The 527,743-nt window shown below is 55.7% G+C and overlaps 3 protein-coding genes across 8 annotated transcripts; 2 read left to right on the top strand and 1 right to left on the bottom strand.

The window, feature by feature from the left end:
* Positions 1–8,240: 8,240 nt before the first annotated feature.
* Positions 8,241–22,775, bottom strand: HDAC11 (histone deacetylase 11). Its single transcript, XM_060161049.1, has 10 exons — positions 22,529–22,775; positions 21,411–21,559; positions 19,016–19,116; positions 13,805–13,921; positions 12,774–12,816; positions 12,440–12,516; positions 11,358–11,420; positions 11,002–11,098; positions 9,964–10,142; positions 8,241–9,791 (listed from the first exon to the last, which is right to left on the bottom strand). Coding segments are annotated over exons 1-10 (1,044 nt in total). The 5' UTR covers positions 22,531–22,775; the 3' UTR covers positions 8,241–9,575.
* A 44,715-nt stretch (positions 22,776–67,490) lies between these two features.
* Positions 67,491–167,095, top strand: NUP210 (nucleoporin 210). Its single transcript, XM_060161048.1, has 40 exons — positions 67,491–67,669; positions 77,749–77,885; positions 79,648–79,779; positions 84,943–85,039; positions 87,839–87,989; positions 91,668–91,800; positions 96,666–96,824; positions 97,376–97,444; positions 99,006–99,112; positions 100,032–100,172; positions 101,065–101,202; positions 102,166–102,321; positions 103,836–104,034; positions 114,677–114,822; positions 122,314–122,535; positions 124,465–124,638; positions 129,822–130,014; positions 130,515–130,621; positions 131,269–131,373; positions 131,458–131,559; positions 139,022–139,150; positions 140,416–140,543; positions 140,642–140,777; positions 142,074–142,136; positions 142,308–142,487; positions 145,034–145,114; positions 146,142–146,273; positions 147,453–147,611; positions 150,399–150,490; positions 152,091–152,265; positions 153,628–153,803; positions 155,745–155,965; positions 157,166–157,302; positions 159,707–159,830; positions 160,761–160,907; positions 162,520–162,770; positions 163,862–164,078; positions 164,288–164,383; positions 164,465–164,548; positions 165,730–167,095. Exons 1-40 carry the CDS (start codon positions 67,497–67,499, stop codon positions 165,828–165,830), a joined length of 5,670 nt encoding a protein of 1,889 aa, XP_060017031.1. The 5' UTR covers positions 67,491–67,496; the 3' UTR covers positions 165,831–167,095.
* A 15,832-nt stretch (positions 167,096–182,927) lies between these two features.
* Positions 182,928–515,544, top strand: IQSEC1 (IQ motif and Sec7 domain ArfGEF 1). 6 transcript variants are annotated; one of them, XM_060161042.1, is made up of 16 exons: positions 182,928–183,226; positions 278,166–278,195; positions 380,126–380,170; positions 473,033–473,324; positions 477,852–479,098; positions 491,131–491,292; positions 493,094–493,216; positions 494,654–494,820; positions 498,807–498,946; positions 499,373–499,402; positions 500,392–500,517; positions 501,319–501,418; positions 503,652–503,813; positions 504,653–504,829; positions 510,183–510,232; positions 511,358–515,544. In XM_060161042.1, the coding sequence occupies exons 1-16, from the start codon at positions 182,961–182,963 to the stop codon at positions 511,895–511,897; spliced, it is 3,657 nt and encodes a 1,218-aa protein (XP_060017025.1). In that variant the 5' UTR covers positions 182,928–182,960; the 3' UTR covers positions 511,898–515,544. The 6 variants fall into 6 exon arrangements, with proteins under 6 accessions (XP_060017025.1, XP_060017026.1, XP_060017028.1 ...); XM_060161043.1 differs by lacking the exons at positions 182,928–183,226; positions 278,166–278,195; positions 380,126–380,170 and adding an exon at positions 402,790–403,010; XM_060161045.1 differs by lacking the exons at positions 182,928–183,226; positions 278,166–278,195; positions 380,126–380,170 and adding an exon at positions 402,792–403,010 and having other exon boundaries at positions 513,460–515,544.
* The last annotated feature ends 12,199 nt before the right edge of the window (positions 515,545–527,743 follow it).

Raw genomic sequence — 527,743 nt, 5'->3', positions numbered from 1 at the left:
GCCTGGCGCTGCCCGGGGTGGGGAGGGGAGATGGGGGTCAGGTGGGACGGGGCTTCCGCAGCGCCCCAGGGCGTGGGGTGAAGACGCACCTGCAGGAGGGAGCCAGCCTCAGCCTGAGCCTGTGGGTAGCTGTGGGGGCAGCTGGGCACCCCTTTGGTCACACACGGTGACCACCGTGGTCTCACTCTGGGGCCTCACTTCCCTCTGGTGGTGCTTAAGTCTTCACAGGGTTTTCTAAACGGTCCAGCCCTGGTGCAGGACCCCAGGCAGGACCCCAGCACACTGGGGTCAGGGCGTCAGAGAAAGGTCACCCCCAGCCCACCCCAAGGCCTGGAGTCATGGGTGAGGGGGGAAAGACACTCAAGGTCAAGTTCAGTGGGGGCACTGTGATCCAGCTTCCCCACCAAGGAGGCTGCCCTTCCAAGACCAGCCTTGGGGAAGGGAAGCACCAGCTCTGAGGACGACCAGGGCGGCTGTGTCTAGTGATGCTAGGACACCCGGGCATGGGAAGCCGTGCCCCCCACCAAGCCTGAGCACGCCTGCTGTGTCTGCTGAAGGGCCACCTTCTTGCAACACACTCAAAGGCATTCTGAGGTCTACAGCTGCTCTGCGGGGCCACACCGGCTGGGTCCGCTGGGCCCTGCCAGCCCACCCAGGGATGGAGATCTGACCCCAGGAGTCCTGGCCCAGGCCTGGAAGCCTGGCCCCGGCTCCCTGGCTCCGCACGCCATCTGCCAAACCCTGCTAGACGCCCGCCCCTCACTCTCAGCAGCTCCCCTTCCTCGCCTCCCCAGGCCACGTGTCCAGCTGCCACAGGGAGCTCCCCGAGTCAGCCCTGTTCCAAGCATCCTTCGGGGAGATATTTGCTCACAGCCTGCAGGCTTCCCCGGCTCCCCTTTCCAGCCCTCAGTGGGGAGCACCGCTGTTTGCTCTAGACCCTGGCCAGAAGCCCCTGGCGCTGAACCTGGCGGGCAGTGCCCACTCTCCGTCCCAGGCCCAAGAGAGCTTGGCAGACCCCTACCCTCCCGTTCCTGGGATGGACCCAAGTTCCCACGGGCAGAGAATCTGTCTCTGGGTGGGCGTCGTCCGGGAGAGGCAGCCGAGGGCTGGCCTGGAGGTTCCCAGGGCCATGGCAACCAGAGCCGGTGCCCACACTACCCACACCTGCATCCTCAGCTCCCCGGCCAGAGAAGGGGGAATGGAGGTGGCCAGAGGCACAGAGCACCAAGTGCTTGCGGGCTGTTGGTACACACGAGGGCCAAGTTGCACACGTTGGGGGCATTATTTCCCCGCTTTGTGGAAGAGGAGTGGGGACTCAGAGAGGAGAAGGGCACTGGCCAAGGTCACACGGCCGGGAAGCAGCCCAGGCAGGATTAGCACCATGGCCCTGTCTCCTCAATGCTCCTCAGGCCGGCCTCTCCCTGCCTGGGGCCCGGGCCTTCCTGACCAGGGAGGGAGGGGACAGCAGCCTCTCTCCCATCAGCAGGTAGGGCTGTGGGCCCTGTCCTGACCACGACCCTGGGGCCTGAGTGCCCACTTAGTAGCTGTCTCCCTGCTGGGTCATGTTCATCAGGTCCTATAACTGGGCTCCTGCCTCCATTTTCCTGCTGCCCCAAAGGCTGGGCCCTGCTGCCCCTGCTGGTTCCAGCAGGCAGTAACAAGAACCCACCTGGGCCCAGCCCGTCCCCAGGATCCACCTGGCCTGGGACAAGCTCCCCAGGCCAATGTTATAAATCTCCCCCCAGCTTCCCGAGGGCCCCTGTCCCATTCTGGGCAACGTGGTCCTTCCACAGCCCAGGAGCTGCCGCTCAGCCCAGACCCAGATGGGTCAGGGTGGGAGGAGGGGGTGGCGAAGGAGTGCAGGCAGGGACTCTGGGGGAGGTGCCCCACCCCTGGAGGCGCACCTGGGCATCTTCTCCCTAAAAGGGCAACGGCCATTTCTGCCTCTCACATGCCATCAGGGGGTGGCTCCCGGGGCCCCGCCCCGCCCGCTGCGCCCCCGTCCGCCATCCCCCAGGCCTGGAATGGGAAGGGCACGCGGAGACCCACAGCTCCATCCCCTAGTTTTCGGGTGGAAGCAGGGAATGGAGGGCCAGAGAGCACCAGGCCTACCGCTGGCTACCCAGGGCACGACGCGGTCAGCCAGGGGCTGTCCCAGGCCAAGGAGCCGGGGAAGCCAAGGGGCAGGGGGGCCGCCAGGGGCTGATGACTGCCGTCTCCTCCAAACAACAGCGCGGGACGGCGGCCAGGCGGGTGGGGACAGCTTGTTCTCACAGCCGGGCCCAAGGGATGTGACTGACCACATCTCAGCTACGCTGGACCTCACATCTGCTCGGCAGCGGCCCTGTCCCCACCGCAGCCTCGGTTTTTAATTCTGCGCAAAGGGGGCCGGGACATGGCAATATCCGGGGCCATAAGTCCACCGTTTCTACGGCCAAAGGAGCTGTCCCCTGCCTCTCGGGGCAGCTCCCAGGCTAAAAGAAGGAAGAAGGAAGACAGAAGGGGAAGGAGAGCAGGAGGGGGGAAGGGGCTTCCACCTACCCTGTGTCTATTGGCTCACAGCTTCCCTACGCACCGGGTCCACTGAGGCTCGAGGCCAGACAGACCTACTTCACTGTAAGAGTAGAACCCACAAGAACGATGACTTACAATCATAATAATCATGGCAACGCAATTCTGGAGTATTCATTCTGTGCCAGGCATTATTCTAAGTGCTTTGCGTGGGCCGACAGCAAGGCTGAGAGGTAGGCACTGATGTTATCCCCATTTTACGGATGAAATTGAGACCAAGGACGTTAAGTCACTCACCCAAGGTCAGAGGAAAGTGCCAACCAGCACCATCCACTTCACCCCTGTGGATGGAGAGGGTGAAGCTGCGCTCCTCCCATGCCCGCCAGCGTCTCACCCCGAGCCCCCCAGCTTGGCTGCCAGCAGCTCCTTGGAAGCTCCAGGTGGAAAAACAACTGTGGTGTTGGCCCGGGGCTGCCGGAAGGGCCCAGGGCTCCCTCCTCCATGCCCCACAGATGCCAAGTTGCCCTGACGGAGAGACCTGGGAAGGGCCTGGGCAGGGGCTGGGGATGGGCAAGTGATGGGGCACTTGCTCAGGATTCAGAGCGGGGGTTGGGCTCCCCCCGCAGACGTGGGATGGGGAGGTGGTCTCTAGGCTTGCCTGGCAAAGACTGCTCCTGGCCTGTCCCCACGCCCAGCCTGCAGGGCGCAGACCACCCTGACGGGCACCAGCCAGTCCCCCTCGCCGCCGGAACACAGATGGAGTGCTTACGGACCACCTACTGCATGCCAGCTGGCCCTGTTCCGGGGATGGTGCTGGGGGGCAGACCCCACCCCTGAGCGCTTACTGTCCGGCAGGGAGCACAGAGAGCGGAAGCAGAAAGGGCCCGACTGCTTCCCACACCCTGCGAAGTTCCATCTGACGGATAAGGAAACTGAGGCTCCACACAGTGAAGCGACTTGCCACCACGCCCTGTGTCAGCCCGTGCGCTGAGCGCCCTCTAGGTGCCAGGGTGCTCCCATGCCCACCTGACCCCCCCGACGACCCGGCAGGTGGGTGTCAGTTTTCCGTCTCTTGAGAAGTGGCAACTGCGGCTCCGAAGCAGGAAGCGCTTGCCTGGAGTCATCTAGCTGGAAAAGGCCACGCCAAGACACCACCCCAGGTGGTCCGACACCAGAGCCCCCAGCCTTCCCCAAACCTTTCCTGGAAGCTCCCAGCATTTCGAGTCGTAAGCTCTCCTGAGCCGGGCAGAGTGGGGTCAGGGCGCTGGCCTCTGGGCAGACCCTCCTGTGCAGGGGACAGCTGGGGGCTGGACCTCGGCCAACACCATCCTTTCACAATGATACATTATTTATCTAGCTTAAGCCACACACACATGTGCCCTCTCCAGATAATTTTGGTCTATCCTTTTAAGCAACAACACAGTTATACTTAACCATTTAAGAGGAAGTGAAGCCCACACAATGTCTCCTCTGTGCTCCTAAAGAAAAACAACCGCGCCGACCACGTTCAGGCCACAGCACAGCAGAGCAAGAAACTAGGTGCTTGTGGAGAGAGGGGTGGTTACTCACGCCTACACAAAAGGCCCCAAACTGATACTTTGTTGATGCTGTTCTTGTGTCTGCTTTTAATGGTTGTTCTGTTTCCTCTCTTACTGTTGGACTGTTACTTCCAGAAGCACCTAGGGTTTGCTTGGAAAGCGGCTAACAAGCTTGATGCATCTTGCTGGTCAACGACTGGACAGTCAAAGACTCTTAACGACAAAGGGATTCATCACGAGAACAAATGCCACCAAGTCCTGCTCGAGCTCCGGATGCTCTGGGGACTCCAGGACTGAACTCGGGGACGTGACACTGCAAGGCTGCCATCCTGGACAACAGTTCTGTGCCAAGTAGAGCAAGGTTCCACTTCCTTGAGACACTTTACTGCCACCTGCTGGAAAACCATCCTGATAAATACACACATCTACCCCGATTACTGTGCGAACAGGACACTTCAGAGTTGTGCAGTGCGCAACTTGCACAGCTGTCCATGGCAGCCCTATCTTGACGCCACCAGGATTCCCTCTTTCTCCATCATGTTTTATCTTTTTCTCCCTCCATTTCACTCTCTTGTACCTTAGACAGGCTTTATCTTTGTGATTGAAGTAGGGCTGCTCTGTAACTCGTTAGACAAGGTCCCTTCCCTTCCTGCCCCCAAATTTAAAAATCTAGGTCAAGACTCTGGTCCAGCTTGAGTCACACTGCATCACTGAACCATCCCCATGGTCAGGGGAAGGGGACGGGTATCAGTCAGGACCGTCAAGGTTGTGCTGTGCAACACGCCGTGGAAACCCTCAGTTCATTTCTCGCTCACACTGAATGTCTGCCCCCATCTGCCTGGGGGCTCTGCTCACCGGGGGCTTTCAGAAACCCAGACTAACAGGTGCCACGGCTCAGAATGTGCTCCCGCCATTGCTGCAGCCAAGGGGAGGCACTTGGAGAATCGCCCCCTGGCTGGGGAAGCTTCCCCCCGGGAGACACACAAGCACTGAGCTCACACTTCTTGAAGCAAGTCCGTGGACACATCCGAGTTCCGAGGGCGGGGAGGTGCAGCCCTCTAGGGTGATTGACCTTGAATCACATTCTACTCTTGGGGCAGCGGGGGCTGGGCTGAGGGGGGCAGGGGACCGTGCCTGTTACAGGCTGGGACTGAGGGGTGGGAATTCCTCCAGGAAGGGAGGAGGGCCAGCGGCTCTAAACAATTGTTCGGAGCAGCAGCTAAGCGTGAGCCAGGCCAGGCGGGAGGGCCGTGTGTGAGCGAGGCCGCCGAGCGGCCTCACCAGCCTCCGGACGCGGCCGCAGCAGGAGCCCCGGCGGACCCACAGGGACCAGCACCCCGGGAAGAGCACGAGGGGCCCGGCCTGGACTCCACATGGATGTTTTAGATGAGGAGCCTCTGTATTCGTTTCTCCTCTGGTTCTAGGGATGGCTGTGGGTGGGCGGAGGTGCCAGGTGAGTCAGGAATGATTATCGACATCCCTCAGAGCTGCAGACCCCGTTCGACAGAGGCTACTGGCGCTTGGATTGGTTAAGGAACTTTCTTGGGTTCATGGAGCTGATTGGGAAACTGGTGCTGACTAGGTACCCACCACATGCCAGGCTAGTGTGCCCCCCTCCAGGAGCTCCTGTCTCTGCTGCACGGGCGAGGAAGCACAGAGGCCAGGGGCACATAACACAGCCAGGCACCCCCCTCCAAGGCCTTAGCCCCCCACGGCATCTCAGGACTCCCGGGGAAGGAGCCGCAGCCTTTAAAAGGATGATGGGTCCTCACGTGATCGAGGATCTCGGGGAACCAGATGGGCGTTTGCCGGCCTGTGTTCTCGGCACATTCCTGAGCTCCGAAAGGAGAAATAAAAGTGTTGCCTTGTCTGCAAGCTGAAGAGACAGCAATATTGTGGTGTAACTAGGACCAGATGGGCTCCAGGAATTTCCAAAGGCCTTTTAACATATTAGACAAAATAGCCTCCCAGCCACACACCATAACTCCGTCTGGCCGCCTGGGTATGTGACCCACCAGGAGGGCTGAGGAAGGAGGCTCTGAGAGGCTGTCACTTGCCCAAGGCCCCACACCCAGGCCCAGGCCCTGCAGGGCTCCCCACGTGGCGGGCTTGGGGTCCCAGGTCTGCCCACTCCCCAGCATGCTCCCCAGCACATGGTGGGGGGAAGGGGCCTCATTTGAGCTCAGACATTCAGGAGGCTCTGGAGCCGTCTGTTGCAGAAATCCCACGCCCGCCAGGACCTGGCTGGCCCACATGGGCTCCTTTTTGGAGGTTCTCCCCGCAGCACGTGTCTGACCCCAGAGCTCCCGGCCTGGCCCCAGTCTCACCCTGGGCTGCCCCACCCGCCCGGACAGCCAGGGCTTGGAGTGTGCCCCCTGGGTTTTGATAACTTGGAGAATAATTTGCAAAGAGGACAAAGTGCACAGACCTTAAGAACAGATCCTGAACACCTCACCGGAACTGGCCTTGGCTCTTCTCTCTGCCCTTCAGGAGAATCACCCTCATTGCTAACACCCCCTGGGCACTCGTGGCGTCCTAGGTGTTTACTCCTGGGCCCACCCTCCAGGTGACTACGGTGTCCTGAAAGGCCCAGAATACAGAGGAGGAAAGAGCTGCGGGTTCTGGAACCAAGGCCTCGGCTGGAACCCTGCTCCTCCGCCTGCTAGCTGTGTGCTCTGAGCAAGGAACCAAGCCCCCGTGCCTCGCTGTCTGCCTCTGGAAAACAGAGAGGACGGGGCCGTGCCAACCTTCATCCCCCTCACACCTAGCACAGGGCCCACCACCCCGATGTCTTCATCTCCTGCCCTTGCCCCGGCACTGACCCTTGTGGAAGCGCCCATTCCCCACCCAGGCTGTGCCACTAACCCTGGGGGTGCCCTGGTCACCCTGCCAGGCTGAGGACAAGGTCCTGCTCCCCAGCGGCCCCCACCCAGCCCATCCGCACCTGTGCTCCCAGCCCAGGCCTGGAAGACCCCCCACACACACACACCACCCCACCAGGGCCCCCAGCTGCCTCCTACACTGGGCAGAGCCCAGCCCAGCCTGCCCTCCCATCCCCACCCTTCCCCGCCCCTGCACCCCTCTCTGTCTAGAGAGCACCCTTCACCCTTGCCTAACCTGACACAGCTGAGAACACATACTTTGGAAACGGGCAGAGCTGAGGTCAAACTTGGCTCTACCATTCACGAGACATGTGGCCTGAAGCAAACTCCTCGCCGACTCTCAGCGACCTCATCTGTAGAATGGGAATAATGACCTTCTCCATGGGACTCTGTGCATGGGCTAAAACACTAGCGTTTATCAGGCAGCTACCCCACGCCAGGCCTCTTGCCGTGTGAACTTTCAATCTTTATTTCCTTTAATCCTTAGGAGGTATGGATTCTTCACCTCAAGAACACATGGCAAGGCTTCCCTGGTGGCGCAGTGGTTAAGAATCCGTCTGCCAATGCAGGGGACACGGGTTCGAGCCCTGGTCTGGGAAGATCCCACATGCCACGGAGCAACTAACCCGGTGCGCCACAACTACTGAGCCTGCGCTCTAGAGTTCACGAGCCACAACTACTGAAGCCCGCGCGCCTAGAGCCCGTGCTCCGCAACAAGAGAAGCCACCGCAATGAGAAGCCCGTGTACCGCAACGAAGAGTAGCCCCCGCTCACCGCAAGTAGAGAAAGCCCACGCGCAGCAACGAAGACCCAAGGCAGCCAAAAATAAAATTAATTAATTTTAAAAAAACACACGGCAACCAGGTCGGATCAAAAGAGCCTTTATGGTTCTCTGGAGCAGAGGCTCCGTGGTGACAAGCCTGTCGCCGCCTGCCCCCCAAGGCTGCAGGCCGTGTCGGAGGTGAAGTGGTGTTAGGTGCCTCGAGTCCGATGCAGGGACCAAGGGCAGGGGCGGGGCAGGGACGGGGTGGGGTGGGGCGGGGCAGGGACGGGGTGGGGTGGGGCGGGGCAGGGACGGGGTGGGGTGGGGCGGGGCAGGGACGGGGTGGGGTGGGGCGGGGCAGGGACGGGGTGGGGCGGGGCAGGGACGGGGTGGGGTGGGGTGGGGTGGGGTGGGGCGGGGCAGGGACAGGGTGGGGTGGGGCGGGGCGGGACGGGGCGGGGCAGGGACGGGGCGGGGCAGGGACGGGGCGGGGTGGGGCGGGGCAGGGACGGGGCGGGGTGGGGCGGGGCAGGGGCGGGGTGGGGCGGGGCAGGGACGGGGTGGGGTGGGGCGGGGCGGGGCGGGTGCGGCGTCCAAGCCTAAGGAGTTCAGCGTGTTTGACACTTGGTGATCTTGGAACCCTTCCTGCCCCGCCCCCTCCAGCAGAGGGAGCGGCGAGAGGGGTGTGAGGGAGAAGGTAGGAGAATTCAGGAGACCCCCAGATGGCAATGAGCACAAGTCCCGTGGGGGGGTTGATCAGGGACGGCCCTCTTTCCCTCCCCACCTGCTTTGACCACGAAGAACACACCCAGGCAATGGAGCAGTGGACGCTCCCCCCGACCCCCCGCTTCCTGTGGGGTCCTGAGCATCCCCTTCAGAGTAGAGCTGACGACAACGTCAGGGCCCCCCCGGGCAGTGCACACCAGGGCCTGGCATTTTGGATGAGCCCAGTGGAGGCTGCAGCCCCCGCTGGGGCCCCACCCCAGCCCCCTACGCGTACAACCTGCAGGCCAGGATGGAGACCCTCTGCTCCCCTCCAGCAACGCCAGCCTGGCCTCACCAGCGCCTCAGTCCCCACCTGGGCCTCGGGGCCTGTGGGACCCAGCTTGGCCACCTGTCCCTCCCCGATTACCTGGTCCAGGCCTCACCTTCCTCTGTCCCTCAAGCCTCCAGAGCTAAGGCCTGTCCCTGAGTCAACAGTTCTTTCCCCCAAACCCGGCGCCCTCCCTGGACAGGCAAGATGCTGCTGAAGCAGGGGTTTGGGGCTACTCAGGCCTCCCCTCCCCTCCCCACCAGGGAGGGGCTCTCGGACAGCAGGTCCAGACCTCGCTTTATTAAAGGAGAAGCCAGATGGGAAAACCCACCTGCATCCCCTTCCCTGCCGCCCCCTCACATCCAGGACCAGGGCCCCTGCCTGCTGGCTGGGAATCCAGGGACCCCAGACGCCTAGCTCCAGCCCCCCCTCAGGTCTCCCACCCCTGAAGGGAGGAGGAGAGGGTGCAGAAGAGGAGGGAGGGGGCCCAACTGTGGAAGAGATGGAAGCTTCCTTGGTCTGAAACGGTCGCACTGTTTTGAAAACCAGAACACCCCACCCCTGGGGGCCCTCCCTGCGCCTGGGAGCTTCAACTGCCCTCCTCCCTCCTGGGAGAACTGCCGCCTGGTCAGGCCGTGACCGTGACCGTGTGGGTCTTTCTGGGACTCAGGCCCTGCCCTCTGCCCCCACCCGCAGAATGGCCCGGAGACCGCGACACCCAGTGCGGAGAGTGCAGCTGCGCGCGAGGTCCCCCCCCTCATTTGGAAAAGGAGAAGCACTGAGGGGCAGGTGGGCGGGCGGGCGGGCGGGTGGGCGGCAGGCAGGGAGCCACTCAGAGGGCAGTGTCTTCAGGGCACCTCCAGGGGCAGCAGGGGTGTGTCTGAGTTCTGTGCTGAGACGTTGGCTGGCTGGGGCCCGATGAGCCCCTGGCCATACAAATTAAGGATGGAGTCGGCAATGATGCGGGCTGTACGCTTCTGGTACCCGCCCGAGGTCACCATGAGGATGGGCACCTGGTGGCCTCGGACCAGCCGGAACACCAGCTCATCCCGCTTCACGACACCCTGGTGTGGGGGATGGGGAAGGCTGGAAAGTCCTGCTGCAGGTCTAACCCTGCTCCAGACTGCTGCTGCTTCTGCCCTTCCCCTCTGGCTTCAAGAGAAGCACCACTGCTGCCCACCTGCCCTGCCGCTGCTGTGTCCCTGGACCCTCCCCTGCCCCAGGGTCAGGAGGTACCTGCGGACTGATGGACAGCCCCCCGAGGCGGTCCCCCTCAAGGACGTCAGTGCCTGCGTTGTACACCACCACGTCGGGCTGATGCTCCTGGAGGGCTTTCTCCAGGTTCCTCTCCACCTTCCTCAGGTACTCATCATCCTCCGTGCCCCACTCCAGCTCCACCTTCCGCCTGATGGCCTCTGCGAGGGAGACAGCAGTAGCCCCAATGTGCAGGGGTGGGAAACTGAGGCTGGGGAGGGCGAGGACGGCCCATTTCCCCATCTGACTCCCCAGTGCTCGACCTCTTATTCACCCAAAACTAGGCTAAAAAAGAGCACACAAGCGGCAAGGGGGACCCAAAGGAAAGCAGGGGGATCACAGATGAAACACTGCCCTGGGGACTCAGGGACCCATGTCAGGTGTCTGAGCCCACTGTCTCCGTAAGTCCTTGCCTGGACACCCCATGTGCCCTTAGGTCCAAATCCAGAACATCTGACATTCAGTTCAGAAACGGGTCCCTGGGGCGGCAAAGCGGCTGATGTACGCACAGTGGCCCCGCCGGCTCTTACTGCGCAAATGTCCCTTCCCCACAGGGTGGGCAGGTCCCTGTGTTTCCAAAGCTCATCTGAGAGTCTCTACCTTTTAATTAATCCACCTGCATTTACTTAGTAACTATTATATTTGAACTAATTTCTGCCGTCTTATTTTATATTTATGTATTTTTCCCTCTTTTTTCTTTTTTGTCCGTCCCTTTTTTTTTTTTTTTTGTCCGTCCCTGTTTTTGACCAGACAGCTGCATACCTAGTAGAGAAGGCTACTTTAGTCTTTTGGTGGTTACCCCAAAAGAAGGACTCACAGTGTTTATTGGGCAGGTTTATGTGGTCTTGGGTGGGTCAAGTGACCTTTTTAGGTCTCCGTTTCCTCGTCAGTCTCCCCCTTGCAGGGATGCCGAGGATAAATAAATGAAGGGACCTCTGCAGGTCCCAGCATGTAGGAAAGGCCCCAGAGAGAGCCCCATCCAAGCAAGAGGCCCTGCGGCTGAGGGACAGGGCAGCTTACGCTTGGCAAAGCGGTCCCCGGGGTAGATGTGGCGGTTGTAGACGTCCATGATGTACACGCGCTTGTCGCCCATGAAGTCCCGCTCGTGCCCGTTGCCCTGTGGGGAACACACGGAAGCCACTCACAGGCAGGTGCCCCGGGAAAGGCACCCCCAACCACACCCCAGGAAACACCCCACGTGCCTGGGTGCGGGCGTGCCTGGGTGTGGGCGGCAGAGGCCCAGCCTGGGGCTTGGGGGATGCTCCTGGGGGAGCGGAGCCCACAGCACGGTGGTGCGCGTCAGAGGCAGCTGGGGAGTGCGGGGAGGTGGCCTGGGGGGCGGGCCTGTGGGACCCCGGGCCCCACCAGGCACTCACCTGATGGGCATCGAGATCAACGATGGTGGCTCTGCAGACACCCTCCACTCGCTCAAACAGAAACTGCCCAGGGCGGGAGAGGGGAGAGGTAAGGACCACACAGGCCAGAGGACACAGCCCTGTAGAGGCTCCCACTTAGCGAGGGGGTGGGCCGAAGCCTGTACATGCTTATGGGAGATCAGGCCACCAGGCAGAGCCCTGGGGAGCTGTGTGGCTCTGGAGAAGCCTGTGTGTGTATTCAGGGAAGGCTCCCTGGAGGGGCACGTGCTGTACCCTGAAGGGCCAGAGGTGAGGAGGTTAAGAGAGTTGGCCCTCCGCGACAGCTCAGGATTCCCGGGGAAATGCTGGGGTGCAGAGCGGGGAACCCCCCTCGAGGCTGTGCCTGGAACTTCATTCTGCCATCTCCACCTTCCTACAGGGCCCAGCCCTAAAGCCTCCTCCTCTGAGAAGCCCTCCTTCCCCTCCCCCACCCTCCAAGAAGGTCTCCTTGCGTCCCCCTCTCCGAATGAGCAGGGTTGCTGACTTGTCCCTCCTCCCCGTGGGGACAGGAGCCACGGGGCCCATGCCAACCCCGAGCACGAGGCCACGCGCGGGTGCTGAGGCAGCACTGCGGTCTGACCGACGTGGAGACCGCTGCCAGCTCTGCCCCTTCCGGCTGTGCCCTCGCCCCTCTGGGCCCGTTTCCTCATCTCCTCCTCTGTAAAACATGAGGATGCAGGGGCGAGCCCTGGAGGATGGAGGCGGCCACAGGGCTGGGCCCGCGGTAAATGCTAGCCATTGTCACCACCATCAGGTTCATTATTTCTATCTCACCCTTCTCATAATTTAATATTGACATGGAAACTGTTCCCCTCCGGTCCCCTGCCACTGTTGAAGGCTGTCACCTCTGGACCGTCTCAGGCAACACGAAAAAGCAAGTGTCGCATCTGGGTTTGGGTCCCAGCCCGGCTGAGGGACCCGGGCGAGCTCCCGCCCCTTCTGGGCCTCAGCTGTCTTCTCTACAATGCGGGGTGAGCACACCAGATTGGGGGATTCCAGGGAGGCTCTCGGAGGTGACCCCCCCCACATGCTCTCGGGCACACCTTGATGGCAAGCGTGATGTCTGCGTAGGCGCAGAAGCCCCCGCCCCGGTCGCTGGAGCAGTGGTGGAAGCCGCCGCCTGCGAGGACAGCCGAGGTGTTGCCAGGGCCAGGCTCAAGGCCCAGACGCCCCCCTCCCACCTTCCTCCCAGGGCCCCCCTCCCCGCTCAGCTCCCAGGGACGGCTCCGGGCTCCAGGCTGCCTAAGTCAGCTGACCCCACGTGGGCATGTCACCATCCCTGGGTCAGGAGGCAGCTTTGCCATCGCGGCCACCCCTGTCCACAGTGGCACCAGAGCTGCTGCCCCCAGGACCCAGGCCAGGCCACGGGGCACTCACCTATGTTGATAGCCCAGCCTCGCTCCACGGCCAGCTTCCCCGCCTTTGGAAACAAGCACAGGATGAGGGGTGCGGGCGGCCAATTCCTGCACTTACTTATTCATTGAATCACTCATCCCATAAACACCATTTCCAGCCAGCTCCAAGGTGGGGATGAGCTGGGAGGTGGGGTACAGGAAGCACCCACCCATCCCCAGCAAACCCCGAACTGGCTGGCTTATGAGACATGCGGTGCGTAAGCCCCTGTGCAATTTGGTGAGGAGACTGGAGGAAATCAAAGTTCAGTTCTTAGGATGGAACGTGAGCTGACAAGGGTTCTCAAGCAGCTTTTAAAGGGAAAATGGACAAATTTTTGTTCCTGGAAATACTGTCGCCTTATTACTGAAATCCTATAGGAAATCATAATTTTGGGGTGGGCAGTAATATTCTAATAAACTTTCAAAATGCACAAATTTGCAAAGCTGAAAAGAAAACTATAGGGGTCAACAGGTATTAATCCCTGTCTGGGTTGGATCATTGTACATTCAAATCATTTCAGCTCCTCTACCTCCAATCAACTCAGCAGTCTGTGGTGAATTTTAGAGAAAACTACACACAGAATGTGAAACCCAGTTTTGCTGCAACTGTTTGTGACTGTCACACCCACGATGGGGGGGAGGGGCACCATCCATCGCTGACGTCATAGGGGTTTGTTTCCATCTGAAATTTGAGTAGCTCGGAGTCACAGTTTTAGGACATACTCTCCAGGGGGTGGGATACATCTTATACACCAGCAAATACGGTAACTCTAACAGGTGGTCTTGGGGGCAGAACAGTGAATTCTAATGTCCCAGCCAGGCAGGAGAGGCTTTGGAAGAAAGAGTTCTTGTTGCTGCCTTGAGGAATATTTAGGATTTTGCTCAACTACTCAGCAGCACGAGGCATTCTAGATGGAGAGCCCAGGGTGGGCAAAGACCCAGGGTGGGAAGGAGCCTGGGGTGGAGGGCCCAGCCCAGCCGCTGCTCCCCGCCCCAAACCAGCTCCCCACCTACCATTATGGTTCCTCCCGTCTGGGTCCGGAGGGGCTTCAGCACCTTCCTCTGTACCAGGAAGTTGGGCAGGAAGATGACAGGGGGGATTTCTGTGATGGTTGCGACAGCAAAGGACCACTGTGGAAAGAGATGTGGGCCATTGGCCTCCCTCTGCCCGGTGAGCCCAGAGGCAGCAGCGGGGAAGCAGATTCCCCCTGGGCCAGCTTCGGGGTGGCGCGGGGGGGGGACTTTGGGCGAGCGCAGCTCCTTGGGTGAGAAATGGGAGCTCCCACCGTGGCTGAGCTCTGGGCTCAGTACAGAGATGCTCACAACCGCACTCTCCTTAAAGCTAAGTCAGCCCTCGGTCCTCGTGCTCCAAGGCCCTCGGCTGCCCTCTTGTGCCCAGAAGGAGAGCTGCAGGGGACTCCAGGTCACCACGGAGCCCACCCAGAACTGGCCCAGCCCACCCACTGCACAGAGGGGCACTGAGGCCCCGGAGAGGCGGGGGGCTGGGGGGAGGATCTTTCCTTCCGAGGTCACAGGGAGTCACTGACGGAGCCAGGACTCCCCATCCACCGGGAATCAGTCATCCCTTCAAATGGGGCTGGATGTCCTCATCCTCCACTGCTGAGGCAGGAGGGTCTGGAGCACCGAGAAGGCGTCTGCACCAAGATAAGGACACAGGCCTTCCCTATAACCTCCCGAGCCCTGGGCAAGCATCCATGCACCCCGCTCCTAGACCATCTCCTGCCTGCCTGGGAACGCCCGAGGTCCAGACCCTGCTCTCCACTGACCCCAAGCAGAGCCCTGGAGGGGCCCCAGCACTTGGTAGGTATTTACTAAGCGCCTGCTAGGCTGCAGGTCCCAAGATGGCACTGCTCCTGGCCTCACGGACACATAGCAGCCCAGCAGGGAGGCGCTGATATGCAACGCGACAGCCTTGCTGGGGAGAGGGAGAACATGGTCTGGCTGGACAGCTGCGAGACCCATGTGTGTGTGTGTGTGTGTGTGTGTGTGTGTGTGTTTTCGTGCATGTGTGCAGAGGTGTGCATATGCACATGCATTCATGTGTATGCGTGTGTGGTAAGGGGCAGATCCAGAGAAGGGAAGACAGCCAGCTCCACCCATCTGTCCCGCCAAGCCCATCACCCAGCACCGGTCCGGCACACGTGAGGCAGAGAACCACTGTTCGCTACAAGTAAGTGAGCAACGAGCCCCTGAAGGAAAACACTGAGTCGATGCCCCCCTCCCACCCTCGGCAAGCCAGCAGGGGACAGAGAATGAAAGAAGAGGAAGCCATAGCCCCAGACAGAAATTAAGAAAGCAATTTCATTTACAACACCTTCAAAAAGAATAAATTTACCAAGCAGGTATAAGACTCATACACGGAAAACTACAAAACGCCGCTGACAGAACTTAAAGAAGATCTAAATAAGTGGAAAGACATCTTGTGTTCATGGGCTGGAAGACCTAACATTGTAAAGATGTCAGTTCTCTCCTAATTCATCTCCAGATGCACAATTCCTGCCAAAATCCCAATGGCCTTTTTTTTTTCTCTGCAGAAATGGAGAAGCTGATCCTGTAACCCTGGGCGTCCTGTTTCCCTGGGACTCTCTGAGACTCGCCCCCCCAGCTGCTCCGTGGCACACACGGGGGCCTGTGTCTCTTCTCCCACAGGCGCCGGGCGCTGTGAGGGTAGCAACGAGGCCCAAGTTGTGCCCAGACTCCCTGGGGCTCCAGCCACAATTTCTGGGACATCCTTGGCATCCTTGGCTTCCTTGGCTTGCAGACCCCACACCCAATCTGAACAAAAGAAAATCCTATTGTTCCAACTTCATAACAAACCCCAAGTTCTGCCACGTACCCCCCCAGGTCACAGCTACTTCCAGCCTCATCTGAGAGGCCAGGCTCTCTCACCAGGATCATTGCAACCACCTGCTCCCTCCCAGGCTCCCTGCTTTTGTTCTGACAGACTGGTCTCAACCATTCCCATCACAGCTGCCAAGCAATCCTGTTAAAATCTAGGTCAGATCACGTCCCCCTGCTTGAAACACTCCTGGGCTCCCACCTCCTTCAGAGCAAAGCCACAGCGACCACAGGCCCTCTGTGGCCTGGCCCCAATCATTTTCCGACCCCACCCCTTACTGTCTCCCTCCCATTCCTCCCATCCAGTCACTTAGTCCTCGCTGCTGCTGGAACACACTGGAGATACTCCTGCCTCAGGGCCTTTGCACTTGCTGACCCTTCTGCTCGGAATGCCTACCCCCAGACGCCCACCGAGCCCACTCCCTCAGGGCCCTCAGTCCACGGTCACATGGCAGTGAGACCCCCGGCCTCCTATTTTGAAGGGCGGTCCTCCCCACCCCCTTTCCTGCTGTCCTTTACCCAAGGCACTGAGCGCCTTTTAACACACCAACTCCGTCCCATCAAGAGAGGGATTCAGTCTCTTCTGTTCCGCCATCATCCTACACCCAGAGCCTGGTCCTCTAAACACTCACTACATAAATGTGTCCCGAGCACTGCCCAGCACAGGCTACACAGGGACTACATGTCAGGTCTGCATCCCACCACCCGGCGCCCCACGGCAAACTGTCACAGGGTCAGCACAAGGCAGGAGCCTGGCCCTGGCCCGACCCAAACCCCACCCTCAGTGGGGCCGACTCTGGGCCTTGCACACAGCAGGCGCTCAATAAACACTTGTTTCCCTGAATGGACGTCATCTGGCAAACATCAGCCCACTGCACCTCGTTCAATGCCCAGTGTATTAAGCATTGAAGGCCACACCAGTGCAGGGCCAGGCATGAGCCCGGAACACGGGTATGGGGCAGTACGGGCAGGGCACACACAGGACCGCTGAGGAGAAGCAGCCCTGGGGGTCCTGCAGCAGAGAAAAGAGGAAAGACACGTCGTGGACAGCAGGGGCCAGGGGGCTGTTCCCGAGAGCAGCCCCTAGACACCACACAATGCCTGGAACGTGCATGGGTCTCACCTGAGCGTCTGGGGCACCTGACCCCACATCACTCTCCTGTGGCACCTGGAACAAAATCCAAACTCCTCCTGAGGCCTGCAGGGCTTGTGGACCAGGGCTGCTGGCCTCCCTGACCACATCACGTGCCACGTCAGCGTTTCATTCCCTTCAACCTGGCCACTCAAGCAACCCTCTCCCCTTCGGGAGGCCAAGCCCCCTCCCTCTCCAGGCCTGAGACTCTGGACATTCTTCTTTTAAAACTCCACATGAGGATCACCTACTCCTCATTCTTTGATCTCTGCTCACACCTCACCTCCTCTGTGAGGCCCTCCCTGACTGCTCAAGCTAAATGAACATACCTCTGCCTAATTACCCTTTTTTTTCCCTTCATAGCCCTTGGTGCTCTCCGAAATGCTCTTGTACGGTTACTTCTTTATTTTCAGTCTTCTTTAATGAAATACAAATCCATGGGAGCAGGGAAACTTGCTTATTCTTTTTTTTCTTTGCACCCAGTCAGTATTCGATATAGACGTGCTGCGTGACTGAATACTTCTTCACCTTAGTAGGTCATGTGGAAATCATCATGTTTCTCCTTTTGCTCTGGCTGCCAGGGAGCTCCAAATACATGGCACAACCATAGCACCTTGGTTATGTTGGCATATCTGAAGTCTCCTCCTGTCCTTGACCTCAATTTTCTATTTGGGGCTCTACTTATTTGCATTATTGCTTATCACATAGTAAGCTGCCTTCAGGCTTCTGGAGTCCCAAGGCCAGGCATGCAGTCAGTCCCACACCGTTCCCTGAAAAGCCCCTCAAACGGATGGAGCCCTGGAGCCCTGGAGCCCATCCCCCATCCCCAGCGTTATCCTGGCACTGGCTCCAGCCTGGCGCCACTCTGTTCTGGTCTCTCCCTGCCCCCACCCTCACCCTCTGGACTCTGGCAAGCATGTCCTCCTGACCGAGCTGCTGGGCTGTGACCACGCATGTCCGGGCCCTGGGAAACCAGAGCAGCCAAGTGCTGGGCTTCGTGCCAAGGCCTCGCACACCTCGCTCTCCCGGGAGCCAGGTTTCAACCTCTTCCTGGTAATCTTCATGAGCTCACACTGTCACGGATCCATCTAGAATTCTCACAGCTCAGGCCGGCGTGGAGGAGGACAGAGGGCAGCTGCCGTGGCCTGGAACCCGGAAGACCTGACCGGATGCCCTGCCTGGGGTCTCCCCCGGGCCTGCTGGACTTCCCAGGTGACCTTGAGCAGGTGGGGCCTCTTTCTGGGCCTAGGTGTTTCCACCTATGGGGAAGAAGCCTGGTGACCTCTGGCGCCCACTCTAGCTCTGAGTCTAAGATGAGTCCTGCTGGGAAGCCTAGCGGTCAGGGGCCAGGACTCCACGCCCTTGGGGACAGAGAACCTGTGGCATCCCTGACGCACCAGGTTCTGATGCCACCCCGAGCCCAGCCTGCCCTCTTCTCCCACACAGGGGACTGACTGAACGCCTCTACCCTCAGAACCACACTGAGGAGAGCCATGCAGCTCCTCTAGAAGGAGGTCACCACGGGCAGACCCCATGTGCTCTGCAGGTGGGCTTCAAAAATCTTCCAATGAGTTGCTACATTAAGAAATCAGGAACTGTCACTTAACATCTGGATTTCTGGCTTCTCTTTGAAAGCTGGGCCCACGGTGGAGGCTGGGCGGCAGCCACCAGCTTGGGAAGGGCAGGAGCTCCAGTTGTCCCAGACACCACCCACCACTTGTTTATGTTCCCTGCTGGGCCCTGGGGCGTAAAAACTCGTTTGCAGCCCAACAGTTTCCAACACGTCTTTAGCTGCAGAAGCCCTTGAAACAGCATCTTATACTTTAGCCCGAGGTAAAAATAGGCCAAAGTGGAATAGCTTTGGTTGAATGGGGACAAGGGACTGGGGCCCCCCCACCCATCATCCCAGCAGGGGTCTTTGAGGACTGTCCACATAGCACAGATTGAAAGTCACTGATGCAGAAGCCCAAAACCCCAGTGAAGGTTCAACCCCCACCAAGTGGCCATCCCTGCTTTCATACTCCAAGGATGGGGAGCTCACTATCCCCTGGACTAGCCTAGCCCACCCCTGGCATCTGCCTTTCTAGGACACCTCTCTCCTGTCGGGGATCACAGCCTCACATGCTCCCCCTGCACAGGGACAGGAATGGAGCCCCTCGAGGCTGTGCATCCCCAGGCTAAGCGGCCCCCTCCTCCAGCCCCTCCTTCTGGCTGGCAGCCCCCGGGCCCTGTACCTTCAGCTCGTTGAGATAGCGTCTCGTGTGCACCACCAGCAGGTCTTCGTCCGAGGCCTCCCGTGCCTCCACCAGCATGCTGTCTGATAGAAGTTTCTCTTCTGAAACCACAAAGCAGGCCCCATGCATCCCTGCCGCCTCCAGGCCAGGCCCAGCCCCAGCCCCTCCCACAGGCTGGCAGCCCTGCCCCAGGACAAGGTGGGCCCTGGTGGCTTGTGGGCAGTCTGAGAACGGGCCACCTCTCAGGCCAGTGGGGACAGCGGCCAGGCCCTCGGGCCAGGGGACATACGACATTGTGCACAGTGATCCTCGTGTTTCCCAGGCCACTGACAGCCGGGAGGCGAGCTCAAGCGTGACTGGACACCTTCTAGAGGCAGGTAGCACACGGCTCATTAACGCTGACTCTCAAGGTGAGAAAAAGCTCTTCTGATCGATTCTCCCTCCACCTTGGGATGACATCATGGGGGGGTTGGTATACGGGGGGCCTCTCTTTAACACCTGCCTGACCCTTGCTCATCTCCCTTTTTTTAACCCCCCAAAAGGAGCAATCAGTTTCACAGTACGCAGCAACAGTAAGCTGCCTGAGCTGAAACAACACTGTTGTTTTCATTGCATTTATTTTTTACCGTGACCTTCTATTTATGGCAAATGAAACTGGCTTTTTCCATTTAGATGACATAATGTTTCCTTTTAAAACAGGTTTATTTAAGTTTCTTAAAACGAAGGCTAAGTCAATAAAAACTATGAAGTAAATAATGGAACAGGTGGTATGAGGCGATGGCAAGGGACCAAGAGTGGTTTGCAAATGACTGATGTTTGGGAAAAACCATGTTATTTCATTACCACATACGCATACACCAGACAAGACTTGCTCCCTTTTGCAACAGAAGAAATAAGGCAGAGAGGACGAAGTGCTCTAGGGCACAGTGACAACAGGACCATGATGCTCTGGTTCTAGGGAAGTCGAAGGACAAGGTCAGAATCTAGGGGACCTATGCTAATGTGTCACTCTTAGAAACCAACCCTGGTAGAAACCAACTAGTTCCATACACTTCTCACAAAGAGCTCCACATATAGCAGGTATCCCCCCTACCCCAAACACTCCATGGCTCCCCACTGCCTTCCGGCAAGGAACCAGCTGTTTTCTTGGCGGTACCCAAGGCCCTTCACCATGTGGCCCTGGCTCCTTTCCACCCACATGCTCAGAGGAAACTCAGGAAAATGGTCAGCTCAGAGTGAGGGGGACAAGGAACCCTTATGTTGCGCTACTGGGTGACACAGGAGCCCAAGAAGGGGCAATGAACACAGAGACTCAGGACCACTGGAAGCAGAGCATAAAGGACCCCATTCAGGAAGGCATGAGAACAGCCAGGGGAGAGGCAGGATGGCTCCGCTCACCTCACCAGAGCTCTTGCCATGGCTGCACACCACTTGTACTCTTTTCTACTTAATATTTTTCTTTGAATATGCACTCTGGTCACTATTGCAAGTGGAAAATCAGTATCCCTTGCCATAAACAGAAGTTAACCAAAAATAAAAACAAAAAATATAAAAACAAATAACAGTGTTATTAATCTCTAACTTGACTCTATTTTCTGCCAGGTGCAGAGACTGAGGCTCGCTCTAGATTTGCTAAAAAGGGAGATGGGCTTAGGTGTTAAAGACGGGCTAGCCCCACAGTGAAACTTCCCCCAGGTGTCATCAGAGGGATTGTGCGATTTAAAGATATGCAATGTTTCATCCTATGCCAGGCAACATTTCGGGTAGTATTTCCTACTTCCCTCAGTTAAAGAACCCACAATACAAGGAACTAGAATATTTTTTTTCACCAGCCTACTGTGATGCCTGAATTTTCCACATGAACCAGACCCCTAGATTACAAACCACAATTGAAACAACGTGCTCCCCAGAGCACCACCCCACTCAGGGGATGAGCCATGAAGCGGACGAGCCTGGGGCTCTGAGGTCCAGGCCCCATTCCCCCACTCAATAGCTGTGTGCCTTTGGGCACATTTCCTAACTCTCTGGGCCCCAAGTTCCTTCATTTGTAATCCGTGAGGTTGGAGCAGAGGTTGTCCACTTCCCAGACTCTAGGAGCTTGTGGGCTATGGACAATGCATTCCTCCAAGCATCAGCTCCCCTTCTACTGGGTCTCCAGGGGCAGAGACAGGACTTAGGTCCACAGCGATGGAGAGCCAGTGAAGGTGTGATACGGGAGCATATCATGCTTAGAAGTCTGTGTTGGAAAGATCCTTTTGACAGCACGGGTGGGAGGCTGTCTCAGGGCTGACACTGGAGGTGGGAGGGCCTGACGCTTGTGCCAGGGAAAGAGCAGCAGGTGGTGGCAGGTGGGCTGGAGAAAGCAGATGCAGGGTCCGAGTGGGGCCTTCCATACCTTTTAGGAAGCTGATCACTTTGCCCCATTTTCCTGCATCAAAGGGGTGCAGCTTCTCCAGGCCCAGGAAGGTTATGTTGTAGCGCGGTGAGTACACGATGGGCCAGCGTGACTCCGGCACATGCTGGTACAGCTGAGTTGGGTGTGGCCTTCCATGGGCACAGAGACAGACATGCACAGACAGGAACAGTCTCACCGTGGGAAGCAGCTTCCCCTTCTGCGCCAGCAGGCTGGGATTGAGCAGACAGCCCTGACCCAGTACCACCAGCTCCCTCGGTGGCAGAAAAAGGGCCACTCACCAACAGCAACAACAGTAATAATAGCGGTTCCTTACTGAGCTCCCTGAACCGTTCAACCCAATCCTCACAGCAGCCCTGGGGGGTAGGCACCACCATCCCACCGGAGGCTCCGGGAGGGAACCAGGTGCGCCCAAGGTCACACGGGTCTGTGGAACAGCAGATGTGAACCCAGGTGTGTCTGGCTGTAAGGCCTCAGCACCTCACCTCCACATGATAACAATTACATCAACAGCTCTGTGGCCGTAGGCCTCGCTTTCCTCAACTGTAAAATGTGTGGCTGTTGAGAAGAATGAGATAACGCATTTAACAACTGAGCACAGAAAGCGCCCTTTCCCTGAGAGCTGAGGTGACAGTTCCCAGAAACAGCAGGTCGGGGCTCACGCAGGCTGCGGCCCAACCCGGAGCCAGGAATGGGGTCACCTGGGGCCCCGCCGCGCAACTGACCCCCATAACACCTCCGCAGCTGCCGCACAGGGAACAGAAACCCGGCTGCCACTGCGGGGGCCTCCGCTTAGCTGGTGGGGCCCGAGGGCAGACGTCAGAGCTGCGCTTGTAGCGAGCCCCCGCCGGGACGGCGCCTCGCGCCGGCGCCCGTCCCGTGGGCCGCAGATTGGCGGCGCTGGGCTGGTCCGGCACGCGGGGCCGGCCTGGCCACAAGAGGCCCGAGCGCCCCTCACCCGCCATACCTGGGCCCGCACCTGGCGGGCTCGCCCGGCCGCCCGCGCACTGGTGCTCCCGCCCACCGGGACCCCCGGGAACCCCCCGGGCTTGGCCCGGCGCCCCATCCCGCGCCCCCATCCCCGCCCCCGCCGCACTCACATGCCGGGGCCGGGCCCTCCCAGCGCTGCCACCACTCCGCGACCGGGCGGGCCGGGGAGCGGCCCCGCCCAGGACACGCCCCCAGCCTCTGTCGTCTCCACTGGGGGCGGAGCTCCGAAGATTCGGCTCCGCCCCGCCTCCACTCGCGCCTGCGTCACAGCACAGAGGTCTGGAGTCCCGCACAGAGCGCCTCTGCGGGAGGGAGGCCACGCCACCCAACGCCCTTCAAGCGCGAAGTCCCCCCTTCCTCAGACTAACACCCAGTGAGATCTCGCCCGGCTCGGAAGCCGCGCCCCTTATGGGGAGGACCGCTCGTCCCAGAGTTGGAACGGGAGGCATCGCCCCGCCCCATGGGAGGGGCCAGCCTATGCCCCGCCCCCGGCCGTCAGGCCTTCCTGCGCGGTCTCAAGGCTTGGGCGCCCTGGGTGTTAGGGACGCCGGGCTTCCCGGCGGACTCCGAGGCGGAGCCGCTGTGTGGCCTTGGGCAAGCGTCCGGGCTCTGTGGTCTCTGTTTCCACGAGTAAAATGGAAGAGTGGGGGGCGTGTGTTCTGGCCCTGACATCTCCGACCTAATGGGATGCATGACCACACTGACTTGAGGCCACCCACTCCCCCCCACTGCCCAGCCCCATCTGGCGGCTCTGACATGAGACAAGCGCTCTCCACACAGTTCTTTAGGCTCTCTGAGCCTCAGTGACCTTACCAGTAGAATCAGACTGGTGATCCAGTCTTCAGGGTACAGTTGTTTATCTGCACACTCACCCCGGCCCCGCCCCGGGAAGCCAAGAGGAGCCCGGCGACAGCTGAGAGTGTCTTGGGGCTGGATCCTGGGAGGAGGCCCCAACAACAGAGCCCCAGAGGACAGAGACAATGGGCTTCTCTGTAGGCCCAGCTGCCCCGCCCACCAAACAGAAGCAGCTGACCCCAGGGCTGCCAGGAGCAGGGCAGCTGAGATCGCTGTGTCGGTGTGACGGGGGTGGAGGTGAGGGGGCACCCTGAAGGGGAAGGGCACAGACGTTTGAACAGTGCCCTGCACGTGCCCATCACCTGATTGCACGATGACCCTGGATTCTCACAACCTAATCCTATGAGGGTTACCATCATCACCCTAATTTTATCATGAGGTAACTGAGGTTCAGGTCTGGATTAAACCCAGACCGCTGCCTGCCTGCAGCGCTGTGGCCTTGGGTAACTGGCTTCGGCTCTCTGGTCCTTCATTTCTGTGTCTGAAAATGAAGTGATGCCTGCCCCTCCACCCATGGGGAGGCTGAGAGAATCCAAAGAGATAATCATGCTAATTATTATTTAAATAGCACATAGCTTGTGTTACGGCAATTCTAAAAGCTTTATGCTCATTTGATCCTTACGGCACCACTAGGAGTGGAACTATGGTTATCCCCATTTTACAGATGAGGAAACTGGGGCACAGAATGAAGTAATTTGCCAAGAGGTCAGGGATGTGGACAGAAAAAATATAGCCACAGAAAGAAAAAATTAATATTTAATAACAACAAGGGAGAAAGTGCACACAGTGGTCCTGTGTCATTAAGAGAGGCTGACTTCATCTCAGGAGCTTGCTCTGTGGTTTGGGAAGTCACATGGATGAACCTCTTGTTGAGAGAACAAAGATCTGGGGCAGACTGGATAGGAGAGCTGAGGCCAAAAAGAGTGGGATTGCTCTGGGGAAGAGGGTTTTTTAAGTTGTGTCCTGTGTGGCTGAGGAGAGAGGCGCTCTGAGGAGCCCTGGGGCTTGAGAACACCTTCAAACCTCCATGCCAGCCTGGACCACCTACACACGCTATTACTTCTGGGAGAAATAAACTATGTTATTCGTGCTGAGTGTTTGGGGGCCTCTTTGTTACAGAATCCTAGTCTATCTGCTCACCAACACACCACACTGGGACAAAGCAGCGAACGCAGCAGGCAAGATCTAAAAGGCTTTGTCAAGCTCACAGGTTAGGGGGAGAGACAAATCTTAACCTACCCAGGAAACAAATAATCATCATTACGAAGTGTTGAGAAGTGTTGTGAAAGGGACAAGGTGTGATGGTGAGAAAGAATGAGGGGGCCCCTGATTTAGACAGTGATTAGGAACGCCCCTTGGAAGAGATTATTATTTTTCACTTTTTAACCATGTATATCTTATTTTAAATGTCAGTGCGACGAAACGAGACCCTGAATTATCGAACATTTACATTATTTCCCCCCTTTCATGAAGTCTTGGAATATATTTCAACTGAAAGTGAATAAGGAGCCCCCAAAACATAACACTTCTTTTGAACAATACAGTTATACAAAGGACAACTTGAACTGTAGAAATGTACCAAAGGTGAGTAATAATTGGCACAGACCCAATATTTCAGTATTAGTTAATACTAGTTAAATTGACATGGTTTTAAAACCATGTCCTTTAAGTTCACGTAAGCACCCCTCTTTCCATTCCACTGCTGTACCTTGGCAATTTTGTCCATATTTAACACCACAGCAACAATAACAACAATTATATTAGCTAGTATTCGTTAAACCCTGAATCAGGGCCAAAGCACTGCCAAGTATGTAAAATGTGTTTTGCTATTTGTTTATTGATGAAGAGAAGATTTTTTAAACAAGTAAAGAAAACTGCAAGTGCAGAGGCATGGATGCCAGAAGGAGCTTGTATTCAAGAAACAGAAAAAGGGGAGTGTATATTTTATTCCTGCCACAATGTGAAACTGTAAGTAATAGGCAGGGTCTCAGGAGAAGAGAGGACCCACTCAGTGATTTATTGAAAACAGTTTAATGAAGGGGTAATTTATCTGAAGTGTGTGTTTGGAGAAGGTGTTCAGGGTGTGTAGGAGAATCAACAGGGGACGGTACAGTACTTGCGCTGGCAACAGTGGGAAGCCTTCATCCCCTAAACCTGAAGAGAGTGGGGGAGGAGTGGTTTTCTGGAAGAAGTGAGAGCTGCAGGTATGAGTCAAGGATCCTCTGAGAAGAGCAGCGTTTAGAGAGATTCAGCCACTGCCAAAACTGGGGGCTGGTAGAAAAAATACCTCAACTTTTCTCTCCTCCCACCCTCGGATGCCCACTGATGCTTCCCATTGGCTGTCTCCCACTGGTGCCTCCCATTGGCTAGGTCCCATTGGCTATCTTCCTTTGGTGCCTCCCATTGGTTGAAGCCAACTTGGAGCCTACCCAAGGAAGCCCAGGTGATGATGTCCACAGAGGTGAGCTTCATGAGGGGACACAAAGCAGAGTGGAAAGCTGTAGCAAGTGCATCTGGGGGATGGGGGTAAGCGGAGAATAACCACTGGTGTTCTAGGTGACCTTGGAGATTTCTGCAGACCCTTCTGAGCCAACTCTATAACAGGAGTGAGTTAGACTTGAAAATCGACGCTGTCCCCAGTACCGTTGACCCAGAGCACTCACAGGGCCTCTCACCATGGAAACCTGAAACTTGGCTTGGCCACCTCTGTCTACCATCCAAACCGTACCCCAAATCAAAGAGCTGGTCCAAGAGCTGACCGGGTGGCGCATCTGTAGAGCCTCGGGCCTTAGCCTCAGACAGACAGGTTGGCAGGGCCTTTTGAGACCAGCAAGGATGTTTGGGCGTCCTGGGTGGGATGAAATCATCGCTCCCATCTCTGGGCTCCTAGCGGCAGTTTGCTCCGTCAGGGAGGACTGGCCCTGAGGGAGCTCACTCCACAGCCACGGCATCTCAGCCCACAGCTGCCTGGTCTCTGTCACTTGCGGGCCCGGGAGGCCAGCAACAAACAGCGCACAGGCACTCGGAGTGTCCCTCAGCTGCACACCTGCAGGGACATACACCCCACAGCCACAGGCAAACACCCACCGCATCACACCCAGATACCACAACAACGCATACGCGCCCACAGCGCGGTCCACCACGCCCAGCCCGCGACCCTCCACCCCGGCCAATTCTTCCGTTCTTCCAGTACCAGTTTTCCGGATTGCCCCGGGATGAAGGTGGGATGCCCCTCAGTGTGCCCCTGTGGATCCCTGATGTCTGCTTCATCGAGGTGCCTCTGCCCCAGAGGGGGATGTTCCTGGAACACAGATCTTGAAGGAGGAAAGGAAGGATGGAGGGCAGGAGGGAGGGAGGGAGACAGAGACATAGATGTGTGAGAGCACGATATAAATATGTCAGGGGCAGATTCAGGTTTTGTTGGGCCCGATGTTTATTCATTGGGGGAGGGAGAAGTTTTTCCAAAAAAGGAGACTCAAACTATGAATACAGATTAGAGACAGACCTTGGAAGGGGCCTGTGTCAGTGAGGGCCCTGGAGTTTGACAGCAAAGCGACTTCTAACACATGCGTCAAACACAGACGTGTAAGCCCATCAACACATGTGGGAGCACAGACACAGGTGCCCGGACTCCAGACCCGCTCCAGGTGGCTAGCAGGGGCGGGGCCCCTGTGGGCACCAGCTTCAGAGACCCCTGCAGCCCTCGCTTGGAAAGCGGGCTTCGGCCCAGCTGCTTCACACTAAGAGAGCATCCTCTCGGAGCCATCCCCATCTGTGTTCTTGCTGTTTCCGAGGCGTGGACCCTGCTCCTGCCTCCTCACCAGGACCCCAACTCCAAGCTCACCTCCCCCATATGAGCTGGCTTCACACCAGATGGGCAGGATGAGGAGGGGGTGGCAGCTGCCTCTGGAGAGAGGTTCCCGCGCTCAGTGAAGTGGACCCCTCCCCCAACCCCCCTGTCCCAGCCCTTCCCCTGAGGATGGTAAACAGGCCGGGAGAGGGAGGGCATGAGTTCTGTGCGGATCCTTGTGGGGAACAGCTGTACATCTCTTACACACACACACACACACACACACACACACACACACACACACACACACACACAGAACCATCACACATTTGTCTGGAATGCAAGAGATTTTACAAGGTTTTCTTTTTCAATATAGAAAAAATAATGAAAATGGCTTGTAATGCCACTGCACAGATAATCCCAGTGGCATTTAAGAAATAAAGTTAATGTACACGCACATGTAGAAAATGTAAACAGTTCCAAAAAGATAATAAAATAAAAACTAAAAGCTTTTCTATCACGGTCCCTCTCCCTGGAGATGATCGCTCTTTGCATTTCCTTCCTGAATACTTTGGTATAGCAGCGTTTTTACTGATTAACAAAGGATCACACTCTGCCCACTATTTTGTACCTTGCAAGTTTTGCACCTAAACTATATCTCTGCCGAGCTCTCCAGATCAACACGGCCTGATCTCTACCTTCTTTTTTTTTTTTTTTTTGCGGTACGCAGGCCTCTCATAGCTGTGGCCTCTCCCGCTGCGGAGCACAGGCTCCGGACGCGCAGGCTCAGCGGCCATGGCTCACGGGCCCAGCCGCTTGGCGGCACGTGGGAACTTCCCGGACCGGGGCACGAACCCGTGTCCCCCTCATCGGCAGGCGGACTCTCAACCACTGCGCCACCAGGGAAGCCCCTCTACCTTCTTTTTAATGCTTGTACTCTATTCCCATTGTAAGATTGCATTCTCTGTCTCTGCGTGTTTATTTACAGTTTCTTTGCTGTTACAAAGCCCCGACAGCAGCTCCTTGGTATACCTGGATGTACGGAATTTCCACAGGGTCAGTTAGAAGTAGAAACCCTGGGAAGAAAGGTCTGTGCGTTTTTAATTCTGACGGAGATTGCCAAAATGCTCTTCAAAAAGGTGTCACCGATTTCCACCTTTATCAACAATGTAAGAGAGAGTCTGTCTCCCTACACTCATTAATTTTGCCAATCTGGAGAGTGAAAAGTCATCTCTCAGGGTTTCTTTTAACAGCTTTATTGAGATATAATTCACATGCTAAACAATTCACCCATTTCAGGTGCACAATTTAATCATTTTAGTATATTTAGTGTTGTGCAACCATCAGCATATTCAATTTTAGAACATTTTTGTCCCCCCCCAAAAAACCCCTCTGTAACCACTAAGAGACACTGCCCCATTTCCCCATTTCCCCCAGCCCCAGGCAACCATTAATCCACTTTCTGCATCTATAGATGGGCCTATTCTGGACGTTTCATAAAAATGAAATCATATAATATATGGATTTTTGTGTCTGACTCATTTCACTCGGCATAATGTGGTCAAGGTTCATCCATGTCGTAGCAGGTCTCAGTATTTCATTCCTTTTTATGACAGGATAATATTCCACTATATAGATAGACCACATTTTGTTTATCCATTTAGCAGATGATAGACATTTGGGTTGTTTCCACCTCTTGGCTATTGGAATAATGTTTCTAGGCACATTAGGGTTCATTTACTGTTGGGTTGTTTGTATGTTTCCTATTTGTGATATTGTGATTTATAATATAGTTGGTCTTCATTCTGTTGTTACTGGCACAGAGCTCCAAAAACCCTTGGAATTTCTTGACTTGAGCCTTAAAGGTGTCTTTTGTTATGTTAATGACGTGCCTCTGGGACAGCTCCTAAGGGGGCGGGGGCTGGTTGCCAGGGGAGCCAACCCCTTGATTAGAGGGTTGGAACTTCCAGTCCCAGCCCCCACCACCTCCAGGGAGGGAAGAGGGGCTGGAGGTTGAGTTCAATCACCAATGGCCAATGATTTAATTATTCATGACTGTGTAATGAAGCCTCCATAAAAACACAAAAGACGGGGTTCAGGGAACTTCCTGGTTGGTGAACTTGGGGAGATTCGGGAAGAGTGGACGCCTGGAGAGGGAAGCTCCGCCCCTTCCCACATACCTTGCCCCGTGCATCTCCTCCACCTTGCTGTTCCTGAATTATATCCTTTTATAATAAACTGGTGATCTAGTAAGAAAACTTTTCCTGAGTTCCATGAGCCGAATTAATCAAACCCAAAGAGGCGGGTGCGGAACCTCAGATTTACAGCCTTGTTGGTCAGAAGCACGGAGGTGGGGGGCACCTGAACATGTGACTGGCCTCTGAAGTGGGGTGAGGGGACAGCCTTGTAGGACTGAGCCCTTAACCTGTGGGATCTGACACTACCTCTGGGTAGACAGTGTCAGAACTGAATTGTAGGACACCCAGCTGGTGTCACAGAATTGCTTGGTGTGCGGAAAAGAACCCACACAGCATAATTGGCAGGCAGAATTTTAGCTGGTGTCAGAATCATTTTAGTTGGTGTCTAATCAGCTCTACTGATTAGAGCCCTTTGTTAATCAAGAAAATGTAGTTCATTGTCTGGCATGCATGTTCTAAATAGATTTTTCTACTTCTTCATCCGTCTTTTGACGTCATTTACCATATTTTGTGACATTCAGAAATCAAATGTTTTTATGTTCTTAAACTTACTAACTTTTTCTCTTTAGGCTTATAACCAGCTTTGGAAGGTCTTTCCCACCATGATTATAAACTTATCCATAACTTCTTCAAGAACCTTCATGGTTTTTCCTTCCCCTCCCTCTTATTTTGTAGCATTTAAGACTTTGATCCATATGGGATTTATTTTGGTGCCAGGAGTAAAGATCCAATGGTCTTCCCAAACGATCAAGTAATTATCTCAGCATCTCTAACTGAAGAAGCTTTCTTCTTGCCACCAATTTGAAATGCCACTTTACCAAAAATTACATGTTCTGTGGGCCAAACCCGCTTCGGGACTTGCCAACCCAGTTGTTCTCAATCCTGGCTACATAACAGAATCCTCTGGAGGCATTTAAGAAAATACAAAATTAAAAATTTGTAGATCTAAAAATTATTTTTTTTTATTTTGCGGTACGCGGGCCTCTCACTGTTGTGGCCTCTCCCGCTGCGGAGCACGGGCTCCGGATGCGCAGGCTCAGCGGCCATGGTTCACGGGCGCAGCCGCTCCGCGGCATGTGAGATCTTCCCGGACCAGGGCACGAACCCGTGTCCCCTGCATCGGCAGGTGGACTCTCAACCGCTGCGCCACCAGGGAAGCCCTAAAAATTTGTTAAAGGAAGAAAAGACCAATATCCACTTGCCACCCTGTAGGATCAGAATCTCTGGGAATAGGGCCCAAGTTTTTTTTTTTTTTTTTCATTTGTTTTTTAGAAGCACTTTAGGCAATTCTAACAGGAAGCCAGGGCTGAGAACCACCACTCAGTAGCGCTCCACTGAGCTATCTAGCTACTTCTTTTCTACCAGAGTGTGTCTTTTTAGGGTTGGCCCCTGTCACTACTCTTCTTTTTCAGAATTATTTTGGCCATTCTTCACAGATGTAGTTTTCCAGATGAACTTTATTATCATTTTGTCAATTCGGGGTGGGAAAAAAGCCTGTTACCCTCATTTGAGCCACACTGATCTAATCTTCAGCCAACAGATATTTACTGAGCACCTACTATGTGCCAGGCACTGTTGTAGGCAGTGAGGATACAGCAGTGAATGAGAAAGATAAGAATCCCCACCTTCAAAGACCTTACCTCCTAGGGGAAGGGACAGACAATAAACACGTTAGTGGAGTCCAGAAAAGCTTCTTGGAGGAGGTGGCATTTGAGCTGAGGCTGCAGGAGGAAGAGGGAGTGAGGTGGGAAAGCTGGAACGCAGGTGGAGAGGGGCAGTGGTGGCACAGAGGCCTGGAGAAGAGAATTCCTCCTGAAGCTGGGACGGGTGTCACTGAGGATGAGGCCCAGGCAGTAGCCACTGGTGTTGAGAGCCTTCTGGTTATGGAGACAATAAGAGCACAATTGGAGAGGGCTGAGAGGAGAATGGTAGGTGAGGCAGTGGGAACCGTCAGTGCAGATCACTGTTTGAAGGAATTTGCTGTGAGATGGAGAAGTAGGTGGAGGAGTTACGGGGCCAAGAGGAAGGCTTTGCGAGATGAAACTATTAAAGCAAAGGGATGCTCAGGAGAGAGGGGGAAGCTGTTGATGCATCAGGTGCCAGAGGGCAGGGGTGGAAGCCTGCGTGGAGGAGGCGGTACGGCTGGGGAGCCCAGTATGCGGGCAGGGGGAGGACACGGGCAGTGCTGGCCTCTGTGTCCTCTGAGCAGTGTGGACACGGCATCCGCCAGGGGGCATGTGGAGCAGGAGGAAGGGGCCATCTGCAGACAGGTGAGAAGATGTAAAACGATTTCCTGGGCCCGTGGAAAGGTGAGTCTCCTGGGGGAGGGTGGGGGGCTTGGGGAGAGCACTGTGCACCCATCTTTGTCTGTGCTGGAGGTGAGAATGGACAGCGTCTCCATGGCGTGTCTCCCTGTGGCTCCTGTCACGCCCCCACGGAGTCTTACTGCAAAGGTCTGTCCTGTACACTCTTCACGCCATCGACTCCTAAGCGTTTTGTGAGCAGAACCTTTTCTTCTATTATCCTTTCTGCTGACAACCTACTTATAAGGAAAGTAATGACTTTTTTTTTTAAGCCTTTATTATTTATTTATTTATTTATGGCTGTGTTGGGTCTTCGTTTCTGTGCGAGGGCTTTCTCTACTTGCGGCGAGCGGGGGCCACTCTTCATCGCGGTGCGCGGGCCTCTCACTATCGCGGCCTCTCTTGTTGCGGAGCACAGGCTCCAGACGTGCAGGCTCAGTAGTTGTGACGCGCGGGCTTAGGTGCTCCGCGGCATGTGGGATCTTCCCAGACTGGGGCACGAACCCGTGTCCCCTGCATTGGAAGGCAGATTCTCAACCACTGCGCCACCAGGGAAGCCCTGAGGTCCCTTGTTTGAGCAGGAGGCAAGAGCGGCCCACGGGTCTCTCTGCTGCACTGGCTGGGGTGGGGGTTTGCTGCAAACACTCAAATTGCTTCTTAATTGGAGTCTCCTGCTTAAGTAGCCGCTTCCTGAGCACACTGTGCTCCCTGTCTGGAAATCTCAGTCAACACCATCATCTCTAAACTGGTGCGACCTCGCTCTTCTCTTCTCATCTCATCTCTCTGCGCTGGGATTTGCTTCCTGGTTTTGCCTGGTGGGTAGGACAGCTGGGTAGCTGATGGGTCGTGCAGGCATCCTTCAGAGAGGGAGCAGCTCTTCTCACCATCACCCCTGTTCCCGGGACTTGAGAGCACTTGGCAACCTCACCACAAGGGGCAGGACCTGAGAACAGGCAGACTGGCCTCAATCCTGGATTTGCCACTAACCCCCGTGTGCTCTTGAGCAAATCTCTGTCCTTCCGTGGCCCTCAGGGGCCACTTAAGGTTTCTCCCAAATTAGGGTTACCAGGTTTAGCAAATAAAAATGCAAGATGCTCATTTACAGTTGAATTTCAGTAAACAGCAAAGAGTTTTTTTAAGTACATCCATGCAATATGGGACATACTTATACAAAAATTTTTTTGTTGTTTATCTAAAATTCAAATTTAACTAGGCATCTTGTATTTTATCTGAGAAGTCTACTCCAGACGAAAAATTCTATTCCATTCCGCTCTCTGGAGGCAGCCTGATGCAGCACTCAGAGCAGAGACTGGGGGTAATACAGGCCTGCGTGTAAAGCCCATATCTGCCACCCATTCCTGTGTGATCTTGGGCAAGTCACTTCACTTCTCTGAGTCTCGGTTTTCTGAATTATAAAATGGACAGGTTAATCCCTGGTTGGTTCTCTCTCAGGACTGATGTCAGCACATAAATTAAAGAACATTAATTAAACCCCCTTTACAGACTATAAAATGTGCTGCAATCTTGAACATTTATTAAGAAGTTACTATTTCAATTAAAAGAAAAAAGAAGCTACTCTATGTAACACACTCTACCAAATATGAGAAACAGAGATATTTGGGAAGATATTTGTGTAAAAAAAGGAAAGCCTGACACTATCTATTTTTCACAGAATCCTTCCATAAAGGGAAATTCCATCATGAATCTGAATTATGACTGCTATGAACTGATAAGGAATTAGACACTTTAGGAAAAAAATAATCTGTGCAGTCTCGGGAAAGAGTCACACCTGGGCTTGATTCCAGAAAGAGTGGGAATAATTCCTTGGACACACTGGGCTTTCAAATTCCCATTTGGGACGGGATCTGACTAATCCAAAGTGATCGAATTAATCAATTTGGGTGGAATCTTTCCCATCTTTCCCTTGGGCCTTGGATGTGCCTCTGCTGTGACAGAAGAGCAGACTAATTCCCACCTTCCAGAAACCTAGACCAATAGGGTGGATGTCAGTGGAATTGCCTGCCCAGCACCCCCTCTTGTTAAAAGGACCCATCTCAGCCACCCAGAGTATGGGAGAAAATATTTGCAAGTTACATATTGGTAATGGATTCCTGTCCAGAATATATAAAGAACTCCTATAACCCAATAACAAAAAACCAAACAATGCTATTCAAAAATGGCAAAGGACTTGAATAGATATTTCTCCAAAGAAGATATGCAGATGGCCAATAAGCACATGAAAAGATGTTCAACATCACTAATCATTAGAAAAATGGAAATCAAAACTACAATGAGATACAATTTCACACTCATTAGGATGGCTATGAAACACACACACACAGAGAAAATGACGAGTGTTGGTGAGGATATGGAGACGTTGGAAGCCTTATGTACTGTTTGTTGGTGGGAATGTAAGGTGGTGCAGCCACTGTGGAAAACATTTGGGCAATTCCTCAAAATACTAAACCAGTTCCACTTCTGGGTGTACACCCTAAAGAATTAGAAGCAGGGTCTCAAAGAGATATTTGGACACCCATGTTTCTAGCAGCATTGCTCACCATAGCCAAAAGGTGGAAGCAATCCAAATGTCCAAAGATGGGCTAGTGGATACACAAAATGTGGTCCATCCGTACAACGGAATATTGATCAGTCTTGAAAGGGAAGGAGGGCTTCCCTGGTGACACAGTGGTTAAGAATCTGCCTGCCGGGCTTCCCTGGTGGCGCAGCGGTTGAGAGTCCACCTGCCGATGCAGGGGACATGGGTTCGTGCCCCGGTCTGGGAGGATCCCACATGCTGCGGAGCAGCTGGGCCCGTGAGCCATGGCCGCTGAGCCTGCGCGTCCAGAGTCTGTGCTCTGCGGCGGGAGAGGCCACAACAGTGAGAGGCCCGCGTACCGCAAAAAAAAAAAAAAAAAAAAAGAATCTGCCTGCTAACGCAGGGGACACGGGTTCGATCCCTGGTCTGGGAAGATCCCACATGCCGCAGAGCAACTAAGCCCATGCGCCACAACTACTGAGCCTGTGCTCTAGAGCCCATGAGCCACAACTACTGAAGCCCGCATGCCTAGAGCCCGTGCTCTGCAACAAGAGAAGCCACCACAATGAGAAGCCCGTGCACCGCGGTGAAGAGTAGCCCCCGCTCGCTGCAACTAGAGAAAGCTCGCGTGCAGCAATGAAGACACAATGCAGCCAAAAATAAATATATAAATTTATTTTAAAAAAGGGAAGGAGATTCTGACTCATGCTACAACGTGGATGACCCTTGAAGTCATTGTATGAAGTGAAATAAACCGGACACGAGAGGACAAATACCGTAAGATCCCACCTATATGAGGTCCTGAGAGCACTAAAATTCATAGAGACAGAAGATAGAATGGTGGTTACCAGGGGCTGGGGGGAGGGAGAATGAAGAATTATTATTTAATGGGCACAGGGTTTTAGGTTGGCGTGATGAGAAACTTCTGGAGCTAGTAGTATGGTTGCACAACAATGTAAATATTCATAATCACTGAATTGTATACTTCAAAATGGTTAAAATGGTAAGTTGTGTTATGTGTATTTTACCAAAATAAAAAAATGAGGGGTAAGGAAGTGGCCTTTATAAAAAAAGGGCTCATCTCTTCTATTTGGGGAACCAGTCCTCCCCACTCCTCCCCCGTCCAGTGGGTTCTCCAGGGGTGGGCATTTAATTCATGTGGTCAAGGACATGTGACTTGAGCTGGACCAATGAAAACCCTTCCTGAGATTGTTCCTGGAACTCTGGGAAAAGGCAGCTTCTCCCCTGAGGCTGCTAAGTTAATGGAAGAAGAATCTACATCAGGAGCGCTGGGGACCATCTTTGGGGCAACTCGAGAGAGGCTGGCTGAGAGGGAGGCCGATTCATCCTCACCGGGCAGCAAAGCGGGGCAGCTGCAGGGACGAGGCCCAGAGGGTTTGAGCCGGGCCCAGAGCCAGGTCAGTGCGACCAGCTCCCCTAAGCTCCCTTTGTGCCAGTGTCAGCTGCATTTTCTGTCCCTGCCATGCACAGACACACGGCCCCAGACTGCTAAGATGCACGGAGAGAGGCTTCACATGAAGACGAAATCCACCCAGTGGCTCAGCGAGGTGTTTCTGGTAGGCTCGTGTGGGGTCCCTATACGTCAAGCGCCCACTGCACTGATGTCTCGCGTGGTGGCGCCTTCTCCCTGTGTTCGGGATCCAGCAGCCACGATCTCTGGGCATCCTGAGCAGGGCTTCTGGGGGTGGGCCATCTCCCCGGCCGCCCCACCCCCCAAGCTCACCCCTCACGGCGGCACTCAAGGCTCCCCGTGACTTGGCGCCCCCAGCTCTCTAGCCCAGAACACCCCACCCACTTGACACGGCGGCCACACTCTCTAATCCCCAGGAAGCAGGCTCTGCTTCCCAGCCTCAGCCTCTTCCTCTGCCGGACATGCCTTTCTGCTCTGTTCACCCCCATCTTTCACAGCTGGAATATCTACAGGAGCAAAGCAAAGCGCTGCCCCTCAGAGACATGTCCCCGCTTTCCATCCACTTAACTGGCACGTACCTCACTCTGACAGCCTGCCACAGCCCTCAGTTTGAACCAGGAGCAAAGAGTATTCTGTGATGTTTTGGGCAACAGGGCTCCAGCCTGAGCCTGTGCTGAGCTTGCTCTGGGGTTATAGCCATCCAGGCATATCTGATGAGCCAACGGGACTGAGGAGGGGTCACTAAGTGGCCATTTTCAAGCCCTGAGGCTACACACGGGCCATCTCTGACTTTCAGTTTCCACATCTATAAAGGGTGGATGGAAAGTAATACTATCCACCTCATAGAGCTATTGTGAGGTTAAATGACACACTACATCCAGGACCACGATACCCCATGTTACCATTTACACTCAGGAGCTATATCATAGGCACACTGAACTTACAACAAATCCAACCTGAGAGAGACAGCTCTTTTAACCCCTAAGCCTTCTGTGGTTCCCACCCCATTCAAATGAGACCTTGGTCTCCACTGTCCCAAGGCAAGCCAGGCCAAATTGAAAAGAGAAAAAAGTTAATTATGAGCTTTGGAACTTCCCAAGGCCTTAACTTCTGTTAATTTCAGGTGTTTTAGGGAATTTTCAAGCGTAAGTTGACTATGATGCATTTGAGTCTTGTATGCGGGCTCTAGAACCTGGTGTCCACAGAAGGCCCTTTATCTTCCTTGTCTCCTCCTCCAAACCAGTGGATCTAGGGCCCTGGGGGCTGACTTAATCCAAGGGGCCCCGTCCTGCAGGCTAACACCGGGCAGAGAGAGGATGAACTGGCAAGTCCCGTCTGCAGCCTCGTTGCTGTAGTCGCTGCCTCAGGATTCGCTCTGGAACGTCAGCACAGTGGAATCTCGCTTTCTGCCTTGCTGGTTCTCTCCTGGCCCAGATACCTGAGCAGCTCTGTAAGGATGAGTCCGCATGTGGTGTCAAGGACAGGGAGAGAGCACAGGCATCACTTTTGCCGGTTGTGATGGGTGCCGTGATGATGGGTGGTCATTTACTTGGTGCTGCAGGTGTCCAACTACAGGAATTTAGGGTGCGGGTTCTGTTTCGAAGTTGCTTTTTAGAAGTTATATTTCATTTCTTTGTCTAGGTGAACTCAAAAAGTCACTTTAGAGTAAATTGTTATTATTTAGAGAAGAATTATAAGTGGCTCCTCTTAGCTTACCTCAGTCTACTTAACTAAGTTATTGACTTAGTTTATCCAAAAAAGCAAGTGTGGAGGGGCACCCAAGACCTTGGGAGGAGGAGATTATAATGGGCTCCACTAGCTATCAAAGCTGGTGGCTGGGGAAAAGTTAAGAAATTTTGCATTGGGACCAAATTACCTCTTGGGCATGAAGTAAGCGAGATCCCAGCCCATTCTCTTTTGAGATTCCACTATAGTAAACCTGTCTGACAGACTGGCGTGTTCCTGAATGAAGACACCTTGCAAGAACGGACACGTAGAGCCACCCACGGAGAAATCACCACTGGGGCATTCTGACTGGGGCTCCACACCAGGCCTAGTTGTGTAGGGGGAGGGGAGCGTATATTGTACCCAAACTAGGAACTCTGGCATGCTGGGCGTGATTTGGGGACGATGGCTGAATATGAGATTGTGAATCCAAGCCTCAAACAGTGTGGGACAGCACCATGCCAGAACAGTGAGAACACTGGCCCACAGCCAGGCTGCACAGGACAGGTGCTCCACAGAAACAGCGTGTGGCAGCGCGGAAGTAATCCCAACCAAATCGCGCCCTGCTAGGGGCTGGATCCAGCTCTCTTTCAAGAGTTCCTTTGAATTGCTGGACTAATTCCTCAAAGTTTTCCAAAAATTCAGGAAGATAAACAACTTACCTAGTATGTGCACACTCAAATCCGTTTTAATTTGAAAAATTAGACGTGGACTTTATTTGTACCCCCAAGCTGCTAAATAAAGCACAAGTTACCCTTAATTTTGTTGTTAAATTGTCTTTTCCACGAGCTTTCCTCACTTTAGGCGCAGTCGTTCCTGAGGTTTCTTTTCTGCTTTTCTTGTTTGCTCCTAGGTCTGCAGTTATGACTGCAAAATCCTGGGCTTGATTATTGGATAAGGCTTAATGACCTCCCACTTAAAATGCAAAGGGGAAACTAGGCCAGGTGCATCTAAGACAACTAATTCCAATTTGTTTCCCAGCCTCGGCATTCATCCAGGACCGCCAAGCTGATCAATACGCCTGGATTCCGTCTAATCAGGGGTCAGTTTCCCAGGAAGCCTTGGTTGTGCTGGAACTTTGTGCAGGGGGAGGGAAACTCGAGACTTGGGGCTGGCAAAGAGATGACGCCCTCTAAGGACCCCATCTGTATTGTCAGTGTATTAGAACCCTCCCTTTTATTTACTGTCCTTTCAATACCCATTCTTCCTTTTATAGAATCCTTTGAATTGATTGCGTTAAAAGCTTGGCTGCTAAAACTAGAAATAACAGCAAGCTTAAATCAGCTAGAATTTTATTTCTCTCTCTCATAAAAGTCAGTGTGAGTGACCCAGGACAGGTAATCCAACTCTGGAATAATCCAGGATGTCGCTCTGCCGTCTCCTGTGCATGGCTTCTTGGGTCTAAAACGACTGCCCCAGCTTCCACCGGCCTGCCCTCTGTCCCTTTTCCATAAGCATCTAAATAGGAAGGGAAGGGCCAGCGCCTTCCTCCTGAGTCCTCGCCCCAGGAGCTGCTCCTGTGACTCTGCTTTTATACTACTGGACAAGAGCGGCTCATAGGACTGCTTACATCCTATTGGCCAGGAGTGACTCACATGACTCTGCCTACATCCTATTGGCCACAACTTAGTCACATGACTGCGGCTGCAAGAGAGTGGGAAATGTGTTTAGCTGGCTGTTCGGGGCACTGCTAAAGTGCATGGCTTCTGTTAGGAGGGCGGGGAGAGCTGAGTGGCCCAGGAGCCCCTGTGGAGTGGACCTTTGGTGGCAGTATATAGAGCAGCCAAGGGCAGAGGACGGAGAGCCACCCTCTCCGTTGCAGGTTGGGTTCCCAGGGAGCCAATCTCAACAGGGGGGAGGGGGTCTTGGACTAAGGGAAGCACGACTGGGCAAAGCAAGCAACTTAACTGCCACACAGTTGCAGAAAGGCCTCAGGGGATGCGGGGGTGGAGGAGCTCGTGATGGAAGGAGCTCTGGAGCGGAGCTGGCCCTTCACAGAGATGAGCGAAGTTGAAGCGGCTGGTGGGAAAGGACACACAGCGGGCCTTTGTAAACACCCTGCCGTCCCTGTCACTGGGTGTGGTCATTGGATGTGCTGCATTCGCTTTGGGTGAAGCAAACCCCCACTTCCACCCAGGACAGGCTATGAGGGAGGAGCGCAGATGAGCTGCCAGTGGGCAAGCGTTCTGACAGCCAGAGAAACAGCGCCTCAGCCCAGAGGGAGCCTCAACCTACAGCGTCCATTACATCCTCCTTCACCAGCCCAGCCAGGGGAGCGTGGAGAGGCTTGTGAGGTAGGTTTGGCCGACCCGCTGCTGTTACCCAGGGCTGGATCCTTCAGCGGGGAGCCACGGTCATGAATGATCGTGGTACTGAAGCAAATGTGGGTCCGCTGGCCTGAGCGCAGTAAAGCCGATCTGCTGACACCGGGTTGTGGTGAAGGAAATCACAGCGTTTATTGCAGGCGCCAAGCAAGTAGGCAAGGTAGCCAATGCTTAAAGGGCCCAAACTTCTCGAAGGCTTTCAGGAAAAGGTTGTTTTTTGTTTGTTTGTTTTTGTTTTTTGCGGTCTGCGGACCTCTCACTGTTGTGGTCTCTCCCGTCGCGGAGCACAGGCTCCGGACGCGCAGGCTCAGCGGCAATGGCTCACGGGCCCAGCCGCTCCGCGGCATGTGGGATCTTCCTGGACCGGGACACGAACCCGCGTCCCCTGCATCGGCAGGCGGACTCTCAACCACTGCGCCACCAGGGAAGCCCAGGAAAAGGTTTTTAAAGATGAAGTGAGGGAGGTATGTTGTGGGGTGTGTGATCAGCTCATGGACATTCTTCTGATTGGTTGGTGGTGAGGTAACCAAGAGTCAACATCATCAATCTTCTGATTCCAGCCCGTCTGGGGTCTGTGGGCTTGTAGGCAGCATACAGTTAATTTCTTCCACCTGGTGGGGGTCTCAGTGTCCGCAAAACTGCTCAAAGGACATGATTCAGAATATTATCTATAGCCCTTGAGGAGGAACTAAAGGTCCTTGACTTTGTTTAATGGCTAAACTTATTATTTTGTCTTGCTTGACTGTTTTCCTTTCTTTGTGCATGTTGTCACTTCTCTGATTAAATGTACTCTTTGGAACTTGGGGAACGCCTAGGAGACTGAAGTTTTCCTACAGAAAAGAGGCAGGCAGAGGACACGGTTGGGGGCCTGTTTCGGGAAGGTCCGTTAGGGTCCTTCTCGGTTACAGTGGAGGCCATACTGACTGTCCTGAAGTGGGGACATGCAGAGTGGCCCAGTCCTGCTCCTGTAGCAGGACCTCTGGTAAAGATCCTGCTGCCCGACCCCCTACCACTAGCACCCTGGGTTCTGGCCCATATTGCCAGCCTTTTTCTCCAGGCTCCCAGGCATCCTGGAGCCCCTGGTACCCTTCAGTAAGCCCCACTTTTGGAGTAAGTGAGCCAGAGTAGGTATTGCCAGACTCAAGAAGGGCAGGCCCTCCCGACCAGACTGGTGTCTTGGCACTGCCCTCACCCCCAGCCCCTGGTCAGAGTGATCAATCCTTCACCCCTCTGCTTTAGACCTTACAAGGGTGAATAGGAAGGGACCAGTTCCCTTCAGGGTAGGGTTTGCCCCAAATCCTCAGGACACATCCTGCTTCTACTCTCTGAGGCCCAGGGAGCCACGGGGTGCAGCCTTGCCTTGGGATCAAGGAGGCGAGCTTCCAGACAGGAAGTGACTTGTACCCTAGGTATTGCTCACTCACAGGTAAGCAGGTCACCAGGAAAGGCAAAAGAACATGGGGCATCTGAAATGGACCTAGCACAGCATTTCCAGACACTGTCCCCTCCTTCCCTTGGCTCCTCATTGTACAGGTAGAGGAACTGAGGCCCAGAGAAGGGCAGTGACTTACCGGGTGTAACGCAGCACAGGAGTGGGGAACAAGAGGAAGCCCTACGGGTCTCTGAGGGTCAGGGCACGCTCCTGTGCAGTGTTCCACCAGCTGTTGCATGACTGCAAGTGAATCACACCCTTCCCACTCATCTGAATTTGTGGGACTGGTTTATTGGTAATGTGTCCCCTCCCCACGAAGAGCCAGACTGAAATTCCTGCACCATGGTGGTCACAAGATAGGGGATCGTGTGGTCTGTCTTTCAGCCCCAGATTCTTCAGCTACCTGTTGTGTGATTCTTGGAAGTTACTTGGACTCAGTTTTCTCGTCTATTAAATGAAGATGATTATCCCTATCCCATAGGACTTTAAGGATCAAATTCCCTCACTCCAGAAATACTCTGTGAGCAAATCCTAGCTACTGGGATACAGAAATGAGCAATACCAACAACAAACCAGACTGCTTCCTGCCCTCAAGGAACGTATATTCTAGGTGGAGAGGCACACAAAAGACACTAAGGAAATATGTAAATAAGCCATTTCTGCTGTGGGAAAGATGAGACGGGGTGACGGGTGAAGACCGAGTTGGGGGGCCGCTTTGTCTGGAGTGGGCAGGGAGGAGATGATGTCTGAGCTGGGACCACCAGAGTGATGAGCAGGACACAGGCAAGGTGAGGGCTGGCGAAGAGAATTCTCAGAATGCCGGGGAGAAAGTCCCCTGCCGACTGTGAGAGGTGGCCCCGGATGCCCATAGCTGCCGTTCCGAGGCAGCTGAAGGACCACGTGACCAAGAGAAAGGCCAAGGCCAGCTTTCTATCTCGGAGCAAGGCCTTCAGCTGTCTCACGTGCACCTCTGTGAAATGGAAATAAAGATCACAGAAGGAAGTTTGTCGGGGAGTGGGAATTTCTCCTCTATCCTTCTTGAGTTCTTGTGGCTGGACTAATAATAAAATTGACACATGGCAGATGAACAGGAGGAAAAGAAAGAAGTTTCATTTGTACGTCCGGAGGTCTCATAGAAATGACCTCCATAAAAGCAGGCAGCTTTTATACTTTTTAGACAAAGAAACAGTACATTTGAGAGGAATTGACAGGACAAAGAAACACGTTTGGGTGCTTAACTAGTCAGGAATGTAAGCTAAGTTTGGGCTTGGGGAGTAAATTAGTAAAGAAGTAATGAGGTTTGTTTATACAGGCTTCTCGGCCCTGAATTCCCTGCGTCTGGCAATAAGGATGTTTCTCCTGGTATAGGGAGGGCACCTTCCACATGGAAGATTTACTTCCTGCTTTCGGGGAGACAGAGAGGAGGGTCAAAGTGTCCCTCTTGCATCGGCCATTTCTTAAGTAACTTTAATTTAAAATAATCAATATGCTATTGAGGTATATTTGGGGGCAGCCTGCCCTGAGCCCCAGCAAGTTCAGCCTCACAGGTAACCACAGAGAGGTAACCTGGCAAGGTCCAACAGTTTTACAAAATTAGTCCCAATCGTCTGCTAGTCTCAATATCTGTACCTCTTTTGTTTTCATTTTGGTAAAATACACATAACATAAAGGTGACCATCTTAACTATTTTTTTTTTTTTTTGCGGTATGTGGGCCTCTCACTGTTGTGGCCTCTCCCGTTGCGGAGCACAGGCTCCGGACGCGCAGGCTCAGCGGCCATGGCTCACGGGCCCAGCCGCTCCGCAGCATGTGGGATCCTCCTGGACCGGGGCACGAACCCACGTCCCCTGCATCGGCAGGCGGACTCTCGACCACTGCACCACCAGGGAAGCCCTTAACTATTTTTAATTGTACAGTTTAGTGGTGTTAAGTACCTTCGTATCGTTGAGTAACCAACCTCCAGAACTCTTCACCTTGCAAAACTGAAACTGTCCTCAGTAAACGACACCTCCCCCTCCCCCTCCCCCAGCCCCTGGCCCCCACCCTCCTACTGCCTGTCCCTAGGGATCTGACTACTCCAGAGACCTCATATGAGGGGAATCATACAATGTTTGCCCTTTGGCGACTGGCTTCTTGCTTAGCATAGGGTCCTCGAGGTTCATCTGTGGTGTTACGTGTGTCAGGAAGAAATTCCTCCCTTTTTAAGGTTGAATGATATTCCACTGCATGTACAGGCCACGTTTTGCTTATCCATTAATCCGTCAATGGACACATTTTGGCTTTTGGGAAGAGTGCTGCTGTGAACATGACTCTACAGATAGCTCTCTAAGACACTGCTTTCAGTTGTTTTCTGTATATCCCCAGAAGTGGAATTGCTGGATCGTGTTAATTCTATTTTTAACCTTTTGAGGAACCACCGTCCTGTTGTCCTCAGCAGCTGCACCGTTTCACATTCCCACCAGCAGTGCACAAGGGTTCAGATGTCTCCACGTCCTGGCCAACACTTGTTGTTTTCTGTTGCTTTGACTGCAGCCGTCCTGGTGGGTGTGAGGTGGTATCTCGTGGTGGTTTTGATGTGCGTTTCTTTAATATCCCTGCCCGTTGTGAGGTGATGTGGCAGATCTTCCCATCGAGAGGTGGCATCTGTGGTTTACCCCTTGCCTTCATGGTTTACCGCCACTGGAGCAAGGCTGCACCAGTAACGAACCTTGGCCCGAGAGGCCCCTCATGCTTCCCCTCTGTCCCTGAAAGAAGCCCAGCTGCCGTGTGAAGGACCCCAGGCGGTTCTGCTGGAGGGTGACAGACCCGTGGCCCAGTGACTCCTGTCGTCGTCCCAGCCAACAGCTGGCCAGCTGCCAGGCATATGTGAGGCCATCCTAGACCTGCCAGCCCAGCTGAGCTGCCCGTGGACTACGGCTAGGATCCGCCAGGCCTGGCTCAGCTCAGAACCACCACACTGACCCACAGAGCCATGAGCAGTAAGTGATGGTTTTCTGAGCCACGAAGTTTGGCGGTGGCTAGGTGTGAAACGACTGCTCACAGGTACATCAGGCCCCAGCGCCTGCCCTAGGGTTTCATTCCCAACGTTCCATGGACTCTCCCGATCTGGGACAGAGCAGGTGAAACTCTCACCTAATTCCTGGAAGAAAGCAGACCTACTCTTACCTGGCATCTAGGACATAGATGTGGAATGACTCTCTTGGAATCCCAATCTCTCCCCCCCCCCCCGCCGCCGCCCCCAGTTTTATTGGGTTATAATTGACGTGTGTCACTGATGAGTTTCAGGTGTGCAGCATAAAGCTTTGACCTACATGGATTGTGACATGATTAGCACAAGAAGTGTAGCCAACATCCATCATCTCATATACGTACAGTAAAAAGAAATGGGAAAAATGTTTTCTTCTTATAAAGAGGACTCGTGTTTTGTTCTCCTGATAACTTTCCTATACACCATAGAGCTGTGGTCGCTGTAGCCATCGTGCTGTACGTTACGTCCCTAGTAGTTATTTATCTTATAACCAGAAGTTTGTATCTTTTGACCACCTTCCTCCAATTTCACCTCCCCCACGCCACAACCTGTGATAACCACAAATCTGATCTCTTTTTCTGTAAGTTTTTGTTTTGCTGTAGATTCCACATATAAGTGAGATCATGTGGTATTTATCTTTCTGACTTACTTCACTTAGCATAATGCCCTCAAGGTCCATCCATGTTGTCACAGATGGCAGGATTTCCTCTTCTATATGGGTGAACAATATTCCATCATTTATATACATGCATATACCACATTCTCTTTATCCATTCATCCATCTATGGACACTTAGGTTGCTTTCATATCTTGGCTACTGGAAATAATGCTGCTATGAATGTGCGGGTACAGGTGTATTTTCAAGTCAGTGTTCTCATTTCCTTTGGATATATTCCCAGAAGACGAATTACTGGATCATATGGCAGTTCTATTTTTAATTATTTTAGGAACCTCCATACTGTTTTTCATAGTGGCTGCACCACTTTACACTCTCACCAGCAGTACACAGGGTTCCGTTTCCTCCACATCCTGGTCACTGCTTCTCATTCCTTGTCTTTTTGATGATGGCCATCCTAACGTGTGAGGTGGTATCTTGTGGTTTTGCTTTGCCTTTCCCTAATGACCAGTAAAGTTGAGCATTTTTCATATACTTATTGGCCATTCATATATCTTCTCTGGAAAAATGTCTTAGGTATTTTGCTCCTTTTTAAGTTGGATTAGTTGGGGGGGGTTTGCTATTGAGTTGTATGAGTTCTTTCTACATTTTGGATATTGTTTTTGTCTCTGGCTTCATTCATTCAACACTATGCCTATAGCATTTGTTTCCATCTTCATGTGAAGTGCGAGTTTGTTCTATTTTACTGCTGACTGGTACCCACTTTATGAAGACACTACAATTTAGTTATGAGTCCTACTGCTGTTGGGCGTTTAGGTTACTTCCAGTCTGAAGCAATGATAAGTATGGCTCCTATGAACATTTGCATACAAAATTTGTGTGTGTGTGGGGACATATAACTTTAATTGGGTAAATATCTAGCTGGAATTGCTGGATCATAGAGTTAGTTTCATTTTATAAGAAACAGCCAAACAACTCTTGGAAGCCATTGTACCGTTTAAAACTCCCACCAGCAACAGGTGAGACTTCCGTAGATCCATAGCCCTGGGAACACTGGGATTGTCACTTTCCTTCGGTACAGCTGTTCTAGTGGGTGGGAAGTGCTGTCTCATTGTGGTATTACCTTGTATTTCCTGATGACTAATGACAGTAGACTCTTTTTCATATACTTATTGGCCATTTGTGTATCTTTTATAAAATGTCAGTTTTTTGGGTTTTTTTTTGCGGTACGCGGGCCTCTCACTGTTGTGGCCTCTCCCATTGCGGAGCACAGGCTCCGGACGCGCAGGCTCAGTGGCCATGGCTCACGGGCCCAGCCACTCCGCGGCATGTGGGATCTTCCCGGACCGGGGCACGAACCCACCCGTGTCCCCTGCATCGGCAGGTGGACTCTCAACCACTGCGCCACCGGAGAAGCCCCTCTTTTCACTTTTAAAAACGGCTTTGGGGTGTAAGTGACTTAAAATAACTGCACATATTTCAAGTGTATAATTTAATAAAATTTTAATTATGTACATCAGGAAAACCAAGACTACAATCAAGGTACTGAGGTATCCGTCACCGCCAAATCTTTCCTGCTGCCCCTTTGTAATTCTTCCCTATTCCACCCTTGGCCCTTCTCCTGAAACCCACACCCAGACACCCATTGATGAGTTTTCTATTACGATAGATGAGTTTTCATTGTCTACATGTTTCTATATATTTGCAATCATGCAGTGTACCTCCCTTTGTGTCTGGCTTCTTTTATTCAGCTTTTTTTTTTAATTTTTTCATTTCTTTCATTGTTTTGCATTGTTTTTTCCTTTTACTCCTCCCTCAATCAGGTTCCCTCAAACCTATCTCACTCAGCCTCCCTCTCTCCCTCCCTCACACAGGCTCCCTCTCTCCATCCCTCACGCAGCCTCCCTCTGTCCCTCCCTCACTCAGGCTCCCTCTCTCCCTCCCTCACGCAGTCTCCCTCTGTCGCTCCCTCACGGAGGCTCCCTCTCACCCTCCCTCACGCAGCCTCCTTCTCTCCCTCCCTCACGCAGGCTCCCTCTCTCCCTCCCTCACTCAGGCTCCCTCTCTCCCTCCCTCACGCAGGCTCCCTCTGTCCCTCCCTCACGCAGGCTCCCTCTGTGCCCCCCTCACGCAGGCTCCCTCTGTCCCTCCCTCACGCAGGCTCCCTCTCTCCCTCCGTCACTCAGGCTCCCTCTGTGCCTCCCTCACGCAGGCTCCCTCTGTCCCTCCCTCACTCAGGCTCCCTCTCTCCCTCCCTCACGCAGGCTCCCTCTGTCCCTCCCTCAGGCAGCCTCCCTCTCTCCTTCCCTCACGCAGGCTCCCTCTGTCCCACCCTCACGCAGGCTCCCTCTGTGCCTCCCTCACGCAGGCTCCCTCTGTCCCTCCCTCACTCAGGCTCCCTCTCTCCCTCCCTCACGCAGTCTCCCTCTGTCGCTCCCTCACTGAGGCTCCCTCTCACCCTCCCTCACGCAGCCTCCTTCTCTCCCTCCCTCACGCAGGCTCCCTCTCTCCCTCCCTCACTCAGGCTCCCTCTCTCCCTCCCTCACGCAGGCTCCCTCTGTCCCTCCCTCACGCAGGCTCCCTCTGTCCCTCCCTCACGCAGGCTCCCTCTGTGCCCCCCTCACGCAGGCTCCCTCTGTCCCTCCCTCACGCAGGCTCCCTCTGTCCCTCCCTCACGCAGGCTCCCTCTGTGCCCCCCTCACGCAGGCTCCCTCTGTCCCTCCCTCACGCAGGCTCCCTCTCTCCCTCCGTCACTCAGGCTCCCTCTCATCCTCCCTCACGCAGGCTCCCTCTGTTCCTCCCTCACTCAGGCTCCCTCTCTCCCTCCCTCACGCAGGCTCCCTCTGTCCCTCCCTCAGGCAGCCTCCCTCTCTCCCTCCCTCACGCAGTCTCCCTCTGTCGCTCCCTCACGGAGGCTCCCTCTCACCCTCCCTCACGCAGCCTCCTTCTCTCCCTCCCTCACGCAGGCTCCCTCTCTCCCTCCCTCACTCAGGCTCCCTCTCTCCCTCCCTCACGCAGGCTCCCTCTGTCCCACCCTCACGCAGGCTCCCTCTGTGCCTCCCTCACGCAGGCTCCCTCTCTCCCTCCCTCACGGAGGCTCCCTCTCACCCTCCCTCACGAAGGCTCTCTCTGTCCCTCCCTCACTGAGCCTCCCTCTCATCCTCCCTCACGCAGCCTCCCTCCCTCACGCAGGCTCCCTCTCTCCCTCCCTCACTCAGGCTCCCTCTCTCCCTCCCTCACGCAGGCTCCCTCTGTCCCTCCCTCACGCAGGCTCCCTCTGTCCCTCCCTCACGCAGGCTCCCTCTGTGCCCCCCTCACGCAGGCTCCCTCTGTCCCTCCCTCACGCAGGCTCCCTCTGTCCCTCCCTCACGCAGGCTCCCTCTGTGCCCCCCTCACGCAGGCTCCCTCTGTCCCTCCCTCACGCAGGCTCCCTCTCTCCCTCCGTCACTCAGGCTCCCTCTGTGCCCCCCTCACGCAGGCTCCCTCTGTCCCTCCCTCACGCAGGCTCCCTCTCTCCCTCCCTCACTCAGGCTCCCTCTCTCCCTCCCTCACGCAGGCTCCCTCTGTCCCTCCCTCAGGCAGCCTCCCTCTCTCCCTCCCTCACGCAGTCTCCCTCTCACCCTCCCTCACGCAGCCTCCTTCTCTCCCTCCCTCACGCAGGCTCCCTCTCTCCCTCCCTCACTCAGGCTCCCTCTCTCCCTCCCTCACGCAGGCTCCCTCTGTGCCCCCCTCACGCAGGCTCCCTCTGTCCCTCCCTCACGCAGGCTCCCTCTGTCCCTCCCTCACGCAGGCTCCCTCTGTGCCCCCCTCACGCAGGCTCCCTCTGTCCCTCCCTCACGCAGGCTCCCTCTCTCCCTCCGTCACTCAGGCTCCCTCTCATCCTCCCTCACGCAGCCTCCCTCTCTCCCTCCCTCACGCAGGCTCCCTCTGTCCCTCCCTCACGCAGGCTCCCTCTGTCCCTCCCTCACGCAGGCTCCCTCTGTCCCTCCCTCAGGCAGCCTCCCTCTCTCCTTCCCTCACGCAGGCTCCCTCTGTGCCACCCTCACGCAGGCTCCCTCTCTCCCTCCCTCACGGAGGCTCCCTCTCACCCTCCCTCACGAAGGCTCTCTCTGTCCCTCCCTCACTGAGCCTCCCTCTCATCCTCCCTCACGCAGCCTCCCTCCCTCACGCAGGCTCCCTCTCTCCCTCCCTCACTCAGGTTCCCTCTGTGCCTCCCTCACGCAGGCTCCCTCTGTGCCTCCCTCACGCAGGCTCCCTCTCCCCCTCCCTCACTGAGGCTCCCTCTCATCCTCCCTCACGCAGCCTCCCTCCCTCACGCAGGCTCCCTCTCTCCCTCCCGCACTCAGGTTCCCTCTCTCCATCCCTCACGCAGGCTCCTTCTCTCCCTCCGTCACGCAGGCTCCCTCTCTCCCTCTCTCACGGAGGCTCCCTCTCTCACGGAGGCTCCCTCTTTCCCTCCCTCACGCAGTCTCCTTCTGTCGCTCCCTCACGCACGCTCCCTCTGTCCCTCTCTCAGGAAGCCTCCCTCTGTCCCTCCCTCATGCAGCCTCCCTCTCTCCCTCCCTCACTCAGGCTCCCTCTCACCCTCCCTCACGCAGGCTCTCTCTCTCCCTCCCTCACTCAGGCTCCCTCTCACCCTCCCTCATGCAGGCTCCCTCTGTCCCTCCCTCACTCAGGCTCCCTCTCTCCCTCCCTCACTCAGGCTCCCTCTCTCCCTCCCTCACTCAGGCTCCCTCTCTCCCTCCCTCACTCGCCCTCCCTTTTACCTTCCTTACTCAGCCTCCTTCTCAGGCTCCCTCACTTGGAGTTCCTTCACACCCTCCCTGCCACCCTCCTCACTCAGCATAGTTATTTTTAAATTCATCCATGTTTCTATAAGTATTAATACCTTGTTCTATTATTATTGTGACGTATTCCATTCTATGAGAAACCACAGGTTTTTTCCCCCCCTCTGCTGATGGTAATTTGGGAGTTTTCAGTTTTTGGCTAAAGCAACTGAAGCCTATATGTATATCTGTATTCAAATCTTTTTGAGACATATGCTGTCATTTCATTGGGTAAATACCTAGGAGTGAGATTCGTGTGTCATATAGTATGTATATGTTTAACTTATTAAAAACTTCCAAGCTGATTTCCAAAGTGTCTGTAGAATTTCACATTCCCACTAGCTTTCCATAAGGATTCCAATTCCAACACAATCTCATCAGCATTTGGTTTGATACATCTTTTTCATTCTAGCCATTTTAATAGCTATGTAAGTGTATCTCACTGTGCTTTTAATTTGCATTTCTTTTATGAGTAAGGATGTTGTGTATATCTTCCTTTACTTATTTGCCACCCATATGTCTTTGGTGGAGTGTTTGCTCTAATCTGTTATGTATATTTTTTTATGGGATTTTTTGTCTTCTTATTTAGTTTTGAGCGTTCTTGTTCTGAGTACAATTCCTTTATCAGATACATGATTTGCAAATATTTTCTCCAAGTCTGTGGCTGTCTTTTCATTCTCTTCTTGGTGTCTTCAAAGAGGAGAAATTTAAAATTTTGATGAAATCCATTTTACCACTTTTTTTCTTGTATGGTTTTGTTACTTAGAAATCTCTGTCTGCCCCTAGGTCACAAACGTACTTTTCCATGTTTTCTTCTCGAAGATTTATGGTTCTGCCTATATCTCAAATTATTTTTTTATGTTTTTGTGCACTCTTCCGAAAAGCTTGCATTTCCCAGCTGAAATTCTTTAGGATCTTTGTCAATATTCAGTTGCCTATGTATGTGAGGGTCTATTTCTGACTCCATTTTGTTCCACAAATATATTTGTCTATTCTTATGTCAATACCATAAAAGCTTGATTACTTTACAGTGAGTGTTCAGATAAAAAAGTAGAAGTCCTCCAAATTTGTTCTTTTCCAGAATCATTTTGGCTCTTCTAGACCATTTTCATTTTCCTGTAAATTTTAGGATCAGCTTGTCAGTTCCTACTAAGCAGCCTACTGAGTTGTTTTCTTGGATTTGCGTTAAATTGTAGGTGAGTTTGGGGATGATGGACAGCTTACGAATTTTTAATCCTCCAATCTATGAACATGGTGTATCCACCCTCTCAGCGTTGTTTCATAGTTTTCAATGTAGAAATCATGCATTTATTTTATCAAATTAATTTCTAAATATGTGATATTTTTATGGTATTACAAATGATGTCTTTTTACGTTTTTGTTCCCAATTTCTTGCTGCTACTGTATGTAAACTCAAATTTTGTATGTTGATCTTGTATCCTGTGTGGAGGAGCAAAATTTGCCATGCCATATGTATCTCTTTGGCATGGGATTATTTCAAGTTGAAAATAATCAAGGCCCAAAAGATTCTGGAAGAATCTTTGACATCCCCCTAACTGCCTAAAAAGAATGTAGATAGAGGACCTGTTCCAGGAAGGGAGCTATCTCCACAGATTACTATAGATAACATGAACTAGGTGTGTACACAAGGAGGAACCCAGCAAAGTCTGTTGGTTAAAATTCCTCTCTGTGTCCCATTGTCTCTGCCTGGCCCAGCAACAGCTTGTTTACCAAACATGTGCTTTTCCATCTCTGTGTGAATTGCCTTCCTCCCCTTTGAAGTCACAAACTACTTCCCCCAGCATCCTCTTTGTCTTTAGCTGAAGATGGTATTTAAGGTGATGGATTCAGCCACTTTATTGAATTCCTGCATTTTCCTTGGTCTCTCCCATATATACATGTTATTAAATTTTGTTTGATTTTCTCCTGTTCATCTGTCTCATGTCAATTTAATTCTTAGACCAGCCAGAAGAACCTAGAAGGGCAGAGGAAAAACTCCGCCTCCGTATCACCTGCCACATTGTTAAATTCACTTACTAGCTTTTGTAGTTTTTTGGTTTTGCTTTTATGATTCTTTGGGTTTTCTGTATACAGGATCATGTTGCCTGCAAATAGAAACAGCTGTATTTCTTCCTCCAATATATTTTTTTTCTTTTTAAAAAATTTATTTACTGATTTTACTTATTTGGTTTTACTGGATCGTAGTTGTGGCATGCATGTGGGATCTACTTCCCTGACCAGGGATTGAACCCGGGCCCCCTGTGTTGGGAGGGTAGAGTCTTATCCACTGCACCACCAGGGAAGTCCCCAGTATGTTCTTTTTTTTCCCCTTACCTTGCTGCACTGGCTAGAACTTCCAATACAGTGTTGAATCGACGTGGTGAGATTAGACATCCTTGCCTGGTTGCTGATATGAAGGAACGCTTTCCACGTTTCACTATTAAGCAGGTTGGTAACTATGTGTATTTCATAGATGCATTTTATTAGTTTTCTTCCTACTTCATTGAAAGCTGTTAGCATGAGTGGGTGTTGAATGTTCTCAAATGCTTTTTCTGCCTTCATGAGTTGGTCATATGATTTTTCCATTTTAATTCCTTAATGTGATGATATATACTGATTGAGTTTTACTGTTGTGGCCTCTCCCACTGCGGAGCACAGGCTCCGGACGCGCAGGCTCAGCGGCCATGGCTCACGGGCCCAGCCGCTCCGCGGCACGTGGGATCTTCCCGGACCGGGGCACGAACCTGTGTCTCCTGCATCGGCAGGCAGACTCTCAACCACTGCGCCACCAGGGAAGCCCCCTGATTGCGTTTTGAATGCTAAACCAAACTCACATTCCTGGGATAAGTACTTCTTGGTCATGATGTGTTATATTTTTATATATTTCTGGATTCTATATTCCAATATATTTTTTAAACATCTTTATTGGAGTATAATTGCTTTACAATGGTGTGTTGGTTTCTGCTTTATAACTATCATCCAATATTTTGTTAATAATTTTTGTGTTTAAAAGGGATATTGATGTGTACTTTTCTCTGCTTGTAATATCTTTGTCAGAGTTTGGTATCAGGGTTATGTTGGCCCACTAAAAGGAGTAGGGAACATCTTCGCCTCCTCTATGTTCTGGAAGAGATGGTGTAGATTAGAATTATTTCTTCTACAAATGTTTGATCTGCTGTCCCTAGAGAAGCCATTTGACCTGGATTTTTCTTTGTGGGAAAGTTCTTTATTACAATTTAATTTTTTTAACAGTTAAGGGATTATTCAGATTTTTTATTTCTTTTTGTATCCATTTCACTGAGTTGTGGTTTTCAAGGAATTTGTTACTTTCATCTAGGTTGTCAAACTTATTAGCATATAATATTGAATATTTTAACACTTCCTTTCAGTAGACAAAAAAGTACATGAAACGTGAGTAAGGATACAGAATATTTAAGCAACACTGTCAACACACTGTCCTAGTTGATATTTATAGACTGAACGCTTGCAGAATACACATTCTATTCAAGTAGTCATGAAATATACATTGCATATAGTCCACATGCTGGACCATAAAATAACTCTCAAAAATCATGTTAAATCAGGTATTAATAAAGATAAGCTATTTTTCACACCCATTAGGGTGGATACTATTTTTAAAACCCCAGAAAATAACAAGTGTTGGCAAGGATGTAGAGAAATTGGACCCTCACACATCGCTGGTGGGAATGTTAAATGATGCAGCCCTGGGGAAAACAGTATGACAGTTCCTCAAAAAATTTAACGTAGAATTACTATATCCAGCAATTCCACTTCTGAGTATACGTCCAAAACAATTGAAAGCAGGGTTTCAAGAGATATTTTTACACCTGTGTGCGAGTAGTACTATTTGCAATAGCTAAAAGGTAGAAGTAACCCAGGTGTCCAGCAACAGATGATAGATAAACAAAATGTGGTCTCTGCAGACAACGGAATATTGTTCAGCCTGAAAAAGGAAGGAAATTCTGATGCATGCGACAACATGGATGAACCTTGAGGACGTTACGCTCAGTGAGATAGCCAGGCACAAAAAGACAAATACTGTATAATTCCACCTATATGTGGTCCCTAGAGCAGTCAAATTCACAGAGACAGAAAGTAGAAGGGTGGTTGCCAGGTGCTCAGGGAGAGAGGAATGGGGAGTCAGTGTTTATTGGGGACAGAGTTTCAGTTTTGCAAGATGAAAAGAGTTCTGGAGATGGATGGGGGTGATCGTTGCCCAACAACGTGAATGTACTTATGCCACTGAACTGTACACTTCAAGATGGTTAAGAAGATAATATCTGTTATGTGTATTTACTACGATGAAAAAGGAAATTAAAAAGCTATCCAGAAAATCTCAAAAATATTTGAAGATCAAACCACCTACTTTTAAATAAGCAATGAATAAAAAACAAAGTAACAAGGGAAGTTTCAAACTATTTTTAACTGGATGAGAGTGAAAACACAGCAGTTCATAATTTGTGGGAAGCCCAGAAACCAGTGCTTCTGGAAAATTAGTAGCTCTTATGTTGGTTAGGTCCCGGGGGCGCTGAGACATTTGGTCAAACAACATCCTGGGTCTCTGCGTGAGGGTGTTTGTGGATGAGATTAACGCCTGAATCGCTAGACTGAGTAAGGTGAATTGCCCTCCCTAATGCGGTCCAGTCAGCTGAAGACCCAAATAGAACAAAAAGGCTGAGTAAGAGGGAATTTCCTCGGCCTGAGTGCTGAGCTGAGACTCGGGTCCTCTCCTGCCCCTGGGCTGGAACTTACCCCATTGGTTCTGCCGGTTCTCAGACCTTCGGACTGGGCTGAACCACAGCATTGGCTCTCCTGGGTCTCCGGCTTGCAGACCACAGATGTTGGGATCTGTAAGCCTCATTAACCATGTGAATCATTCCTTGTAATAAATCTCTTGAGGGACTTGCCGGGCGGTCCAGTGGTTAAGACTTTGCCTTCCAATGCAGGGGGTGCGGGTTCGATCCCTGATCCCATATGCCTCGCGGCCAGAAAACCAAAACATAAGACAGAAGCAATATTGTAACAATTCAATAAAGACTTAAAAAAAAAATGGTCCACATCAAAAAAATCTTTAAAAATAAATAAATAAATACGTAAATAAATAAATAAATGTCTTGAAACGTACACACGCATGAACGTCCTATTCCGGTTCTCTGGAGAACCCTGATTAATACAACTCTAAGCAGTTGTTTCAGGAAACAATAAAGGTGCGCAATCAGCTCTCTCAGGACAGAAAGGAAGTCGAGGTGACCTGGCCAAGGTCCCGCCATCAGTAGTGGAAGATCCAGGACTGGGGTGCAGACCTCCAGGCTCGGAGTGGCGTCGGGGCCTCACCCTCAAGCTGAGCTGTGTCTCGGAGTCCCCTTCTCCCGCAGGCCTGTGTCAGGAGTGTGGAGGACAAGCAGTGGGGCGAGGGCCGTGTCAGGCTCATCCTCAGCGGTGCTCCCGAGGGGAGAGTTTAGGCCGATGGATGGAGGGAAGCTGTGGGAAGGCAGATCCTGGATTGAGTGGGGCAGAAGAGCAAGCAGCCAGCTTAGGTGGTGATGAATCCTTCATCCCTGGCGGTGCTATAGCTTGTCTGCGCTCACAGTCACAGCCTATCATTCATGTTCGAACAAGGATTCCATGGACACTCTTCAAGAAGCTAGCATGTTCTGCCTAATCTATCATGTTTCTTTAAAAAATTATTATTCACAGTTTTCCAGTCATTGGTCTAAAGACCATGAAGCTATTTTAAGCAGGAACATGGTCCATTTCCCTGACTGAAAAGAAATAATTACTATGTATAAAATAGATAACCAACAAGGTCCTACTGTATAGCACAGGGAACTATATTCAATATCTTACAAAATCTATAACGGAAAAGAATCTGAAGATAGATATATATGTATCTAGCTGAGCCACTTTGCTATACACCTGAAACACTGTAAATCAACTATACTTCAATAAAAAATATAAATACATGAATAAACAAGATCAGATTTTTTTAAAAGAGAAATAATTAAACCAACTAACAAAATGCTCTTGTCCTGGGGTGTGTGGAGTGTTCTAACCTCACCTCGATCGCAGCCCCCAAATACAGGAACATGCCCTGGGGCCAAGGTCTCAGTCAGACACAGTGGTGTCATGGGCACCTCACTCCACGTCTCTGGGTCTCAGTGTCCTCGCCTGTAAGATGACAGTGGGCATAAAAGCGTGCATTTGCTGGGTCTTTTGAAAACACTTTCCCAATTCCTGTGTCTTGTGCTTTGATATTTAGTGAGGATGGAAAGATCACAGTTGACAATGGCATCTGGAAAGTTAACAGCTGAGGTGCAGGCAGGGTGTCATTTTCTTCTGCCCAGGAGGAAAAGAACATGATATTTGAAGCCCACGTTTCTCAGGACGTCAACTCTTTAGCATCCAAATGCAGCCCATTTTTGCTGAAAGACACACAGAGTTCTGTGACAGGCAAACGTCTCATCCCACCTCAGGGATGAAAACTGGTATTGGAAAACAACAGAGCTCTTCACAGCAGCTCCTTTTAAATCTCTTTTAATGACTAATATCCTCATTCCGGTGTGTGCCTGAACTGACCTGAGCAAAATCAAACTGAGACTAATTAGTGTGGAAGAGATGACACACATGGGTCCAGTTCCTGTTCTCATGGACACCTCACACTCAAAGTAAGAACGGAACAGGAAAAGAATTCTCATTTTTAAAAAAACATGTCGGGACTTTCCTGGTGGTCCAGTGGTTAAGACTCCGTGCTCCCAGTGCAGAGGGCCTGGGTTCGATCCCTGGTCAGGGAACTAGATCCCACACACCACAACTAAGAGCCCACATGCTGCAACTAAAAAAAAAAAAAAGATCCCACATGCCACAGCTAAAGATCCCGCATGCCTCAATGAATATCGCGCATGCCACAACTAAGACCCAGTGCAGCCAAAATAAATAAATATTTTTCAAAAAACAACAAAAAACCCCCACATGTCATTGGAAATATCCTTAGCACTGGCCTGGATGTCAGGAGAACTGGGTTTTAAGTGTTATTCTACCAAGTGATCATGTGACCTTTTAGAAGCCACTGGCCTTGCTCAGTTTCCAGATCTGTGAAATGGGGGTTGGTTTTACTTGCCTACTATGAAATAATAGGAAATGTGTAATTGGTCTCCGCCCCCAGTTCGTGGCACAGAGTTCCTAAAGCCCTTCTAATTTCTAGGAGCATCATTTGTCCTAATATTTGGTCCTTAATCCTGGATCCTTACACAGAGCTCTTAAATCCCTTGGGATTCCCTGGCTGATAGGAGGGTCTTTTTTTTTTTTTTTTTTTTTGGTGGTACGCGGGCCTCTCACTGCTGTGGCCTCTCCCGTTACGGAGCACAGCATCCGGACGCGCAGGCTCAGCGGCCATGGCTCACGGGCCCAGCCGCTCCGCGGCACGTGGGATCTTCCCGGACCGGGGCACGAACCAGTGTCCTCTGCATCGGCAGGCGGACTCGCAACCACTGCGCCACCAGGGAAGCCCTAGGAGGGTCTTTTGTTCTCATGAAGTGAAGAGAAGTTGGATTTAGTCTCACAAACTTCTCTTTTTTCCATGAGATAATAATGGTAGGAGAGAGAGTAAGAAATCTCAAATAAAGATGACTTCTGCTGTTGGGACCCAGGGCAGGCCACCCCCAAATATGCCTTAATGGCATAGTAACTATCTTGAATTAAAGTTACTTAAGACATAGCTGATACAAGAGGGGCACTGTGACCCTCCTCTCTGTCTTCCTGAAAGCAGGAAATAAATTTCTCATGTGAAAGGTCCACGCTCTGCACTTGGAGGTAGAAGGACACCCTTATTGCCAGAAATAGGGAACTCAGGGCCGCGAGTCTATACAAACCTGTTACTTCTTTAATTTACCACTCCAAACCCAAACCCTGCTTAGAGTCTTCCCTAACTAAGTACCCAAAGCCTAAGTTTCTTTTTCTTGTCAATTCCTCTCAAATTTGTTTCTTTGTCTAAAAAATATAAAAGCTGCTTGCTTTGGCCACTTCTTAGGTCCCATTTCTATGAAACCTCTATGAGCACAAATTAAAATTTATTTCTTTTTCTCCTGTTCATGTGTCTTGTGTCAATTTTATTATTAGTTTCCCTCCGGACACTGCCTTTCTCAATCATACAAGAAGCATTCAGGGCCCACGTGGTAAAAATGGCAGGAAAGACACCTTCCCCCCAGTTAATTAAACCTTGAGCTCATTTAAGTTTCTTATGGGTGCAAAACCACAAAACCTAAATTATCCAGTCAAGTCAGGTTATGACTTAAGGACATTATAGTTGTCACAGTCTAATGTGTACCTTTGTAATGTAAATGTTGTGATATTGTCAACGGTTTAGCTAAACTTACCTGGCTGATCTGTTCAATGATTAAGTAAGCCTGCTCCGTGGGCAGGGAGACTGGAGCATCACACGGAAAGTCGCCCTCCCTCTGATAGGTGTCTCAGGTGGAGGGCAGACAATCTGAGGGCTGCTGCAAGGTTGACAGAGTAACTGTGGCTCCCCCTTCAGTGAACATATGGGAAGTTAGGGGAAAAACAAAATTCCTCTTGATCACTGCGTTGGCGAAGCTGTACGTGAAATGAATTTCCTACCGTGTATTGGTTTCTTGGGTGTGAATTTTTTTTATGTATAATGTAAAGCTGGCTGGGGTGTACAAAAGGGAGTGGTGGGGACTGTGGCCAAAAGGGAGTGGTGGGAACTGTGGCAAACTGGGGAGGTCACAAATCCTTCTTTTATAAGTGGCTGCCACTCATCTCCAGCATGTCATTGCTGTGTGGAAATATAAGCCCAGTGTTGCCAGCACTTCTGATGTTTTGGAAGAAATTATAAATCTAGATTTTATATAAAATAGCCTGATTTTTAAATATTGGGAAACAATTCAAATTAAAGAAATCTGGGTAGTGTTTTTTGTCTGACGGTTAATAGGGCCTCCTTGTGGAGTGAATACTTGACCACTTACCGTGCTAAGCACTGTCCTAATGCTACGTGTTATTAATGGAATCTTTGTGCCTTAGATACCATGAGGAGCTACATGTTATCAATGAAGGTGTAACTAACTAACTTCTCAGGGCCACGCAGCCAGTAGGGAGCAGAGCCAGCATCTGACCAGCATTTGCAAAGGCCTTAAAGCCAGCTGTGCCCAAGGTGGGCAGGAGGGCCGCCTGCAACATGAGGGTGTATTGTCCACAGAGATTTTGAAAACAGTAACAAGATGGACTGAAGCTTGTCTGGTTTTTATGACCATCACGCACAGGCAATATTAAATAATGACAGTGATAAAATACACACTGTGTATTTATTATTTAGCACACAGGGATAAAATACACAAATCCCCGCAAACTTCTGTAGGTTTAAGTTCTAAAGAATTGCTGTGGCTACTGTTAAGGGGTTTAAAAAAAATTTTTTTTTTAACTGTGGTAAAATTCACATAACATAAAGTTTACCATCTTAATCATTTTTTTTTGCGGTACGCGGGCCCCTCACTGTTGTGGCCTCTCCCGCTGCTCAGCACAGGCTCCGGATACGCAGGCTCAGCGGCCATGGCTCACGGGCCCAGCCGCTCCGCGGCACGTGGGATCCCCCTGGACCGGGGCATGAACCCGCGTCCCCTGCATCGGCAGGCAGACTCCCAACCACTGTGCCACCAGGGAAGCCCCATCTTAATCATTTTTAAGTGTGCAGTTCATTAGCATTAAGTATGTGTGTGTGTGTATATATATATATATATATATATTTAAATTGGAGTATAGCTGCTTTACAATGTTGTGTTAGTTTCTGCTGTACAGCAAAGTGAATCAGCCACACACATACATATATCCCCTCTTTCTTGGATTTCCTTCCCATTTAGGTCACCACAGAGCATTGAGTAGACTTCCCTGTCATTAGCGTTACACATATTAACATTATTTTGCAATCAATCTCCAGGCATTTCATCTTGCAAAACAGAAACCCCATACCCATTAAATACCACCTCTCATTCCCCCTCCCCTAGCCCTTGGCAACTGTAGGGGAGGAATATTTTTCCTCTACCCTTCTAGGTTCTTTTGGCTGGTCTGTACATTAAATTGACATATGACAGGTTAACAGGAGAAAACCAAATTTATTGTCATACTTATGGGAGCCTCACATAGACATGAGAGGTTCCAAGACAGGCAATGGAGGCTTGTGTGCCGGCTGAACTAAGGTGAAGGGCTAGGGCTCTGGGGCTCCAGGGGGAGGAAGACAAGTCACAGGAAGCTGGGAAGAGCAAGTGCTCGGTGAACACAGGTTTGTCAGGCCCTGCCAAACGCCCAGCTCATCACGCCAGCCCACACTCTGTGGTTATCTCTGGTGGCAGCTCCGTTCCCTGACCATGCCTTCTAATTCTTTTACGCAGTTAAGGGAGGTACACAGCTCTTCCTGAGTCTTTTGGGCCACGACTGTCTTCAGTTCAGAATGATCCACATGCGAGAGTGGCACGTTTTGGGGTGGCATATTCTGCTCCCCTTCCCAGCTACCGTCCGACTGTCTCTATGAATCTGACTGCTCTAGGGACCTCATATAAGTGGAATTTTTTTTTATTTTTCTTTTTGTGACTGGCTTATTTCACTGAGCATAATATCCTCAAGTTTCATCCATATCGTATCATGTGTCAGTACTCCCTTCTTCAAGGCTGAATAATATTCCATTGTGTGTATGCATCACATTTGGTTTATCCATTCATCTGTTGATGGATGCTTGGGTTGCTTCTGTCTTTTGGCTATTGTGAACAGTGCTGCTGTGAACATATCTCTTTGAGACCCTGCTTTCAATTGTTTGGGTTCCATAAGTGGAATTACTGGATCGTATGGTAATTATACATCTTTTTGAGGAGCCTCCACACTGTTCTCCGTAGTGGCTGCACCATTTTGCATTCCCACCAACAGTGCACAAGGGATCCCTATTTCTCCACATCTTCATCAACATGTTTTCTGGTTTTGCCTTTTTTTTAAAAAAATAGTAGCCATCATGATGGGTGTGAGATGAGATCGCATGCAAAAGTCATTTGCATTTCCCTAATGACTATGATGTTGAGCATCTTTTCATGTACCTATTGGCCATTTGTATATCTTCTTTAGAGAAATCTATTCAAGTCCTTTGCCCATTTTTTTTTTAATCGGGTTATTTATATTGGTGTCGTGGAGTTGTAGGAGTTCTTTCTATATTTGGATATTAGCCCCTTACCAGATATGTGACTTGCAAATGTTTTCTCCCGTTCTGCAGGTGGCCTTCTAACTCTATTTATTGCATCTTTTGATGCACAGAAGTTTTGAAGTTTGATGTGGTACTATTTCTCTCTTTTTACTTTGGTTGCCTGTGCACTGTTGAATTTTAATAACATATAAACATTAAAATTGCACACTTTAAAAATGTATGCTTTACACACAATATACTCTACATGGATGTTAATTCTGAAAACTCTTAGTTACACAGTAGGCCCCATACATATGGATTTGTGCTTGTTTCCAGAGTAACTTTTGGAATCCTGTGAATTTGCCTCAGACACAGTTCTTGTCTCCAGCCCCCACCACGGTACACATTTCTGTGCCTAAACAGTAGATCCGAAATGATCAGTGACGGCACCGTGATTGTCAAGACAGAGAAAACAACTCGTGTTATTGTTATTCAGCCATCCTATGAGCCCACTTATGATTCTTACCTGGTTTAAATTTTAAGACAGTGAAACAGAGTGCAAACTGTAAGGGGTAGTATTTTTGTTGCTTAAGTGCAAATCTTACCTTCTACTTGAACTATTTTACTGAATTTTCATATTAGATTAAGAATAAAGATTTCTTCTTTGTTGCTATTCTCATTTATTAAATGGACCAGTACACTCTGGTATTATTTATTATTGCAACAGGCCAATATGTCAGTATACGTTTTTAAAAAATACATTAATGTCATTAAAAATTATTAATCTAGTACCTTTCCCTTTTTGGCTGTTAAGTAATATTTTATTTTTTTAATTAAAAACTTGCTTTTGCTGGCTTGCTTGTATATACAAAGCTCAATCAAACAAGTTTTAAAAAGTTATTTTTTCCCAGCCATTATTATGTTGCATTTAATGTTTTTTTTGTTTTTGTTTTTGTTTTGCCACACCACATGGCTTGTGGGATCGTAGTTCCCCCACCAGGGACTGAACATTGAACCCAGGCCCATGACAGTGAAAGCACCCCAGTCCTGACCACTGGACCGCCAGCGAACTCCCTCATTTAATGTTTATTACAGAAAATAATTTTTTCTTATAAAAGAGTATTAAAAGAAATCTTCCTTCCTAAGAGGTTTGATGAGCTAGGTGCGACACTGGAGGTATGAAATAGCTATTTGGGGAGCCAGGGGTAGGACGTACCCTCCTCCAGTTCTGGTGGCCTAGTGATGTCTAAGGACTCCTGCGTGTCCCTCCAGGGCTGCTGGTGTCAGACTTAGCCGGCTGGGATAACACCCGTGCCAGGACTTCTAAGGGGGCCTGACGGCGCGAAGCTGCAATCAGCTTATCCTGCAGCCACTGTCCCATAGCGATGCCTTTGGGGACGAAGGGAGTAGGTGGGCGAGGATGAGGTGTTCAGTGGTCCGGGGGCAGCTAACTGGCCGAAGCAGTCCCCGACTCCGGCAGAGAATGGATGTGGCAAGTGGAAGAAAGCCGTCCTGAGTGAGAGTAAAAGCACAGATAGAAACTGGATCCTGTGAGCAGGCAGCATGTCTGCGCATTGATGAAAAGCAGCGATTTCTGTAATTAAATGGCGCCATTATCTTACACAAGATGAAGTTTGGGAAAGCATTCTGCCGAGGCTGAAACTGTTCCCGTGCTCCCAGACGTTTTCTTATTTTTTATTTCCCCAAACGTATAGGTTTCCAGCCCAGAGACAGTGCTGAAGGCCTACAGTGGGACCCCCTTTCCTCAGTCCCCAGGGACCGTGACCAGAAGGTAGCTGTGGCCTTGTGCGGCAGGGAAACCACTGCTGCTGGGCTGGGTCCTGCATATGGGGTGTGCTGGGTGTGAGTGAGGGTGCTCTAAAGAAAAACTTTAGAAAGGGGCAACACAGACAATGTTTACTCCAGCAGAAAGGGGCAACACAGACAATGCCGGGAGGGAAAGAGCGCTGAAGGGGGAACCTGGACATTAAAAGCTCATTTCAAGCCATTGCCGTGTGAACCTTACGTGGATCCTGATTCTGAAAATACAAACTGTGAAAAAAAAGCTACGATGTTTATGAGACACTTGGAAGTTTGAACTCTGCATATTTTATGACTGAGGAATTATTGTTCATATTTTAGATGTGATAATAGTATTGTGGTTAGAGTGTACATCTAAAACAGTCCTTATCTTTTAGAGGTAGGATGCCTCAGATTTGTTGCAAAATGATACGGGTGAGGGCTGGGGTTGGCTGCAGGCGCATGGTCACGGGACTGGACGGTCATGCTTGGGGCTTCAGTATACTATTCTCTCAACTCTTGTGAATGCTTGAGCTTCTCCACTGCACAATTTAAAAAATCTATTTGTTGCAAAAAGATGGTAGGGCTTCCCTGGTGGCGCAGTGGTTGAGAGTCCGCCTGCCGATGCAGGGGACACGGGTTTGTGCCCCGGTCCGGGAGGATCCCACATGCCGCGGAGCGGCTGGGCCCGTGAGCCGTGGCTGCTGGGCCTGCGCGTCCGGAGCCTGTGCTCCACAACGGGAGAGGCCGCAGCGGTGAGAGGCCCGTGTACCGCAAAAAAAAAAAAAAAAAAAAAAAGATGGTAGATAGGTTCTAATATGACAACATACCACTAGGAATAGTTCCTTGCCTTTGAAATTCCTTCTCAACCCTTATTCGCTCAAGAAGAAAGGCCCCTATCGTCCAGTGCTTGGTCCTCTCCCTCTGAATGGTGAGAACAGGCCTTGGGCTCTGAGCCTTTGACAGGAAACAGTGTCTCCTTGTAACTTAACGGCATCCCTTTGTTTCATTGTATTTATTTTATGGCTACTTCTAGTTTGGCAACAGATACTGTTTTTCTACTTACTGGAGTGACAAAGTTTCCTTTTTAAATATATGTAAACACTTTGATTTAAAGACAAATAGGAAATAACAGCACAGATGGTACTCAGATACTGTAAGGTTTCTCCGAGCGAGCGTGGAAGTCACCGATACAAGTCATTTTCCTATCTCATTTTATTTATCAGGTAGACAAATCTGGGGTCTCTTCATCCCTGAGGGTCTCTGTGCCTGGGGCAGCGTGGCCTGCTCAGGCCATGCCCACTGTCTCCCTGACTCTCAGGTATAGCACTCGATACCCAGAGAAGGCGCCCAAAGGCAGAGAAGGAGGGTGCTGCATGGACCCCGGGGCCCCGACATGGTCCCTTACCAGGCTCACTGGCAAGTGAAAATGGGGGGGTGACAGAGTTAAGGACAATATAAAGAAAGGGAAACATCTCAAATGGGAAAATGTTCTATCCATCATTTTGTTGCTTCCCGTTCGTAGTGTTTTGCTGGGGAAATTTCCTGACCGCCTTAAATTAAAGCATACAGGTGGCCAGCAAGCTGTGTCCACCCGGATTATTTTGTTAGGCCTGTTTGTATGTTTGCTTTTTTGTTTGTGTAAGTAAACTTTTTTCTTTTTAGATAACTGTAGATTCACATGCGGTTTTAAGACATAGAGAGAGGACTTCCCTGGTGGGGCAGTGGTTAAGAATCGCCTGCCAATGCAGGGGACATGGGTTCGAGCCCTGGTCCGGGAAGACCCCACGCAACTAAGCCCGTGCACCACAACTACTGAGCCTGAGAAGCCCGCGCACTGCAACGAAGAGTAGCCCCCGCTCTCCGCAACTAGAGAAAGCCAGTGCGCTGCAACGAAGACCCGACGCAGCCAAATACAAATAAATAAATAAAATTGATTCTTTAAAAAAAAAAAAAGACATAGAGAGAGACATATTTAAGACGTAAAGAGAGACTCATGCACCCTTTTCCCAGTTTCCCCCAATGGTGACTGCTTGCAAAACTATTGGACACACAGGGAACTATATTCAATATCTTGTAATAACCTACAATGGAATAGAACCTGAAAATATATATATAAAAATGAACCACTTTGCCGTACACCTGAAATTAACACAACATTGTAAATCAACTATACTTCAATTAAACAACGATAAAAAAAACCCATAGGACATTGCAACCAGGATTTACCATAGACACAGTCAAGACAGAACATTTCCAGCCGCACAGAGATTTCACATGTTGTCCTTTTATGGCCACATCACCCCCCACCCCTACCCCGTCTGGCCCTCACCCACTGTCAGTCACTCACCTGTTCTCCAGTTCTATAACGTTGCTTTTCAAGAACGTTGTATGAATGGAATTATGCCGTATGTAACCTTTTGCGATTGGCTTTTTTTCCACTCAGCATAATTTCCTGCAGATTTGAGTTGTCCAGTGTGTCAACAGTTTGTTCCTTTATTGCCGAGTAGCATTCCATGGTGTGGATGCACCCAGTCTGTTTAACCATCACCTGTGGAAGGACCTCTATGCTGTTTTGAGTTTTGGGTTATTAAGTTTGTTTGTTTGTTTTGCGGTATGCGGGCCTCTCAACACTGCGGCCTCTCCCGTCGTGGAGCACAGGCTCCGGACGCGCAGGCTCAGCGGCCATGGCCCATGGGCCCAGCCGCTCCGCGGCATGTGGGATCTTCCCGGACCGGGGCACGAACCTGTGTCCCCTGCCTCGGCAGGCGGACTCTCAACCACTGCGCCACCAGGGAAGCCCCAGTTTTGGGCTATTATGAATAAAGCTGCTTTGAACATTTTATGTATGGGCTTTTGTGTAAACATACGTTTTCATTTTCCTGGGATAAATGGCCAAGAGTGTGCATGTTTGTTTTTAATAAATCAATTGCATTCATTTACAGTTGAGCTGTTTCATCTACAAATCCACATTACTGATTTCTTCTCAATAATCATAAGATCTGGAAAGATGGGGCCATAGGGACTCATGATCCTAACAGGCCAGATGGGCTTAAGATCCCTGATACTCCGCCTAGTCCTTTGTATTTATTTACCTGCTGGGCAAGGCTCCTGGTTTGCCAGTTTAAGTGGGCATAATTGGAACATGATAAGTTATATCATGAATTTTTTTTTATATATATCATGAATTTTAACTGTATACACACAGGTATTTGCTTGTATATGCATAAAATCTGTCTGGAAGTATACACAAGCAGAAAATACTGGTTGCCTCTGGGAAGGGTACTGGGTGAGGGGTAGTAAGGGGGAGTCACTTTTACTATGAGCCCTTTTGAGTCTTTTTTAGCTTAAACTCATCTGTTATTTACTAAAAAATGAATCAATAAAACATGCAAACAAGAACACTAAAAATTCCTCACAGATACCTGCTCTGAGGCTGCTTTGTCCATACAACTCGTTTCTTTAGACAAGAGAACCCATTGGAATTTCCCCACCCAGGGAAGAGCCCAGCTCCAAGAGATCTCTGGTCTGGGGCCTTTAGGCTTTGAGGGTGATCCCCAAACAGCCCTCCTCACCATCCAAAATGTGGATGACCCCTGAGGGGCACGCTCAGACCATCTGGGCCTCTCTGAAGCCTAGTGAGGTGTCTATGCCCAGCCCAGGGGCCACCTCCTCCAAGAAGCCTTTCCCAGCCTGATTGAAATTCAGCTTCTCCCTCCCTCATCAGGCAGGGGCATCCACGTGCGTATCCGGTTACAATCCAGGGCACACTTCCTGGACCCTTCACACAGGCTGGGCCCCAGTGCACTTACCCCGCCTCTTCCTGACCTCCCACTAGGCTGGGCCCTCCCCGCAGCAGATTAACATCTTAAAGGCACTGGTGCACAGGATACCTGCAGAGCTCACCCCCTCCTGTAATTCGTGACAAAGACTACTACAAACCTAGGGCACAACCTGTAAAGTGAATTTAAGATTTAGGGTTTCTGCACGCACAATTCAGTGATGCTGAACGTTCTCTCTCTCTCTCTCTCTCTCTCTCTCTCTCTCTCTCTCTGGTGCGTGCGGGGGAGGGGTAGGATGTGCTCTGGCAGCGTTGGCGCCTTAAATCTGCCTTTTGGGTAACCTCACGGCTTCCGGAAGATAGTGGGTGCAGCGCAAAGAAGGGCTTTGGGATCTGAGAGCCTCAGTGTCGCCCTTCGTAGCTGCGTGGTCTTCAGGCCAACTCACCCTGTTTCCTCCTGGAGAACTGGGGATCATGATGCCTCCCTGGCAAGGCCTGGAGGAGGTTGAAGGGGGAAGGAGCACCCACAGGGCCCCCAGGGCTTCAGCAGTTCGTTTGCCGTTGCGGAACTGGGCCCCTCTACTGGATGCCTGGGCCAGGATGCGCTCCGCATTCCAGATTTCCTGGGGGCCTGTTCCTTTGTGTGTTGATGGTCTGAGCGCAAGGTCTCAGGGGCCTGGCGGACTTGTTTGTTGGGCCCTGGCCAGGCTCATTGGCCAGAGGCGCTGAACAGGGCCGAATGAATGGCTGCGGGACGGCTGAGAGGCTCCACATCCGCGTGCAGTGTCGCCCGAGAGTTTGAAACCAAGAGTTTGAAACCAGGGATACGAGTGTGGAGGCCAGAAAACCGTGCAGTGCTTCCCGCGTGGTTGAGGGGCGCCACCGCCGCAGGGCGCCTCATCCCTTCTCCCCCGCCCACGGTGACTCGGGCGCGCGCCCCATCCCACTCACCCAGGCCCGCGTGGCCTCGGGTGCGCTCCCCAGCCCCTCCCTCCGCCCCGTAGGGTCGGGGGCCGGGGGTGGGAGCCCGGGCCCCTCAGTTCCAGCGCTCAGGGCCCGCCGGGGCCCAGGAAGGGGCCCGAGGCCTCGGCCCTCGCCCCGCCCCCTCCCTCCTCCCTCCCGCGCTTATCACCTGCCGGCCGGGCGCGCGCGGCCGGGGACGGAGGGCACGAGGGGAGCGCGCGCGCGTGCGCGCGCGACCGGGCTCCGGGTCCCGGGAGGTGAAGAGCGGCGAGGATGGTGACGCGGGGCCGGCGGCTGTGGCCGCTTCTGCTCGCGCTCTCGGGGCTGCTGGCGCTGGGCCCCAGCGCGCCGGCGGCCAAGCTCAACATCCCCAAGGTGCTGCTGCCCTTCACGCGGGCCACGCGCGTGAATTTCACGCTGGAGGCCTCGGAGGGCTGCTACCGCTGGTGAGGCGCGGTCAGGCGTGGGGCCGGGTCGGGAGGCAGACCTCGGGCGCGGGCGGCCGGGCGGGCGCGCTGCAGGTGCGCGGGCGCGGGGAGGAGGCCGCGGCCTCGGGCGGGTCTGGCGGGGCCTGCGGCGCGCGGCCTTCGGGCCCGGCCGGCGCCAGGAGGTCGGGAGCCGCGCGCCCCCGCAGGCCCGCGCAGCAGGTGCGCCGCCGCGCGCTCCCGGGCGCCGGCTTGGCGGCCGGGCGGCCACTGGCCTGGCGGCTGGTCGCGCGTGATCCGGCGGCGTGCGCGTGGGTCGCCCCTACTGCGCATGGCGGCGCCGAGGCCTCCGCGCTCTCTGGCGGGAGGGGGCCCGCGCGGCAGGTGGTGCGGGCGGGAGCCCTGCTGTCGGCGGGACTCGCGGAGGGCGTGCGGCGGGCGCGGCGAAGGGCCAGCGAAGCCCTGCCCGCCCCGGGGCTTCCGGAGGGACCTCCTGCCGGAGGGAGAGGGTCGCACTGGCGCAGCTGGTCCCGGGATGCGCGTCCACGTGGTCGCACGCCTTTCTCGTCCAGGCTCCGGGAGAGGTGGTCAGGGCACTGCAGAGAGACCTAGGCTGGGGACGCCGCTTTCCGGAGTTTGGTGACCGGGACTCATCCCTGGCGCCGGACTGGTGTGGGAATTGGGCTTGTGGAGAAGTGGGGAAGGTGTGTGTGGGAGTCGAATCAGTCGTTCAGCGTCTTTGGGAGGAACGGAAACCTTTGATGAAAGATCTTTCGGAGGAAACCCTAGGTGTTTAACAGATGATGCACCTGTTTTACAGATGAGAGATGCAAGGGAATGGTTGGTGGTTCACCCCAGGTTGCCCACAGAGCAGGGTTGCCTTGATCCCTAGCTTCCTGGGGGGACGCAGGAGTTCTGCACCTTTTGTGGGGGATGTGATCTGGGAACCCCAGGAACTAATGAAACTAGAGGTCCGCCCCACCTCACGGTAGCTGGGTGATGTGGTCCAGCCCTTCCATCCTTCAGATGGAGGAGCAGCAGCCTGAAGCGGCCTCTGGGTTCCACTCCGAGCAGGTTCATTCCTAGCAGGGTGCAGGCGGTGCTGGGTGTGACCAAGGCCCTACCACACCTCCCCGCCACCTTGCTGGAGATGAAAAGGAGGGGGTGATCCCCACGCGCTACGCCCTTGCTCCTCCCTTTGGTTCCCTGTTTCAAGGCTAGACAGTGTAACAGGGTGTGATCACAGTACAGAGAGTCCAACGTGTGTTAAGTCTGTTGGGATAGTCATCCGTGCACATCCGCGAGCCTGGTGCCGGAGCTCAGACTACTTTCTAGCTTATGTGCATTACTAGTACCTATTTGTGTTCTGAAGGTCACCTCCTGAAATAAGGACACGCCACATCAGACAAATGCATTTTGGGTTTAGTGCCTGCCTCCTCTGGAGGGTCGTATTTCTGGCTTGATATCACATCTTCTCTTTAACTTTTCTTCATCCCTGTCCAGGGCCCTGTCTGGTGTGGGGAGGTCACCTGTTAGTCCACACTTTGCAGGTGACCGTGCTCATTCTCTGGTTGAAGTTGTTCTCTTGATATGGGGGGCAAGAAAGAGGAATCTGGCTATTAAAAGCAGCTGGCTTCAAATGAATCCGTTTCGGTGTATTCGTATGCTGCTTCCTCTGAGATTCTAGAGCTGTGTTTTTCGTTTCTGAAGTAACAACTTTTTTTTTTTTTCTGACTGCATTTTCTTTTCTGAGAAGAGCTGGTGGATTTTAATTTACTTGTATAGTTTCTGAGGAGGAAGGAAAAAAACATTCCTAATCACTGATGCATCAGAGGATTGCTAAGTATCTTATAACTTGTTTTGAATCTGACCCATAGCTTTTATTGCAGATGTGTAACTGCTTACCTTAAGTGTCTTGGAGGTGTTTGGTGGTTGTGATTTTCCCCTTAACTTCACAGGAAAAGCTTCTGTCAGTCAAGCGTTGGAAATGTTTCCCTTATTTTTAGTGTGTGCTTCCTAGTTCAGTCAGGTATTGCTTGAGGTTTTGAAGAGTCCCCTCTGGAGTTTTAAGAGTGGGCCTAAAGGCAAGCTTTCTATCTGCATTCATCTATACATGGGAGGAAAATAGCCTCTTCACCTAAGGAGTTCATTGTGAAGTCTGTGAGGTGAAGAACAGAGAAAATGAAAACCTTCCTGGACCTTGGGGGAATTTTTGCTCATCCTTGGACTTTTCGGCCAAGCTCCCACTTTACTGGAACCACTGCGTGCCTGAGCCCCAGGGGCTTTAAGTCTGCTTTTCCTGTTTCTTGATTTTATAGCATCAAATCATCAGGCAATTTTAAGGTCAGGGGAACTGTAGAGAGCATCAGGTTAAAACTGTTCACGTTTCAGTCGGAACCTCAGAGAGGGCAGTGCTCTGGGGGACGCGTATAAGTAGTGACGGTCTTGAGTTTGGGACCGTGCCCCTGTACCACCTCTTTCAGGGGTTTGCAGCCTCTGGCGAATTGGCCAGACCTGATTGAACCCCTCCAGTCACAACGAGGGATTGCTGGTTATGTGGCAAACTCCTGATTCTTTTTTGCTATTTCATTTTATTGAAAGGGCTCCAAAGCATCTTTCATTAGCTTCTTTTTAAGGCATCCTTTATATAAATGACACGAGAGAGAAAGTTGGGAAAAGGGGGAAAAAGAGAAGTATCCCATAATCCTTTTTTTTTTTTTTTTGGCCGAGTGGCATGTGGGATCTTAGTTCCCCGACCAGGGATCACACCCACGCCCCCTGCATTGGAAGCACAGAATCTTGACCACTGGACCACCACGGAAGTCTCCCATAATCCTTTGACTGTAACACAGTCAGTCACCATTTTGTTTTCCTTTTGATCACTTATTCCACCCCCCCCACCACCACGAAGCTCAAACCTGGTATTCAGGTCACTTGGGAACTTCCTTCTCTACCAACCACCAGCAAGTGTTAAAGCCCAGCTGTTTTTCTGTGTTGCTTCATGATCTTAAGTTTTCAGTGCCTGAGCACCATGCTGCTGGGTAGATGTTCCATCCTGCTTCCGTGGGTGGTTTTCTTCCTGCTTCCCTTGTGGGTCCCCCCCCCAACCAAGCCTGCTCTGCCCCTTGACGTGGCTTCCGCCCTGCAGGCCCTGCCTCTGTCATGGGGGGCAGGGAAGGGTGGACCTGCAGGTGGGTGGAGGGAGGGCTGTGTCTTCCTCTGCCCCCACTCACTGCTTCTTTGTACAACCGTCACTTCTCCTTTTTCCACTGTAGCTTTCTGGCCTGACCCTCCCTGTCCCCGGGTTCCCCTGTCCCATTAGACACCCTCAAGATAAAAAATTCATTTCTGGTGCCAACATGTTGTTTCCATTTTTTCTTTTTAAAAAAAATTTGGTAAAATATACATATCATAAAATTAACCATTTTTAAGTGTCCAGTTCAGTGGCATCAAGACATTCACACTGTTATATAACCATTACCCATCATCTCCAGAACTTTTTCAGCTTCCCAAACTGAAACTCTGTCCCCATTAAATGCTAACCCCTCCCCGTCCCCTGGCCCCTACAACCACCTTCTGCTTTTCCTAATACCCTGTAATATCTGCCTGTTTCTTTTGTGGGGGTGACAGTGTCCCCCCCGCCCCCCCTGCCCCCCCCCCTGCCAAATGCAGTAACATTGTTTCGATTCTTGTTTGTTTTTATCGTTACCTCGGATGGCAAATGGTATAGGCTTTCTGTTTACACTAGTGATATAAAGTTTCCTTTTAAAGTATTGTTTCAGGACTTCCCTGGCCGGTCAGTGGTTAAGGCGGGGCACTTCCACTGCACGGAGCGCAGGTTCAATCCCGGGGAACCAAGATGCCACATGCCGTGGGGCACGGCCAATAAATAAATAAAGTACGTTTTCATTAAGGAAGAATCAATTTAAAAGAAAAATGTAAGGGACTTCCCTGGTGGTCCAGTGGTTAAGGCTTCACCTTCCAATGCAGGGGGTGCGGGTTTGATCCCTGGTCAGGGAGCTGGGATCCCACATGCCTCGCAGCCAAAAAACCCAAACGGAAAACAGAAAACAGCAGTATGGTAACAAATTCAGTAAAGACTTTAAAAAGGTCCACATAAAAAAAGTCTTAACAAAATTAAAAAAACAAATAAAAGAAAAAAGTAAGAAAAAGATACGAAGGTTACTTGGATGTAACCGGATGGGGGGCCGGGAAGGGCGGAAGGTGCAGGTGTCCAGGCAGCTGCCCCGGTGGGTGGCCAGAGACCCAAGTCCAGAGGCAGGGACTTTGAATGTTGCAGGTGGGGATGGCAGAGGGAACCAAATAGCAGAACCAGTTTTTCCGCTAATTCCTTTGCATACTTTGCATGTTATTCCCCACTCACCGGCAGAACCACATTCAAAACCAGGTCACAGACTCAGCTCAGTCCTGGGATGCACGGGAAGCATGCCAGACCTTCTCGTCAATGGCCGTTTTACCCAGGTTCAGGAGCATTTGAGGGAAGTTGATGACACATTAAGAAGCAGTATTAAGGCTGCATGTGGCGTAGGGCGTGATGGAGGAGATGGAGCCATTTTTCACTGAGGTCTGGCGGCCTGGGCCCTCGCATGGGCAGCCCCAGGTAGGTGGAGGCCATTAGCTCTGTTTTGAACAATCTGGGTGCATTCACCATAAGGCGGGAGGTGGTGTCTGGACCAGGAGTCTAGAGCCCGGCCGACTGAGGTGTTTTCCAGGAATGTAGCCCTGGGCAGGTTACTTCACATCCGTGCAGGGGTTTCCTTGTGTATCAAATGGGGGGTTTCAATAGGACTGTTGGGAGGCAAATAAAACACTTGTGATATGTTTTATTTCGAGCCTGACACATAGTAAGCACATAATAAATGACAATTTTTTTTTCTTTTTAAAAAAATATAGTACCAGTAGTTTGAATGAAATAAGGCCACAAGTCTTGAAGAATTCAGTCAGGGGATTTCATTTGTCTCAACTCTCCTGACTTTCCTGCATGTGACAGGAAACTCAAACCAAAATAGTTTAAATAAAGCAGCGATGTTGTTTTGGCAGAGTTTGTTTCAGGCCGCACACAGGGCTCAGTGATGTCAGCAGGGCCTGGTCTCGGGCCTCAGCCGGGTGCCCCCTGGGGTAGCAAGAGCACGGGTCCAGCCCTGCAGCCCTTGTCAAGCCTTGCACGCTGGGTCTGAACACCTCCATCCAGGGGGATGCACAGCCGATCGGCCAGGCCCCAGCCACCTGCCTCCCAGGGTCCAAGGAGCATGGGTGCCCTGGAGCCTCATGGTCTGAGGGTGGAGGGGAGCAGCACCCCCAGAAAATCTGGGTGCTGTTACTGAGGAGGGGGAGTGGAGTCTGGGCAGCCAAAACCCAACACGAGTCCCCTGCAGGAATGACACTCATGTGTGCACGTTTGCCTTGCTTCCTGTTTGCCCAGCTCTGTGTGTGTGTGTGTGTGTGTGTGTGTGTGTGTGTGTGTGTGTGTGTGTGTGTGTGTGTGTGTGTGTGTGTGCGTGCGTGCGTGCGTGCGTGCGTGCGTGCGTGCGTGCGTGCGCGCGCGCGCGCGCGGGGGGGGCAGTATATATACCCTGGGTTTTCTCACCTGGGGCCCTTGTCGGGAGCTGCTGTGATCTGGGAGGGGGTCTCGCTGGGATGTGGGTGAGCAATTCGAGAGGAGAGGAAGCAACATGCCCACCAGAACTGAACCGCAGGCTCCCCGCCTCCTGTGCAGGACTTGGGGAAGGGTTCTCAGGCGTAGAGAGCCCTTGGTGCCTCTCGGTCCACTTAGGACATTTGGTAAAATTAAGTTTATAATTACAGACCTTCTCATAAAGAAAACTCCAGGGCTTCCCTGGTGGCGCAGTGGTTGAGAGTCCGCCTGCCGATGCAGGGGACACGGGTTCGTGCCCCAGTCCGGGAGGATCCCACATGCTGCGGAGCGGCTGGGCCGGTGAGCCATGGCCGCTGAGCCTGTGCGTCCAGAGCCTGTGCTCCGCGACGGGAGAGGCCACAACACTGAGAGGCCCGCGTACCGCAAAAAAAAAAAAGAAAACTCCAAGCCCAGGTGGCCTCACTTGTAATTTCCATGAAACGTTTAAGGAGGAAATATTACACATCTTTCATAAACTCTTTCAGGAAAGGCAGGAAGAACAATCATTTCCTAGCTCCTTTTTATGAGGCCAACATTACACTGATTGCAAACCAGCCTCAAACATTATAAGCAAAAGAAATTCACAGACGCAGAGTACAAAATTCTTTAACAAAATAGCAGCACATCAAATCCAGAAACATAAAAAGAGTGTTGTGTTATGACCAACTGGAGTGGATCTCAGGAATGCAGGGTTGGTTTAACACAAACCAATCAATGTAATTGCTTGAGCAACAATAAACAATTCTTGTATCAACAAAATGAAGAAGAAAAGCCATATAATGGTCTCAATAGGTGCAGAACATTCAACAGTCATTCATGATAGAAATTTGCAGCAAGTTCGGATTAGAAGAGAATCCATAACCTGATAAGGGGCATCTACAAAATCTTGCACCGGGCTTCCCTGGTGGCACAGTGGTTGAGAGTCCGCCTGCTGATGCAGGGGACGCGGGTTCGTGCCCCGGCCCGGGAGGATCCCACGTGCCATGGAGCAGCTGGGCCCGTGAGCCATGGCCGCCGAGCCTGCGCGTCCGGAGCCTGTGCTCCGCAACGGGAGAGGCCACAACAGTGAGAGGTCCGCGTACCGCAAAAAAAAAAGCAAACAAACTTGCACCAGAGTCTTATGCTGGGTGCAGTGAGGGCAAGAAATGAGCACGCACGGGCGCTGTCCTCAGGCTCAGTCTCCGAGGGGGTCAGACAAGGAGAAGGATCACACCAGCCTCAGGGCCTTTGGCCTCACCCATGCTTTTGCCAGAACACCCTTCTCCCAGATATCCAGGGATCCTGTGTCTGCCCCTCCTCCTCACATGTCACGTCTGAGGGAGGCTCCCTTCACCATCCAGTTGGAAACTACAGCCTTTCCCTCCCCTGCCTTCTATTTGTCCATAGCACTGTTGTCTGAGATCCCACCTCCACTCACTCATTTTGTCTATCCTTGTTCTCCTCCCACTAAAACGTAAACTCTGTGAAGGTGGGGATTAATGTGTATTTTGTACTTCGTTGTGTCCCCGGCATCTAGAACGGTACCTGGAATCCTGCACATCACCCAATGAATATGGATTCAATGAATGAAAGAACGAATGGGTGCATTAGGGACCCCAAGAAGGACCAGCTGTGAGAGCTGAGTGGAGGTTGAGGAGGGTCAGGGATGGGTCCGTGGAAGAGTTACCATTTCCCATGAGCCCTCAAGGCCAGGCCGCACAGGAGCTGGTGGGAGGGACGCGAGAAGTGGAGGGGTCAGCATCAGTGGAGGGATGGGGGGAAGCTGGGGGAGGAAGAACTTCAGAGCAGAGGTTAGACTTGAAGTCAGAAGCTTCAGGCTCTTGCCAGTGGTGAACCGTACTTCGGGCCTGAATCTTTGCCTGTGGCTCTGAGGATGTCTGCGGTTGGGGGTAGGGCCCCACCAGGTCACACATGAAGGATCACAATCTAGAAGGGCCCATGTTTTCTTACTTTCTTTAAAAAGCAAAGGTCTGTGGTCAGAGTCTCGCCAAACACCTCAGGGCCAGAAGCCCTTCATTTAGGCACCTCCTGCTGGTGCCTGAGTTGGAGAGCTTACTATGTGCGACGCCCTGCAATAAGAGCTTTACATCTGTCATCCTATCTAATCCGCCCCAACCCTTTGCAGCAGGTCAGTTTTATTGCCATTGTACAGCTGAGGAAACAGGCACAGAGAATTGAGGTGGAATTGTTTGCTCAATGTCACACAGCTGGCGAGCGGCAGCACCCTGCTGCCCTAGGCGTTCACCTTCTCAACAGAGAGTGAGGCCATGTCACCATCACTGCCTGCGCCAGGGACCCGGGGAGGCCCCTGAAGCTCCTCCCGTGGGCCTTAGGGCGAGTCCATGAGTGGGGAGGGTGGGCAGGCGTGCTGACCACCAGCTGAGATGCACAGAACGACCAGGTGGGCAAGCTGGAGCAGCTCTCATCCGTTCTGAGCAGCGGCCGTTCGTTTAAACTGGAGACAGAGGAAGGCTCTTCCGGCAGAAAAGCCATTGAGCCCGGACCTGCTTCCTTGGCAGAACGTGATGCTGTGTCCAAGTGACCTGGCCTTCGGAGCTGGTTTCTGGGTGGGCCTCTCAGCTGTCAGCTCTGTGCAGACCCCGCCTTCTCTGAGCCCTGCTTCCTGGACCCGTCCTGCCGCCTGGGCCATGAGCCCAGAGCCCGCGAGGGTTAGGCTGAGGGAGCTGGCGCGGCCCACGTGCCTTCTCCCCCCTTCCCTCCGTGCCTCATGTGGGTCCTCCCCAACCAGTGTGGGGACAGACCGGTTCTGAGAGCTCCAGCTATCAGTGTGAGAGGCCGCTCTGTCCTTGTTTTATAGAAACACTGGAAAATGGCGGCTGATGGGCAGCCCCGCCCCTCACAGCTGTCCTGGGAACGCCACTGTCAGAGTGCTGCCTTTTTCGTGTACCACCTATACGAAAACTTACTGTTTGCTTCAAAATGACTCCTTTTTTGAACATCAGACATCCTCTTCAGTATTAACATGTAGGAGCTCCTAAGTTTGATACATTTGTTTTTCCTGAAACAATTAACAATGAATGTGTAGTAATTAAATGACATAAAGAGTCAATTTAAAGACAGTTCATCGGTGCCTCACTGCTCTCTGGTGTTGTGTGCTCCGTACCCTGGGGGAAGCACTCGTGTGGTGGGAGGATTGTCTGATCTGGAGTCACACAGACCTGGCTCTGATCACTGGCCCCGCCACGTACAGCTGTGTGGCTTTGCGGAATTACTCAACCTCTCTGAGCCTCGGTTTGGTTTTCCCATATAGGCCTCTTGGAGGGTTAAGTAATCTGATGGACAGAAGGTTCTGGGCTTAACACATGGTAGATAGTTTCTTTCGTTATCTTCTTTGCTCTCCCTGTATTGGTCAGGTTTCTCCAGAGAAGCAATATGTGTGTATGTGTGTGTGTGTATACACGCCTCTGAAGGCTTTCAGGCAGGAGGAACTCCCTCTCATTTGCAGATGGGTCAGCCTTTTTGTTCTATTCAGGCCTCAACTGATTGGGTGAGGCCCACCGACACTGGGGAAGGCAATCTCCTTTACCCAGTCTGCTGGTTTAAATGTTAATCGCATCCCAAAACACCCTCAGACACACCCAGAATAATGTCTGACCAAGTAGCTGGGCACCTCATGGCCTGGCCAGGTTGACACGTAAAATTAACCACCACGCTCCCCCAGCACACTTCTGTATTTTAATAACAATCTCTGGGTGTCTCTGCGTTTGCCAGACATCTGCTTCTGCCTCTCATCCCCTCTCATGTCCGGCGCTCTCTGCCTGCCTCGGGGTGCAGGGTGATTAACCATCGCTTCTGTGAAGAATGACCCATCCTCCCTCCGTGGCGAAGGTGTTTACCTGCCCTTCCGCCCACCTTCCCTGTAACCTCGGCCCTGTGCGCTGGGCCTTGTGCCTGTTGCCAAGGTTCCCGTCGGTGAGCTCTGGGTTTGTAGGGCCTGTTGGGGACGGAGGTGACCGTCTGGGAGGCTGCCGTGTGCCAGGTCCTGCCTAGAGGTCAGCAGGTACCTGGCCTCTCCTCCTCCCCAGGGACCGTAGGCGCTTTTCCCACCAATAGTTATTTCCAGTTCCTTGGAATAGTCCTGTCAGGTGACTGTTGAACATGGAGGTGTTTTCCAGTGTCCCGAGCAGTGACTCTCTGCCTGTGTGATATGTTCAGGGCTGGGGTGGGGGTGAGGTGGGAGGGGAGGTCCTCGCCCTCAGGATGTCCTGCTCCTACTAGAGGGGCCTCGGCTGCCTGTCTCCACTGGGTTTGAAGCTGGTGGAGCCTGGCCTCTGTGTCCTGGGTTTGAAGCTGGTGGAGCCTGGCCTCTGTGTCCTGCGAGTCTGGGACAGATCGGGGGGGGGGGGGCTGCGGCTCTGGCTTCCGGTCCCAGCCCTGCCTCTCCGCTGGCTCCAGAGGGTGACTTCTCTTCTTGTCGCCGCAGGTCATCAACCCGGCCGGAGGTGGCCAGCATCGAGCCGCTGGGCCTGGACGAGCAGCAGTGCTCCCGGAAGGCAGTGGTGCAGGCCCGCCTGTCCCAGCCCGCCCGCCTCACAAGCATCATCTTCGCGGAGGACATCAGTAAGGCCTCCCAGTGCGCCGCGTGGCCCCTGGTGGGGATGGGGGCTGAGGGGCTGGAAACACCCCGCTGAGGCCTCGGGCCACAGGGACGGAAGAGCCCATGGCCACGCTTCCCCTTCTCTTGTTGGGTCTGAGGACGCCCATGGAGCTGGGGCGACACTGAGCAGGCAACATGAACCCTGGTCCCTCCTGCCACAACCTTGTCCTGCTTGCCCTCCCGTGGAGGCTGGCTTTCATTTCTAAGTTATTATTTGTTACCAAAATAACTCTTAATGGGCGTTGATTCAAAATGAAGAAAGTTGTGCAATGTTTCACTTCCCCATATTTAATTTGCCATATTATGGTCATAAGATGCTTAGAAAACAATGAATTTTCTGTCATGCTTTTCCCCCACCTAACATGGTATGAAAAGTTTCCCATTTTATTATAGAATTTTTTTTAACATCTTTATTGGAGTATAATTGCTTTACAATGGTGTGCTAGTTTCTGCTTTATAACAAAGTGAATCAGTTATACATATACATATGTTCCCATATCTCTTGCGTCTCCCTCCCTCCCACCCTCCCTATCCCACCCCTCTAGGTGGTCACAAAGCACCGAGCTGATCTCCCTGTGCTATGCGGCTGCTTCCCACTAGCTATCTACCTTACGTTTGGTAGTGTATATATGTCCATGCCACTCTCTCACTTTGTCACAGCTTTCCCTTCCCCCTCCCCATATCCTCAAGTCCGTTCTCTAGTAGGTCTGTGTCTTTATTCCCGTCTTACCCCTAGGTTCTTCATGACATTTTTTCCCTTAAATTCCATATATATGTGTTAGCATACGGTATTTGTCTTTCTCTTTCTGACTTACTTCACTCTGTATTTTTAATGGCCGAAGACTATTCTTAACCAGAGGTTGTGCTGTAAGCATTCCCGTATGTGAGGCATTCAGATCGTTTTCAGATGTTTGTTTCAGTGTCAAATAGGAAAATAAATAGTTTCATTCGGGGAACAGTTTTGGGTTCTTTCAGGTTATTTCCTGCCAAGGATAGATTCGCAGCTTTACTGGGTCACAGCCTATGAAAGTTTTAAGGTTTTTGATAAATGGGGCTGAATGGCTTTCTCACAAAGTTAAGGGTGTACAAGTAGTTATATGGTGCCTGGAGAATGGTCGGAATGATTTCGTGTCACAAGCTGTTACTTTTTACATTAGAGGATTCTCCAGGTAATGCCATTTATGTGTCTTATTGATGGAGCAAGTAAGAAATCCGTGTAGACGTGCACACTCTTTTTTTACACTATAGTGTAGTTGATAGTCTTATGCAAAAACTGCAGTGTAAACACAGACACACACAAACGCACAAATTCCGGGTGTAATTGCTAATCTCAGGGTAGGGACAGGCGTTCAGAACAGCATCGTCCTTTTGGAGGCTAACTTATCATACCAGAACCCTTGTCGTTTAGCTCAGTGTTTACACTCTGAACAAAACTAGGAATTCTAGGAAGAGTGTTCTGCACACAGCTTTAAACGCTGGCGCTCGCGGTGGAAAAGTACAAGATGGGCAGTGAAAGTGTCTGGAAGGCCCTCACTTCCTGGACGTCCGTGCTGACTCTCGGGCCTCGTGGAGGTCCTGAGGGTCGACTCGGTTCTTCCAGCCCTGTTTCTTGGGGGGGATTGTTGGTTTCCCTTGTCTTTGCCAAAGAATAAGACCACCCAACCTATGAGGCGCTGGAGGTGGGGTGGCCGCCCTCCGGCTGACCCTGTGTTCCCTCCCCTGCAGCCACCGGCCAGGTCCTGCGCTGCGACGCCATCGTGGACCTCATCCACGGCATTCAGATCGTCTCCACCACCCGCGAGCTCTACCTGGAGGACTCCCCGCTGGAGCTTAAGATCCAGGCCCTGGACTCCGAAGGTGAGGCCACTGGCCCGGCGGGCTCTGTTTCTTCCTCTCCTCGTGTGCGGCCTGCTCTCCCCCAAGGCGGGCTGCTCTGGCCAGGGGGGCAACGTGGAAGAGGTCAGGACCACCTCTAAGTGGATGCCAGGCCCACGGTGGCAGCGAGGCCACGGCCACTTCTCCACAGGGCCTGGAGGCCAGCTCTGTGCCTGTGCACAGCTGGGAGGGGCTCACGGGGTCACTGCTGTGAACAACAGAGGCTCTGGGGTCTGGGGCTGGCTTCCTGATCCAGACTGCAGCCTACGCATGCGCGCGCACGCGTGTGTATGTGTGTGCGTAAGAGAGCACGTCTATGCTGCCGGCCCCACGTACCATCCTTCACTTCATAGCAGAACATTGGCTTGTTCTGGGCTGGGATTCTTTGTGGAAGGTCTGTTCTGCTGGTTGGCAGACTGTCTTGGCTGTAACCTGACCTCTTGGTCAAGGAGCAAAGGGAAAATTTGTAGGTTAAGGTTCTTGTTGAAGAAAGTAGGTCAGGCAAAAGGCATCTTCCAGATGAAGGATCTCCTAAAACTTCACATCCAAGCCAGGACTCACCTTGTCTTTGAAATCTCCCCTGACCACTCTAGCCCCCGCTGCCCCGGCTTTTTCAAAACATTGTTATAGATCACGGTTTCTCAGTCTAGGCAGGATTGGCACTTGGGGTAGATAATTCTTTGTGGTGGGGACTACCCAGTCCATTTTAGGGTGTTTGGCAGCATACCTGGCCTCTATGCACTGGATGCCAGTAGCACCCACTGAGTTGTGACAACCAGAAATCTCTCCAGCCATCGCCAAATGTCCCTTGGGGGCAGAATCAGTGTTTCGAAGCATCTGTCCGAGCCTTCCTTCTGCTCTGTATTCATTCATCGGATAAGCTGCCCAGCTTCTCTGAACTCCCCTCTGATCTGTGAAGCTGACATAATGATGCTTACCTGGTCACGAGGACCTGGTGAGTGAGTGTGAAGGGTCAGCCCCGCCTGGTGTGTGGTGGGTGCTCAGTGCGCTGGGTGGCCATGGAGTGTGTTCTGCCTTCTGGGTCTGCCAGGTCCTGGGGTACTGCTGTGGTGGGGCGGGCGCACTGGGCCTCTGCCCCTAGCGTCTCAGGCCAGGGGGTCCGCGGGTAGATCAGGCCCCACATGCATCCCGGCAGGTGCGGTTTGTAATCACGTTGGGTGCAAAGTGTGAAGGGACCACTGGGTGGGAGAGCAACTCCAGGGGGCTTGGAGGCGGGGCGTGGAGGTCAGGGGTCAGAACAATTTCTTAGAAGGCAGGATGTTTGACTGAGCCTCGAGGGATGTGGGGTCTGCCAGGCGGGGACCCCGTTTCATCCTTGAGACTGAAATTGGAGAGGCCAAGGGACACAGGATATAAAGGGGCCTTGTGTCAGGTGTGGGATTTGCGCCTGGTCTTGAGGCAGAGGGCGCCGAGGAGGAGTTTGTGCAGCGAGCTGATGGGAGCTCACCTGCCCGACACGGTGGTGGGGGTCATATGCCGCTCACTGGAGCCAGGCGTCTCTGGGCGCCTCACCTGTCCTGACTCGTTTCACTTCCAGGAGCGGAGACTGAGAGAGAACACACAGTGCACACACAGACACACACAGACCAGGCACACACACATCCTAGTCCTTCGTTCGCAGCAGAGCCAGAATCTGAGCTCTGGCCTGGTTGGGTCCTGAGTTCACTCTCAGTCAGGAGTCAGCACGTGTTTTCCGTGATGGGCTGGGTAGGAATTGTTTTAGGCTTTGCCGGCCCGATCGTCTCTGCAGCAACCACTCAGTTGTGTCAGCGTGGCTCTAAAACACTCACAGACAGTGTGGAATGAAGGGGCGTAGCTGTTCTAATAAAATTTTATTCACAAGAACTGGTGGGCGCTAGGTCTGGCCCAAGGGCCATAGTGTGCCAACCCCTGCTCTTAACCTCTCTGGTCTATCTCCTGTCTTGTCACTTAAAAAATAACGTTTCGTTTATTTAAAATTTTTTTATTTTGTATTGGAGTATAGTTGACTTACAATGCTGTGTTGGTTTCAGGTGTACAGCAAAGTGGTTCAGTTATACATGTATGTATTCTTTCTGAAATTCTTGCCCCGTGTAGGTTATTAGAGAGTATTGAGCAGAATTCCCTGTGCTCTACAGTAGGTCCTTGTTGATTATCTATTTTATGTATAGTAGTGTGTACATGTCATTCCCAAACTCCCAATCTATCCCTCCCCACGACCCGAGTTTTGTTTATTTTTATCGAGATTTATATACCATGAAATTTACCCATCTAAAGTGTACAGTTCAGTGGTTTGTTTTAAAAGTATATTCACAAAGTTGTACAGCCGTCACCACTGTCTAATTTTAGAACCTTTTCATCACTGCAAAATGCAACCCCACACCCATTAGCAGTCGGTTCTTGTGCTTTTCTCTTTCCGGCCCCTGGCAGCCACTCATTTACTCTCTGTGTAGAGATTTGCCTCTTCTGGGGCTTTCATATGGATGAATCATACAGTGTGTGGTCTTTGGTGTCTGCCATCTTTCACTGAGCATGTTGTCAAGGTTCACCCACGTTGTGTCCTGTGGCGGTGCTTTGTTCCTTTTCATGGCTGAGCGATGTTCCATTGTATGGATGGACCACATTTGTTTATCCCTCCGTCAGTTGGTGGACAGTTGGGTTGCTGCCCCCTTTGGGCTGTTGTGAGTAGTGCTGCTGTGAACATGGGTTCGAGTCTTTGTGTGGACATAGGCCTTCATTTCCCCTGGGTCTACACCCAGGAGTGGAATTGCTGAGTCAAAGGGCAACTCTATATGTACCTTTCTGAGGAACAGCCGGAGAGCGTTTCCACCGTGGCTGTGCTGTTTCACATCCCCACCAGTGATGCATGAGTGTTCCGGTTTCTCCAAATCCTCACCATCACTTGTTATTCTCCATCTTTTTTTTTTTTTTTATAGTTTATTCATTTTTAAGTCACTTTGGTTTTTCCCCTTGGGCAGCTGGTGGATGTGTCAGGAATGGAAGGTGGCTGCCTGGCCTTCCTGTGTGGGACAGGTGCCCCGTGGCCCTAGGGGATCACGTTTCACAGTCCTCCCACTCCTAAGGTTTTGGTGGCGCATGTGGCCAGTTCCGGGGGGAACCCTGGCTCACCCAGGCCTGCATACACTGGCCTTTCAGGAAGAGCCCAGGTCAAGGCCCACCTTTGTGGCACCAGGTGGTTCACTCCCTGCCTCCCTGTTCACTGTGAGGGTGTCCCCACCCAGAAGCGCTTGGACTAGTTCCTTAGAAATCCCCTCTTCCTTTGTCCTGAGCCTGTATCCTCCCTACTGGTCAGTCTCCTTTGTAAAGACAAACTTGACCTTCATAACCTTGGAGGGCCCCCCAGTCTCAGAAGGGATGTACCTTATCTAGGTTGGTGCCTGTTTGTTTTTTAACCTGCTTGTGGCTCAGCAAACATTGTTAGGTGCCCAGCCCTAAGTGTCGTCTTTTACCCCACAAGGGTGGATGGTAATTATACATTAGCCCATTGTACAGACAAGGAAGCTGAGGCCTAGAGAGCTTCAGTGACTCACCCAGGGTCATGCAGCTCGTGGGCGGCAGAGCAGGGGCTGGAACTCTTGTCCACTAGGCCACACTGCCTGTCTCCAACTGCTGCATTTTTCCTGGGCACCGTGGTCTGCACCAGGGGCTGGGGTCTACTTTATTGGCCTGAGGCCATCTGCAGGGTTCCTGCCTCGAGTTAATGTTTTCAGAGTTCTCTCCCAGCCCGCATGTACCTGGTGCCGGGGCAGTGCTGGGGGCTCCGGTCCCCCAAATGCCACGCCTCACCTCCCACTCAGAGCACCGTCCACTCCCACTTCCGGATCTCTGCTGTCTGAAGCCCAGGCCCTCTGGGCATCCCCTCTAATATTTTCTCCTCCAGGGCTCTCCCAAGGTGGAGTTTGTCCCTCCTTGAAATCCCTCAGTGGTTCGCAAGCCCAGCCTTGGGGCACGGGGCACTTTTTACTTGTTGTCAGGCTCCGCACTTGGGCAGAATTGGGATCACTTCATTCTTTGTTTGACACTGGACTTTGGGCCCAGCGGGCATCCAGCAAATGTTTGTTAAGTTGAATTGCTTAGTGGTTTCCGGCTGCCCTCCTGGGACCAGGACAGGGGGGTGCAGCCTCCGGAGACTGGGCCCTGGGATTTCCTTGTTAATGTGAGCACTTGGCACATAGTAGGTCTAATAGCTGCTTTTTTAAAAAAAATTTATTTTATATTGGAGTATAGTTGATTAACAATGTTGTGTTAGTTTCAGGAGTACATAATAGCTGCTTTTCAAAGAGACACGGCAAAACTCTAGGCAGCCTCTCATCACCAGAGGGAGCAGGGCCCAGGCAGCGGGGTCTTCAGACTTTTGAACTTGCAAGCTGGATATACAGTATACTGCATTTCTTAATTTGAAATGATGGAAGCCAATTAAAAAATGTAAAATCAACATCACCTGGGGAAAAAGCAAACCATAGTTCCCAGCAGATCAGGCCTTTGAGCCCCCAGTTTTCATCCCCCGCCCTGTTCCCGGGTGTCTGCGTAGAACCACGTGTTGCAGTTCCCTGACAAGGTGTTTACGGAGGGATTCAGACCCTCCCTGAGTCCTCCTCCGGCAGCGGTCGCCCAGCGGTGCCGGGCTCCGCATGTTCTGGCGTCTGGTCCAAGGCACGCGGACGGCAGCCAGGGCTTCAGAGCCGAGGCCGGCTGTGCGAGCGTCCACCTCCTCCACCCGGGACTTGGGGTCTCAGCATCTCGGCCGAGGGGCAAGGATGGGCACATGAAAGCACATGGCCTGGGTTCCTTTCCCAGCACAGGGAGGTGGTGAGGGGGGAGTGAGTGACAGTCTCAGGAACCACCGTCTAAACCGTAAAGCACTTCCCCACGTGAGGGGTGACGGGTGCGCACAGGCAGGAGGTACAGCAGGAAGGACACGGCTCCCCCGAGAGGCCAGGGCTCACTCCTCACGGTCACGTGACCCGGATTCTTTCAGCCTCGTTTCCCCTCCCTCCCTCCCTCTCTCCCTGCTGAATGGAGGCTGAAGGCTGCAGGCAGTGCTGCCTGCTCTGCAGGGGCTGGTGCATGTCCCCTGCCCCTGGCCCCAGGGGGTAACTCGGGTGCGCCCCTCTGCTCCTACAGGAAACACGTTCAGCACCCTGGCCGGGCTGGTCTTTGACTGGATGATCGTGAAGGACACAGAGGCCGACGGGTACTCGGACACCCACAACGCGCTCCGGTAAGAGGCGCCTGCCTTGGAAGGGAGGCGGGAAGGGGGTTGTCGCCGGCTCCATGTGGGCTGGGGGCTTCCATCATCATCATCCCCCTCGGCTCACACGGTTGTGCAGGAACCTTGCTGCTTGTGCAGCCCACGGGGGTGTGTTCTGTGGGACATCGTCGAGGAGGCTGGGCTGTCCAGCTGCCGAAGAGAAAGCTTGTCCCAGACAATGGGAGCTGTCCCGGGGTACAGGCGAGGGGCGGGGTGCGGCCCCGCTGGGGGTGAGCTAACGGGGAGACAGTTCCGGCTGGGGTGACCTTCCTGCAGTGACCTCTTCCAGGCGCAGGAGGCTGCCTTCCCCAGCACGGGGGTGGGAAGTGGGCCTGCAGGCGGACTCCTTGTGAGACAGACTCATTACCCATCTTGACTCAGCCAGTCCCCCCAACGGCCGTGTGGCTTCCGTACCACTGTCCACGTGCCTTAGGTTGGTAAGGGGCGGAGCTACAACTTGAACTCAGATGTGTATAGATTCTCACAGTGCAGTGTGGTAGCCATGAACCCTATCCTGGCTGTTTAAATTTAAACTAGGTACAGTGGAAAATTCAGATCCTTGATTGCACTGGCCACATGTCAAGGGCTCGTTAGCTGTGTGGCTGGTGTTACCACACACTGGACAGGGCAGACGTGGAGCATTTCCATCCCAGAAGGTTCTGCTGGCCGGTGCTGGTGCAGACCCAAGGTCTGGGCTAATGTCCTCTGCTATGCTGCATTGCCTCGTGCTGTATTATAAAAATGTTAGAGTATAGTCCCTTTTGGGGGAGGAAGACTTATTTTTTTTAAAGACTTTGCAGCAATTTTTAGCCTACAGAAAAGTTGCAAGTGTAGTACAGAAAGTGGATTCCCCGAACCATCTGAGAGCAAGCTGCCACCCTGGTGCCCGTAACCCCCAGTTATTTTAATGTGTATTTACTACCTCTGAGGACGTTTTCCTGCACGTTGAGAAGACGGTCATCACAATTAGGGAATTAACACTGACGCCCGCAGTCACAAGACCTTGTTCAAGTTTTGCCAGTTTATCCCAATTGTATCCTTTGTAGCAGAACATGACCCCCGGGGTCATCTGCCGCATGTCGTCCTGTCTCTCCTAGTCTCCGTCAGCGTGGAAGAGTTTCTCGGTCCTTCTTCGACGTTTGGGACGTTGCACTCATGAATACTGTAGTCCAGTTATCTTACAGACCCTCCCCCATTTCGGGTTTATCTGACGTTCCTCCTGATTAGACCCAGAGTTCTGCATCTTTGCAGGAACATCACAGAGGCGAGATTCCGTATTCTCGTTGCGTCGTATCGTGATTTTGTTGGTCCGTCAATGATTTTGTTCGCTGTCATCACTTGGGTAGGGTGGGGTCTGCCAGGTGCCCTGCTCTGAAGTCACTTTCTTACTCCCTTGCAATTGATAAGTATTTTGTGGGGAGTTACAAGTCTGGCCTTTTGTTTACACCTTTAAAAGTCCTGCTCAGGGTTCCAGGACACATCCAGGCTCAGCTCACGGCCATTTCCACGGCGGGCACCCTTATGCCCTGACACTGGTGCAAGCCAGGTTGCCCTCTTGGGTCAGAGCTCTTTGGGGGCTGGGCTGTCAGCCTCTGTCTCTGGTTGAGCCCTGGAATTTCTGGGGTCTCAGTAAGCCAGGAATGTGGACTTCAGGTCCAAGAGACCTGCACTCCTGTCCCAGCCTTGTGATGTCCTGCCTGTGGCCGTCATCAAGGACTGTGACCACCTGAGCACCAGCTTCCTCCTGCAGCAGATGGAGGTGTCACTGTGCCCACCTCTGAGGGTGGCAGGGTGGGCGAGCATGCTGATGGGGGTGAGAGCCCCTCTCTGGGCCCGGCACATACTAGATGTTCAGGGGATGCTGGTTACCTGCCCCGCTCGCACCACCAAGCTTGTTTCCTGCCCTGACGGCCCCCAGAGCTTCCAAGCACCCAGCATGTAAGTCGAATGCTGACCGAAGTCCAAGGTGCTAAGGGGTGCTGGAACCAGAGTGTCCTGGATTTTCATTAAATTCAGTGTGTGACACCTCGTAAAGCTGGGCAAGGAAATAAATCACTGCGTAGTATAGCGCCCAGCAGATCTTGGGGAGAATGAAAGCGTGTCCGACTGACTGCTCTCATTCGGGTGGAACTGGAGGCCTTATCTGTAAATCGCGGGCTGCTAGGGAGAGACTCAGGCTGGCCCCGCTTACCAGCCTGTGCTCTGGGGGTTCCACGCCATCCTGAATTCTCCCTCCCTTCTCCCCACAGCCTAACCCCAGGGAAGGTAGGATTCGATGTGATTCCCTATTTCTAACACTGGAGGGCGTGGTCGTTGAACCATTTCCCAGATGCAGGAGCTGGCCAAGAAAGGGGGCTGGGACTCCTGGGGAGCCCTGAAGGGCCCTGGCTGGGCCTGTGGTCCTGGGCCTGCTATCAGCTTCCGTGAGCCTCACCTTTCACGTCTGTGAGACCAAAACATTTCGACTAAGGGGGCGGTCTTCAAATTTCAGTGCCTGCCTTTTATCATAATCACATTGGGAGTTTTATAAAATGCAGATCCCCAGGCTTCGTGCAGACCAAGGGCCGGGCCGGGGCCGAGAATCTGCATGTTTCACAGGGACGCTGACAATTCTGAGGTAGGACATTCCAGGGACAGGTTTCCAGGCAGCACCGACTAGGTCAGCACCACTTGCATGGGGTCTGGCACCACGCACAGGAGCTTCGGACAGTGAGTGCGTGAGGTTCCCGGGTTCCAGGCGTCAGGTCTGACCGCACGTTCCTTTTCCAGCATCCTGACCTTTTTGGAGTCCACGTACATCCCTCCCTCCTACATCTCAGAGATGGAGAAGGCGGCCAAGCAGGGGGACACCATCCTGGTGTCCGGGATGAAGACGGGGAGCTCCAAGCTGAAGGCGCGCATCCAGGAGGCCGTGTACAAGGTGGGCGCAGGCGGGCACGTGCGCTCCGGGGCGGGATCTGGACGACTGGTTCCCTCACATGTTTAGTAGCAGAGAGGAGATGCCCTACCGGGAACGGTGTCTGGTGTGAGCCACGGCTTAGGAACAGGTGGCCGGGGCACCAGAGCCGCCACCTCTACAGTCACAAGGCATCTTCTCTCCTCAATTTCCAGGGAGGTCCGGGAGCAGTGGGGTTGGCATCAACTAGCTTATCTTCAGTGAGCTCCCCTGTCCCGCTGTAGAGACACATCCAAGCCTTTGGAACACCCAGGGTCCACCAGCCATTTCACCCTGTGCCCCACCTTCACCCCTGACACTGGTTGCCTAGTCCCACGTGTGGAGGGCTCGGACTCCGGACCCCCCCTCCCCCCATCATCTAGCCTCACCAGCACCTTCTTCTCCATCAAAGCCCCATTTTGGGAATGGAGGTGGGGCAGGGGCAGAAAGGACAGCGAGAAGTGGGTTTAGCCAAGGCCTGGTTCCTTCCTGGTTCTTGTGGGCTCAGGCCTGCCCTGCCTGGGCCTCCTTTTGAGCTGCAGACCTGGGGTCTTCCTCTTGTTTGCCTGGTTCCTGCAGCCCAAGCGGGAAGTTTGCGGTACACCTGCTGATTAATTTCTAAAGTGACAGATGAGAATTCACTCTCTTCAGCCGTTTGGCTGTAGTTTGGGAATCCTGGAGGGTTTTGGAAACGTGAGGCAGCCACATTCGGCACAGTCCTGCAGTGTGCCTGGGATTGCAGTTAGTGTTTGGGGAGTTTGTCTTCTTGTGTCCTGGGCCCCATGGAGGCACAGGACTGGGCTGGGACCGGGCTCCCGCTGAGCTGCAAAGGCGGCCTTGTCCTGCCTGTGGAAAGCACCCACCTCAGAGCCCGGCCCAAGGTGGGTGCTCTGTGTGGTGGTTTTTTCTTTTTAATGTATCAAAGGTATTATTTAACTTACTGTTTTTTTCTATTGAGGTATAGCTGACATACAACATTATAGTAGTTTCAGGTGTACAACATAATGATTCGATATTTGTATGTACTGCAAAACAATCATAATAAGTCTAGTTAACATTTGTCACTATATGTAGTTGCGGAGTATTTTTTCTTGTGATAGCAACTTTTAAGATCTATGCTGTGAGCAACTTTCAGATGTGCAGTACAGTATTGTTAATTATAGTCGGCATGCTATACAGGACATCCCAGGGCTTATTTATTTTATAACTGGAAGTTGGTACTTTTTGACCCTCTTCACCCATTTTGCCCACCCCCTTTTTGCCATCCACTACTCTGTTCTCTGTGTCTGTGAGCTTGGGTGTTTTGTTGTGTTTTAGATTCCACATGTAAGTGAGACCATATGTTATTTGTCTTTCTCTGTCCCAAAGGGGAGGATCTCAGTCAGCACCTAGATCCAGACCCAGACTGGTTAGAAGCCAGGCCCTCAGACAGCAGCTTTTTTTTTTCTAATTAATTATTTTTTTTAGATTTTAACTTATTATTTATTTATTTATTTTGGGGCCGCTGTTGGGTCTTAGTTGCAGCGCGCAGGCTTCTCTGTCGTTGTGGCGTGCGGGTTTTCTCCTCTCTAGTTGCGGCGCGCGGGCTTCTCTGTCGTTGTGGCGTGCGGGTTTTCTCCTCTCTAGTTGCGGCGCGCGGGCTTCTCTGTCGTTGTGGCGTGCGGGTTTTCTCCTCTCTAGTTGCGGCGCGCGGGCTTCTCTGTCGTTGTGGCGTGCGGGTTTTCTCCTCTCTAGTTGCGGCGCGCGGGCTTCTCTGTCGTTGTGGCGTGCGGGTTTTCTCCTCTCTAGTTGCGGCGCGCGGGCTTCTCTGTCGTTGTGGCGTGCGGGTTTTCTCCTCTCTAGTTGCGGCGCGCGGGCTTCTCTGTCGTTGTGGCGTGCGGGTTTTCTCCTCTCTAGTTGCGGCGCGCGGGCTTCTCTGTCGTTGTGGCGTGCGGGTTTTCTCCTCTCTAGTTGCGGCGCGCGGGCTTCTCTGTCGTTGTGTCTCCTCTCTAGTTGCGGCGCGCGGGCTTCTCTGTCGTTGTGGCGTGCGGGTTTTCTCTTCTCTAGTTGTGGCGTGCAGGCTTCTTGTCGTTGTGGCGTGCGGGTTTTCTCCTCTCTAGTTGTGGCGCGCGGGCTCCAGAGCACGTGGGCTCTGTACTTTGGGCACACAGGCTCTCTAGTTGAGGCTCACGGGCTTCGTTGCCCTGCGGCACGTGGGATGTTAGTTCCCTGACCGGGGATCGAACCCGCGTCCCCTGCATTGGAAGGCGGATTCTTTACCACTGGACCACCAGGGAAGTCCCCAGACAACAGCTTTTAAAGGACGCACATATGTACAGTCCTCTGGGGTTGTGAGCAGAGCCTCCCTGGCCCCCAGAGCCAGGGGATCTGGAGGTGTCTCCTGGGCAGCAGTCACAAGAATCGGGGCTCCAGACAAGGGTGCAGGCTCCCGTCTGGGAGATGCCACGAGCTGTAGTGAGGCAATGGGGGTACAAAGATAATGTCCCCAGCCTACGTTCCCCGAGAGCCCCTCTGTAGACCCTACATGAGACAGCCCTGAAGCCTGCCCTCCAGGCCAAAGCCTCTTTCCAGCAGGTAGGCCTCTTCCACCTAAGGGCTGGGGGGTGTCAGTCAGCTGTGTGTGCAGTGTCGGGGTTCGTAGCCCAAGCACTGTCTCTGATGGATGGTCCTGTGGGGCCCAGGGGCCCCCAGGGCCAGGTGATCCAGGGGCATCCCCTGGGCGGCAGCCGCAAAACCCAGGGCACCAGGTGTAAGAGCTGGGGTCCTAGACGTGTATAAGAGCCCCCCTTCTAGAGATGCCGGTGCTCTGGAGTGGGGCAGAGGGAGGGCATGAAGGTATGTCCCTCCAACCCCCAAGGCCTCAGGAAGGGTTTACTGTCAGCCCTTAGATGTGTGTTTAATTAGAAGCCGCCCCTCAGGTGCAGCTGTGATGATTAGCTAATGGGCCTCTTTCCAGAAAGATCGAGTTTCTCTGCTGTGCCCTGGGGCTGGCAGCTGATTAAGAACTCTTTCTCCGTTAGTTCCAGTCCTGCGGGACCCAAGAGCCCACGCACGGCTGGGCACCAGAGACGGGCATGGAGACACGTTCTCTGGCAGCAGCTTCCAAAGTCAGGGCACCAGAGGCGGGTATATACTCCTTTCTGTAAGAAACAGGCGCGCTCAAGTGAGGAGAGGGGCTGTGACGGTGCCCTCCCCGCCCTCGCTTCCTGAGAGCCCTCTGTGGGCCCCTCTGCGCAGGCAGATAAGCCTCTTTCTCAGAAAGCCCGGCGTGTGTCGGTCTGCTATCTGTGCAGTGCCCTAGGGGTGGTGTCCCGCCAAGAATAGTCTCTCCAATCGTCAGGCTCCTGTGGGCCGCAGGAGTACGGCCCCCAGCACGGGCCTTTGGGGCTTTTGTGGGTGGAGCCCCTGGGCCCCTAGTGGCCTCTGTATCCATAGCCATCACTCCTGACTCGGTATACTTTGGCAATGACCTCTAAATGGCTGCCTGCTGTACCACAGGGCTCCCCTGGGCTTCTGGGGTGTCCAAAGGTGCTGCCTTGTGTTCTCACCCTAACCTCCCTGTGCCCACATGAGCAGACTGAAAAGTTCTAAACACCCTTTCTCTTGCTCACACTGAGCCCTACTCCGGGCTCACCTCACCTTTCCTCTCTTCCTCGTGCTAAGAACGTCCGCCCCGCGGAGGTCAGGCTCCTGATTTTGGAGAACATCCTTCTGAACCCAGCTTACGACGTCTACCTCATGGTGGGGACATCCATCCGCTACAAGGTGCAGAAGATCAGGCAAGGAAAGATTACAGGTGGGTCACCAGCGAAGCTCGGGACTCATGGCGACGCCTCCCCTTCTTTATCGTGGTGAAATAGGCCTAACCTAAAATTTACCATTTTAACTACTTTTAAGTGTTAATTTTAGTGACGTTGATTACATTCACATTTTGTGCAACCATTACCACCATCCATTGCCAGAATTTTCTCATGTTCCCAGACTGAAACCCTGTGCCCATCAAACACTGACTCCCCATCCCCCTTCCCCAGACCCTGACAACCACCCTTGTACTTTCTGTTCTATGAATCTGACTGTCCTCGGGACCTCGTATAAGTGGAATCATGTAGTATTGGTCCTTCTGTGTCTGGCTTATTTCACTGAGCTGAATGTCCTCAAGATTCCTCCATGTTGTAGCAGGTGTCAGAATCTCCTTCCTTTTCATGGCCAAATAACATTCCATTGTCTGTATAGACCAGGTTTTAGACACTCAGCCATTGATGGATGCTCGGTTTGCTTCCGCCTCTTGGCTGTTGTAAATAGTGCTACTGTGAACATAGGTGTACAAATATCTCTTCGAGACCCTGCTTTCCATCTTTTTGGGTTTATATCCCTTTGTTTTAAGAATGTCCGAAGCCATGAGCTTCACGTTGGACTGGGTTTTGCCAGTGGGTCTGCCACTGACTGCTGGGCAGCCTTGGCAAGACACTCCTCCCTTTTGGGCCTCAGTTTCTCTCTTGGAGCCCTCAAAGCCTTTCTGCCTGTGCTGAGGGCAGAATGAATTAATGGACGTGGATTTTTTCTGGAAATTCTAAAGTGCCGTGTACATGTGATACATTTTCAGTGGTGAGTGTTCTTAATGCAGCACCAAGCCTCCTAAGAATTACTGTCGTTATCATCTTTTTGTTTAGTTTACACGCATTTCTTGGTCAGAGCACAGGTCATCTAGTGTCTCGGGTATAAGAGTGTCCCATTCTAGGCCCAAGCGCTTGGACGCATGTCTGGGCGGGTGCTTCCCCTGTTGCTGGCTGCTCTGTCTGTACTACAGGGCATCAGTTAGGAAGCGTGTCGATGCCTCAGCATCCGAGCAGCCTGGGCTTCGTCCATAGTTGGGTCTGAAAGTCTGAGGGCAGTGGGTCTGGTCAGTCATTACTGTGTGGCAGGGCGCTGCAGCCCTGGGGAGGCCTCAGAACCGAGGACAGGCCCCGAGGCCTGGTTCTCTCCCACACGGGGTGCCCTGCTGAAGGGCATAGACTGGGGGTTCCAAGTGTCTCCGTGTGCTGGGCGTGCAGCGTCCCGCTCTTTAGCCCCTGTCACCATGCAGGCGGGCTGTGTACGTAGCTGGGCTGGGGGTCCTGGCCAGAGCCTGGCGTGCACCGGAGACTTTAGGGATGCAGAGTCTAAAAGCAAAGGGACGAACCTGGGTGTGGCTTTCTGAGACCCTTAAAGGGGAGATGGCTCAGCGGTGGAGTTCTCAGGACCCTGCCCCTGCGTCCTCAGGAGGAACGCAGTGGAGATAAGTTGAAAGACCAGAGGGCACCCACAGGGGCTTCTCAGAAATACCGTCTCCACCAGAGAGTGGAGATACTGTCTTGAACACATTGTGGCTTGATGGAGACAGTCTGGAACATCTGACCGTCATGAGAGTTTCCTAGGTGTTGTGCTTTTCACATTATGACTCAGCGACTCTGTGAGGTGGGTTGCATTAATACCCTGTTTTACGGACGAAGAAACCAAGGCACAGAATGCCTGATAGTCACAAAGCTGTCAGGTCCTTGGCCTTAATCAGTCCTGCAGGGTCATGTGGTGCTGGGCCCCAGAGGAGCACAGGAAAGGCTTTCTGTTCTCCCAGGGCAGGGCCGGTGGCCCGTTTGTGAGGGCCGATGACGGTGGGGAGCTGTGCCCCCACCAGGGAGGTTAGAGGGGATTTAATAAAGAGGGATTCTGAGCTTACCCTTTGGTGCATGGCCCAGATGGACAGCACATCCCAAGACACCCAGAGAACTTTGGGGTTTGCTCACTGACCTACGGTAGAAGTCAAAGAATGGGGCACATGAAAGATACCCCCGGACAGGAAGTAGTTAAGCTGCCTCTCTTGCATCTGTGTGGTAATGAGATGGAAAGCGCCTCCAGAAATAAGCACACCTACGTGACTCATGGTAACGGGTGCCACAGGGCTGGAGTGGGTTCCAGACAGATGCTCTAGGGGAACAGATGGGGGAGGAGCCTGCAAAGGTCCACCGGGAACAAGACATTGGGTGGAAGCTCACTGTCCATTTGTTTTGATGGGTTGTGTTGTTTTGTTTTGTTTTTTAATTGAGATACAGTTGCCATCACTGTCATTTTTAACTGGCTGCTAGACAGGAAAGTCAGGGCATGACACCATTACAGGGAACATGAATTTTGGCAAGCCCCTGTCTTGCACGGCATCCCGCATAAGGTTCAGAGAATTACAGGTGAGAGGGCAGTTACCCCAAATTAGTTCTTCACATTTTCTTTCAGTCTTTCTTCCTTAAACATGTAATGTTCCTTCTTGCCTTCCATATTTTTACTTCCCGACGTCTGCCTTCTGTTAAGTAGGGGCTTCCTTTCTCTCGGGCCCGTTTACGGAGCCCCTACTCTGTACTGCGGGCACTGCTGGGGGGCTGCAGTGGTCAGGGGGCTGCCCGGGTTCCTCCCGCCTGGAGCTCCAGTGATGACCTGCAGACACCCCCGCCAGTGGGGCAGGCGAGGGAAGAGAGGGGCCTGGAGGAGGGGTGTCTGTGAGGCCATGGGCAGCGTTCCCAGCACAGAGAGGGGGCACAGCCTTCTCCCCTTGCTGCTCGCTGCCTGGTGCCGGTGCTGTAGATGTGCCCGGCCCAGTAACCAACCTATTAGACCAAACAAGATGTGGGGAGGACGAGCTGGCTGAGGGAGTCGATGTCTGAAAAGAACTCGGGTGACGGGAATGCTGGAAATTACTGGGATAAATTGTGCTGAGGTTGGAAAAAGGACGGGTGTGGGACAGGGGTTCCTGCGTCCAAGCCTCAGCTGGTAAAGGGCCCATCGCACCCTGAGCCGTGGCCTCCCAGGGCGAGTGCATGCTGGGCTGCCTGATGGGCTGGGCTTGGAGACAGGGCAGTGGGCTCCTTGTCATTCTGGGCTCGGACCCTCCGCCCCCGGAGCTCCATGGTCCTCCCCGGACCCTGCATGGGGTGGGAGTGGGGGTTCTGACAATCAGAAGCACATCTGGGGGGTCAGCCAGGGTCGGGAGGGGTCAGAGACCGGGTCTCCTAGGAGAACGTGGGCCTCCTGGCCATGGAAGGGCAGCCTACAGGATGACCCGTTACCCTCAGCGGGTGATAGCAGGGCTGGATTGGGGCCCCAGGAGCAGCCTTCCTCTGCCTGTGGACAGACGGGGACCTTTCACATCCACAAAGGCTTCCTTGTTCAGTGCCTCTGAGAAGTAGTGAGGTCCTGCAATTCAAGAGGTGTTGAAGGGCTTCCCTGGTGGCGCAGGGGTTGAGAGTCCGCCTGCCGATGCAGGGGACACGGGTTCGTGCCCCGGTCCGGGTAGATCCCACATGCCGCGGAGCGGCTGGGCCCGTGAGCCATGGCCGCTGAGCCTGCGCGTCCGGAGCCTGTGCTCCGCAACAGGAAAGGCCACAATGGTGAGAGGCCCACGTACCGCAAAAAACAAAAAAGAGGTGTTGAAGGGGTCCGCCAGACAGGCCCTTCTCTTATCGTCTTCGGGCTTTGTAAATAGGGCTACATCACGTGGTGCAAGGTGCGTCCAGAGTCGGTCTGTTTATTTCCTGAAAGGGCCTTTTTCATTTGCAGAATGTTACACAAGGGAGGACACTAGTGCTTCCTGCAGCAGCACCGAGTAATGCTGCTCTCTGAGCAGTGGCGTTACCTTATTATTTTATTATGACGTGTGTCCTTGATGCACTGCTGCTGTGTTCTGATCACTGGGTACGTCGTCTACAAGAGTCTCAACCCAGCATGGCTGGGCTTCCCCATTAGAGACCAGGAAGTGGGTTGTGTGGACTGGAAGGGCTTCTCAGTTCCAGCAAGTGCCTGTGGAAATGCAGAGTGCTGGCTGCCCCCCAACACCCCTCGTCCCCCATCCCCCGAGTTTGGTTCAGCAGGTCTGGCATGGGGCCAGTTATTTGCAGTTTCCCAGGTGATGCTGGTGGCCCAGGGAACACACTTTGAGAACCCTCTGTTCCAGGGCACATTCTTGGGGACTTACTGGAACACACAACAGATACCCTGGGACAAGAGGTGGGCAAGTTGCCCCCCTTTCAGAATGCCTGGGAGTTTTGAAGGATGTTCTAGCTGAAACTCCTCCAGGATCCTTGTCCTGGGCGCCTCCCATGGCAGTCCCTGCCTGGGACCCCAGTGGTGAGCAGGGAAGCTGCCTGTGGTCCCTGCATCCTGTCCCTGTCTCATGCAAGAGGGCTGGAACGGGGCCACCTATGCAGGCACAGCGAGTGGGTTATTTGGAAACCCCCAAAGGACGCCTAGGTCCAGTGAGCCCCACCCTGGGCCCCTCGATGCAGAAGCCGACCTCACTTGCTTCCGTGATGAACAGGAAACGGTCTGATGTCGGTATCCGGCCAGCAGCTGGCAGTTTGAGTCACAGGCTGCGCTTAATTTTAAAAAAGAAAGGTGCTCATGGCATCCACAAAAAATTGATTGCCTCTGAAAATTCATGGAGAGTGTCAGCTTTGTCCACAGCCATGGAGAATAATATTAAAATTTAAAGCACTGAAAAAAAATGAAGCGAAAAAATCAAGCAGCTGTACTGACAGCAGGGTCCAGGGATTGGGATGGGGGAAGGAGGCGACACTGACTTTTAACATTTCCTGTTTTTGCTCTCTCTCCCCTCTCTGTTCTGCTTTGTTTCTGGGTGACCAGAACTCTCAATGCCCTCCGATCAGTACGAGCTACAGCTTCAGAACAACGTCTGGGGCCCCGAGGGAGACCCGGGCCGGCCCGTGGCGGTCTTGGCCCAGGACACATCGTTGGTCACCGCAGTGCAGCTGGGACAGAGCAACCTGGTCCTCGGCCACAGGAGTATCCTTTTCCCGGGCAGTGCGCACGCATCTGCGTGTCTTGCACAGGAGATGTGCTGTTTGGAAGTCAAGTCACTTTTCTCCCTGAAAGCTTGGCGAGGCTAAAAATAGCCCCGTTTTCCCTCAAGGTCTGAAAATCAGAAAGGACCAAAATCTCACCCCAGCTGAGCGGAATCGCTCACTTCTGGGGAGACTTGCTTTAGAGGTTTTGAGGTGAGGGGTGGTGGCCGGAGAGGAGCCCCAACCCCGCCTCCGGAACCTTCTCTGGTCTTATCTGAGGGGCCTGGCCGAGGCTGTTTCCGTGTGGGTTGTCATGTGTCCCCAACTTGTTTGCATGCCCCGGGTGGTCTCCAGGGTCCTTGCAGAGGTCCCCCTTTTGGAGTGGAGGAAGTGCCCTGTGGCCGCTGAGTCTGGAAACGGCCTGTGCTGTGCGTGGCCTCAGGCCGGGACCTTCCCATCCCCTCTTCTCACGTGATGTTGATGATAACGAAGCTGTGGGAGCCAAACCGACGCCTGCCAGCTGGTTTATTTGTTCCTTAATTCAGAATCCAGGTATCCGCATGCAGGGCGCTTCCCGGTTACCCAATAGCACCATCTACGTGGTGGAACCCGGGTACCTGGGTGAGTGGGCATCCTGGGTCGTTTGTGATCACAGGAGCTAAAAAGTCACATAAAAGTAACAGCCCCCCAGGAAATGCTTCACTCTGGCCAGCTCTGCCAGCGGGGAGGCCGGGGACATCAGTGCCACCCTGCCCTTTCTGGGGCTGCCCCCCCCAGCCCTTCCCCTGTCTGTGCACAGAAGAAGCAGAGGGTAGACCAAGGTCGGCTGGTGGCCAGCTCTGCAGGGAGAGAAACAGGATAGGGTAGAGTGGGGGAGGGCTGTGTCTTCTGGTTTTATACCAGGGCTCTGCCCAGACCTCACCATGGCTATGGACGTTTGGAAGATGCCTTGGTGGAAGAGAGGGCGAGGCTTGAGGCCGAGACAGGAGGGGAGGAGTCCACAGCCCAGGAGGACCCGGACGGGCACAGCCAGGGCCCAGGAGCTGCTGTAGAGACGACCCCTGGAAAGATGTCTGGACACACGTGTTACCTGGGCCTGAGCCGCCTCTCCTGTTGGGCGCCCTGAGGTGGTTCGGGTGAGAGAGCTGTTGGCTGATGCCCAGCAGCCCCCTGGTCCTCTTGTTGGCTGCTGAGTGAGGCTGCTGTTGGGTGAGACCCACGCTGACATGTAGTGACCTCGGGCAGGGTGGCCCTGTGTGTCTTGGGAGCGCTGTCTGCTCAGAACCCTTGGTACCTTCCGTCTGTCTGGCACGTGCGGGGCACTGGAGTCTGGAGGAGGGAAGTGGGGGCCTTGTGCTTGGTTTTGCAGGGAGAGACCACTGCAAACAGATGGTGACAGGACAGTGGTAAAGAGTTAGTAAACGTGAGTGCAGCGGAAGGGCTTCTGGGAGATGGTGCTCGAGGCAGGCGTTTTCTCAGAAGCTGCTCTTGTCTGGGTTTGCTATCCTGGCAGAGGCACAGCTCAGGCGATGGTGTGGAGGTGGGCAGCACGTGGCGTTGCAGGGGTCAGCCAGCAGCTGGCGGCATCGTGTGTGGGAACAGAGCTGGAGGCCTGGGAGGGCAGGGCCGGCTCACAGGGAGAGCGCTCAGAGTGTAGACCTACAGTGGATTCAGGGTGTAGACTCTGGATTCAGCGTGTGTGCCTACTGTGGATTCAGAGTGTAGACTCAGAGTGGATTCAGGGTGTAGACCTACTGTGCACTCAGAGCGTAGACCTACTGTGAGTTCAGAGTGCAGACTCACTGTGGATTCAGAGCATAGATCTACTATAGATTCAGAGCACAGACTCACAGTGGACTCAGAGTGTAGACCTACTGTGGATTCAGAGTGTTGTCTCACTGTGGGTCAGAGCCACCGTGGATAGGGTCAAGTGTGAATGGGCCCTGGGGCAGCCGGTGGGGAATGTTTGGTCCTGGTGCATCTGAGGTCAGCTCAGGTTCTGAGGGCTCAGGCCTGATATGGGCATTAGATCTCACCGTCACGCACAGCTGGTTCCTCCCCGGAGGAGTGCAGAGGAGCGGCCTTGGGGCCTCGGTGCTGACCAGGCCGAGTGCCATCCTCTCCCTCAGCCACAGGCCCCCGTGGCTTCAGCGCTGAGGCTCTGTGCCTGCCTGTTTTGTAGGGTTCACAGTCTACCCTGGTGGCAGGTGGGTGCTCGAGACCGGCCGCCTGTACGAAATCACCGTCGAAGTGCTTGACAAGTCCGGCAACAAGGTCTACCTGTCGGATGTGAGTCCCCCTTCGGGCCTGATGGGGTTGGGGGGTGGGGTGCCTCTCCTGGAGCAGCTGCCCAATGAGCAGCCCCCAAACACAGGGGGCCCTGAGCAGGCAGGCTGGGTTGCGGTGCTTCCTAGCGGTGCGGCTGGGTCCATGGAAGACAGTGTCGTGGGACCCCTCGGGCGTCTCAAGAGCCTGTCAGCCTGTGCGTCTGCACCAGGGGCCCCGCTTCCTACAGGGCTGGAGCTGGGAGAGGAGGCCCCTGGCAGCAGGGTCACAAAGGCAGTGCCGTGGAGGTAGCGTCTGCCCGCTGCCCTCCTGCCCCTCCTCATTAGCCCGGGGACCTCACAGCACTGCAGAGCCTCAGGGCCAGGAATACCTGCAACCTGTCCGGAAGGCCCCTTGACTGAGGCCAAGCTCAGTAGCTTCCTGCCTCTGGAAAGAGCATCACAAATGGGCAGGTGGGAAGAAGTCTCGGCCGTGTTTGGTCCTTTGTGAGAAATTCCCAGGATCATGAGAATCTCTGGATCTTCCTCGTGGGGTCTGAGGTTTCGAGGAGGGGGCGAGATTCCCCTTCAGCCTCTCTGCCGAAGCCACTGCCTTCCTTGTGTTACTAGACAAAGACTCGGTCGATCACCATTTTGTGTGAAATTAGCTCTAAGGGCTTTTGACGTCCTTTTCTGTATTTGGTGGTTTCCTTGTTGGGACCGCAGGGTCTGAGAGCCAACAGTAGCCTTCGGGCTTGGAGCGCCAGGTCCTCGGGTCACGAGGGGAGGGCAGCCTGGGAGGGGTCAGAGGTCAGAGGCCAGAACACTCAGAGCTCAGATCCAGGGCCTGGCTGCTGTTTTGAGGCCACACGGCTTCTTTCCTGCGTCCCACCGTCCCTGAGTTGTCCTGGAAGCTCCTCTCACCTTCGTGCCTTACCTTCCAGAACATCCACATCGAAACCACGCTCCCTGCGGAGTTCTTTGAGGTTCTGGCTTCTTCCCAGAACGGGTCGTACCATCACGTCAGGGCGACAAAGAGGGGCCAGACGGCCATCGAGGCCGCCCTCACCTCCGTGGTGGACCAGGCAAGTTGGCGCCTCCCTCGGCCCCCCCAGCCCCCCCGGGACCTTCGCAGACGGAAATGTCAAACCAGGCTGGACATGAGCCCGGGGGAGTCGGGACCCCAAGTGTGCACTGCTGTCGTGGGCACCACGGGGGTCCCTCCTGCTCTGGGCTCACAGTGGTGTCTGGGGGTGGGGGGTTTGGCCTTTGCCTGTCCCCTGTCCCTGTGCTGGGCCAGAGCCCCTCTCCCTCTGCCCTTTGCTGGCCCCTGTAAAAGTGAGCCTGCACCTCTGGGCCTGGGGGTGGAATCCCTCGCCGGGAGCAGTGTCGGGCCCGTGTGTCCAGCCATGCACTGACCAGGACCCACGAGCATCTCTTTGGCTGTTTTGGGTGCTCGGATTCTTCAAAGTTTTAAAATTTCCCCCTGTATTTAAAAGGCCAGTCGGTTTCGGTGGGAGCAGATTTTACTGACTGGAAGCTTGGCGTGGGTGTTCTTATCTTCCTACCCCACACAAACCTCTCCCGGACCTGGCAGCGGCAGAAACGGCCTGTGAACCAGGCAGAGATTCCTACCAAAGGGAGACTCCTACCGCTTCTGTTCTGGAGGATTTGGGCGAGTTGCTGTCACGCCCCATGACTAGATTTCCCCATCCGTAAACTGGGGATAACCACGTCCATCCCGTCAGGGGTGCTGTGAAGAGGCAGTCAGGCAACATTTATTTGAATGGCTGTTGCAGAGCCACCAAAAGCCGTCTCCATGGAGATGGAGAAGGCCGCAGGGTACCTGGCATCTTCCTTGCCACTCCCCCACAACTGAAAAATCTACCTGGGGACCAGTCCCCAGGGAGGGGCGGGGGCCTGCTTGAGTGCTGACCTGGTTGTCATGGTGGCATACGGCACCCTCCCCCCCTGCAGGATGGAGGTGTCCACACGTTGCGGGTGCCTGTGTGGAACCAGCAGGAGGTGGAAATCCATGTCCCCATCACCCTCTATCCAAGCATCTTGACGTTTCCCTGGCAACCAAAGACGGGCGCCTATCAGTACACGATAAAGGTAACCGTGAGACCCCATCTGGGTGCATTCCTTTGGGTGTCTCCATGGGGTTGGGGTTTTACGTCCATTCTGTTTCTACTATAATTACCTTCTGGTGGTCAGGAGAGAATTCAAAATCAGAGTCTTTATGCTTTCTGTATTGTCTGAGGTTTCTATCACAGCAGTGTATTTTGGTAATTAGGAAAAAACCTTGAATAATAGTAAAGAAAGCATGATAAAGAAAGTCCTGAGCGTGGATTTAACTTCCACACATTTCTTTTTGTAAAAAATTTTTGTTTTCCGGAAACAGTGTAAAGATCTTTAGAGAAAAATTTGGAATTCGAGGGGAAGGCGTCTCCAACTCTGTCACATCTAAGGTGTTCTTGGTCTTTGTTGTTCACGTGCCCACCTGGCGTTAGCGCCAGGGCCCAACGCCCGTCGGGGCTACAGCCCATGTGGCCTACCCCGTCCCATCAGTTTTTGCTGTCTCACGGCAGTGAGGACAGGTGTCCTGTGTGGGTACTGGGACCCACTGCCTCTTCACTCAGGTGTGTCACCTTCTTGGCCCCTCTAGGGTCCTGGGATGGTGGCCCCTGGTCTGGAAGCCTCTGGACTGTCCTTGACTTCACAGCAGATGACTCGAAGCGGGCAGGGGTCTATGTCAGGAGTGGGCTGGGAAGCCGAGTCCCGCACGCGGCTCTGGGGCGCGGGTCTTCCCATTCCAGCCTGAGCTCGGGAGGTGCCCCTGGGTCCTGGGGCCACCGTCATGGGCATTTGCATACGCGCGTGTAAGCCACAAGGTCCCCAGAATATGAGGACCAGAAAGAGACAGGGTGGGGAGAGCGAGGGGCAGAGGCAGTGCCAGCCAGACGTTGGCTGATGCCACATGTCACCACGTGGTGGCGCGATGCCGACTGTGTGAGAGAGAGAGAGGGACCAAGGGACGGGCAGGTGGGCTGACCTGATGATGGTTTCCCTCCCCAGGCCCACGGTGGGAGTGGGAACTTCAGCTGGTCTTCCTCAAGCTCTGTGGTTGCCACGGTCACCGTCAAGGGCGTGATGACCACAGGCAGTGACACTGGACTCAGTGTGATCCAGGCACATGATGTGCAGAACCCGCTACATTTCGGTGAGATGAAGGTAAGACCTTGGGCCAGGTCGGCCGCGGGGAGGCTCGGGCGGTGGTGGTCTGCAGCCACCGTCTTAACCAGCCTCGGGCTTAATTCAGAAACACCCTTTCGCCCTCGGTCTTGCACTTGGCTTTGGTGGTGATGGTGAGGGCATCCGGTGTCAGGTCCAGCCCTGCCCCTGAGCTCATGGCCAATTTAGGGACATGGTCGTCCCATCCCACACCAGGCAGGGATGGAACCAGCCGGGTTTCTGGAAGGGAGACCAGAGGACACAGAGACACGAGGTATTCAAAGGAGTCATTCTAGAAGATACCCCCAACCTGAAAGCTATGAATCTCCAAGTTGGAAGGGCCACTGGGCGTTGGGTTGTAAATTCACAGTGAAGGGAAAGCTCCCAGACTCCAAGAGACTGGCCCCATTCCTTTCCTCTGACTCCTGTTCAGGTCCAAGTCGGGAGTCCCTGCACGGGGCCCCTACACCTGGTGTTCGTCCCAAGTGACGTGGGACCAACTCAGCAAAGGCCGAAGGTGGGAGTGGCCACCTGCAGCCGAGCCTCTGCCAGCCCCACCTGGTGGCCTCCGGACCCCAACTCTTTCCTGACCGACTGACCCTGATCTCAGCCTGTTTTATTACCTCATTTAGGGCTGACATGAAAGCTCCACATGCAGCGCGTCCTTCCCCAACCTTCTCCTACACTGTTTGGGACATTGACGTACAGGCTTTTCTCCTCTTTTTATTTCGATCCACACGCACCTACCTGAAGATCCATGTAACTCGTGTAAGGAGGATTGTAACTGAGACCCCTTAACTGCAGCACGATTGTCAAGTATTTGGATAATCTGTGACCAGGTTGCCCCCTCCCTGGCCCCCAAGCTTCTTTATCGCAGTAAATGTGCCCCTCTCACCTGGCTGCTCAGCCCAGAGCCTGAGGACAGTTCCTGAGCATGTGTAGTGGTCAGAACCTGGCTTCCAGGGCCGCCACCTGGTTCGGACACCACCGTGCTCCAGCCGGGCAGGCTCTTAACCTCCCGTGCCAGGTTCCTCATCAGGCAGACAGGTTGATAATAGAACCTTCTTAACAAGGAAGCTGAGAGGATGGGATGAGTTCATTCTGTTCTTGGAACAGAGCCTGGCGTGTGAAAAGTTTGTGTGGTGTAAGTCTTAGTGTTGTTGTTGGTGATGCCCCTCTCACCCTGCACACTCACCTTCTTCATGTTCATCCAATGTGCTGAGCCGTATGTGCCTCAGGACCTTTGCACGGACCGTCTCGTCTTCCCAGACCTTTGTCTGGCTGCCTCTGACATGGCTCCCAGGTCTGAGCTTCTACAGCACCCTCCCAGGGAGGCCTTCCCTGACGGCTCTGTCCTGAAGGTCTCCCTGCCCCCAGTACACACCATCGTGTCCCCCAAGCTCAGGCTTCTCCCCGATGGGTCCTCAGTGCTCATACACAGGGTCTCAGGAAAGCTGAGCAGCGGCTCTTCCTCCTCCGAGGAGCCTGCCAACCATGCACGCCCTGTCCTCCAGGTGTACGTGATTGAGCCCAGCGGCATGGAGTTCGCCCCGTGCCCCGTGGAGGCCAGCATGGGCCAGAGCCTGGAGCTGCCCCTGAGGATCCACGGCCTCATGCCCGGTGGGGCTGACGAGGTGGTCACGCTGAGCGACTGCTCCCACTTCGACTTGGCGGTGGAGATGGAGAACCAGGGCGTGTTCCAGCCGCTCCCAGGTAAAGCAGCGCTGTGAGCGGCTGCCGGACGGCAGGGTCGGGGCTGACAGCCTGGGTTCTCAGCGTGGGCTGCCCCAGATTCCTAATTCAGGGGCTGAACCAGCAGCAAGGTCATAGCCTGAGGAATGGCATTTGTCCCCTTGTCCACCATCAGCAGTGGTCTGGTCTGGATCTTACTGCCATGTGGTTGCATGTCACTCGGCTTTCTGAGCCTCAGTTTCCACATCTCTAAAACGGGTGTCATCCGAAGTAGAGGCGCATGTCACCATGCCCGTCGCGGTGCCTGGAATGTGACAGGTGCTCAGGATACACTCTCAATAGGGGTTCTGACGGGTTACAGAACTATAACACCTTAGTGACTGCACGGTCCATCCCTCCAGGGCCATCGAAGCCAAGCACCCCCTGCAGGGCTGGGCAGTGATATCGGTGGTGATGGTGGCAGCTCTGCTCAGCCACCGTCTTATAGGGTGTCAACCCTTCCGGGCGTGGTGTGTGCACTTGGCGTGCGTGACCTCACCAGGCGTCACAGCCACCGTGGGAGGAGGGGCTGTGGTTGGGTCACGTGTCAGACGAAGAGACTGAGGCTGCGTCGCGCTGCCCAAGGTCCCGTGAGGTTCCCGGGACACAAGGGATATGGAGCTGGGTGTGTCTGACACTGACCCTGGATCCTTAGTCCCCCGGGAAGCAGGGCCTCCCAGGGGAGTCAACCCAGGGAGTGCCCTCCGATTGCAGATGACGAAAACCAAGGACTGATGGGGAGTACGCTCTGGGCAGGGTTAGAGTGGGCGGGGAGCAGCGTTCGCAGGCACACCCGTGGGGTGTGTGTGCAGACAGTGGCCTGGCGTGGCGGAACCTGTCGAATCCGGAATCACGGGGGGCTTGGGGGGGCGTGGACCTCAGGGGCCAGAAGTGGGGGCCACCGCTGGTTTTGGAGCAGAGGAGTGACCACGTGATGCTGGCAGAGTTCAGGAAGCTTGACAGCAGAGGTGTTTGTAGGCTCGCCTGTGGGACCGAGCGGCTTTCCACGCCGCCACCGTGGTCGTCGGCACTCACAGAGCCGTTTGAGCGTGAAGCTGCTTGGACGTCACAGAACGTCCCTGGACATCATCGCATTCACATCCTTCCCTGGAGGTGCTGCTGCATCCTCTCTGACTGTCCAGGAGAAACTGGGCCTTATGGACTGTGTCCCCAGTGAGGCCACTGTTTAGGGTGGAAGCAAACATCAGTGTGGGAGAGAGAGGCCCACCAATGGCAGGAGAGGAGCCTGCTGCTTGCACCGGCCCCCACGCGCGTCCTGGAGGGGCGTCCACAGGCTGCAGCCAGGAGGTCCCCGGAATAAAGGATAGTGGACAGGGTTTGGGTTCCACAGTCCTAGGTCCCAGCTCTGCATTTGTCAGAATTCCTGGCGTGCTCTGCTCCAGCTCTGTGCGTTTCACCTGTGTAAATTTGACCTTAAGAGAAAAAGAACCCTAAAGAAATACTGACCTGCAGGTAATTATGTGTGTGCGAAAGCGTTTAGGATGAAGTGTACCGATGCCTGCGGCTCATTTTTTCTTTAAGATATTTTTGATGTGGACCATTTTTTAAAGTCTTTATTCAATTTGTTACAATATTGCTTCTGTTTTATGTTTTGTTTTTTTGCCCATGAGGCACGTGGGATCTTAGCTCCCTGACCAAGGATCGAACCCGCACCCCCTGAATTGGAAGGCGAAGTCTCAACCACTGGACTGCCAGGGAAGCCCCACGGCTCACTTTTCGAGGCATAAGAAAGTGGAATGGACTGATGGATGGGGAGGTGGTGGATAGATATGCAGCAGAGACACAGAAACAAGTGTTAGCTGCAGAATCTAGGGGACAGGTTTGCGGAGCTTCACGGCATGATTTCTTTCTAAATGTTTGGAAAGAAAACTAAAATTCCACCAGAATGGCATTTTTTAAACGGGTGGAAAATACCAAGTATTGGCAGGGATGCAGCGCAGCTGTGAGTAGCAGTGTGACTCGACACAGCCATTTGGGGAAGGATAGTTGGCAGAAGTGACGAAAGCTGAACATAGGTGCTGAGGACCGGAGGTGAGATCCTGCACTCCTTGGGACACACCCGACAGAAATGCGGAAATACGCCCCCCAGAGAAACGCCACACGTGCTCAGAGCGGCACGATGCATCCCTCATGGCCCCATGTGGCCCCACATGGCCCCGGGAGCGTCGCCAGGCTCCTGGCTCCGCGTCCTCTTGCTCTGCATTTAAATGCGGTCCGTCCTTCCTCCGCCGTCCAAAAGGGGTCACACTGGGCTCACTTTGCTGTGACGCTTCTTCCCCGGCAGCCTGAAACGTAGATGCTTTCTGATAAAGTTCGAGGATCTCCCAGCCACCCGCTGCCGGTTCTGGCTGCCAGAGGGCAAGGCAGGGGTCCCAGCGTCAGGGTGCCCAGGAGGGTCCCGCCCTGGGGGCGTGCGGCTTTCTCTGAGGCTCCAGTGTGGCAGCTGGTGCTGTGGGGGCAGGGGAGGCCCTGGGCCCCGCCGCAGGGCTGGGCTGGAGGTGGTGGTCCTCGCCTCTAGGCTGGCTGGGGGACCCGCGGGCTCTCTGGCCTCTGCCCTGACTCCTGGCGCTCCTCAGGCCGCCCACTTTGTCCCCGTCCAGCCGCGTGGGGACGCAAGGCTCCTCTGCCCGTGAACTCACGCTGGGGCCCAAGTCTGCAGCTGTCGTGTCCATCTCATCCTCAGAGAGGAGATATCCTGGCTCAGGTCCCAGGCTCGATCCCCTCCTGGCGTGCTGCTGGGCAGAGACCAGCTGCCCATGTGCCCCGGGCCTCCGTGTGTCCTGCGGCCTGTAGATGGTCCAACAGGTCTTCTCTGGTCAGTCACCTCAGATGACTTTATGATGTTGGGTGATTTAAAACCTTCATGCTGTGCACTTCATGGAAAAGTGCCTGGAGGCTGGAGGAGCTCTGCTGAGTTTCCTTAACGACCCTGATGGCCATCTGGGCCAATGTCACCTTGGCGAAGCTACCTCGGCCAGTGGTCCTGAGGAGCCTGGAACAGTCCACACGAGCCTCCTTGTCAGCAGGGAGGCCTCAGTGAGGCCCTGCACCATGGTGACCTGCTAACTACACTAAGTGACAATATTAACTAACAACGCTAACTATACTTACTGTGCTAATAAATACTACCTACACTAACTATACCAACAATTCTAACGATACTAACTGTACTAAAAATACAAAAAAAAATTCAGATAAAATGAGAAAAAGAACAAAGAAAATGAAAAACAAAAGAGTAGAGAAAAAAGAACAAACAAACAAAACAGCGGTAAAAAGCAAAAAACAAGCCAACTGTGGGTCCAATGCCATCAGGTCACCAAAGGCAGCTTCCTGGGCTATAAAGACCCAAAACCTGGGCCCAGCAGGGACTTCTATAGGTTTTCTGTGAATACATCACAGTGGCACCTATGAGGTCAGAGCAAGAAACGGACCAATCACAGCTGGGGATAAACCACAGTGGTTTTCTCACTAATCAGTCTCAAGACCCCTTTACTCTTTAACAAACAAACAAACAAACAACCAAAAAAAAAAAAAACAAAAACAAACAAACAAAGGACCCAAAGAGCTTTCTGTTTATGTGGGTTATTCAAGATTGATATTTACTTTATTCGAAATGAAAACTGTCGGATAATCCAGTGGCCTTTTCATTTCTAGCTTGAAAATCTGTAATAATTTTTGGCTTCTAAAGACCTCATAACATAGACACTTGAAATATTAAATTCTGTTTCCTTAAACTCTGGTCTCAAAATAATACTACAACTCAACTGACATCACGACACTACAGGAAAATATTCTGTTGCATAAGACATGGTAAGGTAAGTATCTTTATTAAATTTTTGTTATTATGTCGAATGCATAGTATTTGAAAACCTGGGATGTTGAGGGGTGATTCCAGAACTTCCCCTTGTGGAGCTCACAATCCAACTAACCCACACAGAGGAAACAATGAGAATAGAATTTAAATGGGAATTCATTGGCCCCAGATTTTCCTCTGTGCTCTGTATTTTTTTGAAAAAGCCTTACTGGCACAAGGATAGAGGCAAGAAAATAACAGGAGGAATATTTAGTCTCTTTGGGAGTTAAAGGAAACTACTATTAAAGGGCTTTTAAAACAACCCAAAGACACCTACTTACCTACAAAGAATTGATGTTCTAATTACAAATGATTAGTATCTGTTCCAGCGGCTCACTGAGCAGTCCAATAAGACAAAGTGAACAATTTTGCTGGTCTGGAAAATACTGGAGTCTGGAAACAATTGATCTAGTGATTAAAAGAGGAAAACACAAATGCCTTCTGTTTGCCTAGCTCTCTGCGATGATTCCTATAACAAGTAACTCAGCAAGAACCCCTTGGCTTGAGCAAAGCTAGACCTGGAATCCAGGTGTTCTCTGTGTGGTCCTTCCTGCTACACCTGTGGGCCGTCCCTGCGCAATTAAAGAGCGCTTCTTCACACACACACACAAAAAAAGGGAATTCATTTACTATCAATTCTAAGAACTGTCGGCTCCAGGAAGTAATGCATATGAAGAAACTGCATGGAAGAGGAGTAGAGACCTGGCCTGGGTGTGAAGGTACATTGTTAGCATCTGTAGAGCTGAGAGAAAGTTTTGTTTTGTTTTGTTTTGTTTTTTTGTGGTATGCAGGCCTCTCACTGTTGTGGCCTCTCCCGTTGCAAAGCACAGGCTCTGGACGCGCAGGCTCAGCGGCCGTGGCTCACGGGCCCAGCCGCTCTGCGGCATGTGGGATCTTCCCGGACCGGGGCACGAAACCGTGTCTCCTGCATCGGCAGGCGGACTCTCAACCACTGCGCCACCAGGGAAGCCCGAGAAAGTTAGTTTTCATCTGATTTTCTCCAGTAAGATCAGGAGATTTCTCATCAGAAACCTTGGAGGCCGGATGGTGTGGGCTTGATGTATTCAAAGTGTTGAAGGAAAAAAGCTGTCAACCAAGAATCCTATATCTGGCAAAACTGTCCTTTAAAACTGAGGGAGAAATTTAGACCTTCCCAGATCAACCAAAGCTGAGCGACCTTTACCACCAGACCTGGCTGCAACGAGGGGCATCCTTCAGGTTTAAATGAAGGACAAAGCCCTGTGAAGAAATTAAGTAAATACACAGATGATTAGAAAAGCTGGTGCTATTGTAACTTCAGTTGGTAGCTCCACTTTTTGTTTTTTGATTTAAGAGACTAATGTATTTTTAAAAAACACAGTCTGTTTTTGGACACACGGTGCATAAAGGTGTAATTCTGTGACATCAGTAACTGAAAGGGGGTGGGGTCAGAGCTGTACAGGAGCAGAGTTTTTATATGTTATTGAAGTTAAGCTGGTGTAAATTGGCATTAGACCATTATAACTTTAGGATGTTAAATGTAATCCTGCGGTAACCAGAAAGAAAATAGCCATAGAATATACACAATAGGAAATGAGAAGGGCAGTAAAATGATTCACTACAAAAAATCAGCTAAGAGCAAAAGAAGATGGCCAAGCAGGAAATGAGGGACAAAAGAGCCAGAAGGCGTATAGAAAACAAACAGCAGAGTAAAAGAAATGTCTTTAGTAATTATTTTAACTGTAAATGGATTAAATTCTCCAAACAAAAGGCAGATTAGTAGAATGGATAAAAATGTATGATCCCGCCATGCCATCTATAAGAGACTCATTTTAGTTCCAAAGACACAAAAAAGTTGGGACTTCCCTGGTGGCGCAGTGGTTAAGAATCCGCCTGCCAATGCAGGGGACACAGGTTCCAGCCCTGGTCCGGGAAGATCCCATATGCTGCAGAGCAACTAAGCCTGTGTGCCACAACTAGTGAGCCTGTGCTCTACAGCTCGCGAGCCACAACTACTGAAGCCTGTGCGCCTAGAGCCTGTGCTCCTCAACAAGAGAAGCCACCGCAATGAGAAGCCCATGCACCACAACGAAGAGTAGCCCCGCTCGCCACAGCTAGAGAAAGCCCGCACACAGCAACGAACACCCAATGCAGCCAAAAATAAAAAATAAATTTAAAAAAAGACACAAAATTTGAACATGAAAGGATTGAAAAAGACAGTCCATGCCATGCAAACAGTAACCATAAGAGAGCATGGTGGTTATACTAACATCAGACAAATAGACTTTAAATCAGAAATTGTTACAAGAGACAAAGAAAACACTGTATATTCAGTACAGCTGGAAAATAAAACTGTAAACATTTTCACCCCTCATGACAGATCGTCAAGATATATGAAGCAAAAATGGGCATAACTGAGGGAGAAATAGTCGGTTCTAAATAATAGTTGGAGCTTTCAATACCCCCCTCTCAGGATTGGATAGAACAACCAGACAGAAGATGAGCGAGGAAGTAGAGGACTTGAACAACACAGTGTAGCAACCAGATCTAAGACACATGCGACCCTACCCACCAACACAACACACAAGTGCACGTGGGGCCTTTTCCAGGACAGACCACGTGTTAGAGTACAACTTATGTCTTAGTAGATTTTAAAAGGTAGATATCATACAAGGTATCTTCTCCAACCACAATGGGAGGACGTTAGAAATCAGTAACAGAAGAAAAGTGGAAAATTCACAAATTTGTGGAAATTACATAACATACTCATAAAGAACAATTTTGTCAAAGAAATCACAAGGGGAATTAGAAATTACTTAGAGATGAAGGAAAACGAAACAGGACGTACCAAACTTAGGGACACAGCAAAACAGTGCTAAGAGGGTAATTTATAGCTATAAGTGCTTACACTGCAAAACAAGATCTCAAATCAATAACCTCACTTTGTGCAGCTTAGAAAACTAGAAAAAGAAGATGAATTAAACCCAAAGCTAGCAGAAGGAGGCTGACAATAAAGATTAGAACAGAGATAAAACAGGGAATAGGAAAGCAATAGAGAAAATCAACAAAACCCCAAGTTGGTGCTTTGGAAAGATTAGCAAAGTTGGCAGACTGTTAGCTAGACTGACTAAGAAAAAAAGAGGAGACAAACTATTAAAATAGAAGTGAACGTGGAGACATTATCAGTGACTGTGGAGAAATAAAAAGGATTATGAACAATTGTACCCTAACGAATTGGATAACCTGGATAATACGACAAATTCCTAGAAAAACAAAACCTGCCTAGACCGAGTCACAAAGAAATAGAAAATCTGGATAGACTCATTACTAGCAAGGTGACTGGATCAGTAATCAAAAGCTTCCTGACAAAGAAAGTCCTTGGACCTGATGGCTTCACAGGTGAATTAAAGAACTAACACTTATCCTTCTCCTAAAAAATTAGAGGGAACACTTCCTAACTCATTCTGTGAAGCTAGCATGATCCTGATACCAAAGCCAGACAAAGATACTACAAGAAAAGTACAGACCAATATCCCTTATGCATGTGGATGGACAAATCCTCAACAAAATACTAGCAAACTGCATTCAGCAGCATATTAAAAGGATTAAGCACCATGAACAGGTGGGATTTATGCCTGGAATGCATTGTTTCAGTAGTCTACAACTGATGTGATACATCACATTAACAGAATGTAGGAAGAAAACCGCATGAGTATCTCAATTGATGCAGAAGAATCAGCTGACAAGTCTCAAAACATTTTTATGGTAAAATCAGCGTACAAACTGGGAATAGAAGGAAACTACATGAGCATAATAAAAGCCATATAAGAAAAACCCACAGCTAACATCATGCTCCATGGTGGATGGCTGAAAGCTTTTATTTACCCTAAGATCAGGAACAAGACAAGGTTGCCTGCTAGCACCACTTCAATATAATACTGGAAGTCTAGCCAGAGCTATTAAGCAAGAAAAGGAAATGAAAGACCCAAAACTGGAAAGGAAGATGTAAACTTATCTGTTTGCAAATAACATGATCTTATATGTGAAAACCCTCAAGATTCCACCAAAAGAACTCTTAGGTGTAAAATGAATTTAGAAAAATAGCATTCATGTGGAATCTCAAAGGATCCGGAATAGCAAAAACAATGCTGAGAAAAGAACAGACTTGGAGATCTCATTCTTCCCATTTTCAGGACTTATTACAAGTTACAGTAATCAAAACAGAGTGGCATTTGCACAGACTTACAGTCCGATGGAATAGAATAGAGAGCCCAGAAAATACTTTGTGTGATACTATAATGACGGATACATGTCGTTACACATTTGTGAAAACCCATAGTGTGCACAACACCAAGAGGGAGCCCTAATGTGAACTGTGGACTTCCGGTGATTGTGATGTGTCAGTGTAGGAGCATCAGTTGTAACAAGTGTACCACTTTGGGAGAGGATGTTGATAATGGGGGAGGCTGTGTATATATGAGGGTAGGGAGTACGTAGGACATCTCTGTGCCTTTCTCTTAATTTTTCTGTGAACCTAAAACTGCTCTCAAAACGTCTTAAAAATAAAAGGCAACCTATGGAATGGAGAAAATATTTGCAAATCATATGTCTGATATGGGGTTCATACCTAGAATATATGGGACTTCCCTGGTGGCTCAGTGGTTCACAATCCGCCTGCCAATGCCGGGAACATGGGTTCGATCCCTGGTCCAGGAAGGTCCCACATGCCGCGGAGCAGCTAAGCCCGTGCGTCACAACTACTGAGCCTGCCCTCTAGAGCCCACGAGCCACAACTACTGAGCCCGTGCGCCACAACTACTGAAGCCCAGGCGTCTAGAGCCGGTGCTTCGCAATAAGAGAAGCCACTGCAAGGAGAAGCCCACACACCACAACGAAGAGTAGCCCCCACTCGCCGCAACTAGAGAAAGCCCGTGCGCAGCAACGGAGACCCAACGGAGACCCAATATTATTTATAAATAAATAAATAAATAAATAAATTTGTAGAATATATAAAGAACTCCTACAAGTTGACAATAATAAATAACCTAATGAAAAAAATGGATGAAGGATTTGACTAGACATTGCTCTAAAGATGATATACAAATGGCCAACCAGTATATGAAAAGATCATCTCTAATCATGATATAAATTCAAATTAAGACCACAGTGAGATACCACCTAAACCCCTTTAGGATGGCTCCTAGCAAAAAGACAGAAAAAAAACAAGTGTTGCTGAGGATGTGTAGATATTAAAACCCTTGTGCTCTGTTGGTGGGAATGTAAAATGGTGCAGCCACTGTGGAAAACAGTATGGAGGGTCTTGAAAAAAATTAAACGTGGGGGACTTCCCTGGTGGTCCAGTGGTAAAGAATCCACCTTCCAACGCAGGCGACACGAGTTCGATCCCTGGTCGGGGAACTAAGATCCCACATGCCCTGGGGCAACTAAGCCTGCGTGCCATGACTACTGAGCTCGCGGGCCTCAGTGAGAGAGCCCGCATGCCACAAACTACAGAGCCCATGTGCCCTGGAGCCCGGTGCCACAGCTAGAGAGAGAAAACCCACGTGCCACAACTAGAGAGAGAAGCCTGCACGCCACAACTAGAGAGAAGCCTGCATGCCGCAATGAAAGATCCCGTGTGCCAAAACTAAGACCCGATGCGGCCAAAAAAATAAAGAAAAAGACAGTAAACATGGAACTGCTCTATGATCCAGCAATCCCATTTCTGGGTATATACCCTAAATAATTGCAAGCAGAATCTTGATGAAATACTTGTATGTCCATATTTATAGCAGCATTAATTCATATAGACAGAGAGTAGAATGGTGGTTGCCAGGGGCTGGAGGGGGTGAGAGTTGGGAAGTTATATTTAACGGGTTCAGAGTTTCAGTTTTGCGAGATGAGAAGTGGTCTGGAGATGAGTGGTGGTTCACAACAGTGTGAATGTACCTAATGCCACTGAACTGGAAACGTTATTACCGTGGTAAAAGTTTATGTTAATGTGTATTTTACGAGAATTTTTTTTAATTAATAAAAGACGGAAAATATTTACCAAGGATTGGCAGGGATGTTTCACAGCCACTAGAGGCAGTGTAAGTCCATCAGCCATTTGGGAAAGGTAATTGGCGATAATGAGGGAAGCTGAGCACACACTCCCACTATCTGCACTCCCACTCCTCGGGGTGCACCCCTCCAAAGAGGCGAATACGTCCCCAAAGAAACACGCACACACGCGCACAGCAGCGCGACTCGTCGCAGCCCCGCGTGGGCCCTGTGGCGTGGAGAAACCGCTGTCTGTTCCCACGGCAGCGTAACGCACAAATGTGAGTGGAAGATCTACAGCGTGCGAAACATAAGGTGGAATCTCACCGCCACTGTTGAGTTGAAGGGGGCAGGTACCAAGGCGGTTCCCCTCGTATGGAGTCCAGAGCCAGCAGAATTCAGCTGTGCTCTTAGAAGTCAGGGAACAGTGGTTTTCCTCTGGGGCGGGGCTCCTGACCAGAAGGGTCCACAGGAGATCCCAGGGGTAGTGTGCAGGTCGTACTGCTTCTTGATCCTGGTCCTGGAAACAGAGCGTGTTCAGCTTGTGGGGGAAAAATTGTGAGTTGTGTGCTTACAATGTGTCATGTGCTCTTTGGTATGGGAATTATACTTTAAAATGGTAAGTTAAAAAGATTCGTTTCAAGCCCAGGATGGAAGAGGGCGGTCAGCCTGTCCTGTCTTTCCCGGCAGAGGCAAGGTCTCAGTGACCTTGTGGTTCTCTTCTTGCAGGGAGGCTGCGGCCAGGGCCTGAGCACTGCAGCGGTGTCACGGTGAGGGCAGAGGCCCAGGGCTACACCGCGCTCCTCGTGAGCTACAAGCACGGCCACATCCACCTGAGCGCCCGCATCACCATTGCCGCCTACCTGCCCCTCAAGGTGAGCCCCAGGCCCTGCCCTCCCCCCGTTCCCTGGTGCAAATTATCCATCTGCTCTGGTGAATGTGTGTTAAAACACTGATTGTTCAGAATAGCTTTTGGGACAGCTACAGAGGTGATTGTCAAGCTGAAATTAGGAGTATGGAGCAGGGGCAGGGCCTCCCTGGTGGCAGACGGTGAGTGCCGACATCCTTGTGGATGAAACGATTCCCACACGGATCGGGACAGAGGGGCTCCTGGTCCAGTAGAGACTCACCCTGCAGGGTCTCCACAGAACCCTGGCGTGGGGACAATGGCCCTGGCGCGTGGCGCAGATTCTGGGGCCTCGGGGCCTGGGTCAGGTCTGGATGTGCCCCTCACCTGATGCCAGGTAACCGTCAGCGTCTGGGTCCCCCGTGCGTCTTCGTGCAGAAGGCATTCAGAGTGTTCCTGCTCAGAGCATGCTGCCTTTGTTTGACACCAACTCCCGAGTTTCAATCCAGGTCCAGCACCAACTCTGTGACTTTGGCTGATGTAATTTCCCTGGGCCTCAGTTTCCCTGCCTGTAAATGGGGCTGATACAGCACCTGCCTCCCAGGGTTGTGGTGACGATGAGCTGAGCTCACGAACCAGGTGGGCTGAGAACCGTCCCTAGGAGGTACTGAGCGCTCAGTAAGGGTTAGCTGTTACTGTGTGAACAAGGAAGACCTGGCCCTTCCTCCAGGGTGCGGCCAGGCAGCCTCGCTCGGGAGGCCCGGGGATCGTGGGCCTGCCCCTCCTGTGGGGCGGGCCTCCCAGGCTGGGCCAGTCAGCACTTGCATTTCCCGGGCACCAGTCCCAGCCGCTAGGATAGCTCTGGTCCCCTTGATTTGGGATGCATTTTCTTCTCCCCCTCAGCCATTAGAAGCTAGCTCAGTGACATAAGAATTCTTCATCGCTGCACCCCTAGCCCTGGGCACACTGCCTGATACAGAGCAGACGACAACCAAGGGTTGTTGTGGATTTCCTATTGAGATATAATTGACGTATAACCTTGTGTTAGTTTCCTTAGGACAACAGAGTGATTCAATATTTGTATCTATTGTGAAATGGTCACCACAATAAGTCTAGTTAACATCCATCACCACGCATTGTTACAAGTTTTGTGTGTGTGTGATGAGAACTTTTAAGATCTACCCTCTTAGCAGCTTTCACATATGCAGCACAGTGTTATTAGCTAGAGTCACCATGCTGTACCTCACATCCCCAGGACTCACTTATTTTGTACTTGGAAGTTTGTACTTTTTGACCACTTTCACCCATTTTGCCCCCAATTCCTGCCTCTGGCAGCCACCAGTCTGTTCTCTGTTTCTATGAGTTTGTGGTTTTTGTTTTTTTGTTTCTAGATTCCATTTATAAGTGAGATCATAAGGTATTTGTCTTTGTCTTGGTTTATTTCACTTAGTGTGATACCCTCAAGGTCCATCCATGTTGTTGCAAATGGCAATGTTGCAAATTCCTTCTTTTTATGGGTGAATAATATTCTTTTATATCTATATCTATATACCTGTATCTATATCTATATCTATATATATGTCACATCTTCTTTATTCATTCATCCATTAATGGGCATTTAAGTTGTTTCCATATCTTGGCTATTGTAAATCACGCTGCTATGAACATGGGGTACAGATTTCCTTTAAAGTAAGTGTTTTTCTTTCCTTTGGATAAATGCCCATAAGGATTTATGGGAATTGCTGGGTCATGTGGTAGTTCTGTTTTTAATTTTTTGAGAAGAGTTGTTTAATTTAGAAGGAGTGAGTGGGGAAATGTGTCCAGGGTTACCTAGCTAGGGCTGAATCCAAGGTCTCCTGATCCCCCAAACCAAAATATATATGAATACCTACTCATAGGTGCCGGTCCCTGCTCTAAACGTTAGGGGTACAACAGTGCAAAAAACCACACAGAAATCCTTTTCCTCATGAGCTGACATTGTAGCAGAGACAGAGGTAGAGACAGACAGTAAATAAACTAGTAAGTAATGTATTTTGTATATGCATGCCATGGAAAAAGTAAAGCGTTGAAAGGGTGATAGGGAGGGCAGAGGAAGGAAAGATGGCAGCGTAAAATTGAAAGGTCAAGATCCTCTCACTGATCAGGACCCTGGAGGTGAGAGGGCTCAGGGAGCAGGGCTGAGAGAAAACTAAAATCCCTAAGATGGCAGCGGTCATCCTGGGGAGGCCCTGCCACAGCCAGCCATGTGATGGAGCCTGGGGAGGAGGTTCTTCAGGACCCCTCCTGGGTGCTTGTCCAGGTGACCACATGGTCTGATTATCTGGGTGTTTGGTGGAGCATCAGGGGCCAACCCCTGAGCTCACTATCCCAAGCTGGGATGTAAGGATGAAGATAAGGTGGACATGTCCCCAATAAAGGTGGCTTCCTGACTGGAGAAATTATAGGGAAAAGAACAGGATATGTGTCTCTTCTCTTATCTTCCTTGTGCCTTGATATCTGTTAAGATTAGGTGTATTTGCAAGTAACAAAACGCAAAATAACAGTGGCTCAGTGAATAGAGAGTTTGTTCCTCTTTCACATGAGAGGTTTCACACAGGTCTAGTGTGGCAGCTCTGTAGTCATCAGGGACCCAGGTTTCTGTCTTTCTACTTCATCGTCCTAATATGTGGATTTCATCCTCAAAGTTGCCTCATGCTCTAAGGTGGCTGCTGGAGCTGCAGCTATCACATCTGCATTCCATATAGCCAGAAGGGGAAAGAGCTCATCTCTGAGCCGAGTTAGTTTCCTGTAGTAGCCTTGTCAGAAGTTTAAAAGAGCAGCTTCCACCTGCACCTCATTGGCCGGAACTTAATCTGCTGGCCACAGCTAGCTGTAAGAGACTAGGGAGTCATTTCAGCTGGGCAATTTACCACCCTAATGAAATGGAAGTTCTTTCTCTGAGGAAGAGAGGGGTGTGGAAACTGGAAGGGCAGCTACCAGTTCTTGTCCAGCCTGTGCTTGCCAGCTCACTCTGCAGACAGTCCCTGGTGCTTTGTTAGTACAAGGCTTGGGGTGGGGAGACAGATCTAGGGAAACATCTCACCCTCTGTGCCCTGGGAGGCTGCCCATCTGTGAGGAATGCAGACGTGCAGACAGACGCAGTAAGTGTAGTAGAGGTAACGAAGAGTCCCGGGGGCACAGGTCACCTGTGAACGCAGAAGCAGAACGAGAGTGTGAAGGCAGGAAGCTCGGCTGGTGGGGCACCAGAAGGAGTGTGTGTATCTCGGGGTGAGGCATGAGACTGGAGGCTCCCTGGGTCAGGTCGAGCGAGGGTTAGAGCTGGATGTTCTCATGCAGCAGTGGGCAGCAGGTGAGGTCAGGGAAGGACAGTCACACCCACGAGACCCCTGCTGCTGGCGGGGAGGGTGAGTGGCCGTGTCTTGGAAGCACATTGTAAGGATGCCCCCCACGGCAGAAGAAAGACCCTCCCCAGATCTAACAGGTGCCACTCGCCAGCCCCCCACTCCACCCCCCGGCCCGACTTACCTGTAACCTCTTCTGTCTAATTGGCCCACAGACAGAGGGGGGCTGTCTTGCCAGTTCCCAAACTCCCTTCACAGCCAACACACTACTTCCTCTTCAGCCTGGTTGGCTGCAGCAGTTTGGGGTACATTGTCACCCCACCTGCGGGTTACCCTTTGGGGGCCTGGAGTGCCAGGGTCTGGGGTCCCCGCCTGCCTCCTTCATCCCGGTGATGATCAGCGTGGGCTGTGCACCCTGGAGCCTCTGGGTCAGCCAGGTGCCGGGGCGGCGGGGGGCGGGGGGACTGTCACCTATGACTGCCTCTCCCCTCCCCTCCCCTCTCCTTTTCTCTGGATCCTGGACTGAGGCGGGTAGTCCATCTCCTGGAAACGCAGACTGCTGGTGCTAAGGGCCTCTTGATGACCAGACGCCCTCCTGTTTTGCAAACCAGGAAATTGAGTCCCTGAGAGAGAAGGTCTCGACTGCGATACGGGGCCCCTCCTCTCCTGCTTGGCCTGTCCTGGTATCTGCGTGTTGACGCCCCCAGTACTATTTACCAGTGTCCTTCATTAGCCATGCTGATTATTAACCTATCTCCCTGGCACACGGTTCGGTGACGCTTTTATGCCTGGATGGGAAGAGAATTGCACAGCAAGGTGATAATTGATCATTCTCCGGCTTTAATTATAGGACATGTGGTACTTTTGCACAGTCTTTCTATTGGGCTGGTCAGGAAGAAATCCTCCTGCAAGGTTTACAGTGACCTACTTTGTCCATAGCAGAGCTGTTCTGGTTGTGGTGATGAGACGGGTGAGAGCAGGGCATCTGGAGTCGGAACAGACCCAGGCCCGCCAGCTGGGTGAACTTGGACGAGTTGCTTCTGCTTGCTGGGCTTCACTCTTTCCATCTGCAAAATGGGGTGACAGTTGACAGTAGTGGGGGCCATTTACTGAGCATATGCTACATGTGTGTTCAGGGCTCCCATCCATGCCCCCTTGAATCTGCGATAACCCATGAGGCAGGGTTCTCATTGTACCCATTTTATAGGACGGGAGACTGAGCCTTATAGACATTAACCTGCTTAAGGTCACACAGCTGAGTGATAGCTTCATTCTAGCTTTGGGGACAGAGAAGCAAATGCACTTAAGAACACACAGGAAGTGATGACAGGTGGTGAGAAGGGCGGTCCAGCTGGGAAGGGAGGTAACAGGTGACAGGAGGTCCTGCCTTGGACGGGGGATCCAAGAAGGCCTCCCTGAGGAGGAGGTTTGCGCAGAGGCCTGAGTGAAGCACGGGAGCAGGCCGTGCAGCTGTCTCAAGGAGGGAGGGGTGTCCAGGGAGGAAGGGCCAAAGGCCCTCATCACGTGCAGGAAAAGGGCCCTGTTGATGGTTTCTTTGGTGGGCATGTAGCAAGATAGAGTCTGTGGGGGGCTCCTTGGAATTGTGTGTGTGTACACACCTGTGCACACGTGTTCAGGGAGGGATGGATGCCTGGAGAGCTAACTGACAGCAAATTCAGAAAATTATTCATATTGCAAAAAAAAAAAAAGTCGAAAGGACAGAACTCTCACTGACAAGTGATGCCCTTTCTTTACTAAGGGTTTAGCACCCAACCAAGGGGACCTGAGCCCCACAGGCCTTGGCAGATCATCACCTTGCCCCGACCTGCCTCCATCCTCAAGGGTATGTGACATCTTAAGGCTGTCACACAGTGACATTGCCTCTCCATACGGAGGTGCATCTGGCTGGGTCACTGCTTCAGGTCCAGGACTGTGGCGACAGCTGAGTGGTTATCAGTCTGTACCTGCGAGGGCTTCAGGCTGTTGGCAGTTGGGGGAAGCAGCCCGCATGGGGGTGAGAGCATGGAAAGAGCTGAGCGGAACATCAGGGGTCCGATGAGCAGGTCAGCAGAGATGACCGCAGCAGCGGGCTGGCGAACACCGTGGGCCAAAATGGAGGGGAGGCTGGCGCTGGCTGGGTAGGGGAGGCTTTGGCTCAGCCCAGGCTCATGACATCCCCACAGGGTCTCCGCTGCAGAAGGTCTGAGATGGGTCGTTGTACCCTGATCTGCACGAACACTCACAGGGCTTTAAGGGGTCCAGGTGAGTAGGGCTTGGGGGAGCCGGGCCCGGAGGTAACTGTCAAGTATTCTGTGTGTTCTGGGCATTAAGCTGTCAAGGACTCACTTGATGTGGGCTCCTGGCAACCTCCACGTGCCTAGGACACTGGCGATTCTGAACGAGAAGTCACTCTGCCTTTGTGGACTCTGGTCCAATGCAGGCACAGCTTCTGTGTGTGCCTGTCTGTGCCCACTGCAGACATTGCTAATCAATCCTGGCTGCCTTTATTGCCAAGCACTGATTCGGCCTCAGGAGCACAGATCCTCACCCCCATAGCCATTACCAGCCAATCAGAGTTGGACCTTGGGGCTAACAGGTGTCTGCAACTCTTGGCCTAAAAGATATTGGGAAGCACCAGAGGTTAAGGTCAATTAGTCCAAGAAGAGGGGATTGATGCAGGTTTGGTCTTCTCAGCATTGAGATGATCAACCTGTCGTAGGTAGAATCATTTGTTTCCATTTCTTCTCAGTTTTAGGGTTTCCTTTTTTTTTTTTCTTTGTGCTACGCGGGCCTCTCACTGCTGTGGCCTCTCCCGTTGCGGAGCACAGGCTCCGGAAGCGCAGGCTCAGCGGCCATGGCTCACGGGCCCAGCCGCTTCGCGGCATGTGGGATCTTCCCGGACCGGGGCACGAACCCGTGTCCCCTGCATCGGCAGGCAGACTCTCAACCACTGCGCCACCAGGGAAGACCCAGGGTTTGCTTTTTTTAACCTTATTTTTTGTCTAAGTTGTTTATGTGGTTCCCAAGTTAAAGTACACCCAGAAGCCTCAAAGTACACCCAGAAGCCTCACTTCCATCCCTTCCCTGCCTCTTGTCAAAAACTATTTTGATTAGTTTCCATTTTACAGTTTTAGTGTCTCTTTTTGCAAAAGTCAGCAAGAACGATTGTATGTTCTTATGCCCTGCCCGTTCCTCTCTTACTCAAGGGTAATATGCTAGATATCCTGTTCTGCACTTTGCTTCTTTGCTTGGTAAATAACCTGCAAATCTCTCCACATCCACACGGGAAGATCTTTGTTTGACATTCCATTGTATGGATAGACCACAGTTTACCTAACTAGGCCCCTGCTGGTGGATGTTTGTGCTGTTTCCACGCTTTTACTCTTAAATGTAATACTGTAATGCGTAGCTCTGTGTGTATGTTTTATATATTCATGGAGGCATATCTTCGGAGTCCATTCCTAGAAGGAATGTTGCTTGGACAAAGGATAAATGTGACTGTCATTTTAGTAGATATTGCCAAATTTCCCTCTGTTGGGGTTGTGCCATTTTCCTGTCTCCCCAGCGGGATAGAACACGTTTCTCGATAATACTGTTTTTGAAAATTGCTGAGAGAATAGATCTTAAAAGTCCTCATCACAAGAAGAAAAAATTGTAACTTTGTGTGGTGATAGATGTTAACTAGACTTATTGTGGTGACCATTTTGCAACATATACCAATATCAAAACACTATGTTGTACTAATGAAATGAATATAATGTTACATGTCAATTATATCTCAAAAAACAAGTTAATTAATTTTATAAAAGAGTACGTGTTTCCCTACGGACTCACCAGCAGTGTGTGTGCTCAGACTTTTGGATTTTTGCTAATCAGATGGCAGAGAAATAGTGTCACAGTGTAGTTGTAATTTACTCTTTTAAAAATATTTCAGTTTGTCTGTAAGATCTTTCATTTCTCATGTGGTTGAGATCGCGCTGCAGATACAAGAGGAAACAGACATGCCTTTCCTTTAATGAGCCTATAGGCCAGCTGGGGAGACAGACGCCCAAACAGATCATTTCCTGGCAGGACAACCAGCACCAAGTAAAGCAAGGACCAGAGAGTGAGCCACCCCAGCCCTGGCAGGCTCGCCTCTCCGAGGGAGACGTTGACGCTTCCCCTCTTTTCTCCCACAGGCTGTGGACCCCTCCTCTGTCGCCTTGGTGACCCTCGGCTCCTCAAAAGAGATGCTTTTCGAGGGGGGTCCCAGACCCTGGGTCCTGGAGCCTTCCAAGTTCTTCCGCAACGTCACCTCTGAGGACATGGACAGCGTCAGTCTGGCTCTCTTTGGGCCCCCTGCCGCCCGGAATCACCAGCAACACTGGATCCTCGTGACCTGCCAGGTCTTGGGCGAGCAGGTGAGCGGGGGGCCACCCCCAGACCCGCCTTGCCCAGAGCGAGGGATGGAAAGTCACGTCCCCCAAGCACCCCGCTGTGCCTCGCAGCATTATTTTATCTAACTGCTCGAGGCAACCCTGAGAGACAGCCGTGGCTGTTGTACCCATTTCACAGACAGGCAGACTGAGGATCAGGGTGGTTGAGTAAGCACCATCTGGGCCTAGCGGGGTGCGGCAGTTGGGACCGCGCTACACACTGGCCAGTCCTGCTTCTCTTTCCACACCCGGGGCAATCTCTTGGTCCAGGGCGTCAGCACTCCCCACTGTCAAGTCCGGGTGGGTTGAGATCGGGCTCGCAAAGTCAGAGGCCTCCAGGGTCAGGCAAGTATCAGTATTATAAATGAGTGAGACTGCAGACCCAGGGTGGGCAGATCTTTTCGGTGTTTCAGGATGAGCCGAGAATCCCAGTATTTTTTTCTCCGAAATCTTTTTTTTCGATTGAAATATAGTTGATTTACAATATTATATTAGCTTCAGGTGTATGGAGTGTCTTGATTTTTTTTTTAATGCTGAAAATCAAAAAAATTAGCCTGGGTGGACTGAGCACAGTGCACCTGTGATCCCTGCAGGGCCGGCATCGGCTGGATGGAGCAGCAGCTCGCCCCTCCGTTCCCCTGTGCCTGGCAGTCCCAGGCTCAGGGCTGCACACTTGTCTGGTTATAGTAGGGGTGTAACCCTCCATTCCCAGGGTGCCCGGAAACAGAACGCAAGGGGTGAGGAGGCCAGCGTGAATCAAGAGACATAGGAGAGAGCCCCTCTCTTCGGGGAAGTGAAGAACACCTTTCTGTGTTTATTTACTAGTACAAAGCATGTCAGTTGATGTTAAAGCGCACACACACACACACACACACACACACACACACACACACACACACGCACAGTGAGAGGCCCGCTTCCACTGGCTTCATTGTTTTTTTTTTACAAAATCAATTGAAGAATAAGAAAAATAATAAATGCCACAACAAGAATAAACTTAGTCAAAAGTGAACGTAGAGAACTTCCTTAGCCCTGGCTTGGCTCAGTCATCTGTGTCCCCCTCGGACGGTAGGGGTCGGACCCTCAGCAGGGCCGCCCTGAGGGCCCCCTACCCTGGTGCTCTGGGGTCGCTTCCTGGGGTGTTGGGGGTCACCCAGGACACTGCCCTCTGTCCTGCCTCGTGGTCAGGAAGGTTGAGGGGCTTCTGGACCGGACTGTTCTGGCGTGTGAAAGTGAGTGTCACTGAGGGGCCGGGGGCCGCTCCCTCAGGACCGGCCGTGAGCCGTGTTGCTCGTAAAATGGGGGCCGGGCTTGATTTCTGAGGTCCCAGCTCTGAAGGCAAGCATAAATGTCCGTGTCTTTTCTTGCGCCTCTAATTTCCGTCTTTGCAGCCTGCAGCTGAGCTGTCTAAGGGGCGAAAGGAGGGCAGGGCTGTGGCTCTAGCACCTGCTCACGGCCCCGCCCTCCGTAGCCCTCAGCCGGCCCCCCAGGGCTCAGGCCCGCAGACGCGCTCTGCGCCCTGCGACGCCTGCACCTCGTTGTGATGGTGTCTCCAAGTCACTCTGGATTCCTCATTCTAAACGCACAAGCTTGTCGATTTGCTCATCAGCCTCGGGGTCTTCATGGGGTCCCGGGAAGCTGCATGGTGTTCCCCCGACCCACCTCTTCCTCGGGCCCAGGAGCCGGCAGTGGTTCTGTTCTGTTAGTAGAGGGCGCCAGGGCCCCTGTCGGAAGGTCTCTTGCACGTTGGGGGAGCTCTCTCCTGGGCGTGTGGCGCTGGACCACCGTAACCCGCTTGGGATGCGGGCATCACCACCATCCCAGTTCTGCAGAAGAGCACGCTGAGTCCCGGGGGCTCCCAGCGGAGCAGGGACTCGGGCGTGGGGTGTCTGACGGCTGCTTCTGCTCTGCCAGGTCATCGCCCTCACGGTGGGGAACAGGCCCAGCATCACGAACCCCTTCCCGGCACTGGAGCCTGCTGTGGTGAAGTTCGTGTGTGCGCCGCCCTCCAGGCTCACCCTGGCGCCCGTCTACGCCAGCCCCCAGCTGGACCTGTCCTGCCCGCTGCTGCAGCAGAACAAGCAGGTGGTGAGTGGCCTTCTGGGGAGGCGGCGTGGGTAGGCCAGGCGACACCCGGTGCTGCCCCCTCAGCCCTACACTCGCCTTGTCCGGTGGGCACTTGTCTGCGTGTGACACGTGAGGCCCGGGATCTGGAGGGGTGGGGCATCCCCCGCGTCACAGCTGCTGGTGGCAGCGCCCGGACTCTGCCGCCTCTCTGCGTGGGCACTTGGCGGTCTGTACAGATCTCGTCGCTTTCCTGTGTGGCTCGAGGCTGTTAAGGTGGGGTTCTTGTCTCAAGGCAGGAGTTGCAGAGGGAGTGGCTGGCGGTAGCCTTCTCCACGGTGCAGGGGATGGTGCTGTGTTTCCAAGGTCACTGCGAGCAGAGGGAAGAAAGTCACTGGGGTCCCTGACAGCAGGGATGTGAGGTGACAGCAGTCCAGCCTCCACCCCTGAGACCCTCGAGACAGGACGGCTGGACATGGAGGATTTGGAAGCCCCTGGTCAGGGTCAGGCATGCACACGCCCTGCTGGCCGGCTGCGGCCCTTCTCGGAAGGGAACCAGGCTTCTTTCTTCTCATCCCTCAGCATACGTTTGTTGGATCTCACCCCCTGTGCTGGGCACACGTCAGGTTCTGGAACACAGAGTACCCAGGGCAGGCGAGGCTCGGGCCTCGGAGCCGACAGGAGGCCCACAGCAGACGTGGTGGATGGGCGGGTGCGAAGCCCTGTGGAGACAGGGGACCTCAGACTATAGGGAAAGGCCCCTGTGAGGAGGGCACACAGGCTCACGCCTGTGCTCGGGGCGCCAGCCAAGAGGGGCCAAGCTCAGGGTGCCCCAGGCAGGTGGAACAGCAAGTGCAAAGGCCCCGGGGCCAGCCCAGGGGCTCTGCAACCCTGCTGCCCACACAGTGATCAGAACCGCTGTGTGTGTCTTGCTCCTCGTCCCTGAGGGCTGGACCCGCAGGCAGAACCTACGTCTGTCCAGCTCCAAGTCCGGTGCCTCCTTGGCAGCCCTGCAGATGCCCCAGCCTGCAGTCAGCCCCGGGGCGTGTCCAGCTGCCTGCCTGGGGCAGCGAGATTGGGAGTCGGCTCCTGCTGCTGCTTGGTCAAGTTGCATCCCTTTGAAGCTCTAGGGGAGGCGCCAGACTCCAGGGCCTGGGACTTGGGAACAAGCCCACCCTCTGGCCGGTGCCTCTGGGCCTCCTGTCCTTGTGAACTTGGTTCAGCTTTTTCTCCCGCTGCTCTGGCGATCGTGGGGGGCTTCACTGACCCCTCAGCTCTGAGGCATGTGAGCCCCTCCGCTGGTCCCGTGAGGACTGGGGCCTCTCCGGCACTGGTTAAAGTGAGGAGTCTGTGTGTGCGGCTCAGGGCCCTCTCCCCTGCCCCGCGGGCCTGCAGGGAGGGAGCATCCTCCTGCGGGAGGAGACCCGGGCTCAGAGCCCAGGGCCCCTCCGCCGGCTCGTTGCCATGGTGCCGCATCCTCCCTGTCCCAGGCCTGGGTGTGCATGTCATGGAGCGGCTGACCATCTTCCCTAAGGTGAAAATCTGTGTGTGTTCAGGAAAAGACTTTGGGGGCTATTGAGATGAATGTCCTGAAAGTTTTACATTTTAAATCACTTTTATGTACTCAGCAAATTATCCCTTGTGGAAAGAAAGACAACATATAAGTCTGGATGCTTGGAAGACCCGGCTTGCTGGGTCCACCGTGTGTGTGCCGGGGAGCCGGATTCAGGCCCGGCCTGAATCCCACCCGCTGTGCAGCTGCCTGCTTTGAGTGATGACAGTGACATCCAGAGTTCCTGCGGGGGATAAGCGGGACCGGACATAGGGAGTCAGAGTGGGACCTGCAGGCCCTGAGACCACCCGTCACCTTCCCCCCGCGATCAGTGCTCGGATGCTGGGACAGTCCCATGTTCTGGCTTGCTGTCCCCTGGCTGGAGTTGTTTCCCTCCTGAACCCGCAGCTCTTTATTCACACGTTACTTTCTCGGGGTGTGGGGGGGGCCTTCCTCAGCCTTAGACCTTATCTGAAGGTCCCCACTCAGCATTTCCTACGCGGTTCCCTTCTCCCCCTCCCCGCCCCCAAGCACCTAACATCAACTAATGCCGTAGAATTTATGCACAGGCCGGCCTCAGAGACGGCGTGGGTTCGGTTCCAGACCCTGCAGTATACAGTGCGAATATCGCGATAAAACAAGTCTCAGGAACTTTTTGGTTTCCCGGGACATATAAAAGCTACATTTATATTATCCTATAGTCTATTAAGTGTGCAATAGTGTTATGGCTGAAGAAACAATGTACAGACCTTAATTAAAGAGGACTTTATAGCTAAAATACGCTAACCGACCTCTGAGCCTTCAGTGAGTCATGGCAGTAACTTCAAAGGTCCCTGATCACAGACACCCTAACAAGTACATATAATAATGACAAAAAAGTCTGAACTATTGCGAGAATTACCAGAACGTGACCCAGAGACATGAAGTGAACAAACGCTGTTAGGAAAATGGCAGTGACAGAATCTCTCGACACACGGTTGCCACGAACCTTCAGGTTGTAAAAACGAGGGATCTGCAAAGCGCAACATCTCCGAGCTGCGCCTGTACTCATTTTCATCTTTGTGAGTCTCTCTCTCAGGGCCCAGCTCGTGGTGGGAGCTCAGTGAATGGTGGGTGGATGAGTGATCCAGGGACCCCTCCCCAACCCCCCCGCCCGCTGCCCTTATTCTGTAGGCTCACATGCCTGGTGCCGAGGACAGGGCCGGGGGGATGGTCAGGCCTGAACAGCGGGTGCTCCTCCAAAGCCCCCTCAGCTCCAGCCTGTTCAACCCCAGGCTGGCCAAACCTTCTCAATTTCAAAGGAAAAAACAGATCCAAGTGCCTCTTTCCTGTATTTAAACATTGGCTACTCGCTGAAGGAGCCGAGTCTGGCCGTCTGTCGGCTGTGACCTCGGGGTCAGCCCAGGGTTGTCTCTTGGCTGGAAGATGCCGGTCAGGCAGCGAGTGCGGCTCTGAATTGGCTCTCGTGTGTTGTAGATCTTTGCTCAGACACAGAATTCCTTGTGATCCATCCGTGCTGGGATTCCAGAGCCGCAAGCCAGTCAGGTGTGGCCCCTGAGATTTGTGGTGTCACCAGGGGACCCTGAGGAAGATATATCCTTGCCACACATCCTGGTGCAAATCAGTTTCACTTTATACGTCTCCAAAGCCAGAGGCTGCCCAGGACGTGTTTGCAGAGTCGGTCACTGGCGAGGCCAGGCACTAAAATGGGGCTGACCTGTCGGAGTGACAGTGGGACTGCACTCTGGCCTGACCCCAGTCCTCTGAGCTGGGCATCAGCCGTGTAGCTCACTGCCAGAAGGTGACAGGCTGGGGCTTGAATGGAGCTGCCTCCTGACTCGTGTGCTGGGGAGAGGCTGCACAGCGTCTGGCGAGGCCGGTGGGCTTTAAAATCAGACCAGAGAGTCCCACCCCTAACCCTGTGTGACCTTGGGCAAGCAACATAACATCTCTGAGCCTCAGCCTCCCCGTTTGGGGATGATGCTCTTGCCATTGGCAGGACCAGTGAACCTGCGAGCATGATTGATGCTTTGTTCATTCCCTGCCCCGCCCCGCCCCGGGGAGGAAGAGGAAGGGAAGCACGTTAGTTTTCCGCCCTGGGTCGCATCTGGGGGACAGAGTGGGGCCTCTAGAATACGCACTTTGTTCTCCCCGCCCACAGTCACAGCTCCCGACTCGTGTCCACAATGGCTGTAAACTCCTTTGCATCCCCAGGTGATTATGCTGACCTGCATTTAGAATTTGGGACCTGCTTTGGTCCAGAGTTCTCCGGGGGCGAGGGAGGTGGGAGTTTGCTGACTGCATCAGGCGGGCCAGGTGGGCTCGGCGGCAGTACCGACACCCCTGCACAGTAAGGGCTCACTTCTCGCTCACGCAGTGTGTGCATCGCAGTGGGCTGGGGGCCCCACTTCGTCGTCGTTATCTTCCTTCCAAGACTTGGGCGGTGGAGCAGCCCCCAAGTTGAACGTGGGCAGAGAAGCAGAGCTGGCAGATCACGTTCTAACCATTCAAGTTTCTGCCCCCGGAACTGTCACGAGTCACTTGTCACATTTCACTGGCCAAAGCAAGTGATGCCCTCACTCCTGACTGCAAGGGCCAGAGGAGCTCAGTCCTTCCTCCTGGACCCATGCCTGGGGAAGTACGGATACTGCTGAGCTCAGGTTCCTGCCTGAGTGACGCGAGCCAGGCCCCTTAAAATGCTCTCACGCGACCCTTATTTAGAACAGAGCCCTGGAAGGAGGATCTCGTGCAATTCCCACTTCACGTGGAGAAACTCCAGAAAGTGGGTGACTTGCCTGGGCGGAGATGGGTTGGAGTCCGGGCTGTGGGAGCCGGGCGCCATTCGGGCCGGGAGGGCGGGGTGAACCTCGGTCTGGGGGAATGAGGCCGCTCCCCCGCGGGCCCTGGGGAGCAGAGCTGCTCAGGTGCACGCAGCAGGAGGTGGGCTTTTGGAGTGGAATCCTGGGGGCCTGCCGCTGAGCCGCCAAGGACCTCTGTCCCTTCCCTCCCCCGGGACCTGTCCTCACCCTCAGTGGGTGGATAGCAGCCCCCATCACCGGGGTGGTCAAGGCCAGCTGAGAGCTTTGCCATCCCAGTGGCTCTGGGACACTTTGGGGTGTAATTGGCGTTCCTGTTGAACCACGAGGCGGGGCATCCTGGAGGGGCTGAGGTGGGCATGGGGCGGGGGGATGTGGCAGGATTTGGAGAGGGGAGGGCTGAGTGGAGGAGAGCAGCCTGGCTCGGGTGGGGAGGCCGAGGGTAGGGCCCCCCAGCCTTGGCACTGCTGACATTTGGGGCCAGATCGCCCCTTCTTGGGGGGCTGCCCAGTGCACCCTGGGGTGTTCGGCAGCACCCCAAGCTCTACACACTAGACGCCAGTTGTGCCCCCTGCAGTGTGACAACCAAAAATGCTTCCAGACCCCGCCAAGGCCCCCGTTGAGGACCACGGACTGGAGCAGGAGGCCAGGTTGCATAGGGCTGGGGGCACCTTGCTGGCTGGCACTAGTGACCATCCGTTCGCGACTTGCCCCCCACTGGCTCACCGGGATCCCTACGAGCTTACAAGGCAGCCGGCAGGTCCGCTGCACCGTGTGGTCAGGGGCAACCCCGCCCAGTCCGGGGTGCAGCCGTAGCGGGTAACCTCGGCTTCTTGCAGGTTCCGGTCTCCAGCCATCGCAACCCCCTGCTGGACCTGGCCGCCTATGACCAGCAGGGCCGCAGGTTCGACAATTTCAGCTCGCTGAGCGTCCAGTGGGAGTCCACCAGGCCGTCGCTGGCCAGCATCGAGCTGGACCCGCCCTTACAGCTGGTGTCCCGGGACGATGGGAGCGGCCAAAAGAAGTTGCACGGTGAGCCGGGTGGTGAGCGGTGGCCCCAGACAGACGAGCCGCGTGCCGAGAGGCAGCTGTGGGTGGAGGGCTGGGACCCCCTCTGTCCAGGACTAAAGCTCAGGGAGCTTCAGGACTCTCCTTTAATCCTCACACGTCTGTGACGTAGGAATGGCCTCTCTGTGTGGGAGATGGGGAAACAGCTCGGGGCACACGGCGGCTGAATCTCAAACCCCAGGTTGTACACAGACCGGCCTGGCGCCGACGCCCTGTGACGCTGCCATCACAGACCCCTCGACAGCCGGGAGCTGAGCTGTCTCCTCCTGCTCCTCTAAGCTGCCCCGGGAACCTTGCTCAGGGCCCGTTAACTCTTATGGTGCACACGGTGTAAGCGAAGCCCATCACCTATTTTTAGGGCTGTGGGAGATTTAACGCTACAAATTAGACAGAGGGAAGGAGGGCCGCCTCACAGATACAGCAGCGGGGCCCAAACCCGACGCCGCTTTCTCTCCCGCACTCAGGTTTGCAGGCCATTTCAGTTCACCAGGCCTCGGGCACCACGGCCATCTCTGCCACTGCCACTGGCTACCAGCAGTCCCACCTGGACATGGCCAGAGTGAAGCAGCCGGTACTGACCAGAGCCCTGGGGGGCCGGGGAGCCCTGCTGCTTCTGCTTCTCCTGTGCTGTGCCCGGCGTCCCAGGGTCCTGAGCCCCTCGCTGGGCTGCACCCCGGTCACCCCCCGCTCCATGATCAGGGGTGCCTCCTCACCAGGCTCCCTGCCTCAGTCTCCCCCGCTGCACACCCTGCGCGCAGGCAACGGGGGGATCCAGCTGAAAGGCAGAGGGACCTCGCCACACGCCGTCTCTGGCGCACGCCTCGGGGGCCCTCAGGCCTTTGGGCCGCAGCCTCTTCCCCGCCGCGGCCCCAGCTGAGTGTGCCGAGCTGGTTCAGCCCCATCCCCTAAGCCCGCAGCTCCCACTGCCTGCAACGCCGTCCCACTTTCCTGGGGTGCGTGTGAGTCGTCCATCCCGGGAGCCTGGCAGGTGGGATGGGGCGCCCACCTGGGCAGGACTTCAGGAGGCCTCGCAGGGCTGTGGTCTCAAAGCACGATGGGTGTTACTGGGCTCGTGTCCCCGACATAATGAGGTCCCGCGGGGCGGGGGGGCGCCGGCCCCTGGGGCCACTCGTCCTGCTCTTCTGGGGGAGGCCGTGGGCTGGCCTGAGGTGGCCCCCAGCCCCCCTGGGTCTGACAGTGCTGGCTTTGCCCCTTCAGCACCATCCCCTCATGCCCGTGTCGGCCTCCATCGAACTCTTGCTGGTGGAAGACGTGAGGGTCAGTCCAGAAGAGGTGGCCATCTACAACCACCCGGGCGTGCAGGTACAACCTCCCCCCTGCTCCAGTGCCTGGGTGTGACCCCTGGGGGACCCCAGGCCTCTGACACCAGCTGGCCCCTCCTAACAGGCAGAGCTGCACGTCCGAGAAGGCTCTGGCTACTTCTTCCTCAACACCAGCAGCGCAGATGTGGTCAGGGTGGCCTATCAGGAAGCCCGGGGCATCGCCACGGTGAGTGGGGCCCTGCCCCCGCCTTCCTCTTCGTATTAGTGAGCAGATTGTTGCCGAAGCTGGCCCTTAGTCTCGGCTGGTGTGTTGAACAGTCTTCGGATTCTCTGATTCGCTGTTTGTGAAACTCACGAGCTACCTCTGTGGTTTGTATTCCATCTCCACAAACTACCCGCACTGTAGTTACCTAGTAATAATAATTAGTATTTAATTTAATAATTAATTGAATTTAATAATTATATAATAATTATGATTACCTAGTAATAATATTTTCATCTGAATTGGTTTCCTTTCAATTAAGATGAAAATATTATTACATGAGTGCCAGTAGAAGAGCCATAAGGAAATTGCCTTTAAAGACGTATCGGCTTTCTCTGTTTCTCCATGTTCCTTCCCCGACCCTCTCCCTAGCTGTGCCCATGCTGTGGAAGAATTGAGCATTCTGCTCTTTTCAGTGCTTTTATTCTAAGGGTTTTTTTCTCCGTGTTGCTATGTAGGCTGGCTGATTATTTTCTCACAGTCATGTGTACTCAGCCATTCTCTCCTTGTAGAGCATTTAGGTGGTTTAATTTTTTTTATTTTTAAAGAATCGCCCTATGATTATGACAAAGAGTAAAGGCAAACAGACACCAACGTCCTAAATGTCTGCATATTGGCACAGTGAGTTATTATGCTGTCGTGAAAACTGAACTTTCTTTAAAAGGAAACTCTGACCGCTGAGTGTGTCAAACCACTGCTGTGAGTCGCAATTGCAGGCAGCCAAGAACCAAGAGACCGTGACACCCATGCGGTGTCCTGAAATTGCAGCTCTGCTGCGGCCTTTGGGTTGCTCAGAGCCTAAGACCTGCTTTCCCCTGGTGAAGGCTGGTTGCCAGGTGTTGGGGGAGTTTTCCAGTCATCCCAGCACCGAGCGAGACTTGTCCTGGACTCGAGAGAGGCGGGGGCGCTCCGTGCTTGACACATGGTGCGGGTTCCTGTGGTGCAGCCAGGGAAGCCAGGAGAAAGCCATCCTGCCGTCCTGCTGCCCGCGCTTGCTTTCAGCATTGCCTGTCCTTGCGGGGGAGCCCTCACCACTGGCGAGAGCACAAAACACGCATTCCAGGGACTTAGCCTTCACAGAGACCTGGTCCCACAATCTCCTTTCAGAAATACAGCCCGGCTGCCTTGCCCATGGTTGTGCAGTAAATGTGTGTCCTAGCCGGGAATTAGGAGTATGTCACCTCACTCTCTGCAGGGTTTCCAGCCATAACTCCCCACTGGTCCCTTTCTCTGACTTTCTTTTTGCATCTGTTGACTGTCTTGATACAGTGGCCACAACATGAGTTGTCTCTGAAGTGGGACAGGTGTAGAGTAAGTGAGGCAAATGAGCAGGGTGTGAGGAACATACTGGGAGGAGCTGGGCTAACCGTCACCAGATGCCTAGCTGCAGCGTTGGAGGTAATAGGGCGTGGTGGGGACTGCGGTAAACTAGACGGCAGAGACTGTAGCTAAGGGACAGCTGGCCCGCACCCTCGCCAACTTTTATTATTTTTAATATCAGTTTTATTGAGGTATCTTTCACATACCATACAATTCACCCACTTAATGTCACAATTCAGTGGTTTTTAGTGTACTCATAGATGCAGGCAACCATCGCCACAGTTAGTTTTAGGTTTTTTATCGCCTCAAAAAACCCCAAATACCTTAGTAATCACCTCCCTATTCTTACACACACACACATAGGAAAGGGTGTTGGATTTTGTCAAATGCTTTTTCTGTGTCTCTTAAAATAATCTTTTTTTGTTTGCTTTTTATTCTATTGATATCATGTGTTACGTTAATTGGCTTTCAGATATTAAACCAACCTTGCACTCTGGGATAAACCCTACTTGCTCATGGTATATAATTCTTTTTTCGTGTAACTGGTTAAAGTTCGCTGGTATTTTGTTGAGTTTATGTTCATATTCCCAAGAGATTTTGGTTTGTGATTTTTTTTGTGATGTCTTTGCCTGGTTTGGGTATCAGGGTGCTATCACCCTCATAGAATGACTTAGAAATGTTCCCTCTTCTAATTTTTGGAAGAGTCTGGGTAGAATTGGTAACAGTAACTCTTGAATGTTTGGTAGAGTTAACCAGTGGAGCCTTCTGGTCACAGGCTTTCCTCATGGGTAGTTTTTGATATGAATTCAAACTCTTCACTTCTTACATGTCTATCCAGATTGTTTGTTTCTTTTTGAGTCAGTTTTGGTAGCATGTGTCTTTCTAGGATGATCTAGTTTTTTTGTTGTTTTGTTTTCCTAACATTTTCTTACCTTCCTCCAGTGGGCGACTTTGGTCTTTAGCTGTCTTGTTGGAAGGATGCTTTCTCACAGGGCAGCCCCTCGGTGAAGGGCGAGGAAGCACGTCATAACATTCCTGTTTTTCTCAGAGGCAGAATTACAGATGTTGGGACCTCTTGGGTTTATCACCATAGATCAGAGCAAGAAAAAGCCATCTCTCGGCACCTGTGGACAAATGTGTGTCGTTAGAGGGAGCTTGGGGGCAGCTGGATGCCTGAGATGGTAGGAAGCTCTCCCCCATGCACTTATATTCCCTCTATAAAAGAAAGAATAATTCCCTGGCCATTCCTCTTCCATGTAAGTAAGTGTTCACTGTCAAATCCTTAACATTAAAGGGAAAACCTCAAATTGTAAATGATTCCAACTGCTTGAAATATGCCTTTTTTCGCTTTATCTCTGGAGATTAAAAATAACTCCCCTGTTATATAAAAGAGGGAAATTTCAAGTTCAGAAAAATGTGTGCAGTGCTAACAAAACTTGGGCACCTTTTTACTCACATTTACCTTGCACCACACGTTTTGAGTGAGCCCTGAGGGCAGCCCTGTGGCTGGAAAGAGACCCTTCTTCGAAGAACAAGAGGTTCTGACAGTCTGTGATGGACTAGGCTGCTGCTTCAGGTAGTGAGCTCCCCGTCTCTGGAGGCATTCAAACAGAGGCTAGCATGCTTGTCCGACTCAAGATGGGATTCCAGCGTCAGAGTCAGGTTTCCCAAAACCTACGAACCCCTGCTTAGCCTAGCAATGTCCTACAATGTGCAGTCCCTGTCAGCAACAGACTCTAGGCTTCTCCCGGCCAAGACAAGCCTGACATCCCCAGTTTACAGATGGTCCCAAAGAGTTATAGCAGTTCCCTCTCCAGGTTGTAGGACGGGCCTTCGCCCACATGTGTCATCCTCCGTGGCCCTTGTTGAGTGGGGCTAAGTGCCCCCTGCAGACACGACCCCAGGACATGTCTGGCACCGAGTTCAGGATGTACCAGCTGTGCCTGACGTTCAGTGCCCGATGCACCAGGATCGTGTTTGCCCAGAAGGTATCCTGGAGGCGCCTTGGCCGCCAGGCTCTCTGCTTCCCCCCACCTCAGGCCTGTGCAGAGAGCACTGCGGCTCCAGGTGGAATCGGGTTCTGGTTCCCTTTCCCTCTTCTGTAAAGTGTGGGAGGGATTTTTCATGGAGTGTTGACAGCCGATGACAGCTCCTTGCAGCTTCTCGGAGGGCTGTTTCTGAAGGACGTTTACACGTTTCTATGGCATTTTCCATCTGCTAATTAGCAGCATTCTCATTTCCTTTAATCACAGAGGTGAGGAAGCCCACAACATTTCTTCAATTAGCTCAGAGAGAATTGTTTCTTTCTTTCCTATTGATACCCATTTGGAGGCAAGAATGGCTGGTGGTGTGTGTTGGCTTCCAAGCGTCTCTGGAAGGGAGTCTGGCGCTCATGCACCGCACGGGGACTGTGGTGGGGTGGTTATGCCCCCACCATGCACCCAGGGCTGTGCAGGCTCACACAGACCCAAACCCTCTGCAATGCACCTCTCTTTCCTTCTTGGCTAGTTTACACATAGGAGCGTTTACCTGATTCAAACTGAGGGTTTCTGTCTTCTCACCAGTTCTTTACATTTCAAAATAAGCCCTCCACGCAGAAGCTGTGTGATTATAAGATCGGCAGCTGGGAAGCAACCTAGCGTGTGCTGAGCCCTCACGGCTTTCATTAACGCATTCACCCTGCAAAGGTGGGTGCCCGTCACTTGCCAGGCCTGGTCCGGGCTCCAGGGATTCAGTGGGGAGCAGACAGGGCCTCTCTGGGTCCTGGGATACGCGGCTGGTCACGGTGACGTTGTACCTCTGAGGAGGTGCATCAGAAGGGGGTCCTTCCTTGGGTTGGGGCAGGTGGTAAGTGGTAGCCACCTTGGGGCGTGAACTCGGGTGTGTCCCGCCTGCGGTGTGTTCGCCTGCGGGAAGCCTCTGGTCTGGCTGGGGCCCTTGGATGAAGTTTCTTATCTCAGTGTGACCCTGGTCATCCCCCACCAGCCCCAAGGGCGTCCATGTCTGCCGGGGGCATGGATCCCCACCCTCTCGCATGGCACGGCCTGGCCAGCACGAGACATCGACGGGCACGCATGGGAAATGGAAGCGGATGGTGCCAGCGATGTTCGGAAGTATCTTCAGGGTCCTTGCTCCTCTGTAGTGAACAAGTGTGAAGTGTGATGGGCCCTGGGAAGTGAGGGGCCGTGATGACGCAGCGGCCCCTCGGGGCCTGGCGGGTGCAGGTGGAAGGCGCGAGCAGAGCGGCCCCTGGCTCCACACATGGCATCTTAATGCACAATAACGCGTTCCCGTCTCCAAAGAGATGACAGGACTTCTCCTGGGCTCTCAGTGGGCACCTTTACCCCTTGGGAACGAGAATTCATGCTGGGCGTGGGTTTACCCACCTCCCCTCCTGCACGTGCGTCCCTCACACGTCCGTCAGGAAGCAGGTGGGTCTGGAGCCTGGAGAAGAGGGTGGTGACACATACACGGTCGGGGGGGGGGGGACAGGATCCCTCCCCCGCCGCCCCCACCCCCGTGCCATCTGCTGGCCGGCACGTCCCCTCGTTTCCTCCAGTGGTTTGTCTCTGGAGTGACGGGTGGGCACGCCCGTAAAGCACTGTTCATTGTCCAGTGGGCTGGCAGGAGCTGATGTGCAGACGGGCCACGCGGCCCTTTGGTGGGTGGCAGCCTGACGCCGTCTCCCGCTCCATCATGCGGAAGGCGCCTGGACGTCCAGCTGCTGGGAAATCAAGCGGAAAAGGAATCGATTTCCCCACCGCCATTTATGTCTTTGTTTAGAATGCGCAAAGTGGCTCTTTCGAAGGAGAGAAAAAGAAGAGGGAACGCCTCCATGCGCCCCCCGCGCGGGTCTGGCCCGTAGGTACAGCGAGCGTGTCATTTCTCTGCGTTATGAAGGACGTGTCGCTCCTGACAGCGGCACCTTTTGCAGGAGGATCAGATTAGAGCTCTCGCTTCTCCCTGTGATTTTTAAACGGGTTCTCTCTGGGGGATGCGTAATAAGCCAAGTGAATCGTCCTCCGCAAAACTGGAGCCCTGTGGCCTCCCGTCCTCGGCGTATTTGATAGCAGGCTGGCGTGGCCCTGGGTCAAACTACACAGCCGTTGTTCGGAGCGCCAGCGTGATTTCCACTCTGGAATCTTTATTCAGCGACTTGAGTCCTTGTGTGAAATACCCTGGGCCCCCTTCATCTGTGGATGTACCTGTGAGCCCAGTGCTGCTGGCAGAGTTCTCAAGCCCCTGCCGCCTCCCCTGCCCGACGGTTCCTTTCTGGCTGCTGGTGGCATCCAGCTCTGGGAAGTGGCTGAGTGTGGGAGAAGAAGCCCTAAACTGGGGGCTCGGGCACCGTGTTCCCTCCCCAGTGCCGCCCCTTCAAGGCTGGGTTCCCACCCTGGGTGGGCCTGTCTCCCCATGTGTTCACTGAAGGATGTGGGCCAGAATCAGCACTTCCCAAATAGATGACGGTACCTGGGGTTTGCAGACCCCTTTTTTCAAAAATTCCCAAGTGTTGACAAAGCCAGGGCTGAAGCTGAGCTGGTGCAGGTGCAGGTCTCCTTACATTAACCAGCGGCTTGGAGCTGTGACCCTGGATCTCAGTGTACTCAACACGCTGGGCGGGGGCCGAGTCTCGGCCAGGTGTGAGGCTCGGTCCTGAGGCTGCATTAGGGGAGAAGACAGCCTGGGGGGAGGTTGCACAGGGAGGTCTACATCGAGTTGGAGTGAAGAGTGGTACAGCTGCAGCAGGAGAAGAGAGCAGAGGGGCGAAGGTCCCGACCTTCCAGATCAGGGGAGATTTTACCGAGGAGGGACACTTGAATGGGACCGAGGGTGAGTGGGAGCCAGCAGGTGGGCACAGGGGGAGGACAAGCCCCCAGATCTCAAAGGTGGACTATGCAGCCCTGAGGCGGGTAGATAGGCGCCAGATGGCTGGAGTGCAATGGCCATGGGGGATGGTGTTTTGCGGTGAAACCAGAGTCCTGGGCAAGGGCCAGATCGTGCCAGGTTCTTATAGGATGTGTTAAGGATGTGGGCTCACTCTGGGCAGCCTTTGAAGGCTTCTAACCTGGGTGCAATAGGATAGTATTTGGTTGTCTCCTGACGTTTTTCCCGCACAGGTTCTTGACATTGAAATTGTAGCTTTGCCAACACTGAGCAGTTCACTGTACCCACCGCCCATCTCCCACCCCCAGTGAATATAAGACCACAATCTCAGGCAGCAAAGCCAGGGCCAGGTAGAGATGGGAGGCAGCCTCAGGGCCCACCCACTAGCTCCGTGACGTGCCTCCACCTGCCCAGCCCCCAAGACCACTCAGTTGAGATGCACGCCTAAGCAATATGACAAGTTACTGCGAGTCCATCCCCAACATGAGAGAGTGGTGATGATGCAGTTTGTCTGGGGAGAGACTTTTCTGAAGGTGGGATCCCTGGAAGAAGGTAGAGAGAGAAGAAGACTTAAAGGGGGCCTTTGGCAGTGAAAGCGTGGAAGACAGGAGCTTAGATGAATTCCTGCACTCCAAACATTTTATGAGGGCTCTACTGCAAACACAGCAGAGGTTGAGGTGAATGTGGGGATGGGCAAGATTCAGAGAGCTCGCACGGAAGACTTGGTGGCCTCCTCGGCCCGTTCCCAGGTTCTGAGAGTCTGTGGGTTCAGATTAGGATTTCTCAGTGAGAGCTTCATTTGGAAAGCAGCGGTCTCACCCTCTACCAGCCCCTGACTTGCAGTTTCACAGGAGACCCCATGGGATGCTCTTCTCTTGTGGGAGCTGCAGGGGCAGGTGGCCTGGACAGGAGATATGGAACCCTGGGTGTGAGTCCTCACTCTGCCAAGCTCTGACCACCCCCACCTTGAAGCAGCTTCCGTTTTCTTCTCTGTAAATTGTGCAGAGTTGAAATAAATGCTCTCTGAAATCTATCCTGGCTCTAACATTTTACATCCCACGCCCCTCCCCTGGCTGGCAGTGGGTGCTCGTGATGAGGGGTGGGCAGGCCAACATTAGGGTTTTCCAAGCCCTGGTCTGCAGTCTCTGGGAGACAGTGTCCCACGGGCGATAGGCTGCTGCCGTGAGCAGCTGTGTAACCACGCCCACCTCTGACCTTGCAGGTGCACCCTCTGCTCCCGGGCACCTCAACCATCATGATCCACGACTTGTGCTTAGCCTTCCCGGCCCCGGCAAAGGCTGACGTTTATGTCTCGGACATTCAGGAGCTGTACATCCGCGTGGTGGACAAGGTCAGTGTCAACTTCCCGATACGGCTCCCTCCCTGCGGAGGCCTGGAGAACGATGGGGGTTCAGGGGGTGTTTTCCTCGTGTCCACCTGCAGCTCGCAGTGCTGTTTCACCCAGCATTCTGGGCTCAGTGCAGAGCGGCCTCCGAGGGTATCCGTCTTCATCTCAGTTGACACCTGTAAAACCTGGCTGTAAATCCCGCTGGAAGTTGTCCCCACGTTAGCTGCAGCTTGGGAATTCCTGTCCTCTGACTGGTGCAAGTTACTAACCAGCCCGGTACATGCATTGCTGAATGTGACTTTTCTCCCCAGTATGTACATTTTGGATTCTCAGAAATTTCAGTGGCAGATGAGTAAGATGTACTAATGCCGAGTGCTTTTGCAAAATGAATACATAATAGATCTGGGCTTTTCTTTAATGTAAAGAGGGATTTTATATTACTCCAAATACCTGAAGTAACTGCAGTGAGGCTTAAAGAGGGATGCTGTCAGAGTCCTGTCTTCCTGGGGGGAGAGAATAGTTGGTAATGAGAGGGGGACATTCAAGCAACTTGGACTCCTTAAAAGTCAATATTCTCTTAGCCTCAGGTAGTCCTCCTCTGATCTCGTTTCCTCTGGTGATTTGCCTCCAGACTTGAGTTCTTTCACTAAGCATTTCTGACTCATGTTTCCTAGAGTTCTCGCTGTATATATTATGTGCCAGGATGAACTCTTGGGTCACTGAGCCCTTTTTAACCCCCACTGTACGCCTGTTGCTATTCTAAGCTATGGATTGTCTCTCTAAGGAGATGTTAGTTCTCTCTTTTTATTGGAGTATAGTTGATGTACAATGTTGTGTTAGTTTCTGGTGTACAGCAAAGTGATTCAGTTATACGTATATATATGCTTTTTCAGATTCTTTTCCATTATGGGTTATTATAAGATATTGAATATAGCCCCTGTACTATACAGTAAAGCCAGTTGTTTATCTACTTTATACATATTAATGTGTATCTGTTAATCCCATACTTCTAATTTATTCCCCCCCCCAAGATTGTTAGTTCTCTCAGAGTGGGATGTGTCATTTATGCATCGACGTATCCCTGAGGCCTCTTGAATACAGAAAGCACGTAACCGATTTTCATTTGTTGATGGGCTGATAGTCTGAAGGTCAACTTGGGTCTGTGGGTTTGAGGTTGTTGATGCTTTTGCAGAGAGCCGTAGGGTACCACAGGTGGTGGCATTGGTCATTCGAAGGCCGCCCCTGAGTCTCTGTCCCCCTTGATGTAGGTGGAGATTGGGAAGATGGTCAAGGCATATGTTCGCGTGCTGGACTTCCACAAGAAGCCCTTCCTGGCCAAGTACTTGGCCTTCATGGACCTGAAGCTCCGGGCAGCCTCCCAGATCGTCACGTTGGTGTGAGTCCTTGCAGGATCAGGGGTCAGAGGAGGGCATCTCAGGGCATTGTCGACAGGTCTGTCGGGGGAAGAAGTCCCAGCCCCTCCCTCTGTTCCAGGGCCCTCGACGAGGCCCCAGATGACTACACTGCCGTGTTCCGCGTCCGCGGCGTGGCCATTGGCCAGACCAGTCTCACCGCGACCGTGACCGATAAGGCTGGACAGAGAATCAACTCGGCCCCACAGCAGATTGAGGTAAAGCTGTCCCTCTTCGTGCTTCATGGCCTCGGCCCAGCCCCTGTTGCATGTTGGGGCTTTTCTGTGATAGGCTGGGCGTTTTAGGGGCAGCCCAGGAAGCCACGTGGACGGGCCGTATTAAACTGCCCTACGGTGTCCTCTGATGAAAAGGGGGCCTTCACTGGTCCCGGGGACCTGGGGCTGCAGGAGGGAGGGGCCTGGGTTACTTCAGTCTCTGCGGGACGGAGTGGGTGTGGCGTGGCTCAGGGGAGGGGAGCTACTGCCGCACAGCAAGGGGGTGGCTGGGGAGGAGTGCGGACCGGTCTGGGCTTGTGTGCAGAGGTGCCCATTGACAGTCAGGGCCTTAGAGGTGGTGCGCTCCTCGAGGGAACTCCGGGAGCAGCCGTTCTGGGTGAGGGAGCTCCAGGGCCCCGACGCCGTCTCAACGGTGACGGGAGCCGCACAGCCGCCAGGGCCAGGAAGTCGTGTCCAGGTTTATTCTTCGGCAGCACTAAACTGGTCCCGCCCCCTCCTCCACCATCTCGGCCACATGGGCCGGGGGCTTGGTGTTGGCGGGTGTGGTTGGTGCTTCTAGATGGCAGTGCACCTTTCTTCTGCTGCTGAGAAGAAAGTCCTGTCTGCCTACAAATGACGCAGCCAGACGGAGACGACTCCTCACGCACAAGGCAGCCCCGGGCCGACTGGTACACCTTGCGGCAAGGCAGGGGTTGTCGGGGTGCAGGGGGAGGACCTGGGGGCTTTGCGCTGCTGCAGAGACGGGGACATCGTCGCCCCTGCCCCTCGAGTCCTGCTTTCCTCCTCTGGAAAATGCTGAGGCCGTCGAAGTAGAGGGCTCTTCTAAGGCAATTAGTCAGTAGGAATCTGGAGACATTTAGGGGAGAGACAACCCCTTCCAAAGAGGAGTTGGGGAAATCTCGAAAGCAGTGGGTTGGAAGCTTGGACGTGTGTCAGATCTCGTGGTGACTTGTTGAAACACATTGCAGGACCCCACGTCCGACTGGCGGGGCCGGGGCAGGCCGGGGAGCGGGCATTTCTACAGTTTCCAGGTGGCTTCCGCAGGAGCAGAACACGGCCCTGAGAACCGCAGAGCCTCGGGCCCAGGGGTGGGATGAGGTCTCGTGGGGGCTGCTCGGGCTCCCCCAGGCTTGGCCGGGACCCCAGGCGCTCGCCGGCGCCCCCTTCAGAGGAGTGATGTCTGCGCACCGTGCTTCTCTGGAATTGAATGTGACTGTGTCCGGCTGCAGGAGCTTGGAACGCAACGGGCCCCTTTCTCCCTTGTGTCTCCACACCCAGGTCTTTCCCCCGTTTAGGTTGATACCCAGGAAGGTGACGCTGATTATCGGGGCCACGATGCAGGTAGGAACCAAAGGCCACGCCCCCGCCCCACCCCCACCCGCGGCCGTGTCCCCTGCCTGGGGCTTCAGAACGGGCTGTGGAGAGTGCTGGGGTGTTGGCACCCTTGCCCCCGAGGGTGAGGCGTGGGCCGGCCGGGGGACGGGCTGACGGGCGCTGCTCTTCTCGCTCCAGATCACCTCTGAGGGCGGCCCCCAGCCTCAGTCCAACATCCTCTTCTCCATCAGCAATGAGAGCGTGGCGCTGGTGGGCAGCACCGGGCTTGTGCGAGGCCTCTCGGTGGGCCACGGTGCCGTGTCGGGGGTCGTGCAGGCCGTGGATGCCGAGAGCGGCAGGCTCGTCGTCGTGTCACAGGTAAGGGCGTGGGCTGCTCCGCAGCGGGCATCTTCCGAATCCGCCCTGGACACAGCCTCGTGGGTGAGGCTCGTTGCTCCCCAGGCAGCTGGTGGGGTTGGTGACCCGGGCTGGGAGGAAGCCCTGCCTGCTGGGCGGGGGCTCTTGCCAAGGGCCGCCCTCTCCCAGGGTCTTGCTTCTGCCCTCTGAGCCCAAGCCCCTGCCTGTCACCTACCCCCACCAGGGCCAGCCCGGCACTCGTACCCCGGAGGTTGCCCTCCTCCAGACTGAGGCTCCCCGGCTGCTCCTTAAGGGGAAGGGTCCCCAAGCCCCACGCCCGGGGCCATTCCAGTGCAGGCTGACAGTAGCCGTTGTGACAGCAGACTCTGCTTTACGTGCCTCCCCGAGTCCTCTCCGGACCCTCTGCTCTGCTCGTGTGCAGGTGATGGGCCCGAGGGACGGGCTAGTGACCCACGGCCACCACACGGCTGCTCTAGGACCCGACCTAGTATTGCCAGCATCAGAGCCCTCCCGCCTTCAGGTCTTCTTTTCCAGCTGGGCTTGGAGATGTTCTCCTAGCAGAGTTGCGCTGCTCTAGGCTCTGACACACTTGCTGGGTTATGGTGTATGTTTTTGGAGGCATGTGCTGACTTGGCTGCTGTACATGAGGGTAACTGGACACCAGTAGTGTTTCAGACCTGGATTTATATTTCCAGGAGAAAAAGAAAGCCTGAGTCATCCGCCAGAATCTTTGCTCAGCTAGAAGTAAAGTCATCTCCCCCGCCTCCTCGCTGGAGTGGGGGACATTTCCTGACCAATTTCCTGGGTCAGCAGAGATGCTGGAGGCCGACTCAGGGGACGCCTCACCCAGGAGGGTCCCCCTGTCCCATATCGGTGGCACTGACTCCAAGCAGGTGAAAGCAGGTGTCTCTAAGTCTGATCGTTTCTGCCTTTCCCAGGGGCAGGCACTTCCGTGGGCCTCTGGGAAGGACAGGGCAGAGCATGTCCGCCTCTCGAGAAGAGCTCAGGGTGCTTGGATTCTTCCCCGTGTCCTTGGCCTGCTGCGACCTGCAGGAGCGTCGGCTTGGTGGTCAGGCCACGGTGGAACCCCAGCTCGAAGAGGGCGTTTTGTCCTGGGTGGTGTGGCTGTGGACAGAAACTGGGCTCCTGACAGCGGTCCGGGAGCACCGCCGAGTTAGGAGCACCTGAACACACAGCTCTGGGGCGCTGGGACCCTCTGGAGGGGGTGGGGCTGACTTTGACCCGACACTGAGTGCATCGATTTACTCTTTTCCCAGCAGTTGCACTCTCTCTCCAAGTATCCCGCTTACGCCACAAAGTCCTTTTGAATTACTGGGTGGATACTCCAAGTTTACCTATTTTATAAAGACGAGAAACCACTGGGCATGTGAGAGTAAAATTAAGGATCAAGGAGGCCCTGCTTTGTTTCCCTCTAAAGAAAGGGTTGCAGCCTCAGGAACGGGCTTGTTTTTCTCCTCCTGGGGGCCCGTGTGGCTGACACAGCTGACACAGCAACTGGCTGGGGATTGGTCTAGAGGACACAAGGCCATGCAGTCCCTCCTGGCCACCCTCCTCTCTAGGCTGACCTCACTGGGCCACCTCTCTGCGTCTCCCATCTGGCAGGCTGGGGGAGGGGCCGGGGGAAGGCCCCGGTGCCCCTTGGTAGATGGAAAGGCTGCACCGCCAGCTCCATCTGAAAGGCGTCTCCTTGAGCCCAGGCAGGTGGGGGCTCAGCCTGAGGCCCTGAGGTCCGCGTGTCCCAGAAGGGTATGCGACTCTGGTCAGAAGCTCACGGTTCCATCTGTGCGATTCGGGTCACCCTAAGAATCAGCTCCCAAAGCCGAGGAGTAGTCCAGGACTAGCAAGGGAAGACAGCAGTGAGAAGGATGAAGGGAAGGAAGGGAAGGGATGCTAGCTGGGCACCTACTGTGTGCCAGGAGTTAGCCCACACCACAAGGCACAGGAGATGGGCTCACATGAGTGTATGTACAAAGGGCTTAAGGGTTTTAGCAGCCTGGGTTCAGCATGTGTCAGCAGCACTACAAAGAAGCCAGTAAAGTTAGTCTTTGGCCAAATTAACAGGAGTATAGAATTCAGAAGGAAGGAGGATATAGTCTATTCTAATCACACTCTTCCTGGCTCCTGCATTTGTCCCGGTACTCTGCTCAGAGACAGACAGGCTGGATTTGGGGTTGGGAGGTCTGGCTGCCTGGCCTAGAGAGGAACAGTCCCTGGTCAGTATCCCCAAGTCTCCGCAGTGCTGACCTGGAGCATCTGGAGCGGACAGGTCTGTAGGCTCAGAGGACCAGGCTGGCACCCCCAGGGGCAGGGAAGAGGCAGCAGCCAGGTCCACGTGGGGCGAGCCACCCGCCAAGCCAGGCCTCCTAGGGAGGAGGAGCATCATGGGTGCCTTCTGACCACGTGACCCTGAGCTGGCCTTGGCAGGAGCCTCCTTCCTGGGGGAGGGGTGTCCCTTCCCCAAACTCCTGCCACTAGCGCATAGCGCCTGCCCACAGTCAGCCTGAGCCCCAAAGCCCTCTTCCTAGGACCTCGTGGAGGTGGAGGTGTTGCTGCTTCAGGCCGTGAGGATCCGTGCCCCCATCACCCGGATGAGGACGGAGACCCAGGTGAGGCGGGAACCTCTCCAGCCCTCCTGTCTGAGCTCCCGGAGCAGCCTCTCGGCAGGGCTCAGGCCCTGAGTTCTGCTTCAGAACGAGCTGTTCCCTCTGCTGGGACAGTTCTCCATGCCCTTCACCTGCTGAACCCTGTTTACCTGGGGGTCCAGCTTCACTCCCCTGCCTTTCCTGCGGCAGCCCAAAGGCTCCCTGCCATTCTCCCCAACGGCGCCATCTCCTCTTACGCACGGCGCTTACGCCTGTCGCCCCGTGTGGGTGCCGTCAGCAGGTGATGCCTGTGTCTCCACCAGTCTGTCGCCCTCCCGCACCTAGACTGACACCTGGCACCTCTCGGGAGCCGGTGTTTGGACGGTGCGTAGCTTTCTCGGTGCTTTCTGTGTGTTAGTCCACATGGGGCACATAACAGCCCCGAGAGGTAGCTCTGGGGTCACGTCCACGTCACAGAAGAGGAGGTGCGCACGTGGCAGGCTTAGGGCGTCCGCACAGCTGGCAAGCGGCGGGACGGGGCGCCGACCCACAGCCTGGCTCAGGTCCGTCCCCGCCTTTCGCCGCGTCACCTCCACGCGCTCCCTCTCTCTGGTCGGCACTCGGTCAGTTCAGATTGTCGGAGACCGAGTCCACCCCTCGTGAGCAGGGACCCCCGCTAGACTGAGAAAGAGGGGAGCAGGGTAAGCTGTGTGGCGGGGGCTGGGGGCGCTGCAGGTGTCCCAGAGCTAGAGGCAGTCGTTTAGGAATGGGGTCTCCCGGCCGAGCTGCGACAGCCCGCAGCCCAAGAAGGACGGGAGGTGCGGGGCTGGTGCTGTGTTCCGCTCGGTCCTTTGCTGTTTTGTCAGGCCTCCTGGGACCTATGCTGCACCTGCCGCTGCTTAGGGAGGAATTGGGTGCGGCTCCCATTGCCCCGCGGAGACGGGGAAGCACCCAGCAGCGGGCGGCAGCTCAGGCAGTGCCCCGGAGCATCCGGGGGGTGGGGCTCCGGCCGCTGGACCCCGGCGGTCACGGGCCTGGCTTCTCCCCGCAGATGCCTGTCTACGTCACCGGGATCACCAACAACCAGAACCCTTTCTCCTTCGGCAATGCCGTGCCGGGCCTGACCTTCCACTGGTCTGTCACCAAGCGAGACATCTTGGACGTCCGGGGGCGGCACCACGAGGTACCCACCCTCCCAGAGTCCCCCGACTCCATCCCAGACAGTGTTGGGGTGGGAGGGTTCTCACCACGTGTCTTGCGCTTCACGCCCTCCTGTGGCTCCCTGACTCCTTCTCCCAAGGCTGCGGCCACACTGTCCCTCCCCGGTATCCCTCCCGGCCTCTCAGTCCTGCTCGTGTCCAGGAACCAGGTCGCCCAGCTCCCCCCTCGCGGTTCCCAGGACAGTCCGCAGCCTTTTCATTTTAAGCACATTCCTGCCGACCAGCCGCGCTGCACAGGGGCTTAGTGACCTGCTGGCGGAAGGCAGCAAAAGCGACAGCCTGGTGGGGATGTCACAGAAGTTCCAGAACGTCTCGGGGTCCTGGTCGGGGTCCCCAGTCTGTAGCTTCCGACCCCCTTGCCGAGATGACGCCTGGCAGCCCTGGGGTTTTCTCCAGGTTTATCCCAGGACCCCACCCCTGTCCCCTTAGGCCTCCCTAGGGGGTCCCCGGCCCCTCCCTAAGCCTCAGCTGGAGAGAACGTGCTGCCCCCGTTTGTACGAGCTGGAGCCCATGCGTGAGGAGGGGGGACGCGCCCGGGGTCGCCCAGCCAGTGGGCTATGGGCCGGGTGCCGGCCCTGGTGACTACAGGCTGCCACCCTGTGTGGGCCTTGGTCACCCAGGACCCGAGTGGGGTTGGTACTGGGGCTTTCTTCTTGTCCTCTCCATGGATGGGGGGGAGGGGGCCGGGCATGGGATGGGGGTCTCCTGGAGGCTTCCTGAAGCTCATCTAGTGCTGGACGAGAGCCTCCCCCCAACCCTATGGGACCAGAGTCCTGTCCCCAGACTGTCCCCGTGGTACCCGGACGTGTGACTTTTTCACAGCCCACGACGGGGGCTCTGGGGGGGACACCCCAAGTCTAACATCTTCTTGGTGATTCGCCTGACCCCCCGCACAGCCGAGGCTCTGAGAAGTCCTGTGTGAGAACGCTGGTTGGCCTAGCCTCTTTCACAGGCTACTGTGAACATGAATCGCAGCGTGGGGCGCCCTGCGCTCGTGCTGAGGTGGCCACGGGCTGCAGCCCCCAGGTAGCAGGCCCTGACGGGGCGGGAAGGCAGCAGGATGAGAGCATGCAGGCAGTGCAGGGGGTCTGGGGCTCCTGTCCGGCTCTGCCCTTTGGGGACACTTTCGACATCTGTCGCAGGCATCGCTCCGGCTGCCGTCGCAGTACAACTTTGCCATGAACGTGCACGGTCGGGTGAAGGGCCGCACCGGGCTGAGGGTGGTGGTCAAGGCCCAGGACCCCACAGCCGGGCAGCTGCTGGGCCTCGCCAAAGAGCTCTCTGACGAGATCCAAATCCAGGTAAAGGGCGGGTGGGCAGAAGCCGCCGTTAGCGGGAGAGCAAAGGCCAAGCCCTCAGCCCTGCTCCTCCCAGGGGCCTTGTGGGCACATGTCAGGGGGCTGGGGGTTGGGGCTGGGGTATGAGGTGCTGTGGGAGCCCAGAGATAGGGTGACCCAGGGCTTCACGGAGGGGGTATGTTTCAGGATTGGGGGGCCTGGCATGTGCACAGGGCTGAAAGTCTGAAGTAGCTTAATGTGCTCCCAGAATAGCAGATAATTCTGAGCTCAGAGTCTGGGGTGCCTTCTTGGGGGAAAAGCCTGGAAAATTGTCTGAGCCGGGCATTCATTTAGTTGTCTGTATATTTCGCAAACATGTGACGCACTTAGCAGAAGCAGACACACTCTCCCCACTCCCCAGGCCGGCTCCCACAAAGCCTGCGGGGCAGGAGCTGCAGGTGCGGCTGCCCTAGATGAGCCCGTGGCCCTGGGGGTGAAGTGCCCCTGCGGGTCCCGGGGAGTGGGCAGCAGAGGGTCCTGAAAGGCCTCGAGGGATGTGCCTGGAAGACAGAGGGTGCGACCCATCGTTCACTGATGGAAACCGAGCCTGAGGACGGGAGGTGGCCTGCTCAGAGCCCCTTGGGGGGGCACCCAGCAGGACTCGGACCAGGCAGGACCAGAGCCCAGCCACCCCTGTCCAGCCCAGGGCTCGACCCACGTCTCTCTCTACCACCCCTGCCCCCTCTGGGCCCCTCTGTAAAAACAACGAAGAGCATGTTTAGCTTCAGGAACCCCATTCTGCTAATCTGGGGCTCAGTAATGTCTGGCTTCCCCTAAATTGCAAAGAAAAACTGATAGCAGCCCCTAAGTATCATGAGAAAAGAAATGGGTTCAAGCCCCCTCTTCAGGAAGGAGCAAACCATTTCTAAACCAGGCACATACCTCATTAGGGGCAAAGAAGCAGATTTCAAAGAGAAACGCCTGTCTGCCAACCCCCCTCACCCCTGCCTGCACAGGCACACAGGCGCGCACACACACACACACACACACACACACACACACATACAGACACGCACACACACACAGACACGCGCACAGACACACACACCACACGCACACAGACACACACACCACACGCACACAGACACGCACACAGACACACACACCACACGCACACAGACACACACTCCACACACACATACAAACACACACACACACAGACAAATACACACATAGAAACACACAGATACATGCTCTTCCTAGCTGAAAACAAAAGGAAGCAAGTGCTGACACCTATCCTGAAATTAAAGACAGGGCTTTGCAGCTGCCAGGTTCTGTGACCTCAGTCAGGTCGTCTAACCTCTCTGCGCCGTGGTGTCCCTGGCTGACAGCAGATGGGTTTTGAGCACATCGGAAACTTAGAGGCGCTGGATCCAGCCCACAGAGGTGTTTTATTTGGCTCACTCAGGGCTTTGAAACAACTTTTATTTGTTGCCAACATTTAAAAATAGGAAGATTTTGTCTAAAAGCCCAGTATGAATGCATGGCATGATGCCACACGGCAAAACCAGCAAGAGATAAGGGCACAGCCTCCCGTCGATAGAGAGGTGCCCCCCAGTATCACAGGCCCCCCAGCCCCCGTCGTCTCCCTGGCACCGAGGCCGTTCACCATGGTGCTGGCAGTGGTGCTTTTCTGCCGGTCACATAACAGGAGAGGAAGGTCCCCCTTGTACCTTCATGTCCATCTCAAGAGGGACCACAGAGGTCCATGTCTAAGGAAAGTGGGAGGGGACCTGCCTGTGCATGTATTTCCCGCGAGATGCGTAATCAGTGAGGCAGCTTCACTCTGGATGCCGCTTGCCTGGCGGAAGTGCTCACGCGACTCCAGAGCCTGGTCTGGCTCCCAAGGCCGTGCTCCGTGCCCTGTGAGGAAGCACTGCCACCCCGTCGTGTCGCACGAATCCCCCAGCTCTGTGAGACAAGCGTGGCGAGGATGATTACTTCTAGACCCTTTTTACAGATGAGGAAATCGAGGTTGAGTGTACGGTCAGAACATGGCGGTGCGCTGAGGGAGGGGAGTCGGGCCAGTTTCCTCTTGGAAGATCATCCATCAGCTCAGATGATTTTAGACACAGGCCCTTAGGAGCATCCAGCTGGTCTGATCGGAGCAGAAGCCAGCGGGGCGCCAAAGCTGTGCTTGGCATCTAGGCTCGGATGGGTCCCTGGAGATAGGTACCTGAAGGGTGCTGGGCGCCTCAGGCTGCGTGCAGAGAGGGGTGTGGAGCCCCAGGGGAGGGCTGCCTCCGTGGCAGGATTAGCGTCCATCCGACGTCATCGGGTTTATCGGCTGCTGGCCTGAGGTCACCAGGCACCCCGTACCAGTTCTGTGTGGATCCTGCCGGGGCCTGGCAGGCTAGAGGGTGAGAGGCAGGGCTGAGGGGGTGGATCTGCGAGGGGCATGTAAGGAGCAGCATGTCTCTCTGAGAGGCGAATTGAGAGCTTTCTCCAGGCTCCGTCCTGGCAGCATCACCGAGCAGGACCCTGGGCCCCGTCACTCTGCCGCGTTCCACACGCATATGTCCCGAGGGCTCAGGGGAGGCCCGTGCTTCTGTGAAGCAGCCCCCGGGGCTTCACCAGCGCACCTGCTGTCCCTCCTCATCGTGCCTTCGGCCTCTTAAAGCTCAGCCCTCGCCACCACATCACCAGCTGCATAACAGGTGCTGGCACCGGCCCCTCTCACCCCTGGGAGACAAGCAGAGCCTGGACGTGGTTCCAGGGATCACAGGAAACAAAACGCACCCCCTCTTCCAGGTGTTTGAAAAGCTGCGGCTGCTGAACCCTGAGATAGAAGCAGAACACGTGTTAATGTCGCCCAACTCATTTGTCAAGCTCCAGACAAACAGGTAGGTGACTCGACGCGGCTTCATCCAGGTTGCGAAGCTGTGCTCACATCCGACGGCTCATTTGTCCAAGTCGTCAGGAGCCGCGGGTGCCTCGGGCGAGCTGCACCTCCCTCCTGGCGTCTCGCTGGAAGCGGGTGCGACCTCTGCCCTCCTCCCGTCACTGTGGACGTCCCTGCTCGTCTGTGGCATCTCCCCGTGGGTCCCTCTTCTCCCTGTGGCCCAGAACCTCTCATGCTTTCTGCGGACATCCACTGCTTTAGAGGGGGAAAAGTGCCAGCCTGGAGGTGCTCAGTTTCTCGAATGCCCCTGTGTCTTCAAGACTTGCTGTTCTGTGTAGTCTAGGAGCCGGGGCGTCACCTGGGGGTTCGTGAAAATGTGGATCTCGGCCCCTGCTGGGTGGTGGGGACATGCATGAACGCAGAGAAGCGGGGTTTTGAAGCCTGCCTGCAAACCTGCCTCCTGCCCGGCATTCTAAGATGATGCTTTGGGTAGTGGCGCCTTGTGTGTGAACTGCGGGTGCAAAGTTGGGCATTGTAAGGACCACTGGGGAGACATACACACATGGGGGACGCACAGCCAAAAGTGTCCCTTCCCGGCTCCGTGCAGGGCTCTAGGTCAGAGGTGGGTGACAGCCGTGCCCTTGAGGAGTCCGGTGGGGAAGAGGGCAGTGGAGAGAGAGAAGGGCTGTAATGAAACGAGGTACAGTGTTGAAGCCACAGCCCAAAGGAAGGCCTTCCACGTGAGGATCCGGGGAGGCACACCCCCAGTGGAGATGCTGGAGCTGGGACTTAAAGGATGCATAGGCGGTTAAGAGGCTGCGGTTGATGAGGGAGGAGAAACTTGAGGCAGAAGCAATGACATTTGCTTAAAGTCATCTGCAGAGCGTTTGTGGGGCTGCGGCACAGAGAGAGGGTGAGCGGGGCCAGGCCTGGGAGGCTTTTCCTTCCTTTCTTTCCTTATAACATCAATGAATATGTAAAAGAGCATAAAATACTGCATAATTTGTCTTCTCCCCAGTGCATATTATCAGTAGTTTTCCAAACCACATTCTTAGCAAGTGGCCCGTTTTTATCCAGTTACTGGCCCTTGGAAATAGGACAGGGCAGGGCCGTGACTCCCATTTCACAGTTGAGGAAGCCGAGGCCGAGAGAGGGGACACATGTGCCTAAGGATGCAGTTGTCAGCGGGCTGTTGGGTCTGCCTTTGGGCTCCATCCAGCTCAGAGCCCCATCCTCTTCCCGCTGCACCAGGCTGCCTTATTTCAGCAAACTGAAGGCAGCTTACCGCGGAGGGGTCTTTGACAGCAAGTGCCTGTGCTGCTGAGGGGACCCGCAGCTCCCGCAGCCTTCCCTCCCTTCCCTCCCTTCCCTCCCACTGACCGGCTCGTGGAAGGTGCAGCTCTCCTTGGAACCCTTGGTTTTACAAGTTAGGTTTCCTGTTGGCAACTGAGGAGCTGCAGTGGGCTGTGCACAGCGTCCCGGTGCGCGGCGCGGCTGAGATCGGGCCTCTTCTCCCAGGAGCAGCGGAACTCCCAAACCCCGGGCCCCTTGCCGTGACACTCCTGCTGTCTGTGAACACGGGTCTGGTTTGTTTTCCGAAGGGATGGCGCCGCCTCTCTGAGCTATCACGTCCTGGACGGGCCTGAGAAGGTTCCCATCGTGCACGTTGATGAGAAAGGCTTCCTGGTGTCGGGGTCCATGATCGGGACATCCACGGTCGAAGTGACTGCCCAAGAGGCTTTTGGGGCCAACCAGACCATCATCGTGGCTGTCAAGGTAGGATCACGTCGCCTCCTTTTTGGAGTAATAAAATCAGCAGGACTGCTTTCCCCTCGCAGGTGTGTAAGTGAATATACTCACCTTCCAGCCAAGAGATTGTCTGCAAGAGTTTATTAAAGGTCCTAGGTGAGAAGCTGCAGCATCTTCTGGATGTCGGAGCCAAAGATCCTTGGAGATGATTGATGGCAATGACCTCGTCTCATAGATGGGGAAACTGAGGCCCAGAGAGGTCCATGGTTTTCTGGGACTGGCACTCCAGTGTCCTGACCAGTCAGCATTGAATGTGTGTGCTGGCTCTTGACCCAGAAACCATTACATGACAGACGGCACCTCGTAGGATGAGGTGACCCGTCTTACAGGCAAGGAGACCAAGACTCAGCGTGTCACACAGTAATTGAGAGTCAGGCTCTGGGTTCTAGCCCACGTCGGCCTGGCCCGGGTTGGCATCCTCCAGTCCCAGCCGGCACTCCCGTGTCCCCTTGCCATTCTGTGCTCCTCAGAGACAGGACTTTCTCCTTGGGCGTCCCTGGGTCAGATCCTGGAGTTTATCCTGAACAGAGTTTTCTTTGCACAACTGATTCTCAATGACAGAGAAAACACACGACCACTGTAATATTTAGATTTTGCTTGGGTCGTGGGCCTATTTCCTTCCTAACATCTTTTTGTTTCAAGATGGGTGTCTAGCAGGGAACCGTCCACCCTAGTTTTCGAGTAAGTGAAAGTGACTGACCCCCCCCATCCTGTGTCAACAAATAGTATTGAGCACCAGCTGTGTGCCGGTCACTGCACCACTGATCTTCGTCAAAGAAACTGGGCTTTCTGGGGGCTGGCTTTTCGGCCAGGATGGATTTTACCTGGAGTCAGAGAACCGAGTCTGCTCTCTAAAGAGCTTGCTGTCTAGGGCTCCCGAAACCCATCATCCCCTCCTCTTCCCGTCTCCCCTTTAACTGGGGCGTCTGTTCCTGGCAGCTCTGTAGCGTACGGAGGCCCCCAGGCAACGCTGCCCCTGCAGTCCGAGCGGGCCTTGTTTCTAGTTTAAATGCCTGGAGCCAGGTCCTCCGAAGAAGCTGAGCAGTCAAAGCCCAGAGGATATTTTTGCAACATGAATAATGATGTAATTTGTCACAGTCATGGCTTTTGACTCTTGTGGGTTGGGTTTCCTGAGAGCGAGGCCGGCCGTCATGCAAGGAGGGGGCCCCCGTCGCGGGCTGAGCCGCTCTTTCCATGACCCCAAGTCGGTCCAGCCCCCACGCCTCCTGAGATGGGGACTGGCTAGGGGCAGGCGTCCGTTCTCGGGAGGGGGATCTTCAGAGAGGTGTTCCTGGCGCAGTTGTCACTGCGTTTGCTCACTGTCCCCAGGTGTCCCCTGTTTCCTACCTGAGGATCTCCATGAGCCCCGCCCTGCACACCCAGAACAAGGAGGCTCTGGCGGCCCTGCCCCTGGGAGTGACCGTGACTTTCACCGTCCACTTCCACGACAACTCCGGAGACATCTTCCACGCTCACAACTCTGTCCTCAACTTTGCAACTAACAGGTAGGGGTGGGCCCCCCTCGTTCCCCACATGAAGTCACGTCTCGATCAGACCCAGATCTGATTCACGCAGGTGACTGATGGCCACGCAGAGAGGCCAGCGCCCCTGAGAGGAGAGTTTGTTACTCACGGTTCCCAAGAGCAGGGGGTGCGCCTTGCTCGCAGGGGCCACCGGGGAAGCACCGGGCTTGGCCAGGCATCAGGAGCGAGGGGAGGCGTGGCCGAGAGTCTGTATTACCGGAAGGCACGCAGTCATTCAGCAGAGGTGCCCCAGTGGGCAGGAAGCAAAACCCAGATGTTGGGGTTTGTGGTTGGAAGGTCTGTAGTAAGATTTTGTGCAGCCGTGAAGGCTGGGCTGCAGGGGAGATGCATACAGCCCTGGTCGCTGGCCTGGCCCTGTGGTCAGTGGATGCAGAGCGCCAGTTATACCTGCTACGAAAGCTGGTCAGAGGAGACACACACCTTCCAACGCTCAGGCCCTTCTGCGTGCCGTCTCGCCGACTCCTCGCTGTCACCCATTTGTAGAGGCCCAGAGAGGTCAAGCCACTTGTCCAGGGCCACACAGCCAGGAAGTGGGGTTTGGATACCAGGTCCCATTGGGCTCCAAGGGCAGTTCTTTTTGGCTGGTGCTCCTGAAATACAAATGCAGCCTCAGGCCTAGTGTGAGGAGAGAGGGGGTGGTCTCCAGGAAAGAGAGCTGTGGCCTCAGGCTAGACCTGCCCCCATGTCTGAGTCTACTGGAGCAGCGATTCTCAAAGTGTGGTCCCCAGACCAGCATCATTACCACCGCCTGGGACACTCAGAAATGCACATTCTCAGGGCCCAGCAATCTGGGCTGTAACGAGGCCTTCAGGTGATTCTAAAGGTTAGGAACCGTTGTCCTGGGGGACGCAGACCAAGCTAAGAGCAGGAGGGAGAAGCCCCAGACCTAGGAGGAAGGAGTAGCGCTCCAGAGAGTCCTCTCTGGGCGCAGAAGCTCATGTCCTGGTGTTGGTGACCATTGCAGCGTGGGCTTCCCATGGGCCCTGGAGCAGATGTGTCCCCTGTGGCTGAACACACCCAGGGCTAGACCCTGGGAGAGCAGGGTTTGGAGTTGGGCCCTGTTCAAGCCGGGCTCGGCCCTTTATGGGGCCCATGAGCTTGGGCGGGTCACCCTTCCAGGCTGCTGTGTTCACACCTGTCACGTGGAGAACGTGGCCTAGTCCCTGGGGCCACCAACTGAGGCTGTGGTCGCCAGGGCCTGTGGCATGCCGTGCCGCTCTGCACAGAGCAGGGCATCTGCTGGTCTGGCGTGAAGGCTGCCCTGGAGGGAACGGAGCCCCCTGTCCAGCTCCCCTGCAGAAGTCACACGGGCCTTCTGTGGCGGGGAGCGTCCATCTCCGAGAGAGCGGTCAGGGCCTGGGGGTGTGGGCAGGGAGGCAACGGAGCAGAGACCCTGACCCTCTCCCTGCCCAGCCCAGCCGTCCCTGCGGCCCCACGGGGGCTGCCGTCACTGAGTGCCCCCCGTGTGCCCATGTGCCGGCTGCTGGCCTAAGCCCTCTTCAGCTGCTGACCGGGTCTGCGGCTCACGTCAAGCCTGTGATGTGGGTACATTGTCAGCCCCACTTGGCAGATGAGGAAGCGGGCAGGGGCGATATCACTGGTCCCAGTAACACGGCAGAAGGCAGCCTGTGCCTCCCCGAGTGTCCTGGTTCCCTACTGGGAAGGGATGGGAGCACAGGGTACATCACTTTCCTCTGGGGGGATGGTGACGCTGGCCATCCTGTCTGGGCCTTGGGTCCCCCCGCCCCACCCGGGTGGTGGGTGAATCAGGTCGGTGTGGCCTGCAGGTCCCTCACCCGGGTGACATCAGGGCGCAGTGGGCGGGTGCGGGGGCCCTTCGCTGGCTCCTCCCTCAGAGCTGGGGCCTCTCCCGAGACTGAGAGCCACGTCTCCTGTGCCCAGGGACGAGTTTGTGCAGATCGGGAAGGGCGCCACCAACAACACCTGCGTGGTCCGCGCGGTCAGCGTGGGCCTGACACTGCTCAGAGCGTGGGACGCGGCGCACGGCGGCCTCTCTGACTTCGTCCCGCTGCCTGTCCTGCAGGCCATCTCCCCCGAGCTGTCCGGAGCAGTGGTGGTGGGGGACGTCCTCTGTCTGGCCACGGTTCTGGTCAGCCTGGAAGGTACGAGAGATTCTGGCCGAGGGAACCATCTCTGTGGTTGGGAGGTGGGACGGGACTCTCAGCCTGCTGTGACAGGTGTGCACGTGGAGCTTGGTGATGGTCTAGAGCGGGCGTCGGAAAACTGCCGCGCCGGCCAGAGCCAGCCTGCCGTCTCTTTCTGCAGCAGGCTGTTATTGGTGCTCGGCCACACCCCTGCATCTCCGTGTCATCAGTGGCCGTTTTCACGCTGCATCTGCTGGGCCGAGTGGTGGCATCAGAGACCCTCGGGCCCACACAGCCCCAAAGACTTACAATCTGGCCCTCTACAGAGGAGCTTGCCCCTCCCCCCCGCTCTAGGGGTTTTCCACCCTTGTGGAAACCGTCTACCCCCATAGCCACGAGCCACAGGACCCTGGAAACGTGGCTGGTGCAGCTGAGGAGCTGACTGTTCGGTGTTTGGTTTGGTTGTGGTTTTGCCTGCGCCGCACAGCACGTGGGATCATCGTTGCCCTGGTCCCTCGCCCCCTGCACTGGAAGTGCGGTGTCTTAACTGCTAGACCACCAGGGAAGTCCCTGACTGTTCGGTGTTGATGAGCTTCTTGGCGGGGCTGCTGCACGGGCAGGTGCCTCTCGGAGGGAACCTCAGCCGAGGAAGCCGCTAAGCGGTGGGGCAAATGTCCGTACCACCCGTGCATCCACGAGCCACACGGGCAATCATTTACTTAATTTTTTTCCTAATTGGCTCCCTTGTTTTAAAGCTAATTAAACTCATTGTAAAAGGAAGTTACACGCTGCCTTTAAAGAAAAGCACGTATTATTTGCCACAAATAGAATGTGGTTGTTGAATCCTTTCATTGCGTTTATCATGTGACGAGATTGGCTCTTCACTGAGGACCGCCGTCTAGTGACAGCTCAGAGTCTGCCACCGCCTTGTTTGTTCAAAGGGGATTGCTGAGCAGGGTGGGCGGGCTGGGGCGGTGCAGTGGGGAGGCATGCAGTGGGCCGTCCCTGGGGGGCCAGCGCCCGGGTCACCCCAGGGTGGGAAATGACCAAGAGATTCCCAGCAGGGAGGCACTGTGGTCGCAGACAGGAGCCGAGCGGTGGGACAGTGGAGCGTGGGGCTGGGGGCGGCGAGCACACTGCCCAGGTGACCCAGGTGAGACGCAGTGGCTGGAGTGTCAGTCATGGGAAAGAGGGGTCACATGCAGCTTCCCCTCCCAGGCATCCCCGGGACCTGGAGCTCATCAGCCCGCAGCATCCTCCACGTCGACCCCAAGACGGGCGTGGCCGTGGCCCGGGAAGCGGGATCTGTGACCGTTTACTACGAGCTCGCCGGGCACCTGAAGACCTACAAGGAGGTGGGGCTTTGGGGCCCACGTGGCCGAGCCTTTCGGGGTGGAACTCTCAGATTCCGTACTGACTGATTCCCGTTTGTCAGGAAGAAGGAAGGTCCAGCGCCTCAGGAGGCAGGCGGACGGGGATTCGTGAGCCTGGCGGGGGCAGGTTCGAGGACGGAGGCGGCCTCCTGGGGGGTGATCCCCGCGCCCACGTGCTTCGGCTGAGCCCTGGGGGCAGGATTGCCTGCGTGGGCGTCCCCCGGGAGTCGTGGCCGTAGGTGGTCCCGCTTAGCGATTTGGCATCACTGGGAAAGTTAAACTCCCCCAGCAAGTCACCTTTTGAGTCTTTCTGGAGGTGAACAGAACCGCTCTCTCTTCTGTTTATCTCCAGCCAAGAATGAATCGATGAGCAGTCTGGCTGCGTTCCACGCGTCTCATTTTTAGAGCAGCGTGTGCCCTGTGGAATCTAGCAGTTTAACTTAATAGCGGGTGTGTTTAGTGCTGCGACCCTGCAGTGCGAGCGAGCCCAGTGCAGATAGAGGCACCTTGAGACGAATAAAGCAGTCCCCCCCACCCCCAAGAAGCCCCGGAGGGTGGTCGGGCAGGGCTGGGGGAGCTGGCAGAGGAGGGCACCGCATGGGAAAGGTGGGCAGGGTTCGAGAGCCAGCCCTGGGGCTGGAACCCGGGGTGTGTGGGAGCGGAGGCTAGCTTTGCGATCAGATCACAACAGTGGTTAAGCTCTGGGGCCAGGCTGCCTGGGTGCAAATCCCAGCTGGACCACTGAGAGGCTGTGTGACTTTGGGTAAGTTACTTGACCTCTCTGTGCCTCAGTTTTCTTACTGGTAAAATGGGGCTAACATTGTTGTGTGGATTAAATGAATCATTAATGTGTGCGAAGGCCTTAGAATGGTACTCAGCACAGAGCACATGCTCCGTGGGTATGAGCTGCTGCTGCTGCTGTTGGGGGTAAAGATGTTGAAACCGATGCCAGACACAGTAGGGATTCATCAGAGATTTTTTAAAGGCAAGAGTGATAGAGATCAGAAGTATGTTTGGAAAGATTGCCTGGTGCCTGGCTGAGTCTAAGAGCCTGAGGGAGGGGGCATAGCTGCAGGGTGGCAGCTGAGAGACAGAGGATGGGCCCTCACTGGCACCCCTGCGGAGGCCGAGACTAAGGGTGGGTTTGGAGAGACTCCGGAGGGAGGGTCATCAGAGCTTGGTGACCGTTTGGAAGCGGGGCTTGGGAGAGGGAGGCCTTGGGGATGAGTCTCCAGGTCTGGCTGGGGCGACGAGGGGGAGGATGGCCCTTTGCAGAGAGGGGAGCACAGAAGGAGGCGCCAGTGTTGGGGGAGGATGATGGGGAGTTTGAGGTGTTGTAGCTCCTCCAGGTGGGCCTGGTGGTGACGCAGCTGGGCCGGCGCGTCTGGAGCTCCGGGGCCCAAAGCTGGAGACAGCGGAGGGTGGGATGCCTGCAGCACAGACGTGGGGCTGAAGCTCTGGGGGTGGCGGGAACACGCAGGGCCTACCGGAGCAGGCGGGAGCGGGACCAGGCCTGGGGCCCTCTGCCAGGTGTGGAGGAGGACGGGGCAGGAGACTGCAGAGCGGAAGTCAGGAGCAGAGAAGGCGGGGGCAGCGGGAAGGACCCGGGCGGGGGCGCAGGTGACTGCGGTCAGTCTGGAGGGGGAGGGGCCGGCCCTCCAGCTCAGCCTCGGCCACGGCTGCGCTGCGGGGTCTGCAGGAGCTTGGGGAGGAGTGAGACCCCGTCCCTGCTCTCGAGGGACTCACGTGCTGGTGGAAGCAGGCCCGTGGGGGGCAGGAAGTGCTCGGCGCCTGCCCAGAGCCGGAGACGGCCTTCCACCGGGAGGCGGTGGCCCACAGCTGGGCCTGCAGGGCGGAGTGTTGGCCCTGCAGGAGGGTGGAAGGGGTACCCGGCCTAGGGAGGCTCGTCCTGCCTCAGGAAGGTGCTCAGTGGTTAGATGGGAGGGGTGAGCCGGGAGATAACTTGGGGAGATGAGCCTCGGCCGCCACCACTGGGCCGTGTGGGTCTGCGTTTCGGTCAGGCTGATTTATTCTGAATAAATGGCAGTGAAGTAAAATGGATCCTTCTCTCTTTGCTGAAAGATTAAGTAACCCATCTGATGTGCAGAGACGCGATCATAACTGACAGGGGAGCCAAAGTCTGCAGCCCGCCCCGACTGCTGCTTGCATTCAGGCCTGGTGTCGCCGTGCCCTGCTGCTGGGGCAGCCGGCTCCAGGGAGAGTCAGGCCAGCCTGGGGTCTAGTCCAGCTCTGCCCCGTCTGAGCAGGTCACGTAGCCCCGGAGCCTCAGTCCTGTCCCCTGTACCGCGGGAAGGGCAGTACCTGCGTCCCAGGCGCTCGGCCTGCACGGACAGCTCTCGAGGGCCTGCCTTGGCTTCCCCCCCAGATAGTGGTCAGCGTCCCTCAGAGGATCGTGGCCCGGTACACCCGCCCCGTCCAGACCAGCTTCCAGGAGGTTGCGGCCTCCAAAGTGATGGTCACCGTGGGAGACCGGAGCTCTAACCTGAGAGGTAAGGAGTGAGGGGTCGTGTGTCCCGCGTGGGCCCTGCCAGGCCAGGGGCCTCGGGCCCTTCTGATGGGGTTTTGCTGCTTTTCCTACTCAAACTTGCTGACTCCGAGGCGGGCATTTAACCCCCGCTGGCCCACCCCTTCCAGCTCTTTAGAAATTCGAGTCCTCCACAGGCAGAAGCAGTGAAGGGATCTTCCTGAAAGCCCAGTGCCGCGAAACTGCCTGTTTCTGGGCTGGAGGTGCAACGTCAGCCCGAGGGCACCCAAGTGGAGAAAGCCACTATTCATCCCAGAAAATGTGGCTTAGCAGGCCTCGCCGCCGATTCTGATTTTCATAATTACCTCTCCCAAGTCATGCATAGAACGTTCGACCTCATCCCCTGCCTGTGACAGCCCTGGACAGCAGCTGCCGGAAATAAATGCGTCAATACACGCTGTTTTTAAAAAACCACTTAACTGGTAGAATTCAATACCACTGTCGTGGTTCCGATGCACCTCTGCTGCCTCGTGGTCACCTCTCTCCCTGCTCCAGTGCAAGTGGACAGCACTGTGCCATTGCCCAAACGATGCTCAGGGTGTTAGTGGGGAACTAGTGCCCTCCTGATGTCCAGGGATAAATCGCCCGTTTTCCCTGCTGACAGGAGCAGACAACATGCACTAGCCACTCGACCTGCTGCCGTGCCCCTGGGTGTGGGCTCTGAAAAAATGCTGCAATTGCCCATGCTACAGGATGCCCCCCATTCCCACATCATGAGTCATTTGTCCTCCGCTTTTATAAGCTGCGGCATCCTCAGGAGGAATGTGGGCACAGGTCCGGTTCTTGGGCCGGCCAGCCTCCACGTGGCCTGCTCTCATGTCCTCGTGCTGGGGCTCTGCAGGTGGGGGCCTCGGGGGCCTGGGTGCGCAGCCTTCTCACCCCCTCCCGTCTCCAGGTGAGTGCTCCCCCAGCCAGGTGGAAAGCATCGCAGCCCTGCACCCAGAATCCCTCCTCGGCTGCCAGCTACAGTTCAAGCAAGACATCTTCGACTTCCCAGCCCGTGAGGTTTTCACCGTAGAACCGGAGTTTGACGCTGCCCTGGGTGAGTCTGCGGGGTTTGGAAGTGAACACTGACCTGCATGGCAGGTTCGCCTGCGGTTCATTTGGGCCGCGATGGCCGTCTGTCCAGGGGGCGGTATCCGTCAGGAGCCCAGCCTGGGGACTGATGCCGTCACCCCGGCCTCTGGTTCCCTGCAGCCGCCGGGAGGGGTTGGCATTCCCAGCTGCTCTCAGGAGCCACCTACACCTGGCGGAAAGGACTCGGTTCAGAGCTGGGAACCTGGTTCCAGGCCTTTCCTGCTCTTCTTGCCTCAGAGCCTGCAGGCGAGGAGGCTGCTTCCCTCGTGAAATGGGAAGGGTGGTGCCCTGCTCTGCTGGCATGACGGGGCTCTGAGAGGGATGGAAGGGACTTTATTCAACCGGTAGTTGAGGGCATGGGCGTCTGTGGAGTGTAACTGCTCCACGGAACTGGTAACCAGAGCCGTGGAACTGGCAGCCGGCACCACGGGCTGGAGCGGCGTGCTGGCCGAGTGGAGTGACCTGAGTGTCACCAGGTCACTCTAAGAGGAGGGCCACCCCTCACCGGATGCCGTGAGTGCTCAGGACAGGCCCTGGGATGAGCTTGCACAGTGCCCAGCTCGTGCACATGCCGAGACGCTGCGTCCCGTGCTCGTGCAACGAGACTGTCAGTGTTGTCGTGAGAGGGGCTGGGGATGACCATTTGACATGTTGCTCAGTTCTTTCTAAGAATCCGCTGCCACCGGCCTGCAGCTCCCAGGGGCCAGGCGAGGCCCTCCTCTCCCGGGTTCGCTCTGCGTCTCTGTCCCTCTGGCAGCAGCGCAAAAGCATCCTCAGCAGCCCGGCTGCCGCGTGGGTTACAGGCGGTGTATCCTGAGGGCACACTGTGTGCAAGACCTGAGCTTGGGGCTTAGCACGGAGTAGGCACTTGGTGGTCCCAGGCCCCGTGGATTCACCAGCACAGCCCCGCAAGAGGTGTGATGTTACCCCCACTTGACAAGGGAAACAGAGTCAGCAAGGAAGCCGACTCACCTGGGGGCTGCTGGCTGGTGGTGGGGAGAGAGGAGGAATGGAAGGGACTCACCTAGAGGCGCCTGGCTGGTGGGAGCACAGGAGGGACCCCAGCCCAGGTGTTCTGATTCCTGGATCTGGAGCTTTCCAAGGCACCACTCAACAGTGCTCTTTCAGCTCTTTTACCCACTGTGGGTCAGGCATGGACCCTGAATAGTCCCAACCGGGCCTCCACAGAACTTCCTGCCGCACCTGGGGCGTCAGCAGTACTGGGGCTCAGCCCCACGCACGTACGGCCAGGGTTGGGTCGTGGTATCTGTTCACCGTTCCCTCACCCCTGTTCTGAGCCAGACTGGCTGGGCCCTTAAATGCAGAGCTGGAGCAGGCATTCCTGCCCCGGGGGAATCCATGAACAGAGGATTCTGAGACAGAGACGGGGAGAGCTGGTCACAGAATGGGTGTCCAAAGGGAGGGAGGCACTGAAGAGGGACTTCCCAGGAGGCCCCTGGAGGAGGGCATGCCTCACCGGGCTTTGCAGGGTGGGTAGGAGTCCTCCAGGGAGCAGGGTTAGCATCAGGGCCTAGGTGGAGAGGAGATGAGGTGGAATAACGCCCTCGTCTCCACAGGCCGGTACCTCTGCTCGGTGACTATGCTCAGGCTCACGGACAAGCAGCTGAAGCACCTGAGCCTGAAGAGGACAGCACTGCTGGTCACTCCCTCTCTCCCAGGCAGCCACTTCTCCGGAGAGCAGGTCGGGGCCGAGGTGCCCTTCAGCCCAGGGCTTTACACTGACCAGGCTGAAATCCTTTTGAGCAACCACTACACCAGCTCCGAGGTCAAGGTCTTTGGTGCCATGGAAGTTCTGGAGAGCCTGGAGGTGAGTGGTGACCAGGCAGGAGCCAAGGCCTCAGAGGGACCAAGAGGCACGGAGGACCAGCTGGGGTGTGGCAATCCTGGACCACCTCTCTTTAAAATTAAAAGTTGTAAGGGAATTCCCCGGTGGTCCAGTGGTCAGGACTCCGCACTTTCACTGCTGAGGGCACTCGTTCAGTCCCTGGTCAGGGAACTGAGGTCCTGCAAGCTGCGTGGCGCAAAATTAAAAAACTAAAAGGTTTTAAAAATTAAGTCCCTTGACCCTTTTCCCCATAGCACTGCTGCTGTCTGTCGGCCCGTAGAATCGTGTGAATGGTCGTGATTGCCCCCGGTCTTCCCCGGCTGGAAGTGACTTATGGGGGGAAGCACTGAGTGCAGGGCCCGCCTGACACATGGCACCTGCTCAGCGAACGTGTCACGTGTCCATGAATGACTTCAGGGCAGGAGGGCCCGCTGACGAGGGGCAGGAAGAAAAGCTCTAACCTCTGACCTATCACTGATCCACTGATGCCGCACGCCTGGGGACGATGGTGTCCCCATCTCTGGGCCTGGGTTTCCCCCTCCGTTGAGTGGCGGTACAGGACACTGGTCCTGCGGCCCGGCAGGCCGGGAGGAGGTCGGGGTGATGTGCGAAGGGCTCGCTGGTGTCTCCGCCGGCTCCTTCTCTGGTCTCGCTGCGGCAAACGTAGCTGAATGTCCTCACAGTGACACCGGCATGAAGTCGCTATTGGTGGTGGAGCTCCTGCTGGGCCCCAGGCTGGGCTGCTGGCCACGGGCCATGGACAGAGCTCCTGGCTGCTCCCTTGGGAAGCTGGAGTTTGGTGATCGCTCACGCAGTGCAGCATTTTTTTTAAGGAGCTCTTGATTAGAACTCCGTGATATTGATTTGTCCTTTCCCTAAAAATGCCCCATCATAGACAGCGTGCTCCCCTGAGTTTGCAGATTGCACGCCTGTCAGAAGTGCCCAGGCCTCCTCACCTGCCCGGGAAGCGGGAACTGGTAGGGTCCCCGCCATCGGCCCACGGGCCCAGGAGGGCAGCTCGCGTGTGTCCGGCAGACGTGGGGTGTGCCCCTCAGCCCTGACGTCTCTCCCAGGTGAAGTCGGGGTCCCCGGCCGTGCTGGCCTTCGTGAAGGAGAAGTCTCTGGGGCTGCCCAGCTTCGTCACCTACACAGTCGGCATCTCGGACCCCACGGCCGGCAGCCAGGGGCCTCTGTCCACCACCCTGACCTTCTCCAGCCCCACCACTAACCAGGCCATCACCATCCCCGTCACCGTGGCCTTCGTGATGGATCGCCGGGGACCGGGTGCTCGTGAGTTACGGGACGGGACACCCGCTGGGAGGGACCTGGCAGAAGGGACGGGCAGAGTGGTCCAGGTGGGAGTGGAACCGGGAGTCTGAAGGCTGCAGGAGCAGAAATGCAGAATATGTCTCTCACCCGGGGCCCCTCACCCTCTGAGCACGCACACGACGTGAGGGCCTCCGCACACGGTTCGGTAACTCTCTTTCCTTGGACCACAGACGGCGCCGGCCTCTTCCAGCACATCCTGGACTCCTACCAGGTCATGTTCTTCACGCTGTTTGCCCTGCTGGCCGCAACCGCGGTCACGATCATAGGTGAGGCGGGCGTGCCGTGTCCCCACCCCCCGATTGCTCCCCCATCCTCACCCCCACTCTAACCACCCGTGCGTCTCGTAGCCTACCACGCGGTCTGCACACCCCGGGAGCCCAGCACACCACCGGCCCTCTCCCCGCGAGCCAGCCCTCGGCACAGCCCGCACTGTGAGTAGCCACCCCGAGGAGCGGGCGGCGGGGGAGGATCCCCAGGTCTCAGAAGGCCTGGCCCTGGGCATGAGCTGCAGCTGGGCTGTGAGGCCCAGAGGGCAGGCCTGCGAGCTGGTGGGGGAACGGGAGCTGGCGGATGCTGGTCCCGGAGGGGCTGGGGCCAGGGAGCCCTGTCTCTGCGGGTGGGCGTGTGGGGCCGGAGTCCCACCCGCTGGGGCTACCGCGAAGGGCTCTCAGCTGGGGCTGGCCGGGCTGACTCAGAGGTGAGGGTTCTGGAGGGTCCCGACGAGGTGTTTCTCGGATGGAGAAGAATCACTGGACTCATTCCTGTTAGTGGTGCCCCTGCCTCTGGTGGTCCTGAAGCCCTGGTGACCCTGCACAACCCCAGGGTCTCCTCTCTCTGTGAGTGGTGTCCCCTGAGGCTGTGCAGTACCCCACCTGCACAGCTGTCCGTGGCATCCCTGTGTCTCCGGATTCCCATTCAAGGGTTCTCTCCCCTCCACAAGGAGTCCTTGAGGGGCTGTCTACTGACCTATGGGGCCATGGCCTGGCTTCAAGGGCTCCGTGAGTTTTTTGAAAGAGGACACCACTGTGTATATAGGTTGGTGTTCCTGGGGTAACAAGATCCTACATGCATCCTGGACCCCTAGAATCACAGCCTTCTCTCAGGCCTGCCACCCCAGGGAAAACCATGGACTGCTCAGCAGCTCGCTTCCCCACGTCAACTCCGATTCATCTTCCAGCTGTGCTTGCAGTGGGCGCTCGCCTGGCTAACTGCGTCCCCCAGCACACCCCTCCCCGGTTTGTTGGAGCCACGCCGGGGGCTTCGCGTTGCCTCCTGGGCACTCCAGACCCTTCGCACACGTGGGAGTCTGTTCGTGCAGCTTTCTCTGCCCAGATGGACGGGCCCGCTCCCCGTGTGTCCTGTGGATGGGACGTGGCCGTGGGATCCCGGGACCTGGCAGGCCGTGCGTGCCAGGAGGTCAGGGTCACAGTCCAGGCCGCTGCGTGCGCACCTCAGCAGGCCCCTGTGGGCCTCGTGCGCTGGCCCGGCAGCCGGGGGCGTAGCTAGGCAGCAGCCCATCGGAGCCGTTGTCTGGCGTAGGCCCTGCGGGGTGTGAGGAACGTAGAGGTCTCCCTTTGGCTCCTCGCTCACCGGGACTCTCTTCCCACCCTAGATGTTCCTGCCTCATCGCCAACGCCTTTCAACGCGCTGCTTCCTGCTCGCAGAGCCAGCCCTCCCTCGGGGCTGTGGAGCCGGGTGTACCCCTCCCACTAGTCAGGAGGGCCAGGACCCCCGTGCCTCCACCAGCCCAGGGCCGGGCCTGCTGGGTCCAGCCTGGAGCAAGCCCGGCCGCCGCCGCCGCCCCTCTTCCTGTAACTGTAGTTTAGGCCATGCGCACGAGCTTGTTCTTATAAGTAGGAGTTTAAGTTTGTTGTCTGGGGGGTTTTGTGTTGTTGTCTTGTTCTACTGAGGGTCTTGCAAAGGCAAAGACCTTGGCTCATTCCTCAGCCTGGTTGTCTGGGGTTTCGGGACGATGGACACTTCGGCTTTTAGTTTCTTGGTCTCTAAAATCGCTCCCTTCTCAGGACCTGGAGCCGGTGGGAGTCTGTGGAGAAGGGGTCTGTAGATGCTGCGATAGCAGTGGTCTCAGGGAAAGGACTTCTTTTTTTTTTTTTTTTTTTTTTCCTGAAAGGACTTTTTATTGGATTTTTTACTTGTGTGGGTTCTTCTCTCTCTGGAAACTGGACTTTTCCCCTCGTCGGGCTGCTGCTGGGAAATGATTGCAGCGAACAGACACGAGTGACAGGGGCCGCCCCGTCCCTGCACAAGGAGCCTCAGGACCGGGGCCAGGGCGCCCGGCTCAGCCTCGGGGGCGCCCGAGACTCCGGGGAGCTGGGAGCTGGGCCTCCTGCCTGCCTCGGGCCACTGTGAGTGGATGGCCATCCTTTGTGGTGCTTTGTTTCCCGAGCGGTGTACTTGGACTCGGCCCCGGGGGCCCGGCTCATCCTCCCTGTCCTGGCTTCGCTATCAGCACAGGGACTTCGGAATCGGAACTGGGAAATGTCCTTGGCCTGGAGACAGGGACTCTCCTTGTGTTCCACTGTTCCGCCCACGCACAGACCCATGTTCTCTGTCCCTCCCTCTGTACAAAGCACCTCGCGGATCTGAGCCTCTGCCGCCCCTCGGGACGGCCTCCCTCCGGGCAGCTCCCAGGACGGGCCGGGGAGGGGGCGACTCGGAAAACGCCCTCCTTCCCAGCCCTCGTCCACACAGCAGCTGAGACCTCCAGGACGCGGCCCCTTCTGAGGCCGGGGTGCCGTGCCGCCCCCAGGAAGGCCCGGAGCCTGGCAGGCGTGGACCCCGAGCTGCACACGTGAATCCGCCTCAGCCCTTTGGAACTGGGCCACGCGATTTATTTTTTTAAAGCTGGAGACAGGAAGAATTGTGCCTTGCATATTACTTGAGCTCAAACTGGCAACTTGGATGTAAATAGGCGCGTTTCTACTTGGTTTATTTAATAAAGCTCTATAATTTCTTAAGATGAGCGTGATTATTGCCGGAATCACATGCGTCCTGCCCAGAAGTGACCCAGGCCTGGTGACATTGCTTGCCGTTGTGTGCATTTGGGGAGCAGGTCTGTGTCCTGCCAGCCTCTCTTCTCTAGCTGGGCAGCCCAGCCTCCCTCCCACCCCTGAGGGACCGGCAGGCACCAGGGCGGGGTGCCGTAGTGTCTGCCCACAGCTGCCTGCTCAAGGCCCCCAGACAGGCCTTCCCTGTCAGAGGACGTGGCAGCCCTGCCCACACATCACTGGGGTCACCTAGACGGCCTCTCGGCTCCCCTCCCTCTCCAGCCGTCCCCTTTCTCTGCAGCTCTGGCTCCACCACCCCACCCCTGAGACCATCTCCCCTGGTCACAGCCGGACACCGGCCCCGTTAGTTAACTGGCCCTGCCTTGCTGGCAGCCCCTCCTCTGTGTTCCCCGGCCCCTCACCCTGTGCCCCTCAGGGTTGGCCCTCCCAGCCCCAGGCCCTGCCTGCGGCCTTCACGGGGCACTCGTGCGGGGTCATCCTGAGTGCCCCGTGGGGCAGGGCCTGGCATCACGTGTCACAGGGGTGGGAATGGAGGCTTAGAGACAGGTAGCCACCCAAGGTCGCAGGCCACCCAGAGGTGCTGCTGGTGGAGACCAGCTGTCCCGGACATCACTTGCCGGCCTCCTCGGAGTCTGAGCCCCTGACGCGGAGCTGGGCAAAGAGCAGCTGGAATTTCGATGCAAATTTTGCATTTCGCAGCCCCTCGTGCTGCTAGAAGCCAACATATGACTACGTTTGGGGCCAGAACAGAGCGGCTGTGTCCCAGGCAGCTGGTGAAATGGTGCCCTGAAGGGACGGGTGCCCTGTTCACCTCCCGTCCCATCAATGCCGGCTCAGCAGACCCGGTGGGGCTCTGCCTGGCAAGGACGGTCGGGCCACCAGAGTCGCTGGGCTGTCATCGTGTCCAGCCTGCACCCCAACCCGGGACGGCGTCCCCTGACGCCCAGGCATGCGAGCAAGAGTTTTGGGCTCTCTTCTCCACAGACGTCACCGTCATCTTAAAGCATGTGCTGCTAGAAACAACCAGACCCGGCCAGAGGCGAGGGCGTTCACAAAACCCAGTGACGTGCTTCAGCTTTCTGTTCCCAAACTAACCAACTTTCACTCTCTAAAGGGTGCCAAAAAATGCTTTTAGCACCATTTAGCGCTAAAATTATAGTATTGTATATAGGTTTTTTTTTCTCCAGAATTCCTAAGTTTGGCCAGAAAATAACTCTGTGTGTCTCTGTCTCCCCTTGTTTTTCTGTGTGTGTGTTGGTGTGGGGGGCATACTGGAAATGTTACATCTCGAGGTCTGAAATACCACCTATGAGACAGCCCGGAACCTGGGCATCCAGGTGGGTGGGAAAGGCATGGAGTTTAGAGATGAGGTGGCCAGGGGTGCAGGCCCCCGGGGTCTGGGGCTAGAGCGGAACTGTGTGCCCTCCCTGCGCTGCAGTGTTCCCCTGTCTGCATCTGGCCTGCCTGCCACCCCAAGTGGCTCTGGGGGAAGAGGTGGTAGGTGGGCTGCATGCTCATCCTAGCCCTCAGCCTCCCAGTGCCTCCCCCAGAGGCTGATTGCATTCCCCCCATGGAGGGGGCGCCATGGTCGCGTGACTTGCTTTGGCCAATGGAAAGTGGGTGGAAGTGACCGCATGTCAGTTCAGAGCCTGTGCTTAAAGAGGCCTCACCAGTTTCTGCTCACCCTCCTTGTCCTTCTGCAGTTGACAGAATAACAAGGAAACCCAGGTAGCTGCTGGCCCTAGGAGGAGGAGAGACATCTAAGAGGGACCTGAGACAAATCTGCCCATCCCAGACCAACTGACCTGCAGACTTGTGACCTTGAGAGTAAATGATGAGAGTTACAAACCACTGACTTTGGGGACAGTTTGTTAGGCAGTGTTGTTGCAGCAGTAGGTGACTGATACAAAGCGTGGCATGGATTCCCTTCTGGCTGAGCCCTTCAGGGTAGGTTTCTGCCACTTGTCACAGAGTCTGATTGACATGGTTGCAGCCTCGTGGCCCCTTACCTTCAGTCTGTTTTCTCCTGGGCCCTGCCCAGGGCTGCCCCTTTGGCCCATCCCGCTGGACAGGGCTTTCCAGTGGCCCTGGCAGAGGCTGGAAGGGCGCCTGGTGCTCAGAGCCTGGGCCAGGCACTCGGGCAGGCACCTCAGAGGCCCCGTTTTCCTCCCTCTTGGGAGGGGTCCAGTCAACCTCACCCTCGGGCTGCTGCTCTCATCCTGTTGTCACCCCAGTGGGCTGGGTGAGGCACGTCCTGCTCATGGTGACAACCCGGAGCAAGAGGGCAGGAGGGAACACACAGCCCCCCAGGGGCTGGGCCGGGACGGGCCTGCTAGCCTGCGCTCTCCAGTCCCTTGAACAAAACCAGTCACGAGTCTGAATCTAGAATCAAGGCTCAGGAATAGTCTACCTTGGCTGGGAGGAGCTGCAAAGCCACAGATGTGAACGGAGGGGTCAAGAGTCAAGGTCATTAAATAAATAAATAAATAAATTTAACAAAAGAGTCAAGGTCATTAAATAAATAAATAAATTTATTTAACAAAAGAGTCAAGGTCATTAACACAAAGCAATCATGGGTTGTCTTTTTTCTTATTGTTCAACTCCCTCATCATACATCATACAGACGGGAAAATTGAGGCCCAGAGACAGGAAGGGACTAGCAGGGGCCACCCCTGAGTAGCACATCAGGCCCCGGCCCTGAAGGTCAAGGTCGTCCCCCACCACCACCCCCGCCTCCCCAGAGCAGTGACACAGGTCATGAGGACGCATTAGTCAACGGCGTGGGCCTTTCACCCTATGATTAATTCTCAAGGATCCTGTCTAGATCCACAATTTCAACATCACATAAAGTGAGCAATCTCAGAGAGAGAGAGAAAGGAAGAAAACAAAGCCGGGAACCGTGCGTTTGGTGATTGTCTATTATTTTGTTTTATGTTGTATGTAATTAGCACATTAACTTCCGTGGAAGATTTCATTAGCAGACTCATCAGGTGACCACTTTTTCACGTGGGGAGTATTTACTGACGGCAAATAAAGACAATTTATAAGAACCAGGAAAGTGGAATCCCTTTTTCCCATTGCTCCACAGCTGCAAGGTGTAATGGCTCCAGGGCAGTGGCGGCTCCCTCTCTGGGTCCTTCTCCACAGAGGGGTACATCAGGAGGCCAAGGGCAGCAGCCCAGAGCCTGGTGGACAAGACCCAGGCACCGGGTAGATCTCCTGCCTGTGCCACTAACCAGCCAGGGGGACCTTGACCTTGAGTACTTCCTGTCACCTCTCTGAGCCTCAGTTTCCCCATCTGCAGAGTGGTAGTTATCACACTACCTCCTCCGTAGGTGCGCCGTGTGGACTGAGTGAGCTTCTGTACTAAAACTCCCAGCATGGTGGTGAGCAAACATTTGGTGCTCAGTAAATATGAACTTTTCTGCCTTCTTCTCCCTGGTGATTAGGCACAGTTGTCCTCACTCTCTTGGGGGCCATGACACATTCCCCAGGAGTCCCTGTCACTGCTCACCCGGCCAACTGAAGCAAATCAACCATCAGGTCCAGGCTCACAAACGTGGATGATGGGCCAGGCAGGCGGCCCCCGAATGCAAGGGGCTGGGGGTGGACGCTGGCGACCTGAGCGCATGGCCTCACCCACTGACCTCCAGCTGCCAGGTGGGGACAAAGCCCAGTGGGGCCCATTCTTCTAGTTTTCTAGAGACTCCAAAAATCCTTTGGGGGGCAGTAAAACCTTCCACCTTATAAATAATGATAATAAAATTAAAGTTTAAAAAATATTAAAAAAAAAAAAGCTTGTGTGGGCCGAAGAAACCTACCCTCAGGCCACCAGTTTTCAATCTCTGAATTTCTTCATAACTGGTAAAATTCTGGTTCGTGTGTTTCCCCAATCCCTTCCTGTGGCCCTGGCAGACATTACTAATCGCTCCCAGCACTCTTTCCTGCTCAAGCAGGACTCTGCCTCAGATTCCCTACAATCCAGCATCCCGGCAGCCACAGCCAGTCAGCTGGTGTTGACAGAGGAGAGGAGTCCCATCGTCCTCCTTAATCTACTCCAAGCCCCTCATTTTAGAGGCAGGAAAGGACTAGTTTTAGCTCACCTATAACCAAAGATGTGAAGGCATCATCTTTTCTCTGGCAACCGGACACAGAGGGAGTGGCTAAAAGATGCTGTGTATGTTAGAATATATCTTTTTTTTTTTCCCTTCAGAAGTATTGATTTGGGACTGAAGCATCTTAAAGTGCAGAAGAAGTAGGCAAATGTTGCAGCCCCAGCTACCTGCCCCTACTGCCCACAGGGTCCAGGGGTCCAGGGTGAGGAGATTGATGGGCAGAGGTAGGAAGTTTAAGTGTATAACTGTAATCAGTTTGTTAAGTTTTCAGGAACCATTGAAATGACATTCTCCATCCATGTGGGGAGGGGAATGGGCGCTCATGGTCTAAATCAAAGGAAAATGATCAAGGGCTGTTTCTTGGGCACCCCAGTTGGAGACAGATTCGTGTCGGCTGTCAAGTCGGTAATTTTGTTCCCTGCGCCAGGAAGGTTGAGATGCTGTTACCACCTCCAGGGGCTGTTGGCAGCCTTGCTTCCCAAGGAAGCTGGCAGGGCAGAAGGCAGTGATGAGTCAGATGGGCCTTCTCTGTGGAGGGGCAGAGAGACAGACAAGGCTCAGAGCACCTTCTACAGGTGGGGAAAGGGACCTTGGTGGTTTGGAGGGTTGGAAGAGGCTCCAGGGAGGAGGCGAGTCAGAACCAGGGTGGGAACAATGGGTGTCTAGGCGGAGGGGCCAGTTTGAGCCTAAGGTCAGACACTTCTAGCCTCCTGTGGGGAGGAACAGATAGTGGCCTGGGTTCCAATCCTCACCCATCTGGGATAGAGTTATGGCACGTTGTTTTGGGTATAAAAAGCTCTTGGCTCCCAAGCTAGGGGATGTGGGGAAATACTGATTTGGGGTGACTGGGGTCAGTATATTCAAACCAGGCTTCCTGTCCACCCCCACCCCCACCCCCACCCCTGGTCCTGTAACATTCCCCAGGGGCACATGTGACTGACTGGGTTGAGATGTTCTGAGTTCAGGACATCCAGAGAGGAGAAGTCAGCAAAGTTAATTCTTCCCAGTCTAACTGGACTTTCTTTTAGGTTTCTCACTTTTCGACCTACATTAAAACCCATTTTCAGTAAAATTTCACATAATTTCAGATTCGGAGTAGGTTATTTAATTTGATAATTAAAACCTATTTTATCAAGTCCTGTCATAAAATATTCTGATTATGGTTAATCCTCATTGTATTTCATCCTGTAAATTGTTTCATATGTTCTACTTGCTACTGATAAAAGTATACAACAGGTGTCAACTTAGAAAGGGTGGTGGGGGATAGAGTTTTTCCCAAATTCTATGAGGGAGCACACGAAAAGCTGTGAAACTTCCCCTGCAGGCAATGGGGAGCCATGGAGGGTGCCAGGGCAGGAGTGTGCCGTGGCCAGAGACTGGCTCAGAGGGTCACTCTAGCAGTAGGTGTCTGTGTGAGTGGAATCCCTTCAGGGCAGCCAGTGGGATGACTGCTCATCCAAGGCGAGCTGACGGGCTCTATTTGGGGAAAACACGTGCACTCACCTCACCTCTGCCCCTTGGTCCTTTCACCAGGCTCCCCCAGGCTTCTGCTTCCGGCCCTGACTGTCCAGCCCGTCCCCTCCCCTCTCTGGGTCTCAGCTTCCCCTCGGTTCTGATCAGGTGCCCCAGCTCCAAAAGGCTGCGGGTCCAGGAAGGGAGCAGACCCAACACCCGGCCCCGCCTACCCGCCTACCCGCCCGCTGGATCCACAGCCTCAGGGAGCACAGCTGCCGCCCCGGGGGCTGCCCTGCTCTTGGCAGGAGAGAGGCTAAACCTCAGAGGCCACAGCTGAGTGGGGCAGGGCGGCCTGATTTAACCAGCACGCCGCTGTGAGGCTCTGAAGGGCAGGACACTCAGGCCCCACTTTCCTGACTGATTCGGAACATCTGAGCCTCATTGGCTCCTCCCACCCCAGGTCCGCTGGGGCCTTGGGGATGCTCCCGTCAGCCCCTGGGCCGGTCTGCCCTTCTGTTTGTCTCTTCTCCCTTCTCCCCCTGCCTGGCTCCCCCCTCAGGGCAGAAGTCTCACCTCTTCTGCAATTTCTCTTCTTCCTCTTCGCGTCCTGCACCCCTTCCCCTCCCCCTCCTCCTTTCACTCCCCCCTCCCCCTCCCCCTCCGACTCCCTCTTCTAACACCCTACAGCCACGCTACTCAAACTCTGGTCCTCCTCGGATCAATAGTGTGGGCGCCACCCGGGAGCCTGCTAGAAATGCAGACTCTCAGGCCCCGCCCCAGACCTGCTGGATCAGGACCTGCATTTCAGCAAGACCCCCAGGTGACTTGTGTGCACTTTCCTAATTACAGAGTAATCTGAGTTAATTGAAGTAGAAAATATAGACAAGAAAAGAAACATCACCTGTAGCCCCTCTGCTGATTGCCAGCTCCGTTTTCAACTTGCTGTTCTTTCTTCCCAAGATTTTTTTCTTAATTTTTATTTTATATTGGAATATAGTTGATTTACAATGTCGTATAAGTTTCGGGTGTACAGCAAAGTGATTCAGTTATACATATCTATTCTTTTTCAGATTCTTTTCCCATATAGGTTATTGCAGAATGTTGAGAAGAGTTCCCTGTGCTATACAGCAGGTCCTTGTTGGTATTCTATCTTATATATAGTAGTGTGTGTATGTTGATCCCAACCTCCTAATTTATCCCTCCCTCCCCATACTCCCCGTTTGGTAACCACAAGTTTGCTTTCTAACCCTGTGAGTCTGTTTCTGTTTTGTAAGTAAGTTCATTTGTCTCATTTTTTTTAGATTCCACAGAAGTGATATCATATGATATCTGTCTTTCTCTATCTGACTTACTTCACTTCGTATGATGATTTCTAGATCCACCCATGTTGCTGCAAATGGCATTATGTGCTTTTCTCTGGGTGGGTTGTAAGAGTTGTTGAGCCAAAATCCCAACTGGGATTTAATTTCTGGAAGCCCCTCCCTGAACCAGCCGCCCTGACTGTGGCCGTCTCTGTCCCAGTGGAGTCCACTTCAGTCGGCCTGGCATAGCCAGGGATGGGGACCAAAGTCCTGCTGAGGACAGAAATGACAAAAGCAGTTGAGGTTCCCTGCTGATGGGAGGGATGGTCCTCGCAATCATGAACTTCACTCACCCTCTAAGCCCAGCCCGCACTGGCTACAGGGCCCCAGGAGGCTTCCGACCCCTCCCTGCACTCCCGGACCTCATGTCCCATGCGGAGACAGCCCAGGCTTAGACCAGGGCCAGAGCGGGAGCAGTCCTGAGGGAGCTCGGAGGAGGCCTAGCCAAGTGTAGGGGAGGGGATGGTCAGGGAGGGCTGCCTGGAAGAGGGGACACTTGCTCAGGCACCTTGGTGGAATAGTAACAGCTTTTTCTGGTGGACAAGAGAAAGAGGGAAGGGTTCCCAAGAAAGGGGAACAGCACTTGCAAAGATGACCAGGGAGAGGACAAGGAGGTGTGTGTGTGTGTGTGTGTGTGTGTGCTGGGCGGGCAGTGACAGTAGCAGGGAAGTGTGTAGCAGAGGTCAGGAGAATGTTGAGGTTATGTGTCTGGGGCAGGGTTTCTGCAGGTCTGTTGTAAACACTTAAGCAAGTGAAGTTAAGGGCTGGACCAGGCCACTGTTTTCTATGTGCAGGCTCTGGAGCCAGGAGGCCTGGGTTCAAATTCTGACTCTGCTTCTCATGTGCTGTGTGACAGTGAGTTAGTTGATGAACCTCTCTGTGCCTCAGTTTCCTTACCTGGGAAATGGAGGCAATGATGGTGCTTCCATCATTTGGGCTGATGTGAGATTAAATGAGTTAATTAATGGAAAGTACTGGGAAGAGCTCTCGGCATATAAAGGGCCAGCCAGAGACCAAGGATGGGTAGTCCACTGCTCCGCTCCTCAACTTCCTCAGATGCACTGTGGGCAGTGTGAAACCTCTCCTGCAGGGGCGTTCGTAAATATTCAGCCACATCCAATAGACATGCATGTGCCTGGCCTTCTGCCTGGCAGGCTTGGCTTCTCTCATGGAGTTGGCACTGTAGTGGGGGACATGGAAAAAGTATAAATAGATAACCCGGTTGCGGAGATAGTGCTAAGTGCCATGAGAAGCAAGATGGTAGGAGAGAGGATGATGGCATGGTGGAGGGGACCCTGAATCAGTTTGGTGGTCGGGGAAGACTTTTCTGCGGTGATATTTAAGTTGAGATCTCAGAGCCAAGGAATCAAGAAAGATGGGGCAGGAGGAGCATGCCAGGCCAAAGGAACAGCGTATGCAAAGGCCCTGAGGTGGGAGTGCTTTGGGTCTGACTGTGGAACAGCACGGGGGCAATGTGGCTGGAGAAGGGTGGCCAGGTTTTAGCAAATAAAAATAATAGGGCACCCAGTTAAATGTCTGCAATTAGAATTTCAGGTAAACAGCAGAGGATTTTTTTAGTTTATGTATGTCCCAAATGATGCATAGGACATACTTATACTAAAAAAAATCATTTGTTGTTCATCTGAAATTCCAGTTTAACTGGGAACCTCTATTGTATCTGGCAATCCTAGGCTGGAGGGGGGAAGTTGGGGGAGATGAGTCAGCAAGCAGGCGGGGCTTGGCCGACCTGGGGAGGTGGCTGGATGTCATTCTCAGGGTCATGGTTAACAGGGCCGTGGCCTCCAGCTTCCATCCTGCTCCAGGTGCTAAATGGGTCGGCGTTTTAGCTTAATGGGGGAGGTGTCTGTCAGGGACCCCGGAACAAGTGGTTCAAGCCACCCACGTCATGGAGAATTCTCCAAAAGATGACTCATCCCAAGTAACAGACAAGGGAGCTGGGGCTGCATCGTGCTCCAGGGAGGTGAAAACCTCCCTCACAGGAATGACAGGGAGGGGAGGCAGTCGAGGTAGTAGGGAGTGATGTTAAAATTAGAACAATCCTGTTCTCCTAATCAGAGATGCAGCCAGTGCCCCATGAATCTGTAATGGGCTTCCTTGCAGACTTCTGGAAGGGGGAGGCCAGGGTCAGCTGTGTAAATATTCATGGGGAGCCGGGAGAGGGTCCAGGGGGATGCGGGCCTGCCCCCTCCCCGCAGAGGCCCAGCGGGAGGTCTGGGTGCTTATCCTGCCCTGTGACTAACTGGGTGAATTGTGACGTCAGGCCTGCCCTGCTCCCTCTGAGCCTGGGGGGACGGATGGAGAATCAAGTTCAGGACAGGATCCCAGAGGGAGAATCAGGGCCCCTCACTTGGCCTTTGCTGGCCCTGCAGACTCAGTGCTTGCTGAAAGAAAGAAAGAATGAATGAATGAACGAATGAGGGCTCTTTGGCAACCCCCTCCTTTTCCTGGCAGGGCTATTTTAAGCCTTCTGCTAGGACCTTTGTGGGCACATCCACACCGTGTCACGGCAGACAGATTAAAAAGCACCCACATGCCTCATTAAATAGAATTTATATATAACTATATGGCGCTGAGTCAAGATGCAATTGACTAGTTGACTGATGTTCTGTTCTGTGGACATTTAATTAAACATTTATTCATTTTGACGTGTCAGTGTGTCTTTTTCCTCCCTCCTCTACCCCATCTCAAACATATTCCTGGGCCCCTGACAGGCTCCTGGCTGCCGAAGCTCTGCCCCAGCGGCTAAAGGGGCGGCCTTGTCTCAGGGCCACAGGCGCCCCGTCTGTAAAAGGGCAAGGTTGGATGAGGTGACCCCCACTAGGCATGCTCCTCCCATGAGGAGGACTGTTAGAGCCCCCCATCCCCGTTCCCACAGAGACGGCAGAGTGATAATAACTGCAGCCGCCTCTCAGAGGGACGTTGAATTCCACAGCCTCCAACATCAGCAGATGTTCTTATCCCCATTTTACAGATGAAAAGGCAGAGGCTGGGACGTTAGGACAACACATCTGGGGCCCTGGTACACCTGAGACAAAGTCCCCAAGGCTGTTTGAGGAGATGTGGGCCAAAGAGCATTAAACATCATGGGATGACAGGGCAGAGAGGGCCATTTCCCTTCAATCCTGATTATAGGAAGGAGAAGCACTTGGCCACCTGCTGATGGGTCTTCAACACCCCTCCAGCACTTGCTAATTGAGAAAGAACAGGCCTCACACTCACAGTGTAAAATGACAACAATTTCCAGCTAGAAATTAAGAGGAGCACTGAGGTGAGAGGCAGGCAAGGCTTCCCCGGCAGTTATGTGGAGGCCCCAGCTGGTCAGGAGCTCCTGGGTGGGCTGCATGCTTAGCCTGAAGAAGCTGGTTACCCAACTCCTCGCCTCCTACCCGCTTCAGATGAGCCCCAATGGAGACATGGGAAGAATGGTCAGACTCCTTAATTGAAGCCATTCTAGCAGATATGGTGTGTGTATTTTCTTTCTTTGAATAGCTTCAGTGAGATATAATTAACATACTACACAATTCTCCCTTTAAAAGTGTACGATTCAATGATTTTCAGTACATTCACAGTGTTTTACAGTCCATTTCAGAACATTTTCATTACCCCATAAAGAAATCTTCACCTACCTACTACTCACCCACCCCCGGCCCTAGGCTACCACTAATCTACTTTCTGTCTCTATAGATTTGCCTATTCTGTACATTTCATGTAAATGGAATCCTACAATATGTGGTCTTTTGTGACTGATTTATTCCGCTTAGCACGTTTTCAAGTTTCATCCATGTTGTGGCAGGTGTCAGCATTTTATTCTTTTTTATTACCAAAGAATATTCATTGCGTGCATAGATCACATTGTATCTATCTATTGATCAAGTGATGGACATTGGGTTGTTTCCTCTTGTTAGCTCTCACAAATAATGCTCTTACGACATTTGTGTACAAGTTTTTGTGAGGCTGTATGTTTTCAATTCTCTTGGCTATATACCTAGGGCTGGAATTTCTGGGTCATATGGTATAAATGCTTAAATGTTTGAGGTACTGCCAGACTATTTTCCAAAGCAGCTGCACCACTTTAGATTCCCACCAGCAATGTATGAGTGTCCCATTTCTCTACATCCTTGCCAACACTTATTATTTTCTGTATTTTTAGCTAACCTAGTGGGTGTAAAGTGGTATCTCATTTTGGTTTTGATTTGTATTTCTCTGATCACTAATGGTGTCAAGCATCTTTTCATGTACTTATTATATTTTTTTGAGAAATGTCTATACAGATCCTTTGCCCATTTTACATTGGGTTGTCATTTTTAATTACTGAGTTGTAAAAGTTCTTTATGTATTCTAGAAACAAGGATCTCATCAAATGTATGATTCAGAAAATTTTTCTCCTGTTCTGAGGGTTGTCATTTCAGTTTCTTGACTGATGTCCTTTGAAGCACAAAAATTTTTCGTTTCAACAGTGTCCAGTTTATCTCGTTTTTCTTTTGTTCCTTACGATTTTGGTTTCATGTGTAAATCATTGTGATTTTGACTTGCATTTCCCTAATGACTAATGATGTTTAGCATCTTTTTGTGTGCTTATTTGCCATTTATATATCTTCTTTGGTAAAATGTCTGTTCAAATCTTTTGCCCATTTTTAATTGGGTTGTTTGTCTTGTTATTATTAAGTCATAGGAGTTCTTTATATAGTCTATACACAAGTTCTTTGTTGAATGTACATATTGGAAATATTTGCTCCCATACTGTGGCTTGTCTTTTCTTTTTCTTTCCTTTTTTTTTATTTTGCGGTACGCCGGCCTCTCACTGCTGTGGCCTCTCCCGTTGCGGAGCACAGGCTCCGGACGCGCAGGCTCAGCGGCCATGGCTCACGGGCCCAGCCGCTCCGCGGCATGTGGGATCTTCCCGGACCGGGGCACGAAACTGTGTCCCCCGCATCGGCAGGCGACTCTCAACCACTGCGCCACCAGGGAAGCCCATCTTTTTCTTAACAGTGACATTTGAAAAGCAAGGTTTTTTGTTGTTGTTGTGATGAAGTCCAGTTTTTTCTTTCAGAGTTCGTGCTTTTGGTGTCATACTTAAGAAATCTTTGCCAAACTCAAGGCCATTAAGATTTTCTCCTGTGGTTTTTTTTCCCTAGAAGTTTTATATATCTGGCTCTCACATTTAGGTATACACTGTATTCCAAGTTAATGTTTGTACATGCCGACAGGTATGAGTTTTCATTCTTTCACACGGTGCCAGCGACATTTGTTGAAAGACTATCCTTTCCCCCATTAGGCTGCCTTGGCATCTTTGTTAAAATCAATGGACCACGTACGTGTGGGTCTATTTCTGCACTCTATTCTGTTGACCTTTTTGTGTAGCTTTACACCAGGACCACTTGCTTTGATTACTCCTGCTCTATAATAAGTCTTGAAATCACGTAGTGTGAGCCCTCCAACTTTGTTCTTCTTTTGGCAATTTGAGCGGGGCAGCTTTTGTTAGATGGGACTTCCCTGCATTAAATACCAAGCCCCTGCCCATTGAATACCACACTGTCCCCAGTCATTGTGATGATCAAATATGCCCCCCACCATGTTTCCAAAAGTCCTGACTGGATGCAGTACCCCCCCTCACACACAAGAGAATCTCTTCCTCAAAGGAATGAGAATCAGATTAGTATCAGCAGCACTAGATGATAGAGGAAAATGGTGCAAACCCTTCCAGGTTCTGAGGAAATTGATTTTTAACCTAGAATTCTATACCCAGCAAAACTGTCAGTTGAGTGTAAGGGCAAAATAAATCATTTCAGACACACAAGGACTCAAAGACCTTCCCCCGGGCCGTCTCTGGGAGAATTGCTAGAGGATGTACACAGCAAAATAGAAAATGAATCCAAGAAAGAGAATACATAAGATCCAAGAGAGCATGGACCCATTCCAGAAGAGTAATGCCAGGAAATCGCCGATGACAGCTGCATAGCAGGCCAAGGAAGCGCCAAACCAAATTACAACAGTGAGTCAGAGAGCTCTCAGAGGAAGGTTTTTAAGGAGAAAAATGAATATTCTTCAACAAATGGTGATATTAAAAAGATAGATGGTCTTACGGAGCAGCTGAATATGGATAATAATAGTAAAAATTAATAGATGATCATAATATGCCTCCCCTTCCCCTCTCTCCTCCTCCAAATTTTTGTTACCTTTATTTTCTTTAGAGTACATAGTTACATCTTTTTTCCTGCAGTGCAATGTAAACTCCTTGGCCTTGTATTCACGTAATGATAATATTGGAAAAGCCTATTACTGGTTTTTCAGGTTTAAAATCTCTCTCCATACAAAGCACGGAGATTTTCACTAGAGTTGCTGGACAGCATAGAAATCCCATAAATCATCACAAGGTCCAAGTAGTGGGTGACACAGTCGGGAGAGGAGGGGAAAGGAGGTTCGGTGCAGGAGGCTTGCTGGCGGAGCTCTCAGGACCAGCACAGCGTGGGCGTGAAGGAGCACTGCTGGGCAGGGGGAGGGCTGGCCTGGGTCTGATCCCAGCAGAGGCCTCAGAGGGTCCTATCAGGGGCTCTGGAGCTGGGATGACCCTGAATGGTCGCCCAAGTTTGGACAGGGCACCAAGCTCTTGTACCCGTGCATGGACCAGTCACTGTCTGGCCTCAGGGAAGTGGGGACATAACCTTGGGTGAGGCAGATTCCATGGGCACAGGGCAATTTCCCAAGAGGGACGTGGCTGTGAGCCGTTAGATGCCAACATGTCTGGCTGGTGGGGGATGAGAGCCTCGTCCTGAAATGGGGGTCCGGTTGGCCACCACAATGTCCACTGCACAGTTCTCCTTTGTTGTACCCTGTGGGAATTAAGATGAGAGGCAGTGTCTAAACTGGACAGCCTGCATGTGTTTTCACTGCTTCGTGTTGCAGGTGTGTTAAAGCACCCTGGATTACCCCTCCTTGTCCACTTCTGCCACCTTGCCCATCAATGCTCTTATGTCATGGGCTTACGTGGGGAGACTGTAAGGGACATCTGGGTGGCTGAAAGTCCGGAGTCTAGTCTTTCATTCGGGGGGTGGTGTCAATCAGCTCACTGCATCTGGGGGCTTGGGGGAGAGGCAGCGTGGAGATGGAAATGTGAGGTCAGCTTCAACCCGGAACTGCTGGAAGCGGGTTGCAGGGTGAGGGTGGGGGACAGGCAAATGGGGTTGGGGTGGGGGGAGGGGGAAGCTACTCCTCCCCCCAATCATCTTCTCCCCCCACAATCTTCACTCACATGCCCCAGGATTTAGATCTGAATTTCCTTCATTCCCAAACTGGCAGAGACCCCATGTGTGACCCCAGGGTCAGGTCTCCCAAATAAGTCAAGAGAAGCCGAGGCCATATCCCTTTTGGGAAGTCTCCTGTTGTCTTTATAAAATGAGGAAATATTAAAACAGGATTGCAAAGATTTTGGTATATTTTCAATGTATAAACTGAAATGATAAACACAGTTGACACACACAAGCAGGATGTAATATAATTGTGCCCTTCACAAAATAATAACAGGATTTATAAAAATAATATTAATTTCTAGAACATCACAAGTAGCCTAGTGAAAGTGCTTGGTGAATTTGAGGACCTCTAAATAGCCCCACTGCCATTCTCTCCCTCTCCATAGGCCATGCCCAGGGGCCACCCAAGGAGGCCTTAGGGCCCTGGAGGGTCCAGGGTCTCTCCATGCAGGGCTTATCCTCTCCTGGAGATAAAGGGGTATCAACAAACATAGGTATAGGATACTAAGTTTCATCAAAGCCAGTGTGATGCCAGCCTTAACAAAGAGACACTGTATCATCAAAATGTACATTATTATAAAGTTTTAGAAACTTATGAGATGTAGCTAAGGCTTTACCCAGAGGTAAATTTATAGCCTTAAATGCATTTGCTATAAAACAAGAGACTATGGAAATAACTGAACTCTTCAAGAAGATAGAAAAATAATGTTTAGCCCTAAGGAAATTTAGACTATGAAAATGATAAAGGTTTTAAAAAGTCAAGAAATGGAAAATACTATTGCTGGGGAACCTGAGGCTCAGGGGCTAAATAAACTGCTTAAAGTCTCCGTGCCATTTTTGAAGTGGGTCTTTGGCCTGCAGGCCCATCACACCAGACCCTGGGTGTGAGTGGAAGGTGCCTGCCTGGGCCTTGGTGGCTGGTCCACATCCACATCGTGGAGGCCTCAGTGCCGCCAACCGCCTAGAACAGTCTAGGAAAGGAACAGTCTGGGAAACTTGTCTTGCTTGTACAACAAAATGAACCGCGCGTTTTATCAGACTTAGAAAAAATGTCAAAGTGCTTATGAGTTCCTTATTTTCCTATTCACAGCTCAGTCGTCGGCCGACAATACGTAGTAGGAAGGTCTGTTTTGCCGAATTCCTACTTTGTGAAATTTGTACATCAGAGCGGCCCAGGTGGCTATGCAGAGGCGCGAGTCGCACCCCGGCGGCAGGAGCGGGCGCGGGGCGTGGGGCGCGGGGCCGGCAGGCGGCGCCCTCCCTCCGCCGCCGCCCGCCCCTCCCGCCCGCTCCTCCCGCGCCGGCCGCCAGGTTCCGGCTCCCGCTCCCTTAGCGCCGCAGCCGGCACTTTGCAAACTCCTCGCCCGCCCGCGGCGGCCGCAGCTCCACGCACTGTCCGGCCCGGCGCGTCCGCGGGGCCGCGGGCGGCGTGGAGGCGCCGGGGGCGGGCGCGGGCGGAGGCGGGAGCAGGGCGCCAAGGCGGGGCCGCGTCGGCCCCGCGCGCCGCGCCCCCCGGGCCGAGCCCCGCGCCGCGCCGCGCGGAGCCGCCGTCACCGCCGCGCAGCCATGGCTGCGCCGCCGCCGCCCCGCCGCCCGCGCGCCTGAGGCGGGTACCATGGCTAGCGCCGCCGAGCCCCCCGGCCAGGCGGCCGAGTACCTGCAGGAGCTGACCCGGATCGTCGCGGCGCAGCAGGAGCTGCTGGCGCGGCGGCGGCGGCGCATCGAGGAGCTGGAGCGCCAAGTGGCGCGGCTGAGCCGCGAGAACGCCGGCCTGCTGGAGCGGCACCGGCGGCACCTGGCCGCGTGCGCCCGCCGCCCCGACCCCGGCCCCGGCCCGCAGCCGCTCGGCGCCATCCCGGAGCTCGGAGGCCGCCGCGACAAGTAAGTGGGGACCGGGGGCGGCGAGCGTGTCGGGGGCGCGCGAACTTCTTGGGGGGCCCCGCTCCCCTCGGGGCCGGGCGTGGAGGGTGTCGACTGGGGGGGGCCGGGGTACCCCCGGCGGGGTCGCGGCCCGACCTGGGGCTCGGGCTCGGCGGGACCGAGCTCCCAGGGAAAGGGGCTCCGGGGCGCTGCCCGGCGCTCCCGCCCGCCCGGCTCTCCGCGGCCGGCCGGCTTGGGACTCGGGCTCCAGCGACCTAGGAGCTCGGGAGCTTGGATGTGGGGTCGGCCTCGCCACAGGGGGCCGTCCCGGCGCAGCCCTGGGTCTTTGGGTGGCCGGACCAGAACTCCTGACTCGGAGACTCTAGACCCGGAGTGCAGGGGCCGCGTCAGGCGCAGATCCCGCCCTCGAGCGGGCCTGGGTCACTTGCGGGTCGCACCCCTCCTGAAAGGACTCTGTGCTGCCTCCAGCCCGGGACGCGCGCTGAGCCCTCCTCCCTCTGGACTCCTCGGTCTCTTCCTTCGCGGCTCTGGGTTAATACCCCGCCCGCCTCGCCCCGGGATTACCGGGGTTATGTCGGAGCGAGGATTAAGCAGGGGACGGGATGGGGCGGGACTGCCCGGCCGCGCTGGACAGAGCGTCCTGGCCGCGCGTTTGCCTCCCGTGGGGTCCGAAGTCGCGTGCGCGGCCCGGCTCCGCAGAAGTCCTGGCGCCCATCTCGGCGAGGCAGAAGAGAAGAGAGAGAGAGAGAGAGAGTGTGTGTGTGAGTGTGTGAGAGTGTGTGTGTGTGTGTGTGTGTGTGTGTGTGTGTGTGTGTGTGTGTGTGTGTGTGTGTGTGTGTGTGTGTGTGTGTGTGTGTGTGTGTGTGTGTGTGTGTGTGTGTGTGTTGCGAGGGTGGAGGTCCGCAGCTTCAGGTCACGTTTCCGGGGAGGCTGGGGGTGGGCAGAAGTGATGGGGGAGGAGTTAACCCTGACTCTAAAATCCTGCGGGGGAGGGGCTCCTGATTCCCAGGACTCCAGGTATGGTTATCTGGTCCTCTGGTCACCGGAGACCCCGTGTCCCCCCTGCCCCAGGCCGGGCTGTGCAGGCTGTGTGTGCAGGGCTACCGCCCTGCTTCTTGCATGGTTTGCATGGTTCTGGGCGGTGCTTCTGGGCTCTGGGGGGCCCTGAAAGAGGAGCGTTGTAGGGTGGGGTCAGGGCGTGGGTGAGCCTGGTGGCTCTGTGGTGGCAGGCCATTGGCACACTTCAGCACTCTGTTTATGCTGGAAGGGAGGAGGGAGGCATGGAATCGCTCCTAGCTGGGGGCACTGAGAGAAAGAACAGCCCCCCCCCCGCCTCCATAGCTCTGCCCCCGGCTCTCTGGTGTCTCCAAGACCCCTTTGTCACTTGGTCTCTTCAGCGGTCATCTGGTGCTAGTTGCAGAGCCTGAGCCCTCACCCCCCAGGCAAGGACTTAAGGAAGAGCCAGGGGCCCAGTGAAGTCGCCAGTCGCTTGGGGAGGCAACGCACCAGGGCTGGGACACGCGCCCCGCTTTCCTAGGGGACAGGGACACGCACTGTCGGCAGGTGCCTCACAGCACCGTCCTGGGGATGGATTCCTTCTTTCCCTTCACAGTCGCCTCTGGTGACCAGGTGTCGGTGGGAAGATGCTGAGAGGTCTGTGTGGGGACTCCCCCAGTGCTGGTCTGGGTGGCAGCCTTGGAGGGAGCTTGGGGTGCTGAGACAGGACTTGTTTCCTGAGTCCCCAGCTCTGTCAGCCTGGCTTCAGAGCCTATGATAGTATCCCTTTCCAGAGAAACGGTGGCAACACAGGCCTTGGCCCACGTTCTAGGTGGACGGGAGCTTCTCAAACTTGAACGTGCACACAGGTGCCTGGGGATCGTGCTGAAACGCAGGTTCTGATCAGTGGGTCTGGGGCGGGCTGTGTTTCTAACAAGCTCCTGGAAGTGGAGGTGCTGCGGCTTTGGGGCCACACGAGAGGAGTGAGGAGTGGGGCTGGGAGACTCCAGTGTATTGAACAGAACTGGGGGTCCCCCTCAAGACAGCGCTCCAGGCCCAATGGCCCTGCTCCGCGTCTCTGCCCCGTCTTTGGGCAGGGAGGTTGCTGGAACCATCCTCCTTCCACAGGGCCCCTGCATGGGGCCGGTGGGTCACATCCGTGGGTTTCCGGCCCCTGCAGTGTGAGGGGAGTGAGCTGGATTTGGGGGGCCCCTGCCCATCCATGGAGAAAATGATTTATGCCTAAGGAGCATGGGGTAACTAACCCCCTGAGAGCAACCAGCTTTTATTAAGCACCTACTGTATGTGGAACCATTAGTGATGTGCTGGAGACCCAAAAGGGAGAGTGGGGAAGCCAGGCAGGGAATACACAGCCCCGCATGGGGAAGGGGACGTGGGCAGGTGGATGGGCCCCAGGGCTGGCTCTGCTCTGGCCCCGGAGGCTGTGGGACAAGTCACCTCTCTTAGCCTCGGGGCGTCTAATGCACGGAAATGGGGATGAGCATAGCTGTCTCCCATGCTCTTTCTGAGGATTAAGTGAAGATACGGGAGTGGAGGAAACAGTACACAGTAGGTGCTTAATGCACATTCTTCCCTTGTTGGGCAGGTTCTCATTTGGGGGCGGGGGCCAACTGAGCACAGGTAGGAGGTGAGTGCACTTCCTGAGAAGCTGGGTGAGACCTCTGGGGGCCCAGCGTCCACGCAGAGGATGTGGAGTTGGGGGCGTGACAGCCTGGAGGAGATGGCCCAGAAGCTGGGCTGGGGCAGGGGTTGGCCTCCTGCAGTCGAGACTAGAACCTCTGTGTGTGGGCGTCCCAAGGCGACAGGCAGTTCGAGCTGGAGCCGGCACCATTGGGATTACTTCCTGCTGGGGCGCTCCGCTCCACTTTCCCCAGTGCTGGTGCGCCCACCATCTCCCAGGCACCCCCGCCTGCAGACAGGGGCCCCTGTGGGTGAGGGTCTGGCGAGCATGCAGGCTAGGCCAGGCCTGGCTTCCCCTTTCCTAAACAGCCTCCTGCTGCTCCAGCCTGAGTCAGGAGCCCCTGGCCCCCTGGCCACTGGACAGGGCGCCCCTGCATGCCCGGCAGGCACAGTGTCCTGCTGGGGGATATTATACAGATAGATGCCATGGGACAGGCTCACATTGGGACTGCAGCAGTCTCTGTACCACCTCCTCCAGGCAGTCCTCAGGAGGGTTCCTGGGCGTGGGGGAAACCCTTAAGTCCGGAGACCTTTAAACCCTTTCTCAGGAAGTCCTCTTTTGACCACAGCTGAAGGATGTCATCATGAGTTTCTCAGCTCTGGGGAAAACAGGGTTATAACAAGGAAAGAAATAGGATGCCTTTGGTTACACTGGGTATTGAACTGTTTCTTTTCTGGCATCAGAATTCACATCCAGTGTTCAGTTAGCTCCGTTCTAATGATGTTTCTCGAACTGCCCCCCCATCCCTCTAGGGATTCGGGCACATGCTAGGTGCTCAGCAGGTGTTGCTGAGTGGCTGAGGGCACGGGGATTGATTAGGACCCCTGTGTTTTCCATTAGAAAGGCAGCTTGGGCTTTAGCAGATACAGCTGGTACCAGGGAGCACCCAGAGCCGGATGCACAGGAGGCAGGTGCGTGCGTCCCGGCTCCATCCGTGAGGGCGCCCTGTGTGCCCGGCACTGCTCCAGGTCTTTGCATTTACCAGCTCATTTCATGGTCCCAGCCCTCCCACGCGGCAGGAACGGTTGCCTCTCCCATTTTACGGATGTGGAGACTGAATCTCAGAGAGGTCCTACGACCAGCTCCAGCCCTCTCATCTGGCCAGTGGTGGAGCCGGGACTGGGGCTCAGGTGTCTGGTTCCAGGCCCTCTGCTCTCACCCGTCTCCCACCTGCCCTATGTGCTGCCCAGTGATCAGACCTCCCGGGATCCTGCGGGACTCCCAGCCTCCAGTGCTGGAGGAAGCCCAGCACGTGTGGTCCTTGTCCTGCCTCGTGGGCCCTTGTCACCGAGGCCGGGTCCTCGGCATCACCTGAGGTCGCCGTGCGGAGGGGACCAGGATGGAAAGAGGCGCTCCCTCCCAGCCTCTGCTCCTCCAGGGTTTCCCGGCAGAAGTAAACATTGGCCCGAAGAGGTTAGAGAGGCCTGTGGAGCTGCCTCTCTCGTGCTCTCGTCCCCTCCAGCCCTTGAATGCTGTCACATCCCTGGAGAGGACGTTTTTCTGAAGCTCCAAGCTGGTGACTCACTCTGGGGGAGGTTTCTAGTGGCATTCAGTCTCTGTTGACTTTCCAAACAAGCGCTCCTCTGGTCTGTGCTGACATTAACCATGACGGGGGTGCATCAGCTGGGGGGGAAGCTCGAGGGTGGCCAGTGATGAGGGTGTGGCCGGACCAGGGACACGAGCTGCTGTCCTGTGGCGGGTCCTGGCCAGGAGCCTCTGAAAGCGCGTTCATCTTCAGAACAGCCGCGGAGCCCCAGGCCCGGGCCACAGGGTCTGAGGTCCTGGCCGCTTCTGTTCCATTTCCTCTTCCCCTCGGAGCAGAGAGCGGGGGCCAAGAGAGGCTGAGCGGGCTTTTGTGATCTGCGAGTGGCAGAGGGAGATACCGTGTTCACGTTCTCGTTCAGTGATTCTCTTGTTCTCCCAGTTGAGATAGAGCTGAGTAGCCAGCGCTGGGGAGGACGTCCCCCAGCTGGCAACAGGCTGCAGCGTGTTGGCGGGGCCTGGTCCCTGCTGGATGAAATGTGTTCAAGTCCGAGGGAGCGGGGCAAGCCATTCTTTCTCCAGCAGATGGTAGAGTCCGCAGAAGGCCAAGGAGCTGCTTCCCTGAAGCTCTCTCCCAGCCATCTGACAACTAGGCAGATGATTCTTTTACAACCTGGAGGCTAAATCGTGGGATGCATCTTTATTTAGCTCAGGTTGAGACAGATGGGGCAGCGCGGTGTGTGAAGTGGAGACCTGCTCTGCTTTCGCCTCCGCTGTCCGGGTTCGGGCCTCTGTGCCTGCAGAGACCTCGGGGCTGTGCCCTGGGAGCGTTTGGGCTCCGGGATGAAGAGGCCCGGCTTTGGGAGTTTGGGGCCATCAGCAGTTTTGGTCCGCTGGGTGGCTGTTCGTCAGCTCCTCTGTCGATGACATTATTTTGACAGCTGATCTCCTTTTTGTTCTTGGCTTTCTGTTTCTGTAAGAAAGAGCCATGCTTTGCCCAACTTGGGGAGGGCACCGTTCTGAGCTTGTCAAGGTGTCATCCGTGTAATTGCCACAGAGCAGCAGAAAAAACAAGCCGACCGGCCGGGTGCTGGCCAGGAACTGGAAGGAGGGGCATAAATGGACCTCACTGAAATGGAGCAGCAGCTACAGACGAGGCCACGAGGCAGCCCGGGGCCGTGCCCGGGGCCTGGAAATTCAGGGGGCCTCCAATTTACCACCCCCTACCCCATGTAGACGCAGGCCAGGCTGCAGTGGAAATTGCCCCGACTGCGAACCAAGCTTCACAGGGTGACGGCCTGGCTGGGAATCCCGAGACAGCGAGGCCTTTGGCATCTGAATCCTGCCCCTCCAGGGGCCTGACCTGTTGGCGGGAGATGCCAGACCAGTTATGACAAATGCTAAGCGCTTATCTTTTATTGAGTAGGGAGCTGCAGCCTGGAGTTTTTCAAATGCCTCCCCCAGCCTCGTGGGGACCCTCCGTGATGACACCTGAGCAGCTAAGTCCTGCTTGGGTCTGCAGGACCCCGTCAGCCTCAGCCCCCTCCCAGCAGGAGGACCGTCCAAGTAAGGCAGGCTTTGCCCCGGGTGCCCAGAGGCCAGTGCCCATGTAAGATGGGGAGGTGGCCCTGTTCCAGGAGGTCCAGGTGGAGGGATTGCGGGGTGCCTGGCACTGCAGGACGCGGTGAACACTGGCTCGGGGGAGGAATAGGGTATTGACAGCACCCTTAAGGATTGTTTTTCCCTAGCATTTTCTTATGAACATTTTCAAACCTATGGAAGAGTTGAAAGAACTGTACCAGGCAGAACACCCCCCAGATGCCATAGTGAAGGTTGTGCAGCATTTGTTTATTACGTGCCTGGCCATCGGGGAGGGCGTCTGGAACCGCACACGTGGGAGCACCAAGGCGGGGAGGGGGGCGCATGGCGTGTTTCAGGTAGGGAGGTGCTGTCGGTGGTTTTGCCAGGCCTGGGAGCGGGGACGGTGGGCCACATGAGGCCCAGACGGGCATGGACAGCCCAGGGCGCTTGCTCAGAACCCAGCCTTCAGCCTTGTGGGGTTGGGGGGGTGAGGTGGTGAACAAGCCTGGCTCACCCCCAAACCAAGCTGTGCTCTGTTTGAGCCTCGATGTGAAATGCTTAGCTTTCCCTGGAGGAGACAAGATTCACAAAGGAACAGGACAGAAATCCTGTGTTCTGGGCACCTAGACTTAGAGCGCTTCAATTATAGTTAAACCACGGAAATAACCAAGCCGTTCCTGGTGCCGCGTGCCGACCACCTTCTCCTTGGGATCTCTGCGGATGCCCCAACCCTGTGACATGTGTGCACTGCCGCCATCCCATTTTGCAGATGTGAACACTGAGGCTCAGAGAGGGTAAGCAGTTGCCCACGGTTACCCAGCGACAGAGCCGGATTTGCACCCAGGTCTGTCTGCTTCCAGAGCCCGTGCAATTTGCCACTGCACTGTGGCTCCACAGCTGTTCGCTGCGTGATGTCCGTGTTTGGAGAGACGTTTGGGGCCGTTTCAGGATGTGCGTGGTCAGCTCACCCAGGCTTTTGGTTCCAGGAACCAAAACTGCCCCCAGCACCACTGCCTACCCAGGGGCAGCCCTGGCTTTTCCCTTTGTGTGTTGGGTTTGGCCTCTCCCTCACTGTGGTTACCTTGGGGAAGTTATTTTACCACCAGGAGCCTGAGTCCCCCTTTGGCAAAAATGATGGCGGTGGGCAGGAGGTGACACGTGCAGCTGTCAGGCACCAGCCAGTCGGGCAGTTCTCTTTGAATTGGCCCATTTCCCCACCCCAGGCACGTGTGCGTCTGCTGGCCTGCTGGTGAGGCAACCCCAGGCCTTGCTGTGCGTGTGAGTCCCTCAGGGCACACTGGGCGCTTGGTGGAATGGGAGGACTGGTGTTTGTGCCCCTCTCCCGGCTCTGCCCCCCCATCTTGTTGGCTTCAATGGCCTGTTTTCTCAGCACGTAGAGTGTCAGACATTGTGGAGCCTCAAGGCTCCTGGGCCTGGCCCTTGCCTCTGAACCGCAGGGACTAGGGCTCACTGTAGCCAGAAGGCGGGGCTTCCACGGAGGATGTCCTGGGTGGCGGCTCTGGCGGGGCTGTCCGGGTAGGTCGTGCCTGTGAAGTGTCCAGAGGGGCAAGGCTGGCATGAGGTGCCCATGAAACCCCACTGTCCTCCCGGATGGCCTCAGTGCTTGAGTGACAAGTCCTCAGCCCTTGTCCAGTGGTACTAGGGCAGCCTCCAGGGACCCTTACAGGGCTGAGCACCTGTGTGGATGAGATGTGGGGACAGACTGAGGGGGTCCCTGACAGCCTGAAGTTGAACATCGACGGGCAGGTGGCCCGTGTGGTCAGCCAGGGGTAAGACCCCGCCCGGGGCCCTGGTCTGGAGACCCAGCTCTTCCTGCTTCCCTTGGCACATGGAAGGAACCTCTTGGGGCTCTGGCGTCAGTGTCTCTGGTGGGGACAGTAGCGAATGGGGCTCCCTTTGGGGTTGCCTGAGAGGGGAGTGTGCCTGGCGTGGTCCATTCACAGCGAGGAGGCTGGCGTGTCTGCAGCAGAGTGACCGAGGGGACAGCAAAGGAGAGGAGGGAGAGGGGACCCACAGGTGGGGCTGGGCAGGGCCAGCAGGCTGGGGAGGCCCTGAGGGACATTGGGAGGAGAGACAGGAGTCCCTGAAGGGTGCTGCTCAGGGGAGGCACTTAGGTGTGGGCGGGACACCTGGCTCTGGGGGGAGGCGGGGACCAGCGGGCAGGGGCTGCAGGAGACGCTGCAGGACTCGGGGGTGCTGGGGGCAAGCAGGAGCACGTGGGTTTTGGATGGAAGGAATGAGCCCCGTCCTGTCTTACCCCCAACAACTGCCTGTCCAGATGGGAGGGAGAGATTGTTGCTTTAGCAGAAGGAAAGGATCCAGGTGTTGGCCTTTGTCTCTGCAGTGTTTCTTGGACTGGTGAGTGAGTGGGGGGTGGCTTGGGGTTATAGACAGCTCCTGGTCGGGGTACCCATGTAGTATGTGGACAGAGCAATAGTCAGGACACGCACTTGGGGTCAGGCCACTCCTTCTGCCATGTCCTGGCTGTGCCTCCCCTATAAAATGGGGTTATAAAGCATCACCTTCCTCCGAGCGGGGTTGTGAGCATTAAATCCTTAATATGTGTCCATGCAGAGTACTCCTCATTCTTGCTGACTTTAATCACTGTTGTTCCCTCTTTCTAAGACGAGAAGAAATTTGATGTTAGAGAAAAGTCACGGGATTTAGAATCAGATGACTTGGGTTTTGGCATTTGTTTCTCTACTATCCACCCACCTCTGCACATCTAATGTAGCCGAGTTTGAATCCAGCCCTTTGTAAGGTGTGCCGTCACAATCCCTGTGGCCTCAGTCACAGCCTCTTCACGTGTATTAAAGTCGTGGGGACTTAATGCTATTAAACTAGAACGAGGGCTCCCTACAGCGAAGCAAGGCTTCTGGAGCGTCCCCCACCCTACCCTGGCAACCCACTGCCTACGCACAGCTCTGTCGAGACTTCTTAGAGACTTTACTGTCCCCCGGCTCAGCAGTCCTCAGACTTCCAGGCGTGTAAAAATCCTCCACCTGAAACGGATGTTGGGGGTCCCCATGACCACCCCATTCAGTTCCCACCCAGAGGCTGACCTGCATCCTCCGCGGCACCTGTTGTGAGCCAGGGAAGGAGGGAAGGAGGGGGGAACGTCATGGTTTGGGCAATGATGAGCCAAGCACATCCCCATGAGAGCTGTCATCTGGACATTTTAGGGGACCCTTTAAATTCCAGTCCACTGTTTTCAGAGAACATGCTTTCTGTGATATGTTCCTTTTTAATGTATTGAGCCTCGCTGTAAGGTCTAAGATGTGGTCCGTCCTGGAGAGTGTTGCATGCACTTGCGAAGAATGCGTGTTCTGCTGCTGTTGGGTGGAGTGTTCTGCAGGTGTCTGTTAGATCTAGTTGGTTACAGTGTTGTTCGTATCTTCTGTTGCCTCGTTGATCTTCTGCCTAGTTGTTCTACCATTCTTGAAAGTGGGGTATTGACGTCCCCAACTGTTATTGTTGAATTGTCTGTTTCTCCATTTCTGTCAGTTTTTGCTTTGTGTACTTTGGGGTTCTGTTGTTTGGTACATATATGTTTACAATTATTATGTCTTCTTGATGGGTTGACCCTTTTATTGTAATAAGGTATCCTTCCTTGTCTTTAGTAGCTTTTTGTCATAAAGTCTACTTTGTCTGGTAGGAGTATAGCCACTCTAGTTCTCTTTTGGTTACTGTTTGCATGGAATATCTTTTTCCATCCTTTTAGTTTCAACCTATTTGTGTCTTAAATCAAAAGTGAGTCTCTTGTAGACACCATATGGTTGGATTACATGTTTTTTTAAAATCCATTTTGCTAGTCTCTGCCTTTTGATTAGTGTTTAACCTACATACATTTAATATAATTGTTGATAAGGTAGGATTTACACCTGCAACTTTATTATTTTCTTTTTCCTATTTTTTAAAATAAATTTATTCTTATTTATTTTTGACTGCGTTGGGTCTTCGTTGCTGTGCGTGGGCTTTCTCTAGTTGTGGTGAGTGGGGGCTACTCTTTGTTGCGGTATGCAGGCTTCCCATTGCGGTGGCTTCTCTTGTTGCGGAGCACGGGCTCTAGGTGTATGGGCTTCAGTAGTTGTGGCACGTGGGCTTCAGTAGTTGTGGCGCACGGGCTTAGTTGCTCCGTGGCATGTGGGATATTCCTGGACCAGGGCTTGAACCTGTGTCCCCTGCACTGGCAGGCGGATTCTTAACCACTGCACCACTAGGAAAGTCCCAACTTTATTGTTTTCTGTCTTTTTTTCCTCCTCTACTTCTCCCTTACTACCTTCCTTTGTGATAGGTATTTAGTGCACCATTTTCATTCTCTTGTTTCTTTTAGTATCTAGGGGACCTTTTAGAGTAAAATAAAACCTGTTGGAGAGGCAGACCATCCCGTGTATCTCTCCTCACCCAGAGAGAATGAAGGCAGGGCCCGGCACTGGACAGGGGAGTGTTGGCAGTGAGCCCAGAAGTGACGGGCCTGGGAGAGAAAGCTGCCAAACTGGGAGATGGGTACGTGGGTGTGGACCCAGACAAACTGGGTGGGCTCTGAGGAACCAGCCCAGAAGCTCCCCTGGGGACAGGGAGAATGAATTATTTGTCTCTGCTGTTTTTGTAGGGGGCCCTGTCTCAGGGTAGGTTTTAATGAATATGTGTTGCATGAATGAATGAGTGAGTGAGTGAATGAATGAATGTTCTAGTTATCTGTGGCCAAGTAACAAATTATTCTAAAATCTAGAGGCTTAAAACAAGCCCCCTGTTATCATAGCTCAGATTCCGTAGGGCAGGGGTTGGCAGGGCTTGGCTGGTTGGGTCTTCTGTTCCCTGGGTTATTAGTGGAAGTTACTCAGTGGTATTCACATAGTGGATGGACTAGTCTGGAGGGTCCAAAACACCTTAACTCACGTATCAGGGAACTTGTGGAGACACCTGGAAGGCTGGCCCTGTGGACCAGAGTATCTGCACGTGGCATCTCAGGGATCCCAGAACCAGTGTTCCAAGGCCTGGTGGGAGATGTGAGGCTTCTCGTGGCTTGACCTTGGGAGTACCACAAGGTCACTTCTGCCACATGCTGTTGGTCAAGCAGATCCGAAGGCCAGGTTCCAGGGGAGGGGCTTGGGCTGCACCCTCAGTGGGAGGAGAAGCAAGGATCTGTAGCCGTCTTCACGCCCCACCTTCGGGGTGCCCAGGCCTTGTGCTGTCACTTCCACCTCTTAAGGCTGCTGAAGGGTTGCTCCCCTCTCTGCGTGGCGGGTGACAGCCTGTCCTGCCCCTGGTGGGTCTCCCTCTGCGGTGCTGTGTGTCTGAAGGGCGCTGTCCTGCCACAGGCCACCAGGAGCTGGACACCTCGGCTCAGCGTGCTTCCCAGGCCCCGCTGGACCCGATCCGCACCCCACTGCTCAGGTAGCCGGCCCACTCCGCCTGCAGCCCCCTCACTCTGAGCTGTATTTTTAACTCCTGCCATATGGCGAAGCAGTCAAAACATCCAGGGAAGGGAACGGGGTCTGGAGGAAATCATCGCCGCTAATGCATTTTTGATAACTGCAGTAATTAAGAACGCGGCGCCCTCCTTCCCGCCCCCTCCCCCGGCATCTTGGGTGCTCGGAGCGGCGTCACTCCTGCGTGGGGGGAAGCTGTTCCGAGGGGCTGGGGGATCCCACAGACTAGCTCCTGCCTGCGGGGGCAGAGCCATCACATGGCTAGTGGCTTGTGCACGGTGGGGGGGATGGCGTTGGAGCGCGCGGAGCCCCTGCTTGCCAGAGATGCGTGTCCCTCCTCCCTTCTCTCTGTTTCTCCCCTTCCCGGGGCATCTTGGCACAGACGCGGCGTTTCCCTGAAGGCTCCTTCTTGCTCAGAAACCTGCCCCGGGTGGGGCGGCCGGTGGCACTGTGCAGTTTTCACACTCCGTGCCTTTGGTCATGCTGGTCGCTCTGCCTTAGACACCCTTCCCACGCCTCCATTCCTGCCTCTAGAAACCCCACGTGTCCGGTAGGGGCCGGCTCCCATCTTGGAACTTTCTGTGGTTTTGAGCCTTTTCTTTTATCTGTGCTGTAGCCCTGGGCCCCCTGGGGCCTCCCATCCGACTTACTTTGACTGTGCCCTGCTGGGGTGCTTGCCTCTAGGCTCCATCCGGCAGGCAGCGCCAGATCACGCTTCCGTTAGGATGCAAACTGCTTACAATAAAGACGAGATGTTTAAGATCAGCCCCCTGTTGTCACGTGCGAAAGGCCAGGGTCTGCGAAATGGAGTGTGTGCACCCCTGGGGGCAAATGATACCATCCTTTGAGGTGCAGGGAAAAATGTGGGGACTTTTGTTTCCATTGATCCTTAAATTCACTCTTCACTGTCTTTTCTTGGATTCTTTTGCGACACGAATGACATTAGTGCAGTCGTGCCTGCACGTGATTAATAAATATATACAGATACGGTTATTGCGCGGGTGTGCGCCCACACTCTCTTCGGGCAGGGAAGGCTCATCAGAAGCCTAGTGGCCGGTGTCTTTACCTGCAGCCGGCTTTTCACTGCTTTTCTTCTTGAGGCAGTTACTTTCCTGGTACGGGGGTCTCCACTGTGAGATGGGCTGAAGTAGGCGTTTACTGAGCACCTGCTCTGTGCTCGCTGTGTGGCCCCACTTTACAGATGAGGAAAGTGAGGCTCAGAGTGGTGATGTGCCTTGCTGGGGGTTGCACAGCTGGTAAGTGGCAGGGCCGGACATGACCGGGCCTGGGTGACTCCCAAACCTGTGTTCTTTACGTTCTGCTCTGTGTCTGTGGTCCTGAGACATGGCTGGCGGAGCTCTGCGGCTCTGCCCATGGCTGGGCCGTGGTGGTGTTGGGAGCTGGCCTCCCCCATGTTTCCGTGGCCTCTGGCGGGGGTGGTCCTGCTAGCAGTGGTCTGGACAAGGCATGCAAAGGCCCCTTCCCCATGGGTAGGACTCAGTCAGCCCCTTCTCTCTCGTCCCCCAGAAACCTGAAAGCCCCAGGCCAGGAGGAGAGGACAGTGGCCGAGTAGGACCGGCACCCATGGGGCATGGGCTTCTTATTAAGAAACCTGCTAACTCTGGTCCCTGAGCGTGAGGGTGGCTTGTGGAGTGGGGGGGAGCTGATTCATCACCATTTTCCCAGATTTTCATTCACCAGATGCCAAAAGTCCTGTCCCCCTCAGCGGGAGGAGACCAGGGGGTGGGAAAGGCGGCTTCTGTTTTGTCCACACATCAGCTCCGCCTCTGCGTGGGCCGTTTACGCTGCAGAGGTGGGTCTTCTATCTCTCCACTGAGCTTCACTCCAGGTCCCGTTCAGCAGACATTTACGCGCCTCCTTACGTGCGGACGTGTGTGGGGTTGGGAGGGTAGGGGTGCAGGGAAGCAGATGCCCCTCGGCCTCCCCCCGCCCCGTGCAGGGGGCGAGGGCGGTTGTCGGGGGGGTGTACAGCGAGTCCCGGGTGAGTGCGCACCCCCCTCGCGCTGCCCTCAGGGGCTCCACATCCTGGCTCTGCCATGTCCCTCTAGGGAGGGGTTGGCTTTTGATGCCTCTCAAGGTGACAGCTTCAGCCAGAGCTCACAGTTTTTCTCCCTGAACGGCTCTCCTTTGCTTTCATTTGATTGAAGCAGACCGCGCCCTCCCCCGCCTGCAAGCTGGTGGGGGCCTCTCTGTGCACCCAGTTGGGGCGCCCTGAGCCCCTGGTTTAATGAGAAGGACCCCGGCCAGGGTCTGGGCCTCCAGGGCCTGCGGGCTCAGCCCAGTCTGGCCATACCACAGGCAGAGCTTGGCTTTCTGTCTGTGAAAGGCCAGCTTTGGTGTAGTCAGTCCTGCACGACGTACTGGGGCACTTTCCACAGTTGAGACACCTCCAGGGCAGGTGTTTCTCAGGCAGCCAGGTCCATCCCACGGGGAGGTCAAGGGCTGTGGACCTCTCGTGCCCCAACTTGCCAAGGGCAGTTTGATTAATAAAAATTGCTGAGCCGGGAGCACCCGGGTCTGGGTTTGGGTTCTGGCCCCATCCTAGCAGGCTGGGCGGGTTTCCTCACCTGCAAGTGGGCATAAGAATGGAGACACAGCCCTCCTCATGGGACAGAGCGGGTCAGCACAGCACGGGTGAGGGGGAGGAGAGCTCACTCTGCAGGAGTTCTCAGTCATAATTACTTAGCAGGTTATGGGGAAGATAGTAAAAGGGGTCTTGGAGGTGGAAAGGGGGTGATCCCTGACCTAGGTGGGGAGGATGTATGGTCCAAATAGCTGCCTCCCAATATCTACTTTCCCTGTTTCTTTAGCATTAAAGCGTTTTAGCATTTAGTGTTTTTGGTGTGTTTTTGTGTTTTAATCTGGCCACGATGCCAACCAGAATAAAGACTGCCTTCCCCAGCCTCCCTGCTTGTTAGATATGGCCATGTGACTGCTCTGGCCAATAAGAGGTAAGCAGAAGTGTGGTGTGCAGCTTCCAGGAAGTGTCTTTAAAAGGAAGAGGTGGGTCCTTTGCCTGTTGCTCCTCCTTCCTGTTGGCTGGAATGAGAGTGTGATGGCTGGGGCTCAGGCAGCCATTTTGGATTGTGAGGACAATGGCTGCACTGTAGGGATGGCAGGGCAGTGAGCTGGAAGAAGGCTGGGCCCCAGACAACCTGGCCAATACAGCCTGGACTACCCACCTCTAGACTCTTACATGAGAGAATAAAACCACGTGCTTAAGTCCATGTTAATGTACAGCTGACCCTTGCACAATGTGGGGGTTAGGGATGCCGACCCTCTGTGCAGTTGAAAATCTGTCTAAGTTAAGTCAGCCCTCCATATGTGCAGCTGTACACCCATGGATTCAACCAGCCGTGGATTGTGTAGTGCTGTAGTATTTACTATAGGAAAAAATCCCCCTAGAAGTGGACTTGCGCAGTTCTAACTTGTGTTGTTCCAAGGCCAACTGTATTTACTTTTGATCCCTCTTAGTCAGTCCTAAGGTTACAAAGAGCGTGGTTTTACGGCTGTGATTTGAAGATGTTTGACCACGTCTCTGGGAGCCCGAGGCCTCAGCGTTGGAGCCAGTGGGGGTGGAGGTGGGTCCCCCGAGGACCCTAGTGTTGGGGTAGTTGCTGACTTTATAATCACTCAGCAGATGAGGGCCAGTTACTTCACACAGTGTGAGATACAGAGGTGGAGAGATGGCCAAATCCCCTGGACACTGACCCTCAGGGGATGGTGGGTGTCTGATGACAGGGCACTGCCTGGGGTGGTGGGAGAAGAGGCAGAGACAGAGGGGGAGACAAAGAGACAGACTGAGAGACTGCAGGCAGCTGCTTGTATCTGACCCGCTCCTCTCCCCCGTGTGTTGAATTAGCCATAGATTCGTCATTTATCCGTTGGTAACTAGCACTTGCTAAGCCTCGTAAGTGCCAGCCTGCCGCTGGGGGATCCTGGAGCAGAGCGGCCACGGTGGGTCGGCGCCCTCCAGGGGGATGCAGATCTGTTGGGAGATGGGGAAGAGAAGGGTGTGCTGTGTACCCGTCGGAAAATGCCTCTGCCACGTGTTTTGAAGGTGCTGTATCTGCAGGTTGATTTTGAGACTGATGAGATTTCATCATGGGGATCGTGTGAAAGCAAGACTGGGCCCCAGACTGGGGTCACAGACCAGGGGGCGTGTTCTCACAGTTTGCTTCCAGCTCTGCCCCTCCCCCCACACCCCAGGTGTCCACATCCAGGTGTGCCCCACCCAGGTGTGCCCCCCTGTCCCTTGGTTGCTTGTGTCCTTACCCAGCAAACCAGGGGAGGGGCCTGCTGATGATTCTGCTTTGGTTTAAAAACCAGTCTGAGTTTGGAAAGAGAAACTGTGACAGGCAACAAGATGGGGGTGGAGCACAGGGCCTGAACTTGAGGCCTGGAGAGCCGGCGAGGATGTGGCTCTGCTGCAGGGCCTGCGGGGCGGCCGCTCCCTGAAGGTGAGTTTGGAGCCAGGCTTGCTGGGTCCCCTTGGCCGTCAGGCCCGCGATGCTGGCTCAGCAGCCGAGACTGGGAGCTTTGGGCTATTTATATCCACCCCAGCAGATCTTCTGATCTCAGGGATCCTGTTCAGAGGCTGCGTTGCGCTGGCCTCTTGCACGCGGCCTCCCTGGCTGGCAGCTCAGGGGCGAGGACCGAGTGCAGGGAAGGGCTGGGCTGCAGGCCTCCTCGTCCAGCCCTGGCTCTCAGGCTGAGAACTCGGCCCCAGGCCCTGTGCCCCTGCTCTGGGCAGTTGTTTCTCTGTCCTTAGGGTGAGGAGGAGGCTGGCAGGAAACAGGTACTACTTGAGCACCTACTGTGTATGGAAGTACTTTTTTTTTCCCGAGGAGGTTTGTTTATCTTATTTTCAAAAATTGTGGTAAATGTACATAACATAAAATATACCATTTTAACCATGTTTAAGTGTATAATTCAGTGGCAGTAAGTACATCCACACTCTTGTGAAACCATCACCCTCATCTCCAGAACCTTTTCTTCTTCCCAAACTGAAACTCTGTGCCCGTTAAGCACTAACTCCCCTCCCCTTCCCCCAGCCCCTGGCACCTACCATTCTACTTTCTGTCGCTACGAATCTGACTCTAGGGCCCTCATATAAGTGGGATCATACAGTAGACGTCGTTTGTGACGGGCTTATTTCACTGAGCCTAACGTCCTCAAGGTTCATTCATGTTGCAGCAGGTGTCATAATTGCCTTTGATTTTAAGGCTGAATGATATTCCATTGTATGGATGGACCACGCTTTGCCTACCCATCCATCCGTCGGGGACACTGGGGTTGCTTCCTCCTCTCGGCTACTGTGAATAATGCTGTCGTGAACGTGGGCGTGCAAATGTCTCTGAGACCCTGCTTCCCATCCTTTTGGGTGTCTCCCCGGAAGCGGCAGTGCTTCAGGGGATCGTATACTGATGTGCCAGAGACTTAGACACAGGAGCGCTGCCTCCACGTAACCGGCCAAGGTAGGTGTTGGTGTCTGTGTTGTGCAGAGGACGCGGGGGAAGAGAGGGCTGATTGCAGGGCGGCCGCACGACCCCCTCCTCCCCGTGTGCCGGCTCTGAGCCCGAGAGGCATGTGGCCGGCCTCCTCTCATCCTCTCGGGGGCCCCTGAGATGCCAGCGCCCCCCACCAAGCCCTTTCCTCCGCCCTGCTCTCCTTCTCAGCGCACCCCTGTGCAGCACGTCCTGGGCGTTTGCTCGTCACCTGCTGCCCCCAGCGCGTGGGCTGCACGACGGCCGGTTCCTTCTGTCAGCTCTGTCTTGAAACCCCCATGGCCAGCACACAGTGGGCCCTCGGGAAGTACTCATGAGTGACCGGTGGCGTGTGGCTGGGTGTTCTCTCCCTTCCCTGCTGGTTCTGGGCAGCCCGACCTCACCTGCACCACCCCGGGCCCGGCCTGCCCCCCGCAGAGGGTGTCCCATCTCTTCATGTGGAGTGGGTGCCCTCGGCCGCCTGGCCCTGCGCCCAGGCTGACAGTGATGAACGGCCCTCCGCCGCTCCGGTTATTAACTCCGCTTCTGAGAGCTCTCGCAGCTCCAGACTCAGGGCTGCTGTTTGGTTTGGGAGCTTCTCGGGGTCCGTGACCCCGCTGCCGGGGGCAGGTGGCCCCCCCTGCTGCACGGTGCACAGCGCACAGCCTCCCTCTCCTTTTCTGGCCTCCGTGCAGGGCTGGGGAGGTGAGTTCATGACACCCGGGCTGGCCTGGTGCATTTATCACCGCTACCAGCCAAGGCCTCTCTCCGGCTCTGCCCGTCCATTTCCCCGGCCCCGAGTCCCTCCTGGTCCCCCCCAAGAATCATGGCCACCCTCCTCTGCCTTTCGGGGCCCCTGTCTCTCTGTGTCCTTCCTCTGTGTGCACAGCACACAGGGTTCCTGTGGATACATCCCTTTGCCACCAGCCACTGCCATGGGGGTGCGGCTGGCCTTCTCCGGAGAGATGCCTTGGGTGATGGGGTCCTCACCCGGGGAGCCCCCCAGACCTCACAGCCCCCTCTGGGCTCCAGTGACCCACGATGGGGCCACAAAAGCCGTTGGTCCCGCCCCAAGGCAGGACACCTCTGGTGCATCCACTATCTAGACCCCGTGGATCAGGCCGCGCAGACCCCCGTGAGCCCCTGCTCTCCCCCCGCTTCGCAGGTTCCCCTGAGAGCAGCCCTCTGCTGCCGGCAACCGGCCCTGAGGCACTTCAGTGTCCTTGCTTGTGCACCCAGCTGGTCGCTTCTCCCTGATCAGAATCCTCTGGGGCTGGGGAGTGGGCGTCCGCTGCACCCCACCACCCACTCCTGCGGGACGGACACCCAGGCTGCCTCTGCTGCAGGGGATGCTTGGTGAGCGGCATCCTCCTGCGTGGCACCCAGGGGCCCATGTGAGCATTTCCCTCGGGTGGATGCACACCCGGGAGTGGAGCCACTGCTCACAGGGCGCATCTACCCCAGCAGCGAGGGATTGTTCTCTGAAAGGCAGCACCAGCTGCGTGCTTGCAGTGGGGCCGAGTCTGCACGCCCACGCCCGTGGAGGGCATTCTCACCTCCTCATGGCGCTCCTCTTGCCCCTCCTGGCTTTATAGCTCTTTGGAGGTTCCTGGTCTGCCCCGCTGCCTGCTGGTCAGTGACTGAGCTCAGATGTCACCTCCTCTGGGAAGCCTTCCTGGTGCTTCCTCCGGCCCCTCTGCAGGCCCAGCTGGTTTCACTGCTGTGGCACTGTGGCGATGCTGCGGGGACTTGGGCTCTGCCTCCTCTCTTAGGTGGGCATTCGGGGGCTGGGGACCCTGTGGGGTCATCTGTGTGCTCCAGATGTGTCTGTACACTGGATGGAGGAGGGGTCCAACCCACAGCCTCCCCTCTGTGGGGGAGACGCCCTGCCTCCTTCTCCTTGGCTTCCCTGTTCCTTGGGGCCACCTGTGCCTAGAGGGAAGGGTCTCTTTTGTCCCCACTGAGCTGGGGGTGGGGTCTCTCCTTCCATTTCTCTGCCGGGACGTCCAGAGGAGACCCTGGGAGATGCCAGGGACCAGGAGGCCTGTTCCCGACTCCTCTCAGCGCCTCGGTTTCCTCATCTGTGATGGGGGGGGTGAATGAGCCCACCCTGCCGGCGTGGAGGGAGGACGTAGTGGTTGCCAAGTGTCAGGAGGGCCTGGTGCCCACCCCCGTGAGCTCTGGAAGGCCTGCTCCCACGTGCTCTTGTGGCCCATGGGCGGGTGGGCTGGAGTGGGCTTTCTGGACTGGCTTCGTGACTCAGAGCATGGGCTGTTCCCCGCAGCCAGACCCGCCGGCTTCCGGGACCAACTGTGGCCTTGAGTGCTTTTGTTAACCACTGTTTGCCTCAGTTTCCTCATCAGTGAAATACGTTTACTATTTGGACCTCAGAAGATTGTTGAGGGTGAGGCGCTGGCCTGTAGGTTGTGGTCCATATAATCTGGCCACTGTGATGATTATTGCTGTTATCGTTGTCTGCTTATGCGATTGAGGGCCCAGGGTACTTGGGGTTCAGGTCTGGGTGCTCATCGCCCTTGACACCCAGCACACGGAGGGGCTGGCCTGCTCCAGACCCGATTTTACAGCCACAGGAAGAGACCCTCGTTCCCGTCACCTGAGTTTACAGCAGGGAGTGCAAAGCGGCTTCGTGCTGTCATAGGAGCTGCCGATTTCCCCAGATAGGAAATGCGATGATTTACGAAAGTTGCCTAGGAAAAAATGGGACAGATACTTTACAAATGCACAAAGCCCCAGAGTAGGGCTCTTTTGTGCTGGCTCCCAGCTGACCTGCCCAGACGCAGCAGCCAGGGCCACACCTGACAAGGCTTGGAGCCTGGAGCACCATGGATTATGAAGGGAACAGAGCTGGCTGCCCCAGGAGCCCGGGGACAGACACACATCCACCAGCTACTGCAGTGCAGGTGGTCACGGAGGGAGGGGAGCAGAGGGCAGCGGGGGACATAATCCCATCAGTGACTTCCCACAGCGATGCGCCAGGAGCTCTGGAGCTGGGATGACCCTGCAGAGATGTCCCTAATAGAGGCCGGGAGGTGGCCTTTGTCCCTCTGCATGGACCAGACGTTGGATGTGGTTGCCCCTGGGGGAGGGAGCCATGTCCTTGGCCAAAGGTGGCTCCCCGAAAGGGACTCAGCTGAGAGCCATTGGCAGCCGGCAGCCCTGGCAGGAGTGGCACGAGGGCCTCGTCCCAAGGGGGGACCTTGGCAGCCACCACAGTGTCCACTATATCTGGTTGGGCTGATCTTTCCATATGCAAATCAGACTGCATCCCTTCTGCTGTGAAAACCCCTCTTCCCTCCTTTGCTCTCCTTACCGTCTGAGTTGGCAAATTGGGCTCCCAAGACCACACCCAACCTACAGAGATATAAATTTAAAATCTGAATTAGTTGGAAACATTTACAGATCAGGAGATTTCACATCAAGCCTGATTTTCGGCTTCTCTTGATACTAAGCAGTGCCCCCTCGCCTGCACGGGGCAGCCCTGCCTCCGCACAGGGTGGAGGCGTCGTCCCCATGGGCTTCCCCTCCCCAGGGTCCTGGCGGAGCCCTGCGGCTCGGCCCCGTGGGCTGCAGATGGATTTGAAGCTCTTTATCCCTCACTTGTTCATCCAGGCTGTGTTTGGGGTTCCCACTGGGTATCAGGTTCTGTGCTGTCCCCCAGGCTCCCCTGTCCTAGTGAGGGGACAGGCACTCAGGAGAGAAGCAGGTCCGTGGGAATTGGAATGTCCAGCAGGGTTGGGAGGTGGGGAGTGATGGGCTGCATTTTAAGGCAGGTGGGTCAGGGCGGCCTCTGGTGGGTGACCTTGAGCAGAGAGCAGTGGAAGTGAGGGGTGAGAGGCCAGCCCCCAGGGACCAGGATGGGCCAGTCCCGAGGCTCCTTGTATCCACCACACACTTCTTGCCTCCATGGGCTTGCTCGGCCCAGAGGACCCACCTCCCCTCAGCCTTGAGCCACCTCCTCCAGGAGGCCTCCCCGGCTGGGCCTTGTTCCCCGGGTCTCTGGGCAGTGTGGCTGTCTGTTTCCATGTCCATGTCACCCACCTGGAGGACCTTGGGGTCAAGGTCAGGGTTAGCCTCTGGGCCATCTTGGTCTCCGTGTCCTCGGCTCTGGCTCAGTGCCCGGCACAGAATAGGAACATGAGTTGTGGGTCAGGTAGGTGAAGGCGGATTCAGGCGCCTGCGAGGGACACTAGTTCTCAGACCCCCTGGGATGCTGGGGCTTGCGCCAGGCTTGGTAACGATGCCCCCAGGAACTAGGGCTTTCCGCCACCTTTACTACGAGCACCTATTCTGACCAAAATTGGTCACTCGGTGAAAAATATGCGAGAGAAAGCCTTGCCTCTTACTGGGTGGAAATCAGTGACGCTGCTGTGAGGACAGATGCCCATCGGTGATTAATAACAGTTTTACTCACCAACCTATACTGATCTGGGTTTCTGCACCACCGTACAGGCTCCCTCCGTGGGCTCTCCCCAAAATGTCAGCCTGGGATAAGGCAGCCCCATACCTTTCTGTTGGCTTCCAGGTAGCAGAAAATGTCAGGCCAGAGAACACAGTTAACGAGCATCGTACAAATGAAGGCTCCTGGCTGGAGTACTGCGCCTTTCCTGCCCTTCTCCCTCCATCCCCCCACCTCTCCCCCACTCACTCCCCACTGCCAGGGTCCTCCGGGGCTGGGAGCCATGGCCGCTCCCTGAGATCCAGCGCCTGGGCTCGTCTCTGGCAGGGCCAACTTCTGCTGGAACGCTGTGCGTTCTCCCTGCCAGCGTGAGTGTTCTAATTAGTCATTTTGAAAGCAGATCTGCTTAATTGCAAGCGGTACTAAATATTGGTACATAAATAAAGTCATTAATAACTGCATATGCAGAAAGTCCTCCCACTGAGCTCCACAACAGCTGGGCCCCTTTGGCTGTCCCTTGGGCAGCCCCAGCTCGACGGTGGTGTCCCGCCAGCCCCCTCCCGGCATCGATCAATAATGAGAGTGGCCGCAGGTGGAGGAGAGGGATGGAGGCTTCCCACAGGAGAGGACGAGCAGCGGTGGGCCGGGGACCCTGAGGACCAGAGGACGTGGTTCCAAAGCTCTGAGTTTTGAACAGCAACAGTGTAACGGGTCTCCTGCGATCAAGTTAGCATACGCTTCCTGAACAGTTACGGCTTAAACACAGCGTTCGTCATCATCCAGGCCCCGGGGCGTGGCAGTGCTTCCCTGATTCCCATCCACAGAACGCAGATGATAACATCTGTCCAGCACGTTGGGGGCTTTTCATTTCTTAGGATGTTCAGCAGTGTTTACTGAGTGCCGGCTATGCGCCGAGTCGTGTTCTGGTGGAAACGTCACGTGCCAGTGCCTGCGTGTCTGAGGGGCGTGGAGGTGAAGCAGAGCGGTTGGTGGGGACTCGGGAGGGGGGTGGGATTTTGCTGTGCTTGCAGTGGAATAAGGTCCAAGCCGTCATTTTAGAGGACCCCTCTGGCCGTGGTAGGAAACTGTCAGGAGGGAAGGCGCGGGCTGCAGCAGTGGCCCAGCAGAGGGATGGTAGGCTTGGGCGAGGGAGGTGGGTGGAGGTGGTCAGAAGCCCAGATTTGGGGGCTGCTGTGAGCAAAGCCCAAGACTCACAGATGGGCAGGGGGTGATGTTTAGAACCGCAGAAGAACCCGTAGGTTTCTGGCAGTGGCTCCTGGTGAGCGGGGTGCGGGAGAGGGTGCGATTCCAGGGCGGGGGGTGAGATGCTTCAGTTCCCCTATTGGCTCTGTTTCTCACCGGCTGCCGTCCCCTGACTCTGTCAGTTTCTCCAGGTTCTACATTTGTTAATCTTTTTAAATAAATACTATTGTGGATTTGCAGGAAAACTCAGCATTCAGTACAGAGAACTCCCGTGTACCCCTTCCAGTTTCCCCTCTTATTAACATCTTGAATTAGTGGGGCACGGTCATCACAACTGATGAGCCAACGCTGCTGCATTATTAGGGGCAAAAGTCCAGTTTAGTGAGGGTTCACTCTCGGTGATACGCATTCTGTGGGTCTGGGCAAATGTGTGATGACACGGACCCACCGTAACGGTATCGTACAGAGTAGTTTCACTGCCCTGAATATCCCTTGGGCTCCACCTGCTTATGTCTTCCCCTCCTCCAACCCTTGTCTGCCACTGATCTTTTTACTGTCTTCCTAGTTTCGCCTCTTCCAGAACGTCACAGAGTCGGAGTCACACAGTACGTAGCCGTTTCAGATTGGCTTCTTTTACTTCGTTTCCTCCATGGCCCATGGCTTTTCATGGCTTGATAGCTCCTTTCTTTGCAGTGTTGGGTAATATTCCATTGTACGGACGGACCACAGTTTATGTGTCCATCCATTTACTGAAGGACATCTTGGTTAGCATCCCCATTTTACAGAACAGAAAACTGGGCACAGAGAGGTTATGCAACTTGCCTATGAACACACAGCAGGTTGGCCGAGTGCCAGGGCAGGAGCAGGTCCTCGGTTGAGGAGTAGAGAAGGAGTAGGGGCCCCTTCCTCGGGGTGGGGTGGGGATCCTGGGCCCCTGAAGCTCTTTACTCCGGTGATGGCTTCGCAGTGGGTGCCTGTCCCCCCGGGTTCCTGTCACTGCTCTGCTCTTGGCTTCTCTCCACTGCATTTGCCACCAGACGTGCCTTACTGCGTGTCCCCTTGGGTTTTGTTCCTGGTCCACGCTCTGGCTCCCCAGTGTGGCCCAGCCCCCCGAGGGGCAGGGTTTCTGCCTCCCCAGGGCCTGGCACAGAGGCAGTGCTGTTTGCCGAGTGAACTGTCCCGAAGGCTGCTTTGGGGTTGATGAGAACAGAACCTTTCCCCAAGAAGCAGTGGGATGGTGCCAGGTTCAGAGCCTGCCAGGCTCCCCACCTGGGCCATGGACGCGTCACTCTACCCCCTAGGCTTCAGTTCGTGCCCCTCCAGTGGGGGTAAGGACGGGACCAGTGTCCCGGTTATGATGGGACTGGTGTATGGTGCACTCAACATTATGAAGTAATTAATCAGGTAATATATACGATGTAATTAAATAACATAGTTTGTAGATTTTTTTTTACCATGGTAAAGTCTGCATAACATAAAGTATACCATTTTTACCATTTCTCAGTGTCCAGTTCAGTGACATTACGTACATTAACTTCTTGTGAAACGATCACACCCATCTGCAGAACTTGTACATCTTCTCTAACAGAAGCACATTATAGTACTTTGTGTTATAAGATAATAGTAACTCTTATTATTTCTTTTCCCGAGACAACTTCAGCTAAGGGTCCACCTGTTTACTGACAGAGTTTCTCGACCTTGGGCCCCTTGATGTCTTGCCCCAGGTAAACAACTCCTTGTCCGGGATCCACCGGGTGTGTCTTAGGACGTTTAGCAGCCTGCCTGACCTCAACCCGCTAGATGCCAGTAGCACGCCCTCCTCAGTCTTGACAATGAAAACTGTCTCCAGACAGGCGCCAAGTTGCAGCTACGTAGGATGGCAAGTCTAGAGATCTGAGGTACAGGGATGACGGTCCTACTTGGTAGGACTGGATTGAACACAGGACATATGCTGAGGGGGTAGATTTCGGGCTCTCATCACACATGAAATGTAACTGTGAGGGGATGGTGAGTTAGCTTGACTGTAGGAATCATTTCATTCTGTATGTACATCAAATCCTCGTGTCATGCACCTTAAATATATGCAAGTTTTGTTTAAAACTATATAAATCAATGAAAAAATGTCTCCGGGCATTACCCATGCCCCTGGGGTTGGGTTGGAAATTGCCTCTGATTGGACACCGCTGGCCTAAGAGTTTGAAGCTAGTTGGAAAACCAGGCTCCTCATTTTGGGAAGCAACTCAGTCATTACAACCCTGCGAAGCTTCTCCAGCCACCAAGAAGAGCCCCTTCTTACTGTTTGGGTCCCCGAGCCACCTGTCCTTCGTACAGACTTTCTCCCGTGTGAGTTGAGGCTCTCGGCCTGGAGGAAACCCCGGGCAGAGGCGGGAGCTGGGGTGACGGAGCCGTCGGAATCCAGGTGCCAGTTCTGCATTTCACATACAGGCCTGTCCACGGTGCGCCCTGTTGCCCCAGGATCAGGGACCGGCCCCGTCCTTGGGGCCCAGGCTGCGGTGGCCTCTCCCTCCCTTGGACCCCGACACCTGTGTCTCCCTCCCACCCGCCTGCTCTCTGATGAAACCCAGCAGGCTTGGAAAGGTTATAACCCACTCCTGGTTCCTTCCTCCGTGCCGGAAAATGTCTTTAATTAAAACGGATGCAGCTCCTGGAGCTGCTGGACGTGGAGGTTGAGCCCAGCCCTTCTGGATGTGTCTCCAGGTGTGCAGGGTCATCGAGGGCAGAGCCAGGCGAGGGCTGCGTGGATGTGGCTTGTTCCATGTGGACCTCTGTCGGGATGTTGAAATCGTGTCGAGACTCGGGTTCAGACCCACGAGGCCTGCGTCCGGGCCCAGCTGCAGGCGGTTAATGTGCTCAGAACCACTCCGGGCTCGCGGAGCAGGGAGGAGGGGTGGCAGGCGGTGGGCAGGAATCCAGAGCGGCCCAGGGCACTGCTGGGAGTGCCCCATCTGCTCGGCCCTCCAAGTTCAGCCTCCAGCACCCTTTGCTGGGCGTCTACCAGCCCCCACCCCGGGGAGCAGGCGCGGGGCCGTGCAGGCCGAGTGCACAGATACACGATGGCCACCCCGCAGGCCGTGATCTCCCCAGAAATGAGGCTCCTGATGCTTCAGAAATAGAGTTGCTTAAGAGCACCATTACGTTTATCGCCCGGTGCGCACATGCAGCTTGCGTTTTAGAAATCAAACACTGACTGTTCCTCATCGAATATTTTGATGGATGTAATTTTCATGGAAACGGAGTTGCACTTCATGTTCTCTAAGGCAGTACCGAAGTGCATTTTATAATAAAGCATCACCGAGGCTCCATTTGACTTTGGTGCGAGCTGTTCCGACCCCCTCCTTGGTGTCACTGCACCACCCAGTAACCGACGTGCAAGCTGAGTTGGCCGGAGTTGCATCTTAAACGCCGTCCGGGGGTGAGGGGTTATTTCCAGAGAGGGATCATTTGCCCAGGGGGTGTCATGCCCTTTCTCTGGGCGCCTTGCACTTTCTCTGGAGTCTGACCTTCTGGATGCGAATCTGGGCTCTGCCACTCACGATGTCAACTTCCGTACCCTTTGGCAAGTTACTAGACCTCTCTGGGCCTCAGTGTCCACATCTGTGTGATGGGGATAATAGTGGTACCGACCCCATAGGGCTGTTTGGGGCTTACATGGGTTAATGTTTGCAAAGCACTTAAAATAGCATCTGATCTCTAGTGAGCTGGGGTTTGTGTTTGCTGCTGCTGCCGTGCTTGTTAAGCTGCGAGCTACCTGAGGTCAGAAATCCCCCATTTTGGGGGCTTTGTGATCTCAGCACTCAGCCCCGAGGGATGCTTTTGTTGAACCTGCTGCCCGGTCTCTAATTCTGGCACGAGGTCCAGGAGTTGTTGCTCAGCCCTCTGAGCAGGTGAGGATGCCTGGCTTGGGCCCTTAATTCAGGAATCTCTTGCAGTCCTTATCAGGACCTTTGTTTTCCTCGCCCAGGCTCCAGATATTTCACTCTTTCAGATGCTGGTGTGTAAACACTGTGGCTTCCGTCCTCTGGTTCCTGCCTGTGACAGTCAGCTTCTCGAGGTTTTCCCCTGCATTTTTTAGGCTGGGAATCACAGCAACATTTAAAGTATTCCTGTGTGCTTGGGTTCTTTCAGCTGACACCATTCACTCATTCAAGAAATATTTATCGAGCACCTACTGCTTATGCCAGGCATCATTCCAGGTGCTGAGCGGTTATGACAGTGCACAAAACAAGAAAATCCCTGTCCTAACGGGTGCTGAGCGGTTATGACAGTGCACAAAACAAGAAAATCCCTGTCCTAACGGGCTTACACTGCAGTGGGGAGAAACAGATAGTAATTGAGATAAATTTGGACAATATTTAGTGTGTTAGACAGGAAATGTGGAGAGGAGAAAAAGAAAGCAGGGGCAGGGAGAACTGGGGTGGGTGAGACGTTGTTGGAATTTTAGACCTAAAGGAAGTGAGGGAGTGAGCTAAGTGCTTATCTGGGAAGAGCGAGCCAGGCAGAGGGCACAGCCGGTGCAAAGGCCCTGAGGCAGGCATGCACCTGGCATGTTGGAGGAATGGCAAGGAGGCCCGAGTGGCTGAGGGTGAGCAAGGGGGACTCTGGCTTTTACCCCAGGGAGGGGCGGGCCATGGACGTTTCTGAGCAGAGGAGGGACGTGATCTGGATCTGGACCACCCTGGACGCTGCATGGGGAAGAGCCTGAGGGGCTGAGGGTGGAGGCCATTGCAACAGTCCAGACAGGCAGTGATGGTGGCTGGTGTGGGCGGCATCCCCTCTGTGGTTGGTCCAAACCAGAGGACCTGGCTTGTCTTCTTGGAGTCCGCAGACCTTTTGTTGCTGTTTGCGGTGTCCCCGAAGGCTTGTGACCAGCCCTAGAAAGGCCAAGAAGGAAATGTCCTCCTGTAGCTTGTTTGTGGCAATGTGGAGCCAGGCTGTACAACGTTAACCACAGCAGCAGCAGACAGGATACTTAGTCCACAGCAGAATAAAGTCTCAGAACTCAGATGTGCGGGAGGTGACAGTGCAGGAGGGGACCTCCCCGGACAGGTGGAGAAGCTCAGTAAATGTAAGCCATCCTTGTTACAGGGTGGAAAAGAGCTCTGAGGAAGCAGGACACCATGTATGGTTTGTAGCCGTCAGGCAAGGTCCCCTGGAAGAGGAGACGGTGAGGACGGGTCTTGAAGGGTGGGGGGCTCCCAGCAGAGAGAGAGGTGGCCATTCCATGGGGGGGTCTAGGAGCTGGTATATATATAGATAGATAGATAGATAGATAGATAGATATACACACACATACATACACACATATACATTCTTTTTAAAAAATTCTTTTCCATTATGGTTTATCACAGGATATTGACTATAGTTCCCTGTGCTATACAGTAGGGCCTTGTTGTTTATCCATTCTATATATAATAGCTTAGATCCGCTAATCCCAACCTCCCGCTCCATCCCTCCACCAGCCCCTCCCCCTTGGCAACCACCAGTCTGTTCTCTATGTGTGTGAGTCTGTTTCTGTTTCATAGATAGGTTCAATTGTGTCATATTTTAGATTCCACGTACAAGTGATATCATATGTTATTTGTCTTTCTCTGTCTGACTTCACTTAGTATGATAGTCTCTAGTGGCACAGGAGCAGGTTTTGAGGGGTGGACATGCGAGCCTGATTAGAAGCCAGAGGGGCTCAGACTGGGGTCTGGGCGCAGGTGGAGTGGGGGTGGGAGGTGGGGAGAGGAGGCTGGAAGGCCAGAATACACGCAGCCTTGAAGGCCCGTGCGGATGCACCTTTGTTCAGCAGGCGGTGATCTGGTGAGAACCACCGTTAGGAAGCTCGGGGGAGAAGCCCAGGTCCTTCTGCATCAGCGCAGAGTCTGAACTTCCAATGGCTGCAAAGATGCAGTAGGAAACTTGGAAAGAGCCCCAGTTTCTAAGACCAAAGCATCCCCTGCCTGTGCTTTTGAAAGGCAGCTGGAGGTGGGGATACCCCAGTCCTGGTGACTCCGCTGGGGGTGGGGTGGTTCCCCATCCAGGGCGTTAGGAGCCTGCACTGTCACAAGCTGGGCCTTGACCGCAGGCAGGATGCTGGGGAGGGTGGTCAAGCAGACGGCCCAGGCTCGTGGACGGAAGACCACAGGGTCAGTGGGAGCCCTGGGCCCAGGGAGGAGCCCCTGTGGCCGCGTTTCCTGGGGCCTGGGAGGCAGTCCCGCCTCTGTGGGAGGTCAGGAACGAGGCTGGGGTGGCTGGGAGCCCAGAAGAAGGCCCCGGAGCCCCGCCTCCCATCCTGGAAGTCTGCCCTGAGATCTGCATGGGGCCCACTTATCAAATTTCTACTTGGCACAGAACCGAGAAGGCTGCTCATGTGATGGAATCAGGGCTGTCAGTGGTTGTGACACCCCTAACTGTGGGTGAAGGCTCGTGGAGTGAAACTTATGAGAGAGAAGTATCTGGCCCAGCTTTGGGTGAAAGGAGAGGACTGAGCGGAGCACTTGTTGACAGGGTGAGGCCAGAGGGGAGGGGAGCGCCATGTCGGGCCAGGTGGCCTGAGAGCCCGCAGGGCTTCGGGGCCACGGGAACCCAGGCGTCCATCCCAGGCCCCGCCTGTGCCTCGGGCTGTCCCTGGACAGAAGCTGGGGGCTTGACCTGTGGGGTCCAGAGGCAGGGCTTGGACAGTGGAGGAAGTGAGGGGGACAGGCTGTCAGGGGTCGTGTTACCTGGGGGAGCGGAATGGGGCCCCCGAACATCCTGGGGTGTCTGGGAGGTATGGGGCAAAGCCAGCCAGGCAGGTGCACATCAGTTGAGGTGCACTTGAGTAGCCTTTGGAGGTCAAGGCGGCTGTGCATGAGGTTGCAGCTTCCTCTGCAACCCTCAGGGGGATCCAGGGAAAGAAGGAGTTAGGCCGGATTCTGCCCACAGGCAGCCACCTGCAGTCGAGCCGCCGGCTCTGAAGCGTTCCTGGAGAGAGCAGTCAGGGTCGGGGGGGCAGGACTCAAGGAGCAGCCCCGGTCCGGTCCGGAGGTCAGCGAGACTCCACCCCCTGCAGACGGCACCGGCCCTGCAGCCCCACGAGGACCGGGCCTCCTAGCCGTTCATACCTGTCCGTATAGGGGAGGGCGGTCTGCAGGATCCTGGCGGGAGCGCCACCTCTGGCCCGGTGAGAACCCCTCCCACGTCAGTCATGCTAGTTAGCAAGCTGCTCATCCGACCCGGGAGAGCCTGTCCCGACCTTGCCTTCTGCTCGCTCGCCAAGACTTTGCACCTGGCTGCAGACTGGGGAGTGGGGGGCACACAGCAGCCGGGCTGCCCCGCTGGCAGCGGGTGGTCCTGTTGGGGGCACTGCCTGCCCCCAGGCCTGAGCCTCGCAGGGCGTGGTGTCAGGCTGCGAGGATTTTCAACTGGACTTGGGTCTGTAACAGGAGGCTTCTGAAAAGCTCCAGCACGGCCTTTGCCACGCCCGTATTTCCTTTGCCCTACTCTTTTTCTTTCTTTTTTCTTTTTTCTAAAGTTTTTTTTTTTTTTTTTGATGTGGACCATTTAGCTCCCTGACCAGGGAATGAACCTGCACCCCTGCACTGGAAGGCGAAGTCTTAACCACTGGACTGCCAGAGAAGTCCCTATTTTTCTTATTTTTTGTCTTGTAGGGAAGTCCCTATTTTTCTTATTATTTTTCATTGTAATAAGATACACATAATGGAAAATGGACCACCTTAACCATTTTTAAGTGTCCAGTGGCATTAAGAACATTCACACTGTTGAGCAGCCATCCCCCCCGTCCATCTCCAGAACTGTTCCATCTTCTCAAACTGAAACTTTGTCCCCGTTAACCACTAACACCCCCCATACCCCTCCCGCAGCCCCCGGCACCCAGCATCCTGCTTTCTGTCTCTATTACCAGTCATTGCTCCTGGGCCAACCCAGGCCGGCCAGCCCCCCGCCCAGCTGCCCACTGACCGCAGACACAAGATCTGCGGAGCCCAGGCCAGGACCCAGGTACCCTGTAGACTTGGGACAGATGATAAACGGTGGCTGCTTTAAGCCACTAAATTGGGGCCATTTGTTTTGTGGCGTCATAGCAATAGGTGCTCCCCAAGACTGTGGACTCGGTCTGTGTGACCTCACTGGCGCTAAGGATTTCTCAGTGGGTGTGGAGCTGGGGTTCCCAGTTGGCAGTGTCACAGGAGCCCCCCCGACACACACTGCCACCCCCAGAGCCCCGCGGTACCTTTCCCAGTGCTGTGTTGTCTGAGAGATGTTTGCGTGGTGGTCTTGATAGCTGGGAGGTCTGGAGCGGAAGGAAGCCCTCTGTTCTCTCTTGACAGCCCTTGGCCACGGGTTTATCACAAGCCTGGGACCAGAAGCGGGCATCAGTATGACGTGTGCCTGGGTCACACGCTCGAGGGCATAAAGGCTTGCTGTCCACTCTCTGGGGTTACATTATTCTGATACAGAGGACCTCCCCATTCACTGAGTCAGCACACATTTATTTCGCACCACTGTATGCCAAGCCCAGGGCCCGATGTGGGAATGATGGGTGAATTACACTAACTGGTAATCACTGGGCTGTTGGTGTGTAACTGTTGCAGTTCAGCTGTTTCTGCACTTGCGTAGAGGACCTATCTCTCGGTGTTAAAAAAATAGATGGCGTTGTATTTAATTATCAGTTCCTTTTTTCTATCAGCTGCTTATTTAGAAAGCAGCAGCGAGGCGTGGAGTGAGACCGGCTGGGGATTGGTCTTCAGCTCTGGTCACAAGCGGGGCCGCCCCCTCCCTGGCTCACTGCTGTGTCCCCAGCACCTGGAGTAACGCCTGGCACAGAGCAGGTGCTGCACAGGTACGTGTGGAGAAATGAAAGGATGTAGCTGCCGTTTGATTTTCCTAATCACTGTGCAGCCTCATCCACAGATGAGGGAGCCTGGCCCAGAAGGATGCAGGGGCTCCCGGGGCCGCCCAGTGGGGAAGTGGAAGAGGCAGAGTGGAAACCCGCTGTTCTGAGCTGCTTCCCTCTCTGCTAAGCTACCTCCCCAGGAATGGAGAGCTGCAAATCCACATGCTTCTACGAGGGAGGCCGTCGGGGGACAAGGGACACCTGTATCAGCTTATCCTGGACCGTGAGAGGAGGCCCTGCAGGAGGAGAATCAGCCTGATGGTCAGGCTGTTCTCGGAACTTCTGGTCTCAGGGCCCTCGGCGCTGGGGGAGTGTGGCTGCCTGGCCCTCGGCCCCTGCCGTCTCCGGTGAAGCACATCTGCCTCACCTCGGCTTCTCCCATTGCTGATGCTTCTGGGAGACAAGAGGCCAGCAGCCCCTCCTTCCTGCCATCTGTAGCTGGGAACCACCCACAGGAGGAAGACCTCTCTCCAGAAGGGTGGTCCCACGCACTCTCTCCAAGAGGCTCTGAGCTGGCCGTGGCTGGGGCGACCTGCGGGCCCCGGATGTGCAGACAGCCCTCCACCCTGTCGTCGGCTGGCGTGGCAGCCTTCGGGGGTCAGCCAATCCTCCCTCCTCCTCCAAGCTGGATGCCACAGGGGTTGAGTCCCCTGCCTGAGCGACTGCTCTGGGCCACCCTGACTCAGGGCGGTCCATGCATAGGAATGGACCTTGGATGGCAGAGTTTCCAGACTTTTCATATTTGAAATTTTTTATCAGCAGAACCTTCTCTCCAAATGAAACCTTCTATGGAGCCATGATGTATACATCAGAGAAAAGCAGAGCTGCTCTGGGTGGGGGGACAGGGTGAGGTCTCCCAGAGATGGCCCCTGCCTCGGGACAGGGTATCTAGGGGAGCATGGTAGAGCATCCCTCCAGCATCAGGAAGCTGCTCCACGGCGGGAGCATCAGGGGCTGGTAGTAAGTTCGGAGCAGCCTCTGGCTACCCTGGGGTCTCCAGACCAGGTCCTCGGCCGCGGACAAGCAGAACCGCCCTCCCCAAAGCCCCCGGGACCCTCGAGGTCCGGCCAGCAGGGGTAGGAGGGCAGCACGGGCTGTGTCCAGCAGAGGCCAGAAGCCCCAGGTGCAGAGAGCCAGCCTGGGAGGTGAAGGCGGCAGCCCTGCCCCTTCCACTGTGTCGCGGCCCCAGCCCAGGCCCTGCGTGGAGTCGGCACCTTCACAGGTCTGCATCTGTGTGTGTGTGTGTGTGTGTGTGTGTGTGTGTGTGTGTGTGTGTGTGTTGGGGGGTGTCACGGGCAGAGGGAGCAGATGTGCTTCCCTTGAGAAGGCAGAGGGGGTCTCAGCTCGATGGCAGAGGGAAGTGCTTGAAGATGGGGTGAAGGCCTTTGGAAGGTGGCAAGCCTCCGGCTGCTGGAGGATGTGCAGGCGGATGCAGAGCGAGTGAGAACTGGAGGCTTGCAGGGGGCCCACCTGGGTCTCCAGAGACCTCACTCGACTGCAGCTCTCTTCCACTTTCTCCACCAGGCTCCTCTCAGGAGGCCACGGGCTGTGGTCCTTCAGAGCCTGGGTCTGGAGCCAGACAGCCTGGGTGCTGTTTCCTCATCTGACAAATGGGGGTGAACGGGGGACCCACCTCTTGGGGCCGATGTATGGCTGGAGTGAATTAATACACACGAGGCACCACCTTTCTTCTTTTTGAAAAACTCTCCAGACTTTCCGGGTGATGTGAGTGGGGAGGACAGGTTTGGGGCGCCTTTAGGACCACCTGGAACCATAGTTTCCCCACGAGTGAAAGCAGGGCAGAGACTTGGGCCCCACTCCTGGCAGGAGGCCCAGCCCCTGGAAATGTCAGCTAAGGAGACGGGGTAGCCGGTTTCATTTGGAAAACTCTGGCAGATGGGGGTCGTCAGGGTCTCCAGTCCCGCATGGCCAGGCTGTGAGGGACGCCGCGCTGGGGCTGGGGTGCCTGAGACATCCAGACCGGGATCTGGGCTCTCATTTGCTGAGCTGCCCGTCTGAGGGCCGTGTCTCCCGCCCACTGTCCGCCTGGGAGCTGGCAGAGCGGTCTCGCCTTGAACTTGTCTGTATCAGGCTGAGGGGAGTGGCGGTGAGCAGACGTCAGCTGTGTCAGCAAAGCCACTGTCACGGCCACCCTCAGCGGGACCCTCAGCGGTCCTTGGGGGAGGAGACAAAGGCATCAGCAGCCGCGTCTCTTGCGGAGGGTCCCCAAGCGGCGGGGCCCTTCTCTCCTGCCTCTGCCTGCTTCTCAGATGAGCCCGAGGGGCAGTGTGGGAGCAGGCTTTAAAGACCTGCCTCCCCAGGGGGTCCCCGCTGTGCACTCGCCAGCCCCCCAAGTCTGTTACTGCCTCCTGCCTTCAGATGACAGGCGGTCTGTAAAGCCATAGTGGCAGTGACTTTACATGTTTCTCAGATGCAAGAATAATGGGCTCTGCCCTTTGTCACCGGCACCAGGGGCTCGTTCCTCAGCTGCCCAGGCCGCCAGGGGGCCTGGATCCCTGTCCGTGGGCAGAGAGGGCAGCAGGCTTGGAGCTGTAAGACGGGGGTGGCCTCAGCAACAGCAGACAGCATTTCCCTCCCCTCTCAGAAGGGAATGCCCTCCTCTTGCTGTCACGTTTTCACGGCCCCATCTGGTTCAGTGGCCAGCCCCCCAGTCCCCCCCCAGCCCTCATCACCCTACCACCAGCACCCCGTGACCAACTCGGATTATTGGGGGACACTGGAGAGAGAGGCCCAGCCATGGGGGGCATCTACCCAGAGAGGGTCCTCCTGGGCCGTCTCATCGGGGATTTTATTGTGGTATGGGGTGCACAGATCCCACCTGTGAGCAGGGATGTTTCCCGATGGATCTGGGCTCTCCCCTCCTCTGAGCCGACGGAGGAAGGTGCCTGCAGGTCCTTACATGGCCGGCACCCGCAGACCACCAGCTGGGAGGGTACGGTCACCCCCTCTGACCCCAGCATTGCGGGAGATCCGGGCCCCAGTGCCTCCCTGGAGAGCCAGGTGCAGGGGACGTGTCAGTGGAGCCCCCAACCGGGTGAGGGAGGGGCCGCGCAGCCCAGTCCTACTTCTGACGGGGGCCCCCTCTGAGCCCTTCTCCGGGTCTCCGATGCCACAAAGGAGCCTGATGGATCTTCTCCCTCAAAGGCAGTCGGACGCACAGACACACACGGCTGGCACGTTTCATCGGACCCCTGGAGCCTCGCCCCAGGCCTGTGGGATCGGGGCCCCTGCTCCCCACATGGACGCCCCCTACTTTCGTCTGGCCCCGTGCCGGCTGCCAGCAAACTCACACCACGTTTCAAAATAAATCCCGTGAGCAACGGCCGCAGGAAAGCGAGGGAGATGTATTGGCTTTCATGGTGAGAAGCCACGAGGACCGCAGTGATAGGATGCGTTTCTCATTAGTTGTAAATGCTGGAAAAGAATTAAGGAACGCTCGTATTTTCTGTCTTTCGTCAAGCACAATGAGAGCTGCGAGGCGCAGGGCACTGGACAGCTGTGATTTGGGCGTCAGGCTCCCGCGGGGCAGTGTCACTCCAGCCCGCCATCGCTGCGCACATAACCTGCCTGGGAGTTTTTTCTTTTTTTTTTTTTATCCCAGCCAGACCAGCCCCCAGAAGGGAAGATTTGGGGATACCCCAGTAACCCCTCTTGTCCAGATGCAAGGATGTGTTCATGTTGGCAGCAACAGGGCAAGATAACAAGGAGGGGAAATAAACTCAGAGAAAGTTCCTGTGCCTCCAGCGCGGGGGATCGAGGTGGGCTCCTGGGGCAGGGAAGGCCCGTGGGAGTCCTCCTGGAGCGACGCCACAGCCCGCCTAGGGGTGGGCAGGGCGGGTCTGCAGTGCATGAGACCTGGGGTTGTGACCACCCGGTCGAGGCAGAGGACAGGGACTGCTCTGCTGGCAGAGGGCCGGGGCGCCCACACCCCACCCGGGAGCCCCGCAGCACCAGGACGGTCCAGAGGGCGGAGGGGATGCCTGCCCGGCGGGAGGGACGTGTCGGAAGTGCCCCGGAGCTGGGAAGGTGTGGGCAGAGCAGGCCTGGGGAGGCCCACGGGGGCTTGGAGGTGGTTCTGGGAGAGCGAGTCGGGGTCTTCGGGGGGCCTGGGAAAGGGGTCCAGCAGGGGGACGGCACGAGTAGGGGTACAGAGTCTGGTGGTACCTGGCATGTGGAGGGACAGTGCTGCACGTGTGTGTGTGTTTGGTGGGGTTGCACAGGATGGAGGGGGCACAGAGGGCAGGAAGGGACCTGCGGGGGAAAGTGGGCTCCATCCCAAAGGGGAGTCATGGGCCGTGGTGCCTTGTTCTGTCCTCCTGGTAGTGGGCGTGTCCCGGAGATGCCTCCCCTGGGGAGAGGCACGCCAGCCCGCATGTAGGAAGACCACACGTGAACATGCACACACACACAGGCACACAGACGCACAGGCACAGAGATGCAATCTATGCCAAAGGTTTAAAGCATAAAATTAGACACACCCAGTTTTCAAGAGCTAGAGGAAGCTTGTATTTTTAAAAAATTCCATTCAGATCCCAGAAGTCACATTGAGAGCATCTGTTTCACGTCGTCGGCGATAATCACAGCAGACACTTAAATAGCACCCCTCGAGGTGCCCGCCCCCGTGCGGAACACTGCATGCTTACCTCATTTCACCCTCCCAGCCACCTGACATGGGTTGCTGGTACTATCATTACCCAGGTCTAATGACATGAGGATTATCTTTGCATAACAATTTACGGTTTATAAAAACATTCATAATCATTATTGCATTTGATAGTGAAAGCCAAGAAGGCATTATAATCCCCACTTCACAGGGAACAATGATGTGTGTATACATATATATAGAGAGAGAGAGAGAGAGAGAGGGAGGGAGAAGAGGGAGCGCTTACTATATGTCGGGTACTGTTCTGTGTATTTTACACATATTAACTCAAACTTCAAACCAACGCCATAAGTACTATTCCTGTTCTCATTTGACATGTGAAGAAAGTGAGGCAGAGAGAGGTTGGGTCACTTGCCTGAGGTCACCCAGCTAGGAAGTGGTAGATCCAGGCAGAGTCATCCAGACTGAGGTGAGCTGGGCTGAGTGAGGCTCTCAGAGAAACTAACTTTCTAGTTGAGAGCTGAGCCGTGCAGAAGAGAAGTCAGGGATGGATCTGGGAGAAGCGTTCCAGCAAAGGCGGAATGGCTTGTGCGAAGGCCCTGGGGCAGGATCAGACTTGGTGAGTTTGAGGGGAGAATGAACGAATGAATAAATGAGTGTGAGTCCCACTTGGTGAGGTTCTCCTTGGCGAAGCCCCTGCTGACCTCTCAGCCGTCTCCCCTGTGTCTCGTGCACTGGCCTGTGGTCTGGGCATGTGACGGTCACCCTGGGCAGTCGGGACAGCTCAGGCTTGCTTCCTCCATCGCTCTTTCATCTCTTGCTCTGCTGTTTAAATTGTCACCCAGGAGGCTGTGAACAGCTTGAGGGCTGGGGTGGGGGCTGCCACCTCAGTGTCCCATGACGGCTGTGGCTGGCCCATTGTGCACTCAGGACACATTGGAGGGCTGAACGGTCTGTGTGTATGATATTGGCAATGCTAGTGATAGTTAACATTTAAGTAGCAATCAGTTTGTGCCAACTGCTGTTATCATAATGTATTGTATATACATCAAAGGGCATACAGTCCTGATACAATGTTGTGATGCTCAGATCTTGGCAAGCTGAAACAATAGCCTTAAAAATTGGCACATGGGCTTCCCTGGTGGCGCAGTGGTTGAGAGTCCGCCTGCCGATGCAGGGGACACAGGTTCGTGCCCCGGTCCGGGAAGATCCCACATGCCGCGGAGCGGCTGGGCCCGTGAGCCATGGCCGCTGAGCCTGCGCGTCCGGAGCCTGTGCTCCGCAACGGGAGAGGCCACAACAGTGAGAGGCCCACGTACCGCAAAAAAAAAATGGCACGTAACTAAGGGCTGTTTAGGGCAAGGGGGGTTTTGAACGTAGGCAACCTAGAATTTGACACCACTGTATGCAATTCTCTGTGTGTGTGCACCAGTGGTGCCAACTAACGTCACATCATTATTTATTCTATAATCTGTACCCGTGCCTACCAGGTGCCAGGCGCCAGGCTGGGCTTTAGTGGTTAACAGAAAAACACAGACAGACATTCTTGGGGAGTTCTCAGACTGAAAAGAAGTTGTCCTCAGCACCCCAGGGAGAAAATGTGTGAGGGGCTGCATTTAGCCGGAGCGGCCTGGGAGAGCTTGCTGAGGAACTCATGTTTACGCTGAAGTCTGAGGAAAGACAGGGACGGAGACCGGCAGGGGCTGCGTGGAGGGGGCGGCTCTGGGCAGGGAGAACAGCATGCACAGAGGCCCTGAGGTGAGCGTACGTTTTCTTGTTTGGAAAACTAAGAGGCCAGTGAGTCTGGAGCCTGGAGGGCAGGGGTGACAGGGACGACCTGGAAAGGGAGGGACCAGCAGGGACAGATCATGTGGCACGTTGCAGGCCATGCAAAGGGGGTTGGTAATGTTTTAAAACCAGATCAGTTTTTTTTTTAAAAGATGTTAAGGCCTTTGCAAGTCACAGTAAGATTTTGGCTTGGCAAAGTTCCGAGGTCTACTTCCATATAAAGTCAGTGAAAGTCATTGCTGTAATTCTTCCTGTCTCCCTCTCACCAGGCCTTTCACGCACACTGCCCTACATTCTGACCACCTGCACCTAGGTCGTCATTGCCACCTGCGTCCGGTTGACCAAGGGAGGCTTTGCAGGGACTTGACTCGGCCAGGGTCATGCAGCTGGTGTCAGGGTTTGGGCAGGTGCGGTCTCGCAGAGCCTGGTGCCTGCGGAGGGGGAGGCTGGCTGGTGGGCCCGGCCTTGGAGGAGCCTAGCTCGGTCCCAGCCCAGCAAGGTCGTCTGCAGAGCCATCCTTCTCTCTGCTCCGTCGTTCCCTGTCTGCTAAATGGGGGTCTTGAGTGAAGTTGAAGCTTCTGGGAAGTTCTTACAACAGGGTGTTCCCGTGAGCCGTGTGAAGAAACAGCAACTCTGCACTTCTTAGCAAGTGTCATCAAAGCATCACCTTGTTCCCACGTGACGGGCTCTGGGACTCTCGGTAGTGCTGGGAGCAGAAAAGACTGACTTTTCAGTTCATTTATTAGCGGGAGCCAGGCTGCCTGGGGCTCGTGGCAGAAAAGACAGACTTTTCAGTTCATTTATTAGCGGGAGCCAGGCTGCCTGGGGCTCGTGGCAGAAAAGACTGACTTTTCAGTTCATTTATTAGCGGGAGCCAGGCTGCCTGGGGCTCGTGGGTGAATAATTCACAGCTCCTGCCGCAGCGTCCCCGAGACTGAGGGGAATGGGAGGATGTGTGGGCTCCTGCTGCGGGGCGGGTGAGGGGTGGGCAGCGCAGGAGGCCGGGAGGGTCAGGGTGGAAGGCATCTCCTGGCCTCACCCCACTTGGGAGGCTGCTGGGCCTGGGGGTGGGCTCCAGATTTGGGGGGTGGGGAATAGCCCAGAATCCGACCCCTCCCCACCCCCGCCTGGGCCACGCCCCCACCAGCCTCCTAAGTGGTCTCCCGGCTCAGCCCTCGGCCACAGCGTCCGACGAGACCCAAGTCGGCCCTCGACCCTCTCTGCTCAGGGCCCCACGGCTCCCGCTTCACCCAGGGTGCGTGGGTGCAGGCCCTGCACCATCTGTCCTCGTCACCCCTCGCCCTCCTGTCTAACTGCACGTCCTCTGCTCCCTCTCCCGTCCCCCACTAGAGCGTGAGGTACGAGGGGGCAGGAATCTTCGTTTTGCTCCCTGACGTCTCCCCATGCCTAGAATGATTCCTGGTACACAGTAGGTGCTCAGCAATTATTTGCTGAACGAATGAACAGTGATCTGAGTATGATTGTTCTCATTTTGCACATGAGTAAATTGAGGCACAGAGAGATTCAGTAACTAATCCGGGGTCACACAGGTACTAGATGGCAGATTTGGGATTCAAACCCAGACAGACTGGCTTCAGGGTCTACATTCTTAATTTCTAAGTTATTTTGCCTGTCTAATTAAGAAGTGATGAATTAATGAATCACATAGCCTTTCTAGATTCTTCTTGCATCCTATGCACTAGATCATCAAAGCTTTTCTTGCTGTTGAGTCTCTGTCCTGCCTCCGTTCCTTTGCGCATGCTGTTCCCTCTGATTAGAATGCCCATTCATGTAGGGAACTCCTATTCATTCTTCAGAACCCAAGCTAAGTTGTTCCTTCACCAGGCAGAGGCAATTTCTCTCTCATCCTTGCTTTCATTGCCCTGTGGACACACCTTCATCAGAGCCCTGACAAGCCACTCATTTATGTGTCCTTCTGAATCCCCATTTTGAGACTCGTGATGGCAGGGGCCTTGTTTTGTTTTCTTTAGTCTCTCCCAGCCTGTGTCTCACACGTGTTTTCTAACATGTGAATGAATGAATGAATGAATATTTGCTGAACGTGTGACTGGAAGTGTTTCTGGCGCTTACAGCCTGCCTAGTAAATATATGCATATTGAATCCTATTTGATGAACTTTCGTTTTTACACTGCCCCTATGTTCCAAAGAGAGAAAAGTAGGCCCAAATCATAACAAAATCTAATAAAATCCTATCTAGTGGTAACTCTTCATGCCATGCATTTAGAGGGAGGGAAATGCTTCTGGTAAAATACCGTTCTGTCTTTGATGTAGTAAACACAGACATTGAATGTCATTCAGTGTAAAGTTACATTAAATCCCCAGGATCCAAAGGTACTGTGGGGACCATAAAATGAACTGGTCAGAAGGGAATTCTACTTGGTTAGGGGATAAAAGGCACATTCGTGTCCCATGGGGTAATGCCAATCCTAGTGGCCATAAACGCGTTAACGTCTATGTAATGGTGTTACCCAAGAGTCATAGGTGTGGATTATGGGAACCCTTTCTTTTGCATGAGAATTTGACCTTTGCTTAACTTTCTAGCTGTTTTCCTGGGAACCAGGTAACTGTCACCTCTCTTGCCAGGCAGCGTTGCTTAAGGTAAAGCATGTCTCGGTTGGTAATTGCATCTGGACGGGTTGGGGCCCTACGTACCTGGTGGGCCGCCAGGCTTGGGCTTCGGGAGCCTGGTGGCTCTTGGGCTGGCCATGTCCCTTGGGATCCTGGACGTTTTGCCGGTGGGGCTGTGAGCGGGCCCTATGTACCTGGTGGGCCGCCAGGCTTGGGCTTCGGGAGCCTGGTGGCTCTTGGGCTGGCCATGTCCCTTGGGATCCTGGACGCTTTGCCGGTGGGGCTGTGAGCGGAGGTGCTGGTCACCATGGGGCATGAAGGTTTCAGACTAGGGTAGCTCCCACACCTGCCAGGTGTGTATCTCACCTCCTCGCACCTGACTGGTCCCCTAGAGGTGGAGGTGCCAGGTGGCTGCACAGAGGAGGAGCCCTGCCGGGAAGCTGTGCCTCCGTCCCGGGTCCTTTTCCGTGGACGGTGGCCTAAGACAACTGTGTGACTCTGAGTGCTGGTTGAACCCTAAACCACACTCTGGCGGGCATTGCAGAAGTGGATATAATATTTGCCTAACACAATAGCGAAGAGTATGTAAATGGTGCCGGTTCCAGCACCTGGGAACAACGGAAAAGCGGCTGGGTGAAGTCAGGAGGCGGAAGCCCCCATGCGTGTGCAGCGCCCCGTCCCGCATCTCTCCTGGGAGCGCAGGCATCCCGGCTGCGCTGGGCCTGGGCCCTGGACCTGCCGAAGACCCGTGATTTCTCAGGCCCTTTCACTGCTCCTCCCGGGCCTGGTACCTAGGGGTGGCGAGCATCTTTCTTCCTTCTGACCTGGAGGGCCGGGGCAGGGCCGGTCTCCTCCCTCCCTCTGGTTGGACCAGCTGTAGCGGGGACTTCCAGCCTGGGTGGAGAGTTAGGGTTGCTAGTTCTGAGGGCCCCTGTCACCGCCTCTTGCTCTGTGCCGCCCCGGATGGACCCCTTCCTGCCTTCCCCCAGTCACGCCTCCCGGCAGTCTCAGGAGGCTTCTTATTGTCTTCATTGCTGAGATAAAGAACTAGAGGTTCAGAGAGGTTAAGTAACTTGCTCAAGGTCGCCCAGTGGCTCTGTGGCCCGGTGAGGACTCAGCCCCACCATCCAGCCCCAGAGCCCAGCTCTGAACCCCACGTGGCGCTGGCCTCCCTCTTCCTCCCAAAGCTAATTAATGTCCTGTGATTCTAAATCAGCGTCACCTCGGTAGGTGGCTCGGGGCAGTGAATTTCTAGGGCACAAGATGTCCTTCTCCCTTCCCTCCTTCTGCCTGAGTCTGTCAATTCCGAAAATGCTGAAATGGGCCAGGTGTGGAGTCTGGAATAGGGCCCAAAAATTAATAAGCTTTTCCTTTTCCCTCTAATGCCTTTGTTTTGACTTCTGCAGAGGGCCACGCTCTCCCTGGTGTCCCAAGCGTATCTCTCGTATGTAGAAGCTTGGATTCCGGATCTGGTGTGACAGGCAAGGAAGGGCCGGACCCGCCCGCCTCTCCCGTCCATTCCCAGCTTCCTTCTCACATGGCAGGTCTGCCAGCCCCGAGGAATTCGGCCACCGGGAGTCCCTCTGCACAGGAGGGTTCTGCTCAGTGTGTGGTAAAGCCTTGTCACTCACCAGGGAAGGAGGAGGCTGGCCCAAGGGCTGGGGACCCCCCTTTCCAGCAGAGGGGAATGGGCAGAGGCTGGGCAGCCACTTGCCTACAATCTAGAGGATTTGCATCTCAGAGGGAGAACTTGAGCCTTTTAGGGGTTCTTCTAAACCTGAGCTTCTGTCGTTCCGTGATTTCCTCCTGCATCTGCAGCTCCAGCTCGGAAGAGGCCAATTATGCAGCGAGGCATTTATTTTTTCCTTAAGAGATTACATTCTGGGTGATTATTTGCAAAGCATGGCCGGGCAGGCGGGCCAGCTCCTGATGTGCACGTTTACGGGGACGCCCTCCCCCACCCCCTCCCCAGTTCCTTTTTTTATTTTGAAGCCATCGAGTTGGGTGCTTTGGTGAAATACAAAATCCTGCTTTGGCTGTCGGGGCAGCGTCAGATGGCCGCAAAAGTTTCTGAACGTTGACTCCGTTTCTGTGCTTACGGTGCTGTGGGCCTGTGACGTGGGGACCGGCCAGTCCCTGGGCTACCCTCTCGGAGCACAGCTTCCTCAGCAAGTCTGATGAAAGCCTGCAGAGTTTGGAGCAGCTGCACTGACGTTGTCTGGTCCCTGAGCTCACGGGGGTATTAACAGTTCTCAGGAGTCCTGTGGGAAAGAAACAATGCCCACTGATTCCCAAACCTATTTGACCTTGGAATGTTTTTCATTGCCTGCCACAGAGCTCATACCCCAGAGTTTGCTTCTAGAAACTCTTTTCCAGTGGGCGAGGATGTGGAGAAATTGGCGCCTTGCAATTTCTGCACTGCTGGTGGGAATGCACAATGGGGCAGCCATTATGGAAGACAGTATGGCGGTTCCTCAAAAACTTAAACATAGAATTACCGTATGAGCCAGCTAGTCCACTTCTGGGCATGTACCCAGAATAATTGAAAGCAGGGACTCAAGCAGGTATTTGTACATCCATGTTCATAGCAGCAGTATTCACAATAGTCGAAAGGTGGAAGCAAGCCAAGTGTCCAGTAACAGATGAATCGATAAAGAAAGTGTGGTCTATCGATGGAATATTACTCAGCCTTAAAAAGGAAGGGCATGCTGACACCTGCCGCAACATGGGTGGACCCTGAGGACATTATGCTCAGCGAAATAAGCCAGACACAAAATGACAAATAGTGTATGATTCCACTTCTATGAGGCCCCTAGAGCAGTCAAATCCATAGAGACAGAAAGTAGATGGTGGGTACCAGGGGCGGGGGCATGGGAAGCTAGTGGTTAACGGGCACAGGGTTTCAGTTTGGGAACGTGAAGGGTTCTGGAGATGAGGGTGTGATGGTTGCACGGCAACGTGGATGTACTTAATGCCACCGAGCTGTGCGCTGCAAAATGGTGAATTTCATGTTAGGCATCTTCTATCACAATAAAAAGACAGTCCTCTTGGGGATGCCGGGCCGTGGGCTGGGCCGGCTGCTGCTTCTCCCCCCTGCTTCTCTGCTCTGGGGGCTCCTGCCCCGGGCGGGTCTCGGCTCATCTCCGGAACACACTGAGCTGCCGGATCTGCCAGCTGCCTGGCCCTGGGGTCCCTTGTGAACCTCGTCACCGTGGGCGCCGAGCCTCGTCTCCCACGTCACGGATTGCAGGCGGAACGTCCTTTCTGTGGCAGATGCTGGTGCAGGAGCCCCTTGGAGTCAGTCCCTGAGCCGCGTGCGGCCCCGACTGCAGCTGCCTCTGTGCTCGGGAGGGCCACCGTGCGTCTGGTCCCCGAGCATCTGTCCCCGGAGGTCCCGGGAGCTTGCGCCATGTGAGCTCACGAGGTCCCGGACCCAGTGTCGCGTGGGGAATGGGGCACAAGGTGGCCGGTGGGCTGCAAGGGTGGGACCCCCGGCTCTGCTGCTCACATGGAGGGGGCCCCCCACCCTCCATGAGATGCTGTAGAGCTGAGCGTGAGGGTGCTCTGTCCCTCCTCTGCCTTTTCTCTGGCTCTTCCTGCAGGGTCTTGGGCCTGTCATTGTTCTCACTGAGCCAGAGGGGCCTGCACAGGCCGATGGCCCAGGGAGCAGGCAAGCCTAGGCCCCGTGCCCACCCCGGGGTCATGGCCAGGCAGGCATGACCCTCTGGGCACCGCCCCCAGGTGATCCCACCTTGGCCAGGTTGGGAAGGCCTGGCCTCTGCCCCCGGGACCTGGCACAGCACTCAGGGGTAGAAACGCCCCCTCTATCCCCACCCTGTCTTCGCTGGTCTCTGCTGGAGGCCTTCCCATGGCCTCAGAGCCAGACACTGTGGGCCCCTACTGGCCCCCTGCTCCCTGGCCTCCCTCGGACTCCTCGCCGCCCTCCACATCTTCTCTTCCCCACGGGGTAAGTGGCCTGTGACGCCAGTTTAAGAAACAAGCCTTCCCAAGTTGGCAGCTAACTATAGTAACGGGAGCTGGCAGCCGAAGCCCATCCACAGGGATCTGGATGAAGGGACCTGTGAGGGGTGGGTGGCTGGACGTCCCCAAGGCTCATTTAGCCACACGTCCCAGGACGTGGGCGTCCAGGTGGGCCATGCCCTTCACACTTGGGGAGAAGGTTCTGTAAGGTTGAAATGCACCTTCAGACAAATCTGGTGCTGCTTTTCGGGGAACTGCTCCGAGACAATAAAAGAAACCGGAGAAGTAAGTCAGCCCTTGCTTTCAGGCTGGCCCTCACTTTGCAGCAAATAGGCTTGATTATTAATTAGTCGCTCGATTCAATGAGTAATTATTAGGATGTTTTCTTCCCTGGGCACCCAGTGTTGGTGAGAGGCCACCTCTGTCCTAGGCGATGTTTTCCAGGTTTGAAATCTGGGGCTCTCAAAAGATGTGGCCCCGAAGCGGAGCAATGCTGTCCCTGTGGACAGGCCACACTGGCCCGAGCCCCACCCGGCTGGGTTCTCTCTCCACAGACACGTTCCTGTCCCGAAGTCACGTTCCCCGACTGCCTTGGGCGACATCAGCATTATTGAAATAAGCTGTGAGCACCTCGGGGGGCCTTGCTGAAATGAGCGATGAGCTGCAGACGAAGGCTCGCCATCTCCCTCCTTGTTGGAGGTGCCGTGCTGCTCCGTGGCTCCGTGGCCGGCGAGGCCCATCCCCTGGGCTGGGCGGGCCCGCGGAGGTGGCCAGGCCTTGGGCGAGCGTTGATGCCGCTACAGAGCAGAAAGCGCGCGCGGGTTTGGCAGGGCTGCTCGTTGTTGAATTATTTAACATCTTAATGAGTCCGTTTTTCACGGCTGTCCTCCGCTGGTTCCCCCAGGACCCGCCGGGGGTGGGCAGTTGGTGAGACCGTAACGAATGTTAATGAGGCGGCGTTCCGCCTGGTGTTCTGCTCCCTGTTCCCTCCCGCCGGCGTGAGGCCATGTGGGGCCACCTCCCCGATGGCCACGGGCCATCCCAGCTTGGGGCCACCGGGGCCCTGGAGATGTTTCCAGCTTGGGGGAGTCCCTGGGGGTGACATCACAGAGAGCGGCTTCAGGGAGGCGCTCCTGCACCTGCACGAAATAGGCGCCACGACCGCTTGCTCGGTGGTCCCGGTCTGCTGCCCTCGGCTTCCTCTTGCTGGTGAACTTGGGAGCAGGCGCTGGGGGGCTGGCGTGGAAGGGGAGCCTTGGGGCGCTCGTGTCGGCGTTTGGGGGTGACGTGGTGTGTCGTGGATTACGAGGCCCCTCCTGCGGCTGAAGGAATTGTGGACGGCCCGAGGGGCTGCCAGACCGGTTGGGTGGCTGGTGCAGTGGTCCAGGGGGAGGTTCTCCTGGCACGTGGTAGCGTGGTGGCCTTGGGGCAGAGCGGGTGATCTTAGGTGCACGTCGGAGGGGCAGTCGGGGGGCCTCTGATAATGGCACGTCGTGGGTTGGGAGAAGGAGGTGTTGTCGGTGATTTGGGAGGGTTTCAGCAAGTGTAGAAGTCACCGGGCGTGGGATGGGAGTGGAGGTGGTGGGGGGAGTCCTCCCGTCTCCAGTCTCCCTCCCTTACACACCTGCTGCCGGACGAGTCATGCTAGAGCCCAGTCTGATCAGGCCACCCTCGCTCAAGAACATTCAGTGGCTCCCACTGTCTGCAGGACCCAAGCACAGCCTTAAGGATAGCATTCCGGGGCCTCCCCAAACAGCCCTCCCTGCTGCCCCCGTCCCTCAGGAGTGGATGGAACGCTGGAGCCTCTTTTCCCAGCTTCTGTTCCTGTGTCTTTTTTTTTTTTAATTTATTTATTTAATTTTTGGCTGCGTTGGGTCTTCGTTTCTGTGTGAGGGCTTTCTCTGGTTGCGGCCAGCGGGGGCCACTCTTCATCGCGGTGCGCGGGGGCCTCTTACTGTCGCGGCCTCTCTTGTTGCGGAGCACAGGCTCCAGACGCGCAGGCTCAGCAGCTGTGGCTCACGGGCTTAGTTGCTCGGCGGCATGTGGGATCCTCCCAGACCAGGGCTCGAACCCGTGTGCCCTGCATTAGCAGGCAGACTCTCAACCACTGGGCCACCAGGGAAGCCCCTGTTCCTGTGTCTTTTTAAAACTTTTCCCCTTCCACCATCACTAGAGGTTAAACGTCTTGTTTGTAAATCAGCCCAGAAGCTGCCTTGTCCACCGAGATTTCCTTCACCTCCTGACAAGAGGCCCTGTGCTCGGAACTCAGCCCCTTTCTCACTGTGTGAGTAGTCTTCAGGTGGGTCATTTTAGCCTGTCTTTTCTCTCTTACCAGCTAGCTCATTCATCCACGCATCTGTGTGTCATTCGTTCTACATTGAATGAACACCTGCTGTACACTCAGCGCTGAGCCCAACCCTGGGGTGACTCATGGGAATAAGAAATGGCCCAAACGTTCAAGGACCTAGAAGTCAGAACAGATCCAGACTGCCCTTCCGCCACCGCCCCCCGGCCCCAAATGTCTGCTCGGGGCCTGGCACGCCTCCGAGTGTCATGGGTGCACGTGGAAGGAATTGACCAGCGGATGCCAGGGATTCTGCGGGAGCTTCCCACCACGGCTTCTGGGAGGTTCCAAGCCTCCGCACTTGGGGATCCTGGAAGCCGGAGTTTCAGAGTTGGCAGCACAGGGCCTCAGAAGCGGCAGGTGCACCTTCCGTTTGGGTGGTGGGCGAGCAGCTGTACCGCTGCTTCTAGAGGCCTCGACCCCCACCCCCCCCGCCCCGCTTGAGAAGGTACTGTGTTCTAGCTCTTCCCTGCACCTGCTTCCCTGAGGGAGAACCGCTCAGCATAGCCTGGAGCCAGGTTGTCATGTTTGCATGGTGTTGATTTTGGGGGGGCTCTTACTCTTTTCGGGCAAGTGATAGTATTTTTACATTTCAAGTGTGAATATGAGTAAATATGAATTTTCTTTTCAAAATAAATGTATTTAAGTTTAAAAAGTGAGCCGCCATAAAGGAAGATGCTAAGGAAATGCTAGTGCTCAGGCGCAAGCTTGGGGAAGGGGTTGCAGTGAGGCAAGCTGGGGCAGTTTGGAGCTGCTTGGGTCCGAGGTTGCTCGCACAGCTGTGGAGTGCCGCCCCTAGTCGGCCGTCTTTCTGGAGAGTGGGGCTCCTCTCGCTGGTTTCTGGGTGGAAATGCTCTGGTAAGCGGGGTGAATGCACAGACCGTATGGTGCACGGTGCACGGTGACTCAGCCCTTAAGAAGGAATGAACTACAGATACATCCTGTGTTACAGGTGAACCTTGAACACATGGTGTGCAGTGAAAGAAGCCAAACAGAAAAGACCACTTATTGTACGATTCCATCGTGTGAGAGTCCGGAACGGGCAAATCCGTAGAGACAGAAGTAGATTCGTGGTTGCCGGGGGGCTGGTGATGAGAAAGGGGGTGTGGTGTGTGTAGCGAGGCGTGAGGGGTCTTACTGGCGGAAGAAAATGTTTTAAAGCTGATTAATGCACCACTCAGGAAAGTTACTAAAAATCATTGAATTGGGGGCAAAAAAAGAAGCACTAAGGACAAAATGAAAACCCTCTTTAGTTGTCCACAATGCAGGTTTCCCTCTCTCCCCACGCTGAGGTCATATAGTCCGTGCACTAGGTTCATTTCACCTACTGAAGGATACGCTTTGTCCTACGTCATTAACTGTTCTAGGTCAGGGAAACCCAACGTTGCAGGAGGAAAGGTCAGTAACTTCGGGAAGGGGCAGGAGTGAACGGAGTTAAACGTGTCTGTGGAGTGTGCTGCTGGGCCCGTGTCCTGATTCTCCGAGATTCACCTGTGCACCTGGACCCCTCTGCTCACTGCCCTCCCCCGAGCTCTGTGCCGGGGAGGATGCCCTCCATCGCCGGCTCCTGTTGACTCACCCGTGGGAGGCCCGGACCCGGGATCAGTGGGCAGAGTGGAGTAAGGCTGGGGTGTCCATTGCTCCGGTCCCCTCCCTGCTGGGCCGGGGGGGCCGTGCCCCTGTCCCTCCATCCACAGCTCCTGCTGAGGAGCTCTCTCTGGCGAACCTTTCAGGGTCTGTACACGCTCCCTCCCCTGTTCCTGAGGACGAGGGGTGAGCAGCTCCCCGCCTTTGCCAGCCCTGGGAGCTTCAGCGTCTCCGGCTGGCTCCCCTCACTCTGCCCACACCTCTGCAGCAGCCCCTTCCTGTACCCCACCGCCCCTTGGGAGTCTTCGGTTCCCTGCCAGGTAGGGAGCCCTAAACGTACCTGACTTCGTGCTTCTCACGGAGGTCACATAGGCGAGTGGTGTGTGGGACTCACGTTTGATGAAGATGGTTCTTTCTTTCTTTCTCTCTCTCTCTCTCATTCCTTTCTTTCTTCCTTCCTTCCTTCCTCCCTCCCTCCCTCCCTCCCTCTCTTCCTTCCTTCCTTCCTTCTTTCTTTCTTTCTTTCTTTCCTTCCTTCCTCCTTTCCTTTCCTTTCCTTTCCTTTCCTTTCCTTTCCTTTCCTTTCCTTTCCTTTCCTTTCCTTTCCTTTCCTTTCCTCGTTGGGTCTTCGTTGCTATGCACGGGCTTTCTCTAGTTGCGGCGAGCGGGGGCTCTCTTCATTGCACTGCGTGGGCTTCTCATTGCAGTGGCTTCTCTTGTTGCAGAGCACGGGCTCTAGAGCGCAGGCTCAGTAGTTGTGGTGCACGGGCTTAGTTGCTCCGCGGCATGTGGGATCTTCCCGGACCAGGGCTCAAACCCGTGTCCCCTGCATTGGCAGGCGAATTCTTGACCTCTGTGCCACCAGGGAAGTCCCTATAGAGGCTTTTTAGTGGCTTCGGAATTTCTTGTAATCGTATCACATGTATGATATTGTTATATGTTTAGTCTGCCGTGGAGCAGCTGGTCGCCACCAGTGTGTTTTGCATCTTAGAGTGATGGTTCTGTGCTTTGGGTAGGTTCCTAGAATGTATAGGGAAGACCCACTTCAGCCTGGTTCCAGGGGAAGCTGGACAGGACTCTTGAAGGCCGTCCAGCTCCAAGGGCGTGGCTCCACGTGTTCCAGGCACAGCCCCCGGCCCCAGTTCCGGGGACCTTCATGGGTCGTGAATGCTGCGGGAGCTGAAAGGTCGTGAAGGCTGCCGCAGCTGAAAGCAGCACGTTGCTTTGGGGGACCCGTTATTCTGGAGCCTGGAGGACGTTTGTTCCGTGAGCTCTGCCAGCAGGCCCTGCCCCACCCAGTGCCCGGGCTGGAAGTCACAAGATGTTTTTCAGAAACCCAGCGAGCCCCTGGCAGAAGTGGGTTCCACCCCCGCCCGGCCGCTCCCCAGCAGTGAAGCAGTGATATTGGCCGTCAAGGGCCCCCTGAGCCCCACGGAGTCGTGGAGTCAGTTGAAACGATGTGATGAGCAGGGTGAACGCGTTGCCCGCGGTCCTGGGGACGGGACGCAGAGGCTGCACCTCGCCTTCTCCGAGCTCCGTCCACACCTCCGCGTGTCTGTGCCGAGGATATTGCGTGATATCTCGGCTTTTTATCATCCGTGTAGCTTTGCCGCCCTGTCCTGGCCGCAGAGGGGCATTTATGAATGTCCTCACACGTACAGACTGCCCTGCCTGCTACTGAGGACGCGTAAGCCGTTCAGGCTTAGAATATCTTTAGCATAAAAATCACACCATCGTCGTCCTTTGCTTTTCCGAGGGAGCCAGAGTGTGATCATCACGGTTAACGTGATGCTGAGCCGGGGGGTCATTGTCCCTGGCTTGGGTGGTGGGGCGGGTGGTGGCCGTTCCCGAGATGGCCCAGGAGTCCAGCGCCTGCCATGTCTTCTCCGTCCTCTTTTCTTCAGTCCCAGTCTGGGGACTTGGTCACACCAGGCAGGTTCACAGGGCAGCGGTCACTTGAGTTACAGCCTGGTAATGACTAAATGTGCTGATTGGATTTGATCGGGTTTAATCTGATCCTTTATGGCTGAAAAACTTGCCTCAGAGTGAAGGACATGGAAGTTTACAGGAGCCCTGGGTGCAGTCTTTCCTGCGGGTTCATACTGATCAAGAATTGGGGTAACACACAGACCCTGCAATTCACTGGAATCGTAAGGAACCCAGGAGAGACAAAACAATACTGGAAAAGAGGCAGCCTAGGATTCCCACTTCCCAACTTCAAAACTCACTACAAAGCAACAGTCATCTCCACTCTACGGTATTGGCACGAGGGTGGACACGGAGAGCAATGGAACAGAGTTGAGATTCTAGAAATAAACTCATACGTCTGTGGTCAGCTATTTCCACAGGGTGCCAAGATCATTCCGAGGGGAAAGGACAGTCTTTTCAGCAAACGATGCTGGACCAGCTGGACATCCACATACAAAAGACTGGGTTTGGACTCTTCCTTCACACCAGAAGCAAAAACTACCTCAAAATGGATCAGAGGGCTAAATGTAAGTGTTAAAAATAATGAAACTCTTACAGGAAACCTGTAGACAACCTGTAAACCTATAGACGTAGGTCTTTGTGACCTTGGATTTGGCAAAGGATTCTTAGATATGATACCAAAAGCCTGGGCAACTAAAGAAAAAAATAGATAAGTTAAATTGAACTCCATCAAAATCAAAAACTTCCGTGCGTCAAGAAACACTGTCAAGAAAGTGAAAAGTCAACACACGAAATGGAAGAAAGCATTTGCTGATCTCATGAGGGACTTGCATGTAGAATATGTAAAGAACTCTTACAATCCAATAATCAAAAGAGAAGCAACCCAACTGAAACGTGAGCAGAGCAACAACCAAAAACCAGGCAGCCCCTTAAAGAAACGGGCAAAGGACTTGAATAGACATGTTCTCCACACAGGGTATACAGACGACCAGTGAGCACACGAGAAGATGTTTGACATCATTCAACATCAGGAAATGCAAGTAAAAACCACAATGAAATGCCACTTCACACCCACTAGGATGGCTGTAATCCAAAAGACAGACGATGACAAGGGTTGGCCAGGGTGTGGGGAGATGGGAGCCCTCTTATAGTGCTGGTGGGAAGGTAGAATGGTGCAGCTCCTGTAGAAAACAGCCTGGCGGTTCCCCGAACGGTTACACATAGAGTCCATATGTGTGGCCTGGCAGTGACACTCCTAGGTATACACCCAAGATAAATGAAAACATAGATCCCTGTGAAAACTTGTATGCGGAAGTTCACAAGAGTAGTATTCATAAGAGTCAAAACGTGGAACCAAATGTCCGTGATGAGTGACAGATGAATGGTTAGATAACATGTGGTCCATCTACACAATGGAGTATTATTCAGCCGTAAAAAGGATGAAGTACTGACATGTGCTACTGCATGGATGGACCCTGAAAGCATGATGCTCAGTGAAAGTAGCCAGACACAGAAGTCCACATGGAGTCCATTTATGTGAACTGTTCAGAACAGGCGAATCTATAGAGACAGAATGATTGCTAGTTTACTGGGGGCTGGGGTGGAGAAAGTGTGGGGGAATAGAGGGTTTCTTTTGGAGGTGATGAAAATGTTCTAAAATTGTGGTGATATTTGCACAACTCTGTGAATAAATTAAATAGCATTGGCTTTAAATGGGTGAATTGTATGGTATGTGAATTATACTTCAATAGAGCATTAAAAAGGACAAGAGTGAGCTGCTCATTCCTGAGGTAATCAAGAAACAGCTCACAATAAAGAAGATGTGGCACATATATACAATGGGATATTACACAGGCATAAAAAGAAACGAAACTGAGTTATTTGTAGTGAGGTGGATGGACCTAGAGTCTGTCATACAGAGTGAAGTAAGTCAGAAAGAGAAAAAACAAATACCATATGCTAACACATATATATGGAATCTAAAATAAAAATGGTTCTGAAGAACATAGGGGCAGGACAGGAATAAAGATGCAGACGTAGAGAACGGACTTGAGGACACGGGGAGTGGGAAGGGTAAGCTGGGACGAAGTGAGAGAGTGGCATGGACATATATATACACTACCAAATGTAAAATAGACAGCTAGTGGGAAGCAGCCGCATAGCACAGGGAGATCAGCTCGGTGCTTTGTGACCACCTAGAGGGGTGGGATGGGGAGGGTGGGAGGGAGATGCAAGAGGGAGGAGATATGGGGATATATGTATACCTACAGCTGGTTCATTTTGTTATACGGCAGAAGCTAACACACCATTGTAGCGCAATTACACTCCAATAAAGATGTTAAAAAAAAAAAAAAAGAAGAAAAGAAGCAGCTCACAGCCATCCTTCAGGAATGCAGCAGAGGAGATTCCTACCTTGTTCGGGGTAGGACGGTTGACTTTTTGGAGCACTTTATTGAGACAGAACTTTTCAATCCTTTCCAGCCCTGTGGGACTTGACATTCTGTGGTTTTCTTGGAACGCCTTCTACTTCGTGGTGGAGGAAGCCAGGGTGGGGCATCAGGGGAGCAAATAAAATAGGAGGGCTGCTGTGACCTTGACCTTGATTGACTTGCTTCCCGTCGATCAATGTGATTAGTGATGTATTCAGGGCAGGAAACACTTGCTGGGTTTGGCTGAAGTGGGCTCTGTGGCCCTGGGGACACAGATGTGGATGGGCCTCTGACCTCACGTGCCCTGCAGCCCACAGTCTGGTTCTCTGATGTCCTGGAGCGTTGTTTCCCTGTATGTAAAGTGAGATTGCTGAGAGCCTGGCGGAGGGAGCTGGGCGGAGGGTACCGCCTCGGCGGGCCAGGCCCCTCCTGGTTCCCCGTGCAGCGGAGCCATCAGTGAGCACACAAGGAGCTGCCCCGAGGCCTGGCTGCTGTGCTGGGAGCTGCTGCCCCCTTGGGTGGGCCAGGCGAGGCCCCTTCCTGCCTGGGAGGAAACTGGGTGGATGCATGGTGAGCCATCCTTGTGGGGGACAGAGGCCTGGATGCTGGGACACCCTGGATGGCGCCAGTGATGTGTATGGTCCAGCAGGGGCCGTCTCAGGTGAGCACACCCAGCCCTGCACCGCTGGGGGTGGCAAGGTGTGGGGAGCACGCAGTGGCTGGGCATGGTGACCGGCAGGCCACCGAGTGCCTGTGGGCGGGGGCCAGTCAGTGTCCCCTGAGAAACCCACCCTCGCCTCGGAGTTGCATTTGCCAGGCTTAGGGGAAGGCGTTGGATTGGCAGCCCAGCCCCTCGGGGTGTGTGTGTGTGTGTCTGTGTGTGTGTGACCTGGCAGACACCTTCTTCCTCTGATTTCTAGTTAGGACTCGGAGCTGTTAAATCTGGCCTCTTTGGCATTTGTCTTACCTTTTGGGTTATCAGTTATGGGAGGGGGTTTCCTCCTCCTTTGCCCCCTGCCTGCCTGCCTTCCTGCTATAATCATTTCCTGAGCCCTGCTCAACTCGGGGCCTGTGCACAGAAGGGTCAGGTGTGGATGAGGGACAGGCCTGCCCCCGAGGTGCAGGGGCAGTGGGAGCCGGGGTTTCGCTTGCATTCATGGAAATTCACCAGGTGCTTATGGAATGATAGTATCATTATGACCATTATTGTTAGTCTTATTAATGTCCTCTTTATTAGAACCTCCTGTGCGTGAGGCTGTGTTCCAGGATTTTGACTTATTTAATCTTTACAATAATCTTGGTAAGAAGTACAATTGTCCCCATTTTACAGATGAGAAAACTGTTGCTCAAAGAGGTTAAGGAATCTGTCTCTGAGGCCACACAGCATGAATGTGGCAGAGGTGGCATTCAGGTTCTAGATGGCGTGACTCCAAAGCCAGTGCTCTCAACCACACCCCCTCCCCGGGGCTCTCGGTGAGTTTGAGCAGCTGTGCTCCCAAGAAACCCACAGGTGCTCAGATGAGACCAGGGCCCTGTGGGGCATAAGCGAAGGGATGTGGGAACAGGCAGCTGGAGCAGAGAGATTGTGGCTGCAAGGATGTGGCGTTTGAGGCGGGCTTTCAATATTTGCATCCATTTGGATGGGGGGCAGTGAGGGAGGGCATTCCAGGGAGAGGTGAGTTCAAGGGCAAAGGCTTGGAGGCTGGGCAGCTAGATTTGAGTTGAGTTCAGCTATTGAGCAGAACTGGGGTGGGGCAGAGCTCCGGGACCTGGTGTGGCCCTCAGGGATTTGCTCAGGGGATGGACCTTCTCCTGGGGCCTGTGGAGAGCCAAGGACAGAGAATCCTCCCCAGGCCTGCTGGGCTCTTACCTTGGGGGAGGGACTTGTCAGGGGAGATGCTCCTAAATGGGTTGGAGGATGGATACCTGAGGGGCCCCGGAATCTGAGGTCTTTGTAAGATGAACGGGGGCAGGGAGAAGGTGGGGTTTGCAGAGGAAAGACACCTGGCAGGGGTGTTTCCTCCTCCCTTTCCCAGTTCAGGAGACTTTATGGAACACATAATCATTGGAAATACCTGGTTCTGGAACAAAAGGGTGAGGTGCTCACTGTGGGGAAGCCTTTCCTTGGTCCGTGCTGTCCAGCAGGCAGTGAGGCCTCTGTCGCCACAGGCATGAAAACAGGGACTTAGTACTCACCTCCCCAGGCTGGGCCTTCCCAGCATGCAGCCATCGAAGGCAGGAGCGCTGCTCTCCTGTTCTTCTGTCTTGTGCACCTACTGTGAGCTCCTGAGGGGGGAGATGGCTTAGTCACTCAACAAACCTGTACTGCATCCTTACTATGTGCTAGACACTTAGACTGTAGCGGGGGGCAGAGCACACAAGGTCGCTACTTTCTGGGGGACTTTCGTTGCCTCTCTGTCCCCAGTGTCCAGCACCAACCCTGTGGGTACCAAGGACGGAGTGGCAATGTTTGTTGAGTGAATCTTACCAGGAAGGATGTATCTGGTGTCAGTCCCACTGTGTTTATGGATTCAGGGGCTGACCCCCTCCCCCAAGACCTCCCAGAGTCATTAAGCAGGCAGTCATCCTTTTAATCCGAAACAGCCCATGCCCTCCACATGGATGGCATTTGTCTAAAGGGCCCGGAGCCCTGCCTCCTTCCCCTCGTCCTCCCAGGAATGTCCCCGTGGGATGGAAACCTTCCTGAAACTCCCGAAATGCTGTTTCATGCCCTCAGAGATTTGCTGGGCGCCCTCTCCTTGTTAAGGAAAGTCAGGGCAGAGGCGCCCAGGCCCTTAGTGGGCTCTGACGGCTGGGACAGGTGGGCCTGCAGCTTCCAGGGACCTGGCTCTGTCTGTGTAAGTTGGAATCATCTAGAGTGGTTGCCAGAGCTCCCAGGGTAATCTCCCCTGGCACGAGTGAGTCCCCTGCTCCCTGGGGCTGAGCACAGTTCTCCAGGGAAGGAGCCGGTCTGGCAGCTCTGAGCCTCTGCGTGGTTGGAGAGGATGCTTGGAGACGGGGGTCCCCAGGGCAGCGCAGGGAGATGGGAACCCCGATAGCTTCGTGCGACACCTCTCCCACTGGCATGCGGGGGACCAGGTGGGAGGCAGAGCGGAGATCGTCCTGGGAGAAGGGCAGCTTCCCCTCGTTGAGGGCCTCCTGTGTGCTGGGGGCGGGGCCTGTGAGACCTCATTGGATCCCCCAGCTGGGGGTGTTATTAAAACCCCCACTTACTCATGGGGCCACTGAGGACTGGGGTTGAGGGGCTGGGTATAACCACTCCCCCGGGCCACATCCCTGCATTTGACGGAGCTAGGATTCAACACCCCGCCAAGGCTGACACACCTTCCCACAGGGCCCAAGGACTGGGAACCCGAGGCTCAGAGGAGTGAAACAACCTGCTCAAGGTCACACAGCAAACGTCTGACACTGCTGGGCGGTGACTTGGTGACCTTCCACTGCAGGACGTGAAGTGAAGCCCAGTGATGGCCTTGCTCCACTCCGGTGCCCCGAGATGGGAGGAGCAGGGAGCCTTGGCCCAGGGCGTGTGAGGGGGATGTGGCCACAGTGCTGGGTATTGGGCTGCTGCCCAGCCCTGCCCCCCACAGGTGACAACTGTCCTTGTGTCTGACCCTCTCCTGGCTTTGTTTTATTACATAATGCGTACAAAAGAATTTTTTTAGTTTTGCCTATGATTTTAAAACTTTTCTTAAGCCATACCTACACAGAGTGAAGGGCACATCTCCGCTGCACTCTCATTGAGTTTTTCCATTCATATACACCCATGTGCCTACCGCCGAGATGAAGATGGAAAACATCCCCAACGCCCCAGAATTCTCCCTCATGCCCCCTCCCAGCCATTACCCCACCCCCATCACTGTCCTGACCTCCACCAGCATAGATGAGTCGTGGGTGGTTTTGTATTTGTATTAAGTGGAGTCACACAGTGTATATTTCCTGGGTCTGGCTTCTCGCACTCAGCATTGTGTGAGAGGCGCATGTTTTTGTGTGTAATTGGGGGCTGGTTCATTTTCACTGCCATTAGATATTCTGTGACTTTGGCGGGTACATATGTACGTGTCTGCTGGGTATGTACCTAGGAGTGGAATTGCAAAGGGCAGGCTTTCGTAGAAACAAATTTCCAAACAGCTTTTTGCTTTCCCACCGAAGAAGAATTAAAGTTCCTGTCTCAACGTTTGATTTTAGCCCCTCTGATGGGTGTACACCGGGACCTCCTTGTGCTTTTTCATTTGCATTTTCCCAGTGACTGAGGATATTGGACATCTATTAGAGGTTCCCCAGCCTTTAGAATTTCCTCCGTGTGAAATGTCTATCCAGGCCTTTTGCTTATTTTATTTATTATTATTATTTTTTTTTTGCGGTACGCAGGCCTCTCACTGTTGTGGCCTCTCCCGTTGCGGAGCACAAACTCCAGATGTGCAGGCTCAGCGGCCATGGCTCACGGGCCCAGCCGCTCCGCGGCATGTGGGATCTTCCCGGACCGGGGCACGAACCCGCGTCCCTTGCATCGGCAGGCGGACTCTCAACCACTGTGCCACCAGGGAAGCCCTGCTTATGTTTTTAAAAAACAAATTGTTTTATTTGTTACTGAGTTGTGGGAGGTTCTAAAAAATATACATTGTGGATGCGAGTTCTTTGTGAGATTTATGTATGTGACTATCTTGTCCCACTCTGAGTTTTGTCTTTGCAGTCTATTTATGGTGTTGTGGTGACAGAATTTCTTAATTTCACTGTAATTTAATGTATGTCTTTATGTAATCTTGATACACATTCTTTATTGGTGATACAAGTTTTGTTTTTTTTTTTAAAAAATTTCATTTATTTATTTATTTTTGGTTGCATTGGGTCTTCGTTGCTGCACGTGGGCTTTCTCTAGTTGCAGAGAGCCGGGGCTACTGTTCGTTGCGGTGCACGGGCTTCTCATTGCGGTGGCTTCTCTTGTTGCAGAGCACGGGCTCTAGGTGCATGGGCTTCAGTAGTTGGAGCATGCAGGCTCAGTAGCTGTGGCTCACGGGCTTCGTTGCTCCGTGGCATGTGGGATCTTCCCAGACCAGGGAATCGAACCCATGTCCCCTGCATTGGCAGGCGGATTCTTAACCACTGCACCACCAGGGAAGTCCCAGATACAAGTTTTTTGACACCATCTGTGTTTTGCATGTTTTGAAGTATGTGTCAGGCCCTGTGCTTGCACGGCAGGGCTGTGGTGCAGACCCATTCCCCGCATAGCCTAACAGGAGGAGATAGATGCATAGTTCATCTATGACATCCCTTAGGGATGGGGAAAACCCTTAGGGCACTGGGCGTCTAGAGGAGGATCCCCTAACTCAGTTTGGGGGGAATATGGATGGCTTTCTGGAGGAGGTGACATGTCAGCTGAGCCCTGAATGATAGAGGGTAGGCAGGGAAAGAGGAGGGCGAGAGGGGCAGAAGGGATTCCTCAGGTAGAGGGCAGAAAGGGCTGGAATGCCTTCCTCCACCTCCCTGGCTATCCCAGCCCTCTGCAGGCAACTCCAGATGACTCAGGGTTGCTGCCCTGGGCCAGAGTATGACCTGGGATTTTGGTTCCCAAGCTTGGGTGTCTTAACAAGGGCTGCATACCGTCCCCCTGAGCTCTGTGCCTCCTGCTTGCAGCCTTTCGTGTTTGGAAGGGGTTGGGACCCCAGATACTCAGCCTTGCTCTACAGACCCCCAAGAGAGCGGAGGATCCAGGCCCACCACATCAGAGCCAGCGGGGTGTCGGTGAGAGGAAATGGGCTGTGTAGACGCATTCCAGGATAAAATAAAGCAAGGAAGGTGCGAAGAGGGCAAGACAGAGGGAAGGAAGGGACAGATAAGTAACCAACACAGAATCGTGGTTTTTATCGGACAATGTCCTCCTTACGCGATGCGGGCTAAAATCTTTAGGCGTGAAGTATGGTGATCCTGGTAACTTATTTTTTTAGCAAGAAAAGTGTGTAAGTAAGTATTTAACTGAGTTTTCACGGTATTAGTTTGAAACACGAAATTGCTGGTTTTAGAGATCAAAATGGTCACATATCCACAATTTCATAGGGTTCAACCTAAAGCCGTTTTTTTTTTGTTTTTTTTTTTGATGTGGACCATTTTAAAAGTCTTTATTGAATTTGTTACAATATTGCTTCTGTTTTATGTTTTTTGGTTTTTTGGCCGCGAGGCATGTGGGATCTTGGCTCCCCAACCAGGGATCGAACACGCACCCCCTGCACTGGAAGGTGAAGTCTTAACCACTGGATTGCCAGGGAAGTCCCCTAAAGCCGTTTTCTACTCAGTTTTTTTTTTTTTTTTTAAGTATCTCTTCACCATTGCTAGAATAATTGCTTTCTATTCTTTCTTTCTTTTTTTTTTCTGGCCACACCCTGCGTCATGCAGAACTTCCCCGACCAGGGATCAAACCTGCGCCTCCTGCAGTGGAAGCTGTGGAGTCTTAACCACTGGACCACCAGGGAAGTCCCCTAAAGCTATTTTTAATTGCTCTCCCTGTTTGAAAATTTTTGTAATATGATGATAGAAAAAGAGAGAATCTGACCTCAAAATTAAAAAAAAAATCAAAGAACATAAAAATTTCTCATAATTGTTTCATGCTATAAAGCAACTTAAGAACTCCAGTTAGAGAGCTCAAAAATTAGAAGATGTAAAAAACATCAGAATGAGATGAAAAGGGAGATTGAAGACCTAAGGAGAAGAATTGAAGATCAAAGTGGTATTTTTAAGGAGCAGGTAAATAAATTAGGAGCAGCAAGGAACAGAAGCACTGCTGAAATGGAGGAAGTGTCAGAAAGGGAAGAAAAGATAACCAGAGTGCATGCAGCTGGAAAAAAAGAGAGAAAGAGGTAGAAGCAATTAGAAGAGAAGCAGCGGGTACAGAAGAAAACTCCTGTGGTGCTCATAGCGTAGCTGACGGTCCTAACAATCAGACAGAAGAGGCACCCCGTGATGTTCTTACTACCGGAGAATGGAAGAGCTGCACCAGCTGGTCGGACAAGCCCTGCTTGAGTCGATGTTCTGGAATCATTTGATCAAATCCTCAACGCCAAGATGTGTCCACGTTCAGACCAAAGGTAGAATCCCCCAGGCATCCAGGCAGAAAGAGTGCGTCACCTACAAGGATAGAAATATCAGGCTCGCCTCACCTCTGCCGACTCAGTGCCGGAGAGGAATGGAGAAAGGTCCACATGGTTCTGAGCTGGGGGGAAAGGGTGTGTTCCCAGAGAATAATGTATGTACACAGCCTTGCTGTTGTTTGTATATAAATGCAATAGGCAGACTTCCTCAAAGATGGACAAACAGGGCTTCCCTGGCGGCGCAGTGGTTGGGAGTCCGCCTGCCGATGCAGGGGACACGGGTTCGTGCCCCGGTCCGGGAGGATCCCACATGCCGCGGAGCGGCTGGGCCCGTGAGCCATGGCCGCTGAGCCTGCGCGTCCGGAGCCTGTGCTCCGCAACGGGAGAGGCCACAACAGTGAGAGGCCCGCGTACCGCAAAAAAAAAAAAAAAAAAAAAAAAAAAAGATGGACAAACAAGAGAAATGTGTTTGGTTTGCAGATGAATCAGAATGAAGAATCCAGGAAAGGAGATGCTGATAAAAATTAAAAGACTGGCACTGAACATTTAATCCACATACATACAGAACGAATGGGAAATCCAGTTGTGAGCAGAATGTGAGTTGGATAAACTGGATGATGTAAAAATAATAGTGGAGCTCAAAAAAATCAGAAGGTAGCGGAGGAGGAATGAGCTGGATTGTGGACGTACAAATGTCCTCATCTTTCACCTGCCATGTATAGTGCCCCCAGCTTACCCCGTCACATCACCCTCCTGCCCTTCTCTGGGTGCTCCACTGCTGTGCTGATGTCTTGACTTGTTTATTATTCTCCTCCATGAGTCCAACAGCTCCACAAGGTGGGGATTCTTCTCTGTCTGTTCGCTGCTGGGTCCCCAGTGCCTCATAACTGTTCTTGGCATATAGGTTGCTGGATAGATGAATGGGTGGATGGATGGATGGATGACTGGATAGATGGATGGATGGTTGGATCGGTGAATGGATGGATGGGTGAATGGGTGGATGGTTGGATGGATAGATGGATGGATGGATGGGTGAATGGATGGTTGGATGGATGGATGGATGGATGGATGGGTGAATGGATGGATGGGTGAATGGGTGGATGGATGACTGGATAGATGCATGGATGGATGGATGGATGGGTGAATGGATGGTTGGATGGATGGATGGATGGATGGGTGAATGGATGGTTGGATGGATGGATGGATGAATGGATGGATGGGTGAATGGATGGATGGGTGAATGGGTGGATGGATGACTGGATAGATGGATGGATGGATGGATGGATGGATGGATGGATGGGTGGGTGGGTGGATGGGTGGGTGGGTGGATGGATGGTTGGCTGGATCGGTGAATGGATGGTTGGGTGAATGGATGGATGGATGGATGGATGGATGGACGAGTGACTGGATGGATGGATGGATGGATGGATGGATGGATGGATGGATGGATGGATGGGTGGATGGTTGGCTGGATCGGTGAATGGATGGTTGGGTGAATGGGTGGATGGATGGATGGATGACTGGATAGATGGATGGATGGTTGGATCGGTGAATGGATGGTTGGGTGAATGGATGGATGGATGGATGGATGGATGGATGGATGGACGAGTGACTGGGTGGATGGATGGATGGACGAGTGACTGGATGGATGGATGGATGAACGGGTGAGTGGATGGATGGATGGATGGATGGATAGCTGCATGGATGAGTGACTGGATGGATGGATGAATGGATGGGTGAATGGATGGATGGATGGATGGATGGATGGATGGACGGGTGAATGGATGGCTGGGTGAATGGATGGCTGGGTGAATGGATGGATGGGTGAGTGGATGGATGGACAGGTGAATGGATGGATGGGTGGATGGATGGATGGATAGATGAGTGACTGGTTGGATGGATAGATGAGTGACTGGATGGATGGATGGATGGACGGGTGAGTGGATGGATGCATGATGGGTAGAGGGATGGATGCATGATGGGTAGAGGGATGGGGTGGCCAGGAAGCATCTCCTGTGCGAATAGGAGGCATGTTTAAGCTGTGTGGCAGCAGCTTTGTAGTCCTGGGTCTTGGTGCAGGTGAGTGTTTATAGTCCTGTCTGGTGGTTCTGATGGGCTGAGTGGCTGAATGAGTCTGCTGTATCCCACACGGAGGAGAATTTGTGGCACAGAATAGTCCCTAGTGTTTCAGGGTGGCTGCATTTTGAGACAGATGCTGTCTCACCTTAATGCTATGTCCTTACTGTTTAGGACAGGAGTGGCCCGATTCCCCTTGGGGGCAGTGGGCAGTATGAGCAGGAGGACATTTTCTGTGCAAAATTAGTGACTTGGGTGGAAGTGGGAGAGTGTGCAGCACAGGAGAGCATGAAAAGAGTCCCGCAAAGTGGCCCAGCGCTAAGGGGCTTTCACGCCCACGCATCCCGTGCAGTCCTCACAAGCTTCCTAAAAGCCGAGCATCACTGTCCCTGTTCTGGAGATCAGAAAACTGAGGCTCAGCTCAGCCGCTTCTCACTGGCGTCCGGCTGCCTGGGCGAGTTTCCTCAGCTCTCGGAGCCCCAGCTTCTTTAACTGGAAGCCAGGGATAAGAACGGCGCCTGCCTAGTAAGATCGGGATTGTTGGGGGCGGCCGAAATGTGAGGATAGTTTGCAAGGGCTTTGCAAGTTGTCCAGCCTGACGTGATGCTGCGTCCTCGCAGGCGTGGCTCAGTCACTGTTCCTTAGTCTTTCCCGGCTTGGAATTCCCATGGACGTGGTGGGAACAGCTGCTCACCGTGATGCCTGCAGCATTGGCTCTGATGCCCGAGCTGCTTGCCGAGGGTCTCCTTCATCATAGTCACAGCGGAGGCCGTGAGGGATGCAGGAGGTGGCACCCACTCCCTGCGGCCCTGCCTGGGCTTTGTTCGGGTTGTAATCTTCCCTGCCCAGCAGGGACTTATCACTGTGACCCATCATGGTGGAAAATGCCTACCCCCTCACTTCTGAGGTCTGGACAATACCCACCCAGGAAGGGGTTTCACACATGGGGGGGGCGAGTGGACTGGCACTGCCCTGAGGGGCAGCCCAGTTCCACCATCAGTGTGGCCTGGCCACAGACCAGGGGTCCAGGGCGGGAAGGCTGAGCGTGGGGCGGGCGGATGCCCCTGGTGAGACCCTGCAGATGCCCACCTGACGCCCTGTGTGTTCATGGGCATATTCCTGACACCTGGCACGTAGTGGGTGCTGAGTAAATACGAGAGGAGGGAAGGAGGGAAGAAGGAAGGGTTAATTTTTGGACTTCGGGCCATGTGACCAAGGTCAGTCTTCTGCTAACGGGCAGCTCCTTCCTGTCAGTTTACTGCAATCCTTTGTTATTCAGCAAATGTGTTCCTGGACTTGCATCTAAGCTGCCACATCAGGCCCATGCATCTTAGTGATTTGCGTGGCAAGTGCTGCTGCAGTGAGGTCTGTTTGTTCTCAGGATGACTGACCCTTACACTCCTGCACGCTCTCTGTGTCCCGGGCGCTCTGTTCACACCCCTGTCTGCTGGAGGCCTGGAGGGCAGGCATCTCCAGATAGGATCAGGGGTCTCTGCAGTCTGTGGAGGCCCCAACTAGGAATTTGTCCTGGGCATGTGGGCAAACAGATGGGTGAGGGGGTGCCGGGGAAACCGAGGCCCACTCGCAGGGAGGATTAACGAGAGATGATCAGCAGAGGCGTGAGTAAGGGCAAGGAAACCAGCGGGGCTGGTGCAGCACCCGGGGACAAGCGGCAGCAGGGAGCCATTACTACTGTCAGCCTGAAAGGTGTGTGTGCATGTGTGGGCACCCACGTTCCTGTGTCTGTGTGTGCGTGTCTGGTATTAGAGGAACCCTGGGAGCCCTGCAGCTCCAAGAGAGGCCTGCCTGATGGGGCTCCGTGCTCAGGGCAGGAGGCAAAGCTGCAGGCCGGCAGGCCGGGGGCAGAGCGATGACGGCCAGCCTCTGTCTCCTGCCGGGACCTCCCATTGGCTAGAAGAGCTCAGACAAGAGCGCAGGGAGCCCAGCTGATGAATCTGTGTGAGTCACCCTCGCAGGACACGGAGATGGGCAGAGAAGGCACCTGTAAGATGGGTGTAATTAAGGCACACACCTAACAGGGCACCGTGGGGAACAAATGAGGAGTTGCCCGGTACAGCGCTCAGAACGGTGGCTGGCACCCTGAGCGCTCCCAGAAATGGTCATTACTATCATTACAAGGTTCTTTCTCCCCTCACAGTAAGTATCCAGCACAGACTTTTTTGTGTAATAAAACACACATAACATAAGATGGGCCACTTTAACCACTTATCAGTGTCCAGTTCAGTGGCATTTGTGCAGCCATCACCACCAGCATCTCCAGAACTTTCTCATTTTCCCAAACTGAAGCTCTGTCCCCATTAACCACTAACTCCCCTCCCCCTCCCCCAGCCCCTGGCAGCCACCATCCACTTTCTGCGTCTATGGATTTGACTCCTCTAGGGGCCTCGTATAAGTGGAGACGTACAGTGTTTGCACTTCTGTGACTCGCTTATTTCACATAATGTCCTTACATTTCGTGCATATTGTAGCATGTGTCAGAATTTCTTTTTTTTTTAAGGTGACTAATACTCCATTGTATGTATAGACCACGTTCTGTTTATCTGTCATCACTTAGGAAAAAAATGTTGAGAGACACTTGAGTTGTTTCTACCTGTTGGCTACTGTGAATGATGCTGCTATGAACATGGGTGCACAAATATCTCTTTGAGACCCTGCTTTCAATTCTTTTGGTCATATCCCCAGACGTGGACCTGCTGGACCAATCGGTAATTCTATATTCAATTCTTTTTGAGGAGCCGCCATGCTGTTTTCGACAGTGGCTGCACCATTTTGCATTGTCATCAGCAGAGCACCAGGGTCCCAGTGTCTCCACATCCTTGTTATTTTCTGTGCTTTTGATAGTTGCCATCCTAATGGGTGTGAGGTTCTAGCATAGACTTTTGTACATAGGATGGATGGGTGGCTGCATGGATGCATGAGTGGGTGGGTAGATGGATGGATGGATGGATGGATGGGCAGATGGATGGTGACAGTGTCTGGTTGTTACAACAAGACTCCTATTGGGACCACTTGGCTACCAGTTGGCTGAAGTGTCACTGTGGATTGGAAAATAGTGTAATATTTCTTCTAAAGCGCTCTATAATAGTTCCCCCCTTCTTTCTCCATTTGTCCTACCAGTAGGAGTTTGATGTAGCAAAACTATCTAGAACGCCAGTGTTTGTGGTCACAAATGAACTGACTTGGCAACACAGAGGCATGGAGCTGAGGCTGAATTAGCGGGGGTGTTTTGCTGTGGTGTTTAGAGCACATCCCATGTTATTGTAATCCTGGAAATGAAAACGCTGTTTCCCCTACAGAGAAAGCTTTGTCTTAAACCATCACGAGAAAAGCTTCTGTCCAGGGCGCTGCCTGTGACCATGGGGGTCTGCCCTTTGCGCATGAAATCCTCATAAATCAGCCCTTCCCATTGTCCCCTCTCCCGACCTCCTGCCCAGCTTTAAAAGAGCAAAGTAGCCTGCAGGAGTACAGGGGCAGTCGGCAGGTGCGGAGGGAAGGTCGGAGGCCCTAAGGGTGAGTTCCAGTCACCTCCCTTCCTGGCTGTGTGCCTTGGGCCAGCTGAGTTCTATTTCTTTGTGGACCACCAGTCCCCTCTGCTACAGAGTGGGAAGGATTTGACTCACCTTGCGGGCTTGTTGTGAAGATGAAATGAGATGATCATAGGCGGTCCCTCCTCAGGCAAGTTCAATGTGGCTTCTTGTTCCTGAAGGGGCGCAGTAGGTGGGACTCAGGAAACGTGGGATGCGGTCTTGCCTCAGTTTCCCCATCCTGCACGCACTTCTGTTTCCTGGCCCATGTTGCAGCTTTCATACTCATGATCTCCCTTGATCGTCCCAAGTAATCATTACCTCTAACTTAGAAACAGGGACATGGAAGCACAGAGAGGTCTAGTGACTCACCCAGAATCACACAGCAAGGCAATAACTGAAAAGAGCAGATGACATAAAGGCAGTGTGACACAGTGTGGGAAGGTGTGAGATGTCAGGTGAAGGTGTCGGGCTGGCTTTGGAAGTGGGGACCCCCACGCTGATCCCTCTTCTCGCTCCACCATCTCTCCTCAAGCATCCCCGTCCTTGCAAGAGGGAGCGAGAGCTTCCTCTGACGCCTCTCCCTGCCTCCCCACCACCTGCCTGACAGGAGCCAGACACACCTGGGTTTCAGTCCTTCCCCTGCCGGGCACTAGCCCTGTGACCTTGGAGGCTTAGCTTACCACCTCAACTGCCTCGTTTGAGGAAGATCCCAACCCTGAATTTTGATGCAGTTCTGTTTAAAAAAGCTGTTGTTGGCAGTTACAAAGGTGACGCATGATCATTGTTTCCGATTTGGAGAGTCCAGGGAGGCAGATGGAACAGGATAATCATGGGAGGGCCCCATTGAAATGAAGCAAACGCTGTTAACATTGGGGGAAATTTCCTGCCAGTCTGTTTTCTGTGTGTAGACCTTTCACAGTTGAAGCAACTTGGGAGATTGCTCGCCAATGGTAAGGGGTGTGGGTCCCGAGAATTCCATTCGGCTGAGTAACACCCCACTGTGTCCGTGTGCCGCGTCTCCTTGGTGGAAGGATACTCAGCTTGTTTCCTTAGCTTGGCTGTTGGGAATACCGTTCAGCCATAAAAAGAAGGAAATCCTGCCATTCCTGACACCACGGAAGAGGCTGGAGAGCGTTAGGCTGAGTGAGATAAGCCGGGTGGAGAAAGATGGTGTCGCTTACATGAAGAATCTTGTCGAGTAGAATGGTCGTTGCCAGCGGCTAGGTCGTTGCCAGTGGGGGAGAGGGGGAGATGTTGGCCAAAGGGCACACACTTCCAGTGATGATCCAGTGTACAGCGCCAGCCTGGTGACTGTAGTTAACGATACTATGTTGTGTACGTGAAAGTTACTAAGGGAGTAGAGTCTAAGTGCTGTAGTTAACGATACTATATTGTGTACGTGAAAGTTAGCAAGGGAGTAGAGTCTAAGTGCTGTAGTTAACGATACTATATTGTGTACGTGAAAGTTACTAAGGGAGTAGATTCTAAGTGTTCTCACCACAACCCCCCGAAAAGAAAGTTAGCTGTGAGGTCATGGATGTGTTAGTTAATTTGATTGTGGTAAATATTTCATAACGTACGTTTATCAAATCATCACGTGCACTTTAAGTAGATATGATTTTATTTGTCAGTTATACCCAGTAAAGCCGGGGTGAAAGAGTTCTGCAGGGTTGCTTCTGCCATCAGTCCCAGTTACCTGTAGGGAAGGGGCTCTTGGGGGGGGCTTTGAGCAGCGGGAAGGATGCCCTCGGAGGCCGTGTCAGCCCCGCTGCCTAGGCTGTGAGGGCAGCCAGCTGGGGGCAGAGGGGCCTGGGGAGGGGGTGTCACTCTGGGCCAGCAGGCAGCTCTCCCGGTAGCCACTGCAGACTTTGACAAAGGAAGCCTGGGTGACCCCTGAGCGGACAGCGTGGGACCACCCCAAGTGCGGGCTGACCGCGGGGCTGGCCTCTGCAGCCCGGGGTTGGGGAGGGAACTGAGAGGCCAGCCTGCAAGCAGGTGGAGAAGGGCAGCGAGCAGCGCTGGCGGCCACACATCTGGGTCCACGCCGTGCCCTGAGCCACCCGGACAGGGCCCTGAGCTCCGCGCCTCGGTGGCCTCCGCTGTGAGGTCGGCTTCGGAGTCCCACCTCCGGGCTGTTGGATGCAGGCCCATCCTGTCTGAGGGGCGTGGCTCAGAGGGGCCGTCACTCTGTAGAGAGGGTGTGTGTGGCCCCCACCCCTGGTGTCCTCTGTAAGGAAGTCGGGGTACTTGGCCCACACCTTGGGATGAAGATCTGTCACGTCGCGTTTTCTGAGTCATAACAGCTGGGGGCAGGGGACCGAGCCCCAAGCCCCCATGTCCACCCTTGAACCTCTCCACAAGGGCCTGTCAAATGTCTTCCCCCTCTCTGAGAAGGGGACAGGTGTCACCTTCAGGAAGTCCTCTTGCTCCCCAACCCCTCTCCACCCCGCTCTGGGCCAGGGGCCTCCTCCCACCCCATAGCTTCTGTGACATGAGGCTCATCTCAGTCTGTTCTGTGTCACCTGCTCCACTGGACTTCTCTCCAGGGCCGCCTGCAGGCAGCACGTGCCTGTTGATTGCGTGAACGATCGGATGCACTATTTTGATGTCAATATGTTTTTATTATCAGTGCAGGATAGAATCACGACAGGAAGTTTAGAAAGTCTAGGCTAAAAAAAAAACCCCAGGGCTTCCCTGGTGGCGCAGTGGTTGAGAGTCCGCCTGCCGATGCAGGGGACACGGGTTCGTGCCCCGGTTCGGGAAGATCCCACGTGCCGCGGAGCGGCTGGGCCCGTGAGCCATGGCCGCTGAGCCTGCGCGTCCGGAGCCTGTGCTCCGCAACGGGAGAGGCCACAGCAGTGAGAGGCCCGCGTACCGCAAAAAAACAAACAAACAAAAAAACCCCAGCCCATCAGCCTTCCCCAGCCGTGCGGTTATCACTTTGGTGTATTTCCTCCTAGTGAGTTTTTTCATCAGTGTGCTTTTTCTTACCCAGCAGCAGAAAATACAGGGTTCAGCGTTTCTTCAGAATAATAACCCCACTCTGGGAGCACGGGGCCTAAGCTTCCACATTCCTCGCGTCACAGTGCTCTGGGGACGGTTAGTCTTCACCCCACTTGGTGGCCAAGGAGCACAGGCTTGGACAGTTGGAGGACTTGCTCAGGACCATGCAGGAACACACGGGCACAGCCAGGTGGCATTGGAGTCGGAATTCAGGACCAGGGCCTGTGTCAGGGTCCGGCTCTGAGCGTCCACCGCGCCGCTGCCCCGTCAGCACACGGACCTTTCTCAGTGCTGCCCAGAGCATCAGGACAGGCGTCTCCGTGGCTGCAGAGTATTCCAGCCGCCCCGCCAGATGCCAGGTGCTGGATTTGCCTCTGACCCCGGGCGAGCGCCTCCCCGCCCCCCACCTGCCCCAGTGGGCGAGTTCTCAGACTGGGTCTCCGAGGAGCCCACGTGTTGTTGGGCCGTGGCCGTGGGCCGCACAGAGCCCCCGGGAGAGGGTGGTCGGCCAGCTCAGGCCTTGGAATTGCCAATTAAATATTTTATGTTTACAAGGATGCAGGCCTTAGGCTTTTGGGGAAAGAAAGCCCACAAACGGGTTATAACAGGCAGGAGAAGCAGAGAGTAAATTAACTTTTAATGTTCGGATAAGCTTGCTGACCACGGGGTAAATTACGGAGGTCCTCTGTGGGGGAATAAGTGGAAATTGTTAGAATTAGAGAAACAGACAGGCCACTTGGCCCGCTCTGTTCTGGATGGGCTCGGCGCTTCTCTGCTCCATTTTCCCCGGGAACGGGTCATCTTCTCTGTCATTTCAGACCATGCTGCTGAGAATAGAAACCCTTTCTGGGGGCACAGGGCAGAGCCTTCCCAGCAGAGAGGCTGGGGGAGGCTGGGCTGCAGGCACTGGGCGCTGCTCTCAGCCCTGTGACCTTGGGTAGGTCCCTCAGGCCCTCCGAGCCCAGAGTTCCCCCTGTACTGACTGGGGGGCTCACTCCCACCCACCTCACAGCCAGCCTTGTGCTGAAGCTCAGGGACTGGCCTGCAGTGATGCTGGACATGGGGTGGACCCAGCAGCTGGCCGACAGGCAGCCCTCACTTCCCGGGGCCCTTCTTTGGCAGGTGGGCTGGGAGAGAGGGGTGGGCTGGAGCAGGGCTGGGGTGAAAGAGCAGGGTGGTGGGCCACTAGGTTTGCCTGAGCTTAGAAGCTGGACCTTCACAGCCTTGACGTGACACCAGGGCACCAAAAAGTTTCATCAAACAGCTGTTCAGAACATCAGCTCTTACTGCCGCAACACAAGGCCATGTGACCTTGACTTTCTTCTGTGCCATCTCTGGACCTCAGTGTGCCCGCCTGTAAAAGGGGCACATGGATCCCTAGCTGGTTCAGATGTCAGACACCAGCCCATGCCTGGCAAGTCACCTCTCTGAACCTCAGTCTTCTCATCTGTAAGATGGGGCTCCACCTAGTGACTGCCTCATAGGTGAGGACCTCAGGGCCTGGGTCTGGATGATCCTCAGGGTGCCGCTGACGGGGACGGCTCCATCGGGCCCTGGTCACTCTCCAGCCAGGAACACTTGAGGCCCCAGGGACCCTGTGGCCTTGTTGGAAGTGGGTTCCCAAGTCACGTACGCAGCTTCGCCCTGAAGTTGGTTTGAGCCGTAAATGCTGGCCTGGGGGTGTGCTGTGTGGAAGCCCCCTCCCTGCAGGAGACAGGCCAGGCAGTGTTTCCTATCTCCAGAGTGGAGATAAGAGAGGATTCATGGAGAGAGGGCCTTCTCCCTGCTCCAGGCCGGGCAGGCATCCTCCAGCCGGCCAGGGCCTCCTGCCTTCCCTGGCAGGAGGCCGTCTTTAGGAAGGTGCCCCTCATGCCTCTGTGGACGCACCCGTGGGTTGGCAGAGTTGATGTTTTAAATCCCACTGTGCGCACGGAGCAGGCACGTCCCATTCTACCGAAGGAAGACGAGGGCTCGTTTGCATGTCTGGTAAGATTTCTCTGTGGGTCCCAAGAAACCTAGCAATTTCTACAGCACCAGGGGAGGTTGCCTTTGAAGTGCTTGCCATCCCGGCCTGTGATCCGCAGACACCCAGGCCCAGGCCGCCCTCCAGGTCCAGGTGGAGGCTGACCTCGGGGGCAGGGGTCCCATTTGCAGCGGCCCTAGGACCCCCCCCCCCCCCCGATGACCCCTGCGTGTCTCTGCCTGAGACAAGCCCTTGGTTCTGGGCTGGGTCTGCTGCCCTCTGTCACGCCCACCTGGACCCCTACCATGGACGCGCACGATCTTTGGAAGGAAGCGAGGAGAGCTGGGAGACTGCTTACAACCTTCCTTGGCGTCTAGCTGACGCTGTTGGCTGTAACACCCACTCCTTGTGACGTGGGCGTCCTCAGAGCATGGTGGCCGGGCTCCAAGGGTGAGTATTCTGAGACAGAGACAGAGAGAGAGACAGAGAGAGATGGGCCACTGTAGCACATCCAGTCCCACGGTCAGGATACAGAAGAGTTGCACCACCACAGGGGTCCCTCATGTTGCCCTTTCATAACCACGCTCACCTCCTTCTGCCTCCATCACCCCTGGCCACCACTCATCTGTCTCCGTCTCTGTAATCCTGTCATTTCACGAATGTTATATAAATGTAATCATACAGTGTGGAACCGCTTGGGATTGGCTTTCTTCGCTCTGGATAATGGCCTTGGGATCCCTCCAAGTGGCTGTAGATCATTCCCTTTTTGGTAGTGTTCTGCGCTGTGGATGCCATGGAAGGGCATCTGAGTTGTTTCTAGTTTGGGGCTGTTACACTAAAACTGCTATACATGTTTCTGAACAGGTTTTTGTGTGAACATAGGTTTTCGTTTCTCTGGGATAAACGCCCAAAGAGCGTGATTGCTGGTTTGTGTATTAGCTGCATGTTTATTTTTATAAGAAACCGCCGACGTCTTTTTCTGGAGTGGCCGCACTGTCCTGCATTCCCATCAGGTTCCCTCCAGCATTTGGCATTATGCGATTTTTGATTTGCGTCTTTACCATAGGTGTGTGGTGACATCTCCCCGTGTTTTCCCTTGTGTTTCCTTAACAGCTAGTGATGTTGAACGTTTTTGTGTACTTATTTGCCACCTGTCTGTCTGGTTAGGTGAAGTGTCCATTCATGTCTTTTGCCCGTTTTCTGGTTAAGCTGGTTGGTTTTGTCCTGTTGAGCTGTGCACGCTCTTTCTATATTCTGGATAAATATATCCACCACTCCTTTGTCGGGTGTGTGCCTTGCAAATACTCGTCCCCGTAAAAAGCCTGTCTTTGCATCCTCTTTGTAGCGTCTTTCACGAAGCCAACATGATAAACTCACTGAGGTCCAACTTACTGACTTTTCCCTTTGTAGGTTGTGCTTTTAGTGTCAAGCGTAAGACTTGCCAGTTCCACCTTGGTTTTCTCCTAAGTGGTTTTGGGTTTCCATTTTTCAGGTGAGCCCATGATCCATGCAGGGTTCATTCCTGCATGAGGTGTGAGGTTCAGGTCAGGGTTCACCTTGATTGCCTGTGGATGTCTGACCTTAGAAATCACTCGCTGTCATGATTTCAAGTGTGTTTCCACTGGTCAGGACGCCTGGGGATGTGGGGAACATAGACTCCCACCTCTCAGTCTCTGGAACAGACCGTCCACCCCGAGGTTATACCCTGGAGTTTCCGGAGGGCACTGCTCCTCTGGGATCACAGGCTTCAGATGACTGTAAATTCGTGCAGAAATGAGCCTAGAGCAGCAGATGGCCAGTGGGATGGCGATTATCACTCAGCATCCTGGCGGGAGACGGCAGGTCCATTCAAGGGGAGTGAGGGGAGGCTCACAAAGGGGCGAATCACAGCGGTGTGGGCGGCACTGCAGAGCTGGCCCGGGATAGTGCAGCACCCGGGGCCTGGCAACCCACTGGCTGAGGGGGCCTGGGAGGGGCCGCATCACCAGGACCCAGTGAGAGCAGAGGCTCTGGGGGGCTTCTCACGCTAGGGCTGTAAGTGGAGAAGTGGAGTTATTGACGCATCTGCAGCCCAGCAGTAGGGGAGCTGGGAATCGATACCCTGACCTCCCTCCCGTCCCCTGCTGGTGCCTCCCAGTGACTGATCCAACTGTGTATGGGCTGGACGGTGTCCCTCAAATCCATATGTCGAAGTCCTAACCCCCAGGACCTCAGTATTTGGAGATGAAGCCTTTAAAGAGGTGACTAAGTTACAATGGAGTCATGTGGCTGGGCCCTGCTCCAGTCGGACTGGTGTCCTCATAAAAAGAGGAGATGAAGACCCTGAGAGCCCTGAGGGACAGCCACGTGAGGACACAGGGAGGAGGCGGCCGCCTGCATGCAGAGGAGGGAGGCCTGAGGAGGAGCCAGCCCTGCCCACACCTCACACGTGGCTCTGAAATCATCACAAGCCAAGACACAACCCAGGGTGCCTCCGTTTCTAGGGATTTCTTCCTAATCAAAGAATTGAGATGAAAAGCTAGTTGCAGTACTTGGACGCCAGGCTCCAGGGGGCAGCAGATGAGCGATGGAGGCTGTAATGTCTGAATATTTTTGAGGCTGAACAGCAGCACACGTCCTCCTCAGCTGGAAACACACACACACACACACACACACACACACACACACACACACACACACACAGTACGGAGCACAATAAGTAAAATCCGTCTGTGCGTCCTGTTGCCTCATGGTAAAATCCTAGCTCTTCTGCACAGACTGTGGTGCCTGCTCTGTGCCCACCTTGCCAGTGTGTTCCTTCCCATCCCCCTGGATCCCTGGACTCCAGCCGTGCTGAGTACCTGGAGTTCCCCCGACACAGCACTCTGCTCCCGCCTTTCCTCATTGTTCCCTTCTCCTGGGAACCCTTCCTGCCCCCCTACCTAGAAACGGTCTGCTTATCCTGTCCAGGCTCCAAAGAGAGGCTGCCTCCTCCAGGCAGACCTCTCTGACCTCCCGGGCTGGGCTGGGCTTTAACTTTTCTGCTTCATATTTGGGTCCCTTACCCAGTTTTCACGCTGTGGCTTCCCTTGTCCCCCGAAGATGGGTGAGCTTCCTCCGATGACCTGTCTGTCCGCCTGTGTGCAGCCGGTTCTCTCTAAATGTCTGCAGTGACTTTTGTTTATAGTGCAAAGGACTATTAAAATACAAGTTACTATTAGAATAATGGTGACAGTAATTATCATTGTTATGGAGTTGGGCTTTGGGGCTTTGTTTGGGACTTTGTCTATGGGGCTCGTGTTTGCCTGAAGGGCCTCTTTCATGCCAGTTGGAAATGGATGGTTATTGCAGACAGTTGGTCTCCTGCCTGAGCACTGTTTTGTTTTGCTTTGTTTTGTTTTAATCCTTCGAAGGGCAGTTAGAGCCTGTCTGGCCCCACTACGGGGATGTGGTTCAGCCATCCATAGTCATTGAAGTTGCTTGTTACGAAGCAGCAAACAGACCCGTTCCCGGCCATCACTAGCACCGCACAGCTGCTGCTGGACGCTGCCCCTCTCTTACGGCAAATGCAGTTCCTAGGGCTGAGTCCCGTGAGAGGGTGACAGAGGGTGGGGAAGACGGGGACGAGTGTGCATTTGCAATCGAGAGAGGACCCTGGCAGCCACGTCAGGGCACCAGCTGCCTGCAGGCTGTCGCAGGAGGCTGAGGAAAGGACTCCTGGCATCCGTCATGGGCGTGGAGATTTCTGCAGCTCCCCCCACTTCCAGAGGGGCATTTGGGGCTGGAGGGTGGGGAGTTTGTCCCTGCTGCCTGGCCCAGCGGGCTGCACTTTGCTCTCCTCTCTTCACCCCTGGGGCCCTGGGGCCGGATCTGCAGGCTGGGGTGGCCCCGGGTCACGCGGCTGCAGAGCCCGTGCTCCAGGGTCGATGGCCCGTCGGCGGGGTCCCCACCCCTGTGAGGAGCAGGTATGAAAGTGACCGGCAGCTGAAAAGTTATTGCCCCGAAGCACACTGTTAGTTTTTTTTTTTTTTTCCTCAGAAATATTTATTGCTTTTGTGAAGTTGGTGAGTCCACAAGGATGTTGAAGCATCCAGGGCAGGACTGGGCCAGCTGACCTCAGGAACCCTCCAAGCTCAGTGTCCAAGCTCAGATGCTGAGATTTAATATAAAGCAGGAGAAATGTAATAAAAGAGCTGAAGAACGCTTGCGCCGTCTTGGAGGGAAGAAGGGCAGCGCTGCGCTCTTCCTGTTTCTCTGTCCCTGGGATGCAGCTGCTGCGGAGCCCGTATGCCCTGGGTGGTGTGGCCGAGGCCGGGCTGGATGGATGCAGCCCTGCCCGGAGCCCCTTGGCCACACAGAGGGGCCTAGCTGGGCTCCTGGGTGGGGCGGGCGTGCTGCGTTCTGACCAACCACCGATGGGGGAGGATCACACCGCCGTGGCAGCGTCTTCGGGCCGCACCTCCCCGCTGGGCTCAGCCGTGGCGCTTCCTCTAGCAGCTCTGCCTTGTCCTCGGGTCTCAGAGAACTGGCAGCTCATCCTCCAGACGCTCGCTCTGCGTGTGAGAATGCCTGAGACGTCTCAGCCAGGCTGATCAGCGGGTCCTCCCAGAGCTCCAGGAGCCTCCAACCCAAGATATTGATTTTTTTTTTTTTTTTTTGCGGTACGCGGGCCTCTCACAGTTGTGGCCTCTCCCGCTGCGGAGCACAGGCTCCGGACGCGCAGGCTCAGCGGCCATGGCTCACGGGCCCAGCCGCTCCGCGGCATGTGGGATCCTCCCGGACCGGGGCACGAACCCGTGTCCCCTGCATCGGCAGGCGGACTCTCAACCACTGCGCCACCAGGGAAGCCCGATTCTTTTTTTTGAACTGTGAAGTAGGCAAGTCTTTTAAACGCAGAAGAACCCAATTCCCAGATTTTCCAGCCCCCCCCATGACTTCTTCTTCCCAGGTGTGGGGTATTTTAAGCAGTTGTAAACACCCTTTTGGTCAGACTTTTCATTTCTGGTAATGACCGTATTTATACACATTTCTGTCACAATTCATGGTCTAAGAGAAGATCTCTTTCAAACTCAGGCTTCGGCATTTTTATAGCGTTTCCATCCGGAGCAGGCACAGGGCCGGGCTCAGTGGGCACACCCTCACGGTGCTGATGTTCCAGGGGTGGCAGGTGATCCACAGATGAGTACGATGTGATTTCAGGCCGAGCTAATAAGTGCAGCGAAAGAGAATGAGCAGGGGAAGCCGTCAGAGTTGCGGGCACTGAGAGGCCCTCTAGGGCGGTGTGGCCGGGGCGGATTTCTCGAGGAGGTGATGTTTGATCAAATCTGGAGTCAAGGAGGGAGCAGGACTCGTGGAAGACTGGCAAAGGGAGCGGCAGGTGCAAAGGCCCTGAGTAAGTACTGTGCCCAGTGTATCCAAGGCCCTGCTCTGGGAACAGCTGACCACAGCGTTAGAAACAAGGAGAGGAATCCTGGGGGCTGGGGGGATGGGGCAGTGAGAAGCCAGAAGGTTCAGGGAGACGGAACACGCTGTAGAAGGATGAAGGGAAAGTGGATCGTCCATGCTCGGCCGTAGCCAGAGTCCAGAAGGGGACACACAGGCACGCCTATGCATTTGAACTACATGTGAACTCTTGCAAGGGACAGGAAGGTCAATTTAAACAGATGTTAAAAAAAGAAGTGGGGGGAGGGGAGGGGATTCATGTATTAGTTCATGGGACTGAGAATTCCAGGGAAAGGTCTGGCTTCAGGTAAGCCTAATCCAGGCGTCAGACACATTCATCAGCACCTGGTGTCTGTGTGCATGTGTCTGTGTGTGTGTGTGTGTGCATGTGTCTGTGTGTGTGTGTGTGTGTGTGTGTCTGTGTGTGTGTGTGTGTGTGTGTGTGTGTGTGTGTGTCTCTCTCTCCATGTCTTGGCTCACTTCTGCCACCCAGTGGCTTCTCTCTCACATGCCCACTCTACTTATGAGCACCTACTGTGTGCCACGTGCTGTGGTCGGTTCTAAGAGTGCAAAGATGTGACAAAGCGGAGCTGCGGGACTGGCTTCTACAGCTTGATTTCCATGAACACTTGGTGTGGAAGCTGGGCCAGGTCATGGCCTGCCCTGGGGCCTGAGGCCTCTCTGAGCCCCAGGTCTTCACTGCCATACCTGTCAGGGTCACTGCGTGTCTGAAAGCTCCTGGCCAGGGCTCTGGTGCAGAGTCAGTCCCCGTGAAAGGGAGTTTCCTTTCCTCCAGAATGAAGGGAGGGAGGGGCAAGAGAGGGCGTGTGAACTTGACCCGGCTGATGTAATGACTCCCATTTAAGAAAGCAACATTTAAGGACAAAATTGTAAAATTTAAGGACATTTAAGGACAAAATTGTAAAATTCTTATGAAAGGGCACTCATATTCTCAGAACTTCCTCATGAGCGGAAATTGCACAGTGGGGCGAACTTCCTCCCAGAAATAGTTTGCCTGGGGCCTCACTCTCCAGGCCTGAGATGGGCCCTGGGTGGCTGCCTGGTGCTTGGGGTCTGGCTGCCCGCAGCCCCCTTGAGGCTGCCCGCCTGTTGATGCAGCTGTGGAACATCGGAGAGGCTGTGATGATTCCCCCTGTGCCGTTCGGGGCGAGGAGGAGAGGAATAAACCTTCTCCCACAGCGCTGAAAGGACTTGAGATCACCTGTTTTAAATCCTGGTGACTGTGTCAGACTCAGGTAGAGCAGTTTCCAAGCCAGAGTGAATTATGATGGCAAAGCCCACTGCCCAATATTTCCTCTGAAGGGCACTTCTAGTGGGGCCGGGTCCATCTGGGGGCACGTGCCCTGCAGCGGTTCTGCCCTGGGAAGGAATAAAGAGGAGTATGCCTGGAAAAGTGGGCCAGACAGTTAGCATCCAGGCCAGGGTCCCACTAGGCCCCTGAAGACACCTGCTTCTGGGAGAATGGACCTCCTGGGGCATCAGCGGTGCTGTCCAGCAGTTAGGACGTGGCTCTAATGCCATCCCTGCTGTCCTGGGATCTTAAGGGACTCCCTCTCTTCTCTGAGCCTCAGTTTACTCCTTTTACCTACAGTAACATTCTGGCCTTTATATGTGGGCATCTCCACCCATGGAATGGACAGTCTCCCTTTGGTAATGATCTCCCTGTCTGTGGAGGTAATCAAGCCATAACTTCAGCCGTGATTGTACGTCGTACATTCATAACCAGATATTTGCTGAGGTGCTACCGTGTGCCAGGCACAGCACAGGGGACTCTTGTCCTCCGGAGCTGAGATTCAAGGCAGAAGTTAGAAAATAAACAAGTACACAAACAAGAGCTTCGGAGAGGGGGTGTGACAGGGTGTGACAAGGGAAGGCAAGGGTCAGGAAGACTTTTCCGAGTCAAGACCTGAAGGATGAGAGGGTGCCAGCCCTCAGACAGCGAGGGAGGAACCTTCTCGAAGATAGAGTCTCGTGCAAGGTCCAGGGTGGAGGGAGTGCTGGCTCGGCGTGGGTGTGGGTGTGGGGGGACTTGGGCATCCTAGATGTGGGCCGAGAGGAGTCTGCGAAGGGTGGGTGTTGGGGGAGAGGAAAGGAGAGGACCCAGGGGATGCCTCTGGCTTGCTCAGCAGGGGGTGGTGACACGGGTTACTGAGAAGCGGAGGGGGAAGCAGAGGGGCAAGCAGAGGGGCCCGGGGACTTGACAGGAAGGGAGGAGCCAGGAGTCTGCTCTGGCAGCAGGAGTTTGAGCCGCCTGAGAATGTCCTGGTGGCACGGCGGGGTAGCAGCTGGGGTCAGAGCGTGGAGATCAGGGAGGGCCCATCCCATGGAGGGTGGTTGAAGCCCTGGCAGTGGGCGACCCAGGGGCCCAGCCCACTTCTTGGCTAATCCCCACATTGTGCAGCTAAAGGAAATGGCATTTAGAGAAAGGGACTTGCCTGAGGTTACAAGGAGAGTCGGGGCAGAGGTGGACTAGAGCCCAGGTCTCCTGACCACTGGCCCATAGCATGTGATGATGATTTTAATGAAAGCTGATTGGACATCTGCTATATCCCAGACTGTTGTGTGTAGTAACTCATTCAGTTTCCACAGCAACCGGGAGTGAAGGCACATTTTACAGATGAGGAAACAGAGACACAGAGAGGTTAAGTACCTCGTCCAAGGTCACACAGCTGGTCAGTGGCAGAGCCAGGAATGACTGTGGCCAGCTCCTGGGAGCGCACAGGTGGTTGGGAGCGACATGTCACATGCAGACAAACCGAGACCAGCCCGGAATCAGTATGGTGAGAGGGGGAGGCCAGGGAAGGCCTCACGGGGAAGGTGACACTTGAGCACAGACCTGTAGGAGGTAAGGGAGCCACGTGGACATGGGGAAGTACGTCGCAGGAGGTCAGCCCGTCACTAAGGCCTGGTACACACAGGCTGTCCCTCAGGGGCGGCCGCGGAGGGTGTGGAGAGGAGGGATGCGTCCTGACGTGGGCTGAGTGGGATCGTCCGGCTGCGTGTGGAGAGGAGGCTCTGGGGTGAGGGCAGAGGGGACCACGACCGTTAGAGGAAGGGGGAGGCGGTGGTCGGCTCCGGTGAGCACAGTGGGGGTGGGAAAGGAGCGGATCCTGGGCGATTCTGAAGGCGGAGCCACCAGTTATCGGCGGACGGATGCAATGAGGGCGTGAGAGCAGGGGGACGGGCTGACCCTGGTGTCCGGCCTGAGCTCCTGGGGAGGTGGTCGGGCCCAGCTGAGACGGGGACGTTGTAGGAAGGGGATCCCTTCCAGGGCCTGAGAGCGGAGTCTTGTCTAACACGCGGAAATGAATTGTCCCAGGAGACACGCGTGCTGACAAAGCAAGAGACTTTATGGGGAAGGGGCGCCCGGGCGGAGAGCAGCAGGGTGAGGGAACCCCGGGGGACTGCCCCGCCACGTGGCTCACAGTCTCGGGCTCATGGTGATGGGCTTAGCTTCCGGCTTGTCTCCAGCCAGTCATTCTGACTCAGGGTCCTTCCTGGTGGCGTGCGCATGGCTAAGCCAAGATGGATTCCAGCGCGAAGGACTCTGGGAGGTTGGCAGGACATATTATGGGCTGGCGTCTCCTCCCTCCTTCTGGCCCCTCCCGAATTCTCCCTGTTAGTTTTCGGTGATAGCACCGTGGTGCTTGTCGGACCTGCTGTTGTGAGACAGCTCAGGCAAGTGGGCCTGGCCAAGGTGGGCGGTTTCAGTCAGTGGTTCCCTAAGAGGAAGGCCGTGGTGGGTTCGCTTCATCCAGCTGAGGTTGAGGCGTCCGTCAGGCCTCTGAGCAGATGTACCGAGAGGGCTGGTGGATACTCGGGTCTCAGCCCTGGGAGGAGCTTGAGGCTGACCGTGTCGGCGTGGTTTTCAGCCCATGTGCATTCTCGTGGCAGGCTGAGACCCTCTTGTTGAAACAGGACACAGAACTTTCTGGGAGTTGGGCAGGGCCGAGGCCGCCAGGGTGAGAGCCCCGGGCCACGCTGACCGCACAGGGCTCTGGGACGGTCCTCGGAAGCCCCAGGAGGCAGAGGACTTGCAAGCCCACCCTTCCAGGCTCTGTCCTCCCACAGGAGCAGCTGGGCCCTCCATCCAGCTGGGTGAGGCTGCTCTGGGTCTGGTCCCCAGGGCACTGAGGCCACACCTGCCCCGTGTGGGGTCCGGGCCGGGAGGAAGGGCTGCCTCTGTCCGGCTGGGTCCCCGCGGGCAGGCAAGGGTCAGCGGCTCAGCTGTGCCAGTGGGAGGGGGCGCAGGGGCCCAAAGGCCAGGGGTCTGCCCATCTCCTCACACACCTAACGTGGCCAGAGTACATGAAAAATTCCCAGCAAGGTGCCCGTCGAGGAGACTATTGGATTTTGTTTCAATAGTGACTGATCTGGAGCTAAAATGTCCGGGGAATCCTCTAGTCATTGGAAGTTCTCCAGATTTTGTCAACACTATGTAATTCCTTCCAGACTTCTTGGGGAAAGGAAAAAACTCAAAATGCCAGGGAGCTGGGTTACTACTGGCCTTTCAAGGAAATCATTTGGGTTTTTTATTTTTTCTTCCTCTTGAAACTAACGAGGCACGTGAGGGTTTCTCCCAGGCGGTCTTTGCCTGCAGAGCGGGGGGGAAAATCATACAGTCTTTGGGGTCAGAGGGAACCACCTGAGCGATGGGCATTTATCACTCCCGGTTCACAGATGAGGAAACTGAGGCCTGGGACGCTGAGGGACCTCCCCAGGGACACACCGTCCTGCCTGATGCAGGGCCCTGAGCTACCACATGCCTGCGGTGTGACCTCGGGGAGGTCACTTTGCTCGTCTGTACAAAGGGGACACTGGCAGTCCCCCCCTCCCCGCAGAGTTACCGTGTGAGGAAAGAACAAGGTAATTGGTACAGAGACCTCAGAACAAGGACCTCAGTGCACGCGGCACTTCGCCCGCTGGTCGTTGTGATCTCTGCTGTCCTCAGCCCCTCCCAGTCTACTTGGCACCCACTGCTAGGGGCTAAAGTCCTCCTGCTGGAGCGCCAGTTCATCCTATCACCCCTCTGCTCCAGGATGTTCTCTCTCAGCGCTAAGCCCCACACCTGGCACTGCTGTCCTCACCTTGTCCCTCCATTCAGCAACTGTTTATGGAAGACAGACCCACTGTGTGTGTCCCTGCTCCAGCGCCTCCTGGCTGTGGTTGCATCTGCCCCCGGCCCCCACCCACCTGGGCAGGCTGGAGGCTGAGACCTCACCGTCCTTGGAGGTCTCGGCGGGGGAAGGAGGGAAGAAGAAAGTGTCAAACATTTTTTGTTTTTCAAAATGTGATTTGGACACATGAGCAAATGGGGACGAGTGGCAGCTCTCCTGCTGCAGGCATCTGGGGGGCCTGCGCACCCTCCCCCGGTTCTGGAGGAGTGAGGACAGATTTGGGGCTGTCGTCCAGGAGGTGGCTGCCCTCAGAAGCCTCTCTCATTGCCCCCTCTGACCCTTCGGCCTGGACACTTGCTCCCCGCTATGACCCGTTGGGGACCCTCGTGCACACTCAGCCCCGAGCAGGCGGCTCCCTGCTGAGCTTTGCTGACACCCGTCCCAGGACCAGCAGCGAGCTGGGCTTTGCAGATGCTTCCTGTGAAATGACAGAGGCATCGACAGAAGCACATGTGACGACGTGGAGCTATTTTACCTACAAAACACACAGTCCACTCGCAATTGGCTGGCACTGACCGGCCAGGAGGAGTTTTCTGGACTTGCTTTAACAGGGAGGAATAGTCACATCTTAGCATCCTGGCTTCTCCTGGTGGTCTAAGGGACCTTGGAGACGGCCCAGTCCCCCATTTAATTCTGCATGCCCTTTCCACCAACCCAGATTCTTGCATGCCTCCAGGGCCAGGGAGCTCTGTTTTAGGTACAACCATCCGTCCTGAGACACCTGTAGTTATTGAACAGTTTTTGTGATGGAGAACCACAATCTCTACCCACCTTGTGGGCTGTGGGGCGTGGCTTCCCTGACTCTACCTGCTCCCTTGCCCTGGGGCAGCCGTGTCAAGTCCGCGGGCAGGCCCGCCGGCCACTCCTCCCTGGCTAGGGGTCCTCAGCAGGCAAACTGGTCTCCTTCACAAACGGAGCCCCCAGAATTCCAGATCTCACTCTCAAGGACCCATCCCCATGCCATCCCTGGAGCTTGATGGCGTGACTGCTGGGAAGAGTTTCCAGGAGGTAAGCGAGGCCTGGTGTGTGAGGCTGCAATCAGCGCCACTGAAGATACAACGCTTGCTCAGGATCTGATGGAGCCTGTTGGGATACGTAATTGTCATTCTGAGTGCCTCCCCCCCTGTGAAAATCATCTGTCCGAAAGAGTTCAGAATTCTCACCAAGGGGACAGTAGATGCGTTTAAAGCGGGCAGTGGCTTTGGTTGGACCATTTCTAAGGTTCCAGTTCGCTGCCTTCAACGTGATCCAGGACTACCGATTGTTTTGCCCCAAATATCTTTTACGACTGAACATTTACAGAAGGAAATCTCTTGGGCTTCTCCCCACCGGAGCGGACAGCCAGCTGACCGTGTAATTCCGCGCGCTGGTCCTGGGGTGCCCAGCTTCCAGCCTCATCGGTCAGCACAGCCTGGCCATGGTATTGGAAGTGTCCTTTTCTGCTGGTGGCATCCTAACTCAGAGCGTTCACGCACTCTTGTTGGGAGTTGGAAGCTCTTTGGTGAAGATTTTAACAAGGGCAGTAGAGAGAACTGTCTGGACTCGTTAAACCTCAGTGTCCGTCATGATGTGAGAGGAGGAAAGAGCATTCTCTCGTTCATCTGCTTCTTTGTTCTTCTTCCTGCTGGGCCCTGCCTGCTGCCCTGCCGTACTCCCCGCGCATGCCCAGGGCCTCTCTGGGTCCTTCACACACGGTGTCCCCTTAGCCCAGCTCAGCCTTCCCACAAGCAACACGTTATTCACCGAACACTGTTCCCTGAACATGTGTTAATCCCACGTCAGCTGTGCACAGATGCCTTGCTCGGCTTCAGGAATTAGGCGGGGAGCGGGGGGGGGGGGGGTTTACCCAGGGGCTCATCCAGGGCCTGAGTAAGCCCTGGGCATTATCTAGGCCTAGGGGAGGGGAGGACCCCCCAGTGTGCAAAGGCCCTGAGATGGCCAGTGGGAGGCACTGTAAAAAGCCCATGTGAGTTCAGGATGGGGACAGTGGCCATTCTGTCCATTGACTTAGGACCAAGCCCTGCCCCTTCCCACCCAACTGCCTTCCTGGGCTGATATAGTCAGAGGGCTTGAGTCTGAATCCTGGTCTGTCACTGCTGATAGCTGTGTGACCTGGGCCAGTGTCTTCCCCTCATGAAGGCTTGGTTCTCTCATCTGTGAAATCGGGGGGAGGCTGTGCAAATCATAGGGCCAGCTCGCAGGACTTGGGGGAAGTCTAGGTGGATGTGTGTAATGCGCCTGAAACGCTGCCATGGTTAGTACTAAGTGAATGTGTGCCGCTGTTTTCTTTTGTTATGATTATTATTACTCCTTTGGTTCAAAGCTGATGACTTGTGGAGGCTAGTGGGTAAGGTCACAGGCTTTGCCATTAAACTCGGGAGTCAAGTAGTGCCAGTTCCTCCGTCTGCCTGGGAGTTGGGAGTGACCTTGGGCAAGTCACTTCACCTCTCTGAGCTGCATTTTGTTATCCACAAAATGGGGAAGCTAATTCTAAGAGAGCCTTCTGATATGTGCTTGCATGTATTGGCATAAGGACAGGCTGCGTGCATGAATTTACTCGCCCTGGTTGTGCTGAGAGAGGGGAAATGGAGCCGGGGGATGGACAGGGAGAGAGCAGGCACGGGGATACTGTGAACTTGCTCTGTGCACGTGCCTTTTCTGTTAGATGTGCTCCAAGGAGCACACATTCCTTTTGCAATTAAAACAAAGCAGCCCCCAAAGTGGAAGAGTTAAATGAAATAGAGGTCCTACCTTCTTCCCAGGGTGCCGTGAGGATTAAATGAGTTAATACCTGTAAACTGATTAGAATAGGGTCTGGTATGTGGTAAGTGCTGAGTAAATGTTAGTTGTTAATAGTAATAGTAAATTATTATTATTACCATCACCGTTACTTTTCAAGCGGCTCTGCAAAATCGTTAGCCTCTGTCATGTCACCCTGAGAGAGGTGAGGTCCTCTAATCCTGGGGGCGTGGGGTACCCAGGGATGCTGAGAGTCACCTGTTCCAGGCAGGAAGGTAAGAAGCCCCACGTGGTTCTGGGCAGGGCCGCAGCCCCTGTGAAGGGCCCCCACGCTCTTATCTAGTGCTGCCTGCTTTGGGGGGGTGTACTAGGGTGGGAAGGGCAGGCGTGTTCCTTTAGTCTGGTGACTGAGACGCCCTTGAGAGTCTGATAAAGCCTGAAGGTAGAGAGGAGATGTCTGGGTGGAAACTCAGTCAGGTCCAAGCACTGGATCTGCAACTGTGACTTCCAGACCTCCTCCAGCCCTGGCAGGTTGGAAGGCAGGGGACGGGGCCCCCAAGGCCAAGAGCGGGGGGCGGCTCTTGTGGGTCACCAGGTGGATGGCTAGGGAGCTCCTCGTGGGCTTCTCCCCTTTCTGCAGCCTGGAACCCCGAGCACTGGCCCAGGAAGAAGCAGGAGGATTTGGTTTTATTTTAAGATGCAGGAGACCTTGAAAAGAGGCGTGTAAGCATTTCGCAGAATTGGTCTCTGTAGATGTCGTTTGCATGACAAGTGTCTAAATCATCAGAAATAGGGAAGAAACTGCAGATGAGGATGAGCAGAGATACCCTGGAAACGGAGGCCTTTCAGTACTTATTTCAAGTTGATGACAGCACCCTTGGGTTTGGGATTGGGGGAGAGGAAGTGGGAAACAGGTCCGTTGGGAGTTGGGGCTGATTCATGCCTTGTGAGGCCTGAATCATAGAACTTATATAGTTTGGCGTGGCGCTTTTTAAGAAAAAGACCCGGGCTTCCCTTGTGGCGCAGTGGTGGCGCCGATGCAGGGGACGCGGGTTCGTGCCCCGGTCCGGGAAGATCCCACATGCCGCGGAGCGGCTGGGCCCGTGAGCCGTGGCCGCTGAGCCTGTTCGTCCGGAGCCTGTGCTCCGCAACGGGAGAGGCCACAGCGGTGAGAGGCCCGCGTACCGCCAAAAAAAAAAAAAAAAAAAAAGAAAAAGACCCCAGAATTACGTGTCAGATATGAGAAGGGGCCAAACAAGTGAGGACCCTGCAGTTTCAGCCTCCATAGCTTCCCGGGAAACCTGCCTCTGGTGGTGAGTCAAACCCAGGGTTTTAGTAAGACAACCTTTGTCTGCGTGTCCACTCTGCCCCTATAGGCTGTGTGACCTTGACCTGGCCACCTCTCCTGTGTGGACCCCCAGAGGGTGCATACTAAGGCCCTGTACTCACATATGAGAAAGACAGTGACGACAGTGTGGACTTCCTCCCCGAGGAGAGATGAGAGGCACGAGGCTGTTTAAAGGCTGTTTAAAGACTCCAAATCGGCCGCTGTACCATATTTAAATGCTGTTTTGACTCACGCTCCCATTAAGCTACTTAACAGTCACCTAATGCATCTCGTATTTTTATTGTTTTGCATCTCATGCGAAGATACCAGCAATGTCCCGTGGGACTGGAGCGGCCCTCCTCTCTGTCGGCTGCAGTCCCCCCACCATGACCCCCGCTGCCCTGGCCCGGACTGTGTGCGTGCCGTGCCCATGTGCGTGTGGGTGACGTGTGTGTGTGGGGACGTGGCTGTGGACACTCGTGGGCTTTCTCTTTTGGAGCCTCTTGCCTCCTTAGTTTGTGCTGAACGCACCCGCGCGCGCGCGCGCGCGCACGCACGCACGCACGCACGCACGCACACACACACACACACACACACACATGCCTCAGTGCCCAAGCTGGTGCCTTTCTGTGATGGCTTTGGTCCTAGCTCTGGGGTGGCCCACCCCCATCCAGCTCAAGTCAGCTTCAGGTCCAGCTTGACCTAGGGGCTCAAATTATGACCTCAGGAGTTACCTTAGCCCTGCTTTCCATGTTGGCCTCGCTCTCCGGGCAGTGAGCTGCATGTAGTGGCCCTGGCAGCCCCCGCAGAGGGCAGAGAGCTTCTCATCCACAATAGTTCTGTTGTAAGTCCTGGCATGGGTTTGCTGGGCCCAGGTCACATGTTCACCCTCAAACAGGTGACTGAAACGAAGGCGATGAAATCTGTTGACTGGCCAGAACTAGGTTATATACTCACCTTTTGATTCTGGTATTATAGAGGGTTAACTTCCCCTAAGCCACGTGGACTAGGAAAGGCTGGGTAGGTAGCTGAGGGTCTTCAAAATAAAAAAGAGGTACTATTGGCATAAGATGAGGAGAGACAGGGCAGGCAGGAAAGGTAGTCACAGATGTCCCCTACCCCACCCAGGGTGGTGCAGCATCCTGGGTCTGAGGGGATACGTTCACCCCACACCGAGTGGAGAACCCAACTCAGAACCCCTAAGAACCATCAGGGGTCATGGAGTCTGGAGTTGAGAGCCAAACGGAGACACGGCCTGAGGCAAGCAGAGTGGGAACAAGCAGAGGCTTTGCTGTTGGGGCTGCTGCCTTGGAGGCTGAGGCACAGGTGCCCAGGGGCTGTGTCAATATGGAGCCCAGGTACTGACAGGAGAGAGCAGGCAGGCGGAGGGCCTCTGGGGGGACTCTCCGGGGAACTTGTTAGAAATGCAGCATCTCAGGCCCTACTCCCGACCTCCTGTATCACAGTCTGAATTTTAATCAGATCTTCAGGTGATCCATGTGCACCGCTGCTCTAAAGACTCATCTCTTGTCTCTTAGCCCTCACATTCAAGGGTGGTGGCGCTTAGGTCTTCCGGGGTGCAGTGAGGCCCTGTGTATGAAGGATCCTTAACCATATTCATGCTCTATGATGGAGCCAGTATTTCTACTTCTGGGACGTTACTGAACAACATCACCAGAGTCAGGGACAAAGCATGCTATGCACAAAGGCTGTAAGAAACTATTGTGAACAATTCTATGTCAATAAGTGAGACCACCTAGAAGAGATGGATAAATTCCTAGAAACATGCAACCTACCAAAATGGAATGAAGAAGAAATAGAAAGCTTGAACAGACCAATAATAAATATGGAGATTGAAAGAGCTGAATTACCAGGACCAGAAAAAAAGAAAAACCAACAAAGAAAAACCCAGGACCAGATGTCTTCACAGGGGAAATCTACCAAACATTTAAATAAGAATTAATACCGATCCTTAAACTCTTCCAAAAACTAGAAGAAGGAACACTTCTGAACAAATTTCATGAGCCAGCATTATTCTGACACCAAAGCTGGACAAAAAATTAGAAATAGAGCTACCATATGATCCAGCAATCCCATTTCTGAGTATGTACACAAAGGAATTGAAATCAGATCTCAAGGAGATATCTGCCCCCCTCTTCATTGCATCATTGTTCACAATAGCCAAGACACGGAAGCAACCTAAATGTGCATTGACTGATGAATGGATAAAGAAAGTATGATACATACATGCAACGGACGATTATTCCGCCTTAAAAAAAGGGAATCCTGTCATGTCACAACATGGATAAACCTGGAGGATGTGATGCTCAGTGAAATGTCAGAAGGACAAATTCTACATAATGCCACTTATATGAGGAATCTAAAATAGTCAAACTCGTAGAAGAGAGTAGAGCGGTGGCTGCCAGCGGCTGGGGAGAGGGAAATGGACAGGTGATGGTCAAAGGGTACAAAGTTTCAGTCATGCAACATGAGTAAGTTCTAGAGATTTGCATGGCAGAGTCTGCAGAGATAATAATGCCTTATTAAATGCTTGGAACTTGGCTAAGAGGATAGATCTTCTGTTAAGTGTTCTTATCACAAAAAAACAGTAAATAAAGGGGGTGGAGGAAACTTCTGGAGGTGATGGATGTGTTTATGGCATTGATTGTGGTGATGGTTTCACAGACATATACTTATCTCCAAAGTCATCTAAATACATACAGCTTTTGCTGTGTCAATTATACCTCAATACAGTAATTTAAAAATAAATAAATAAAAAAGGGTGGATGGAGAGGAACCTGATTTGCTCTAGGGAGCTGAAGGCCTCGTGGACAAGGCCCCTGGGATGTGATAATCCACATTAAGTGAGCAGAGCTGGCATAAATAGAATGATATAAACTGCATCATGTTGACTATATAAAAATAATAACAAAAAGACAAAGCCTGGAGATAAACATGCAAAAATATTACAGTATCTCCAGGTGCTGGATTACAGATTATTATTTTTTTTTGATGTTTGGATTGTATTTGTTTCTTTTTTCTGGAATTTTTGAATTTTATTTTATTTATTTTTTATACCACAGGTTCTTATTATTTATCTATTTTATACATATTAGTGTGTACATGTCAATCCCAATCTCCTAATTCATCCCACCACCGCCCCTGCACCACTTTCCCCCCTTACGTTTGCCCATACGTTTGTTCTCTACACCTGTGTCTCTATTTCTGCCCTGCAAAGCAGTTCATCTGTACCATTTTTCTAGGTTCCACATATACGCGTTAATATACGATATTTGTTTTTCTCTTTCTGACTTACTTCACTCTGTATGACAGTCTCTAGATCCATCCACGTCTCTACAAATGACCCAATTTCGTTCCTTTTTATGGCTGAGTAATATTCCATTGTATATATGTACCGCATCTTCTTTATCCATTCGTCTGTCGATGGGCATTTAGGTTGCTCCTGGCTATTGTAAACAGTGCTGCAGTGAACATTGGGGTGCATGTGTCTTTTTGAATTATGGTTTTCTCTGGGTATATGCCCAGCAGTGGGATTTCTGGGTCATATGGTAATTCTATTTTTAGATTTTTTTTTTTTTTTTTTTTTTTTTGTGGTATGTGGGCCTCTTACTGTTGTGGCCTCTCCCGTTGCAGAGCACAGGCTCCGGACGTGCAGGCTTAGCGGCCATGGCTCACGGGCCCAGCCGCTCCGCGGCATGTGGGATCTTCTCAGACCGGGACACAAACCCGTCTCCCCTGCATTGGCAGGCGGACTCTCAACCAATGCGCCACCAGGGAAGCCCTAACATTTTTTTTCTCTCTTTTTCTTGATGAGTCTGGCTAAAGGTTTATCAATTTTGTTTATCTTCTCAAAGAACCAGCTTTTAGTTTTATTGATCTTTGCTATTGTTTTCTTTGTTTCTATTTCATTTCTTTCTGCTCTGATCTTTATGATTTCTTTCCTTCTGCTAACTCTGGGGTTTTTCTTTGTTCTTCCTTCTCTAGTTCCTTTAGGTGTAAGGGTAGATTGTTTATTTGAGATTTTTCTTGTTTCTTGAGGTAGGCTTGTATTGCTATAAACTCCCCTCTTAGAAGTGCTTTTGCTGCATCCCATAGGTTTTGGATTGTCGTGGTTTCATTGTAATTTGTTTCTAGGTAGATTTTGATCTCCTCTTTGATTTCTTCAGTGATCTCTTGGTTATTTAGTAACGTATTGTTTAATCTCCGTGTGTTTGTGTGTTTTACGTTTCTCTCCCCCCTGTAATTGATTTCTAATCTTATAGCGTTGTGGTCGGAAAAGATGCTTGATATGATTTCAATTTTCTTAAATTTACCGAGGCTTGATTTGTGACCCAAGATGTGATCTATCCTGGAGAATGTTCTCTGTGCACTTGAGAAGAAAGTGTAATCTGCTGTTTTTGGATGGAATGTCCTATAAATATCAATTAAATCTATCTGGTCTATTGTGTCATTTAAAGCTTGTGTTTCCTTATTAATTTTCTGTTTGGATGATCTGTCCATTGGTGTAAGTAAGGTGTTAAAGTCCCCCACTATTATTGCGTTACTGTCGATTTCCTCTTTTATAGCTGTTAGCAGTTGCCCTATGTATTGAGGTGCTCCTATATTGGGTGCATATATATTTATAATTGTTATGTCTTCTTCTTGGATTGATCCCTTGATCATTATGTAGTGTCCTTCCTTGTCTCTTGTAACTTTCTTTATTTTAAAGTCTATTTTATCTGATATAAGTATTGCTACTCCAGCTTTGTTTTGATTTCTATTTGCACGGAATATCTTTTTCCATCCCCTCACTTTCAGTCTGTATGTGTCCCTTGGTCTGAAGTGGGTCTCTTGTAGACAGCATATATATGGGTCTTGTTTTTGTATCCATTCAGTGAGCCTGTATCTTTTGGTTGGAGCATTTAATCCATTCACATTTAAGGTGATTATCGATATGTATGTTCCTGTTACCATTTTCTTAATTGTTATGTGTTTGTTTTTGTAGGTCCTTTTCTTCTCTTGTGTTTCCCACTTAGAGAAGTTCCTTTAGCATTTGTTGTAGAGCTGGTTTGGTGGTGCTGAATTCTCTTAGCTTTTGCTTGTCTGTAAAGCTTTTAATTTCTCCATCGAATCTGAATGATATCCTTGCCGGGTAGAGTAATCTTGGTTGTAGGTTCTTCCCTTTCATCACTTTAAATATATTGTGCCACTCCCTTCTGGTTTGTAGAGTTTCTGCTGAGAAATCAGCTGTTAACCTTATGGGAGTTCCCTTGTATGTTATTTTCCCGCGTTGCCTTCAATAATTTTTCTTTGTCTTTAATTTTTGCCAATTTGATTACTATGTGTCTCAGTGTGTTTCAGTACCTCCAGGTGGTGGATTACAGATGATTTTTACTTGTTTATCTTAAACGTTTCTGTATTTCTTCCACACAAGAAAAACAATAGAGGTGATTTCAGAATCTGAATTTGTATCAGTCACAGTGATTAGTTGTAGACGACAGAATCCACTCTTTCTGATTTGAGCAGGAGAGGACTTATTCCTGGGTGTTAGGACTGAGATTCCAGGACTACCAGGGGACCAAGATTGGATGCCCCATAGCCAGGGACAACACAGCCTGGACAATCGCCTACCCCCACCTGACCCTGTTGCCATGGAAACCCCACTCTCTGTAATGCTCAGGCCCAGACCCCTCTGTTCCTTGCCAGCCAGGAGCCCCATCCCTCCACCACCCTGTGGTGTTTGCTTCCACCTTTTAAATCTTACATAGACATCTGTCCAGAGGAACTCAGGTCACCTGCCGAACTCTAGATGCAGGGGTGTCTGAGAAATGTAGATTTCAGTTTTCCAGAGGCTAACTTATGCAAGCCATGGAAGGAGGGGTTGGCACACATGTTGAATGAGTCAGTCTGCAGGGTCCACCACAGAAGTGAACCAAGAGGATGAAATGATCACTTGTACCCTTGACATTGTGAAGTCCACATGGCGGCTCAGTTATCCATGGTGTTATCATAAGGACGGCAGGGCTCTCTCTTAGGCCACGGAGCACTGGCTGCAGAGCCCCTCACCCCAGCCTCTCACTTCCAACCGCCAGCACCTCTGTGCCTGGGGTCTTCTCTTGAGGCTGGAGACCCCTTGGCCTCCTGTGTGGCAGGCTGGAGTGTGGAGACTTACTGTCCCCTAGGAGCAGACTCAGCTAGGACTGCAGCAACTTACCCCTTGGGTGGGAACTCTGCACTGGCCCCCAGGGCTCCCTGGTGGATCAATTCTTGTTGCCTGCAGTGGAGGCTCCCACAGTGGGGGGCAGCTTGATAACAGCCGTAATTAGGCAACTTCTCTTTGTCTTCTCACTTCCCTTGCCTTCACCTCCCAAGTAAACTCCTTGTGCCAGAATCCTTATCTCCAGGTGTGTCTAGAGCATCCCAAGCTAAGGCATCTCTGACCTGAGCATCACACATGTAAAGCCTCATCCTGGCCCTGGATGACCCACTGGGGACAGTCCCCTGAGGTTGGGTTAAGAGGTATGAGACTGCTTCTGTGACCTCACCTCCATTCCTGCCAGTTTAGGAAGTCATCCCGTTCCTGGTTCCCATTCATGGGCAGGAAACCAGAGGGCTCTGGGGTGCTCGCTGCCTGCTGCCCCGTCCACGCTAGTGCCACGTCTACGCGCACACAGGCCTCGTGTGCCCACCCCCACTGCGTTCTTCGTTGCTCCTTCTGTCCTAGGACTGACAGCGATATGCCCTGGAGTTCTAAGGGTCCTCTGAATGTGCTGTCCTTGGTGTAAATGTGACTCTGCTGTGTGTGGCTTTTAGTGTGTGAGGTTTGGGCCAACGCCATCATGGGTTCACACAGCAGCCTTTGCCATGGAGCCTGCTGGGTGCCAGGCCCTTGCTGGGCTCCGGGCGTGGGATGCATCGTCTCCTGTGGAAGCCACCCTTCCCTCTGCATGAGACACGGGGCTTCAGGCAGCTTTACTGACCTGCTCCTCCGGGCATCAGCCTACCTCACCCGTCCGTGCCGGCTTTTGCCAGGGCTTCCTGAGAACGGCTTTGGAGACTCTCCAGCTGACAGAGGGCTGCTTTGACCTTGTCTCGGCCCCTGGGGGAGAGGGCACAAGGTCTGTTCCTGTCTTCATCACCTGCCAGTGTGGAGGCAGTGTGGCCGTGATGGTGGGCGCTGATGCCCACCTGGAGGGAGTCCAGGGTCCTTCTGGACAGGGGTTTACACTCAGGCAGCTGGGAACTACCTGCTGTCTCATTGCCGCTGGTGAGAGCAAGGGGCGGGCTGGGTGCTGCCAGGGGAGCCCAGGCTCATCCGCCTGTGACAGTGGGCCTGGGTGCTTGAGTGGCAAACTGGGGGCTCTGTCCCCCTCTGTGCGGCTCCCACTGCTCTTATCTCTCAGGAAATTCCAAGGGTTTTGGAAGCTTTGAGCAGGAAACTGTGGATGAAGACCAGTTGCATGTGAGAAATATATTTTTGTAATAGGGGTTTGGGCAGGCGCGTGACCCATAGCACTCGGTCGTTACTGAGCAACCAAAACCATTACCGCGAGACCCTGAGAGCGGGAAGGTTACCGCGAGACCCTGAGAGCGGGAAGGTTACCGCGAGACCCTGAGAGCGGGAAGGTTACCGCGAGACCCTGAGAGCGGGAAGGTTACCGCGAGACCCTTAGCTCCGCGGTTAGAGGCCACCCTCCGCCACCGGCGGTCCTCGCGGCGGAGAGCGCAGTAAGAGGCGGATCACGGCCTTCTCCCTGGGGCTCTCCAGGCCCTCCCGCCTCGGGCCGGCGGGTGAGCTGGGCGTCCCGGGGGACAGGTTGCGTCCCGCAGGGCCCTCGCCACGGCTGCCCACGGGCCGGGCCCAGGCCTTGAGGTGGCGATGAACCTCTCCCCATCCCCGCCCGCGGAACCTAGTGGCGGCAGCAGTCTGCATGGGTTGCGGTCCGTGGGACCTGGCACACGCTCCCCCCGCCTCCCGTTTGCGTGGCCTGAGGAGCCTGCGGGCCGGCTGGGTCCTGGGCTCCCGGCTCCCTCGGCGATGACAGCTGGGCAGGGTCTGGGGACCTGGCCCTGAGGGCGCTGCCAGCTGAGATCTGCCTCTTCAGCCGGGCCTGGGCACTGGCGGGAGGACCCAGACGGATGCTCCCAGGCACGGTACCCAGCCCCCGCAGGGACCCCCTCCTCTTAGCCAGGCCTGGACCTCGGAGGGCGAAAGTCGAGCCTGGGGACCTTGCCCTTTCTTGTCAGAACAGAGAATAACATTTGTTTTGGTGGAGGGTTACAGGAACGTCGTTCCCTGCCCAGGTCCCGACCTCAAGAACAAAGGATCTGACACCGAGAAGTTCTCAACAATTAGCCACGCCCCTCGCTCACCTTTGGGGTTTTTAAGGCATGAGCCACCTGTCTCCTTGCACAGCCCTGCAATAAACCTTTCTCTGCTCCACACGCCGACATTTTCCTATTGTTTGGATTCACTGTGCGTCGGGCACATGGACTTGCATTTGGTAACACTTTGGTCATCTGAAAGACCAAATATGTAAATACACATTTCTTATAAATGACAGTATTCCTGGGTAACCAGTCCCTGATCAGGAGTCACACACCTGCAAACCCGTGTCCCCTTCCGTCACCAGCCCTGTCACCTCTGCCCAGACTTTGAACACGGCAGAATGTGGTTTGCTGACCACTGAGGTTGCGTCGGGAGGTCAGCCTGGCAGGAAGAGGGTGGAGTTTGCATAGCTGGGTTCAAAATGCACCTGGGCACTGGCCGGTCATGTGACTGTGGCACTTAGCCTCCAGGACCCTCAGTCCCTCATGTGCTCAGCGGGGACCGTGCTGGACCTGCCAGGTTGCTGTGGAAATCACAGATTATATGCATCAGGGCCCAGCCCAGCGCTCGGCACACAGTGAGGCCCGAATAAGGAGCGTGTCTCATCGTCGTCATCATTGGCGGCACCCGAGGCTTGACGGGATGTGGCCTGTGGCTGTGACACAGACACCTGAGCATGACGATGAGACACGCTCCATGGCCTGTGGCGTTGTGTGGCTACAGCGAGAGCCGTGTACATGGCGTTTGGGGCAGCCAGCAGCCGCCGGCATCCCGGAGACACGGTCCTGCACCGGCCTGTCAGTCAGCGTGAAAGGCAACCGGGATGACATCTTCTCCGACGCAGCAGACAGGGGGAAGGGGCACAGGGTGGTCTTCTGAGGTCAGCCAGCCTGGCTCAGTGGGAGAAGCCACCCCCTGGCTTCCGTGCTGAGGGGGCCGTGCAGCCAGTCTTCAGGATGACTGGAAAGGCAACTTGCTGAAAGAAAAGTCATCTGACTTTGGGTTACGTGTGTTTTTATTTCTCAGGCTCTCTGGCAGTGAAATCCAGTTTGGGATGTTCAGGGATTAGAGTCCCAAATGTGCTTACTCGCAGCCCTTAGCTTGTTCAGGCCCAGGAAGCCCGCCAGCCTCTTTTGCCCTGAGCTGTTTAATCCCAAAGTCCCTTTCCCTCGGCTTATAGAGCAGAAGTCATCGCTGTTGATGGATTCCGCGTGTTTCTCGGTCTATGTGAAAGTTCAGGTGCGCGTGATACGATCTTATTGTCTGGTTTCTTGACATTGAGCCTTGTCTCCTTTGTAAAGCAGTGGAATTGATTTCTGGGCACTTGAAAATAGAGCTGGGAGCGGGGAGACACGCTGCAAATACCAAGCAGGGGCAGCAGCAAGGCCAGCGCAGCGCCCACGCGCATTCGTTCATTCACTGGTCTGGGTGCTGCCTTGCAGAGCCTGGACACAGAGTTCTGGAACCGTAGCTTCCCCTGCAACTCTGGGGTTGCTTCCCAACTCCTGTAAAAACAATTTCGTTCGAAGTGATGGGCATGAGGGGGGTGGGAGAGGAGCCCTGAAGCTCCTAGAGGTGGCCCTGGGGCTGGGTGGGGGCAGCTTGCTGAGGCTGGAGAAGGGATCCTGGGCAGCGGGGCTCAGGGGCCCCACGTCTAACATCCTCGCCTGGGTCCCCGGCAGCGGAGGGTCTGCATTCTAAGCGTGTGTTCTCTCTCGTTGCAGGTCGGAAGGAGAAAGCTCCCGCAGCGTCAGGTACGTGTGTCGTCAGCCTCCGTCTGTGCCTCTGTCCTGGGAGTGGGCGGCGTCGGTGAAACCATGTGCTTCGCTTTCTCTCTGACGGGGTCTGGCCAGGTCAGAGCCCTGCCCGCCGCCTGGGCACCTTGGCCGTGCTGTGCTGGCTTGGGGTCCTGGAGCTAGAGCGCCCGTTTACTGCGTCGGCTTTCCTGGTCCTTGAGTGACCTTCACGGAGTCACCCCGCCTGGTGGTGGTTCCTTCCCATCGGGGCTGATGGTGACCGGGTTTGCCTGGGCTGTGACCCACGTAGGGCCAGAATCGTCTCAGCTCAGACAGCCCCTGAGGCCAGGCTGGGCAGGTGGGGCAAGTCTTTGGGGAGTTTGGTGGAGGCGCGGGCTCTCAGCCTGGACTGCAGTGTCTCTCCAGGGTGCGTGGAGCAGACTGATGGTACTTTCTCGGGGCCTGCGGTGGAGACCCCTCTGCCTCCCCACCCCTACCAGCTGGGGGCTCTCAGTGGACCACGCGGAGGGTGTTAATGCCTCAGCCCAGGGGCTGGTGCAGCAGGTCTCAAGGCTTGAGCTGGGGCCGAGAAAGCCAGGGGGGATGGGAGACAATGGGTGGTAGAGAGAGTGGGGGCAGGAAGGAGAGACAAGGAGGCAATTAGAGAGCCACAGGGGCCCCGGGGCCCACTGGCTGCAGACGGGATGGTAGGTACCTTCCCGTGACCCCCTGGGGAGAGGAGATGCTCATCCGGGGCTGGCGCTGGGAGTGTCAGGCAGGGTGGGGTCTTCTGGGCAGCCTGCGGAGCCAGAGGCAGAGGTGAAGGTGGCTGCATCGCGGGGAGGCTCCCTGGAGTCAGTACCCGATGCACTCGGCTGTGGCTTAGCCCAGGAGACACGGGCGGGGCCGGTAGAGGGCCTGGGGCTGGTGACCCCAAGCCATGCAGGGTCCCAGCCGGAAGCAGAGGCACACACACTCAAGGGGACCGAACGGAGTGTCACAAGGATGAGGGCCTGAAGGGGCTGGGGGAGACGCTCTGAGGGACAGAGGGTGTCCAGGAGATGCAGGAGGAGGCCCGGCCGGGCATTCAGGGACATCCCAGTGATGCAGCTGGGAGAGAGGAGTGTGCTGTCGGCTGCCGGCGGGGAAGAGGCCCAGGGCTGCTGTCCGTGAACAGAGCCAGGTGCAGGAGAGCGTGGGCCTCACGTTACGTCCTGGGGCAAGGGCAGGAGACACAGGCAGCCACAGAATGTTCTCTCAGGAGGTGGGGGGCAGGGCAGGCAGGGACAGGGTGGCCGCGAGCCTCCCCTGGGTCCCTGTGCTGTTGTTGGGCTGTGAACCGTACCCGTGTATGACCTCTTATTAAAAATCAAGAGCCGTCCGAGCTGAGGGCGGGTTGCTGAGCAGTGAGCGTCCCGGCACTGGGGGTGTGCAATGACACTGGAAGGGGATTGGCTCGCGGATGGGGGGGGTCCCGTCCCCCGCCCCGTTGGGATCTGAGAACCCCCCTCTCTGGCTGACACACTCACCCAGAAGGTGCTGCGGCTGAGATGGGGCCCTGCACTGAGGTCTCCTGAGACCTGTGGGTCCAGCCGGGCTCCCCACGAGCAGCGGTGGGAGGTGTGTGTAGGATGAGCGAACCTCGAGGTGGCCAGCGAATGGCCCTGAAGAGCTTGGGCGCCCAGCCAGTCCCCCACCTCCAGCCTCAGCATCTCGTGGTGGTGGTGGAGGGGTGTCGGGAAGGTGGTTCTCTGAAGGCACTGACGCTGGAGCTGGGCCCAGGGAGGAGGGTTCTCCCCTCGGGGGAGGGGGGAGGACGTGTGCAGGGACCCGGAGCTGCATCTCTTGGCTGCCTGGCGGAAACAGGAACGGCCTCGGGATGCGGGTGGCGGAGTGCAGCGTGAACATACGCTCCCAGCTCCAGCCAGACGGTTCTCGGCAGGACGCCGGGCACTCAGGCGCCAGGCAAGGAAGAAAACCGATGGGGGCGCGGGCAGAGAAGGCTGTGTTTCAGCTCTTCTAGGGCTGAGGACCCCATCCCGATGGCTCCAGCCCGCTTGGCTGTGTGCACTCCTGGGTTGTGGGTGGAAACTGTCAGGACTTGAAGGTGCCGTGTTCAGGTCTGGACTGCGTCTCCATCCTGCGTTTCAGCTCCGGGGCCGTGGACGCCGGCATCAGGCCTTGGCCACATGTCACACCCTTTGCTCGCCGGTGTGGGCACAGCACACACGCGAGCACGCACGCACGCACACACAGCCCTCCCTTTGCTCAGGACCAGGAGCTGCCAGGCTGCTCAGATATGACCCCTGATGGGTCCCAGTCCTCTCCCCATGCTCAGGTCGCTGCCTCCCAGCACAGCTGCAAAATTGGGTTTCCAGGGAAGAGTGTCGTGGGGTCTCTTCTGTCAGTGAGCCCAGACCCCGCCGGGTGGCCTCTCCGTAGCCCCTCGGCCCTCAGGGCCGCCAGAGGGAGTGCTCTGAAGCAGGGACCCTCTGCTTCTCCTCCACGATCCCCGTTGCCCCTCGGCCAGCACCTCCCACCTGTGCAGTCTGGTTTTCCACTAAGTCCCCCTCGACCTCCTGCTTGCTCCCACGCGGCGGTGCTCCTCGCCTTCTGAATGCGTCCAGTGACTCCCTGCCTGCCTTCCGGCTTGTGCGTGTGACTCAGGCCGTTTCCTCTGCCCCCTCCACGGGGCAAACCTGTGCCTTTCTCGGAATTCCCCCAAGCTGCTGCCTCCCTGAAACTTTGAAGGAGGCAGCAGCTTGGGGGGATTGAGGGGGGCATGGATGAAGTGCTGTCCTCCCCTCCAGCCCTTGATGCTGAAAACCTGGCCTCTGTGCACCGGTGCCGAATCGAATCTCAGAGACAGTTTGGGGTGAAGTAGAAAAGAAGAGCTTTATTGCTTTGCCAGGCAAAGGGGGACACAGCAGACTCCTGCCCTTGAAAACTGTGTTGTCTCCTCCCAGGAGGATTTGGTGAGGAGGTTTCTAGCCATGGTTCAAGGGTGGGGTTGCTGGTAAGGATTACAGTGTGTGCGGGACCTGTAGTCCTTTAATCTGGTCTCCGTGGTCTCTTGATGAGCTTCTCTCGTTCCTTTAATCTGACCTCAGGTGGTCTTCTCTGGAATGAAGAATGCTGACGTCTTCCATCTGTAGGGGTTTTAGTTCTGTAAAGAGCTCAAAGATGTTGTTGTGTGTATCTCTTGGGGGGGAACCAGGACCCCGCCCCAAGGCTGCACTGTTGTTTCTTGGCGTCTCTGCATCCCCTCCGTGCCCTGATTGGCAGCTGTTTGAACTGCCCTTTGGAACTCAGGGAAGGTCGTAGAGGCTGAACAGAGAGGCTCCTTGCCCAGGAGGAGCCCCGCAGGGTCCTGCTCGGTTTCATCCTTGCCTTCTGTAGCTGCTGTGCTTGCTTTTGATATCCAAGTTCATGCTGCTTTTGCGTCCTAGTGATGTGAGCCCCTGTCTTACTTCCCCAGGCAGAGTAATGGACCCCGGATGTGGCCCTGGGTCATTTCCAGGTAGGCCAGCACCTTCCAGGCACACGGCAGGCCGCAAGGGCCTTAGTGGAATGAATTTACCTGGTATCACTAGGTATCCCTGGAGCCCCAGCGTGATATCTTGCATATAGAACATGGACAAGCTAATGTTTGTTTTATTGGATTCAGAACCCATAAATGTTTTCAGGCCATGAACTTGGAGGAAAAGAGAAAAGTGGACCATTCACCTTGGTCAGTGGAGAATCCTTCACATCCCTATGTCCACAACAAACCCTCACTAAAAATAGTGGGCAGAAGGGGCCACCTTTTGGGGTTTTTTTTGTTGTTTTTGCGGTACGCGGGCCTCTCGCCGCTGTGGCCTCTCCCGCTGCGGAGCACAGGCTCCGGACGCGCAGGCTCAGCGGCCATGGCTCACGAGCCCAGCCGCTCCGCGGCACGCGGGATCCTCCTGGACCAGGGCACGAACCCGTGTCCCCTGCATCGGCAGGCGCACTCTCAACCACTGCGCCACCAGGGAAGCCCAAGGAGCCACCTTTGACGTCTGGGTTTCGTTAGGCTGGCAAAGTGAGGTATTGATGGACAGACGCCCTGAGCGGATTCTTGGCTGAATGTTAAGGAACTGAACCCTGGGAGACCCCCTGTTGCTCACAGCCTCCCCAGGGCCCCTTCATGGGGAGGTTATTTCTCTTTAGACTCCAGTGATCTGAGGCATTATCTTTCTGCTTGGCTGTCTCAGCCTCCCCGAGCAGTAGGAAACTGCTTGTCCAGGAGAAGGCTGTTTGAGAATTCGCGTGCACTTCTTTGCCCCGAGGCGAAACATTTGCAAGATCAGATGGATTCATTTTCCACAAATGAAATGACTCATTTTTGACCATTTTGCAAACGTAGGACTTTGCTCCTTGTGCCCGGGGAGCACGTGTCTGCTTTTCACTCCATTCCAGGGGAAGCTTATGAGGCCCAGACTTTGAATCTTTTAATGATTTATTTAGTGGGAAAGAGGAGAGGTTTGCAGAGTTTGGAGTTTGAAAAGAATGATGAGCTGCGTGGAGGCCCCAGAAGGAGTGCTGATACTGTATTTAAGATGCAAGGGCTTTCTGCACGGTAAAGAGTTATTTTTTCTCTCCCTGGCTCTCATCAACCCCTTGAAATGAACTCATATTCACCGGTAGGAATTAAGTATCATTTAACGAGTGTGCACCGTGGGTTGGGGCCTCGCCTCATCTGTGCCAGCCCCACCCCTGCATGTAAATTATGAGCCTCATTTTTTCAGCTCTGGGAAACTGAGGCTGAGAAATACTAACCAGCTTCCCTGGGAGCCAGGACATGGAACACCAAACCTTTCCAAGTCAGAATTCCTGGTGTCCTTGTCGAAAATGCAGATTTCCAGGCCCGTCCTTACCGTGATTGAACGCAGCTGGCAATGTTTGCCGTGCTGGGTGAACAGAGCTGACCGCTCGCCTCCAGGATGGACTGGGAGCTGGTTCCAAATCAGAGAGAAGGGCTGGGGGCCTTGTCCGGCAGGATGTCTGGTGTCCAGAGAGCCTGGACGAGAGGCTGAGCAGGTGGCCTAGGACGTGAGCAAAATCTTGCTTAGCACCATGGAATGGAAGGAGCAGAGGCACTGGATTTAGACAACTCTGAATCCAAATCCTTTCTCCTCATCTTTCCCTCATGTCACCAGGGATCAGACGCTGAACTCTCCAGGCCTCAAATTTCAGTCATTCAGCAGTCTTTATTAAACATATACTGGGGGCTTCCCTGGTGGCGCAGTGGTTGGGAGTCCTCCTGCCAACGCAGGGGACACGGGTTCGAGCCCTGGTCTGGGAAGATCCCACATGCCGTGGAGCAACTAGGCCCATGTGCCACAACTACTGAGCCTGCGCTCTAGAGCCCGCGAGCCACAAATACTGAGCCCACGTGCCACAACTACTGAAGCCCATGCGCCTAGAGCCTGTGCTCCGCAGCAAGGAGAACTACCACGATGAGAAGGCCACACACCGCAACGAAGAGTAGCCCCCGCTCGCCACAACTAGAGAAAGCCCGCGCTCAGCAACGAAGACCCAACACAGCCAAAAATAAAATAAATAAGTCAATAAAATAAATAAGTATATTAAAAAAAAATAAACACCTTCTGTATGCTAACCCCTAAGGGCATGAAGACCAGTGAGATACAGTGAATGAAATGGGAGCAGAGATCTCAGCCCACAGCCAGTGAGCCTGTCAGAAGAGGCTGTTGGTGGAACAGTGTGTGACAGGAAGTACCATTCAGTTCACTTCTACCTTCTTCTCTCCTTTCTCCTCCCTCCACCAGTCTCTGGAGACTCACCTCCTTGGAATCCAGAGGGAGGATTGGAGGCAAGCTGTCCCCAGCTTGGGGAACATCCACGTGGCTGTCTTCCATCCTCACTTCCCTCCCCCCACCCCGAGATTTCTTGTCTCTCAGGGCCAGTTTCTTACTTTGCATCTCCTTGGCTCTGTGCTGCATCCTGAGCCGTTTCCTCAGGATGGCCTTTCAGTTCACTGATACTCCCTTCAGCTGTGTCTATCTGCTGTGGGGCCCATCCCTGGGGGGCTGAGGCTCTTGGGTGGGGTGCATATGTGTTCAGCCTGATTCTGGAGGCACCATTGCGCCTCTCTTTACAACAGGAAATAGAAAGATCTTACAGGAACCAGATTCAGGTCACTGGGCGAAGAACCCATCTGGCTGGATATTTTATTTTGTTTTCATTTTAATTTTTATTTATTTTTGGGCCGCCCCACACAGCTTGTGGGATATTAGTTCCCCGATCAGAGATTGAACCCGAGCCTCGTGAGTGTGGAGTCCTAACCACTGGACCGCCCGGGAATTCCCTCTGGCTGGATGTTTTAGAAAAATCCTCCGGTGACCGTCTAGGAGATGGGCCAGAGATGTTTGGGGGGTATCACGGCAATGCCAGCCTCATAGAGTGAGTTGGAAATGTTCTCTCTCCTGAATTTTTTTAGATGAGTTTGAGAAGGCTTGGAGTAAGTTCTTCTTAAAATATTTGGTAGAATTCACCAGTGAAGCCATCAATCAGGTCCACAGCTGTTTTTTGTCCAGAGTTTTTGATTACTGATCTAGTCACCTTACTACTTGTGAGTCTATTCAGATTTTCTATTTCTTTGTGACTCGGTCTAGGCAGGTTTTGTATTTCTAGGAATTTGTCGTTTTATCCAGGTTATCCAATTCGTTAGGGTACAATTGTTCATAATCCTTTTTATTTCTCCGCAGTCAGTGGTAATGCCTCCGCGTTCACTTCTATTTTAATAATTTGTCTCCCTTTTTTTCTTAGTCAGTCTAGTTAACAGTCTGCCAACTTTGCTAGTCTTTCCAAAGCACCTACTTTGGGTTTTGTTGATTTTCTCTATTGCTTTCCTATTCTCTATTTTATCTCTGCTCTAATCTTTATTGTCAGCTTCCTTCTGCTAGCTTTGGGTTTAATCTGTTCTTTTTTTTTTAGTTCCCCAAGTTGTATAAAGTTAGGTTATTGATTTGTGATCTTGTTTTTTAGTGTAAACATTTATAACTATAAATTACCCTCTTAGCACTGCTAAGTTTGGTATGTCCTGTTTCATTTGCCCTCATCTCTAAGTATTTTCTCATTTCCCTTGTGATTTATTTTTTGGTACAAGGTTCTTTTGAGTGTGTTGTGTAATTTCCACAAATTTGTGAATTTCCCACTTTTCCTCTGTTACTGATTTCTAACTTCATCCCACTGTGGTTGGAGAAGATACCTTGTATGATATCTATCTTTGAAAATCTACTAAGACATAAATTGTACTCTAACACGTGGTCTGTCCTGGAGAAGGCCCCATGTGTACTTGTGTGCTGTGTTGGTGGGTAGGGTCACGTGTGTCTTAGATCTGGTTGGTTCATTATGTTGTTCAAGTCCTCTGCTTCCTCACTTATCCTCTGTGTGGTGGTTCCATCCATCCCTGAGAGTGGGGTATTGAAGGCTCCAACTCTTATGTAGAACCGACTATTGCTCCCTCAGCTATGCCCATTTTCGCTTCATATATCTTGATGATCCGTCATTAGGGGTGAAAAATATATACACTACATTTGGTAGTGTATATATGTCCATGCCACTCTCTCACTTCGTCCCAGCTTACCCTTCCCCGTCCCCGTGTCCTCAAGTCCATTCTCTACGTCTGCGTCTTTATTCCTGTGCTGCCCCTAGGTTCTTCAGAACCTTTTTCTTTTTTTTTTTAGATTCCATATATATATGTTAGCATACGGTATTTGTTTTTCTCTTTCTGACTTACTTCACTCTGTATGACAGACTGTATGTCCATCCACCTCACTACAAATAACTGAATTTCATTTCTTTTTATGGCTGAGTAATATTCCATTGTATATATGTGCCACATCTTCTTTATCTGTTCATCTGTCGATGGACACTTAGGTTGCTTCCATGTCCTGGCTATTGTAAATAGTGCTGCAATGAACATTGTGGTACATGACTGTTTTTTGAATTACGGTTTTTTCAGGGTATATGCCCAGTAGTGGGATTTCTGGGTCATGTGGTAGCTCTATTTTTAGTTTTTTAAGGAATCTCTATACTGTTCTCCATAGTAGCTGTATCAATTTACATTCCCACCAACAGTGCAAGAGGGTTCCCTTTTCTCCACACCCTCTCCAGCATTTATTGTTTGTAGATTTTTGGATGATGGCCATTCTGACTGGTGTGAGATGATACCTCATTGTAGGTTTTGTTTTTTTTTTTTTTTTTTTTTTGCGGTACGCGGGCCTCTTACCGTTGTGGCCTCTCCCATTGCGGAGCACAGGCTCCGGATGCGCAGGGTCAGTGGCCATGGCTCACGGGCCCAGCCGCTCCGCGGCATGTGGGATCTTCCCGGACCAGGGCACGAACCCGTGTCCCGTGCATCGGCAGGTAGACTCCCAACCACTGCGCCACCAGGGAAGCCCTCATTGTAGTTTTGATTTGCATTTCTCTAATGATTAGTGGTGTTGAGCCTCCTCTCATGTGGTTGTTGGCAATCTGTATATCTTCTTTGGAGAAATATCTATTTAGGTCTTCCACCCATTTTTGGATTCGGTTGTTTATTTTTCTTATATTGAGCTGCATGAGCTGCTTGTATATTTTTGAGATTAATCCTTTGTCAATTGCTTCATTTGCAAATATTTTCTCCCATTCTGAGGGTTGTCTTTTCATCTTGTTTATGGTTTCCTTTGCTGTGCAGAAGCTTTTAAGTTTCATTAGGTCCCATTTGTTTATTTTTGTTTTTACTTCTGTTTCTCTAGGAGGTGGGTCAAAAAGGATCTTGCTGTGATTTATGTCCTAGAGTGTTCTGCCTTTGCTTTCCTCTAAGAGTTTTATAGTGTCTGGCCTTACATTTAGGTCTTTAATCCATTTTGAGTTCATTTTTGTATATGGTGTTAGGGAGTGTTCTAATTTCACTCTTTTACATGTAGCTGTCCAGTTTTCCCAGCACCACTTATTGAAGAGGCTGTCTTTCCTCCATTGTATATCCTTGCCCCCTTTGTCATAGATTAGTTGACCATAGGTGCGTGGGTTTATCTCTGGGCTTTCTATCCTGTTCCATTGATCTATATATCTGTTTTTGAGCCAGTACCACACTGTCTTGATTACTGTAGCTTTGCAGTATAATCTGAAGTCAGGGCGTCTGATTCCTCCAGCTCCGTTTTTTTCCCTCAAGACTGCTTTGGCTCTTCAGGGTCTTTTGTGTTTCCATACAAATTGTGAAATTTTTTGTTCTAGTTCTGTGAAAAATGACATTGGTAGTTTGATAGGGATTGCATTGAATCTGTAGATTGCTTTGGGTAGTATAGTCATTTTCACAATGTTGATTCTTCCAATCCAAAAACATGGTATATCTCTCCATCTCTTGGTATCATCTTTAATTTCTTTCATCAATGTCTTATAGTTTTCTGCATACAGGTCTTTTGTCTCATTAGGTAGGTTTATTACTAGGTATTTTATTCGTTTTGTTGCAGTGGTAAATGGGAGTGTTTCCTTAATTTCTCTTTCAGATTTTTCATCATTAGTGTATAGGAATGCAAGAGATTTCTATGCATTAATTTTGTATCCTGCTGCTTTACCAAATTCATTGATTAGCTCTAGTAGTTTTCTGGGAGCATCTTTAGGATTCTCTATGTATAATATCATGTCATCTGCAAACAGTGACAGTTTTACTTCTTCTTTTCCAAATTGGGTTCCTTTTATTTCTTTTTCGTCTCTGATTGCTGTGGCTAAAACTTCCAAAACTATGTTGAATAAAAGTGGTGAGAGTGGGCAACCTTGTCTTGTTCCTGATCTTAGTGGAACTGGTTTCAGTTTTTCACCATTGAGAACGATGTTGGCTGTGGGTTTGCCACATATGGCCTTTATTATGTTGAGGTAAGTTCCCTCTATGCCTACTTTCTGGAGAGTTTTTATCATAAATGGCTATTGAATTTTGTCAGAAGCTTTTTTTGCATCTGTTGAGATTATCATATGGTTTTTATACTTCAGTTTGTTAATATGGTGTATCACATTAATTGATTTGTATATATTGAAGAATCCTTGCTTTTCTGGGATAAACCCCACTTGATCATGGTGTAGGATCCTACGTTTTTATCCTGTCTGCCAATCAGTCTTTTGTTTGGAGAATATAATCCATTTACATTTAAAGTAATTACTAATAAGGAAAGACTTATTTCTTTTATTTTGCTGTTTGTTTTCTATATACTTTATGGCTTTTTTGACCCTCATGTCCTACATGGCCATCTGCTTTTGCTCTTAACGGATTTTTTGTAGTGAATGATTTTAATGTCCTTCTCGTTTCCTTTTGTGTATATTCTATGGCTCTTTTCTTTCTGGTTACCATGAGATTACATTTAACATCCAAAAGTTATAACACTCTAATGCCAAGTTATACCAGCTTAACTTCAATAACATACAAAAATTCCGCTCCTGTGCAGCTCTGACCCCACCCCCTTTCAGTTACTGATGTCACAGAATTACATCTTCACGCATTTTGTGTCCAAAAACAGACTTATAATTGGGTTTTTAATTACATTAATCTCTTAAATCAGGTAGAAAATAAAAAGTGGAGCTACAAACTGATGTTACAATAGTACCAGCTTTTCTACTCATCTGTGTATTTATTTTTTCACAAGGCTTTGAGTTACTGTCCAGCATCCTTCATTTCAACCTGAAGGACGCGCCTCGTTGCAGGCAGGTCTGGTGCTAAAGAACTCTCTCATCCTTGGTTTATCTGGGAAGGTCTTAATTCCTCCCTCATTTTTGAAGGACAGTTTTGCCAGTTATAGGATTCTTGGTTGACAGCTTTTTTTCCTTCAGCACTTTGAATACATCAAGCCCATGCCGTCTGGCCTCCAAGGTTTCTGATGCGAAATCTCCTGATCTTACTGGAGAAAATCAGATGAAAGCTATTTTCCTCTCAGCTCTATAGATGCTAACAATGTACCTTCACATCCAGGCCAGATCTCTACTCCTCTTCCATGCAGTTTCTTCATATGCATTACTTCCTGGAGCCGATAGTTCTTAGAATTGATAGTAAATGAATTCCCATTTAAATTCTATTCTCATTGTTTCCTCTGTGTGGGTTAGTTGGATTGTGAGCTCCACAAGGGGAAGTTCTGGAATCGCCCCTCAACATCCCAGGTTTTCAAATGCTATGTATTCGACATGATAACAAAAATAATAAAGATACTTACCTTACCATGTCTTACGCGACAGAATATTTTCCTGTAGTGTCGTGATGTCAGTTGAGTTGTAGTATTATTCTGAGACCAGAGTTTAAGGAAACAGAATTTAATATTTCAAGTGTCTATGTTATGAGGTCTTTAGAAGCCAAAAATTATTACAGATTTTCAAGCTAGAAATGAAAAGGCCACTGGATTATCCGACAGTTTTCATTTCGAATAAAGTAAATATCAATCTTGAATAACCCACATAAACAGAAAGCTCTTTGGGTCCTTTGTTTGTTTGTTTTTGTTTTGTTTTTTTGGTTGTTTATTGGTTTGTTAAAGAATAAAGGGGTCTTGAGACTAATTAGTGAGAAAACCACTGTGGTTTATCCCCAGCTGTGACTGGTCCGTTTCTTGCTCTGACCTCATAGGTGCCACTGTGATGTATTCACAGGAAACCTATAGAAGTCCCCGCTGGGCCCAGGTTTTGGGTCTTTATAGCCCAGGAAGCTGCCTTTGGTGACCTGATGGCATTGGACCCACAGTTGGCTTGTTTTTTGCTTTTTACCGCTGTTTTGTTTGTTTGTTCTTTTTTCTCTACTCTTTTGTTTTTCTTTATTTTCTTCGTTCTTTTTCTCATTTTATCTGAATTTTTTTTTTGGATTTTTACTACAGTTAGTATCGTTAGAATTGTTGGTATAGTTAGTGTAGGTAGTATTTATTAGCACAGTAAGTATAGTTAGCGTTGTTAGTTAATATTGTCACTTAGTGTAGTTAGCAGGTCACCGTGGTGCAGGGCCTCACTGAGGCCTCCCTGCTGACAAGGAGGCTCGTGTGGACTGTTCCAGGCTCCTCAGGACCACTGGCCGAGGTAGCTTCGCCAAGGTGACATTGGCCCAGATGGCCATCAGGGTTGTTAAGGAAACTCAGCAGAGCTCCTCCAGCCTCCAGGCACTTTTCCATGAAGTGCACAGCATGAAGGTTTTAAATCACCCAACATCATAAAGTCATCTGAGGTGACTGACCAGAGGAGACCTGTTGGACCATCTACAGGCCGCAGGACACACGGAGGCCCGGGGCACATGGGCAGCTGGTCTCTGCCCAGCAGCACGCCAGGAGGGGATCGAGCCTGGGACCTGAGCCAGGATATCTCCTCTCTGAGGATGAGATGGACACGACAGCTGCAGACTTGGGCCCCAGCGTGAGTTCACGGGCAGAGGAGCCTCGCATCCCCACGCGGCTGTACGGGGACAAAGTGGGCGGCCTGAGGAGCGCCAGGAGTCGGGGCAGAGGCCAGAGAGCCCGCGGGTCCCCCAGCCAGCCTAGAGGCGAGGACCACCACCTCCAGCCCAGCCCTGCGGCAGGGCCCGGGGCCTCCCCTCCCCCCACAGCACCAGCTGCCACACTGGAGCCTCAGAGAAAGCCGCACGCCCCCAGGGCGGGACCCTCCTGGGCACCCTGACGCTGGGACCCCCGCCTCGCCCTCTGGCAGCCAGAACCGGCAGCGAGTGGCTGGGAGATCCTCGAACTTTATCAGAAAGCATCTACGTTTCAGGCTGCCGGGCAAGAGCGTCACAGCAAAGTGAGCCCAGTGTGACCCCTTTTGGACGGCGGAGGAAGGGCGGACCGCACTCCCTGCATTTAAATGCAGAGCAAGAGGACGCGGAGCCAGGAGTCTGGCGACAGGTGCGGGAGGTGGGCCGGGGCTGGACACACTCTCCCTCCTGCGAGCGGGAGCAGGGCCGGACGTGCGCGCTGTGTGCACGGATGCCAGTGAACGAGGGGTTGTTCTCTGCCCGAGATTCAAGTCAGGAGGTTATCCAGCATCTCCATGGTGAGCTTCGAGGACGAACTGTAGCTGCCTGAGGCAGGTCTGCCCCTCGGCCCCCGCCTGGGTGTCACTGCAGAGGCTGGACAGTCTTTCCTGGGGCGCTCCCCTCCCCCGCTCCTCTCTGTCTTTTCTTCCGTGCTGGTGGGGAGGGGACAGTTCTTGTCAAGTACTGGGTTCTTCCTCATCTTGAACTCGATGCTCCAGAAAGCTGCAACACAGACGCTCTGTTCTGCACCCTCCTGCCCAGAATGGGGGCTGCGTATGCTGCAGTCTGAGGAGCAGGGAGTGACGTGGTGCTTGGAGTTCATCAGAACAACTAAATGCAATAATGACTTTAAAGAATTATCCCGGCAACTCCCAGCAGCCATACATGCGGTGCTGAGGGGAAAAGGCTGGGAGCCGCACTCAGGGCAGAAATGCAGACACTGTGCATTGCCTTCCTGCACGAACAGCACCGAACGTTTCCAGAAGGACTGCGGGGAACTTTTGGTCCTGTGCCCTGTGTTCATTATGACCAAGAGGTTCGTTATAGGATAACAAAGCCCCGTGAAGCAGCCTGTGTGGGGAGTCGGAGAAGGGGGGGTGGGCGTGGCCCCCCGGAGAGGCTTGGGGTCACTTTCCTGTGCAGCTGGCTTTTCTGACTGTCATGCAGGAGTCGGGCCTTTTCCCCTTTCCCCATCTGGGAGGGGCCCCGAGGCCTGGGTTTGAGCACAGGAAACGGAGAGCAGGCATCCGGGCGGCAGGAAGCCGGGGTGTCAGGCACACGCAGGACAGAAATGGGGAGCGAGGCTGGGAGGCAGGGGCTGGGCCGGCCCCCCTTGCTTCCAGGCCCACCCCCACTGGTGCACCGTGTTCGGTGGCCCCAAACTCAGGCTCCCCAGCTCAGGGCCTGGAAGCCGGCGGCTCCGATGTCAGAGCTCTCAGCCCCCGAGACCGTCTCCTCCTCTTCTGTGAGCCTCGGGCCTGGGCTGGGCCATGGCTGTGCTTATTTTCCTCATCAGTCCAAGCTCAGTCCCACAGGGAGGGCTTTGGGTTTTTTTCTAAAGAGCAGGGGACCCACGAGCAGGGAGTGACACAGCTGCCTTCCATTGGACAAGACGCGTCTGGCTGCAGGTGTCCAGGGGGCTCGGGATGGGGGCAGGGGCGAGAGCCTCCGTCAGTAAGGGAGCCCCGCCAGCGATTTGCCGGCAAAACTCATGAAAAGCACCCAGAATCTCATGATTTTTAGCTGGTTCCTGAATTATGAATTGCTTAGTGCAATTTGATGGACAGTCTTTCATACAGCATGACTTTAGGGTTGAGAGTGGTGAGGAGGTGGGAGGGCGCACTAGAAGGGGCGGGGCCGAGGGGTCCGGGTGGCTCCCAGTAGCCTTGTCCGCTTCCCAGAGCACCGAACACTGACTTTCCGCTGGTCATGCGGCCGCCCGGGACTACAGAGGTCCCACCTCCTCTGCGGCGAGGCTGCTTATGTGACCAAGCTCTCCCTCGAGGACGGGTAGGGAAGCAACGTGCACAAGCTCTAGAGTATGTCCCAGGAGAGAGAAGCAGGCGCTTTCTGCTCTCCCTCTGTCCTGCCCCTGGAAACATAAGCTCTGAGGTTGGAGCTCCGTCCTGCCCGTGGGGACGAGGCAACTCCTCTGGGACGACAGGGCAACAGGGACAGGGGCTTCCTGGACCAGTACTGGACTGTCAGCCTCCAGACCCAGCGCGACGGATGCCAGCTTCCATTTGCCACTCTGCTGTGAGGCCCTGTGTTACAGCCGCTGGGCCTTTTCCTAAGTAGGACAGCAGTCCCGGAGGGGACATTTCTTGTGGTCCCCTTGGGTCCGGTTGCTCCCAGGACCGCAGCTGTCTGACATTCCCAGCCCTCCCTTCCGTAGGTGGCAGCCAAGCTCAGCTGCAGCCACCCTCTTCTCTGGGCGCTTCTCTGGAAATCTAACGCAGGAAGACGGATGCTCCCGACCGAACGAGCCAGGAGCTGATGTCTTCCTGGGGCACCAGCCCCACTCAGTCCCAGAGACGTAGGTTGTTTTGAAATATTCTGCACTGACTCTCTCCCTGCTAATATCTGCAGATTCTAATTAGATAACTCAGGGAACAGGCCGTCTCATGCGTGGTGTAACTTGATTATCGCTAGAAAGATGAGTTTGGAACTGACAGGTTCCCTGCTAGGCTGACAAGTATAAAAACGTAATTTGAAAAACCAACCAAATTTCATACACAGTGTGAAAGCAGAGACCAGGACTTGGTCAAGCCTTGGCCTGAGCTGTCCATCTGGGGAGATGGATATTTAGGGCCTCCTGGGTGGCTGGCTCTGTTTAATTTCTTATATGCCTTCTACTTCTGAAGGCTGCGATTTTGTGGGGGAAAGGAACTCTAACATGAAAGTATTCAGCTGATCAAGGACATGTTAAAAAGGTATACAGTTCATTTGTTAACTTGTTTACTCTGAGTGTCTGCAAAGTATCTTCTCAGGCTGGTTTAAAACAGGATGTATTTATAGAAAATTTGCCGTCAGCACCTGCTGTGTGCTTGGTCCCAGGTTGGGGGCTCAGGGTGCTGTGAGGAGGAGGGAGCCTGGGTGTCTGTCCACAAGAGACCAACTAACGCCAGATGTGGAGGGCTTCGAGGAGAAGGGGCGATACCTCTGATGGGGGAGGGGAGCTGGGGTCTGGGGTGGCTTCGGAGCACCTCCACAGTGTGATCTGGTGGGGACGGGGAAGGGTGTGCGTGTGCTGGGTGGAACAGCATGCACAGTGGCTAAGAGGTGTGGGGGGTTGGGGGATGTGACCCTGTAGCAGGCCTCCATCCCCCTTTCCTCTGTGATGATGGGGAAGATGATGAGAGCAGCTTAGTGAACCCTCCTGGGGCCCTGTTTCTAGTTCTTTATCACAGATGAGGCCACTGAGGCACAGAGAGGGCAGTGGCCGCCGAAGGTCACACAGCAGGGAACCAGCTTAATCCAGGCCACACGGTCAGTGTCTTTTACGACCGACTCTCTGCAGGGGTGCAGGCCTGGAATGGATGATGAAAGCAGCCTGAGAGTGCCCCATCGGATGCTGCCCTCAGGAAGCTCCCCTCAACACCCACTTGCACACCCCCAGGGACGGAGCTCGTTGCTGTTCCTGGAAGCTGGACAGGCCTCCCTGTGATTTGGCCTGGAGCAGCCACAGGCCCCTGGAGGCTCCCCGTCTCCAGCTGTGCAGCTCTGGTTCCCTGACTGTCCCTAGCAGAGAGCCTGATGGAGGTGACAGCCGTGCAGCCAGGAGTGCTGTGGAGATGAGGACACAGTGGGCACAGTGCAGGGACTTCACTCAACACACACTGATTCAGGCCTTGCAGTGTGGCCGGCCTGGACCTGGGCCTGGGCGTCCAGCGGTGAATACAGCACAGCTCCTTGAGCTGCCTGCCTCCTGGGAAAGCAGTGCTCAGAGAAACGGGCCCCCAGTGCGCCCCCACCCTGCTCCCCACGAATAATCACTCTGAGCTGAGCCTGCAGCCGTGGGTCCCAGTGGAGGGTAAAGGAGACAAGGGACACCCACCACGGGCACACTGACCACGAGCCCGGGTGCTGGAGCTGGACGGCCTGGACTCTGTGACCTGGGCTGTCACCTCATCTCTCTGTGCCTCAGTTTCCCACCTGCAGAAAGGGGTGATGACATTGGCACCTCCCCTAGATTTCCATGAGGATTAAGTGGGTTCCTGCTTCTAAGGCACGTAGGATGGTGTCTGGCAGTGGATCAGGCTGCCGCTCACCTCACAACAGTCTGTCCCCATTTTAAAGATGAGAAAACCAAGGCTGAGAGGAGCTATGAGACCAGTTTGGGCTCACCCCCTCCTCATGCTGTGCTGATGTCCCATCTCTGTCCAGCTCTCCTGCGTTCACCTTGTCTCTCTGTCCCCTGTAACCACCCAGCAAAGCAGATGCTAAGAATCTCTGAGCAAATTAATGGATGAATGAAGACAAGCCCTGCTCCCCACCTTGGGCTCCCGGGGCCGTGGGCTGGACTGGGGCATCGGGCTCCCCCAGACCATCAAGGAGACACGGCATGTCCATCACCTCACTCACACCCAGCACGGAGAAGGTGTGGGGACCAAGGGCCAGAGGGCGCTGGAAGAACCCCCGGGTTGGGGGGGTGCCAGTGAGGCGGTGGGGAGACACAGAGAGGCCTCTGGAAGACGGTCTCCAGGCAACCGAGGTGCGGGAACAGTGATGCCCAGGGGAGCAGAGGACAGAGTCGAGCCTGGCACCGCTCCCTGCTGGACACTGAGTGGGGGTGAGAATTAGGACAGGCCTGGCCCCCACTAGGCCTCCTTCTCATCCAGCAGAGGAGAGAGGAAAAGGTAAGAAGACCAGTACAGATGACCCCAGGGTGCCCCCTGCGTGCTGGGCGCTGCTTCAAGGATTCTGTACGTTCCTCAGAACCTTGTAAAGTGGCTGCTGATTCCAGCACCACATAGACAGGAGAACTGAGGCACAGAGGACACAGTGATGCCCCTAGGACAGAGCCAGGACCCAGCCCAGAGTGTGTGCGCTGGGCCCCTCACTGAGAGCAGCCTCTGGGCATCACGGACTCGGGAAGCGCCCCGGCCTCCCTGCCACAGCGGTGTCCTGGCCTGTTAGGCAGGGAGGCTCCCCGCGCCGATCCCCAGGCCTCTCTGAGGGACACTGATGTGTGGGATCATGGTGGCTCCGGGGAAAGGAGAGAGAGTGTGGCCTGGACGGCAGGTCTGCGTCAGACCCCAGCTCTGTCCCTGCCAGCTGTGGGACCTGGAAATGTTCCCCGACCTCTCCGTGCCCGGCTTTCCAACCCTGAGTCGGAGGACTGCTGTGCTTGGCACACAGTAGGCCCTCAACCAGAGAAAATAGCCAGTCCTCCCCAAAGAACCTCTCCTATTACATGCCCAAAGCAAAGCACATGTGCCCCGCATCACAGAGCTGATCCTTGACGAGCAGGGCAAGTGCAGTCCAGCAGGTCCTCCCGCCCCTGCCTGAGGCCCTTCCCTCCTCAGTGACAGTGGCTCGGAGCCCGTCACAGCATCCCAGGAAGTCTCAACTGAGCTTCTGTGACTTGAGGGAATTCCCTGTTCCCCACAACTTGGTTTCCAGGTCGTTCCAACAAGGAACGAGAGTACCTGCTCAGTGTTTTAGCGGCAAGGTCCTCCCTTTACCAATCGCCCATCACCTCTGGGCCAGGAGATGCGAATTCCTGAGCACGTGACCGTCTGCCCAGTGACTTCAGGGGAATCATGCCCGCCCACCACGCTCCTTGTAGCTGGCCTCCTAGAAAAGGGGTTAGTGATCCACGGCCATGTACGGTTTTATCAGAACACAGCCCCGCCCACTATTGGAAACACAAGGGTGAAAAACGGAACCTCCCCAGTGCCTGGACCCCGTCATCCAGAGAGCAGGGGTCAAGGTGCCTCCAGAACAGAAGAAAGTATTTAGAAATCACATATCAGATGGGGGGTTAGTACCCAAAATATATAAGGAACGCGTACAGCTCAACAGCAGAAGACCAAGCAACCCAGTTTAAAGATGGGCAGAGGATCTGAATAGACGTCTTTCCAAAGAAGACATTCACGGGGCCAGCAGGTACGTGACAAGACGCTCAGCATTGCTAATCATCAGGGAAATGCAAACCAAAACCACAGTAAGATATTGTATCACCTCACACCTGTCCGAATGGCTGTCATCAAAAGACAAAAAACGGCAAGTGTTGGCAAGGATGTGGAGAAAAGGGAACCTTCGTGCACTGTTGATAGGAATGGAAATTGCTGCAGCCGCTATGGAAAACAGTGTGGAAAGTCCACAAAACAATTAAAAAGAACTACCATGTGGTCCAGCAATTCCACTTGCAGGTATTTATCTGAAGGAAAGGAAATCACCATGCTGAGAAGTATCTGCACCCTCATGTTCATTACAGCGTTATTTATAAAAGCCAAGACATGGAAACAACCTCAGTGTCCATAGAGAAATGCATGGATGAAGAAAATGTGATGTGTGTGTGTGTGTGTGTGTGTGTGTGTGTGTGTGTGATGAAATCTAATTCAGCCGTAAAAAGAGAAGGAAATCTTGCCATTTGCGACAACGTGGACCTTGAGGGCGTTATGCTAAGTGAAAAAAGCCAGACAGAGAAAAACGAATACCATACAATCTCATATGTGGAATCTGAAATAAAACAAACCGGAACTCATCGACACAGAGAACAGATGGGTGGTTGCCAGACGTGGGGGGCAGGGAAGGAGAAATGGATGAAAGGGTCAAAAGGTACAAACTCCCAGTTATACCGTAAGTAAGTCCTGGGATGTCCTGTACAGCAGGGCGACGAACATTAACAACGGCGTGTTGTGTATTTGGAGGTTGCAAAGAGAGTAGATCTTAACAGTTCTTGTCACAAGGAAAAACACATTGTGACGCTGTGTGGTGCTGGATGTTACCTAGACCTACTGTGGTGAGCATTCCACAATATGGACAGGTATCAAATCATGCTGTACACCTGAAACTAACACCATGATACATGACAATTATATCTCAATTTTTAAAAATGAGGGAGCAGGGGTGAGAGCGTGGCCAAAAGCTGCGTTTGCCCTGCAGCAACAGAGGGCCGTAATTGGGACAGAGTCCGTAGGTCCTACAAAGCCTGAAATATTTACTGTTTGAGACTTCATGGGAGAAGTGTGTCGATCCTGGAAGACAGTGGTTGTACGGCAACGGCGTGCCTGTGTGCTCGCCCAGCCAAGCCAGCTCCTGTGCTCTACTGGTCGCCCCATGTAATCCCCCTTCCCACCCTAAGAGGGAGAGACTTCAATATTCTCATTTTACAGATGAAGAAACTGAGGCTCCTTTTGCTTTTAATAACTAAGCAAGAGGTGGAGCCCCCAAGAACTCCGGTGTTCTGGTTTCAAAGGCACATAACCCGATTTCTAGAAGGCGGGGGTCCAGGCACTGGCGACCCTCCCTCTTCCACGCTTAGCCTCGTGTTCCAGGGCCGGCCGTCCCAGAGGCTGCTGGATGAACACTCAGTCCACTTACTCTGCACCTGCTCAGCCCGTGGCTACTGCTGGCACTTCTGCCAGCTGAGGTTTTCCAGGGGAATCATCACCGCCGCCCACCCTGCCCTCCTGTGGGGCAGCCCCTCCTCTCTCGTTATTCGAAATCCTTAGCTCACACTTGTGCAGAACTGCATTAAAAGAGCCCTGCCAGCCTCTGTGGAGGTGTTGACAAGGGGAAGGGAGGGAGAGTTTGGGGTGGCCTCTTATACTGAAGGTGACACATGAAAGGGACAGTATTTATGTCCATAATTGGACTCAATTTGATGCTAAGAACTCAGTCCCAGAGAGAAATAAAAGCTGAGAGGCTGAAGCTTACGCAGTTGCTGACGAAGGGGCTTGACTGCTGGGTCGTAAGTGTGTAATTTAATTTAAAAAATCAGCCCCCTGGATGATGACAGTTTGCCCTTTAAGGCTGGAGATGGCCACCTGACCCCTGCACCCCCCTCAATTCCAGGATGCGATTGTCTGGGCATTGGGGGACCTTAACTGGGCACACCTGCCCACCTGTGCACCCACGGACTGTGGTCTCCATGGGTCAGGGCACTCCTCATGCCAGGCCCAGGAGGCCCACCCAGGTCATAAGGGAGGACTGACATGTCTGTGGGGTCCCACGTGTGCCCTCTGCAGGGCTGAGCGCTGTGTAGAGAAAAGACCTCCCCATCCAGCAAGCATCCTGGCGGGGGTGGGGAGGCTGTCCCGCTCTGAAGTCATAAAGGGGGTGGTGGATTGGAATCCCACCCCCCCAGCTCACCAGTGAGCCCCTCACCCGCGTCCCGTCTCTGTTTCCTCCTCTGTAAACTGGAACCCAGTCACCCTTGCCCTCGGACATGGGGGCGCCCTGTGTAAATTATAACACAAAGTGCTGGCTTGTTTGGGCGCCCTGGGGTGTGCGGGCCCGAGGCTGGGCTGGGGGCAGGTGGGAGAGAAGAGGTGTGGGTGAAGCAGGTGTGATGGCAGCGCTGTCTAAGAATTGGGCTGAGTCTGTGCGTTCTGATATCCAGAAACAGGTAGCTGCCAGCAGCTCATTCATTACCCAAGGTCATGTTTACAGTCTCTTGTCAGTTACAATCATCTGTTTGAACAGAGGCCTCTGGAGTCTATTAGCGACATTACTGCCCGTCACTGAATGGCTCTGCCCAGCTCCTAAGCACAGGGGCCTCCGTGCGCCGTGATTTCCCATCTGCTCCTGCACTCGCTCTCTTACTCTCAGTAGCTCTCCGTTGCCCAGGGCCTGCCTCTCTGCAGGCAGAAAACCTCCTGTGAGGCCCTGCCCACCTTCCCCACCTGTGCTGTGAACCACCGGTGATCCCGAGCCCCCAGTTCGTCCCTGGCACCTCTGAACCTCTGCCTGTGCAGCTTCTCCTGCTCTCCTGTTCCCTTGTCTTTGAACCCTCAGCTCCCTTGTGCATTTCTCCTTTATGGCAAGATGGTGTTGGTTGCTTACCCAGCAGCCTTTGCCCAGGCCACCCCGCCTTCTTCCCGTGGATGCTCAATTTGGAGGAATCACAGTTGGTCCAAGCCAGTCATGGCAGCTGCTTCCCCCCTACTCACTAGTGATTGGTCAGGACAAGGGCTCATGACCCAGTTCTGGCCGGTGACATATTAGAGGAAGTCTGTGGGGGCTTCTGTGAGAGATTTTCTTTCCTGAAAAGAAAGAGCTGCACAGGGAAGAGGGTACCCCCTTGCTTCTGGTTTGAGGGTTAACTATGCAGAGGTGATGGCTGGAGCAGAGGCAGCCACCCTGCATCCATGAGGGAGTGACGCCAACATTCTGTTAATGGTGCAGTAGAGAGGTGGGTGGCATCTGATGACATTGTTGGGCCACCAGACTACCTCTGGACCTCCCATCTCTCACGTTGTCTTTATTTTTTTTTAATTTACCATTTTAACCATTTTTTAAAATTTGTTTTTTTTTTTGGCTGCATTGGGTCTTCGTTGCTGCACGCGGGCTTTCTCTAGTTGCGGCGAGCGGGGGCTACTCTTCGTTGCTGTGTGGGGGCTTCTCATTGCGGTGGCTTCTCTTGTTGTGGAGCACAGGCTTTAGGCATGTGGGCTTCTAGTTGTGGCTTGTGGGCTCAGTAGTTGTGGCTTGCGGGCTCAGTAGTTGTGGCTCATGGGCTCTAGAGCACAGGCGCAGTAGTTGTGGCGCATGGGCTTAGTTCTGTGGCACGTGGGATCTTCCTGGACCAGGGCTTGAACCCATGTCCCCTGCACTGGCAGGCGGATTCTTAACCACTGCACCACCAGGGAAGTCCCCTCTTACGTTGTCTTTAAACATTAAATGTTAGATGCCTACATAGTTTAAGCCACTCTCAGTAGGGATTTCTGTCACTTTAGCCAAACATGTAACTAACTGATACAGCCTTCAGGTCTCAGTTGAAAATTTTCTGTCCTTAACCAGTTCCCCAGAGGACTTGGGTCTCTGCCCTGGTCCCCTTCACCCGTGAAAGCAGCTCAGGTGCTATGGTGCCCTGTCTGCCTGTCTGGCTCGACCACATTTGGTCTGTGAACACCTTCGGAGCAGGCCTCTGCCTTCTCTTCTCTGTGCACCCTGAGCCTGCACACAGTGGACGTTTAGAACCTCAGGGACCTCGCCCCACCCCACCATGGCCAGAAGCCCCCAGCCATCACAATGCCTGCGTCTTCATTTTGGCCCAAGCACCGCTTCCAGACCCTGGAAGGGGGCTTCTGAAGCCTCTGCATCATGAAGAGCAAGGTCCCGTGTAAACAGTTTCCCAGCTATCAGATCTCACCTCACATGTGCCTTCCAGGGCTGAGCTGTCAATTCTGTGTCAGCTTGGTCTCTTCCTGTGGCAGCCACGAGGGCTGCGATGCAGAGAAAGGAGCACATGAGCTGAGTTTCAAGGGAGATGTGGAAAGGGCAGGACTGGACACATTTCATTCCAAACTGAGTGAGGTTCTCTGCATGTTCTGGAAAAGACCTCTGGTGAGCCAGTGGGGAATAGGGTCTCCCAAGGCCCAAAGGAAGGAGAGGTCCCCAGGTATGGTAGTAGGAGGTGGGGGTCGGTAGGAGCTGCTTGGCCTCCCCTGTGGCAGCTGAAGCCCCTGGACGGGGGACTGCCCCTGCGGTCACATGAGCATGACTCTAATTGTCACACAAAGCAAGAGAAAGGTGTGCTGGGTGTGGGGGGAGCTGGGAGGGTGTGTGAGGGGCTGGTGAAGGAAGGTCCCCCTCCTGTCTTTAGTGTGAATTGCTTTTGTGAGTCTCGGAGCAGCCGCGTGGCGGTCACCAAGTCTCAGGCCCCCACAGTAGCTGCCGTGGCGCTGGGTGCCTTAGCCCCATCCCATGGCCAAGCCATACCATGTGGTTTCCCCGAGTTCAAGCAGCAGGATCTGGGGGTTCTGTCTGCGGCCACACTTCGTCACTACAGCCCAGTTACCTCCCTTCTCTGAGCTTCAGTCTTGTCCTCCAAAATGGGGGCATCGGTTGCTACCTTAACTGGGTTAATTCCATGAGGATTAATTGGGGTAATGTATCTCAACAGATACTGCTTAGATCCACTTGGATCTCCAGTTAGAATGGAGTCTCGTAGTGTTATCTGGAAGTTCTTTCTTGAAGCTAGCCTAAATCCATACTGTGGCAGTGCCGGGTGCTCCATTTAGCCAGCTGGAAGGAACGGTCAGAATTTTTTTTGATAGCCAGTGACGGAAAGCGCAAAGTGGTTTAAACTAGCAAGCAAAGTGGGAGAGAACAATGTATGTAACTAAGAAGTCCAAAGGCAGACAGCTTCAGGCAAGGCTGTATCTGGGTGCTCAGTGAAGTCAGCAGGAATCATCTCTCCCGACCTCTCAGCTCTGCTTACTGGTGTCACCCTCACATGGGCTGCCCTTTTATGAAAGCAAGAGGGTCACCAACAGTCACAGGCTGGTGAACTGTCCCCTCGGCTCCCAACAGAAATAGAGCTTCTCTTCCCCAGATTCCAGTGCCTGGCCTGACCCGTAGGACCTGATTAGTCACATGCCTAGCCCTGAGCCAATCACAGTAGCCAAGGAGGATGGAATATGCTGATTGGCCATGGTCATGTGACCACCCTCTCCTAGGAAACTTGTGAGCTGCTCACCCTGTTTCGGCATAGGAGACGGTGTGAGGCCCCGGAGGGCAAGGGTGAGGGTCCAGCCGCTGTGTCCTCCGTGCTCAGTTTCCTGAGATGTGCCGGCTCACATCCTCTTCCCGCCCCCTGCTGTCCTTTGTTTACAAAAGAATTCATGGCAGCCCCTCTTCCCTTCCTACCCACACCAGAAAGGAGCAAGACCTCCTGTTTGAAGACAGGATTGGGGATGCCCTCCCAGCCTCAAGCCTTGCTTTTTGTGTCTCATTACTGTCATTTTTTCACCCAACAAATGTCCACTTGTTACAGAATGCAAGTCCATGTGCCCGACGCACAGTGAATCCAAACAATAGGAAAATGTCGGCGTGTGGAGCAGAGAAAGGTTTATTGCAGGGCTGTGCAAGGAGACAGGTGGCTCATGCCTTAAACCCAAAGGTGAGCGAGGGGCGTGGCTAATTGTTGAGAACTTCTCGGTGTCAGATCCTTTGTTCTTGAGGTCGGGACCTGGGCAGGGAACAACGTTCCTGTAACCCTCCACCAAAACAAATGTTATTCTCTGTTCTGACAAGAAAGGGCAAGGTCCCCAGGCTCGACTTTCGCCCTCCGAGGTCCAGGCCTGGCTAAGAGGAGGGGGGGTCCCTGTGGGGGCTGGGTACCGTGCCTGGGAGCATCCGTCTGGGTCCTCCCGCCAGTGCCCAGGCCCGGCTGAAGAGGCAGATCTCAGCTGGCAGCGCCCTCAGGGCCAGGTCCCCAGACCCTGCCCAGCTGTCATCGCCGAGGGAGCCGGGAGCCCAGGACCCAGCCGGCCCTCAGGCTCCTCAGGCCACGCAAACGGGAGGCGGGGGGAGCGTGTGCCAGGTCCCACGGACCGCAACCCATGCAGACTGCTGCCGCCACTATGTCCCGCGGGCGGGGATGGGGAGAGGTTCACCGCCACCTCAAGGCCTGGGCCCGGCCAGTGGGCAGCTGTGGCGAGGGCCCTGCGGGACGCAACCTGTCCCCCGGGACGCCCAGCTCACCCGCCGGCCCGAGGCGGGAGGGCCTGGAGAGCCCCGGGGAGAAGGCCGTGATCCGCCTCTTACTGCGCTCTCCGCCGCGAGGACCGCCGTCCGGCCCACCTCTAATCGTCGCGGCAGCCGTCTTGTACTAAGGTTAACGGTGTGCGCTCACGGTCTCGCAGTAACGGTTGCCTGGTAACGGTAGCTCGGGCGTGCGTGCTAAGAGCGCCACCCTGCTTCTGTTACACACTGCGCACCTACTATGGGCTGTTAGTTTTCAAGACTGTCCGTTGTTCTGAGTAGTGGGCAGGAGCCTTCCAAGGGCAACGAGTTTTGTCTGAGGAAGCATCTGGAGGTGAGCTTCCAGTCCCACCTCCGCTAGGGGTGTGGTGGGGGAATCATAGAGCAAGAAGCAGTGTGCTCAGAGCGTCCAAGGCTTGAAAGAGGATGCGCCCGGGAGCAGCCGGGAACAGAAATGAACACCTGGCATCTGTGTTCCTGTGAACCCAAGCGGTATTGTTTCGGCGCCTTCGCAGGTGAAAAGCAGAGTGGTGTTTGGAGTCTGGACGGTGATGATTGTAGCAGGTTCCAGGCCCTTCCACACGTTGGGTGTCATGGCGCACTCTGGCCTGGGGGTCAGGTGGACCCTGTGTGGGCACGTGGCTGGCTTTGTTGGGGATGAAGCAGCAGGCGACTGCTTTGTCTGTTCATTGAAGGTGTCTGGATGCTTTAAGTTCCTGTCCTCGTTCCCTAAGAACCTGCCACAGTTCTTTCTAGTAAATCAAGACTTCCTATGCCCACAGTCCCAGCAGCCATTTAATATTTGTATAAAATGAATAAAGTGGCAGCGAGATGAATCACCTAAAACACCATGTCGCTGGATGTAATGTCTCGGCTATGATTGCGTTATTACAATAGTCTTCAGGGCAGGGTGAGACCAGACGAGCCCGCTGCTCGGTGCCTAGTGACCCCGGTCACTCAGCGTCCCCTGTGCTGGGGAGGGACGCGTGTCCACACAGGCCTGGGGCTTCAGGGCCCTGATGGGATGTGGCAGGAAAGCTCCCAGCCCCCCAAAAGGTGGGAAAGTGGGCGTGATGCTGGAAAGTCACCCCCCTTCATGGCCCTTGATTTTCTGGTTGTTACGAAGGGAGGTGAAGCGTGTCCCCCACTGTCCACTTCCCTGGTGTGAGGCTCATGCAGTCAGTGGACCGGGCTTGGAAAAGCCCACTTATTCCGAGGGAGCTTTGTTGTCCTGGTGGTATTATTAATTTCATGCCAGTTGTGAGGTGGACCCTGAGGGGGTCCCTGAACTGAGGGGATAGACACCCACAGAAACTGGACCCTGACCCGGCACACAAGTTCTCCATGAGAAAGCTGACCTGTGCGTCCTGGACTTCGAGAGGAAGGAAGTTAACTCCTACTGGGGAGGGAGCAGATGGGGGGCTGGGGGAGATGGGGGCTCCCCAGGCAGGGGGAGGACAGGAACAGAGGGACAAAGGCCTGGGGCCTGAGGAGGCAAAGGTGGAGAGAGGAATGCAGTCCCTTTGTCTGGGGGGATGGATAAGGCTCAGCAGGGATGTGCCCTGGAGACTAGGTGTGAGGATGATCCTGCCTCGCCCTCTGTGCTAGTGGAGCTGGTTTCAAGTCCGGCGAAACTCACCAGCCTTGTGTAGACATGAGCCTGCCCACTGGGCAGGTGGCAACCTGGGGACCCAGGAGGATGGCAAGGGGGCAGCGAGGGGCTCCAGAGAACGGAGGCTACAGGGTTAGGCACTGTAGCAGCTGAGATTCCACTGGCCAGCTCCAAAGCCAGTGGGCTGCTCCTCGAGAGGCACTGGCTTTCAGAGCAGCTACTGCCTACCAGCTGGGCTTCAAATCTTCCAGGCCAGAGCTGGCTGGACTCTCCAAGTCAGGCATCATTTAGTGTTCCGTCTTTGATCGACCGCCACTGGCACCCTGCAGTGTGAAGCTGAGGAGGAGTCCAAAGCTGTATATGTGCTCAACGTGAAAGAGTGCTGCAATCCATTAGTAATGTCTGCAGTGGGTGAGGAAAGGGAGACCTGTGTTAATGCGTGCCAGCCATTTGTCATTCCTGGTGCAGCCTGTTATTTGGCTTATGGAGAAACAGGCCCAGGTTCTTCTACCTCCTGGTCTGGCCTCTGGGTACCCACTGGGATGCAAAGAGAAAACAGTGAACTGTGTGACAGGGAATCAGTCATACTGGATCTGTCTGGATCCACACTGTGTTCCTCCTCTATTTTCCCCTTGCCTGTGTCTTTGTAATATTTAATGCATTTTGTCCATTATAAAGGATAGTAAAATAATGAACATCTGTGAATACACCACTCAACTCCAGAACTAGGACCTTCTTAATAATTTGAATCTTGACCCACCCTGGAGTCTCCACTAGCCTGAATTTTGTGTTTGTCATTCTCTTGCTCATAGGTTTACTACATCTATCTAAACAATATATTGTTTTGTTTGTTCTTGGGCTTTATAAAAATGGTACACTATGTGTGGACTTCTAAGATTTGCAGTTTTCAGTCAACATCTTGCCTTTCTGAAGCTTTCTTCATGCTGCTGTGTGTAGCTGTAGCTAGTTTCCACTGGTGTGAAAATAAACTCTGTGACTATTGGACAATTTATTTCTGCATTCTCCTGTCAATGAGTCTTTGGGTTTTTTCTGGGTTCTTTTTTCCTGTTATTAACAATGCTGCTAGGAGATCTTCTTGCTCGTGCCTTGCGTCATGCCCAGGAGGGGACTTGCAGGGTTATAAGGTGTGTGAATGGTCCACGTACAAGAAAATGCCAAAGTGATTTCCACAGTGGTTATACCAGTTTTCTCTCTCACCAGCAGTACCTAGATATTCCAGCAGGTCTTTACCCGCTTGGGCCCTTGGTATTGTCAGATGCCTCACTTTTTGCCAGTCTAGTGGGCATACAGTGAAATATTGGGATGTTAATTGCATTTCCCCGTGCACTAGTAAAGCCAAGCGTATTTTCACGTTTTCATTTGTGTGCCTGTTTCCTTCTCTAAGAAATGCCTGCTCCAGGCTTTTGGCTCCTTGCTTTCTTTTTCCTGTGGATCTGTAGGAGTTCTGTATATATTCTGGATGCTAATCCTTTGCTGGGTGTGCATATTCCAAATGTCTTCTTGCCGTCTGTGCTTTGTCTTTTTCCTGTCTTCTGGTAAAAAGAAATTCTTCATTTTATTGTAGTCAAATCTACCCATTTTTTTTTATGCCTAGTGAGCTTTTTGTTCCTTGTTTAAGAAATTATTCCCAGCCCCAATTGTAGAAAGATAATCCCTCATAGAAAACTGTTCTGAAAGTTGTAAAGTTTTCACTCTCAATTGCAGGGTTTTAACATGTCTGGACTTGGCTTGGGGGTGTGGTGTGAGGTGTGAGGTAGGGATCCAAGTTCACTTTCCCACATGGATATTCAGTTTTCCTGCACCGTTGACTAAATGGGCCTCCTTTCTCCAGTCTCATATCAAGAAGCCTTTCTAAAATTCCTCAGTATTGAGGCCCTCAGACCTTTGGCGATTTGTGAGCACCCAAAGCTTCTGCTTCTGTCTGTGTCTTCTCCCCGTCGCCCTCTTTTTACCGTTGCAATTTCTGGTGTGTGTGAGGACCCCAGAACGCCTAGTGTCGTGATCCCTGGATGTTTTTGTGGAAACACGAGCGTGGAGGAGGGGCTGAGTCCATCATGACTGTATGACCACGTGGGGTGACGCAACGTGGAGGGTGGCCGGGACTTCCCGAGGGCAGGGTCTGCGTTCCTCTGGAAGTCCGGATGCGCACAGTAGGGCTGGTGGGCTGGGACCCGGGGCTGGCAGTGGAGGGGTCAGACCCCCAGCCTGCCTTGCCATTTCCCTCCTGTGGGCTCCCCTGAACCGCCGCGGAGACATTTCTGGTACATTTCCCCTAAGGCGCCTCTCAGAGAGGTGCTCGCTGCTTCTGCTTCTCATCCCCTGCAGCGTCCCTCCTCGTGTCCTTTTGACAGTAAAGCACCTGTGCTTTAGTGAACTCCAGCTCCTGACCTGGTAGCGAGATGGAGAACTCTGGGAGCAGCACCCCGCTCACCCTGGAACCTGGATCAGAGAGGCTGTCCTTGCCAGGAGGGCTCCAGCCCTGCTGTGCAGGGTTCGGAGTCATGGCCTCTGCCTCCTCTACTCCTCCCTGCCTCCTGGCCCTTTGACACAGGCCCCACTCAGAGGTCTTGAGCCAAGAACGGAGGTGGCCTCCCTTCCCTGACCCATGACCAGGAGCGAGCACTCAGTCCAACCCACTGCTGTCTCCGCCCGGATCCTTGTCCGGCCCCGTCCGCAGGGTCAGGAGGGTCCAGGTTCCAGGACAGTCTCGCACACAGAGAGGCTCTTGGAGGCCCCCAGACCCTAAACCTAAGAGGATAGCGATGATGACAGCCGTGATGTGCCAGGCCCTGGTCTAAATAAGCATTTCATGGGGTCCTCACAGCCCTGTAGGGGGACACTGTTTGTGCCCATCTGACAGATGAGGAAGCTGAGGCTCAGCGCCCAGGGTCACTCAGCAGCTTGGAGAGTGGGCTGGGGTTTGAAGCCAGGCTGCCTGGCTCCAGATGCGTGCTACTCACCACAGTGCCACATGGTCCCTCCAGACCTGGACATGGCCCCCAGCTCTGCCTCCCAGTGACTGATCTGAGGCCTCAGACCCCATGGGGACTGTCCCCCCTTGCAGAGTGTAGAAGAGCTTTGTCCCTGAGCCCTGGATCCGTGGTGGACCTGGACCTGCCCTGGGCCTCCCTGGCCCCAGAGAACTCCCTCCCCAACTTCTGCGGCCTGGCCAGGCCAGCGGTGGAGCCTCCCGCCTGCTGTAGGGGAGTCCTAGCTCCCTACAGTGAGAGAATTAGCTCTACCGATTCTGAGAAAGGCCCTGAATGCTGGGTCTTTAATTTTAGAGTATTTTTCACAGCAGGGGCTCCTATGCTCCATGGAACAGACCTCTAGTACCACCTTAAGTGAAGGTATTTTCGACAAACGTGTCACCCACGGGAGGCTTGTAAGCAGTCGTGCCACGGCCATAAATCTGCGCTTGGGCTTGTGCTGCTGAGTGAGACCCCAGCTCCGAGAAGTGGCTGAAGCACGTCAGGTGTCGGGCAGAGAGGAAGGCGGCTGCTGCAGGACACCCAGGCTCTGCCCTGGAGGACCCCAGGCTGACCTTCCTCACCACCCGCCCCCTTCCTGGCTCTCGCTGGCTTGGGCATTGTTGGGCCAGGTGCTAGGTGCTCTGAAGACAAAGAGAGCAGCAGGAGGGCCTGGAGGGTGGCAGGGGCCGTCTGACAAGGAGCAGTCTGCTGGCTATGTGCTAAAGCAGGTTGGAGCAGAGGCCTGCAGGAAGTGGGGAAGGAGCTGTGTGGGTGCCAGGGAACATTCCAGCCCAGGCAGCTGCGTGGGCAAAGGCCCTGGGGTAGGGCTGGGTTCTGTGGGTTGGAGGCCAGTGTGCCTGGAATGGCATGAGAGGGTGGGAGACAGGAAGCTGAGAGGGGAGCAGGGGTTGTGAGTGCTGTGTGGTGGGGTGAGGAGGTTGGATTTCATCGTGAGTGTCACGGGAAGCCCCTGGAAGGCTTTGAGTAGGGCCCGTAAGCAGGGGAGCCCAGAGGGCTTGGGCACGGGGATGACAGGGGGACTGTATCTCGGTTGTAACAGTGCGGACTGAGGCCTGGGGTCCAATCTGTAGGACAGAGCCTGGATGATGGCTAATGTGAGGGCAGGGAGGCGAGAGCCCCGAGGCCAGTCCGTCTGTCTGCAACCAGGCCTCTGCCGATAAATCCCAGAGCCCGTGCATGGAGGCCTGTGTGCTCAGAATTCTGCGGTGCCTGTATCAGTTAGCTTCTGCTGCGTAACAACCACTCCAACATGGAGCAGCTTACAACAATAACCGTTTACTAGCCAAGTAGCTAGCAGCCTGGGTGGGTCTCCTGGGCTCCCTCAAGTGTGCATGGTCAAGCAGGGCAGCAGGGCCTGCCTGCGGCTGGGGGTCAGCTGTCGGCTGGCTGCTGGCTGAGGTGACCAGGGATGGTGGTGACTGGGCTGCGTGTCCCTCATTCTTCTGGGAGGCTAGAAGAATGTCACACCTGGTGTGACAGAGTCCCAAGAGGGTGGGCACACAAGGCCACAAGGCCCGCGAGGCCTATACCCGGCATTGGCACAGTGTCCTTTCCAGCATACCTGTGGGCCAGAGGCCAGGGCAAGTCCTGGAGGCAGGTTCAAGGCTGGGAAACTGGACCTCACCTGTGATGCTTCCAGACAGCTGCCCAGTCACGGTGCAAAGGGCATGGGAACAAGGAGATGGCGGGCACCACAGTGCCCTCCAGACAGTGGGAAACAGCTCTGCCACTCAGGGCACAGGCACTGGACAGGAAGGTGACCCGCAGGAGGGGCCGCAGAGGACCCTCCGGGGGTTCAAGGGCAGCAATGGGCAGGTAGTTAATTTCCAGTTACAGAGTTCCTGCTGCCTGAATTCTGACTTACCCAAAATAAATATTATTATCATAAAAAGACAAGCCTATTGGGATGTGACAACTCTGAATGCAGTGCAGTTTCTACACCGCCACAGGGCAGGAGAAAAATCCTTGTCACCTTGTCGTGCGCAGCAGAGGTGAAGGAGGGAAGGATGGCGGAGGTGAGGTGGTCGTCACTGAGTCTCAAGGGTGGGCCTCGCCAGGACCCAGAGTGGGCTAGGCCGGGCTGGTAGTGTGGGAACCCTCCCTGCAAACTGGGCCATCGGAGCCATTGCCCTGGCCGGGCCAGGCACTCTCTCCTTGGGGAAGGAGTTTGAAGCCTTTGCAGTTTGTCGTTGTCTGTTGTAGTTAGAAACCCAAGCATCCCAGAGTCATAAATTACCTTGAACTAGTTTGCTGACCTGTGTGACTCATGGCTCTTCAAAGCGGCCAGTTATGTAACTGAATAAGGCACAGCCTGGGCCCCTCAGAGAGGCAGAGCTGAGCCAGTCCTGGCAAGGGTGCTGGTTACCCAGGACCACAGGGGACAATGCAGGGAGATGCAGCAGGACCATGCGGTTCACTGGCATTTCCATGGAAATGCACTCCTAGCAAGGAGCAAGGGTTTACAAATTAATGAGGCCGGATTCTCAATCCCAGCGCAAGGTCGTGGGATCTGAGCCACATGGAAGGGGCAGAGAGCACCACCTGGTTCAGCCTCCCCCGTGATACCCCTGCTAGGGGATCATCCAGTGCCTGATTACACCCTTCCAGGGATGGAGAGCTCATCACCACTGAGGACATTCCCACTGACAAGAAGTTAGCTTCCTGCTGATTCTAGCGCTCTCTTCTGGGGACACAAGTGTATCCATGCCTGATACAGCCTGGACAGGGTGATAGGACCCCTGGCCAGCCTTTCCTTCACCACCACCGGCCCTCTGGACAGAGCAGGCACTAACGGGGCCAGCTGGTTAGATGTGTAGGGTGTTATCTCCTCACTGTAAGTTCACCTGGGCCACCAACGTTGACATCAAATTTTAATAACAAATGGTTGCAAGACAAACATGTCTACTTTTCTTTTCTCTAAACAGAGCTTCAACCCCCTCCTCATTGCTGTATTCAGATAGCAGAGGTGACCATGCTGTGGGCATGGGGAGGAGGTCCAGGTGTGAAGGGAGTCTCTGCTTATAATGTGGGATCAACTTCCAGTATCCCCCAGGGTTCCCTGAAATTTGCTGGAGAACAAAACCCATTTGATGTTTAAAATCAGGCTTCAAACTGAATGGGATGCCTGAAACTTTCAAATAATGGACAAACATCATAAAGGCCACATATGACAAACCCACGGCTAACATCATACTCAGCGGTGAAAAGCTGAAAGCATTTCCTCTAAGATCAGGAAAAAGACAAGGATGCCCACTCTTGCCACTTTTATTCAACATAGTTTTGGAAGTCCTAGCCACAGCAGTCAGAGGAGAAAAAGAAATAAAAGGAATTCACATTGGAAAGGAAGAAGTAAAACTGTCACTGTTTGCAGATGACATGATATACTATACATAGAGAATCCTAAAGATGCCACCAGAAAACTACTTAGAGCCCATCAATGAATTTGGTTTTTAAAATTTTGCATATTAATTGAAATTAATATATACAGAAGTCTATAGCATTTCTATACACTAACAATGAACTATCAGAAACAGAAATTAAGAAAACAATCCCATTTATCATCACGTCAGAAAGAATAAAATACCTAAGAATAAACCTGTCTAAGGAGGTAAAAGACCTGTACTCAGAAAACTATAAGACACTGATGAAAGAAATTGAAGATAATACAAACAGATGGAATGATATACCATGTTCTTGGATTGGAAGAATCAATACGGTTAAAACGACCATACTACGCAAGGCAGTCTACAGATTCAGTGCAATCCCTATCAAGGTACCTAATGGCATTTTTCACAGAACTAGAACAAATATTTTAAAAATTTGTGCAGAAACACAAAAGACTCTGAATAGCCAAAACAACCTTGAGAAAGAAGAACAGAGCAAGTAGACAGAAATCAGTAAGGATATAGATTTGAACAACATTCTCAGCCAACTTTACCTGTTTGACATTCCACCCAACAGCAGCAGATAAACCTTCTTCTCAAGTGCACCTGGATTGTTTGCCAAAATAGACCAAATTCTGTGTGATAAAACTAACTTAAACAGATTCAAATCATACAGGGTATGTTCTGTGGCACAGTGAAATTAAACATCAAGAACAGAAATATTTCCAAGAAAATCCCCAAATATTTGGAAAATAAATAACACATTTCTAAATAACCTATGGGTGAACGAGGAAATCGAAGTCTTGCTGACTGAATGATAATGAAAACACTGCATATCAAATTTTGTGGAATGCTACTAAAGGGATACATACGTAGGGGAAATTTTAGGTCACTAGATGCCAATAATAGAAAAGAGGAAGGATCTCGAATCTTCCATCTTAAGAAACAAGTTTGGGGTTTTTTCTTGTTGTTGTTGTTGTAGTTTAAGAAGAAGAAATTAAGCCCAAAGTAAGTAGAGGAAAGGAAACATGAATATAAGAGTGGAAATCAATGAAACAGAAAATACACAGACAATAGAGAAAATAAGTGAAACCAAAACCTTGCTCTTTGAGAAGATCAATATAGGTAATAAATCCTTAGATAGATTAATCCAGGGAAAAAAGAGAAAAGACACAAACTACCAATACCAAGAATAAAAACAATGACATCATTACAGGTTTGATCCATATTTAAAGGAAAACGAGAGAATGTTGTGAATAACTTTATGCCAGTAAATTTAAAAACTTAAATATATGAATTCCTTGAAAGACAAAAGCTAAGAAATCTCACTCAAGAGGAAATAGATAACCTAAATAGCTTTATATCTATCAAAGAAATTGAAATTATATTTTAAAATCTCACAAAGAAAGCTCCAGACCTACATGTTTTTACTGGTGAACTCTACCACACATTTAGGGAAGAAATTCTACACAAAATCTTCTGGAAAACTGAAAGGGAGGGAATATTTCCCAGCTCATTCTTAAAGACCTGCCTTATCTGTTACCAAAATCAGACAAAGAAATACAAAAAAAGAAAACTACAAACAGGTCCCAAGGTGTAGTGGTTAGCACTCTGGACTTTGAAAACTGTAGACGTGACTTTCTGATGAACGTAGATGCAAAAATTCTAAACAAAATGTTAAAAAATCTAATCCAGTAATGTATAAAAGAATTTATACCATGACTAAGTGGGATTTATTCCAGGTATGCTAGGCTGGTTCAGTATTCAAAAATCAATCAACATAATCCATCATCTCAACAGCCTAAAGAAGGCATAAGTCCTATGATCATATCAGTGATGCAGAAAAAACCAACACCCATTCACAATTTTTTTTGTTGGGGAAGTGGCACTGTGTGGTTTGCCGGATCTCAGTTCCCTGACCAGGGATTGAACCCAGCCATGGCAGTGAAAGCGCTGAATCCTAACCACTAGACCACCAGGGAACTCCACCATTCACAATTTTTAAAACTCTCAGATAAATAGGAATAGAGGGAACATTCTTTAACTTTAAAATTCTTTTAAAGGTCCACAAAAAACTTACAGCTACCATCATACTTAATGATGAAGACTGAATGCTTTCTCTCTAAGATTGGGAACAAGAAAAGTATGTCCACTCTCACCATTCTTATTTAACATATCACAGAGCAATAAGTAAAGAAAAAGAAATAAAAGACATATAGTTTGGAAAGGAAGGAATAAAATTGTCCCTATTTTCAGAAAAGGTGATTCTCTACGTAGAAAATCCCAAAGAATCTACCAAAAAAACCCCTCCTAGAACTAACAAAAAAATTCAGCATGGTAGCAGGAAACAAGATCAACACACACAAAAATTACATTTCTACGTACCAAAAATAAACATGTAGAAACCAAAATTGAAAACACATACAATTTATAATTTCTACAAGGAAATAAATTACTTATGCATAAATCTAATAAACACGTGCAGGATTTGATACATAAAAATGCAGATGAAAGAAAGCAAAGAAGACCTAAATAAATAGTGAGCTATACCATGTTCATGGATTATGGATGGACTGTGTTGGCAAACTCAACATAGTAAGGATGTTTGTTTCCCCAAATTGCTCAATAGGCTTAATGCAATTCCTACCAAAATCCTATCTAGGATTTTGTAGACATATAGAAGCTTGTTCTAAAACTTACATGGAGAGATAAAGGACCTAGAATAACAAAACAATTTTGCAAGAGAAGAATAAAGGACGAGGAATCACTTACTTATATTACTTACTTACAGGCTTATTATATCGCTACATTAATTAAGGCAGTGTGTTATTGGCAGGAGGACAGACATATGGATCAATGGAACATAGAGAGAGCCCAGAAATATGCCCAACTGACTTCTAACAAAGATGCAAAAGCAATTTAATGGACAGAAAATAGCCTTTTCAACAATGGTGCTAAAGCAATTAGATATCCATAGGCTGGATAAATGAATGTCAACCTAAATCTCTTACCTTATACAAAATTTAACTCAAAGTAGATCATGGACTTAAATATAAAGCTATAAAACCTTTAGGGGAAAGAAAAATAGAAGAAAATCTTCGAGATCTAGATCCAAGCAAAGAGTTCTTAGACTTGACACCAAAGGCACAATTTATTAAAGAAAAACTTGGACTTCAAAAATGAAAAACTTTTGCTCTGGGAAAGACTGTGTGAAAGGGACGATGCTTGGCCTCATTACCTATTAGAGAAATACAAATTAAAACCAAAATGACATAAATTTCTACATACCTATTAGGATGGCAACAATTAAAATGACTTATCACAGCAAGTGCCTGTGAGAATGTGGAGGAACTGAAACTTTTACGATCTGCTGGTGGGAATGTGAACTGGTGTAAGCTTATTGGAAAACAGGTTAGCAGTTTCTTAAAGGGTTAAACATATACCTACCATATGCTCCAGCCGTTCCACTCCTAGGTATTTACCCAAGAGAAATGAAAACACGTTCACACAAAAACCTGTACACGAATGCACATAGCAGTCCGATTCATAATAGCCAAAAAGTGGAAGTAAACAAACGCCCGTCAGCTGATGAGTGGATGAACAAACAGTAGTCTATCCACACAATGGAATTCTACTTGGCAGTAAAAAGCAACGAACTGTTGACACATGCAACAACTTAGATGGATCTAAAATAATTATGCTGAGTAAAGGAAGCCGGGCTAAAATATGTGCCGTGTGATTCCGTTTCTCTAAAATTCTAGAAAGCGCAAACGAATTCTTATGAATCAGTGGCTGCCTGGGCATGGGGTCAGGTGGCAGGGTCAGTCCCCGAGACCTAGGCCAGTTACATCACTAAGGACAGTTCCACTAGTGCCCTTTCCTGAGCTCTCAACACTTGCCAGCCCACCTGGCCCGTCACAGCCTGGGCGTCTCCTCAGCCTGCACCTTCTCGATCCAGTGTGCGAGGGGGGTGCTACTCACATCCCCCCCTCCACCCGCCACTCAGGTTTGTCACTTGTCAAAGGATAGCCACAGGAGCAGCTGTCCTGCAACCTTTCAGAAGTCACCAGCCCACATGGCGACTTGAGCCCGCCCAGTTGCGTGCTGGCCACTGACCCAGGCCAGCCTCGCCCGTGAGGGGCCAACCGAGGCCACGGGCCACGTCCCCTTGCAGCCAGCCCCCCAGCTTGAGGATGTCTGATTCCTCCCTCTCCGGCCCTCGGTGGTGCTGTTACCGCCCTTTTATTAGAAGACGAAGACTGCCTTTCCTGCAGAGGCTGGTTATAGGTCTGAAATCAGTTGCGGGTGTAGTGGGGACACAAATATTAGAACAAGTTCCTCCTTCATCACTGCCCGGTGATGCCTTCCGAGGCCTTTCGTGCTGAGCCCACATCTCAGAATCAGCCCACACAGAGCCTCCCTGGCTGGGTTTTTTCTTAATCGTTTGCTCAGTGGGTGTCTTATTTAACATGTAATTGTCATCCTAGGGGAAATTAATTTCCAGGGCTTTGAATGGTCTTTATGGAACTTGTGAGCGTGGTGAACCCTGGCCCTGTCCCGGGGGCCACGGGAGCCCCAGCACCCCTCTCACGGGAGCTCCAGGGGAGCAGAGGCCCAGGCTGCGTCCCGAGGTTCTCCAGGCTCTCCTTCTAGATGTGATTGACTCGGAAGTGGCTCCTGTGGTGTCTGAGGAGTGGGCACGCTGCCGGCCCCTCGGGGGCCCAGAGCCTGGTCTTGTGGTTGTGAAGGTGTCCAGTGATGAGCCCCTGTGACCTTGTCATCTCTGAGCTTCGGGGTCCGTGGCAGCAAAGTGAAGGCAGTCAGGGGAGCTGGGGGCTGGGCTTCGCCGGAGGCCTGCCCTGAGCCTCAGTGCCGCAGGCATCGGGCAGCACCTGCAGGGCATGGTGAGGGGCGCGCGGCCCACAGGCCGCCCTCAGCTCTGCATGGAGCTCTGCCTGGCTGCTTGTCCCCATCACCCCCTCTCTTTCAGTTAATTCACTCATTGGTCCCTCCCTCCCTCCCTCCCTCCCTCCCTCCCTTCCTCCCTTCCTCCCTTCCTTCCTTCCTTCCTTCCTTCCTTCCTTCCCACAGTCATCCCATTCCACACCGAGCAGCCAGAGTGACTCTGATAAAACCCTCCTGCTCGGCACCTGCCCTGGCCCCTCCTCAATCACGGCAGAGACAAGGTCCTCCCAGTAACCATCACGGCCCTGACTATCTGGCCTCAGCCATTCCTGGGCTTCCTGTCACTCACTGGGCTCCAGGCACGCTCCTGCCCCAGGGCCTTTGCACTGGCAGTGCCTGCCGCCTGGCTTGCCCTTCCCCCAGGCACCTTGTGGCTCCCTCACCTGCTTCAGGTCTTCTCACAGACAGCCTCATCTCACAGAGGCCGCCCCTGGGCAGCCTGCTTCATTTGCAGCCTCGTCCCCTTCCCCGGGGTGGGGTTGCTGTTCACAGCGCACGTCACCACCTGTTGCATTTGGCTAACTGTTGTCTCCCCACTGGAAGGTGAGGGCCCTGTGGGCAGCCTGGCCCAGGACAGGTGCTGGGAGCTCTTGCTGCCCCTGGGTGACCTGGATGGTTTCCACGCAGCCTAGACAGGCCTGGCCTTTAATTTAGATGGAGGTCCCCTTTCAGCTTCCTGTTGCCTCAGCGGTCCCCCGAGGCCGGGAGAGGTTCTGGAGGGCTGCTCGTCACCAGCGCACGAGGCAGACCGTGGTTGGTCCGTCCCCTCCGTGTCACAGCCGGGAGTCCTGCAGGCCCAGCTCAGCGCCTGTCCTGGCCGTGCTCCCTTGATTCAGCGTTCGTGGAGCAGGGCGCCTTCTTCCTGTGGCCCGGGAACTGCTAGCTCCCTTCTGTCTGCCCAGACGAGGCCCCCAAGCCTGCCGTCTTCCAGAGACAAAAACAGCCTGTCTTGTGCCTGCCTGGCTGCACGTGATGGTCAGGCTGATGCTCTGTCCTCTCAGGGCTGGCTTCGGTCCTCCTGTGTCCTGACTGCCCAAGACCTTGGCAGATGCCGGGCATGTCGCTGATGCACAGCTCTGCTCAGGGCTACCGCCTCCCAGGCCAGCGAGTGCCTTATCCCCACAGGCCACCAGGAAGGTCCCTGTGGCCTCAAACTCCACACCGAGCTCAGCCACTCAGCCACGTCATCACCCAGCCATCCATCCATCTGTCCATCCGTCCACCCATCCATTCAGCAAATAGTCACCAAGCAGCTATCCTGGGCCCGGGCCTGCTCTGTGTGCTGGGAACAGGACAGAAGCCCTGCCTCCCTGGGGCTGGCCTTTCCTCTCCCAGCTCTGGGTTCCTCCAGAGAAATGAGAAAACTAACACTGGCTTCTCCAGGAGGCCATGAGGAGTCCATGAGACAGGTGTAGAATGGGGATTAGGCTTTGTGGGCCGTACGGGCTCCGTCACCACCACTCCATCCTGCACCTGTCTCAGCCACAGACGAAACGTACACGAATGGGCATTACTTACAAAAACAGACGGTGGCTGGAGGTGGCCCGGGGGTTTGCTCACCCCTGGTGTAGAGAGTCTGGGGTGGGTGCAGGATAAGGGGCAGCTGGTACTGTCATCATATCTGAGAATGACAGTGTGATGATGCTGAGATGCCGTCCCTGTCTGGGATGCAGGACTACGGGAAACTCGCGGTCCAGGGGCTGCAGGGCGCTGGGGGTACGCAGGCAGGAGGTGAGACTTAAACAAAACTGCCTTCTGTTTAAATCTGTTTAAATGTCGTTTAATCTGGGGTTCCCTGGGTCCACATGTAATCCCTAACCTAGTGGGGTACACTCTCTGAGAGAGGGAAGCTAGGATTTAACTCGTGACTGAGGGCTGCCCGGAGCCCGGCTGAGGCGGCTGATTTCACCATCATTTTGAAGGAAGCCTGGGCTGTGCCCCTGGGGGCCATGAGGGTCTCATGGACCCTGCTTCCTTGTCTGCAAGACTCCTCAGCTGGCCCTACCCTCGCTCGCTCCCCGGAACTCCGAGATCCCTCTGCTCAGCGCTCCGTCCAACCCCATCGCAGATCACATGGTGAGCTTTTCGTAATTAAATGTATGCCTCCTCCCTCTAGACAGTGAGCAGCCCCTCCTCAGGGAGGGGAAGAGGGAGAATTAACATTAACGAAGTGTGTGCCACGTGTGGCCTTGGGGAGCCGTGCAGGGAGCCCAGAGAGGTTCCATGCCTGCCTGAGGGCACACAGCGTAAGAGCCACAGAGCTGGGATCTGGAATGAGGACCCTCCCTCGATCCCCTGGGAGAGGGCAGGCATGAGGAACCCAGGCTGGAGTCAGAGAGACCTGGGTGGCAATAGATCTCTCTCCCAAAGCCTCAGTTTGCTCACCTGTAAACTGGATGCAGTGACGGTCACCACCTCACAGAGTGGCTCTGAGGATTCAGTGAGGCCGGGAGGGAGGCAGGAGAGGACAGAGTCCTTGCCTGTCTCTTGGGCCCTGAAGGTCACTGCTGCTGCGGACTACCTGGCCGGACCCGTGTGCACCCTGGTCCCTGAGCTGGAATGGCTAGCGGCAGGCCTGTGTGCAGTGTCCCTGTGCCAAAGGGGATGCCTTCCAAGGAACATGCCGCCGTGGCCAAAAACAGACTCCAGAGCCTTCCCGGGCAGGTGAGAGCCACTGGGGGCGGACCCCTCTCCACCCCCCCGTCCTTGGCCGCCTCCCAGGCAGGGCTGCAGAGAACTGGGGAGGCTGTGCTCAGCCGATGAGGTTGGGTGCGGATGGTCTTGGATACTTACAGAGGCCGACAGCAGTGCTGTGCTGCCCTGCGGGAACCAGAGCGTGTGCTGTAGTCAGGGATCCAGGTGCGCATGTCACCCTGCGGGAACCAGAGCGTGTGCCTTAGTCAGGGATCCGGTTGTGCACATCACCCTGCGGGAACCAGAGCGTGTGTCTTAGTCAGGGATCCGGGTGCGCAAGTCACCCTGCGGGAACCAGAGCGTGTGCCGTAGTCAGGGGTCCGGGTCCTCACGTCACCCTGCGGGAACCAGAGCGTGTGCCGTAGTCAGGGATCCGGGTCCGCACGTCGTCCTGCCGCTCATGATCAGCTGCATCATCATCTACCATGAGCGTTATATCTGCAGCCGCCCTCATTCTACACCCACCTTCTGCGCAGCCAGACTGTCCGAGATGCTCTACACCGCGGTCTAGAAACCACCACCACATCCAGCCCACTGGCTGCTTTTTTCTTTCTTTTGTGAAAGGTTTTGACCGTTTATTTACTAAAAAGCGTCAGTCGTGGAAAAAAACAGAACTTTTCTGGTCTTAAGCTGATTTTGCAGATTATTAGAATCTCTGTATTAAATTATAAACCGTGAGTTGCAGCATGGTGACGGTATCAAGGCATCTGAGATTATCTCCACTCGCCGTTCATACCCCACAGTCAGCTCCCTCGCTCTGCTTGCATCACCATGGAACTACTTTTAAAAGTTTGTTTCTTCAGTTGTTGGCAGAAGCAGGTTTACAGCTGAGGAAACTTTAGCTCTGAGCCCCTCGGTTCCCTGGATCCCTTTTAAGGATGGGGTTGGAGGGACTAAAAGATGTGTTCACGTGGGCATACGCTTTTTGGTTTTTGTTTGCTTTTTTATTGTGGTAAAAATCTACATGACAGGACTTTCCTGGTGGCACAGTGGTTAAGAATCTGTCTGCCGATGCAGGGGACAGGTTCGAGCCCTTGTCCGGGAAGATCCCACATGCCGTGGAGCAACTAAGCCCGTGTGCCACAACTACTGAGCCTGTGCTCTAGAGCCCGTGAGCCACAACTACTGAAGCCCGCGCGCCTAGAGCCCATGCTCCGCAACAAGAGAAGCCACTACAATGAGAAGCCCGCGCACCGCAAGGAAGAGTAGCCCCCGCTCGCTGCAACTAAAAGAAAGCCCGCGTGCAGCAATGAGGACCAAACACAGCCAAAAACAAACAAACAAACAAATAAATTTATGAAAAAAAAAATCCACCTGCCGACGCAGGGGACACCGGTTAGAGCTCTGGTCTGGGAAGATCCCACATGCCGCGGAGCAGCTAAACCCGTGCACCACAGCTACTGAGCCTGAGCTCTAGAGCCCGCAAGCCACAACTACTGAGCCCGTGTGCCACAGCTACTGAAACCTGTGCACCTAGAGCCCGTGCTCCACAACAAGAGAAGCCACCGCAATGAGAAGCCCACGCACCGCAAGGAAGAGTAGCCCCCGCTCGCAGCAACTAGAGAAAGCCCGTGCGCAGCAACGAAGACCCAGTGCACCCAAAAAAAAAACAACTACATGACATAAAATTTACCCTTTTAACCATTTTTAAGTGTACAGGTCAGTAGCATTAAGAACACTCACATTGTTGTACAGCCATGACCAACCCTCATCTCCAGAACCTTTCATCTTCCCAAACTGAAACCCATCAAGCACTAACTCCCCCTCCCCCTCCCCCAGCCCCTGGACCCCACCATTTACTTTCTGTCTCTATGAATCTGACTCCTTTAGGGACCTCATATGAGTGGAATCGTATAGTAGTTGTCCTTTGTGACTGGCTTGTTTCACGGAGCGTAACGTCCCCACGGTTCATCCACGTTGTAGCAGGTGTCAGATGTCGTTCCTTTTTAATGCTGAATAATATTCCATGTATGGATGGACCACACCTTGTTTATCTGTCATCCATTGATGTACACATGGGTTGTTCCACGTTTTAGCTACTGTGAATATTGGTACATGGGTGTGCGTATGTCTCTTTAAGAGCTTGTTTTCACTTTTCAGCGTATGCCCAAACGTGGGATTGCTGGATCACAGGCTGATTTATTTTCATCTTTTGAGAAACCTCCATATCATGTCCCAGAGCAGCTGCACCATTTTACATTTCCACCAACAGTGCACAAAGGTTCCAGTTTTTCAGCATCCTCACCAACACTTTTTGTTTGTTTGTTTTGAGATTTTGTGGGGTTTTTTTTAATAGTAGCCAACCTAACGGCTGTGAAGTATCTCACTGTGGTTTTGATTTGCATTTCCCTAAGTCAAGCATCTTTTCCTGTGGATATCGGTCTTTTATATATGTATATTCAGGCCCATTTTTGAATTGGCCCATTTTTGAATTGAATTATTTGGGTTTTTGTTGTTGAGTTTTAGGAGTTCTTTGTATGTCCGATATCAGTCCCTTATCAAATATGTGATTTGCAAATATTTTCTCCCATTCTGTGGGTTTTCTTTTCACTCTATTATCGTGCCCTTTGATGTACAGAAGTTTTTAATTTTGATGAATTTCAATTTAAGTATTTTTTTGTTGCCTGTGCCTTTGGTGTCATATTCAAGAAGTCATTACCAAATCCGTTGTCATGAAGCTTTCCCTCTATGTTTTCTTCAAAGATTTTTATCATTTTATCTCTTAGCTTTAGGTCTTTGATATATTTTGAATTAATTTTTGTGTATGCTGTTAGGTATGGGTGTAACTTTATTCTCTTGTGTGTGGAATCCGGTTTTCCAGGCACCATCTGTCGAAGGCTACCCTTCCACCGTGGAGTGGTCTTTGCACCCCTGTTGAAGATCACATGACTGTGTGTGTGCGGGCTTACATCTGGAATCTCTGTTCTGTTCTGTTTCTGTAGGTAAGGTTGTATTGGGACATGGCTGCACTCATCTGTTTATGTATTGTCTGCGGCTGCTTTCGAGAGAAAACTGGCAGAGTCCGAGTAGTTGTGACAAAGAACACTTGGTGCTCAAAGCCAAAAATACTGCACCCTGGTCCAGCCCACGCCCCGGCTACACAGCCCCACCGGGCCTCCCTGGTCCGTGAGGGCCCCGGACGGTCACCTCCAGTGTCCCCACCACCCACCCCCGGCAGGCAGCGCCAGGCTTAGCACATCGTAGGCCTTCCGTCACTGTTGTTCTTTTATTGCTCCCCGTTGAGCCAGGAGGATTTACAGCTGCCTCTGGCTGGTTCATCTTCCAGGGAGAAGTGGCAAAGAGGTTAAAGTACTACAGGACCCCTCATTCACCCCTAAGGCCCCTCATTCCTTCCCTGAAGGCCGCCTTCCCTAGACACTGGGCCAGGGGAAAAGCTGAGAGGCAGGGGCTGTAGTGTAGGCGACGGGTAAACTATTTCGCAGGGTCCTGGAGGCTCCCGCTGCACCAGATGTTAACCTTTCAGTTGCTGACTTGTAGGAGAGTGGGCAGCAGGTCCACGCAGGTGGCCAGGCTGTGGGAGGGGCTCAGGGCAATGGCGACTTACCCACCAGACCAGGGTGTTTACCATTCAGCGGCTCTCGATCCCAGTACCGACCTCATCTGGTGGAAGGGGCCTAGGGCCAGCTGTGGCCCATGGTAGGTGCCCACTCCCGGCACCTGGCCCTGGGCATTTGTTGTTGGCCACGGATGCAGTAATTGGGGCCAAGATGTTCTGAGTGCCTGGGTCCAGCTGCCAGCGTGTCCCTCTCTGGCAAGACAGGGTAGCACGGTGCCCTCTTTGCAGATGAGGAAACGCATCACAGAGGAGACTTACCCATGGTCACGGAGTGAATAATGGGGACCCCCGCCGGAGGACATCTTGCGGGCCCAGACCTCTGAGGAACACTGTGACTTGGAGCCGTTTCTGGCCGGACCCTCATCCTGAGACAGGTGCCCACTGTCGTCTGGACTGTGTCCTCACAAGGCTTTCTGCGCACTTTCAGGCACCACACACGCTAAGCTGACCGTGTTCTGTGCACAGCTCCCTCCCCCACGAGCAGAGTCGTGCTGTGTCGGAGGGTTCTGCAGCTGGCCCTGCGGTCCCGGAACTTTTCCTCATGTCACCTGTGACCTGCAGCTTGGAATGCCTCACAGCACATCCAGCTGGCCCCCCACCGAGGGACACCCAGGTTGCTCTTCGGTTCCGCTTTCCTTTTATTTGCTGAGCCCCCCCGCCACGTGGGCCCCTCGCAGCTGGGACCCACCCCTCCCCTCCCTGCGGTGTGTCCACGCCTGCTTATCACCCTCAGGAGAAGGGGAACTCCCAGAGGGTGGGGGCCTTGCCCCCTGGCCACCCCACCCCTGCCTAGGGCCTTGCCCACCTCCTGGTTAGGGGTGAGCTCTCCTCTGGGTGCCGCACCTGCTGTGATTTCTCTAACCCTCACTCCCCACCCCAAGGCGGGCAGGTGTGAGCCTCATCTTACAGACACACACACTGAGGCCCAGAGTCCTGGAGTGGGTCAAGGTCACGTGGCAGCAAGGGCGGGCCGATTGGCTCCAGGGCCTGTGTGTTTAACCGCTGGCTCTTCAACATGGAACCAGCCCAAATGAATTGAATCCCCCCTGCCCGGCAACAGCCCTTTCATTACTGCCACCTGCCTTCTCCCCTCGCCCTGGATCTGGGCAAAGGGGCAGCTGACAGGGGCTCAGTTACAAGCTGTGTGACCTCGGTTGGTCACTTGCCCTTTCTGAGCCTCAGTTTCTTCACTGAGAGGTGCTGGTAGCAGAACCCTCCTTGGCGGGGGGCGGTGTGGCATTGGAGGGACCCCTGCAGCGCCAGGTGCTCAGCGGGAGCCTGAGACGAGAGCACCCGCTGCCGCCGAGAGCGGCTCTGCGGTTCAGGCCTGGCCACCTCCCACCCAGTGATGGGTGTGCAGCTGTGCAGCCCGAAGCCAGGGAGAGTGTGTGATGCTCCGGCTGGTTTTTAATCACAGCAAGAGGAAATTGGGCAGATGCAGACGCTGATTCACGTGACAGCGCTGTCTCATGTCTCACTCAGCTTCCCCTGGCCTCGTGGAGATATAGGGGGTGCAGGCGGGGGGCTTCTGCTCTTGGGAGCTCCCCCAGAGTCCCTCAGGCGCCCCTGCCTCTCCCATGCCTACTGTGCGCTGGGCCCGGGCCCTGAGGCCAGACCTGTGCAGCGAGTTCAGGAGAGGGACGTGGGGGCAGGGTGGTGGAACTCTCCTAGCCTGCGGCCCCTGCTCCTTCCCTGTGAGCACCCCTGCCCGCCAGCACATGCTCCTCTGCTGGGTGGACCGCCTGGCCTGCCACGGCTGGACTCACAGCCTAAGAGGCTTCTGTATCTGCCATGGGAGTTACTCGGCGGTGTCGAGGCCACCTCCACTCAGGTGTCACTTCCTCAGGGAAGCCCTCCCTGACCACCCTACACAGACTGTCCCCTTCACAGCTCTCAGGGCTGGGGCAGAGCTTTCTGCACGTAGGTCTACTTGTCTGTTGTCTGTCCACTGAGAATGATCACTGGCACCTATGCAGCACTTGAAGACCTATGCAGGGTACTGTGCTGGGTACTGTGTGCTGGGTACTAGGTGATAGGTACTGTGTGCTGGGTACTATGCAAGGTACTGTGTGCAGAGTACTATGTACTAGGTGCTGTGTGCTGGGTACTATGTGCAGGGTACTGTGTGCAGGGTACTATGTGCTATGTACTGTGTACAGAGTACTATGTACTAGGTGCTGTGTGCTGGGTACTATGTGCAGGGTACTGTATGCTGAGTACTGTGTGCAGGGTACTGTGGGCTGGGTACTCTGCTCAGGGTGCTATGCCAGGCCCTTCACAGGTGTTAGCAGTCCTGACAGCCTCACTTTTCAGGCAGGCACAGAGAAGGTCTGGAATTGCGTGAGGTCGTCCAGCTTGCAGTGAGCTGGGCTGGCTGGTAAGCTGGGTGTTCCCGGCCTGTGTGTGCTGCGCTTCTCTATGTGGGCTCCCAGTGGTGAGAATGCTCCAGACACCTGGTGGGTGCTCTATCAGCAGTGGTGCGTGTTGCCCTTGCAAGTGCTATTCTGAGTGCTGGGGGCCCAGGAGGAAGCCGCTAACTCGTGCACCAGCAGCGCTGGGAGAAGATGTCAGGAAGGACACCGGGGACGGGGGAGGGGGGCGACTCAGCTCTGCCTTTCAGGCTGAGTAAGAGTCCAGCTGGCAGGTGGATGGGAGGAAGGGCAGCCCGGGCAGAGGGACCAGCATATGCAAAGGCACGGCAGGTGCAGGGAACGGTGGGGAGGGGGAGAGGCCGGGCAGGGAGAGGAGGTGGGGAGGCTGCCCGGGGTAAAGGGTGGGGAGTTTGCAGAAAACAGAGTCACTCCATGTGTTAGGCAGCTCGGGCTGCTGTGATGAAATCCCACAGGCTGGGTGGCTTCAGCAACAGAAGTTTATTTTTCCCAGTTGTGAAGGCTGGCTGTCCAGGGTGGAGGTGCTGGTGTGTTCAGTGTCTGGTGAGAGCTCTCTTTCTGGCCTGCAGACGGCTGCCTTCCTGCTGTGCAGACAAAGGAAAAGGAAGACATCTAACACTCCGGCCTCTGCTTTTCTTCTTCTAAGGACACTAATCCCATCATGTGGACTCCACCCTCACAACTTAATGTAACCTTATCGCCTCCCAAAGGCCCCACCTCTACACCCCATCACGCTGGGGATTAGGGCTTTAACACGTGAATTTGGGGACACAAACATTGGGTCCATCACACTCAGCTCTCTGAAGCAGAAAGAGTTTTCAGACGGGGTTAGATGCTCACGCACATCCTTGGAAAGTCTGGAGGCACAGGTTCTGGGCAGGTCTCGAGGAAGGAGCCCAGAGCAACGCTAAGAGATAGGGTGGCGGGAGCGGCGGGAGTTGCTGCAGGCTTTGCCACAATGAGGAAAATGGGGAGTGGGGTGCGGGGGCTGCCAGTCGAAGGGTCAGGAAGCCAGGCTGCGGTCAGCATCCAGGAAGCACGGCTGTTGACCCGTGCGTGTGCTGGGAGGGTGCTGCAGGGGCCGGAGAGGCCAGGTCAGGACACCCCAAGCCCTGGCTGCAGGGAATGGGGTCTCCAGCCCAGCTGGGCAGGCGGGGCCGGCGTTCCCTTTTGCTTCTTGCCTGCTCCCTGGACCGTCCTCTTTGTGTCCCTCCAGGCCCCTCTGTGTTTCTTCTTATGGGGTGACAGCTGGGTGCAGTCATCCCCCAGCCCCCCTCATCCCTGTTTACTGCGAGGAGGCTGTTCCCTGGTAAGCTCTTTAAGACGGGTTCATGGGCGTCGCCTCTCTGATTGGCGTCCCGGCCCACCCAGCGTAAATCTCAAACCGCAGTCACGCAGAGTGGACATCTCACAGGCTGGGGCAGCGGCCTCCCTCTGCATTAGTGTCAGAGGCTCAGCAGCCCAGAAGGTGCCTATGATGGGGTATCAGGCAGCGTTTTTGTGTTCAAGACACAGAAGCCAACTTTGGCTAAAAGAGAATCAGAGATGGGTCAGGGCGGGGGGATACCCACGTGGGCAGGGGTGTAGTGGGTGCAGGACCAGGCCCGCGGAAGGCAGAGCCAGGGCAGCTTGGTGGGGACCAGGGAGCAGGAACCGGTGGACCGGCTTGTCCAGACACCCTGTTGGAATCACTCAGCTGCCATTATATGGGGGTTTTCTATTTTTACTTTTTCTTAATTTATTTGTATTGAAGTATAGTTGATTGACGATGTAGTGATAATTTCTGCTGTACAGCAAAGTGACTCAGTTATACACATATATACATTCGTTTTCATATTCTTTTCCATGATGGTTTATCACAGGATATTGATATAGTTCCCGGTGTTGTACAGTAGGGCCTTGTTGGTTATCCATCCTATAGATACTAATTTGCGTCGTTAATCCCAACCTCCTGATCCTTCCCTCCCCCATCCACCCCCCGGGCAACCACAAGTCTGTTGTCTGTATATGTGAGTCTGTTTCTGTTTCGTAGTTAAGTTCATTTGTGTTGTATTTTACATTCCACATGTAAGTGACATCATATGATATTTGTCTTTCTCTGTCTGACTTACTTCACTTAGTATGATAATCTCTGGGTTCGTCCATGTTGCTACAAGTGGCATCGTTTCATTCTTTTCTATGGCTGAGTAATATTCTGTTGTGTATGTGTACCTCTTTTTTATCCATTCGTCTGTCAATGGACGTTTAGGTTGTTTCCATGTCTTGGCTGTTGTGAATAGTGCTGCTTTGAACATAGGGGTGTGTGTATCTTTTTGAATTATAGTTTTGTCTGGATATAGGCCCAGGAGTGGGATTGCTGGGTCATATGTTAATTCTGTTTTTAGTTTTTTGAGGGATCTCCATACTGTTTTCCATAGTGGCTACACCAATTTACATTTGTGTGGGGTTTTTAGATTATAAAATATTTCAAACCTAGGGAAAATAAAAAGAACAGCCTGTATGTATATAACACATCCTATGTGCCCAGAAACATGCTAAGCATTTAATAAACAAAAATTCCTTGAATCCTCATGATGACCCCCTGAGGCAGGTGCAGTGTTTTCAGGTAAAGAAACAGGCTCAGAGCTACTGCCCAGGTGAGCCGGGGGGCCGCGTGGATGGAGAGCCCAGTACACCCCCAGCCGCGCCATCCAGATGCGCTTAAAAGGAGGGAGGGGAGGAGGGAGAGGAAGCTGCCACTCCAGCTGCCCCTGCCTCCCAGGGTGGGCAATCCTCTGCGTAAGTCTGAGCATTGGCCTTGGAACCCGGGCCCGTGAGGACCCTGGCAGCCCCTGTCTGAACCCCTCCACCACACACTGCCCACTCTCTGGACATGCCCTTCCGTGGCTGCTGTCTGGAGGTCTGTGTCTGAGGTCAGGGCCCCAGAGGGACGTATTGGCCGTGTGACCCCCGAGCTTAGAGGAGGCCACACCATACCCACCCATGTCCACTGTCCCTCATATTTCCCGTCCAAGCATTTCCCGACTGGGGGGCCGTAACCTGCAGGTCCCTCCCCCGATCCCCGCAGAGCGGCTGTGAGGTCCATAGGCTGTTGTTTCATCTGTGTGATTTGTACAGACTCTCACAGGCTGCTTATCTCCACGCAGCCTGCCCTGTTTGAGCCGCTGTGGTGTTTTGAAGCTTTATCGGCTCTAGGAAGACTTGACCAGCAAGGGAGCCCGAGCTTCTCTGCCTGGGAGCCAGGCAGCTCAGGACTGCAGACTCAGAGGGGTGGGCTTGTCCAGCCCGAGCTAAGGAGGGAGGTTCCCACCAAGACTGACTCACGACAGGATGAGGGGATGCCCTCGTGCGAGAGGGGAGATGCGTGTGCGCGGCTGGAAAGTAGCGCAGGACCACGCTCGCCGCAGCCTGGAGGACAGCGTGGACGTTTGTGTCGAGTATCCCCAAATAACCACAGGCTTGACCCGGAATCCTGCCTCTTGGAATGCTCCTGAAGGAACTCCTCATAGATAAGAACACGGATGCCTCGCCACGTTGCTTTATGATCACAAAATACGACCGATAACATTGCTGTCTAAAAATAGATGTTTCGTTTCATAGTTGACACTACAGCCACGTGTATGAGTGTAAGAGAGTTGTTTAAAATTAGGGTTTTAAGGACTTCCCTGGTGGCGCAGTGGTTGAGAGTCCGCCTGCCGATGCAGGGGACGCGGGTTCGTGCCCCGGTCCAGGAGGATCCTACATGCCGCGGAGCGGCTGGGCCCGTGAGCCATGGCCGCTGAGCCTGCGCGTCCGGAGCCTGTGCTCCGCGGCGGGAGGGGTCACATCAGTGAGAGGCCTGCGTACCATCAAAAAAAAAAAAAAAAATTAGGGTTTTAAGAAGATGAGGTGGAAGGATGCCCGTGAAGTTACATTCACTAGAAAAGTGAAGGCAAAACTTAAAACTCCAGCAGTGTGTCAGTTAGGTAAAAAATAAATACCTTGAAAAAACGCCTAGGAGAAAATGAACAAAAAGGCAGAGAGGTGGTTTCTAGGTGGTGGGCCTATGGGTGACTTTTGTTTCTTTTGTACTTTTCTATAGTTTTCTAGATTTAAAAGCTCCAGTGATATTAGCGGCAGCATGAAGGGTTTGGTCCCCCAGGGCTCACTGGGTGGGGGGCTGGGGAGCTCTGCTCAGGGCCAAGGTGGGCCAGGCTGGTGCATGGAGTGGCGGGGGGTGGGGGTGAGTCCTCATGCATCTCGCTGGCCGGGTTCTGAGCCAGCTGGCAGTGAAGCCACAACTCCACCACCACGTCCATGCCCAGTGGGGCTTCCCTGGAGTATCAGACCCACCAGCCCAGAGTTCTGTGGGGTCTGGCAGTCAGTGGCAGGGTCTTCGACCATCAGTGGAAGTCGTGGCAGAACCAATCTAAGTGGTAAGAAAGCACAGCCACCATGACGCCAGCAGACATTGTACCAGCTGCCGGATTTGGGTTCCAGCTCAGGTCTGAGCAAATCCCTGGTCCTAATCCTACCATTTTCACCAGCTGTGTGACCTTGGGCAAGTGACTTAACCTCTCTGAGCCTATCTAGTTTCTTCATGCATACAGTGGAGATGACGATTACCTGAATTGGCTGCTGGGAAGGTTAAACACGTGGGAAGCATCTAACTGTGCTGGCCACATAGTAGGCACTCAATTAATTGTAGTGGCCACGGGGATGGTGCTCATGTGGGTGATGTCCTGTGCCTTTACTTACCTGGATGGTTTCTAGAGGGTCTGGAGCTCAAGGTTAGAAGTGGGAACTGGCTTTATTTTTCTCCAGCCACTGCTCTGATCGGCCCTGGCTTGGACTTTCTTTCAGTTCCTGGATGACTGTCTTTAGGCACCTGCTGGGGGTGTGCGGAAGCCCCAGGTCTCTGTCCGGCGTGGTGCTGGGGGGTCACCTGAGCCATCTCACCCCTTTTCCACATCAAACAAAACACAGGCAATGAGAGACGGGCAGGGGTATGCCAGCTTTGTGGCATTTTACATGTCCATTGTTACTTTGGGTTGGCATTTCATTAAGATTTAAGCGTTTCCATAAAACCACCCGAGTCTTTTACTACTTCCATTATTCCTGCTAACTCCGCATGGTTGGGTGACTTCAGTGGGCCACAGAGCTGGCGTTTGGTGTCTCTTCTCACACAGGCTTGACATGATGTATTGGGGGAAGTGTGTACTTAGATTTTTAAGGTTGTGACCTCCCAGATGTTCTAACTTCTGGAGACGGCTGACCACCAAGATGTTTATTCAGTCACTCGTTTTATAAATACATTGAGCACGTGCTCAGAGCTTGGCCCTGTGCTAACCCACAGGGTAGGAATGGGTAGGAATTCGTTTCTGATTCTGAGAGGCTCCTGGTCTCCAGGAGGCAACGGCAGAGTACGATCATTTATTCTTCACTAGTTACTCACCATGGATTAGCCCTGCTCCGCCAAGAGGCAGTGCTGACCAGTGGTTAAGGAAGGGCGTGCGGGGGGTCAAGGTTTCAACCACTGCCCCACCTCCCGCTACCGTGCAATTCGGGGCATGTCACCCGGCCTCAGCTTTCTCACTTGTACAATTTCATGGGGTTGTTGTCAGGATAACATGAGATAAAGAGCTCAGAACCATAGTAAGTGCTCAAAAATGGAGTCTCTGACTATACTGGGCCCAGTGCTGGGTCTGGAGTAAAAAGAATACTTAGCGTGGCCCTGTGTCCTCAGGCATTGGCATGGAGGCAGAGTCACCAGGGACCGTGGGTGTCCTGGGGGGAGGTCACAATGGAGGGTGGGCCTGGGTGCTGACGGGGGCAGGGAGGACTTCCTGGAGGACTCAGCTCAGGGCTCCAGGCAGTGGATCCACGCTCATTTCTATTGAGTCCAGGGTTGGGCTCAGAGGCAGCCTGGATGAGCCCAGGGCTCTGCTCCACAGAGCCACCCAGGGACCCAGGTCCCCCAGTCCTGCGGTTCTGCCATTCCCTCAGTCGAGGCTGGCTCTCCATTTATTTATTTACTTATTTTATTTTTATTTCTGGCTGCACTGGGTCTTCGTTGCTGTGTGTGGGCTTTCTCTAGTTGTGGTGAGCGCGGTCTACGCGTCATTGAGGTGCGCAGGCTTCTCATTGTGATGGCTTCTCTTGTGGAGCGTGGGCTCTAGGCGCATGGGCTTTGGTAGCTGTGGCACACGGGCTCAGTAGTTGTGGCTCGCAGGCTCTAGAGCGCAGGCTCAGTAGTTGTGGCACATGGGCTTAGTAGCTCCGCGGCATGTGGGATCTTCCCGGACCAGGGCTCGAACGCATGTCCCCTGCATGGGTAGGTGGATTCTTAACCACTGCACCACCAGGGAAGCCCTGGCTCTCCATTTATTACCGAACTCAGGTCCGGCTGCCTGAGGCCCAGGAATCCAACACTGAGAGACAAGTGTGGGTAAAAGGAAAGACAGCTTTATTGAGGAAGCCGGCAATCCTGCAGAGAAGGTGGACTCATGTCCCAAAGAACTAATACCCCCTTGTGGATCAGGGGGCAAGAGTTTTTAAGGGGAGTTTCAGGTGTGCACAGGCCAGGAGCGGGGGGTGGGCGGCTATATGCAGAACAGCACGGTCAGCTGCGACAGTCATCTTGAAATTGGTCACATGGTTGTCTCATCAGCATCATCTTGATTGTTTTAAGTATGGTTAATCTTCAGTTTCAGGGTTGTTTTGTTCCCATTTCTTTGAAGCCAGTTCTTGGAATTGTGCAGGATGGAGTGGCTTATGTCATGGCTACAGTCTGGTCATCACGTGGTAGCTTTCACCTGGTGGGGACTTCAATATCTGCAAAACACCTCAAGGGACATGGCTCAGAATATTATCTATAGCCCTTGAGGAGGAGCTAAAGGTCCTTGACTTCGTTTAGTGGCTAAACTGTTATTATTTTGTCTTGTTTGACTGTTTTCCATTGTTTCTGCATTTTCTCGCTTCTCTGATTACATTTATTCTTTGGCTAAAGTTTGTCTACAGATGAGAGGCAGGCGGAGGACATGGTGTTGGGGGAGGGAGCATGGTCTGTCCCAGGAAGGCCTCATAGCGCCCTGCTCTGTTACACACTTTCCCCCACGTGGCCATACTTCACTGGTCAGCCTCATGCCCTGCTAGGGGAGGGGGAATGGACACGGGGCGGGGTGGGGGTGGTGTGTAGAAGGAGAGTGGTGGCAGGGAGAGTGCATATGTGTGCATGGGGGTTGTAGTTTTTGGTAACTGGATGATATATTTTTTTTTTTGGATGATATTTTTAAATGCAAATGTCAACTTGACTGTGTGTTTTGTGGGACTCCCAATGCTCCTGAAATGTCTTTCCTCTATTTTCTCTGCACTTTGCTGGCGGGGTAGGGTCCCGGGGAGCGGTTGGTTGTCCCCGGGCAGTATCTTGTCTGCTGACTATCCCTGATGGCAGCAGAAGGGACCTGGGATGTGTGGTCAGGACCCTGGGCTCCAGACCAGGTTCTGCCTCGGCTGCTGGTGGGGCCTGGGCAGGAGAATCTGTGTGCAGAATCGAAGGTCGTGGCGGGTTATGCCCTGGCGGGGCGGAGGAGCAGTCAGGGACGGCTTCCTGAAGGAAGCAGCATCATTCTGGGTGGAGGGGACTAGAAATTCACTCTGGACTCAAAAGGGCCACACCGTGAAAGCCCCTGAGTGCCAAGCCGAGTGTTCACCCCGAGTGGACAGAAGCCACAGATGAGCCCCTGGAAAATGGCCTCTGGTCTGCAGAGTATGAGTTAAAATTTAAAATTTTTTAATTTTACAGTCGAATTACCTATGGACATTTGAAAAGCAAAAGATTTCAGATGAGTCTCTGGGTTTCCGTCTTCTCTTCGTGGCTCAGAAGATCTGCCAGCTCTGGAGGGGGTCCCTCCTCGCAAGTCCCTTCCACCCACCTCGCTCACTTCATCCCCCACCAGCTGCGTGCCTGGAAGACCCCTGAACCCTGCCACATGTTGGGGGGGTGCCTGAAGGCTTTGCCCCCCAGGAGGACCCAGTGTTGTCCAGGTCAGCATGTGGTGGAGGCCAAAGGTGAGGGATGAACGGGCGGAGCCGTGATGGTCCCCGCACCTGTGGTCCCTGAGAGCAACTGAGTCCAGAGCCAGGCCGAGGGGGCTGGTGGGGGGAGAGGACAAGGGGAGACCCAGGGCTGAGCTCTGGCCCCCAGTGGGTGGTTTCTGCCCGCATGTTGGGTAACTGTAATCCACTTACTAGAAAGTTTTAAGACTCCACATAAAAACGAAATCATGGCTCTGAACCCACCTTATAGACTGCAGAGGACCTGGATCTAAGGGACTGGTGAGAGGGAGTCCGGGTGGACTCAGAGGGTCCCTAGTGATGGCCCCCAGCATGCACTCACCGGGAGGTTTGCCACCTCAGGGCCCCCCAGGGGACTCACCCCCTTCCTCCCCTGCATCCCCAGCCTGGAACATTCCAGGTTTGCCCCCACAGACTGGTCAACTGTGCTGTGTTTCAGAGAAAGCAGGGAGCGCAGAATTCACTCATTTATTCATTCAGTAAGCACATCTGCACGAAGGGTGTATGTCAGGAAGTTACACGGGGCACAGGACACAGTCCCGGCCCTTCAGGTTGGGGGAGCAGGTAAGGGAGAGTGGAGTGACTAATAAGCACAGCTCGAGTCGGATGGCCTGGGTTCGAATCTCAGCTCCACCACTCCCTAGCTGTGTGACCTTAGGCGAGTCGTTTTACCTCTCTGTGCCTCAGTTTTCCCACCTAGAAAATGAAGATATTAGCAGTGCCCACCTTGGGGATTGCTGTGAAGGTTAAATAAGATGATGTAGGAGGGTACACAGGGCAATGCCTGGCACAAAAGGAGTGCTCTGTTGGCAAGTGGTACTGTGCATGTAGCAAGGATTTACTGAGCACCTACCACGTGCCAGGCACTGAGGACGGAGCAGTGATGGAGACAGGCACAAGCCCTTGCCCTTGTGGGGTGGGAGGCCCCACAGGTGCGGAAGGCAGACCCTCTTGGGGTCATGCCCCCCCGCCCCTGCTGTTCCCCTGCCAACCAGACCCCATGGTCCTGCAGCATCTGGAGGGCTTTTGCAAATCGCCTGCCCTAAAAGGCTCACTTGCCCTAGCTCTTGCCAGCTGCGGGGCCTTAGCGCACTGTCTTGACCTCTCTAGTCCTTGGCTCTCTCTCTGTGATGGAGGACCCAGTCCCTTCCCCGGGCTGTGGAGAGGGCCAGGGGACAGACGTACATGGCATCCAGGCGCGGGGCTGGCTCTGCCAGTGATGGGGGTACTGTGATCGGTGAGCTTTAAACACACCTGCAGCTCTCCTGAGGCTCCAGCCTCGTGGTCCGTGGTCTGCAGACATGGCCTGTCGTGGGCGATCTATGGCCGCCTTGGGTGTGTTGGAGGGGAGTTAATTAAAAAGGTGTCTGGGAGATGAATTTCTGGAAACACAAATTGGAAGCCAGTGGAAGCTATTGATCCATTTAATGGGAAGCCGATAGTATCAGAGTGAGCAGACAGCTCTGGCTTAGGGAGATCGATGCAGCCGCTTCCGCAAGCTGACCTGCCGGGGCGGGCTGAGGACACGGCCGCGCCGGGGAGGGGATCCCAGCCTCCATACCTCCCCCGCTCCCTGCAGGGCCCCAGGCGCTGACTCTGGGTCAGAGCAGGGGAGTAAGCTGTGCTTCTGCTGGGCTCGGAGCCTCCTCTGAGGTCACCCCCCCCCGGGGAAGCCCCCTGGCTGGACAAAGTGACGAACCTCTTCAGGCCTCAGTTTCCTCCTCCGGAAACTCCTGAGCCCTGGGGATGTTGTGGGGTTAAACGTGATTGTAGTCAGGCAGTGGCAGGCTGTGTCGTCCTCAGCACTGGGGCTACGGAATCGAATAAGCTGCCCCAAGCACCGGCCCTCCTGGGGCTCACCTTAGTGGGCGGGGCAGACCACAAAGAGTCTGTTTATTACGTGGTCCGAAAACAGGCAGCCTCAGGGAGAAGTGCGTGTGCCAGGGCCCGGAAGGGTGAGAACCCAGCAGCCAGCAGGTGACAACTGCAGCCTGTGATGTGAGTAGCTCATTGTCATGGCAGCCGACAAACCCCCTCCTGCCCCCCGCCAAGGTCCCCACCCCGTGCGGGGATGGGGCGGCCGCAGCACTGCCGTAGCTCTGCGTGCGCAGCACCGATCTGCTCCCTTCCTGCTTACAGACCCTGGGACGCCCGTGCTTTGGTGCCCATTTCTCAGAGAGGTGTGACCATGGGAAGTCTCTGGGGACTGGACGCCTTCGAGGCCTGGGCAGGGCTTATAAGGCACCTGCTGATGAGGGGCTCCCGTCCCCGTGCACTCCCTCCCTCCCCATGCACTCCCTCCCGTCCCCATGCACTCCCTCCCCTCCCCAGGAGTCATCTTGAAAGTGCTTACTTGTGAAGTGCTCTCCCAGGATCTGGGTGGAGAGAAGGGCATGTTAGTCTGTTTATTGACTCCTGGACTTTATAAGCCTGTAGCACCTCCCCTCCGCAGCCTGCCCTGGAACTTGGGGCTCCTGCATTAGTGCCTCCTCAGGCGTGACCATCCCCCACCCACCCTGGCCCCCCGACCTGGTCCCCTGGCTCCTTTCCACCCTCTCAGCAACCAGGGGAGCTTTTAGACACACAAACCACATCGTGTCACGGGCTTGAAACCCAACAGTGGCTTCCCACAGCATTAGGTGTAAAATCCAGACTCCACACTGCACCGGCCGGCCGTCCCCCAAACTCCCCTCCCCCCATGCCCTCCCCCAAACTCTGCTTCCCTGAACCCCTTCCCCCATGCCCTCCCCCACACTCTACTCCCTGAGCCGCCTCTCCCCCATGCCCTCCCCCAAACTCTGCTCCCTGAGCCCCCTCTCCCCCATGCCCTCCCCCAAACTCTACTCCCTGAGCCCCCTCTCCCCCATGGCCTCCCCCAAACTCTGCTTCCCTGAACCCCCCTCCCCCCATGCCCTCCCGCACACTCTGCTCCCTGAACCCCCTCTCCCCCATGCCCTCCCCCACACTCTGCTCCCTGAGCCCCCCTCCCCCATGCCCTCCCCCAAACTCTACTCCCTGAGCCCCCCCTCCCCCCATGCCCTCCCCCAAACTCTACTCCCTGAGCCCCCTCTCCCCCATGCCCTCCCCCAAACTCTACTCCCTGAACCCCCTCTCCCCCCATGCCCTCCCCCAAACTCTGCTCCCTGAGCCCCCCTCCCCCCATGCCCTCCCGCACACTCTGCTCCCTGAACCCCCTCTCCTCCATGCCCTCCCCCAAACTCTACTCCCTGAGCCCCCTCTCCCCCATGCCCTCCCCCACACTCTGCTCCCTGAGCCCCCCTCCCCCATGCCCTCCCCCACACTCTGCTCCCTGAACCCCCTCTCCCCCATGCCCTCCCCCACACTCTGCTCCCTGAAACCCCTCCCCCCATGCCCTCCCCCACACTCTGCTCCCTGAACCCCCTCCCCCCATGCCCTCCCCCACACTCTGCTCCCTGAGCCCCCTCTCCCCCCATGCCCTCCCCCACACTCTGCTCCCTGAACCCCCTCTCCCCCATGCCCTCCCCCCCACTCTGCTCCCTGAACCCCCTCCCCCATGCCCTCCCCCCCACTCTGCTCCCTGAGCCCCCCTCCCCCCCATGCCCTCCCCCACACTCTGCTGCCCTTGCAGCTTTTTAAGCACATGGGTGTCCTCTGGCCTCAGGGCCTTTGCACTTGCTGCTCCCTGTCCAGACCACATGTGCCCTAGGTCTTGGCATGGCTGGTGCCTTATGCCTGTTCATGTCTCAGCTCTTCAGGAGGCTCTGAGGGGCGCCCCCCACTGACCACCCCCTTATACCTTCCCAGCACTTGCCGGCCTCTCCAAGGTTCTTTAGTGCACCTGTGCGGGACTTTACCGTCTGTCCCCCACCCCGTGGCAGCAGGTACTGTCTTTCCTACTTACTTCCTGGTTGCCAGGGCCCAGGGTAGGGTTCAGTGAACATTTGTAGAATCAACTGATGAACAAAATGGGAGGCTCTGCAGGAGTTCAGCTGGAGATTCAGCCTCGCTCAGCCTGGAATTCTGGGCTTTGCTGGATCTAGCAGCACTTGGTGGCATTGTACCGAGTGTCCCCCACCCTCACCCCCAACTACTGACCTGAGGATGGGTGACCCGGGCCCTGACCCCGCTCCAGATCTGAGAGGCAGGGCTCCAGGAGAAGTCCTGGTGGCTGGTCTGTGCTGAGACCCCATCCCCTGCAGGGGCGGCAGGGGCGGGGAGCCCCTCACCTTGGGGAGCCACGCCCAGCGGGGGGAGTAGCTCCTCCACCCAGAGGATAGGAACTTGAGGGTGAACATTCACCAGGCAGATGAGGAGAAGGGAAGGATGTTGTGGGCAGAGGGAACAGTGCGTGCAAAGGCCTGGGTATCAGGAAAGCTGATATCAGGAGAGAAGAGGCAGGAGCTGGCCAAGCCCCGCTTCAGAAGGAGGACCATGGTCCCCCTCTGCCTCATTTGATTCCCCTCCCTCCTCCAGCTGAGGGGTCTGGTGGGTCTGCCCTCGAGACCCTGGGGGTCTCTTCCTCCTGTCTGCCTTCTCCTGCCCTTCCCCCGCCCCCCACTGTCTGTCAGCACAAAGCAGAGGCTTCCTTCCCACCCTCCCTGGGGATCCTCCCTGGCTCCCTCAGCCTTCACCAGCCGGTTCTGTTACCTCTGATGTCCTCTCCCCTTCACGTCCTCTGCGCCAGCCGCTCTGGCCTCCTCGCTGTTCCTGGAACGCCCCAGGCGTGCTCCCACCTCAGGGCCTTTGCACTGCCGCTCCCTCTGCCCAGAATGCTCTTCCCAGACAACTCCATGGCTCCTTCCCACACTCCCCTCCTCAGTGAGGTCCTCCCCAGCCCCCATCTAAGTGGGTCACTCTGCCCTCCCCCAGCCTCCCCATCTTACCAGTGTTTCTTCTGACATCCCCAAACTTCCCTATTGTGTTAGCAGCCTCCCCAGATCCAGGCTTTGTCCTATTCTCTGCTGTGCCCCAAGTGCTAGAAAGATGACTGCACATAATATCTACTCAATCAGTGTTTGCTGAATGAACGAAGAAACTCTGGGGTCTCCTGAGATCCCCTTACCTTATTCAGGCCCAGCCGAGGGTCAGGTCAGGCCATGGGCCACCTGGGGCAGGATAGATGTCAGGCACCATCGCCCTGGGATGCTTGGTCTCGGCCTCCAGGAGCCCCCATAGGGCTTGGGGACCGGCGCTCCGGCCAGCCAATAGGCATCTCCCACAGTGCCCGGAGCTGGTCCTGAAGAAGCAGGCTGCAGACGGGGCATGGGCGCCCGCCCTCCCCAGTGACAAATGGCTGGTAATTAATGTTGGGCCTGCACATTACTGATCAATTTAAAGTTCAGTGTGCAGCCAGAAGCGATCCCAAGAGAAAAAATGTTCAGCCCCTCCTTGTTCTTACTCATCAGTCACCAGCTTTGCAGGCAGCTTATTAAAATGTAGAGAAAAGCATGACTGGAGATATAAAAGGCCTTAAAGGCCCAGAGATGGTTTATCAGGGTTTTGTATTTGTGGGTGTGGAGAGCGGGGAGTGGGTGCCGGGAATGCAGAGCTGAGGGCCTGACCCATTTCACAGAGGGAAAGGCTGCGTCTAGAGCAGGGCGGTGGCGTGAAATCCGGAAACGGGTGTGGTCAGCAGCTCGGATCCCCAGGTGCAGGTCCTTGGGGGGTGCATGGGTGGGCAGCCAGGCAGAGTCCAGGTCCCATCCAGAGGACTTAGTGATGGGAGGGCACTGGACCCACGTCCAAATGCTGGGCCGGGGAAGAGCGTGGTCCAGAGTCGGGCAGACCGGACTGGGATCCCAGCTCTTCCCAACCAGCAGTGTTGAGGGGCACATCACCTTCCCTCTCTGAGTCTCAGTTTCCTCCTGAGCCAGGAGGACACCCTCAAAGGTTTGCAAAGATGAAGGGAGGCCACGTATGTCAAGGCCTTAGGCACTTAGGGAGAGTACCTTAGGCATACAGTTGGTACTCAATAAATGACACCTCTCTCCCCAGCAATGCAAAGGCCCAGAACTGGTCCCTGAGGGCAGCTGGGGTTGCTTCTGTACCTCCCTGGGGCATGAAGACAGTATTCTGGCCTAGAGCCAAGTGAGTTTCCCTTTGCCAGGACAGTAGTTGAAAGCACCAGGCAGGCAGCCACTATGCCTTTGCTCGTGCTGTTCCCTTTCTAGAAGGATGCTTTCCTCAGTTATCTCCTCTCCCCAGGGAACTCCTATACATCCTTCAAAACTCACCTCGCATGGCACCTCCTCTTGGTGCCTTCCTGATGCTGAGTCAGCTTCTTGCCTTCTGTGTTCCAAAAATACTTGATTCTTGCTAGACTATGAATCCTTGTGGGAAGGGTCTGTACCCTATGCCCTAGTGTGCAGTGACATAAGACATTTTGTTGGATGAATAAGCAAAGAAATGAGTGACTAAATGAGTGAATAGCGCTCTGAACATTCACCCCTGCCCTGAGATCACCTAGAGGCCTCCCCTCACTGCCCCCTGCCTCCTTTGAACTCCCTGAGTGCCAGGGCCCGGCTGGGGGTCTTGTCCATCTCCCACTGCCCAGGTCTGTTCTTGGTACATGGTATGTACTCAACAGAGGTCAGGATGACTAAGATGAAAGAGGGGCAGGAAAGCTGAGCCCGCATTCCGTAAGCACCTGCTAAGGGGCAGGATGGTGCTGGACATTTCGCCCGTAGGATTCTTTCTTTCCCTTGTACCAAGCCCGGTTCACAGATGTGGATACTGAAGCAGAGGGACCCTCGTAGTGGAGGAGCCAGGATTTAAACATGGATTCTGGGTGATTCTGAGAGCCCTTGCCACTCCCTCACGATGCCTTCCAAGGAGGTGATGTGCAAATGAATGAATGAGTGAACGGGTGACTGAGTTGTCATGTGTACCTTGCCACCTCCTTCCTGTCTCACCCCAGCCTCCCGCCCGGCCAGTCTCCTGTGCAGCTGGCTCAGCACTCTTATTTGGGGCTCTAGAATGAAACCAGGCGTCTGCAGGACCCCCCAGACTTTCCTTCAGTGCCTCCGCCCCTCCAGCCCCTGCCTCTCCCTGCTCTGAAGCAGCAGCTGCTGGCCCCTCCCACTCCCCTGCCAATCAGACCCCATTGTCCTGAGGCATCTGGAGTGCTCTGCAAATTGCCCGCCCCGAAAGGCCCGCTAAGCATCCTCAGAAAGGAGACGTCCGCACCTCCTTCACGAGCCTCGCTCCTAAAAGGCTGGTGATTGCGTCCTCAGCGTTCCCGCCAGGCCTGCCCAGCGCCTGGGAGTGGCGGAAAAAGCCCCAGCTGGCTGGGGCGGGTGGGGGGATGGCAGTGATTATCCCTGAGCAGGAAGTGAGCTTGGCCTGCAAGTAGGCAGGGAATGCGGTTCTAAAATACCTTTCAGCCGTGCTCCGCCAGAGCCCGTGCCCGTGCCGTCGCCTTCCCAAGGCGGCATCGCTGTCGTCAGCGAGGAGCCCTGTGCGAGCCCCGAGGCGCGGCCCACTGGGTCTGGTTCGGGGGGCAGGGGTGGACCTGAGACTGTGCTGCTCTCACAGATTCACCTTCGATGCTTCGATGCTTGGGGTTAGGGGGCCACACCTTGGGAACCACGAGGGGGCTCGGGAAGGGCAGGGACCACGACGGGCTGGGCTCACCTCTGGGGAAGGCCGAGCACCTGGAATGCACAAGGCGCTTAGGCTCCCGAGGGGCGGGGACGGAGGCAGCTCTAGCTCATCTGCTAGTGGAGCATCTTCATTGAGCTGCAGTCAGCCAGGACAGGCGGAGCATCTTCATTGAGCTGCAGTCAGCCAGGACAGGCGGGGAGGGGAGGGTGCTGGCCCCGCCCCAGCTCAGACTAATGGTCATAGCGTCCACCAGCATGACAGCGCCCACCATGCGCCAGGCATGGTACCTCCTAGCGAATGATTTGATGTCCCTGGGGTCTGTGTTCATGAACCATCGAAGTGCATCCCCGTGATTTAAGTCCACTTTCCCACCCTCCCTGAATTTCCAGCAGAGGCCCAGAGAGGTCACCTGCTCTACCTCAGGTCACACACCTTGGAGGGTGCAGGAGTCACTTGTGGTTGCTGAAGCCAGTCGGCCTGAGTTTATCCCTGCGCCCCTCTGCCAGTCCTGTGGCCATGGGCAGGCCCCTGACCTCTGTGTCCTCATTTTTGCATCTGTACTATGGGTCTGAGAAGGTGAGTCTGCGGCAGGAACTTCCCTGAGCCCCAGATCATTGGTCCAGGTCCCTCCCCTGTCATCACCTCCTCCTGGCAAACCTCGGAGGGGGGGCGGTGCTGCCCTGCACCCATTTAGCAGACAAGGGGCCTGAGGGTCGGTGGGCGATTCCCCAGGTCCGCAGTGTCAGCCCCTCCCTGAGACATGGCTCTTTGTCTGGGAGCTGAGTTCGTCGGAGCCAGCGGCCTCCTAGGAGATGGTGTCCAGCCAGTACTCCCCCTGAACCTGGGGCTCTGGTGTCATCAGACCTGTGGTGCGGGGGCTCCCCAAGCACAGGAAGGGCAGGGCCTGGCCTACAGGCACCCCACAGGGACGTGGGAGACAGGCTCTCAAAACGTCTTGGGTGAAAAATACCTGATAGGTGGAAGTTGGTAAATGCTGAACTCCGTGTCCTCAGGTGAGAGGCGACAGCTGACCAGGGGCAGCTCAGCCCCTCCCCCAGAGGGTCGTGTAGGACTTAGCACCCGGGCAGGGCCCCGAGGAGTGATGCGGTTTGCAGGTGGAGGTCACCAGGTCCATTTATTGGCTGGGAAGTGCTACAACAACCCAGGTACTGAGACAGGAGCCTGTGGACCGGAGCGAGCTTGCCCGGGGGTGGTCAGGGAGGCCCCCGCACCTGTGACATTTGGGCCGAGAATTCAGTGTGGGAAGGAGCCAGTGCTGGGACTGGGAAGGCGCGGGGCCGGAGCCCATGCTGGTGGCTAGGGTCTGCACGAGGCTTTAGGAGCAGAGGGATCTGGGGCCGTCAATGGTGGGAGAGGGCATGGCAGCTGGGAACAAGGCCCAGACCGGGAGTGCAGGATGGGGACCCACAGGCATGACCAGGGGGCTGGAGGCCGGGGGCTGGGTGGGTTGGGTCTCTGGATCTCCTTGGGTACCAGGTTTTGGGGCTGCCTTTCCAGGACTATGTAGCAGCCGAGTGCTGCCCTCTGCTGGTGTGTGTGAGTATTACACCCATGGTGTCAGGCTGGACCCAACCCCAGAACTTCCGTGAGAACTTCATGGGAACATCCCTGGGATCCGTGGTCCTCAGGGATCCAAGAGGCTCCTGAGGCCTTCTTCTGCCCCTGAAAGATCCTTGCTTGATTACTCCTAGTGACAGGGAGCTCACTCCCCTTTGAGGCATTCTGTTTTGACTCTATACAGCACAGATCAGCTTGACCCCAGAAGGAGTTGCACTTGGCCTCCTCCCGGTCTCAGCCCTGCCCTCTGGTTCTCAGGACTGGCTGTAGGGCGTGGGGTTACTGACCTCCCCCTCACCAGCTGCCTTGCTCTGGGCTGGGCTGCTCCAGGCCCTGCCCGCCCTCGCCCCACCCAGACAGCCTTATGCCTGTCCATCTTCCATACAGCCTCCTGGACCAAGGAGAGGACCTTGGGGGAGGTCCAAACATCCTCGGCCCCTGCAGAGGACGTGGCTTTCTCAGGAAGATCCCTACAGACCTCCCAAATGTGCCCCTCTGAGTTCCCCTGAGTCCAAAGGGAGGTTGTCAGGGGGCCTGGTCTTGGGGAACAGCTGGGCACGAACAGAGGGGCAAACGGCTGAGTCAGAGGCCAGCAGGGGCGAGGCTGCAGCACAGGGGACCCTGGAGCATCATGGGCTCGTCCCACACCGCCCTTCCAGGACCTTCCAGCCCCAGCCCCTGCTTCTGCAAATGAGGGTATCCTCAGGGAGGCCAAGAGCAGAGGGAAGGGGATGGGGGAGAGGAGGAAAGTGAGCAGGCTTGGTGGCAGAGGGGCAGGACCAATCACCCTAGTAAGGAGCCCAGCAACTTAATCCATCACGTAAACAGATTCATTAATTTATCAAATACTCTTTGAGAACCTGCTATGTGCCAGGTACAGTCCTAAGCCTTGAGGCTACATCAGTGAATAAAACAGACAGAACCCTTTGTCCTCATGGAGTCTAACACTTTAATGAAGAAAACAGTCAACAGACAAGGTGCTTTCAGAGAGTGATAAGTGCTCTGAGGATGGAGGGGGGAGGGGACAGAGGTGGGCAAGGGAGGCCTCTCTGAGAAGAGACCTGAGTGATGGGAAGGGCCGGCTGGTGAAAACGCAGGGGAATGTGTTATTTACACACATTTGCTTATTTTTTAACAGCCGGAGATGTAATTCATATAGCATAGAGTTCGCCCATTTGAAGTGTACAGTTTCATGGGTTTTAGTGTATTCAGATTTGTGTGACCATCACCACCCTCCATTTTAGAACATCTTTGTCATCCCCAAACAAACCCCGTATCCACTAGCATTACCCCGTCCCCGCTCTCCCCCAGCCCCGGCAGCCATTCGTCTACTTTCTATCTCTGTGCTTCCAGCTCTGCTAGATGTTTCTGGTAAACGGAATCTTACAATCCTGGTCTTTTGTGCTGGGCTCCTTTCACTTAGCACCGTGTTTTTAAGGCCCATTCGTGTTGTAGCATCTATCAGTACTTCGCTCCTGTTATAGCCAAATCATATCCCGTTGTGTGTATGTAAGACATTTTATTTATCCGTCATCAGTGGGACATATGGGCTGTTTCCACTTTTTGCTGTTGTGAATAATGCTGCTGTGAGGATTTCTGTACAGGTTTTTGTGTGAATGTATGTGTCCAGGGCTCGTGGGCATGTGTCTAGGAGGGGAACTGCTGGGTCATGTGGTAACTCCACGTTTAATATTTGGAGGAATGGACACACTGTTTTCCAAAGTGGCTGCAGCATTTTCCATCCCCACCAGCAGTTTGTGAGCAGCGTGTTTCTGCACATCCTCACCAGCACTTGTTATTGTCCGTTTTTGATCCTAGTGCGTGTGAAGTAGTTTCTCGCTGTGGTTTGGGTTTGCATTTCCCTAGCAGCAAGCGATACTGAGCATCTTTTCATGTGCTTATCGGCCATTTGTATATCTTCTTTGGAGAAATGTCTATTCAGTTTCTTTGCCCCATATTTGCTTGTTTTTGAAAACAAAAACCAATGCCTACACAAGAAGATTGCCAAAGAAATTAATGGAAGTGTCTGCCTTTGTGGATGGGAGCTGCAGAACCGTGAAGGTGGGGCTAGAGCTGGGGACCAGCCTTCACTATACACCTTTTACATTTTCGCTTTTGAATCCTGCAAATGTATTATAAAAGTATGTTTTTTTAAGTAAAAGTGAAAAATAATAACTGCATCAAGCCATCCAAGTTCGTCCTCGGCAACCCCTGGACGCAAATATCTGAAGCTCGTGTAAGGAAACCCGTTTGGGGTCTGGCTGGGGCTGAGCAGGCCGTGGTCCCCCTCCCCAACCACGGTCCTCACGGGGTCCCTCACCTAGCCAGAGTGGGCTTCCTACTTTCCCTCCTATGGCGGGATGGCCGCCCTGGCATCCCCCCTCAGCTGTGTCTTATATAAAAACCCCTCTGGGGGAGGCAGCAGGATCGGAGGCCAGCTGTGGGAGGTGAAGCTCAGTGCGGTCCCCGTGTGCTGTCCCCGTGGCCGTGGTTCTTGGTGAAGGCAGCCGTGGGGACCGTGGATGCCCAGGCTCAGCTCAGCCCTTTCTCACAAGAGTGTCCCTGGCCGAGCACGGGAGGGTGTGGGCCTCCTGGCCCAGGGGTCCAAATCGGAGATCTCTCCCCAGCCCACGTCAGGCACAGGGAGGCAGGTCCGTCTGCATGTCCCCCTCATTAAAATATTGAAATATGGTTCATGTCAGAAGTTGCAGACTGTGCCTGAGCCCCCAGACTGGCCCCTATTGGAGCTCTGCTGTCCTGTCCCTCCCCCGGTCCCCCTCAGACACCCCCAGGACCTACAGTGAAGGAGTTAATGCTCAGTGTATCAGAGGTGTTTCTGAGTATATACTCAAATATTCTGAATATGCCCCCGGGCAAAAAGCACAACACATGCAAAGGCCCTGGGGCAGGAGAGGGCCTGGCAGACTGGAGGAAAGAAAAGGCCACTGTGCCAGGAGAAGAGCCAGGGAGGGGAGGGGGCGGGGGAGAGGGTCACGAAGGGCCTGGTGGGTCACTACAAGGACTTTGGCTTTTGTTCTGAGCGAGGTGGGAGCCCCAGAGGGTGCTGCACAGGGACATGGTTTCACTTAATTTTAGCCAGAGGAGTGGTCCGGCTGCTATCTGGAGATAGTCCATGGGAATCGGGGGAGCAGGGGGGCTTCCACTGTCATCCAGGGGAGAGAGGGTGGCCGGGACCAGAGTGGGGTGTGGAGCCAGGTAGAGGTCAGAGCAGGCCCTTGGGGTGCGAGAGCGGAGAGGCAATTGGGAGGGTTAGGTGGTCGTTTGCCGAGAGAACAGGGCTGCAGAGGAGTGGCCATCAGGGCAGGCAGGGCGGCCACTAGGCCTGGCGAGCTGGCCTTCTCCTGGATGTCCGTCTGAACAAAAACAACTCGGAGGCAGCAGGACCTCCAGTCGGGAGTTGGCACCGAGGTGGAGGTTAAAAGCGTAACCATGGGCGTCATCAGCGAACGGGTGGTTTACAAAGCCGGGGGGCTAGATGGGCCCACCAGGGTGTGAGCACAGACGGAGGAGGCCAGCGATGAGGAGACAGGAGGAGCCAGGCGCCAAGGCCAGGAAGGGGCTGTGGGGCCCGAGCAGAACCGAAAGGACATCATCACCCAGTTCACGGCTGTATCCCTGCACCAGGCAGGCGCCAGTGCACCGTAGGTGCTCACTCAACAGTGTAGAATGAACGAACGCAGGGAGGGCCGGCTCCTCTGGACCCTTCAGTTCCCCTGCTGGCAGACCGCAGCCATTGGTTCCTTTACCACCTACTGAGTGAGACCTACTGTGCGCCGGGCACTGGTTTAAGCCCCATGGGCTCAGCAGTTTAGCAGCCAGACAAGGGAGCTGACGACCCACTGGGAGAGACAATGACCACAGAAACCCATCGGTGTGCTGTGAAGCTTCAGAGGCGTGCTCCCACGAGATATGTGTGAGGCAGGCGGCCCTGGATTTCCATTTAGGGTAGTGAAAGAGTTTCCCTTTAAAATGCATTCAAGGGCTTCCCTGGTGGCGCAGTGGTTGAGAATCTGCCTGCCAATGCAGGGGACACGGGTTCGAGCCCTGGTCTGGGAAGATCCCACATGCCGCGGAGCAACTAGGCCCGTGAGCCACAGCTACTGAGCCTGCGCGTCTGGAGCCTGTGCTCCGCAACAAGAGAGGCTGCGATAGTGAGAGGCCCGCACACCGCCATGAAGAGTGGTCCCTGCTCGCCACAACTAGAGAAAGCCCTCGCACAGAAACGAAGACCCAACACAGCCAAAAATAAATAAATAAATGAGTTTAAAATGCATTCAAGTGAATAAAAAGTCCGTTTAAAGAAAACTGTTACTTGGATACTGGTGCAGAGGTCCTGGCATGTTGACGGTCATTGCGGCGATGGAGGTTTGGGCTCTTTGTCTCCTTCCCTGTGAGGCAGGTGTTATCGTCCCATTTTACAGATGAGGAGATTGAGGCCGAGGGAGGTGAAGGGCTTGCCTCCAGGCCTCCTGCCCGCCCTCTGGGACTCTTCCCGCACCAAGAGCGTCTTCTCCCGTGAGCAGCAAATTTGGGAGCTCCCCGAAACAGCTGGGGAACTTTCCAGATGCAAATATTCCATCTGGTCCATTAACTAAAATCACGGGAAATAAACCATAATCACAAGACCTGTTATTAGCGTGGAGGCACGCATAATTACCCAGCGCAGATTCACTGTCGGAAGAATCTTCGTTGGGGTGGGGGGTTTACCAAACCCGCGAAGGGTGAGGAGTGTGGAAATAATGGGAAGCTACAGGGTGTACCTGTGTTCCCACTGATGCAGCTGGGGGCGAGCCAGGGAGCATGGCTTGAGGGCATTCATTAATCCTTTCTGTCCGTGGACATTTATTAGACACCTACTGTGTGCAGGCCCCATCAGTGCACTGAGGGATGCTGTGGTGACCAGACAGGTGGTGACCCTGCCCCTGTGGACCTGACATTCTCTTGAGGGAGGACAGATGTTGGGAAAAAAAAAATTAAACAGGATCATTTTAAATGCTCTGGATGAAATGAAATGGGCATCTGGGGGGCCATTTCAGCAAGGGTGCTCAGGAAAGGCTTCCCAGGCAGGTGAGCTCTGAGCTGAGACTGGAATAGAGCAAGATGTGCAGAGACTGGGAGAAGTGCGTTCTGATGGAGGGAGCACATGTGCAAAGGCCCTGAGGCAGGAACAAGGCAGGGAGCAGAGTGGGGGAAGGGATGAGTGTCAGCAGGTGAGCGGAGTGGCGGAGGTGTGGGAATCTGGGGAGGCCTGGACCTGACTGGTGTTTGTGCGGGATGCCACGTCACAGTGTGGGGAATGGGAGGTAGCCCTGGTCAGGACGGAGAAGGACCCTGGCCCCTCCCAGGAAAAAGACAGGCACTGGTTCCCAGCCCTGGGGGTAGCTCTGTGCACCCAGCTTCCTCCAGGCCACTCCCCAGGGCTGAACCAGCTTGGAGACAGATAGGCCTCTCAGCTCTGATGATGAGCTGTGTGCCCGGCAACCTTCCTTGTGTCCATTCTCTGGGAGGACCCTGCTTTTCCCATTTCCCAGGGTATGAACTGAGACTCAGAGACAGGTAGTCACTTGCCGGGGGTCACACAGCAGGTGAGTGGTGGGTTGGGACCTGAGCTGATAGGTTTGATGGCAGAGTCCATGCCTGCTGGGCCCCCAGCTGACTCCACCCCAGTCTGCCTGGGAGCAGCCTTCATCCGACCAGGTGGGGCTGCATCTCTCCAGGTCCCCAGCCAGACCAGGCTCCCACTGGCCTGGAGAGGAGCCTCCTTCCAAGTACCCCCTCCCTGGGTAAAGATGAACATGTGACCAAACTGGGCCCATGGCTGCCTGGAAGTGGGGGAGAGGAGACCACAGGGCCCAGGTGCCATTGGGTCAGCCCTGCCCCCTGCAGCCTAGCGGAGCCTGGCCTGGGCTGCAGCCCACGTGCCCCTCAAGCCGGGACGATCTTGGACAGTCTCACAGGTAGGGCGAGAGGTGGTCCAGCCTCGTCCCCCATCCGTAAAATGGGGAAACGACACCTGAGTCAGAAGGTGGCAAGGGGATCCACTTGGGTAACGCCCACAACACAACTTGAAAACTATAAAAGGGGCTCTGAGGACAGGGCTGTCCTCAACCCCGGGGCACTCAGTCCAGTAAGGACGCCTCGGGGCTGTGGCCTGGTGCCCAGCCAGCTGCACCCAGGGTTCCAGGGCCGCCTTCTCAGTGCCCTGACCTTCCTACCCCTTCAGATGCTGCCACCTTTGGGGAATACAGGTCACGGGCGCCCCCGCTTCCAGGCGCTGCCGGCGCCCAACCCGGGGTGTTTCCAGCAGCCTCTGCCAGTGGCCAGGTGGGACCGGTCCTCAGACAGGACGCCCAGGGGAGCAGGGAGCCAGGGATGGGCCCCAAGGCAGGCGGCGTGGAGCCAGGGTTCAAACCCACATCCGACCCCAGACCTGCACGCTGTGCCCCGCAGGACCTGTCTCCTTATCCTTATATGATAGATCAGTGGTGTTTCAGTCACTTTTAGATGACTGGGGAATTTTTTGTAATAATATATTTTTCGCATATTATAGTTAAGTATGTTGCAGAACATTTGAAAAATAAATGAAAATGAAAAGGGAACTAAAGTCAATCAGTGACCCCCACTCGAGGGCCAGCTGTCGTTGTGGTGTTTTTCTGGTTGTGTCTTGGTCACATTCTTAGGTTTGTACCGAATACACACTTTGAGAACCTACATTTTTTTTTTTTTTTAACTAACAATCGTTAACGTCATTGTTTGTCAACATCCCTTTTGAAGGCTGGCTGATGCCCCATGCCAGGCAGGAATCATGTGTTTTTGTTTTTGTTTTTTTTTGTGGTACTTGGGCCTCTCACCGTTGTGGCCTCTCCCGTTGCGGAGCACAGGCTCCGGACGCGCAGGCTCAGCGGCCATGGCTCATGGGCCCAGCCGCTCTGCGGCATGTGGGACCCTCCCGGACTGGGGCATGAACCCGCGTCCCCTGCATCGGCAGGCGGACTCCCAACCACTGCGCCACCAGGGAAGCCCCAGGAATCATGTGTTTTTAGCAGCTTCAGTATTGGGCGTTCACCTTCCTGTTTGTTTGGGGTTTTAGTTTGTTTATTGTAAATAGTGCCGTGATGAGCAGAAAGCTTAGAGCTTACTTCAGATTCTTTTTTGCTAAGAAATGTCGTTCCTGTGTCATGTCAGGCCCTGGGGGACACGGGGACATGGCCTGCATCTCTGTGACAGGACAGGGTGGTTGATGGACACCCAGGGAGGACGGGCAGGGCGGGGGCTGGGCAGTGAGCTGCAGGAGAGCCTGCAGCTGAGGCCCCGGGGCTCACCGGGTCTCTCCACCTCCTTTGCTGGCCTTTGCTTCTCCCCTTAAATGTCTGTATCCCCAGGGCTCTGCCGACCTCCCCTCCTGACCCGTCACACTTTCCCGCCCCTCTCCCCCAGAGCTGAGCCTCCAGCCAGACCTTTAGAGCCTCCTGGACGCTCCCCCTGACCCCCAGGCACCGCATCCCAACACATCCAAAGAGGAGGGTCATCTCTCTTCCACCGGGCACCTCTTCCCGTGTCCCAGTGTAGGTACATGGTGCCACCCGCCACCCAGTGCCCAAGCCAGGAACGTGGGTGTCGCTCTTGTCCGCATACCTCACCCACACTTTTCCCCAAGACACCCCTTCTCTCCATCCCACCCCACGCTGTGTGCAGACCTCCCCCTCCTCCTCCCTCCAGAGGGACCGTCCTCCAGCCTCTAATCGCCCCCTCCACCCATCCCCCATGAAGGATCTGTTTAATCACAGGTTTAATCACACGCCCCTCCTCTGCTCCCCTTTCCCCTCAGCCGAAGCCCAAGGCCCTCAAAGGCTGAGGCTCATCACTCTCTGCCTCTCACCTCCACGCCTTTGCACATGCTGTTCCATCTGCAAGTAACGCCTTTCCATGCACTGTCTGCCTGATGAGTTTCTGCTCACCCTTCGAGGCTCAGCGCCCACATCCTGCCCTTCAGGCAACTTCCACTTTTCCTTCCCATTTCCTTTTCCCCAAGAACTTACCCCTCCTTCCCTCATACTTACATTCTGTGTAACCTCTATGGAAACAGTCACTCAATATTGCAATATTCACTCAGAATTATAACTGTTAAAAGGCACAGGTATTGGGACTTTGGGTTGTAAATGACAGAGGGCCCACTTCAGACTGGCCCAAGTGAAATGGGATTATCAGCTCATATGACCTCAAAGCTTCAGGCGTGGCTGGGTCCAGAGGCTCCAGTGACGACCCCAGGGCCGTCCCTCTTCCGCTCTCAGTCCGGCTCCTTGTCAGGGGCCTGTGTGAAGCACCAGCTTGTATGTCTCAGGTCTGAGCTCAAGCTTAAGTCCAGAGGTTCCCTCTCCCAACGACACCAGTGAAGTCGGGCTTCCTCTGAGGGCCCAGCTCGAGTCCGTGGCCGATCCTGAGCTGGGAGAAGAGTCAGCCCCACCCACACCCCAGGCGCCGAGGGGATGCAGGGGTGAACGCAGGACGGGCGGCTCGGGGCAGGGAGACGGGTGGCGGGCCACCACAGCCCCAGGATGTGCCCATTCCTTTCCTCCAGGCGGGAGACGTGGCTCTTTCTCCCCTTGGACCCCCACTGCCTGGACGGGCCGGCATCAGTCAGCGTTTCAGTCCGCGTTTTATGGAGGAAGCGGCAAGTGGGTAGAGAATTAGTGCCGCTTTGTGATCAGGGAACCGTCCTGGCCCCCGGGCCGGGGGCGGGGCCGCGATGCTGCACTTCTGGCCGTCAAGGGCACACACAGCCCTGCTCAGCTTGTAGATACCCAGGAGGACCTGGGAGGAGACCAGCCCTGCAGACCAGCCCCTAGAGATGCTGTCAGGTGGCATGGGGGGTGCTGCCCCCTTCATACGGATCTCCCAGGGAGCAGTGCAAATCACCAAAGACAGACAGACAGACACACCCTCACACACACAGACACACACACAGAAGGGCAGGTGAGCCTTCTGGAAAGGAAGGGAGCAGTTACCAGCCCAGCAGTGGCCACAAGCAGGTCCCCAGTGTACCCTGACCCAGCCCGTGAGCAGGGCCGACCCCGCCACCTGCCCTGTGCCCACCTGCCCGCCTCCCTGGCATCAGCATGGGGCTTCCCAGGCTGGGGCGCCCAGACACCCCGGGGCCAAGGGAGGGTCTCAGGTGGGCAGCTTTTCTTTCATAACCATATTTATTTGAATATTTCTCGGTGGTCTAACCAGCCTGTCAGGTCCACGATTTGTAATAGTGACTGGAAGTTTTGCTTTTAAATGAAAATTATTTTAGACTTAGAGGAAACTATTAATCAAATAATACAAGCAGGGTGAGAGATGGGAGCCGCTGTGGGGTCTGTACAAGCCGCCGGGGCTGCGGGGGCCACCGCCTGCTCTCACTTGCACCCGGCGGGCAGGCGAGGGGGCTGTGCGGAGGCCTTGGCCTGGGTCTCCCGACTCCAGGCCCAGCCAGGCTTGAGAGCAGCAGCGCCCAGCCTAGCTGAGGCTTTCGGAAGAGGCTGAGCTTGGGTCACCTGCCCCAAGTCCCACAGCTAGCGGCAGAGGTGGCTTCTGGTCTTGACCGCCGGGCTGCACTGCCTGCCGAGAAGGTGCAGCCGCTTGAGGGGGGCGGAGACGGTGTACCGCACGTGTCGGGAGAGGGAGGGGCCCACCGCCCCGCACACGCTCGGACCCTTCACCTCTGGCTCGGCGTCTGGGGCTGGTCCTCCTGTCCTGCCGCCCACGCGGGCCTTGGGCCGGCCAGCGCTGCCCCACCTGCACCTTCCCACCCACCCTGCATCCCGCGGGAACTGGCTCCCAGGCTCCTGAGTGGAGGCTCCCGGGACCGTCTGCCCCCGCTTGCTCTCGCCCTCTGGGTGATCAGGTCGCCAAGTCGAGTCCCAGTCCCGCAGAAGCCGACACACCCTGCAGCGCTGGTCTCCATGCCTCCTCCCTCCCGCCAGCACATCCCAAGTGCCGCCAGCATCTGCGGGGCCCCGGCTCCCTCGCTTCTCCCGGGCGGGCTCCTGGGACCGGGCGTCCTCGGCAAGCCTGGCACGGCAGCGGGAACACAGAGACCGATCCCCCAGGACAGGGGACAGGACACGGGTAGTAACCGGTGCACAGCAGACGGGGTGTGCCCAGCCCCCAGAAGCCCGCCCACGTTTCAGAGATCATTGCTGTGGCCGCTTGCTCCCTTCCTCAGCTCCCTGAACGTGTTGGGGCGGGGCGGGGATGCCAGGGCTGTTCACAGCCTGTGGGACCCTCCCCAGCTGCAAGAGCCGAGTCCACGCCTGTGCTTTGGCAACTGCACAGGAGAGCCTGTGGATTAGGGATTCCAGGATTCAGTGTCCTGAGTGGATGTTGAGGGCGAAAGAGCTTCATGGAAAATGACACGTGGCGTGATTCCATTTATGTAAAGTCTAGAAGCATGCATGAGTGTTCCTGCCGTTTGTGAGTACCTAGCTCCGTAGGAAAACTGCACGGAGAGAGTTGCTACAGGAGTGAGTTCACTGTGGGGTGTGAGGAGGGGGGCTGGTGTGGGGATGGAGCAGAGGTGGCCATGGCTGCCATCAGACCCACTGGGTTCCAACTCTCATAGTGGGTGGGGCATACCCAGAGCTCACTGTCTGCATCTTTATGCCTTTTGGTGTATTTACTTTTTAATTTCGTAACTTAATATGATACCACTTTTTAAGGTCTGCATAGTACTTGATACTTCCCACAGGCACGTGTATGTAGCTGAATGCATAGGAAACATCTGGAGCATACATCCTGACAGATGACAGTGGGCACCTCTGCAGAGGTGGGCTACAGCAGTGAGAATTGGGGGAGTGGTCAAGGGGACCTTGTTTTGTTTAAGGAGAAGAGATTTTCATGTTATTTATGAATTTAAGATTGATCCTTTAAACCGTAAAGCTTAAGCAAGAATGAAAAAAAATTCCAGGCCTTGAAGGATTTGTGATTCTGAGATTTGAAGAGTCAGAATGTAGATGGGAGGATGCTGGGACCCCTCCCCACCCCCTCCCCCACCAGCAGTGGCCTGGAAGGTCCCGTGACCTGGGGATCTGCTCCAGCCCTCTGTGTCCTTCCTCCATCACACGCTGTTGTGCTCCAGCCCTCTGTGTCCTTCCTCCATCACACGCTGTTGTGCTCCTTTCACGGTGGGGACAGATGGGGGCAGTGGCCCCAGGTTGCAGGAGCAGTATGCTCTCTGTGTGAATGTGCCTGTCCGCCTGCAGGGTGGAATTTTCCAGTGGAGGCGGGAAGCCCTGAGTGTGAAACGTTTTCCTACCACCTTTGGCCTCTGCTTTCTCCTCCCAGTCTGGGTTCCTTCCAGGGGTCCACAGTGACCAGGTCGGGGGCAGGGGGTGAATGCCGGCATTTCCGGAGTGACCCAGAGAGTGGGTGACTGCTGGGGTGAGGACCTGTCCCAACGCCAGTTCCGATGTGCCCCAGTCCCGGGCCTGCAGGAGGGCGTGGGTGGGTGAGCCTGCCTTTGGAGAGGCCGGCTGACCTGTGCTCCCCACCTCAGGCATCTGGTTACGGTTGGGAGAGCCCCACCAACTGCTCAGTACAAAGTCCTGCAGCCCCACTTCCTCGTTGTGTGCCCTTGGACCCGCTCATGACCTCAGCCTTCACATCTGGAAAGTGTGCTGACAAACCCACCCTCCGATGGTGATGGTGCAGGCGTGGTGTGATGCAGGCAAAGCCCCCCCCCCCACACACACACGCCTGCACATGTGGGCACGCCTCCTTGCTGAGTGACCGTTGTCACTTTCCAAAAGGACAAGCCTGTGGGTCTCTAATCTCAGCTCGACAATTTTCGGAGACTCCCTTGCACCTGACCGTGTGCTAGAAACCCACCTTCGTGCCTTGTAAACACCTACAGTCGGCATTTGCGTCTGATCTCCGGGGTCTTCTCCATTTGCCTTATTTCGAAATAACAGACTAACATGTAAGAAACACACATGTAACTTTGTGAGGAGGAAGTGTCAAAAAGCAGTGGGCGTGCAGGTGATATCATGACCCCCAGGGAGGCTCCAGGGTTCTGAAAGTGGAGACCCAGGAAAGGGACATCAGGTCCTTCTGAAAGTGGAGACCCAGGAAAGGGACATCAGGTCCTGCCATCAGGTCCACCCACCGCACTCCTTTGAGCCTCAGTTTCCTCCTCTGGAAAATGGATGTGATAAAATAATCCCCACTCTGAGGAGGTCCTGAGGAGAGATGCTAGGGCCCAGGCCTGGAAGCCACAGAGATGGGGGTTTGAGTCCTGGCTCTGCCATGCAGGGAGGTGAGCCCCCTCTGAGTGGGGAGCCTCTGAGGAGTCACTAAACATCGGAGCTGAAACAAAACCAGCCTCGTGGTCATAGTTGTTGTGATTTTTGCGTTGTTCTTAAAATCTTGTGCAGCTGCAGTGTGGGGAGAGGTGGGTGGGCTCTGCCACAAGTTCAGCCCACTTACCTGACAGGCTTCTTCTCGGGGAGTGAAGTACCTGCTGGAGGAAGATGGGTCCTTGACAGGTGTCATTCAGGAAGCCTCTTGCAGCTCTGATGCCCTTCACCTCCGTGGCCCAGCCCTCATCTGTACTGCTGCTCCGTGTGAGGGTGTACAGCCAGAACTGGCTCCCAGTCCCACCCCTGCCACTCTGTGCTGTGCAACTTCAGGCAAGTCACTTGCCTTCTCTGAGTTCTGTTTCCACCACTGTAAAGGAAAGACTAAAACAAAACTAGACGATGCAGCAACCCTCCTTCACCTAAATTCAGCGGGTCTGAAAGCCCAGAGAAAATGGGAAGGAGAGAATGGCCTTCTGAGTTGCTACCAAGGGGCCGGGGCATTCCTACCCATTTGCTCATGTAGTTGTCCCAGTGAGGAAGTTTTGCAAGAGCTTAAGTGCCGAGACTTTGGAGCCAGACTGCCCTGGTGTGCCGCCCACCAGCTGTGTGACCCTGGGTCAGTTGCTGAACCTCTGGCTTTAGTTTCCTCTTCTGTAAAATCTTATATCCCACTGAGGTTGTTATGAGGATTATAATGCGCTTAAAAATTATATGTGTGTATATATATATATATATATATATGTATGTATATATGAAATAGATTTGGAGTTCCTGGTTTACATGTGAGGAAACAGACTCTGACCAGTTTAAAGTGAATCTGGGAGAGGAGGATGGATGGCGACCTTCTCATCGTCACCTCCCGGGGACTCACTCACTCCAGCCACACTGGCGTCCTCAAACGTACTCAAACACACTAAGCTCATTTCTGCCTCAGGACCTTGACACTAGATCTTCCCTCTGCCTGGAATGTTCCCCCGCTAGATCTTCCATCATACATGTCTCAGCCCACGTGTGCCCTCCCTGACCCCCCCTACCTCTGATGTGAGGGAGGGGGCTTCCCTCCCTCCCCTCCCCCTCCCTCCCGCCTTCTGCTTTATTTTTATCCTGATCCTTATTACTATGCAAAATTATGTCTTTGATCTTTGACTACATGTTGACTTCCTGTTTCCCCCGTAGAATGCAAACGGGGCATTCTAATGAATGAATGAGGGCGGATAACTTTGCCTTATTCACCACTGGGTTGCCAGTCCCACAGCAGTGCCTTTGGAATGAGTGAGTGAGTGGGTAAATGAATGAGCGGGCACCACAGCTAGACCAGAGATTTCGCTAGCCCCAGGACATGGCCGGCACGAATGATAGCAGCTCCGCATCTGTGCGGCTGATGTGTGTGGTAAGCCCTCCCGGAACCCTGTGACACAGCTGCTGTGATCCCAGTTTACAGTATCATAGATCAAGGCTCCCAGAAGAGAGGCGGCTTGCCCAAGATCTCAGGGCCTTTGAGAGGCAGAGCCAGTCTGGGAATCTGTCGGCCTGACTCCAAGACGCCAACCCCGTGCACTCCGTGCCTCGCACGTCTCCGTCGCAAAGGCAGAGAAGCCACCCTGGGAAGCAGCGTCATCGTAGGCTCCGGGGCAGCGCATGCATTTTGGGAACAGATTTACAGGTTCCGAGTGCCGGCCGTGGCGCGGGCGCTCTCCGCCTGGTGGGTGACTTTGCTGCGAGGGCGCCACTGGGCGGCCGCGCCTGATGCTGCGGTTGCCATGGCGACGAGCGCCTCGGCGATTGGTCCAGCGCGGCCGCACTACGTAGCTCCTGGGGCGCGGGGGAGTCTCTGCGCCGGTCCCTCCTCCGGATGCTGCGAGAGCAAAGCGGGTGCGGACACTCCCCCAGCCCTCCCCTCCCCGCGGCGCCCCGCCACCCCGGATGTGCGGGAGGGAAAAAGCCCGAGGTGGTCTCAGGTAGCAGCGAGGCCCACGCCCCCCCCCCACGCCCAACCTGGCGACCATGGTGACTCGACGTCTTCGCAGGCTGCCAGGCTCGGCGTGAGCCCTGCGTTACCTGGGCCCCCCGTAGCCCGCTGCTGCCACCCCCTGCTCCTGGCCCAGCCTCCGTGGAGCAGCCTGCCACCCCCGGGAATGTGACTCGCCCTCGATTTAATTTCATTCCCTTCCACTTCTCGCCTGAGCATCGCGCTCCTCCAACCACGTTGAGCCTTCACCACTGGAGAGGGAGAGAGAAGGGAAAACTGCCCCCAAACAGGATGGCGTGCAGAAGACGCTATTTGTGAGTATAGGTGGCAGGTTTATGCCTGGGACTCGAGGCCAGAGGGGCCGCAGCCCAGCCTGGAGCTGGAGCGGGGGCTCTGTGCGGGGAGGGGTGGGTTGCTGTGCAGGTGGCTTGCAGAGGGAGGTGGCCTCCAGGCAGAGATGCCAGCATTTGTTCCCTGCAGTGGAGGTGTTTGTCAGTGGTGACGATGAGGAAAGGCTGTTAGTCAGCAGGACTCTGTTGGGCTGTAAAATTCCCTGTCTCTGAGGGTACGTAGCACCCCAAATCTACGTACAGGGTCCCCCGACCTGCTGCTACCATTGTGGCGTTTGGTACAGCCCACCTGTGTCCATTTGGAAAATGCTTCTCGTGCCCGGCTCTTCAGTCACCGCTGATGGAAGGTTGGCAGGAAGGTCAGGGTGGGCACAGGGTGCTGTGCCCTCCAGGGACAGGTGAAGGTCCAGCCTGCCCTTGTGAGCAGGGAGCAACAGTTTCCCTCTGTGCCACCCAGGTGTTCTGTGGGCCAGAAGCAAACACCTGTCTGCTGGGCCCCAGGCCAGCGGCAGAGGCTGTGAAAGTCTGCACGGGGCAGTGACATCACAGGTCCGGGTATTTATGGAAAGCCAAGCCTGGGCCTCGTTAAGCCAGGCTTCCTGGGGCGTCACATTAGAATGCCAGCTTCCCTCGCAGCTCTCCGGGGCTCTGCGATGTTCTGTTCTGGGGTGCGCAGCCTTTGGTCTCTGGCCTCACAGGACCCCTCCTCTGGGACCAGAAGCCATAGGGGTTGAGACACAGACCCACGTCTCCTCCTGCCCTAGGTACCTTGCACAGGCCAGGCCTCTTGGGGCTGTTCAGTGACCTCAGACCTTGTAAGATCAGAGGGCAGAGCTGGACCCTCAGGCTGGGTTCAGTCCCCCGGACTGGAAAGGTGAGGCCTGGAACATTATGTAGGGGGACATCTGGGGGGCACTCCAAGGGCTTGAACCCCCCTATACCATGACAAGGGCCGCTGGACCCCCTAGTGAAGCCGCACCCACTCCCCTCCATCAGGGGACAGACAGCTCTCTCGCTAACGGAGCGTGAAGGAAAGGAAACATTGCTCCTGCCACTGTGTCAGCCGGCCGGGCGGGAGCCCCTGGGGTCATGAGGGTGGCCTGGGTCTGTGGTTGGCTATGATGTTTATTTGCTTTTTAAGTGGAAAAGCCCACGGGTTGGTTTGTTGATGTGAGCAGAACACGCCAGAGTTCTCCCTCCCTGTGACAAGGCCCCGGCTTTTCTGGGAAACAAATAGTAAATCCTTTCCCGGCACGGAACTTCTGCTCTTGCTGGGAATAGGTCCGAGGCAGCCATCTTTTTTCTGCCACACCTTTGCCTGGGCCCAGGAGCCCGATGTCAGAGAAATTCTCAACTCTCAGGGACTGTTAAACCCCGGGGGAGAGGGGGTGTCATCAGGGTGAAATGTGACGTCGGATGTTGCCTGCACTAGGCCCAGCGCCTGGTCTCGGTGGAATCCGCACAGCAGCCTTGGCTGGGCGGACACTAAGACTCCCATTCTAGAGGTGGGGAAACTGAGGCTCAGCAAAGCTCCCCAGGAAACTTGGAGTGTCCTGGCCTGAGGGTGGGGGTCTCAGCCCAGGCTCTGCGCTAGAAGCACTGGAGAATTTTTTAAAGCTCCCATGCCTCAGTCCCATCCCCAGAGATTCCAGTTTATGCGTCCGGGGAGGGCCCAAGCCTCAGGATCGTTTTAGTTCTCCATGGGATTTTGATGCACAGCTGTGGCTGATGTTCACAGATGCAACCATTTCCCTTGGCATCACTGCCCAAACCTATCCGATCGTGATTCTGCTGAGGACACAGCTACCATACTGATTTCAGTACCCCTCCTGGATACCAGTACAGACTCATTCGGTCTGCCGGGAGCCCAGGAACCTGCATTTTTAACACATGGCCCCTGGAAGGACCCACAGACCACGCCTGTCTCACCTGCTCACCTGGGAGAGGGGCTGGGCTGGTGGGAAGGGCAGCGCGTCAGGCACTCTGGGCTCCCTGCCTCCCTCCTGTGGGTCTCTTCATGCTGCCCTGGCTTTCAGGCTCCCACAGTCTGGCAGCACAACACCCAGGCCGTCCCCCCTCGTGCTGCCACCAAACCCACAGGCACCAGAGATTGCAGAGAGACTGGGGAGGGGGTGGCTGAAGAGGAGGGGTCACACTGCTTTATAGAAAGATTTGGGGACCAGAACCAGGGGTATCCCTCACCTGCCGTTCCAACCTTGTTCCCCGGGCTTTCAGTGTGGGGAGGGCTGGGGAGTTGAGTGTTTCCAGATGCTTAACTTTCAGGACAGCTGGAGATGCCAGCCCAGGACCACCGTAGCCACCATCAGAGCTGCACTACTGGGCTTCGAGGCTTCTCATGCCACTTGCCTCATTGGTTCTCGCCACTACCATAAAGTGGGGCGTTAATGATCCCATTTTACAGAGGAGGAAACTGAGGCTCAGAAAGGGGTAGCAACTTGACTGAGGTCTCATGGCTGCTTCCTGCCATGCACTTGGCGGTACATCCCTTCCTCAGTATGCCGCACAGCAGGCCTGGACACACGTGCTCCAGAAGGAGCCCTGCCAGCGACCCGCCCCATCCCTTCCCCGCCTCCCTGTCCTCCAGTCTCTTCCCCTCCACCTCTTGGGCTCCCAAGAGAGCTTTGGAATCTAGACTGCGTAGGCACTGAGAGGAGGCGGGTCCCCACCTGGGAGCTCAGGCGCTGATGGAGGTGGCCGAGTGAACGGGAGAAGGGGTGACAGCGGGAGCGGGAGAAGATTTATTAATGAGATGGGGAAATCGTGAGGCCTCCAAGAGTCAGTTCCTTAATCAGATTTGCTAACAACCGAGGCCATTACTGTACTGACAGCTTAATTAATGGTGTCTTAATTAATGTCAGCCCCCTCCCAACAGTAACTACACCTAACACGGGCACGTCACTTCCTGCTACTGGAATGCAGGGAGTCGGGCTGCAGGGAGTTTGCAGTGAGTGTGTGAGACTCTTGGAGCTGCTGGCGGGGAGGGGGCTGAAGTGAGGCGCTCATTTATAATTCATTCATTCATTTGCTCATTCATTCATTCACTCTGCCTGGAGCCGCCAAATCTAGATGGCAGATCCCACCCTGACATTCCCCCGCCCCTTCCCTGCCCAGCACTGTCTCCATCTGGCCTGCCGCTGTGTCCCTACTTGGGGGTTGGTTGGTCCATCTTGGCCACTAGAGTGTCAGCTGCACCAGGGCAGAGAGGTTGACAGTGTGTTAGCTGCTGCATCTCCAGCACCTAGAAAAGCACTGGGCATATAGTAGTTGCTCAGTAAATCTTTGTTGGTTAAATGAATGAGGGATCTTGTGCCAGGCATTGCCCTAAGCAAGGGGGTGCAGAGCCCAGTAAGAAATAGTTTCTGCCTTCTGGCAGCCTGCAGGCCATGAACAGAAGGTGTCAGTATAGAGTGCCAAGGGCCGGGACAGGACGATGACCCGGAGGTGGGGAGTGTTCCTGCAACCCACAGCAGGCGTGGAGGGTGAAGGGAGGTTGCCAGGTGGTCAAAGAGGGGAGGGCGCTCCAGGTATGCAAACCTCAGGCCTCAGGTTGCAAGCATTCTGCAGGCGCTAGCTCATTTGACCTTCACAGAGACCCTGGGAAGTGGGGCTGTTGTTATCCCCTTTGTACAGACAGTGCGACTGAGTCACCAAATAACTTGCCCCAGTGAGGGGTAGAGCTGGGCTTGCACGCAGACAGGGCAGCCCCAGAGCCCGGCTCTAGTGCTCTGTGATGTACCGCAGGCTTTTACTCCAAGTGGTCGGGTCTGCCTCCAGCCCCGCACCCCTGAGGGTGAGCAAGGAAGTGAGAGGTGAGCCCGGAGGTGTGGGCGGGGCCAGGACAGGAGGCGGAGGGGCTCTCCCTGCAGGCAGGGGCCGTGGGCAGCCACGGAGGGCTCTGATCTGAGGTGGCGGCCGCAGTTACATCGCTGGACTGTAGAAGGAAGTTGGGGTAGGGAGACCGGGCAGGGCTCTCAGCCATCCTTTTCCTGTGCCCGCAGCGGGGCACACGTGTCCCCGGAGAGCAACAGTGTCCTCATCCCAGGCCCTCGACCCTCCGCACCGCCTGGGGCCGTCCGCAGCTGCTGCCCGCAGGTCTGCTCAGGGCCGGCCCGGGAGCCAGGGTGGTCCCCAGGAGGCCCCGGCTCATGGCCTGCCAGGCAGCTCTGTGGCCCGGGTGAGAGGGACCCAGCCCCTCTCCACTGTGAGGCTGACCTTCCCACTCAGTTCCGGTCTGGCCTGGCTGGTGCCCAGGGGTGTGGACAGGGACCCCCAGCTCGCCCTGAGGGACGCTACCAAGCCGGGACCGGGGTGGGGCTCGTCCTTGCCGCCCGCCCTTGGCAAAGCGCTTTCCTGCAGCATCTCCTGTGGGGTCTGTCCTTCCTCCGCAGACCCCACTCTTCAGCAGCCCCATTCTGTCCGCCCTTGAGGGAAGACGCAGGTACACAGAAGGTGGGCAGACAGCAGGGCCAGAGGGCGGCCAGGCAGAGCCGGGTGACAGACACGGCCCCTGGTGCCTTGTCCCTCATCAGGTTCCTGACCCCCGGCCACGGGGTTCTGCCCCTCCCCCCGTGCGTGCTCCCCCGGGAACTAGAACGTGGCCACGGCTCCGGCCCTCGTCCAGGGCGCTGAGGGTGCAGTGTCTGGCAGCGGCAGGGAGCCCAGCACCTGGGGCCTGCGGATGAAGTCGGTTTTGTCTCCACCTGCAGGGACCTAGGAGGCATTGTGGCCAGGTGCTAAGTGCCCACCAGGCTCACCTTGAGGCTGCTGCTTTCCCCAAAGCCGGTGTCTGCTCCGCCCTCCCCCCCCGCCCACCTGCTCACTGGCTCTTGTTCTCTCTCTCTCCCTCCACTCACCCCTGCCCCTTGGTCTCTGAGGCCCTGGCCCTCCCTGGAGCTCACAGAGCAGGGGAAGGATGCTGCGCTCCAGCTCTGCCCCTGCCTTGCTGTGTGACCCTGGGCCAGCCTCTTGCCCTCTCTGGGCCTGTGACCTCATCTGGAACGAGAGCGGCAGGGTCAGCTTTTGACGGTTCTGTTATGCGGACTCACACAGGAGGTGGAGGGGAGAGGGACCAGGGCCTACCGGAAGCAGAAACTGAGTTTCAGACATTCTGGCTCTTTCACACACAGCCCGTCCTGTGTATCACTTGTGGTCCCCGGGGGCGGTCGTCATCCACCGGCTCATTCATTCACTCACTCCACAGTGGTTGTCAGGCACCCAGCCTGTGTGCTGGGCCAGGCCCTGCCGCCTGCAGCTGACAGTCTCAAGCGGGGACACACCTCAAATAGGGCCCCAGAGGCCCACCCCACGCCCGTCCTGCCTGCCCTTTCGGGAGAGCCCTTGTTGGTCCCTCTGCCGGGAGGGCCCTTTCTCCCCCTCACCTCAGACCTCGAGATGCGATCACGCCTCTCTCCCGACTCCCCAGGCAAATTGTCTCCTCGCCGAGTTCCCCGTCACTGGTCCTCCCCTTTGCCACAGTGCAGGCCCCTCTGTTGTTCCCAGCCACCTGCTTCTCTGTCTCCCCCACCGACTGGGACCTTCCCAGGCAAGGCCCTGCCTTTGTTTCCTGGCATCCGTGTAGGCCCTGGCCTGGCAAGACACCAATAACCTTCTTTTTAAAATTGTGGTAAAACACACATAACATAAAATTTACCAGTTTAGCCGTTTTTAAGCGTGCAGTTCGGTGGCATTAAGTTCATTCACACTGTTGTGCGGCCATCACCACCGTCATCTCCAGAACTTTCTCATCTTCCCAAACTGAAGCTCAGACCTCACTAAACACGAGCCCCCCTTCCCCTGCCCCAGGCCCCGGGCACCCACCATCCTCCTTTCTGTCTCCGTGGATTTGACTGCTCTAGGGACTCATATAAGTGGAATCACGTAGTATTCGTCTCTCTGTGATTGGCTTATTTCGCTTAACATAATGTTTCCAAGGTTAATCCACGTTGTAGCCTGTGTCAGGATTTCCTTCCTTTTAAGGCTGAATAATATTCCACTGTGTGTATAGACCACACTTTGTTGATCCGTTTGTCTGTCTGTGGACACGTGTGTTGCTTCCACCTTTTGGCTACTGGGAATAATTGAACATGGGTGTTCAAATATATCCTTGAGACCCTGCTTTCAATTCTTTTATGTATATACCCAGAAGAATTGCTGGATCATATGGTAATCCTATGTTTAACTTTTTTGGGGAACCTCCATACTGTTTTCCACAGCAGCTGCACTATTTTACATTCCTGCCACCATTGCACAAGGATTCCAGTTTCCCCATATCTTCGCTCACACTTGCTATTTTGTTTTGTGTTTCTTGTTTGTTTGTTTGTTTTTGCGATAGCAGTCCTCAGGGTGTGAAGTAGCACCTCATTGTGGTTTGGATTTACCCTTTCTTGAATAAAGGCAGGTGTGAGTGGTAAAGTTCAGCCTCCTCCTCTGCTGATGGACCCCTGGCATTGTCTGGGGAGGGCTGGGTCTACTGGACACCTGCTGGCTGATGCCTCCACTGCCTTGTCCAAGTTTCTGTCCTAGGGGAGGGGGGGGGCGTGGGCGAGAGGCTCTGGTCTCCCCACCAGAACCCAGTCCTCCAGGATATAAGTAGCCCAAGGAGTTGGGTCCTTGGGGGTACGTGACACGCAGTAGGTGCTCAGTTTTTAATCACACCAATAATACCTGCTTCCATCTTTTTTGGCTGTTCTTTGTTTATTTGTATAATTGAGAGATAATTCATCCACATGGTACAAAAATGTCTGTACACAGTGCAAAGGCGCCTCCCTCCGCTGTCCCTCTGCCCAGAGGCCACCACTGTGTCCACTTTCTTGGGGTCCTTCTGGGGAAGTTCTGTGCGTCGATGTAAATACTTTATTGTTGAAGTGCTTCAGCCACCCAGCCAGTTACACAAAGAGTTTCCAATCGCTGCTTTGCAGTTCTGGATTTGAGGGCCCACTGGGGGGACCTGGTAACCAGCGAGCCCTTGAAGGAGGTGATGTTCTCCCTCTAGCGGGAAGCCCTGACCGGTGGCTGGCAGAGTGGTCTCCATGAAGGAAGCAAAGCCGCGGCAGGAGAGCGGAGGTGGGCGGGTCTGGTCCTGCTGCATCCGAGGATAAGATCACACCAGGCCTCCCAGCAGCCTGTTTGTCCTGGGCTGGCTGTCGGTCCAGATCCGTTCTTCTTGCACATTTATTAGCTTCTGTTCAGCGCTGGGCATGGACGGCATCCTGGGGGGCAGCGACCCCTGCCCAGAGGACACAGACACAGGTGGAGTTGCCAGTGCGGGGTTAGACAGTGTGCTAGGGGCTTTCAGCGGGGGCCGCCGGGCACGTGGACGGCATTCAGGGTGGATGCAAGGAGAGGTGTCTGGTTGGTGGAGCCCGGGGAGCCCATTCCCTAGGGTGTAGGGGGCAGCCCTGCACAGCCGAGACCTGCGAATGTCTCCCCAGATCCTCATGAAAGTGAAAATCCGCGCGTGGTTATCTGAACCTGCGCCTCACTCCACGTGACACCTAAACCACTAAACACATTTCTCGTGATTGTCAGTACATTGACCTTTCCAGGAATGCGGCTGCTGTCCTCACAGTCAGGGGAAGATCAGACTCTGATATGTTCAGAGCTCTGCCAAGAGCTGTCACCACTGAGAGCATCACGGCACCGAGGGCGGCGTCCCTCGTGGCACCCGAGTGGCGAGCAAACCCCTGTACCCGCCTGGGTGTGTAGCCGCTGTCACCTAGAGGGGCGGGCGACTGACCGCCTCCCTGTGTGCCCACCCCTAATACGCAGGTCACTTCATTATAAAGTGCTTTCCTGTTTTTCTCTCTGTATTGTTACAACTAGGGCATTCTGTTGATTTTTGTTTTAAAATATGTGTGTAGATAGATCATATGATTCATGAACTTCATTTTAGACCAGAGAAAGGGTAGCACAGGTTGGAGCTATCAAGACGGGGGGTTGGACGAGGGGTCTTTGCGGTGACGGAACTATTGCGCGTCTTGACGTGAACATGCACATAGAACCACGTGGAACTAAGCCCTCCCTCCGCTACAGAGACACACGAGTATGCATGAAACAGGAAATCTGTCCAGGATGGTGGCTGGTACCGTCAGCATTGTGCTGGTGATGTTGTCCTGTAGTTTTGCAGGACGTTGGGGGAAACAGGGTAAAGTATAGATAGGATCTCTCTGTATTATTTTTAACACCTATAAGTGAATCTACAGTTATCTCAAAATTAAAAGTTTAATTGGAGAAGAAAGGCCTGGGGCAGGTGTTGGGTCTGATGACTGGACCCTTGGTGACTGTGGGACAGGAAGGCTAGCGACCACGCCACACCCTGTCTCAGTGCCTCCATGGGAGGCCTGTGTGGTCACAAGGCTTCTCCCCAAGGCTGAACCCCACCAGGGCACTGGGACCAGCCTCCTCCCTTTAGTTGCCAGCTGGGGCCTGGTCGGTCCCTGGCACCCAGTTTGAGACCTTGGAGCAGGGTCTGGTCCATGCTCCCAGAGCCCCTGGCAGAGCTGGGACCCAGGCTCCCTGCCTCCCACCCCGAGCTGCCCTCGGCCGGGCGGCCTGCTCCCTGGACCTGCGGGACTGCCCTGCTGCCCAGTGCCGTCAGCACAGCGGTAGTGCGGGCAGCTGGCTCTCCCGCCCTCAGTCCCCACGTCCCTCCTCCACCCAGCAGCAGGAGCTGGGACAGACGCAGACTGACCGTTCCTTCGAGTGCCATTTTGAAGACTAAAATTAATGCAGCCAACTAAAACTGAAAGGTTAAAGCAAGCGCGTGTTCTTGATGGGTCTGTCCTCCTGCACGTTGACCGTTCAGTGGCTCGGCTTCTGGCAGAGGGACTCGTCACGGGTTGTAGGGCAGCCGGGACGAGGCCGGCGAGGCTGCGGGCAGCAGGGTCCAAGCCAGCCTGCGCATGGTGCCGGCTCGGGGCCCGGCCCACCCGTACCTCGGGACCAGGCTCACTGGACAGACCCAGCGGGGTCCCTGGCCTTCCCTCCAGTTTATCCGATTTCCAGGGGATGAGCTGGGGACCTGAGGGCTCCAGGAGCCCGAGATGCCCCCTGCTCCCTGTTCCCAGAAGTGCATGACCCCGGAGGAGTCCCCGTGAGAGGGTCCCATCGGAGCAGCCCCCGGGCTCCTCGGGCGGCGGTCAGAGTGTGGCTAATTTCATTCCTCATCAAGCTGGTCCTGGCATCTGTTTGGAATGGTTAATGAGGGAAGCAGTACGTTTTTAATCAGTGCGGCTCTCGCTGGAATCATCAGCCCGGGGCTCTCTCGAAGGCCTCACCAGGCCAAGATAACACAAGTGTCTTCTCACATTTGCTCTGTTATCAATTCCGGCCCTACCTAGTCCAGGGGGCATGGCCGCAGGCGCCCCGGCCTCCCTCAGATCCCTCATCCTTGGTCGGCCTTCAGTCCCTGACCATCTCCGGGGTTGCTGAGCGACTTTGGTTCCTCGGACGAGCTCCCCGAACCCGGCTGGGCCGAGCAGAAGTGGGGGCTGAGGTATCGGGGTGATCAGGGCCTTTTCCCGTTACCACCCCCTGCCTCAGTAGCTACTCGGATGGAACCCCTTATCTGCTGCCCAGTGGCTGTGTGACTTGAGGCAGATGACTTAACCTCTCTGAACCTCAGGTTTCCTTTCAGTACGATGGGGCCAATAATTGAAACTTTGCAGGGTGGCCTTAAGGATTCAGTGACCCACATGATGGGTCTGTAACTTATAAATATCCTTGTCACCTTCCTCTCCTGGACTCTCACTGCACAGGGATAGACTTGGGGACAGGCTGGGACTTCAGAAACACAGGCCTGGGGAGGGGAAGGAAGCCCGGCTGGGGCGGAGGGAGTGTATCAGCCAGAACTTTCTGGGTTGCAAGGGACAGAAACTCAAGTCGGAAGTGATTGTAATGGTCACTGCTGGCGAATGGCCCAGGGCTCAGGCTTCGGCGTGGCTGGGTCTGGGGGCTCCAGCGCTCTTTTTGCCATGTCCTGCTTGCCTCCCGCCTGGGATGTGTTCCCACGTGGGGGCTCTGGTCCCCTCAGGACCCCTGACCTCCTGATGGTCAGCCCTGGGGTTCGTGGTCATTCCTGAGACCACATCCATGGCCCGAGAAGGCCGTGTGCTGATTCGCCAGCCCTGGAGCTGGGCGGACGGGGTCAGCTCCACCTGAGCCACTGCCCTGCGCGTTTCGGAGGGGGTTCAAATGTGTGTTTACTGGGGAGGGGGCAGTAAACTGAGGCTGGAGATGGTGCACCGGGTATGCTTGGCGTTAGAGGGCAGCATGCCGAGCTGGCAGCCTCAACTCAGCGCTGGGCGGACGCCCACAGCCAGGCGCCAGGGAGGCAAGCCCTCGGCTGGGTGGCCGGGCCCTGGCCCCGGAGCTGAACCTGGAGTCATTGCCCCGAGTTCCAGGGGCTCTGTGGCTGGGAGGGGAGGGCTCTGTGGCCGCGTGTGTTGTGTAAGCCCGCGGGGCCCCTAACGCGAGGAATCTGGCTGACCCTCCCACCCCGCACCCGGGCTCTCCTATCGCCCTCTTTCTTAGCCAGCTGGGACCTATTAACAAGAATCTTTTTTCTTGTTATTTCGTCTTCCCTCTTTTCCCAGTGGTATATACTAAAAGTTTTTAAAAGCTGCCTGGGGCACTTCGTGTTACCCAAGAAAACTCATCACCTTCTTCAGAGCGACCTCACCCCCTTTTCACCGGCACCTCCGGAGGGGACCCCCTTCCTGGCTGTGCCGAGCCTCCCCCTTGGGGGCAGGCGTGCCCTGCTGCCGGCTGCGGGTCTCACGTCCCCATTCCCGGCCCCTGAGGTGACCGCAGACAGCATGTGGGTGCTCAGGCGGGAGCAGCCTCTCAGCCATCGCAGGGGCGATGATGCCTGGGGTCCTGCAGCTGGAGGAAAGAGCACCCTCACGTTTGTCCACCGCACTTCCCAGTTTACAGAGTGCCCTGAAGGCAGAGCAGGGCTCAGCTCCAGACCTCCCGGGCAGGGGCTGGGTCCTGGGCTCAGCGCCTTGGCGCCCCGCCCTCCTGGCCTCAGGAGCCTCCCAACCCCAGAGTCCTGGGCAGGCCCCACCCTCCAGCAGCCCTGCCTCTATCCGGTCCTTGTTCCACACACACGCCCTTGGCCTCGCATTAGCCCTTGGACAGGCGTCCCGGCTCAGGAGCCCCAGGTCCAGAAGGGACGTGATACCGGAGAAGGCAGGGCTCTCCCTGGGGTGGCCCGGTGGAAAGCCAGGGCGCAGAGTCGGGCTTGGGGACAGCAGGCCTGCTCACCCTCGCCTAGGGCCATGTCTGTCCCCCTGACATCAGGTTGCGGGGTCTCCGTTCCCTGCCCCCTCCGCCTCCCCACCCCCTTGCTCCCTCCTGTGCCCACATGCCTGGCTTCTGTCCACTGCCCGCCTCTGTCCTTTCAATCCCAGCTTTCCCACCAGACTGCCGCCTGCCTGCGTCCACCGGGCCTGCCGCTGGGTGCCCACTCCTGGAGCGGCACCCGGGGACAGTTGCTGCGCCACAGGTCTCTCTATACCGCCTGAGGGTGGAGCCCCTGGCGGGGGCACGGAGGGGGTGGCCCCTGAGCTGGGCCCTCTGGCCTGGGGCAGCTGCAGTGTCAGTGAGTGAAGGATGCCCCACGCTGCTGGCTTCAGCCTGAAGTTTATTTTCTCTCTTACTTTTATCCAGTGCCGCCACGGGATGATGGGAAAACCTGGAGGTGTCTGATGGGGGGGCCCAGGCAGCTGACGGAGCAGAGTGACAGGGGTGCAAGCTGCAGGCCGGCCTGAGGCCGGGGGGCGGTGGGGAGAGGAAGGCATCAAAGGCATGCAGACCACTGTGCCCAGAGGTCTGGGTGGGTGGCAGTGCTATCACCGAGGTGGGCCCCCTGGTGCAGGGAGATGCCTGTTGGGGGCCAAGGAGGGGCCGGGGAGCACCAACTTGGTATGCCTCTAGATTGGGGGGGCAGGTCAGAGGCTGGGATGCCCCCACCCTCATGCCCCAGTGAGGACGCTGCTTCTCCATCCACCCACTCTGCCCTGCACCCCGGGGCTCAGCTCTGCCCAGCTGGCCAAGGGTACATCCTCCCCTCTGCTGTAGCCGCCAGCCACCCCGTGGGCCGAGGGCACCCAAGGCCTTCCGCCCGGGCTCAGCCATCTGCCAGGAGAACAGTCTGCGTCCTCAGCAGAGGCCAGACGCGTGGGGTACAGCGCATGCTGTGATGGCATCTTGCTGCCCCTGAAACAGACGCCCCCGCCCGTGGCCTCCAGGCTGAGTTCTCCGCCTCCTTGTGAACGGAGGGGGTGGGTTAGGGCTCCCTCTGTACCCAGGGACCACCACAACCATGGACCCAGGGGCTGGTAGTCCCCAAGGCTCCGCCTCCAGGCCCCTCTGCAGCCCTCGAGAAAGTGTCCCCCCACGGAGCTGGGGTCGGCCTCCTGCTGCTGCAGGCTGAGGTCCCCCAGCAGCTGTGCTGAACCCAGCTCCCGTCCCTTCCCTCCTGCCCCACCCACTCCCCAGTCCCCACGCCCTGCAGTCAAAGAGGCACCCAGGAGCCCTCACTTGCTGAGACTGGGGATGAGCCCCTTCCCAGCTCTGCACCCAGCTTGCTCCTCTGCAGGGCGTCCAGGAGACACCAACCCCTCAGGGGACCTCCAGCGGCGGGGTCATGGAAGTGCAGGGTGTGTGAGAGATGCCACAGCTGCGTGGCCGCAGGAACCACATGGGAGACAATCTGCTGGGACGGACGTTCCGTCTGCGCCCGAGTCGGGCCGGCAGGCCTGGAAGGGGTTGGCGCCGTCCCCCGGTGCGCGGCCTGCAGCACTTTTCGGTAAACCCTGAGAGAGATGGTGCCGCAGAGCAGCAACGGGGCCACGTGGACGGCACGGCCACGGTGCCAGCATGCGGGGGGCTGAGCAGGGGGCCGTGAGGCGTGTGAGGACCACTGCTAGAGCTAAAGCAGACAGACTCCTGAACAGAGGACAGGGCGTTTGCGAGGACAGAAGCTAGGTGGTGCCCGGCGCTCAGCACGGCGGCCTCATTGCTCTCGAGCGCCCCAGCCCCGGTTTCCCCTTGAAGTTTCCCCAGAAGCCCCCAGCTCCAGGGGGTTCGGGAACCATTCCATGTCGTTTTTAACTTTCATTCAACCAAAGGGAATCAACACACCCGGTTTGCATGGAAAGACCCTGGCGGATTTTCCTTGACTGTGGTCGTTGAGTGCAGGGCCTGGGGCACATCCCAGCTGGACTCCTGCTTGCGTGTGACCCCGAGACCAGGCCCGAGGACGGGGGAGGTGCTTCCAGCCGCCCGCAGGAGGGCCTGCACGCGCATACGTGCCTACAGGCGTGTGTGCACGTGTGCTGTGCAAGCATGTGCGTGTGTGATGGTTCAGAGGTCTCCTGTGTTTTTCATTGAAATATAGTTGATTTCCAATGTTGTGAGAGTTTCAGATGTAAGTTAAGAGGTGTCTTGTATGCGTGTTTGTCCGACCGTGTGAGGTCAGCGTGGATCCGAAAGCGTGTTTGTGGCTGGGATGCCGTCCGGCGGGCCCCAGGTCAGACCTGGAAGGGGAGGCGGCTGGGCGGAGCCCACCGTGCCCTTGCCAGCATTCCAGGTCAGGGGCGCTGAGCAGGCAGGGTCCCCCAACCTCGCCCTGCCACAGAGGACGGCTGCCCTTCACCCAGCCCCTGCAGGGGCCGTGCAGGCGGGGCCCCGTCCTTGTGTCTGCGTTAGCAATTTCTGTGGCAAGGCACAAGAAGCTCGTGGTGGGACTCCCTGGGGGACAGGGGGACCTTGGTGGACGTGGTACCTTTGGGAGGGCGACTTTCCCCTGGATATCTTTTTTGTTGTACTTATGAACTATGAGAGTGCATTAGCTATTTAAAAATTAAATTTGTCAAGTCTGTAGGTTGCTGGTTTTGGGGTGAATTGGCTTGTTTTCTGGATATCTGAGGGATGCCCCCCCAAGGAAGGGATGCTCTCAGGAAACATGTGCCTGAGCACATCCCTCACCCTCAGGGGGTTGGGGGTCAGCTGCCTGGATGACTGTGGACAGTGGGGACTCTGGAGCAGAGGGCAGGGGACCCAGGTCAGGAGCTGGTGTGGCCGCTTGCCAGCTGGGAGTCCTCGGGCAGGTCTCAGTCCCTCTGAGCCTCGGTTTCCTCATCTGTAAAATGGGGATATGAAACCCCAGCTCCCCAGGCAGGCTTGAGGGTAAAATAAGATCATGTTGGCATCTGAAGAGAGTTCCAGCATGGTCGGACCCCCTCCCGGCTGGGCTGGACTGAGGCATCTGTGCTCCCTGCCCATCAGCGAACCAGGTCCAAGAGTGACAGGATGTGGCTCCCAGACACGGCACCCGAGGGCCCTGGCCACAGGCCCGGCCAGGCTCCTGGCCGAGTGGGAAGGCCTCAGCCCTCCTCCCAGCAGCCGGAGAGGCAGGACATGCCCTGGCCGGTGGCCCTGCACCCTCGGCCGCTGCTCTGCCTCAAGAAGAGAATCCTGGTGGGAGCTTCGGGGTCTCAGAAGAAGCTGGGATGCTGGGTGCTGGGGTCTCGGGGGTGCTTCTCGGCAGGTGGGAGCAGCCAGGGAGGCTCCCTCGCCAAGCCAGGGCCCCCTGTGCCCCTCCCTGTCCCACTCCGGGACCCTCCCCTTGAACACACTCAGACCCTGCCCTGGCTGACCCCCTGCACGCTGCCCCCGCTGAGCCGAGGTCTGGGCTGAGTCACTGTGTCCGAGGGGAGCCCCGCCCTTGCCCCCCACTGGCTCACACACCTGGTCGGAGAGACCCCGCTGGGGTGCGCCCTCCCCCCATGGGCAGCCGTGCATCTTACAGTGTTTCTCCCTGTGATCTGATGATGCCTCAGTTTCCTCATCTGTAAAGTGGGCTCCTTGTTAGGGTGGCATGAGTGATGATGATGCTCTCGGAGAGCTGGGCACAAGACGGGGGCTGCGTGGGGGGGGGGGATGAACAAATCCTTGTCCCAAGTGGCCCGAGACACCCCACCATTACCTCCTAATTATCCCTTCTCTAGACAAACCTCCTTGTGGTGCAGATGAGGCCCAGAGGGGGATTTGGTACCCCCCGCCCCAGGTCTCACCCCAGGGCCGCTGCCCGCCGCCCTAGCTCTCTCTCCACACCTCTGTCCGGAAGTGGGGGCCCTGGGCAGAGACACCCCCTCCCCCCGCAGCGGAGACTTTTCCAGACTCGGGCTGAGCTCCTGGGCAGGGCAGCCTGGCAGGACGGAGGGGCGTGGAGGCCAGCCCGGGGACAGTCACTCACTGTGCCCGCAGGCAGGGCTGTCTGGGGCCCAGAGCCAGGACAGGAAGAACGGGTGGGTGGGCAGGGCCCCTGTGGCTTTCTCAGAGGCAGGCCCAGGGCAGGCACTGGGGGCCTGGGCGAGACAGCTAGACGTGGGGGAGGGGAGCCAGCAGGGCAGCTCCTCAGGTCGGTCTGGCTTACGAGGCGCCCCCTGTCCGTCTGTCCGTCCGCTCCTGGGAGCCGCACCGGAGTCTCCAAGGCAAGAGGCGGCCCCATTCCACAGACGAGCCCGAGTCTGAGGCAGACCAGAGCGGGGCACCCGGCAGGCGACAGGAGACAGCAGTCTCGGCCCTCGGGGATAATGGGACGCGACCTCGGGGCAGCCTGGCCACCTCCTGCCTTCTCCGTGTCCCTGCTTCCAGAGCCCCAGAGGAGAAGGGGGACAGCGACACACGGGGCAGCGGCGAGGGGTGAGCCCACCCCGGACAGGCGCTCTGTCTGGGGTTGGCTGGGGGCTCAGGAGCAGGGGTGCTCAGGCTGTGCCCCAGACAGAAACTTCGGGAGCCCTGGGGATGGCCAGGCACCCCCATCACTGCCCTAAGAGCACTGGTCCAGCCTACTGGGTCTGCATCCATGTGTACCCAGAGCCGTGAAAACATCGCTCCCCTTGACCCAGAAATCCCAGGACTGGGTTCTAGAGGCACATCTGGTGCCTGCACAGAGACCTCACTGACAGGACAGCCCAGCAGCCAAGGATGGGGAGAGACACACCAGGCCTGACCCCGACGCGGGCAGCGGGGAGTGCGCCCGGGGTTCCGGGCCGCTTCCAAAGGGTGACGCAGGGGAATGTTTGACGACCTAAAAACACGGAGAAGTGTTAAGTGAGCGGGGAGTGCGGGCCACAGAACAGAATGTACTTTTGTGCAACCACAACTCACACAGGCCCAGTCCCCGTCCCAGGCACACATTTAGAGAGGCCTCAGACAACAGCACCGGCAAGTCTCCAGGGAGCTGGGAAGGTGGGTTACTTCGTTTTCCTTGCTGTGCTCTGTTGTTATTTTCCATAGCTGACGCAGTGGCTATGTATTATTTGGTCAAAGGGAGGCGTGCGGCCTCCCCTGCCCCTCTGGAAACGGGGCTAAATCCACAAATAACTCCAACCCAGGGCCCAGGAGTCTGCGGCCGCCCTGCTCCACGTCCCTCCCAGGCCATGCCCTCACCCACTGCTCCCCGCCAGCCAGCCCACTCAGGCCCCTGTGGGCTTTGAGCAGACTCCCTTGGCCGAGGGCTACGTGGAGAGCCTGCCCTCTGCCCATCCTGACCCTCTCTCTATTTTCTCCCTATTTCTTCTCAGGAACAAACAGAGTCACCCTCTGGCCTGAGCACAATGGCTCAGAGCCACCTTTGGCAGTCTGGAACCCGCCCTAGGGCCCTTCCAGAAAGCACCGTGTGCCAGGAAGAATTCTTACACCAGTGAACACGTTCTTTTTAAAACTGACAGAACTGGGACTTACCTGGTGCTCCAGTGGCTAAGACTCTGTGCTCCCAATGCAGGGACCCCGGGTTTGATCCCTGGTCGGGGAACTAGATCCCACGTGCAGCAACTAAGACCCAGTGCAGCCAAATAAATAAATAATTTTAAAAAATAGAAAGTAAAACTGACAGAACTTTCTAGGCTCGGAGGGCCCTAGAGGTTTAGCTGGTTCCATGTTAGACCCATCCGGGCAGCTTTTAAAAATGAAGGTGCACCTTTGTTTCACCGAACAAGATAGGCAGGTGGCAGATAAACACATGAAATGATGGTCAGCGTTGTAAGCTGTTAGGGAAACTTGAACTAAAACCACAGTGAGGTTTCACTGCATGTCCATCAGAACGGCTGGAAGTAAAAATACGGGCAACACGAAACACTGGCCAAGATGCAGAGAAACTGGGTCCCTCTTGCATTGCTGCTAGGAATGTACAAGGGCACAGCCACTCTAGGAGACAGTTTGGTGGGGGGCTTTCAGAGTAAGTGTACTCTTACCAAACAACCTGGCTGTGGCACTCCTGGGCATTTGTTCCAGAGAAGGGAAGACTTACGTTCACACAAAAACCTGTAGGAGAAGGTTCATAGCAGTTCTATCCCTGACAGTCCCCCCGCCTGGAACCTGCCCAGATGTCCTTCCCAGGGGGGATGGATTAAAAAAACTGTGGTACGGCCATGCTGTGGAATATTACTCAGCGGTAAAAAGAAAGGGACTGTTGATACATGAACAGCTTGAATAAGCCTCCAGGGAATTACGGTGAGTGAAAAAAGCCAGTCTTAAAAACTTACATCCTGTACGATTCAGTTTGTATAACATTCTGAAATGACAAAATGATGGACAGATCGGTGGCTGTTGGGAGTGAAGGATGGGGGGAGAAGTGGGTGTGGCTCTGGAGGGAGGGGTGGCATGCCAGTGCCATGTGATAGACCGTCTTGGAACTCGATCGTGGGGGGTCACAGAAAGCTACGCATCTGGTGAAATTGCATAGATACACACACACACATGCACGCACGCATGCATGCAACATCAAAAGATGACTACTGATCACGAAAAGACAGACTTCTCAAGTTAATGATTTTAGTACTTTTCTGTGTATGGGAAGATGCAAGAGTCTGGGCTCAGTGAAATTACCCTTCGATATGCATCTTAACTCTCTAGGGCCGGTCTCCTCTTTTTCTCCATCCTGAATCCCCTCAGGGCGCACTGTCAGGTCAGCTGCAGTTGGCCAATGGCTTGATGGTGGACAACATTTTTTTGTGCACAATGTTATCACTGGGGGAGGCTGGGGGAGGGTTGCATGGGTCCTCCCTGTACATTTTATTTTGCAACTTACTGTGAATCTGTGGTTATTTCAAAGTGAAGAGTTCAAAAACAAAAACAAACAAACAAAAAAAAACACCCAAGGTGCAGGAGCACAGCCCTCAGAGGTTCTGACTCATCCATCTGGGTTTGGACCCAGGCGTCAGTACATCTGTATTTCTTAGAAGCGCCCACGTGTCTACCGCACGGCCAGGGATGGAAGCACTGCCGCTCCCTCATTCAGCAGAGGGAAACTGAGGCCAGAGAGGAGAAGGGGTTTTCCCAAGCCCACACAGCTGCTGCGGAGGAAGGGGGTGGCGGGAGAGGAAGACCACCAGCTCTGAGGCCTTGGGTTTTTACTGCTGCTCCAGGCTGGGGCTGAACCAGGCTGGTTGTTTTGTTTTGTTTTGTTTTGCGGTACGCGGGCCCCTCACTGCTGTGGCCTCTCCCGCTGCGGAGCACAGGCTCCGGACGCGCAGGCTCAGCGGCCATGGCTCACGGGCCCAGCCGCTCCGCGGCACGCGGGATCTTCCCGGACCGGGGCACGAACCCGTGTCCCCCGCATCGGCAGGCGGACTCTCAACCGCTGCGCCACCAGGGAAGCCCTGGTTGTTTTTTTTAATGTAAATTTTTATTGAAATCCGGTGTACAGCTTGTTGAATCGTCACGAGCTGAACACAGTCACGTAACCGGCACCTAGACCCCCAAGCAGAAGCTGACCAGCCCCGCAGGAGCCCCCTCGGGCCCTGCCAGTCATAGCCCTCCTCCGCATCCAGGGGACCCTCTCTTGACTCACAGCGCAGCGCCGTCTTTCCCCTCCTTGAGCTTTGTAGGTGGCCGGCGCCGTTTGGAGCCATGCCAAGGAGTAGGACTGGAGCAGCCCGCGTACTCTGAGCGGGAAGGAAGTGGCCTCCCCAGGAACCCGGTCACGTAGGGCTGGGGACAGGGGCTTCAGGAGGGACTGTCCCCAGGGCAGTCGCCTTGTCCAGGGTGGCCGGAAGGGGCTGTTTCCCCGGAGCCTGCATTGGAGGCGGGAGGAGGGCTGGAGCCCTGCCCAGTTGACCCAGAGTGCCGCGTCCGCGAGCCTGGTCCAGGGGCCTCCAGAGATGCTGGGGGAGGAGCGGCAGCCCAGCAGAGCAGACAGAGCTCTGGACGTGGGGCCACCACACCTCAGTAAGAGACCGTGGGGTTTCCCTGGTGGCGCAGTGGTTGAGAGTCCACCTGCCGATGCAGGGGACACGGCTTCGTGCCCCGGTCCGGGAGGATCCCACATGCCACGGAGCGGCTGGGCCCGTGAGCCATGGCCGCTGAGCCTGCGCGTCCGGAGCCTGTGCTCCGCAATGGGAGAGGCCGCAACAGTGAGAGGCCTGCCTACAGCAAAAAAATAAATAAATAAAAGAGACCATGGTACTGCGCGGTCGCCACTCAGAACCCGTTTCCCCCGTAAATGAGGATTTTAGATATGTGGGTGAAACAAACATCTATTAATATAGAATTGGTGTGTTAATACAACACATTAAGGTCATTCGTATACTGTCCATATCACACCTTCATATAATACATAATGTGCTACTGTTTTGAGTTCTGTACTGGTCGTAGCTGGATTTATGGATTACTGACTCTGTGCCTGGCACTCTTCTAAGTGCTTTAAATGTATTAACCTATTTAATCTTCCTAAAACACAATAAAAGAGGACCCTAAACTGAGGCACAGAGAGGTTCATTAACTTGCCCAAGGTCACACAGCTAGTGTGTGGCAAAGCTGGGATCTGAACCCCGGCCCTCTTGGCTCTAGAATTCACGTCGTAACCTCTAGTCTCTAACATCTCACTAAACGTTATTGGATGTAATCATACAATAGCGTGTGATACCGCAGACACACCTGCTCTACACCTTCTGGTATGCAAGGCGCTTCTGCTCCGTGGGCAGCACCTCACCTTTCTCACAGTGACTGTGTGAGGTGGAGCCGTTACCGCCGCCCCGCATTCCAAATGGGGAGGCTGAGGCAAAGAGGCACTCTGGCATGTCCCAGGCCATTGGTTCCCAATCCAGGCGCTGGGCCGTGCCCCTCCTGTTGGCAGCTGGGCTGAGCAGGGAAGGAGGGTGACGGGCAGAGTGGGCCTCAGTCTGTGGCCAGCAAGGCTGCGTGGACCCGGTAGGGCACAGGGCAGAGGTTGGGTCCCCATTCAGAGCCTGTCCCAGCTGGGCTGTCAGGGTCCGCAGCACACTGAGAGGGGGACTGCCGAGGGGTTCAGGCCACCGAGGGGTTCCCCGGCATGGGCGGGACATGGGTGGGGAGGAATGGGGAGCCCAGGGAGGGACCACCGCTTGTCACAGGGTTTAGAGCTGGGCCACAGCAGGCCAGGTCAGCCTTGCACGTCTGGGAGGGTCCCCGTCTGCACGTGTGTGCCTCGTGGACACTACTGCCTGGGGGGGAATTATTGTGCGCCCTTCCGTATCTTGGACCCGAGTGTCACAATGTGGTGGGGTATCCCCGTGCCTCCCTCACAGGCTGTGCTGACAACCAAATGAGGTGACACTGGTCAACTGTTAATACCAATGCCTAGTCTATAGGAACTGCTCAAAAAATATTCACTGTCATTAAAGGAGTGGGAGAGGGACAAAGTGGGGAGGGAAGGAGGGAGTGAGGAAAAAAGGAAGGAAGGAAGGAGTCTGATTAGGGGGATAAAGTAGGCAAAGAAGTCTGCACAAAGGAATTGACCTTTGAGCAGGGTTTTGGAGGGTGAATAGGAGTTTGCTACAGGATGAAAAGGCAGGGAATGGAGTGGTGTTCCATGTACAGGGAGCCCCTGGGCCGCATGGTCAGCCTTTGTAAAGGGGGGTCATGATTCCGTGTGCCTCGTGAGGTTCACGCAGGGGTTAGGAGAGGAAGCATTTGGAGAAAGAACCTCACACTCACTAGGTGGACTGGCTGCAGCAGGACGAGATGGTGCCATGTTATCACGATGTAGTCAGAGCAGGACTGGAGCTGGGGAGGGCAGCCCTGGGCCTGGGCAGAGTGCGCTCCAGGAACCCCAGCACCATTGGCTGTGTCCCTGTCACATCACATTGGTGTTACCTCGCATGGCATGTCCATGTCTGAGCAGCCAGCTGGGGGATTGTCCAGACTTGGGGCTTCCAGGAGGCCAGGTTTCCTCACCTCTCCCAGCACAGATCCCAGCAGAGTTCCTGGCCTGGGAGGGAGGGAAGGCCTGTCTTGCCAGCCCCACCCTCTCCATCCTCGAAAGCCACTGTCCACCCCAGAGTGGGCACAGGACAGTGACAGTCCAGCAAGGTGACTCGAGGGCATCCTGACACCATCCCTCATGTCCTCTGTTCTTTCTGATCCCCGGCCAGGCCTGCTGACACACAGGCAGAGGCGCTGAGCCGATGGTGTGCGGCCCCAAGTGGGCTCTGGCTCCAGGGGAGGGGGGAGCCGTCTGTGGCCTCTTCAGCTGACGCTGGAGAAATGGGGTGTGCCTGAGGCAGGTTCTGGGGCATCCCATCTGCTGCACGTGGGGTCCGGCACCCAACGATGCTTCAGCCGGACAGGAAGTAGCAGAACCAGGTCGGTGCGGGGATGTGGAAGGAGGGTCAGGGAGCAAGGCCGAAGCTCGATGACCCGTGGGGGGCTCCCAGCGGTGGCCCAGAAGGGCGAGGCCCACGGTGCCAAGCTCAGGCCCACGCGGAGCAGGTGCCCTGGACTTCTGGGTGTTGGGTGGGGAGAGGCATGCGGGGCACCCGCAGCGGGAGGGCTGTGGCCCACGTGGGAAGCAGCGTGGCATCGGAGGAGAGGTGTATAGCCCAATGACACCGCCTCCAGGGGCGTGTCCTGTGTCACAGCAGCCGCTGCACAGGAGGGCAGGGACAGGGTGTGCCGGGAGCTGGGCCCCCGCCTCGTGGAAGGCGCCCCAGGCCCGAAGGCCTCGGTCACCGGGCATGGCGCCAAGCAGAGCCCGCAGAGGCTCGTGTTTCTCGACATCGTTTCAGATCAGTTATTTGCCCACAGGAGCTTTGTACTCTCGCCTCCATTTTACAAATGAGGACGTTGAGCAGAGAGGCCCTTGTACCAAACGCGCGTGGCTGGTCGGGGGTGGGGTGGGATCTGGCCCCAGGCGGGCTGGCTCGCAGCCCAGACCCACAGCGGGACCCCGAGCCTCTCGGCCAGGGCTCCCGGCATGGGGGTGTTGGCCCCTGCCCGTGGTCCGGGCCTCTTTGGGGAGGACATGCTGGTCTCAGGCAAACACACCGAGTCTCCGTGCCACCCAGTCTGTACAGCAGGGGACCCACAGCACTTACCTGCTCGGAGCCTGTTTCCTCACGGGCGTCTGTGGGGCCTCAGCAGCCCCCCCCCCCACCGACTGCCCTCTCCACCTCTGACCAGGTTTGTAGCAGGTGACAGATCAAAGGAGGCACCGTCATGGCCGGTCCCCTCAGTGGGACAATGACCAGGACACACGGGGCCCTGCCTTCAGGAGGGGACTCTGACGGGCAGACAGGAGTGAATGAGCAAACAGATAGATGACTCGGTCTGTTTCACGTGGGGCTCTGAAAGAGAACGAGTCGGGGGGCGAGGGTACTGAAGGGCGGGGGAGGGCTGCTATAGACATGGAAGGCCTCCTGGAGTTGGAAAGCTGTCAAATGTGATGGGGACAGAGCATTCCATTGCAGGGGCAACGGCAAGTGCAAAGGCCCTGGGGCGGGAATGATGAGAGGAGCGTGAGGGGGCAGAGGCCAGCTCATGCTGGGAAGGGGTTGTCTGTGGTCGGGGGCTGTGGACAGACCTGCCAGCTGGCAGGCCCAGGCCACACCCCAGGGTGCAGCTCTGCCTGCAAAGAGCCTCCGCTGGGAGACCCCCTGTGGGACCTTGGGCCTCGGCGTCCCCATTGAACAGGGAGCAGTTGGACTTGTCGTTGCCAAGGGCCCCCTGGGACTGAGCCCCTGCACTGGCGTGTGGGGTGGGCACAGGGCGGTGTCTTGGCTGACCTGTCAGAGGACAAGGAAGCACATGGTTTCTTGCATGCGGGCTTTCCCCAGGGCTGCTCACCTACCCCGGGACCTGACCTGGGGCCACCCAGCATGGCCTGCGCTGGCATGGCCCGGGGGGGGGGGGCTTGTTGTCTGGGGTCGCCGGTAATCCCGTCTCACTTTGCCGCCTCAGGAGCTCCCTGGAGACCGGAAGCAGCCTCTCCACTGACCGATACAGGTACTGTTGTACCATCCGCCCTGGACCTGCTCAGGACCGCTGGCCCACTCTCCCCATCAGCACCTAGGGTCGGCCCCAAGAGGCCATGGGGGAAATTAGCCCCCCATCGGGCCCTAAAATTCCCCCAGCGACCGGAGGTAGTGCTAGCACATCCCCTGAGAACAAGTCCAGCAGGAAGTGGTCCCTCCTGGACCATGGCTCAGCCCATAGTTGCTCCGAGATTCGAGGCTGGTGGTCCCCCGAGGGCCGGCCTCCAGCCGTGGCTCCCATGACGACCAAGGCTGCAGCCCAAGGGAGAAGCCGACAGTGTCTGTTAGTTTCCACACTGTACTTGGTGGGAGTGGGGATGGTGGTCTGAGGGTCTCGTACGTTGATGTTTCTGTAAGACGTCTTCAGAAGGAAGGACTGTACACTGGGGTGTAGGGGAGGCCCCTGGATGGGGCAGCAGGTGGGCATGGGAGACCAGGAATGGGCAGCTGGTCCTGAGTGGGGTTGGCATGGACGGGGGGCTGGGAGGGGACGTCTGCGCTACACGTGGGGGTGACTAGAAGTGGGCTGGGGGTGCCCGCTCCCAGGAGAGGGCAGACTTTGTGAGGCCCTGAGAAGTGGATGTGGACCCAGGGCCTGGAAAGCGAGGGGGCGGGCGGATGGCAGACCCAAGTCCCACTGGGGAGCTCGGCCTCGGTGAGAGGGAGCTTCTGCACAAAGGCAGCGCGCCCCCGAACTGGAGCCGTCAAGCAGGGGCTGGGCCCCAGCTGTCGGGTGGCAGGCGTTATATGGGGATGAGATGGTCTAGCGACCAGCTAGATGCCTGAGGCGGCTGGGGGTGGGCACGCGGGCGCGGCTTCCCTGAGCAGCTCGGGGCTGGGTACCCTCAGGGGCACTGCTGGAGGACGGAGAATCGGGTCGTCCACACACGTTCACACTCTCGTGTGACCCCGTACACAGACGCTGGGCAGCCACAGCACACACAGCAGTAAGGGTTGTCGCTTCTGTTGGCAGAAAGCTGGCGGCGTCCCACCTCTGCACGACCGCGCACAGCTGTCGGCCCATTTTACAGGCGTCACATTTTCAGGACTCTCAGCTGGTGAGCAGAGCTGGGATTTGAACCCAGATCCTGGTATGAACACTGCCTGATGCTGTAGCACACTCCTCGCCCATGTGTGTACACTTCCTGCACAACCACACACACACACACACACACACACACGCAGACTCCCGGACATCTGCACACTCTGTTACTTCGGCACTCGGACCCTTATACCGTCCCTCTGCACGTGGGTCCACACACACCCACGGCCTCACTCCAGTTCGGGCACATAAGTGATGGCGGTCATGGTCAGGGGTTGGCCACAGTAACCACCGCTGCTTGAGGCTGGCCACACTTGACCTCACAGGCAATGACACCCTGCACCTTCAGAGAGCAAAGACATCAGGGCCCCTTGGTTCTGCCTTCCCCCCTCCTTCTCAGCCATTATTTCCTGAGCATCTGCGGGTGTGGGAGGAATAAGGAAACCACAGGGACCTGTCCTGCTGCCTTTGCAGAGCTACTGTATCAGGCAGCAAACGGACAGAGAAATCGGGTTTTAATATATGTCAGGTGGTGACAAGCGTGTCGACTGATGAAAAGCACACAGCCCAGAAATTGCGAGCTGTGTTTTATCTGGACCTCACTGAGGACTGTGGCCTGGGAGACAGCCTCTGAGACAGCCCTGAGGGACCTGCTGCCAAGAGGGGAGGGAGAAGCCAGGAGGTAGAGGGCTTTTTGCTGGGAAAGATGTGCTCTGCAGTCAGAGATGCCTGCTAATCACAGAAACCCAGACATCTCAAGTTAGTGATTTCAGTGCTTTTCTACGTATGGGACAATGCAAGAGTCCCATAGGAATAATAAGAAATTATTGCTTAGATGTGCATCTCCACTGTCTAGGGCGGGTGTCCTGTTTTTCTCCATCTTGAATCCCCTCAGGGTGCACCTTCAGGGGCTGCTGCAGTGGCTGACAGCTTGATGGCAGCAGCATTCTCTGTTTACTGAAGTACCAGCGACACTTCTTGTCCACAAGTGCTATGAAGAGAAATAAAGCAGCGTAAAGGGGATAGCGATGGGAGGGTAGTCAGGGAGGGCCTTCTGGGGGCGGCGCTGTTTAACCAGACAGCAGCAGGAAAGGCGGGCGAGGGGTGAGCCGTGCAGCTATCTGGAGTAGGGAGCGTCAGACAGTGGGACAGCCAGTGCAAAGGTTCAGAGGTGGAGCGTCCGGCACGTTTGAGAAGCAGCAGGTGCTACGTGAGAGCTGTCCTCATCCCCTTGGGACATAGGCAGAGCCCAGCTTAGTGTTCCCATTTCACAGATGAGGAAAACTGAGATCCAGGGACCAGAGGACTGTTGGTGCCAGACCCAGCCGCCCCCTCCCTCCCGGCACGGCCGCCTGACCTCTGCCCCTTATGCGCAGCGAGGCCGCTGGCTTTGCTGCTTTGTGGGAGCCTCTGAGAAAGCCGGCCCTCGGGCTCTGGTGGCCAGTCCCACGGAGGTTCTGGAGGCCTGCTTACAGCCTGGGAAATTCAGAAACAAAGGTCCCAGCCAGTAATTGCCTCCTTTCAAAGGAACAGCCGGCTTCCTCTGCCACAGGCGTGAGAGGGAAGCTGATGTCCTGTTGGGGGAGGGCGGACGGCCCTTCGGGGAGGCTGGCAGACAGGCCCCTCACCCTCGGCAGACCGCCATGTTGCCCTCCTTCCTCGCCTGCCTCGTCACCAGCCCAGTTACCCAGCAGCTCCCCTCTCCCCAGGCCGGGTTGGTGGACTGTGCCCCACGCTGCATCCAGCTCGGCCGTCCCGATGATGCTGTCCGTGCCCGTCCCCTCACTGGGCTTCATGCTCCCCGCTCGACTGAGCCATCGCGAACGCCCTTCCCTTCTTGCCATCCACGGCGGCCCTTGCTACGGAGAGCCACCCTGCAGAGCCGCTAGACTGCATCACTCCCGGCGGACGGGGGCGTCCTGTACACTGTGGGGTGTTTGGCGGCCTCTAAGTCCACTAGAGGCCCGTAGCGCCGCCCTCCCCATTGTGACAACCCATGGTGTCCCCAGGCATGGCCACTGTTTCTCGGGGCACGGGGTGGCGGCAGAATCGCCCCGGGGGGAGAGCCACTGCTCTAGAAGCAGCGCATCCGAGATGGCGGACGGAGGAGACTCCCTCCTGAGGCCGGTGACTTCGTTTATGGCTTTGCCGGGGGGCGGGGGGTGCTGCGATCAGGCCCAGTTCCGCACCCAGCCTTGGATGCCCGGCCGCCGGAGCAGGACACGCAGGCCCAGCGCTCTGGTGGCAGCCGCTCCTGTCTGAGGCCGATGGGCCTGGACGTCGTCCCTCACACACGGTGATGGGGTCTTCTCTGAGCTGTTTCCTCATCTGTGGTTGGGGGAGGGGGAGCGAGCCCTCCTCACAACGATGCGATGGGACCACTGCTTTGTCAACAGTGTTGAGCAGACCAGGGACCCCAAGTAGCAGGCGGGGTGAGTGTGGTGTGCTCAGGAGGACCCTTCACTCCTGCAACGAAATGATGGGGTGCCTGCAGTGGGCCAGGTGCTGCCCTGAGCCAGGCAGGGCCGGGATGCTTGCGCTGCAGTTGGGGGCTGGAGCAGATAAGTAAATCAACGGATCATCTCAGAGGAGGGCATGTCTGGCAGAGAAAGTCAGGGTAGGGCGTGCAGGGGGCTCGGACGTGATGCTGGCGGTAGCATCCGGTGGGTGCAGAGGGGCCGGGGAGGGCACCTCTGGCCAAGGGCACTGCCCGGAAGGCCTGGAAGAGAGGGTGGCTTCAGGGACCTGACGGGAGCCAGGGGGCTGGGCGTCGGGAACCTCAGAGAGCGCAGACAGTCGGCAGGAGTCGGGGCACGGAGGGCCGGTGGACAGTCGGGAGTTTGGCCTTTATTCTGAGAGCAGCAGGGGCACCGGGTAGAGCAGAGAGGGACGTGTGAGATCCCTGTGGCTAGTGTGTAGGGCAAGGGCCGCAGGGTGCCCAGAGTAGAAGCCAGACCTGCCAGGAGGGGCCCAGTGGTTCTGCTTGGCCGCCGTGACGCTGGGTCCTGGGCCGCGGAGCCACCCGTTCTGCCCGTGGCCCCCGTCCCTGCCTGACAATGCCCCGCTGGCCACGGCCCCTCAGCCCAGGCCCCCCCTCTGGCGTCGGGAGTCCCCTCCCGGCAGCCAATGAGCGGCTGTCATCGAGGTTCCATTTTAGATTTTATCAATGTGTCCCTGTCACCCAGGCAACCACGGTGGCCCTGTCAGTCTTTCTCCGCTGCCTTTCAGAGACAGCGGCTCCCACTGCACCATGTGGCGACGTGGTGAGTTTCCGCTCTCGGGGCCGAGCAGGGATTCCGCCAAACATAACTGACCTGGCGAGGAGGCCGGCATCTGTCACCTCGCCTCCTCCCTGCCTGCACCCCACACCCCTGGTCTTCCCAGCCTTGGCCACTTCGGGCCAGGCAGGCGGCTGGGCCACTGCCCGGCCAGGTGCCGGTGCAGCCACTGGGGACCTGGGGACCAGTTGGAAGAGGGAGCTTTCGGAGCCGCCGTCAGGAGCCCCGGCATCCAGGCCCCCAGGATGACGGGCCAGGGGCCCCCACCACCCAGCACAGCCAGGGCTGCCCCCGTTTGCCCCGGGGACCCCCGGGGAAGCCCCGAGAAGCTCCAGCCCCCCGCGGCGGCGGCAGCCTGAGGCTGCCTGGGCAAGCCTGACGGAGGAGTCGCTGGGCTTTTGTGTGCGCTGCTCTTTGTATCGGAGGCTGTGCTGGAGGGGCGGCTGGCAGCACCGGGCCATGTGAGTGGGGCCACTGTGGCAGCGGGGACCGGGGTGGCCGGAGCGGCCCGTCCCCCAGCTCCCTCAGCCCCTCTCCAAGTCTCGGTGGAGGTGCCACGGGGGTCCGGCAGGAGACCGAAAGGCGAAAATGCTCAAGTTCAAGGCCCTTTGCCTGGATTACTGGCAGTTCCTGTGCCTGCAGCCGCTGCACGGAGTCTATAAAAGGTACGTGCCCCGGGAGGGCCTCTGCCGTGGGGCAGCCGAGCCGGCGGGCCCGTCCCCTGCCTGGCGACCACAGGGCCTCCTCGTCCTGGGGCAGGGCCCCCGCTGGCGTTTGCTCTGGGCCACTGGGCAACTTGGCTCAATTGTGCCCTCCTCTCCCTCCAGCCCTGAAGCTGGTCACCCCCGAGTGCTCTGTGAACATGCGCTGAGTTTCATTGTTCCTCGCTGCTGAGAATCGCCCCGGAGCGGACTTGCTGGGAGTATTGTCACCCCACAGGAGGGCACCCTCCACCCTGGCCTGGCCCTGCCAGGGTCCATGCCCCCTGACCTCACTGGCGGCTCATGTGACTAAGGGGTTTGACGGCCTCCATCCCAAGCAGAGATCTGAGACACACTTGGGGTGATGAGGGTATCTGCCTTACTTGGGCAGAATGAGGGTATCCCTGGTGTGGAAGTCAGGAGACCAGAGTTCAAGTCCCTCCGCTTGCTTTGTGACTTTGGGCAGGTCACTTTCCCTCTCTGAGCCCCAATTTCCCCATCTTTAGGGATTTGGACCTGTTGACGGGTAGTGGCACTTGGGGACTACTCCCTGAAACTATGCGGGCATGACCCCGAATGTTAGTAAAACTGACAGTGTCTTCCGCACGTGCATCTGTCCACACACACACCTTGTCTGAGGAACACCGGTGCCCAGGCCAGCAGGAAGGGCGCCTTCAACGGCCTGTAATTAAAGACCTTGGAGGAGGGCGTTAGAATACCCGAGGGACTTAGTTTTTCCTGATCTCACACTCTGTGAAGTCCGTGGCTATTAGTATGCGAGCCGTTCCGGGAAAGTGTGGGAACTTTTCTTTTCTCTTCCAAGGCTTTCTCCGAAGGGGGCAGGTCCTGAGGGTCTCACAGCAGCCTCAGAAAGGAAGTCCCCGCTCTTGGGTGGGTGCCAGGGAGAGAGGCCCACCCCGCTTCTGATCAGCACCGGCTGTACCCGGGGCGTCTTCCACTCGTGCAGGTGGACCAGCCTTTCCCACCATCCTGGGAACTTGTTCCCGTGGGCCCGGGGCACCTGGAATGTTCTGGCTGTTAGCTATTAAGTGTCTGCCGAGGGTGCACTTTACACTCTGGTCAATCCTCAGCCCTACTGCAAGAGGGGCGTCGAAGCCCCACTTTGAGCAGGGGAGACCCAAGGGCAGGCAGACACGTAAGTGTGGCCACAGGATTTGGACCCAGGTCTCTCTTGTTCCAAGGTGGACTCTGTCTCGAGTGCTCCGCCGCTCAGGAGAGGAGTCTGCCAGGGTCCTGAGGCGAGAGGGACGAAGGAAGCATGTCCCCACCCCACAGGGGCTCAGGTGGACACGGTAGGAGGAGTGGATCTGGATGTGGGGCTTCGTGGAGGAGTTGACAGCTAAGCGGGCAACGACGTGTCTGCAGGAGTTGGCTGGGCCGAGGTGGGGAGATGGGTGTTCTAGGCAGAGGGAAAGGCATGTGAAAAACCCCAGAGGCTTTCAAAGGGCCTGTGTCTTTGGGTGGTGGTGAGAAGCCATGGAGCTGAGAGGGGCGCTGGGGACCTGAGTCTAGGACCAGGGGCTGGGCCTCCTGCTGTGTACAGTGGGGAGCCCAGAGGGGCTCTCAGCGTGGGAGTAGCAAGCTGAGAGTCCCTCTGGGAGTCACGTGGTGCTTGTGAGAGACCTGGCTCAGCCTCCAGGCCAACCAGTGAGGGCCTCCTCGGCTCCTCCCACCATGGGAGGTTCTTATTCAGAGCAGGTGCTCTTTTCTCAAGGCCCAGCTGTGACCGGAAGAGAAATGGGACATAGTCCTCAAGGAGCTCCCAGCCTACAAGGGGAAAGAGACCCACTAACAAGCCATGAAAGTTGAGGATGGGGGATAAATAGAGGTGGCACAAAGATACCAGCAGTATGAGGGAGGCTGGCTGGCCTGGGAGAAATCTAGGAGGGCTTCCTGCAGGAGGTGTCATTTGAGCTGGGCCTGAACGTAGGAGCAGGATTTTTTCAGATAAGGAAGGGACAGTAGGCAGGGAGCACAGCATGAGCACACGTGTGGAGGTAGGACCGAGCCTGGTGTGGTTCAGAAATGGTCACAGATGAGGCTAAAGTGTAGGGTGCCTGTCAGGCAGTGAGGTTAGAAAGGGAAGCCGGGTGGGCAGTGTGACGCAGAGGCTCACGGAGTACCTGCCGTGTGGGAGGCATCGTCCTAAGCCCACCAACCCCGGGAAGGGGAGGATGTAATTGTCCCATTTTCCAGGTGAACAAATAGAGACGCATGGGCGAAAAGTGGCTGGCCCAGAGTCACATGGTCTGTCAGGGGGACCGAGGGATTTCACAGGCTGCACAGGGCCAGCCAAGGAGATTCGACTGGCAGATGAGATGCTCAGGGCTGGGGACAGTCCTCTTTACATTGACTAGTGTTCATAAATAATGGTGATGCAGCAGTCAGGTGGACAAGAGACTCCAGCTTTATGGCCAGACCGCATCCTGGCGGGACTCCGACTGCTCGCCGACGGTGGGGGAGGGAGCTAGCCCACCTGCCATGGCCCCTCCGGGGGATTGACAGTGTCAGTGCCAGGGAAGCACTTAAGGCACCTCACGTAGGGGGCTTAGGGAGCCGTGGTCACCTCTGTCCAAAGAGATCCAACCCCAGGAACTTGGCACATGGAACCACTTGGCTTTTTTCCTGATGCCATATTCCAGTGTTCAAAACAGCGACCCAGAACTTTCGAGTATGAAAAGGGTGTTTTGCAGACAATGCATAATTAACCACTTCTAAACACAGGGTGTGCCAGGCTCCCTTGAAGCTGTTAATTATTCTTCATTAGTGATCTTAAATTCATGTAAAATAATCCTGGAGCCCTGCCAGAGGCTGAGGCTCCAGGAGGAGCAGAGATGCTTATTTCACCTAGAAAGCGCAAAGGAAGTTCTTGGCGCCGCTGCCTTGTGCCTGGGACGATGGCCATTCCGCAGAGCCCCTAGCTTTGGCCCAGAGCCCATCCTGGGAGGCACAGAGCCCGCTCCCCAGGCCCTAGGGCCTGGTGGACCTCAGGGCACTCTGCTTAGTGAAACAGTTCAGGTGGGAAGAAAAAGTAGAGAGTGGTATACCCGTCACCTGGCTTCAGAAATAAACTGTTATGACGCGGTGGACGGCCCCTGTGGGCCTCCCTCAAATCCTGTCTCACCCCGATCCCCCCAGAGCTAAGCCTAAGCAGTAGTGCCCCCACCCTGCCCATCTGCTGTGCTTATCTCACATGCACATTTTTATAATTTGGCTCACACAAAGCTCATTCTACAAGTTTTAGAACTTTACGTGCATGGTGTCATAACCTACAACTTGCTTTTCCAAACTTTTGAATTGTGGTAACATACACATAACGGAAAAGCGACCATCTTGTCCATTTGTAAGTGTACCGGTTGGTGGCATTACGTTCACACTCTTGGGAAACCATCACCGCCATCATCTCCAGGGCCTTTTCATCTTCCCAAACCGAAACTCGGTCCCCATTAAACACTCACTCCCCACCCCGCGCCCCCAGCCCGTGGCACCCACCCTCCTGCTTTCTGTCTATGAATTGGACTGCTCTCGGGACCTCATATAAGTGGAGTCATTCGGGATTTGTCCCTTTGCGACTGACTTTTTCACTCGCCATAATATCCTTCCGGTTCATCCATGTTGTAACGGGTGTCAGAATTTGCTTCCTTTTCCAAACCGTATAATATTCCATTCTGTGTGTAGACCACATTTAGTTTATCTCTTCATCCACTGATGGACATGTGTGGCTTCCGCTTTTCGGCTCCTGTGAGTAACGCGGCTGTGAACATGGGTGTTCAGATAGCTCTTCAAGAGGCAACTTGCTCTTCTCACTCCACATTTTATGGGTGAGAGTCATCCGTGTGGCTGTGTATAGTTCTCATGTTTATTTTTGTTGGTGTAAAGTATTCCACTGTTCTGCTGTTGCTAATTTCGGTGGTTTCCCATTTTTTTGATGCTCCAGGCAGGGCTGCAGTAAGGGAGGTTCCTTCACTCGCTCCTTGCACACACGTGTGGTGTGTGTAGGGTTTGTATCAGGGCGGTATATGAGTGCCTTCAACTTTACTGGGCTTTGCGAAATTGCTTTCCAAAGTGGTGAACAGTGCACCTCCTCAGCAGCAATGAGTGAGGGTCCCGTGTCTCTACATTCTTACCTACACTTGGTATTAAAAGCCGGATGATCTTTTTAATGTATAAAGGAGAGAAAGAGAGAGAGGACAGGAGAGGAGAAGACTGTAAATGGTGTGGGTGTGCTCTGCACAGCGTCAGGCATCCTGGAGTGGAAGCTGAGACAGCACGTGCCGTTCCCTCGGTCTGTGTAGTTCCAGGTCCTCCGCGGTAACGAATTTTCAAGGGTGACTGTAACTCCGTGTTTTCTCACCCCACACCCTGACTTTGGCGCCTCCCCTCCAAGCACATGGTGGGTACCCCCATCTGCTTTTAGATGTAGGACTAGTTCGGGTTAGACCAGCTGTTAACTTGCTTCCTGATGGGCAGGTTTCACCAGCCCCTTCTGCTGGAAATAACAGAGGCCAGGTGTATCGAAAACACTGTAAAGACACTCGTTTTGAAGAGGGTTCCCCAACCTCAGTCACAGTCAGTGAACGCGGTGGCCTGGCAGCTCTGAGCACACAGCCCGGGAAGCTGGGCACAGAGACTCAGGGCTGGTCGGAGGCTGCAGGGTGCCCGCACACACGCTGGAGCCCAGGCGTGTGCTCCCAGCCGGCAGGCTCAGCCCCTGAGGCTTTGTGACTTGAGGGGCCAGCGAGGGCGCTGACATCAGCTGGCTGGGGATCCGATGTGGCAGGTCCCTTAGATCATCGTTAGGACTGCTGTTACTTTCCGTGGGTGTTCGTTTAGGTGCCGAACGCTGCGCGCGCGGTGTCTCCGTGAGTCCTCTCAACAGCCTCCTGAAATAGATACTGTTCTTTTCCCCATGTTTCAGACAAGGAAACGGCGGCCCAGAGAGGGCAAGTGACCTTCTTAAGGTCACAGAGGGGGGATGTGGTCAGTGCACTCCACGTGACCAGCTCCACGAAGCGGCCCAGCCGCACTTGTTATCCTCACTTTCTAGCCCCTTCTGGCTCTGGGCAGCTTCTCCGCCTGCCGTGGCTCCGTCACAAATTGCCGCACGCTTCCGGTAGTTTCAGACGATGACAGTGTTTGTTTTTCCCACAGGTCTGCAGTTTGGGTGGGGCCTGTCCTACTCGGCATCAGATGGGGCTTCTTGAAGACTGGGGGCTGGGTCCTCAGAGGCCTCGCCCTCCCAGCCACTCACCTCACAGCTGCTGCAGGCTGTGAGCTGAACACTTAGACAGGACCTCCCCGTGCAGCCTGGGCTTCCTCACAGCATGGTGGCTGGGTTCCCAGACCAAGTGTCCCGAGAAAAAGAGAGAAAGCAGGTTGGCGTGTGGGGTGTGGGCAGACAGTGCCAAGTAGAAGGCATGCCAGCTTTTATGACCAGGCCTCAGAAGTCCCAGAGCATCACTTTCCTTGCATTCTGTTCGTTAGAGCATCACAGTTGGGACCGTCTCAGGGCACAGTGACACCCCAGTCAATTCTGCTCTCTGACCTTCAGGTCCTGAGCTGAAATGGACTTAGGAAGAGGACCCAGTGGGTGTAAGGGTGCCTGGGAAACAGTTGGCTCTGGGTAAATGGCGGGTTTTCTTTTCATTAATGAAGTAAGTTCAAAGAAAGCGTGAATGTTATTCAGGAGAGAGAGCAAGCATTTCGGCTGGGAAAGCCAGAAGGGGTTCTTGTAGAGCAGAGACGGGTCTTGAGGGCTGAAGGGGGTTTTCCCACCAACAGAGAGAAGCAGTACCCTTGGCAGAAAAGGCGTGGAGAGGAAGTGAGGGTGGTGGAGCTAGAGCGTTGTATCGGACAGAGTCTTTTGGGGTGAGCAACAGAGATCCCGTGAGGCCAACCAGAGACACAGGGGTCCAGCGGCACTGCACCCCGTGCGGGAGGGCCGGTCCCCAGGCGCCATGGGCGGGCAGGCAGGAAGGGCTGTGCGTGCTGGGCGGTGCAGGATGCCCGTTGTTCCCCGAAAGTGTGTCCTCCTGGCTCAGGCGCTCCAGCTGGACCAGAGTGCGGCGTGGGTGAGAAATACGCCGAAGGCTCACTTTGACCCAGTGGCCGGGGGCCTTGAGAAGCTTGTCTTCAGCTGAACAATCGGTGAATGTTTAAGAATCCAGCAGCCGGAGCTGAACCTGGCCCAGGAGAGGGGAACGAGTGTCCTCGGGTGGAACACCAGTGTGTCCTTGCCAGGTGCATCTAGAGGGCGTGTAAAGCGGACGCTGCAGGCGTGGGTGGGCTCCAGGGCTCCGGACTTCCGCATGACCGCTTCTCCCCTGCTGGAGGCCTTCTGTGTCTTAGCGAGGTCCCGCTGGTGCCGGAGGGTGGCAGGACATGGGTGTTACGGTCATGGAGAGTTTATTCAGGGGAATGCTGTTGCCTGGACGAGACCCCACTGGGCTCCCCCGACAGACACTTCCTGCCTTCGGTATAACTGCCGGACTTAGCACGTGAGATTAATCCATACTGAGTGACCGTCTGCACCTCAGCCACGTCTTGGCAGCCGTCGGATGGATGGGTCAGCCTGCCTGAGGGGCTCCACGTGTGCAGGCACCTCAGAGGAGGGAAGAGCCGGGCCTGCGCGCTTCTGGGCTGAGACCCTTCTCCTGTCAGGGCCTGTTACGGGGGCAGATTCATATGTTGAAGCCATAGCCTCCAGTGCCCGAAAATGTGACTGTGTTTGGAGATGGGGCCTTTAAAGAGGCAGCAAAGGTGAAATGAGGTCACTAGGGTGGCTCTCATCCAATAGGACTGGTGTCCTTATAAGAAGAGGCGATTAGGACACAGACACACCCCGAGGGCCGACCGTGTCTAACAGTTAATGTCGTGTGTCAGCCTGACTGTCCCTGGGGCGCCCAGAGGTTCGGCTTAGCGTTATTCTGGGTGTGTCTGTGAGGGTGTTTCTGGATGAGGTTAACGTTTAAATCACTAGACGGAGCAAAACAGATTGCCCTCTCCAATGTGGGTGGGCCTCGTCCAATCAGTTGAAGGCCTGACTAGAACAAAAACGTTGAATAAGAGGGAACTACACCCGCCTGACCGTCCTCGAGCTGGGACATAGGTTTTTCCCAGCATCTGGACTCAGAGTGAAACATTGGCTCTTCCTGGACCTCAAGCCTCCTGGCACTAGGACTAGCAGAATTTCATCAGCTTTCCTAGCTATTCTGAAGCTCAAGGTCTCCAGCTCACCAGCTGCAGATCTTATGACTTGTCAGCCTCCATAGCAGTATGAGCCAATTCTTTATAGTAAATAAATATATCTGTGTATTTATATATATGTGTGTGTGTATGTGTGGATAATAACTAACTGTATACACGTGTGTATATAGTTACGCACACACACGCACACGTACGTCCTAACGGTTCTTTTTTTCTCAAGAACCCTAATACACCATGTGAGGACACAGCAAGAAGGGGGCTGTCTGCAGGCTGAGGAGAGAGGTCTCAGGGGAAACCAACCCTGCCAGCACCTTGATCTCAGGCTCCTGGCCTCCAGAACACGAGACAATACATTTCTGTGGTTTCAGCCACCAGTCTGTGGTGTTTGTGACGGCAGCGCTGGCAGACTTCTCTAGGACCTCCCTTTCTTCATCCGTGAAGTGGGTACAAGGACCCATTCTCCGGCTCACTGTGGGTCTCTGTTGAGCACAGTATGTGCACAGCAGCAGAGCCCATGTGTGTGGCGTGGGGTGGGCAGGGCTGGGATCTGGGTGAGGCAAGTGAGGCATTCAGCCTGGGTGTGGAATTTAAGTTGGCCCCCAAAAATGCAGCGATCAAGCAACCAACAAAACATTGAACTTGCACATAAAGACAGGCTGTTGTTTGTTTTACAACCCTGCGTTATTGTGCCGCGGGGACGGTCATTTCAAGGGGCTGCAACCTGTGCCCTGCAGGGTGGGTTATGAGGGCCGACAGAAACGTGCGAAGAGATCAAGTAACAGTGGGCTCTTTTCATAATCATTTTTTCCGTTTTAAAGGTTTATTAACTTTTTCCCTTGGGTCAGAAATACAGAGGCTATCTTGGTAGGTGTGTATACGGTGCTCATTTCCCCTTGGCGTCAGGATCCAACACACAGGCCCTGAGCGAGCCAGCCCGTGAGCTGAATGGTCCACCCCCAATGGGCCGGACCGGTGCTCTCCTTAAAGGCCGTCCTGGGAACGCAGCTCCCTCGGCATGTTTGCAAAAGACGCTTAAGATCAGGGACTGTTCTCCGTGGAGGACGTCCGCTAGGTCAGCTGGCAACTCTGAATGAGATCTGAGGATAAGATAGCAGTATTGAACCAATGTGAATGTCCCGACTTTGAGAATTGTCCTTCGGTTATGTCACAGAACGTCCTTGTTTTCAGGGAACACGTCAACGTAGCAGGGACTCGAGGGGGGCGACTTACGCTCAGAGAATTCCGATCGCAAGCGTGTATGCGTGTGTGTGCGCGCGCGCACACACATACGGCGAGAAGGAGTACGATAATCAGGATACACTGTTAACATGGGGGGAATCTGGGCAAAGGGTGTACAGAATTCTTTGTAGGCTTCTTGGCAACTTTTCTGTAAGTCTGAAATTAACTCAAAATACAAAGTTTGAAGAAAGAGTCAGGACTTGCTGAGGGCTGGTTGCCTGTGCTCAGGCTCTTGCTTCTCTGGCGCGCCCTGGCCCCCGGTCTCCCCCTCCCTCCTTCTCGGCACTTCGGGCCTCAGCCTGAGTGGCATCTCCGCCTCCAGCTCCCCGACTGCCATCGTTCACGCCCTCCAGCCTGGTTTCTTTATCCTCCTCAGCAGCATCGGAAATGATCTCATTCGTTTGCCTAGCTTTTGTCCTCTGTCCCCCGCCTCTAAGTGTCAGCTCTTTGGGATTTTGTCCTGTTCACCCCTGCCCCCCATCCTCTGTGCCTCGCACACAGTCGGTGCTCAGTGAATACCTGTGAACAAGGTTCCATGATCATGAAGGTCAGAAAATCTGGAGTTTTGTCATTCCTGGTTCCCCCCGCCCCCAGACTTTCCGTGTGACCTTGGGCAGTGCCTGCCCCGCCTGGGACTCAGTTTCTTCATCTCTGCCCCAGCTCTGAGCTTGTGAAGGGCCCAGGCTGCCACCGAGGCTGAGTCCCCACCGAGCCCCTCTCTGCTGCAGAGACTGCGGCTGCCGGGGGGCGGGGAGGAGGGGGCTCTGCTCCGACGCTCACCACCCCTCCCTCCCTGATGCACGAAAAGCGGACGGTGAGAAAAGGTGTTTCAGGGACCTACCTGCAGCCCAGTGTCCCCGGTGGGCCCAGGGCGAGAGCGCAGGCGCTCACCTCTCGCCCAGGGCTTCTCGGAACAGAGGCGGGCAGGTTTGCAAGGCACCCTTGGCAGGACACAGAATCCTCCTGAAATCGGATCGCACTGTCTTGTTTTCATGGTAACCTTCTACTTACAGCAAGTGATACTAGTTTTCCACGTAGGGGAGTGATCTAAAGTTTCCTTTTGAAATAACCATACTCAGGGGCGAAAGCCAGCGCGTTTGGCATTTTGCGCATTGTTTTTAACTTTTCATTCTTGCAAATTTGAACCTAGTTGGAAGCCGGTCTCAAGTCCCTTGGCTTAAAGTCCCGCCGTGAACCACGTGCCTGCACCGGATGCCGTGGCTTTGCCCGCCCGTCAGCTTGTTCCTCTGTCTCCTGTAGTGCCTACAACCTGGGAGTTAGACCTAGAAGCTTGATCAGACTAGGGGGCAGCTTTTTAAACCAGTTGATCTTAAAAGAAAACATTAAATAGTATTACATGCTATAACGTCCACGGAGAGGGCCTTGGGGACTGCCTGTGCACGGAGATGAGCGACGGAGAAGATTCAGGCAGGGCCTCGCCCCAACAGGGCTGGGCGCTGGGAAACAGGATGCAGGGAAGCAAGTGAGGAGGTGAGGTCCTGGCCCAGGGTGGGGCGGTTTGGGGTAACCTGACCCGCATGCCAGCACCCAGGGAGCTGGGAGCCAGGGGCCAAAGAACTTAGGCCTTTCAGCACAGAATGGGGGCCATGGGCGGAGCTTTTCCCCTTCGCCTAAGAAGGACCTAGGGGTCCTTCAGGTTAGACCTTGAGAAGGACTTCCGTGCCGTACTAGGACAGCCGTGTCGCATGGTGGTTATCGTGGGTGCTTGGGGGCGGAATTGGTTCAAATCCTTGCTCTCCCATTTCCTGTTTGTATCCCCCTGGGCATGTCTGTAAACCTGCCTGTGCCTTGGTTTCCATGCCCTGCAGATAATAGTAGAAGCTGCCTTGTAGGATGAACCTAAGCATTTGCTGAGTTCATCACGCGTAGGGCGCTGGCCCCCGTGAGCACCCAGTAACCACTAGGTGTTATTTCTCTTGGATGAAAGTGAGATGTGTCTCCCTGGAGGTTGGAAAGGTTGCCGCACCCAGACCATTCAGAGACCAGAAGCTAAGGAGAGTGTGGCTCTGTAGTCACGAGCCTGCACACGGCACCGCACACCACAAGCACGTTCACACAGCATCGGCCCTCAGGGGCGCTGATGTGCACAGAGCACCGCGGGGGCGGCTTCTGCCTCTCTTCCTGTTTTGCGGATGAGGACTCCGAGGTGGGGGAGAAGGGTGTGGGGGGTGGCTTTAAAGACGCCAGGGCCAGTGCAGCTCAGCAGCCTGGAAAGGATATAGGACTCGGAGTCGGGACCCCAGATCTGCTGCCCCCAGGCTGTGTGACCTTAGGTAGGTCACTGCACACCTCGGAGACTCCGTTTCTCCGTTGCCAGTGCTGGGAACTGGGCTGGGCCTCCATCGCCTCCGTCATCTGATTTCTCTACGTGGCAGATCTGAGCACAGATCCTGAAGGTCCCTGGCACAGTCTGCCCTTCCAGGGCCAAAAGGGAAGTGGGTCGAAACTCTCAGAAGAGAGCCCAGGAGGGCTGGCTGTCACTTTAACTGACTACCGATGTCAGACCCCGCCCTCGGGGGGGGTCCCTCTGTCCACAGCCAGGCCACCCCCAGCGATGCTCAGTCCTAGGGGTCTGGCTCTGCCCTGACACCAGTGGGTGGCCCCCGTCGCCCTGGAATGGGCTCCCTACCCTCCCTGGACACTCAGGGGCTGCCCAGGATCTTGTTTTTCCCTCGGGTGGCAAAACCTAGTAAGATTGTGCAATCACCTGCATACTTCCTGCTCGCCCAGTCTCGGGGGCAGCTGACAAACAGGCTGGACAGCAAGCAGGCCCTGGCCCCAGAGCCCACCGTGGACGGGTCACCTCCCTTCTCTGGGCCTCAGTTTCCTCATCTGCAGAATGAAAGGTGGGAGGATCAAGGGAGAGAGAGAATCCTTCAGTAGGTACTCATTCAATAACGCCTGCTCTCGGCCAGAGTGTCTGCTGCGGGCATGAGAAATTGATAAGCAAACCCACACCCACCCTCAAGTCACTGCCAATCTGGTGGTTTCAGTGCTGTGAGGAGGCACAGGCACCTCTAGAGCTGGAGTAATCACAGGCAGCTTCCTGGAGGAAGTGGCAGCTCTGTGAATCTTGACGGAGGGAGAAGGAACAAAGGGTACAAGAGGTAGCCTGAGGGCCAGACATCTCCAGGTGTACTTTATTTGGTGTGCACCGGATTAGCCCACATGGCATTTTAAATTTGAATTTATCACAAACATCTAAAACCCAAGAGCCTTTATGAAAAAAATCTGGATTTCTGACTTCTGAAAATCCAGAGCCTTCATTCCCACAGAGCAACGATTTTCCCCTTAGACCACTTGTAGTCCTCACCACTCTGTCCCACCCAATCACCCCCCATGCCTGCTCCCCATGTGCCCACTGCCATCAGCGGGGCCCCCATCCGCCCGTAGTTCAGACCAGAATCCCAGGCATCGCCTTCCACGCCTCTTTCCCCCGCCCCCCGTCACGTCCATCAGCAGCCCCTGCTGGCTCTGCTTGGTGAGTGGTTCTAGAATCCAATCGCTTGTCCCCACCTCGTGGGCCACCACCTGGGTCCAAGCAGCAGCTGCTCCCTGGTCCTTGCTCTGTCCATGCCCCCCCTCCAGCCTCCCCTCGGCTTGGCAGGCAGAGTGAGGCCCTGCATGCCCAGGCGGGGGCTTGGCCGCTGGCCCCCGTGCCCCCTGCGATGGACCTGGTGAAACTCTTCTCTGGCTTCTGCCCCACACCTGCCTCCTGAGTGGCCTCCTGGGCCTGAGAGGAGAAGGCGGAACTCAGGATCCCATGTGACCGAACGCTCTTAGCAGCCTTGGGCCTCCACTTTCCCATCTGGAAAATAGAGGCATCCGGGGTCCCCTCCCCACAAGGCACATGCTGCTTAAGGAGCAGGACGATTACGGTCTTTGATGTTCAGCCCACTTGACGGGGGGTCTAGCACCGGCCTCGTGCTGGGCGCCGCTCTGGGCACCACTGGAAGAGTCTGCAAATATAGCTGACGGTGACGCACTTCGCTTTCAGCCTGAAGCAGGAGAAAGAGCTCGGCCGTGGAGTCAGGCAGGCAGCGCTGGGTTTGGGTATCATCCCAGGCAAGGTGTTGGAGCCGCGGTTTGTGAGTTGGTGGAAAACGGACCTGGTAAGGACTGTTGCTACTTAGGCTGTTGTGAGGCTGGTTCGGATGATGTGCAGAGAGCTGAGTCACCATGTTCTCCCCTCCCCGCCCCGCCCCAGACTCTCGGAGCAGAGGCAGAGGGACAGACAGGGTACTGCAGGGTGAGCAAGGCCACAGCCCGGGCCCAGCAAATGGGGGGTATGTGGGTGGGAGAGGGGGACCAGGGTGAGCTCATGGCAAGAAGCTCTGCCTTGTTTCTCTTCCCTGAGGCCCCGATCGCTGCCGACGTCATCTCTGTTTACCTGCTCGATGGTGCCGGGCATCCCTCCCACCGGAGGGTCCCCTCCTAGGCTCCCCGTCTTCCTCACCGAGTCCTCACGTGGTGTCTGGCGATTCAATACGTGTGGAATGGATGAAGGAGCGAACAGACAATTGCTTCCTGGAGGCGGTGGCCTTTGAGTTGCACCTTGAAGGGCAGTGTGTGGAGACCTGGCGGAAACAGCGGGTCCACTAGGAGTTGGTGGGCCGTGCTGATCGTGGGGGTCTGTGCCCAGGGGCGGGGTTAAGGGGAAGGTGTAGCACCTGGGCTGGCAACGGTGGAGGGGGGCCTTCCCTGGGCCCGAGGGTGGGCAAGGGAGCCTTTACGAGAACCCAGGGAGAGCCCTGTGCAGAGACCACGCACCAGGCACTGCGGCTGCAGAGGGCGCAGGACAGGAGGGGGTGGGGCAGTGCGCTCCTCCGCCTGGGGTCTTGCCATGCCTCCCGCTGGCCACACCCACCGGAAACGGGGTGCCTGGGGATGCAGTCCATGGCCCAGAGCAGAGTGGAGTGCAGGTGGCAGATGGGAAGGGGCCTTGCCTGCCTGGCGAGGTCAGCAGTGGGGAGGGTGCTGGGTGCTGGAAGGACCCTAATGGTGGATGGGGCGTCGGGGAGGGACGGGACTGGCGGAAGGCAGGGTGAGCTTGCAGAGGCTGCGCACGGACCCAGCCAGGGGGAGGGGGCCGAGGTCTGGCCTCAGAGACCCCATCACCCCCAGCTCACCGCCAGGGAGTGGGTTGGGGACGCCCATTTGCTGGATGAGACGGGCCGACATGGAGTAGCCCCTTAAGTCAGAGGTGGGAGTTGGGGGGGGTTCAGAGCCCTAAGACCACGGACGCCCCTCACCACGCCAGCAGAGGGGACAAAGCCCACTGGGCCTGGAGGCTGGACTGAGGTTCGCAGACCCTCACTTGGCCCCCAGAGGCGGGCCACGCCCCCAGCCCCGTCCTCCGGCCGGGTCCTCACCCACTGCCCCCCCCCCCCCCCCCCGCCGGGCTGCTGCCGCCCTCAAGCGAGCAGAAGCCCTCGCAGGCCAAGTGCACCGTGGCGTTGGTGTCTCCCAGGGAACAGGTGTGTCCTTTTCTCTGCCTGGGCGGCAGTGACCTCACCCCCAGTGGGCCATGTGAGTCACTGGGCCGAGGGTGGAGGCCCGGGCAGCTCTCCGCAGAGTCTGGCTTTGGCCGTGAGGCTGGGAGAGGGACCAGCGGAGGGTGTGAAGGTTTCCATGCCCTTTCCCCGCCTGCTGCTGTGGCCCCGTGTCCTACGGGGGCGGGGAGGGGGGACAGCAGTCACTGAGCACCTCACACATGCCCAGCGGTGCCAGGGTCTCTCAACATGATGCTGACGGGGGCTCACCGGTCCTGCAGGAGATGGCCCTGAGAGGCTAAGTCTCACACCCAGGGTCACACGGTTCTTTGGCCTGGTAGCTCTTATCCGTCACCACAGCCGGGAGGGGAGGGATGCCTGTCCCATTGCGCAGAGGAGCAAACTGAGGCTCAGCAGATGATGCGTGTAGGGACGAGGGCATCAGAGGGGAACCAGGAGCCTGCGCCCGTTCTCGAGAACAAGCCACCGTCGGCATCAGGAAACCTCGCAACACTTGGAGTCTCAGTGTGCTCATCCGTAAAATGGGGATAATGACACCCACCCCTCGGGGATGGAGGAAGCAGAGGGGGGACGTGACAGGTGCAGTGCGGAATCGGTGGGGCAGCCCCTGTACACCCCCAGGCCACCCCCCGGGCCCTCTGCCATGTGACAGCCTCCACTGCCATCAGCCCTGGGGCCGGTGTCAGGCCAGTGCAGGGCCATGTGCAGCTCAGGTTCGAGGCTGGACCAGAGTGATGGCCATGGAGTGGGGCTGCCAGGGGTTCAAAAGGCAGATCGTCAAGGGCCGCCAGTGAAGGAGAGCGTGGGTGATGGCGCCTGGATTGGCCCCTGCTGGGTGGGCCCATGGGGTGAGCTCCTCTTGTGCCCCAAGGGATTCCTAAACCCTCACACAGTCTCCCCAGCCCATCCTCACCAAGGAGCAGCCTTCTGAGGAGCAAGTGACTCCCTGGGAGCTGAGAAAGCCGTGCTCCTCCCCTGGCCTCAGTTTCCCCATGTGTAAAGTGGAGGGAGGGAAGCCCCAACTCGGTGCTGCTGGCAAGGAGATGGACCAGGTGGACACAGCCAAGAGGAGGAACGAAGGATGGGGCCCAGGACCTCCAGAGCTTTTGGTGATGGGACAGGTGTGTCCTCCAGGACGAGAGCGACTTGAAGGAGGCCCCCTCAAGGGTCTTGGGCCTCTGGTCTTAAAAATGGCCCTCGCTCTAAGATCACCTCCAGGGCAAAAGGGCCACGTACTCCCCTCCACCGGGTGCCTGCCATGACTGGTGTGTGGCACAGAGCAAGCCTGTGACAAATACTCCTCCAGCTGGGCGTCAGTGCTGAGCCCAGGACCCGGGGTTCTGCCCCAGAGCCTGGGGCAGTAGGACCCATGAGACATGGGAAATCAGAGGCTGGGGGCCACACAAGGCATGGGGCAGAGACAGAGAAGGCTCCAGTTTGCCAGGGACGTGACAGGTCATGGACGGAAACCTGGGGACCAAGCAAGAGGCGCGGGCTGGCAGGGAGGAGGGTTCAGGAAGACAGGAGGACGAGCTTGCTGCCACCACCTGTTACACCTCGTGACCCTGTGGGGACAGGAGCCCAGGCCGGGGGGGTGAGTGAGGCGGTGGATGGCTGAGGGGATGGACGGATCGATGGGGAGGTTGGATAAGAGGATAAATGGGTGCATGACTGGAACAGAGGGAGGGAGATGTGTGTGGACATGTGAATGGATGAATGGGTCCATGGATGGTGAGTTGGACAGGTGGGTGGGTGAATGGATGTGTGAATACAGGGGTGGGTAGAGATGTGTAAACAGAGCCTGCCCCCACCCACAAAAGATGTTGAGGAAACTTCCACTAGTAGGAGGATAGACCTTGGAAGGGAGACCTTGCTCTGTGTGGCACAGGAAGTAAAGCCAGTATGAAAAGTGACAGGCTGTATCCAAAGGAGAGTTTCCCTAGGTCAGTGGAGGCCCATGATGGAATGTGCAACTTTGAAAGGTAGTGAGGTTCCTGTCACTGGGGGTATTCAAGGGTGTTCAAGCTGAGGATGGGCAGCCACTTCCCCAGAGTGCTGTGGAGGAGGTCCTGTGGCAGGTAGGGGCCTACTGTGGTGGTGTCTGATAACAGAGTGAGAATTTGTGTTCACGAGGCCCCCAGGGAGGCCATGGCCTTTGTAGAAGCCTATCTTCCTTTCAGATAAAAAGTTCTTTCCTGGCTTGGGGGAGAGACAAGCGTGCAGCTGCTGTCCTCACTGTGGGAATTGGGCTGGAATCCACAACAGAACTCCCATCCTGCACAGGCCAGGGCGGGGGGCCCAGGGACGGAACAAGGCTTTGACCCGGAGACCCGGTCAGGCCCAGCTCCATCCTCCCTGACTGTCTGTGGGCAGGTGATGCCCCTCTCTGAGCCTCGGTTTCCTCGTGGGTGAAGTGGGGGCCCTGACGGCCACTGGACATGATGGCGCTGGCAACTGGGTGTGAGGCTCAGGGCTGCAGGGTGCTGGGGTCTGGGCCCACCCGCCTTCTGGAGGACTTCCTGGGGGCCGTGGGCTGGGAGAAGTGGGTTCTGTGAGCACCCGCCTTGAGCTGTGAGTCACTGTCCCCAGGGGCTTCGCCTGGGAAGCCCCAGCTGCCTGCCCTGGGCTGGGCCTGGGAGCAGCTGGCAGGGGGCGAGGGCAGAGGCTCCAGCTGGGGCCCTGCCTGGAAATGCCCCAAACCCGGCTCAGGCCCAGACCCCACAACTGCTGAGAGGGGCCCAGCCCTCCGACCTTCCTCCTGCCCCACCTGTGCACGGAGCAGCTGGCGTCCGCTGGCTGCTCCAGTGCGGGCTCCGAGAACCCATCGCACCTCCGCCGCCTCCTAGGTCTGCGGCCTCGGTGACTGACCGCCTCTGTCTGTGCCTCACTTCCCTCACGTGTAAAACGGAGCTGATGATCAAACGCACCTCGGAAAGCAGTTGGGAGAATTGGTTAGTCAGTTCTGGGCCAGTGCTCAGGGCTCCATGAGGCCGAGGTCGGGGGGGGGGGGTGGGTGGGGTGGAGGTAATTGAGGTCAAGGAGGGGCAAGCCACCCCCAGGCTCGTCACGCAGCAGGGAGGTGGCCTGGCCAGGGCTGGAAACCTCATCTCCCCCAGCAGACGGAGATCCTCGAGGGCTGGCGCTCTCCCAGGAAGCAGACAGCCCCTCTCCGCGTCCTGGCCGGAGCTTCGGTGGGCAGGGCTAGGGCTGCAGCGGGGCGGGTGTTGGGTTTAGGCCTCTGGGGAGATGAGGGAGGATGTGGGCCCGCCCTTGCCTCCCCGCCCACCTCCCTCCTCGGGCTCAGCCTCTCCAGTCCCAGTCCCAGGCCGGCCTCTGGACGCAGGACCAGACCCTGGGCTCCAGGCGGACGCCCCTCACCCAGCCCGCCCTGAGTGACTCACTGCTCCCCTGGCCCCGGGCCACCGCCGTCCCCTGGCAGGAAGCCGGCGAAGGTTGCGCGGGAGCCACGGGGTCTGGTGCACGAGGGCCGCTCAGCCAGGAGGGTCTGGGGCAGCCGCCCGGGGACTGCACGGCCGGCGGCTGGGACCTGCGGTGGCCTGTGGAGCCAGCGCCTCCTCCAGGCCCCCAGGCTTTGGGCCTTTTCTTTCTTCTTCCCACCATGAAGAAGGAAGCGACCTGAGAGCCAGACCCCCAGCCAGAGCGGACCAGGGCCGGAGGGCAGCGCCGTGGGCCCTCGGCTGCCCACTCCCCCCTAGCCAGGCATGAAGGGCGGTGGCAGCGCCGTGTGGAGCCTTATGTGGAAGTACTGCATCTCCGTGAGGACCCTCAGGTACCAGGGGGTGTGCGTGTGTATGCAGCCGTGCCTGGCTGTGCCCCAGCGGGCAGAGGCAAGCGGCCACTGGGCTGGCCAGTCGCGTTGGCTCTACGAGGTCCAGGGCAGCCCGCCCTGGGGGAGCAGGGAAGGAAGCACGAAAGGCCACCCTGGCGCTCTCCTCTGAGCCTCTGATGGGGAGGGAGCAGGACAGTGGGCCAAGGGTCCGGGGTGCCCAGGTGCCCCGGAGGATGCCTGGCAGGTTCGGTGTGGCTGGCAGTCTCCCCAGCGTGCACGGGAACTGCGCTTGTCACAGAGCGCACCAGCCTTGGGCACATCTGAGTGACCTGGGCCCGTCCCCAGCCTCCCTTGCTGTCACCCCTCGGTGAGATGGGCTCAGAACGCGGGCAGGACTGTTTCACACTGTTGTCCACGCAGTCGCTGAGCCCGGACTTGGGCACCAGGCAGCCCAGGGTCACTGGCTTTTGAGGGTGAAGTGGCTTCACCTCTCGGGCCAGAGTTTCCCACCTGCAGATCCTTGGAGGCTCAAAGGGAGGATTAAGTGAGGGAACAGAGGGCGGAGCCTGGCATGCGGCCAGCGTTGGGTAAGAGGTAGCTGCTGACTTCCCCCTCCGTGAGCTAGGGGGTGCCCAGAGCCAGGTGCAGTGGGGGTGGAGAAGGAGGTAGAGCAGAGCTCCACACCTGGGGAGGGGGCACTCCCCCCCACCCCCACAACACCAATCCCAGCCCCACCCCCGGGTTGGCTCCAGCCTCAGCAGCTGCTGACAGAGTTCAGAGCCAGGAGCAGCGACCAATGGATACTGTGTGATCTCAGACAAGGCTGGGCTCCACCTCTGTCGAGGGGTTGGGAGGGGCTTAGAGGCCCCACCTATTTGGATAACACCTTCCTTCGGGCATGTTTTTTACTTCAAGGGGAGGTTTTAGGAAGGATAAGGGATTGGAAGATTCCCTTCCCTCTTTCTTCCCGCCCTCATTACCTGGTATGTAAACTATATAAACTCTCCCTTGCTTCCTTCCTTCCTGCCTTCCTTCCTTCTTTCCTTCCCAGAATATTTGTGACCACTTAACATGAAATACCTACAATAAAATAAATAATAAAACATCAGGATCAAGAAAAACACAATTTAGAACAGGGTATCATGACCTAGCAGAAAAAAAAAATAGAATAGAGATATGCAGGGTCCTGAGGTCCTTTTGTTGAGATGAAAATTGCTGAGCTTCCTAGCAGCCAAAGGGAAAAGGGAAACCCAGACACCCAGGTCGCTCTCACGGTGATAAGAAGCTATCATTTCCAGGACCACAGTTGTCTCTGCTGCTGGGGGAGAGTGTTTGGGACCCTGGGCCTCATCCTGGGTAGATGGGTGGGTGAGAGGCATTGCAGGGACGGGCCTTGGGCCTGGCTTTAGGGAAACAGGGCAGACAGTAAGGGCTGAGGCTTTTTCTTGGGTGGGGATGCAGGCTGGCTGTAGGAAAGGAGAGGAAAGCTCACCCCTGGAGTGAGTCAGCAGCCGCTTGTCCCTCCTCAAACCCTGGGACAGACCTCCTCAGGCGGGTACCTTGGAGGCTAGGCCAAGCAGGGGGTGAGTCCCTGGGTGCCTTTCCCTGTAACCGCAGCAGGATTTTCCTGCGTCTTGTTCTCTCCTGTGGTTTCCGGGATTGGCACTCTGGAAGCCTCAAGGGTTGTTTACAGGATGCAGTGGGCCCAGGCCTGGGAGGCCCTGCCACGCTTTGCCAGGGGCTCACCAGCTCTGAGGATGAGCAGCCCAGCCTCGTGGAGCCCTGCAGGCTGGCCTCTCCAGGCCTTTCCTCATCTTCAGGGTGGGAGTAATTGCACAGCCACCCGAGGGCTTGTGGGGCTCGAGGTCAGTGCCCACTCAGTGTTTGTGGGCACTGCTGGCCGTACAGAAGCGACAGGCAGGCCTGCAGTGCAGGGCCAGTGTGCACACTGGCAGGGTGGCCGCCTGGCTGTCAATGACAGAGGACCGGCTTGGGGTGGGTGAGGGCACCGTAATTGGCCCTGGGTTCTCCCCAACCCCCCACTTAGAGCCCATAAGTACAGGGTGCTGTGTGGTCAGCAAGGAGGATGGTCCCGGTGTGGGATGCACGGGGTGGGCTCCAGGCTTCAGCACACACACCCTGCTCTGTGCACCCCCCACCCCATCTTGTTGGAGGGCCCCCAAGAGGGCAAAGGCCACTCCCTGAGACAGACGGACAGACAGCTGGAGCAGGCCCTCGGCGGGATCCCAGCCCCCTTGGCTGCCGGAGGCGGGTGGGAGACCTGAGTCAGCAGGTCTGCGGCCCCAGGCGGGGCTGGCGGCAGCCACAGGGACAAATTGGAGGGTTGTGATCGGACAGCGCATAGTTTTCCACTTGCGTCTTCAGATTCCCCTCCGCGTGTGCCGGTCGCCCTGGCTGGGCCGCTCACGTCTGGAAAAGCGCGAGGTGAGTGGGGAACAGGCCGCTGCTGGCTGGCCCTCCCTGGCCCTCTGCCCGGGGCCCCGGTGGCTGCAGCCAAGAAGCCGGTGGCAGGATCCCTGGGACTTGGCCTGAGGTCCCTGAGAGGGGACCCCTGGGCTCAGGGCGTCTCCTGGACAGATCTCCCGGGAGCTGGGCACACGGCGTCCCAGCCAGCAGCGGTAGGTTGTAAGATGTGCGGTCACGGGCCAGATGCTGAACTTCTCGGGCCCGTTTCCTCGCCTGTAGAGTGAGGGGAGCGGTGCCAGCCGGGCGGGCTTCTTGGGGAGATCCTAAGGGGGTTCTGTCAGCTCGGCACCACTGACGCCGTCCCCTGCCTTCCCTCCGAGAGTCGTCTGCGTCCTGAGGACTGTGATGGAGTGCGGGGGAGGTCAGGCTTGGCAGTCAGGCTGCCCAGAGTTTGGAAGCAGCTCAGCCCTTTCTACCACGGGAGTGACTTTTAGGGTGGTTCTGAAATTAACTGAGTCGATGCCTGCGGGCCTGCCTGCAGGGTGGGTGCCACTTGTGGCCCGTGTCTGAACGCCCACCTCCGGGGTGGGGCCCTGTCTGTTACAGCCCCTCCTCTGCGCTGCAGGTAACCCTCAGCCTCTGGGGTCGGGCCGGAAAATCACTGGTGCACGTGGCTTTATTTGGGGAACGAGAGGTTGCTTTGTGCCCTGGGGGCCAGAAGGGCATTTGAGCTGCCAGGGGGGCGGGGCGGCCCCGTAGGGATGTAGAGCCTGCCCCCGGCCCCTCCCCCACTGTGGTGAATCCGGGGAGGAGGGCAGGGGAGCAGCTGGCAGCCAAGCTCCGGGAGCTCCCAGGGAGCTTCCCGGACAATTAGCCATCTGATGCCCCTCAGCAGGCAGCCTGCGTGCACTCGTCCTGGGGCGGGAAGCGCGCTGTCTCCCAGCCTGGCCAGCTCTGGGTCGCGGAGATCCTTTCCCACTTGGAGCTGGGACTTCTCTTCCTTTGATGCCACCCCCCACTCTGGGTTGGGGGTGCTGGCCCTGTGCTCAGGCCCCCGGCCCACCTCCGCCCCTGTCCTGACACAGCCTGCAGTGGCCGGGACTCCCAGTCGCCTCCTCACCTCCTTCTCCAGTGGACACACGCCAGGCTCTCCTGGTCCCTCTCTTGGCACCAGAGCCGAGTGCAGCCAGGGCGGGAGATCCCAGGCAGGGCGGAGGAGCTGCTGCCTCCTTGCTCTGGGTGCTGCCCGAAGCTCATGTGGATTCTTCTGGCAGCTTCTCTCCCCTCTCATACGTGGGCCTCCCTGAGCCTCAGCCCTGCAGGCCTGCCCCCTGATCACGCGCTGCTCCGTCGCCTCTGTGTAGGCACGCTGCTTTCTCACATCCACCTGGGAGGGGCACCATCCCCAGGGCAGAGGAGGAGCCTGGGGCTCCGGGCCTGGCGTTATTAGTTCCCTCTCGGGGTCACTGGGGAGACCTTTCTTGGTGGGAGCGCGCTTGCCCTCAGAGAGCCGGGCAGGGGGGATGACGGGGGCCAAGCAACCCCAGCAGGCGTGGGAAAGGCTGAATGCCTACTGTGCGCCGCGCCCTGGGGATCCGGCAGTGAGTACGTGGGCGGCCAGGGTCTCACAGGGCTGAGGTTCAGACGGGAGACCAACAGTAAAACGAATAGATGAAGAGGTCTTCAGACAGGGATTCAGGGAAGAGGGTTAAACTGGGAGGCGTGATAGAGCGAAGGGGCAGGAGGGGCCACGTGACCTGGGTGGTCCCGAAAGGCCGCTCCCAAGTGTCCTTCAGCTGATGAGTGGGTCCATCCGTGCAACGGGATGTTACACAGCCGTGAAAAGGAGTGACATGCTGGTACACGCTATGACACGGACACGCCTTGAGAACACCAGCCTAAGCGACGTGAGCCAGTCAGGAAAGGCCGCAGAGTGTGTGGTTCCACTTACACAAACGTCCGCAAGAGGCAAGTCCACAGACACAGGAATAGACTAATGGTTGTCCAGGCTGGGCGGGGCTGAGAGGGACTGCTTAATGGGTGTGTCTTTCTGGGATGATGAAAATATTCCAGACTTAGATGGTGGTGATGTTTGCACCACTCTAAATATACTGAAACCATTGAACTGCACACTTTATTTTTATATTTTTTATTTTTTTGGCTGTGCTGCAAGGCATGCGTGATCCTAGTTCCCTGACCAGGGATCAAACCCGTGCCGCCCACAGTGGAAGTGCGGAGCGCTAACCACCAGACCGCCAGGGAAGTCCCGTGAATTGCACACTTTAAATGGGTGAATTGTATGGAATGCAAATTGTATCTCGATGAACCTGTTTTAAAACAAGGCAAAGAAAAGAAAGGCCTGTGTGAGGGGGTGGCCTTGAGTTGAGCACGGCAGGGAGGGGTGAGCTTGTGCAGAGCTGGGGGAGAACTAACGTTCCAGCAGCGAGCACAGCAGGTGCAAAGACCCAGAGGCGTAACCTTAGAGACAAGGGTCAGGGAGAGAAGGAATGCGGTGTCCCCAGGGTCCAGGACCACATTCTTTTGAGGACTTGAGAGTTGACTGAGGTTGGAAGAGAGACAGGGCAGGGTTTGAAGCAGGATAATGACATGACGTGCTTTCTGTTTTAAAACAATCACTGCTGCGAGGAAATGAGACGGTGGAGGGGACAGGGTGTGGGCTGGCGGGGCTGGAGAGACCAGTCAGGAGAGAGATGACGATGGATACCCCAAGGAGACAGACTGGCAGAAGGTGGCAGTGATCGGTCCCACAGTGGGGAAGGCTTCCTGGAGGAGGGGCCTGGGCAGGGCCTCCAGGAATGGGGGATGGGCCAGACAGTGGCGGGGAGTGGCCAGGGACTCTCCAGGTGACCCCACTGGTGTGGGCACGGGGAGTTGAACATGTGGAGACCCGCCCGGCCACAAGGAAGGCAGGCTGACCGCCCCACCCCTGCCATCCCCGATCCCCTCTGGGCTGAAGCAGCTTTCAGAGTAAGTAGGGTAGTGTCCTCCAGGGCCACCTGTCACACGCCTTTGTCCTGCCTGCTCAGGCTGGCCCACAGTGAGAGCGTTAGCTCCGTGTGGCCAGAGACCCAGCCGGGCCGGCGCTCTGAACAAAGCAGCCTCGACGAAACTCGAGTGGCCCCGAAACGCGATCGGCCACGAGAGACCGGCCAGGCAGGAAGCTGTATTATTTATTGAGCAGAGCCCGTGGGGCGTGCCTGGTCTGGGGCCCCTTGGACGGGCCAGACCTTGAAAGAGCCCACTGGGCAGCGTCCGGGCCCTGTCGGGGGCGGGCGGGGGCCCCAGGGTGCCCGGGGCGTGGTTTCCTGGACGCCGGCTGAGCAGGGAGGAAGTCGGTCAGGCCCTGACAGGGGGGAGGGCCCACAGCTGGTCCCGAGGGGCCACGGAGGCAGGCAGGGTGCTGGGGCTCCAGGAAGACCGCCGCCCTCTCCGTGGTGACACTGTGAGTACCCACCGCCTGCCCAGGAGCAGGGAGAGGGGCTCGGCCACCTGGGTGACCTGCGAGGGGCCGTCAGTGTTTGGGGCAGCGGCTGGGGTGAGGGTCTCTGGCGCACTCGTTGGGGTTTTGGCTGTTTCTTGGAACTGTTTTTTGTGCCTTCTCACTGCCTGGATGGTGTGGCCCAGCTGGCCCAGGTGCCCCAGGTGTTTCCCCACAGCTGCCTGGAAGGGCGGCCACGGCTGCAGGAGGGAAGTCCGCTCGCTCCCCTGGGGGTTAGACCCACCCCCACGCCCTGGAGGGAGGACAGCCAGGGCCCCTCAGCCCACCCGGGCCGGTTGGTTCTCTGCCTGGGGCCCCACGACCCCCCCTCCCGCCCGAGAAAGAGGAACTCTGGCCCAGGCCCACTTCACAGCCAAGTGAACTAAGGCCCCGGAGGCCCCCAGAGTGTGGTCGGTGCATCCACCCCACTCCCTCGCCCGAGGAGCCCGCACTTGGAGCACAGGGAGACTGGGCCGAGGGCGCAGGAGGCTTCGCCGGGCTCTGGGACCCGGGCTTCCTGTTTGTCAGTCCATCAGGGTCAGCTTTGTCCCGAGAGGACACTGCCTGGGCGGCTCTCCCCCCACTGGCCCCGCAGTGGCCCGGCGCGTGTCCCCTCGGCAGCCCCAGCCCCGCCGACAGCTTCACCTTCTTTCTGAAATGGTGCAGCATGGAGCCATGAGGCTTGGCAGATCCCGGGGCGGGAGGGACTCGGGGACAGTCCCGGTGGGTGGGCAGCTCTGTACACGCAGAACGAGCAGCTCAGTGTGGCGCTGGTGCCGTCCCTCGGGAAGTCCCCTTTGGCGCGCAGGGGACCTGGGCCACCTGCCCCTCGGGGAGATTCCCCGCTGTGTCCTGCTTCCCCCTCTAACCCTCACAGCAACTGGGAAGCAGAATGGCTGCCACCTCTGGTAACGTGAGGGCGTCCATGTGGCGTCCCCCGGCCGGCGTACATAGGGGAGCTGGGGTTTGAACCTGGAGCTACCCCCAGCCCCTCGGTGTATCGTGCAGCCTCTGTCGGGGCAGGAAGTACAGGGGACAGGGGTCAGTGGATCCCATGACGACCCCATTGCTGGGTCTGTTTCTCCCTTTGCAGGGGGGGTTGGACTCCAGTCCTGAGGAGGGGCTGCTGCCCCATGAGCCCCCAATAGCCGGGACTGGGGTGGAGGAGGCTTGGCTACAGGAGTGAGAGCTCCAAGGCTGCCCTCTGAGCTGGGGTCAGCGAAGCCTTCCCCTGACCCATCCATAGAGCTGCCTGATGGCCCAGAGGGCCAGGGGTCACGGAGCACCCCAGTGGTCAGACTGCTCAGAGCCCAGGGCTCCGGCCCCCAGCTCGGCATCTCCAGCAGTGAGCTGCTTCTGCTGGGCTCCAGGGCACAGCTGCGGAGCCTGGCCAGGTGGATGCACGCTGGTCCAGCCGGGCAAAGGCCACCCCGAGGGCATGCGGGGCTCTGGGGCCGGCGCTTGTGCCGGTGCCTCGGACAAGCTGCTTTCACTCCCGAGGCCTCCTGTCCTCGCCTGTGCACAGGCCGTGGAGTCAGGAGCCAAGCACCCCACAACTCTGCCGTCTCAGCACCTTGCTTGTCCATAAGTTCAAGGATTCCACTTTTATTGAGCACCTACTGTGTGCCAAGCACTGTGTTGTCTGGGGATCCAAAAGGGACAAACGAACCAGACAAAAAGTCAGGGGAGGGGGATGGATAGCAGGGAAGGGGCACCAGGGCGGACGTGATTTATTTTCATAGGTACACGTGGCCTATTTGAAACAAAGCCAGCTAGTGTACCAGATTGATGATTTCACAGTTATCAATGCTTAGGATGAAGCAAAGCTAAAAAATCAAGAAGCAGGTAGATGTGAAGTTGACTTGGAGAGCAGGTGGCGGGCAGAGAGGGCCCGCGTGGCGCAGGGTCGTGGGTGCCTGGAGCTCTGAGCAGAAGCGTGGCGAGTGGGGCTGAGCTCCGCGTCTGCAGCCGGGCTGTGAGGAGGGATGTAGGGCGTCCCAGCCGCTCCCTCCCCTGAAACTTCTGGAAGTCCCCAGACCAAGTCCCAGTTGTAACGTGACCCTCCTCAACTTGGCTCTGCTAAGATCGGTCCTCATGCCCAACCATCCCTCCTCCTGACCCTCCGAGTGAGGGGGTCGCGGCTGTCTAGACATTAGGGTCTCATAACGCTGGGGGGTCCCGGCTCTGCACTCCTGCCTGTGGGGGCCAGGTCAGGCTCCGCTTGCTCGAGCATGAAAGGAGACTGCTTCGTGGCCACCAGATACATTCAGGTTTGATGGGTGTTCCTTCCCTGCCACACCTTGAAGAGCCCACATCCTCGGAGAGTTTTCCTCGGGCCTGGATACTTTCCAGGTGACCCTTTCCCCCGGGGCATGGCCTGGGTGGGACACGGAGTCCACGGAACCGCCTTGGGCCCATCTCCCAGAGGCCTGCTGGCCTCATCCTGTTTGGAGCCCCTCCCCTGGGCTTGGAGTGAGCTGGGGCTATGCAGGACCCTCACCTACACCATCAGAGAGCCAGAGCAGCTCGGCCTTCAAGACCCCTGCCCAGAAGTGGGGCTACTGCCACGGCAGGAGGACCGGCCAGACGTGGGCAGGGTGTGCCTGGAGCTCCATGTGGCCCCCGAGCTGGGGCGGGGGTCTGCTGAGCACGGCATCTGCAGGCCGTCCGCCAGGTGAGGGAGGGAAGGAGGGTCCGCACCGTGGCCTCCGCTCCGAGTCCCCCCCCATGTGGGCCAGGCGAGCGTGAGGCATCCTCTGACCTTCACTGAGAGTCTGTGAAGGAGGAGTCGTTAGCCGCAGTCGATGGATGAGCAAACCGGTGCCCAGAAATCCCCATCAGCGTGACATCACCTGCTTCTAGGAAACAGGTGAGAGGGCTACGGCCCGGCAGAGCAGGGTCTCTGGGCCGCACCCAGAGTGCTGGGCCTGGACGCTGGGCTGTGGTCAGGCTGCTGACGCAGGCTGAGAGCTCAGACTTTGGTGTGAGTGTCACTCTGCTGCTTTCTTGGATATGTGACCTGGGGTGCTTCAGGTCACCTCGCCAAGCCTCATGGTAGACGACCTTCTAGTTGCAAGTGACAGAGAAATCCAAAACAAACAGGCTTATGCATTGAAGGGGCGCCTCTGGCTCATGGAACTGAAAAGTCTAGGGGTAACTAGCTTCAGGAATGGCTGGATCCAGGAGTTCAATTTATGTAATGGGTTTGGACTTTTCAACCCTCATGCTGCTTTCTCTCTACTGTCTTCATTTTGGCCTTCTCCACGTGGGTGCCTGGCATGTCGGGAGTGTTCCCCAACCCTGCGATGGGCTGGCTGCAGGGCCAGGCTGTGGCGAGCCGCATGCTCTTTCTGTCCTGGGATGTTGACAGTGCCCTGGGGGAGATGGGACAGGAAAAGAGGAAGTTACGACACAGGCAGTCAGAGCTGAGCAGGGGTGAGCTCCAAGGCCAGTGGGAGCCCAGAGGAAGAATGTCAGAGTTCACATCCGGTCAGGTTCCCCAAAGGCTTCCTGGAAGAGGTGGCAGCTCAGCTAGACTTTGAGGTCTTGGAGTTGGCCTGGGGAATGAGAAGTGAGGCACCCTGGGGTCCACTCTGGTGCTCAGGTCAGCTCAGGATCCGCACACGGTGGGACTGACCTGGCTGTGCTGGGTTCTTGGAGCTCCTGCCCAGGCTCAGAGGTCAGGATGCCTGGGGGGTGGCGGTGAGGGAGCGACAGGGCCTGTGTTTGGGTGATAGATGGCCCGGCTTCTAGGCTGTGAGGACAAGAAAGAGAGCACTTGGTGAGCACCTACTGTGTGCCTGTAACTCTCCATCGGGCCTCGTTCTGGCCACAACAGCCCCTGGAAGCTCCGCATCCCCTGTTTGCAGAGGATGAACCGGGTGCTTGATGAGAACAAGCCTTTTCTAGATACGCCCATCAATCGTATTTCCCTGCAGTTAGAAGGTGCTGCTAACCCGCTGGCCGGGCTCAGCGGCCTCTGCTCTGCCGTCAGGAGGCTGCAGGGCTGCCCCGTGGCAGGGTCGCATGGGGAAGTCACCGTGTTCAGAGCGGTTGCGTGTTGAAACACCTTCCCAGAAGACTAACCACCAGGCCTCCCCTCACACTGGCAGCAAACACGGTAAATCTGAAACCTGATGCCTGCAAAACAGGGGCGCGTCAGAGCCAGAGGCCAGGTGTGAATTGTGAAGCCAGGGACCCCGACGCCGCAGTGGGTATGGACGGCCACCCGCTCTGGGCAGCCAGGAAACAAGCTTGGTTCTGAGCTTTAAGCGGCGAATTTTTAAACCCCTTCTAAACTGCTCCTCAAGTGTGTTCACGGGCGGCTGAGATAAGCCAGGGTGGGAGCAGGAAGATGGAGGGTCAGATCCCAGCTCCCCCTTCGGCTGCCGTGACTCCTCGGGCAGCCCCCTGTGCCTCTCTGAGCCTCAGTTTCCTCCTCTGCAAAATGAGGGTAGCATTTCACAAGGTGAGGATTAAATAACATTATACTTGGGCGTGTCCACGTGTAATGACATAGCAGTGGCTCCGTAAAGGTCAGTGATTACATTGAGTAAAACTACTGTTCTCAGTTTGACTGTAACATTTTTTAAATTGTCATTTTTGCAACCATGGATTTGAGACAAATGGGAAACTGTTTGGTTCCGGGTATATGCCCCCTGAGGGCAGGCACCAGGCCAGTGAGACCTGAAGGTCAGGAAATGCACTTGGTGAGTTAAGAGCAGATTTTGAATTTGTCAAATCCCAAGTCAATCCAGGGTGTTCTTCTCCTCAAAGATCCAGTGAGACAAAAGCAAAGCACTAGTGGCCTTTGCCCGAGGGATATAATCAAGCGTGGCAGCAGGCCAGAGCCGGATGGCCATGGCTCTTCGGGGGTGGGGGGGTAGCATTTAGGAGAGGTTTTCAGGGGAGCACAGGCACCTGTGCTGGGTCTGGAGTGGGCAGGTAGAGAGGGAGGAGATGGTGGGTGGATTCTGTAGGTCGAGTCCCCGTGTGTTTGGGGAGCAGCAGTGAGAGTTGGGTGGTGTTGGGTCTGGAAGGGATGAGGGCCAGATTGGGGCCAGAAAGCAAGGCAGGTGGGCCGGAGCCCGGGGTGCTGTGCTCTCTCTGTGGGCACAGAGGCGCCATCGGGGCTTTTGAGCAGGGAGGTTAGATTAACCGGTATTCTTTCGGTGGCAAGTGAGAAAAGCAAACAAACAGAAACCCAGACTGGCTGAAGCTGAGGCTGAATTCATTGCCTTCTACTTCTGAAGCAGACAGGGCTTTAGGTACAGTTTGATTCAGGAGCTCACACTATTTGTCAGAGACACTGGTGTCTTTTTCTCTTCTTTCCCGACTTCATTCCCAGGCAGCATCTCTGCTCATGACGGGACTGACAGCTCCAGGTTTACAATAGTCTGACAGCTGATGATCCCAACAGAAACGGTTCCAACAAACTCCCAGTACAGGCTCGGGTCACATGCCCATCCCTGGACCAGTCACTGTGGTAAGGGGGCGGAATACTGTCAAGTTAGGGATCGAGTCCCTGGACACAAATTAGATAGACTAAGAGTGGAGGAGGGGGATCCCCCAGAGAAAAATGGGGTGCCTTACTGGAAGTGAGCTGGGAGGCTGGGCAGGCACAGACATCCAGCCTCCCCGCCGTGATCTGATAAGACCCTCCAGGCGCTGTGCTCGGCGACTTGACCTGCACCATCCCTTCCTGTCAGCACCATAGGCTAGGGTTTCTTGTAATTCCCATTTTGCAGGTGAGAAAACCAAGGCTTAGGGAGATAGTCACTTGCCCAAGTTCACATCATTAACAAATGTCCTCACACCTCAAATCATCCTGACCCCGAAGCCCAGGCTCTGAACCCTTTGCTCCACTGCCTCATGGTCATCAGACCTGCATTTGAAGAAGATGCCTCAGGACCTCAGATGGAGGATGGATTGCAGGGGTGGCCGGAGGCAGAGGATGGGCAGGAGGCTGGTGCCACGCAGGCAGAGAGGAGGGCAGCCCCGAGGGATACAGCTATGGGGCATCTCAGCCCCTTGGTCCCAAAACACTGCCAGCCCAGCTCTCCTGTGATGTGTCCTGAAGTAGAGAAAACATACAGTAATATGTGAGTATGTAGGCACGCACACACACACACATATATGTGTGTATTCATTATTGTGCCTCCTGGTTTCGGATTGGGGCCATCTTAGCAGGAGGGTGTGAGGTGTGAGGCTCTGGGGCTGGAGGCTGGCTTTATGCTCCTGCTGTGGGCACAGGGGCACTTCCAGGGCAGTTTCCGGAGGAGGTGGGTCAAAGGGAGGTGACCACCCACCTGACATAGGGCCAGGGTGGGGAGTGGGCGGGATGGGGAAACAGCCGCTCCTCACTTCCCTTTTCAGCCCTAAGACTTCCCAGGAGAGAGTCCAACCCTCCTGATGACATCACACCAGGTCAGAGGTCATTCTGCCCACACCTTCCTTGCAAAAAGAGGAAACCGAGGCATTGGGGGCACAGCGTATTCTGCCTCGCTGTCGCCACTTGGGGAAGTCTGGCGGCGTGAGTCCCAGCCCTAGATGGCCTGCTGCCTTGCTTTGTGACCTAGGGCAAGCCACAGAGCTGCGCTGGGCCTCAGTTATATCTGCAAAATGGACCTACTGTTACCTCACAGAGTGGGCAAATGAGAAAACCTTGAAAGGACCGGGTGCAGTGCCAGGCACCTCACAGGTGTCAGTGAATGTTGGCTGTGACGATTCCTTCCTTTGCATGGTCAGCTCAGAGGGACGAACAGCTATAGATCCCGGGAAGCTGGGCCCAAGATCCAGCTCTGCCATCCAGGCTGTATGGCCTTGGGCAAGTCACCTCATTTCTCTGGGCCTCAGTTGCTTTCTCTGGGAAATGGCTTTTGCATCACCACCTCAGGGGTCACTGAGCGGACTGATGGAACACCCTGTCCACGGGATGGGATTTTCGGGGGCGTCTCTTTCCCACTGGGCGGTTGGACGTCCCCTCCCCGACGACTCCCCTTCCTGCCCTGGGAGGGGATCGAGTGAGTTACTCTATTGGTAAATCTTTCCGCTGAGCACCTGCCGTGTGCCAGGCACTGCCCAAGCGATGAGGAGGTCAGACCAGGATCCCTGGCGTCCCGTCTCCCAGGTGGCAGCTGGCCCCCAGCTGGCGCCGCCACTGCTCCATCATCTGCTGGGCCAGTTACGGGAGAAGGGCCCCCGCGGTGCCTGCCTCTGGACGCTGCATGGCTGCTGAAGGCGGAGTCCTTTGCTGACAGCTCCCGGGCCTCTTCTGGGGGTCCGCGTGCTCCCGTCCTCATTGCATCGGGCTGGGTCGGTATCCCCGCCCCCGGTGTGGCAGTGTCCTGCTGCCTTCCCCTGTGGCCCCGGTTGGGAGTTGGAGGAGTGTCTGCAGGGTGTCCCCTGACCGCAGCGTGGAGACTTTTGGACCCAGAAGCTGGATCTGGAGGAGGGCAAGTACAGGCAGGGTGACTCAGACAAGCGCCTTTGCTCCTGAGTCTGTCTCCTCCCCTGTAAAAGGGGAGAAAGACACCCACCCACGGCAAGGGCTTTGTAACCTTGTCCCGTAAACGCCCCAGGAGAGGCTGGGCTGCAGGGCACTGCCGACCCAGAAGCCCTCTGCACTTCTGCCAGTTCAGGCCGATCAGAGCCCAGCTCGGTGCAGGGTGCAGGCGTCTCCCAAAGGCTGCCACCCTTAGCCCCGCTCAGGACTCTGTTCTGTTTAAAGGGCACATAAGTTCCCCTGGGGCCTGGGACACCGCTTGTGGGTCCCCCACCCCTCCAGGGAACGCTTTAGGTCCCTGGATCTGCCTTCTGGGGCGTGGGCTGGGCCCTGAGCTGTGACCACCCCCCCACCCCTGGGCAGCCACACTAGTGATGGACGTGCCATTTCCTGTTTCAGTTAGTGTTTGCTGTGTAACAAACCACTCCAAATGTCGTGGCTGCAACCGCAGTGTGTGACTGTGCCGGCTAGAACCCGGGCCGCCCTGCTGGTCCTCCTGGGCTCACCAGAAGGTCAGGTGGCCCCACTCACATGGCTGCAGTTGGTGCTGGGGCACCTTTGTTTCTCTACCCCCCCGGCAGTTTGGCCCTCAGTGGGCAGCCAGCGGCCATGGCATCTGAGGGCAGCATTCCAAGGGGGCGAAGGTGGAGCCTCAAGGCTCTTGAGGTGCAGCCTCGGAACTCAGACAACCATCCCTCCTGCCACATTCTGTTGTGCAATGAAAGTCCCATGGCCAAGGGGAGGGGAGACGGACCCCACCTGTGGGAGGAGGGGACGAGTCCTAGAGCTGAGGAGCCTGGGTACCGGGATGCAGGGAATCTGTGGCCATATTTTGCAGTCACAGAGTATGCGTCATTAGGATTTTGCCAGGTTCTTACCTTACAAGGGTTGGGGTCAGGGGAGCTAGTTCTAAAATCATTGGATACAGAGCCAAAAGTTACCCGGTAGAACTACCCTTGAAGACCCCTTACGTTGCCACGGCATGCAGAGCCCCTGGTTCGGCACCCACCCTGCAGGAAGCTCTGTGCCCACTGAGCGGGCAAGTCCCTGAAGCAGGCCAGATGCGGGCGTGAGGCTTGCCCAGGCATTCCAGGCTTTGCTGGGGCGGGGGGAACCCCAGATCCCAGCTGGGAATGGAGGGGGTCCCAACCGGCCAGCTCACCTTCTGCGTCGGCTCCATTCTGTGTTTCCGTTAAGCCTCTACAAGCTGCATTGCCCGGGACAGAGGCCGCTGGCCATAGATGGCTATTTAAATGTCAACTACTGAAAATAATTCAAATTTTAAAGAAGTCAGCTCCCCAGCTAGCCCCATTCCAAGTGCTCAGTGACCACATGGTTAAGAAGTGGAGGGCCAGGAGTCAACTGGCCCCAGCCAGCCCCCTTCACCCAGCCCTCACCTTCATGGTCACCCAGGCCTGGTGCTGGCCACTTGAGACTCAGAGTGACTCGGCCCCATCCCAGTAACTGCCCTCTAGAGGCTGCCGACCCGCTGGGAGCAGGCGGGCTGGGGAAATGCAGTGCCAGAGTGGGAACTGGGCAGCCAGGCCCCCGGAGACTTGCCCCCGGAGCAAGTCTTGCCCCCGGAGACTTGCCCCCGGAGCCCCAGGGCCTCCCCCTCGCCGCTCCAACCCTGTCCTCCCCGCCACGAAGCAGCGGCGTGGGGAGTTGGGATGGCTCCATGTGCACTTGCCAGCTTTTCTGGTAAAGGGAGGGTGCCTTTTCATCTCCCCAAATCCCACACATACCACCCCCCCGACCAGTGCACATAAGGGTTAGTATCCGTGGCTGAAAAGTCACGGTGAGCCACTGAGAACCCATTTTAGATGAATGTGAAGCCTGTGAATTTTATTCATCGCACAGCATCTGTTTTGGTTTGAAAGATGTTAATGTGTGAAACATAGTATTTGTTTGGTCTACCAGCAGCGTATATGGGATGCAAGAACCCCTAACATAATTCAGGGGCTCCCAGCCTGGGAATCGGTGGAATCTCCAGGAATGGGATGGGTAGCGCCTGGGCGGTGGAGGGGTGTGGGAGGGTACCTAGACATGGGATGAGCAGGGACACCCCCTGTGGGAGGTGTGTTCACAACTGCGTTAGCGCCTTTTCTCCTTTGGGGGCCATGGATTTATTCTCAGGGGTATTCAAGTTCCACTCAGTAATATTTTTACGTGTGGATTCATTACAAGTTATTTTGTAACAATTTCAATCCTGAAGAAGGCCTGCAAGAATTAAAAAAAAAGAATTCTCCCGTGTACCCTTCACCCACTTCATCATAAGTAACATTTCACCAGATTTCAGTCTCTCACAAAAACATTTTTTTCTCCCCGAACTATTTGAGAGGTCATCGCAAACATGCAACCTGGGGCTTCCCTGATGGCACAGTGATTGAGAGTCCACCTGCCGATGCAGGGGACACAGGTTCGTGCCGCGGTCCGGGAAGATCCCACATGCCGTGGAGCGGCTGGGCCCGTGCGCCATGGCCGCTGAGCCTGCGCGTCCGGAGCCTGTGCTCCGCAATGGGAGAGGCCACAACAGTGAGAGGCCCGCGTACCACAAAAAAAACAAAAACAAAAAAACATGCAACCTAATGACTCTTACTCCTAAATAATACTTCAGCATGTTTCCTAAGAGCAAGGACACTCTCCTACATATCTGCGGTCCAATAGCCAAATTCATGAAACTTAACATGGTCACAGTACTAGGATCTAAAGTACAATTTAGGGACTTCCCTGGCGGTTCAGTGGTTAAGACACCGAGCTTCCAATGCGGGGGGTGGTGGTTCAACCCCTGGTCGGGGAACTAAGATCCCACATGCCACAGGGTGTGTCCAAAAAGTAAAAACTAAATAAATAAAATGCAATTTAGAGTTGCATTTCACCAATTATCCCGATAATGTCCTTTATGTCAAGTTTTTCCCCAATCCAGAATCTTGCATTACATTTAGTCATCATGGGTTTTCTTGAAGCTTTACCAAGGTTTACTTTGTATCATAACATTCACTTGCGTTAAGTGTACAATTTAACGATGATTAGTATACTTACAGAGCTGTGTAATCGTCACCATGATTTAAAATCATTTCAAATCATCTTGAAAAGAAATCTGTGTCTATTTTCTATCACTCTTTTGTCCCACCCCAGCCCCCGACAGACACTAATCTACTTTCTGTCAATAAACTTGCCTTTCTGAGCATTTCATATAAATGGAATCATCTAGTAAATGACCTTTTGTGACTGGCTTCTTGCACTTAGCCTAATGTTTTCAAGGTTCAGGCATGCTGTAGCAGGTGTTAGAACTTCATTCCTTTTTTTTGCTGATTAAGACTCCCTCCGTTGTATAGATAGACCACATGTAGTTTATCTACTGTCCTCAGTTGATGGACATTTGGGTTGTTTCCCCAGTTGATGGATATTTAGGTTGTTTCCCCAGTTGATGGGTATCTGGGCTGTTTCTACTTTTTGGCTGTTATGAATATACTGCTAGGCATATTCACTTACAAGTTTTTATGTGGACATATGTTTTCATTTCTCTCGAGTAGATACCAAGGAGTGGAATTGCCAGGTCAGGTAGTAACTCTATGTTTAACTTTTTAAAAAACACACAACTGTTTTCCAAAGTGGCTGCGCCATTTTTTATTCCCACCAGCACTGTATGAGGCTTCCAGTTTCTCCAGACCACCTGGACGGCTCTCTAAAAACTGAGTTCTGCTGTCTGGTTTCTGTGGCTGCCTTTCCTATTCTGTTTTTGAACACGTGGTCTTCAAGGGACCCTCCAGTGTGGTCTCACTTAACTCTGGATTCATTGTTCCCTAAAGTGGGGTCTGATGAACGTTGCAAACTGTATTCTTAGGGGTCCACCAGTTCTTAAGTTTGAGAGACCCTTAATATAGAGCCATCTCTCAGACGGGAAAGTAGAGGCCCTTATAGAGAGAGTGATGAGTCCAAAGCCGTGCATCTGTGAGTGCCCACAAGCCAGCACGGAGGCCGCGTGGGGTAAATAAGAGCCACTTAGGAAGTCGTTCAGCACCCGCCCAGTTTTCTCACCTGTAAAATGGAGGGGGCGTCACCCATCTCTAGAAGCAGGAGCAATAGAGACAGTGTGGGTAGAGAGCCCAGCTCAGCTCCTGCCTGATGCAGAGTGGACACCACGTGTGCCCACCACCTGGCCTTGCACCCGGCCCCCTCCTCCGCAGCATCTCCTCTCCCCAGCAGAGCAGCCCCGAGGGCCGGCTCCCGGCTCCAGCTGTCCCTCCCTCTCACGCACCTCACCTGTCCCCAGTGCTTAGCCACTTACTGGGCACGGCTCTGTCGCAGGCCCTGTACTGATGCTGGCAAAACAGAGATGATTCCTACTCCATGCCCGCCCTCGGGGACTTTGGGCAATGAATAGTCTCATTAGCTGATGATTACAGGACAGCGTGGCAGTGGTTATTTTTACAATCAATAGCTAACAGTTATTGAATTTCTCCTATGTGCCTGGTCCTGTTCTAAGAACTGTGTCAGGATGTACAGGGCATTGTGTGAGCCAAGATGTCTAGAGGAGGTGACATTTTTGCAGCTGGATCTTAAGGATGGGTTTGGACTTGAGCTAACAGGCAAAAAGCACTCTTCAGGAATTTTTACTAATTTGGTGGGTGAAAATAGTATCTCATTATTATGGTATGCGATTCTTTATCAGTAAGGTTATATATCTTTTTGTATGTTTATAAGCCATTTATATTTCTTCTTCTCTGAGCTACCTGGTTAAATCAGCTGGACACTTTTATTTTCATGGTTTTCTTATTGATTTGTTAGAACTCTTTGTACATTGATGAACCAAAGGGCATAGTATGTGCAAATACTCAGTGTTGTGGAACAGCATGGCGTACTCACAAGACATTAAGTGTAGCTTGACTTTGGGGGAAGCAGCTGAAGATGGGGGGGTGGGCAGGGAGGCAGAAACTAGTTCTGGTGCTGAACTGGGAGCTTAGACTTCATCCTCCAGGTCATGGGGAGCTTTAGAAGGGTTTTGAACAAGGAAGGGATGTGATTGAAGCTGTATTTTTTTTAATATAAATTTATTTATTTTATTTATCTTTGGCTTCGTTGGGTCTTCGTTACTGTGCGCGGGCTTTCTCTAGTTGTGGCGAGCAGGGGCTACTCTTCGTTGTAGTGTGCGGGCTTCTCATCGTGGTGGCTTCTCATTGCGGGGCACGGGCTCTAGGTGCACGGGCTTCGGTAGGTGTGCCACGAAGGCTCAGTAGTTGTGGTTCGCAGGCTCTAGAGCACAGGCCCAGTAGTTGTGGCGCCCGGGCTTAGTTGCTCCACGGCATGTGGGATCTTCCCAGACCAGGGCTCGAACCCGTGTCCCCTGCATTGGCAGGCGGTTCTTAACCACTGCGCCACCAGGGAAGCCCTGAAGCTGTATTTTTGAAAGTTGCTTTAAATAAGGGACAATGATGGGTGGAGGGATGGGCTAGGAGGATAAATTGAGGCCAGAAAGTGCAGAACCGTGAATGTCCCGCTGAAGAGCGTCAGTTTGGTTTGCTGGGCAATGGGGAACGTTCTGGGTAACGACAGGGGGTGGGGAGAGGAGAGGGGCAGGATCAAGGCCATGGCTGATCCCCGGTGGGGTAAGTGGTTCAGTCTCCCTGCAGGAGGCTTTGCCCCCACTGACGTCTCCTTCCCACATGGGTGCCCAGTGCTGGGTCGTCTCTTCCTGCTCCGAGGAACTGATCTCCAACCAGACAGACGGGACTGTTGCCAGGGCTGATCTGGAGAGGAAAGATGAACCAGGAGTTTCCAGGCAGGGCGCGGCGGGGGGGAGAAGGAAAAGGGAAGAGCATGGTGGCCAGCCTGGAGGGGCCTCAGAAGTCATGCATTCCATAGGCCAAGGAAGCTGACCCTCGGCTTCCGCTCCCACAGCGCAAGGCCGGGAAGCCCCACCTCCCGGCAGCATTCCACATCAGGTTGGCTCTTCCAGTGAGAAGGTTCTCGGTCTGGTCTGACGTCAGAGCTGCACGGAGCCTTGGCACTTGCCTTATCTCAGGCTTCCTGCCTGCTCGATTAGGGGACCTCGAGGCTCAGAGGAAGACGATCCTCCCGCGGTCACACAGGGAGTGAGCCCCAGCCCGAGTCAGAGCAGGCCTCCCAACTACGCGTGCAGTCTCAGAAATGATTCTTTTTAAAACATAATTTTTTTAAGCAGTAGTACATGCAGAGGGCACAAAAAATATTTAAATGGAACATTTCAGTGAAAAGCCATTCTCCTACCCACCCTGGCCCCCAATTCTCCACACCCTTCCCCAGGGCACCACTGTACCAGTTTCTTAAGCATCTTTGTCAGAGATAACACATCCACACACAAGCAGGTACCCTATACCCTGCTCTTTTTTTACATAAAAGGTAACACACCATACCCTGTACTGCACCTTGCTTTTTCCACTTACAAAAATACCTTGGAGATTGCTCCTTGTCCGTCATGTACAGAAGCTGCATCCTTTTTGACCGCCGCGTAGGTTTCCACCGGACGGATGTATCGTAACAGGCATCTGTCGAGCGATCTCTCTTTGGCGCACTTTAGGTAACAAGAAGACTCCAATCATTTTTATTCACTTTAAAGACAGTTGCTTAATTTTTTAAAGGCACATAAAGAAGATTTAATCAGCCCGTGAGCCTATGCCTATGTCCAGATAATCCCTGGCGACTTTTTACAAATCAACTAACCCTCAGAAAAGTATCACATGAAAAGTTAAGAGCTCCTCCCACACGCATTGCGCACACCCCACCGTCCTCCCAAAAGGCAGCCATGAATAGCAGGTATCGTTTGTGTATGTGGGTATCCTCTCGGAGAGAAGTAGGAGATTACAGTACGCATATATGTATAACCTTTTACAGTGTGCACAAGGGGATCACAACATACACAGTGTTCTGTCCCCTGCATTTTTTTTTTTTCTTCGCGGTACGCGGGCCTCTCACTGTTGTGGCCTCTCCCGTTGAGGAGCACAGGCTCTGGACGCACAGGCTCAGCGGCCATGGCTCACGGGCCTAGCTGCTCCGCTATGGCATGTGGGATCTTCCTGGACCGGGGCACGAACCCGTGTCCCCTGCATCGGCAGGCGGACTCTCAACCACTGCGCCACCAGGGAAGCTCTGTCCCCTGCATTTTTCAGCAGAAATGCCTCCTGGAGATACTCCCGTGAAGTCCCGGCCTGTGGGTGTGTTCGTGCCGGCTCACCCTCCCCCAGTGTTGGACACCAGAGGTGTCTCTCTTCTTAGTTTGCTGACTGACACAGTGCTGTGTGCACTGCCCTTGCGTCTTCATGCCAGCATGCTGGATGGCTTTGCCAGATCACCCTTCAAAAACAGGTCGCCCCATCTTGCACCTCACCCTCCGGTACTCTGGATGCGTTCATCTCCTCCCACCTTCAGTAGCAAAAGCATCATCATACTTGTTCTTTTCTGCCAGCTTGGTAGACACAGAAAATGACAAGCATGCTGTGTTTCAGTTTGTATTTCTTCAATATGCATTTAATTACAAGTGAGATTGAGTATCTTTCCCTGAGCCGCTTGTTTCTATCCTCTGCTCTTTTTTCTAATTTGTTAGTCATCTTTTTCCTATAGCTTTGAAAGAGTTTTTTACGTATCCGGGAAAGTAACTTTCATCTCATTTTCCTCAATTAACTTCTGTCATATGTGCTGCAGATATTCTCTTTAAGTTTACTCTTTGTCTTTTTTGACTTTGTGGTATGTTTTATTCCATTTAGAAGTTTTCATTTCTATATAGTTAAATTTACCAATATTTTCCTCCATAGCTTCTGGGAATACAAATATTTATACAGTACATTTTACACAACCTTTTCACACATTATCACAGTTGATCCTCAGAGCAGCCTTTGAAAGGAGGTAAGGTGACGATTTTTATCATCAGGTCTATTTTACAGATGAATTCACATGAGGCTCAGAAAGGTGGTGGGACCTGCCCAGGCTGAACAGATTCTAAAACGCTTGCTCTTCCCAGGTCCCTCACCTGCCTTCCTGCCAGCCAGGTAACTCACTCCTGGCACTGACAACAAAAGGATGGAGTTTCTCTAGGAAAGCATTTTTAATTATTAAAACTACAAGAATCTTTCCTTCTTTTTTTTTTTTAAGTTTTTGAAATTATAAAATTAGTTCGTAGTTTTTAAAAACATAATGTCCAATGATACAGGAGAGTGTAACACAGGGTTTCGGGGGTGGGCGGGGGCTCATGCCTCGCCCTGAAAGCCCATCCCCCAGGGGGACCACTGTCTTGTTTGCTGTGAGCACCAATGGTGAGGAAGACCCACTGGGAGCTGGACCGTTCCTTATCCGTCTCTGCCCATCACCAGTGCATTGTATATTCCAGGAGCAGCTCGGGTGCTCATAAATGCTGCGAGACGAGACTGAGGTGGTCAGGCACTCACCTTAGCTTACACTCTGCAGCCCCACAGGCCTGTGTTCAAATCCCAGCTCAGCCACTTAGCCAGCCATGTGAGTGTGGGCAGTTGACTTACCTTTTTTGTGCTGCGCTGTCCTTGTCTCTGAAATTGGGATAATAGTTTACACCTCAAGTAAATGAAATTAACCTCATAAAGTGCTGAACAGAATGTCTACCACTCACCTCTGATCTGCCTGTTCCTTGGGGGGGTCCACTGCCTACTTCCACCTGGCCCCAATATCCAGGGTCATGACATTTCAGAGTGGAAAGTCAGGCTCCCTCCCGCCTCCAGAAGCCCAGAGAGGGGAAGTTCCTTGCCCAAGGTCAGAGCCCGCAGAGACTCCAGTCTCCTGACTCATTACATCACTCGCCAGGCTGGACCACTGCGGGCCGTCCCCCGGCCTCCTGTCTCGCCCCTTGTGGCCACCAGGGGGCGCGCCCTAACCCAGCCCAGACTGCGGCTGCCCTTGTTCCCACCTGGTGGGGGTCTCCCGGCTGCCCACGAAACGAAGAAGTGTCCTTAATCTGGTGTTCAGGGCTGTCAGAATCTCCCTACACACCGGGCAGCGCGCCTTCCTCTGCTTGCTTGTACCTTGGGTACAGCCTTCCTGGAGTGCCCTCCCCCTTCCTGACCCTTCCAGGCCAGGCCTTTCCTGCCTACTCCACTCCTTCCCCACGAACTGGCCCCTCTCCGAGGCCGTGCCGCCCCACCGAGGCCCGTCCCCTGCACTCAGTGGGTGCCGAGTCCATGTTTGCTGTAGGATAAGGGGCGGCGCCGGCAGGCCCGGACCCCCCTCCCCAAACTGCCAGGAGCGCGCGTCCTGGAGGGGACACAGAGCCCCACCACCGCGCTGTGCGATTCTGGCCGCTGCTTTCTGGGCCTCGGTCTTCTCATCTGAGAACTGGGGAGGCTTCGGGGACGGGGCTGGGCATGGCCGGCGGGGACCGCAGTTCTCCGTGGGAGGGGCCTGCGGCTGCAGCTCCCAGGTGTTTACCTAGGGAGTCTCGGGGAGTCTGAGCGAAAGGCCGGGGCCCCAGCGCCCCTCCGCCGCGCTCTACTGTGCGGACCCCGCTACCCGGCCTATCCCCTCGGCGGCCCCACCGACTCGGGCGCCCTCAACTGGCCGGGGTTCGGGTGACGTCGGCGGCCGGGGCGGCACCCGTCCCCGCGCCCACACCCCTGTCCGGGGAAACTGAGGCTGGGCGCGGAGAGGCCGCGCACGCCAAGGTCACTGCGCGGAGGCAGGCCGGCCGGCCGGCAGCGCTCGGGCTCGAGCTCGGGCTCCGGCTCCGGCTCGGGCTGGGGCTCCCGCGCGCCCGCCCCCCCGCGCCGTGCGCCCGCCCGCGCTCCTGCCCGCCGCGGGGACGGCGGGGACGGCGCGCGCTCGGAGGCTGCGGGCGGCCCCGCGAGGTAGGAGGCGGGCCGGCGGGGGACGCGCGCGGCAGCGGGCGGGGCGGCCAGGGCCGGGGGCCGGGGGCCAGGCCGGGGGTCGGCGGAGGCCGCGGTTCACCGACGCGCGAGCGGCTTTCGGGAACCGGGCGGGGGCGGCGGGTGGCTTTGCGGAGCCGGGCCCGGGACGAGGGCCGAGGCCGCAGTCGCGGGGACGCGGCGGGCCCCAGGGTTGCAGGGTCGGGCGCCCGCGGCGCCGGGCTCGGGGGGATGGGGCGGGGGCGGCGGCGCCGGGCTTTCGGAACCGGGACTCTGCGGTGTCGATCCCTGGGTCGCAGGAGATGGAGCCTCCGCGGCTCTGCGGATCGCTTCTCCAAAACCTTGCGGACATGGAAGGCGCGATCTGGGGGGAGGGGGGCTGAGGGTCTCTGTGTCTATACAGCTGGCTGCTTGGACTGGGAAACATGAACCCAGGTCGCGAGGGTCGCAGGGGGAAGCTGCACGCCCCCAGGACACACACTCTTTCCCTTTTCTCCCCCCTCCGCCATGCTCCCGCCTCTCCGCGGAGAAATCCTGCCGCGGGTCCAGGGTCCGGAGCCTGCGGGCGGGAGGTTGAGGCATCTCAGGAATTCGCTGTGAGCCAGTTAGACGCTCTTGGGGTGGGCTGGATGGCTGGCCCCGAATTCAGCCCTGCCCCGACCCCTTGCGTGACCTTGGGCAGCCCCTCCTCCCACTACCACGTGGGCAAGAGGCTGGCTGGCAGTCTTGGGGATCCCCTGGGTCAGACCCCCAGTGGGCGAGGAGTCGGTTTAAGGGACTGTGCCTGGGGGCCGGAAGAGCCACTGCGATCTCCGGACCCAGTCCCAAATGGGGCAGGAGGCAGCAGGAGTCTGAGAAGTGACGATGGGGCTGTCGCAGGTATCAGGACACCCTGTTCCACCTGCCAGCCTTGGGGGGGAGCCCTCACGGACCAGGGGGCTCTGACTGCGGGAAAGCCCTGCCCTGCCCAAACTAGCTGCCCCTGGGCTGTGAGGAGGCAGGGCCGGTTGCGAGAGGTGTGGCCAGGCTGTCCCCCTGCCCCCCCACAGTCACGGGGACACCCCCCTCCCAAGTTTCTGCCACGCAGTTGCCCCTTTAAATTGCTAAGCTCTCGGCTGTCACAGCTGATCTGTTTCCAGAGCAAACGGAGCAGAAAGATGACAGTGGGTGTCCCCGCCCCCGGGCCTGTCCGAGAGATGAGGCTTGCAGGCCAGCGGTCCCCTCTGCCTGGTCAGCTTTCTGCGTTTAACTCTGGGCATGCTCCGTCATGGGGTGGGTGTGGGGCACTTGCTCTGCACCGGGGAGCCCCTGCTCCGCCCGGTGGTCAGGCACCACCAGACAGCGTGCGTGCCAGCCTACACAGCCCCTGGGAGCAACTTGGAACGAAGGTGACCTGTGCTCACCCTTCCCTGCCCCCAGCTTTATGCCCGCCTCCTCCCTTGGGCTGACACGGTGGCCAAGCCTCGGAAACCATGTGTGGCCAGAGATCCCATGTGCAGCAGTTGGGTTTGAAAGGAGAGAAAAGCAGCAGCCCCAGACGCCCCAGAGACAGGAAAGGACAAGCCAAGAGGTATTCAGGGGGCCACAATGCCGCGGCCCAGCCACTGAGCATCAGCCCTAGATGGGGCATCTGGGGGCCAGTCTCCTATTAGAGACGGAGAAGCTGAGGCTAGAGAGAGGCAGGGACACATCCAAGGTCACACAGCACCCCAGTGTCCCCAGCTCTCCAGCAGTCTAGCCATCCCTGGGGAGCTGCTGCCTGGGGAAGGCTCAGAGGACTCGGTGTTCCCCCCAGCGGTCCCTGCCGTGGAGGGATAAGGAAGGGGAACCCTGCCTCCCGCACAGGTTGCAGACATTAAGTAATCTTGAGTCTCGTGAGGAGAGTTGCCACCCTCTCCCGTGGCTGCCTGCCCTTCCAGCACTTCTTTGCTCACCCCGTGGCTGCCAGCCCCACAACGACACCGTGAGCTCAGTCATGCCCCTGCCCCATTGTGCAGAGAGGGTGCCAAGGCCAAGCCAGCACTGGGACCCTCTGTGCCCTCAGCTTTCCTCCACCCAGTGTTCTAACTGCTGGGGTGCTAAGCACCTAGGCGGCCCTAGTAGAGCACAGCCGTCCTTTGTTCTCGTAGTAAGCTCCCCGTCACTGGGGTGTGCAAGCTGGAGCTGAATACTCATCGGTTAGGGAGGCTATGAATTTGACCAGACGTCTCATCACCACCCCACCCCGTCCCTCATAATTAGGCGGTAGGGAAGGGGGTTGCTTGCACCTATCAGGAGATGATGTTTCTTGCATGAAAGAGGCTGGGTGAAGGCACTGGGGCAGGTCCCTGTATGAGGCCCAGGGTTCCACCTACTGCCATTGCTCAGACCTGGTGTCCACACTGTGAAGTGTGACTCAGACCCGCTTCTGGGGGCAGCATCTTCCAGTGCCTGCTGCCTTCCCACCGGGCCCAGCCTTCAGCCTTGCCCGTCCTGGCTCCTGCAGGTATGCCCACCCCACCTGCGCCACCCAGAAACCTTTGCCCAGCCTTCACCCATTGGTGTCACCTCTTCAGCAAAATCTGCCCAGAGTCTCTGTGTCTTCCTCCCCTGGGGGTCCCATTGTCACTGAACTGGGGGGGGTGGGGACAGTGTGCAGGGACATAGGTAGGCCTGAATGCGGGACACCCGCCCGCCACTGCCTGAGCTCTTCAGTGGCCCTACCACACAAGTGCCGGCTTGGAAAGGCAGCGTGCAGGCAGCCGAGCTCTCGGTGACTCTTCGAAGAACTGAGTGTATGTGGCCTTCTGATCCTTCTGAAGTATGATTACACTTCACACCCAGCAGGCATCTTTTAAGCACCTACTCCGTGCGCGACCTTCTCACGGGGTCTCACTTGTATCAGCCCATTTCATCTTCGAAACCACAAACCCATCTGCTCATGTGTATGAAGGCTCTAGAAGCGTAATATCAAACAATGATGTCAGCCGCACGGGCCAGTGGGACCCGCTGAGAATGCTGCACGCCCCCACCCGCCGCTGGCCGGAGTCTTTTCCGTGACTTGGGCCCTAGTGTCCTGACAGCTTGGCAGTTTGCACACCCACATGGCCTGGGGAGGCGCGGGGGCTTAGGGTGCTCAGAGGGGACCGACCCCGTGAATCCACGCGGGCTGTGTGGACGGAGGTAGGAAGGCTTGCAAAGAGGTCCTGTGACCAGGTACCTGCGTTTGGGCCTCATCTGCTGCCTCTTTAGAAGGAAGTCCTGTCGGGATGACAGTCTCGTCGTCCACCAGACTGAATCCCCTGAGGGCGGAACAGTGGCTGAGGCAGCTGCGGGTCCCCAGCGCCAGGGGCTAATGTGAGACTTTGCTGTGCTCAGCTGAGGTGGATCTAAACAAGAAAAAAGGTAGTGAGTTGTCCTCATTGGAGGTATGCAAGCTGCGGCAGTCGAGAAGACTCCTGTGCCTCCGTTACGCGAGATGCCCTGGAGGGCCATTTTAGCTCCAGGGCTCCCAGAGCCAATGACTTTTTTTTTTTTTTTTAATCTGAGGACTTAGTGAAAGCGATCAGGATGGTAATATAGGTTTGGAAAAATGCTCAGTGCCAGGCTGTTTTAATAAAGCCAATTGCCTCGGGGTATTATGGGAACACTCCATTATCCGGCTCCTCCAGGATTTGGACTTGGCCAAGGGGCCTGAGGATTTGGCGTGAAGCAGGAAGGAAACTGAGAGTCTTATGGCCAATCCCGGAGCACTGGGGTCACTGTCGGCCACACTAACTTGGGAAGCCCTGAGGTCAGAGCTGAACTCCTTGTTGCTTTAGACAAGTCCCTTCCCCTCCCTGAGCTGAAGAAGTTTGAAAGAGTCCGGAAAGCACTTTGGAAATTGTAAGGATTGGGGGCCGGGAGGAGGGGCTGAAGCAGCAGATCCTGATTGCGTCAGGTGCATGGACCAGCGGAGGGCCAGCCTGCCGCTGGGATGGGTTCCAGTCCCAGCTCTCAGCTCCCTAGCTTCCTGCACCTCCGTGAGCCTCAGTCTCCTCCTCTCTAAAATGGGAGTGATGACAGGGCAGTTATGAAGGTAATTCTGGAAAGTGTGTCAATGTCATACAGCTAGTTTCCATTTTCTCCTTCGGGGATATTGAGAAGCCACTCAGTATTCCTAAGGCCTCAACGTCCCAATAGAAATGCCAGCTCTGTTGATTTTCTCATTCAGCAAACATTTATGGAGCGCCTGCGATGATAGCACAGGAGCCACACAGACAAAACGCCTTGCCCTCCAGGAGCTTTGATTTCAGCAGCAGGAGACCTGCAACAAAAAAGTAAACAAACAGAATTTCAGTGAGTGCTAAAAAGAACGAGTCTGCCCTGGTCGGTGTTAAAGCTGCTTTGCAATGGAAGGGCTCTTCCATTGTAAAGGGGGATGAGAAGGAGCCCCCCCACCCCGTCTGGGCTCCGGGAGACCTAGATTCCAGTCCTGGCCCTGCTGGCTTCCCACTTGCTGTGCAAACTTGGGCAGTTTCCTTCCTGTCTCTGATCCTCGGTTCTCGTTTGTGAAATGAAACAGCAGGTATGGCCCTCCGGCTCCGGTGCCCTATGTGGTGCTGCACTGACGTCTGCACTGCCGTCATAGCTGGGGTCCCTGCCTGTCCCCTCTGCCTGCCACACCACACATACCTTTCTATTTTAGATGTGACAGGTAACCTGTCAAACAGAAAGGCGAAAAGACAGGCATACAGCAGCTTCAGCAGAAATAAGAGGAACGCACACGTTGTGAGACCACCACCCGGGCGCCGAGACGACGCGCTGCCAGAAGCCCCCTGCCCCGCCCCGTGGGCTCCCCCTCAATGTTGCCCCTCAGGGATGCTCACCACCCTGACATTTGTGATAATACTGTTCTTCTTGTCACTGTCTTACCACCTGTCTGAACAACTCTTTACCACATGGCCTTGTTTTTATTTTTTTTTGCAAAGTATTTTATCTTATTTTATTTTTGTATTTTTTGCGGTACGCGGGCCTCTCGCTGTTGTGGCCTCTCCCGTCGCGGAGCACAGGCTCCGGGCGCGCAGGCTCAGCGGCATGTGGGATCTTCCCAGCAGGCGGACTCTCAAGCACTGCGCCACCAGGGAAGCCCATTATTTGTGACTCGTTTCTACGTGGACTTAAGCTGTAGATATTTCTTCAGGTCTGGCTTCTTCTTAAAGTCACAAGGAGCTGTTGCTTGTCCTCGTCACGGCCATGGTGTTCGTATTCCACTGCATCGCTAGGCCATGGTTTATTATCCAGTCTCTGCGATGGACACACAGGGTGTCTTCAGTTCGGGGCTGTGTTCTTGAACCTGCCCACGTCCTAGTGCACGTATGACCTCCTTTCCGGCATCTGTCTGGAACTGGGCCACACGGGACGCACATGTTCAATGTCATAGAGCAGACCAACGCTGTGGTCCTTCCGTCCAGTCGCCCCCCACTCCCAGCGGCACCACCTGTTGTCAGTCTCTGCCATCTTTGCTCTCCTGGTGGGTGTGTAATGGTTTTAATCCGCATTTCCCTGACCGCTTATGGGGTTGAGCGTTTTCCTACGGTTATTGGCCCGTTTGGATCTCCTCCTCGGTGAGGTGACTGTTCAAGCTTCTTGCCTACCTTGGGCTGTCTTTTTGTTTTCTTGTTGGTTTGGAGGATTCTTTAGGTATTCCGGATTCCAGTCCTTTGTCATTTGTATATGTTGTAAATATCTTGCATTTTTCACTTTTCCTGGGGTCTTGGAATGAACATCTTAATTTCAGAGTTCTTAATTTCTATCGAATCTTTCACTTTATTTATTTATTTTAAATTTTTTTATTATTATTATTTTTGCGGTACGCGGGCCTGTCACTGTTGTGGCCTCTCCCGCTGCGGAGCACAGGCTCCGGACTCACAGGCTCAGCGGCCATGGCTCACGGGCCCAGCCGCTCCGCGGCATGTGGGATCTTCCTGGACCAGGGCACAAAACCGTGTCGCCTGCATCGGCAGGCGGCCTCTCAACGACTGCGCCACCGGGGAAGCCCACTTTCACTTTATTTTTGTTTTGTGTTTTAAGAATCCTTTCCTACCCTGTGGTCATGAATTCACCTTTTGCATTAGATTTTTAATCTACGAGGAATTGATGTTAGTAAAGGGCATGAGTTAAGGGTCCCATTTCCCACACGCACGCATGCACGCACACGCACACGCACGCACACCCCATTTCCCAGCCTGCCCAGCGCCGTTTGGTGACATGTGTGTCCCTTTCCCCTACCTGCCCTGCCCGCCCCACCCCGCGCATATTCATACTTTTCCCGGGCAGGCAGGAGCCCAGGACCGCAGGCTCCGGCCTGGGAGCCCCGGCAGGGACAGCGCCCGGGGGCAGGGCAGGGCGGCCAGCCCTCCCCCACTGGACCAGCTGCCACTCCTGACAAACAGGTCTGTGGGGCCCGTCACGTGTCCAGCTGGCGCTGACTCGGGCTCTGGCGGATTAAGCAGGGGCTCAGGGCTTATGACCCGCACCATCCACTGCACAGACCCCCGTGAGGGCCGAGGGAGCTCAGCTCTGTGGGCTGCGGAGGAGACCCCCAGAGGCCAGCGAGGCTGCGCTGTTTGCCTCAGGAGACCCGCAGCCGGGGCACTGGAGCAAGGTAAGAGAGGGCCGGGTGGCCCTGGCTGTGTCTTCCCTGCCCAGCTCTGGGAACTTCTGTCTGGAAAATGAAGTGTCCCCCCCTCACTCCCCCGCAAGCTCTTTCCATCTGGGTCTATTGGGGGAAGTCGAGAGCCAGGAGGTGGAGGGCGGCGGCCGAGAGCAAGGACCTGCCGGTCTCAGGGCCCCGTGCACACTCACCCGGGCTCATACACACATGTACACGCACCTGCCCACCGGTTCCCGAGGGACTCCGCGTCCTCGGACCTGCCCACTGGGGGGGGGGGCGGGCGGTGGTGGCACTGCCAACCTCCAGTCTGCCTTCCAGATCCTGGTGCCTCCCCCCCTCAATGGCCGGTACCTTCGTGCTCCTGGAGTCTTGGGGCAGGGAAGAGGGAGAGGAAGTGTGTGTGCGCTGAGCACCGCCTATGTGCCGGGAACCTCCCCTCGGTGATCTTTATTCCAACCCTGCAAGGGAGGGAAGATTCGCCCATTTAATAGATGAGGAAACTGAGGCTCAGAGATGGGCTATGGCCCAGCTGGGGCCCGGGCTGGGAGGACGGTCCCCAGCATCTCAGCAGGCTGGCTACGTGACCTGGAAGTCACAGGCTCTGCTCACCCCCTGCCCAAAGGCACAGTCCCTCTGGCGCAGAGCTGCTGCTCCCTGGGGCTCTTTGAGAACTCTAGGTCCTTGCGGGGTGGGGGTGGGGGGCATCAGGGCGGGAACAAGAGCCGGCGGCTCTGGGCCCAGCTCAGCCTAGGCTAGTGGGTAAGACTTGGGCTCTGTCTCCACGTTCGTGCCATGGTGGGGTGACAATAGTAGGCCCCACCTCTCCAGGCTGCTCTGAAATGCCACCGTGCGTGAAAGGGCTTCCAAACACGTCTGCTCCCAGCAGGCACTTGGGCACTTAGCTTTTGTTTTTACAGGGAAGGTCAATACCTGAGTTCACTGCGTCCTCTGAATTTCTGAGCTCCTGTGCATTTCTTTTCTTCCTGGGCTTTATGCATGCATTTATTCCTATGAGTTTAATACTTGCTTAGGAAATACAGGCACGTGGTAAAATGTTCAACATTATAAGAGTATACAGTGCAAACGATGTATGCCCCCCGCCCCCTCCCCAGAGCAAACAGGATGAGCATTTTGGGGGTATCTGGTCAGAAATGTTCCTATGTATATATTTGTTCCCCTGCCATATTTTAAAGAGAGCACCCAGCAACTTGCTCTGCCCCTATCCTGTGACTTCCCTCTGGGCCTTTAAATCCACCCACCCGGTTAGAGAGCCTGATGGCTGCTTCCCTGCAGAAGGCGCGCATATTTGTGGAAGCTGGCCCCAGATCTTCCTCATCAGCAGGACTTGAGGGAGGCTGCAGCCTGGCACGGGGCAAACAGGGGGATTGTTGAGCTGCAAAGAACGGTCCCTCTGTGCCCAGTGAAGGCCCAGTTGGAGACCGGCTCCCCCTCCTCCCCGCTGCAGCAGATCTGGGTCTGGAGCAAGGGTGGAGCCTGGGGACCTGGCTGAGGCCCAGCCCGCTGCCAGCTGTCCATCGGGTGACCTTGAGCCGCCTCTGGGCTCCCGACTCAGTGCAGAAACCCAGGGCGCGTGGTGACCCCAGTGAGAGGACCAAGGGTCTATCTTCTTGAGGACCCAGCAAGCCACGCCTCACCCATCCCGCCCAGGGAAGAAGCGCGTGATGTCGGCTGGAGTTCTCACTGCTTCCTCTTGAGCTTTGATGGTGCTCTCTGGGAAACAGCCGAGATCAGCGCTAAGTCTCACTGATATGTTCTCTGTGGGCCTTGTGACTCCTGGACCTGCCGGCTTCTTATCTCTGCCAGGGAAAGCTCCCAGAGGGCTGGGGGCAGGGCTTTATCTCTCCCAGCCTCTGAGAAAGGAAGGCAGCAGGTGGCCACATGTGGCAACGTACCCTATGTGCGTGACTAGGAGGCTTCATCAGAAAGGCTCCCTGCCCCCTTGAAGCAAGAGCAGGATCCACCGTTGGTGTCGGGAGGGTGGCCAGTTACCCAGTGGGGCAGAGGTCCAGGCGCTGCCCGTGTGCAGATGTTCAGGTTGTGCACTGCACAAGAGCAGTTGGCAAAGGAAGAATGCACTGTTAGCAAGCCACAGGCCTGAGAGGCTGTGTCCACCAGAAGAGGGCGCTTTTTCCAAATTCACACGCAGGCCCTGCATGCTCACTAGTGAAGGAGCGGTGCCTGGTGAGGTGTCTGCTCTCCACTTACGCGGTCTCCCTCTGCTCAGTTTTCTAGAATCTCCCTCCAGGACGCTGCTGGTAAACCCAGGGGAAAGGCAGCTCCAAACACTCTCCTCTGTCTGTGGGAGCAGCTTGGGTAAACCCAGCCCAGTGGATCCTCAGAGGGAACGGGGCCATGGCTCAGAGACCATGTGCATGCATCCACATTGCAGCTCTAGCTGCTCCTGGTCAGGACTCCTCAGCAGAGACCCTCCACTTTAGCATCTGTTAATACTCCCCCCAAAGCTCAAGTAGGAAGGACCCTTACCTCTGTGCCCAGCCCCTTGAGCAGGGCCACTTTATTTGTGAAGGCGTGTTGATTTGGGGACAGGAACTCATATGAACTCATCTCATGCACATATATTTCTCCAGCACCTAGTGTGTGCCAGGCTGGCAATAAATGGTGAGTCCCACAGACGTGACTTTTATCCTCACGGAGGTGTCCAGTGAAGGAGAGGGAAATGCCCCCACGAACAGCATGGACCAGGGACTGGGAGGACTTGCTCAGTGGGGCCTGTAAGGAGGTCAGGCAAGGCTTCCTTGAAAGTGGAGCCAGGGATAAGTAGGTGAAAAGAGAGAGACGTATGCACCCGGCAGTGGGAACAGCACGTGCAAAGGCCCAGGGGCAGGAGCCAACTTGCCGGGTATGAGGCTGGAGCCAAGACGTAGGGCAGAGGCAGGCAGAGGCTGAATCCATGGGAGCTGTGGGCGTGGTGAGGAGTTTGCTGCTTATTTCTTAAGCAGCGAGGAGCCAGGGTTCGAAGCAGTCAGTGACTTGTTAGATAGAAATGTCAGTGAAATTGGGTTTGAGTCCTGGCTCTGCTTCCTGATCCAGCTGCCCTCCCTCTGTACGATGGGGATGGGGGCGGCAGGGTGGATGGTGTCTTAGGTTGTGCCGGAAGGAGGAGATCTGAATGAGGAAGCTTACCGTGGGGTCCAGAGGCTGCCTCAGCTGCCCCTCTGGGCACCTGCCCCGTGGCTGGGCACCTCCCTGTCCAGGAGGCTTGGGGCTGGGAAGGCCAGATTGCAGTTCTCCAGCAGGGCGACAGGTGGCGCCAGCCCCTCAGAGGTGACCGGTGGGCTGGCCCAGCAGGGACCAGCGCAGGTCAGGTGGGGTTGGGTCTAGCTCTTGTCAGGCCGGGGCGGGGCCACGCTTCCCCCTGCCCTCACCCGCACCCCAAGTGGCACCCAGACTGCTGGTTCGGTGGCTCCAGCCCGCAGTTGCCAGCACCCCGTCTTTCATCCCCTCCGAGGACCATCCATCAGTTGTGACCTGAGCTGACGTTTTAAGCCGATCTAAATTTGCCACCAAGCCTGACAGGGGGACAGCTGGGTGAAACCACCCTCTGCAGGGGAGTACTGCGGTCCAGATCTCCGCTGTGCAGCCTCAGCCAGTGAAATGCAGATAATGAGGTACCCCCTCCCAGGGTGGGCGTGCGTCAGCACACACTGAGTGCCCAAGGAATGTTGGCCCAGCCAGGGCTGGGCACCCAGGAGGCCTGCAGGGCCTGGCAGTGCCTCCCCTGCTCCACCGGGGCCCCCGCAACTGGCATGGGGGCTGGAAGCACAGGGAGCCGACGTGTGTTGAGTGAAGACGTGCCCTACCCACCAGAGGCTGCGCCCCAGAGTGGGAACGCTCACACCTGGCCCATCGCTGGTATCACATCCCGGCTCCCCGAGGCTGGTGTGTGATCTGGCATCTTGGGCAAGTGCTTTGGTCCTTTTGAGGCCTATTCCTTCTGTAAGATGTGGACGGTACCCTCTCTGTAGGTGGAAGGATTGCTTACCCGATGGGAGTCCCTTGGAGCACCCAGCACCGAATTGGTGCTCAGGGAAGGGCACCCACTGCCACTGGGAGTGCAACCAGCCATCCCTGCCTCGGAACCATGGGTGGTCACTAAGGGAGACCAAGGGCAGAAGCTGGAGCCGCGATTGCAAGCAGCCTACAGCAAGCTGGCTGACCAAAGCAAGAGGGAATTTACTGGAAGGTAGCGTTGTCCCCAGACTGCCCAGGAAGGACAGGAAACAGGCCCGTACACAGGGCCCCTCCTGAGGGCAGGGGGCAGTTTCCTCTAGGGATGCCCCCTGGAAGGGGTGCCTACTTGTCCGTGGTTGGGTGCCTGCAGGCAGAGCCGAGCCCTGTGAGAGGCCCACCGGGTGCAAATGCCCCCAGGACGGGGCACTGCGGGAGGGAAAGGAGGGATCCTGGAATAGGACGTGGCCTTGAGGGAAACCGCGCAGGCCCAAGCCCAGCACCCCCAGCGCTGGCTCTCTGTCCCTGGCCCCCGTGCACCCCGCTGTACTCGATATGGGTTCCTCTTCACCAGCGTGATAATTACTGGACACATCGCTGACATTGAACAAATTGTTGTGTGCTTGTAATTACAAATTACGTTTCTAACACTCCAGGGGGTTCCAAACCTTGATATCTGTGCTATTAACACATAAATTACAGTCATTTATGGAAATTACCAGAGAGACCAGAATTGTCTGTGGATTGCGCTGTGTAAGAGATGCTCATTGGTGGATGTGCTCCAGGAACCTGGAGGGGCCCAGCGTGGGCCTCGAGCTTTACTATTTCATGGGGTCAGATTCTATTCCCAGCCCTAGACTTTTTTTTTAAATTAATTTATTTAATTTATTTACTTTTGGCCGTGTTGGGTCTTCGCTGCTGCACGTGGGCTTTCTCTAGTTGTGGCGAGCTGGGGCTACTCTTCGTTGCGGTGCACGGGCTTCTCATTGTGGCTTCTCTTGTTGTGGAGCACGGGCTCTAGGCACGCGGGCTTCAGTAGTTGTGGCATGCGGGCTCAGTAGTTGTGGTGCGTGGGCTCAGTAGTTGTGGCTCACAGGCTCTAGAGCACAGGCTCAGTAGTTGGGGCGCACGGGCTTAGTTGCTCCGCGGCATGTGGGATCTTCTCGGACCAGGGCTCAAACCCGTATTTCCTGCATTGGCAGGCAGATTCTCAACCACTGCGCCACAAGGGAAGCCCCTCAGCCCTAGACTTTTCACACATGGTCCCCCAGGTCGGAATCCCAGCTCTGCCACGACCAGCTGAGTGGCCTCCAGCCACTAACCTCTCTGTGTCTCAATTTCCTTATGGACTAAATAACGGGACTTGATGAGTGATTCCTAGAGATACCGGCCGTCCAGCTGCAGGCACCCGCCTCCGCGCAGGAGGTGCCCCCGGGGGCCTTTTCTCCTCACTCACAATGCAGGAGGTGCACAGTGAGGCAGCAGCCAGGTTTTGTTCCCAAGAGGAGGGAGGGGACCAGGGCCCTGGAACCCCGCCTTCAGTCCCCCTGGCACCAGACAGCCCTCCCCAGCCTTAGGTTGCTGTGAATTCCTTATGTGCTTCAGGGCGTTATTTCTTGCTGCAGAGAGTGTACTCTCAGATTCCTGGGTGTCTGGAACTGTAAGACCCAGGCCACAGGTGGGCGTGAAATGATTCCAGGTGAGCCGTAGATGCTGCATTGGGTGACACGGAGCCAATCATACGAACCCGGGAGAAAGCTATTCCCCTCCTGGAGTTCTTTTAGCCCCTCCGATTACACTGAGCCCAGAGTGTTGGTCAGGGCTAATATCTCTTTAATGCCTCTTTATCACTCCAAAAAAAGCTTAATTCTATTTCCTTATTTTATAGGAAGTAATGTGTCACATGGTTAAACAGTGAAAGATATAAAAGGCTACAAGACAAACAGTGAGCCCTCTCCCAGCCCCAGCCCCCCAGAGGTAAACACCATCCAGAGATACTTTGTGTGTCTATCAGCGTGTGGTGTGTGTGTGTGTGTGTGTGTGTGTATTCTTCTTCCCTTTTTTGTTAGGTACATACAGCATTCTAAGTTTAGCCTTTTCACTTATAATATATCTTGTATCTCATTCCCTACCAGAACATGAAGAGCCTCCTTCTTCTGTTTTCTGGCTGCCCTCTGTAACGTGGATTCTCGATACTTGCTAATCTCTCTTTTAAAGAAAGACAGAGCAAGCCTCAAGCATAGGCCTTCTTCTGATAACAAGATCTGAGCAGGATTTTATAACAGTGTATTGGTTTGGGTGATTTCTTTTTATGGGAAAATTCAATTTATGCTCAGCGAGACTGGCTTTTCACAGATGGAGCAGATACAACGTGCGCCTGATACGAAGAATAGTATTAAGTACTTGGTATACAGGTGCTTATGTGGTTGTTGGGAAAACTAACCTGGGGATAAATCCAGGCCAGTTCTGCCGGCTTCCTCCCCAGCGACACACACCCATAGGATGAAACCCCAGCCCCATCCTCTGGCCTCATTCCTCACAGCACACCCATCCCCACACTTCACACTCCCATATATGCTGTTCCCTGTACGTGGGGTGCCCTTCAGTGAACTCCCGTTCATGCCACAAATCCCAATGTAGGCTTCACCTCCTCCAGGAAGCCCTCCCTGATGGCCACCCCATCAGCTCGCAGTCATTCCTGCTTCTGTGCCAGGTTGATCCCATGGTTGCATTGATCACCCACTGTAGTGCCCCTGGCACAGTACGAGATCCTCAAACTTCTGCAGATGTCAGAATCACCTGGAGGGTGAGAATGTACATTTCTCAGAATTCCCAGCTGGGACTGCGGTTGCTGCTGTTCTGGGACCATACTCTGAGAACTGCTGGTGGAGGGGCAAGGACACAGCATTCTCCTGGGTTCTCCTCCCGGCTCCATCATTTATGGGCTGTGTGTCTCTGGACAAATTACTTACCCTCTCTGGGCTTCAGGGCCTCTGTGAGAAACTGAGATGTGACCCCACCTTGTAGAGAATTGCGTGAACGTGTTTGGAAGCAGGGCTGGCACCGACCGATGTGAGTTGCCTCCCACCCCCTCCCCACCGAACTTCCCGAGGGCAGGGCCCACATCTGATGTGTCTCGGATGCTCTGAGACACCCAGGCTGTGCCTGGGGGGCAGCTGCTGGTCATGTTCAGGAACGCACATGTGCCGGTGATCTATTTATTCAAATAGTGAATCAGATGTTGCACATCTCCCGCACCCATTGATTCCAAATCTGTGGAGCTGGGTCAGGCTGGTTGAAGTCTTCCTCCCACCGGGACCAGAGAAGGGGTTGTTTAAATCGATAACGTAAAGACGATTGCAGAGGGGAATGTTTAACCCACTTAAGAGAAGCTGTTGTTTTCGGAGCACTTAGTGGCATCCGTTTGCAAAACAGGCGTCCCAAGCACTTGTTATAAATGAACGCTCTATTCATTAAAGCAGAGGGCCACTGAGGCTCGGCTGGGCTGGCCCTTGGTAGCGGTGTGGGCATGACAGTTAAGAATCAGTGCCGCCAGCGGGGTGGTCCATGGCAGGGCAAAGCCTAGCAGCCCCCTCTCTGCCCCTTTTAGTGCAGGTGGGCCCTGCAGGTGAAACGCAGCTCCTGGGAAAGAAACCCAAATGCCTCAAGAATGGTCATTCGCTTTGCCCCAGGGCTACCTCTCTTTAGAGAATCTTTAGCTGACAGGTTCCTTAAGTACTGGGCACCCTGGTTATGAGAAGCAGTGTCTCTGAAAACCAGTGTCATGAGAAGAGGGGCGTTGGCCCAGACTGAATAGGACCAGGATGTGAGTGGGTAGCATGGAGGGGGCTGGCCCCGCGGCTGGCCCTGAAGCGGAATGAATCTGGTTCTACATGATTTGTTTGTTCATTGTTTATTGAGCACGTGCTGTAGACCAGGCGCCTTCCGGATGCTGGGGACACCGTGGTGACCCTTCATTCTGGTAGAGGATAGACAGTAAACAAGGGAACAAGTAATCGAGCCAGATAAACAGGCGGTGAGATGGGCTTTAAAGGGAATTAGACAAGATGGAGAGAACGGGGGTGTGCTTTACCGGGGGGCGGCTTAGGCTGTTCTCAGGCACAGAGAGTGGGCACGGGGCAGCCCTAGAACAGTCTGGAGCCAGTGTCTTGGAGCTGTCCCCGAGGGAGGGACTTGGCATAAGCATACCCTCCCTCCTTGAGATCTGGCGGTGGCTTCCTTGTGCCACCAGCCAGGAAAAGAGGGTTGAGTGTGAGGGGCACTTCTGATTGTGTCCTGGGGCTGGCAGGGCTCCCTGACAGGGAGTGTGATGAACAGGGTAATTTCGGGGCTGAGGGGGCTCAGGGAGGAGACCATCACTGGTGAAAGCAGTTCAGCTTTTTGCTTCTGAATTTCTTCCTGATGTTGTCAGGCCCCTTGAACCCTGCAAGAAGTCTGGCCAATGGCCATTTCCCATCCACTTGAATAGACTCATAACTCAAGCGGCCGCACTTAGAAGACGCAGGTCTGTTTTCTGCAGGCCCTTTCCCCGGGGCGTCAGGGCAAGCAGTTCCGCTCACCTGGCTGGGCCCAGCAGAGGGAGGAGGGCGGAGGGGGTGTTCCCCACGAGTGCCCAGACTAGGGAGGGATGCGGTGAGCACGGTCTCACCTGTGGCCGCCACCCACATCTTCCTTCACTTTTATAACAAACCAGCATCTGCTGTGCAGCAGGGGTGACAAGTGCTCTGGGGATCCAGGCTAGGAGGTCTTCTTAGAGGAGGTGATCGTTCTTGGCTGTTCTGTTGACTTTGTCAGTCACTGAGGATCGTCGTGCTAGGTTTGTCAGAGCTCCACAGAGCCACCCCATCCCATGTGGGGTTTTCTTTCTTCTTGCATCTGACCCTGTGTCCCAACCATGTGGTTCCATGACTGTAACCCTCCTGGAGGAGCTTTCCCAGGCCCTTGCAGGACTGTTCACCCATTTGTCAACTGTTGGCATTAATAACAACTGCATCGAATTTTTAGCGTTCATTTAAAGACCACAAGAAAAGAGCTCCGTACACTGCCAACCACGATGGTTCCCTACCTCTGTGACTTCCTTTGCCAGAGCAGTGGGAAGGAGCTGAGGAAAGGATGCCCTGTTCTTGGCCGTGCCCCAGACTGACTTGGGGACTGTAGGACTCAGGTTCCTCATCTGAATAAGAGCAGGCTGCACTGGGTCACTGGGTGACTCCTTCCGGCTCTCAACTTCTAGGGTACACTAGCGTTAAGGCCGCTTTCATCTCACCAGCGTGGGTCAGATCTTGGCCAACGCAAGTACCAGTGAGTTTTTTGTGGTTGGGACCCATTTCCCCTGGTGCCAGGACAGGTGTCTGAAACCAGGCCGGTTATGTGAAGCAGTAGTCGCACCTGAGCCCCACCACTGGGAGAGTAATGGAGTGCCATTGTCCCTGCCCTCAAGGTGCCCACAGTCTGGGTGAGGGGTTCTCGCTTAGCCTAGGGGGGTGGGGGCACTAGGGGAGGCTTCAAAGAGAAGGTGACATTTGGGCTGGGCCTTGAAGGTTGAGTCGGAGGTTGCCAAGCAGATGAAGAGGGCAACCCAGGAAGTGGGAACAGCATAAGCAAAGGCACTGGGGCAGGAAAGTGCTTCGTGCATTCTGGGAGTCACTGTATGGGAGGGATGGTAGCTGGGAATGGGGCTGGAAAGAGTCGGGGGCTAGATGTCACCCAGGTAGTACCTGAGCAGGTAAATCGTCTGGTTCACGGTAAACAACCCTACACCACCTCCGGGTGACCGCAGGCTCCCGAGATAGGTTATCCCAGGGTCATTTCGTTTACTTTGTTTAGTAACATAAGGGAAGTCCGTGATTTGCAGAGGTTTCTATGAAAACTGTTGAAGTGTTTAAAATAACTCGGCGCTTAATGAGAGCAGCTTTATTTACCTGGGAAATTTCTCCTCTGGGGGGCTGACTGGGCTCCCAGAGAGGTCACGCTACAGAGTTCTCTGTTCTGTGCAGTGTCTGTGGTTTTTCATGGCATCCGACACTCAGATAAATAAGTTCCGTTCCATACGGAACCCACAACTCACCCACACGCAGGCTGTATGCTGGACAGTCCCTATCCCTGCCATGCCATCCCAGCAGCGGGGGCTTGTGGCCTGGCAGGTAGGACGCTTGGGTCAGGGTCACTGTTTCTAGGACCTGGCCACACGCCTGCGCTCATCCCTTCGTCTCTCTGGGCCTCAGTTTCCCTGTCTGTGGAGTGAAGGATTGGGCTGGAGGGAGGGTCACAGAGCTGTGGCTGTGACATGGGGAGGATCCTTTCAGTGATGCGAAGAGTAACTTAGTAGTGATCAACAGACACTAGGAGGGAAGCTCGGATGGGCTTGACCATAACCTGTTTTTATGGCTGTCATAGGACACAACCTCTCACAGAGTGGCCCAAGAGGCGGCTTCAGTACAGTCTGGCCTTTGGGGCCTCTGCAGACTGACTCTGGTGGGCTTCAGAGTCTCCTAGAAGATGCTAGAAGACCTGTAGTCCCTTGGATTGTTACGTCTATCATGGATTTCTTCATTTCCCTGACTTTTAAAACAATTATTTAAAATTTTGCAAACACTGTAGTTCTAAAGTGCTCCTTCCTCCTTCCCACCCTGTGTCCCAAGCTTAGAGGGCAGAGCCGTGTCCCCAGGAATCTCTGGAACCCCCGTTTCCCTTCCCAGAGGCAGCCACCAGTACCCGTTTCTTGGGTCTCCTTTAAGAAACAGCCTATGAGCGTATCATGCTACATAAGCGTACTAGTATGTTTTATTGTCTGTACATTTCACACTTGTCTGCACTTTTTGTCACGATGTTGTGTCTCAGACCGTTTGCTGCAAGTGTGTACAGTGCTGCTGCCGTTCTTTTAACGTAGGGCTCCTCTGTACCGCAGTTTACATAACCAATTGACAGATGTTGTCTGTGTCCTTCTCCGCGTTCTGCTGTTACAGACAACTAACACCCTTGGCCCTGCGTCTTTGTGCACCTGGGCAGGTAGCTCTCTCTGTAAGTGTCTGTTCCGAACAGTGGATGGTCCCATCTTGTGGCCCTCTGTCTGAAGGTTGCCTGGCCCGGCCCTATCGTTTCGATCACCATCTTCCCCATGACTCGTGGACTCTCTTTCCCAGATCTCGTCCGCAGCCCTGACGCAGGGAACTGGGGGTTGGCTGAACAGGCAGAGAATTCACGTGGAGCTAATGCAGAACTCCCTCAGGGGAGCTTCATTATGTCAGGCTGACAGAACTTTTCTGTGGAGAACTAGACAGAAATATTTCAGGCTCGCGAGCCCTAGTCTCTCTTCAACTTCGTTGTGGCACAAAAGTATCCGTAGACAATACATAACGGAATGAGTGTGACTTTGTTCCAATAAAACTTTATTTAAAAAAGCATGCAGGGGGCTGGACTTGCCCCCAGGCCTTAGTTTGCATTTGATTGATTTGCCTGGGCACCTCGGTGTCCCAGCCCTATAGTGGGCACAGGGGATGCTGCAGAGAAGGACGCAGGCCAGCTCTGCCTGGCAAGGACAGCACAGTTCCTCTGCCCCTGGCAAGGAACCGGGGAGCATGTAAAGGGAGTTTCTGGCTTGGATTGGGGGCCAGTCAGGGTGGCTTTCTGGGTAAAGTCACATTGAAAGCTGAAACCCAAGTCCTGGCTACCAGCCAGCACAGTGGGGAGTGTTGCTTGAGGTTCGGCGAGGGCCGGAAAGAGGAGCCAGACCAGGCCTCACAGGAGGAGGCCTCTGGGAGACGGACTGCAAAGGTTGGCCTTTGGGGGCATGCGTGCCACATGTCTGGTCAGAGGAGAGCAAGGAGGCAGTGGAAGGCGGGAGGCTGTCAGAGGCCCAGGAGATGGGAATGGAGTCAGGTTGGGGGCATGTGAAATGGGCCAAGGTAAGTAGGTTAGGACTGAAACCCAGGTTGATACAGTGAAAGTCAACATTTTCATGCACTTCTGGCATCTTCCAGCCTTTTAGGTGGGCTCCTACTCACCTCTCAAGGCCCAGCCTAAATGTCCCTTCATCTTTGGAGCCTCCTGTGGGGCAGAGTTATGGGCGGCTTCCTCCAGACTGTCATAACATCATCCCCTGGGACACTTGTCACGGCAATGTCTCCCCACTGTGCCTCACAACAGCAGCCTGGAATATGCGCTGATGCATGTTTGCTAAATTAAAGGAAAGGGCACGGTGGATTAGCCAGCGGAGAGGCGGCTGATGAGCCTGGCTTTACAGCTAAGGAAACTACGGCTCAGAAGCCTAAGCAGTTTGCCCAAATGGCACGTGTAAGACTTCTACCCAGTCTAGTCATTTCTGCCCAGCAGAAAAATTGGCTTTCTCTACCTCTCCAGGCTTGGCTTTCTCACTTGCCTCACGATTCCTTAAATTATTAATCTGTGAGGAAATTAACTGAGAGCCAGAAGCAGAAGTCACACTCTGCAGGAAGATAAAAGGAGAGAATGAAAGAGGCATTTGGTTTCCAGAGACTCCATCCTCTGGTAGTCCAAATGCTTACAGGGAGACTCAACGCCCTTTTTCTAAATCCCAGCCGGAACTATGTCGCCAAGACTATCCTGGCGGGCGGTGAGGCCCTGGGCCTGGAGAAGTGCCTGGAATTCTTGGAGAATCCGGGTCGTGAGGCGGTCAGAGCCCGTGTCTGGAGCGCTCCAGCAGCTGAGGGGCGACGCTCTTGGCTCCATTTATTACAGCCTATTTTTAGAGGGCAGTTCAAGTGGGGGTGGGACTTCTCCACCCCCCTCCCCAACTGGACTGTTTCAACCCTATCAACTATATCCCCTCCCATCTCCCCACCCCCAGCCAGCATGCAGCATGTGAAGGTCTTCTCCTTCCAGAACACTGTGTGGAGGGGCTTTTGTCCATCTTGATTCCAGCCATCCTAGTAGCCGTGAGGTGACACCTCACTGTGGCTTTGATTCGCGTTTCCCTAATGACTAGTGACGTTGAGCAAATTTTCACGTGCTTATTGGCCATTCATATATCTGTTCTGGAGAAATGTCTGCTCAGGTCCTTTGCCCATTTTTAAATTGGGTTATTTGCCATTTTATTATTGAGTTGTAAGAGTCCTTTATCTAGTATGGATACTAGACCCTTATTTGATGCATAATTTGAAAATATTTTCTCCCATCCTGTGTCTTCATTTATTTTTATTTTATTTTTTTCCGAATGATGACCTTTATTGTTTAAAAGAAAAATGCTCCCACGCGTCTGATTTCGTCTTTACTTAGGGCTTTAAACACCCAGCTGGTTGTTTGTAGAGCCGAGGCCGCCTGTGCACCCTGTAATTTTTCCAACCTCGCAGGTCAAGGCCCCGGCGGTCACGGGGTCAAACAACGCCAAAAGGCCTCCGCCGTCTACGAGACCCACTTGGGGACCCCTGGCCGCTCAGGTGGCGCGCGGGACTTCCTTCGCGGGTCTTCATTTATTTCTAATGTAGCAAAGAAAACATCAGAAGTGAAGAGGAGGCATGTGGAGATGGGCTGTGGATTCCTGCTCAGCCTCCCGCCTCGGAACCCTGGAGCACTAAACTGGCTCTAGGGCTTGCCCTTTCCCGGCCGTAAGCAGGGCCAGCCCAGCCCTCTCCCTTCACTGTTCTCCACCCGCCCCAGTTCCCCATCTGGGAATAATGCTCCTCAACGGGCCCGTCGCACCACCCCTTCCAAATGAAAGAGTCAGAAGGGCACAAGCGGATGCCCCTGCATGCGAGGCTTCCCACAGCTTCCTGACCCCTGCAGACCTGCCAGCTGCCTGGCCCTCCAGGAGATGTACCTGCGGGTGGGGCGGCCCAGGACAGGTGGGGTTTTGATCGTGTCTTTCTGCTTGAGGTCTCCCAACTACATTTGGGCATTCCACAAGTGTGGGTGCTGGGCACTGTGCCTGCCTTCAAGGAGCCGGAGGACAGACGATACAAAAAATGTGCGAACTGAGAACAGCGAGGTGCGATTGCTTCTAGGAGGGAGAGCTGTGCAGCCTGGGAGCCTCTCAGAGTTAACCCCGGTAAACTGAGCCTCAGTTTCCTCTCCTGGAAAGTGGGGTCAGTAATAACTCCACCTGCATCACAATGTTGTCTTGAGGACCAAATGTCAGTAAAAAGCTCTAAAATGCTAATTAGTATTACTTTAAGCTTGCCGTGGGGGTCTGGAAGTTGTCTCTGGGTGAGGGGAGGGCGAAGGGTTGGGTGGGCTTAGGGAGAAAGCAGCAGCTTCCATCAGATCCTCCCCCAAAAGTCCCCTAAAGGGTATCCCCAGCCTCAGGCTGGGACCCACTCCCCTATCTCCAGGGCAGGGGTGTCAGAGCCCAGACCCGCACTGTCTGGGAAAGCAAAAGCCCCGTTTTATAAACTGAGGCCAAAGTCAGGAGTGGCAGAGCTTGGCGCCGTTGGCAGAGTAGGCTGCAGTTGGCTGGTTTGGGGTTTTGTATTTGTTGTGCTTACACGCTTGGGAGGGACATATGGCTACTGGGGGCTCCGTCTTGGAGGGAGGGCGCAGCCCTCCCAGGAGAAGGCCCATGTCTGGGACAGGGTATGATGCCGCCTTGGGAGAATCCCGCTCCAGCTCGCGGCCCCGCCCCTCGCTCCCTCCCGCCCGCGGCACGGCCCCGCCCACGGCCCCGCCCTTCGCCCCTCCGCCCGCGGTCCCGCCCCTCGCGCCTTCCTCCCGCGCCCGCGCCCGCGCCCACGGCCCCGGCCCCGCCCCCGCCGGGGCCACATTCCTCCGGCCTGGGCTTGCGCTGCGCCAGGCGGGCGGCGGGCGGCGGCGGGGCGGACTCGGCTGGCCTGTGGCTCGGACTTGGGGTCGGGAGCGGCGGGGACCTGCGGGTGCTGGGCCGGGCGACCCGAGGTGGTCGCGTGGCGGGCGGGCAGGGCGCGGGCGGTCGGGTGTCGGCCCGGGTCCGGCCGCCGCTGGCCCGGCCTGGGTCCCGGGCGCCCGGCCCCGCCAGCTCCCTCCACGGCCGCCATGTGGTGCCTGCACTGCAACTCGGAGCGGACGCAGTCCCTGCTGGAGCTGGAGCTTGACAGCGGGTAAGGGCCGGGGCGGGGCGACCGGCTGAGCGGGGTGGGCTTGTGCGGTCGTGCAGCGCGGGTCCAAGTGAGTGTGAGCGAGGGGTTGGGGGGCTCCGGGGGCAGCGCTCCCCGTTAGTGTGCGTGCGGGCCAGGAGCGGCCCGAGAACGGGGGAGGGTGTGCGTTCGCGCTCGTCAGCGACTGTCGGATGGGAGCCCGTGTGGGCGAGTCTCGTGGGGAGACCACTGGGAGTTGGTATCCGGCGCAGGCGGCCCGCAGGGGCCCGGGAGTTTGTGGGAGGGAGCGTGGTCAGCGGGCGTCTGTGCTGTGTCTGGTGGCAGGCCGGCGGAGGTGTCAGGCCTGTTGATGCTGGACCCTGGGCCTGTGTCCGCTCTGTCGGGAGGCCCCCGGGGAGAGTGTGCGGGGCTGTGCGCAGGTGCCCGGGTGTGCTCTGGCGGGGACGCCTGGGAGTGCACCGGGGCACCTGGAGCAGGAAGGTCGAGTTCTACGTGGCTGCTGCTGTGTCTGAGCGGGGCTGCGAGGGGGCCGCTGGTGGGGTTGGGGGCGTCTGTTGACGTGTGTCTGGTGCGGCCCGGGATGGAGTCTGGCGGGCATGAGTGTGTGCCCTAGAGATCATCCCTCTTCTTCTTCGGGGCCTGCGGGTGGCTGGCTGAGCGTCCAAGGGCCTGTGTTTATGGAGAGAGAGGGAGAGAGTGTGTATGTGCTGGGAATATCGATTTCCTCGCTCTTCCCGCCAGCATAGCTGCCCCCTGAGCTGTCTGCAGGCCCCCCGGAGGAGCAGGGCTGTGGGGCGGAGGGGATTTGTTGACAAACTGTCCTGGCTTGTGTCGGGCCCCTTGCGGCGGGAGCCCACCTTCAGCCGTTTGATCTCTGAGTTCAGAAATTCTGCAGCGTGTGTCTGGCAGCTGCGCTGAGAACGCATGTATGTTCCTCTCCGCGCCCCCCAACCTCACCTCAGGGGCCGAGGCCCTGGGACTGAGGCTCCACGTGGGGTTGTGGGGTGTGGTTCCCAGGGACCATGGCTACTTGCGTCTGGGGCGGAGGCCAGGCAGGCTGCAGCTGCAGGACCAGCTGTCTGGAGTCAATGGCATCAGTCCGAGAGCGGTGTGGGGGTGGGGGGTGGGGGGGGGTCATGATATTCGCATCCCACACGTGCCGGTGCCGCTGCCGTGCGCAGCTGTCCACCCCGTATTCCTTTGCATTCTTGTCCTTGCGGTACCGCATCCCCATGTTGCAGGGGAGCAAACTGAGGTTGAGCCTTCTGTTGTCAGCACCAAGGCTCTGTGGTGTGAGTGCCTGCTGTATACAGTCCCTGCTCTAGGCACTGGGAACACAGCAGTGAGCAAAACTCAGAGGCTTTGTACTCCTGGGGCCACAGGCTGGCGGGGACACGGTAGTCGGCATGCTCTGCTGGCTGGGCCTCCTCCATCACCAGCAGAGAGAGCCTGAGGAGTCTCTCCGTCCGTTAGGACTTGTCCAGTGCCACCCTTCCCGTTGGGATGTCCGTGGCCACCTCTTCTGCATGTTCCTACGTCCTGCATCTCTTCTCATTGGAAGTCCCTCTGTGTAGCCAGTCTAAATCTTCCAGATATAGAGAAGCCTGCTTGGGCCCTTTTGTGGTCAGAGCTGGTGATGAGCAACTGCTCCTTGGTCTCCACCGGGCCAGGTGCCCTGGAGATTAAGCCCTACTCAGGCCCAGCCCGCAGCTCACCCTCGGGCCTCCGAGCAGGTGGGGCCCATTTGCTGCGGAGTGCCGGGGGAGGGCGGGAGAGGATCAGCGCAGCCCTGGCCTGTGGTGGCTTAGCAGGGTGCTCCTTGGGCTGGCCAGCTTGCCCCCAGCCCAGAGTCCTTCCGGGAGGGCCATCTCCCCGTCTCTAAACACAGAGAGGACCCAGCAGGCTCCAGAGGCCTCGGGACACCCCCAGCGTGTAACAGGTCCAAGGCAACCTGTCCCGGCACGGCCGCGCCCCCCGGCCAACAGCATGCCTGGCACCTGTCCTGGGTGCTCTGCTCTTCGAGCCTCTCCCACCCTACCTTTCCACATGGGCACATAGAGGCAGGGAATCCAGGGATATGACCAGAGCATTATAAGGCGAGCCCAGAGTAGAACCCACACGATCTGTTGGAGGCCTGCGGAGGGTCCCTGCCAGCCCTGCCGCCATCCTTGGGCTTTCGCTCAAGGAAGTCGGACTCTGAGCTGGTTGTGCTAATATTTACACAGCTTTGGTTCCGAAACACGGACAGGACTGCCGGCTGCACAGTCAAACAGCGTGATGACTAGACAAATAGGTCCTTCTGGAAGAGTATGGACAGGGCTCCAGGCGCTCAGTATACACGTGTGCGCGTGTACGGGTGTTATCTGGCTGGGCTCTGGAATGTGCCATCGTGGTTTGCTGGGAGAATCCGTGGGTCCAGGGCGGCTCAGGGCGTCAGGAAAGAAGGGCTTGGGGAGGCGGACAGCCGTTATTCCAAACCCCAGCTCAGCTCTGTGAGTTTATGCAAGTTTCCACACCCTGCGAACCTCTGTTTCCCCATCTGTGACAGGGAGTGGTGCTGCTGGCTCACGGAGGGGCCCGAGGCCCTCCCAGCGGGCGGCTAAAAGCCCTCGCTGCGCTGGCTGCCCCGTCCTCGGTCAGACGCACAGTTGGCCAAGGTCAGCTCTAGGTGCTTCCCACCACCAGGGACCCATTGGATTTTCTTCCTTCCTCTTTTGTAAATTTCCTCTGCATTATGATGACGTGTGGAATATCCGCCCAGTAAGCACGGAGACGAGGCGACGGCACAGGGCTGATGGGTCTGGACCCAGCCAGGAGAGAGTCCTGCGGAGATAGCCCGGGTGCCCTGGAACTGTGTGTTCCTGGGGGGCGGGGGGAGGGTGTGCAAAGGCTGTTGAGTGTGATTTATCATTTGTTCTCAAAAAGCAAATCGTAACGAGTTTAAAGGCCATTACAGCTCTTGAAGAAGTCGTCGGTGTGGCCTTAGAGAATCTGGCTGTTCCTGCTGCGTGAGGGGAAAGTGGTGGCAGTCGTGGTGGAGGACGTGGCGTGGTAACTGCTGCTCGTCTGCCTGCTGTGCCTGCACTTGGGTTGGGCGTGTGCCCCCGAGCCGCCGGCTGTGCTTTGTGCTCGGCCATCGCGGCGAGCAGTGCACCCGTGGATGTACACGCTCTCCGGCCCGGAGGGCACTGTGTTCTCTGGAGAGACGTGTGCAGCCCCGGGGCAGCCACGTCACACTTCCTGTGTTCCTTTATTCACTCATCAAGCACCTGCTCTGCCAGGCCCTGGGCTCGATGTAGGGGAACCAGACTACTCGTGTGAAGCCGTGAGCCCCGGGGCCTGGACCTCGGGGTTGCACAGAACCCTGACTCTTCCCAGCTGCGTGGCTTCAGATATATTGCCTCCCCTGTCTGAGCCTGGATTTTCTCATCTGTGAGGTGGGACCCCAAAGTACATTGTGGGGCCTGTGCAGCTTTGCCTGGTGACTGAGGACCCCTGGTACGTGCCCAGCAAGGAACGGCAGCCATCAGCCCATCATTACGTATCCTCAGTGCTTTCCTTCTTGCTGGTTTCTGGAGTCTGCAGGGGGCGCTGGGCCTGGTCCTAGTTGCTCTGACTTTAATAGCTTTTAATGCCTTATTCGTACATGGCTGTAGCTTCTCTGCTCCTTGATGGAAAGGACTGTTCTTTCCATTTCATTTCCTTGGTTTGCAGTTTCCTAACACGAAGACAGTTTCATGTGAGCTTAAGGCCCAGGTGTAGAACCATGGCCAGAGTCCCCTCCCTCTTTGTATAGATGGGGAAACTATGACGACATTGTTTTTTCCTCTTTGTTCAAAGGTTGGTATAATAATAATGACAGCAGCGGTTGCCATTTGGTGAACTCTGTACGAAGTACTTAGTTCTCAAAGCAGTTTATGAGAAAGAGCTTCTGCTGGGCCCATTTTTCAGTTGGGGGAAGGTTACATGCCTTGCCCAGGGTCACCAGCCAGTAATCTCGAGAGCTGAGCTTTGAACTCCGTCTGCCTGGCTCTGAGGTCTGCACTCCTCACAGCCAGGCTCTGCTCCCTCTCGGACTAAATAATCTTCAGCAAAATATGTCACATCGCAAGTAGAACCTTTTGCATCTTTCCCAAACCACAGAACAGGAGTCTAGTGTCCCCTGCTGTGAGGATTCCCAGAGTGTCCCCAAACGTGCCAGCTATAGGCAGGTTGATGACATCTCTCTCCATTCTCCTAATGTCTTGACAGACCCCAGAGCTACTTCCCCAGACACTCCAGCAGGATGCTGGAGGATGCCCTTGGTCCCAAGTACTTGACGCATTTTGAGGGTAGCACGCTTACCCCCAGGCCAGTCTCAGTGTGGCACGGGGTCTCAGGGACAATAGCCAACTTCCCCTGCCTTGCTGAGGGACCCGTGCGAACATAGCTGGCCTGTGCATGGTGAGGAAGCCCAAGGGCATGGCCTTTGACGTCATGAGGGGACACACATGCATGTGGGCTGTTGAATTCCATCCCATGGGAGGAGAGGAGGACCATTAAAAAAACTGGAAAATTTGAAAGAGTCCCAGCTGGGAGGCAGCCTCCTCGTCTGGGTTTCCTGAAACGGCTGTGGTCCAGGCAGGGTCCGTGTCTGTCTGCCACTGTGTGCACTTTCTTCCCGATGCCTGAAGATGGAAGCAAACGGTGTTTGCTTTTCTGTCTCTGGCTGGGAGGCTCGGTGGTGTGAGAACTGGATGCAGTCGTCCAAGTGAAACTTGGTGACTTACTGTGTTATAGAAAGAGCTCAGTAAGTATCAGTTATGGTCATTGTCAGTGTTATTATTTATCCTGATTATTATCCTGATTATTCCAGAGAGAGGAGGCGTCCCTCCTCTCTCTGGAGCCCAGGCGTCAGGCATCACGTCACGTCCCCTTTCTGGGCCTCGGTTTCCACCTCTGTGAAGACCGTGGGACCCCTGTGGTCATTTGCTGAGGGAGGACGTTTGGTCCAGCGGTTGGGGGGCAGATACTGTAGCCTGTGACCCTGCCCTGGGCCTCACACTCTCTGTGATCCTGGGAATGTTCTTTAGCCTTTCTGTGCCTCGGTTTCCCCATTTGCAGAAGGTGAGTGACAGTAAGAGCTCATTACATGAGTTGATCCACGTAAAGTGCTTAAACGTGTCATGTAAACACCTGGTAGACGGTAGCTTCTCACTCTTTCAGAGTTGAGGGGTTCCACGGCGCTGTTCCTCGACAGGAGTGGATGGCCCCTCTTTTTGACTGCAGGCAGGGCCAAGGCTGCTCGTGGTGCACGGCAGCGGTGACTGGAGGACCCAGATCGCAGCCTTGGTGAAGGGCGACACGCCCCGTGGGCTTGTGTGTGTGCTCCTAGCCTCTGCTTACAGCTGAGGATTGAAACCTCCCACGGAGGATGGACAGTGGAGTCTTTTGCCCAGAGACTGGGAAACGTGCAGCTGGGCACCTGCAAGGGAGGGGAAGGGCTTGGCTGGGTTTGGTGGGTCTGGAGTTGGCACAGGTTTGATGCAGACTGGAATGGGCCACAGAATAAAAATGGTGATATCTGACATTCGGGTGGCCTTTGAATCTTACACACACTTGTCCTATTTGAACCTCCCAAGAGCCTTGTGAAGTATTATTCCCATTTTACGGACAAGGAAACTGAGGGGAGAAAATGAAAATAACATATTCAAGTTTTGTACAGTGTAGATTTGGTCTTCAGGTTAAAGTATACCTTTCCCCCTCCCTGACCTTACTGTGGCGAGGGCTTGGGCTTTCAAGAATGGAGGATGAGGCAGAGGCAGGAGGGGGCGGGGGCAGACAGGAATGTGTGGGACCCCCCCCACCCCAGGCCAAACGGCAGCACTGGGTTCTCCCAGCAGCCACGTGTGGAGAGCACAGAGTCCACGTCGCGGTGGGTGCGGCACCCTTGCAGCTCTGGCTAGTGACCTGGCATCTCATAAACATGTTTGCTGGCCCGTGAGGTCACCCAGGAGGCCGCCCGGCATGAGAAGGGCCCTCCGGGTCCCCTGACAGTGTCAGGACGGCTCCCCCGCGGAGGGGCTGGTGGCAGTTGTTCAGGAACTGCCGGCTGCTCCCGGGTTCCTATGAATCGGTCTTATTTCCCCGTGTAGACCCTGGACAGGCCCCAGGGTAGCTCAGTGCCGTGCTGGGGCCAGAGAGGAAGTGATTGGGAAACAGCTCTTTCCTCTGCCGCGAGAAGGGCGAGGTGCGGCCCTGCAGATGCGGCTTCTCTGTTCCCTCCGGCCTTGACTTTCTCAAAGCCATAAATCAAATATGCAGGGTTTGGGCTTTTTCCCCCATGCAGTAAAAATGGGAGAATGGCCCAGGAAGATGCTAGGCCTTGATGTGGACAGCAGATTCTTGGCACTATTTTAAACTCGTTCTTATGGAAAACTCCAAACATATCCAAAGTAGAGAGAATGGCAGAATGGCTCCCATGGGCAGTTTTACTTCCTTGCCTCCGGATTATCCTGAGGCAAATCCCAGACATTTTGTTGATTTTAAATCAAGGACCTGTCGTGCGGTCAGCCTCACGTCTGGCAGTGGAGATGTCGTGTGGCTGGGGTGGGTCCCTGGGGCACATCCGCGTTCCTCCAATGGCGCTTGGCTGTGGTGGCCCAGCCTGGGAACCCAGAGCCTGGCCCGGTTTCCCGGCCTTGAGACCCGAGTGACGCCAGCCCCCGGGGGAGGCCAGGCCTGCGAGGCCCCTCCGTCAGGTCGTCGGGTGGGATGCCCAAGGCACTGGCCTTCACCCCGCAGGCCCCCAGGCAGGACTGGACTCCCTGCCCAGTGTCCCCACGGGGCCCTGCCTGCTGCCCCGGGGCTGCCCTCGCCCGGTGGTGGGGTAGCAGTGGCCTCTCATCTTGCCTGGCCTCTGGGTGGCCTGACACGTGGCCCCCAAGTGCTCTTTCCTCTGGCTTAAGAGACATCCACATGTACCACTGCAGCTCCTTCCAAGCCCTCGTGGCCAGCCCCTCTCCCACCCGGGCCTCTACCAGGCCCTCGTCCCTCCTCTGTGTCCTGCGGCTTCTACCCTGGCTCCTTACGGCCTCCCCTCCCCAGATCTCCCCGCCCGACCCTGGCTCGGGCTCCGGATAGAAGGCTGGAGTCATCCTGACACCACCCCCCCTCACCGCCCTGCATTGTGTCTCAGCCTGGCACACGGTGGGTGCTCAGGAAATATGAGTTGGTCTGGTCCTTAGGAACATGTTAACATATCCCTGTCACCGCCCCGGCGTCTGACACAGTGCTGGGCACACAGAGGGTGCGCAACCAGATTCAGTTAAAAAGCCACGGTATGCCCGAGTCCCACCCCCACTCCTGCTCTGAACCGGTGCCCACCCAGTCAGCGCACCCCGCACTCTGCTCAGGCGGGAGCTGGTCTTGGGTCACATGGTCTGACGCCTGGTTCTGAGCAAAGGCCTCTCCTTAAGGTCTCTTCCCACTGCCACCCACCCACCGCCTTCCAGCCACCCGGTCCCCGTGGCGCCGTGGGACGCAGCCCCCAGCACGTCCTGATTCTCAGGCCCCAGGTGAGGACTTGGGTGCGTTACCACGTGGCCCTCACAGCAGCCCTGTGAGCTGGACAACACCCCCATCTTATGGCTAAGAAACTGAGGCACAGAGAGGCCTAGTCACTTGCCCGAGGTCGCGCACTCCTGCTTGCCAGGTGCCAGACAGGGGAGGGCCGTGTGCCGCTGTTACAGGAGGTTGAGGGGCAGCATCCTTCCCCAGGCCCTCGCTGTTCCGGCTCCGGCTGCCGCGTGTGGGTGGGGGCCTGTCGGCGATGCTGCACGTCCAGGTCCTGAGAAGCAGGAGGGGGTCGGGGGGCAGGCAAGGGGGGTGGGCTCCCCGTCCCGAGGAAGGGATTGCAGAGGTGCGGGTGTGAAACACGGTGGCCCATCGGCCGGCAGCCCGGTGCCTTGGTCGGCCTCCCTCCTTCTCCCCTCCCCCACTCACTCAGTTACATTACCTCTGCGTCTCAGTTTCTCTGTCGACTAAATGGGTAGGTGATAGAGCACTTGCCTCTACCTTTAGCTCCGAGCGTGAGCCCTCAGTGACCTGCGACCCCTGGGTGACGGCGCGGTGTCCACGTGTTCCCGACTGTGACAGAGGTGCCGCTCTGGTGGAGGTGTTGATGGGGGTACGACTGTGCACGTGTCGGGGCGGGTGTATGGGAACCCTGTACTCGACGCTTCGTTTTGCTGAGAACCTAAAACTACTCTAAAGAGTAAAGATCTATTAAGGAAAAAGTTGTTGGATGGTTAGTCAGTTCCCTGTGAGACGCTCAGCACGCTGGGGGCGTGGCTGTCACCTGCTGCTGTGCAGTGATTCCTGTCACTGTCAGTTCCTTCCTTCCTTCACTCATCCTAGGATGTGCTGGCCCTGAGGACACAGACGCACAACGTGTGTGCCCGTCCCAGGGTCAGCTCACTATCGGGCAGGGCGTCCGGGGGCCTCTTATGGGCTGTGCCCCCTCCGTCATGGGCGCCCAGTGCCCCGGGAAGGGCATGGACAGTGCCACAGCCTGGAGCACAAGGGGAGGGGTGGGCAGGGCCCCGTGGGAGCAGGCATGGGCACTGCCCCAGGGAGTCGGACCGTGACAAAGATTTTAGGTCAGCAAGGACTTGGATGATTTGCAATTTGGAAAGTGCTTTCTCGCAGCGGAGGGAGCGAGAACAGCTTGGTGGCCCACTGTCTAGGGTGGGACTGGACAGCTGGGCCGAGAGCGTCCCGGGCTCCGAGAGGGCCCTGCACCGGGCCCTGGCCGACAGGGTGGGCTGCAGACGGGAGGCCTGCATGCCGGATGCCCCCTCTCTGCCCGGTCGCTCCCCCGAGCCACCTCCCCAGCTGGTGCCTCCTGCCTGCCCTGCCAGGAGGGGGGTGGGTAGGGTCCCTGGGGCCCGGCCCAGCCCAGTCTGCTGGAGCCTGCCACAGAGAACTGCTTTATTTAAGTCCATGTTGCGCATATGGAAATAACTAGAGGCCTTTGTATTTAATTTGGCTCAGCTGGGAAGATTTTTGGCTGTGTGCATGCGTGTGTGTCTGTCTGTGTCTGTGTGTGTGTGTGCGTGTGTGTGTGTGTGTGTGTGTGTTTGGAAAAATCTTTCCGAGTGCACCCAGGGACTGGAAGCCCCAGTCATCCTCATGCAGTCAAATGGTCAAAACCAACCAGGACCGCCCTGGCTCAGCCCGGGATGCGTGTCTGGCAGAGGGCAGGCTGTAGGAAGTGGCCAAGAAGAAAATACACACGGGGCAGAGGTGATGCTGCGTGCACATGAGATCCCGGTGAGGGGAGCGGTTTTGTAAACTTTCAGGTAACCTGTGGGTGGAGTGAAAGGATGAAGCTCTGTGCGTTGCACCAAGGTGTTCCTGGTTCCCGAGCAGGGAGTGCTTAGGTTAGTGCTGGACTGGAGACCACGTTTCCCACATCTCTCTCCGGCCTCAACAAAGGCCCCGGCAAAGGCTCTTGGCCAAGCCCTTGTCCGTCCGTGTGCAGAGCAGAAATACCCCCCGCGCTCACACGGGGGCTTGCAGTTGGCAAAGCCTGTGCTCACTTGATTCCCCCTTGCCTGCTGGGTAGCGGGCAGGAGTGATACCCATTGCTAAGATGAGCCAGCGGAAGCCTGGAGAGGTGAGGTCACCTGCCCGGGGTCACTCAGCCCGGCAGTGGGGCAGCTGGAGCTCGACCTGGTCTGACCTCCTCCCAGAGCCGCCCTACACTCCCTGTGGGCGCTTCCCGAGCTGCAGGGCACCGTTCCTTTCACAGACAGGTGAAGGGGGCTGCTGAGGGTGGGCAAACCCCAGGACGTCACCTGGGCATCCAGGTTTGGATGAACGCTTTTTAAGTTATATCCTAGCCGCGTGACATTGAGGAAGGAGGACGTCTGGTGGGTTGAAGTTTGGTGGCCGTGACGGCTGTGTGGTTGTGGATCGTCAGCCATGTGGACCCACTGCGGTGGGTCTTGCAAAAATCAAACGCTCAGAGGGTGCGGCAGAGTGGAAGGCCTGGGCGTTCCCACCGCTGTGCGGAGCTGTGGGAATTCTGGAACCCTGCCCCTCGGGACTTGGTGTTCTAAATCAGGTTCCTTGGGAACAGCAGGTCCCGGAGCTGCAGATCTGACTTCTCTGCTCTTTGAGTTGTGAATGTTGGTCCTTTGCAAGCATGGCAAGCAAATGCAGATGCTCTGAAAGGAAGGCGGTGTGAGGGAGAGGAGCAGGCCAGGTGTGGGCAGGCTATAGGGAGTGGTGAGGACTGTGGCGGTGGGAGACCGCCTGCCCTCTGATGGGTGTGGCTGCCGCCCAGCTCCGTCTGATTGTTACCAAGCTGGAATATGGGCCCGTGTGGCCTGATCCTTAGCTGCCCATCTGGAGCTCTGTGTTGAGACCTCGTGAGCTCCCCTTGCAGAGACCTTTGTCTCCCAGAGAGCTCTGCCCCTCAGGTGCCCATGTGAGGAGTGGCAGGGTGGGTGCCAGGCCTCCCAGCCAGCCGTCCTGGGGGTGAGGCGCAGGGTCCCAGATGGCTGGGCCTCACCCTTCCCTTGGGCCTCGCCCAGATGGCGCTGGGGAGAATAAAAGGCTTTTTCCAGCCTTTCTCTGGAAAGGCTGCCCGTCCTGCGTTTGGCTGCAGGACTGTCATTAGAGGCCCCATTTCCCTTGGTTTAGGCCTGTCCCCTGGCTTGGTGCTCTGGTCCCTGGGATGTGGGTTGAGATCCTCAGGCAGGTTGGGGTCCCCTGGGACTGCTGGTGATGCCACGTGAGCAGCCCCTCGCCAAGCAGAGGCCGTGGCTGGGCTGGATTGGGGGTTGCCTGTGTCTGCCCTCACCCCTTCCCCACGACCCTGCCTCCACCCGAGCCTGTGGCTTCCCCGCCAGCTGGATCCCAGCCCAGGTAAAAGAGCACATTTGCCGCCTGTGGAGGGGTCCCTGTGCCTGCCTCCCATGAGGCCCCATCGGGGCCGGCCAGCAGGCCTCCCAGGGCTGGGGAGGTGGGCGCGGGCAGAGGTGGCCTGCACGCGGCCCCTCTTCCTTTGAGCCTCGAGGCTTGGTTAGCGGCGTTCTGGGTGCAGGACACACGTCTCTGCCTCAGAGAAACTCGCCCGAGTCTGCGGCCGTTTGGTGCTGCCGAGGCCGGGCGGCAGGGCCAGGGAGCAGGCGTGGGCGCAGGTCCAGAGTCCCAGGCCCCGTCACGGCTGTGGGTATGTCGGGGGAGTCGGATGAGTCTGCCCCCCGCCCCAGGCATCGGTGCCCCCGCTTGCAAGTGAGGGAGGAGTGAGCCCGGCTGCGGGCTTGCTGGGCCTGACTGAGGTGGCCCCAGTGAAATGCCTGGCCAAGGGGCTGAGGGCGCCGCCCAAAGGTCTTACAGGGAAAGTTAGGGGCACGCGGCCCCTGGTCCAGGAGTAGCTAAGAGAGGGCACAGGTATGGGAGGGGAGGCTGGGAGGTTTGCCTGATGCCCAGCTCTGGATCCTGATCGTCCAGTGGGCCTCATCCTTCTCATCTCTGTGTTTGTTGAGTGAATAAGCGAACGAACGAGGGATGCTACTTCCCAGATTCACTGGGGCCCCTTAGCCACTGGTGGCATCGCTCGTGTAGCATCGCTCATTCACTCATTCAGCAAATGCTCACTGAGCTCCCCGAGCCCTGTTATCAGCCCTGGGGGCCTGAGCAAGGGGCCAGCAGCATGCAGCCCCCACCCAGCTTTCCAAGGCAGAGACACAGGATGCAGGAGAAAAGGCAGTCAGATAACCAGCCTGCTCGATGCAGTGGAGACAGTGGAGGTGGGGGAAGGTGGGGCTGGTAGCTGCAGAACCCCTGTTGCCAGGGTGGCCTTTATGCCCTGCGTTTGCCGTGCCCTGAGCCCCATGGGATGGCCTTCGCTGGATCTGACTGCAGGCTGTTGGTGCTGACCTCTGACCCTCCGTCCCCCCCGGCTATTTTAATGGGAGTGACTCACGATGAGCTGCCGGGAGGTCCAGCCCGGGCTCCGGCAGGCAGGCGGGTAGACAGCCGTTCTTTATGTTTAGGAGTCAGGCCTGCGCCAGGGATGTTGGAGCCGCCACCTCCCCAGGGCCTGTCTGGGGAAGGGCGCTGCCCCGCCCCCTGGAGGGTTCCTGTACAGTTAGGCTCGGCATTGGCTGTCTGTAGGGCTCCTTGCCCGGCAACGGGTCCCCGACTCCATACCCCCGAGGGGGCGGCCTCGCTCCTGCCCTGCAAGTGGGAAACTGAGGCTTGGGGAGGGTGGCTGGACGCCGGGGTGTGGGCCACCCGCCCATACTCTTGCCGACTCCCGTCGGGACACCGTAGAGTGGTGAGTGCCCTGCAGGGCCGTGTGGGCACTCAGGACCTGGGGTGGGGAGTGCCATGCGGTGGCCCCCACGCCCCACAGCTCGGGCGTCCCAACACCGCCCCTCTCCTGATGCGCTCACGTCCTGAGGAGACCCCGCTCCTGCCCGAGGCCCATCTCGCCAGCAGCATCTGACAAACAGGGAGATGCTGAATGTTGGCGCAGTTAGCAGGGCTCTAAAAATAGCCTCCCACTCTGAGAAGTTCATTGTTCTGAGTCCTATATTTTTATACGTATATAAAAACCACTTCTGGAGGCCTTGGTGCCAGTAGAGCCAGTCTGCAGCCCGGGAGGCGGGAGGCGGAGCTGAGCTGGACCTCATCCCCGGCAGCGCAGGCCGCGGGGCAGGGGAGCGGATGCTTTGCGGCCACAGCCCTCTCCCCGGAGGTGATGGGGCAGTCGGGCCAGCGACCTGTCCGCCCCCGTCAGGGAGGACGGTGGCTGGGCGGCTTGGGAGGGGCTGTTCCAGGCTCAGGGGCCATCCGAGGGGTCTGCGGGTCACAGAGGCAAGAGGCGCGGGGGTGGAGACCCAGGGCCGGTGTCAGGGCTGCGGGCCCTCCCTGCAGCTGGACACAGGGTCGGAGTGAACCCCATTTCTCTTGCTCAGGTCTAATTCAGACCTCGGGCTCCCGAAACTGGCCCTGCCCGAGTCCCAGCTAGCTGGGGGTCGGGGGCAGCCCACTGACCACCCCGCCCCGGCCCCTCGGAGAAGCAAGGCAGGGGAGAGGTCCTACCGGGCTGCTGGGTCCTACCTGCTGGGGCCCTCTCCTCTGGTGCTCCTCCAGGGCCCTTTCCTGTACTGTTCAGGTGTGCCCAGGTCCCTGCCGGCTGGCACGCCACAGGCCTTCCCTGGAGCGCCAACCCTTCAGCCACCGCCCATCCCCTCCTCTCACCCACCCGTCCTCCTTCTGCCCCAGCTCCCTCCCTCCCTCGCCTCCGGGCCCTCTCAGCCCCATCCTTAGCCTCCCCAGCTTCTCGGTGACCTCTGGCTCATCACTGTCCCTGGGACCAGCCCTTTCCCCCATCCCGTCATCAAGGCCTGCTTGTGCCCCCAAGGGTCACCGCAGGGGAAGGATGGGGGGAGGCGGAGGCAGTGACTCAGGGGCTGAAGGGCCTGTGCTCCCCAGTTAGCGTTCCCTTTCTAAGGTGCCACTGCCATCCGTCCCACCCCAGGTAAACCCTAGACCCTCCCTTGGCCTTGCCCCGACCCTCCGGTCCACTGCACCCTCCCTGACAAGCCTTGCAAGGTCCTGAACACTGGCTCCTGCTGCCCCGTGTGTGTCCCGCCAGACTGAGCTTTCCCATCCCTTGTGCACACAGTGGACCCCGACCTCCGCTGCTTAGCCTCCACACACACAGTGTCCTGAGCCGGGAAGAGCCCTCCCCCGCCACCCGCTGCTCCGCCTGGGGTCCTGGCAGAGGGTTTGTGCCTTCCAGGAAGCTTCCCGCCTCAGGCGCCTGATGCACCCCCATGACTGTTCCTAACGCCATCTGTCGTCATCGTCCATGTCCCCCCGCGTCCCTGGCCCTGACCTGGGTGTGTCATATAGTTGGCTTCAGTTCACGGAATGAAGTGACCAGCCTGGGGGAGGGGGTTGCACGGGGGCTCCTGGGGGAGGACAGACCTTCCCATGGGCGGCTGCGTTGGGGTCTACATTGCGGTCCCCACGCAGCCCAGCTGCTCCATCCATGGTTTGGTGAATAAGACTTTTCAGGTCCAGAGAAAATCTTGAGAGATTAAAACCGGTGAGGTTTTAAAATCACCATTCTTTTTTTAAAAAAACAACACTCTGGGGCTTCCCTGGTGGCGCAGTGGTTGAGAGTCCGCCTGCCGATGCAGGGGACATGGGTTCGTGCCCCGGTCCGGGAAGATCCCACATGCTGCGGAGCGGCTGGGCCCGTGAGCCATGGCCGCTGAGCCTGCGCGTCCGGAGCCTGTGCTCCACAACTGGAGAGGCCACAACAGTGAGAGGCCCGCGGACCGCAAAAAAAAAAAAAAAAAAAACAACAACACTCTGTAGTAAGTTATCTTATTAGCTATGTGGCTATGTTTAAAGCCTCAGTAAGGGAGCTGGTCAGGCCAAATCCTTAGGCTTCGGCCTGCAGACGCCATGTCCCTTGGGGGCCCTGGAGGGGACTGAGCCGTCAGGCCGCTGCTGCAGGGCCCTGGCTGGACCGTTTTACTGTTGGGAACCTGAGGTCAGGCCAGGGGAAGTCACCCCTTCGGGGGACTTGGGCCCGTGGCTGCGGCTCTGTGCCCTCGGCACCTGCGGGGCAGGCAGGCAGGCAGGCGTCCACCACGAGGCAGGCGGCCGGCGGGGGCCCAGGGCACTGCGGGTGGCTGCCTCTGAGCTCAGCGATGGAGGCCACGCAGGAATGCGATCTCTTCTGATTTTATCTAAGAAAAGCCAGAAATTCGGGGGAGTGAACACTCCTGGTACCTAGTTCTCACTTGAGAAAGAAAAAGAAGGTGGTGACCGCTGCTCTGTGTCGACCAAACAGAGCCACGTGAGCTGGACTCAGGCCCTCCGCCTCAGGTGTGCACCTCGCCCGTGGGTGGGCTTCCAGAGCCAGGGCTGTGGGGCGGCGGGAGGGGAGGGGTGTGGCCAGGTAGCCCCCGTTTCCTCTGTGTCTGACGCGGGGCTTGGCTTGGTAGTCAGGATTCCAAACAGGCCACAGGTCACAACCAGCCGGGGCTCTTTTTGAAGTCCCGTTTCAGGGGCCGCACTGCTGGCTGACCCTTTGAATTCTTGGGATCTCCAGACTTGGGTGGGAATCGGCTGCCGACTCTCTGAAGGGAATCTAGGGACCAGCCCGGTTTGGGGGCCACGTGCCCCAGGCCCTCTGCAGTTATCTCGTGTCTGTCACCTGGGCACCACCTCGCGAGGGAGGGGTGTCAGTGTCCGGCCAGAGGGTCCTTGTCCCTTTTGAGCCCAAAAGTTAGGGGCGGGGAGGTAGAAAAGCTTCCAGCTTTCCTTTAAAAACCTATTTCTAGACAGTTCTGAGTCATGTTTGCGTGGATTTTCTGCATTGAAATTGGCACTTTGGGTGTGTTTTGGGTCTCAGTGGCTCCGTATCCCGCCATCCCCAGCCAGGATCTGAAACCTTATCTGAGGGTTGGGTCCAGCCAACCCGGCTGAGACAGTTTGTTGTAAGTTGGTGCCCACCCGGGCTCAGGTCCCGCTCCCACAGACCTTGGCGGTCCACGTGGCAGACAGAGCAGCCCTCGGGAGTCTGGGTTTCTTTAAAAAGGCTTCCCTGGCTTGGTAGGGGTAGTTCAGAGTGTGTGCATCTCCTATGTGCGAGGTGTTGTTCTGAGGCCTAGATGTCACAGGACAGACATTCCCACAGATGGTGGCAAGGCAGTGGCATACCACTGTAGAGAGGTGCAGCAGGGGAAGATTGGGGGAGGGCTGGGGTCCTCGCTGAGACTCGGGCAGCCTTTGAGCAGAGACCTGAAGGAGGTGAGGGAGTGAGCCAGGTGGACGTCTGGGAAAAGACACCAGCAGAGGGAAAGCACGTGCAAAGGCCCTGCGGTTGGAGTGTCAGGAATGTGGAGGAACAGCCAGCAGACCAGCAGGGTGGGGGTGGGATGGCCAAGGGGGCATGGAGGAAGGGTAGCAGGGGGACAGCCGGTCCTGCAGAGCCTTCTGGGTCACTGTGAGGCCTTGGCTCTAAGCCCCATGAGGGACAGCAGAGGAGGGACCTGGTCCGAGTTGTGTTTTAACAGATCCCAGCTGCTGAATGAAGGGGTGAGAGGGGCCGGATGAGCCTGCTGGAGAGGCTGTGGCCATAAGGCAGGGAAGAGGTGAGGCCTGCGCAGACCGGGCTAGTGGGGGGTAGGCCAAGCAGTCAGGTGCTGGCTCTGTTTTGAAGGTGGAGCGGCCCAATTTGCTGACAGACGGGGAGTTGGGTGTGAGAAAAAGAGAATTGCCAAGAGCGGCCGGCAGATTTTTGGCCTGAGCAGCTGGAAGGATGGAGTTGCTATCGGCTGAGATGGGGCGACTGCAGGGGCGGGTGGGGGCCACGCAGGAGCTCAGCGGAGCCTGTGTTCCAGGGGTCTGCTGGGCAGCAGAGAGGGTGCGCCTGGGGCTGGACACGCGTTTATTCAGTTCCTTTGTGATCACTGTAGAGCCTCATTAAAGCAAGCGTAGGAACTGGGTAAAAGCAGGAACTCTGCTGATTCTCCTGCGCCTGCCAAGCCCTAGGGCCGCCTCCAGATTGTCCAGAAAGCTCGTCGCCTCCCTCGTTTTGGATATGGGGCTCCTCGTTAAGCAGCCAAAAGGGACCTTGGATGTTCAGGTGGGCGTTGAGGTGGATGTGGCTCCCGCCTCCCCCAGCCCCTCTGGCTGAGGCCTCGGCGGGGTCTGGAGGCCCTGCGTGCTCCCCGTGGACTTGCCCGCCCGGCCCTCCATCCACCCTCCCCAGATTTCCACCAGCCCTGCAGCCCTCCTGAGGTCCTTCTAGGTCACACTGACCCAACCTGCCCACCAGGGGAGGTGCCTAGCATTACCCGGCCTCGGTCTAGGGGGTGCCCAGCTTCTCCTCCCTGGGAGGGAAGGGCTTCGGGGTGTCCGCCGGGATCCATAAGTCCCTTCGGTTGCCAGCTAGGCATCCGTCTTCACTGAGGACCACTTACCAACTGTGGTCCAGGCTGCGAGGCTTTAGTCCTCCCTGGAGATGCTGCCTCCACCCAGACCAGGGAGGAGGGTGGGTGAGCAGCGTAGGTGCGGCCTCCCCGGTCCCCTGGGGAAGCCCTCTGCCCCCGTCTTCCTGGCACACCAGCTCTTTGTCCCTTTACACACTCACTTCTCCCTTCACATCCACCCCGTGTCCTTGTATGCTGTTCCTCGGGGCCAGGCATGTGTCAGTGGGAAAGACTGGGAGAATGACCTGCTCTTGCATCCTGACTCTGCTTCAAGCTCTGCGTCCTTGGGCGAGCCCTGAACCCTGAATCTCCATTTTCCCGTCAGCGGAGGGGGGAGAGCCGTGCCTTCTCCACAGGGCCACGGCAGGGATTAAATACATGCACTTAGCTTGTGCCAGGGCTCCCACGTGGCACGCTGGGTGGGTGTAGGTGGGTGACGACCCACCCCAAGCCACAGCAGTCCCTGAAGACTGGTTTTCCAGACCCTGATGGAACGCCTGCACTGCCCCGAGGCAGCCCTTCCCCAGTAGCTGAACTGCTAAACACCTCACCTCCCGAAGCCTCCGGGCTGCCTTCACACTGCCTGTGGCCCCTGAGACCTGCCTGCCCTTGTTGCCCCAGGATGGAGGACACAGCCACCACTTCCTTGCCCCCTTCCCCTCCTCTCCAGACCGTGCCCTGGTCTGCCTGCGTTCCTCCCCCAGAAGCTAGTGCAGAGCAAGACCGTCCCCTCCGCGTTCTGGGCGACACACCTGTTAACGTGGCCTAGGCAGCAGAGTCACAGGAGCCCAGGGGGAGCTGGCGAGGCCGCGCGTCAGTTGTCTCTGGCCTGGACTCCCTTTCTGGAAATCAGAAACCCTGAACAGAGCCCTGGACGTCTAACCACGGGCAGGCCTGCAGATCGCTCTTCCTCTGTGTGGGGCCGGCCCACTCGGAAGAGGGTGGCTTTTCCATGTCATGTGACCACAGCTGGCATCATGCAGCCCGGGCTGGCTTATCTCATGACCACGCACGACTCCGAGACCCCCAGGCCCTGAACCCCAGCTCTGCCCCCGGCATGTCAACCGCACACGCTTTCTCTGGGCCGCCAGCTGGCAGGTGCACCCGCCTGGGGTCAGGTCCCCTGCATGGGTGACCTTGGCCCAGTGACTCAGCTCCACCAGCCCCACGTTCCTCATCTACAGAAGGGACAGTGGCTTAGCACCCACCCACCCCCACCGCCTCGGTCCCCAGGGATGGTGGTTGGGTTACAGGCCACGTAGGTTAAACACCCAACACAGCTCCTGTACCCAGCAGGTTTACAGACGAGAGTTGCTGCTGTATAACCCAAACGTGTGTGTGTGTGTGTGTGTGTGTGTGTGTGTGTGTGTGTGTGTGTGTGTGTGTCACTCAGAAGTCACAGAAGCACAGGGCATACGTCTGTCGGCTCTGAGGCCAGGCTACCTGGGTTCTGATTTCACTCGTGAGCTGTGTGACCTCAGGATGGGCCCAACCTCTCTGTGCCTATGGGGTGTGTTGGGCGGTCAAGAGGACTAAATGAGCTTCACGTACAGCTTAGAACACCACTGACTATGCAGACATTAGTATTATTTCTGTCATCAGCATCATCAGTGTTGGGGGTGAGCAGTGGGTTCCTGCTTCTGCCCCGAGCCTCCTCTAACATCTTTCTTAAGAAAAGTCATTCATGACCTCGCAGGCCATAATTAGACATCCGTGGCTCAAGAGGCCGAGGGCCCCTGCCCTGACTCTCCCCAGCTAGATTCAGGACGTGGCGTCTCGGCTGTGGGGCCTGGGCCCCTTTCTAGGACCCTCGTGCCTTCCCCTGGGAGCCCCTCACCCGCCTCCGTGGCTCAGTGCTGCAGGGGGTGTCCGCAGAAGGAGGGGCCCTACAGCAGGCGGGGTAGGTGACCCTTCTAACTGCTGGCACGTGCAGGTAAGGCCCTGTCAGTCAGAGAATAACTGGAGACAGCAATCAGAAAGCGCTTTTATGAGCCGAGCAACTTTTAAGGACTTTTCCTGTACCGACTCTGTAAAGCCTCACAGCAGGCATGTGAGTTGGCTCTCTAATCGCCCCCATCTTACAGGAAAGGAAACTGAGGCATGGAAGGATTCCTGCCTGTGGTCACACAGCTGGTGAGCAGTGGAGCCAGAATTCCAGCCCAGACGTCTGGCTAGGAGGCGGCGGCTAGGAGCCCGTCCAGCCCCTCACTTGGCAGAGAGGAGGCGGAGAGGCTTCAAATGTGTCCTCTGTTCTTATGTGGTTTCCGTCATCCCAGGGCTGTCGGAAGCTCCGGGCGCTGTGATCCAGCCATTTCCCCACGTAAACATAACACAGACCAGCCTCTAGTGCAAGAAGACATGTTTGGAAAACTGGAGAAGGGGAGGAGGAGCCTGGGGTAACTCGGCGACGCAGAGCTCGGCGTCCCCAGGCTGGTGTGGGTAGGGCCGGGCCACTGTGGCCGCCTCTGTGTGCAGCTCCCCTACACATACAGCCCCCTCCTGCTCTGTAGCCTCGGGGCCCCGTTGTGCATGTGCGGAGCTTGGCCTCTCGGGAAGGAGCCAGTCCTGGGTTGCGGTCTTTGCCGGAGGCTGAGGCTTTCAGGGACTGAGCCCTCACAGAGCAGAACTCCCAGTGGGGTGGATGGACCCCACACACACTCGCCCAGGTGATCTCCACGGTGACCGGGAGTGCGGGAGCAGGGGCCGCAGCAGGCGGGGGTGGCCTTGTAGAGGAAGTGGGACTTGAGCTGATACCTGGGTGTGGCCTCAGAGGCCAAGAAATGCAAGTGAAGGGCAGCGGGGTGCAGATGGATGGCGGCTTCTAGCCAGTGCAGGAGTCCTTCAGCCACACCTCTGACAGGTCTGACCTGCCGCAGCTTGCACACCTCCAGTGACGGGGAGCTCATCACTTCCAGAGCAGCCCTGACCACATGAGAGCATTTTTTCTCGAGCAGGGCGATGCAGGTCACAGTTCTGTCTGCAGCAGGATCTGCTCTGTCCTCTGCCTGTCAGCCCGTCAGAGGCTTGACCGCAGGCCTCATATCCCCTCTGGCCGCTGCTCTCCTGGCTACACGGTCTCAGCCCTTGGTGGGAGGTCGCCTTGTGCTGTAATAGGGGTTGGCAGACGGGGCCTCTCTCGCCCCAGCTGGCGTCCATCGTGGTCTGTGGTGCGCCGTGCTGGCAGCCGTGCAGAAGGGAGTCTGTGATGGATTAGTGATGTCTGTCCTGGGCTGGCGGGAGAAGGTGGGAGCAAAAGCGCCCAGGCTTGAGAACCCATCTGGGGCTCAGACGGTCTTCCGCTGTGATCCGATACCTGTCCTGGACGGTAGGGCTGGGTCTGCTTCTGGCTTTTTACTCGTTCTTGTTAGTGGCTGGCTTCTCGGCTTGTATTAAACTCAGGCCAGCCAAAAAGGTCCCCCAGTCTTTTTCATAAGAACAGCCATCAAGCTAAACCTTCCCCCATCTTGACGTTGTTTCCAGTACATTGATATATAATTAATTTAAATCAATCCCTTGTTGACAGGCATTTAGATTGTTTCCAAGTTTTTATAATTAGAAACAACACTGCGGTGGAATTCCTTGTACTCGCCTCTTTGCGTATTGGTCTTATTTCCTTCGCGTGGATCTCCAGAAAAGGGATTGCTGGATCAGGAGCGTTTTCTCAGAGTGCTGGCACCAGCCTTAACTGTCATGGAACGTCCCAGAAACTCTAAACTGTCAGGGAATGGCAGGGACTTGGGAAGGCGCCTGCCCATTCCTAGATTTACACATGGCCCGGGAGTCTGTGCGTGATCACGAATTCCAGTGTGCAGCTGAGGACCGACTCGGGAGTGTCCGGTCCTGGCTGATGGACAAAGGCTTTGGGAGAAGCTTCCCCAAGAGAGAAGGAGGACCTGGCTGGCGAGAGGTGGAGCTCCCGTCCGTCGAGCGCGGTGGTGAGGAAGAGGCGTGCAGGGCAGGCTGGGAGCCGGGCCAGAGATCTGTGTCCCTGGGGCAGCCTGCAGTGGGCATCCTGCTGTGGGGTGCCTCTTCTGCTCAGGGGACAGACCCTTCTCCCCCAAGAAGGAGCTGGGGGCAGAGGCGAGTGCTAACCAGGACAGAGGGGCTTCGAGCCCTGAGCTCCAGGCTGTGGGTAAACGTCTCCATGGGTTCAGGTCAAGCATCAGCAGGACTGAAGGTCAATGACCAGGTCTAGCTGCTGCCCTGAAATATTTAGAGCAGCGTGTCCTGAGAGCATCTGTGGCTGCCCGTGCTTGTCATCAGCAGGCGTTTCACGTCAGACGTTGTCCTTGTGTTCACCAGGGGTTTGGCTCTGGTTAAGGAGACTCTCTCGGTGTCTAATGCTATGTCGCTTGTGTTTGGGACCATGAAGGAGTGATGTTCTCTGGCTCAAGATGGGTTCTTACACTACGTGCTCTGCTCGCTTTTGTCCACTCATTTCTTGGAGGACAGTGAGTCATACTGGTTGCAGTAGGATGGCCTGGCCATTTCTTATCGGGATGGTTTGAAGTTTGGATTTGGGGCGTGCAAGGGCTGCCACATTGCACAGCTCAAGGGACCCCATTCACGTAGATTCGGCAGGACTTGGTGACAGGTGGAATGGGGTGAGGCCCCATTCCATCTGTCCCCAAGTGGGGTTTGGCCGTCGGGGAGGGACTAACTTGGTGACTCAGCTCGGGACTCTGGCTCCGTCACTGCATGGTGATGGGCGACCGTCACCGGTTAGGTTTGGGGCAGGTGGGATGTACCAGCGGGGGTGATGTAAGAAGCCACATTCCGGGACCGGCAGGTGGCTGGCCTGGGAAGTGCCTGCCCTCACTCAGCAGGTGTCGCTGGGCCCCGTTAGTCGGGCACATGTGTCAGCATTTGGGGAGCGTCAGCCAGCAACGCAGAAAAATGACCCACGTCCTCACAGGGCTCCGATACTGATGTGGGGGGCAGCCAGCAAAGGAAAGACAGGAAGAATACATCACACTATACAGCGTGCTGGTGGGCAGACCACTGAGTGTGGGACTAGGGGTGCTGGGGAGAGGGCTGTGTGGTTTTAACTTGGGCGAGTAATGGGGGCCTCATTGGAAGGTGGCACTGAGTAAAGACCCAAGGGAGGTGAAGGTGTGGTGCGTGCTGAGATCCGGGGAACGGCGTTCCAGGCAGACGGAACAGCCAGGGCAAAGGCCCTGAGGCCTGCCTGGCCCCTTGGAGAAGGGAGGAAGGAAGCCAGTGAGGCTGGAATAGAACGAGCAGGCAGAAGAGGGACCGGCGTGCAGTCAGCCGAGGTCAGGCCTGAAGGGCACTGCAAGGAGGATGGTGTCTTCCCAGTGGGACGGGGAGCAGGGAGGCCCTCGACGTGGCTCCCGTCTGGTCAGGATTGCTCTGACTGCCGTGGGGAGAAGAGAGGCGGGGGCGTGAGTGATAATCCCGGGAGCCGCGGTGGCGGTGGCCTGGAACACCTGCTGACAAGTGGGCAGGCAGGGGTGTTTCAAAGGTCGGGCTCACAGGGGAGAGGCTGCAGGTGACTGTCAGCCCCTTCTCTTGGCCTGGAAGGAGGCCTGGCCCTCTCCGCCAGGCACCTTCTGAAACCTGCTGGCTTGAGACGGTCGGGAGCCAGGTCACGGGCAGAGCAGGAACCCCGGGCTGGCACAGCCCCAGAAAGCCCTTGCATCCCCCCAAGCACCTCCATCCCCATCCGATCCCGAGTGCGCCCCTCCTGCTGGGGCCCAGCCTCCACACGGAGGGACTCCGCACAGATGTCCTGTCCATGAGCTCAGGCGGGCGGCCAGGCCTGGCCCCTCCGCAGGGCAGAGCATGGCCGTGGGTCAGGGGCAGTCCCCTGCCTGTCCTTCCTCAGCTCCCTCTGCCCCACGCCGGCCCAGCCCGGCCCACTGCGGGGGGATAGGGGGACGGCCTTTCACCTGTTGACACCTGTTCACGTCGCTCCGTGATCAGGTGAGCGCGGGCGGGGTAGGGGTAAGGGGCCAAGCCCCTTCCCTGTGAGGGTGGACACCCCCTTTGTCGGGGGGTGTCGGGCGCTGGGGGAGAGTCCAGGCCCCCAGCAGGAGGGGCCCGTGAGGCACGGAGGGACTTTCCGCTCGGACCTGCACGGAACCCGCCCTGTCTCCGTGGCCTCTGCAGACTCAGGGCTCAGAGACGATTTAAAATCCTGGCGAGCTGAGCCCCGGCTGCTTCTCCTCAAGGACACGGTTCTGTTTGCTGTCACCCTCTTGCTGGGAAAGACAGAAGGGGCTCTGACAGAAGTGCTTGCAGGGGAGGCGTGGTGCAGGCCGGGGCCCCCGCGGGCACCTCTGGGGCGTCCATCGCCTCTGGGGCCCGTGGGCTCCTTCACTCTCCCCTCCAGCTGTCCGTCCCGGGTGGTGGGCCTTATCAGGAGAACGGGAGGAGTCTGCAGTGCTGCCCGTCCCTGTCCCCGTCCACCAGCCCACACAGGCCCACGAGGCCCCGAGGAAGCTGCTGCCGGGTGACCACGCGCGGCCAAGGAGGGTCTCAAGTGGTGGTGGGCCTGAGGCACCGAAGGCGGCCCACCTGGGTCACGGACAGGGGCCAGGCCTTGGCGATGAGCGTGAGCCCTTGACTCACAGCCACATTGAGGCCAGGCACCCAGGACTCTTCCCCGTGGAAGGACCCTCATCACACCCCAGCTCCTGGGCACCGGCTGGGATGTCCTCTGCTGCAGGAGACCCGCTGTCTGTCCCCGCGGGCCAGAGCGGAAGGCCTGCGCTCTTCTTAGACGGCCTGCCGGGCAGCACGTGCTGGGCTTTACAGCCAGGTGGGCTGGGGTGTGCTGGCTCCAGGGCCTGCGTGCCCATGCCCCCTCCGCAGGAGGCATGTTTCACGCTGGGCAGTTGGCTCTGCAGGCCCTGGGACCCGTGGGGACAGTGGGGGCGGAGCTGGGCAGGTGGGCCGGGCACAGAGGCTGCTGAAGGCAGGGCGTTCCCACTGTTCTGAAGGCGGGACTCTGGAGGACGACTGTAGCTCACGGGGTCTGTGAGCCCTTCCCTCCTCTGGGCCACTTCCAGAGGGACCCCACCCTGGCCCCAGGGATCCGATGGACCGGGGGGTGGCAGGGCGCCTCGGGAGAGGCCGCCAGAAGCTGCCAGAAACTCGGTTGCACGTTTCTCTCTTCTCTCTGTGTCCCAAGTCTTCTAAGGTCATGAGTTCGGGACGAGTAAGCCACCCCTCTGTCCCCCCACCAGGCACTTGGAAGATTGAGGGATCTGCACAGGCCTGGGACGAGGGCGGTGGGGTGGAGGGGAGCCCCCAGTGTTGGGCTTTAATCCCAACTCACCTACGTTCTACCTGTGCAACCTCGGACAAGGCCTGTGCTGTGTGGGCCTCAGTCTCCTCACCTGGAAAAGGGGTTAATAATCTGTCCTCTGGAGGGCTAATCTCGCCTTCGGGGACACCAGTCAGTTTGATTAGGACCCTCAGGACCTCATTTTAACTCAGTTACCTCCTTAAAGACAATCTCCAAATGCAGACACATTCTGAGGTGCTGGCTGTTAGGGCTTGAAGTATGAAAATGTTGGTGGGGAGGGACCAGTTCAGCCCATAACAAACACCGGCACAATGCCTGATTCTCCCGTAGGTATGCAGTGAAGACTTGTTTTGTTAATTATTGTTTTTTTTTTTTTTAAAAAAAAAAGAGTGGTTTACTTAAACCAGGCAGTGGGAGTGAGGGAGTGGAGGGGACGGGACCCACTGTCTGTCAGTGAATGTCACTAGGCACCTGCTCTGGGCCGGGCCCGCTCGAGGTCCTGGGTTCGTCAGTGGACCCACGGAGCCGACCTTCCCGTGGGAGACGCACAGTGAACAGAGTCCTTCAGGGAGGGGTGTTGGCTGTGAGGAGGGGCGAGCTGTACAGAGAAAGTGGAATCACCGCAAGGGGAGGCGAGGGTCACGGCCCTCGGCCTCCGCCGCCCCTGGGGACCACCTGTAGGAGGGTGGGGGGATGCCTGCGGGGCCCTGGGCTCTGGTTTCCCGCTCACCAGAGGCCCGTCCTCTCTCTGCAGTGTCGAGGGCGAGGCCCCCAGCAGCGAGACTGGCACGTCGCTGGACAGCCCCTCCGCCTACCACCAGGGCCCCTCGGCGCCCTGCTCCGGCCTGGGCCCGGACCACTCCGAGCACACGCCAGGCGGCGCCTATGGGCTGTATGCGGGGCCGCCCGGGCAGCAGCGCACGCGGAGGCCCAAGCTGCAGCACTCGACCTCCATCCTGCGCAAGCAGGCCGAGGAGGAGGCTATCAAGCGCTCACGGTCCCTCTCCGAGAGCTATGAGCTCTCCTCCGACCTGCAGGACAAGCAGGTAGGCAGCCAGCCACGCGGGCCACGGGGAAGAGGCGTTGGGGGTTGGGGGAGGCTGCGGTGCCTGCGCGGCCTCGGACGACGCGGCCCTTTGCTGGGGCCGCCCAGGGCCGCGGGGGACCCTGTGTGCTCCACGGCCGCGCCCAGGCAGGGGCTGCTCCCCGCGGACGTGGCCTCTGCCTCAGCCTGGGCTGGCTCCTCCCGAAACGCGGAGGGTTCCGAGGGAAGGAGCCGATGTGGGACGTTCCTGTCCGGCCTCGGCCTCTGCCCGGTTCACAGCCCTCCTCTCTGGGCTCTGGGGCCCACGCTGGGTGTCAGGACCTGGTGCCACCAGTGTGCTTGGGTTTCGTGGCGGCCGCTGAGGTCCTGGGATCCAGGAGAGAGCTGAACCTTGGGAGGTCTGCAGGAGGGGCCCTCGGGGAGGGGACGGTCAGTTCACAGAAAGAGCACGTGCTCTGAACCGAACAGCGAGCCCATCCCCAGCCAGTGAGGCCAGGCTGTTCATTCCACCCCTCAGTGTACAGCCCCGTGTCCTGGGGGAAATCGCCTCCTTGCAGGTTGCCCTTCCTCCCCGGAGCCTTGGCCCAGACCCACTGTGGGGCTGGCACGTGTGTACAGAGCGACGGGCATGCATGACCTGCTCGCTTGGCCTCTTAGGTTGATGGGAGAGAGGGGAGGGGTCCCGGTTGGGTGGCAGGTGGGGGGCAGAGGGAGTGAGAGCTCATGAGGGGACAGAGGCTTCTCACTCCCAGCCCCTCAGAGCGCAGGCACGTAGTAGGCACTGTACTAAGAATTCTTGTGTGAAGCTCTGACAGGAAGCTCCAGGCTTCAGGAGCACCCCCAGGCTGCCGGCGTGCGGGGCCGGCCTGCCTGTCGCTGTCCCCAGCTCCTGTGCCCTGAGCTGTGCGCAGTCTCCTTGTGAGCTCGGGCGGCTGCCTCTGCCCCGGCCTGGCTGCAGGATCTGCCCGGCAGCCCCTCAGACGCCAGGCTGCAGAAGTCGCCCTGCCCTCTCACCTCCCACACCTACCCTGGCCTGGACCCTCTGTTTGCTCCCCAGTCTAACTGTCTCTTACAGAGCAGAGGTCCGGGCCTGGTGTAGCCCCAGACTTCTGCGGGGAGCGGTGCGGTGTGTGGGTACTGCCCAGGGCGGGTCTTCCCCCGACACAGTCCGTACCGGCCCCCTCTCCCTGTTCTTGGCGCTGCCCTGTGACCGTGGACAGCCCTGCCTACCTGCCCTGGTCTTCATCTGTCTGCCCGTGAGTTGGGAGTGACGGGGGTGGGGCCCGCAAGTGGCCAAAGCCTGAAGCAGATGATCCCCGTCAGGCAAATATTGGGGAGCAAACAGACCCCTGGCCTCGTGGCGCTTGGCCTTGTGGCCAGGTCCACGGCAGGGGCCTCTGTTCCATTTATCAGTTTCACCCATAGCCAAAGTGGATCAAAAACAGTTTATAGTAACAAACGTCTGCAGCAGGACCATTAAGATAGAAGTGGGAAAGGTTAAAACTTCCGAGAGGCCTGTGGAGGTAATCATATGCTCCCTGCAGCCTTAATGTGGCCACAGCCGTTCATTTTCATCCCTCGCACATTAGCCTGATGCCCACCGTGTGCCAGACCCCGTGCTGGGCGCCGGGGAGTCAGCAGGGAGCAGAGTGCAGCCCCAGCCCTCAAGCAGACGCTGTGGTCCAGAGACAGGTTAACAGTGAAGACACAGGCTAATTCCAGAGCGTGATACAAACTCCGGGGATGAAGAAAGAGGGGAGAGAAGCTGAGCACCTGTGGGAGGAGACAGCTTGGATGAGGTGCGGGGGACCTCTCCAAGGTGGTATCAGAACTGGGTGTTTGAGGACGGGGTCTTCCAGGAAGAGGTAACAGCAGGCACGAAGGCCAGAGGCAGAACCACTTGGCGGAAAGGATGGCCGGGAAGAGGGGAGGGGTGGGGAGGTGATGCTGAGGGCCACCGAGCATTCGACTCTCTGCTGAGCCTCCTGGCGGTCAAGGTGAAAATAGGAACAGGACAGATGACCCAGGAGTTTCCAGATGAAGGTAGGGTGCCCGGTTCCACGAGGGGGTAGAGTCTGGGTGACGCAGAGCCCCATTTTAGTGGCCCTCAGCCTCCGCACCTCCTGGCAGTTTCCTGTCTGAGCAGGAGGCCTGAGTTGGCAAGGGTAGCACTTCAACTTTGTGGGAAGGTGAGGTGAGCCTCTCAGCTCCTCGTCCCCTCACTTGTCAGAGCCTCTGCCCCCCTCTGCAGGGGGCGGGGGACTTCCTGGGGTCCCTCTGTAGACCAGACGCTGTGTCAGGTGAGGGTGATGCCCAGCAGGCGAGCACAGACAGGTTGGGGTCCCTGCCCTGCACCCCCAGTTAGCGTTCAGACTGGGCCTTGGGTTGGTTCTGGCCCGGAAGGAAGAATGAGTGGCCACGGTGGGCCCGGGAGCTGAGAAGGAGCGGACCTGGGTCTGTGTGTCCCCTGGGGGGAGGCCGGGAGGAGAGGCTGAGGGGGCTTTGCCGATGCAGCACAGAGCCCACGTCTGCCTTCCCAAAGTCCCTCCTGTCCCGACCCAGACTTGGGGAACGGTCTCAGGCCAGGAGTGTCGCCCCTGGGGTCGCGAGATCCAGAGTCAGAAGGCGACAAGGAGCCGTGGAGCGCACTCTGAGCTGTGCGGTGCCCCTCCTCTTCCCCACACGAGGGGCCCGGAGCCCAGGCCTTGGAGGGCGGAGAGGAGAGGGCTTCCCAGAGCTCAGCCGTGGGCCTTCTGCCGGCGCCGTGGGCTTTCAGAGCTCCACTCCAAACCCAGAAAACAGACGCTGCTCACAGATGCGGAAGTGAGGTCATCTCTCTGGATGCCGTTCAGTAACTTCAGGGCGAGAGGAAAAACAGACCCGCCCTGGCTGACTCCAGGGACGGGCTTTGAAAAGTCATTTTGATCCTCACCCCGCCCCCCAACTCCTCTCGTGCGAGGGGCCGCTCTGCCCTGCCTGCCGCTCCCCCTCCTGTGGGCCCCGGAGAGCTGCACGTCTGTGTCGCGGGCGGGGCTGGGCGGGGGGAGCTGGCATCCCTCAGGGAGACCAGGACCCACCCTGAGTCCTGAGTGAGGCACGGAGCCCCCCTCCCCCTTCCGGCCCACCCTCAGGCGGCTCTGAGCAGCCGTCTGCCCCACTCAGCCATGGCCTGGGGTTTGCTCAGTGACGCGTGTGCCTCTGTTCTGGACGGCCATGGCCTCTTGAGGGTGGGGACCTTGTCCCTCTGCCACCGGTGTGGGCGTGGCGCCTGCGTGGAGCAGACAGCGGTGCTCTGCCCCCTCGGGATGTGAGCACGCCTCACTCCCAGGGACCCGAGGCCTTTCCACCCACATCAGGGGCCACTCTGCCCAGCACCCAAGGGCTCGGCTTGGCCGACCAGCTAGCTCCCTATCCTGGGCTTTCCCGGGTTCTGAAGAGCGGGCTCGGGCCTCACTCGGGAAGCAGGCACGGGGAGCGGCCCTTGGGGGCTGTCCGGAGTCCTCGGCCAGCATGAGCCTAGGACTTCACAGGCCCACGTGGCACACGGGAGTCCCAGCGCCCCTGCCTGCCTGCAGCCCGGCCCCATCGCCAGGCTCACAGAGCCTGCTCTGCGTCTGGAGGCCTCCAGGGGTGTGTTGGGCCTCTTTTCTGGGCCTCAGTTTCCCCATCTGTCACGGAGGGGACTTGGGGCCCCTCACAAACTGTCTACACCTCCCAGGAGTGCAGCTAAGGGTCCTGCACCTCCTCAGCCCACAGCTGGCATGTGCCGAGGGCCTGTCTCACCTGTGCCCACCGCTGCCCTGCGAGGTCCGTCTGATGGGACTGAGCAACCGCAGGGTCCAAGGCTTCTCAGAGTCACTCCACTGCCAAGGGCAGGGCCAGGACTAGACCCAGGCCCTCGGGCAGTGCCGCAGGTGGAAGCGGGGCTGGAGGCCTGCGGCCAGTGCTCAGCACCCAGGGCCTGCTCGGGTCTCGGGCCCGTCTCTCGCTTTTATTCATTTATTTCTTTTGGCTGCATCGGGTCTTAGTTGCGTTACGTGGGATCTTCCTTGCGGTGTGCGGGATCCTCTGCTGCAGCGCACAGGCTCCTCGTAGGAGCGCGGGCTTCTCTCTGGTTGTGGCGTGCGGGCTCAGTAGTTGCAGCGCATGGGCTTCGTTGCCCTGTGGCGTGTGGGATCTTAGTTCCCTGACCAGGAATCGAACCCACGTCCCCTGCATTGGGAGGCGGATTCTTAACCACTGGACCGCCAGCGAAGCCCCTCGGGCCGGTCTCTTAACCTGCACCTGCCACGAGCTTCCTCTCTGTGGAGGGGCTGCCTGACCTCTTCCACCACCTCCAAGTCTCATTCAGCTGCATGCCCCAGGTACACCAGGGCCAAAGGCTACTGTGGCCAGAGAACTTTGGGAAACCACCACCCTTTAAAGGTTCTGAGAAGTCCTGCAGGGAACACTTGCTTGAACTGGGTCTGACCCCTGGGATGCGCTGGGCCTCCTGGGCCGTCCTCACGGTCCTCTCCTTCCCCCGCAGGTGGAGATGCTAGAACGGAAGTATGGGGGCCGCCTCGTGACCCGCCATGCGGCCCGCACCATCCAGACAGCCTTCCGCCAGTACCAGATGAACAAGAACTTTGAGCGGCTGCGCAGCTCCATGTCCGAGAACCGCATGTCGCGCCGCATCGTGCTGTCCAACATGAGGATGCAGTTCTCCTTCGAGGGGCCGGAGAAGGTGCACAGCTCCTACTTCGAGGGCAAGCAGGTCTCAGTGACCGACAAGGGTGCCCCGCTGGAGGCCCTGGTGCCGGCCGAGTGCAGAGACCTGGGCCCGCCGCCTGCCCTCCAGGCCCCTGCCCCGGCCGGCGACTTCGCAGATGCCATCACGGAGCTGGAGGACGCCTTCTCACGGCAGGTGAAGTCGCTGGCCGAGTCCATTGACGACGCGCTCAACTGCCGCAGCCTGCACACCGAGGGGGCCCCCGCGCCCGACGTGGGGCGGACCCGGGACGCCGAGCCCTCGCCGGCCCTGCATGGCGCCGAGCATCGCCAGCTGGACGAGATGACCGCCTCGTACAGCGACGTCACCCTGTACATCGACGAGGAGGAGCTGTCGCCACCCCTGCCCCCGATGCAGGCGGGCCGCCGGCCGTCCAGCGCCGAGTCGGACCTGCGGCTGCGGCCCGGGGGTGCTGCCCAGGACTACTGGGCCCTGGCCCACAAGGACGACAAGGGGGACACGGACACCAGCTGCCGGAGCACGCCCTCGCTGGGGCCACAGGAGCCGCGGCTGCGCGGGGAGCATCTCCCGCTGCTCACCATCGAGCCGCCCAGCGACAGCTCCGTGGACCTCAGCGACCGCTCGGACCGCAGCTCGCTTAAGAGGCAGAGCGCCTACGAGCGCGGCCTGGGCGGGCCGCAGGGCAGCCCGAAGCACGGCCCCCATGGGCCCCCCAGGGGCCTCCCCCGGGAGGAGCCGGAGCCGCGGGCCCGGGCACCCAGGCCCCTGGATGGCCACCTGGCCATCAATGGCTCGGCCAACAGGCAGAGCAAGTCCGAGTCGGACTACTCGGATGGGGACAACGACAGCCTGAACAGCACGTCCAACTCCAACGACACCATCAACTGCAGTTCCGAGTCTTCGTCCCGCGACAGCCTGCGCGAGCAGACACTCAGCAAGCAGACCTACCACAAGGAGACCCGCAACAGCTGGGACTCGCCCACCTTCAGCAATGACGTCATCCGCCGGCGGCACTACCGCATCGGCCTCAACCTCTTCAACAAGTGAGTCCCCGGCCGCTGGCGGCCCGGGGGGGATGAGGGGCGGCTCCGGGGTGGGGGCCGGGGGGGGGGAGCATGGTGCGGCGCCTGCTATACCGCGCTGGCCCCAGCGTCTGGCCCTGGGTGGTGCGGGCACGGGGGTCTTTGAGCAGGGGCGGGCCGGGTGCAGGTCCGTGCCCGTGTCCGTGCAGCCTGGACTCGGGCCCGCACCCGGGAGCAGGGCACTGGTAGGCCCTACGCCCTCTGGGAGATTGTACGTTGGGTCCGTGGCGTGGCCGCCACGCCACATTCTGGCAAGGCGCCGTCGGGGCAGCCTTGAGAGCAGGTCTGGGGCAGGAGGCTGGTATTTAAAGCTCACTATTCTTAGCACAGCTGAAAATAGCAAGTGGAAGGGCAGGCGGGCTGAGCAGTCCCTCGGAGAAGACACTGGCGGCTCTGGTTGTTAAACCTCGGATTTCTCCTCACTTCCATCCACAGGGCCTCTGGATTTGGGGTCACCAGACGCCGGCTCCTCTGGGGAGGGGGACGTGGAGGGGATGTGGCCAGCCTGCTTGGTGGCTACTGACACCTGTACACTGTGCTTCCCTGCTCCCCGCTTCCTCTGCTAGGCGGGGGGGAGAGTCTTGGGGGGCACTTCTGAGCCATCCCTGGTGCAACTGGCAGCGCCGGCTGGGGGACTCAGAGAGACCTGTCCTGAAGGGCGGGTATGGGGGAACTGTGCAGTCCCACAGGAGCCACTAGGGGCTGGGCGTCATTGGTCCTCGATCAGCTAAGGACTAAGAGTCTTGGACCCGTCACATCTGCCAGGGGTGCTCTCCTGAGACTCCATCTGCATGTGAGGACCAGTCCCACTGCCACGCAGTCCGTGGCCAGAACAGCGCGCTGAACGGGGAGGTCGTGAGCTGCCAAGCCCATCCTGAGGTCGGTCCCGAAAGCCTGCCCCCACCTGCTTCCAGGCACAGCCAGTTCCCGGATCATCTTGGACCCTCATGGGGGAGGCTGGGATGACCTGGGGGCTCCCCCAGTGCCCGAGGTTCCCTTGTCCCTGGCAGACGTTGTGTCCTGACGTGGGAGTCCCAGCTGGGTGGACGGGTGGAGGCCAGAAAAAGTTGCATCCCTCACCCGAGCAGCCTTGGTCTCTGTAGGTTCTTTCTGGCTCTGTTAGTTTTTAATTACACCTGTAACGCATGAATACGCTCTCCACTCTGCGTAGAAGTTGAAAGCCTTCAAGCTAGGGTTTCTGTGCATGTGTGGTCCAGAGCGCAGCTCCAGGCCAGGCCGCCTGGGTGCAGACCCCGGTCCTTGCACTTCCTGTCTGTGTCCCTGGGCAGCTCGGTCTCTACCACGGCAGCTTCATCTGCATGGTGGCGCTGAGCCCAATAGTGTCCACCTCACGGAGTGTGAGTTGGAGATGAGCGGGTGTATAGGATGCTCAGCAGCGCCAGACGTGTGGCGAGCTGGGCCCGAGCCTCTCTGCTGTCCCCGTGGCCCCTGTTGACGTTACCTGGGCCCAGGCCACACACACTGCCCCCCTGTGATGCTGCCACGCGGTTTGCTGTTGGAGGCCATTCCCGTTGGTGCCGCGGGCCACCTGGTCTGTGTGCTGCTACGTGGGGTCCACGTGCGGCTGTCCAGGGTGGTCTGGCCACTCGCTCCCATGTTTTCACAGTCACCAACCACATGACAGTGACCATGGACTTGCCCCTCCCACACGCTCCCGAGTCTCTGGGGAAGGGGATAGCTGGAGGAGGCGGTGTTTGGGGCTCACGTGGGCGTGTTGTCCATTGAAGTAGAGCCTGAAACTGGACCTGGAGGGCCCGTTTCCTCACACGGTGGACAGCACTCAGCCTTGTCTCCCACCCCAATCAAAGCGTAGAAATAGTGTCTCTATTGTTTCAGTTTGGATTTCTCTGCCTGCTTCTGAGATGCAGCATCCATATGTGTGTCTTTTGGCCATTTGGGTTTTTTCTTCTACAAAATGCCTGTTCCTATTTTTTGCCCATTTTTCTGTTATTTTTCATTTTGATTTATAAGTGGTTTTTTATATATTGTGGATACTAATCCTTTGTAATTACAAATATTTTTTTCCTGTCTGTCACTGGCCGCCTTTTTTTTTTTTAAACTTCTGAAATAGGATTCACAGACCATAAAATTCACCTTTATGAAGTGTACAGTTCAGTGGGTTTTAATTATATACCTTTTAACTTTGTGTATGCTTTGTTGGTCAGAAGTTACTAATTTTTTTTGCCTGTTTTTTTATCGAGGTGGAATTGACATGTAACGTACTTTCAGGCATACAACATAATGATTCAATATTTATATATATGTAGCCAATTCATCAGTGTTCTCTTTGTTTATTACTTTGTTTTTTTTATGTTTTATTTTAAAAGGCTCCGCCCCAGGTCATAATATAGTTTTAAAATATTTTCTTCAGGACTTTCTTAGTTCTGTTTTATATCCTTTAGGACTTTAACCTGGCGTTTGGTTTGGAGAACGGTACAAGGCGAGGGGTGTAGTTTTTATAGTTCTTTGTAAATTAGCTGGTTGTCTGCAGACGGTGTGCTGAGTAGTCTGTCCTTTCTCTGTTGACTTGAAATCCTGTCTAATTCCTGCGTGAACAGGGCCTGTGCTTGGATCCTTTCGTTCACTTGGCACATGTTTATTGAACACCTGCTGCACGCCAGGCCCTGTGTAGGGGGCCTGGACTCAGCCCTGAACAGAATAAAGACCCTGCGACGCTCCACGCTAGCGGGTAGAGGCTCTGTGTGTTCCTTTGCCAACATCAGACTTTCAGTTTTATATGTTTTTGTATTAGAACAGAAACCACTCTTTTGTTCTTTTAAAAAGTGGTCTTGGCCCTTGTTGGTAGTTACTCTTCCACATGGATTGCAGAGTCAGCTCGTTAAGACCATGAAAACTCCTGGTGGACTTGGCACTGGAGCCCCTTGAGCTTGGGGGACCTCGCCCCTTTACAAGTCGAGGGACAGAGGTGAGGTCCAGCCACAGATGGTGTTTAAGTTCAGATTGAAGGTAACCACAGTCCGTCCAGCTCCCCCGGTGGCAAGCCGCAGTGCAGGCGGTCACCGGCCACACGTGCTTGGTGGCTGCGTCCCTGGCAGTGCGGGTCCAGGATGGTCCCCCAGCTGCAGAGCCCGCCGTTGGATGACGCGGGTCTCGCATGCAGAGAGGGGCGGGTGGCAGGCTGGCTCCTCCGAGTGGCGTGCGGGGCAGGTGTTGGGAGGTCGTGCGGCTACAAGCTCCGGCCGTCCTCAGTCTTCTCCTTCTCGGCCTCGGTTGTCCACCTAGGGGGTTGTTTGGAGCATTGAAGGCACAACCACAGCGCTGTGGCCACCGGCCATCTCCCGAGTCTCACCAGGCCCAGAAAGGGCTGGCGGTCCGACCCGAGTAGATAGAGGGCCAGGCCCTGTGCGGGGCTAGCAAAGCTGGGAGCCGGATGCCCCTGAGCAGGCCCTGGAGCCGCTGGGCGAGGACACACACTGAGCAGCCTGCTGCCCGAGGCCGGGGCCCCTCCCTGGGGGGCCGGACCTTAGCGCCTCTGTCCTTTCCCTTCCTGGCACCCTTCTCTCACCCCCACCTGTCCACTGCCCACCTCTGTTCTGCACGCTCTCCCTGTGGGTCTCCTCTCCCCCCACCATTTCCCTCCCTCCCCACCCCCTACCCAGGCCCACATCCAGGCTGCCTTTCAAACAGTTCTCAGGTCCCACCCACTCCCGGGAGGGAGCTTTCCAGCACAGACACCCGCCCCCTCCAGGGGGTATGTGGAGGGCCTGAGCGCTGGATCCAAAGTGGGTGAGTAGCCGGCTGGGGAGGAGAGAGGGAAAACAAATGAAACCCAAGAAATGAAACAGGGTGGTGGGGAGGGGCTGTCCCCGGGGCCACAGAGGAGGCTGCCGCAGTCTGCCTGGCATCCAGATGGCCTCCCAGGCTCCAGGACTGCACGTCCGGCTCGCAGCGCTGGGCACCGGGCCGGGGCCGGGAGCCGAGGCAGGAGGGTTTCAGCCCCAGTTCAGCGTATCCGCTGCAGGGACTCGGCACCTCCGTGCACCCTGAGCCTTGCTGGCTGCGCCCAGAAACTGGCCATGAGGTTCCTGCCCCCACAGGGCGTAATGAGGGTTAGAGACCGTGAAACCAGGAGCCGCTGTCCAGGGTGCAGCGGGTGGCAGCTGTTGTGGTCCGCGGGGCTCCTGCGTCCGGAGCCAGTGCAGGGGGCCTGGGGCTCGGGCCTTAGAGGAGCCAGGAGGTGGCTTAGCGGACAGAGCAGCATGGAGCACGGGAGTGGCTGATGCCCGCGTGCACTGACACGTGCCCGGTGCTGTTGTACGAGCCCACCGTGCTCACGGGAGACCGTAGGGAGGGGACCGTCACTAGTCTGCTTTACAGTTTGGGTGAGCTGAGGTGCCCAGAGGTAGCTTGCCCGAGGTCCCACGGTCGGTGGATGGCCAGACTGGGATTCACGCCACCGCCGCCTGGCCCCTGAACACACCCTCGTAAAGCCCAGTGCAGGGACTGCGGCCTGGAGCATGGCCTCCGGGGCCCCGCCCGCTCACTGGGCCTCGCGTGTGCACTGAGAGTCCAGGGGGCGGAGCCTCATATTTGCGGTGTCCGCCACAGCGGTGGGAGCTGGGGTCCGCACCCCACAGCCCGGAGGGGCACCCAGCGGGACCTCACCAGGCCTGTCACCTGCTTGCCCACGGAGGGCCCTGCTCCTGTGCCCCTCACCTCATCCTCCTCCGCTCCTTCACGCCCTTCCCTCTCGCCCTCGGGCGCGGGCCCAGGTGACCATGGGCCAGGCCAGCCCTCTCCCCGCTCTGGACGAGTGTCCTCCTCCCCAGAGCCGCCCCTGATGAAATGGTGCCGTCGGAAGGGACTGAGGGCCTCTTGTCTGAGGAGCATGTAAGTCGGGCCTTGGAGACTACTTGGTGTGCCGGGACTCCTGACGGGCAGGGAGCTGCTCACCTGGCCTCCGAGGTCCCTCCCTGCCCAGGGCCTGCGTTTGGTTTGGAGGCAGGTCTTCTCCGCCCAGCACCGGGTCGCCACCTGCCTGCTCCTCCGGCCACTGCCCGCTGGAGCTGCTGCAGAGAGCCCCGCAGTGAGGCTGGGGTGCTCCGAGGTTCCATCCTTACAACATCCATGGGGCTCGGGGATCGGCCAGCCTCCCAGTAAGCGGCAAAGCCCGTGTTGGGCTCCCGATTCCGTGCGCCTTGGGCGTTACGTTTGTTGTGACCAGTGAAGAGGACAGTGGTGACAGCCAGCCTGCGTAGATGCGTGTTAAGTTGCCAGCTGGTGCCGAGCAGTTCGTGTGCAGCATCTTGCCAAGTTCTCACGGTGGCCTGGGAGGCGTGGCTGCTGGGAGCCCGGCCGCGGGACCCCAGGCGCTGGCTCGAGGCTGCAGAACCAGAAGTGCTGGCTGTGCCGGGCCGTCTGCTGGTGCTGGACGTGCTGACGGTTTAAGTGACTGTGGCTCTCTTACGAGCACTCTGAGTTGGGTCTTTGCAGATCAGGGTCCTATTCCCCTTGACGTGAGCCACTCCTCCGGCCCACGCCACCCTCAGAGTGCTGTCGCGGGTCTGGGCTGGCTGGTGCCGAGGGCCTCAGGGAGGGAGGCAGTGCGGGGCAGGCCCCACGGGTGTTCCAGCCATGCCAGTTCCTTCTCTTTTTTCTAAACTGAAGTGTAAGTGATTTATAATATTGTGCTGGTATACAGAAAAGTGATTTAGTTGGGGTTGTTTTTTTCAGATTATATTCCATTATAGGCTGTTACAAGATATTGAATATAATTCCCTGGGCTTTACAGTAAATCCTTGTTGCTTATCTATTTTATGGATAGCAGTTTGTATCCATTAATCCTTTTCTTTTTTCTTTTTCTTTTTTTTTTTTTTTTGCCTCATTGCACGGCTTGAAGGATCTTAGTCCCCCGACCAGGGATTGAACCTGGGGCCATGGCAGTGAGAACGCTGAGTCCTAACCACTAGACTGCCAGGGAACTCCCAGTATCCACTAATCCTATACTCCTCATTTGTCCCTCCCTCCCCCCTCTCCTCCCCCTAGTAACCATGAGTTTGTTTTCTACAGTATGTCTGTGAGTTTGTTTCTGTTCTGTATATAGATTCATTTGTATGAGTTTTTAGGTTCCACTTATTTATTTTTGGCCACGCTGCACGGCTTGCAGGATCTTAAGTTCCCCGACCAGAGATCGAACACGGGCCCCCCTGCAGTGGAACCACGGAGTCCTAACCACTGGACCAGCGGGGAACTCCCTAGGTTCCTCGTATAAGTGATATCATGTACTATTTTTCTTTCTGTGTCTGACTGACTTCACGAAGTATGATCAGCTCTAGGTCTGCAAATGGCAATGTTTCATTCTTTTTTATGGCTGACATCCCGTTGTATATATCTGTACCACATCTTCTTTATCCACTCCTCTGTCCATGGACATTTAGGTTGTTTCCACGTGTTGGCTATTGTAAATAGTGCTGCTACAAACATAGGGGTGCATGTATCTTTTCGAATTACAGTTTTGTCTGGATATGCCCAGGAGTGGGATTGCTGGATCATATAGTAGCTCTATTTTCGTTTTTTAAGGAACTTACATACTGTTTTCCACAGTGGCTGTACCAGTTTACGTTTACACCAATAGTGCATGAGGGCCAGAGGGTAATTCTTCCACCTTGTCTCTGGGATAAGTGCGAAAAAGACCCCGGCAGCCACGTTCAGCTTGGGTTTCTAATATCAGAAAGAACTTTGTGAAAATCAGAGCTGGATAAAATAGGCAGTGTGGGGAGGCGACGGGCTTGCTGGCCGTGCAGGTGTGCGAGCCGATGGGAGGTGGCCGCTTCTCTGCAGGATATTGGAGGGGTTCGAGCCTAGATTACGGAGTTGAAGGGCACATCTGGGCGCAGGGCCTCTGGGTGCTGAACTTGGTGAATCCATCCTTCGCCCCTGCGGCCAGTGAGAACAGCACGGGGATGGCTCGGCCTCCAGCCTCGGGGCATCCTCGGGCGCTGCCGGTGTCTGCAGACCCCGTGCTGGTCTCTGTGTGCCTCAGGCCCTTCTTCATTGGAAATGATGGGCATCTGATCAAACTGGTTCAAGCAGAGGGGCCTTACTGGTTCGTGTACCTGAAAAGCCACTGGGCATCTCTTGGCCGTGCCCCACCATCGCGCCCTCAGGGCAGGAGGGCAGCCAGTAGTCCGGGCTCGTGGTCCAGCCTCATGGCAGCCCTGCAGGAAGAGAGGCTCCCGCCGGCGCCCTCTGAACCGCTCGCCGTGGTCAGCGGGGTGCAGCACTCTGACCGGAGTACGGGCAGCCCATGGGATCAGGGGGCGGAGCTCGAGGGGGGTGTGGGAAATCCAGAGGCCAACAGGGTGCCGGGCAGACGCCCACGTCCATGTCTCTTCAGCTGCTATAGCAAGGGAAAGCGACAGGAGGAGCCGTTGTGGCCCCTGCAGACCCTGCTGGGAGGAGAGGGGTTCCGGCAGGTGGGTGGTCCTTAGGTGCAGAGCCCGGCCTCTTAGTAACCGCCTCCCGAGAGCCCCGGGCTCAGGCTCGAGGACAGAGGTGCGAGGAGGGCAGCACCACTGTGGTCTGCACGTGCTCACCTGGCACAGTCGACGAGAAAAGCTGGACCTGGGGACAGCAGAGGCTGCTCGCAGACCCAGCGGACGGGCAGTGGGGGTGAGGGGCAGAGGCCCGGGGGCCCGGGATGCAGAAGCGCGTCAGGTGTAGATGGTGAAAATGTCGCCTCTGCACCTCGTTGATGCTGGTCCTGGAGGGTGGAGGTCAGAAAGCTAGAGAAGGAGTCGTCAGGGGAACCCGGAGAGATGGGGAGAGCTGGCTGCGCAGAGGTGGGCAGAGCAGATTTGCAGTCCCGGGCTGGGAGCATAGAGTGGAACTTTACGGGCTTCTACGAGCAAAGGGGTAAGAACCTGGCTCTCCCTCGCTGGACAGCCTGGTGCACAGCTACTCCGCCTTTCTGTGCCCCGTTTTTTTGTTTGAATTTTATTTTTTTATACAGCAGGTTCTTGTTAGTTATCCATTTTATACATATTAGTGTATACATGTCAATCCCACTCTCCCAATTCATCCCACCACCACCCCTGCACCACTTTCCCCCCCTTGGTGTGCCCCGTTTTGTTACGTGTCCAGTAAGGCTTTCGCGTTGGTCGTTCCTGCCCCCAGGGACCTTCTTCCTGGCTCCAGGTTCAATGCCACCTTCCCGAGGAGGCCTTTCTGGACCGCGCCTTCTCACCCCATCCATCTGAAGTCCAGGCCTTCTGTGGTCACTACGGCTTCCCCTTGGTTTAGCTCTGCCCTAGTGCTGACCCTTTTCTTAAACAGCCATAAACCCAGCATGTTTTCCAAGGGCTTAGAGGCATTAACTCATTTAATCTGCACAGTGACTCTGCTGTGTGCACTGTCACTGTCCCCACTACCCAGGTGGGGAGACTGAGGCACAGGGAGGTTAAGTAACTTGCCCTAGGTCACCCAGCCAGAGAGCGGAGCTGGGATCTGAGCCATGCCTGTGTGTGTCTCTCCTGGGAGTTCATCGCGCTCCAGTGAGGATGTGTGTTCAAGGGCAGGGACTTTGTCTAGACCCCAGGTGTGCTGGCGCCACACCCCCCCAGAGCGGGCGCTGGATGGATGCCTGGGGTGAATGGAGAAGTGGATGAGGGGCGAGGGGCCGGAACTTGTCCTGCAGACTTGGGAGGCCCTGAAGGTTCTAGGGCAGAGTCCTGGGAACACGGGCCAGAGCAGCCCTTCCCAGAGCCACGTCGGCCCCAGCCCCAGACACAGCACATTCTGTTTCTCTGGCCGGACATGCGCTGTGTGGGCCGGGCCCCCGCTGGCCCCTGAGGGTGCACAGTCAGCAGGGCCCCAGGCTGCGCCTCTTCAGTGCCGAGGGCCTGGAGCCCCGTTCAAGCTTGCAGGCAGGGAAGGGGGAGCCACTGCTGGGGGTGGCGGCGAGCCCGTCTGCCAGGTCGGGTGGGCTCTGTCACAGCCGGGTGCACTTCTCTGTTCACTCGCCGCGTCCGCTGCGCGTTGGCCAGGCCTGCTGCGCTCATCAAGTGTCTCAGGGACAAGGCAGGCAGAGGCTCCTTTCCATGGCGTCCCCTGGGTGCTCTGGGGGATCTCGGAGCCCCACAGGACGTGCCTTCTACCCTCCTGCCTCGGCCCGAGCCCGTCCAGTGCCCCTCGCTGCCCCAGGGCGGTGGGCAGGGCTGTGGGTGAGCAGCAGACCGAGTGTGTGACTTACCCACGCAGGACATCTGGGCTGCTCCGGTCAGCACGGAGCCCTGTGAGGGGCCAGTGGACCCAGGACCCCTGCCCAGCAGGGCCCACGGAGTACACGTGGGGCAGCTGGGGGCCAGCAAGATCCTGCGGGCCAGGGACTCACATCAGTGCTGGCTCTCCACGGTCAGGGAGATCACTCCCCTTGCCGGCCGCGCGCATCCCGAGCCTGGAGCCCCTGCCCGAACCCCCGCCTGTACCTCCAGCCGCAGCACCTTTCCTCTCAGTTTGCTGGGAGCCCCTCGTCTCTGGTCGTGGCCCGGTCAGTCCACATTCCTCTCCTGCAGCATCTTGTGAAGGGTGTCAGGTGGATGCGGCTCCTGCCCCGTTGGCCTCGGGCTGAGAGCTGGATCCCTCGGGCTCACACGCGGGTTCACTAGCATATATTGTGATCGCTGCCCCCAGACGGTGTCCTGAGCCCGCCACTCCTCCCCCACTCCTGCACCAGTGCTGGGGTGCCTGCGAGGGTCTCCTTCCTGGGCTCCCGTAGAACAGCCAGAGGCGGCTTCTTAAATGGGGACCCAGGTCCCTCCACTGCCCTGTTCAGAGCATGCCAGGCTTCTCATCCCACTCAGAGGAGAGCCAGATGCCCCTGCGGCCTGTCCACCCCGCTGCCCCTCCCCCAGGGCCCTACTCTGAGCCCTGGAGCAGCCTCATGGCCTCGATCCTACGAAACCCACTCCCACCTCAGGGCCTTTGCCTTCGCCATTGCCTCCACCAAAAAGCTCCTTGAGCACCCTTGTCACTGTGTCACCTGCTCAGAGAAGGCCTCTGCCTCCCCTGCCGGAACCCCTCCCACCCTCGCTCGGCCACTTTGCCCTTCAGACTGGGCCGTGGCAGCTGCCGTGCCAGGCATTCGAGGCCACCCGTGCTCGCCGCTGTCATCCAGAGTGCCGCCCGGCACAGAGTCGGCATGCGGCACCTACGCCGTGGGGAGTCCTCATCCTACGGCCCCTGCGCAGCCTGCCCCTCCCACAAGGCTGTGGGCCCTGAGCGTGGGCCTGGCAGCTGTGAGGCTGCATGCCATTGGCCTGTGAACACAGGCAGGAGCAGCTGGGGCGGAGAGGGGAGCGGCCACCCCAGGGCGGCAGGACGAGGCTGGGCTGGACCAGGCATGGTGTCAGGGCCTCGGTGGGCCAGGCTGGCCCGGGCGGGTGACAAGGGTGCCCGCGAGGGGGCTCTCCAGTCACTTCCACATGGGATCCAGGCCGGGGGCTGCCACGCTGTCTTCTCAAGAGAAGCCGGAAATCCGGGTTCTGTGTCCAAGCTCCCGGTTTCTAAACATTGGCGACCAACTGGAATTCTTTCTGTTAACGTCGTGTGGGCCGAAGAAAACACATCTGTGGGCTACTGTGGAAGTGGGGGGCGGTCAGGTATGGGCTGGGGTCCTGTGGGGGCCGCTGTGGAGCTGGCGGTGAGGAAGCGTGGCCCGCCCCACCCCGACCCCACCCCCGGTCGCTGCATCAGCACCAGTAGCCCAGTGCCTGGAGAGGCCTGGGGCTGGGGCAGTTCTTGGTTGGAGACCCCAGGGTTGCCGGGAGGAACGGGGATGTGGGGGAACGGGGCCACTCGGTGACCACTTCTGTGCCAGGACCCAGGCGGCTGGCAGTCGCTCCCTGCCCAGCTCTGAGCGCAAGGTTGGGGTGTGTGGCCACCTGGGATAAAAATAGCAGGGTCATCTTGAGGCTGGAGGTTGGCCTGCGTGTGGAAATACGGCATCTGCGGGACCCGCTGTCAGCGCACGGCTGGTGGTGGCAGGTAGATCCTGGCCCTCACCTCCATGTCCCCAGGGGCCAGCAGGACACTGACTTCTACCACTGGGGCAAGGCGTGGGGTGCCGGGTATACCCAAGGGCTCCGCAGCTCCGAGGCTCCGGGTTCGTCAGAGGAGGACACCGCCCTCCGAGGGTCACAGGTGCAGAGGGAGGGTTCAGTGGCGCCTCCCCCTGCCCTGTCTCTTTCGACCACCGCCCCCCTGTGAGGTCAGCTGAGCTGGTACCAGGCCCCGAGGCTGACGGGAAGAAGGGACCTGCTGGCTCACTGCTCAGCCCCTGAGGGCGCCCCGGCCCCCGGGCTCCTGGCCTGGGTGGACGCTCAGCCCCGTGGGGCCGGCACAGCCCCGCCTCAGGCCTCTGACTGCAGGTGGGGCCGGCACTGCGCCTCCACGTCCTCTGCCGTCCGTTGAGGTTTATCCTAAACCTTCCCGGTGCTCACCTACTGCGTGCAGCGTTCCAGGCGTTGCTCACCTACTGCGTGCAGCGTTCCAGGCGCCCGACTGTGTTAACACACAAGTCTCACGACACGGGCACTCGAGTCCCCAGCAAGGTCACGTGGCTGTCGGGCAGCACAGGTGACAAGCGTGCCAACCCCAGGGAGTAGTGTGGGGACTGAGTTGGCGTACAGGGTCCTCAGACGGTGACGGCACGGAGCACGTGCCACAGGCGGCCAGCGTGTGCTGGGCGGGGCCCTCCAGCCTGCCTGGAAGCTCGGCACAGGGGGGACCACGGAGCGGGGAGGGGTGGGGCCCTTCTGTGCCCCCCCCAGCCCCCGGCACCCTCCGTGTTCCTGCGCTGGCCCAGCCCTCCTGCAGGGCCCAAGCCATCCCGGTTCCCCTGCGTTGTGGGCTCAGGGTGGGGCAGGACAAGGTGCCGTGGAGGAGGAGGGGATGAGGGCTGGGGGAGCTGGAGGGGTGGGAGTGCCCGGCTGAGCCCATCTCTTGTCCCCCAGGAAGCCCGAGAAGGGCGTCCAGTACCTCATCGAGCGCGGCTTCGTGCCGGACACGCCGGTGGGGGTGGCCCACTTCCTGCTGCAGCGCAAGGGCCTGAGCCGGCAGATGATCGGGGAGTTCCTGGGCAACCGGCAGAAGCAGTTCAACCGCGACGTGCTCGAGTGAGTGGGGCTGGGGGCGCCCCACGCACACCCCAGGCTCCCCGCTCCCCTTTGTCTTTCTGACTCCCAGACACAGGGAGATGCCCTGCCAGCACCGCTGGCCCCATCCAGCAGGGCCAGCCCCTTCCCCCGGCCCAGCGACCCCTGGGCCAACCTCCTGCAGGGGCAGCAGGAGGGGAACCGGGGAGCTCAGCCCCCCTCCTCCTCCCTCTCCTGGCGGGAGATGGGGTGAGGGGCCCACCAGGCTGGGGGCCATAGACTCTCAGCTACTTGGAACCCTGCAGAAGAACAGGTTCCCAGCCCCCTGGGAACTGCTGACAGCTTTGAGAAGTCCTGCCCGCACGTACCCTGCACCCCCGGTCCTCCTCCAGACTGTCCTGAGTAGAAAGCCACCACACCTGGGTCCTGTGGTCACTGGGCAGGTGCTACGTGCGGGCTGTGTCCTCACCTCGTCCGCGGGGGTGTCAGGGGTCCATAACCCCTTCCGCAGACAAGGAGCCAGGGCCAGCAGGAGGCCGGCTTGGAACAGGTGCCCTGCTCCCCTTTGTCGGGACCTGGGGGAGCAGCTCCAGGCCTGCCGTGGGCACATTGCCGACCCAGACACTGCAGGCGGGATGGGTGACCCAGCCGGTGGGCCAGGAACGGGATCAGAGCAGGGTAAAGACTGACCCTCAGCAAAAACGGCAGGGCGGCCTGGCCACGCACACCTGCCGCCTCCGGGCGCCCCTGGGAGGAGTGGGGCGTGGGCTGTGGCCTCTCTGTTTCACAGATGAGCAGACCCAGGCTTGGGGAGGGGCGGGGGGTTTGGCCTGGGTGCCCCCCCATACAGACACACCCACGTGCACACACATATAAGTACACTAGTGTTCACTCAGTCACACAGACACACACACCGGAGAGGCAGCGAGCCGCTGGTGGTGCCTGGCCCGTGGCCGGCTGTGGCGTCTGTCCCGCTTGGGCTGCTTTCTCCCAGCCCCGCCTTTCTGTTCTGGCCCTGCCCTGATAGTGTGGCTGGTGCCCCTCCCCCTTCGAAATCCGGGAGGAACCGTCCCAGGAGAGCATGCTAGCTGCTCCGTGAATGGGGCCCAAGACCATGTGGTCTGGCCCCCTCCCCTGCAGCCACCGCTGCTCTCCCCCCACACCCCCTCCGAGCTGCTGTGAGTCCGTAGGAAATCCGCACATTGTTCTCCTCAGATCAGAAAATAGCAGCGGCCTCAGGAAGCAGCGAGACCCGCCCCCAGGCATCCTACTCGGATGCTGGTCAGCGAATTGTCCTGCGGGGCCCCTGCCCTCACCCTGCCCCAACAGCCTTGAGTGCTCAGAGCGTCGCCCAGGGGAGGGGGGCCCACAGCCGGGGTCTCTGCAGCCCCACGGGGGGTGGTCAGGCGAGGGTCCCTGTTGCAGACCCATCTACTGTTCGGGGTCATGGTCAGAGGCAGGAGCAGGCTGTGCTGGGGGCGGGGCTGTGATAAGAGGTACCTGTGACCTGCAGCCTCCCCAGCTCTGCCCTTGTGGGATCGGCAGGTGAGGGCAGCACGGCTCCTCCAGAGGCCCCGCAGAAATGCCTGGGAAAGCGTTGACGTGAGGGGCAGGCCCAGGGCGCGGTGGCTGCAGGGCCAGTGGGTGCCCAGACCTCCATCTCCTCCTGTGGAGGAGGGAGCCCACTCCGGCCGCCCTCCCTCTCGGGCCTCCCTGCGCTGACCCCTTGTGCTCCCTCCGCCCTCTGCGGGCCGTGCTTGCCTCTGCACCCGGCGGGAAGGTGGGCAGGGGACACTGACGGGGCCTTCTCCTCTCGTTTCAGCTGCGTGGTGGACGAGATGGACTTCTCCGCCATGGAGCTGGACGAGGCTCTCCGGAAGTTCCAGGCGCACATCCGGGTCCAGGGGGAGGCCCAGAAGGTGGAGCGGCTGATCGAGGCCTTCAGGTGGGGGCGGGGCAGGTGTCAGGAAGAAAAAGCGTCCCCGCTCGAAGACCGAGGCTCAAGGGCAGACCCCCCCTTCAGGGTCAGGTGGCCATGAGCTATCAGGGGACGGGGGTGCGGGGGGCGGCAGCCCCTCCTCTGCCACGTGCTGTGCGGCTCAGTGCTGGAGCCAGGGCCTCGAACGTCTTCGTGGTCCTCTCGTCCCCACTGGTTCGTGAGTCCATCGGTGTCATCACTCGTCTGCTCATTCACAGGAGCAGATGCTCCCTCAGTGACACAGAGGGCATGGTTCTGACACCTGCACCACTGTGTGACCTTGCTCTGGTTACTTAACCTCTCTGTGCCTCACGTCCTTGCCAGTAGAGAGGGGTTGATGAACGCACCTACCCTGGAGGGGGTGGAAGGATTAAACCACTCAGGCCGTGTGGGTGCACTCCGCCCAGCGCCTGGCCCCCCAGAGAGCCTGCAGTCAAGGCAGGCTGTCCTTGCGCCATCTTCCATGCTGGGATGGTGTGCACACTGGCCGCGTAGGGAGTCCGTGCCCTGCGCTGGGTGTGGGAGACCCAGTTCTCTGGGCTCAGCAGGGGTGGTGGGTTCACAGAGGAGCAAGGTCGCAGGAGGAGGAACCCCGGGCCCTGGGAGGAGAGCGATCAGACACTTCCATTCAGGAGGGCTTCCTGGAGGGGGTGGCACTTAACAGGGAAGACGAAATTGAAGCCCACATCATCTAAGCGCCCATGGCTGCTGCCTGCGGGTTGTGGGCCTCGGTCACGGTCACGGTGCCCCACCCAGTTCCTCTTCTCCATCCCTGCCCCACCCACCTACCCCTGCACAAGGTCGCCAGTGGAGGGAACTGTGGGGTGGGGGGTGGGGCGTATTCAAGGCAGTGAGGACATGAGCAGATGACTCTGTGAGGCAGTTTGTAGCGAGGCTGTTAGTTCGGCTGCCGCAACAAAGACGTCCGCCACAGCTGCCGTGGCTGAAACGCCCCGGAAGTGGGCCGCCCTCTGAGCTGGCGTGGAGGAGACCTGGGCTCCTGTCATCTGAGGTCCCCGGGAGCAGATTCAACACCCATCACATTCACGTTCCAGGCAGGCAGAGAGCACGCAGGGCACCCCCTGCCTTTAAGGCACAGCCTCGAAGGTGCCCACATCGCATTGGCCGGAACTTAGCGCGTGGCTGCGCGGGGGCCGAGGGACGTGGTCCTCAGCCCTGAGCAGAACATGCCGGCCGAACTACGGGCGGGTGGGACTTAACTCACGTGGTGGGGGGGCGGTGAGTGGACGGTCAGGGCCGGCTCTGCCAGACAGGCGACATCCCCGTGTACCAGAGACGGAGGCTCCGAGGTCAGTGACCAGCTTCAGCTGTTTAGGGCCGCTCATGGGTGAGGGGCAGACTGGCCTCCTGCCCTGGCTGAAGCACCACCCCGTCCTCCCCCAGCCAGCGGTACTGCATCTGCAACCCCGGGGTGGTGCGGCAGTTCCGGAACCCAGACACCATCTTCATCCTGGCTTTTGCCATCATTCTGCTCAACACCGACATGTACAGCCCCAATGTCAAGCCCGAGCGCAAGATGAAGCTAGAGGACTTCGTCAAGAACCTCCGAGGTGAGCTGCCCTGGCCGCGGCGGGACGCCCGCCCCCTCCCCGCCAGCACGCACCTGACAGAGGTGCGCGTAGCGCGGCCTCACGTGGGGAGGGGTGCGGCTCCTCCCCAAAGGAGCCCACGCAGTGCAAGTTCCCGTAGAGGGCGCTGAATGCTGTGGCGGGGGCACTCCGAGGGGAAGGCGGCATGTTGTCTCAGAGGACTGCAGGGCTCCGCAGGCCCAGGGCGCCAGAGGGCAGAGGCCTGAGAGCGCAGCTGGGCTCAGCGCCTGGGGCCGGGCCGCACACGGTGGATCCAGGCCTGGTTGCAGGGGCAGAGGGAGGATGGACCACAAGCTGGGTGCTGGGCGCCCCGGGGCCTCCGAGCACGGGGGATGGGGACGGGATGGGGGCTGGGCGGGGGCTGGCACTGTCCTGCCCCCATCACTGCTGCCCACACAGCATTGCCCACCATACCCCTCCCTCAGTGGTCCTCTTGGAACAGACTTGTCTTTTTGTTTTTGTCTTCTTATGAAACATATGTATTTTTAAAACGAACTTTACGTCGTCAGTGTAAGCGGGAAACCAGTAGCGTTTGTCACACATGGGCATGATTTACGAAAACGAGTGCCGTGAAGAGGCAAAACCACTGTGGGTTCCAGCCAAGCTGTCCCTGGCTGGGCCCAGGGCCCGAGGCTGCCCTCTCCTCCCTGGCAGGTGGGCCCACGTGGGGCAGGTGACCAGGGGCTGGGCAGCCAGACGGAGGCTTCCTCCTGTGTAGCCAGGCAGGAGAGGGATGGAAAAGGGAACGGCTGTCTCCGTGTCTGCTGCTGGCAGGTCCCTCCTGTCCGTGGAGTCCCGGGCTGGGGGACTGTCCCTGTCCTTGGGAAACAGCTGTAAGGGACTGAAGTCCCTTTAGAAATGGCATCATAATTTTATAAAAGGGAAACAACTGATGTGAATCAAGTCCAACTTTTCGAGCTGTTTAAATTTCTCATTTTGTCCTTCATTTCTGTAAAACTGCTCTGTCGTCACGTCCCCCAGAGCGGAGGGTCTGTGCTGGCGCTCCCTGGGGGTGGGCCCCACCCTGACAGGCGGTCCCGCAGGGAGCTGGGCTCAGGGCCCTCCCCGTGCGGCCCTCCGCAGGCCCCGGGGAGGGGCAGGTCTTAGCTGTGGTTCCTAGGAACCTCGTTGATAAGAGATCCAGTCGCCAGAACAGGTGAGGGAGCAGGGCGGTCAGTGGACACTGATGGTCCGGGGGGCTGCACCCCCTCCGCTCCTCTCTGCCACCTCAAGGCCCTGTCCTCGCTGGGCCTGGGCAGGTCTGGTCTCCACGGCGTCCCCGTGGCCCTGGATGCAGGTGGTTGCTGTGTAGCTGCCAGGAAAGCTGGCCGTGAGCTGCATGCTGTTGGCGACCCTGGGGAGCTTAAGGGACTCTGATTTTTTCTCTGGTTTAGCAGCTCAGCCATGTAACTGGGGCCTCTCCTGTGTGAGAAATGAGACAGAAACGAGGCCCGTGGACAGAGGCTCGGGGGAAGACAGGGCTGCTGGATCAGATACCTGCTGGTCAGCCGCCCTCATGTCTGCGGCTTCATGGTTTGTGCGCATCCTTGCATCCGCCGTCCCGGCAGTCTGGGGGAGGGGGGCTTTGTCACCCCAGTTCCCAGGGCAGGGGCTGAGCACCCCAGAACCAGGAGAGGAAGCCACTGATTCTTTCTTGCGAGCCTGGGCTGTTGCCACCAATCACCTGTTTTCTTCGAGCCAGGGACTCTAGCGTTCTCTGCCCCAGCTTCCTTGAGCTTCAGAAGGTTCAGAGCGGGAGGGAACTTGCCCAAGGTCACACAGCAAGTGTGTGTCAGAGGAGGCAGGACGCTGGCCTCCCAAAGCCAGGTCGGCACTCTGCGCTGAGCACACGTCCCAGCTTGTTCTTTTTAGAGAGTGCCCCCCTGCCCCAACATGCACCGGACACACATTTTCTCTGGAATCACTCAGTGTGCCCAGCGGGTCCAGCAGCGGGGGGGCCTCCGGGAGTTCAGGGATAGGCAGGGGAGGAACCTGGAAGCCAGGCAAGCGATATTTTGCATTTATTGCTATTTGCCTTCAAATTTTTTAAATGTATATTTTGAATGGGTCTTATCCTCACATAGTTCAAAAACCAGGAAGTAACATGACCCAGCAGTTGCCCTCCTTGGAATTTACCCAAATGAGCTGAAAACTTACGTCCACACAGAAACCTGCACACGGATGTTTATAGCAGCTTTATTCGTATTCACCAAAACTAGGACGCAACCAAGCTGTCCTTCCGTAGATGAATGGATAAACCTTGGTCCGTCCAGACAGTGGGATATTATTCAGCACTGAAAAGAAATGAGCTACCAAGTCATGAAAAGACGCGGGGGAACCTTAAAGGAACATCGCTAAGTGAAAGCAACGTATCTGAAAGCCTGCAATCTGATTCCAGCTGCGCCACATTCTGCAGGAGGCGAAGCTGTGGAAACAGTCAAGAGACCAGTGGTTGCCGGTGGTCGTGGGGGAGGGATGAAAAGGAGAAGCACAGAGGGGGTTTTAGGGCAGTGAAAATTCTGTACGGTATTATAATGGCAGACACATGGCCTCGTCCATATGTCCAGACCCACAGGGTGGACAACACCGAGAGTGAACCCTCGTGTGAACCGTGGGCTCTGGTGACTGGGTAGGTTCTTCAGTTGTAACGAAGGCGCGTTCTGGTCGGGGTGCTGATTGTCGGGGAGCTGGGGGTATATGGGAGCTCTCTGTGCTTTCCCCTGAATTTTGCTGTGACCTTAAAACCGCTCTGAAGAAATAGCTAATTAGAAAAAAGCCAGAAAGCATAAAAGGTGCACAGCAGGGCCCTTCCCATCCCTGGAGGTCATCGGCTTTGAGTCCCTGCTGTGCCACGCGGAGCTTCTCGTGGGAGCCGGTACAAATGTGCACGGCTGGTTTGACCCTCTTCCGCTCGGCGCCTCACTCTTTGGTTCGGTAAACCTAAGGGCTGTTGCCAAGGCTTGCCGTGGCCTTCCTCGTTCCTGCGGGCGTACAGTAATCCCTGTCCCAGGAGTCCTCGTATGCGGACCGCTTAGCCAGTCCCCTGTGAGTGTGCAAATGGGTTAGCTCCCGTTTTGTGCAATTTGGAAGCAGCTCTGCGTTGAATGTCACACCCCACAGGACAAATCCCCCAGATCCACTCAGTGGGCCCGAGGGTGTTTGAATTTCTGACTGGCAGGTGGTGCCGGACAGCGCACCAGAGGGCTTGAGCCGTCCCACTGCCCCACGTACCGCCAGCAGCCCGCACACTGAGGGCGGCGGGGGGGTGGGTGGGTGTGTGGGGGGCTTCGCGTCTCTGTCATGAGCGGGGCTGGGACTTCCTGGCGGCACTTTTGGGGCCGTGCAGCAGAAAGGGCACAAGCTTGTTGTCAGAGCGACCGGCTTCAAGTCGCAGAACTGGGACAGCAGCCACTCAGACCCCCTGAGCTCTCGTGTCAGGGGTGTGAGGGTGACCCTGTGAGCCGCCCTGGGCCCTGTAAAGTCACCGTGCTCTTGGTGACCTGTGTCACTGAGGAGAGGACTCGTAGCTCAGAGAGACCATGACTCAGGCCGACAAGGGGCAAAGTGAGGATGCGGGCCGGGCAGCCCCATCCGCACAGCCTCCCTGCACCCCAGCCCCATCCCCAGGCCCCCGCCAGCCCGTCGGTGCAATGGGGACTGTGGTGACCGCCCCACGGGGCGGCGGCCGGGATTGAGCGGGGCCGTGTGTGCTGAGCCCCCTGGGCGTGGCTGCAAGGTGGCACAGGCCCCTGCACACTCATCCGGGGGCAGTGCCAGCCTGGTCCCTGGTGCGGGCGCTCCGAGCACATGTGTGGTGGACGGGGCAGGGCTGGCTGCGGTGGGTCTGGAGGCCTTTGGTTCAGCTGGGGACTGGCAGGGGGACCGCTGTCCGGATTTGGTTTAGAAGCCGGTGCCTTGGGGTGAGCCCTGCCGCTGTCCCCTACCAGGCGTGGACGACGGGGAGGACATCCCCCGGGAGATGCTGATCGGGATCTACGAGCGGATCCGGAAGCGGGAGCTGGAGACCAACGAGGACCACGTGTCGCAGGTGCAGAAGGTGGAGAAGCTCATCGTGGGGAAGAAGCCGGTAGGTGGTCTCCGTCCCCACTGGGGGCGGGGGGGGGGGCGCCGCGTGAGGCCCGGGGTGCCCAAGACCCACCCGCCCCGCGACCCCAGGCTGCCCTGCTGGCTCGGCTTTGGCCAGTAGCCACAGTGCCTGTGGAACCTGTTCCCTTCCAGGTGGGGTTGGTGGATTATGTCAGGTTTGGGGCTTTTTAAGGGAGTCACAGCCCTTCTCTCTGGGTCCCCTTTGATGAGAATCTGAGGCTCTTAATAAACCGATGGCCGGGGCTGTGCAGTGGCTCCCTGGCAGCCTGGGCTCCCCGTCAGAGCCCGCTGGGGGCGCCCTGGGGGGTGCTGTGGGTGGGGTGTCTCCCCGGAGTCTCTGTCAGGGCCCAGATGTGTATTTGGAACATTAACATCTCTTCTTGTTTGTTCACTGCTTCCCCTGTAGATTGGATCCCTGCACCACGGGCTCGGCTGTGTGAGTTCCCCTTGGCTTCCGCCTTCCGTGATCCCCACTCCCCCGCAGCTCGCGGCTCCCAGACCCACAGTTCTGGCTGCATGAGTTAATTTCCGGAGCCATAAGAAATTTGATTTTCACAGTTATCTCCACCTCAGATCTCTGAGAGCACGCGGGAGGGTTGTGCTGTCAGGCCCGGAGCAGGTGGTCCCCTCCCGTCTTGTCTGGTTGAGCTCAGAGATCCCGCTTGTCCCTCGGCCCTGAGACCCTGTACCTGAACACATGACCTTGGTGTGGCGTTGAGGTCTCCCCCTCCCCACGCAGCCCACGCTGTGCCTCTCGGGTCCCTTTCGCCGCCAGGGCTGGCAGTAGCGTGCCTGCTGGCCGTCATGTGGTCTGCTCCTTACCCCACCCTGGCAGCGGGGTCAGCCTCAGCCCCTGCAGAAGGCCTGAGACCCCTGGCACGCCCGTGACCTGCCCTCGCCCACCTCCCCAGCCCTGCGTCCTGCCCTCCTTTCTCACTCACACTCTGCTACGGACAGCGCTGCCCCCTGAGGGCACCAGGCTGGGCCCGCGTCCCCTCCCTCTCATCTGTGGGTCGCTGAGCTCGGGCCTGGAGAGCAGCCCCATGTAGGGCCATGTGTGCCCACGGCCGCGTGTGCAGAAGGCAGGGACCAGCTCCTCGAGGTGGTGACTGCCAGCTCGGGACCCTGCAGGGCTCCTCCAGACCCAGCTGTCGGGGCTGAGAGCCTTCAGGAGGGAGGGCCCGGGGGCGGGGAGGCCCAGGCTCTGCAGCCTCCTATGTGTGTGGCTCGAGGCGCACATGACAGGTGCTTTGGGGGCTCAGAAGATACGCGTGGTTCATGGCGGGGGCTCCACGAGCCCAGTGCTGAGAGGAGTCGGAAGGCAGTCTCCCTGGAGCAGGGGCCTCCGGAGGCCCGAGGGAGGGCAGGGTGGGAGAGTCACTCGTCCCCGCGGGTGCATGGAGCTGACGCCGCCCCTCCACACAGGTGCTCTCGCTGCCACACCGGCGCCTGGTCTGCTACTGCCGGCTCTTCGAGGTTCCAGACCCAAATAAGCCCCAGAAGCTGGGGCTGCACCAGCGAGAGATCTTCCTGTTCAATGACCTCCTGGTGGTACGTGGGCCCCACGGGTGAGGGGCTGGTGTGCAGACCCCGGAACGGCTGCGCCCATGTCGGCTGCCTGGGCTCCCACCTCAGGCAGGCTCATCCAGGAAGGGAGAGTCAGCCTCCGCAGGTCCGGGCCTAACCCCGTCCCCTCGGCCGCGGGGGAATCCTCTTCCCGGGACTGAGCAGAGGTCTCGCTGCTGCCCAAGCCCGCCCCTGGGGCCAGGCAGGGGCCGTGCTGTCCCGCTGGCCTGGGTCTCAGCCCCAGGACTAATGGGCTGAACATGGCAGAGGTGGGCTCCCCAAAGGGAAGTTGAGCTCTTGCCCCAAAACAGGTAGCACAGATGTAGATGTTCCCGCAGGGAGCAGGGGGCCTGCCCTTTGGAGCTCTTGCCTCCTGCAGGCCCCCTTCTTGCCCGAGACCCTATCCCCTTTCCCCACCTGATTGAGGACCAGCTGCTCTTCTCGGGTTCCTGAGGCTGGAATCTAGACGTGTGGGTTCAAGTCCTTTCAGAGTTCCTGACCTTGAGCAGATCGTTTCAGACCTCTGGCCTCAGTGTCCTTCTCTGTAGAACTCATCTCTCAGAGGGTTTCACGGTGCCTTTGGGCCGTGCATGGGGATGTCGGGCGTGAGTGTCCGTCCCTGTGTCGGCCCTCCCCCGCCCCGCGGGCCTCCTGACCTTGGAACCGCAGGAGGATCCTCACACAGGAGAACTCGAACTGAGGGTCCACTTAAGAGTCCTGAGCGCCCAGGACTGCTCCCGGCCGCGCGGGCCCAGTGGCTCAGCCTCTGTTTCTGGCTGCCCCCAGGTCACCAAGATCTTCCAGAAGAAGAAGAACTCTGTGACGTACAGCTTCCGACAGTCCTTCTCCCTGTACGGCATGCAGGTCCTACTCTTCGAGAACCAGTGTGAGTGAATCCCTGGGCCCGTCCGCACATGGTCTGCACCCCGCGGCAGGAGGCGGCCTCACTTGGTCCATCCGTGTAGCGAGGAAGCTCTCCTCCGCCGTCCCCTCTTCTTCCTCCTGGCTCCATCAGGGACGACCCCAGGGTGGCCTCTCCAGTGTTCTAATTCCCACTTTCCCAACAGAGGGCAGGTTGCCGGCTGGGGGTAACCAGGGAGAATTCAGTATCATTGTATGTAGGACTCATCGGGTTTACTTTTACCGTTACTTCTTGAAGGTGATAAGATTTTTAAATTTAGTGCAGAGTGATAAAATGTTGATAGGAAAACATCGAGTGAATGGCACAGGTGATATACAGATATGGCCAAACAATCAGGTGAGGGTCGTGCCGGAGAGACCGCAGGCAGAGGTCACGAGCGGAGCCCCGGTCCATCCGCTCAGGTTTCAGCGCCATGTGTTCTGGCTGTTGGACCTCTCCGGCCCGGTTCCCTTGGTCCATCGATGGGGTGATGGTAGTGCCTGCCTCAGGATGAGATGAAGCCGTTCACATAAAGGCCAGGACAGCCCGTGGCCCAGGGGCGGTGCTTGTTCAGGCCTTTGGGTGTGAGTGGGTCCTGGGCCTAGGGATCCTGGAGCGGGGAGCTGGCCGCCCCTGCAACCCCGCTGACGGGTCCTTTCGGGCTTGTTCCTTCCCACCACCCACGCCCTTCCCTTTTCCTCTCTCCCTCTCTGTCCCCTCCCTGTCGGAGGACCTCGAGCTGCAGGCTGAGCCAGTGCTCCTGGGGTGGGGTGGGGGGCGTCCTGCTGCCCCCCATGTTCCGGAGGAGCCAAGGGAAGGGCCGCCACAATGGAGTGTCGGGGCATGTCCAGCAGCAAGGTCCCGCAGTCCTGTCCCGTCCGCCTTGCCTCTGCAGGTTGAAAGGTGCCAGGGACCCGTGGCTGGGCCATCCCAGAACACAGGGCCTGAGGGCTTCTCTGTGCTAAACGGGACTGGACCTGCCAGCTCCTCCTCGCTTCTCACGTGCCCATGAGGAGCTCAGGATGCAGGCCCCGCCATCACTCCACCCCAGGCCGGAAGGCCGGCCTTGCCTTGGTTTCTCCCAGGCAGCACCGGGGGGGCTGGTGCCATGTGCACTGTCCTGGCCGGCAGGCCCCTCCTGGAAGGGGTGGTGGTGGTAGTGACCACTCAGCAGCGGCCCGGGCACACTGAGTCCTTTGTAGAGGCCGCGCCCAGACCGCTCTCAGGTTCCCAGGGCTCAGCCCTCAGCCCTGGAGGCAGTGCTAGTGAGAGCCGACCCCGACCTTCTGTAGGACATGCCTCGCACCCGGGGTCTCAAGCTGGCAGCCCCTGGTCGGTCGCAGCTCAGTTATGTTGTATTTGAACTTTATTTTAAATTCTTTGAGCTCATACTAACATCTTCCCATAAGGCTCAGGTATCTGTGGCTCTTCTTGTAAAGCTAGGTTTGGGCGGATGGCGGGCAGTAGCGGGCTGCACACCCTCCACAGAGTCAGCAGCCGTAGTCTTACCCTGCCCGCTTCCTGCATTGAGGAAACCCACATAGGCCTCTAGGCGTTTGAGGTCCCCGCCCTGACCCGGGTCTGAACCGTGGTGGGATTGGTGTTTGGGCCAAGAACCTTCATACACTCAGTGGTGGATGCTCGATTCCCACTGAGGAGAGAGGCTGCCGGCATGCCAAAGCCCCAGAGACCCCGAGAGCACGGAGGAGGCACCGGGCAGGTCTGAGCAGAAGGCTCTGTTGGGTGTGGGATGCCCACAGTGTACCCCAAGGGAGCTGGTGGCCTGGAGACCAGTGGGGAGAGGACAGAAGAGTCCCAAGTGACTGGATAAGACTGTCCCCCAGCTGGGACACCACCTTCCCCTCCTCCCAGGCTCGGTGCCTGGCCGAGTGACCAAGGATCCTGACCTAAAGAGTCCAGGCTCCACGCCCTTCCGGTGGGGAAGGACGAGGGCCCTGGCTTTGCCTCAGATCAGTCGGATCTGCCCTCGACTTGAACACGGAGCAAACACAGACCCAGGTCGGGAGGCAGAGACTGCTTGGTGGTCCCTCCGGGCTGCACCGTGAAGCCTTTCCTCCCTGGAGGGATGCGTCCTCTGGGAGCCTGGCCTCAGCGTGCTCCCACACCCCGGCTGCATGGAGACCCGCTGGTCCTTTGCCAGCCAGAAGGGAGGTGGCAGGGCCCGCCCTGAGGCCCGCGCTCTCCTCCTCTTCTGCAGACTACCCCAACGGCATCCGGCTCACATCCGCCGTCCCCGGAGCAGACATCAAAGTGCTAATAAACTTTAACGCTCCCAATCCTCAAGACCGGAAGAAATTCACTGATGACCTGCGGGAGTCCATCGCGGAGGTGCAGGAGATGGAAAAGCACAGGATAGAGAGTAAGTCACGGGTGCCCAGCGGGGGCCTGCAGGGTGCAGGCGTGGCCTCCCATCTGGGGGCCAAGACAGTGGTGAGAGCCCAGAGGTGAGACGCCCTCGGCCTCTTCTGGCCTTCCCACGGCCACGTGACCAGGCAGCCCACCTGCCCAGGTCACGGCAGGAGGCACAGAGGAAGGAGGGGTGGGCAGGGGTCTCTGGGTGGGAGCCGGGCTTCCAAGGCCCAGGCCTGTCCTGCCCGGGGAACTACATCGTGTGCCCTGAGGGAGGCCTCTCGGAGCCATGGTCACCCCGTGTCCAGAGCCCTGGACCTGAGCCCTCTGCACCTGAGCATGGTTGGTATTTGTGTCTTCTGCACCCGACCACCCGGAGGGGTCAGGGCTAGGGCCATCCCCTGGTTTTCATTAAAGCCGATGGTACCCCCGCTTCTCCTGGCTCTAAGCCTCATTCCTGGAGGTACATGGGTGCCCCCACCCCTGGCCTCCATCCACAGCCAGGCCGGGTTAACTCCTCTCCAGACGCGGGCAAATCCACCTCCTAGGAAAGTGACTGACCTTCCTGCAGACCTCGGGCACTCTGGCCTCTCCAGCCTCCTTTCCGGGGTCTCCTTTCAGCCCCTTTGGTCACAGGTGCCGTCGCTCCATTCCTTTCCCAGACGACCTTGCCCCTCACTTGCCCCCTGGAAGGAGGTGGCGGCTCAGCCCGGTGCCACCCTGAGCAGAGGGCCCCCCGAGTCGTCTGCGTTGCCCTCCGGGGGGGGGGGCCCAGCCCCTTGCCCTCTCCAAGCCCCCCTTGGCTGGGGGCCATCCTCCCCTCACTGGGCCCCTCGGGCTCTGTTCCAGCGGAGCTCGAGAAGCAGAAGGGCGTCGTGCGGCCCAGCATGTCCCAGTGCTCCAGCCTCAAAAAGGAGCCGGGCGGCGGGACACTGAGTCGGGCCTGCCTGGATGACAGCTATGCCAGCGGCGAGGGCCTCAAGCGCAGCGCCCTCAGCAGCTCCCTGCGCGACCTCTCAGAAGCGGGTAAGAGCCGGGCCCAGGGCCGCCCCCTACCCAGCGCACGCGGGAGTCGGCCGCCCGTGGCCGGCGGGGCTTGCGTCGGCCGGAAGGGGCTGTGTTGGAGGCTCGGACAGTGGAGGGGCTCGGACGGAGCTCACTTGGGTGGCCGTCCCCAAACCACAGCAGCATGTGGCCACGCGGAGAGGGTGTCCCCCAAAGGCCAAAGGGAACGGGGCCGAATGGTCACAGGCAGGACAGCCGGGAGGTTAGCCCTGGTCTCCCTTGCGTATTTATCTTATTCTCTTATTTGTTTTCTGAAGTTTGCTCTCGCGCAGTGAGTCGGGCCCCGCTGATGGGTGTGTCCCCTGTGCTCTGTGCTGCCCCGTCCCTGTGCTTCACGCTGGTGAATGAGATGGAGTGAAGCCCTTGCTGCTGTGTCTGGGACCCCGTCTCCCACTGTCCCAGGTCTTGCTTTCCCCACAGAGGTCTCCCTTCCTGGGAAACCCAGGCCTCCGTCCAGGCCAGAGACGCGGCCACGCCTGGCCCTGGGACATCAGGGGAAAGCCCTCGCGGAAACGTGATTCTCGTTCTTTCTTTGTTTCTGTGTGTGTCTGATTCGCTGCCAGCCTCTTAGCGTGCGTGCAAGCAAGCAGCACCCCTCCAGCCGCCCAGGTTTCCTGGCGCGGGGGGCCGTGCGTGGAGCATCAGTGAGCAGGGAGCTTCTGCTGGCGGCCCTGCCTGACCTCGGCTGGGGCGGGGGGAGGGGAGCGCTGCTGCAGCCTGCTTTGCCTGCCAGCGCCGTCGGTCGGAGGAGCCAGGAGCCACGGGGTGAGGGGATGCACGCCGGTGGCTCTTCAGCCCCCCACTAGGCGTATCTAGCCAGGCAGCTTCTCCCATGAGGAAGCTCAGGGGCTGCGGCGGAGCGGAGGGGGCCGGACACGGGGGCACGTGGCTGTGCCAGGACCCCAGGCTCCCACCCCGAGGCCCCAGCTGTCCCAGCCGCAGGAGCCTGACGTAACCGCGGCTCTGCTGGCGAAGACCCTCTCAGGCTGAGACCGGCCTCCTCCTCTCCAGGGCCCAGCGGACCCCTCCCCACCAGGGCCTCGCCCACGCCCCCGGCCTCAGGCATCACCGCTTGACCAGCTCTGGGCCCCGTAGAGAAGCTGCTGATGACCCCATCCTTCCCTTCAGCTTATTCATTTCCCAGAATTCTTTTCCTTTTTCTTTTTTTGAGTTGGATTTTTTTCTTTGTTTCTGTCTTGTCATTTTTTTTTTCCATAGTGAAAATCCGAATTGCATGGCCAGCGTGAGAGTCAAGCAGGGCTTCTCAACCCCGGCTCTGCTGACATCTTGGGCCAGATCATTCCTGGCCGTGGGGACTGCTCTGTGCAGGACGCTTAGCAGCGTCCTTGGCCTCTGCCCACTAGATGCCAGTAACACCCCCCAGTCATGACAACCAGTAATGTCCCCCCAAATTGCCAGGTGCCCTCTGGGGGAGAAATACCACCCCTGGTTGGCAGAATTGCCGTGGTTGAGAACCACTGGTTTTCCCCGTGGCTTGTTACACCCAGCTAATCGTAACCAGACTGCTCGGGGCCTCTGCAGGCTGGGGGCCCAGGGCCTGTGTTTGAGTTTGTGCAGTGGGGCAGGTTCTGGCCTCTCTGGGTCCTGCCCAGCCCCCTCGGGTAGCAGTGGCCTCAGCGCAGCCACTCCAGGGCCTCAGCCGTCCACTCTCTGCTTAGGGGCCAGACAGAGCCGCGTGCCCAGGTGCATGGCCATGTGAAGGGCGGAGCTCCGAGGTCTGGCTGATTTCTGTTTATCGTTACCGTTGCCATTTTTGTTTGGGGATTCTGAGCCGAGAAGGACTCCAGGCAGCGAGTCCTCTCAGGTCCTAAAGCACCGTGAAGAGAATCCCCGGGAAAGCGCCCCCTGCACCAGAGGTGAGAGGGGCGGTGAGGTGGGTGTTTGAGCCCCGATGACCGCCAAAGCCCCAGGCTGGGACAGCCCCCCTGCAACCTCCAGAGGAAGGCGGGCCAATGCCAGCTGCCTTCCGGAACATGCCGGAGACATGCCCCTATGTGCTGGACTGGGTCGGGGCGAAGCTCTCCCGCACCCGCCGTGCCCCGGCCGAGATGGGCTTGTCGGGAAGAGGTGAGGCTCAGGGCCAGTGACGCCCAGCAGTCGGCTTGTCATCGCTCCCAGAGCAGCTGCCCCAGACCTGCGACCACACATCCATCCAGGAGACAGCACCCGGGGATGTGCCCTCGGCCTGGTACGAGCCTCTGGGATCTGGGAGGCAGTCGTGGTTTGACGGCCCAGGAAGAGAGGGGCGGCAGACTTTCCTAGAGGTGGGGGGGGGGTGCCTGGCCCCCAGCCCGGCCCCCCTGCTGAGCTGCGAGGCCTCGCCCCCTGTCTCCACGTGGTCTTCCTTCAGCTGGGCCCCCTGCTCGCCTCAGTGGCACCAGAGCCCTGCCAGCCTGAGATCAAGGACCCACAAGGACCTCTGACACAGATGTGACTACTGAGTCTTAGCTCCTGCTGCAGATCAGTCAAGTCACAGTGGACACTGTCCACGGACCCCGAGGCCCCCAGCCCCTCACCAGCCGAGCTGCCCAACACCAGTCCCCACGGAGAGGACATCTCCCGGGCCCGCAGGGTCTGCTTTCGTTACCCGGGTCACAACTGGAAGACTGCCACGTCCTGCACCTGTTGGGGAAGAGCTGGCGGCTCCTGGCGGCCAGTTTCCAAAGCAGACCCTGCTGTCCCACGATGGGCGCTCCACACGTGTAGCAGCCAGTGGGCCAGCGGCTGCCTCTCCTGGGGTGGGGGCCACGCTCGGGGCCCAAGCAGAGCCCATCAGAGGGCCGCGCAGCACCCCGATTCCGGGGTCTTTGGCTCCGGGCCCCGGTCGAGTCACACCTCTGGGCCTGGGTTCCCCAGATGCAGGTGGGACTAGCGCTGCCCTCCAGAATCTGTGAGAGGCAATACCCACAGAGCGTTGGGGGTGGGGCCCGGCCCGCGTGCTGGCTGTTGTCACCCTCAGCGTTGCTAGGGCCGTGGTGCGAGGCCTCGGGCAGAGCCCTGTCTGCCTGCTGTCCCAACGCTGAGAAGCCAGGAATGCTGGGAAGAGCCGCACTGGGCGCCCCGTCTGGATGTGGCTCCCAAGCTGTCCGTGGCCGGGCTGGCAGGGCCTGCTCTGGCCCTCGAGAGGCGCCAGCTGGGGCAGGGCTCACCTGAGGCTTGTGCAGATCCGGAGATGGTTGGGGGGGACCCCCAAACAGGGCAGGCAAGGAAGGAGTGGTGGGGATACGTGAGTGGGAGCAGCTGGCCCGGCTCCTCCTCCGTCAGTAGGTGGTATGCAGGCGTGCAAACACCCACACGTGCGTCTGCCGTGGGCAGGTGTCCCTGGCTGTGCCTGGGACTGGAGTGCAGAGGGCTCCTGCGGGGACATCCCGTATCTCCTGCTGAGTTGAGAAGTTGAAAAGGTGAAGTCTGAGAAACTCAGAATCACTCAAGACATCCAAGTTAGAGCTCTCCTGAGACTTGGCCCACGTGGGCAGGATGGGGGGCCTGTTCAGCTCCAGCGGGGGCAGCATATGAAGCCGCAGCCCGCAGCCCCGGGCCTGGCCCAGTCCTGTTGGGAGAAGCAGGCCGGCTGGAGCGCGCTGCTAGCCCGGCGGGGCCTCTGTCTTCCCTCTCTGTCCCTGGTCCTTAGTCAGAGGAGTGTCCCCAGCCTTCTAGGGGCTAGAGTGCAGATTGAGGCACCCCAAGGACAGCAGAGGTCTGAGCATAGCCATCCCAGGGAGCGGGGGCCATGCCTAGTGGACAGATGTGGCAACTGAGGCAAAGAGTGGACGACATGCCAGGTAGGGTCACCCCTCCAGCTGCAGAGCCCCCTTCTGGAGGCTGGGCTCTAATTCTGTTCCATGTCCCCGGGCCACCGTGTTGGGACCGAAGGCAGGAAGGAAAGGTCACCCGTCTTCTCATACCGGCGGAAAGAGGAGGAAGGGAAGGGTCATTTTCAGCTGGGAACGAGGGCCAGTTCCCGCCCGGTGGTCCGTGGTCTTCAGCAACCTCATCCGCTTTGTGGCGCAGTTCCGAGTGGGCTCTGAGGCCGGGGTCCAGCACGGCCTTCAGTGGACCCCAGGCTCCCAGCTGGAACTCAGGTTTGGGGGTCAGCAGGCAAGGCAAAGTCACCGGAGCTCCCCTGAGCCTGCCGTCGTGAGCCCAGGCCCGAGGGCCTGTCCCAGGCACACGCAGCCGCCACCATGAGGCCGGAAGGGTCCAGACACACCCTCTGCACCCAGCGTGGGCCCGGGATGTGGGCCACAGGGCAGCGCGAGGCAGCAACTTCCATCTTCCAGGCTTCTGGGTCCCGCCCGGGTCCAGCTCAGAAGGCAGCGTGGCCAAGATTTCCCGCCTCAGGTGGACGGGCAGACACGGTGTGAACCTGCTCACTGTGGGGACTGAGCCGGTCAGTCCCTCGGCCAGAGCTTCCGTCTCCTCCTGGTGTGGACAGAGGGACACCTGTCCTGCGCTGTGGGGCTTGGCCAGGCCTGCACAGGTGGAAGCTGGAAGAACGTCTTGGAGCCCCTTCTCTGCCTCAGCCTCGGTGTCCTGCAGAAATGCCTGGAGAAGTCGTCCGGGGGACCTGCAGGGGCCAGGGCGGGCGCTGGACGTCCAGAACCAAGAGGAAGACTCAGTCTCCTCTGGTACAGCCAACGCAGGTTGCGTGCCTGCTACGTGCCATGTGCGGGGGACACAGAGGCGTTGGCAGTGAGGGCTCACGACTGGAGAACGCGTGTGGCGTCCCAGTGGGCCGTGCCCACAGAGGACTCCAGGCCCTGGGCTGGGAGGAAGTCCCAGCATCCCTGTCCCTGGCCAGACACTGCACAAACCAAACACGGCCCCAGGGTACGGCCCCTCTGCTCCACCAGGAGAAAGAGGATGTGGAGTTTAATCTCCTAACCGTCAGGCCCACCAGCAGCCGGGGAGGCAGATGTGTGTGCGTGTGCGTGCGTATGTCCATACATACGTATGTGAAATCCACCGAAGGTCAGGCCGGGCAGGACCACGCTTAGCTCGTCTTAGCTGTGGGAGGAGCTGCCCTTGCGGCTGAGGCCCCCTGGAGCTCGGGGTCAGCTGGGCCTGTGTGCCCACCCCAGCCCCCCGGAGGCCCCTCCCCCCAGGCTCCCGGTCCCGGAGAGGGGGTTAAAGTTGGGCTGGTTGAAAAAGATTTTTTTTTTTTTTTTGCTTTTTAAGAACCCCATTGTCTTGTTAACTCATTACTGCCCTGCCACCGGCTCCCCCGGGCCATCCGGCGGCAGCGCCCCGCCCCGTGTCGCGTCTAACCTGTGGTATTGCATGTTCTGGGCAGGGAAGCGAGGGCGTCGCAGCAGTGCGGGATCGCTAGAGAGCAATGTGGAAGTAAGTCGGAAGCCCCCGTCCAGCTGGCTGTCGTGTGTCGCCTCCTGGTGTCTTTTTGTTTTGCTCCTCCTCCCCTTCTGCACAGAGGCTCAGACCCCCCGCCTGCCTCGTCCGCGCATGCCGCCCGCCTGGCGTTCCCATGCCCCTCACCGCTTGTTTGCGCTGCAACGGAGGGGGTGGGTCTGGATGTTGTGGTTTAGTCTCCGCCTAACCCATCCCCGCGGTCCCGAGCATGGTTAACACCCCGGCTTCCCACTCATCCTGGGCCGGAGGCGGCGGCCGCCGGGCACCCTCCCCCGCCCCCTCGCTGTCGGGTTCTGCCACCTCGGGACTTCCATGCTCCGCCATCCCCATCGCTTCCTTCCTGGAGGTTCGATTGCTGTGTGTCTGCAGTCAGGGCACCACGGAATTGCTCAGCTAGCTCGGGGGAGGAGAGCCATGAGAGCGAGAGGAATTCAGTGTGGATTTCATGAGATTTCATTCATCCTCCAGCCATCTCGATATCCCTGTTCACATCTAACCTCAGCTTGCAGACCTTTCTGTTTCCTTCCTTTCCCGTGTTTGGTTTGCAGTAGGTAGCCGCAGTGAAATGCCTAGGCGGTGCCCAGCCCCTCCTGTCCCCCTCACCACCTCCCCAGAAACCTCGGGACCGGCACAGGCAGAGCACACGCCCTCGGACGTTGAGAGGACCCAGGAGAGCTTAGGGCAGGAGGCGGCAGGACCGGCCCTTCCCCTGCACGCAGCTCGCCCGCCCCGCCCTACCCAGCACACGCCACTTACACACACCCGCAGACACACGGTTCTGATCTCAAAGCTCCGGCCGCCTCCGGCAACAGGGTGCTCATCGGGCCAAGAGCAGAGGTCAACTTTGACCCGCAGCGGCTGCGTCCCCCCCCCAACCTTTCTCCCCGAAGGCCCCCTCCTGGCCCCCCCAGCCGACCTGCACGGCAGTGTCTGGAGGTGGCGCCTGAGTCCAGCCTCACACGGCCCGGCCTCTGCGGCTAGCGAGTTGAACTAAGGCTTAGCAGTCAGTGGGCGAACTTTTTTTTGACATTTCTGAAGAATCATTCTGATGTAAGTGCTCTAAGCTCTTTTAATTTTGGTTTCTATGAATTTCCTTTTTAGGGGTCCATCATTAGCAGTCCTCACATGCGCCGGAGAGCTGCATCAACACGAGACTGTCCATCTCGCCCACACCAGGCCATGCCCAACTCCTCCTCCCTCCTGGGCTCCCTATTTGGGAGTAAGAGAGGGAAGCCCCCTCCCCAGGCCCATTTGCCCCCAGCCCCTCCCCAGCCGCCCCCCCACCCGCCTCATCCCTCGCCCGGCCACCCCCAGGGGCCCACGGAAGGCCCCTTGCAGGCACCAGTGCACGGGCATCACGGCCAGTACTGCCCCCTCCAGCAGAACCCGCCCCCCTACCATCACCACCACCACTACCACCCGCCCCAGCACATCCAGCACGCACACCAGTACCACCACGGCCCCCATGGGGGGCAGCCCGCCTACGGGGCCCACGCGCACAGCCACCCGCCGCTGCCCTCGGCCCACGTCGGCCACCCGGGCCACGTGGGCCATGCCGTGCACCACCACGGGCAGCCCCCTGCCCCGCCACCCCTCCCCGGCAGCAAGGCCAAACCCAGCGGCATCAGCACAATTGTGTAGACAGCCTGGGCGGGGGTCCCGGGCCCCTCAGAGCAAGTGCACACCACACAGGCGCGCCCAGGGGTGGCGGCCCCAGACCAGCCCCAGAGCACTTTCTGTTTCCACCTCCCCGTCTGCTCCCGGCCCGGATGGAGCCCCCCAAGCCCCGGGGCTTGTGTCACAGGGAACAAACCCCCCCCGCCCCCAGTTTCATTTAGTGGCGGCGCCCCGGGCTCCATCCACCTCAGCCCGGGAGGTGGGCCTCGGCCACCATCAGCCCTGAAACAGTGCCGCCGGCCAAGTAGATGTTGAGCTCCCCGCCCCGACCCCCCACCTGCAGCCCTCAGCTCTCTGCTCCCTCACTATACACGCAGATGAGAACCCAGCCTAGGAAAAGAAGAGACGACACAAAAAACCAGAGACAGAACCAAACAAAAAACCCAAAACTTGCTGCATTATTGCTCTTTTATTGACAATGGGCAAAAATTAAGTAGACCTGATATGGTTGATGAAAATACGTAAGTAAACTTTATATAATATAAATATATAAATATATAAATATATATATATATATACTGTATAGGTAGTATTTGTGTGTGAAAGGCAAACGTTTCAGTCCACGAAATTAGCAATATAGACTTTACAAGGAGCTCCACTTACCTGATAGGAAGACAGTACCTTAGACAAACGTGTGAGAGGGTAGACCAAAAACTTAAATGCTAGGGACGAAATTCATATTCTTCCGTATTTTCATAAAAAGAAGAGAAGCCCCCCTAGGACTGGCGGAAATCCTTACACGATCATTACTAACTGTGCCAAGTAACATAGCATCTAACTGTTTTAAAAGTCCGATATTGCTTTGTATAAATCCTTATTTTATTAACAGAAGACTAACATAAGTAATCAGTATTATAACTGCTCTGTTATTTCAGGTAAGCAAATAGATAAAATGCAGTAAACTCTACAGTAGCAACTCGAGACAGCTAGTTAAGAACTGGTTGCCTTGGACTATTGGTTACAGATTCTTAGACACTTTAATGGCTGCAATAACTGTGAATTTCCATGATCCATGTTTCTTCTGTATGCATTTGATTTAATGCACACTCATTCAGAGCCCTCTGCGGGGGGCCCCATACACGGCCGAGGTATTCATCTCCAACATGAAAACGACCAACTCATCCTGTGTCCCCAGCACCATAGCTCCCTCATCCTGTTTCCAACCGCAGCAGGCAGACGCCCCGGAACCCGAAGGCTTCTCTTAGCGTTTAGCAACCCAGGGCGGTGTGTGTGTTTCCCGTTTTGTTTTCTGAGTGGTGGCCGTGATCATCGTGATTCCATGTGGCCGTGTGCTAGCACGACCCCCGTGTCATCGCCGTGGCCCATCTGACCCCAGCCGACGAGTGCCCGGCCCCGCCAGTGCGGCCCTGCCACCTCCTCACGGTCAGGCGGCTGCCGGGGCATCACATGACTCTCCGCTGTGCTCTTGTCGCTTCCATGTTGTGGTGACACCATCCGCTCCCCCGGGGCTGGCGCCGCACGCGCCTGGTTCTGTGCCTGAGTCACCCACGGGCCGTACTTTGTAGTTTCAGCCCTTCGAGCCACTGCAGCAGCCAGTGCTGTGCTCCTAAGCCGTGGACCCGAGGATCGCCCCCGGCACCTGCCGGGCAGGGAGCTCTTCCAGAAAGGGCGAAGCTGGCGCGGGACTCCGCGGGCGCGGGGCTCTGGACAGGCGGCAGCGGGACGACGGAGGGGGGCCCACCCTGGCGGCGGCCGGGGCTCTGCCCGCCCACCGCCCCCTTTGTCGCATCATCCAGGTCACCAAACCAGCAAATCTGCAAACCGAGCACTTTGTTAATCTCCATAGAGAGCAAGTACAGCAATCTAGAGTTTAGCTTTTTTGGTTTTTTTTTTTTCCTTTTTTGAAAGAAGTGTGACTTTAACCTGCCCGCCTTTATCTTCCCGTCCGTGTCATCCTTCTCTCTCAGAGAGAAACGAAAAGCACGGGCGTGTCTGATTTGGTCCAGGCCGGGCTGGTGGGAGGCTCCCCGGTTCCGCGGACCCCGAAACTCCTTGGTTTCCCTCCAGAGTCCCGCTCCCGAGGCGTTCTCTGTCTTGTGGTTTAAAGGGCGTTGTGATGACAAGGAACAATCGAATTGTACTGCATGTCCTCTGGCGTCAGGCACGAGGCCACACTTTGTGTTCTGTGTATTTGCAAACTCTCTCAGTGTTACTGTTGACAAATAGTTGAAGTAAAGTGATAACATATTAAGTATGTCGGCTTTTCTTCACCCTCTGTACCAATCGTAGGATCTAACTGTAAACTCCAGGTTGTTCCAGAAAAGATGCAGGCAGGCTGATTGACACCAGGTCGCCCTTCCCGAAGGGCAGTCACTGATGGAAACAGAGCCAAGCTGGGTAGAGCCGGTGGGAAGGGTGCCCTCTCTCTGCAGGCCACTCGGGACCCCCACCTCCAGACTGTCACCGGGCTGGGTCCCTAAAGTGGGGGGAGTCTTTCCCTGTGTTCCCAACATTCTGCTGGATTGACTTCTGGTCAGTGAGGTTTCATCAGTCTTTGTGTTTCATTTCCAAACTTGTCATGGAATAAGTGTTCCCAAAAGGTACACTGTTCCCTGGAGGAGTCTGGAGCCAGGCTGCCCCGAACTCGTTTGGGAAGCAGATGCTCCTGGAAAGCTTGTGGCCCCATGTAGCTTTCTCGAGACTGCGCTCTCGGGATCCCAGCCCGTCCCAGAGTCGCAGCTGTGGGCACCTGTGGTTCACGCCCTGGCACAGGAGGTGGGAGGCTGAGCATCCCCGGGATGTGTGTCATCCTTTCTCGCTGTCAAGATACTCGTGGGGCATTTTGCTCAAGTCACAAATTATTTCAGCAGGTGACCCTTAGAGAAGGCAGTTGGTACCGTCACAGACATCTTTTCTGGGACAACAATTAAATCATGTTTGTTTTTTCTTTTTAAGTTTATGAATGGATTGCACAACAATGTAAAAATAAAGTTCATCCTAATATGATGTGCACATCTTGCTTAAAAACATCCTCAGTCATCCTGTGTAGAGCGATTTTTCCATCTCGCACTGCATGTAGCAGAAACCTCTTGGTTTTCTTTAAGATGAGCTGAAAAGACAGCAGATGTTAAACATGACCCTAGGTGTTGACTCAGCACCGTACGAAGCTATGTCGCTACAGGTAAGCATGCATCTTACAGTCCGTTGTAAAATACCATCACCCTTCCTGCCTGAAAAACGAGTCCTTTTGTAAGTATTTTCAGTACAACAACAATAATCCAGGAAGCGGGTTGCAGAATGAATCGGCTGAGGTGAGGGTGGCGAATGGGCACAGCGAGGGGGCGTGGGGGGGCGTCACCGTGTGACCCGCCTGCGGTCATGCCAAGGTCGTGTGTGGGACCATCTACTCTGGGGCACTGTCATTCACCTCGAGTCGTTTCACACACTTAGAACCAGGTCTTGAATGCAGGCTCTTCAGACCTCAAGGGCCACCTCGCTCGCAGGAAGCCCGGCGCCCACGATGTAACTTTGGGGAGGAAAGAAGTGCTTTTGTTTTCCTATGCGTTCTGTGTGTAAGTAGTAACAGACTCTACTGATGTAAAACCATAGCTGTGATCACTTGGAGAAATCAAATAAATGCTTCAAAACCCTCGAGTTCTTACTTTTTCTGGGAAGTCCAGCAGTTTCCCTGTTGGCCACACACAGAGATCTCCAGGCGACAGGGTGGCCCATCCCTTGTCGTGACTGCTGTGGGCTCCGGCTTTCCGGGAAGACGTTAACTTGAGGATGCTGATGGACGGCTTAAGGTAAAGGTACACGTCACAACGTAGGCACTGGTAGAAGATTTCAGAGGTATTTATAATTTCTAGCAACTTTCGACAAAATTTTGTGCTTTCGTTGAGTTAGAAAGAGACAGGAGGTGGACCGTATAAAGTGTGCAGGTGGGCTGGGAGCGACTGGTGGGGGCAGAGAAGCACCCAAGGGCCCGGACCCCATCACATGATGTGGAAGCCAGGGAAGGAATTCCGATGCTGCTGAGAGCAGGCGTTCTGTGGGAACGTGATTGGCTTGTACTCTTTCTCCTTTCCTCGAGCCAAATTCAGTTCCAGAGAATACCCCTTAAAAGTTTCAGTACGTATCATAAAACCAAGTAAGACTGGTAGACCTAATTTGTGGGAAACACAAAGAGGTTGACGTCAGCGGCCATAATGGGCTGTGGCCCACCCTTCACAGAGAAGTGGGTCCCTATGGGAAGACGGTCTCAGGTCTCTGCAGCGGGGAGGCCGTCCCTCTCCCAGGCCCTCGGGGGCCTCCGAGGGAGGGGAGCCGGTTCCCGGAATTCTGGGAATACTTAGGTCTGCTTCAGCGCGTGATGCCACCACACACGGGGCTGCTGACACCTGCCGCTCGGGGCACCCAAGCCACTCAGCCAGTGCTGCGGTGCGACCGTCCTCTGGGTTTCGGGTTTGTCTCCCCAGCAGACTGCGAGCTCCTGGGGCAAAGGGTGCGTGTGGTCCCCTTCTGTGTGTCCGGTGGCCAGCACAGGACTGCTCCCGTCAAGATGCATCCGAAAACGAATTGGTGGTTGGAAGGGGTCGGGGGTCACAGCAGAACCACTGGCTGATCTGAGGGTGTGTAGATCGTCAGCCTCCCAAACTGATGGACAGTTGTTCGCTTGGTGCTCTGCTGCTCCTGCCACCGAGAATCTAGCTGGGGATGCAGGTGACACAGTGAAACTTCACCGAGCTTGTTTCCTGCTCACTGCCCGTGTCTTTCAGCCCACGTTTTATTTGACCTCTCAAAGCTTTCAACGCTGTTCACACGTCCCTTCGTGAAACGTGGTGTCTTTGGTCGCACACTCTCTCCTTCCTCTCCGGGGGAGGAGGTGGGGAGCTCCTCCCGTGTCTCCTTTGCAGGCTGACACCCCTCCCGGAGCCATGACGTGTTGGACTCAGGGACGCGGAAAGCCCTCTTCCTTTCTTCCTACTTCTCGGCAACGTCACACAAGCCCACAGCTTCGGCTGGCTTTCTGTTTTCCTATAGAGATTCCCAAATTCGAATCTCCAGCCCAGACCTCTGCTCCCAACGTCCACATCCCTTGGATCTTTCAGTAGCAACTCTCTCCAGGAGGACCAAATCCATGGTCGCACACGGACACACACGTGGAGCTGGGGCCTCCCTGGGCCCCCCGCCTTGATGAATAGCATTCCTGTGAGGGGTGTAAGTTAGAATTTAGGAATTGTTCCAGAACACCTGTCCTTCCCCTCACTCCCCAAGTCTGTGCTGTCACCAAGCCCTTTTGATTTTTTTTAATAATATTTATTTATTTGGCTGCGCCAGGTCTTCGTTGCAGCATGTGGGATCTTTAGTTGCGGCGTGCATGCGGGATCTAGTTCCCCGACCAGGGATCAAACCCGGGCCCCCTGCGTTGGGAGCGCAGAGTCCCAGCCACTGGACCACCGGGGAAGTCCCTAGCCCTCTTGATTTTTACCTCCTGTGTGTTCTTGAATCTACCTGTGCCTCTTCACATCTCTCACCTGCCGTCAGGCCGTTGTCTGTCTGTCACCCGGTCGGTACCTGGGCTCCTGATCTCCACGGTGGGTCCCTCGACCCCGTTCTCCACTGGCACCAGAAGGGTCTTTTTAAGATGCTGCCTGCTTGAAGCCATTAAAAAGAAAATAACAGAAGACGCTTGACGTAGGCTGTGTGAGGCCTGCATGGTCTGGCCCTTGACCCTCGCTGTCCCCTTTCATTCCAGCAACACTAGCCCTTCAGACGCCCAGGGAAGCCGTGTTCCCCCTGCCTCCGGGCCTGTGCAAGTATGACCCTGGCCGTTCCCCGAAGGTAGGATGCTCTTCCTTGCATCTTTGTTAAGTTAGCTTCTATTTCCTGCATCAAATTTCAGCTCAGCCACTACCCTCTCTGCAATGCGTTTGCATACTTGTATATTCAGTGATGTGATTGTTCCATTGCCAAAGCGTCAACAAGGTCAGGTCCTTGCACAGCTGTAATCCTAATGCGTGGCACAAAGGGCTTCAGCCAGTGTTCGTTGAGTGAATAGATGAGTACCAACACCCGAAGAAGGAGACTTAGTGCTGAAATGCACAATGCACTTTGGTGGTTCACGGTGAGATCAGAGACCTAGGGAAGCGGCACGAGCCAGAGGCAGGGAAAGACTGGGTCCTGCCGCTTCCTTGTTAATTCAAGGAATAATTTGGGCGATGGCTGGAGGCTTTTAATCACTGTGTTTTAACTTCATCAAACATGTTTTTAACATTCAGAGGATTTGGAAAGAATAGATTCATAACAAGCGGGGGGAAAAATTACCCACAATCCCACCACGCCAAAACAGTTGTAATTGAGCGTTTAGTCTCCCTCCTTCCCACCCTGTCTTTGGGCGTGTTTCTCGGTTACCTAGTTCAGATTTTTTTTTTTTTATGGTAACTTTAGTAGTTCGGATCTTTGATGTGTGTCCCAAACAGTCTGTAAGTGTTATTCGGTGCCCCTCGTGAAGAAAGAGTTTCACAGTGGAAGCCATCCAGGAGACGCCAGGTCTGATCAGAGTTAAAGTGTCTCTGTCCTGCCGGACGTCTCAACTCTGTTACCAAAAGTGGGATCCGGCTGCCCGCAGCTCAAAAGACAATAAGGAGGCAAGGTTAGTGGAAAGGAAAGTTTGCTTTATTTCGGAGGCCAGCATGGGAGGGGACGGTGGGGGACAGACGCCTGTCCAAAGGTCAACTCCCTCCCCCATGACAATCAGTGCAGAAGAGCTTTTATAGACAGAGGGAGGGGGCTCCAGGCAGAAACAGCACAGTCAGCTCTGACAGTCGTCTTGAGATCAGTCCTGCAGTGGTCTGGTCAGCATCATCTTGATTGTTTTAAGTACAGTTAGTCTTCAGTTCCAGGGTCGGTTTGTTCCCGTTTCTTTGAGGCCAGTTCCAGGAATTGTGACAGCTTATGTCATGACTGTGGTCTGGTCATCATGTAGTTCACTTCTTCCACCTAGTGGAGGTTTCAGTATCTATAAGACAGCTCGCAGGATATGGCTCAGGATATTATCTATAACCCTTGAGGAACTAAAGGTCCTTGACTTTGTTTAATGACTGAACTATTGTTATTTGGTCTCCTTTGACTGTTTTCCTCTGTTTCTGCGTTTTCTCACTTCTCTGATTAAACTTACTCTTCGGTTAAAGTTTTTCTACAGACAAGACTCAGGCTGAGGACATGGGGGGCAAGGGCCATAGGGTCCTGCTCTGTTTCAGGAGCCTCTTAGAAAGATGACATTTGTTGTAAGTCTCCGAAAGATAGTCTGTGCCACGTTTCCCAAACGTCTGTAGCGGTGGAACTCTGTTGCGTTCTACAGCATACCATTTAGTTGAAGTTTGTATGTGTAAATTGTATTTCCTTAATATATCCTGATGTTATAAAAGATGCAACAGTTGATGACGTTTGCGCACTGGCCCATCGTATGGGTGGCCTCTGATGTGCTTGCCATCAGGTAGTGTTGTTTTGGTGAATAAGGAACAGATGGTTGGAAATCATAGAGTTTCTGAGCAGATTTGGTGACTCTGGTAGGGACTGGGGCCTGGGGGAGTGGGGCACCCCGAGTCTGACTTTAGGCCAGAGCTCCTGGGATGAACAGTGACACCACTTTGGTGGCCCAGGGCAGCCACGGCGTCACCTGAGAAGCCTCTCCTTGGGTGTATTCATTCAGTGCTCCCCTCCCACGGGAACCCACCTCACCTTTCAGCACTGAGTGGGTCTGCAGTAAAGATGTACCGGCTACCGTGAAGGATGCTTTCCCCATTTCTGACGTGTACTTTGAGACTTCTAAGGCCCTTTTAGGGAACTGCCTTCTCCCCTTTCTATTACTTCTGACCACGGTCCACCTGCACCTCCACGACGTGACCAGTGTCCTCTATGGAAAAAGTCCCATCTAAATCTGAAAGATGGGGACTAAAGCTCTTCAGGTGTCATCTTCCACGGGGTTAATAGGGAATAAAACATTCTAAAATAAAAACACCAGCGGGGGAGGGCTTCCCTGGTGGCGCAGTGGTTGGGAGTCCGCCTGCCGATGCAGGGGACACGGGTTCGTGCCCCGGTCCGGGAGGATCCCACGTGCCGCGGAGTGGCTGGGCCCGTGAGCCATGGCCGCTGAGCCTGCACGTCCGGAGCCTGTGCTCCGCAACGGGAGGGGCCACAACAGTGAGAGGCCCGCATACCGCAAAAAACAAACAAACAAAAAAAACCCACCAGGGGGTAATGGAGGCCACCTAAATCGGAATCTCTTCCCACATCCTGAGAACTGTTCAGAAAAAGAACAAACAAAACCACCTATAGCCCAGACCTACAGTGTAACCAGGAAAGACCAAAGATCACAAATCTCAATGAGAGGTCAGTGGGAAAACAAACATCTTGGACTAGCAGAGTTGCCAGGGAATCTCACACCAGAATGTAGAGCCAGGTGAGGACTGCACGGAATAGAGGAAACGTCATCAACTAGGGTTCACACCCGTAAGGACAGACCGACCCTCAGAGGAAACGTGAGGGCCGGTGGGTGAGAGTACTGGCTGCTTCGGAATCAAGGGGGAGAGACTGAGAAAGTTCTGAGACCAGAGGTGCAGAAGCCCTGCTTCCGGAGAAGAGGGAAGCACCCTGGAAACGGGAGGTTCCCGGAGGCCTGGTGATGAAGGGAAAGAAAGGAGCCGCTAAAATAAGGGCCCTATTCGAACGAGGTGCTGTCAGAGAATCAGATAAACAAAGTGCCTAACCTATAGGTGACCAAATCAAGATGAAAAGAAAGCACAAACAGAATAAGAAATGATAGGAGGGAAGAAACGATTACAATGAAGGAAAAAATGTAAAGCAATGCTACTTTGAACAACTTTATGCAAATAAATCTGAAAAACCTAGACAAGATGGTTAATTAGCCAAAACTGACCCCTGGAGAGACAGAGATTTTAAACAGACAAATATCCGTAAGAGAAATAGAAGAAAGTAATCAACTTGCCAGGTCCGCATTGCTTTCATAGAGGAATTCTTGCAAACTTTTAAATTTCAGATCATCTCAATGCTACTTAAACTGTTTCAGATCACAGCAATGGAAGGAAAACTTACAAATTCTTTTTTATGAAGTGACTGTAGCAATGTTTTCTAAATCTGATAAAGCCTGCATAAATACAGAACTACAGACAACCAAAGCAGAAGTGCGAATAAAGCAATAGCAAACATCTAATGTCGCATAAATGTAAACTAATATACAGTTGACCGTTAAACAATGTCGGGGTCAATCCACCTATAATTTATAGTTGGCCCTCCACATCTGTGGTTTCAACCACCCTCGGACTGTGTTGTACTGTAGTATTTTGTTTGTTTTTATTTTTTTAATTTTTAATTTAAATTTTGTTTTATATTGGAGTATAGTTGACCTACAAAGTTGTGTTAGTTTCCGGTGTACAGCACAGTGATTCAGTTATACATATACATAGATCCATCCTTTTTCAGATTCTTTTCCCATATAGGCCTTTACAGAGTACTGAGTAGAGTGCCCTGGGACAGCAGGTCCTTTGAGTATCTGTTTTATGTACAGTGGTGTGTATGTGTTAATCCCGACCTCCTAATTTACCCTCCCCACCCCACCCTGTGTGTAGTATTTACTACTGAAAAATATCTGCATATGAGTGGACCCTCGCAGTTCAAACCCGGGATATTAAGGGGTCAACCGTACTCCATGACCCAGCCAGGCTTCCGTGTCTGGGGAAATGAGTCAAACCATCATCCCGAGTGGTCCGAGTCTTCAAGCGTCCTCGCTGTTTTGGTTGCTGTAGTTTTGCGTTAGCTGTTGCTGTTGCGCATGGACGTACTAAGAGGTGCCGCAGGGGACCCCGTGGGTTGCAGACATAACCCTTCTTGTCCCACTGTGTGGCCACAGCCCACGCTCCCCTTGGTCATTGGGACCCACCCGTCCAGCCAGTAGAGTAAACCCTACTGCTTCCTGGTGGTTTGGGGGCAACAGGGAGCCCAGGGGCCAGGTGGCCGTCCCACCTCCCTCTGAGCAGGACCATCGCTCCATTTCCTCCGGTGGAAGCGCCCACCCCCACCCGCCCAGGATCTAAGACCTCCAAACATGCAGAGCTCAGAGCTGCTGGGATGGGATGTAAAAACTCTGTGCGCAGGCCCTTGGGTGTAATGGTGAGAGGAGCCACCCTGCCTGTCATTTCTGCACCTGTGTGTGCTGACCATGGGGGTGACACCACCACACAGTGGACGCTGGCTCAAAGCGTGGCCTGCACCCTGTAATACAGAACCTGTCCTTTCGGGGTCCTTCCCCCCGGGGGTGTGGTAACTGCGTTTTCAGGAAGCCCTTCCACCTCTGAAGTGGACCAGCTAGTCCTTAGTGATGGTGGATCTATGGTGAGACCGGTTAAGGTTTGCTTTTTGTTATTTTAATTCTGTTTCTTGGACACACGGTTCGAAAGTCAAAACCGCATAAGAAGCTGTTTTCAGGGGAGTTCTCTCGTGGTCTAGTGGTTAGGATTCCACGCTTTCACTGCCGTGGCCCGGGTTCAGTCCTTGGTCGGGGAACTGAGCTCCCTCAAGCCACATGGCCAAAAGGAAAAAAAGCAAAGCTCTTTTCAGAAATTGTCACTTCACTGCTCTCTCCATCCTTATCTCCATCCTGGGGACTCCATGTAACCATTTGTGTTCCTTTCTAGGTTGATCATTCCCATGTGTCCTTTCACAGAGTTAAGCAAAGATACACAGAGTTCTTCCCAGCCTTTCCTCCACAAAAGGCAGCACAGGGTGTGCATTTCTGCGCTTACAGTCACTCCGGTGTTACCAATATATTGGCCCCGCTGCACCCCACTGGCCCAGCTCTGTGATCCAGACTGGACTCTACCTCATCTGCCGCCTGGCATGATGCTTCGCTTTGTCACTTTGTCGATGGAGGGTGCGTGGGGGGCGCTGCCGGAGGAGGATTTTCTTCCAGGTTCGGTAGGCGGCTGACTTTTTGGCACTGTGCGCATCTGGCCAGGCTTTACCGCTCGCCGACCCAGGAAGCGGTTCCCTGCCCAAACCTCAGCACCCTCGCCCGCCCAAGGTGGGAGGTTTCCTGCCTGCTGCTGCTGCCTGAGGTCCCCGCCTGCCTTTGACTTGGTGACTGTAGGCCCTTTGGAGCCCAGGGCACACAGCCGGCTGCAAGCAGAGCTCCGATCAGCGTGAAGTGCGGTCTTCGGAAGGGCCCACGCCCCACAGTGCGTCTCTTTCAAGGGTATTTTTTTGAGAATCCTTTTTCTATCCCTTCTTAGTATTGAATCCCCCCTAAATAGTTTAAAAGTCTTTGTATTAAACCTTCCCTGATCAAATCACCCTGAGGTTTCTGTCCCCTGGACTCTGACGGATGCAAAACTGGTGCCGTGAGTGGTGCGAGAAGATAGCCCCACAGTGATGAGGGGATTCGGGAGCTACTTGTGGGGAGGCCTGGGCTTGAGTGCATCCCGTGGGAAACAGGATGCTGGCAGTCCAGGCGTGCAGTGGCTGTCATCTGTGATGACTGGATGAAGTGTCACTGAAGTGAACGCCTTTGGAGTCTCGGGAGGGCTGCCCTTGAGGGTGATGACAGTAATGACAACGGCTAGGACCTCTGTGTGGGGCAGGATCTGCTGACACCAGGTTGGGGTGAAGGAAAGTGCAGCGTTTATTGCAGTCCCCAAGCAAGGAGTCAGGTAGCTAGTGCTTAAAAGGCCCAAAGTCCCAAAAGGCTTTCAGGGAAAGGTTTATAAAGACAAGGTGAGTGAAGGGGTTTGTGGGGCGTGGTCAGTTCGTGGACATCTTCCTGATTGGTTGGTGGTGAGGTAATTGGGAGTCGGCATAATCAACCTTCTGGTTCCAGCTGGTCTGGGGTCTGTGGGCTTGCGGGCAGCAGGCAGTTAACTTCTCCCCCCTGATGAGGGTTTCAGTAGCTGCAAAACAGCTCAAAGGACATGAGTCAGAATATTACCTATAGCCCTTTAGGAGGAACTAAAGGTCCTTGACTTCGGTTAATGGCTAAACTGTTATTATTTTGTCTCGCTTGACTGTTTGCTTTTCTTTCTGCATTTTTTCACTTCTCTGATTAAATGTATTCTTCTAGTAAAGTTTTTCTACAGACAAAAAAAGGCAGGCAGAGGACATGGGTGTTGGTCCTGTTCTAGAAAGACCCCATAGTGTCCTGCTCACAGTAGTATTCCGGTAGATCCTGTAGCCTTATCTGGCGTCAAAGCCATAACGAGGGAGAGGTTTGAAAGGGGAAATACCTCTGCATCAACTTCAGGTCTGAAGGCCATCCTTTACCCCACGGTCTTCCTTCTCACTTTGCTGGTTAAAACCCATTTTGCATGTCATGGACTCAAGCTAAACTCATTATCTTTAACACCCATAAGGAGCTAGCGTAATACAGCGATGATGTATGTTGAGCATTTATTCTCTTAAAAAACATCTCTGCTCTCCACAGGAAAAGTGTTGGTGACGAAAGGCTGCTTTATCTCACAAGCTGGGTTCATACGCTTAACCGGACTTTGCATCCAAGTTGGGGAGGTACTTACTCATCCACATTGGGCGGGACCAGCCTTCATTCTATAGAGTATTTCTTAGTCAGCGGCACCCCAAATGGCCCTTTCCTTGTGACCTGGAGTCCAAACCGGGATGTCTGACACCTTGGGCTAGACTTCCTGAAAACCCACTGCTGGCGGCCTTTTGTAACCAACAGCCAGGACGGGAGTTGTTTGTAGGGCAGTGCTGGGCACATACAGTTTACATACTGCAACCTGGCCAGCGAGAGAATATTGGATCTTCAGGAAAAGAAGAAAAAGAAAAAAAAAAAAACAACTATTAATTACAGTGTATTGCAGGGAAAAAATACAAAATGAGGTCCTCAGATGAGTTTCACTTGGTTATCTCTCCTACAAATTACAACTGGGAAAAAAATGAATTTGAGTAAATGCCAAGTTCTATTAAGTAATTAAGAGGAGTGGGACTTCCCTGGTGGTGCAGTGGTTAAGAACCCACCTGCCAATGCAGGGGACATGAGTTCAAGCCCTGGTCCGTGAAGATCCCACATGCCGCGGAGCAACTAAGCCTGTGCACCAAAACTACTGAGCCTGCGCTCTAGAGCCCACGAAATACAACTGCTGAGCCCACGTGCCACAGCTACTGAAGCCCGCGCACCTAGAGCCCGTGCTCCGCAACAAAGACAAGCCACCGCAATGAGAAACCCGCGCACCGCAATGAAGAGTAGCCCCTGCTCGCCACAACTAGAGAAAGCCCACGCGCAGCAATGAAGAGCCAATGCAGCCAAAAATAAATAAATAAAATTTATTTTAAAAACTCAAGAGGAGTAATTTTCCTTAAAAGAGAAAAGACACAGCAATTACCAATAATTTTTGACTTAATGCCGACTCTCCATGGTCCTGTAATCGGCATTTACAACATCCAGGAATGACGGAAAGAGGATTTTTTCGTGCATTTCATTCTCACCATGGTGTGTGAATATACAGGCCGGTCCCTTCTTGGAGGCAGGCAGGGTAGAGATGATAGTGAACAGATGTGGAGAGCAGAGCTGATATCAGTCTCTGCCTGGGAAATCACAGTGTGGTCCGCTAGATATTGTTACTGAGCTTTAATGGCGAGCAAACTTTATTCTTTTTCAGCTCATGCTGAGTGAGCACTGAAAGCTTTTTGAAACGCAGGGACCGACTTGGGGCCTGAGCTGTCTCTACCTCCCGGGATCAGTGAGTGAACCATTAAGACGAATTCTCCCCCGTAACGCTTCATTATCTGGTTTGCAGCCCCACAGTCACTGGCTTAAAGGATTACAAAAAAACATTGTTGTTGGTTTCAAAGAAATGTTAGTGCTGAGTGCCAAACGCCTTTGCAGGGGCTCCCAGGGTTTTCTGGCAAGAAGCTGACTGCAGAGCTTCCCGACAATGACCCAGCCGGATCTCGCTGTGCGTCAGGATTCCGCTACTGCAGGCATCAGGGTGATGGACTGTGCGTCCCCCAGTATGTTTCCTGGGAGTTATTTGTTTGAGTTGAAGAAGAATAGTCCACAGTAAGTCCCTTCAGCAAGGACTGGCATCGCATCTTCCTTTAGGGCAGTTTCCCATGAGTTAAGGATGCTGGCTCTGCCACTTGGGCATCTTGAAATAAGATTTCAGGCTCTACTGGCTTTTGTGCAAACAGATAAGACCCAGTGAGTGAATGTGCTTGTTTGGCTCTTATATTACAGCAGTTGCTTTGGGAATGCTGGCCGTTTCAACACAGCGTTTGTTGCATGTTATTTTTTTATTTTTTTTTTAAATATTTATTTATTTATTTTTGGCTGTGTTGGGTCTTCGTTTCTGTGCGAGGGCTTTCTCCGGTTGCGGCAAGCGGGGGCCACTCTTCATCGCGGTGCGCAGGCCTCTCACTGTCACAGCCTCTCCCGTCGCGCAGACTCAGTAGCCGTGGCTCACGGGCCCAGCTGCTCCGCGGCATGTGGGATCTTCCCAGACCATGGCTCGAACCCGTGTCCCCTGCATTGGCAGGCAGATTCTCAACCACTGCGCCACCAGGGAAGCACCTGTTGCATGTTATTTTAACATGCTTTTCATACTGTAATAGTGGGGGACACACGCTCTAGAACTTGGTTGAATCTTAGGTTCCTTTGGCTTTTGAAGCATAAGGAAAAATCAGAGGTATTTTGTTTTTGTCGTTGTTAATGCGGTTAAAATTTCAGCTCTCCTGAGATTTTGAAAAACTGTTATCATTAGGACCAAGTCTCAACTTAAGAGCCCCTATTTTTAGACTCTTTTTTTCAGGGTTGCTAGACCCTGAAGTCTACAGTGTGTAGCGTGGGAGGAGAACTAAATGTTAGACCACTTAATTTGCATAAAAATCCATGTTTTGTGTTGATTTCATCATCTGATAGATGAGGAAACTGGGCCTCTGGAATAGGACGTGCCTTGCCCGAGGTCTGGCGGTGGAGGAGGGTGATGAAGGGGATTGGTGAAAACGCATCACTGAGCAGACGGACCTCTCAGACACGTCAGTCCGAAACATTCAGACTGACAATCCCACAAAAGAAAGAAGAGCCAGGACACACGTAAAAGGGGCACCTAAGTACCAAGAGCCATGCTTGACCCTCCTTGCAACTTGACCTAAGGGTGTGTCACCCCATCGAGCTGGCAGAGGTGGAGAGTGACACCAAGGCCTGATGGGGTTTCTGACCTCCGTCAGGGTAATTTCACCTTACTTCAGGTCAGCCAGTAATGGGGGCGAGTGATGACAGAGAAGGAGGTCATTTTTCACCCACCCAGTCTTGCCTTGCCGCCTTCAGGAAGGCAGCGCAGCCGGGGGGATGAGGACACAGGCCCCGCTAGCCGGCGGGGCCCGGAGCCTGGCTTTGCTGTTTAGGACTGCGAGCTTTCAGTGCCTGTGTTTCCCACTTGCAAAATGGGCATAAAGTGTCTGAATTCACAGGCTCGTTTAGAGGATTAAATGATATTGACACACGTGAAGCACGTGAGCCAGCCAGTGTCTGGCATAGAAGGGCACTCATCCAATCTGGTTGCTTGGGGCTCAGTTGACCTGCATGGCAGGTGTGACTGGCCCCTAAAGTGATGACCCTTTATGTTTATACTGTTCCTTATAGTGTTTTCCTTGACACTTGGAAGGTATTTTTATTAGTTGGGGGCTGCCGTAAGAAACCCCCAAATGTCAGTGGCTTCATACAGCACATATTTGTTGCTCCTGTTAATATTCAACATGGGTGTCCCTATTCCGTGGCTGGCTTTCCTCCTTTGGAGGAAAAGACCAATATTCAAAGACCTC

Source organism: Lagenorhynchus albirostris, chromosome 10 (assembly GCF_949774975.1).
Source record: "Lagenorhynchus albirostris chromosome 10, mLagAlb1.1, whole genome shotgun sequence".
NCBI lineage: Eukaryota > Metazoa > Chordata > Mammalia > Artiodactyla > Delphinidae > Lagenorhynchus > Lagenorhynchus albirostris.
The sequence above is the reverse complement of the archived record's forward strand: the minus strand, read 5'-3'. Positions and strand labels throughout refer to the sequence as shown.

Bases quoted from the DNA above. Each gene is read 5' to 3' on its own strand.
- IQSEC1 (XM_060161042.1), top strand. From the start codon at position 182,961: ATGGCTAGCGCCGCCGAGCCCCCCGGCCAGGCGGCCGAGTACCTGCAG. The intron at 183,227-278,165 runs GTAAGTGGGGAC...CTCTCGTTGCAG, and splicing joins CTCGGAGGCCGCCGCGACAA to GTCGGAAGGAGAAAGCTCCC. The intron at 278,196-380,125 runs GTACGTGTGTCG...TTGCCGCCTCAG, and splicing joins GAAAGCTCCCGCAGCGTCAG to GAGCTCCCTGGAGACCGGAA.
- HDAC11 (XM_060161049.1), bottom strand. The intron at 11,099-11,357 runs GTGAGTGCCTGG...TGTTCCCCACAG, and splicing joins TTGATCTCGATGCCCATCAG to GGCAACGGGCACGAGCGGGA. The intron at 10,143-11,001 runs GTAAGCTGCCCT...TCTCCCTCGCAG, and splicing joins CGGGGACCGCTTTGCCAAGC to AGGCCATCAGGCGGAAGGTG.
- NUP210 (XM_060161048.1), top strand. From the start codon at position 67,497: ATGGTGACGCGGGGCCGGCGGCTGTGGCCGCTTCTGCTCGCGCTCTCG. The intron at 114,823-122,313 runs GTGAGCCCCAGG...TTTCTCCCACAG, and splicing joins CCGCCTACCTGCCCCTCAAG to GCTGTGGACCCCTCCTCTGT. The intron at 147,612-150,398 runs GTAAAGGGCGGG...CCCCTCTTCCAG, and splicing joins CTGACGAGATCCAAATCCAG to GTGTTTGAAAAGCTGCGGCT.